The 540689-nt window shown below is 38.8% G+C and overlaps 3 protein-coding genes and 2 long non-coding RNA genes across 10 annotated transcripts; 3 read left to right on the top strand and 2 right to left on the bottom strand.

Moving 5' to 3' along the window:
* Positions 1 to 63688: 63688 nt before the first annotated feature.
* Positions 63689 to 72698, top strand: LOC143684732 (uncharacterized). Of its 2 annotated transcripts, XR_013176134.1 has the most exons (4): positions 63689 to 64120; positions 66991 to 67163; positions 71158 to 71302; positions 71467 to 72698. It is a non-coding gene; the product is annotated as an uncharacterized LOC143684732 (long non-coding RNA). The 2 variants fall into 2 exon arrangements; XR_013176133.1 differs by having other exon boundaries at positions 71158 to 72696.
* Positions 72699 to 80220: 7522 nt separating this feature from the next.
* On the top strand, positions 80221 to 398910 carry RCAN2 (regulator of calcineurin 2). Of its 3 annotated transcripts, none has more exons than XM_077161973.1 (5): positions 80221 to 80316; positions 125579 to 125805; positions 377326 to 377499; positions 378676 to 378847; positions 396308 to 398910. In XM_077161973.1, exons 2-5 carry the CDS (start codon positions 125581 to 125583, stop codon positions 396466 to 396468), a joined length of 732 nt encoding a protein of 243 aa, XP_077018088.1. In that variant the 5' UTR covers positions 80221 to 80316; positions 125579 to 125580; the 3' UTR covers positions 396469 to 398910. The 3 variants fall into 3 exon arrangements, with proteins under 3 accessions (XP_077018088.1, XP_077018089.1, XP_077018090.1); XM_077161974.1 differs by lacking the exon at positions 80221 to 80316 and adding an exon at positions 95121 to 96007; XM_077161975.1 differs by lacking the exons at positions 80221 to 80316; positions 125579 to 125805 and adding an exon at positions 300285 to 300529.
* A 63913-nt stretch (positions 398911 to 462823) lies between these two features.
* Positions 462824 to 463403, bottom strand: LOC143684730 (uncharacterized). Its single transcript, XR_013176132.1, has 2 exons — positions 463217 to 463403; positions 462824 to 462981 (listed from the first exon to the last, which is right to left on the bottom strand). It is a non-coding gene; the product is annotated as an uncharacterized LOC143684730 (long non-coding RNA).
* ENPP5 (ectonucleotide pyrophosphatase/phosphodiesterase family member 5) lies at positions 463193 to 473131 on the top strand. Of its 3 annotated transcripts, none has more exons than XM_077161972.1 (4): positions 463193 to 463470; positions 465789 to 466652; positions 468189 to 468365; positions 471770 to 473131. In XM_077161972.1, exons 2-4 carry the CDS (start codon positions 465824 to 465826, stop codon positions 472192 to 472194), a joined length of 1431 nt encoding a protein of 476 aa, XP_077018087.1. In that variant the 5' UTR covers positions 463193 to 463470; positions 465789 to 465823; the 3' UTR covers positions 472195 to 473131. The 3 variants fall into 3 exon arrangements, with proteins under 3 accessions (XP_077018087.1, XP_077018085.1, XP_077018086.1); XM_077161970.1 differs by having other exon boundaries at positions 463195 to 463470; positions 471767 to 473131; XM_077161971.1 differs by lacking the exon at positions 463193 to 463470 and adding an exon at positions 463477 to 463614 and having other exon boundaries at positions 471767 to 473131.
* Positions 473132 to 496723: 23592 nt separating this feature from the next.
* Positions 496724 to 513709, bottom strand: ENPP4 (ectonucleotide pyrophosphatase/phosphodiesterase 4). The gene is made up of 4 exons (XM_077161966.1): positions 513466 to 513709; positions 503476 to 504331; positions 502604 to 502774; positions 496724 to 500127 (listed from the first exon to the last, which is right to left on the bottom strand). Exons 2-4 carry the CDS (start codon positions 504299 to 504301, stop codon positions 499763 to 499765), a joined length of 1362 nt encoding a protein of 453 aa, XP_077018081.1. The 5' UTR covers positions 504302 to 504331; positions 513466 to 513709; the 3' UTR covers positions 496724 to 499762.
* Between the last annotated feature and the right edge of the window lie 26980 nt (positions 513710 to 540689).

The raw sequence follows: 540689 nt of genomic DNA, 5'->3' as shown, positions 1-540689 counted from the left end.
TTGCAGACCACAATCTGGCAACTTCTGCTAAATATAGCAGGTGTGCTCTCTCAGAAGGAGTGCCCTCCCAAACAGCTGAGGCTCACGGTGAAGCACTACATTAGCATATAATATCCACTTCAGCAAAATTTACAGTCACTCAAGGCCAGTGGAACTCATCAAGAAAGAAAGAATTTAAAGTCAGGAACTGACCTTGCCTATTTATCTCCTTTTTCTTCCTTAGTAAGGATGCATGTTAGCAAGATATACCCTTTAAAAAAGGATGCTGACATCCTTGTTCTGTTGACCGTTGAAATAATAATGGGGAAAGGGGACATACTGAAACTGTTCTTGGAGGTCTCATTTTTGTTTCTGTTTCCCTAGCCAGGGACTTTATATTTAATGCTATTCTCATATGTTAACTTGGATTTTCCTTGAGACAAGGACTTGTGTGCTGGTAGTTTATTTGAGAGGTGCTCCCTGGCAGCAGAAGCGAGGGAGCAGGGAGAGAATTAGCCACTGTTCAGGTTGTGTTATCAAGGTAGGTGCTGTGGCATGGGGCGCTGGATTTCACTGGAACCAGCTGAGAAGCTTAAAGAATTCCTCCCGGAATTGTTCACTTGAAGGACAAGAGATAGGAGCTTTTGTCACCTGGCTCCTGTTCTCCATTATTTGATGATTGGCCTTGGGGACATTAACCCTGTACTTTAAGCTGCCTTTCACCATGGACTCAGAGGGTTCTCATCACTTCAGAGAAGCTTTTGAGCAGTCAGCGTGAAATGAATCTGAAATAGCACTGAAATCAGAGTTGGGTCAAGGGAATGTGGGGTGGGGAGAGGCAAAGACGTCTGATACACCCCCCTCCTTACACCATTCAGATCATCTCTTGCTCCACATTAAATCAAATCTATCACTAAATGTTCCACATTAAATCAAATCTATCACTAAATGTTCAAATTGGTGACTGGGCAAAATCTCTACTAAAGATCTAAAATGAAGATTAGTTTAACAAGCTACAACTCCCACTAATGTGACTTGTCTTGATGCCATAATGAATATATTTATCATTTCACACAACCGGGCATTCCAGATTCTTACCTAAGGCAGCATTGACCCTGGTCTAGGTTTTTTCCTTCCATTCATCCATCCTTCCTACCTTCCTTCCTTCCTTCCTTTCTTCATCCTTTCATCCTCCTTTCTTTCCTTCCTTCTCCATCCCTTCTTCACTTCCTTCCTCCTTCCTTTCCCTTCCTTCCTCCTTCCTTTCCCTTCCCTTCCCTCCCCTATTCTCCCTTCCTCTCCACTCCCTTCCCCTCCCCTCCCCTCCTCCCCCCTATTTTTAATTCCACACAGAGAAATGCCAGCCTGTTTTAATTCAAAGGAAGAAGTCTGTAGAGAGGGAGAAGTTGAAAAGATGAACAATCGAGGTTTGTGCAAGATTTCTGGTTGTGCAAGATTTCTGAATTGAGGAATACTGTAATACAGAACCCAGGTGCAAGAACTAACCGTAGACAGAAGATGGGAAGGATCAAGAAGGAGAGAATCAGGATAGGTGCAATAGCAGGAAATGGAGAGAATTCTCATTTGATGGGTTTTATTTCTCTGAAGTGGAAGGTAAGTTTTTCTCTGAGAGTGAGGAATGGAGAAGTGGGGTCAGCAGTGAGGGGAGAGGGGAAAAGTATGAAATACAAGTGTGAAAAGCAGAAAAGGGATCTGACTTAGGAAACAAGAATTATAGGTGGCACTAAGAACCTAGCTGAGGTTGGAAATCAACAATTTTAAGGACATTGTATGAGTCATAATAGATTAGTTATGCTTCAGTATTAACTTCCAAATGGCAATAACTTAAACTAGCCCTGAGTTATTTTTTGCTCATGCCCCAAGTACTTCTCTGGTGGGCAAGAGGTCTGCTCCAGGTATTGTCACTCATAGGTTCAGGCCAATGGAGCCTCCTCCATTTAGACTGTAGCAGGATGGCTCTTCAGTGTTTCACTTCCACTCATACTTCATGTGCCAAAGAAAATCCCTTGATCATGCCAAACTTCATGGAGATTGTGAAATGCCTAAAATGAAGAGAATGTCTATGAACTGAACAAATAACTATCATAGTTTTATATTTGAATTCTCTAGGAGTTTACATCAAGCTGCAGTGCAGGTGGAAAAGCTGGATTAATGGAAATCGAGATTTTGTCCAATGGACAAATGAGGGCTGGAGAGATAAACATGACTGAGGGTAAAACCATGGACTATCAGGTGACAGGGAAGGAAGTAGAGCTCAGGAAAACTGATTACGAGGAATAGGTGGTTATGGGACTAGGCTTCCTATGAAACTGAAAAATTAGTGGGAGTAAGTGGGTGGCAGAACTGAGAGGGTAGAAGATTGGGATTAGAGGATAGACTACATAAATCTAAAATTTCAGAGGATATCTGTTAGAGATGGGATGACAAAGTTCTAGTGTAGTGATATAAGGGATAGCTGAAGTGGTGTGTAGGTAAAACAAATCATGAATGTAATTTTGAGCATATATTAGTACAAATGTGGGATCACCTATATGCAGGACATCTCTGCGGGATAGCTATTGGGGTGCTTACTTGTGATAATAAAAGTTCACCCTCTTTCCCTTGTTCAAAGGAGAGAAATGGGCACAGATTATAATTTAATTTTTACTCAGTAACCTGAAACAGAAAAGAGTTTGTGTATTTACCAACAAAATTGTAAAGCTAAATGGTGGTGCCACTGGACATTTGTAATTAAAGCCGGAAATGGGGAGAGGAGAACATTAAAACGTAAATTAGGAAGTTGCCAGCCAAAACTTAAGTGTAAGCATTAAGTTAGAGCTTGTGCTTGTTTAGAAGGAAGTCGTTTTAAGATTTTTAAGTGGAAAAAAACAAAAAAGAGTAATCCTTCACGCTTGTTTAACTTTTTAAAGTAAAATTCTGGCTATATGTATGGCTCTAGACAGCACTCGCAAATGAGGTACAGGCAAGCCTTCTATTGTCTCCTCCCTATACCTCTTGCTAGTTTTTAAATAGTTATTTTTGGGGTATTTTAAATGATGGCCATCAGTAATTATTGACAAGGGTACAATGTGTATGAACTATTTCCTTGACAAAACGCCTTACTTTCTTGAAAACAATAATATGAACTTTTATCTCTTGAGCAATTACTAAGTGCTAGGTACTTTGCTAAGCTCATTTCATGCATGCCCTTATTTAACTCTCACAACCATCCAATGGATTAGGTTTGGTTCTATCATTATCCCTATTTTTCAGATGAGAAAACTGGAGCTGGGAGAGGTTGGGTGACTTACCAAAGGCCACACAGCTTGTAAGTGACAGAGGCTCCAGAACATGTCCTCATAACAATAAGTGGTGCTGCATCCTTCTTGAGGAGACAAATGTTACCTCCAAGTGACAGTACCCTTGACCTTGTCACCTGTAAACCACACTCTTGACTCCCAGGAGGAAGGTGGTTAATTTGTTGTGTAGCCTATTTTAGGAGAGGAAATAAAAAAGGAGCCCAGCTGTGTGTCCTGGTTCTCTTCCTCCTTAGCTTCCTTCTCCAGAAGCCCCTCCTTCCCTTGTGGAAACTCTGCAATAGACTGGCCTAGAATCAGACCTAGCAGATGAGGGAAAGGGCCATTCGCTGTTTAAAGAAAAGCATCTGATAAATGCATCTTTTTAATAGGGCCATTTAAATACAGATATCAGATGAACATTATAAATGCTAATGATATTTCATCTATTAATAGCAATAGTCATCTTTTGATGCAGTGTTCTATCTTGTTTCTTTATAAAAATAGCCCTAGTTATTAGAGAGCCACTTGGGCATAGAGTAAGGAGGATACCTGGGTTTTCTCTTCTAGTTGAGACAAGGACTAGCTGAATCCTGAATGGCCTTAGTTAAACTTTCATCCTCAGATGAGGTGACTTGGAGTTTGGAGATGAGTTATAAGAAAGGGAAATAGGCTCGCCTGCCATGCTGGAGATGTGGGTTCAATTTCCAATGCCTGCCCGTGTTAAAAAAAAAAAAAGGAAATAGGGACCTGGGGTGGGGGGAGCTTGTGCTGTTTGCATTACAAAGCATATGCACTCTTCTTTAATTTTTCCTTTTCTTGTTGAAGGCAGACATGTATGGAATCATAATACATGAATTAGTGATAGAAGTCTAACACCCTGGCTTTACCACTTAAGAGGCCAAATTCCAGACAAGAGAAATGCCTTGTTATGTGTGCTTGGAGGATCTTCAGTGACTGGTGAAGTCAGCCCTCTGAGTGAGAGGGCCTAAAGGAAAGATTCTTGGAAGGCAGAAAAATGGAAAGGCTGTTTATTTCTGGCAGCAAAGCTTTTCTTTTCACAACAAATTAGTTTATAGATTCACAATAAAAAAGCAGATAAAAGCTGATGAAATTCAACCGTTGTTTTCATCTTCATCATTTAGTTGATTATACTTCATTGTTTATGCATGGGGTAAAAGAAACACCTTCTGAGAAGCACTGGATTAGATAAGCTCTGCGTGGTAGAGACATTAATGCCCTCCCTCTGAAGATCAGGTGCTTCCCCACATTTCCCTGCACCTTTTCATTTAGGTAGGGCCATGTGATGAGTTTTGGTCAATAGGCTAGCAGTAGAAGCAACAAATTCCAATCCAAAACATGAACTTATATGCAAATGTAAATTGTCCTTATTCCCCACGTCCCCAATTTCATGACTGAAGAGCTGTGCAGCCAAAAGAAGGCAGAGTCTCCATCAGCCTGGGTCCCTGAGTGTCAGTGAGGAGGGAAACTCCCCCCTCCACCCCCCCACATACACACGCACACTTGGCCCCACAACCTGCACTGAAGAAGCAGTACAAATGGGAGCACTGGTGTTTGCTACTACAGCACAACCCAGTCTACCCGAACAATCCCTGAAGTTAAATTTTCTGATTACTGTTCTTTTTTATGCCTTTAGTTCTCTTTTCTCTAATCAGATTTCATTTAGAGGAATACACTAGCTTCAGCATGCTGCTGACTAGCTCCAGTGTCAGCATGATTATATAAAAATGATTTTATGGATAAGCTATGCAATAACATTTCTTAGTCATAATGCAACATTGCTGTCAATGCTATATCTTGGCAGTTGTACTCTATTTTCTGAGCAGCTGATATTTATTAGGTGGAAAATAATCCCCACTCAAAATAATTTCCAAGTGAGTCAAATAGATTACTAACTCATATAGGAGGCATTCAACAACAACAAATAGTTTATTGAGCACCTACTTTGTACTAGGCCCTGTGTTTATAATTACAGGTAGAACATAGAGGTTCAGACTAGAAACTTGGATAAGCCAATGACTTGCATTCAAAATCCACCTTTGCCACTTTCTGATTGTGTGATATTTCACAACTTACTCAACCTTCTTAAGCCCTGGGGCTATAATGAGGCTAATAAATCATTCCTCCAGGAATTTCCACCTTCTGACCTGCTCTACAGAATTCGGACTTGCCAGCCCCCACAATCACGTGAGTTGATTCCTTATAATAAATTTCTATGTACATTTGACCTATTTCTCTGGTGAGTCCTGACGAATACAGAACTTAATGCTTATAATAACAGTAGTTAACATTTATTGATTCCTACTTTGTGTTTGGCATTGTGTAAGCATTTTCCATGTTTTACCTTCTTTCAAGAAGAACATAAAAGCGATGCTCAATAAAGAAATACTGATTTTTCAGTATTTCCTCATTTCCAAGAAAAGTAACAAACTGATTCATAAAGTAAGCATCATGAAATTCTTTACAATACGTTATTGAGTGACTTTTTTGTAAGAAACCAGGGGTGCAGGCTTTACAGTTCTCTCCACTGGTGAAAACAGGCTGGAGGTGGGTGGGTATTTCCACCAGGAAAAACAAAAGCAGAGGTTTCATCAAGGAAAAAATGCTCCAGAAAATATTTTTCTTTGCAACTCCTAGGCAGAGCTACTTTCTTGTTGACAGAGCCAGGAGAAAAGATGGACGTCTTCTTCCCGGACTGAGTAGTAACACTTAGAGGAAAAAGCTCTAAAATGGAGTTCCTATTGCATGGCTGAGTCACATCTTATGAATCTCATTTTCCCCTCTGTAACATGAGGAAGCTGGACTAGGCTAGAGACACTCCAAGATCCCCCCATGTCTCACATTCTATGATTGCTACATGAATAAGGTTGTGCAATAATTATTGCATTAATAGGCCAAATTTGTGGGGTAAAAAAGTTCCAGCTATAGGCCTTTCTGAGTCTTTTGTCATGAAAGAGTTGAAGGCAGCATCAAGCAGCAAAAAAGAACTGAATTTAGAATCACAATCTCTACATCTTCTGCATAGGGCAACCCTGGTTGCAGAGGCTGAGGAACTGAGAAGCAGAAAGCTGGAGCCTGGTGCAGAGGGGCAGAGGCCAAGGAAGTGCACAGATGGGAGCCGGGGACTAGGAAGTAAGCCAGGCTGCATTCCTTGGGTGCACTACCCTCACCAGTGCAGCCCTGTGACAGCAACTCACCCCACACCCCACACATCTGAACCACATCACCTGCTCTCATTCCCCAGCTCCAGGTGCCCCCACCCCACCAGCCCCCAGTGCACGCACCTGCCCCACATCCCCACCCCAAGTGCAGCCCTCCCCCTGTTCTCTCCCTGTTCCCTGCAGCCTGTTGCCAGTGCATAAAGATGACAGGCACTAACCTCCATACCCAGGCTACCCATGATCCATGCCCATAGTGTTCCACAGCCTCACTCTGCCACCCCTGTGCTCTGTGCATCAGTTTGTGTCACTCCTAGGCCCACACATGCACATGGATCCCCCCAATCATGTCATTCAGCTCTGAAACCCACACCTTACAGCAGTTCTAGAAACTGCGCATACACACAGCCCTCAGCCACACTTTCCAGCTCTGATAAAGTACTGACCTGCACAGCCAGGTCACATCTGCCCCCAATCCACTAAGGCATAATGCTGAACTACTGCCACAGCTCTATGCATGTGCACAAAGATCCCCATTCCTTAGACCAGCACACAGTAGGGTTTCGCTCCCCAGATTGGTACACCTGCACAGCTACATCCTCCCTGGTATCAGGGAGCCCATGTTCACAAGCATCAGCATAAGATCCCCAACTTGCACCCATACCTGCCCTGAAAAAAATCACTGCATTGAGTGCCCCACCCTGCTCCCTGGTTGTACACCTGCTTCCTACTATACAACCATCCTGCAAACTCAAGGCCTTTTACTACTGAAAAAAATCAACTTCCAAAGTAAACCTATCAAGATATTTACACGCCACAAAGACAGCAGGAGATCACCAATACATCACAATGCAGATAGATATAGCCCTGTGTAGTGATCAAATTAAAATGCCAGAGGAGACACAGACATTGGAACAACTAATTAAAGATATTCATACAACTCTACTTAATAAAGTAAGTGGGATAGCAAATGGCATAAAGGAGATCAAGAAAAGAGTAGAAGAGCATAACGAAGAATTTGAAAGAACAAAAAGGAAAATAGTGGATATCACAGAGATTGTTGACCACAAAAAACAAAACAAAACAAAACAAAAAAACATACCAGAGGCACACAACACCAGAATTTGGAGACGGAAGTAAAAATAAATGATATAGAGGACAGGACAACTGTCTTCAAAGACTCAAAACAGCAAATGGCAAAGAAGATGGAAAAAATTGAATTGGATTTCAAGGAAATAATAGACAAAACAAAGCACACAAATGTAAGAATCATTGGTGTCCCAAAAGAAAAAGAGAGGACAAAAGGGGTAGGAAGAGTAGTTGAGGATATAATGGGGGAAAACTTCCCAACCCTCATAAAGCACATGAATATACAAGTCAAAGAAGCCCAGCAAACTCCAAACAGAATAAATCCAAATAGATCTTCCCCAAAACATGTGCTAATCAGTCTGTCAAATGTTGAAGAGAAGCAGAAAATCCTGAAAGTGGCAAGAGAAAAACAATCTACTACATACAAAGGAAACCAAATAAGACTGAGTGCAGACTACTCAACTGGCACTATGGAGGTAAGAAGGTAGTATTATGATATATTCAAGATCCTGAAAGAGAAAGACTTCCAGCCAAGACTTCTATACCCAGCCAAATTGTCACTCAAAACCAACAGAGAGATTAAAATTTTCACAGACCAAAAAATCTCGAAAGAACTTGTGAATAAGAAACCAGTCCTACAAGAAAAACTAAAAGGAGTTCTGCTGGCTGAAAAAAAAAGACAAGAGATGGAGGCTGGAGGAGGGCACAGAATTGAGGAGTACCACTAAGGGTAATTTAACAAATAAAAAGAGAAGAGGGTAAAGAATATATAAATCTGACAAATAAAATTTAGAAAGAAGATGGTGGATTCAAGAAACACCTTTTCAGTAATAACTTTGAATGTTTACAGACTAAATTTACCAATTCAAAGATACAAATTGGCAGAATGGATTAAAAGACATAATCCAGCTATATGTTGTTTACAAGAGACTCATTTTAGACACAAGAATGCAAATGGATTAAAGTGAAAGGATGAAAAAATATTTTCCATGCAAGTTGTAACCAAAAGAAAGCAGAAATAGCTATACTAATATTGGACAAAATAGTCTTTAAATGTAAAGATATCATAAGAGGCAAAGAAGGACACTATATAATAATTAAAGGGTCAGTTCACCAAGAAGAAATAATCATAAATGTTTAGGCTCCAATCAAGGAGCTCCAAAGTACATGCGATAGACATTGGCAAAAGGGAGTGATAGATGTTTCAACAATAATACTAGGAGACTTCAATACACCACTCTCCTCTATAGATATAACAACCAGACAGAAGATCAGTGAGGAAATAGAGAAGTTAAACTTGATAAATGAATTAGACCTAACATATATATATATAGGTCATTGTACCCCAAAGCACAAGGTTATACATTCTTCTCTAGTGTTCATGGAACGTTCTCTAGGATAGATCATATGCTAGGGCACAAAACAGGTCTTTATAAATTTAAAAACATTGAAATTATTCAAAGCACTTTCTCTGATCACAATGGAATGAAGCTGGATCTCAAAAACCACCAAAGAATGGGAACATTCACAAATATATAGAAATTAAATAACACACTCTTAAACAACCAGTAGGTCAAAGAAGAAATTGCTAGAGAAATCAGCAGCTGTCTGGAGATGAGAATACAACTTACAGAACTTATGGGATGTGGCAAAGGCTGGGCTGTGAGGGAAATCTATTGCCATAAATGCCTATATTAAAAAAGACAAGAAAAAGCAAAAATTGAGGACTTAACAGCACACCTGGGGGAACTTGAGAAAGAACAGCAAACTAGCCCCAAAGCAAATAGAAGTAGAGAAATAACAAAGATTAAAGCAGTGATAAATGAATGGGAGAACAAAAGAACAACAGGAAGACTCAATAAAACCAAAAGTTGGTTCTTTGAGAAAATCAATAAAATTGATGGACCACTAGCAAGACTGACAAAGAAAAAAAGAGAGAGGATGCAAATAAACAAAAAAGAAATGAAAGGGGGTGCATTACCACAGACTGTGAAGAAAAAAAATAAATCATAAGAGGATACTATGAACAACTATATGCCAACAAACTAGACAGCTTAGATGAAATGGACAAATTCCTGGAGACACACAAAGAAGATACACTGACTCAGGAAGAAATAGAAGATCTCAATAAACCAATCACAAATAAAGAGATTCAATCAGTCATTAAAAATCTTCCTACAATGAAAAGCCCAGGGCCAGATAGCTTCACAGGAATTTTATCAAACATTACAAAAAGAACTAACACCAATCCTGCTCAAACTTTTCCAAAAAATAGAGGGAAAAGGAGCTCTACGTAACTCATTTTATGAAGCTAATATCATTTTAATACCAAAACCAGGTAGAGATGCTATAAGAAAAGGAAACTACAGACCAATCTCCCTAATGAACATAGATGCAAAAATTCTCAATAAAATATTAGCAAATCGAATCCAACAACACATTGGAAGAATTATACACCATGACCACATGGGGTTTATTCCAGGAATGTAGGGATGGTTCAACACATAAATTGAGGACTTAACAGCACATAAAGATCAATTAATGTAATACAGCACATTAATAAATCAAAAGGGAAAAATCACATGATCATCTTGAAAAAGCATTCAACAAAATTCAGCATCCTTTTGTGATAAAAGCACTCCAAAAGATAGGAATCAAAGGTAACTACCTCAATATGATAAAGGGAATATATGAAAAAGCCAATACCCAGCATCATACTCAACGTAGAGAGATAGAAGCTTTCCCCCTAAGATCAAGGATGTCCACCGTCACCACTATTATCCAATATTGTGCTCAAAGTTCTAGCTAGAGCAATCAGGCAGGACAAAGAAATAAAAGGCATCCAAATTGGAAAGAAGAAGTAAAACTCTCATTATTTGCAGATGAATTGACACTATACTTGGAAGATGCTGAAAAATCTACAGCAAAGTTACTTGAGCTAATAAACAAATTCAGCAAGGTGGCGTGATATAAAATAACTGTGCAAAAATCGGTAACATTTCTATACTCAAGCAATGAGGTAGCTGAGGAGTCAGTTAAGGAAAAACTCCATTCAAAATAGCAACTAAAAGAATCAAGTATTTAGGAATGAATTTAACTAGGGATGTAAAGGATTTGTACACAGAAAACTACATAACATTGCTAAAAGAAATCAGAGGAGTTCTAAATAGGTGGAAGGACATTCCCTGCTCATGAATAGGAAGGTTAAATAGAGTTAAAATGTCAATTCTCCCCAGATTGATCTACACATTTAACACAGTACCAATAAAAATTCCAACAACCTACTTTGAGGATTTGGAAAAGCTAACCACCAAATTCATCTGGAAGGGAAAGAGACCCCGAATAACTAAAAGCATCCTAAAAAAGAAGAACAGAATGGGAGGATTACTACTCCATGACTTTAAAACCTACTATAAAGCCACAGTGGTCAAAACAGCATGGTACTGGCACAAAGACAGAAGCACTGACCAATGGAATTGAATCAAGAGTGCAGAAATAGATCACCAAATCTACGGTCAACTGATTTTTAATAAGGCCCCCAAATCCTCTGAACTGGGACAAAATAGTCTTTTCAATAAATGGGCATGAAAGAACTAGATATCAATAGCCAAAAGAATGAAAGAGGACCCCTATCTTATACCTTACACAAAAATTAACTCAAAATGGATCAAACACCTAAACAGAAGAACTAGCACCATAAAGCTTCTAGAAGAAAATGCAGGGAAGCATCTTCAAGACCTAGTATTAGGAGGTAGCTTCCTAAATTTACACCTAAAGCAGAAGCAACAACAACAAAAAATAGATGAATGGGAACTCCTCAAAATCAAATGCTTCTACACCTCAAAAGACTTTGTCAAGAAGGTGAAGAGGCAGCCAACCAAATGGGAGAAAATATTTGGAAATCACATATCAGACAAAGGTTTGATTTCCTGTATATACAAAGATATCATACAACTCAATAGTAAAAGAACAAACAACCCAACTAAAAAATGGGCTAAAGATATAAATAGGATTTTTTTAAAAAACTGATACAGATGGCTCAAAAGCACATGAAGAGATGCTCATTTTCACTGGCTATAAGGGAAATCCAGATCAAGACTACAACAAAATTCCACTGTCACACTTATAAGAATGGCTGCTATTAAACAAACAGGAAACGATAAATGCTGGAAAGGATGTGGAGAAATTGGGACACTTATTCACCGCTGGTGGGGATGTACAATGGTATAGCTGCTATGGAAGACTGTTTGACCATTCCTTAGGAAACTAAATATCGAGTTGCCCTATGACCCAGCAATAGCACTACTTGACTTATACCCAGAAGGGCTGAAAGCAATGACACAAACAAACATTTGCACACTGATGTTCATAGCAGCATTATTCATAATGGCCAAAAGATGGAAACAAACCACATGCCCATCAACAGACGAGTGGATTAACAAAATGTGGTATATACATACGATGGAATATTATGCAGCAGTAAGGCAAAATGACATTTTGAAGCACATGACAAGATGGATGAGCCTTGAGGACATAATGTTGAATGAAGTTAGCCAGACACAAAAAGATAGATACTATATGATTCCACTTTTATGGCTAGCATAAAGGCATAATCAGAGGCTTATAATACAGAATATGGGGGACTTAGAGATACATAGAAGCTAGAGATGGATGAACCATTAGCTAATGAGGTTGAACTCCAATGTAAGTGAGAAATAGGAGTGAAGGTGGTTCTCTAGTGGGTTATAAGCAATATTACCATATTGAAGGTGAACAAGATCGAAAGGGGTTGTGTAGACCTATGTGTCCCACTGATTAACACTAGAAATATGCATTAGTTCTCACAAGACTTACTTCGAAGATATGATTCTTGTACAAAGAGTGTCCAGGGTACAGTGGGAAAACTGCTATTGCATATTATGTGCTATGTTCAAAAGGAAACCATCAGCACGACCACAGCAACAGCAGAGGTAAATAATGGGGGGAGTGACAAGAGTTAAGAGGAGGTTTAGATTTCCTTTTGGGAGGGTGTGTTTATTGGTTTTCTTTCTCTTGGAAATAATGAAATTATCTAAAATTGAGATGTTGGTGGACTGTGGATTTTGGGCCGTCTACATGATGCCTGATGAATGCAGGTGGCTGAAGGATGCACTTACAGAGAAGTAGATTGGCGAACGATGGTGCATACTTATGAACGAAGGTTGTGCTGCTACAAAAGGGAACAAAGTCGTGAGGCACGCAATGATGTGAATGAACATGTGGGGCATTTGGTGAGACAAAATAAGCCAGAAACAAAAGACCAAGAATGGTATGGTCACCTGTAGAAAATGCTTATAAGAAAACAGAGGTCTAGACTATAAACTTTCAGAGCAGATAGATTAAGTCTGGAGTGGTGATTATTATTTCTGGATTTTGAGAGGCTGTTTATATATATAACCTGATATTTAGAGATAAGAGAGAAGCTGAACAGTTTGGAGTTAAAGAATTCAGAACATAGGGGTAAGGAAGACACTGTCTATATTTTAAAACCACACATACTCTTTGAGACTAATGGGAGAAAGGTTTATTTCTGGAACTGAACTGAAAATTTCTGTAGTGCATAATCTAATTCAACGTATCTGTATAGCTCATTTGAGCAATTGAAACACAGGGAGCACAGAATAAGAAGGATGTCCTAAATCTTGTAAAGATTATTGTAATGCCTAGATACATCCTAAAGTATATTAAACAGATAATCAAAAAGTATTGGCAAAGGCCCCTGAGGGATGAGAGAAAGAGTATGGAACTATTAAACCTTACCATCAGGGAATTCCCTGATACTGTGTCAAACTTTAGGGACACCCAAATCAATAAGCCATCCCTCGATCTTGAGGCTTACTCTTGTGAAGCCTATGTGGGTAGCAGAGAAGCTTAGACTCCCTATAGGCATGCCTAAGGGTTGCTTCTGGAGGACCTCTGTTGTTGTTCAGGTGTGGTCTTAGTGTCTCTAAGCCCAGCTCTGCAAGTGAAATCATTGCCCTTCCCCCTACATGGAACATGACATCCAGGGGTGAAAGTCTCCCTGGTGATGTGGGAGATGACTCCCAGGGATGAATCAAGACCTGGCACCATGGGTCAACAATTCCATCCTCATCAAAATGGGGAAAAGAAGTATATTAAAGTATCAGTGGCAGAGAGAGTTCAAATAGAGTTGAGCGGCTACTCTGGAGGTTGCTTTTTCACAACCTATCATAACCTGCCAAACCCCAACAAGGACCAATCCTAAAGAACACCTAAGACAATATATAAGATTCCACAAAAGTTCCAGGCACTAGAGTAACTTTCCAGTATGTGTCCGTCGTCCAGATAAGTCCTGAAACCTAGCCCATCCTCCCTAGAACATCAAATAGTTCTATCTCCCTACCCCATATTAATGACAGACCCTTCCATATTGAAAAATTTAGAATTGCCATAGCCCAGACACCCCTAAAGAGAGGGATGGAAAGATCAAAATTGATGGTGGAGTTATACAGAGAAGATAAGATTTAACAATGAATATGAATCCTGAATCCTTCAATTGATATCTCTTTTAGTCTCCAGTATTGTAGAGAAGCTAGAAGTAAACACCTAAAATTGCACAATTGTAAGCCACGTCGAAGTCTGAAATATGTTCTACAACTAACTGTGGTGCTGTGTTTTGAAATTTAAAGCTTTTTTGTATATATGTTATTGTTCACAAAAAAAGGAGGAAAATAAGTCTATTGTGACAAGAAAATATTTGTGCCCTCCAGCTTCCTATACTCTGGAGCAGCTAGAAGGAAAAATATGAGAGGATCATATGGTAGCCCATGACAAACTCTGGGATCTGTCCTGTAACTACTTGTTGAAGAGTGCTTTGAAAACTGTTGTTTTTTATTTCTTTGCTTTGTATATATGTTATACTATAGAATTAAAAAAAAGCTAGAAAAAAAATATCTGCATTCTAATCCTGGTTGATCCATTTAGTAGCTCTATTAGTACTTGGCCTCTCTCAGCCTCAGTTTCCTAAACTGAAAAAACAGGGATGATTATACCTGCTACCTCACCCTTGTCTCTAGATGGAACCACTTTGTGAATGTTGTTACCTATCAAATATTCAGGTATAAGATGCAATTGTGATTAAACATATTTCTGGATCAACTTCCCCTTTAAGTTTCATGAAAATTGAAGTCAATATTCACTGCAGCTGTGAGCACTATTAGACTCAAGAAACTTTTAGTTGTCACTTTTATTCTGAACCCCAGTTGCATTCATCTCTAGTATGTAAGCACTGCCAGTCTGCTTTTCCTGCAGGAGGTCTTAGCCATGGATGCCTGACTCATTGCAGCTTTAGTTAAACAAGCCTCTTACTTTGGACTCAGGTATTTCACAGCCCCTTTGGCCTTCTTCCTATGAATAACTTAAGTTCTTTTCGAACTCAACCTCTAATTTTTAGAGGTTGTCGGTACCTCTGGTTTCTGCTGTGGCAGAGGCCACACTGAATTATGGAACTGCATTTTCCATGAAAATGCTCATTTTGGGGAGATGGGGGCCAAACATAAAAGACTTAAAAAGTTGTCACATCCTGAAGTTGCATTTTCAGCATTCTTTTCCCATACTGTATTAATTTGTCTTCTGGCAAAAAGGAAAAACAAGTACAAAAAAAAATAAAAATAAAAATAAGGCATTTGCCCTCATAGGTCAGATCTGAAACATAAATGAACCAAAATTCATAAAAATTCTTCCAGATGAGCCCCAAATGGGCAAGCCAGTTTGTAAGACTCTACAAATCAGATTTTGCTGACCTCTTTCTATATCACATTATATCCTTCGGGGTGATTTCATGGAAAGCCAGAGACTCCTTTTGAAGATATTCATTAGTTCATGCATGTAACACATTCAATAAACCAATAGGGTGCCATGCACTAGGGCAAAAAATAAAGGGAATAATAAGTGCACTCTTCCCTCAAAGATGTCCCTGTCAGAGGAATTAGACTATATACCTCCCAATATCACATGCCTATTAAAAATTTATGAGGTATGTACTAACATTATCTCCATTACTCAAAGGACAAAAATGAAGGATAGAGGAGGTGCCTAATCTGCCTAGAGTCACGTAGGTAGTAGGTGGCAAACCAGGAGTCAATCCAGGTATTCTGGCTCCATAAGCCATGCCTTTAACCCTTGTCTTTCTGCTTCTTCAATAGTCATTGTCAGTGCTTTACCCCCAAAGGAGTGAGTCATTCCCAACACTGCAAGAAGTTTTCAAATTCCTACATCTCCAAGCATTTAATAGGCAATCATGTCTTCCAGTGATTTGTAAGTCCAACCATATCCAAGTTTTCTTAAATATCATGAAACAGTGCTGTCCATCAGAAGGGTGATTTAGTGCATTTTTAGTTCCTATTTTAAAAATGTTTTCTCTGAATGTTTTCACAGTTCTTATCACTGTCATTGGTATAACATGCAACAGAAGGATGAGACTTAAACAGTAAAAAAAAAAGAACCATGTACTATGTCTAACTTGTTAACCATGCTATCAAGATACTTCAGTGATTTGGCCTTGAAAATATCTACTGAATTCCAGCAGCATTCTATTAACTCTCAAGACCAATTCTCAAGGTCAACATATGGGAAATAGGGCGCAGGAAGATGGCACAGAATTTGGATACATTAGCAACCAAGACATTGCCTCTAGGCAATAACTGACATTTATAATGCTTAGTAGCGTCGTTGGGGATAAGGAGGGGGAAGGTCCATTCAGCTTTCCACAGATCCTCCCAGGTGATTAGTTTCTATGAAATATTGCTCTTGCTTGCATACTGCAGTTCACCTCCTTCTCAACAATCATCCATTGCTCTCACCAACACACACACACACTCACTCACTTGTACACAGATGTATTCCTGAGGCTTCTGAAATATGGGGCATATCATAAGATTAAATGAATACATTTAGATATGAATAATTATCACAAACAATAGAGCACACACATTATTAAATGCTAAGGGTGCTAAAATATGTGCTATTGTCAAAATCCAGTAGCCACTGATGAAATCTGTCCACTCAGAGGTTGATGGAAGGATCATCTGAGGCATATCTTAATCCCTTTTAAAGTTTTCTATATCTCCTTTCCTCTGAAAAGATAAAGGAAAAACTGCTGACCCTTGCTTTTTGTTTTTCCCCTTCACACAGTGCCACTTCTATACCTGGCTTTCCTTTGCTGAGCAAGGAGCCTTTTCCAACTTCCCTTGTGGTCTTCAGAAACTTGTTCACCAAACTGGTTCTTCTTTTTTCCTGGACATAGAGTAACATTATATTTCCAAGACTCCCCTCCAGTTAGGTATTGCCATGGGACTGAGTCCTGGCCAATGGGATGTGGACAAAAGTGATGTATGCCACTCTTAGGACTGGATTATAAAAAATCTTCCATCTCTAGTCTGCTGTCTTCCTCCATTTGCCAGTAGGTTGCAGGGTTTCTGTGAATGATATTGAGGCCCTAGGTGAGTATGGTGCCATAGATGATAGGAATCTGGGTTCCTGAGGGACTGTGTTACACAGAGCTACCTCCTCCCAGCCCAACCTGCATTGAACTGTGATGATAGGAAATAATATTTTTTTTTCACATGGGCAGGCACCAGAACAAAATCCAGGTCTCCAACATGGCAGACCACGTATGATCATGGCTAAGCATGAGTTTGGTGCAAATTAATAATAACACAAGCATCAGCTTCAAAAGCCAAAGAACAGAATGGGGTTGGAGGGAAGATGAGCACAAGAATTACTTTACTCTGATTTGGAAAAAAGGTAGTTTAAAATGCAAAACTCTATAACAGGGTTTTTCCTTCTGTTTTCGGTGTTGGCTTCTACTCTAGTAAAGGACTCTGCCACTGAGACACTGTTGCCCATCCAGCAAATAATAAACTTTTATAGTGTGAAGCCACTTACATTTTGGAACTGTTGATTCCAAAAGATAACCTGCCCTGCTGTGTTTATGTAGAGTTGGGTAGCATAAGTGAAATACCATGTTGCCATTTAGATACAATTTAAATAAACTTCAACATCACTTAAAAGTTATTTCTGTTACCATACCATGAAGAAAACTAAACTGGGTTTACATAGTTTCTGGTGCAAGTACCACAAAATAAAATTAAAAATCTCTTAGACCAGACTGAAAATTTATCTGATTCGCTTCATTGCAGTTCATCCATCAATAAATGGAATGTGATGAAATATCTTTATATATCTTGTAAAGTTTTGTTTTTGGTTTATACAGATATGCAAGAGCTACGTCTCAATGCTTTTGTTTTTGAAATTCTAAGTTCCTTTAGAAAGTAAATTTATATTTAATATAGCATATTTGATCATGGATAAGCATGAGTTTGGTGCAAATTAATAATAACACAAGCATTAGCTTCAAAAGCCAAAGAACAGGATGGGGTTGGAGGGAAGATGAGTACAAGAACTACTTTACTCTGATTTGGAAAAAAGGTGGTTTAAAATGCAAAACCCTATAACAGGGTTTTTCCTTTTGTTTTCAGTGTTGGCTTCTACTCTAGTAAAGGACAATACAAAGTTGTGGTTGTTAAGTGCTCAGAAGTTGACTAACTCTTCTCTAATTCTTGTGCCAGAAAAAATGCTCATCTGCAGAATGGAAATGCCTGGCCAGTAAGGAAGGACAGCAGATACAGAATTGAGAGATCATGAGTCTATACAAAATGGAAAAGGATTTCCTCAGTGTTTTCACTCCAGGCACTTGAACCTGCAAATACAGACAAATATCAGTGATGGGAGGAGAGGCATACATAGAAACATGTAAACACGTGTAGGAAGAAGCTGCCAATGCAAGAGACTGAGCAATGGGAGGAGAAAGATCAAGCTTAACAGAGATATGTGCTCTAGCTGCCAGAATGTGATATACCAGAAACGGAATGACTTTTAAAAAGGGGAATTTAATAAGTTGCTAGTTTACAGTTCTAAGCCTGAGAAAATGTCCCAATTACAAGTCTATAGAAATGTCCAATCTGAGGCATCCAGGGAAAGATATCTTGATTCAAAAAGGCTGATGAAGTTCAGGGTTTCTCTCTCAAGTAGAAGGGCACATGGTGAATGCAGTCCAAGTTTCTCTCTCATCTGGAAAGTCATATGGTGAACACGGTCAGGGTTCCTCTCTCATCAGGAAGGGCACTTGGTGAACACAGTGTCATCTGCTAGCTTCTTCTCTTGGCTTCCTGTCTCATGAAGCTCCCCGGGAGACATTTTTCTTCTTCATCTCCAAAGGTCACTGGCTGGTGGACTCTGCTTCTCATGGCTAAGTTGTTCTGCTTTGCTTTCTTTGAATCTCTCATTCTCCAAATGTTTCCTCTTTTATAGGACTCCAGAAACTTATCAAGACCCACCCAAATGGGTGGAGACATTTTGTCACCTAATCCAGTTTAACGACCACTCTTGATTAAATCACATCTCCAAGGAGATGATCTGATTACAGTTTCGAACATACAGTATTGAATAGGGATTATTCTGCCTTCATGAAATGGGATTTAGATTAAAACATGGCTTTTCTAGGGGACGTACATCCTTTCAAACCAGCACAATATGCATCACCACTGTGCCAGTTTAAGGAGAATCTTAGGAGGATTTTGTTTAGCCCATCCAAAACCCTGGATGAAGGCCTTCCCTTATTTGGTTCCACCCTGCAAGTTTGCTGGGACTATCTGGGGGGCTTATGAGTGTTCCAAGTTGTAGACATGCTGGAGTTGGAAGACAGGGAGGGGAATTATCTGCATAAGTCAAGTCAAACATGGACCAAACAAAGACACAGAGCTCAGGTGAGGGTTACACCTACTAATTGATAAATAGACAATGTACTAATTGCTGCTGAAGAAAACATTTTTCCTAGGTAGGTAGGAAAGAAAACTAGTGTAGCCCTTGGATACAAGACATGTATAGGACTCGTAAGTGTGGGCCCTGGAACCCTAGCTTGCCTCCTTGTTGTTCTCTGGCTGTGGATAATGAAAGGTATTGATGGAGTAGAGGCTGGGTCATTTGCAGACACTGACCCTGCTCCTTTCCATGTCCCTTCAGATCTTGCCTACACTTCTTCCTTCTTTCTCCTGTGACCAACTTTGGTTATTTCCCTTTCATCTTTTCTCTCCTTATATCAGAGAATCATTTTCTAATGTAGGATTTGAAAATGGACAGGAGACTTTCTGTTCCTAAAGTTTTATTTTCTTTCCATTTCATTGTCCAAAGCAAGGTGTATACGCGAGCTGAATATCAATATGATGGAGATTATAGCCCCCCTTTTAGGAAACAGCCATTTCCTTGGCACAAACCCCTTCTAACCAGTATGCCAGTGGAGAGGACTGCACCTGTAGAGCAGTGATAGGATCAATTTACTCCAGATGGAAGAATTGAGGAGGCATAGAGAAGGGATTTTAACCTAAAGAAATAATGAATCAAGACACAAACCCCAGAAAGATTTTGATCTCAGTAAGGAAAGTTGAAAGAATGCCCATTTGTAAACCTTAACAATATAATAGAAGTGGTAATCAGTAATTGTGAAGATTAGTTAATGAACGAGTTACATGTTGGATCAGATAACTTTAAAGAGAAAAATGTTGAAACACATACATAATCTGATCCATAAAAAAACAATCAGGAAGGGATGACCCAGGCAAAGGAGATTAAGGCATTAGGAGCCCTCAATGAGGAGGATCAGACTTGGAAAATGCCAGAGAAAACTCTTAAATAATGGCTCTGAACATGCTCATAGAAGTAAAGGAAAACATGGGCAAAGAGCTAACCAGTATCAGAAAAATGATAGATGAAAATAAAAAGAATATCAGTGGGGAGATGGAAATTATGGGAAAAAAAACAGAGGTGGAGACAAAAGGAACAGAAAATTAAAAATTATCTAGAGGGTTTCAACAGCAGATTGGAGCTGGAGGAAAGAAAATTGGGTGAACTTAAAGATAAGATGATGGAAATCATCCAGTCTGAGAAACAGAACGAAGAAAGAAGAAAGAAAAGGGAACGGAGACTGAGGAACCTGTAGGATATCATCAAACATTCCAGTGTACATATTGTGGGAGGCCCCAAAGGAAAAGAAGGAAAGGAGCAGAGAGAATATTAAAAGAAATAATGACCGAAAACATGCCCAATTTAACAAAAGACATGAATATGCACATAACCTGGATGAACTACACACAGGTTAAACCCAAAAGGAGCCACACAACAGCACATTATAAGCAAAATATCAAATGCCAAAGATAGACAATTCTGTAAGTTATAAAAGAGAAGCAAATTGTCACCGACAAGTGAACCTCAATAAAATTAATTGCCAATTTCTCATCAGAAACCACAGAGGAAAGAAGGCCATGGGATAGCATATTTAAAGTGCTAAAAGCAAAAATTGCCAACTCAAAACTCTATGTCCAACAAAACTGTCTTTCAAAAATGAGAGATTAAGACATTCCTAGATAAACAAAAGCTGAGTAAGTTTATCATGATTAGACCAAGCCTACCAAAAATGCTAGAGAGTTCTGCAGGTTGAAAGGAAAAGACAATAAACATGCATGAAGAAATAAATATGCCAGTGAGGTTAATGACATGATAAATATAAATGCCATCACTATTGTATTTTTGGTTTGTAACTTCACTTTTTACTTCATAAAGAATCTAAAAGGCAAATTGGCAAAAGCTAATGATAAATCAGTAGTTTGAGAATCATAATATATAAACATGAAATTTGTAACAAGAACTACATAAAGGTTAGTGAATGGAGGGATGCAGGAACAAAGGTAGTGTATATGATTGAAGCTAAGTTGTATCAAAGCAAGTGAGATTGTTATAAATATAGGATGTTAAATTTAAGCCCCATGGTAACTACAAAGAAAACGTTGAGATTATGAAAGCTCATAGAGACAGAAATTAGAGTCCAGGTTGCTGTGTGGTAAGGGAGGGGGGATTTAGGGGGAGTAGGGAGTTAATGCATAATGGATATAGGATTTCTGTTTTGGGAGATGGGAAAGTTTTAGTAATGGCAGGTGGTGAGGGTACCACAACATTGTGAAAGAGATTAATTCCACTGAGTGGTATGCTTGGGAAATTAAATGCAATACATGATCCTAGGCAAGATCTAACAAAGGAGGAGAAACAGTTCAAAATAACATTAATGAGATGTAATGAAAATTGAAATGCAAATAATAAAATTTATATCAATGTTAAATTTCTTGAACTGGATAGCTGCAATTTGATGATTACATAAGTTGATATTCTTGTTTTTGGAAAATGTGCATGACAGTAAGAAGTGTTCAAGGCATATGATGTATACAACCTGCACTCAAGTGTTCAGAAAATGGATTTATAAACAGACAGACAGGTGGACAGAAGGACTGATAAATGAATAGATAAAATGATATGGTAAATGCGGCAAAATATTAAAGTTGGTGGATCTGATATCGGATGGGGAGGAGGGGTTGGAGTATGTTGGAGTCCTGTATATGGAGTTTGTATTATTTTTGTACTGTCTTGTAAGTTTGAAGGAATTTCAGAATAAGAAGTTTAAAAAATATTTGTTGAGAGTTCCAGGAAGATGGGGGAATAGGATGCATCAAGTTCAACCCTACTCCAAAGAAAGGCTACAGAAGGTACGGGAGGGTAACTAAGATGGTGGTTCCAGAATGTAAGTGACCAGGGAAAGTCTTATGCACCATATAGGGTGGCCCTGGTTGCAAAAGCTGAGGGACTGAGCAGCAGAGAACCCGAGACCCTCCAGATGGTACAAACAGCCTAATGCAAAAGCCTGGAGCCCTCAGCAGTGCACAGATGCAGAGACAGAGACCAGGAAGCAAGCCAAGCCACATTCCTTGAACGTGCTACCCTCACCAGAACAGACCCACAACCCGTGACTCGCCCCGCACCCCAAGCACCTGAACCCCATCACCCACGCCCGCTCCCTATGCTCCAAGTACCTCCACCCCATCAGCTCCTCACATGCGAACGAACCCCATCCCAAGCATAACTACTCCAGCCCTACCCACCTCTCCTGCAAAGGTGCAGTCTTGCCCCACCCCTACTGAGCCCTACCTCCCATCTCTGCCCCTCGCAGGAGGTCAAAACTGCATAAAGGTTGCAGGAACTTACCTCCTGTCATGGTTAGGTTCATGTGTCAAGTTGGCCAGGTGGTGGTACCTGTTTGTCTGGCTGGGCAAGTGCTGGCCTGTCTGTTGGAATGAGGACATTTCATAGAATTAAATCATGATCATGTCAGCTACATCCATAGCTGATTACATTTGTAATCAGCCAAAGGGGAGTGTCTTCTGCAATGAGTGATGCTTAATCTGATCACTGGAAGCCTTTTAAAGAAGATTCAGAAGAACAGGCCCTTCCTGTCTTGGGTGGTGAGCCTCTCCTGTGGAGTTTGTCCAGACCCTCCATTGGAATCATCGGCCTCACAGCCTGCCCCATGGATTTTGGACTCTGCATTCCCGTGGTCACATGAGACACTTTTATAAATTTTATATTTGTGAGTGTTCCCTGTTGATTCTGTTTCTCTAGAGAACCCTACCTAATACATCTTGGTACCAGGAGTGGTTCTTAAGAAATGGAATCTCAAATATGGGTTTTTATGAACGATTTTCTACTCTGACTGGACTCAAAGACACTAAGAACTCTGATCCCCATAATCAGAATGATACTCCCAATCCATGGAGTGAGTTGGCAAAAGAGATAGTCAAAATATCATCATTCGATTCCCCTAATGCCTCGTTTGTACAAAGCCAGGCTCTGGGGGATAATGTTTTTGACATCTTTACAGAGTTTTGTAGAAATAAGAGGTATGGAGATGTTGGTTGGTTGTTGTTAGATACACTGTAGATAATGTAATGTAGATAACACTGGCTACATTAAGGAGTGAAAGGGATGGGCTTAAGGCTTCAAACAAGAAGGTTAAGCATCATCTGACAGATGTAGATGTTTCTATGAGGATCCTGAAGGAAAATCTTATTTCCTGTAGCTGTAGACTTGAGATCTCTGAAAATCAGACTCAGAATCTTATTGTTACAGTAGCAACTTTCCAATGTAAACTGAAATCTCAATACTGCATGGTGTCTGCTGTTAAAGTGAGGGCATTGATTGGAAAGGAGTGGGACCATGAAAAATGGGATGGTGACATATGGATTGATAATGATGTCGAGGGTGAGGTTGAAACCCTAGGTCATGCTGAGTCTTCTCTAGATAACCCTGTAATAGTTTGCCCTGAGGACATAACACCCCACCTCCAGCCTACCTTGAGGAGTTGGCCACCCAACCTCCTCCAGAAGGGATTAGCCCTAGAGTGATTAATCCTGTTTCACCAGATGAAGCGCAAATGAAGGCTCTGAAGCAAATGGCTTGGAAGACATTTCTAATTCTTTTCATGACCCACCCACTCCACCCCTCGTTTCTTCCAGACCTATAACTAGACTAAAGTCCCAACAGGCCCCTAAAAGTGAGGTACAAAGTATCACACATGAGGAGGTACGTTATACTCCAAAAGAACTGTGTGAGTTTTCCAATTTATATAGGCAGAAATCAGGGGAATATATGTGGCAATGGATTTTAATGGTGTGGGATAATGGTGGGAGGAATATAAGGCCGGATCAGGTTGAATTTATTGATATGGGCCTACTAAACAGAGATTCTGCATTCAATGTTATAGCTCAAGGGGTTAGAAAAGGTATTAAAAGTTTGTTTGGGTGGTTGGTTGAAACATGGATCAAAAGGTGGCCAACATTACCTGAGGTTGAAATGCCAGAACTGCCCTGGTATAATGTAGATGAGGGGATCCAGAGGCTTAGAGAGATTGGAATGTTAGAGTGGATTTATCATGTGAAGCCTGCACTTACACCCCAGAAATGTCCGGAGGATGCACCTTTTACCAGAACAGTGAGAAATAAATTTGTGAGACTAGCACCATCATCCCTAAAGAGCTCTGTGGTTGCACTTCTCTGTAGGTCAGATATTACTGTAGGAATTGCTGTCACTGAGCTGGAATCCTTAAACACAATGGGGATGATGGGATCCCGAGTTGGCAGAAGCCAGGTGGCAGCACTTAATTGCCAAAGACAGGATGGATGTGGCTATTACAATAGACAGCAAACTCAAAGCAGGCTTCAAAATTATATGCCTCACAGAGATTTGTGGCATTGGCTAGTAAATCATGGGGTACCTAGAAATACAATAGAAGGGCAGTGTACTAAATTCTTGTTCGAGCTGTACAAACAAAAGAGTTCTAGGTCAAATGAACAGAAGTCTAACCTGAATTACAAAAACAGAGTCACGGCCCCTTAATCAATTTCCAGACTTGAAACAATTTACAGACCCAGAACCCCTTGAATGAAGGGGAGGCCCGGTCCCTTTGGGGGAGAACCCTGTTATGCTGCCACAGATTTATACTGTTAATCTTCCTCTAAGACTTCCCCAAGGAGACCAACGGTCTTTTACCAGGGTAACTGTGCATTGGGGAAAAGGAAATGATCAGCTATTTCAGGGATTATTAGACACTGGTTCAGAAGTGACATTAATTCCAGGGGACCCAAAACGTCACTTTGGTCCACCAGTCAGAGTGGAGGCTTATGGAGGCCAGGTGATCAATGGAGTTTTAGCACAGGTCCGTCTCACAGTGGGTCCAGTGGGCCCCCGGACCCCTTCTGTAGTTATTTCTCCTGTTCCAGAATGTATAATTGGTATAGACTTACTGAGCAAATGGCAGAATCCCCACATTTGCTCTCTAACTCATGCAGTGAGGGCTATTACAGTGGGAAAGGCCAATGGAAGCTGCTAGAACTTCCCCTACCAAGCAAAATAGTAAATCAGAAGCAATACTGGATTCCTGGAGGGAATGCAAAGATTACTACCACTCTGAAGGACTTGGAGGATGCAGGGGTGGTGATTCCCACCACATCCCCATTCAGTTCTTCTATTTGGCCTGTGCAGAAAACAGATGGGTTGTGGAGGATGACAGCAATTATTGTAAGCTCAACCAGGTGGTAACTCCAATTGCAGCTGCTGTTTCAGATGTGATATCATTGCTTGAGCAAATTAATACAACCCCTGGTACGTGGTATGCAGCTATTGATATGGCAAATGCTTTTTTCTCAATAGCTATTAGTAAGGACCACCAGAAACAGTTTACTTTCAGCTGGCAAGGTCAGCAATATACTTTCACTGTCCTACCTCAGGGGTATATCAACTCTCCAGCCCTATGTCATAATCTTGTGCACAGGAAAGTTGATCGTTTCTCCCTCTCACAAAACATCACACTGGTCCATTATATTGACGATATCATGTTAATTGGACTTAGTGAGTAAGAAGTAGCAGCTACTCTAGACTTACTGGTAAGGCATTTAATCCAACAAAAATACAGGGGTCTTCTACCTCAGTGAAATTTCTAGGTGTCCAGTGATGTGGGGCATGTCGAGATATCCCTTCTAAGGTGAAGGATAAGTTGCTGCATCTGGCCACTCCTATGACCAAAAAAGAGGCACAATGCCTACTTGGTCTTTTTGGATTTTGGTGCGTGTGCTACTCCAGCCCATTTATCGAGTGACCAGAAAAGCTGCTAATTTTGAATGGGGAGCTGAACAAGAGGAGGCTCAGAGACAGGTCCAGGCTGCTATATAAGCTGCTCTGCCACTTGGGTTGTATGATCCAGCAGATCCAATGGTGCTGGTAGTGTCAGTGGCAAATAGAGAAACTGTCTGGAGCCCTGGCAGTCCCCTATAGGAGATCATAATGCAGACCCTTAGGATTTTGGAGCAAAGCCTTACCATCTGCTGCAGATAACTACTCTTTTGTGAAACAGGTTTTGGCCTGCTACTGGGCCTTAGTAGAGACTGAACGCTTAACCATGGGCCACCAAGTTACCATGAGATCCAAGTTGCCTATCATGAGCTGGGTGTTGCCTAAACCACCAAGCCATAAAGTTGGGCATGTGCAGCAGCACTCTATTGTAAAATGGAAATGGTATATATGAGATAGGGCCAGAGCAGGTCCTGAACACACAAGTAAGTTACATGAAGAAGTGGCCCAAATGCCCATGGTCTCCACTCCTGCCACATTACCTTCTCTTTCCCAGACCAGAGGTATGGCCTCTTGGGGAGTTCTTTCCAGTGAACTGACTGAGGAAGAGAAAACTCAGGCTTGGTTTACAGATGGTTCTGCACGATACACAAGTACCACCTGAAAGTGGACAGCTGCAGCACTACAACCTCTTTCTGGGGTATCCTTGAAGGACAGTGGCAAGGGGAAATCCTCCCAATGGGCAGAACTTCAAGCTGTGCACCTGGTTGTTCATTTTGCCTGGAAGGAAAACTGACCTGAGGTGTGTTTGTATACTGACTCATAGGCTGTTGCTAATGGTTTGGCTGTATGGTCAGGCACTTGGAAAAACCATAATTGGAAAATTGATGACAAAGAGATCTGGGGAAGAAGTATGTGGATAAACCCTTCTGAGTGGGCTAAAAACATGAACATATTTGTGTCCCATGTGAATACACACCAGAGGGTGACTTCAGCAGAGGAAGGTTTTAATAATCAAGTGGATAAGATGACCCGTTCTGTGGATACCAGTCAGCCTCTTTCCCCAGCAACTCCTGTCATTGCCCAATGGGCTCATGAACAAAGTGGTCATGGTGGTAAGGGTGGAGGTTATGCATGGGCTCAGCAACATGGACTTCCACTCACCAAAGATGACTTGGCTACAGCCACTGCTGAGTGCCCAATCTGCCAGCAGCAGAGACCCACACACAGTCCCCCATATGGCACCATTCCCTGAGGTGACCAGCCAGCTACATGGTGGCAGGTTGATTACACTCGACCACTCCCTTCACGGAAGGGGCAGAGATTTGTTCTAACTGGAATAGACACATACTCTGGATATGGGTTAGCTTTCCCTGCACACAATGCTTCTGCCAAAACTACCAACCAAGGGCTTACAGAATGCCTTATCCATCATCACGGTATTCCACATAGCATTGCTTCTGATCAAGGAACACACTTCACAGCAAATGAAGTGCAGGAATGGGCACATGCTCATGGAATTCACTGGTCTTACTGTGGTCCCCATCATCCAGAAGCAGCTGGATTGATAGAACAGTGAAATGACCTTTTGAAAACTCAATTACGGTGCCATCTAGGTGCCAATACCTTGAAAGGCTGGGGGTACTGTTCTCCAGGAAGCTGTATATGCTCTGAATCTGCATCCGCTGTATGGTGCTGCTTCTCCCATAGCCAGGTTCCATGGGTCCAGGAACCAAGGGGTGGAAATGGGAGTGGTACCACTCACTATTACCCCTAGTGATCCACTAGGAAAATTTTTGCTTCCTGTCCCTGTGACCCTGAGCTCTGCTGGTCTACAGGTTTTAGTTTCAAAACAGGGAGTGCTTCTTCCAGGAGAAACAACAATGATTCCATTGAACTGGAAGTTAAGACTGCCACCTGGTCACTTTGGGTTACTTATGCCACTGGATCACAAGCCAAGAAAGGGATTACATTACTGGCTGGGGTGATTGACCCTGAATATCAGGGAGAAGTAGGACTGTAACCACATTATGGGGGTAAAGAAGAATTATCTTGGAATATAGGAGATCCCCTAGAGTATCTTTTAGTACTACCATGCCCTGTGATTAAAATCAATGGAAAACTGCAACAACCCAATCCAGGCAGGACTACCTGAATGGCTCTGAAACTCAGGAATGAAGATTTGGGTCACTCCACCAGGCAAAGAACCACGGCTAGCTGAAGTGCTTGCTGAGGGTAAAGGGAACATGGAATGCATAGTGGAAGAAGGTAGTGATAAATATGAACTTCAACCACGTGATCAGTTACAGAAACAAGGACTGTGATGCTGTTTTGTTCATGTTATATGATTTAAGTTGTAAGATATCAAGTTTAAGAATGAACATTACCCAAGGATTTGCACTCTATTCTGGAGAGATTTAATGTGTTTCCAGTTATATGCAGGACAGTTGAGTATTGTTAGGTGAAAGAAAAATGTGAGTTTTATTGTTTTTCTATTAAGAAATTTAGTTTGGTTTAAGGTGGTATGTATAGCTGCCAAGTTGACAAGGGGTGGACTGTCATGGTTAGGTTCATGTGTCAACTTGGCCAAGTGGTGGTACCTGTTTGTCTGGTTGGGCAAGTGCTGGCCTGTCTGTTGCAATGAGGACATTTCATAGAATTAAATCATGATCATGTCAGCTACATCCACAGCTGATTACATTTGTAATCAGCCAATTGTCTTCTGCAATGAGTAATGCTTAATCTGATCACTGGAAGCCTTTTAAGGAAGATTCAGAAGAGACAGGCCCTACCTGTCTCGGGTGGTGAACCTCTCCTGTGGAGTTCATCCAGACCTTCCATCGGAATCATCAGCTTCACAGCCTGCCCTGCAGATTTTGGACTCTGCATTCCTGTGGTCACGTGAGACACTTTTATAAATTTTACATTTGCAAGTGTTCCCTGTTGATTCTGTTTCTCTAGAGAACCCTAACTAATACACCTCCATACCCAGGCTGTACCCACCACCAGCCCATACAAACAGTTGTGCAACCTCACCCCACTCCCCCTGAGGGGCCCTCCCAGATCTTCACATGCATACAGCCCCCAGTCATGCCCCCAGCTCTGGGCAGGGGCTGACCTGTGCAGCTGGGACACATCTGCCCCCAACCCACACAGACACAATGTCAACCCACTGCCCTGAGCTCTGTGCTTGCATACAAGGGGCCACGGCTCTAGACCAGCACACACCAAGGCTCTTCCCCCCCACACCTGTGCACCCACACAGCCACATCCTCCTCGCCACTGGACACCCATGCTCACAGGCACCAGAGTAGTATCTCCAGCCTGTGCCTATACCTGTGCTGCAACACATCACCAGATTGCTGTGCCCTTCCCTGTGCCCTGCATCCTGCTCCACATCCACCCCACAAATAAGCTTTAGACTCCTGAAGGAAATCAACTTCCAAAGTAAACCAATCAAGATATTTACATGCCATGAAAACAGCAGAAGATCACTAAGCATATCACAATGCAGGTGGATATAGCTCAGTCTAACCACCAAATTAAAACACCAGAGGAGACACAGACATTGGAACAACTAACCAAAGATGTTAATATAATTCTATTAAATAAAATAAATGGGATGGCTAATGACATAAAGTAGATCAAGAAGACTCTAGAAGAGTGTGCCAGTTTGAAAGGATGTATTACCCTAGAAAAGCCATGTTTTAATCCTAATCCATTTTATAAAGGCAGCCACTTCTTCTAATCTGTACTCAGTAGTGAATGCCTGAAACTTTAATTAGATTATCTCCCCAGAGATGTGACTTAATCAAGAGTGGTTGTTAAACTGGATTAGGTAGAGACGTGTCTCCACCCATTCTAGGTGGGTCTTAATTACTTTATTGGAATTGTATAAAAGAGGAAACCTTTTGGAGAAAGTTGGAGAGAATGAGAAGAGAGAAAGCCGGAGATTCAGAGAGAGCAGAGAATGACATAGCCACGAGAAGCAGAGAGTCCACCAACCAGCAACCTTTGGAGATGAAGAAGGAAAACGCCTCCCAGGGAGCTTCATGAAACAGGAAGCCAGGAGAGAAAGCTAGCAGATGATTCCGTGTTCACCATGTGCCCTTTCAGCTGAGAGAGAAATCCTGACTGAAATCCTGACTGTGCTCGCCATGTGCCTTCTCACTTGAGAGAGAAACCCTGAACTTCATCGGCTTCTTGAACCAATGTATCTTTCCCTGGATGCCTTTGATTGGACATTTCTATAGACCTGTTTTAATTGGGACATTTTCCCAGCCTTAAAATTGTAAACTACCAACTTAGTAAATTTCCCTTTTAAAAAGCCATTCCGTTTCTGGTATATTGCATTCCGGCAGCTAACAAACTAAAACAAAGAACATAAAGAGGAATTTGAAAGAATAAATAGAAAAAAAGCATATGCCACAAAGATTAAAGATGCTGTAGACCAAATAAAAAACATACTAGAGACAAACAACAGCAGATTTTAAGAGTCATAAGAAAGAATAAGCAAACTAGAGGGCAGGACAACTGATTTCAAACACTCAAAACAGCAAATGACAAAAAAGTTGGAAAATTTAAATTGGATCTCAGGGAAATGATGGACAAAATAAAATGCACAATATAAGAATCATTGCTGTTCCAGAAGGAGAAGAGAAGAGCAAAGGGCTAGGAAGATTAGTTGAGGATATAATGGGGGAAAACTTCCCAACCCTTATAAAGGACATAAATATGCAAATCAAAGAAGCTTAATGAACTCCAAATAGAATAAATCCAAATAGGCCTTCCCCAAGACACATTCTAATCAACCTGTCAAATGTTGAAGAGAAACAGAAAATCCTGAAAGTGGCAAGAGAAAAACAATCTACTACATACAGGGGTAATCATATAAGACTGAGCTCAGACTACTCAACTGGCAGTATGGAAGGGAGAAGGCAGTGGTATGATATATTTAAGATCCTGCAAGAAAAAGACCTCCAGCCAAGAATTCTGTACCCAGCTAAATTGTCCTTTGAAACTGAGGGAGAGAATAAAATTTTCATAGACAAACAAATCCTAAAATAATTTGTCAAAAACAGACTGGCATGAAAGTGAAGGGTAAGGGGTATGGTATGTATAACTTTTTTTTCTCTATTATCGTTTTATTTCTTTTTCCGTTGTCTTTTTATTTCTTTTTCTAAATCGATGCAAATGTTCTAAGAAATGATGAATATGCAACTATGTGATGATATTAAGAATTACTGATTATATCTGTAGAATGGAATGATATCTTATTGTTTTGTTTGTTGTTAATTTTTTTTAATTAATAAAAAAAGAAAAAAAAGAGACTGGCAAGCTAGAAATGCAGGTCAAGACTACAATGAGATACCACCTTACATCTATAAGAATGGCTGCTATTAAACAAATAGGAAACTATAAACGTTGGAGAGGATGTGGAGAAATTGGGACACTTACGCACTGCTGGTGGGAATGTATAATGGTACAGCCACTATGGAAGACAGTTTGGCTGTTCCTTAGGAAACTAAATACAGAATTGCCCTATGACCCAGCAATAGCATTACTTGGTATATACCCAGAAGAGCTGAAAGCAGTGACACAAACAGACATTTTCACACTACGTTCATAGCAGCATTATTTGCAATAGCCAAAAGATGGGAACGATCCAAATGCCCATCAACAAGACAAGTGCATTAACAGGATGTGGTATATACATACGATGGGATATCATGCAGCAGTAAGACGAAATGACATCCTGAAGTACATGACAAGATGGATAAGCCTTAAGGACATAATGTTGAGTGAAATAAGCTGGACACAAAAGGATAGATACTGTATGACTCCACTTTTATGAACATGGTAAATGTAAAATCAGAGGCTTATAATACAGAATATAGGGGACTTAGAGATACAGAGAAGCTAGAGATGGATGAACAGTTTAGCTAATGAAGTTGAACTCAAATGTAAGGGAATAGATAGAAATGAAGGTGGTTCTTTAGTGGGTCTATAAGTAATATTACCATATTGAAGGTGAACAAAATTGAAAGGGGTTGTATAGACCTAACTGTCCCACTGATTAACACTAGAAATATAAATAAGTTCTTGGAAGAAGTACTTCAGAGGGATGATTAGTGCACAAAGAATGTTTAAATCCAGGGAACAGGAGCAAAACTGCTATTGCATGCTATAGGCTATGGTTAATAGGAAACCATCGGCACTACCACAGCAACAGCAGAGGTAAATAATGAGGGGAGAGACAAGAGTTAAGGGGAGGTTTAGATTTCCTATTTGGTGAGGGTGTGTTTATTGGTGACCTTTTTCTTGGGAAGAATGAAATTATCTAAATTGCCTAAAATTGAGAGTGCTGATGGACTGTGGACTTTGGGCACTATACACAGTGCCTAATGATTGCGGGTGGCTGAACGAGGCAGTAACTAGGATTGGTGAACAATGGTGTATTCTTATGAATCAATGTTGTGCTGCTACAAAAAGGAATGAAGTCGTGAGGCATGCAATGATATGAATGAACCTTATTTGGTGAGGCAAAATTAGCCAAAAATGAAAGAACAGTTATTGCATGATCTCCTTTAGAAAATGCTTATAAGAAAACAGGAGTCTAGTTTGTAAGCTCTTATAGCAGACACATTTAGTCCAGAGTGGTAATTATTATTTCTGGATTTTGAGAAGCTGCTTCATATATCTATAACCTGATATTTAAAGATAATAATGGAAGCCAATCAGGTCAGGATTAAGGCAATTCAGAACGCAGGGGTAAGGAAGACATTGTCTATATTTTAGAATTTCACCTACTCTTTGAGACCAAAGGAAGAAAGGTTTATTTTGTCTGGAACCAAAATTTTCTGTAGCACATAATCTAATTCAACCTGTCTGGATAGATAACTCATCTGAACAACTGAAACATAGGGAGCCCAGAATAAGAATGAGGGCCTTTAATCCTGTATAGTTCAATGTAATGCCTGGATAACATCCTAAAATATATTAAGCAGATAATCAAAAAGTATTGACAAAGTCCCTTGAGGAATGGGAGAAAAAATATGAAACTATTAAACTTTACTATCAGGGAATTCTCTGATTCTGTGTCAAATATTAGGGATACCCAAATCATTAGGCCAAGCCCTTGACCTTGAGGCTTACTCTTATGAAGCCTATGTAGGTAGCTGAGAAGCTTAGCCTACCTATAGGTATGCCTATCTGGAGAGCCTCTTTGCTGCTCAAATGTGGCCTCACTCTCTGTAAGCCCAACTCTGCAAATGAAATCATTGCCCTCCCCATTACGTGCGACATGACATCCAGGGGTGAAAGTCTCTCTGGCGACGTGGGAGGTGATTCCCAGGGATGAATCCAGACCTGGCACCATGGGATCAACAATTTCATCCTGTCCAAAAGGGGGAAAAGAAGTGTAATTAATAAAGTATCAGTGGCAGAGGAAGTTAAAATAGATCTGCTACAAAAAGGAACAATGTCATGAGCTATGCAACGATGTGAATGAACATGTGGGGCATTTGGTGAGACAAAATAAGCCAGAAACAAAAGACCGACAATGGTATGGTCACCTTTAGAAAATGCTTATAAGAAAACAGGGGACCAGATTGTAAGCTTTTAGAGATGACACAGTAAGTCCGGAGTGATTATTATTATTTCCGTATTTTGAGTGACTGTTTTATATATATAATCTGATATTTAGAGATAAGAACGAAGCCGAGCAGATTGGGGTTAAAGTAATTCAGAACACAGGGGTAAGGAAGACAGTGTCTATATTTTAGAACCACTCATACTCTTTGAGACCAATGAAAGAAAGGTTTATTTGATCTGGAATTGAAATTTTCTGTAGCGCATAATCTAATTCAACCTATCTATATAGCTCATTTGAACAAATGAAACTCACAAAAACAAAAGAGGTCCTTTAATCCTGTATAGATTGTTATAATGCCTGGAAATATCCTAGAGTTTATTAATCAGATAATCAAAAAGTATTGGCAAAGTCCCCTGAGGGAGGGGAGAAAGACTATGGAACTGTTAATCCTTACCATCAGGGATTCCCCTGATACTGTGTCAAGCTTTATGGATACCTAAATCAATAGGCCATGCCTTCGATCATGAGGCTTACTCGTGTAAAGCTTATGTAGATAGCAGAGAAGCTTAGACTACCTATAGGCATGACTAAGAGTTACTTCTGGAGGACCTCTGTTGTTGCTCAGATGTGGCATTGGTTTCTCTAAGCCCAACTCTGCAAGTGAAATCGTTGCCCTCCCCCCCTACATGGGACATGACATCCAGGGGTGAAAGTCTCCCTGGTGACATAGGAGATGACTCCCAGAGATGAATCCAGACCTGGCACTGTGGGATCAACAATGCCATACTGACCAAAAAGAGGAAAAGAAGTGTAATTAATAAAGTATCGGTGGCAGAGACAGTTTATTTAAATGGAGTCGAGAAGCTACTCTGGAGGTTGCTCTTATGTAAGCTTTTGTTAGACCTTGCTACCTATCATAACCTGCCAACCCCCAACCAGGACCATTCCAGCCAATCCTAAAGAACACTTAGGGCAATATATAAGATTCCACAAGGGCTCTACGCACTAGAGTAACTTTCCAGAAACATACAACCTCCAGATGGGTCAGGTTTATAATACAGAACATTAGATAGTTCTATCTCCCTACCCCATATTAGTGACAGCCCCTTCCAACATGAAAAAGTTAGAATGGCCATAGCCCAAATAACCCTAAAGAGTGGGATAGAAAGATAAGAGGTGATGGTGGAGTGTTCTAGTTTGCTAGCTGCCAGAATGCAACACACCAGAGACAGATTGGCTTTTAATAAAAGGGGATTTATTTTGTTGGTTCTTCAGAGGAAAGGCAGCTAACTTTCCACTGAGGTTCTTTCTTATGTGGAAGGCACAGGATGGTCTCTGCTGGTCTTCTCTCCAGGCCCCTGGGTTCCAACAACTTTCCCCGGGGTGACTTCTTTCTGCATCTCCAAGGGCCTGGGCTGAGTTGCAAGTGCTGAGATGAGGAGTGCCGAGCTGCTTAGGCGGTGCTACATTGCGTTCTCCCATTTAAGCACAAGTCAATTAAGTCAAACGTCACTCATTGCAGCAGACACGCCTCCTAGCCGACTGCAGATGTAATTAGCAACAGATGAGATTCACCTACCATTGGCTCATGTCCACAGCAACAGAACTAGGTGCCTTCACCTGGCCAAGTTGACAACTGAATCTAACTACCACAGTGGAGTTATACAGACAAGACAGGATTTAACAAATGAATATGATTGCTGAATCATTAAATTGATATTTTTTAAGTCTCCAGTATCTTAGAGCAACTAGAAATAAAAACCTAAAATTGTGTAATTGTAATCCATACCAAACTCTGAAATCTGTTCTACAACTGACTGTTGTGCAGTGCTTTGAAATTTCTTGCTTTTTTGTATATATGTTATTTTTCACAAAAAAGAAAAAAAAGTTGATTGTGATGATAAAAAAAAATTAATTCCTCCTAGCCTCCTATATTCTGGAGCAGCTAGAAGGAAAAAATTTGAAAGGATGTTATGGTAGTCCATGACAAACTCTGAGATCTGTCCTTTAACTATTTGTTGAAGAGTGCTCCGAAAATTATTGCTTTTTTCTTTCTTTGCTTTGTATATATGTTACCTTATCCAATAAAAAAGTTAAAAAAAAAACAACAAAAGATATTTGTTGAAAGCCACTGAATAGTTCTCCACAACCAAACTATCACGCCAATGCAATGCTCTTTGATGTATAAGAGGTAGGCAGCTCTAGCTAAGAATCAGAGATTTGGCTGTGGAGGAACCTCAGTGATTATCTCCTCCATGTCTCCTTTGGTTAGCAAGGAGCTGACATGTAGAAGCCTGAAGAGACCTGCAAAGACTGTATATCAAATAAGTGGCAGTACCTGTTCTATTGGAAAAGAAGAGAAATTGTGTAACTTGAACATCGGAATGTCAAATGATATGTGGGATGCTTTCTACAGTTAGCTCATTTCGAACTTTTATTCTCATCTTATTCTTCTTATCTTCCCATCGCAGCATTCATGTAATGAATTGTACCACTCGATCTTATTCACCCAAAAGAGAACAGATGTCAGAAGTACAGAAGTCACTGGCTTATTCAAGAGTCTCTCTTTAGCTTCCAAAAATTTTCTAAAGATGGAAAATATCAACACGCAATGATTGAGTTCATCACAATTACTACATCAGCTGTATAACAATAACTATGGATCATCTCAGACTGTCATTCCCACCACAGCATCATGGAGAGGATTTGGCTGCCACACATAGGCTATATTATTTGCAGTGGAAGACACACAACAAAATGTACCAAGTTTAACTTTGGTGAAACTTTTTAAGTTAAGAACACTATTTTAGAAGATTGTTTAACAAAATGTATTTTTAGGCCTTAGGAAAGTTCTATGGATTGTTAAGTCCAATTGTACAGAATATTGCCATGTCACATAATGTTTTAAGTTCTCAGGAATTGCCTATGAGTCATTCCTAATATTAAGCCAACATTGAACAAGTGCCATGTTATTTTGGCTTGATTGTTTAGTTGTAATCTTATTGCTGATTTCAGCGCTTTGGAATATAAAAAATGGAGCCATATTACTGGCATAAATAGAGAGAAGCACTGAGTCATGTTAGCGGGAGAATAGAAGTGTTCCATTGCATGATCTTCTTTCTTCTAAGATGTATTGCCTCATGTGAGGAAATGGGTACAGATATTTAGTGCATCCTGTTTCATCTGAATGCTATAGGAAAAATAAATCATAGTCAAGAAGGAAGAATTTTGGTCTTAAGAGGCCAGAAACTTGGGGTCCAGTTTTGATCTTGTCACTAGTCAACCTTGGCAAGTCTCCGTTTGCTCATCTTTTAAAATAATTATTTCACAGATTATTTCAAAGACATCTTCCAGTTCTCTGATTCTATCATGGTCCACAATCTATGATCTTTTCTCTTTTTTGATTTTTGAAAGAACTCAGGTATCTTACTTTTTATACTATTTGTTCACCAGTTTTCTTTTTGTTCAGACTGTTTCAATCTGTTCAATTCATTCTAGGCGCCACAGGGCTCCTACTGAAATATCAAGAAAGAGGTTAGATGGGGAATCTACTGAATCACAAAGATCATGATATTTAATCTTTTGTTCTAAATTCTGGCTTTTTTCTATACCTGCTTCAGATGCTCTTTTGCATTCTGGTTCTAGGTAAAAATAAACCTGATCAGTAACTGGTGGATCTTTCATTAGCATAGGAGTATCTTTCACCATATCTTGTGACCAAAACAAAATGCCAGGTGTTACTGGCATGATACAAGAAATTAAACTTCTGTCTCTATTATTGAGGTCTTTATATTCTGGCTAGAGTCAAAAGGCTTGTGCAAAGAAGAATTAGATGATAACATAGACAGAAAGATAGTATAAGTATTAAATCATGTGGTATTGAAAATAAATGCATAGAGCAAAAGAAAGTGGGTAATGCTTCATTGAGTAAATGAATGCCAAACTTTGAAAAGTGAGAAGAATTAGGAAGGAAATGGCAGCTATAATAATTAAGGAAAGTCATAAGGAAAAAATATGAAAAGACTATGGATAGGAACCCTGGTTACCCATTATCTTCTCATTTTGTGAACTAAATCTTGCCAAACCGTGGCTCCAAGGACAAAGCACAATCCACTGGGCAAACACCCAAGGATGAAGAACTTTCCCATAACAAAAGGGAAAGGAAATTAATACAGGAATATGCAATTCTATGTGAAATTAGAAAATTCAGTAATTAACTTGACTTTTCCTTAACAATTATAGTCACTGTGATTGTGCCAGGGCCTAAGGTACTTTCAGGTCAGGAGAGATCCTATTGGTTTCCCCTCCTTTGCTAAGGTTAACTTTCTTAGATAATGTGTTTCCTTTTGGGCATGTAGGTCAGGATTAAAACCTTTTTTTAATTTGGCAAAATTTGTTCATCAAGTCCCATGACTGTCCAGAAAGGTGCCAGTCATAGTAATTTTGCTTTCAAACTAGAAGAGACCTTAAGATTACTCAGGTCATCCTTTCATGTATGGGGAAATAAGGCCCCAAAGTTTGGATGACCATAACCATTTGTTTGTGAGAAGGGTTAGGTTATCATTTCACCATCGTGTCCTCTTAATGAAAAAATTGCTATTCTTCTTCCTATCTCTCTGCATCATGGTAGAAATCTCTTCCTGATCTGTCCCAAGCATAACCAATTTTTTAAGCATCTTATGTGCATCCATCTTATGTCCTGAGACACTGGCTTTAAGAAAAATTGTAAAAGGAATACATATTTCTTGTGGGAAAATTTAAAAATACAATTAACCCAAAAATGAAAATTAAAACCATCTACAATTCCATTCCCAAGGAAATCCACTGCTATAGATTTCATATATTCTTCAAATACATACTTTTAATCTAAAAATAGGAGCTCAGTCTTTCATATTAAGCTATTTTTCAGTTAATATTTTGTAAACAACTTTTCAAGTCAATGTACATCCTTCCACGGCATCATTCTTGATTCCTCACACAAGGAAGGAGCTTAAGCCACCCCAGGTGACTTGCTTAAACCCATTCCATAAAATGCAAAGTTTTTCCAAAAACTTTGACCTTGCTTATAAAACAAAATGCAGTTGGCTGTAGAGGTACAGAAATATGAAGCTCTTCCACTTTTAAAATCTGGTGGTATTATCAACTCCTATTTTAAGCTTGTTTATGAAACTAGCATAGATATATAAAGGTGATTACAGCAGTGAAAGTTTGACCTTTGAAAAATCCTCCCCTCTATAAACAAACTCTGAAATGTTTTCAAACCTCTAAGCCATTCAATTTCTTTTTTTATTTATCATAAACCTGAGTCAACAAGGAATGTCAATTTTGTTTAAAGAGTATGAAATTAAAATGCCTTGGTTCCCTAACCATGCATGAAGAAGGGCCAAGTAACTTTTGTGTGGACACCCTGTGCTACTTGCTCCAAACCTACAAAGCTCTGTTGGACTCTCAGGGCCTTCCAAGCCTGGTCTCACCACAAAGTCCCCTCTGACTTCTCTGCATTCTTGGACCTACTCACTCCATCCCAACTGAGCTGTTTCTTCACTGTCCCACACATGCTGATGTTGTTTGCACCTCCATATTTTCACTGATTAGGTTTCCCTTGGAATGTCCATCCTCTCCTATTCCACCCCATCCTTATTTCCTGGCTCAGCTGGCCAGCTTCCTTGGTAAAGTCCTCCTGATGATTCAACCACATCTCTCACCTTTGTCTGGACTCGCTGGCTCTGAGAATGTGTTGGGTGTGATATAACATGCTCCACTTATCAGTTCTAGATTTTGGTATCTCACTGGACCGGCAGGCTCCTTGTTGATAGAGGCTGTGTTTTAACTTTCCTTAGAATTTCTCACAGTAATGTGCACATATTAAGTACTCAGGAAGTGCATATTAGCTTCTTAGGGCTGCTCTAACAAACTAACACAAACTAGCTGGTATTGCCTCACAGTTCTGGAGGATTAGGATGGAAATGCAGTCAAGGTGTCAGGAGGGTCATGTTCTCTCAGAAGACTTTCTCAAAAGCTCTGCAAGGATCCTTCCTTGCTTCTACGTAGGTTCTGGTTGTTGCCAGAAATCCTTAGGTCTACTCTGTACTGTATCACTCCAATCTCCACCTTTATTGTCATATGGTGTCTTCCCTTTGTATGTCTGTGTTGGTGTCTGTGTGCAAATTTCCTTCTTGTTATAAGGGTATTGGTCATATTGGATTCAGGACCCACTCTAATCCAAGATGGCTTCATCTTAACTTGATTGCACCTGCAAAGACCCTGTTTCCAAATAAAGTCTAGATGAACCCAAATAGAATCTAGATGAACATGAATTTACATGCATCTATGCACACACACAGACCATTGATTGAGTGAGAGAGGGAGTAGAATCCTATTTCTGCCTGTTTCTTCTTATTTGTAAGACCTTAGAAAAGTTCCTTTTAACCTCTCTACACCTCAGTTTCGCCTCCTAGAAAATGGTGTAAAACTGTTGACCTCATGAACTATCATAAAGAGAAGGGGATTCGATGTGAGGAGCATGGCATACAAAATGGACTCAACAAATGGCAGCCACTATCAGAATGGATAGCAGACCTGTTCTTTTGGACTTTATTAAGGCCAAGCAAACTAAAATGCAGCCTAAACCCTAAAACGACTATTAAATTCTCACCCTGAAAAATATTTTCAAGCATTATCAAAAGTAAATGAATATATATGAAATTTTAATATTTAAATGTTAAGATATTGATGTTAATATCATATTATTAGATAATTAAAATAATATACCTTGTTATATTAACTTAATGTTGTATGAGAGCCAGTTCCTAAGACTGGAAATATATATTTTCCTTTGAGTTAATATAATGGATTCTCTTCAGCTCTTTACATGCATCCATGCTCATGCACAAGCATATATATATATATATATATATATATATATATATACACATATATATGTATATATACAACATTCACATATTCTATACAGTTTGAATGAATGGATACATGTTATTATGTACAAATGCAGATAACAGTGCATAATTGTACAGCATATTTCTTAGGATTTTTTTGTTTACAAGTAACATTAACACATCTCAGATTAACTTTAAGAAAAAAGGTCATTTATTGGGTCAGGTAGGTGCTCATGTTAGTTAGGATTAGATCTGGCCACATATTTCAAGTTTTACAAATGAACAATTTCTTAATTAGAAATAAGTGTGTCACTCAAATAAAAGAAGCCAGAAATACGCTGTCACAGTGGATCTATAGCCAAGTGAGGACAAGATTCCTTTCTTAAGCTCCACAACGATTAACATGTGGCTTCAACTGTGGGATCCAAGATGGCCATTTGAGCACCAGCCAAACCATCCACTTTCTATCCATCAGAACGAGAAAAGGCAGGATAGGGGCTACCTCTTTCATTTCAAGGATTCTTCCCAGAAGCAGCACACAACACTTCTGATTACTCTTCAGTGGTCAAAATTTAGTGACATGGTCATACCTGGCTACAAAGGATACCTGGATGGTGATTTGTTTGGGCAAAAATAAGAATTATTTTACTAAAAAAAGAAGGGAATGCTGCTACAGAATCCATAATTCAATTAGTCTTGTAAACATAGAATATATTTTTTGTGCCTTCTTTGTTTAGCTCTAATATATATGAAATGTCACAATCATGAAGGTTTTAGAATTCTTAGAATAAAATCTGGGATAGATAAATTTAAAACCGACTTTTGAAAATGTATCATCTTCCCATCATGCCTTGCTATACAAGTAACTGATGGCAGGTCAAGGGACTTACAAAGAAGAATAATGTCAACAGTTTCTTTTCATTTGCTGTTAGCACCATATTCCCACTGGGTATTTGCTTAAGAATGATGCCCTATAGAGTGTTTCTTCTGATGCCCTAAACAAAGTAGGGAAAGCACTTTATTTTTTATTAAAAGATAAGATGATGACCAACTAAAGATAAAGTCTGAAAGGTAAAGAAACCATGTATACTACAGATAGCAAGTGACAGAAAACAAGGAGATGATTACTGAAGAAGCTCCAGTGCTTTCAAACAGTAATACTTCCAAATAGTTGGGATGGGTTCAGTTTCTTTAAAGTATGGAGTCTCTTAGTAAAAAATTCAATTGGATTTTGGGATCCTATTTCCAAATTTAAAATAGGGTATAAAAAAGCAGTTTCCTCTACTCCTGAGTTGAATCAAGAAGGAAGGAAAAAAGGAAGGAAATAAGGGACGACGGGAGGGAGGGAGGAAAGAAATATCCTGCTAGGGTAGGATATATTTTTATCAAATTTTGAATTTTGTTGCATTTATCATGCATCATCTTGGAATGATAAATGGAGGTGAAGACTGGAAACATCAGGAAAATTTTGCTTTGTTTATATACAATTTTTAAATCAATGTTACTAACTTTTTTTGTATACTGTATGGTGGTATCACATTTTATTATTTTTATGTGACTATCCTGTTATTGCAATGCTATTAACTTTTAAAATACACATTTTTAAAATTGAAAATAATTTTTAAATTGAAAATAATTGAGGATATACAAATGGCTAATAAACGAGAATAACAGTTTAAGCTTAGTAGTAATTTTAAAAATACCAATTAGAAAAATGAGATACTACTTACTGTCTAAAACACTGTCAAAGGATCTTTAAAAATTATAATGCCCAATGTGCACAATACCAGGTGCTTGACAGCTAGTGAGCATTGATTGTGAAAATATTTTGAGGAAAAATTTGGTTTGGTGACGTGTTTTTAAATCTATAAAGGTAAGCATAACTTTGATTCAGAAATTCCACTTCTAGTAATTTTTTTAGCACAAGGATGAATGTGGGAAAATATTTCTTTTCAAAGTAGTTCATTGTACATTACTTACAAAAGCAAAAGAAAAAAATTAGAAGCAACCAAATATCCAATAGACTTGGGCTGGCAAAATAAATTAGTTCTATAACCAAATAATAAAATGCATGAAGCCATTAACATTCAGATTAAGTTGTAGAAGCAGCGAGTACTATGAATGTAAAAATTGTTCCTAGAATTATTAAACAAGGTAAGCAGATTGCAAAATAGCATGTATAATATGATCCCATTTTGTTTTCATGAGAGTTCTTTATCCCACTCATCCAACATCGGTAAGTCAGAAATTATTTCCAAGCAAAGAGAAAGAGAAAGAAAGTCTGTTTTGTGTAGCTATAAAAGTAGATAATGGATAGATATATAGAGAGATGGATTTGTAACCAGGTAGAGGAGAGAGAGAGAGAAATTGAGAAGGCGAGAAAGTAATACATTGAAACATTTAACAGTGGGTGAAAACTTTAACAGTGGGTATCTTTGAATGGTGAGCATATGGTGATCTTTATTTTCTTCTTTGTACTTTTATGTATGTTCTAATGTTTCTAATTTCTTTTTAGTAATGAAAAGAAATGTGTTATAGATATATTTCAATTCAATACCAGATCAGACTCACAGTCTATTCATACCTCCAAACGTGGGTACCTAGGGCACCTGAGGCTTGTATGTGACAGTCCTGCAATGTGGGACCAGACAGTGTCTGAGACTGGAGCTCTTTTTGTGCTGGAAAATTTTAACTGGAAATGGCTCATTGGGATAGTGCCTACCGTAGAGCAATTGGGCAGCTATATACAGAGGTACCTTCTAGATCAGTTTTTAAATGCGTGTTATAATTTGATGTGTTGAAAATTTTTTTGGACTTGAAAGCCAAGTTGCCATTAAGAAGCATGAAGGTGTGTCTCACCTTCCTTCTCTATGGCAACCCCCCTGTCTTTCGAGGCCCAGTCTCAGCCCTCCTCCTGAAACTCTGTGACCCCTGACAGTCCCCTTGGGGGGCTGGCATCCACCCCTCTCGACAGTAGGTACCTTTCTATACTTGAGAGTTCTGCCTTCTCAGGGAAATTGTAAGCTAAGTACTCAAAAGAGATCAGTGAACTGCCTGACTGACATTAGATTAGGGCTGGTTCCAGATCAACGGACTTTAAAGCAGTTAATATTCATGAGATTAATCTGCTAGACATGAAGAAAAGTCTTTAAACAAAATAATTGAAATGGAGAGCCAGGAAGTTTACATCTTCCTAGCTATGGGAGTGCAATGAAAACTGACGTAGCTAAATCAGATTCTTATTACTTCATTCATTCCAGCCTATGCAGCAGATCAGAGCACAGGACTGAAACCCAACTCCACCTCTGCCTTGCTCTGTGGAACCACTCTCTGCCTCAGTCTCCTCATCTGTAGATGGAGATAGTAACACTGTCTACTTCAAAGAGTTGATATGAAGATTAAAACAAATGATTGCATGTAACGTGCTTGGCTCTCAGTAAATATTAGCTCTTAGCTCTTACTAAAAGAATAGTACAATTCTTGTTGTGATATGTGGAAAATTTAGAATACAAATATAAGGTAATACAGAAAATTTAGAAAACATATCAGGAAAAATAAGGATTAAAGATCTTCCATATTCTCAAGAGTAAGATATAGTCTTTTTTGATGTATTTTTCAATTTTCCACCCTTTCTCTCTCCCTTTCTGTATGTATTCACACACATCTTGGACTCTTTTATCAAAAAAATGGTATCATGCCATAACAAACTTTATAACTTGCTTTTTATACTTAAGATATCATTTATATAAAGGTTAAAAAATGTTCCAGCATTATTAGGAAAACAACAAAACCAATGGGGAAGATCTGGCACTTTGAGCTATCAAATAACTTTCAAATGAGGCAATAGAAAGAATGAAAGCATAAATTTTCTATTGTAAATATTCCAACAATGAAATTACAAAATGTTAAGAGATTGTGTGTAGAGCTTTTAAAGCACTAAAAATAGTATTAAGAACACTTAGAAATCTGGCCATGTCCTCCTTTCAGGAGGAATTTGATTACTTAATTTTACAAAATAAAGTGTTAAATTATTTTCCCTCATTTTTTATCTCATGTGTATTTATATAAAAAGAAATACTGTACTTTATTCCAAGAGCAAGGAGACTTTGAGTTAGTGCTTTACACATTTCGCCCTGAGTCAACAAAAGCAAGAGCATTCCTCTACCTTTCCAAGTCTCCTTCCAAGCCCAGCGCAGGACTGTTCTTGCCGGGTAGGGCAGCGGGTGGATGGGTGCCCACCCCCAGAGCATGTGCTTCCGAGGTGGCGGTAGTTTCTAGGGAAGGAGAGCGTCACCCCAGACGATCCCATGTGGGGGCGTGTGGTTGGGGCACCACTGGAGTGGCCAAGGGCTCTGTACACCTCCCGTACGCCGGGTGCAGGAGTTCCACTCCCGACAACCTTTCCAATTCTGTAACCTGAGACGGGTCATTAGCTACTGTGTGTCTCAGCTTCCTCCTGGCTGCACCCTTGAAAGCGCTGTAGTGAAGACTATGTGAAGTGCTCAGAACAGTATCAGGCACACACAGAGTATGCTCTCAGTGAGGGTAATGCTATCAAATCTTCATCATCATCATCATCATCATCATCAATTATTATTGTTGTTTGTTATCTTCCAAGGCTCAGACTTCCACACTCTGCTCTGAATATCCCTGGATGGCTGAGGAAATCAACAGGTAGGGCGATCCTGAGACATCCCCGTGTGTGCAGGTAGAGACCTGGGGAAGAGCAGCATGCAGTGCTCCCTTCCGCCCTCACTCCCTCACTTCCGCTCAACTACTTCGGTGAGATCATATGAATAGTAAAACAAAGGACACTCTAAATGACAAAAGAAGAACAGAAATGTCAGCAATTGTCAGTGCCCAGGCTACCAGACGGCTGGACAGGGGCCAACACTCTTTGTTTGGATATGGCGATGGGTTCATGGACTGACTGTCTTGCTGTGCAGGTGAAGCCCAGGATGTTTATTTGTAACAACTGTTTGAACCTCTTTTCATCAGTGTGTCCCTGAGTCATGACCAGCAGCCTGGAACTTTGGAAATCCCCCATTTTTGTACCCTGTAGGTTCATGAAGCAACAGGAGGGTAGGATGCAGGCAAAGGGAAAGAGGACTAATAGGAAAGAATATAGTATTAAAAATATAGTAGAACTATCAAAAGTTGATAACATCAGCTACATAAATGGTGATCCATACATCAAATACTTTACTTTTTGGCCATGTAAAAACTGCATATTTTTAATGCAATTTTATTGATGTATATTCTGTACATACTTACTAAATGAAAGGAAAAAGGAAAAACCCAATTTCTCCCATACTCCTTATCCCCTCCTATGATTGATCCATAGGATTAGTGTGGTTCATTTGTTATTGTTGATGAAAGAATATTAAAATATCACTGTTGACTATAGTTCACAGTTTGCAATAAATGCATTTTTCTCCATATACCCCTCTACTATTTAACTCCTTGTAATGGTGTCATACATTTGCCCAACTTCACGAAGGAACCTGTTAATATTTGTACAGTTATCAAATAACTGTATATTTATATAGTTAATCATGAACATTGTCTGCCACAAGATTTACTGTGTTATACATCCCCATGTTTTAACCTCCAATTTTCCTTCTGGTGATATACATGACTATAAATTTTACCTTTCCACCACACTCACACACCATTCAGCACTGTTAATTATTCTCACAATAGTTTGCTACTATCATTTCTGTCCATTTTCAAACATTTATGTCCACCTTAGTTAAACATCTGCACATATTAAGCAACCATTCCCCATTCTTTAGCCTCATTCTACATCCTGGTAGTCTATATTCTTTATTTTATATCTTTGAGTTTGCATATTATAATTAGTTTGTAACAATGAGATCACACAATATTTGTCCTTTTGTGTCTGGCTTATTTCACTTAGCAAAATGTCATCAAAGTTCATCCATGTTGTTGCATGCTTCAGGACTTCATTTCTTTTTACTGTTGAATAATATTCCATTGTATTTATATACCACATTTGGTCTATCCATTCCTCTGTTGATGGATTCTTGGGTTGTTTCCATCTTTTGGCAATTGTGAACACTGCCACTATGAACATCAGTGTGCAAATGTTGTTTGCATCCCTGCTTTCAGATCTTTGGAGAGTATATTCCAAGTAGTGGGACTGCTGAGTCATAAGGCAACTCTATACTTAGCTTCCTGAGGAACTTCCAAACCACCCCCCACAGTGGCTGTACCATTTTACATTTCCACCAGTAGTGAATAAGTGTTCCAATTTCTCCACATCCTCTCCAACACTTGTAGAATCCTGTTTGTTTAATAGCTGCTATTCTGGTAGATGTGAGATGATATCTCATTGTGGTTTTGATTCCCATTTCACTAATAGCTAGGGAAGCTGAGTATCTCTTCATGTGCTTTTTAGCCATTTGTATTTTCTCTTTGGAGAAATGTCTATTCGTGTCTTTTGCCCATTTTTTATTGAATTGTTTGTCTTTTTAGGGTTCAGTTGTAGGATTTATTTGTATTTTCTGGTTATCAAATCCTTATCAGATATGTGGTTTCCAAATTTTTCCTGCCACTGTGTCACTTGCCTTTATACCCTTTGGACAAAGTCCTTTGAAGCACTGAAGTATTCATTTTTGAGGAGTTCCCATTTATCTTTTTTCTTTCATTGCTTGTGCTTTGGGTATGAAGTCTAAGAAACTACTGCTTATCACTACATGTTGAAGCTGTTTCCCTACATTTTCTTCTAGGAGTTTTATGATGCTGGTTCTTATATTTAAGTCCTTGATCCATTTTGAATTCATTTTTTAATAGTGTGTGCAACGGGGGTCCTCTTTTATTCTTTCATTATGGATTTTCAATTCTCCCAACACCAATTATTGAAAAGACTGTTCTGTCCCAGATGAGTGGACTTGGGGGCCTTATCAAAAATCGGTTGACCATTAATATAATTCCAAGATATATCCCAGAGTATGTTGGGTAGATATTTTAAAAGTATTGGAATAGTCTTTTGAGGTACTGGATAAAAAATATGAAACTATTAAACTCTTCCACCTGGGAAACCCTGATACTCTTTCAAACACCATGGACTCCCAAGTTAATTTCAGCTTGCTTAGATCTTGAGGGTTTCCCTTATAATACATTTCTGTAGCAAAGAAGCTAAGCCTACCTATAATTATGCCTAAGAGTTGCTACCAGAGAACCTCTTCTGTTGCTCAGATGTGGCCACTTTCTAAGTTCAACTCTGCAAGTACAATCATTATCCTCCCCACTATATGGGGTATGACATCCAGGGTGTGAGTGTCCCTGGCCACAGCGGATATGACTCCCAGAGATGAGTCTGGCACTGGCACTGTGGAATTGACAATACCTTCCTGACCAAAAGTAGGAAAAGAAAGGTAACAAAATAAGGAATCATTGGCTTAGATAGTTCAAAAGGAGTGGAGAGACTTTTTTGGAGGCTACCCTTATACAAGTTTCAGCTAGATATTGCTAACTGCAACAGTTTGCCAAGCCCAAACCAACATCATTCTTGTTAACCCTAAAGAACACCCAGGGCTCTATCTGAGATCCTACTAAAGTTGCGTGCAGTGAGCTTACTGTTCAGAAACCCAAAACTTTCAGATGGTTCCTAGGCCAGCTAAGTCCTGAACCCAGAGGTGCCAGTCTCTCCAAGAATGTCAACCAGTTCCATCCCCCTATCCTATATTGTTGACATCCCTCTTCAACATGAAAAAGATAGGATGAGTGTAACCCATATCTCCCTAAAGATTGGGAGAAGGATCAGAGGAAAAGGATGAGTTATATCAGAGAAGTTAGGATTTAACAAATGAGTATGACTACTGAATCATTGCATTGATATTTCTTTTTAGACTCCAGTGTCTTAAAACAGCTAAAAGGAAAAACCTGAAATTGTGGAACTGTAACCCATACCAAACTTTGAAATCTGTTCTATAACTACTTGTTAAAATGTACTTTGAAATTACTGCTTTTTTGTATAAATGTTGTATTTCATGATAAAAAATGTTTACAAAAATCACCATAGATCTAGGGTCTATTTCTGAACTCTCAATTCAATTCCATTGATCAGTATAAGGTCAGTCTTGATGCCAATACCATTTTGTTTTGACCACTGTGGCTTTATAATATACTTTCAAGTCAGGAACTGTGATACCTCCACTTCATCCATCTTTTTCAAAATTTTTTAGCTCTTCAACGTCTGTTACCTTTCCAAATAAAATTGATAATTAACCTTTCCATTTCTGCACAATATTCTATTGGAATTTTTATTGATATTGCATTGAATCTGTAGGTCAATTTGGTTATAATTGACATCCTAATGACATTTAGCCTTCCAATCCATGAACGGAATGACTTCCCATTTATTCAGGTCTTCTCTGATTTTTTAGCAATATTTTATAGTTTTCCATGTACAAGTCCTTTACATGCTTGGTTAAGTTTATTCCTAGATACTTGATACTTTTAGGTGCTATTGTAAATGGATTTTTTTTCTTGATTACCTTTTAGGATAGCTTATTACTAGTGTATAGAAACACACTGATTTTTGTGTGTTGATCTTATAACCTGCCACTTTGCTGAACTTTCTTATTAGCTCAAGTAGCTTTGCTGTTGTTGTTTCTGGAGTCTCAATTTCATTAATTTCTGCTCTAATCTGACAAGTGAAAACCAAAGGATAAGATGGTTGAATTAAGAGCTGCCTTTACAGTAGTAACTTTGAATGTTAATGGATTAAACTCCCCTATCAAAAGAAACCGATTGGCATAATGAATAAAAATATGATCCATCTGTATGCTGTTTACAAGATACTCATTCTAGATTCAAAGACAAACACTCTTCAATTTGGTGATCTCCTCCAGACTTCTGTTTCTTATGTTTTCTTTTTAGCCAGCAGTACTCCCTTTAGTATATCTTATAGGACCAATCTCTTATTAATGAACTCTCAGCTTCTGTTACCTATGCATATTTTAAGCTCTTTCTCATTTTTGAAGAATGGCTTTGCTGGATAGAGAATTCTTGGCTGGCAATTTTTCTCTTTCAGTATCTTAAATATGTTACCACTGCCTCTCGACTCTATGGTCTATGAGAAATCAGCACTTGGTCTTATCTGACGTCCCTTGTATTTCGTGAACCTCTTTTCTCTTGCTGCTTTCAGAATTTTATCCACCTCTTCAGCATTTGACAGTCTGATTACTATGTGGCTTGGTGTGGGTCTCTTCACATTTATTCTGTTTGGAGTACTTTGGCTTCTTGGATTTGCATATTTATGCCTTTTATAAAGGTTGGGAAACTTTCAGCCATTATTTCTTCAAATATTTTTCCTGGCCTTTTTCCCTTCTCTTCAAAATGAACATGTGACACCCATGACACATGTATTTGTGTGCTTTGTGTTGTCAGTCATTTCCCTGAGACCCTGCTCAAAAGTTCCCTTTTGTTTCTTCATTTGTTTTTTGTCTGTTCAAATTCAATTTATCTGTCTTCTAGCTCACTGGCTCTTTCTTCTGCCTCTCCAAATCTACTCTTGGGTATCTCCAGTATATCTTTAAATCTCATCTACAGTGTCTTTTATTTCCATAATGTCTGATATTTTTCTATGTATTCTTTCAATTCTTCTTTATGTTATTCTAGAGTCTTCTTAATAGCTTTTATATCCCTATAGACATTTTCTTTGAATTGATACAGTAAATTAGTTTGCACATCTTTGTTTAGCTGTTTCAGATTCTGTGTCTCCTCCAACTTTTTATCTGTTCCTTTGGGCCATTTCTTTTTGAGTTTTAATATGCCTTGTGTTTTTTTGCTGATATCTGTCATCTGATTATCTTGATGAGTCTATTCTGAAGGTCAATTTCTCTCTCTTGTTTAGGATTTAGTTGTTGCCTGGGTTTGTATTAGGGTACTTCTCCATATTTCTCAACCCAAACTGGGCCAAGAACCCATGCAGGAAGTGTAGTCTAGCTCTGATGGGTGCGGGATAGAGTCTGGAGACAATTTTCCCCTGCAATTTCTGGCTTTCCCAGCAGATGGTGGTCTTTGGTGACTTATTATCCTTAGAAGCTGTTTACCTCCTGGATGCTGCAGTGTCTGACCAGGTGGGACTGCAACTATGGAATTCCTGTGCCCTCACTTCAATGGCCAAAACTTGGCTAAGTGTTTTGTACTTAGCGGTGGAGGATTCCATCAGCTGTCCCAGTCTACAGCTGTCCCCAGGCAAAAATCAGGCTGCCCACTACTGTTTTCCTCAAGGGTGAAGGATGGGCACAAGGACCCATGGCTGGAATCACAGTCACTGTCTACATCTTCTCAGATTCTTCATCCCTCATTGAACTGGGCCTTAAGATGTCCTCCCCTGTCCTTTTGGTACCTAAACAGTTGATTTGGGCAGTTCCTGCTGGCTACTTGCTGCTTTGGGGAAAGATTCTGCTGTTTCCTCCCTAATCCTCCATTTCAGAAATTCCTCCTTGTTGCCCTTTTATATTTTGCCCTCCCCAGCAGCTTAAGTCCTGCCATGGGTCCCTGGAGGCTTGGGTCTCTATGTCTGGATGTAAGTGGGGATCTGTCTAGCTGCTGTGAGCGATTGTCTAGTTTGTGTCCTGGGTGGTAGATGGGAGGAGTCCCAGCTGCTCTGGACACTTGACAAACTGCATGGGACTGAGTGAGGGGGAGAAGAGAGGACTGGCCAGTCCAGGATGGAAGTTTCCTACCTGACATTTTTCTTTTTCTTTGATTCAGAAGTTTTGGGATCTTTCTCCTGTCTTTGCCTTCCTCCAGAGTTCTGAAAAAGTGAGAATTGTCTTTTTATTGTGCTGAATCTCTAGGGAGAGGTTTCCAGTATCTGTCTTAATGTTGCCATCTTTTTTTTTTTTAATTTTTTTTATTAATTAAAAAAAAATTAACTAACACAACATTTAGAGATCATTCCATTCTACATATGCAATCAGTAATTCTTAATATCATCACATAGATGTATGATCATCATTTCTTAGTACATATGCATCGATTTAGAAAAAGAAATAGCAAGACAACAGAAAAAGAAATAAAATGATAATATAGAGAAAAAATAGAAATAAAAATAAAAAATACAAAAATATATAGGAAAAAAAAACTATAGCTCAGATGCAGCTTCATTCAGTGTTTTAACATAATTACATTACAATTAGGTAGTATTGTGCTGTCCTTTTTTTTTTTTTTTTTTAGAAATCATACCATTCTACATATGCAATCAGTAATTCTTAACATCATCACATAGATGCATGATCATCGTTTCTTAGTACATTTCCATCGGTTTAGAAGAACTAGCAATATAACTGAAAAAGATATAGAATGTTAATATAGAGAAAAAAAATGAAAGTAATAATAGTAAGAACAAAACAAAACAAAACAAAAACCTATAGCTCGGATGCAGCTTCATTCAGTGCTTTAACATGATTACTTTACAATTAGGTATTATTGTGCTGTCCATTTTTGAGTTTTTGTATCTAGTCCTATTGCACAGTCTGTATCCCTTCAGCTCCAATTACCCATTTTCTTACCCTGTTTCTAACTCCTGCTGAACTCTGTTACCAATGACATATTCCAAGTTTATTCTCGAGTGTCGATTCACATCATTGGGACCATACAGTATTTGTCTTTTAGTTTTTGGCTAGATTCACTCAGCATAATATTCTCTAGGTCCATCCATGTTATTACATGCTTCATAAGTTTATCCTGCCTTAAAGCTCCATAATATTCCATCGTATGTATATACCACAGTTTGTTTAGCCACTCGTCTGTTGATGGACATTTTGGCTGTTTCCATCTCTTTGCAATTGTAAATAACGCTGCTATAAACATTGGTGTGCAAATGTCCGTTTGAGTTTTTGCCCTTAATTCCTTTGAGTAGATTCCCAGCAATGGTATTGCTGGGTCGTATGGCAATTCTATACTCAGCTTTTTGAGGAACTGCCAAACTGCCTTCCACAGTGGTTGCACCATTTGACATTCCCACCAACAGTGGATAGGTGTGCCTCTTTCACCGCATCCTCTCCAGCACTTGTCATTTTCTGTTTTGTTGATAATGGCCATTCTGGTGGGTGTGAGATGATATCTCATTGTGGTTTTGATTTGCATTTCTCTAATGGCCAGGGACATTGAGCATCTCTTCATGTGCCTTTTGGCCATTTGTATTTCCTCCTCTGAGAGGTGTCTATTCAAGTCTTTTTCCCATTTTGTAATTGGGTTGGCTGTCTTTTTGTTGTTGAGTTGAACAATCTCATTATAAATTCTGGATACTAGACCTTTATCTGATATGTCGTTTCCAAATATTGATTCCCATTGTGTAGGCTGTCTTTCTACTTTCTTGATGAAGTTCTTTGATGCACAAAAGTGTTTAATTTTGAGGAGTTCCCATTTATTTATTTCCTTCTTCAGTGCTCTTGCTTTAGGTTTAAGGTCCATAAAACTGCCTCCAATTGTAAGATTCATAAGATATCTCCCTACATTTTCCTCTAACTGTTTTATGGTCTTAGACCTAATGTTTAGATCTTTGATCCATTTTGAGTTAACTTTTGTGTAGGGTGTGAGATATGGGTCTTCTTTCATTCTTTTGCATATGAATATCCAGTTCTCTAGGCACCATTTATTGAAGAGACTGTTCTGTCCCAGGTGAGTTGGCTTGACTGCCTTGTCAAAGATCAAATGTCCATAGATGAGAGGGTCTATATCTGAGCACTCTATTCGATTCCATTGGTCGATATATCTCTCTTTATGCCAATACCATGCTGTTTTGACCACTGTGGCTTCATAATATGCCTTAAAGTCAGGCAGCATGAGACCTCCAGCTTTGTTTTTTTTCCTCAAGATGTTTTTAGTAATTCGGGGCACCTTGCCCTTCCAGATAAATTTGCTTATTGGTTTTTCTATTTCTGAAAAATAAGTTGTTGGGATTTTGATTGGTATTGCATTGAATCTGTAAATCAATTTAGGTAGGATTGACATCTTAACTATATTTAGTCTTCTAATCCATGAACACGGTATGCCCTTCCATCTATTTAGGTCCTCTGTGATTTCTTTTAGCAGTTTTTTGTAGTTTGCTTTATATAGGTTTTTTGTCTCTTTAGTTAAATTTATTCCTAGGTATTTTATTCTTTTAGTTGAAATTGTAAATGGGATTCGTTTCTTGATTTCCCCCTCCGCTTGTTCATTGCTAGTGTATAGAAATGCTACAGATTTTTGAATGTTGATCTTGTAACCTGCTACTTTGCTGTACTCATTTATTAGCTCTAGTAGTTTTGTTTTGGATTTTTCCGGGTTTTTGACGTATAGTATCATATCGTCTGCAAACAGTGATAGTTTTACTTCTTCCTTTCCTATTTTGATGCCTTGTATTTCTTTTTCTTGTCTAATTGCTCTGGCTAGAACCTCCAACACAATGTTGAATAATAGTGGTGATAGTGGACATCCTTGTCTTGTTCCTGATCTTAGGGGGAAAGTTTTCAATTTTTCCCCATTGAGGATGATATTAACTGTGGGTTTTTCATATATTCCCTCTATCATTTTAAGGAAGTTCCCTTGTATTCCTATCCTTTGAAGTGTTTTCAACAGAAAAGGATGTTGAATCTTGTCAAATGCCTTCTCTGCATCAATTGAGATGATCATGTGATTTTTCTGCTTTGATTTGTTGATATGGTGTATTACATTAATCGATTTTCTTATGTTGAACCATCCTTGCATACCTGGGATGAATCCTACTTGGTCATGATGAATAATTCTTTTAATGTGTTGTTGGATACGATTTGCTAGAATTTTATTGAGGATTTTTGCATCTATATTCATTAGAGAGATTGGTCTGTAGTTTTCTTTTTTTGTAATATCTTTGCCTGGTTTTGGTATGAGGGTGATGTTGGCTTCATAGAATGAATTAGGTAGTTTTCCCTCCGCTTCGATTTTTTTGAAGAGTTTGAGGAGAGTTGGTACTAATTCTTTCTGGAATGTTTGATAGAATTCAGATGTGAAGCCGTCTGGTCCTGGACTTTTCTTTTTAGGAAGCTTTTGAATGACTGATTCAATTTCTTTACTTGTGATTGGTTTGTTGAGGTCATCTATGTCTTCCTGAGTCAAAGTTGGTTGTTCATGTCTTTCCAGGAACCCGTCCATTTCCTCTAAATTGTTGTATTTATTAGCGTAAAGTTGTTCATAGTATCCTGTTATTACCTCCTTTATTTCTGTGAGGTCAGTAGTTATGTCTCCTCTTCCATTTCTGATCTTATTTATTTGCATCCTCTCTCTTCTTCTTTTTGTCAATCTTGATAAGGGCCCATCAATCTTATTGATTTTCTCATAGAACCAACTTCTGGCCTTATTGATTTTCTCTATTGTTTTCATGTTTTCAATTTCATTTATTTCTGCTCTAATCTTTGTTATTTCTTTCCTTTTGCTTGCTTTGGGATTAGTTTGCTGTTCTTTCTCCAGTTCTTCCAAATGGATAGTTAATTCCTGAATTTTTGCCTTTTCTTCTTTTCTGATATAGGCATTTAGAGCAATAAATTTCCCTCTTAGCACTGCCTTTGCTGCATCCCATAAGTTTTGATATGTTGTGTTTTCATTTTCATTCACCTCGAGGTATTTGCTAATTTCTCTAGCAATTTCTTCTTTGACCCACTCGTTGTTTAGGAGTGTGTTGTTGAGCCTCCACGTATTTGTGAATTTTCTGGCACTCTGCCTATTATTGATTTCCAACTTCATTCCTTTATGATCCGAGAAAGTGTTGTGTATGATTTCAATCTTTTTAAATTTGTTAAGACTTGCTTTTTAACCCAGCATATGGTCTATCTTTGAGAATGATCCATGAGCACTTGAGAAAAAGGTGTATCCTGCTGTTGTGGGATGTAATGTCCTATAAATGTCTGTTAAGTTTAGCTCATTTATAGTAATATTCAGATTCTCTATTTCTTTATTGATCCTCTGTCTAAATGTTCTGTACATTGATGAGAGTGGTGAATTGAAGTCTCCAACTATTATGGTATATGAGTCTATTTCCCTTTTCAGTGTTTGCAGTGTATTCCTCACGTATTTTGGGGCATTCTGGTTCGGTGCGTAAATATTTATGATTGTTATGTCTTCTTGTTCAATTGTTCCTTTTATTAGTATATAGTGTCCTTCTTTGTCTCTTTTAACTGCTTTACATTTGAAGTCTAATTTGTTGGATACTAGTGTAGCCACTCCTGCGCTTTTCTGATTGTTATTTGCATGAAATATCTTTTCCCAACCTTTCACTTTCAACCTATGTTTATCTTTGGGTCTAAGATGTGTTTCCTGTAGACAGCATATAGAAGGATCCTGTTTTTTAATCCATTCTGCCAATCTATGTCTTTTGATTGGGGAATTCAGTCCATTGACATTTAGTGTTATTACTGTTTGGATAATATTTTCCTCTAACATTTTGCCTTTTGTATTATATATATCATATCTGACTTTCCTTCTTTCTACACTCTTCTCCATACCTCTCTCTTCTGTCTTTTTGTATCTGACTCTACTGCTCCCTTTAGTATTTCTTGCAGAGCTGGTCTCTTGGTCACAAATTCTCTCAGTGACTTTTTGTCTGAGAATGTTTTAATTTCTCCCTCATTTTTGAAGGACAATTTTGCTGGATATAGAATTCTTGGTTGGCAGTTTTTCTCTTTTAGTAATTTCAATATATCATCCCACTGTCTTTTAGCTTCCATGGTTTCTGCTGAGAAATCTACACATAGTCTTATTGGGTTTCCCTTGTATGTGATGGATTGTTTTTCTCTTGCTGCTTTCAAGATCCTCTCTTTCTCTTTGACCTCTGACATTCTAACTAGTAAGTGTCTTGGAGAACGCCTATTTGGGTCTAATCTCTTTGGGGTGCGCTGCACTTCTTGGATCTGTAATTTTAGGTCTTTCATAAGAGTTGGGAAATTTTCAGTGATAATTTCTTCCATTAGTTTTTCTCCTCCTTTTCCCTTCTCTTCTCCTTCTGGGACACCCACAACACGTATATTTGTGTGCTTCATATTGTCCTTGAGTTCCCTGATACCCTGTTCGAATTTTTCCATTCTTTTCCCGATAGTTTCTGTTTCTTTTTGGAATTCAGATGTTCCATCCTCCAAATCACTAATTCTATCTTCTGTCTCTTTAAATCTATCATTGTAGGTATCCATTGTTTTTTCCATCTTTTCTACTTTATCCTTCACTTCCATAAGTTCTGTGATTTGTTTTTTCAGTTTTTCTATTTCTTCTTTATGTTCAGCCCATGTCCTCTTCATGTCCTCCCTCAATTTATCGATTTCATTTTTGAAGAGGTTTTCCATTTCTGTTCGTATATTCAGCATTAGTTGTCTCAGCTCTTGTATCTCATTTGAACTATTGGTTTGTTCCTTTGACTGGGCCATATTCTCAATCTTCTGAGCGTGGGCAGTTATCTTCTACTGCTGGTGTCTGGGCGTTTAGTCAGATTTCCCTGGGTGTCGGACCCAACAAGGTTGTAAGATTTTTCTGTGAAACCTCTGGGTTCTGTTTTTCTTATCCTGCCCAGTAGGTGGCGCTCGTTGCACACATTTGTCTGTGGGTCCCACCAGTAAAAGGTACTGTGGGTCCTTTAACTTTGGAAAACTCTTGCCGTCCGGGAGGTTCGTTAGCCGAAGCGGCTTGGAAGAGTGCCAGCCGGCCCGGGGGCCGAACGCGGGGAGGGTTGCTTGCCGCCGCAGCCCGGGAAAGCGCCCGTCCGAATTTCCTAGTCGGCCCGGGGCGCCAAGCTTGGCGGGAGGGCGCCAGCTGCAGGGGCCCGGGAGAGTGCACGTTCCCGGGGAGTCAGGGGTTTGGAAGGGCCCCCCCCCGCCCCCGTCACCGTTCTCCGCGGCCTGGGGATTTCCGATCCAATTCTCTCAGTTGGTCCAGGGGGCCACGCGTGGTTTGGGCGCCAGCTGCCGCGGTTTGAGGGGACCGCCTGTCCAATTCTCCCAGCCGGCCCGGGGAGGGGGAAGGGAGTGACTTCGGCCGCTTGTTGCCCCGCCCTGTGAAGCCAGGTTCACCAGAGCGGGTCTCTCAGCCAGCCAGCCGTTCCAGGATGGGGTACGCTGTCTTTTTTATCTCTGTCGTGGCTTTGGGAGCTGTTCTGTATCGTTTCTACTCCCCTAGTATCTGTCCTGGAGGAGAAATTAAGATCCGCGCGTCTTACTAAGCCGCCATCTTCTCCGGAAGTTAATGTTGCCATCTTGATCCACATATTTTTAAAAAACTGCATATTTTATGGGGTAGCAATGTTTAAGACAGTGTCCTCTCCCATATTTTCATGATGCTGCTGTCATGCCTTGATCTTAGAGGAGGGGTCCTCATTCCTCCTTTCCGCCTTGCTCTTGGCTTCCCAAACGTCCTCTGTATGTTTGAAACTCCTGAGTCAGCTCCTATAACTGGAATGCTTCCTCTGCTCTCCAGTCTTTACTTACCTTTGGAACACCCCTACTTGAGTAAATAATTAAAAAGGAGTTCTGCTTTTTAAAAACAGAACTCCTCTACCAAATCAAATCAATGCAATCTTGCAAATTATTTCTGAGGACAAAGCCCCTGTTACTCAACACCGAAGGTACTAATTCATACATTTATCTTGGCCTCCCCTACTGGGTAGTGAATATAAGACCCTTGCTTTTTTTTCCTCTGTAACTCCAGTGTTTACCGTAGTATCTGATAGGTGTTAGGTAATAAATAAATGCTTATTGAGTGAATGAATGAATGAATGAATGAGGAGTTAAAATAATGATATGGAGCTGAATAACATGCAGTCCCTGCTTTACTCTGGTTCTCATTCTTGTTTGGGAACATAAAACTGACTTCAATGATGCTGTAATAGAAGTGCCTAGAAGGCAAACTGTGAGAACAGGAAAGAGAATGAGGTCAATGAGATAACCTGATGAACTGGGAAACAGGTGGAAAAAAAGGAGCATTGCCCACTATTATCAGCGACACCATTAAGATGTTACTAGAAATAATGTGCTTTCTTCAACACATTCTTACCTTGACATTCTAGAAATGGAAGGCTTTTTTTTTTTGAAGTTATTTGGCACATTTCCCCATCCAATATTAATCTTGTTTAGAGCATCCAGTCTGCTGTTTGTGGAATCTCAGACTAGTTTAGAGTTCATAATTCCAGGATCTTGGATTCCAAATCAAGGCTCCAATAGATAGGGATCATTCTCTTTACTTCGGGGAACTTTAACACTTACCCTTCAGATCCAGATCATTTCCAGACTTTTCTTTTCTACAGATATCTGTGAGGCAGTTGTCTCTTATACTGGATGAAGTACATACATCTTTGAAAGAATAATAATAGACTCTGTACTAGTAATGAACTGGGTACTTTATATATCTTATTTCTAATCCTCACTGCAGACCTATAAATTATATGTTATATCGGTCAGGGCTTATTGTGAAGATGACACAAAATCCAAATCTAGGTCATTTAAGCAAAAAAATAAAATTTATGGGCTCAATCAGTGAAAATCTCAGAGGGGTTGGAGTACAGGCATATAGCTATAGCCAGGGGTTCAAATAAGATCTTTGGTACCCTGTCTTTCTTTACTTCTTGGACATGCTTTCTTCCCTGTTGGTTACTTTCTGGCAAGTTCTCTCTTTTTGATTTTCTGGAGCTTCATTTTACAACTTTAAAACTCCAAATATAGAGGGAAAAGTGATTCCTCTGTGGAACTGACCCAAATCTTAGATTAGATCTGATCAGCTATGATTGGGTCATGTGGTCATCCCTGACCCTATCATTTTTGCTGAGGGGATGCAATGCTCCTGATGGCCAGTGCTTGGTTAAATGCTCAGTCTCTTACCTGGATCTGACTGTGTAAGAGATGTTTCTCCCAAAATGTTCAACATGCTTTTACAATAAGAGGTTGAGCAGAGAACCAGGCGACAAATGCTCAATTTCACAAATGAGGCATCTAAAACGGAAAATAATTAAGGTCACACAACCAGGAAGCAACTGTATCCGTCAGAGTCTGGCAGGGAACAGAATCCAATTTAGGAGGTTAGAAATAATGATGGGATTACCTGTAGAGGTTCAGGTAGGGTTAAGGGTAGTGAGAGTCCAGCTACTGCAGCAAGCCCTTACTACCTTTAAGACTGAGGAGCTTGAACTGGATTCCAAGAGGAGGGCAGATTGACATGAATAGTAGTTGTAATGATTAGGTTCATGTTCAACTTGACCAGGTGATGGTGCCTGGTTGTCTGGTCAAGCCAGCGCTGGTCTATCTGTTGCTGTGAGGACATTTAGTGGACTTGGATCCATGAACCCATTGGCTGCATCCATGGCTGACTACATCTGCAGTCAGCTAAGGAGAGTGTCTCCTGCAACGAATGACACTTAATCTAATCTCCCCAAAGCTTTTAAGGGGAATTCAGTAGAGAGAATCACTCTCTTCACTTTGGCCAGCCAGCCTCTCCTGGGGAATACACTGAGGGCCTTCATTGGAACTGCCAGCTCACGGCCTGCCTACAGATCTTGGGCTCTTACATTCCCACAGTTGCATGGGACACTCCTATAAATCTCACATTTACAGATATCTCCTGTTGGTCCCGTTTCCCTGAGAACCCTAATTAATACAGTAGTGATGAAGGGACCTTTCCACTGCCCAAAAAGTAAAAGGAGAGGGAGCAGGGAGTGCAGATGAGATCACTTGACCTATCTCCACTACACTCTGATCTTCTCCCCCACAGTGAGCCTCACAGGGCACAGAGCCAGGAAGAGAAGGGAAGGGATGGTAGGAGAAGAAAGGGCAGAGGGAGAAAATCTAGCATGGCTGCTAAGACCCAGCACTACCTGATGGGAAGGGCTGTCCCCTCTCCTCTATCCTCGGGCCTTTTATGTTTATGAGGAGTGTCAGTGATCAAGGCCCTCCAGGTAATAAACCGTAGGTGAGATGCTGCTCCCCTGCAGGTTTAAATGGCTCTTCCCCCTTGCCAGCTGGCTGTGGCAAATCCTCCCCTTGAAGCTACTTCTAGTATCATCCTGGGACTGAGGTTCAGGACATTTTTATTTGTTTAGTGCTTTGCCAGAAAATACAGATTGCTTACTCTATCCTGGGGTATATGGAGGGCCCTCTAACAGGTGAGTCCTTTCCTTCCATCTGAAGGAGTGAATTAATTATCCATCTGGGAACTTGGAGGTTTATGCTTGAGTGAGGACAGACTATTAGGCTCACCACCTTAAAATATAAGATTCTAGGGGTTAAGTTTAAATAAGGAAATGAAATCAGAATTCTGACCATTGAAGCACCTGGCAAATGCCCATTGTTATCCAAACCTGGGGACTGTTGTGTTCCTGGCATCACTGGCCCTATAACCTCTAATTTAGCAGAGTGTAAATTCTCTGAGCCCTTCCCCATGGATGTGACAAAGGCATTTCTGGAATGTGGCTGATGTGCCTTGGGATTTAGAAAAAAAAAACTTTTAATTGCAGCAACATATATACACCTCAAAATTTTCCATTTTAATCACTTTCAAGTGTGTGATTCAGTGGTATTAATTATTGTCTCAATATTGTGCTACCATTATCAACACCCATAACCCCAAATTTTTATGAACTGAAACAGAAATCTGCACCCATTAAGCAATAACATCCCCTCTCCTTAGCTCCCGGCCCCTAGAAAACTGTAGTTTACTATCTGTCTGTTTGAATTTGCGTAGGTATTTCACATCAGCAAGATCATATAATATTTTTTTGTGTATAGCTTATTTCATGCAATATGATGTCTTTCATCCATGTCATACCAAAACTTCAAAAACATATCATCCATATCAAAACTTCATTACTTTTTATGGATGAATGATATTCCATTGTATAATATAGCACATTTTGTCTATCCATTCATCTGTTTCTGGACACTTGGGTTGCTTCCACCTTTTGGCTATTGTGGTGAATAATTCTGCAATGAACATTTCTGTGCAAATATCTGTACAAATCTTCCCTTTCAGTTCTTTGTGGTGTATGCCTTGAGCTTATTTTAATTTCTGGAAAATATTTTGTGTTCAGCTTCACAAAGAAAGATTACTCTGGGGAAGCTGAGGCAGATTAACCATTGGCAGTCTGACAGTCTTGCTTCATGCTTTCCTGAAGGTTGATTGACATTAACTCTTCCTGTCATCATACCAGTAGTCTGTACTTGGAGAGTTTGCAAATGGCCCTGAACAAAGAGGAAGGGAGAACTCCCAGACATGGAAGGTATATTGAAATTATCTGGTCCAAACTTCAGTCTGAATTCGGCTGCCATACAATCTCTGCAGGAAGATTTCTGGTGATGAGGAGCTTTCCAATTTAAAAGGCAGCCCACTGGTGTGTACTTAAAAATCCCTCTTTTATATTGAAGTGTAATATCCTTCCCCACTGCTTCCACTTGTACTTGCCTTGCCTTCAACATCAACATTGAATAAGAAGATGCTCTTGACCTCATTCATCGTTCCAAATACTGTAGATAACACTCCCATCTCTCTTTTTTTTTTCTAAAGAAGCCCAAGCTAAAAATGTCCTTTTTCTTCTATCTGTTCCTCACATGGCCTGACTTCTAGACTCCTCTCTCTTGGTTTCCCAGCAGCAAACACTTTCTAGTTTATTATTTTCTCCAATAAAATGAGGCTTATGCTCCAGATGAGGTCTGACCCATGCAGAGCACATTGGGGCTATTATTTCCAATGATCTGTTAGGGCTTTTGTTTTGTTTCGTTTTCTAGCTGCTGCGTCATGATCTTGGCGCACACTGAGCCTGAATTCACTAAAACCCCTGGATCTTTTCACGTGAACTCCTGCCAAGCCACAGCTCCTCCCTCAATATTTGTGGAATTGATGGTTTTTAAAATAACATTAACATCTTCTCTTGTTATAAAACCAATGCACTTTAACTGTAGGAAATTTAGAAAACTGCAGTTAGGCAAACTTTTAAAAATATCAGCAATAAACTCACTATCCAGAAATATCTGTGGCCAATATTTTTGTGATTATAAGGAGTAGCAAACTCAAATTCCAACAGGGCCCAGATAAATATGGTAAATGAATGAACACAGGCTGGTGTGAAACAGTGAGGCGCTTAAGATGGCAACAATTATTTAGCTCTAGGCTTTTGTCACTAAGCTAACTACTCGACAAAAGCAAAAAGAGAGTGTCTTAGACCAAATCTTGCTGGAAATGCAGGGTTTGGAGTGATTGATATGATAAGGGTGTGAAGCTCAGGAAGGAAAATAACCTAGCACAGACTCTGTTGTAGAGAGAGAACGATAAGTACAGGATGGGAAAGAAGCAAGTCAGTGTAGAGAAGAGAGACAGCTAGAGGGAGCCAAAGAGGAGCAGGTCGCTAAGCAAAGATATCTAGACTTAAGCTTAGGAGGTAATAAATCACTGTCAGTCCCATATAGAGATGCCCCATTTATTCTGGGAGACGAAGAAGTCAGGATGGAAAGATATTCACCAGAGCATGCACATGACTCACAGCACAAGGACCTGAGTGTCCAAAGATGTGAATTTTTTTGGTCAACATCAATTAGTTGGCAGCACTTAGGAGATTTGTCATTAAATTCTCCATTTATGGTAAGTAGACAAAAATCAGACTTTTTGGTTCTGGTTTTTGGAGTGCTCACTTCTACAGGGAAATAGTTACCATTTACTGAGAGCTGGTTATGTGCCAAGCACAATTCTAGAAACTTTTCATGTAGGCACTTCTCATATATGAGGTAAACCCTAATGTTATCCCCATTTTACAGATAGAAAATCAGAGGCATTGAGAGGTTAAGTCAATTTCCCAATGCCACAAAAATAGCAAGCTGGTAAGTGCCCAGGTTTTAAAACCAGGCAGACTGACTCCAAAGCCTCTGCAATTACCCCTAAATTATGTCAGCTGCAGCACTGGGATCTTCCACACTCTTCATTTAGCCAAAACAGAGCTGTATTCTCCAAAGTAAGATCTCAGACAGTGAAATGACTATATGACAACTGAATAAGAATTTGAATAGGTTTCCAAGGGCTCATGGGCAGTTTCTAATGACATCATAATAATAAAGAATGATGTCTTTATGACATCATCTCATTTGATCATTTGATTGTTAGAGCAACCAGAAAGTGCAATATCCATTCCCCATTTTAGAATGGAAAATGAGGATCAGTTAACTTAAATTAGTTTAGTAGGAGGTGGTAGTCTAGATTTGATCTCAGATCTCAGTTTTGCTTGATTCCAAGGTCCATGATCTTTCTCCTACACTCTTCAGCCTATACAAAAATAAATTAGGTTTCCATTCGCATTGTCAGGAATCATATTCCACCTCTAACACAGAGAGAATTCTGCCACTGAATTACCACCAGGCAAAGGAACCACCCAAGGAGGCAGGGACTGCTAAGCTATGCTCTGTTTTTACCAGTGGATTTAATCATGGAGAACAAGGGTACTTATGAAGCCATTAATATCAGGCTGACAAGAGGTTGTTTACACTTCTTTTAAGACATTTATTTCATTCTATCTGGTTTATGGTAAGTTAATTACTGTCCCATTTTCACTATTACACTGAAAGCTCATTGAGCAACAGGCCATATTTTCTTTATCTCTTGATTTTCCTTGAGGCCTATCACAACTTTTTTGTTGTTAGGTACTCGAGAACTGTGTGTGGCATTTTTAAAAATAAACTTTTTATTTTAGAATGATTTTAGATCTCTAGAAAAGTTGTAAAAACAGTCCAGAGAGTTCCTGTATATGCTTCATCCAATTTTCCCTGTTGTTAACATGTTACATAACCATGGTATCTTTGTCAAAATTAAGAAATTAACATTGGAATGTTTCCATGAATTAAGTTGCAGATTTTATTCAGATGTCACCACTTTTTCCACTAATGTCCTTTTGTTGTTCCAGGATCCAATCCAGGGTACCACACTGCACGTAGTATGTGTAGCATTTTATTTTGAAGATTTTCATTACTTTAAATGTTTAAATGTGGTAAGAATAAAGGAATAATATATGCATATACAATTTCAACATGTTATAATAATCTTTAAAATAGTAAGCATTTACTGAGTTCTTATGTGCCAGAGACAATTCTAAGTGGTTTATATGTATCATCAAAACTATTCCTCAGAACAACCCCATAAGGTAGATACCATTGCCTCTCCCTTTTGCAATGGAGGAAACTGAGATGGGGAACGTTTATGCCACTTGGCTAGGAAGGATTCTCAAATGTTATATAGAAATATAACATTTGAGAATAATTTTCAAAGATATGAAAGGATTATTTGGTGATTGCTATTGGTGAAAAGTGAAACTGGAAAAGTCACTATTCCTTTCAGACTTATTTTTCGTGGCCTCTATTTTTCCATCTACCACTTATATGTGGAAGAAGGGAGCATGCAGGGACTGTGTGACTTGTGCTAAAATAGATCTGAAGGTCCTGAAACTTAGTCTGAGCTGCCTTCCCATTTCAAGAACTAGAGTGTAATGTCCAAGGCTGGGGTATGGGTGATAAATGAAATGTAGTTGGCCATCACTTACCCCATCGTAAACCACTGCCCAAGGCTCTGAGCTGGAAGAGCAAAGGTACTGAAAAAGAATGAAGGTGAACTGGCAGAGTCCCATAGAGAGGTTCAGATGACAGGCTGTCATCTCCCTGACATGAGATGTTCTAAATGTGTCTCAGTTACAGCTGCTCAAGCTTCATTTAACTTACAATGGGAGTGACTAATGAAATATCAGCCCTGAATTCTCTCCTCCCTTCCCAAATCCAAAATTGTACAAAACTAAGCTACTGTTTTTGTTTGTTTGTTTGTTTGTTTTTGTTTTGCTTGAGCAGGCACTGGGAATAAGCTACTGTTTTTTAACTCATAATTTTTCTCCTTCTTCTTACTGTCCCACACAATAATCTGTAGAACCACTTTTCACTTGAAAATTTCTGTTGGGAGCTTTTCGGGATTGAATCATATACCCAAGAAAAGACATGTTCAAGTCATAATTCACATTCGTATGGATGGGAACCCATCTGTAAATTAGGACTTTGAAGATATTAAGGCATAGGCGTCTTTGCGAATAGGATCTTTGGAGATCCTATTTAGATGAGGCCGAAGTGAATCAGGATGGGCCTTAATTCATAAGGCTGGAGTCATAAGCAAAAGAAATTTGAATGTCAAGGTCAGTGGATGGAAAATGAGAAGAGTAGACACAAGGAAAAAGTTGCTATGCAACTGAGGATTTCCAGAATGCTACCGACTCTGGGAGAAACAAGCCCTGCCAATACCTTGATATTGGACTTTCTAGGCTCAAAAACTGTCAGTCAATAAATTCCTGTTTAAGCCAACCATATTGTGTGGTATTGGTGGTATTTGTCATAGCATCTCTGATAAACTAAAACAGGAGCATAGAGATTCATTGTCCTAGGTTTGTAGTTGTGGTTAGTGGCCAATAATTATTGCATAAACAGGACATCATATTTTTCCTATTAATTATGGTAATAGACCCAGGAGTTAAGGGGTGATGCTTTAAAATAGTTTGTAGCAAGATACATCCATCCATTCACTATTCATTCAATGAACAATACTGAACCCCTTTATGTGCCAAGTTCTGGGACGCATCTACATCTAGAAGGGAGAAAAAGACTTGAAAACTAAATCATCAGTCCAGGATTGTGGCTCTTCTGGGAGAAATATCTACGTACTGTCTTTTACAAGTTGTCAGTCATGATCTGTTAGTGGTCCTGAAATTAGTTCAATAGGTCACAGACAGCATGCTAAAACAGGAAATAAAATAATGTTAAGAATACATGAGTCCTTCACACATACTAAGTCAAAGTATTCTTTGATTAAACTTTTATTTAGGCAATATACAGGGATATATATATGAGTGTCTATGTTCTGGTGTGTCTGTAAAATGTCTTTAGTACCAAGGATGAATTTCGAAGAGTTTGATAAGCATTAATCTGTTCTTCATTGGAAAAACAAAGGTGGAAGTGATGAATTCTCCCTTAAAATAGGAGAAGGGGATATTTGAAGAGTCTCCATAATGCTTGAGTTGAGTCTTGATTAATGGTTTTCTTGTACATCGATTACCAGAAGAAACTTCCGTACTCATGAGAGTAGCATGGGAAAAGCAGCCAAAATGGAATCCCTGAGCTCAGATTCTAGCAGGTATAACCATCTTAAACGGTAACTGGCTGTTAATAACCACATTTCTTCAATGCTTTTCCTCTAATATCTTTGTGAGTTCTAGCAAAGAGATAATATATTTTGCTCTGAGTTAAATTCAAGTCTTTTATGGTGCATGTTAAGATAAATTATTGGTTTCTTTTATTTAAAAGTTTTTTTTTTCTAAAAATAAGTTCAAATTCTCTTAGAATTTCTTTTCCATTTTTTCCCTCTTCCAGGTCAAAATTCTGATAATTCCAACAAAGCAGTATTATTTTCATTGTTACTATTACTATTCTTCTTATCGTTGTTTTGCCACATCAGTCCTTGACTTGCTGAGTGCCTAGAAATGCCTCATTGGGCACAGGGCTTAAACTCAATGGGCTATTGCACAAACGAACTTTGTCTGTGGGTAAGTAAGAACTAAATGAAATAAAATTTAATTTAATAAGATTTAAATGAAGATGTAATTTATCCTTGGTTTTGTTTGGTGGGTCTTTGGGCCTGAGATGAAATAAGTTTTAGTATTTCATTGCCAAGTATGGAAAGGGATGGAGAACAGTTGGTAGGCTGGCAAATGTCTTCACAAGAAAGTACAGGGCATTATTTTTATTGAATTCTAGAATATTAGAGCTAGAAAGGGCTGTTGACCTGTCCCCTTCCCCATCATTTTACGAATCAGAAAGCAAAGACCCAGGGGAATTAGCCTGATTCTACACAACTAGTTAATTAATAGCCAGAGAAAAACTAGAAATTAGATCTCTTTTCCACTTCACCACCAGCAATAGTATGTGTGGCACTTTTCCTTGTCTGCCCCCAGATATTATTCTAGGTATACTAGGAAAGTATTTATAGTTGCCCCGAAGTTGAAACTACAGGTTGTACATTATTTCCAAAATTCAGGTAAGAGCATTTCAGAGGTTAGGGTATAAGCACCCCTGACTATTTATGTCTGATCTGTAAAACTAAGCTAAAGTTCTGGTGAAGCTTCTGAGGTTCAAGTCAAGGGAATAAGTGCTTTATTGGAACCCAAGTGGTGACATTCCCTTTCTCTCATGTGACCAGTAGCCACCAAATGTGTGATGTGTGTGTCCGCCGAGGGAGAGAACCAAGGCTTGTTCCTTTTGCCACCACATCCCATCTTACCCAGAAGTCACTGTGCTCCCATAATCCCTGGGTCGAGGTTGGGTCCCAGTCACATTTCTCATAGACATCCGGGTAGCCTTTCTAAAACTATTTGAGAGACTGAGTGTTCTAAATCTGGTTTTGTGTTTTGGCAGAGGAATGAAACCCTCTTTTCTAATATTATGTCTGTGGGAAAGTGTTTTCTGAGTTCCAAACAACTCAGCTTGCAAATGCATTTTTGGAATATGACCCATTTGTATGCTGAGGGCTGCCTGTTCAGAGGAGGGGAGGGGTGGAAACTTCCCATGTGAAGCTTGGTGGAACCAATGGCAGATGTTTCTTATTTTGATCTTTTTCAAAGAATAATATATAATGTGTCTGAAATTTGAAGGATGCCCCAGCCTCTTTCCAGGAAGCCTTGGCCACCAGATATGCAACTTCACAAGGAGTAGGATTTAAAGTCAAAAGAGTTCCTTTCCCCCTTCATGTTGCCCTCAACTTGGCCTTATCAAGTTTTCTAAAATTGTCAGTGCCAGGTAAGGCAAGGATTCCAGTGTGCATAGAATCACTACATAGGCCCAGTTTTTTCTTAAACCTCGGTTTTTGCTTTTTAAAAATACAGATTCCCAGACCCCATTCTTAGGGCATCCAGTTAAGTAGATAAAGGATAGGATTTTGAAACCTATATTTTTCTAAAGCTCTCCAGAAAATTCTAGTCAAGTAACATCTGAATCGAGTCACTTATTGATCTATCGATCAGTTCATTCAATTATTTATTCTTTCATCATATATCAAAGTTTGCTAATTGCAAAATAGGTAATGGACAGTGGAGTTACAAAGACATGAAACATACAAACATCACAGGAGAAGAAAGTGATATGGGAGCTGTTGATGTTGTCGGCTGAGATTTGGGGAGTGAAATTACCAAAGACTCAAAAGGAGTATTTATTCAAGGGGCAACATTATCATGTATTAGAGCACCTAATTTCTCCACTCAGATATCTGGATTCCAAGTCCAGCTCTACAGTTTACCAGCTGAGGACTTCTGTCCAATTGCTTAACAGCTCTGTGTCTCAGTTTTCTCATCTGGGGGCAATAATAACATCTATCTCAGGGATTGTTGTGAGGATTAAATGAGCTGAAGGAGTTAATGTGCTTAGAACAGTGGTCTCAAGTTTTAAGGTGTATCAGAATCTCCCAGATTGCTGGGTCCCACCCTTAGAGCTACTGATTCAGTAGGCCTGGGGTGCGCCCGAGAATTTCCATTTTTAACAAATTCCCAGGTGATACTAATACTGCTGGTCCTTACACCACTCTTTGAGAATCATTGGCTTAGAACCTAGTAAGAATTTGTTGCTATTATTAATTTAAAATGGTCTTTGAGATTGTCAATCAAAGGGGCCCAGGCGGAGGGTACTGTCAGTACATGGCATGCGAGACTGAAAACAGAGGGCATGCTCCAGGAACCAGGAGGGCTGTAGGCAGGTGGAGACAGGATGGAATGTGGCCATGTGGCCGCCAGACTCTGAAGGGCCTGACCCATTTAAGGAGAGACTTTATCTGAGAGTCACCAAAGAGCCCATTATCAGCCATTAGCACTTGAGCACAAATTAACTTATCAGGGTAGCCTGTCACCTTGCCAAACCCTGGAGGAATCCAGTTCATGTCTGATGAACTTTGATGGTTCCAAAAGATTAGTGCTCCTTCTCTGGAAAACCACTGCACACCAATGAGTCTTAGGCATCCTAATGGGCGCTCAGTGGCCCAGGCCAGTGAGGTGGACATTTGTGTGAGACCTGTGGGTCTGGGACACACCTACTAGACCTAATGGCACCTGCATACTCTTATTCCTGATCCCCAACTGCCTCCCCCAAATGCATCTTTATCTGCAGACTTAACAAAATTACAATAACATTGGAAGGCTTATAATGTCATACTCCGCTATCTTTATATGAATATTTCCACACTAGGAACCATGAAAGGCTTATTTATAAACACATTTCCCACTCCATGGACTGTAAAAAAGAACATTAAAATAAGACACAGTCCACCCATACTTTTTTATTTTTGTGGTTTTCTTCCCTTTCAGGTAAACCAAATGATTTATGAGGTGTAGTTTAACAGACAATTCCCATTTTGTAGCCCTTGTGCCTTCCTGTTTCTGTGAAGGAGATACAGATTAATTTAGAGGCCCCGTAATTTTCGTGCATGTCATTCCTCCAACATTTTAACTGTACACTTGTAATACACTCTAGACACTCCAATGCCAAGTAAGATCCAATATGGGCTGCAGTGGCTTTCATCCTGGCACAGTGAGAGTGGGACTGGGGTGAAGGTAGACTAACCTATTTTGGGTCTGACATGATTGGAAGAAGAGAAATCAGAGACAGGCAGTTTTCCTCTGCACTCTGAACAATATGTGTATGTCATGCCAAAGCGGAGAGAAGCTATGTAGAAGAAAACTGCTATTGCTGCCTCATCAAAGTTGAAGGAAGGGGAGGTTGTGGGTGTCAAGAAATCATACCTTGTGGAGAAAAAATATTCCCAGGAAGGTAGAGCTGTCAGAGAAAACCCAAACCTAAGTTTGCAGTTGACAGCCTTTACATTGCTCTTCAATTGTAGAATATTTGTAAGTGCAGAACGCAAAGAAAACCAGAGCCAAAGCCAGAGACTGGGTCATGAGGACTTTGCAGAAGGGCCACATGCTTGATTTAATGCTCTAATATCATTGTCTTGAAGTTCTTAATAATTTTTGAACAGGGGAGGAGCGCCATATTTTCACTTTGCACTGTGGCCCCAAATTATGTAGGTGAGCCTGGGAAGAGAATAATTCCATTGATTTGGGATGGCTGGAATATGGCATAATTTTTTTTTTAAATCTTGTTTTCTAAGGCTATTCTTTTTCAAATATATGCAACTCAACTTACCTATTCAATCTTTCCTGATTACTTCCCATGCAACTCTGTGATTTGCTCACATGGAACTCTTCATAGCTTCTAACACAGCCATGGTCATTTGATTTTTCTTGCCTTAGAATAGAGGTCAGAAAACATTTTGTGTAAAGGACCAGATAGTAAATATTTTCACTTTTGGGGCTTTGGGGTCTTTGTCGCAGCTACTCAATTCTGCTGTCGTAAGACAAGTAGTCATAAACAATATGAATGAGTGTGACTGTGTTCCTGTAAAGCTTTATTTGCAAAAACAAGTGGGAGGGCTAAATATGGCCTATGGGCCAAAGTTTTCTGACTTCTGCCTTAGACCATTCTCTTCTTTTTTATAAGGGTGATGATGATGATGCATCTGATAATGAAGCAGATACTGCTGCTGCTGCTGCTGCTGCTGACATCGGCTAAAATTTATTGAAGCTGAACAATGTGCCAAATGCTTTAAAGCCATAATGGTATTTACTCTTCACAACTGCTTATGGTATGGTTATGATTATCCTGATTTTACAGATGGGAAAACTGAGGTTTAGAGGTATAAAGTGATTTATTTGTTCAAGAAAATTCAGCTGGCATAAAGTGAGGTTTATATTCAAACTCTGAACCTATGAAGGACTGCAGTGGTTCCTACTTTTCTCATTCTTGCAGCATTTGACCCCTGTCTGCAATTCAGCCTCATCCTGATCTTTAGGATTCATCCAAAATTTTGGTGAGAAGGATGATGTAAGGAACTGTACTTTTCTTGACATAAACCACCATCAAGTCACCCCATGGCGACACAGTATTAAGTGGTCATTCCATTCTGATAAGTAGTCTCCTGAAACCCTCCGGAACCCCTGAGAGCTACAATCTGGCACAATCAACTTGGCCTTGGTGTCTTCCTGTTAAGCACAAACAATTTCATAAAACATCAAGTCATCCAAGACTATTCTAGGACTATAGTGGATCAATTACAAAAACGAGACCCTCTGACATGGATACAAAAACATGGACATTTTCCAACTACAAAAATGACCAAATATTCCCCTATCCTGGCTAAAATAAGCAACTGCTGCTTGTTTGCCAATTATGGCTTTAGCTTCACTTCATTCCTCCCACCTTATAGATAAGATTTTAGTAAGATACTCAATAAGAAAATCACTCCTGCTTTCCGATAGCATCCAATTTAAAACAAAGCTCAGCTCCTTTAAATCCTTCCCCAAATCACCTAAGACAAGCCCACATCCTATTATAAGTTCTTTCTAATACCATCATACTGTGACACACTACCATTTCCATGGTGTGCATTCTCCTTCATTACAATGAGTAATAAACTCAACTTGTTCAATTACAGGTGTGTTCTTGGTGGTCTTTGGCTGGAGGAGATTGAAATTAGAAATTCCTTGAGCTATTAGAAACACACTCCAGCCATCTTGACCTAAGTTTTTTTTTTCTTCAGGGAGCTTGTATGCTTCTTTATTTTTCCCCTTAAAAGTCTTCAGGTAGTTGAGCGTAACCAAAATCTTTACCATAGGGTCATCCACCCTATTGCCTGCTTTTGGTGACCCCTCTCCACTCTTCTTCCTAACTCTAAAGACTGCAAGAAAAAAAACCTGCATTAAATTAAAATGATTTGAGAATTATTTCTTCCTTCCTTTCTAGTTCCACAAGTTGATAAGAACTATTGTAAACCTAGAAGGGTATACCAGGTAGCTTCTACTTCAAGCCAGAATCTTGTCTGCTTCAGCTTCTTTTCCTTTCAAATCCAATCCAGCCCTTTTTCTCCCTGTGAAGCAGGGACTGTAGTATAAGGGAACATACATTTTTCTCATGTGGTGCTACAACTAAAGAATACGGTGAAATTTGGATAAGCTACAATGTATTCATTTAGTAATAAATGAAGGCCAGTTGATGTAGAGAAAAGAATGGCTCCTTGATGGAAACTTAGAAGTCTTGAATTTCAGTCTGAGTTTTTCACAAACCATCTGTTTGACCTTTGGGAAACTGTATTTTATAAATCTAAATTCTGTGTCAACAATTAAACATTTCTTGAAAGTCTGCTCCATTCTAGGTAGTAGAATAAGTTGTGAGTCCTATCCCTCAAGTGCTACACAAAAGGGACCCCAAGGTCTTAGACCCAAATTCTTGAACTAGGATCCTTAGGTTCCACTCTGGCTCAATTTACCAGGACTGGGCAAGTTACTCACTCATTTTGTGCCTCTATTTCCTCATCTGTAAAATGGAAATAATAATTGCACTTATCTCATAGGGTTTATGAGGATGACATTAATTTATATATAGGAAATGCAGAGAACAGTGACCAATACTTAGTAACCACTCAAAAATAGTATTTAATGTTTTTGTTGATGTTGTTGTTTCTAGTAATAGTGATAGATAATCTTCAAAGTTCCTCATAAATCTAAGTGTTTATACTCTCTCCTAGTGAAGAAGCAAAACTCTGAAGTCCCCTCTTAGAGGAATCTAGAGCATATCTTTGGACAATACAAAAATCTTCCTGAGTACACTGGCTTTCAATAAAATCTACACTAGTTAAATTAAATTTTCCTCTAAACCAAAAATAATGAAGTAGGAATACCTGAGAGAAAACATTACACTCAAAGATATAAGTTACATGAGAGCAAAGACTTAATATTTTCCACTGCTGCATCCCTAGCACTTATGGCAAATCTACCACAAAGGGGATACACAACAAGTACTTGTTGAATAAATAAATTAATATCTACTACATAAGGACAATTACATATACTCAAATCATTTTTCTATTGCTCTGAATTATATGCAGCCAAAGAGTTCTGATTTAACAGAGTGATAATTCTGTTCCTATGTTCCCCGTAGACTTAGGAGATGTAATATGCTCATATTAATAATGTTCAATTAGAAGAGCAATGATTCTCATCTCTGGGTGGTAGGGGAGAAGAAGAGAAGCATGAATATCCTGGGGATATATCAGAATCATAGAAGGGAATATGCATTGTGGGAAATCCCCTAGAGATTCTGATTCACTCCTATGCCCGTGTGCCAACCTTCCCTTTGGCAATCACTGACATTCATGGCAGTTCCGGGTAGTGGTTCCAGGCTCTAATCTCATTCATTCTAATCAATGGTTTGGTTAAGGATGAAGACAGCACACTTAGAAAATTTGTCAATGACACAAGTTTAAATGGGATAACAGATATTAAACATTCTGGAAGCAAAATAAAGCTCTGAAATGATCTTGGCTCGTGGAATCCTGGGATCATTCTAATAATAAAGAGAACATTTTGTACAAGAATTTTACATCTAGTTAGAGAATGTGAAGTGAGTTCTGGGAGAGGCACCTTATTTAATAGTAAAATATATGAAAAAGATTGAGGGATTATAGTTGATGATAAATTCAACGTGAGTCAAACAAGTGAATTGACAGCAAAATAATCATGTTGACTCTCAAGTGGGATTAATAGAAATAGTGTTCAAGACAATGGATGTGATGGACCCATTTTGCCCTGTTCTGATCAGACTACACTTGGACATTTGTTTTCCATTCTTTACTTAAAAGTCTGTTTTTTTCCTTATTTCTTTACTTGCAGGAAGATGGCTTGGCAGGGGTTGGTTCACTGAGCGGAGGCATCTGAGCAGGGACAGTCCAGCAGGAGTTGAAGCTTAGAGAAAGAGGGAACCTGAGTAGGATAGTGGCCCAGTAGACTATTGAACAAATAAACAAATATAGCGAGGCTAACAGGAGCCATGCTTCTCACTGTCAGAGAAAGGAGCTACACACTTGGAATAAACCTTGTGGTGCTGGAGTGTAATTGTAGCACACATTATACATAAAAACATGGGTTTCAATAATTAATATAGATACATAAATAAAGATGAAAATTTATCTTTATATATACATATGTAATGTATAGATAGAAATATATATACATATATTTCCCAGCCCTTCCACTGACAGGGCCTTGGAGTTGTAGCAACCAAGCCGCAATAAGCCACACCTAGCTCCAGGTCTTGGTTTCTAATGACCATTCTCTACTAGAAAGAAAACAAACAAACAAATAAAGAAAACCCAAAGCTTTTTGAAGAAGTGTCTGATTCTAAGATTTGGGCTGAAAAAGAATAAAATGAGCCTTAATATCATGTGGTACCAGAAAGTGAGAAAACTGAAAAATTGTGGGACCATGTCAGAGGACACAGAAGCCAGCTTGGAGAGGCTCCCACTGGCCAAATCTGGGATGATGAGCATCAAAATAGATAATGAGAGTAAAGATTATAACTTTTTTTTTTTACATGGGCAGGCACCGGGAAGCAAACCCGGGTCCTCGGGCATGGCAGGCAAGCATTCTTACCTGCTGAGCCACCGTGGCCCGCCCAAGATTATAACCTTTTGAACAAAATTGGAATCAGTGAATACCCTTTGATAGGTGATAAGACAATTGAGGAGAAGAAAAAGCTGTTTCCTGCAGTAGATGCTAACTAATAAGTGTAGAAGAAATGATAGGAGTAGAAAAATACTCATTGATCGTGAAACTAGCAGTGAATGTAAAATGGGACTTTACGTGGTTTTATAAAAATAATTTAAATCAAAGAGGGAAAATGAAGTTTACAGTGAAAACTCTGGCAGACATCATCTGAACTGCAAGTTCAATATGAACACAAACTGTATTGGGATAGAGCAATAGCACGTACGGTACAATAGGATGCAAGAGGAATACAGCATCATTTCTGTGATATTCTGGCTCAATCATTTCTATCTAATCATGAGGAAACATTAGACCAACCAAATGGAGGGGCATTCTACAAAATGACTGGCCTGTAATTTAAAAAAAATGTCAAGGTCATGGAGATTAAAGAGACAGGACAACTGAGTGAGAAATAATATTCTCTCTTGCATACCTTTGCTATAAAGCATCTCTGGCAAAGCATATATAAGTGATTTTTTTGGTATTTTTGCAACTTTTCTATAAGTCTAAAAATTCTCTTAAAATAAAAAAGTATAACCATTAGGAATACTATTTAGCCACAAAGATAATGTTACAGCACCAAGAACACAAGTAGCAAACAACAATTTAGGTAAGTTAGACTTCATCAAAATAAAAAATTTTGGTTTTGATAATGAGAACACTGTCAAGAGAAAAGATAATCCACACAATGGGAGAAAGTTTTTTCAAATCCTATAACTGATAAGTGTCCAGTATTCAGAAAATATAAAGAACTCTCACAATTCAACCACAGAAAGATAAACTACTCAATTTATAAATGAACAAAGAATTTGAATAGACATTTCTCCAAAGGAAATGTATACAAATCGCCAATAAACACATGAAAAGATGTTCAACATCATTAGTCATTAGAGAAATGCAAATAAAAATCACAATCAGATACCACACCTTACTCATGAGGATGGCTTATTTAATTTTTTTTTTAAAAAGGAAAACAACAAATATTGACAAGGAAGTGGATATATTGGAACCCTCATACATTCTCACTGGGAATGTAAAATGGTGCAGCCAATGTGGAAAAGAGTTTGATGGTTCATTAAAATGCTAAACATAAAATGACCGTATCTAGAAATTCTACTCCTGGGGATATGGCAATGAGAACTGAAAACAGGTGTTCAAACAAATACTTGTATATGATGTCATAGCAACATTATCCAAAAGTGGAAACAAAACCCTAATGCCCATCAACTAATGAAAGGACAAATAAAATCTAATATATCTATAACAGGGGTATTATTCAGCCTTTAAAAGGAATGAAGTACCAATACATGCTACAACATGGATGAACCTTGAAAACATTATGCTAAATGAAAGAAGCCAGACATAAAAGGTCACATGTTGCATGATTCCATTTATATGAAATGTCCAGAGTAGGCAAATCCAGAGAGAGAGTAGATTAATGATTGCTAGAGGCTGGAAGGAGGGGCCATGGGGAGTGACTGCTTAGTGATGTTTTAGTTTCCTGGCTGCTAAGATGTATACAATACAACGGGAATTTATTGGCTCACAGTTTTGAGGCTAGAAAAAGTCCAAGATCAAGATATCATCAAAAAGGTGATGCTTTCTCCCAGAAGACTGTAGTGTTCTGGGACTGGCTACTGGTGATCCTTTGTTCTTGGCTTTTCTGCCACATGGAGTGCACATACATGGCAACCTCTCCTAGCTTTTCTGGGTTCCATTGACTTCTGGCTTCCTCTCCTGGCTCTCTCCCTCTCTGTGGACTTCCTTATAAGGCTTTCAGTAAAAGATTAAGACCCATGCTGATTCTGTTGGGCCACAACTTAACTGAATAGCCTCATCATAAAACCCTATTTACAAAGGCGCACAATAACAGGAATTGATTAAGCTTAAGAACATGGTTTTCTGGGGTACATAGCTCAAGGCCAGCACAATTAGTATGAGGTTTTTTTTTAGGGCAAGGAAAATGTTCTGAATCAGATAGTGATGATGGCTGCACAACATTGTGAATGTATCAAAATCCACTGAATTGCACACTTTAAATTGTTACAGTTGTGAATTTTATATGTGACTTTTATCTCAATTAAAATTTTGAAAACATGATGTTGAAATTGACTAATGACATATATGTGAAAAAATTAACTCGTAAAAATAGTTATCAAACACTGTCCATATAATGATCCAGTTTCATTAAAAATAAGCTAGCTAGCTATAGATAACTGCCGATATGTGTGACTCATGTTGGCTTGGAAGTCAGTTTCAGCAAAGTGACACAACAGCAGCAGCAACAAAATAATTATCTGGTATCAAAATAATTGAAAAGTAATTTAATCTTTATTAAAATTCTTAGAAATGTCAAAAGCAATTTGCAGTCATAATGTGCTAGCACAAGGCAGGCGATCTAGTGGGGACACCAAAGTCAAATCATCTGGATTTGAATTCAGCTCTTCCACTTGTTTGCTTGGGCAAGTCATTTAGTCTTTCTGTGTTTTCTTATCTATAAATTAGGGATAATTACAACATCTACCAGTGGGGTTGCAGGGAGGATTATATGAATTAATGCACAAAAAGCGCATGGCATGGAGCAAACAAAACTCAGTAGCAAGCAAACAAAACTTCTAGTCATTTTATCCTTACCCTCAACATCAGCAGCCCCTTAGCCTACTACTTCCATTCTCCAAACTCCACACGAAACTCAGCCCTCAGGGATTCTTTTCCTCTCTCTATTTTCTCCTTGTCATTAATGAATTCATGGTCTTCTACTTTACCAGCAACATTTTGCCCTTTTCAAGGTAGACCAAGCAAGGTTGGTTTGGCCCTTCTCCATTCTTCATCTCATTTATTATCCTCCATTCTTTGGACAAGCTGTCAAAGACATAATTTTCCTTAGCAGTCAAAGGAGGAATATGAGGCTGGGAGAACTTATGGAAAATATCTAGCAAAGTAAAAACTAGGAATATTTGGATGGTGGGAAAATGGCCATATTCCTTTTCATGGCAGCTGAGTGGTACTGTATGTGAAGCATTGTTCTTAGGTGCTTTGTATGTATTGACTCATTTGACCCTCACATTAAATCTTGTGCTTTTAAAGCTACTCAAAATTTCTACAACAAACATACTACTTCTATACTCAGAAAAAATTACTCAAAAAACTATATTTGCAAAATAGGTCCTATTAAGATGAAAGGTGAGGATTTTAGGAAAGTGAGATTTTGTTTAAAGAATTGGGAATGTTTAATACTAGGAAAGGGAGTGGGTGAGACATGATAGCTGTCATCACATATTTGAAAGGCGGTCAGTTGAGAAAGGAATTGGACTTGGTCTTTATGGCTTCACAAAAGTGAGGTAGAATCCACAAGAGAAAATTTTAGGGAGCCAAGTTTTGGCTAAATATAGGATGCTCTTTCAGACTATTCTAACCCAAAAGGCAATGAATTCATCTAAACCAACAAATATTTATGGATATATGCACCCAGTAGAAGGTTGGACTAGCAGATGTCTAAAGTCATTTTCAACTCTAAAATTCTGTGTTATTTATATTATGCAAATTAATCAAAGAGAAGAATCAGGTCTATCTTAAAAAAAAAAGCCAACCTTAGAAAAAACAATGTCAAACTTAGGGAAAAAAACAATGTGGTGTATGAGTGAGGAAAGAGGAATAAATTATGAAGCTTATGAATTGCTTCAAGACAATTTTAATATTGTTATCAGGAAAGAGAAAAATTTAAAAGCAAAAAAAAAGGCCGTATTTATGTAGCAATTAGAAAGATGACAATACAGACACGATTTAAATCTGTTAACTCACTCCTTCCCTCAAGTCGAGCCTCACTTGCTCCTCCCTGCTTTCTTTTTTAAATCCCCTTTCTTTCCCTATTATGATCTTTGCAGTTATTGATTTTCTCCTGCCACAATACTCAACCCTATCCCTATTGATGCCACCCCAAAGGCAAATGCTTCCTACCCTTCTGAATTGTTTTATTTTGTAAAGCAGACTTTCACTGATGGTAACTTTGTTTAGCATCAGATATACCCTTGGTTTTTTCATCTTCAGCCATTTGCTGTAAGATACCAGTCTCCCATGCCTTGTGTCTCGGGCGCTTACACAATAACAGTCCTTGAAGCCCAAGCCACTCTGTCACCAGGTCTTACCGCTGCGAATCCTGGTGAGGCTGTGAAGCCCGCGCAGGGCACCTTCAGCCGCGTGGGCTGGGCCGGGCGCGGGGCTCCAGCCAGAGGGCGCCAGCACCCACCCGCACGGACGCCCAGGAGCATTCGCCAGGGGCTCCCTAACCCTTGCTCAGTTCGGACTCTACTCGGGGGCTCAGCCACCTTGTAAGAAGAGTCTGTCTCCCAGTACTCTCCACACCCGGTTTGCCCCTCTTCCAGTTTTTTCTAGAATGTCGCTACCCAGGCTACCTTAGCTTCTGAATCAGCTCCCTCCCGACCTGGCCCCCAAGGAGACCCTTTCCAAGGCCTTGACCTCGAGGAGCCCTCTCCTCGCTAAGGCCCGGACCCCTGCTAACAGCCTCCGGCTCCTGGTGCTCCGAGGGTTCCTATTCCCTCCCGGGCACCTGGAGTGGAAAGGAGGTAGTGTGTGGGTGAGGACAGCGTGCGAGCGCGTAGGAGAGTTGCTTGGGGGGCCGGAGAGGGCGTCAGGTCAGGGAGGAGGAGATGAGAGGAGGCCAGACAGGGGCTTTCGGTTTCCCGGGGTCTGATTGGAGGTTGGCCCGATGAGTCGGAGCTGGGGGCGCGCCCATCTCCTCTGGCTCCTGTGAGAGCCGCTGGCTCGGCCCCTCCCTGGAGCCGCTTTGTCCCGGGTGACGGCGGCCGAGGTTGCCGGGAGGAGCGGGCAGGAGGCAGAGACCGACGAGCCCACAGACCAGGAGTGCCCGAGGCGGGGTCCGCCGCGCACCGCCCCCCACCCAGGCCCGCGGGCACCGTGCGCGTCCCCACGCGCGCTCGCACCGGCCGGCAGGTGAGCGGGCAGCGCCCGCCGGGAGTCGCTGGTCCCCGCTGACCGCCGGAGCCGCCGCCTCCGCCCGCGCATCGCGGACGTCCAGCAGGTCGGTTATGTAACCGCGCGGGTCCCGCGGGCCGCTGGACCCTGTCCCGCCCGGACTGCGGGCGGCGCCCTGGCGGTGCCGGGGGAGAGGAGCAGGGGACTGGGGAGCGCGGCCGGGTTGGGGGTCTGGACAGGGGGCGGAAGGGTTCTCGTGGTCCCATCGTTAGTCTCCTGCGGCAGCTGTAGGGACAGAGGTGTCCCTCGAACCCCTTTAGCGGGCGCGGTTCTCAAGGAGCCCCTTCCGTCATCGGAGTGACCGAAGGGTTCGCCTCCTTCTGTAACAGCAGCAGGTGCCTAAGTGGAGGAGCTAGAAGGACGCCGCGTTGTCCCCGGGACTGGGGCTTGGAGAGGGGCTTAGGAGAGGCGGACAGGACGCAGGGAGCAAAGGAGAAAACAGAGGGACTCTTTCCCCAGTGCTTAACGGAAAGTGTTGAGGAGAGGTCGGGGGGGAAAGGGGCCTTGAGGCGCAACGGGCTGGGAATTGTCCTGCTGGGGATTAGCGGGCTTGGGTCATCTAAAAATAACTTCAAGTTTGAAAAGTGAAATGGACTCGAGCGCGGCGGCCGGATTCGTCCTGCCCGTGGGATGCTTCTCTTTGGAAGTCACCGGAGGAAACAGGCACATCCCAGCCGCCAGGTTCCTTGGCTGCCTCTTGGCCTCCTTGGTTTACAGGGCGCTTGGGCTTGACTTTTAGTTAATGCTTTATTCTCCAAGGCGCTACTGTCTTTTTCTTATCTCTAAATGAAGCAGAGGACGGTGCGTGCTTTTAACCTTTCCTGTTTCACACACTGGGATAGATGTGTTAAATGGCCATTTACCAAGTCCGCTGTCAAAGGTTTTTGTTTTGTTTTGTTTTTGCTCTCAGATCTCCTTTTGGTAAAAACAGAAAGGATTCTCCTTTTAACATATAATCCCAAAAAGAAGATGAAGGGATTCTAGAACATTCCAGCCACACTTTTATGTCCCTTCAGCCAGAAATACCACTTAACCTATCCTAGTGAATTGAGGTTTTAGGAAAAAATAGGGCATTTTTTTACAGTGCAGTTCAACTTCCACACCTTCATTGTCCTTAATTACACCAACTTCAAAAGAAAGGCCAAACGTACCAGTGGCACAGGGGCACCCCTTGCTAACCAGCCCCCTCCATTCTGGGGCCACAGTGAAGTTGGAAATGATCAAGAAGCAGGTCAGCACTGACTGTGGAACAAGGCAGGGGAGTGAATATTTGGCTGCTTTTCCTCTACTCATTGATTTTCTTTAGCCTGAGCTATTATATTAAGTACGATCAGTCACTGAGTTCAATTAGTCTCAAATGTGAATTGTATTTGCTTTCGAATCCACTGCAAATCAAATCAGCATTTACTGAACATCTACTACCTAGGTCCAGTCCATAGAATTGTGAGAGGGAAAAGTGCCCTCAGTTAAAGCTGTGGAATTCTGAAGGAGCTTAAAATACCTTGTGTGTGCAGGTCCTGCAGAGCTCAACTACATCAGAGAGGATGTCTCTCTCTCCAGTGATGAACATTTTTAACAGACATAAGTGGGAACTTGAGAGCTTTGTCATTTGCAAGTACTCATCGCACTCCTTTAAAAGCCACTTACATAATCATTTGCAGATAGTCATATATATGGCAAATCTCTTTATTTAGACCAATTTTGACATTTGCTGAGGTTTCATTTTCTCATCCACTATCTACCATAGGCTTATTAATTTATTCGACTCTTCATTATTTGTGAAACAGCTGTGGTGTGCTATGCAAGCCATGTACCAGAGGCTAAAAGAATGAGGCCCAGGTCTCCTGGAACTCAGTCTAGCAGAAAAGAAGGATAAGAAAATAAATGATAATGATTCAGTGTGGTGGGTGTTTAATGGAGATAGAAACAAGTTTGGCAGGAGCTCAGGGAAGGGAGGGTGGAGGGGATTGGAAAGGGTTTGCAGAGGAGTTCACATTTAGATTAAACTTCAAAAGGAGTGGGAGTTCTCTAGGGAAGGGACTAGGTGCTCCACATTGAAGAAAGAGCCTACACACATGGAGGAAAGATCACGTTCGAAGAACATCTAGAGGGGCAAGGGGAGTTGGGGAGGTTTCAGTGAGCCTAGATTGTAAATATACCTTGTGGAGGAGAAGAAACTATGCAGCCTTTATAAGAGAAAGGGTTAAATCTGATTTGTATTTTGTAAAGATGACTTTGAAGGTGGCGAGGAAATGGGGTTACTAAGAGGAATGAGCTCAGATTTTAGATCACTGCAGTGGTCCAGGCGAAAAGTAAATACGTGAATATATAAGGTCTGCCTGGAGCAAGGGGCAAGGGAGAGAGAGAGGAGAACTCCACCGGAGAACCATTTCAGAGGGAGAATCAGTAGCCCTTGGGCACCAAATAGATGTTGTATGGAAGGAGGAACACAGTTGTCTAGATGGATGGTCTTGCTTTTTTTTTTTTTTTTTTTTTTTTAAAGGAAAGACAGAGAGAAGGAAGGAAGGATAGAAGGAAGGAAGGAAGGAAGAAAGGGAAACATCTTTAAACATTTTCTTGTTTTTTTTTTTTTTTTATTGTATTCTGTTTCTCCGTATTTGTTACATGGGCTGGGGCCGGGAATCGAACCGAGGTCCTCCGGCATAGCAGGCAAGCACTTTGCCCGCTGAGCCACCGCGGCCCACCCCTGGATGGTCTTGCTTTTAACTGGGGTCCGTTGTAGAACAGATTTGAGGAAGATGAGGAATCTTTGTTTTGAATATGCAAGTGAAAAATGCTCAGTAGGCACGTATATTTTTCAAAGGTAAGTTCTTCATTCTGGTGATGCTAACCTTCTCCTGGTCTTGCTCACCTTCCTTCCTAAGACTGTCTATTGCCACCTTATGAGAAGAGGGAGATGATCCTGATAGCAGGAGGTTGTTTCTACCTTCAACCCCAGAAGCAAAAGTATTAACTGTCATGTTATCTGAATTAGTAGTTGTAGTACTGGCAATAATTATTGTTACTATGTGCTGAGCATGAAGAATTTAGCACTCTTCAAGGGTGATCATATTTGATCTTGATGATAACTCTGTGGGGTGGGCACTGTTGTTATTCTCATATAATTGACAAGAAAGCCATGGCAAAGAGTGGATGACATCATTAGTAAGAGGTGCATGAGGCTTCTATCCCCTAGCATAGAACCTACATTCATAATCACCCATGTGGATTAGTAACATGGAGATAACTCCTGTTTAGCCCCAGAATGTGTTTTTTACCTTATGTTTGAACATTTATGGCTAATGCCAAAAAGGAGCCCTGGACTAAAAGTCAGGAATCCCAGCTCTCTTCTGTGCTCTGTACTCGATTTGCTGTGTGATCTTTGTGAAGTCACATCTCCTCTCAGGGTTTTAGCTTTTCTAAATCTGTATTTTGAAGGGAGGGGAGGTTGACTAGATAGTCTCAAAGGAATTCCAGCACCTTGAAAACCTGCTGTCCTGTCTCAAATTCTACTACTAGGAACGTTGATTTGGGTTAAAGTGGTGGTATCTGCCTATCTCTTTTAAAATAGGAATACTTTCGAGAGGATTGACTCAAGCTGTAGCATGTTCTCATCAGCTTGGTGTGAACTAGTCTAAAGTGTGGGTTCTAGTGGGGGTGCCTAATATTGGGGGAGGCCAGGTCTGGAAAAGAACTCCAAGATGGACACTGAAGTGGAGGAATCCCCCAGAGCCACCAATGAGTTACTTGACTTTAGACATGTTGCTTAAATGCTTTGTGGTTTAGTTTACACATCTCTGCAAAACTGGGGAGTCGAGTGCACTTGTTGTAAGGTGGTTGTAAGGAATGAGACAGAGAACATAAATCAGGCTCTGCGGACAGACTGCCTCATTGAAGATGCTGAGGAAATGGGGGCTCCCCTTCCTCCCTCTGCTGATGTGCAGAAAGAGAAGGCAGAGTGTTTCTCAAGACAAACTTCCCCTACTTCATGGTTTTGATTAGAATCACCTTAGTTGAGCATTGCCCATCTATCATCTAGAAAGGGATGTATTTTGGGAATATGAAAACACACAGCATAATACGTGCCTTTCAAAATGTGAATTTCTCAAGCATTCATTAATAAAATAATAAAATACCCTCTTGGATATCAGCGAAGCATCAACATTCCACAGAACAGAGTTTTCAGTCTTCTGTTTTTCGGCTTATAAATAGGCCCAGATTGCTGTAGAGAAATGGCCTTGCTGGGGTTGGTGATCCTGTGCTTGACTGTTGTGACATCAAGTCTACAGAGCATGGACCCAGGTCCTGTTCTCTGTGTGTGTGCGAGTACTTGGGCGTCTGCGTTCATGAAGATTTTTCTGCCTTTGCCTATGAAATGTTCACTGTCTTCATCATTTTCTCTTGTGTTACCAACTGCCAGGTGTCATATGTTGAGGGTTTAATTAATCTAATTGAGGATTTTTTTTCTTAAATATTGAAGCAGCCTTAAACTCAACTGAAGCTATTTTTCTGTGCCTTGAAAAATAATAAAGCGTGTGACTGTGAATGCCACTCTCTGGAAGTTAAAGAAAAGCTTCTAAAAATAGCTCCAACTTCCTGCAGTTTAGATTGCCCACACAAAGTATTTTCTCAAGTAGGAATGGGAAAGGGACTTACTTGCAAATATGATTCCCACCCCCCCTCCCCGCCCCCTCGCCAAACTGAACTCACTTTGAACAAGGAATGAAATAAGGTGGCCCTAAGCTTTGGAACATAAAGATATTTTAACCAAAGCTGCTGGACAAAAGATTTGTGTATATACTTTTAGGACTACGCTGTAGTTTTTGTAACTATTGCCTCAGTAACTTGGTGGGAATAAGTGTTTATTGTTTCATGTGAATTAGACACACCTGCTACAAAGCATTAGAAGCTCTCTGAAGGCATGACTGCCACTTTATACTTCTCTTTCTGGCTGGGCTCGGCGCTGGAGTAAAGTAAAAAAAGCGTGGACTTTTTTTTGCAGGTAAAGGCCTGGATTCCCGTCCTGACGCTGTCACTTCCCAGCTATGTGACCTTGAGCTTCCCATTGACCTAGCAGTCGTAGGACCTGGCATTTGTTGAATGCTGCCCCTGCTCCAGACACTGCTCAACTTGCTATGTGTGTTATCTCATCTGAGCCTTACGCAGCTCCGTGAGGCAGATGTTATGATCACTATTCACCTCGAGGCGAGGGAAGGATGGGCCACTCTAAGATGCAGTTTTTGTACAATTAGATGCAGTAATCTGTACAATTAGGAAAATAATACTTGTTCTCCTCCCTTACAGAGCTGTGAGGGTGACATGCTAGGGGGCTTGTGACTGCACGCTGAAAACTGGAACACGCCACGTGGATGCTAAGGATTCTTGTTACAGTAAGGGCATCCTAAGGGGCGACTTGTACTTGGATCTAGTGTCACATGGCTGTATGTATATATTAATGGTGGTGTTAATCATCTGTTTACGGCATTAAGAAAACTATTTCCTTGCCTTTTGCCTTCGTATCTTGTTTTATGATGCCTATTTCCTTCAAGGGTAACTTGTTTGTTGTTAGTACCAGGAATGGGCCTGGCGAGGTGAGGAGCCGGGGCTTTGGACCCAGTCCTACTGGTGAAGGGACGGAGAGCATGGCTTGCGTAGAAGAGGTAGCTTCTTCTGGAGGGATGTTTCCATATAAACAAAGAAGGGCGAAAGTCCAAGGCAAGCTCTTGGAAGGGACAGGCACAACGCAGAGTGCAAGAAGGAGGAATCATTAACCAGGGTTTGCATTAAGTGTGAGTGACAGGCAAGACATGGTTTCTGCTCAGGAAGGCTAGGAATATTTCTCAGAGTCTGCTGAGGTCTGTCCACTCAGCAGGAAAACTATGGACCTTATACCCTGATTTTTTTTTATGGTTTATCTTTCCTGAGCATATGTGCATCCTACACAATTTTTGAAAAACACAGAAAAGTATAAAAAAAAGAAAATTAAAGTTATATGTATTACCACCAGCACATGACAATTACTTTTGACATTTCGATGTATTCCCTTTCAGACTTTTTTATATATACATTTTTTTTATAGATTTCAGAATCTTACTGTGTATAAAATTTTGATTTTCCAAATTATCATAAATAATGCTGTAATGTGTTTTTTGAACATAAATCATTTTCCATGTTTTGGGTTATTTTCTTAAGGTAGATTTCTAGAAGTGTAAATATTGGCCCAAATGAAGTATAATGCCGACTAAACCATTTTGAAGAAAGACCTAGGAGAATCAGTTGGGAATGTCTTAAAAATCACTGAGATGATTGGTATTCTAGGATTTCAATTTGATGACTAATCAAAAAATCCCTTTCAAAAGAAGTCTCCACATTCACTCTTAGGCTACCAGATCAAGAATTTTGGTTATATTTTCCAATTTATTGTGATAAATAGCCCATTTGAATAGAATTGTCTGAAAAGCAGGCCAAATTAATTAAGTTTATTTCTTATTTTGACTTCTGTGGCTATTAATGCTAAAAGCCCAATTACAGTGTTTGGCCAGTGACAAATCAAAGTCCAATTTATATTTCTCTTTTGAGGTTTAACAATTTGTGAGTAAGAAATTATTTATTTGATTACAGATATCAGCATATGAATTTTGAAATAGCACATGGTAAATTAAGATTGATTAATGATCTTTCAAATGAAATTTGTTTCCTCAAAAGTAAAATCTCTTTGCCTTGACAAGACAAGTAAAAGCAAAGTACTAATTCGTGAATATGTTAATTTTTTCCTGTTGTGGATATTAATGATATTTATTTGATCTTTTATGATGTACAAGCAACCATTTGTAAAAAGTTTAAATTTTGGTCAGGGATGATATTCAACAACTGGAATATTACAATTGTGTTTATTTGGTGTTCTCTATTTTCTTTTTCTCTGTCTCTTGGTAGTTTTCAATTCCACACATCACTGTCATTTAGCATCAAGCTTCAACTTTTGACAAGGTGACATTTAGGTAAAACTCTAAATTGAAATATTTGTTCTGTCAGATTTTCAAAGGTCTTACCTTTGACACTTAGGTACCACATTTCAAGGAAACCGCCTTGAAATTTTGAGAATTTTTGACTTGCACCCTGAAGGCTGATTTGTTTTTCACACTCCTGGGATATCACGGGGTAGGGAGAAATTTTCTTCTCGTTCTGGTTTGCCACCACACTGGGAGGTTCAGTGTCATCTTGGAGTGATGGACGCCTCCACACAAACTTGTGCAGACCAGCTTGGAAAGGTTGGTCCAGCGGGATGTGAGATGAAACGGCAACTTTGAGCAGTCCCCAAGGTGTTCTCACATCCAAATTATTTTGATTCCAACCGTGCATATGCTTCCCTCGTGCTGTGTGACAACTTTTCAGACCATTGAACTGGAAACTGGGGACCTTAAGGAATTTAGGATGGCTCTCAATGGGTTCACGTATGTACTGGTGGAATCGCTGATAGCTTATAAGGCACAAGGAACAGTCCACAGGTGGCCTCATGAAGAAACACAGATGTCCGGGCTTGCCCATGTGGCCCTCTGCTCCTTCATTCCTCTTTTCATTAATGTAGACAGTAGACATCTCCCAGGAAACCACACTGGCAAGTAGTGTAGGGAGCAACCCCGTAAGATTCATGGAATGGACTTGAGCATCTCCAAATGTGGAGAACTTCAAATTGGTGGCTCCTCATGATGCTTCTTGTTCTATTCTTTAAAATAGCTTTTTAAATTGTAATATATTATATATTCACATATCATGTAATTGTCCAAAGTGTACAATCAGCAGTTCACAATATCAGCAGATAGCTGTGTATTTATCATCTCAATCAACTTTTTTGTGAAAATTAATATATATGCAAAAAAGCAATCAATTTCAAAGCACATTGCAACAATTAGTTGTACAATAGATTTCAGAGTCTGATATGGTTTGCAATTCCACAATTTTAGATTTTTACTTCTAGCTGCTCTAAGATACTAGGGAATAAAAGAAATATCAATATCATGATTCAGCAATCATACTCATTTGTTGAACCCTGCTTTCTCAGTATAACTCCACCATCACCTTTGATCTTTCTTCAACTCTTTAGGGGTATTTAGTCTATGCCCATTCTAATTTTTTGATGTTGGAAGAGGCTGTTGATAATATGGGATGGCCAGATAGAAGTGGCTGATGTTTTGGTGGGGATGGCCCCTCTGCATTTCAGGACTTATCTGATCCAGAGATCCATCTGGAGGTTGTGACTTTGTGGAAAGTTACCTGAGAGCATGGAACTTTAGTAGAATCTTATATAATGCCCTAGGTATTCTTTAGGATTGGCAGGAATGGTTTTGGTTGGAGTTTGGCAAGCTATTATTGGTAACAATGTCTCACTGAAGCTTGTATAAGAGTGACCTCCAGAGTAACCTCTAGACTCTATTTGAACTCTCGCAGTCACTGATACCTTATTTGTTACACTTCTTTTCCCCCCTTTGGTAAGGATGGCATTGTTGATCCAACGGTGCTGGAGCCAGACTGATACCTGGGAGTCATCTCCCATGCTTCCAGGGAGACTTTCACCCATGGGTGTCATGTCCCACGTAATGGGGAGGGCAATGATTTCACTTGCAAAGTTAGACTTAGAGAGAGAGAGAGGCCACATCTGAGCAACAAGAGGTCCTCCAGAAGTAGGTCTTAGGTATACCTATAGGTAGGCTAAGCTTCTCCGCTACATATATAAACTTCATAAGAGCAAGCTTCAAGATCGAGGGCTTGGCCTATTGATTTGGGTGTCCCTAATATTTGACATAGTATTGGGGTTTCCCCACTGGTAAAGTTTAGTAAGTTCTGTATTTTTTTTCCCTACACTCAATGGTCTTTGTCAATACATTTTGTATTTTGTTGCCAATACTTTTTTGATTATCTGCTTAATATACTATGGGATGTATCTAGGCATTACATTAAGCTATGCAGAATTAAAGACCCTCATTTTTGCTCTGGGCTCCTGTGTTTGGATTGTTTAAATGATCTATCAAGACAGGTTGAGTTAGAGTATGTGCTACAGAAAATTTAGATTCTGGACGAAATAAACCTTTCTTCTTTTGGTCTCAAAGAGTAGATGAAGTTCTAAAATACAGATAATGTCTCCCTTACCCCTGTATTCTTTTTTTACCTTAATCCTTCCTTGATTGACTTCATTCTTATCTCTAAATACCTGGTTATAGATATATAAAAAAGCCTTTCAAAATCCAGAAATAACAATTACTGCTCCGGACTAAATGTGACTGATACAAGAGCTTGCAGTCTAGGCCCCTGCTTTCTTATAAGTATTTTATAAATGAGACCATACAATATTTGTACTTTTGTCTCTGGCTTATTTTGCCTCACTAAATGTTCCACAGGTTCATTCAAAATGCTGCATGCCTCATAACTTCGTTCCTTTTGGTAGCTGCACAATATTCAATCAGAATACATCAATGTTTGCCAATCTACTTCTCAGTCAGGGCATCTTCCAGCCACCTCCATTCATTGGGCATCATATATAGAATGTCCAAAATAAACAGTCCTTCAACACTCTTAATTTTAGATAATTGCATTGTTCCCAAGAGAAAGATAACCAATAAAAACACCCTCACCAAACAGAAAATCCAAACCTCCCCTTAACACTTGTCCCTCCCCCAACTATTTATCCCTGGTGTTGCTGTGGTACTGTTGATGTCTTCCTGTTAAACACAGCCCATAGCATGCAATAACAGTTTTCCCCCTATACCTCAAACTTATATACTCTTTGTACAAGGTTCATGCCTTTGCAGTAATTCATGCAATAACTTATTTAAATTTGTAGTGTTAATCAGTGGGACACATATATCTATACAACCCCTTTCAATTATGTTCACCTTCAGTATAGTAACATTACTTACAGACCCACTAGTGAACCACCTTCACTTCTATCTATTCCTTTACATTTAAGTTCAACCTCATTAATTAACATTCACCCATCTCTAGCGTCTGTGTATCTCTAGGTCCCCTTTATTCTGTATGTAAGCCTCTGATTTTACCATTACCATGGTCATAAAAGTGGAATCATACAGTATATATCATTTTGTTTCTTGATTATTTCACTCAGCATTATGTCCTCAAGGTTCATCCATCTTGTCATGTGCTTCAGGACATCGTACCATCTTACTGATGCATAATATTCCATCATGTGTATATACCACAATTTGTTAATCCACTTGTCTGTTGATGGGCACTTGGATTCTCTTTTGGAGATTGTGAATTATGCTACTGTGAACATTGGTGTGCAAATGTCTGTTTGTGTCACTGCTTTCAGCTCTTCTGGGTATATACCAGGTAGTCATATAGCCGCGTTATAGGGCAACTCGATATTTAGTTTCCTAAGAAACGGCCAAATTGTGTTCCATAGCAGTTGGACTATTATACATTCACACCAGCAGTGCATAAGTGACCCAATTTCTCCACATCCTCTCCAACACTTGCAGTTTCCTGTTTGTTTAATAGCAGCCATTCTTATAGGTGTGAGGTGGTATCCTGTTGTAGTCTTGATCTGCATTTCCCTTATAGCTAATGAAAATGAACATCTCTTCATGTGCTTTTGAACCATCTGTATTTACTCTTCAGAAAAATGCCTATTCGTGTCTTTAGCCCATTTTATGGTTGGATTGTTCTTTTTTTGTTGAGTCGTATGATTTCTTTAGGTACAGGATATCAAACTTTTATCCAATGTGTGATTTACAAATATTTTCTCCCATTGAGTTGGCTGTCTCTTCACCTTTTTGACAAAGTCTTTGAGGCAGAATACCATTTGATTTTGAGGAGTTCCCATTTATCTATTTTTTTCTTTTGTTGCTTGTGCTTTGGGTGTAAAGTGTAGGAAGCTACCTCCTATTACTGGGTCTTGACGATGTTTCCCTACATTTTCTTCTAGGAGCTTTATGGTACTAGTTCTTTTATTTAGGTGTTTGATCCACTTTGAGTTAATTTTTGTATAGGGTGTAAGGTAAGGGTCCTCTTTCATTCTTTTTGCTATTGATATCCAGTTTTCCTATGCCAATTTATTGAAAAGACTATTTTGCCCCAGTTGAGTGGATTTGGGGGCCTTGTTGGAAGATCTGTTGACCACAGGTTTGATGGTCTATTTCTGTGCCCTCGATTTGATTCCATTGGTCAGTACTTCTATCTTTGTGCCAGTATCATGCTGTTTTGACCACTGTGGCTTTATAATAAGTTTGAAAATCAGAAAGTGTTTATCTTCCCACTTCATTCTATTTTTAGGATGCTTTTAGGTATTTGGGGTCTCTTTCCCTTCCAGATGAATTTGGTAACTAGCTTTTCCAAGTCTTCAAAGTAGGTTGTTGGAATTTTGATTGGTACAGTGTTGAATCTGTAGATCAATTTGGATAGAATTGACATCTTAACTACATTTAACTTTCCTATCCATGAGCAGGGAATGTCTTTCCACCTATTTAGCTCTTTGATTTCTTTTTGCAATGTTAAGTAGTTTTCTGTGTACAAGTCCTTCCATCCCAAGTTAAGTTCATTCCTAGATTTTTTGGTTTCTATTTTGAATGGATTTTTTTCCTTAATTGACTCCTTATTTAGGTTATTGCTTGGATATAGAAACATTACTGATTTTTCTACACTAATTTTATAACCTGGCACTTTGCTGAATTTGTTTATTAGCTCAAGAAACTTTGTTGTAGATTTCTCAGGATTTTCCAAGTATAGTATCATGTCATCTGCAAATAGTGAAAGTTCTATTTCTTCCTTTCAAATTTGTATGCCTTTTATTTCTTTTTCCTGCCTAATTGCTCAAGCTAGAACTTATAGTACAGTGTTGAATAATAGTAGTGACAGAGGACATCCTTGTCTTATTCCCGATCTTAGGGGAAATGCTTTCAGTCTCTCTCCATTGAATACAATACTGGCTATGGGTTTGTCATATATGCCCTTTATTGTATTGAGGTAGTTATCTATAATTCCTACCATTTAAAGTGTTTTTATCAGAAAAGAATGTTGAGTTTTGTTGAATGCTTTTCAGCATTGATCAAAAGGATCATGTGATTTTTCGCTTTTGATTTTTTAATGTGCTGCATTACATTAATTGATTTTCTCACATTGAATCATCCTTGCATTCCTGTGTAAACCCCACTTCATAATGGCATATAATTCTTTTAATGTGCTGTTGGATTCAATTTGAGAATTTTTACATCTTTGTTCATTAGGGAGATTGGGTTGTACTTTTCCTTTCTTATAGCATCTTTACCTGGTTGGGTACTAAAGTGATGTTAGCTTTGTAAAATGAGTTAGGTAGTGTTCCTTTTTCCTCAATTCTTTGAAAAGTTTGAGCAGGATAGGTGTTAGTTCTTTTTGGAATATTTGTTAAAATTCCCCTGTCTAGCTATCTGACCCTGGACTTTTCTTTGTAGGAAGATTTTTGATGACTGATTGAATTTCTTTACGTGTTAATGGTTTGTTGACATCTTCTATTTCTTCTTGAGTCAGTGTAGCTTGGTTGTGTGGTTCCAGGAATTTGTCCATAAAATTGAGTTTTAAATTTCACATTTAAGTAGAAATATGCTGATCACAAAGGTTTTTGTCTGGGGTGATACAGACCAAACCTATAGCAAACCTCCCTCTCCTTTCAGTGTCTCTTTTCACCCTTCATTTAACCTCTTCCATTTAGCTCAAGCAGTATGAGGTATTTAAAACCACATCTGGCTTTCTGCTTACAATTCAAGTAAGGTGTGATACTATGAGAAGGTTATTCTATCTGATCAAAGCTAGAAATATGTTAATGGATATTTATAAAAATCAATCCCAGGTATTTTTATGTCAGTATAAATTTCAATGGCATCCCTTACCATAAAGAAAATTTAGATTAGAATAAAATAGGTTAATTAATTAAGGATAATTAAGATTAGAGAATTTACCTAACTGGTGGTCCCGGCTCTTTCTGGTGTGTCTGGGAGTGCGATGTGGTAGATTTTTCAACTGAAGATGATGGCACCCTCTTCCCACTATCCCATTGACTATCAGCTCTCTTTGGATATTCTAGTTCCAGAGAAGAGATTTCAAATTGTAGCAGAATCTTCCTCTGATGCTGTCCATGGATTTTTCCCTTTAGCAACTGTCCCCTTTTCTATTCTCAGACACACTATCTCAGTGATCCTAAGGCTTTAAAAAGCTGGACTAATGCTTCCTCCTCCCTGAAGAATGGAAAAATAAACGGAGATATATATATATATTCTTCTCTCTCCAAAAAGGAAGAGTGATGTTTACATGGTAGGATATCAACATGTAGCTGAAGGTGAAAGTTTTTCTTTATCCTTTATTAATTTTTAAAATAAGCATTCTGTACCAACAAAGAAAAACTCCTCTTTCCCTTAACCTCTTATCTGCTAATCCTAATCTTCCCCTAATATCTAATCTACTTTGTCGCTGAGAATTTGATCCTTTTAGATATCTCATATGAGTGACAAATCATAGTTGCCCTTATGTGCCTGATTTCGTATTTAAAAAAAGAGAGAAAAGAAAAATAACCAAATAGCCATTTGAAGCCAGTTGACAAACATCTAGTGGAATTGGTTAGTTATCTAGTTTGGCGAGAGATTGTCCCTAAAATAATAGTTTCCTTTGCCAAATGTGTTCTATTCAGGAGTAATTATTCATTTTTTTATAGCCCTATCCTTTGTAGTGATTTTTCAAAGGGTCAATTAAAATTATGCCTCTTCTTTCTTTGGTTTTTACTGTTAGGATATTTGTATGCAGCTCTTGTGTTATTCTGATAATTGCTTAAATAAGCCGTTCCTATATCTTTCTTCTCATTCTAGGATTTGCAATAATTTATTTTTAAGACAATATGATAATGCCGTGAGGTGATTATTCTTGTTCATTGGAGGGCTTCTTACAGTCCTGTCTGTTGTCAATCATTGCAAAGTAAATGCTGCCAAATATACACATTTCTTTTCCTAATTGCAAATTGACTTTTTTATGGCTACTTATTAGAGGACCCCTGGAGACCAATAGTAATAATTGAGACATGGTTACTAGAGACCAGATATTATTTCTTTAGCTTCCTATTCTAATAAATAATGAACCATCGAGTTGTTTATGAAGAAATCAAAAGTTCTTATAATAAATAATGAACTAAGAAGCAATTGCATACAATTTGCAGATATAGAGTGTTACAGAAATGCTAGATACAATAATAATCTAATGAGAACTGTTTTATTAATGAGAACCAATTTAGGACATGTTGTAGCTATGTAATATTATAATTTGATATTCACCCCTCTCTGCTTCTTAGAATCCTAGTCTTCCTTCTAGTTCCATCTCTTGTAGATTTCCTCAATCCCTGAGTACTCAAAAGAGCAATCACCCTTTGTTGAACCCTTATTTGTGTGTGGGATTTACATATCTAACCTAGATACCCCATTCATTTATGTATTACTTCTTCCTTCCTTTCTCTCTCCCTTCCTCCCTCTCTTCCTTTCTCCCATCCTTCCTTCTTTCTGTCCTCTTTGCCTGCATTTACCCCTTTATGTGCCAGGTGTTTGCTACTTGGAGTATAAATACCAGTAGGACATAGTCACTACCCTTAGTGAAATTAGTGTACAGTAGACTTTAAGCTGCTCACTCATTTACCTGTGCCTCCCAACTGGATGGTAGTGTCTGGAGGGTGAAGGCTGTGTCCTCCATACTCAGCGTTGTGTCTCCTTGCACATGCTTGTCACAGTCAGTGGCATAAGGAACTGATCATTATATCCATTCTAAAAAATTCAGAAGCTCAGTATTGAAGATTTCAACACCTTCACTTGTTTGATTGCTTTTGATATCCTCACACAGCTGTTAGCTATAGAAATAACTAAATCTACAGTATATGTATGTCTGCTTCTACTTTGTATGTTTGTAAATAAGCCACTTCTTTTCAGAATATGATCTAGTGCATAACAAAGCACCAAATGTGTTTGATAGCAGTATCTGTGCATCCCACAGGCACACACATTGAAGGCTTCCATCTCAAATGCAAATCATTTTGAAATGCTTCTGTTTTTGTAAGATAGTGTATCCTTTCCTCTTTTGTGGAGGTTGGAAGTAGGACATCTGAATGGGAATAATCACGGGCATTTATTGAATATCTATTAAGCACCAAGCTCTGGGCTCAGCATTTCCCATATATTATCACACAGTCCTTTCCCAAACCCTGTGAGGTAGGGTCTGTGGTTAGCTCTATTTTATTTTGATGAGGAGACTGAGGCTCAGATAGGTTGACAAACCTGGCTGAGGTCTTACAGGTGGTGGAGTCAGGACTCACTAATGGTCTCTTTGCCTCCATATTGAAAAGTAGGATTTGTAGAGGCATTCCTGGGTAGGTGAGTAGGGGATATAGGACTTCTATATGGTAACTTTTGTATTTTTTTATTTCTGTAATAATCTAAAATGACTAGCATATTTTGGATCATCCTGAGGACCTCCTTAGAATGAATAATACTGCCACATGATTTGGGTGCGTGAATTTGTTGTTTATTTTCAATCAGGTTGGTGCCAATACTACATTAGTTGCTATGGGCTTATGGCAAAGAATGGTTGGACCCATGCAATTTGCATCAAGGGAAGGCTAAAATGACGGCAGGGAGCTCTGGTCCAGTAATGTTACATTTTGCTGTGAAGAGTGACTCGATCAGTGAGTGGAAAAGTATCTGCAAAGCCCCCTTTGGGGAACGGTGAGTTGAATTCTTGATATTCTCACAAGCAGTGTGGACAACCAAAGCTATAGCCTCAGTCTTGGGGTTTGTTCATATGAAACTTAACCCCGCAAACATAGGTCAAGTCTACTTAAAATTTAGGCCTAAGAGTCACCCCCAAGAGAGCCTCTTTTGTTGCTCAGATGTGGCCTCTCTCTCCAGCCAACACAACGAGCAGTCTCACCGCCCTACCCCTCTCTACATGGGACATGACTCCCAGGAGTGTGGACCTTCCTGGCAACGTGGGATAGAGATCTTGGAATGAGCTGAGACTCAGCATCAAGGGATTTTGAAAAACCCTAGAGTGAGCTGAGACTTAGCATCAAGGGATTGAGAAAACCTTCTGGACCAAAAGGGGGAAGAGGGAAATGAGACAAAGTGTCAATGGCTGAGAGATTCCAAACAGAGTTGAGAGGTTATCCTGGAGGTTATTCTTATGCAACAAGTAGATATCATCTTGTTATTCAAGATGTAATGGAGAGGCTGGAGGGAACTGCCTGAAAATGTAGAGCTGTGTTCCAGTAGCCATGTGTCTTGAGGATGATTGAATAATGATACAGCTGTCACAGTGTGACTGTGTGATTGTGAAAACCTTGTGTCTGATGCTCCTTTTATCTACCTTGTCAACAAAGGAGTAGAACATATGGAATAAAAATAAATAATAGGGGGAACAAATGCTAAAGTAAATTTAGTTTGAAATGCTAGTGATCAATGAAAGCGAGGGGTAAGGGGTATGGTAGTTATAATCTTTTTTTTCTTTCCTGTGTTCATTTTATTTCTTTTTCTATTGTCTTTTTATTTCTTTTTCTGAATTAATGCAAATGTTCTAAGAAATAATGAATATGCAACTAAGTGATGATATTGTAAATTACTGATTATGTATGTTGATGTTTTATTTTGTTTCTTAATTTTTAATTAATAAATAAATTAAAAAAAAATTTTGCTGTGAAGGAAGAAATGTGGGGAAGGGTCCTACTGCACAGAGGGTGGGGGTGGGAGGTTGAGATTGGGGGTGTAGGTGTGGGGGTTGGGAGGAGGGTGACAAGAACATTCTCAACCCCAACATACACTGTTGTTTTCAGTGTCAGAGTCATGAAAAAGAGTGTTACTTTTAGCAAAAATCATCATCTGAATATTAATTCAATGTTAGTTTGAATTGAATTGGTATGACAATTTCATTTGTATTTGATTAGAAGATTTAGTTGGAGTTTGATGGTTTTAGAGGAGCTAAAACTATGAGAACTTTATGCTTAGTTTTATATCTATACATACCTAAGTATCATAATAAAAACATTTAAGTGAAAATTGGGTGGGGGCAGTATAATTTTTTTTCCTGAAAATGATCTGAAAATTTCTCAAAATTGAGCCTGCTGAATTACTCAGCACTGCATAATGAAAGCCTTCCAGTCAAAAAATGTTCCCTCACCCCCCAGGGGTCTGGTTTGCTTACTCTAAGTCTTTCTTTAAGGATAAGGTATTGACATTTCCTTTCATCCTGCAAATGTTATCTGGGAGGGGTAACGTCTGACCTTGGGTGAAACTCTCCATTGCTGTTCTTTAATGCACTTCTGAGAGCCCCATCAGTCAAAGTGCTTTTGGGTTCTTTGTCACTCTTTGTCCTGATTTTGATGGTTGACAGTTGGGTATGTGTATCACCATGATTTATAACCATTTTCCCATAAGCACCATAAGGATCTGTGAATGTGGGCTAGAAATCAGTACCAGCCTCACCTAAGCAGAGATAAAGGCAATGTATTAGGATTTTAAAAGGCCTTTGGTTACAAGGTCTCTGGGTCTCCCCCAAATGACTATATTAATTATTCTTTGAGTGGATGAAAGGAAAACCCTGTTAAGTGCACACATCCAGAGAGGAGGTAATATGTGGCACATACTTGTACTTAGCCCACTACTGTTTCTTACAATAATTCCTAGTGAGGGTTTTGAGCATTAGAACAGAGCACAGTGAATTCTGATGGAAAGAGAGGCAGACAAATTTTATAGAATGTGGGTATGCAGTTTGTGCACTGAGCAAGTAAATGTGGGCTTTAAAATCAGGGCCAAACTTGGGTAGACTAGAACCACCAATTAAAAGAGGAGGCTTTTTCTGTATAAAAACCTGCCCTCTTCTTTAAAAGTTTAGTAAATTTTCCCTATTAAAATAAAATGCTTAGAAAGGGATCCGCTTCATCGAAGTTACAAATAAATGTTTGTTGTTATTATTATCATAATGACTATTATTCCCAGTTTTGTTCCCCATGACAGCCTGTGTTACATGAGAGAGCACTGCTGAGTTCGGAGTAGGGAGTCAGAAACGGTGGGCTCTAGTGATGGGTTGGCTGTGGTTTCCCCCAGAGAGACTGGGTCTTCCTAAGCCCCTTTGACCTCAGTTTCCTAGTTTACATCATTGAGGGCTTGAGCAAAATAAATCATTACATTTTACCAGCTCTTTCATCCTTTGCATATTCTAGTCTTTCCTGCATATCATTGTAGCATCCTTAGAGCTTGTGTTTTTTTTTTTATGAGAATGAACACTGATTATTGTTTGTTTTTAATGCTTATCTTTAAATTCAGGATCATTCTTAGCATTATTTTTACTTTTGTCATCTTTATGATAGAGGGAGTCAGTTCCCAGTAGTTTTTCAGGACATGAGTAGGAAGAGCTTGAATCAGAAACTCAAAAACACTTCTAAGTACTTAGAGTTTGCCATTTAATAGCAGGAGCTGTGGTCATTTCTTTCTCTGAAAAGTTTTTTTTTAACTGTACTACCTTCTGCAAGGGTACTTCCACCTTAAGGATGGTGTGATGGATCCTACAGACCCTATCAGGTCTTCAGTTGACCAAGGCCAGACAAGGACAGCACTGGTTTTGTAGGAGTCATTAACTTTACCTTATTTTTACATTTTATCACAGTGTCTAAGTGTGTTGTCTGGCAAGTATCTTTTTTGTTTATAATATTATTACTATGTAATACTTATTTAGATCTTATCACACACCAGATATTATTTAAGGCTTTTACCTATAATAGGAGAATCCTCCTAATGTCATCATCATCTCCATTTAAATGATGAGGAAATTGAGATCCACAGAGGTCCCATAGCTGATGAGTGGATAGCTGGGATTTGAAGCCAGGCAGTGGGGCTACAGCATTGGTTGTCTTAACACAATTTGATATTGGCTTTTATATGTATTACACAAAAATATTAACAGACTGGATAATGTTTTTCAATTGACCCTTGAAGAGTTCACCAATAATTTTACCTTAATAAGGGATTGACTAATACTCATTCTTTTTGCCCTTGCTTTCTCCTTGTTTAGTAAATAAACTCATAGGATTCCACTGAGTCCTTGCATCATTTTGTTCCAGAGCTGAAGAGGGAGAAAGGGGGGACCCTGTGAAATTGGCGATGCTACTGTAGATGTTACAGTAACCAAGCTATTCTTCTGCCTTTTTCCTTTTTAATATTTTTATGCCTTCAGTGACACAAAGGCCTGCAACAATCATTCAAACACCAAATAAGTATTGAGTGCATATGCTGAGCAAGGTAATGTGCAAGGTACAAAACAGCTTTACCCTTCAGGAGTCTTAGAATCTATGAGGGCTGCCACTGTATTTTGTGACTTGTCATTCAACCCTCCATGTCTGAGCATCTTGTACATAGGAAGCCCTCAGGAAGTATTACTGGAATTTTTGGATCCATTGGGTAACTTTTGATGGTGTTCTGATTATGTTACTACTAATACTCACTGGCGTATTTTCTCTCCAAGCATCAATGTTTCATAGTTAATTGTTTCACTTTATGCATCCCAATATACAAAAAAAAATTCCTCTTTTTTTCTTCATTATTTTGGAATAGTGAGATGGACTGAATGGTGGATCACTATTTTAGCTATGAAATCTTGGGCAAGTTGTTTAAGCTCTCTGAACCTCAGTCTTCTACTCTGTAATATGGAACTTATAATCACTGCCCTGTGATAGGGTGATTGAGAAGTTCAAGTGGCTTTAGTGGCTTTGGTGGTGACAGACGAAAGGCATTATTGTTTTCAGCATCAGCCATCAATGCTTTCCCATTATCCATTCCCATTTATTTAATAATGTCACTTAGTCCATCTTCATGTTTCCTCTTTTTTCCCCCAAATTTTGAAAGGGAGTTCATAAAAACACATACTAAATGAACACTGAAAAGATAAGTGAAAAAGAAGGCCTTTTTTGTGATTCATGGTATCCCCACTGATGCTGAAAACCACGAGGGTAAGGGTCATGGCTATTTGTTTTATTCATTCAGTATATAGTAGACCCTCAATAATTGTTTGTTGAGTGAATAAATATATTAATAACTCCTGAATCTCAGAGTCTGGTAGCCTTTCTGCTCTTCATGCAAATGCAAGCTAGAATCATCAGATGCTGGAGATTGTAAGTGTTTTTACTCCTGTATTTTAACATAGTTGCAGAAGCCAACCAAAGTAGGGGAGAAGTGATGTCGTGAAATAAATTTCAAATTGAAATAGCTAAAGAATGTTGGAATTACACTTTCTATCCCTGTTTGTAGACAAGTGAAACTTGAAAAATCATCCTTAACTTCATTTCAAATGAATTGACACTATAGAAGTGGGGGAAGGAGCAACTAGTCTCCCAGTCATTTGCTTCCAAATCCTTTCAACAAAAAGTATCTTCCCCCATCATTAACAATTTCTTCCTTCCTTAAGTTGAAAATAAACCACTGCTCTGCACTGTCAAGAAATCGGTCAGCCTGGACGGAACGTGAGTTTCAAACCACGTGATGCTTACTCAAATGGGCATTTCTTGGAAACAGCAGAGATGCTGCCAGGATGTCCTGTCCATTCTTACCCTTGGCTTCTGCTGTAAAAGTAGTTGAAGGTGATATGTAGCTACTATAGGCTTTCTCCTTTGCTTAGCTAATAGTCATAGAGCTCCCACGGGGAGACTTAGGCTGTGCCCAGAATGACCTGACCTCTCTTTCCGTCTGATTGCCAAGTGGCCAAGTATTAATTAACCAGTGGTTATTGTTCTCATTCTAGGGTACGTGCAAGGTTCTAGGAATGAAATGTAGGCTTAAGCCATGTTTTTGCTTGGTCAAATGGGACAAAGGTAAAAGGAGTATTTAGAACTAAATGGCTTGGGGAAAATGATCCTAAGTATAAGGGGGAGCAAAAATCTAAAGCCAAGATAAACACCACAGTCTCATGCAGGTTTCATTGGTGAGCAACTCCAATAACACATGCATTGCCAGGGCTTTCTGAAGATTTTTTGAAAACTGCTTTAGCATCGATTTCAGTGAAATAAAGGATTTTCAGATATTTGCCTGGACAGAGAAGAAACATTTCCCAAACTTCTGGGAGATTCTGATACAGAAAAACAGGAAAATCATTTTAATCAAGTATTTGTCAGAAATTGAACAATGCCGCAAGGCACCTCAATAAATCCTTGGAAATCCCCAGTGGTGCATAAGAGAACTCTCTGCTTTGAGGGGAAAAAAAAAAGAGTAAGCATTAAAATAATAAGACAGATAATGTTCATCTAGAGAAAAATAAGATGAGAGATGTGGTTATCTGGGAGACCACCTAAGCAGCCATCAACAGGGTTCTGCAAGAAGTGATGGGGAGGACTGGAAAGGGGAAGAGGGGTAGGCAAGGAGTAGGAGAATTATAAGGAAACTTCATGACTCAAGTAAAGGCAGTGGGTGACATTAAAGGAAGAATGGTCAATGGTGTCAGTGCTACATGAAGCTTGGGGAACCAAAAACAAAGAATAATTTAGATTTCCTGTTGAGGACCTTCAAAGGATCAGTTCCAAAGAGGAGAATGAAAAGATAAACTGAACAGAATTAAGGCATATGAAGCCAGGAAAGAAACACAGGCATCAGAAGGTGCAGAATTTTCTTTCAAGAAGCGCTATACCATCATCCCAGTATATCCTCAGGAGAAAGTCAAGGATATTCTCCATCTCCATTGACCATTCTTCCTTTAATGTCACCCACTGCCTTTACTTGAGTCATGAAGTTTCCTTATAATTCTCCTACTCCTTGCCTACCCCTCTTCCCCTTTCCAGTCCTCCCCATCACTTCTTGCAGAACCCTGTTGATGGCTGCTTAGGTGGTCTCCCAGATAACCACATCTCTCCATTCTTGCCTGCGCTTCTAGAAAACTTTAACATGATTTTCATGTGATAGCGCTCTCAATTTCAACAATACTCCTGCCCTTTGACTTTACCTATTGAGTTAAGTACAGACTTTTTCATCTCTAAAAGTACTTGACAATATAGTCTTACCCTACCACTTCAAGTCTATCTCCAAACATACCCCTATCTGCTTCCATGTGACAGTTTGGACTCCTGTAGTTTTACAAATATGCCCTGAGTTCTTTCATTGCCATAAATTTCATAGCCTGGAATGCTTCCCCTTCCGCTTCTCCAAATATCTGCTGCATTCTTCACCATCCATTTTCCCAATCCAACTATTCATGAATGATTTCTTGATTCCCTTCTCCAGTTAGATCCCTTCCTCCTCTGAGTCTCCAGAGCACTGTCTGTCCATCTCTCTTTTCTTTAGATATCCACCAAAATTTTCCCTCTATTCGGGACATAGGCATCCCTGCATGATTCCAGTGTTTCTCTACCATATGCTCAGGAGTGTGGCCTCAGATAGCATGCACACAGTAAATTCTCAAAACATAATTTTAAAGAAATATATGCACTTATATGTTATAGTAGATTGTATTGATGTACTCCAATTTGGACATGCTCTTAATCTTAATCCTCATTCCTGTTGGTGTGAACCTGCTGTAAATAAGACCTCGGGAAGATGTTATTTTTAGTTAAGATATGACCCATCTAAAGAAGGGTGAGCCTTAATCTCAATTCCTATAAGCTTTAGGAAATGAAGAAACTGGAAACCAGGGTCCAAGGAGGCCACAGAAAGAAACAGGAGGTCAGTGGAGACTTGGAAGAGAAAAGGGAGGACAGCGCCATGTGATAGGGAGCAAGGATTCAAGCCAAGGAACCCCAAGATTGTGGTAAGCCAGCACCATGACACTATCCATCCCAGGATGAAGCAAGCCGTCTAGCCTCTGGAATCATGAGACAAAGTCCCACTAAGACAACCCATTGTGTGGTATTTGTCATAGCAGCCTGGAAAATTAAGAGCTATATTCAAAAGTTAAAATGTTATCACTGTTTATAGATTCTTCCTCATTCTTTTCATGAGGAGTTCTTAAAGAGTGCCTTGAAGAATGAGATTTCAAAGAAAATGGTATTATCCCCATGGATATTTTAAATAAATTATTCAGACCTGAATATAATCCAGCAGACTTTTATTATCTTCTATAAAAAGTATTTCTGTGATTTATCTGGCAATTATAGTTAAAAAACCCCAAGTCAGTTTTAGTTAAGAACATTTGGTTTCATCTATACTGGCTGTACTAGCACTGCCACTGACATGCTTTATAAGCTGTCATTTTCACATTTGGTGCCTGGAAAAGTTCAGTGCATTCAGATTCTGAGGTTTTATTGGTAACTTATAAATTATGCTTTAAGCTTAGAAAGAGTAAAGAGTAGCAAAAAATGGCCCAGATAGCCTGTTAAACAATTCCGTTCACTAGACATATGTTGAGTGTGGATTGTATACTGAGTATTGAGATAGGGGTGTGTGTCTGTGTGTGTGTATATAAAAATGTAATCTTAGCTATGAGAAGCACAGAATGGGGTCATAATTGAGCATCATAATTGGTTAAATGGAGAATGCAACACACCAGAGATGGATTGGCTTTTAATAAAAGGAGATTTATTTCATAGGTTCTTCAGAGGAAAGGCAGCTAACTTTCCACTGAGGTTCTTTCTTACGTGGGAAGGCACAGGGGTGCTCTCTGCTGGTCTCCTCTCCAGGCCTCTGGGTTCCAACAACTTTCCCTGGGATGATTTCTTTCTGCATCTCCAAAGGCCTGGGCTGAGCTGTGAGTGCTGAGATGAGGTATGCTGAGCTGCTCGGGCTATGCTATGTTGCGCTCTCTCATTCAAGTTCCAGCCAATTAAATCAAACATCATTCATTGCAGCAGGCACGCCTCCTAGCTGACTGCAGATGTATCAGCAACAGATCAGATGAGGTTCACGTATCATTGGCTCAAGGCCACAGCAACAGAACTAGATGCCTTCACCTGGCCAAGTTGACACCTGACTCTTAACTACCACACATGGCCCCTAAGAGTTCTGGAATGAGGAGCCCAGGGAAATCACATTGTCACTTAAAAGTGAAAAAGCATCTAGAAAATTAAAGGCTCAAAACTCAAGCTGGGCATTCTGTAGCATTCCTGTGAGTATTTTCACTTTCTCTGGGCTCTCAGGAGCTACCCTTATTAGCTCTACCCCAGGTGTAAATCCCCATATCTTAATGCTTCAGAAGAGGGCCAGAGCTACTGAACCCTCCTCCTCAGAGTGATTGGATTGATTCAGTTGGGAAAATCCTCCAAATCCTTCTTCATTCAAGTAGATGTACGTCTTGGAGTAAACTGGGACCAAGGGTGAGTTTTGATTTCCCCGTTCGTTTAAGAAATTCTAGTGAGTCTCTTCAAGGTACCAGGTACTACGCTGAGCTCTAAAGAAAGAATGTGAACAAGGTAAACCCAGCCCAGCATTTGCAGTTAATTTGAAAAAAGGGAAATTAAACAATGACAGTACAGCAAACTAAGGGCTATGATGGGAAAATACAGCATGGTAGGGAATTTATCTTGGAGTTAAAAAATTCACTGTCTGAATTGGGTGGCTGAGCACTGGGGAATGAGGAAAGGTCACAGAGAGACGTGACTGGGTTTAAACTAACATAAGAACCACAGAGGAACTGTTGTTGGACTTCCTTTGTCTTGTTTGAATACCTAAAATATAACCATATGTTACAGAATATTGCTCTTAAAAGGAAGTCCCAATGCATCCATCTTTAGAATTTATGCGTGTGCTTTTATAGACAGAGGCAATTTGCAGCCTTTTCAAGGTAGGTTTCTAGTGCATTGTTTGGAGTTTGAAGTGTGTTTTCCCAGAGAAATATCATAAATTGTGGCAATAAATTATATACACTGTTTACTTGGGATAAAGTACTGTATTCCTGGTTTTAGAGATCTTAGAAACTATGTATGTTGCTATGAATATTCAGAATTCCAAGTTAGAATATAAGCAGGTTATCTGTCCCCTCTGTAGCTCTCGTAGCAAGAATGAGATTTCCCTTTCCCACTTGCCTCTTTTCTAAGCAAGGTGAAGAGGAATTCCACCAGGAGTGGGGATGGAGAATATGGTGGTTGGTGAGTGTTGCAGAGGTTCCTGGTACTATTTTAATGGTTTTTGTATGTATTTGTATTATGTCATTTAATCCTTACAACACACCCACCACGAGATGGTTACCTTTATTATTCTGCTAAGGTGCTGGTATGTTCCAGGGCTCAGAACTCAGACATTTTCTCTTGCTAAACTCATTTTTCCAGTCTTGCATCTGTCATCTGTGATATCTCCCTCTCCCCTGAACTCTGGACTTACAGCACCACCTGCTCATCATTTTGATGAATAATAGGAATGTACAGTTTACCATCTCCTAAATTCAACTTCTGATTTCATCCCTCTGAATCTGCATCTCCGTCTTAGCGAATGACAGCTTTGTGCGTCTAGATCCTCAGGCCAAAACCGAGGCATCCTCCTTGAGTCCTCTTCTACCCCATGTAGAGTCCATTAGCAGATGCTGCCAGTACATTAAACCCTGGATTCCCTCTGCTTTTCACTGTTGCTACTACTACCATTCTGGCCTATCTCACCACCATCGCATGCCTGTCACTTCTTAATTGGTCCCCTAGTTCCATCCTGGCTTCCTTGGTTTATTCTCCAAATAGCAGCTAGAGAAATTGCTTTAAAATGTATGTCAGTTAATGAAAATCCACTAAAGAAACTCCTCTGCTCAAAATCCTCCAGTGGTTTCCCATCTCAGTGCTAAAGCCAATGTCCTCTCCATGACCCACAGGGCCTCTTGCTTTCCTTCTGAACTGATTTCTTACCACACGCCCTTCCTCACCGTACTCCAGCCACAGCGGCCTCCCTGGTGATCCCAAGCATACAGATGTCCTCCTACTACAGGTCCTTTGAACCTGCTGATCTCTCTTCCAGGACAGTCACTCCCCCGGGAGTCTACATGGCTAACTCCCTTCCTTCTTTATCAGACACTTCCCTCTCCAAACCTATATAAAATGCACAAAATAGCAAATGACCTACACTGATGTCGACGGGCTGGTGGAAATTCTCTGATGGGTATGTGCGCCTAGGTGAGGTGGGGTGGTAACAGCAGGAGGACGACAAGTGAGGACTGGAGGCTGTGCCTGCTGAATACAGACTCACCCTCTCCACCTCTAACCAAGGGCCAGCCTTGTTCCATGGTAATTCAGACCGGCTCTCTCTTCCCTTTCCTCTTTTTAAAGGCCCAGGCCCTTAGTACATTTTTCAGTCTTTACTATTTAGTATTTGAGGTCATTCTACATGAAAAAGAAACAGATTATTAAGGTTCCATTTGGAAGAAAGAAAATGAATCCAGTTTTAAGAAATATAGAAAATAAGAGTGAACCCGTGGAGAATGGGGAAATAAAGAAATGTTGCCGTTCATGTTATAAACATATTTGAGCATCTGCTAAGTGCCAGCTACTATCATTTGAAGGGTAAAACAATTAGGTAACTATCAAATGGGACAATAGCAATAGCCCCTAAAGAGACTAAAAAAAGAGACTTTTTTTATGCAAAGTTCATAGCATCAGAATCTAGAGTATAGATTGCTGGGAGATGGCATGGGATTAGGGAAAAGGAAGTTAAGGCTTAATCTTAAAATGTGCAGGGTTCCTATTTGGAATGATGGAAATGTTTTGGTAATGGATCATGGTAATGTTGACACAACATTGTGAAATGCAGTTAACAGTACTGAGATATATAGCTGAATGTGATTAAAAGGGGAAATGGTAGACTGTATACCTGGTAACATAATACAGATTGTTAAAAAAAATCCATAGAACTACACTGCAGAAAGAAGAACCCTAAGTTAAACCATGGACTTTAGTTAATAGTACGATTATTAAAATGTGCTATCATCAATTGTAACAAGTGTTCCATACCAATGCAAGGTGTTGCTGGTGGGGTGATGTATGAGATGTTCGCATGATTGGTCTGTAATCCCACAACTTCTATCATACAGAGTAAAAAAAAAAAGACTAGCAAGTCTAAAATAACGTTTCCTACCTTTCATACTGCTCTATTCCTGGTTCTGAGCTCGGCTGTAGGAATCCAGTGTTGAACACAGATCTTAGGCATCGAATAAGAAGCTTCAAATACAGCTTGTTTTGTTTTCTAGTTAAATGTATGGGGTGGTGCTAAGGTTGGTTAGAAGAACAAGAGGATGAAGGGACCCCAGTACTCTCCTCTGAGGTATAGCTCTTCCACCTTCTTGGAATGTCGGCCAGGCTCCTTGTACTATTCTAGTTGTGGTTGTCAGGAGTCTATCAGCCCCAAAGGGGCAGCACCATCTCGATTAGCACTGAGCCCACCATGATGCTTTCAGCTCATAAAAGTGAGCCATGTTTTCTTCTGCTCTTTTGGGCAAGTTGAAGGATGATATACCTCATCATCTTGCTTCATTTCAAGTGTGGTCTGTGGGGAAAGGGAGCGCAGAAGCCAGGAAAGTCATTAGTTCTCTAAAAGTTGATTAGTGACTAAATATACATGACACCTTACTCTACACCCTCCATGAGCCCTGCTCTCTAATCAGTTTCTGGAAGGGAGATGATGTTGCAAATCAGCCCCTTGGAATAACTGGTCCCAACTGCAGCAGGCCAGTGTGTATGTGTATGTGTGTGTGTGTGTTTTCTCTTTAGGCTAGAATCTGGGTCAGCTCTTTCTTGTAAACAACACATGGCAAGTGGGAGACTAATTATGGATCATCCTGAACTGTGACTTTCTGACAATGTGGAGGAAAACTGGATGTCATTTATGCAACTGCCCAGCCAGTGTCAGCTTCTCTGCTGGGTACAAGGTTTGAACGGGCCAACAGGAGTAGCTCCAACTATGGAGGAGGAGGTGTGCTCTAGTTTGCAATGCAGAGGTCCAGTCAGCATTTGCTCCTGTAGGGGTGCAATGGGTATTGCAACTGTAGGTGAGAGAGAGAGAGAGAGAGAGAGAGAGAGAGAGAGAGAGAGAGAGAGAGAGATAGATAGATGATAGATAGATAGATAGAGCAGAGTTAGAACCCGTGAGACTCCAGAAGTTAGTCATGGAGAAAGTGGTAATCAAAGGTGTGGAGGGCTCTGGGAGACCTATCAGTTTTGAGACAGAGAAATTGTGGGTAGTGTCACATTCCCTTTGTCGCTTCAGAGCAGCAGATTAGGAACCGTGCTGTGTGCCAGTCATTATAGGAAGAAGCAAGAAGGCTCAACATATGGGAGGAGATGTATGAGCATCAATAAATGGGTTCACTTTGCCAAGTGTGGTAAATAACAACACATGTGCAGACAGAGGCGCAGCGAGGAAAGGAGGCCCTCCCAGTGTGGAGGATGCTTTGCAGGCGCTGGTGAGGCCAGTGGTGGGATGGGGATCATTCTGGGATGTACCCTGGAGCCTCTGGTTAAACATTCATGGTATTTTATCTAAGTTGGAAAATAATGCTGAAAGGAAAGAAAATGGCAAGTAAAACTCAAAGTCTGAAGCAGGGAACACATATTAGAATGCTAAATATATGGGGAGGTAAAAGCGAAATGTGCTCTCCTTTTAAATGCTTAGTGGTACTTATTCTTGGCTTACAGTCATGTCAAACCCTGGGTCGAACTCAAAATATGCCTTTCTTGAAAAGTGAACAATTGCTGGAGAATAGACAAGTACAGTGCAAGAGGCTTTAAGATGATCACATCGAGTGAATGATGGTGGCAGTACTAGTAATTCTCAAGTGACTGATTATAACTGTCAGACTCTAGGCTCAACTCTTGACCTGCAGTATCTCATTTAGACCTCTCAGTTGTCCTGATTTATAGCTCCAGAAATTCAGGCTTAGTGAGAGAAAATAACTTGTCAAAAGTAACAAACCAAAAATATTGTGGAAGGAATATTCAGACACAGACTCCAGAGCCCAGCTGCCACCACCAGTCTATCTTCTCTCTTTGGTCAGCCAGCAGCAGATGGGGAGCTGAGGTTTGAATTTGGGTCTGCCTGACTTCAAGCTTTTGCATTTCTCACTGTAGAAGCACAATCTCTTCTAAAGAGCTGAAAGAATTTACCAAAATGTTATGGAATTCTGTGTATGTGTGTGTGTGCAAGACAGGAGGACGGGGTCCTGGAGGAGGAGGAACAAGAATGCTAAAGACATGTAGCTAATTTAATCAATGTAGCATCCCTGTGAAGTTGTACCCATATGGTCATATGCTGTACCATATGTACCCCATATTACATACAGTGCCCCCAGATGTTCAGTAACATGTCCAAGGTCACACAGATAGAAAGTGACAATACCAAGATTCAGAACTGACAGACCAAGTCCAAAGCTCATACTTCTGCTACTCTACTCTCCTACTTCTGTGCATGTAAAAAGACCTATGATCCTGGGCAAGAGAGGAAGTGTTCCTGTTTCATGCGAAAGAGACAGTCACAGAGTTGTTCTGTTGAGAATGAAAATGCTGAGTTTTAATAACAGCTAATAGTGTCCCAGTCATTGTTCTAAGTGCTTCATATGTATTAGTCTTTAAATACTCAGACAGCACTATGATGTATACAAATCTTATGATCCCTACTTTACAGATGAGGGAACTGAACACAGAGAGGTTAGCTGACTTGGCCAAGATCACACAGCCAGTACACTGGAAAACTGAGAGTCAATTTATCCTTGAATTTCATTCAATTCAAGGGACATCAGAGGTTACCTTCCAAGTGTGAGGTCCGGTGCTAGCAGCTACAGCAGTTAGATGCAGACCCTACCGTCAGTATTGAGTGGAGGAGAGGAGTCAAAAAGCACAAATGAGGCTCAACAAGATTTGTACCTGAGAGGCACAAACACAGGGCAGTGGGGGTCAGTGAGACGTGATCTCATCTTGTTCAGGTGGGGCCCAGGGTGGGCTATGAAGGCAGTGACCCAGATATGACGGCGAGGATCAGTGGAATTTCAGTAGGCGAAATAGGGACCAGAAGAAAGGCTTCAAAATAAGGTAGGCTTGGGCTGTGCAATGGTGGCTCAGTGGCAAGGATTCTCGCCTGCCGAGCTGCAGACCGGGTTTGATGCCCAGAGCCTGCCCATGCAAAAATAAATAAATAAGGGAGGCTTGAGTAAGCTGGTCAAGTTCACATGGCTGTCTATATGTCTGATACAGATAAAGCCTTTAGGACAAAGTACATACTCAGTAATCGTTTGCTGCTTCTGCTGTTGACTTTATTATTATTATTGACAGAGCTAGAACCTGATGTTGAGAAATCTGATTCTTTTCTCAGCGCTGATGAGGAAGTAGATAAATCAAGTCTTCTTGTGGGTGACTTGGTTATCTGGACTGAAGCTTTGTTTTGATTTAATCTGATAGATTCTAGGGAGTAATGGAAGATTTTAAATATGGAAGTGACACGGACGTTTAGCTTTATTTGAGAAAAAAAATCGACATACTATATGCTGGATACTGAAGTAGGGATAATTATCTCTTTCTCCTTCCTTCTCTCCTGCCATTAAAAGAGTCCTAAAGTCAGGCTGTTCATTATCTGCTAATCTTTTCAGGGGAGTATAACAGGCCTTTCTGGTCTCCTAGTGAGTTCTGATCATCTCTTCATCCCCCAGGCAGCCTGTCTTTCCTTTTCTATCAGATCCTTCTTGGCTGGATTTTCCTCAAAGCTGCAGTCTCTCACCCCCTGCCTTTTTCTTCCTTTTCTCTCCATCCCTCCTCACCACTCTATTTCTTTCTAGCACCCTGTGCCCCATCTGAAAGCAGAAGGTGGAAGAGGACAGGGTAAATCTTACTTTGGCTACCATAGCAACCTTCACCTGCTCTGTGCTCACCTTTGAAGTGTCATCCTACTGTGAAGAGTTATTTCGCATATGATTACTTAGTTCATACAGAGGCTTTGGACTTCCTTTAAACTTCTTCTTGTGGCAATAATGAAAGAATGGTGCTCTCCATCCATGCTGGACTCGAGAACATATCTCCCTGAAATTGTGTGGGTGTCCCATACCACACACAAAGCATCTCATTCCTCTTTCAGTCTTTTGTTCCTAAGAAAAATGCAGCTAGAGATGGTGAGTCTGTGTCTATATTATAGAAATCCTGGTTTGTGCTGCCTGACTCAGATGTACATTTTTTTAAATACCTAATTCAGGTGCACATTTTTTAAGCTAAGTTCTTCTAAAATGAATTTATCAAATCTCTAGACTGCTATCTTCTGAAATTAAGTTATCAAATCTCTAGATTGGTATCCATTTATGAAAACTATGTCCAACATCTTTTTGTAATCCTAGAGATCCACTGTCTACCCTTTTCCATTCTGCACTGAGACTCACAAGGCTGACTTCATCAATTGCCTCCCTCACCCTCTGGTTTCTGGTTGGGCTTGGCTCATGGAAGGCACCGCAGGAGTTCAGAGAACAAGAGTTGAGGATACTTCTTGGGCTGGCAGCCTCTTCATAGATCTCAGCAACTGTGGGGCCCTCTCCACACAGTCCTGTCTGCCTGCAGGTTCTAGAAACTCCTCTTCTCGTTCCTTCAGATCTAGGGATGGTACTAGCCCAGACTTTTGCTCTATCTTTTCTGGTTTCCTTATGTCCTGCTTACACTTTTGCAGTCAGAACCTTTATTAAGCTCTTTTTGAACTATCCAATTTGAGCATGCCATCTGTTTCCTGCTGGAACCTTGACTAAGACAATGACCAAAGTTCTTCCCTTTCAGATGAGTGGTCCAGTATTGCTTCATTTGTTTAATAAATCTATGATTCATTATAGGTCATTCTTTGTAGAGGCAGATCTTTTGTGTCTTTCAGAACAACCTCCCCATGCCTCTCGTAAAAGATGGTGTTTCCTCTATCTGACTCTCTTCTCTTTTAGCAAGCCTATTTGAAACATATTTTCAAGGTGATGTCAGTTAGTTTTGTGGGAATGGTATACAAATCACCTCTCTGCTCATTGCATCTGATCCTGGGCAAGTTTGAGAGTCATCCTCCCCTTTTTATTATGTCCACTTGGAGGAATATATAGGAACCCCAGTTCCTCCTGGGAGACCATGCCCTTAAAACCCCCATTACTGCTATAGAAACCAGCACAAAAGGAGATGATGGAAACAACTTGAAACTTTTTGTTTAATTTCTTAACATTTGTAAGATGCTGCTCCCTTGGGCAACTAATTAATTGAATTATTGTCCTGTGGGAGCTCAAGGTGAACAGAGGCTTAAGACGGTTTCCTGAAGGGAGTCATGAATGAGGAATGTGGATAATTTGCTTTGAAAACCATGAGTTGAAATGGCATGCTCCAGATTCTTTCAAGACCAATCCCAAATGGTATCAAGAATAGCATGAGGTTCACACACAACTCAGCAGGTGTGAAATTCTGCAGCTGAATTAAATAGGTTCCATTATATTTCAGAAAGAGCTCTAATGGGTTTCTATGGGGCATAGCCTAAGAATATCATTTCTCTCCTTTGTAGCTCAGGATGGCTGGGATGTTTTTTTGTTACTAATATTATACAGCAATCTCCCTACGAAATGGACAAAAATGAGCAAAAGGATTGTCTTATCCGTAAGAGGACCTAGATATTAAAATGCCAAAGGAGCATCAAAACGACTCCACCCATAAGGCTGGCTCAGAAATGAAAGTTGAGGGTGGGCCACGGTGGCTCAGCAGGCAGAGTTCTCACTGCTGTGCCAGAGAACCGGGTTCGATTCCCATGCCTGCCCATGCAAAAAAAAAAAAGAAAGTTGAGGATATGATTTAATTGTAAAATGTTTATTGCTATTCATGTAAAAATTTTCTTCTAATAAGCTCATTTTGTCCCAAATATCATAGCAATTCATTCAGTGGTAGAGCCAAATGGATTAAAAACATTGTGCAAAACTGTACTCCAAGTTTAGGTTTTTATTCTTTAAAAAATTGAACTGGATTCATTTAGCATCATGCTCAATTTAAAAATAGCTATAGGCATGTCTTGTCTAGTTCTTATTAATGGAACATTGCATTCTCAGTTTTTATCATTACTATTCAGGCTGACATTGCCATCTTTAAGTTCTTCCAAACTAACCAATATCCCATAATTCATTTACTTGTTTTCCAATCAAAGATGAACTTGAATTCAGATGAATTATTCATTACTCATTTCCATTTATCCTATTCCCTTATTTCTCCTCCTCAATTGGCCATAACATGGAATCAAGGCATTGTTTCCCCCATTTGTTGCCTTTATTACAGAAAGTTTTCTATTCCATAAGCAGAGAGTTGAACGTTTAACATACTTTTGCCTAAGGACAAATAAACCCCAAATTAAGTTACATTTTGTAAGTCTTGCTCATTTTTCTCCCTTTGTGGATCATTACTTCCTGTTTTATTAAACATTTTCTATCTCTAGTCCCAGAAATCTGAAAGATGAACGTATAAGCAGATATATTATGAGCATCCAAATTGCAGGCTAAAACACTGGAGACAGCTTTTGCTAAAGTTTGAGCTCCTCTTTTTGGGTATCTTTAAGCTCAGAGATAGATAAATGTATCTGTTCTTGTGTATTGTCTTCCAATCATGGAAAGATAAAAATCTCAAGGTGAGAACAGGCCTTAAAGGAAATGTCAGCCAGCCATCCTGCTGATCCTTGTGTTCCCTCTATGACATTCCACTAGATGAATATCACCAGTTATAAGGGGCTTACTCATTGGTTATCACTGGTTATAAGGAGCATACTAAGACAGGATGTAGAGCATTCTATATTAACCCTAAATGTTAAAAGATCCATGGTTTGATGTCTACCCTCTTAACACCAAACATCAAAAATTCATTTTCCTCTTGCAGAATTTGAAGGCAACTGTGATTTTCCTCAAGACTTATTTCCTAGCTTCCTGATGCTATTTGTTCCCATGCCTTTCTTCTTTACATGACATGACTTTTGACTACTGTACAACACTGGAAAGTTCCTTCAAAAGAAATCCAGTTTTTCTTTAACGAGTAGTACCCAAAATTGGCCACAATGTTCTCTCCATGTCCAAGTGACTCAGAGTGAGCCTATTACCACCCCCACTCTCAACTTTTAAGGTAGCGTTATCCTTTTATATGGGTCGCACTTCCTAATATTGACTGGGCAGTTTGACTTGACAGTAAAGCTAATGTAAGCATCTCCATGGATGCTTGCAATTTTATTTTTATTTCCATGGCTCCTCTGTTCCCATGGCTTAACTTATGATTTTCCCCATCTTTTATATTCAGCTTAAGGCTATCTGAACCAGTACTCCTTCTTTGGGCAAACATATGACTCCCAGTTCTCATGAGCTATGCCCCATGTCCAAAAAGGTGGAATTTTTAGGAACCTACAATTCATAAATCTGAATCTCATGCACATTAATAACACTCTGAAAGTAATGATATCCAACAGAACCAGAGGTTGTTTTGAAGTCCCTTCTGGGGCTAATTGCACCAAAAGAATGGTAGCTAGGAATGAAAAATAGGGAGTTCTGGAAAGATTAATTATTTGTGTAGAAGCTGGGTAATGTCTCTGACATCCAAGTTTATTTGGTTGGGGCAGGAATTCATTCACTAATTCATTCGACAACTTTATTCAGTGGTTACTTCTTTGATTCTGAACAGATATCTTTATGTTTCACATGGTTCGTCCTCATGTAGGAACCATACTGTCTTCATTTTAGATCTCATACTGTTTGATTAATAAACGCTATTGGACTGTTTAAGAATCTTGGATGAAAATTATTTTCACATCATAGCAAAGTAATGAAATAAGTGTGAATCTTCCTCTCTCCAGTCGACTTCCTCCATTAAAATGAAGAAAATCCAATCATTTACATTCTCATTGCCACTGACTGTAATATTTCACTAAATTGTTATTTTTGTTGTTGGTTTTGTGGGGGGTGGTATGGAGAATTATTCTTTTTCTTTGTTTTAATTATTCTCTTTGGTCATGCAAATATATTTCCCTTCTATTAGGATCTCCACCCAGACTCAGACAAATATTAAAGTGACATCTCTACTATTTTCTCTTTTTAATGACATACACTTAACTCCCTGCTCATGCACTGGAAGTTTGAAACTTGTTTATAACCTTAGTAATAGATGGTGGCCACCTCCCCGGTGCCGAGTTTCTCTGCCAATGACTTGCTCTTGATAAGTCTACAAATACTCATATATAGCTTTCATTCATATATCATTGTGGAGGCTTCAAAGGACGTTTGTACACTTCATCTCAGTTGACGTTCATAGTAGATCTGTAAGGTGGGCACGCTGTGGTATATTCCCTTTTTGCTGACCTGAAAACCACAGCCCAGTTGGCACCCAATTTAAAGTGAAGAACTAAAATCCAGGTATTCTTAGTGGGTATCTTTCAGTGTTTCATAAAGGTGTCTCTTCTTTGCATCTAAAGAAGTTTTGAGGTTCTCCTAAGGAAGGCTTTATATTTTAATAGTGGAGAGTGGTCTTTCTTTTCCAGATGCATGTGATGATGGAAACTTAGGCTTTCCAAATAGCAAACAGAACAGTTAAATAAAGTAAAACAAATCCACACGCTGAAATACTATGTGGCTATTAAAATTAATGTTTTCAAAGAATATGTAATGATGCAGAGAACTGCTCTTGATTATATCGATGCTGCAAGAAAAAGAGTGGATACTAAAGAGCAGCATCCCTATTTCATTAAAAAATTTTACATGTGAAAATACACTGAAAGTAAATATACCAACATATTAGTAGCAGTTTTCTCTGGATAGTAGGATTATTATTTATTGTTATTTCTTCTTTTCATCTTTCGAGGGTTTCCAGTTCATGTTTAACTTATAAAATCAGGCACTATAAATGCTACTGTAAAACATTATTACAGTTATACTCCACAGATTTTTAAAAAAATTTCAGTTAGGGGAATTCTTTGAGTGATTCTTGTTGTCTTTCATTTATGAAATTATATTTTATAAATAAAAACATTTAAAGGAGTAGTTCATTTTATTTTTAGTGTAGAAATTTGAAATAAATAGTGCATTATTAGTGGTTTAATTCTGTTGGCTACCATCACCCATTTACTGGTTGTAACTTCCTGAGCGTGACTCATTTTTACATACTTCATTAATTCAGTCAAATCTCATTTTGAGGGCTTTCTATATTTGCCAGGGTAAACCCACCTCAATGAATATGGCCCCGTCTCTGCTTTTGAGAAATACCAGTCTGGTTTGAGGTACACACTAACAAGGCAGTAATTCCTGAGATAAGACTGCCAGGGAGGTTAAGTAATACAGAGGAAGGACACAGCAATCAAGGCGGTGGGTGGCAGCCGGAAACCCTCTAGGAAGAGTTGCTTCTTGAGCTGAAGATAGCTTTTCTTTTTAGTATGACCAACCTCAGATTTAGAAATTGGGTGACATATTTAACTCATATGATAATGCAGGCAATGGTTGCCCAATGTTTTCTTAACAGTTTCCTTATCATAGTTACCAAGATACTTAAAATTAATTTAAAAAGATAAACTTAGGTTGTGGTCCTTTTACATTTCCTTATTAGGGGGTTCTTTTAATCTTTAGAGTTTCTCTTTCCTTCTCTTTGTTTGGATGAACTACAGGTTAATAGCGATGCCAAAGAATGGTCATCTTACTCTGAGGTTCTAATAGTGATGTGATTTCGTGGTTAACTATATTACAAATCCTTTTGCATAAAATAGTACTGATTTTAATCACCTCTTCGAGTCCTGTGTCATTTCTCTGCCTCCCCCTGCACTGCTGTGGGAGGCAGAGAGGTGATTTTGTTCTTGTTTCATAAAGATAAACTGAGTCACAGAAAGATTATGAAGTGAGTCAGTAATGGAGCTGGAAAGAAATTTCAGGATTCCTTTGTTCAAAGCTCTGACTTCGAAAGTATTTCTTTGAATAAGCAAAGTAGTTTTTTTTTTGCCAAAAATGCATTCATCTATTAAATCTTTATTGAAAGTAATGAGCTTAAAATAAAATTCCATGAAGATAATCATATTGTTATAGCTTAGAACAGAAATTAAAGGCTATTGGCATAGATTAAAATGAATCCTGAGTGAGGCTTAATATTGGATCTATTTAATTAATTTGTTCAGCAATGATTTTAGCTCCTTTTTAAGAAAAAGAATAATTGAAGCATTCTCAGACCACACCTAAGAACATTTTGGGATCAATTTTAACTTACTTAGGGTGCACGGGTGGTTCAGTGGTAGAATGCTTGCCTTCCGTGAGGGAGAACTGGGTTCGATTCCCAGAATATGCATCCTCCTCCCAAAAAAAAGAATTAAAAATAAAATCAAAATTGACTCTTAATATCTGTATTTCATGCTATTGGAGGATTATGACTTAATCATCAAAATAGTTAATGAGAGGGATATTACTTTAATATTCTGAGTAATTATTTGTACTATTAAATATCAGTATAATAACAATAATAGAATGTTATTATGCATGTCATGCTAAAATATTTGAAGCAACACTGTAAATGAAGATGAAGGAAAATAAATGCATGAGTTTTTCTTTGAAAATGTCTAGCTAAATTTCCTTCATATGAATGTTATCAGAAGTTTTACTTTTTAGTTAAAATATTCATGAATTTTGGATTACTTATAGCATGAATCAAAGTTTAAAATGTGCACCATATTTTTATTTAAAATAAGTATTTTGTTTATTTAAATACAGAAAATGTTGCATTTATTGAAGTTTTAAGAACTTTAGAGTGCAGGAATGATTCTATTATGTTTTATAGAAATTAAAATTTTCATTCGCTACAATCTGATTTTATAGTTATCATCTCAAACTCTTTAAGTTTTTACTCCTATGTCAAACAGGTCTAAGATTTTGTATTTAAGTCATTATTGCCAACAAATGCCGTTTATCAAACTCCCACTTGGGCTTTGTTTCTATGGAAAATAAAAAACAGAAAACATAACCTCATCACCATGAGTCACTCAAAGTTCAAGAGCGAGTTAAGTAGAAACTTGTATTTTGCCTGGGGCTCCACAATTTGTGTCTCAGTAAACTTCATGAGGACAGAATGAATTTTAGGGACATTCACCTTTCTGTCCTTTACTCTGAGATTCTGATATGCTGAGATTAAGGAAAATTGAGCTTCCTGAAATTAATTCAGCAGCCACATCATAATTGTCATTGTCTTAACCTGTGTAACCACAGGCAGGATATTTCACCTTTTATACTTCTAATTACTGAGCTTTGAGCAGAATGGTGTGATAGGTAAAGGGTGAGAAAATAGAGCGATTGAACACATCGTAATGAGATTACTATGGGAAAGCTTCACAAAGGATATAAGGGAAGGAAATCTAAATACCATGGATTTGTCAAGATGATATTAATTTTTCCAGGTCTAGGCCTGGTTCACAAATGACTTTCAGCAATTATCCCAAATTTGCACGTGTGTTTTTGTGTGTGTGCATGTATGTATGTGTATTGTGGATAAACTATTCACTACTTCAGTTTTCATAACCAGGATTCAGGTGGTAGGTAGATCACACTTCCTTAAATATAGACTTCGACAGACTTCTACTCAGTTCCTCTGCTTCATTTCTGTGATAGAAGAGAATGAGCCTGGTGCCAGACTCCCTGGGTTTTCATCCTAGCTCAGCCACTTTTTCATTAACCTTGGTAGAGTTACTTAATTGCTTTGTTTCTCATGTTTTCCCATCTGTAAAATGGGGGTAATATTGGTACCAACCTCAAATAGGATTGTAGAGATTAAATAGGTTCATTAATGCATGTAAATCACCTAGAACAGCACCTGGTACTCCATAATGATAAGGAGTACTATTTATTATTATTATTATTATTATTATTATTATTATTATTATTAATCAGTGGTGGTGGCATTATCATTTATTTTGTAACTCATCAAACTTTTTCCCACAAGCATGTATTTTAACTTTTTCCGTTATATATTATAACATATATACAAAGCAAAGAAAGAAAAAAGCTATAGTTTTCAAAAGTCTCTTCAACAAGTAGCCACAGCACAGATGCCAGAGCCACCATGAGCTACCACACCCTCATCCTAGTTCCCTCCCTCCAGCTGCTCCAGAACACTAGAGGCCAGAAGGAATAAGTATTTTTTATCATCACCATCAACTTTTCTTCCTTTTTCCATAAGCATTTTTATTAATATTTTTATCGAAAAATATCCATACACATAAGTCCAACCATATTAAACAGTCAGTGGTTCACAATATCATCATATAGTTGTGTATCATCATATAGTTGTATATTCTAACCATGATCATTTTTAGAACATTTACATCACTCCAGAAAAAGAAATAAAAAGAAAAAAAAACTCATACATCCCATAACCATTATCTCTCCCTCTCATTGACCCACAGTATTTCAAAGTACACAATTTTTACCTTTTATCTCCCCCTATTATTTATTTATTTTTTATCCTTACTTATTTATTTTTAACTCATGTGTCCATATCCTGGATAAGAGGAACATCAGACACAAGGTTTTCACAATCACACAATGTTATATAGTTATGCAGTCTTTAAGAATCAAGGCTACTGGGACACACTTCAACAGTTTCAGGTACTTCCCTCCAGCCACTCCAAAACACCATAGAATAAAAAGGGATATCTATATAAGGCATAAGAATAACCTCCAGGATAACCTGTCGACTCTGTTTGAAATCTCTCAGCCACTGAGACTTTATTCTGTTTCATTTCTTTCTTCCCTTTTTTGGTCAAGAAGGCTTTCTCAGTTCCTTGATGCTGGGTCGTGGCTCATCCCAGAAGTCAGGTCCCACATTGCCAGGGATATTTACACCCCTGGGAGTTATGTCCCAAGTAGGGTGGAGGGAGGGCAGTGAGTTTACCTGCCAAGTTGGCTTAGAGAGAGAGGTCACATCTGAGCAACAAAAGAGGTTCTCTGAGGGTGACTTTTAGGCATAATTGTCAGTAAGCTTAGCTTCTCCATTATAGGAGTAAGCTTCATAGAGATGATCCCTAAGATTGAGGGCTCAGCCTATTGAATTGGTTGTCCCCACTACTTGGAAGAATATCAGGAATTCCCCAGATGGGGAAATTGATATTTCTTCCTTTCTCCCCAGTTCCCTAAGGGCACTTTGCAAATACTTTTTTATTCTCTGCCCACATTTCTCTGGGCTATATCAGAGCATCATACTAACCTGTCTCTGGGCTATATCAGGGCATCATACTAACCTGTAGAAATCAACATGATCTCATGCCCTATTAAAGGTTTCATGTAATTATGGTGTTTGAATAAACTGACCATACAAGTTAAATAGATAATGTGCAACCCAGAATATTAATTTTGCACCAAATAAACATCTTTCCCTTTGGTCTTGCACAGACATTGAAGTTTGAAAATATGGGCCATATCATCCTTTACCCTGAATTGTGATTTACCTTAGTCCTATCCAGATCAGCTTCATTAATATTTCTAGACAACATGGGATCACTTTTTCAGCTTTTTAAACAGTTGCTGAATGGGGTAATGCTGACTTTCATAGCTTCAGAGCTCTAACTCTGAGTCTCAAGAGTCACATAAATACCCGAAGTTTCAGGGAATGACCAGGTTGTGTATAAATAGCTCAGTATCTCAGAATTTAGAAATATCAGTTACAACTCCTAAATATATGTGAGTGCTGTAAGCACTTACAATCTAGGACCCTTTATGATAGACCTCAACTGAATAACCCATGCTCTCCATCTCAATTCTCTGAATTTGTATATTATCATTAGACCATATGAGTGAGTCTTAATAATATTTATCTTTTTGTCTGACATTCATTCACCATACTTTCCTTAAGGTTCATTCACCTAGTTGCGTGCCTTACAACTTTGTTCCTTCTTGCAGCTGCTCGAAAGTCCGTTTATGTAAACCCCACAGTACCCACTTCCATTCCTCAGTCATTGTACCCATAGGCCACCTTTATCCATTGCAAATCGTGAACACTGCCACCATAAACACTTGTGTACAAATGTCCATTCGTGTCTCCACTCTCAGTTCCTCCAAATAAATACCTAGCAATGGGATTGCAAGATCATATGGCAGCCCCACCCCTAGTCTCCTGTGGAGCCACAACACTGCCCTCCAGATGGGCTGCACTCTCTACTTCCCTACCAACAGTGAATAGGTACATCTCCTTCTCCACATTTTCTCTACATTTTCTCTAGTGCTTGTTTCTTTCTGTTCATTTTTACACAATTTGATTCACACAGCATGCAATCCAACCTAAGTAAACAGACATAGCTTCGCTACCATAATCTATATGAAGACATTTCCTTTTCTTCCACAAAGAATCCACACCCCTCCCCCACACTCCCTTGTTGACATTTAATTTTGGCGTAATCCCTTTGTTACATCCACTGGAAGCATATTACAGTGTTACTGTTGACAATCGACCCTGGCTTTCATTGATTGTACTTTTTCTATATGCCATCCATTTTCAGCACCTTGCAGTGTTGACATTTATTTGTTCTCCCTCACACAAAAGACTTTTATATTTTATATTTAATCACCATCATTGTCTACTCTAGGTATTATACTGTTTCAGTCTTTATCCTCTATCTTTCCTACTGGTTTCATATGTAACCCCAGTCCTTCTCCCTCAAGCATTCTCACATTCAACTTCATTCAGTGTACATATACTGTTGTGCTACCACCAGGTAGTATTGTGCTATCCAATTCTGAATTTTTACAGTCAGTCCTGGTTGCACAATCTGTATTCCTTAAGCACCAAATATCCAATCTCTACCCTCCTTCTATCCCCTGATAACCTGTGTTCTTAACTTTAACTCTCAAATTGCACTCATTAGTATTAGTTCATATTAGTGAGGGCTCACTAAATATGAATAATACAGTATTTGTCCCTTTGTTTCTGGCTAATTTCATTCAGCATGATGTCTTCAAGGTTCATCTACATTGTTACATGCTTCATGACTTTATTCTGTCTCACAGCTGCATAATATTCCATCCTATGTATATAACAGAGCTTGTTTAGCCACTCATCGGTTGATGGACATTTGGCTTGTTACCATCTCTTGGCAATCATAAATAATGCTGCCATAAATATTGGTGTGCAAATGTTCATTTGTGTCCTTACCTTCAGTTCCTCTGAATATATACCTAGTATAATGGGATTGCTGGATCATATGGCAGTTCTGTACTTAGCTTCATGAGGAACTGCCAAACTGCCTTCCAGAATATTGCATCATTTAACATTCTCACCAACAGTGGATAAGTGTTCCTCTTTATCCACACCCTCTCCAGCACATGTTGTTTTCTGGTTTTTTTTTTGTTGTTGTTAATGGCCATTCTAGAGGGCGTGAGGTGATATCTCATTGTGGTTTTGATATGTATTTCCCTAACAGCCACTGAAGTTGAGCATCTTTTCATTTTGATATGTATTTCCCTAACAGCCACTGAAGTTGAGCATCTTTTCATGTGCCTTTTAGCCATTTGTATTTACTCTTCTGCAAAGTGTGTGTTCATGTCTTTTGCCCATTTTTAAATTGGGTTGTTTGTGTTTTTTGTTGTTGAGTTGAACAATCTCTTTATATATTCTGGGTATTAAATCCTTATCTGATATATGGTTTTCAAACATTTTCTCCCATTGTACGCTGCCTTTTTACTTTCCTGACAAAGTTCTTTGATGCACAAAAGTGTTTACTTTTGAGGAGATCCCATTTATCTATTTCTTTTTTCAATGCTTGTGCTTTGGGTGTAAGGTTAGGAAACTACCCCCATTACAAGATTTATATAATATCTCCCTACATTTTCTTCTAACAGTTTTATGATCTTAACTCTAATGTTTATGTCTTTGATCCATTTTGAGTTGATTTTTGTATAGGGTGTGAGATATGGATCCTCTTTCATTCTTTTGCGTATGGATATCCAATTCTCCAAACACCATTTATTGAAGGGGCTGCTTTGTCCCTGATGGGTTGGTTTGAATGCCTTATTAAAGATCAGTTGTTTATCAACTGATTAATAAGTATCTTGGAGTATGTCTATTTGAGTCTATTCTGTTTGGGGTATACTACACTTCTTGGATATGTTATTTTATGTCTTTCGTAAGAAATGGGAAAGTTGCAGTGATTATTTCCCTCATTAGTCTTTCTGCTCCTTTTCCCTTCTCTTCTCTTTCTGGGACACCCACAACATGTATATTCATGCATTTCATGATGTCATTCAATTCCTTGACACCCTTCTCTTAATCTTCCATTCTTTTCCCTATATTTTCTTTTGAGGGTCAGATTTCAAATGTCTAGTCCTCTAATTCACTAATCCTTTCTTCTGTCCCTTCAAATCTGTTGTTGTAGGTTTCCATTTTTTTTCATCTCTTCTATTTTGCCTTTCATTACCATAAATTCTATAATTTATTTTTTCAAACTTTTGACTTCTTCTTTATGTTCACCCAATATCTTCTTTTTATCCTTCCTCAACTTGTTGATCTGATTTTTGATAACAGGTTTTCCATGTCTGTTCAGATATCTTGAATTAGTTGTTTCAGCTCCTGTATCTCATTTGAAGTGTTAGTTTGTTCCTTTAACTGGGCCATATCTTCAATTTTCCTAGTATGACTCATTATTTTTCACTGATATCTGGTATTTAATTTTCTTAATTAATTTATTCTGGAGGTTGTTTTCACTCTTTTACCTAGAGTTTTCTTGCTGGATGGCTTTTTTTCCTATCCATTCTTTGACATTCAGTTTAGCTTATTCTGGACCTCTAGGTTCTGTTTAAGTGATTAGAAATTTTCAGTTCTTATTTTTCTGTTTCTTGCCCTGCCTGTATGGAGCCTTTTATTCGAGAAGGGTCATCTAAGATATTATAGACCCCAGTCAGATCTTCCCAGAGTAAACAGGCCCACATCTCAGAGGAGAGAGTAGTCAGCCTCAGTTTACCCTCAGGATCAGACCCAGCAGGTTGTCAGACTTTCCTATGAAGCCTCTAGAGTCTGTGCTTTTTCTATCCTGCCCAACATGTGGCACTTGTCTGCCCACAGCTTACCACCAGTTTAAAGTGATTCAGTCCCTTTAACTTCAGCAGCTTGTCCCTGCCAGGGGCATGGTTGAGACAGAGGTAGGTAGTAGGTGGGCTTTGATTGCTTATATTTTCCAGCCCCTGGGGCCTGAAGTACTTGAAGGAGGGAATACACTTGAGCTTGGCCCCGCCCCCTTTTCTTGGGGAATATAGGCCCTTTAGGGAATGAACACTTTTCACCTGACTAGTTACTTTGTGTCTCAGACATACCTTAGTTCTGCCATTGCCGGGGCAGTGCCTGGAGCCTGAGGATGCTTTCAGTTCTATCTAATTAGCTGTTAAGTTAAAAAAAAAAAAAAGGCAAAAAGCCTTTTCAGAGTAGGACCCCTGCTCTTTGCCTATGCCAATCAAGAGCTTAAGTTGATACATGGGTCTATGTATTGCCAGGCTCCATGTGCCCCCTTTTCTTGGTGTCTAGCCCTTTTCCAGTATTTTGTGCTGTCCAACTCAAAAGGCCTCTGTTTTTTGTTTTTTCATCAACACCACGCCTTCCCTGCTGGGGCAAAAATTCCTCATTCCTTCAGTGCATATTCCAGATTTATCTGGGCTGGGGACCTGTTTTCAGGAGTCAGAATTTGTTAATTTATTCTGCAATTGAAGCTTTGTTGTGCTAAGCCCTTGCTATTGGTAAAGTGTGCTTCCTTTCCCCTCAGCAAACCAGCTTGCCAGCCTCTAGGGCTTGTGGAACTTACAGTTCTGTGTGGGGTCTTAGCCGTTCCACCTGGTCCAAACTGGTGCATACTGGGTGTCCAGTCACTGATGTTCCCCAGCAGTTGTTCTGTACTGTTCCTGGTTACTTACTAGCTGCTCTGAAAGACAATCTAAACTCCATATCTCACTAAGCTGCCTTCTTGCCCCACCTTCCACATGCATTTTTGTTTGAGCCCGTTTGATTCTCATAATACTCTTAGGAGGAAAAGGTATAGGTCTTATCATCCACCTTCAAAACAAGAGTAAAGAAAGGCTCAAGGACTTATGTAACTTTCCCAGGTTCCCAGTCTAGCTAATGCTGTGCCAGTGGAGTAGAGCTGCAGACTTCCAACTCCTATCCTGGTTAAGCGCTTTCTTTTATTTTTTTGACCATAGTCATAACTCGATCCTTGCCTGGAAGCAGAGCTGTATGGGAAATTCTGATTCAGAGATCAGGGGATACTCTGGAACTCTGGACTTGCTGGGACTCTCCCCTTACAACAGGCCTTGCCTCTCCTAACTTTACTTCTTTACACCAGACCATCAAGAGCTGCAACCTTACACATGTGTTTTAAGGAATTGTGTTACTCTACAACTGATGTCTGTCTTTGTATCCTCAGGAATGAGGGGAGAATCTTACTTCATCGGAATGCGGAGCCCGGGGCAGCAGGGTCATATCCCAGACGATGGAGGACTTTTCTTACTCTGCTGCATTGACAGAGACTGGGCCATCACTCAGTGTTTTGCAGAGGAAGCTTTTCAAGCAATCACTGACTTCAACGACCTTCCCAACTCGTTGTTTGCATGCAATGTCCACCAGTCAGTGTTTGAAGCAGAAGAGAGTAAGGTAATAAGCCTTTTTCTATTCCAGAAACATGAGGAACAGTGGCATTATCTCAAAATATTCTTGTTATTCATTTGTGGTTGGTGTTTTGAAGTTTTTGAAAATGTTTAGTTGGCTCTGTTCTTATCAAAGGCCATTCTATTGTCAGCTAACTTTGGAAGTACACATAACAATGTTGTAAATTAATCAACTCTAGTCCTCCGGGACTCCTAGGTCTATCTAAGAAAAACGAGTGCTTTTAGGAATGTGGATTGCAGAAGATACTCCTGGCTAGGAAACAGACGTCTTAAACACCTAAAAATTTTATTTTCCCCTGTTCTGCTGAAAACATAATTTGCCTTTCTCAAAACAGCACAAGCTCTCTTTCACCTCTACCCTTCCTGCAGTTTGATGGATATTCTGAAAATAGCTTTTTAAATTGTGAGCCAAGCAATTACTGGAGAAAATAAGTTGTAGCTCCTTAATTTGAAATTCTTGGGAATGAAGTTGTTTATATATGAGCATTCCACCCCCACCCCACCCCAAAAATGAAGCTTCCCATTTTAAGAGACAACTTGCTTTAGTTTGTTCTTGAAAAGTATAGTAAATACTCCATTTGGAGATCTTGCTAGAATTTATTTCAGAATTCTCTGACCTTTTAATTAGGGTAGCTGAAAAAATGAAACCTTCCCTTGGGATGCGGAGTCATAGTTGTAAACATTCCTTATTATACCATGTTGTAAAACACAGGTAATATTATTTGGAGGAAGGGTCTTTTCTCTAAACTGATGTATATGGCTCTGTGTGAAATGTAGGGGTGGGATTTATGATTGCTATTTCACATACTTGGGCTTTTTTTGCCAATTGCTTAAGTCCAAACTCTGTTGTCTTACTAAAGGAACTCAAAGTCTGATTTCTGGATTTTATTTGTTTTGTAAGCAATCCTGATAAACACAGATAAAACTATTCCAGAAGATTAAGAATTATTGTGAACCATTTTGAAGATGTGTTTATTATGATATTATTTCAGAGTTGAACAGTTGCAGTGTTAGGCTGAAAATCGCTTGAAATACAAAAAATTGTGTATGATTAGAACCTCCACTGCTAAGATTACTGGACTATCTGAAGTAAGAAAATGACACATGGCTCCTCTGAAAGAAACTGGTATTTTGTGCTTTGGTTATACCCAGGCTATGGAACAGAGGATAATTTACTCAGGAGAAGTAATTTCCCCTGAAATATACCTGGCATAACCAATGAACTCAGGCTCCATGCATGTTTTCTCATTCTATCATCTATTTATTGAAATAGCAACAATTAAAAATGATTTTCCCTTGAGGTATATTGCAAATTTTGATTCTTTCCTCCTTAAACACTTCTCAGTAGACTGAAGCAATATGATCTAGGAAGGTGCCAATCTCATTTAAGAGTGAACTCAAGTATGGCTTAATCAGAATTTGGTACATAGAAAGATCAAGGCTCAGGGAGATTTTAAAGGATATTGTTCATGTCTGTTTTGATATTCTGATCTGTGATTTAGTGAATGATTTCAAATTACTTAGAGTACGTGTTTATAATGAAGAGAATGAATTTTATAATTGACCAATGTCTACATAATTAAACTTATTAAATCAGACAGAAAGTCTTCTATCCTGGTACGAGTTTATAGACTCTATTGGTAGAGAGTCTCTAGAATATCAAGTAATCTGATCTAGATTTAATTGTTTGTTTTTTTTTTTTTTTTCACATGGGCAGGCACTGGGAATTGAACCCGGATAACCGGCATGGCAGGCGAGAACTCAGTCTGTTGAGCCACGGTGGCCCGCCCTAGATTTAGTTTTGATTTAGAAATGTATATACATTTTAAGGGTGATAAAACACTTCTCAGTAGACTGAAGCAATATGATCTAGGAAGGTGCCAATCTCATTTAAGAGTGAACTCAAGTATGGCTTAATCAGAATTTGGTACATAGAAAGATCAAGGCTCAGGGAGATTTTAAAGGATATTGTTCATGTCTGTTTTGATATTCTGATCTGTGATTTAGTGAATGATTTCAAATTACTTAGAGTACGTGTTTATAATGAAGAGAATGAATTTTATAATTGACCAATGTCTACATAATTAAACTTATTAAATCAGACAGAAAGTCTTCTATCCTGGTACGAGTTTATAGACTCTATTGGTAGAGAGTCTCTAGAATATCAAGTAATCTGATCTAGATTTAATTGTTTGTTTTTTTTTTTTTTTTCACATGGGCAGGCACTGGGAATTGAACCCGGATAACCGGCATGGCAGGCGAGAACTCAGTCTGTTGAGCCACGGTGGCCCGCCCTAGATTTAGTTTTGATTTAGAAATGTATATACATTTTAAGGGTGATAAAACAAGATAATCAGATATCAAGTAATTTTACAGTATTTGGGAAGCATGATCAGCAGCCTCTAGAAAAGTGTTTGGGGAGCATTACAGCTCCTCATTTTCAACTGTCATATGTTTCTCTTTAAGATCCAGAATTTTATAGCCTTCCTTGACTGTTCTCAATTTTTTTTTTTGCTATCTTAATAAAACTCAGTTGTCTTAACCCCTGTTTTCTCAGGCTATTCTTTCCACAGGGTTCAGAGTTCTTGAATCTGAGCCATGAAGCCTGATGATTGCTCTTTTCCAAATGGGTGTACATTTAATGCACTGTGATACGTTCATGGGGAAATGTTTTGAGGCAGAGAAAAGGTTAAGTGTTTCCAGGACTCTTTGTATTTACTTGTTGGCAAAGCTGGCCAGTGATTATCTTTAAACTATTTGGCTTTGGGAAGATGTCTTCAGCAGCCTGGAATTATACCAGGTTGATGAGATGTCAGAAGTGGTGCTTAGTGTTCACTACAGAGGTCCAGATGGGTAGGTGCTTACATAGGCAACTGCTTTGGCAAAGTTCTTATTTTTGGTTTTTTTTAGTCCTTTTCTTAGAGACACAGCCTATTTTCCAATTCTTGATATTGATGGATTTAATTTTATCTTGTTTCTTGAAATTATTATAAAGTATACATTTTAACTTCCTTAATTGGTTAGGAATTACAGCTTTTGCTTTTTATCAGGAATGAGGCTTGCAGCACCCTCACTTTGATTTGCTCATGTCTGAAACATTTTTCTTAAGCCCTTTTCATTTTTTTTTGTGGTGATTTGGATGGTACAGAGTTGAACTGATCACAATACAGTTAACACCACAGGATATGATCTTCTCGTTATGCTTGTCTCTGCTTATCAAAGTGATAAATATTCTAATATGCTCATCTACTTAAATTCTACTTTAATTCTAAGTTTTAATACCTAACGAACATCTTTAAAACAGTGAGGGCTGTGATGTTTACTCCACTTTTCTGTTAGAATTCTGTGAGATTGTCTTTTGATTTGATGCTTTTGAGAGCAATAAGCACATACTTCAGTGTGGCTTGTTGTAGTCCAGATGGTTGAGATTTGTTTATGTAACACAAAGGAGAGCCTGAGCTGGAGGAAATTGGCATCTGAAACCAATAAATGCAGATTGCTGTTTGCATGCTACAGCTTGAAGCATAAATATTTTTGTATGAAACACATTTAGAACGGGGATCTTCACAGCATCCAACACCTAGATGTTACTAGGGTTCATTTCCTTTTGGCAGGCTCCCCTGGGTTTGCTTTTCTGGATCTAGCTGGGCTGCGCAAGTCCTTTTGAGACAGGTAAGGATGGAGTGGCCATCCTTTGGGCTGCCCTGTATTTGTGCTGAAGGTAGATGAGGGTCTTTCCATGGAAGGTGGTCATCCACTGGTAGCTAACAGAAAACAGAATAACAACCACCATGCAACTCTTTGCCAAAATCATTTGGATAAGGACAAGCCAGGAAGATGATTCTATCATGGTCTCCCAAACTGTAAGTTCATTTAGTCTAATAATAATAATAATAATAGTAGTGGTAATAGCAACAAACACATATAGCATATAGCTAGTTGCCAGTTGCTCTTCCAAGTGCTTTATGAACATTAAGTCCTTTAATCATCATGTCAACCCCATAGGGAAGCATCTTTCTGCCTCAGTATCTCCTGGGTACATGGCAGGGTGACACATCCTCGAGAGTTCTGGACTGAGTGGGGTCATGTGACTGGCTCTCCTAGTGTGTAAGCAGAAGTGATTTGTGCCACTTCCAGACTGAGTATTTCATTACTAGTAGTGGACCCTGAGAGATGTTCTTATTACTTTGCTAGGGCTACAGGCATTGTGCCAGGGAGTACCTGCACAGGCAGTTTGGGTCATAGAATGAGGACAAAAATTTCACAGAGCAGAGTCCTAACCAACCTATGAGAAATATGTACAGTGACAAGAAAAACAAAAATAATAAACCTTTGTTGCTTAAAGCCACTGAGATTTGTGGTTTTGTTGTCATAGCATAATTTTTTCCCTCTAAGCTGATGCAGTAGTATGACAGTCATCCCTCTTTTACAGTTGAGGTCACTGGGGCACAGAGGAATCAAGCAACTTGTCCATTGTCTCACAGAGCTGGGATACAAGCCCGCGCTGCCAACCCCCAAGACCCTTGCTCTTAAACATTAGGTGATACTGCCTCTCAGTTTACAAATATTTATTGAAACTAGGCATGGTACTTGGCTCTGGGGAAGCAATAGTCGATGAAATAGGTGCACTCATTGAATTTGTAGTCTCTTGAGACTACTGAGAGAAGTCAACCCCAAATACGCAAACTAACAATAAATTCTTCCAATGTTGTCAGATGTAGGGGCATTTAACATACGTTTTAGCTATAGTCACTGCCTACCCTCTCTTTCTTTCTCTCACACACATATGCACACATTCACCCACAATGTTTTTAAAACAATAAGGGGCAGGTCTGCCAAACATTAAAGAATACATTCTACCAATAAGGATGTGAAGTCTGAAACTTGGCTCCACTGATCACTTAGCTTTCGTGCTTCTCATAAATGGATTATTTCAGTGCATTACAAGTGATTAGAGTGATTCTAATGTTCAAAGATACTTGTTGTCCACTCAGCGTACCACTAAATATAAACCTATTCCTTTTCCTGAAGCTCAGATGAGGAAACAATGATCTGGTCTGAGGCTGAAAAATATTACGAGGGTATTCCCAAAGTATTTTCAAAGTAAAATCTGATTATTTGTGGTCTTTATTCTATTCCCCACTTAATATTTACCCTCACACTAGTTTGTAGGGGAATGTGAGAGTTTACTTTGTAGTATACATTTGCGGGTCTATAATCCCTCATCTGCAGTTAGGCTATCTGAAAAATTCTGAAAACTGAGGTTTTTTTGATAACTCATTTTGAGTCAAAACCTCACTAGACATTATTTTTAGGCTTCAAAAATCTGACCTGAACTGGGAGGAAGTTCATGTGTTTCTCTGAGGAAATAGTCATGGCTTTATTACTGGGTGCTGCCCCAGATCTTGCTGGGGTCTTACACATTATGGGGTCGATGTATTATATTATCTTTCCAGATTCCCCAATTCTGAATTCCAAATATGTCAGGTCCATATCAGATCCCAAGTGTTTCAGACAGGGGGTTGTGGACCTACAGAATATTAAGAAATGCACCAACCCCACCTCAAGTTCAAAAAGAAGAAAGAATTCATCACTGAAATCCAGAATGCCATCAGTATGAGCAATTCAGTGAATTTGTCCTGTAATAGGATGCTTGTATCTATTGGGAAAAAAGGACACATTGAAGCCAGAATAGGCAGCATGCATGGAACTCCCATGTGGCCTTCCCACATACAGGCTGGTGTCTACACCTCCTCTGAGTGTCTACATTTGAAAGCCCTGGCCTTCATCTCCTTTTGCTCCTCATGCAGCCACCTTGCCTGAGCTCCTGTCTAACAGAGCTTCTGTCTGGGTGCCTAGGGGAGACTCCTAACCCAACAGGTAGATGGTTACTGCTCCATGCACAGGTGTGTTGCTGACTCAAGTGCTCGATTCCAGGAGCTGATATTGTAAAACATTTTGCATCAACCACCCACGCATACTTTGTATCTCTGCATTTGTATTTTTGCTCTCCAAACTCTGAAGTCCTTGAAAGCATATGGAATTTGTATTCTTCTTCATGTTTCCAACACCTTACTGGGGGCCTGACACATAGTAGGTGCTCAAGTCAATACTGGTTTGACCTCCACTTAAGCAGTGACAAATTAAGACACAGGAATGGATTTGCCATGATTAACTAAATCAATTAGATGTATAGCAAAGATGAGAACGAGGCCTCCTGATTTGTTAGTCCAGAATCAACAGAACCAAAGTTGTTTATCCATCGGCATGAGTGTTCACGTAAAATTCAAGCTCATCCTGATTGTATTGAGTCCAAATCACTCTGGCAGTGAAGGTAGTACACTCAAGTGAATAAACTTGTTTTATATGTCAATTTATATTTTCATAATATTTAAAATGTTTAGAGATGTCTGACTTACTTAGTAAGTTAAGTGAGTAAAAAATTAGAAGAATTTTAAGCATATCTGTGTTCAAAACTACCCCCAGAGAAAAAAGGGGAGAGAAGAGAAGAGGAGGGGGGGGATGGAGGGAGGGAGGGAGGGAGGGAGGGAAGGAGAGAGAGAGAGAGAGAGAGAGAGAGAGAGAGAGAGAGAGAGAGAGAGAGAAGCAGCAATGTAAGCTGAAATCCGGTGCTTTAGAAAACATGTCATGAGGATGATTTAAGGTGGTTGAAGCATTTATGAATTTGTTTGTTATTTTTAAGAATGATTAAATGGTAAATAGACAGTGCATATCATTGCACTTGGGAGAATTTCCTGTTTCTCTGGTTCGTGACTGGGCAACCATAATTAGTCACTGCTAATCACTTGGAGGCACCTGCCGGATGAGAGGCCCAGTATGGGGCAGATTTGAAAGCTGCAGTAGGACGATCCCTGGAACCTTAACCTTTCTTGAAGTGACTAAATATTCCAGAGGCATATTTAGTGTCTTGCTTCTCCACAGCATGGAGTGACCCCCTGGGGCCCAAGAGCCTGATAAGCCTCTCTAAATGCCCCACTTAACTACCTGGAAATAATTGAGGCAGTGGAGAGAATTAAGCCTAATGCATACAGAGTTGAGAGTATTTGGTTTCTATGTCAAAGAATGGGTGAGTGTGTATCCTTGATGGCACCTGGGGAAAAACGGCTGCCATTTTCCATTTCGTCTGGGATGATACTAAAAAAGGACATGGAACATTTTTTCCTTCTCAGAAAAATGAAGGAACTTGGAACCGACTTCATATGGTTTCCATCAAGCTGCTATTAGTCTATTCTGTGCTTTTGTGACTTATTAAAAGGTACCCCTTGGAACACAGTTTATTTAACCAATACCCGACTGTTGCATATTTAAGTTGTTCCTGATTTATCACTGTTTAAACAATACAGTGTTAAAAAGACAAGGTGCCTGGATGGGTAGAAGCAGGCTTGGACACACTGGCTGGAGGAAGGAAGGTGGCTTTGTAGAAATAGTGCCCTTTCTTCTGGCCTAAGGGCTGGATGTGGTCCTAAGTAGGAGTGGGTGACCGACAAGTAGAGGGCAGGACTTGATTTTATCCTGACCTCTCCCCATCCAGGGGCCCATACAGTTGGCACCATGGTCCTGGTTGTACTGAGATGGTATTGAATTAATTCAAACAGAAAAAGTTACATAACCCCAAAGGATATCTTATAGAGTACTGATGCATATGAACATTACTTTTAAAGAGACACTTTACAAGGTGGTGCCCAGGGGAAGGATGGAGGATGATGACGGTGGTAGTGGCAGTGAGTCCTTGCTCTCACTAGCTGAAGTAGGTAAGGGTTTCACCCTTCCTTTCTTTGCCTCCTTGATGTTTGATTCTGGTCTCAGGTTAGTGGTCATGAAATTCTTTGAGCGACTTAGATATAACCAGAGAAAGTCAGAGTTTGAATGTGAACTTTAAATCTCCGCCAAGGTATCTGTCACAGCAGGCCTGACATTTAGCTCAATGGATGAGATCAGTGTGATGTAGGTGGGCTGAATGCCAGTTCCATTAATATCATGTGATATTTATTCAACAAGAGTGGAATTAGTGTGTTGCAGATGTTTCATTATTATCTATTCATTTACAATTTTGTGCACATGGTGCTCAGCTGTGCTTGCCTACCTTTTAGGCAGAATGAATGTATAGAAGCAGAATAAGTGTAATTTATTTTGTTTAACTTTGATCCATTTCTGATAGTATTTTGGAAATGCTACGTTTTCCTGGAAATGCTGTATTATGTAGCATAACCATCATTAAAAAATCAACCCCAAAGTCTCTGTCAGTGTTTTGAGGGGGAAATTCACTGATCAGATATGCAACAGTTTTCATCAAATATTTTTAAATGTCATACCCCTTAGCTTTTTCAAAATGGACACTTTTCCCTCAGATTTGTAGTTATTAACTCAAAATTATTAATTACATTATTTGTACATGTAATAAACTGCCTTATGTGGTGTCGTAGTCTTATGGACAGTTATAGGTGTCTTGAGGGCAGTAGAATAAGCTCATCATTCTTTGGTATACTGTAACATCTAGCTAGCATATCTCTCTAGATATAACATGGGCTTATTTTAAAAGAGGCAAAATAGCCCAGTGAAGGAGCTTTGAGTTCAGAAATACTTGAGTTCAAATTCTTCCCAGCCACACCTAGTTATGTGATATTGGCCAACTTAACTCCTCTGAATTTCAGTTTTATGAAGTGGGGTTAACAATACCTTCTTTATAGCTTTGTTACATGGATTAAATGGGAGTGAAACAGCAAGAGCAGATAGCACAGTACACGATTTTCTTGGTTTTCCTAGAAATATTGGTTCCTTTCCTCATTCACCTTCGTTCCCCTCCCTGCCACCTCTAAGCCTGTGACCATCTACCTCTGGTTCAAATTGTTCCACTGGAGGGAGGCTATGTACTCAGGTACCAGCTAGCTTAGCCAGCAGCTCACAGAATCATAAGCAAATCATGCTTTACATCGTAGCCTTGGGGTTTGAGAAAGTTTCATCTCAGTCAGTGACACATTGATTACATTTCTTTTAGAAAATAGTTCCAGGAAAACTTTGCTTTCCCTGGGAAATTGATATTTTTTCTCTTAGGAGAATTATGTAACTTACGTGTTTCTATTTTCCCCTGGCTTCTAGGAAGCTCCAATGAAAAATTAATGCTCAGTGATAGTAACTTTACTTTTACTTATTGGTCCTGGTGTCTCTGTATTTCTGTATTCTCGCTACATATAATATACTTATATGTAAGTTTAGAAATTTTCCTGAATTAGCTGATCAACTTTGCTTCATATTTTTATGAGTACTTTAACAATCATTTTTCAGCATGTAATGAGACTGGCCATGGTCATTAAGGATGTATTGTGCAGAGATTTTAAAGTCCTCTGTCAGTAGGAAAAAATCACCTGAACTAGTAGGTTATATAATATTTTTAGAACTGTATACACAAGTCTTTTTTTTTTTTTTTTTTTGCTGTAACTCACATTGTTTAGAATAATTTTAAAACATCTTCAAGGAAAAAAATGTCATAGGCAGTCACAACAACATTTCTCACAGCTGTCTAGGTCTACATGTTTTAGAAAAACACTTGGTCACATATTTCTACCATAAGTTTGACTCTCAAATATGATTAATCTAATATTGCTTTGTGAGAAAATAAGTGCACATTAGCCATTTAGGCATATGTGTGTTTAAGTCTGTTCTCATAATAAATAAGTCTAATTTTGAACACTAAAGGCCTATGAGACAAACAATTACATGGGAGTGTGCTATGCTTTCACTTCCTTACCCATAAGAATTTTATCCTTTCCCATATATAGATTATTTTTTTTCATTGGTCTTGTGTGCTAACAAGCTGGAAAACATGGAAGAGAAGTTCAAATTATTACTGTGTTGCTGAAGTTCAAGGCTTTTGCAAGGGTCATATAAAAAGGAAAGGAGTTTGGCTCTTGAAAGGGCCTCTTGAAAATTTCAGGGAAATGAGTTTTCATTGTCATAAATTTGGCACTGATAACCAACTTCATTAAACCCACTTCCTCCAAATAGTCTTTATCTAAATGTGGGAGTCGGGAGATAGGGACACCATGATTCGGAAAGAGAAGGAGAGAGTGAATCTATATTTGGTTTCCTAGCCCTGCTTTGCCTTGACTGTCAAATCTAGGGGGTCATCTTTCCCCTATGGAAATATCCTCAAGACCCTGGAGTTTACATATCCAATGACTGTGGTCACTTTCGAAGGGGTTCCTCTTTTTAGTCTCATTGATAGCACATTCTCTGTTGTATTTTGAGAGGTGCAAAGATTTCTTTTTAGGGCACATTGTAATTTGTGGAAGCAAGAAGTCATTTAGAGTTAAGTATGGTGATTAAGTGGGTACTAAATCTGAGTAAAATAATTTTTATTTGAAAGCAACACACATGAACACTGAAATGAGAAATAACTGCAGAATAGTGAGATTTTGTTTTGGAGCTTGGGAACTGACTACTGGGAGTTCCAAAAATGTATGATGAAAGCATTGCTGCAACAAGGTCACCTTTCTGGAAAAGAAACACTTAATTGTTATGTAATTATGTGTGTGTGTGTGAGTTAAGAAATTTTTCTGATTTAGTCATTTGCAGAAGTTTTTTGCTATACTTTAGAGTGCTCTGAGTTTCAGACTCTTGTTTCTTGCTGAATAGAGCAAGCCTTAAGAACAATTAGATGAGCTCTGGGATGTGAGGAACATCCCGTCCCCAAGTATTTCCTACCACAGCCTAGAATCTTTTGGAACTTGAAGCTTTTTGCTTATTAAGAATCACTTTTGTAATGACTGCACCCTAAGATGTACCAACGAACACAAGTACCCGGGTGTGCTGGTTTGAAAGGATATATGTACCCTAGAAAAGTCATGTTTTATTCTTAATCCCACTTTGTAAAGGCAGCCATTTCTTCTAATCCCTATTCAGTACTATATATTTGAAACTTTAATTAGATCATCTCCCTAGGGATATGACTCAATCAAGAGTAGTTGTTAAGCTGGATTAAGTGGAGGCATGTCTCCACCCATTTGGGTGGGTCTTGATTACTTTACTGGAATCCTATAAAAGAGGAAACATTTTGGAGAAAGGAGGAGATTCTGAGAGAGCAGAATGACATAGCCACGAGAAAGAGAGTCCACCAGCCAGCAACCTTTGGAGATGAAGAAGGAAAATGCCTCCCGGGGAGCTTCATGAAACAAGAAGCCAGGATAGGAAACTAGCAGATTATGCCATGTTCACCATGTGTCTTCCAGATGAGAGAGGAACCCTGACCCTGTTCACCATGTGCCTTCTCACTTGAGAGAGAAACCCTGAACTTCACTGGCCTTCTTGAACCAAGGTATCTTTCCCTGGATGCCTTAGATTGGACATTTCTATAGACTTGTTTAAATTGTGACATTTCCTCGGGTTTAGAACTGTAAACTAGCAACTTATTGAATTTCCCTTTTTAAAAGCCATTGTTTCTGGTATACTTCATTCTGGCAGGTAACAAACTAGAACACCAGGGAAAGGCAGTGATGCATAAATATGGTAGCCAAGGGAAAGAGTACTGCACTGATGAATTGGTCTATCCATCAATCATTTAGCAATTATTGAACATTTGCCATATCCCAAGTACTGCTCTCAGTGCTGTGAATACAAAGATGAATGGATGCAGTCTGTGCCCTCATGAAGCCTAATGTCTACTAGGGTCTTACAATGATGGAGCAAGTTAGGTCGAGTGAGAGATTGAAGTGGATGTAGCCTATTATAGGAGCAAAAGGAATGGACACCTAAGAGGGTATAGAGAAGACTTCAGGATGTATTTTTGTTCAGTGTTTTGAAATAGAAAACTTTGAGCTATACCTTTCACATATACAAGAGAGAGGCAGCATCCCTCAGCCTTGAAACATGCTGGCAGCAGTGATGGAGGACAGGGTTTTTCAGGCTCTCCTCTTGTGTAATCAGCATTGTTTTCTTGTCTCACAGGGCCTGTTTTGAAAGGATGACTGATGAGTGAGGGTGGCAGAGGGAAAGAACTGACTTTGAATTTGCCAGGGGCTTCTTCTCCAAGTAAACCAAGTCATGGTGACAGGTGATACATGGATGGAACATTCTATATGTAATCCATGTGTCCTAATTTTTTTCCTTCAGCATGTGAAATTTTGGGTTTCTTCAGAAGGTGAGCTGTGAGCTTGCTTATTTTAAAAACTGCAACCTGTGAGGAGAGAGGGTGTTCTTTGACAACATTGCATCATTGAAGCCTCTAGGTGTTGAGTCATCATTATTTTTAGGCAGCTCCCTGCTTTTTTTGGTTGTTCTAAGAATAGCCCTTGTGTCTGGACTCTACAAAAAGTCACCTCGGTAAAGATCCTGTCACCACTCAGCAGTTGGAATAGAATGCCTTTTTAATTTCCAGAGTCAGGGAGCACTTTTCAGAATTTTATCTCCATATTTTCTACCTTCTTAGGTTTTCTGTGGTCAACATGACTTTGTCAGGAACTGTCACTTGAAGTTGTACAACCTTTGGTCAAATATGCTTATTGCTCTAAGCTAAATCAATAACATCTATAGCACCAACAAAGTGAGAAGCTGTCCCTCCTAGAGACTTCTTACTGTCTGTGCTCATTGCCCATTTGGTTTGTGAATACCTCACTCAAATTTTAAACATTTCAAGACATATTTCCATGATTTGTGTTCTGTAGATTAAGGGGCTCTAGAACCATCACTTTAGGGCATGGAGGAGGAGGTACTGCTATTGGTATCTGGGCAGGATCAACTGACAGCAGCCAAAACAAATATTATTATAGCCTGTTAAACTAAATAAATATATAAATTGTAAACCATATTGGAACTTGATGACAGGGCAATAAAAGGAATTGAGCAAGCACAGAGATGGAATTCTGTGGGTCAATGTGGAGGCTGGCTTTCCCATCGCTATTCAGTGCATACACCCAAATATGATCAATTTATTTTATGTGGCACTTTTAAACCTGTAAGAGTACTAACAGTTTGTGAGCATAGCCAAATGCTATTCCACATGAAGCATAAATGAAAACAGCTGCTTGGAATAAAATGAGGTAGTTGTTTAATATTGCATTATAATGTGTCCTTGTGTGTCTGGAGGTGACAGAAGGCCAGTCATGTTATCTGTTTCTACATGTGATTGAAAGGACCAGTGATGGGCTTGCTATTGAGTTCATGTTGAGAATGCTGAGTTTCATTTGAACCATTGGTGCTTGGACAGGGTTAGTTTCTGCTTTTGTTTTCTCAGCGTTCAAACCTCTTCCCCACATGGGGCATCCCATCTCTGATTAGGAAAATGTATAGCACAGCAATTAGAGCAAGGGTTCTAGAGGGAATCCAGGTCCAAAACCCAGTCTCACTGCTGATTAGCTGTGTGACATTCGGCAATTCATTTAATCATTCTAAATTGGAGTTTCTTTACCTGTGAAATGGTGTAGTGGTTTGAAGCTGTATATACCCCAGAAAACATAGTCTTAAATCTAATCCATTCCTGTAGTGTAAACCCATTGTTAGTAGGACCTTTAGATGAGGTTATTTCAGTTAAGGTGTGACACAGGTCATTCATGATGTGTCTTAATCCTATTAGTTTTATAAATGAAATGAATACAGAGAGAGAGAGAAAGACAAAACCACAAAAGGCAGAAGGTGGAATCAATGAAACCGGAAGAGAAGGGAGAGACTAGCAGATGCTGCCATGTGCCTTGCCTTGTGGCAGAGGAGTCAGGGATGGCTGGCAGCCAGTCTTTGTGGAGAAAGCATTACCTTGTTTTTGCCTTGATTTGGTCATTTTCCTGACTTTGATCTGTTAGCTAATAAATTCCCATTGTTTAAGCCAACCCATTTCATGGTGTCTGTTTTAAGCAGCCTAGGAAACGAAAAGAAATGGCACCTAGTAACAATATTTACCTAATTGGGTTGCGATGAGAAAGTAAGTGTTGTAATCCATGGTATCTTGAGGATGGTTGCAGCTCTGTAGTTGCTGGCTGGCAGCATTAATAATTTCTACCAATCTGATCTTCCACATCTTGAACACTTTAAAACTTGTTGGACTCTTTTGCCTTCGTTGCTTTTGGTTGTTGTATAACTCACTAAAGACAGTGTTAGTTAGTCCCTATTGTCTACGCTCCTCCCCCTCAGAAGAACCTCTTGTCTACGCTCCTCCCCCTCAGAAGAACCTCTAAGTTAAGGTAGTAGGCAAGCCTGATTGACTACTTTTTGAAATAAGAACAAATACCCATTTATTCACATGAGCTCTGCCAGGGGAAGGCACATCTGCTATCTTCCCTCTATACAGGTTCATGAACAGCCACACATTTCCTTACTGTACTGATAAATTGCCAACCCTAAGTCCTCATTCCCTTAACACTACTCATGAGAAGGTACCATTTTCTTAAATGTTGAGCATAAAGATAAAAAAGACGAGATTTAATTCATTCAGCAATTGTATATTTTCTTCAATGTGAACCCTGGTATATACTGAACTTGATAAACAATTTCTGAACAACCTCCTTAGAAGTTCTCTGAAAAAACGACTTAACTTTGACTTCCTGTTTTTCTTTCCATTTGATCTATCTCTTCATCAGTTTCTGGAAAAAACTGGATCAGGTTGGCCAGCCTTGTTTGTGAGTAATTAAAGTCATTTCAAATTTTAATGTCTGGAAACAAAAGTCTACTGAATACAAGATACTTTTCTCTGAGAGTGTGTCATCCTTCTTGGTAGCAAATTTTGAGCATGTGTTAATTGTGATTGGCAATGTAAGCAGGTCTAATTACTTTAGAAGGCATTTCCATTTACATCAGAAAGAGAAGGTAAATGAGAACAGAGCCATTTAAAATCTGAAGATGATATTCTTTTAAATCATATTTACGAAGTACTTTGAGTTTTACTTAGATACCCTTCATTTAACCCAAACATATTTTTTTCTGAGAAAATAGTATGGAAAATATCACAGCAAAATAGGATAGTGACATTTCTCTGGAGGACAAACAGCTCCATAAAGAGGATTTGAATCAGTATGAAGACTTTATTACTCTAAATATTTAGTATGATTAAAAAAGGCCTTAAAACAACTAGTTCTTTAGAGAATCCAATCTAATCAGCGTAGACAAATTAATAGTTTATGCCGTTCTTGGTAACATTTTTTTTATGCTCTATGGTGAAGGTCACATTTCATTTTTCCCATGTGACTATCCTATTATTGCAACAGCATTTGTTGTTTTTTTTTTTTGTAAGTACATGGGCTGGGAATCAAACCTGGGTCCTCTGCATGGCAGACAAGAATTTTATTTGGTAACCTTTTAAAATCTCCTTTGGCATAGGTTGCCATTGGTGCAATACTAATTACCTCATGGCACAAAACGTGAGGATTTATATTCTGATCCATATTGAAATGACCTCATTAATAAATAATGAATTGCAATAATGTATTTAATTGTCAAGATTTTGTTGCCAGGAATAGGAATGATATGGAAGGCATAGAATCTCTCAAGGCGGAGTTTCTCAACCTTGACACTCATTGACGTTTTTGACTGATAATTCTGGAGGGAGGGAATGCTTTCCTATGCATTGCAGAATGGAACGTTTTAGGATCCCTGGCCTGTGTTCACTAGATGTCATACTATTCCTTTTCTCTGCCCTAGGATGTGACAATCAAAAATGTCTCCAGATCTTGCCAAATGTCCCCTGGGGGGCAAAATCTTCCTGGTTAAGAGCTGTTGGTCTAGTTGATAGTTCCTAACCACAGATCAGAAAACTTGCCTGAGGCCCATGAAGACAAATATTGTATGATGTCAGTTATATGAGAGATCTAGAAATTGGAGATTCATCGAGAAGAAAGTAGATTATAGGTTACCAGGAGAAGCAGAGAGGGGGAGAAAGGGGAAGTTTTTACTTGGTGAGTATAGAATGCCTGTAAATAAAAATTAATTTAAAAAGAAGAGGGGGATAGGACAAAGAGGGGGAAGAGAAAAAGAAGAAGAGAAGGCAGAGGAAGAGGAGGAGGAGAATTTCCCAGGCATTTATAATAGCAATTTTGGGATGCTATTTTACTGTATTAGAATCTTCTAAGCCTCAGGCTTTGGAGAGAGTGGAGCACATTCCCTGGGGTTTGGGGAGAGCCTGGCTGCCACCATATGGAAGGGTTGAGTGTGTGCCCCGGAAATGGCAGAGAGCCCGGGTGCAGCCCCGATCCTTGGAGAGGGTGGAGCTGAGAAAGGAAGTGGTCTCCTCAATGTCCCCCAAGGTTGCATTTGGAGAGAGGCAGTCCACTGCGTAGGCCCTTGGAAAGGGTAGGACTGCTGCTTTCTAAAGCTCTGAAGATAAATGACTCTCAGACTTTGAAATCTAATGGACTTTGCCCTGCAGGTTTTCAAAACTGCTTGTGTCCTGTGACGCCTGTGTTCCTACCTCCCTACGGAAATGGGTATGTGTATCCTATGACTGTTCCTCCTTTGTATGTTGGCAGCGAATAACTTGTTCTGAGTTTCATAGGTCCAGAGCCAGAGGAGAATTTGGCCTTAGAACACACCATGCCTGTAACAAACTTTGATAGGATTTTGTGCTGTTTCTAACTTTGTATTGCATTTGTATTGCTACTGAAATAGTTCAAGGATTTCTGATACTGTGATGGAATTAATGTATTTTGTATATGGGAAAAACATGACCTTTTTAGGGTTCAAAGGGTGGAATATGTTGATTTGAAAGGATTTATGTACTCTAGAAAAAGCCATGTTTTAAGGAAACTTTGATTAGATCATCTCCTTGGAGATGTGACTCAATCAAGTGTGGGTATTAAACTTGATTAGATGGAGACATTCCAGGTGGAGCTTGATTAGTCTACTAGAATCCTTTAAAAGAGGACATTTTGGAGAAAGTTTCAGATTGACATAGCCACGAGATGCAGAGAGTCCACCAGCCAGCGACTTTTGAAGATGAAGAAGAAAAATGCCTCCCAGCGAGCTTCATGAACAAGACAGCTGGAGAGAAAGCCATGTTTGCCATGTGCCCTTCCAGTTGAGAGAGAAATGCTGAATGTCATCGGCTTTCTCTAACCAACGTATTTTTCCCTGGATGCCTGAGATTGGACATTTCTATAGACTTGTTTTAATTGGGACATTTTCTTGACCTTAGAACTGTAAACTAGCAATTTATCAAATTCCCCTTTTCAAAAGCCTTTCCATTTCTGGTATATTGCATTCTGGCAGCTAGCAAACTAGAACAGGTGTGTGATTATTTGGAGGCTTTATGGACCCCAGGAAAGTGTGTTCCTAAAGTCAGTCCATTCCTGTCAGTGTGGAGACGTTGTAAGTAGGATCTCTGGGTGAGTAGGATCTTAAGTTAAGATAAGACCTACCTCATTCAGGGTGGGTTCTTAATCCTTTTACTGGAGTCCTTTTTAAGAGAATGAAACTCAGAGTAAAAGATACAAAAGTTGAGAGAGAAAGGCACTTAAATGGAGAGGAAGCCACTGAAGCCAGAAGCTGGAAGCAGTGAAACCTGGAAGAGAAAGGAAAGACCAGCAGATGCAGCCGTCTGACAGAGGAACCCAGGATCACCTGCAGTCTGTCTTCAGGAAGAAGGCATCATCTTGATGATACTTTGATGGACATTTTCACAGGCTCAGAACTGTAAGCTTTGTAAACTAATAAATTCTCATTGTTTAAAGCTAGTCCATTTCTGGTATATTGTATTTTGGCAACTTTAGCAAACTAAGACAGGTGGGTCCCTGGAAGTTGCACTTAAAATAAAAAAGTTATACCCAATTCTTTACATCTCATTCTGAGCTTTCTTTCTTTCATTCCAAATGAGGTGACTGAAATTCCTCAAATTCTCTCTTTATAAACCTTTTTTGGATGGTCTCTGGTCCCCGTGAAATAGAGGCTCCCATAAGGCAGCCCTCTGAGTTGTCCTTCCTCATTCTCAAAGAACTGTTTTGTAGAGCCCTCCGAAAGTGTTTCTCCTTGGACCACAGGACACATGTTCTTGAGCTGCCTCCCTTGTTGCCAGAAATTGTGGCAATCGGGCCAACAAAAATTTTCATTCTGAGCGAATTTGTATTAGACTGAATACCCATGGGGTTAGGTTCAACACTTTTATATTTTTGACTTTTATTTGGTGTTTCAGGAAGAAAGACTGTCTTTGTTAGGCCTGGAGTGTGAGTGCGGCCTACAGAGGAGGGACACTAAGGTAATGACTGATAAGGACACGGGTCGGTGGAGGATCTTAAAGTCCTGAAGGTAGATTGACCATGTGAAGAGTCATATGGAAGCCTTGGGCCAGGTTTTCATAAGTAACTTGTGTTGTTAGTGCCATTTTCCAGTTATACCCGATGATATGTTGAAGCTGGCTCGCATGGACTCAGCTGGTTAATGTACAGTATTCAATGAAACAACTTAAAATTGGCCATGAGGTATTTACACCATGAAAGTTGGCAAAATCTATATGTCAGGTTTGTTTATTTTCCTAGTAATATTAGTTTCCTCTTCTTGCTATAACAAATTATCACAATTTAATGGCTTAAAGCAATGCAAATGTATTAGCTTACAGTTCTGTTATGTCTGAAACCCTAAAATCAAGGTGTTGACAATGTGCAGAGGAGAATTGCTTCCTTTCCTTTTCTGCCTTTCCTTGCTCCAGCCCTTCTTCCATTTTCAAAGCCAGTAGCATAGCATCTTCAAATGTCTCTCTCCCTCTCTGTCCTCTGCTTCCTTTTTTACATCTCCTTCTCTGACTCTGACCCTTCTGCTTCCCTCTCATAAGTGTCCTTGTGATCACATTGGACCTCCCTGGATAATCCAGGATAATCTTCCTTTTCAGTGCCTTTAACTGCATCACATCTGCAAAGTCCCTTTCACCATGTAAGGTGGCACATCACCAATTTTCAGGGATTAGGACATGGACATCTTGGGGAGGGAGTGCATTATCATTATTCTGACAGTCACACCCAGATAGTTACTTGTTCAACATTTGCCAATGCACTACTGGTTATAACACCCTGTATTTAGTTTTTTGATTGGAGATTAGGGGTTGATCTGAGAATCACACATGGACTAAGACCTTTCCTCTTCCACAGTTTTTTTTTTTTCTCCTGCTCCCAAATTTTCAACATTGTTAAAAGGAAAACTAAGATTTTATATTTCACCCCTGATTCTTGTTATTACTGTCAGCCTAATTTCCCATGACACATAGAGGTAAAAAAGTTAGTTACTCACCTGATGTCATGCAAACATGCTCATAAGTTAGGGCTTTCCTAAGTGGTGATCCAGGGTGATATTTTCCCTCCATTTCAAAATGAAATAAGCATCCTTAAAAACTTGGGGTTAATTTTGTTCAAACTGTTACAAGAAACATTCCTTTGTTTCCAGTTTCATAGTGAATAACGCTTCTTGACTATTGAGAGACCAGAATGACATATATTATCTCCCACTCTCTCGTAATTAAGTGGTGAGATGACAAAGATGAGCACCCTCCACTAGTTGTCCATTATCACTTATAAGGATTTTCGTATTGTTAACATCTTCAGTACACACTAATTACCTAATTACTCATGACATTGAGAGCCAGTAAACACACACAAGTTTGGTCGTAGTTTGTTATTTTCATGTTTTATTTCAAGTTTTGGCCAAGTTTGCTGGTAGTTGGTTATTTTCATGTTTTATGTATGGCATAGTTTCTAAAGATATTGGTGGGTTTTAATAAAGCTCACAAAACAAATAGCATCAAATGATGAAACTGAGGCTTTTGCAAAGTAGTTACAGTATTATGTATGGTGAATCAAACTTTCAAATGCTGAGACAGTGTACAGTTAAAGTGTAAGTCGAGTTTATAAATGACCCTGGAGAACAGTGAACAATTCATTAGTAGGAAAATAAGGGTACCAAGTAGACTAAAAGAGAGACTTTAATGTGAGCCTTTTATGTCAGGCACAATATTTTTGTCTTCATGCTTAGTCTTCCATATATTTAAATTCAAATAGAACTGCCATGATTTTGATATATAAATGTACAGACATAGCTTAAAAAACAAAATCAATAAATATCAGAAATTTCCCCCCTGTTTTGATCAGAAACAAAATAAAATGATTCTGATTTTGTGAAAGAAGAAGTTTCTTCTAATACTCCATTTTTATTTGTCAGATGGAATACTGGGCAGGATGAACTGACTGACATTTTACAGCATTTTTTCTTCTTTCTCAACTCTAACTTTTGATAAAATATTAATTTGGAATGAAAGAAGATCAGTAAAAAAATAGGCTTCATTGTTTTTTAAAATTATGTGAAGATTATAATATGTGTCCTTTTTGTGGATTTGAGCAAACAATTTTAATAATGTCACATAAGTCTCTTTGATCATCCCAAGGCACATATATTTCTGTGTTATTCTAATACGTGAGAGCACCATGAAGGTATATGAATCTCCTCTGCATTTGTTGTTGCCTACTGCTAACCAGGAATCTTAGATTGCTTACCCAGGAGTAAATGTGACGACTGATATGTATTCAATGCATTTTTCCTTTAGAGGTTTTCATTGGCATTTAAAAGCAACTTTAGAAAAAATAGACATCTATACGATATCTAAAATTCAACCAGGAAAATAAAGTATATATATAAAAGCGTGTGTGTGTGTGTGTGTGTGTGTGTGTGTGTGTATATAATGGTATACACACACACACTCTCACATATATACACGTACACAGTACTGGGAAGCCGATCAATGAGAAGAAAGTCATTTAGCTGATGCTTGAACTTTCCAGCAGATTCCTCCAAGAGTACCTCCACTTCCATATTCTGCTTCTATCGTCGGTCATTAATTATTTACATCAGCCATATTCTTCTCTGCCAGACATCGTTTTCCTGATTGATGGCATCTGGAGACCTTTATGCAAAAGTATTTTAAAGGCTGTATTAGGGAAGATCATTTTTTCCTTTTTCATTCTCCCTCAATTTTTAATAACCATTAGAATCTACAACTAATAGCCTCCCTTAGTTCCTTAGTATGTTGCTTCCTATTTCATAGCCTTGACGTAAATATGCTGGGAATTTGCTGTTACCTATCTCTTTGAGGAAAACAATCTTTTATTTTTAAGTCACAAAAAATAAAAAAGAAGTTGCACCTGTTAAGTGATCTGGGCTGAAAATCCACAAAAAGGCAAATAAGGGGGAATAGGAGGATTGAAGTAAACTGTAAAAGTGAGTGCCTATTTGCTAAAAAAGTTTTTTTTGTCTTTCTCTTCATTACCATATAGGCAATCTCATTGTAAGCTTTCATGGCTACTTATACCTCAATAACTACCAAACTTCTATCCCTGAACTAAACCACTTCTCTAAACTATGTATCTAATATTTCCACTTGCTGTCTCTAGAGCACCTGAAACTCATCATGACCAAACTAAAAGCTTCCAGGGTTCTCTATTCCCCAACGGAACTTCACTTGGTTCAAGTCCGAAACTCTCCTCCTCCCTCATCCTGCACATCCAATGAATTCAGCAACGAATCCTGATGATGTTACCGCCTAAACACCTCTCTCTTTGACCCTTTATTTTGATTCCTGGTCCGAGCTTCAGGCATCTCTCTTCTGGGCTTCCACAGCTGCCCCTGCCCAGGTCTCCCACAGTCCACTCTTGCCGCTCTTTAATCCATTTCACAGACAGAGTGCTAGCCCACCAAAGGCTTCCCATTCCTCTCAGGGTTGAGATCAGTACCCTTAGTCCTGCCATCAAGCACCCCTGAGTGCTTGCTCACATCATAGCCCCCCTGGGCTCTGTGCCTCCAGCCATATTAACTCAGGTTCACAAGTATTGCCATGTGCCTAGGGCCTTTGCATTTGGTTTCCTTCTCAGCATCCCTTGGTCATATACCACTCATCCCTGTCCCTCCCGTGCCAGCCCCAGCTTTATTAATTCTGTTATACACTTTCACAGAATAGTATTACTTGCCAAGCACTAATGTCAGCATGCGGGATTCATCTATTTATGAGATTAACTAGTGCCTTCATCTTCGCCCCTAGATTCTATGAGAGTAGGAGCATAGTCTGCCTTACTCCCCATTATCTGCAGCATGGAGCACAGTGCCTGGCATGCACATTTGTTGAAGAGATGAGTGAGTTTTTTCTTCAGTTCCTCCAGGTCCAGAGATGTTACACATGGGACCAATCTATTACTTTCAGAAATTAAAACTCTGATACCCTCAAGGTAATGTTTTCCTTCTTCAATGTAATAAGTAAGAAAAGTCTGAAGAGTTTATCTTACATTCTACAAAAAGGCTTTTATGCGAGTGATATTACTTGACTAGTACAGCAAGTGTGTGAGGCAGAAGATGTCGAGTGCTGCAGTAGTTGCCCGGTATTCACACAGCTCTGTGATATCATCAGTGCTTGAATGCAGGTAATTTGGTTTCAGGTTCACATGTCTGTGTTGTTGTGCTAAGATGTCTCTTAACTGGCAAGTTCAGAACAGACCCCATAGAAGTATTTTCACAACTCTACTTTCATTTGTATTGTGTATAGTGTGCTCCTCTATGTTAAATAGAATACGTTAAGTGCAGTTCCATAATGGACCCTGGTTTCTATAACCCTGGGTTCTCCTATTTGCCCCTACCACTCACCCTGTGATTTACCTTTTAAAATGATTATAAATGTAATTCCTATTGAATTTACAAAACTGATCGCCTATCTTCTCTAAGGCTGGGTCATCTGTAGGGCTTGCTAGTAAAGGTATAATAACATATAATGTACCCGATGGAATAGAATGAGGAGGAGATATCACCTGTCAAGAAAGTTCAACAAATTTTGGGAAAAAAAGCAGATGGAGGAATGCCGACTGACTTAGCAGAATGAAGAAATGTTCTCAGTTAAAATATGTCCATGGGTGAGAATCTATAAAAATGCAAGCCTCACAGAAATTGTGAGAGCTCTGGACTCTGGGACACCCGGCCGATAATAGGGATAGATGAGCTGCATGCCTGGAAAGAGAGGGATGTTGTGAAAGTTAAGGCATCCTCCCTTCTCCTGGTCCCTGAACATCTTCTGCTCAGTGATTACTTTCCAAGCCAGAGATTAAAGATACTTCTCTGGAAATTCTAAACCATTGCCCTAGAGAAAATCCCGGTCAGATCATTTATTTATACATTCAGTCAACAGATGTCTATTAAGCTCCTACTACTATTCTAGTCATCTTCCTAGGTACTGTGAATAAGAGAGAAACTTTACCATCATTCACGAAATTTATCTCTTAGTGGAGGGGGATAGACAATTACCACATGAACAAATAAATCATGTGTTTGCCAGTGGGAAAAAAAAGTGCTATACAGTGACACTGGTCTAGTGAGAGACCTTTTTCTTGCATCATTCTCACTTTTGATCAGGGAGTGAAATCTTTCCAGAACCACCATACCCCTCACACGCGCGCACACACACACACACACAATCCCAGCAGACTTCTCCTTATGTCACATTGGCCAGACACAAGGGAGGCTGGAAAAGCAAGCACCTAAGGAATGGGATGGCTATACCTGGCAAGCACTAGCATGAGTCATCCATACTGAATTGTGGTCCTGAGGTCCTGATAAATCAGGGTTATGGCTTATTTATCTATTTATTTACTTGTGTGTCCCCCTGCTAAAATGGAGCATGGATTTTCAGCCAAAGCTGAAATGGAGCAGGGATGGCCCCTGACGTTGGGGCAGTCAGAATCTCTCCCAGTTTCGCCCCTGACCTTTGGGGCAGTCAGAGTCTCTCCCAGTTTCCAGCATCCCTTAGGCTGGAACTAAGACAAGGGAGGTAATCATTCTCTGATCTTGGGAACCCTAGGATGTGAGGACTGGAGCCATGCGGCCATTCCCACTTGGAGGAAGTCCAGTCTGCAGCAGAACCAAGACAGATGCAGTGGCAGGGGCGGGATGTGAGTGGGGAGAGGGCAGAGAGGACCCTGTGGTATTTGAGTCATCAGGGTCCTTTTGTTGATGGGGAAGAAAGAAATGGCTTCCATAGTTCTATGGAATCACACTGACAGTGTCTGCCACCAACTTATATTTTGACGATGTATCAGTTTTCTAGAGCTGCTATAAGAACACCCCAGAAACTAGGTGACTTAAAACAGCAGAAATGTATTCTCTCGCTGGAGTCTAGAAGTCTGGAATGATGTCACTAGGGTCCTGCTCCTTCTGAAGGCTCGAAGACAAATCCTTCCTTGCCCATTCCACCTTCCGGTGGTTGCCAGCAATCCTTGGCATTCCTTGGCCTGTAAAGTCATCACTCCAATTTCCTCTGTCTTCACATGGCCATGTTCCCCCTGTGGGTCTGTGTGTCTCTGACTCTCCCCGCCCCCCCCTTTGTAATGACACCAGCCATTGGATTTAGGACACACCTAATCCAATGTGGCCTCTTTTTAATTCCATCTGCAAAACCCTATTTCCAAATAAAGTCATATTGTGGGGTCTGGGTGCACTTGAATTTGGGGATGGTGGGGAGGGGGGCACTATTCAGCCCAGTACAGCTTGCTTGCAATTTTGAATTAGTTTGTTTTTCTTATTTCTCTTGAAAAATCCAAAATTTACTGTCAATCATGTATCAGTAAAGATATATTGCTTTAAATGCCATTTGATTCTGGATGCTGGGTTAAGAAAGAGGGTTTTTGTAAAGCATTCAGAATGTGCATTGTGTGTTCATCTCATGGGTATGTTATCATTTACTTATTCAATGCAAATATGTATCCAGTTCTGATATGCACCAAGCTTTGAGGAAATAACTTAATGGAAAATGACTGTTAGTATTTTTTTTTAGCTCTTTCTATGTGCCTGCCACTATTCATATTATTTTATGTGTATAATCTTATTGAACTTTGATAACAATGCAATGGGGATGGTACTGTTTCTTATTTACCACTGTGAAAATTGAGCATGATTTTGAGGTTCAGTAACTTTCCCGAGGTGACTTAGGATGGAGAGCTAGCAAATCTGGCTCTAAACCCGCTGTGCACAACACTGAGCTGGACTCCCGAGAGGATAAAATAGCAGGTCTGAGAGGATGCTGGATGAACAGGGTAAGAGATGAACAGGGTAAAAGATGAAAATGTGATTAAAAAAAAAAAAGAAGAAGCAAGGTTTTGGCAGAATACTTCTTTGTGGGTACTCATTTAATTTCCCTAAAATATTGGTTTGCATTGTTTAGTCAGTCTTTAAATGATGTTTAAGCATTAATACAGATTTCTTATTTTTAGGACTTTTAAGTTCAAGTTATCCAAAACATTTTCAATTATGGGCTCAGGAAACCATCCAGGTGATAGAGTCCCTCCTCTATCGCCCTTTCTTCATAATATCCCAGTGATCCAACATGGGAGGAACTGTTCCTGTCTCTTCTAGGTTCAGAGAAGTGAAGGAATGTCCCCAAGGTCACATGGCTACTTAGTGGCAGCAAAAAGACTCATTAACAAGTTTGTTGACTCCAAAGCTGGTGCTGTTACTAGTCTGCCAGAGTTTAAATCTGGACTCCACCTCTTCCTAGTTGCCTGACCTTGAGCGAGTCACTTAACCCTTCTGTGCCTGGTTTCCTTATTTGCAAGATGAACGTGAGACTAAGTAAGGGTCAGGATTAAATGAGACACTTAGAACATGACCTGGTACAGAGTAGGTGCTCAGTGAAAATCCCCTCTTGCTGGCCTCAGGCTTATCTGTTTTTCCTTTCCCTATGAGGACACTAAATGGGTTTTGTATTAAGGAGGAATTTTAGATTTCCATTCTGTGCTTTAGGACTCATTCACTTACCTTTTCATATTTGCATAGCCAGCTGCTCTTTTTCTTCAAGACTGCCTTGAGCTAGGGACTATTCAACTGCCTGCTGTTTTCCCATACAAATTAATTGAAGTGGTTGGTACTAAAAGTAGTAAAATTGCATGTCTTTTTAAAAACCTCTTGATGATAAAAGATTACAGCTGCAAAAAAAGAAATCCTGTTGTTTTTAGGAACAATTATATTACAGGATTACTGAAAATAGAACTTAGAGAAAGTCCTTTAAGCACAGGAAAATGTGCTTTATGTATTATGAAATCATTTTAACTATGTTTAGAAATGCCCAGATGAATTTTATTCATTTAAAATAACAATAAAAGAACAATAAAATTTATGTGGGAAGGAATACCACACACCTTTAAAAGAAGTAATCAATTTTTATCTGAACTGAGAATTAGAGCTGCTGCTAAGTAAATCACTAAGGAATGTTTAATATATAATCTTTATTAGAGAAGTAAATTTTATTTCATAAGGATGGCTGTGCTTCTGCAGATCAGCAGTAAAGGTCATGTTAATTTGCTTGTTTTTATTTTTTTAAAGGTAAGCAGGCACTAAATATATGGCTCAAGAAACTAATCATAGGTATTCAAATTATAATTATTTGAAACTTGTGATTGCAGAAAAGTAAGCAAAAATACATCAATAGAGGTGCAAAAGTAAATCACTGTTTTTTTTAGGGCAATCACAGTATAATATATTTTCTCTATCCAGTGGTATTTACAGAGCAATCTGAAGACCCTGAGGGTTCCTGAGGCCCTGTCATGGCCATATGTCTGTAAGGTCAACTATAATACTGAGATACTTTTGCCTTTTGCACTTTCATTTCTTCACAAGTGCATGGTGGAGTTTTCTTGAGGCTGCATGGTGTGTGCTGATGTCATCAATCTGATGACTAATGAATGCACTCTGGTATATTCCCGTGTTTAAAATTTTTGTTTTAATTTCTAATGTGGTAAATATCTATTGCTATAAATCGCATAAACAAATTCTTCAGAGGGAAGAGGCAGAGCATGCTTTCATAGTCTCTTTTTCTTTCTTTCCCATCCTCTTCCCCTCCCCATATATAGTAAGACATAAAATATAAAGACAAGAGGCCTGGAGCTGTGGTTTTAGTTTTAGCCTGCCATAACCAGCAGTGTGAACCTTGGATTTCCTGGGACCTCAGTCTGTTCATTTGGAAAGAACAAAGCACAATAAATTATCTTTAAAGCCCCTTCCTGAGCTGCTTCTGGGAATGCACTTAAGCTATCCAGAAATACTAGGACTTCCTAGAAAGAAATTAGGAATCCAGATGGTCTAACATTAGTGCTTAGATCCACCCCTTCAGCCAAGCTTTAGACATCCACAGGAAACTTCTGGATATCCCCAGGGGCAAAGGGCTGCCAGTCCTGTCGCAGGACGAGAGCCTGTGGTAGCAGGACAGTCTGTGCAGACCCAGAGTAACAGATACATAGCAAGAAGTTGTTTACCTTGTCATAGTCATCATTCCCTGTGGAAAATGTCCTTGAGACTTTCACCTCCTCACCACCTCATCAGTTGTACTGTGGTACGATTCCTGTTATTCATCATGTTTTTAAATTAGCTTCTTAATCCTTTTAATATTTTCAGCTTCCCCACCTTGAGATATGCCTCCAGCCTGAACTCGATTTGTGCTGCTTTTATACAGCATATGAATAACAAGGAGAGATTGTTCCCGTATCTTTGGCTTCTTCATTAAATTAAGTGCATTTACTCATTGCTCTTAATTTTGTCCTTGGTGGAATAAATCTGAATTTTTTCAAAAAGTTTGGCTTCAAAATTCAACGGTCCTTCCTCCATCTTCATTCACTTCTATATCAAGCACATTTTAAATATTTGGCTGAAATATGGCCTACTTCTTAGTGACAGCATTATTTTTCTATGTGGCTCTTGGCTCCTCTCTCTCTCTCTTTTTTCCTTTCTTCTTCACTCTCCACATGTGGCTATTCCCAAGATCCTATCAGCATTTTAAATTTCTTCTTTCTAAATAATTCTTATGCTTGGAAATTTTATTGTCTAACAACTTCAAATCCCCTTTAAGTAGATGACATGCAAATTCTGTACTTTGATATAGATTGTTTTTTTCAACATCTATTTACTTCCATCATTTACTAGATATTTCGCAAGCACCTGTTATGAATAGGACACTATGCTGATACCAAGGATACAAAGATGGGTGGCTCTCTCTGCCTTCGCCTAATTGTCATGGAGTATGATTGAAGTGACAGATGCTGAGTCAGATAATGCCAAACCAATATGACAAGTGCATAGATAGAGTGTTAAACAAACTGCTTTTGGAATGTGGAGAAGTAAGTAACTAACTCTCTGTATTAGTTAGGGTTCTCTACAGAAACAGAATCAACAGGGAACACTTGCAAATATAAAATTTATAAGTGTCTCATGTGACCGTGGGAATGCAGAGTCCAAAATCCACAGGGCAGGCTGTGAAGCCAACGATTCTGATGGAAGGTCTGCACGAACTCCACAGGAGAGGCTCGCCAGCCGAAGCAGGAAGAGAGCCTGTCTCTTCTGAATCCTCCTTAAAGGGCTTCCAGTGATTAGATTAAGCATCACTCATTGCAGAAGACACTCCCCTTGGCAGATTACAAATGGAATCAGCTGTGGATGCAGCTGATGGGGCTCATGATTTAATTCTATGAAATGTCCTCATTGCAACAGACAGGCCAGCACTTGCCCAACCAGACAAACGGGTACCACCACTTGGCCAAGTTGACACATGAACCTGACCATGACACTCTCCAAGGGCTATCAAAGAAAGGCTTCCCAGAAGAGAGGACATTGGAGTGAGTCTTGAAGGTTGAGTAAGGGTTTTGGCATGGGGCATCTCCAAACTTCCTTCAGATGTGATCACTCTAATGTTTTGCTATCACATCAAATCCAACATGTCAAAAACAAAGTCTTTATCTTTCTCCCTAAATTACTTCACCCACTTGGCTTTTCTGTTTCATTTCCCCCCCATTCATTCAGGGAATACATTTTAGGCATTTTGTCCCTTTTTTCTCTTTTGTTCTACTGCCCAGGCACAAAGTCTTCTGCATTCTTCCTTCATCTTTTCATTCAGTCATTCCCTCTGCCTGATCAGCTCATCTTCTGCCATCTTCTGCCTAGGTTAAAAAAGTGCCTGGGTTATTGCAGTGACCTCCTAGCTGGTCAACCTGACTGAGGTTATGTGCCAGTTTGAAAAGATGTATGTCCCCTAGAAAAGCCATGTTTTAATTCTAATCCCATTTTGTAAAGGCAGCCATTTCTTCTAAACCCTATTCAGTACTGCTTGTTTGAAACTATAATTAGATCATCTCCCTGGAGATGTATGTAATTCAGTCAAGAGTGGTTGTTAAACTGGATTAGGTGGAGTCATGTCTCCACCCATTCGGGTGAATCTTGATTAGTTTACTGGAATCCTATAAAAGAGGAAACATTTTGGAGAAAGCTGGAGATCCTGAGAGAGCAGAACGATGCAGCCACGAGAAGCAGAGTCCACTAGCCAGCAACCTTTGGAGATGAAGAAGGAAAATACCTCCCGGAGAGCTTCATGAAATAGGAAGCCAGGAGAGAAAGCTAGCAGATGACGCCGTGTTCGTCACGTGCCTTTCCAGATGAGAGAGAAACCCTGACTGTGTTTGCCATGTGCCTTCTCGCTTGAGAGAGAAACTCTGAACTTCATCAGCCTTCTTGAACAAGATATCTTCCCTGGATGCCTTAGATTGGACATTTCTATAGACTTGTTTTAATTGGGACATTTTCTCAGTCTTAGAACTATAAACTAGCAGCTTATTAAATCCCCCTTTTGCCGTTCCATTTCTGGTATATTGCATTCCAGCAGCTAGCAAACTAGAACAGGTTACTTTACCTATTTAATCTGTCTTCTACACATCATCACCATATTCATCTTTTTTGAACATCAGTTTGATTTTGTCACTTATTCAAAAATTATGACTGGCTGACATTTATTTATTCAATGCTTAGACAACTTGTGAGGCACTTTTAAATATATTTTCTCATTTAATTCTCTAGACAACCTTGTGAAGTAAATATATACTTCTTGAAGATCTCCTACATTCGCAGTCCATTAGTCTGAATTCCTGGAAAGCAAGGATGATAGTTTGTTAATCTCAGCATTCTCAGTGCTGGTACATAAACGATGCCCAACAAATATTGTATTCTGTATTCATTCCCCCCAGTGCCTACCCATTTTTCAATGCCCAATAAAAATTATTTGATGATAAATCATCTAAACTGAATCATGGAAATAGCCTACACATTTTTAAATGCTCAATAAAAAATATTTGATGAGAAGTCATCCAAACTGAATCATAGAAAAGATGGATTTCCCCAGGTTTTTGTGTGCTGAGGCTGTTTTCCCACACTTCTGCTCAACAATCAAAGAATCACCTCTTTATGCTGTGATTGTCGCTGTGGCTGAGCAGCTTTTGAACCTCAAGATCCCTAATGGATTCTTAGCACTCTGCATTATATAAGTAGCTTTCCTTCATTGTTCAACCAATGACGCAGTACACAGGGTAATTTGGTTGTATTATTCTTACAAAATCAGGCTCAATTTAATTGTCTGTTGTGTATACCATTGCTATATGATAATAAAGACCTAGTGAGTCTATTTAAATATTCTGGGCTCTCATGTTTCTTTTAAAATTTGGGGATTCTGTGGCTTATAATTTATGTTCATTTATCTGATGTCTTGACTCCCAAATTTACATGAAAATTGGTTATAGAAGGATGAAATTTTTAAATAAAAAAATATAATTGGAGTAGAATTTAAATGCAAGTCTGTGACAATTTGAAATGTTTAAAGCTGACAACATAGTAAAAAGGATATGGCTATTCTTGTCTGGCATGAGCCAGTTGGTATAAAAACAGTAAATGGATTATTTTACTTATTTATTCTTTGGTTATTATTGCTCATATGGAACCATAGTGCATAATCTAGCCTGCATTTTAAAAGGCAGTTTGCTGACATGAAGAATATGATGAACCAGCAAACTATTTAGAAATGTGCTTGACTTTGCAATAGCAATTTATGTTCTTTCTCAGCCAAATGGTTTGAAGTTAAGTTCTCTTTCCCAGAGTCCCTGCTGCCATCTGCTGGTTTTTATTATTCAGCAGCAAACTTCTAAATGGAGAGCAGATGACATCTGTAAGATGTGATTTTTCAGGGAAAAAAAAGATATAGTTTGTAATTTCATAATATTTTTAAGCTGGAAGTAAACACTAAGATGAAATTGGGTTGCAAAAAAACCTACCTGTAAAATGGTAGAATCTTGGACATAAATTTTAAATAAAATAGAGATTCACCCTGAGTCCCAAGGAGATTGTAATCTTCCCTGTAGAGAATATACTTCCATGGGTAAAATCCGCTTTTATGAAGTGAAGGTAGATTTGAAATGAAGCAACCTGCAAACTCAGATGCTCCATGTGTGGATGAGAAAGAAATTAACTTGGAAGCTGGTGAGTGGAGGGTACCAGTTGATTGGAGATGGTAGGTAGGGCCTTCTATACAGGTAGGTCTTAAATGTTAACTGCATCAAAATCACCTGGAAGGCTTATTATAGTAAAGACTGCTGGCTTCATCCTGTGAATGGTTGTTAAGTGTTTAACAACTGGCTTATTGAAAAAAGGCTCTGATTTGTAGCATTTGCTGATTTTCTTGGTGTAAATGCTCCTACCCTGGCTGATTTCAAACTATCCAACATGGCAGCACTAAATATGGAGTTCGCACTGTATTATATAGCATACCTCTGCATAACATGGCACTATATGAACATTATATAAACATTATAGTGCTGTATTATATAGCACATTTTTATTACTATGTTCCTTTGCATCTATTTTAGGTATATGGTGGCATACATGTATCTAAAATAGATGCAAAAGAACATAGATAGTAATAAAAATGTAGTAAAATAATTAGGAAATGATTAATTTTGAATATGTATTTTCTGTTTTCTAATATAATTTATTTGCTTGGAAGTTTATATAACTTAGTTTTTAGTAACGGTTGTGCCTAATAACTAGTTCGTAAAGTTCCTGGAGATTTAATGGTTGGTTCTCTAGAAAAGGTAGGGACTGGCTCCAGCACGACACTAACCCCCACACCCAGAGTCAGTGTCTAGGTTGGTTTCCGTGGGTCTGGAGTGGGACCCAATAATTTACATCTGTAACGAGTTCCCAAGTGAGGCTGATGTAGCTATTCCAAGGAATGCATGTTGAGACCCACTGTGCTAGAATAGAATAGAAAGTGATGGTGTATCAGTTTGGGGGAGTCAAGGAAGGTTTCTGTGAGAGAGTTGCCTTTGAGCTGACCCCTGAACCATGAGACATCTCCAGTCTTGGAAAAGCTGGTATCAAGAGATCATGGAAGACTGGAAGGCAATGGCGGAATATAGATGCAGATAGTATTAGGAGAGTTTGAAGATGAGCAAGTTCTTATGATTGCTGCTGAGTTCCCCACGCGGAATGAGGCAGGTTCATCACCTATGAGATGGGCAGAGGCGTTAGATGTTTGTGAAATAGTCATTTTGGAAAGGGAGGCAGCAAAACATGCTAAGTATATTTAGAATTACCTGATAATACTAAGTGACCATTTAACATTTTTAGTTATGAATTTAGGGTAAGAATGGTTGGCAAGGCTTTGGAATTTTCTCCAGCAACACTGAGTTGCCAGGGTGCTCGTATGGCAGAGGAGGAGGTTTGGGGGACGTGCGATTGATCAGATGAGAAAGGTGGAGAAATAGCTCTGCATGGCAGTTAAGGGTGTTTGCGAGGTGCTGATTAAAATGAGGAGTTATGGAACCTGAGGTATCTAAGGAACCAAGGACAGAGACTGACTTTGATTCTGGATATGAGAAAAGACAGAGCGCTAATGCTTGGAAGGTGCCATCAAGTGTAAGACCTTTTGGAATGGTCAGAGGAGGGGATGCTTAAGGGTTTGCTTTAAAACCAAGTTGTTTTTTCTCTTTGGTTTGCTACAGTTTTAAGACATTTTATTGAGGTTGTGTTAAATTATACATGTCACCGTAATTTTCCCTTCTTGAAGTTGAAATATAGATGATGCTAAATCGTCTCAGCATGTTTATGGCAAATAACATACATAATAGGGGTGGAGTTCGTTTGTGAGAGCACCGGCGTTAGTCACAGGCAGCTGGAGCTGGGTTTAGAGCATTCATGTGTGTGCTGTGTGGCTCAGGGCATAGTACAATCTCTCTGAGCCTCAGTTTTCTCATCAGTGAAATGGGTCTGATAGCTTCTGCAGTGAAATCATGTGTGTAAATTATCTGACATAGTGCCTGGCACTTAGGAGATGATGGCTTTTCCTTAATTCCAGTATCATTAGACTTTTAATGCGACAACATAGGAAATAGTATCAGCTTGGCCAGTTGAAATAAAATATGTTGGATTACATCAACTAGAATATACATGAGGAATCCAGGAAGATAGCTGCAGCATTATTTTATTCCAGCTCTTGTGACTGGTTAGACTTCAGAAAATGGTCAGAAGGAATAGTGCCAATTGAACGGAAGAGGGCCCCTTTCCCTGCTGTTCTTGATTGGCATAAGTGAACAGCTCCCCCTTTTTTGTCCAAGTTGAGATATCCCTTCATCGGCTTTATAGAACTAAATTTTATTGAGGGGTTCATTTTCATAAGTTTTCATCATCATTTGTTCCTCTCTATTGCCTTTTTAATCAGGAGCCAGAAACAAATCATAGATATTATAGGAGAAATCTTATGTGAGATCTCTTTGAGCTAACATATGGAAATTAAAACAACAGTGCAAGGTTCTTTTTATTTCTCAAATAGGCAAAGTGAATGAAAATAATAATACTCAATAGGGGAGAACGTGCAGTGAATCTTCCTATGAAGGATTGTAAATTGATACACTCTTTGTGGAAAACCATTTGATAATAGAGCAAGAGTCATAAAAAAGCTCATGTGTTTTGACACAGCAATTCCCCATCTAAACATATATTTCTCAGGAAACAGTAAAGAAGCATTGAACAAAGATTTAGGAACAAATATATATGCTATAATGAAAATAGCAACATAAATAGAGGGGATAAACTAAAGTCTAGCAGTACCAGAATGGTTTAATGATGGTATATACAAACAATGTTAAATTCTATGAGATTGAATTTTTTGTAAAAGATTATATACAATTGAATATCTTACATGATCTCAAATCTGTAAATGATAAGCACAGAAAAAGGTATTAGATAAGAGCTATCAAATCATTAACCATTGTTGTTTAAGTGTGGTAGAAATTCAGAGATTTTCATTTTCTTTTTTTTTAAAACCTTCCTGCATTTTCTGAATATTCTGCACTAACATTGTATTAAAAACAAAACATTTTTAAAAGAATATTGTACTTATTGATAAAAGGTATAATACAAGATTCTTCCACATTTTCACCCTTTTGCACATTACTTTCAACAGTCGGATTTCTGTTATGCCTTTTCTACTGAAATTGCTCTTTCAGAGGTTAACGGTACTTTAAATTGGCAACTCCTAGGACCTCTTCTCAGCTTTCAGCTTAGTTAATTTCTCTGTATTATCTTGTACAATTCATCACCCCTTTATCCTTTTTTTTAAAAAATAAACAGCTTTATTGATAAAATTAACATGCAACAAAATTTACTCTTTTAGAATGTACAATCATCCTTTGTTGCTGAAACTCTTTTCTTTTTTAACTTCTGGCAATGGTTTATTGATTCATTTAAAAAAAAAGTCACTGAGCACTGACTCGAGACCAAGTACTAGTTTTCCTCCTAATTCTTTGCCATTACTTTTTAGTCATCTTAGCTAGGTTCTTTTCCTCTTCACTAGCCACATGAGGTGCTGAGGTAATAGAGTTTGAACACTGCTGATATTTGAGGCCAGCAGTGTTCAAGGTCTATACCATTTCTCGGGAGTGCACCACTAGCTCTTCTATGTAGATGGCTCTCAGCCTCAGCTCTGCCTATCTCCTGAATCCACTTACCCACCTGCACCATTAATGCTTCAAAGCTCACAAGTCCACAGCTAAACCATTTGTGCCATGCCCCTGTCACACAGCTTCATTCCAGCCTCCCCCCTGCTTCTGTATTCTTAGACTTATAATTGGCATTACAAGCCTCCAAGTCAATCAGGAGGGAAGCATCAGGGATCCACTTTGTCATGGTTGGGGACAGGTGTCAACTTGGCCAAGTTGTGGTACCTGTTCATCTGATTGGGCAAGCGCCGGCCTGTCTGTTGCAATGAGGACATTTCATAGGATTAGGTCATGATCACGTCAGCTACAGCCACAGCTGATTCCATTTGTAATCAGCCAAAGGGGAGTGTCTTCTGCAATTAGTGATGCTAAATGCAATCATGGGAAGCCTTTTAAGGAGGACTCAGAGGAGACAGGTTCCATTCCTGCTTTGGCTGGTGAGCCTCTTCTGTGGAGTTCATCCAGACCCTCCATCGGAGTCATCGGCTTCACAGCCTGCCCTGTGGATTTTGGACTCTGAGTTCCTACGGTCACGTGAGACACTTTCATAAATTTTATATTTGCAAGTGTTCCCTGTTGATTCTGTTTCTCTAGAGAACCCTAACTAATACACACTTGATTCCTTTTTTCCTTTATCCCCTCTCTTATTCAGTCCTAAATTCTTGCTAATTTTAGGTTTCTTGATTCCGTGCTTCCAGCCCATTCCCACGACCAGTGCTCTGGGTGCCCTCATTACCTCAGCACCTCATGTGGCTAGTGCAAGAGTTTGGGGTATCCTGTCTTATTATATATGCTGTTGCTATGGTCATCTTCCTAATGAGCCATCCTGCTATTATCACTCTTCTACTCCAAAAGTTTCTGCAGAATAAAGCTTACATGCTTTGGTTCGATAATCAAAGACATAGAAGACAAGAAGATCTCGCCCAACCTACCTTTCCAGGTCCATGTGCCACTGTAGAGTCCAATGACACCTCTACAGTCCAGCCACATTTGAAAACATACGTCCTTCACTTACCAGGCATGGTGCATTCATTTCCATTGTTCACTTTCTCTTCAGTTTCTACTAATTAAAATATGGGAGTTTTGGTTTGCCAAAGCTGCTTGATTGCTTTTACAAAGGGGATTTATTAGGTTACAAGTTTATAGTTCTAAGGCCATAAAAATGTTCAAATTAAAGCATCCAGAGAAAGATACCTTGACTCTGAAGAAAGGCCGATGGCATCTGAGATGGGTTTCTCTGTCACATGGGAAGCCACATGACGATGTCTGCTGTCCTTCTCTCCTGGCTTCTGGTTTCAAATGGCTCTCTTAGCTTCTGTGGGTCTTTTTGGCTTCTTTCTGCATCTCCAGATGTCTGTGCCCTGGTTTCATCTTTCTGCTCTCTGTGTCAGCTCTGAACGCTCTCTCCCTGAGCTCTTTTATGGATTCCAATAAGCTAATTAAGACTTACCTTGGATGGGTGGGGTCATATCTCCATGGAAACAACCAAATTAAAAGGTCTCACCCATCAATAAGTCTGCCGCCACATGACTGTATTAGAAGAACATGGCTTTTCTGGGGCACCTAGATTCAAACCAGCACAATGGACATATTTCAAGACTACTTCAAATGACCCAGCTCCTAGAAAGACCTCTTCATTTTTCTAACCATAATAGCCTCTTCCACTCTTTGCAGTCCCATAGCCATTTGTCTGGAAACTTCTAGCACTTCTACACTCTGAATGGCTTTGTAATTTGCTAGTTTCCCGCTTATACTAAAGGCAGTGACTGTACCTCATTTACCCTTGTATAATTTGTGACACCAGCATAGGGCTCTGTTCAAAATGGGTACCTAATGAATATATTTAGAATAGAAAAGTAATTATTAAAATACCGTTTTCAGGATCGCCAAGCTTTGTGTCGGCTCTATTCCTGACTGCATCCTACCAAAGATATCAGGTTAGGCTTCTCCCATTCAAGGAAACCTCACCTTTCATTCAGCCAGGGGTTGATGTGCCTGAGTTTGCTGAGCAGACGTAGTTCAGACCTGTGTCCTCTGCTCTGCGGCCACTGAGATATTTCATTTCCCAGGGCCTTCCCATGTGGCGTCCTCAGACAGCAAAGACGTAAAGCGCGGGCATTTGACCCTAACCGCTGACGTCAGCTCCAGTCTAAAAGATCCATCAACCCACGGTAAATCTTGTGTTTTTAAGATCGTCTTCTCTTGAAGGCTTCCTTTAACCCCAAAGTTAAAAACAAAAACAGAAAACAAACTCGTTATGAGCTGTAAGTTATACTTTTGTTCCACCCTAATGATTTCCTTCAATGTTAACTTCCAATTAGGCTAATCCATAAGCATCAAAAGGATTTTTATTGCTTTACAGAACTAGAGGGAAATTTTGCATCTAAAAATCTTAGCAGGAAATCTGTCATTCAGTAGAACTGCCTACATTTGCTAATGTAATTAACCTAATTAATAGAATTAAGTACTGACTAATTATCATCCTATTTCCAGAGTGTAATGTGTTCTTTAAAACACACACACCTCTGATCATTTTATTTTTATTCAGTTCGTTTCTTATAGTATAGTCTTCCATATAACACTGCTCACGTTCCAGAGCTCTCCTCCACATCTGAATTAATTTTATAGAATGAATTTCTGTTTCTTTATTTCTATTTATATGTTCCTGCCGATATCAGTAAGGTGGTTTTATTTATTAGAAGTGGACTTTAATGCTACCCAGGTAATTCATTGCTTCTTATTAGAGCAAGAATTTTGATTAAAGAGGAAGTTTTTTTTTTTTTTAATATGAAGAAAAGAGATTAAGAGTAAACATAAGAACATAAAGTTAAGAGATTGCTTCATTATTTATTCTTGGCTCATTTGGCTCTAAGTTAATTAGAAATTTGAAAAGAAATGCATAAAATTAAATGGAATAAATAACTTTATCAGCTTTTCTTGATAACAGTATGGGCAAAATTTGAATCAAGGAAATGAATTGTAACATTGCTTGAGGGTAGAGAGTGTTTGGCAATGGATTAGAATAAAAATAAGTTTCTTTCCCATTCTTTGAGCTTTCTTTTTCTTTTTCTTTCCATTAAAAATTTTATTTAAAACACGTTTATTTTTAATGTTTTTGATGTTTACATTCTACTCTGGGAATTAGGGTCACCAGATAATCTAATACTATTTTTTCATTTTATTTTTAATTGTGGTAAAATATGCATAATATAAAAATAATTAACCATTTTAAGTGGGTAATTTTTGACACTAAGTACCATGATACAGCTGTATATATATTTTTATGGATTGAAATCCAAGGGCTTATGCCCTCTCTTTACTTTTAATGCAATTTTATTGAGATGTAGTCAGATACCATATAATGATTCAAAATGCACGATTAATGGTTCACAGTATCATTCATCACCACAATCAATTTTTGAACATTTCCCTTCCTCCAGAAAAAATTAAAAATAAGAATAAGGATAAAAATAAAAATAAAAAGGAAAACCCAAAACATCTCATATCCTTTACCCTCTGATTATTTATTTTTTGACCTTATTTTCTTACTCTTATATCCATTCAATGGATAAAGAGAGTATCAGTCACAAGGTTTTCACAATTGCACAGTCATACTGTGAAATCTTTATAGTTATACATTCATCTTCAAGAATCAAGGCTACTGGATTATAGTTCAACAGTCTCAGGTATTTCCTTCTAGCTATTCTAAATATGCTAAAAACTAAAAAGGGATATCTATATAATGCATAAGAATAACCTCTAGAATGACCTCTTGACTGTTTGCAATCTCTCGGTCACTCTCTTTATTTTATTTCATTTATCTTACCCCTTTGGTCAAGAAGGCTTTCTCAATCCCATGATGCCAGGTCCAGGCTCACCCTTGTAGTCATTTCCCATGTGGAGGTAAGGGCAGTGAGTTTACCTGCAAAGCTGGCTTAGAGAGAGAGGCCACATCTGAGTAACAAAAGAGCTGTTCTTGGGGTGACTCAGGCATAATTATAAGTAGTCGTTCTCCTTTGCAGGAATAAGCTTCATAAGGACAAGCCCCAAGATTGAGGGTCTTGCCTATTAAATTGGTAGAACCCAGTGCTTGCAAGAATATCAGGAATTCCCCAGGTGGGGAAGTTCAATATTTCTGCTTATTTCCCCCAGCCCCTCCAGGGGACTTTACAAATACTTTTGTATTTTTGCCCAGATTTCTCTGGGATGTATCGGGCTCATCACACTAACCTGTATAAACCAACAAGATCTCATACTCTATTTAAGGCTCCCTGTAATTATGATGTTTGAATAAACTGACCATACAAGTTAAATTAGATAGTGTGCTACAGAAAATATAAATTTTGCACCAAATAAAGATCTCTTCCTTTGGGCTCACACAGAAGTTGAAGTTTTAAAACACAGTCAGTGTCATCCTTTACCCTTTAGTCTGATTTACCTTAGTCCTAACTAGATCGGCTTTATTCATTTCTCTAAAGTCTGATATCTTTTTCAGTTTTTTTAATAGTTGCTCTATGGGGTAATGCTGACTTTCATAGATGTGGAACTCTAGCTCTAAGTCTCAGGTGTCACATAAATACCCAAAGTTCCAGCATCAAAATAAGAGTTACCACTCTGGAATAGATGTGACTGCTATAAAAGCTTACAATCTAGGAACCTTTGCAATAAGCCTTCCCTAATAACCTGTGCTCTTGAATTCAATTCTCAGAGTTTGCATATTACAGTTAGTCCATGTCAGTGAGGCATATTTGTCTTTGTGTTTCTAGCTTATTTCACTCAACATACTGTCCTTAAGGTTCATTCATCTAGTTGCCTGCCTTACAGCTTCATTTCTTCTTGCAGCTGCTCAATAGTCCATTGTATGTACATACACTTCTTCTAGTTTGCTAACTGCTAGAATGCAATATAACAGCACCAGAATGGCTTTTAAGAACGGGAATTTATTAAGTTGCTATTTTACAGCTGTAAGTCCAAAAATGTCCAAAGTAAGGCAAGGCTATAGAATGTCCAATCTAAAGCCTCGGGGAAAGATACCTTGGTTCAAGAAGGTTGATGATGTTCGGGGTTTCTCTCTCAGCTGGGAAGGCACATGGGGAATATGGTGATGTCTGCTAGCTTTCTCTCTTAGCTTCTTGTTTCATGAACCTCCCCCAGGAGCATTTTTCTTCTTCATCTCCAAAGGTCTCTGGCTGTGAGGACTTTTGTGTTTCTCGTAGCTCTCCAACTTTTTCCAAAACGTGTTTCCTCTTTTTAAAGATTCCAGTAAACTAATCAAGACCTAACTGAAACAGATAGAGTCATATCTTCCTCTACTTAAAGGTTAGTACCCACAATTGGACAAGTCACATCTCTGCGGAGATAATCTAATCAAGTTTCCAGCCTATGGTGCTGTTAAATAGGGATTAAAAGAAACAGCTGCTTCTACAAGATGGATCAGGATTAAATCATGGCTTTTCTAAGATACATAATCCTTTCAATCCAGCACATTCCACCCTCTGGACCCTAAAGAAGACATGCTTTTCCCATATTTAAAATACATTCATTCCATCACAATATCAGAAAGCCTTAAACCATTTCAGCAATAATACAAATGCAATACAAAATCTCAAAGTTAGTTCCAGGATGGGCTGTTCTCAGGCAATATTCTCCTCTGGCTCTAGTCCTGTTAAACTCTGAACAAGGTATTTGCTGCCAACATACAAAGGAAAGACAGTCATAGCATACATACTCCCATTTCCATAGGGAGAAATTGGAAGGAACACAGGAGTCACTGGACCCAAGCAGTTTCAAAAACCTGCAGGGCAAAGTCCATTCGATTTCAAAGTCTGAGAGTAATTTATCTTCAGGGCTTTAGAAGGTGGCAGTCCAACCGTTTCTAAGGACATACAAAATGGTCCAAATGCAACCTTGGGGGCATTAGGGAGATCACCTTTTTCTTGACTCCACTCTATCCAAGCATTGGGGCTGCACCTGGGCTCTCTGCCATCTCTGGGGCACACATTCAACCCCTCCATGTGGTGGCAGCCAGGCTCTCCCCAGTCCCCAAGGAAAGTACTCCACCCTCTCCAAGGCCTGAGACAGTACAGCTCTTCCACTGCAATGCGGTGGAAGGCCCTATCCTCTGCCATCGGGGCAAACTCACCTTCTCCACATGCTTGTGGGGGGTACGCTCTCCTGGCCAGAAACTTCTTGGCTTCAGACCCCAGCCCCCATGGTTCTGCCTCTGAAGACATTTTACCTCCCCTTTTTTCCTTTTCTGAGCCCCCCAGTCGAGACTAGAAGTGATTCTGTTTATACAGGTACTATAGCACTCATGCTGGCTTTCTATGTAGTAAGCAAGGGTCACGGCCATCAGACAGAAAGAGTTTCTGCAAATTCTTCCCTGATAATGCCATCTCCAATCCTGGCTTTTTCTGAAATGGCTGACTGGTTCCACATTTAGTAAAATCCTCACGTGGAGCACTATTCTCTGGGGTCACCCTTCCTGGAAGCCCAGAATTTTCCAGAACATCAGTTTCTGTTTTCTTTGTACATAAGAGCTCAGTTCTCAGCTTATTTCTTTTCTTGTCACATTTCACTATGAGCTACAAGGAGAAACCAGGCCATACTTGCCACATTTAATTTGGAAATCTCTTCTGTTAAATAGCCAAGTTCATGGCTTTTAAAATCTTCCTTCCAGCCAAAGCCACCAGTCAATTTTGCCAGATTGTCTGCCATTTTAAAGCAAGGATCACCTTCCTTCCAGTTTGTAATAACACATGCCTCATTTCTGTCTAGAGCCTCATCAGAGGTATCTTTAGAGTCCACATTTCTACCATCAGTCTCTTTAAAGCATTCTAGGCCTTCTCTATCAACTTTCTCAAAACTCTACCAGAATCTTCCCCTTATCAATTTAAAAAGCTGTTCCAACATGTTTGGTATTTGCAAACCGCAGCAGCACCCCACTTCTCTGGTATCAAAATCTGTTCTGGTTTGCTAGCTGCCAGAACGCACAATATCAGAAACAGAATGGCTTTTAAGAATGTGCATTTATTAAGTTGCTATTTTACGTTTCTAAGGCCAAAAGCTGTCCAATCCAAGGCATCTAGGGATCAAGAAGGCCGGTGATGTTTGTGGCTTCTCTCTCAACTGGAAAGGCACATGGCGAATATGGCAACATCTGCTAGCTTTCTCTCCTGGCCTGTTGTTTCATGAAGCTCCCCCAGGGGCATTTTCCTTCTTCATCTCCATAGAGCTGACTGGTCCCTTGTGGTTCTCATGGCTTTCCAGCTTTTTCCAAAAAAATGCTTCCTCTTTGAAAGGATTCCAGTAAACTAATCAAGACCCACCTGGAATGGGTGGAGCCACATCTCCCTCTAATCAAGGTTAATACCCACAATTACATGGGTCACATCTCTGTGGGATAATCTAATCAATTCCCCCCATCTACAGTACTGAATAGGGATTAAAAGAAAGGGCTACATCCACCAGATGAATTAGGATTAAAATATGGTTTTTCTAGGGTATATAATCCATTCAAACTGGCACACTACTGTTCACCCCTCCATTCATCAGTTGATTTACCCTTAAGCTGCCTCCATCTATTGCAAATAGTGAATACTGCCACCATAAACACCAGTGTGCAAATGTCCATCATGTCCCTGCTTTCATTTCTTTCAAGTATATACCTGATAGTGGGGTTGCAGTATCATAGGACAACCCTAGACATAGCCTCCTGTGGAACCACCACACTGCCGTCCAGTGGGGCTGCACAATTCTAATTTCCTACCAACAGTGAATAGGTTAGGGACATCTTTCTCTCTCCACATTTTCTCCAGCACTTGTATCTCTCTGTTTATTTTTTAAACAATTTTATTCATGCACCATACAATCCATCCTAAGTAAACAATCAGTAGTTCCTGGAATAATCAATAGTTATGAATTCACCACCACAGTCTATATGAGGACTTTTCCACTTCTCCTTCGAAGAAAGAAGAGAAGGAAAAAAATGAAGAATAAAAAATTTAAAAATTAACAAAAGGAGAAACACCACCACCACCAGGAATATCCCTCCCTTATAGCCACCTCTTATTGGCATTTAGCTTTGGTATATTGCCTTTGTTACATTTAATGGGAGCATATTGCAATGTTTTTGTTAACTGTAGATGCTTGTATGCATTAATTGGTTTTTTTCCATACACCATTCCATCTTCAACACCTTGCAATGTTGACATTCATTTGTTCTCTCTCATGTAAAAACATTCTTATATTTGTATATTTAATCACCATCATTGTCCACCCTAAGTTTTGCTAAGTTATACAGTCCCTGTTTTATCTTCTGTCTTTCCTTCTGGCATCATACACATCCCTAGTCTTCCTCTTTCAATCATACACTTAGCTTTGTTCAGTGTACTCACAATATTGTGCTACCATCAGACAGTATTGTGCTGTCCATCTCTGGATCTTTATAATCAGTCCTGTTGAATGTTCTGTACTGCTTCAGCATGAAATGCCCAATCTCTACCCTCTTTCTGTCCCTGATAACCTTTGTTCTCAACTGTAACTCTCAAAGTTCACTGATTAATGTTGGTTCCAGACCATACAATATTTGGGCTTTTGGTTCTGGCTAATTGCACTCAACATAAGGTCCTCAAAGTTCATCCATGTTGTTGTGTGTGTCATGGCTTTATTCTGTACTCCCACTGATAGTCTTCATTTCTACTTCTCCAAACCTCTCTCTCTTGTTTTTTCCTAACTGCCCATAGTGCTCCCTATAGTATTTCTTGTAGAGCAGGTCTCTTGTTCACAAACTCTCTCAGTGTCTGTTTGCCTGAAAAACTTTAAACCTTCCCTTATTTTTGAAGGACAGTTTTGCTGGATATAGAATACTTGGTTGGCAGTTTTTCTCTTTCAGTATCTTAAATATATCATGGAGGCCTTCTCGCCTCCATGGTTTCTGCTGAAAAGTCCACACACAGTCTTACCGATCTTCACTTGTATGTGATGATCTCTTTTCTCTTGCTGCTTTCAGAATTCTCTCTTCGTCTTTGACATTTGACAGTCTGATTAGTAAGTGTCTTGGATTAAGTCTGTTCAGATCTATTGTGTTTAGGAGATGCTGTGCTTCTTGGATATGTAATTTTATGTCTTTCATAAGAGGTGGGAAAGTTTCAGTGTTATTCCTTTCATTATTCTTTATGCCCCTTTTCCCTTCTTTTCTCCTCCTGGGACTGCCATAACATGTATATTTGTGCACTCCATGTTGTCATTCAATTCCCTGAGATTCTGCTCATATTTATCCAGTCTTTTCCCTATCTGTTCTTTTGTTTGTAAGATTTCAGATGTCTTGTCCTCTAGTTCACTAATTCTTTCTGCCTTTTCACATCTGCTGTTATAAGTCTCCATTGTGATTTTCATCTCTTCTGTTGTGCTTTTCATTACTATGATACTGCCATTTGTTTTTTTATTTTTTTGAACTTTTGAGTTCTTCTTTATGTTTACCCAATGTCTTCAAGTCCTTCATCTCTTTTGCCATATCTTCCCACAATTCATTGATTTGATTTAGCATATTTGTTTGAACATCTTTGGTTGTTTCAACTCCTGTGTCTCTTTTGAAATGTTAGTTTATTCCTTTGACTGGGCCATATTTTTGTTTTTCCTAGTATGACTCATAATTTTTTGCTTGGGTGTAGGCACCTAATTTCCTTGATTAGTTTATTCAAGAGGTCATTTTTACTCTTTTACTTAGATTTTTCTGGTTGGTTGGCTTTTTTCACTATCTGTTCTTTGGCATTCAATTCAACTTATTCTAAACCTCTAGCATGGCTTCTGCTTAACTAATCAGATTTTTCTCTGGTTCTTGCTCTTCCTATATGGAACCTTTTTTGAGGAGGGTCTCCCTAGATATGATCAACCCCAATCAGATTTTCCCAGACCAGACAGGCTCAGTTCTCAGGAAGTGGGTGTAATCAGTACCAAGTTTCCCTGAGGATGAGACTCAACTGGTTGTCAGACTTTTCTGTGAAGCCTCTAGACTCTGTTTTTCCTATCCTGTTCAACAGGTGACACTTGTCAGGCTGCAGTTCCCCTCTGGTGTAAAGTGGTATGGTACCTTTAATTCTCAGTAGTCCCTGACCCTGCCAGGCACATGGTTGAGCAGAGGCTCAGGTAGAAGACAAGCTTAAACTGTTTGTATTTTCCAGCCCCTAGGGTCTAAATCCTCTGAATGAGGGCTACTGCTTGAGCCGGACATGCCCTTCTCCCTCTTTCTTGGGGAAGATATGCCCTTTAGGGAATGATCTTCTTCACTTGACTAGTTACTTTGTCTCTCAGACCTATCTTAACTCCACCTTTGCCTAGGTCAGTACTGTTAATTGAAAATGCCTGAGGCTTTCTCTAATGAACTATTTAGAATAGTTAACAACAAAAAAATGAAATCCCTTTTTAGAGCCAGTCAGAGCCCTCAAGGTTGTCCAGTCAAGAGCTGGAGGTGGTACCTGGCTCTATGTGTCTCTTTTTTGGGCACAGCCTTTTTCCACTGTTCTGAGACTGGCCAACTCCAAAACTTCCTTTTTTCCCCATCAGCCCCACTTCCTCTCTACCAGGAGAGACCTCAGGATTCCTTTTTTGCTTGCCCTGGTTTATCTGTACTCAGAGCTTGTATTCAACAATACAAATGCATTAATTAAAACTACAGTTGGAGCTTGGTTGAGCTACCTTCCCTTGCTCCTACTAGAGACTACTTCTTTTTCCCATGGGAAATATCTCCAACACAGCCTGCCATGCCAGTGGGGAAAGGGTACCATCCTCCACAGTTTGGTGGCTGTACTTACACTTCTGTGCTGTGATCTTGGCCCTTCTACCCATTTCAGACTGGTATACAGTGTGTGTCTGGTCACTGACATCCCCCGAACAGCTGTTCCAGACAATTCCTTGTTATTTACTAGCTGCTCTAGAGGACTAAATTCTACAGCTCCTCATGCCACCATCTTGCTCTGCCCTATTGTCTATGAGCTTTTAAATTGACATTGGTAATATAGAAATAACCATAGGGACACCCAACAGGGAGCTGAAACAAGAGGCATTATTGGCTAGCAAAGTCATGGAACACTGTATTTCTATTTCATTCATTCCTGCATCATAATGCTTTTTTTTTATTTCCTGCGTGGGCAGGCACTGGGAATTGAACCCAAGTCTCTGGCATGGCAAGCAAGAATTCTGCCACTGAGCCACCATCGCACTACCCCACAATGCTCTTTTAAAGCACTTTTGTTTATCCAACAATGTATAGTGTGCTGGTTTGAATCTGCTATGTACCCTGCAAAAGCCTATGTTCTTTTGAATCAATCTTGTGGGGCAGACCTATTTTTGGGTGGTTTTAATTAGGTTGTTTCTGTGGAGATGTGACCCCACTCATTCAAGGTGGGTCTTAATCTGCTTGCTAGAGTCCTTTAAGGTAGTGGCATTTTTAGAGGGCATTTAGAGCTGCAAGTAATGAAGAGAGAAAGAAAATACCTACAGAGACATTTTGGGGAGAAGAACCAGCAGACATCACCATGTGCCTTCCATGTGACCAAGGAATGCCAGATGCCAGCAGCTTTTCCTCAGAATAGGTATCCACTTGTCAGTGCCTTAATTTGGACATTTTCAAGGCACAAGTTAGAATTATAGTTAAGATTATAACTTGTAACTTGGTAAATTCCCTTTGTAAAAGCCAGTCCATTTCTGGTATATTGCATTCCAGCAGTTTTAGCAAACCGAAACATATACTACTGCCTGCTTTTTTGTCACATGGATTATAAGATCCTGCTTCAGAAATCAAAATAGTGAACTCTTCCAATGATCCTAACTCAGGTATTTCTGGCACCTTTCCTGGCCACAGTGCAGGTGACAACTAGGAAATCATTTAAATAGATTGCTAGTTAATGAAACAAGTATCCCAAAGTTAGTGTGCAAAAGCTTTGCTCCTTGAAGGGTCCCTTCTTCTGCTGCCTGTACTCCCTCATTGTGGACACAGTTTTTAGGGGCTCACAATCTGGTTCCCATATTATTTTGTATGTAGTAGCAATGATAGCCATAAGGTATGATAGTTATGGGACTGACAAAAAAAGATTATAAGGCTGCAAAAAATTAGGAACTGTAGTTACAGGTGCACAGTAATCTGTGCCATGTAATGCAGAGGTCATGTATTATAATGAAAATAATTGTAAATAGCCATGAATATTTGAGCACCTGCTATATATTAAATATTTTACATATTTGATCTCTTATGTTCAAAGTAATGGGAAGAAATGACTGTCACTATTTGTAGATAAGAGTCATTGAGATGCTACGTGACTTGCAGAAAGGCACAGTGGGAGTAAGCAGAAAAGCCAGGTTCAAACCTGGGTGTCTTAGAACCAGGGTTGCATTAAAAACTACTGAAATAGGTCATTCCTTATTGGCAGATGGCCTAAGTTTAAAACTTTCATTCCAAACATCCCAATTTCTCTTATGCTTCAAGTTTATCTCCTTATATGGTCCCACTAGAGCTGTTCTTGATGGCCTCCATTGTCCTTTAGATTAGATCTCTGGTCCATCTCTTTTCATGACCCTACTACTCTTCTTACCCAACTATAATGTTGTGGCATACAGTTATAATAGCCTCCTTCAGAATATTCTTTGCACTCTTACAGACTTTATCATTCTCTCTTGGAAGAGACTTTAACCCAATTATTTAGCTACAGGCTTTGTCCTGGAACAGTTGCTGGAAAAAAGTACCCAACAGCTACTGTTCTCACTTTATATTCAGTACAACAAACAACAACTGAATGTCTAATACTGTCTGATATTTCTACTGTAGGTATTCACTTTTCACAATTTCTTGCCATTCCTCCAAACCCAGTATCAGATGATGATGTTGCCTCATGCTTCATTGAGAATACTGAAGAAAGCAGGAACTCTCTCCATACTCATCTTCTGGCTATCAAGTCCACCAATTCAATTTCATGTTAACCCATGCCCTCTGCCTTCTTTTCCCCTGCAAAGGCTGAAGTATCTTTGCTATTATTTAAGGCCTAATCTCTCCACTAAGCTTAGGGTCCCTATCCTTTATACCGCCTCAAACTTTGCATCTACAATTCTCTCTTTTCTTACATGTTGTATTACTTCCTCTCTACTAGGTCATCCTTATCAGTATCTTAAGATATCTCGTATATTCTTAACAGAATAAAACAGTCCCATTCCTGCCTTATGTCTCTTTCCAACTATTGCTGCATTTCTCTTATTCCTGTCATGGAAGACCTTCTTGAAAGTGTTCTGTCATCACTGTCTCTTTACCACATACTGATTCCTCAGTCCACTCCCAACCAGGCTTCCCTTCCTTTCTTTCTACTAAGAAAATGCTCATCAAATTGATCTCTGACCTTCATGTTGCCAAAACTAATAGCCAATTTTCCTGTTTTTATTTTTCTTGATCTTTCAAGAAATTTGACAAAGATGGCCATCACTACCTTCTAAGAGCTCTTTTGACTTTCATGACACTGCACTCTCCATTTTCCTCCTTCCTTACTGTCTTCTCAGTGTCCTCCTTGCCTTGTTTTCCTTACTGAACTTGGAGCGTCCCATGGATAAGTTCTTATCCACCTTCTCTTTTATATTTATACATTCCTCATAGGTGATCTCACCTAGTCCCATAGCATTCAATACCATCTCTTATGCAAATGACCTCCCAACCTTTGCCTCCAGCCCTCATCATGTCCAAGAACTCGACTCAAATATTTGAGTTCCAGTAAACATATTGATGTTACTTAGAATGTCTCCTTTTAGAATATAACATGAACAAAGCAGGTCTCATGATACCCTCCCATAAAGCTTGTTTGTCCTACCATATCTCAGTAAATAATTCAGTTACTCAACCTAAAAATCTGAGAGTTGTCCATTATTTCTTCCTTTCCCTCAGCTTTATAAACGTATAATCCATATTCAAGAACTACTAATCTACCTGTAAAAATCTTGGGTCCCAGTTCTTCATTCTGTCTATACTACCAGTTAAAACCAGGCCACCTTAATCTCTTGGCTACAGTAGTCTCCTAGCTAGTTTTTCTGCTTCTACTTTTGGCTATTGACAATCCACGCTCCTCACAGCAGCCAGTAGGACCTTTATAAAACACCTTCTGATGACTATGTTAATTCTTTATTTAAAGCCTTCTTACTGCTTCCCATCACACTTGAAATAAAATCCAAACTTTTTACTCTGATCAGGCCCTACAACTTTTACAACCTTACCTTATGCAATCCCTTCTTGCCAATTATACTTCTGCCACAGACTCTCCTTTTTCTTCTTTCTTGAATGTCTTTTTTCCCTCTTCTTGGATTGTGTCCTTTCTCCTGATCTTTTAGAATTGGTGCTTGTTTTCATTCAGATGCTAACTTCAATGTTGCACCTTTGGAGATGGGAGTTGCTCTTGTGTCTCTTGTTTGTGTTCTCTGCTTGGGAATGATTTGGTCAAAGATAGCTAATATTATTAGTTATTGGTTGGGTGGTTGGTTCATATCTAGCTCTCCTAATAAGTTTCATGAAAGAAGAACCTTGTCTGACTGGTTTCCTGCTATCTTCTGGCTGTTTTAATGGAAGAATGAATGAAGAGGCCAATACACTGAAATGAGAATATCTCCATAATTTTTGTTTCAGGAACAGCAACCGACAGCAAAAAGAATGGCTCGGTGGAAGCAAAGATATCAGTAACAGGAAACAGTGAAGCTATGCCAGTGTCTTTCATGTTACTTTCAAGAGCTTGAAATGCATAAAATAACAACAATATTAAGCCATTCTGAATTATTAACATAGGGTGAGGGGATTGATATGATGACTATCACATTGAAAGAGCCATTGTACTCTGGCAGTTTAAATGTAATTTCATGTCATTTCCCCTCTCATGTGGAAGGGCTGGAGAATGATGAAAAAGATCAACGTAAACTAATTTACCAATGGAGTCATCATTCCATAAATAATTGAGAATTTACTACAGTAGATACTGCACTTGTAACTTCACTGAAAACTGCACTTGTAACTTCATCTGCTCCTTGCTGCAGCTGCCTGTCAGCTGACTTGTTAGACAGATGTGTCTTACCTAAACTGTGCTTCTTCAAGGATGTGCAAGAATATGCTGCTGTCCCAAAGGAATTCCTCCTTCGGGCTCCTATGGTGACCGACTGCTTCCTGTAACTTTATTGTCTATCTAAGGCAAGACCTGCCATTTTTCCCAGACTGATTGATTCATTCACCTATTTTACACTTGGTCTATGCCATGTGCCATGTGAAGCCCCAGGGCCATTGGTACTACTTTCACTTTCTGCCCAGGTGTTTCATCTCCTCCACTTTTCCCACCCACTGCCACCATTCAGACCACTTTCTCCCAGAGCAAGGACTTTAGTGTGTAATATTTTTCCAATATTTTCCAATATAAAAATATGCCCAAGAGAGGGACTGTACTTTTATTTCTTGGTCGATTATGGAGAGGGCCATTTATGATCTTACTGATCAGGACTTGCTTGTAACAGCCTTTTATATGGAGCCCACTGATTGAGTGATTAATTCCACCAACATTTCCTTAGTAAGTGCCAGCTACTGATCTAGATGCATGGATGCAGAGCAAAAGGATTCTGTCTTTAATCACTGAAGGTAAGTATAGTGAGGAAAATCATGTTTCCACTTCACTTCTAAGTGGATATCTTTTGAATATTTGGGGGTGGGTTGACTCCTATGCTAAAGGACTCAGGCAGATTCAGCAGGTAATTGCACAGGTTTTGGAGGCAGACAGGCTTGGGTTCACATCCCACGTAGTATCTCTGACCCTTGGTCTTTCATATGTCAGGAGAGTCAGAGAGAACATAGGGAAAGTACACAGAGTAAGTATTCAAAAAGCAGTTGCTAAAATTAAAATAAGCAATAGCTGTTGTTATTACTTGGGGAAATACCTTGAGTAGACATTTCTCCAAAGAAGATATGTGAATGGCCAATAAGCACACGAAAAGATGCTCAACATCACTGGTCATCAAGAAAGTGCAAATCAAAATCACAGGGAGATAACCACTTCACAGTCACTAGAATGGCTATTAGAATAAAAAAATATACAGGAAAGTGTTATCAGAGATGTAGAGGAATTGGAATCTTCATGCATTGCTGGTGGGAATGTAAAATGATGCAGCCACTAGTGGAAAACAGTTTGGCAGTTCCTCAAAAAGTTAAACATAGAATTACCGTATGACCCAGCAGTTCTGCTACAAGGTATATACCCCAAAGAATTGAAAACAGGGACTCAGAACAGATACTTGCATACCAGTGTTCTTCATCAAAAGGTAGAACCTAGCGTTCATTGATAGATGAATGGGTAAACAAAGTGTAGTTTATACACTCAATGGGGTATTATCTAGCCATAAAAAGTTTTGAAGTTCTGATACATACTGCAATATGGATGAACCTTGAAAAAAGTGTGTTAAATGGAATGAGCCAGGTACAAAAGGGCAAATATTATGTGATTCCACTTATATGAAATATCTAGAATAGGCAAATTCACAGAGACAGAAAAGTGGGTTAGAAATTACCAAGCTTTGGGAGTACGAGTGGGGAATGGGGCGTTACTACTTACTGGATACAGCATTTCTGTTGGGATAATGGAAAAGTTTGGGAAAGAGATAGTGGCAATGGTTATATAAACATTATGAAAGTAATTAATGCCACCGAATTGCACACATAAAAATGGTTAAAGTGGCAATTTTTTTGTTATATATATTTTCCCATGATCCATTTTTTTTTAAAAGTTGAGTTCAAGGTTGTACAACTAAAAATGGAATTGCTGATGGCAAACTTAGCTTTGGCTCACTACAAAGCCAGGGATTTCTCTGTTGCACTTGACTTCTGGCCTGTACCAGCTACCTTTTGGTGTATTGTGAGATTAATAAAAGTCATGGTTTGAAAGATAGCAATTGATAAATAGCTTAAGATCATATCATCCTTCTTAATATGGAATATTTACCAAATAACATTTTTTCATTGCTAGGCTTTTGATTCGTTCAGATCTTTGAAGAAGAAAGGATTTTTCACTAAGTAGGGAAACCGTATTTACTACACACTGGTCTGTTGCCTTCACTTCTTATCTGGAACGTTTCCCAGAGTAGGTACTCGGTAAATATTTGAATACTGTGGTACCAGGTCAGACATTTAGGTGGTAAGGGTTCGTCTGTTTACCCAAGTGGCTAGGGGACCAATTTTTACTCAGGCATGCCTTATACCTAGTGGCCAGAAGGTGGCGACACACCATGCCAAATACCTCATGTGCTGTACTCTGAATTTTTCTTATCAAATCCTGCTCAGCATTTCCATCAGAGATGCCGTTAAGAATGAATCTACTACAATATCTCATATCAACTCATAATCTCACAATTTTTGTCAAAAACTATTTTGTGAACTTTTACATAGAGAAAAAAAGTTTAAAAGATGTGTCAGAGTAAAAAGAATATTGGCACAGGTGCTGGCACAGAGCAGGCCTTCTGTATATAGTGAAAGAATGAATGAATGAACAAATGGTGAATTTATGGGCATCTTATAGAAAAAGTGATATTGAAAAAATTATCCAGTACTTTAATGTAAACTGCACTCCACTTTTGTTGTTTTCTGCTCTTTTGACATTGTGGGATGAAAGTACAGACTTAAGCTGTATTCGTCTGTAGTGTGTATGTTAGCAATGCAGTGCACAGAAGTCAACTGAATGCAATAATTGAACTGCTGCCATAGTTGATTAAGTAGTACTTGAGGGACTTAATCAAGCTTTGAAAGATGAATAATAATGTAAGAACAAACTCAGTGTTAAAGTATTTCTGATTTTATTATGAAATCCTTCGGTACCTTCTAAATGTGATTTTTAGGTATTACCTCTATATTTGTTTGCACAGTTGTATTCCAAAGAAAATTAATCTATAGGACTCTGAGGTTCAATAACTATTCCCTCTTTTTACAAAGAATTACTAATATTTATATACTCTGTTCCCAGTGATTTCTAAGAGGAAGACAACTTTCTCCTTCCAATAAATCATCACATTAGGAAGCTATTTTAGTAACAAAATTAAGACACTTAGATCACAGAAAAAGATTTTGTTTGGTTTTTAGCAGTTTGGTATAACTCTATGAAATATGTGGACCCTGAGATGCCTCCTGGGATCCCAAATTTTATTTGATGATTGGCACTTTCTTAGCTCCCTCTCGACCCCTTGGCATACAAAAAGCAACGTTCTGGGATAAGCGTAATACCAGACATCCTTAGTGGGTTGGCTTTTCTCTTGGCTAAACTATCTCTGATGGGGGGAGGAGGAAGGACAACAAAAAACAGATAGAAATCACACATTTCCTTCCCAAACCCCTAATGTGTTCGTTTATAGATGCTGGAATGTGACATACCAGAACTAGAAGCGCTTTCAAAAGGGGAACTCAATAAGTTATAAGTTTACGGTTCTAAGCCTTTGAAAATGTCCAAATTAAGGCATTCAGGGAATGATACCTTGGTTCAAGAAGGCAATGACATTTGGGGTTTCTCTTTGTCAGCTGTGGCTGACATGACTGGCATCTGCTGGTCCCTTTCTCCCAGGCTCCATTGCTTTCAGCCTCTGTTCCTGTGGGGGTTCCTCACTTTGCTTCTCCAGGGCTGGCTTTTATCTCTTGGCTTCCCTTGGGTCTCTCCAGGTTCTGGCTTGCTTAACATCTCATGGCAACATCTACTGGGCTCCAAGAATCTCTAGACGTCCATGTCTCTGTTCTCTAATTGTTGGCATCTCTGTCAGCTCTTCTGTGACGCTTCTTTCTGCTCTGAAGCTTCGGTCATTTCTGTCATTTCTGGCTCTCTCTCCAAAATACTTCTTCTTTTAAAGGATTCCAATAAACTAATCAAGACTCACCTGGACTGGGTGGAATCACCTGTCCACCTAATCAAAGTTAATACCCACAATTGGATGCGTCACAGCTCCCTGGAGATGATCTAATCATAACATTCCAACTACATCATTGAATCAGGATTAAGAGAAATGGTTGCTGCTACAAGTTTGGATCAGAATTAAAGCATGGCTTCTCTAGGGTACATAATACATTCGAGTGGACACACCTAACAAATCCTTTTCTTATCCTTTATTATCTGATTATTCCAGGTGGTTGAATAACTTAGTCGGGTAGTACAAAAAGGCCAAGAAGGGTGGTTTCATTCCTTGTGGGCTGGCAGCTTGGCTCTGGTCTGGTAACAGGTACTGTTCTCTCACCTTGGTCACTGCATTAGGAGACCCAGTATAATGTCCAGCATCATCTGTCACCATTACTAGAAACAGAAGCAGTGTTGGGAATATTCAGATTATACATGTTTACTTTTAGCAGGAACGTAGACAGTCTTCTGTAGATGTAGGCCAGCACACTCAGCTCTCCTTCTGCCTTAGAGGGAGAGGCCAGGGGAAAGGGCTCAGCTAATTAGCCACTATCTTCCAAATCAGGACAAAAAGAGCCTGGGCTGCAGTCTGAGCAGCTCACCAGCTGGTTCCATCAGCAGCAGGTTTCCACCAAGGGCCTGCAGACATCCCAGCTGTTCAACCCTATCTCAGAAGGCTCGAGCCGTGTAAACAGGTACTTGAGCAAAATAATGCAGTGCAGAGCAGTGTGAGCCGCCTGCAGGGAGGTAATAGGAACACTGTCAACTTTAAAAGGTTGTCTCTTCAAGGTAACTGACAGAGGCAGCCTCGGAAAAATAAAATGTTGTGATTTCAGAAAATAAAAAGGACCTGGACCAAAATATCCCCAGAAGTTGCCTCATGGGCTAGCTTCCCTCATGTGAGAATGATCATGGATTTTGAAAATCTCAGTGTCACATACTGATGACTTTGAAAATCAAAGCTGTTTCTTTCCAGATGGCCAATTTCAGTGCTGGCTTGTACGATTCCATATTTCTCTATAATTCCTAGTTTTGTTTGCACTCTTTGGGGATCCAGCAAAATTTTTAATTTTTGTGTAGTTCCGATAATCTCTCTCTTTTCACTTCATCTTTAGAGTAATGCTTTTAGAAGCCTGTCCCCCGTAAGATTGCATAATCTCACCTTTATGTTTGTCTAGTATGGTGAATTATTCAACCACTGGAAATTCTCAGAAATCTCTGGAAAGACATCTTGAGAGCTGTGCAGGCCAGTGGTTCTAAACCTCGGCTGCATCACACTCGTGGAGGGCTCGTTGAGGCGCATATTTCTGGGGCCCACCAGCAGAGTTCCTGACTGAGCAGGTCAGTGGAGGGAGGCGCCCGAGGATTTGCACATCTCCCGTGTACCAGCCCAGGCAGGTGCTGCTGGGCCAGGGACCGCACTTTGAGAACCCGTGCTCTGGGCCGAGAGGTGGGTTTACAAACTCAATAGAACATAGAATTACCTGTAGAATTCAGAAATTATGAGAAATACAAACGTAGAACTTATGAAAAAAATACGAATTTCCTGACCCCATCACAAAATAGGATGCTGAAATAACCAAACTAAAAATGATATATAATTATTCATCTTAAAACATAGCCCCTGCCCCACCCGAGCCTAGGTATCTTAGATTCTCTTTATTTTTCATGGTCTGGCACTCCCTCTATGAAGAGGTCACAAAGTTTATTTTATTCTGCCTGTCCTTACTACCATTTTGAATATGAACTTTAGACAGGCCATGGCTGACCTAATCTTTTGGAATTCCCCTTGGGAGTCTTACCTAAAGCAGCTGTTCAAAAAATGCTTAAATCATCATTTTTATTCTCATGAGAAATCATGGTTTCATTTCCATCAAGATTTTTGTACTTGAGTGGTTGCAATCTGAATAGGAAAGATGCCTTTTTAAAAAATAGCAGTATTTACAAAGTCTTGACTGCATTAGCTTTATGTCCAGATTCATCTACATTTCATTCTACTGAAAGTCCTGAAAGGGGGCTCCACCTGTGCTGGAAAGAAAGCTGTGCTGGGTTTCTACAGTCCAATCTTTATCTCCTTTGGTGTCTCTCCTCCCTCCTCTCCACCCCCGTACCAGTCTATGGCTACTTTAGCAAACAGTTCAAGGATGCGAGTTGACTAGTAAAATAGACACTGCATACCTTCTAGGTACTGGAATACAATTTGAGTCTCAGGCCCATACTTCAGGACCTTAGACTTAGGGTTTTGAAGTAAGTGTTAGAGCTCTCTGTTACCCTTTTTAGATAGTAAAGACCTGAAGGGACCCAATCTAGTTTATTGAGTCTCCTAGCCCCAACTGCATGCCTGGTTTCCAATAGAAAATTCAGTAATTCTTACTTTAGGGAAGGCATCGGCTACTTGCCTGAGTTTTTGTAGCAAGAAACAGTGAGAATAAAGCATAGTATGTCAGGAATTAGAGTGCTGTTGGGTACACTGTATAAATTCCCTGATAACTTGTAGCCAAGCCATTTAAGTACCCTCTGTAAGTGGAAAATGTGTCTTTCAAAGTGTTCACAACCAACTTATGTTAAAGTAAAGGATTTACTAAAATGAAGGTGATGAGACCCGTTTCTCTCTCTGAGTTGTTTGTAAGCATTAAAGAGAGCACTAACAGAAACATTTGCTCTAAATTTCCCTGAAACTCTAACAGCTGCCCTGGTCTCTCATCAAATACATTACCACTGTGAAGCTGTGTGATCAGTGTGGATTGAACTAAGGGCTTGTTGCTTTGGCAAACACATTAGAAGCCTAAGAAAGAAATGAACATACACCAAAAAATATCTGCCAGAATTTAGTGAGATTTGGAGGAGTGGTTTATTTGGGAAAATTAAACACTGTCTTACCTGTTAATCTATCATTGAGTATGCATGGAAGCCTTTTTATCCAGGTTCCCCAAGTTTATTATCAGATGGTAGTATGTAAATCTTTGCTGATTACATTTTATTGACATACCATTTTTCTTTTTCTTTCTTTTTTTTTTTTGTGTGGGTAGGCACTGGGAATTGAACCTGTGTCTCTGACATGGCAGGTAAGAATTCTGCCACTGAACCACCGTTGCACCACCCTTGACATACCATTTTTTTTACTGCAAAGTGTTTTGCATTCAGTAATTGTTTAATCTTTGTAATACACTCCTGAAGACAGGAGTATTGGCTCTCTCAGAAGAAAGCATTGCTCAAAATTTGGAAAGTTCTTTTCCTGGCCGGTAGAAGAAATAAGAACTATGGCATAGTTTTATGTGAGTTATTTGCTTTTTCTATTGATTTCCATGGGGAAGCTGTTATGGCAATATGCTAAATAGTTTCCTTAATGCCATATAAATCAGACTTCCTGAACCCTGACCTCCATTTAATCTACCAGGTTAACCTTTGTCCACTTTAGCAATATTTAGCATCCAACAATTTGTTCGTTCTACAATTAAAAGGAATTAGTAGATGCAAAATCAATACATTTGGTGCCTGCCAGAGAAATAAATTTCCAAACTATATTAGAAGTATACATATTTTGTTGCGTCTATTAAATAACCAGAATGATTTTATTCCAACCCATAATTAAGAATTTAGTATATCATTTAATACATAAAGTTCTCTAGTCCTGGCTTGAGGGTAAAAGATAACAAGAGTAGGGTTCCAAGAACAGCTCTAAAAGAAGGCCCCTGGTAACATGAACAAAAGTATATTGAAGCACTTTGTCTGTAGCAAATTACCTTTAAGTAATTCCTTAAATGTGAATATTTGGTGATTACAAAGTAATAAACACTAACATACCAGAATGGTCTGTAGCCAGAAGAGTAATCCTTTCCCTTTTCCAAATCACATTTCTAGGCTTAGACCCTCTCCCCCAGCTGCCCCGCCCCAACCCCAAGGGGAAGCAGCCAAGCATTGTCTCCGATGCCCAGAGCATCTGCTCTCTCTGCAGCCCCACACAGTTATTCTGGGAGTTTTTATGAAACTCTTAAACAATTTTTTTGGGAAATCTTTTGTGACTGTTAATAATTCCCCTTTGTGTGGAGATACATTTTAAAGTGTGAGAACAGGTTAGGGTACAATAAAAAATCTTTTCTAGATCCCTCTCTTTGTTGGCTGATGTGTTAATGAACCTCTGACTCCACCAACCAGCCTTGCAAAACTTTAAACATTCATGGTCAAGTACCACCCAACTGCCCTGTACCCTCAGGCACACGCACACACACACACACACATGTATATACTTAGTACATATACACTGCACAGATATATAAAACATTTTTAAATCCACTAAAACATCTAGCAAGATTCTTAGCACATGAGAAATGTCCTGTGGGTTGGCAAGCAGAATTCAGCTCTTTTGGGTTTCTTTTTCTTAAACTTTGCACTTCTACTTCAGTCTTTCAGATACACATATTCTTAATAATTTTGTGACAACATTACTTATTTTCCCAAATAAAACTTTAAAAAAATTATTATATTTATGTTTATTTATATTATCTTTAATGCACCTTCTCAGTCTGCCTGGATGGTTTTCCTGCTGTCCTTTCTCTTCCAGGGCTTTGTATCCAATGCTGTGTTAGGCCTGAGCTCAGAAGCTGAGCTGTGGCATCTCTGCTCTGTCTTTCTCAAGTGCCTGATTCCTCTGAAAAGATGTGTTTGAGAATAACTGTTAGTCTCCACCTCATTAGGAAGGTATAAACTCAGGCATCTTGCTTCTTGTTTTAGTTTGAAAGCTGCCAGAACGCAGTATATCGGAAATGGAAGGGCTTTTATAAGGGGGAATTGAATAAGTTACAAGTTTACAGTTCTAAGGAAGTGAAGGTGTCTAAATTAAGACACCCACAAGAAGGTTACCTTCACTCAAGAAAGGCTGATGGGTCCAGAATCCCTCTGTCGGCTGGGAAGGCACGTGGCTGGCATCTGCTGGTCCCTCATTTCTGGGCTCCGTTGCTTTCAGCCTCTGTTCCTGTGGGGGCTCCTCACTTTGCTTCTCCAGGGTTGGATTTCATCTCCTGGCTTCCCTTGGCTCTCTCCAGGTTCTGGCTTGCTTAACCTGTCGCATATCTCATGGCGACATCTGCTGGGCTCCAAGCATCTCCTAACATCTGTGTCTCTGTTCTCCATGTGACTGCATCTGTGTCAGCTTTGCTGTGAAGTTTCTGTCGGCTCTGAGGCTCCTCTTATTTCTGACTCTCTCCAGAGTGTTTCTTATTTTGAAGGATTTCAGTATCAAGACCCACCTGGAATGGGTGGAGTCACATTTCCATCTAATCCAAGGTCACACCTGCAGTTGGATGTGTCACATCTCCATGGAGATAATCTAATCAAAAGAGTCCGATCTACAATATTGAAACAAGATGAAAAGAAACAGCTGCCCTCACAGGATTGACAGGATAATCCTCGCAGGATTAAAACATGACTTTTCTGGGATACATAATATTTTCAAACCAACACACTTCTCTGGTTGTAAAGGAAGTAAAGTGGTTTTCTATTATGATTTTCATTGTACATTGAGTTACTATATTTATTTTTTAGGATTGAATCATTTGACACATAACTAAAGATGTAGTGACAGTTGTGAAAGATTTAGAAAACTTCAGGAAAGTTTTAGGGTGGATACTTAAATCTTGCCTGCTAATTCCACATGTACAGTTTACAAGCTACGTTGAAACAGACCTGAGCATGCTCACGTTGGGCAGAATGACGGATCGGCCTCCTTTGGTTGTATAAATGAAAGTCAAGTAGGTCTGCTTTTTCCTAGGCAACAGTTATGATGGGATCATTTGCTGAGTTTTTCTTCACTCTGCTTCTTGATACCTTTGGTAATTAGATGAGACGTGGACTTACTTGTACAAAGAGTTCCCAAAATGAAGCAGAAAGAGTTAAGTTGGTGGGCTGGTCCATGAATAAGTTGGAAAGACAGTGAGGGAAAGATGAGTCTGAGTCTATGGCATCAATGGTTCCAAAACTGAGGGCAGACTTGTGCTCCATAGAAGGCTTTTGTACAGTAACTTTGCTGTAGAGTCTGTTCTAGTTTGCAAGCTGCTGGAATGTGATATACCAGAAATGAAACAGCTTTTAAAAAGGGAAATTTATTAAGTTGCAAGTTTACAGTTCTAAGGCTGTGAAAATGTCCAAATTAAAGCAAGGCTATAGAAATATCCAATCTAAGGCAGCCAGGGAAAGGTACTTTGGTTCAAGAAGGCCAATGATGTACAGGGTTTCTCTCTCAGCTGGGAAGGCACATGGTGAACATGGTGACATCTGCTAGCTTTCTCTCCAAGCTTCTCGTTTCATGAAGCTCCCCTAGGGGCATTTTCCTTCTTCATCCCCAAAGGTGTCTGTCTGTGTGGGCTCTTGTGGCTCTCTCATGGCTCTTGTGGCTCTAAAGCTCTTTCCAAAATGGTTCCCTCTTAAAGGGCTCCAGTAAGCAACCCCACCTTGAATGGGTGGAGACACATCTCCATGGAAACCATCTAAGCAAAAGTTAGCACCTACAATTAAGTGGGCCATATCTCCATGGGAACAGTAAAAAAGATTCTACCCAGCAAAACAAAGATTAAAGGACATGGCTTTTCTGAGGCACACGAGAGATTCAAAGCAGCACAGAGTCCAACCCATTGTGGACTATAAATCTAATTTAATTCTGGGGAGCATAGCTATGCTTTATCCCTTCTTGGTTATACTAGGTTGGTGATCCTCAAAACTTAGTGTAAGAATCAATAGGAAGTTTGTTAAAAGTGCAGAGTCCTGGGCCACTTCCCCAGAGATTCGGATACAGTGGTCTAGAATGGGGCTCAGAAATTTGCCTTAACAACTGTCACAGATGTTTCTGATTCAGGTTTATGGAAGCATGTATTTCAGGAAAGAGTCCTGTCATAGGAAATAGACTCAAAGGCAAATTATTTGGACTACGGATGGCCAGCACCACCTTGTTACCCCACAGCTGTGGGACAGCAGCCACAGGAACCCCAGGGCTAGGACAACTCCACCTACCATGTAGCCACAGAAAGTGTCCTGGAACTTCTGAACCAGTGGATTGGACACTGATGCTCGGGAAGGGAGAAGAAGAAACCATGATATCCATCAACATTTGGGTAACTGTTGAGACTGATTCCAAGTAAGGGCTGGGCTGACTTCACAAACTCCAAGAACAATCAAAAGTCTTTCCCACGCTATTCCCCACACTATTGATTCAGGCTACCTGGCAATCATTTAAAAAAACAAAACAAAACATTTTTCATTGTGATATATATATTTAAAAAAATTTTTAAAGCAACAATTTTCAAAACACATTTCAACAGGTAGTTACAGAACAGATTTCAAAGTTTAGTATGGGTCACTCTTCCACACTTTCAGGGTTTTCCTTCTAGCTGCTCCAAAACATTGGAAGCCAAAAAAAATATCGTTACAATGATTCAGCAGTCATACTTCTTTGTTAAATCCTATCTTCGCTGTTTGACCCTACTCCCAATCTTTAGGAGTATTTGAGCTATGCCCATTCAGACCTTTTCGTATGGGAAAGGGGTGTCAATTAATATGGGATAAGTGGATGAAACCAGTTGATAATCTTGCAGAAGCTGGTTCCTCTGGGTTTCAGGACTTATCTGGCCCAGGACACCTTTGGAGGATATTATAGTCTTCAGGAAAGCAAACTTAATACATGAAACTTCCGCAGTCTCAGTTAGAGCCCCAGGTGGCCCTCACCTTTGAAAATGCAAGTGCCAATACCTTAGGGAAAGTGAAGTGCTTATTAATTGTTCGAGGCAACTTTTATTAATTAAGATTTTTTTTTCCTCCCCATGGCTTAGGAAGTAGAAATAGTTGTGAGTTATTATTGGGACTGGAGGAAAAACATCAAAGAACTTCAAATCAAACACTTCTGTTTTAGTCCTGTTTTGTACCGGATGTTTGACCCTGAGGAAGTCACTTAACTTCTCTGAAACCTAGTTTAGACCTCTATAAAAGGAGAATTTTAATGCTTATTTGGCAAGTTGTACTATGAAGATTAAATAAGATATGTGAAGATGCTTTGTAAACTTTAGGTGATTATGTAAAAGAGTGATTGCATTTATTTTGCTGCAGGAAACACTTTTAAAGGAAAGACAGGTTTGAGGAAGAGGTGAGGGTGGAATGAAAGCAGCATACAAGGGGAAATTCACTCAAATCTCTGCAATCAACTGTTTTCTGGTCTCTGGAAAGGAAAAACTTATGTTTTAAAAATATCCTCCTATCCCCAGAATGCATCCTTCTTCCTAGTCCGGGGACATTTTATATTAAAAGGACTTTAGTCAACTGAGCTGGGATCCTAATACATTTTTAAATATAATTTCTGTGAGAAAAAAAAAACTGTTTGAGTGCCAAATAATCAATTTAGCAACAAACTTTTGAAACATGATCCACTCATCTGTTAGTGACGTTCTGTTGTGTGCATCAGCGCATAAGATTAAATATCTTAGTGCCCTGAAAGTATTTGTGCAGCTTTTAAAGATATTTTATTCATGCTCAGGGAATATTTTTGGTTCTAAAAACCTAAAGAAAGTACAGATACTTTGAAAGAGAAAGATTCTTGTGGACTACAGTTGATTTAAATTACTTTTTAATAGTATGCTACTTCAGTAGGTACAACATAGAATTAAATTGGTGCAAATTCCTTATACAAATTGCTTTTGTGTATCTATAAGACCAAAAAGATTACAATTTAAATACAACAAAGCTAAAAACAAACTATGAACTAAATTAATTTAGTATGACTGATGCTATTCTTTGCTAAAATTAAATGACTGATCACATTGTGGATTTGGCAGTGATGGCTGAGAACAAGTTCTTTGGTGTTTGGCATGCTTGGTTTTCTCCATGACCTTAGCAATTGGAACATGTGCAAAACTTTCACTTGTACAGTGGGTTGTGGCCTTTATTAGCTGGGAGCATCATTTGTCTATTTTATTTGTCTTTGTTTCTTTACTCATTAGTCTGTAAGAATTAGGATAGTAGCTAAATCTTTGAGAATTAAGACTGTAGTCATAAAATAAATGCAAATATGGGCATTGGGCTTCAGTGGCTAACTCTGATATGCCATAATCATCCAGATAATATGTCTATATATCCAGATAATTATGTCTATATTATTGTGTTAAAGTTTTCATCTTAATGAAAGCACCACATTAAAAATTCTTATAACAAGATATCATTCCACACTTATAAGAATGGCTGCTATTAAAAACCAGGAAAATTACAACTGTTAGAGAGGATAAAAGAAATAGGAATACTCATTAATTGCTGATAGTAAGGCAAAATTGTGCAACCACTGTGGAAGACAGTTTAGTGGTTCCTCAGAAAGCTATCTATAGAACTACCGCATGACCCAACAATTCCACTACTAGGTAAATACCCCAAATAATTGGGGTCCCCCAAAAACAGGGACTTGAACAGAAAATAGGGGCATTTTTCAGTTGCCAAAAGATGGAAGCACCCCAAATATCCATCAACCAATGAATAGATGAACAAAATATGATAGATACATACAATTGAATATTATTCAGCTGTTAAAAGAAATGAACTACTGATACATGGATGAACCTTGATGACATCATGTTGAGTGAAATAAGCCAGACATAAAGGGACAATTATTGTATCATCTCACTGATATGAAGAATTAGAATAAGCAAGCTCATTCTATCAAATCAGAATCTACAATACAGGTTACCAGGGGACAGAGTGAAGATAGGGAATGGAAAGTTAAGACTTAGAATGCACAGAGTTCTGTTTGGAATGATGGAAATGTTTTGGTAATGGACAGTGGTGATGGGAGCACAACATTCTGAACATAATACAGAGCCCTGAAATATATATCTGAATGTGGTTAAATGGGGAAATATTAGGTTGTATATATGGTAACAGAATAAAAATTTCAAAACTCCATGGAACTGCACTACACAAATGTGAACCCTAAGTTAAACTATGGACTATAGTTAATGGTCAATTATAAAAATGTACTATCATCTATTCTAACAAATGCTCCACACCAATGCAAGGTGTTAATAATAGGGTGGTGTATGGGAATCCTGTATTTTATTCATGATTGTTCTGTAAACCCACAACTTCTCTGATAAAGAAGAAAAATTCTCATAATGTTAGTCGTTGATCACCATGAATACATCTTTGAAACTTTAGGAGTCCAAATTTGGAAAATACTGGTCTGTGAAGAACTGGCTCCATGATACTTGTATTTTTCCATTAATTACAAATGTAATACATAATCACTTTAGATACTTTAGAAACTTAAGATAAGTCAAAAGAAGAAACTAAATGTTATTTGTAACACCGTCTGCAGAGAAAATCCAGCATTAACCTTTCTATATCTGTTCTTTCCCCATGCAAATACATATGTATAGATTCTTTAAATAGGATTTTATTGTATACCATCATTATTTTTTTTCACTTGGCAAAACATTGAGAGCTGAGAGCAGCTTTCCAAATTACTAAATATTCTTATACAATAACTTTTTTGCATGGGCAGGCACCGGGAATCGAACCCAGGTCTCTGGTGTGGCAGGTGAGAACTCTGCCACTGAGCCACTGTCGCACTGCCCTACAATATCATCAGGATTGGCTTCATTTTGTTGTGTCTGAGTTTCCATCAAAGTGTACTTGACCAGTCACCCAGTCTGAGTATTTAGATTGTTTGAAATTTTCTGCCATCATACATCATGCGGTGATGAACATGCTATCATTAAATTTTGGTGCATATAAATGAGTTCTATTTACCTCCAGGATATACTCCTAGTGTTAGAATTTCTCTGTTACAAAGAATGCAGAATTTAAGAGATTTCTGCACATGCTAGTTCTCTGAATTGAGCATGTTAAAACAAATAAAAATATAGTGGCGATAACTTCTCAGCTGAGTGAAGATGCCTGGCTTGGAGATCTTCCAAGGGTACTTGCTCAATATTGGCTACTTTGGCATGGGGAAAACTGACTTTTAAAATGAAAAGTTTCTAGATACTGAGGGCATCTTCTACATATCCAGGGTCTATTATCATTTAAGTGAATTCATACATAATTTTTCTTTTTAAAAAATATTTGATTTTGATAATACAGACTCACAAGCAGTTGTAAAAATAGCACAGAGGGGTCCCATGCACCTTTCACCCAGCTTTCCCAAAGGTAACATTTTACTTAACTATAGTATGGTGTCTAAATCAATAAATTGACATTTTATAATACTATGTACTCAACTGTACATCTTAGATTTTACCGTTTTTTACATATGTTCATTGTGCGTATGTGTATATATGTGAGTGTGCATATAGTTAAATGAAATTTATTACAGGTAAGAGGTTTGTCTAACCTCCACAATCAAGTCAGAGAACGATTCCATCCTAAAAAGATCTCCCATGATACCCTATAAACCCCTTTTCCTCCAACCCCTAGCAATCACTGATCTGTTCTCTTTTGCATCTATAATTTTATCAGTGTTGGAATGTTACATAAATGGAATAACACTGGGACATTTTTTTTTAGGACATTTATTTTTAAACACAGAAACTTCAACAGGCCTGAAAAATATGTTCTCGGTTACTGTTTGTTTACTCTTTGGGTATAAAGTTTGTTGTAACGAGGATCATGATGAAACCACTAAAAAAAAAGCAAGCACAGAAAATCCTGGAAGATGGAAATGCATTCTGTCATTTTAATGTCTCTAGTATCATGTCTGACCAGTCAGAGTAGACACCAGCTGCAAACTACCAGAATAATTATGCCGGTGGCTACAGATAAATCTCAGCCTGCCTGGCATCAAGCACACTCCCAGGCAAATAGCAGGTGGCAAATAAATACCTTTGAATGAAGGAGGCACGTCAACTCATAGGAACCACAGAGGAAACTTTATGATTCCTTTAGCCCTCATTCCCAAGTCTATAGCTCTCCTGAGTGGGATTCTCAGGTTAAGTAAGAATAGACTATGGGTCTTTCAGAGTTCTGAACAGCATTCTAGCCAACCTCAAGTTGTGCACTGGTAGAAGAAAATCTAATCTGTTCTCGGTTCCACTGCTTCCATGGACATAACATTCAATCTTCTCTTATCAATGAAAATGATTCTAGACTCTGGACAAGATCTAAACCAAAAAAATATATGAAAAAAATGCAGAATTCAATCAGAGAACAAAGACAGTTGAATCTAATCAAGGGGTGAAAGAAATTAGCTGCAACTTGTTTAAAGGAATATTTTACCTAAAATAGGTAATAAAATGGTAAAATACGTTTATGGCAAAAACTGTATGATGGTGAAACATGAAATATGTTTTAGGAAATATGTGATATGCAGGGCTGTGAAACTGAACTCCAACTGGAAGAAATGGGCATGGGGTCCTTCACTGACATAAGCACATAGATCTCAGCAATTAGAAAAGGATCAGCTTGTTCTCCAAGGATTTGTGGAGAATCAATTTAGAAATATATAGTGCCCAAACCCCATGTCTTGGTATTGAATTTTTGACAGATAATAAATGTATCACATTCTGGAACTTTGACCTAAGAAACATGGTACTCTTGATATGGTAAGTATTTCCTCCTTAATTGGAAAAATTATTTCATCACCTATGGAAGCTGTTAAAATGAGCAGAGATGATGAAATGAATCAAATTCTATAGACTTAATGCCTGTAGGCTAAGTTTAGGAATACATTTTGTAATCATTTAATTTTACTTGTGGTTATTTGTTATTAAAGGTGTTTAAAACAACCTGATATCACAGAGTATCTGACGACTTAGCCTTGAGATTTTTATTTGAAATGTGTAATTAATATCAGACATGTTATATATTTTGAAAGGAGTAAAATAATTTGATTACATGTATAAACTGTCTTTAAATATTTAAGAGATCGGTCTTTGACACAGCTGATCCTTCTTTCCTACTTGAAACATTTTCTTCATTTAGTTCTCGGGACTCTGTCTCACTGGTGATTCCTTGTCTTCTCTTTTGCTAATCCTCCTCTTTTCTCCAGCTTCAAGTTCAAGTGCCCCAGTACTCAGACTTGGACCTTATTTTTCCTCTCTTCCTGATCCTGTCCAATCTCATGGGGCTTAAATACCATGTATGCGCGGATACCTCCCAAGCGCATTGCTCTGGCCAGGGCCTCTCCCCTGAACTCCTGGTTTGGCTCGCCAGCTGCTCCTTTACATCTCTGCTTGATGTCAAGGCATCTCAAACTTTAAATGTCTAAAACCAAATTCACAATTTATCCCCACTACTACCTTGTTACCACCCCTGGAAAAAATTATTTCTTTCAAGTCTTCTCTAGTTCAGGAAACAGCAACTCTTCCTTCCAGTTGCTCAGGCCAAAAATCCAGTCATCCATGATGCCTACCTTTTTCTTACAATGAACATTTACTCTGTCAACAAATCCATTTAGTGCATTCTTCATAATAAATTATTCCTACCACTTCTCACCATTTCCGCTGCTTCTACCCTGGTTGGGCCAAACCAACATCACCTCTCACCTAGATTATTAAGGAATTCTATTCATTGGTCTTTCTTCTTTTCCCTGATCCCCACACAACAAGGAGAGAGGAATCCTGCTAAAAATGAAGGCAGATGCTGCTAAGGCAGATCTTGCCCACCCCTTCTCCCCACTTTGCTTAAACCCCTCCAGTGGGTCCCATCTCACTGAGGGTGAAAGCAAAAGACTTTACAGTGGCTCCTAGAGCCCAGTGTGATCTACTTTTTAAATATAAAATTTGAAATAAAAAATGAAAGATTGTAATTATAATAATGTCTCTCTCAGGGAAGAACTTCACTTGTCCATTAAGATCCTGAGGAGAAGCTTAGACAGAACTCATGCCTGTGGTAAGAAAGCTCCCACACGAACCTAACTGTCCTGTCTTTTGGACCAATTCTTTATCCATTCAACTGTGTTCAGCAGTTGTGGCACTCTACGCTGTTATTCCTCTAACATGCCAGCCACATTTTGAACTAATAAATCATAAATGTGGAACTGGCATAGGCAATAACGAAAAGTAGTGCAGGGCTTGTTCAGCGCATCTTAGCTTACGCAAATGCTAAGTCACAGTAATTCCACTGACGTCTCTCGGTCAAGACCTTTGTATTCAGACCTGATTTCAGCAACTTTTGGTTTAGATTTACTGCTATGGAAGAATAGAGTTCCTGAAATCCAGGGTGTCCAGCACCCGCCCCTGGACTTAAATCTGATCACTATTAATGGCATCACAATATCACTTCCTTACCAAATGAGAGATGCATTAGCTACAGTTAGAGCAATGCATTCTTTTGAGTAGACACTGCTGGGCAGTGTCACAAAGGATGAGACATGGAAGGCTGACTGGTAGCTCAGCTTCCAAAGAGCAGTCATCTTTCATGTTGCTGGAGCTGTCAGACTTGAAGTAAGTGATAAGCCTAAGGACACAATTTCCCACAGCTGTTCAGATGCATTTTGTTGATATTACTATCAGAGGTTCTTATTTATTTTAAATGTTTGCTAAGAGGGTTGATTGCTTTGGCGGAGGCAGGCAGGGCTGGTTAGAGGAAGCAGCATCACTGGTAGACTGACAGAAAAGCGACACATAGAAGAGAAAATGGAGGAGGCTCCAGAGGCAAGAGAAAAAGTAGTAAGTGGTCACACATTGTATGAAGAAGCAGGCAAGTGACAGGGTAGGCAACAGAGCTTAGAAGAACATGTAATACAGGAGGGAGAGAGAAAAACATCCTTTTAGTAACTAACTGTTATAATTGTTTGCTTTTCTGACATATGAAGCAGGGTACAAGGATCACATGCTAAACTAAGGAAATGGATTATTTTATGGGAAAGAGAATATTATAAAATGGTGTATGTTATAAACTGACCTTCCCATAAGAAATACCCCTCACCCCACCATTTCTTTTGGGTGAGAAGATCTGACAAAGATTGGTAATAAGTATCATCTTTACTGAGCACTTACTACATGCTAGTACTGTGCTTGGTGCTTTATTTGCACAATCTTGGTGGGGGTTTTTTTGTATACTGTATGGTAGGGTCACATTTCATTATTTTTCCATGTGAGTATCCCTTTATTGCAGCGCCATTTGTTGAATTTTGTTTATTTGGTTTTATGTTTGTTTGTTTTGTTGTTGTTGTTGTTTGGAAAGTGCGTAGACCAGGAATCGAACCCGGGTCTCCCACATGGCAGGCGAGAATTCTACCACTGAATTGCCCTTGCACCCTGTTGGTGAGTTTTTATGTTACTGTGAGCAAAAACTGAGGTTCAGAGAAGTTAAATAACTTACTCATGGCTAGTTTGATCCTTGGTTTTAAATTTATGGGAACAAAAATCCAACCCCTCCACATTTAAACAGCCTACATTTTACTAATGTACAAACTTATATATATATTTATATATTAATATACAAATTTAAATATATATTATATGGAAGAATTTAAGGGCCACCTTGTTCTGTTTTGAAATTCTAGTTTCAGGACTGTTTCAAAACCGCTGATGAAATTTTTCATGGTCTGTTGCAAAAGTAAGGCCAATGTTATAAAAACTTCCTAAAACTAAGTTTACTTAGCTTAGAGAACTTTTAATTCTGACTTTTCTTTTTTCGGTATCTAAAAAATGACCTTTCTTTAATGAGAAAATGCTAATAGTGGATAGTAGATTTTTGGTTAATTTATTCAGAAATATAAAAATCTGGCAGCCCTATGTTGGCACCTAACTTTTTTTAAAAGGTTTATTGGTTATGACCATTGATCTAGTTCTTTTTCTTACTCAGCAGTTCTCCACAATTGCCCTAGAAGGTGGTCAAGCAGACTTTGTTTTTAACATTTCTGATGACAGAGTTCATAGTTTTTGACAGAGTCTATGCTCTCTCTATTGAGAGAAAGTTCTTCCTTTAGTTGAGTTAACACCTATCTTTACCTAGTTAACGAACCAACAAAGAATAAGTATATCCCTTTAGATTTTAAGGCAGATGTTTAAGGGAAAACTCCATGTCTAGTCTCTTTGTCTACTTGTTCATTGTCTGTCTTCCTTCCCTCCATTACATGCCAACTTCGTGAGGGCCAGGACCTTGCTTATTTCTGTATCCCCAGTATCTAGGACAGTGCCTGGCACAGAATAGGTGAACAATCATAATTTATTAAATGAATAAATGAAAGTTTAGCCTAGCATTTTTTCAAAACTTTTTTTATTGTATAGTATAACCTATATACGAAGCAAAGAAATAAAAAAACAATAGTGTTCAGAGCATTCAACAAGTAGTTACAAGACAGACCCCAGAGTTTGTCATGGGCTACCATATGATCCTCTCAGGTTTTTCCTTCTAGCTGCTTCAGAATGTAGGAGGCTAGAAGTTAGCCTAGCACTTTGTAAATAGCATGCACTCAATAAATATTTGCACAGTTTAATAGGACGTTCATTTTCTATATGCAGTGCTTGACATGAGTGCTCATGTTCCCATCATTTTTTTTTGTCTAGACTGAGAATTATCAGTGCCTTAAGTTTCTTTCCCTGTGATAGAGTTTTCAGACTCTTGCTGGTCTTCCTCCTCTGCACCTACTCCACAGTGCAGAGGCATTGCCCGAAAATGAAGACAGGACATTGTGGGCCTTGGCCAAGGTCAGGGCTGGCCTCGCTTTTCCTACCTGTCAACTACAGCTAAGCAGCCACATTTTTTTGGAGGGCTTGTTATGTGCCATTCATTATCTCAGTTAATCTTCACAGCAACTTCATGAAGCTTAGGTTACAAATGAGGAAACTGAGGCTTAAGATGGTTATATAGCTCACCCAAGTACCAGAGTTAGAGAAACTGGAGCTGGGATATGAGCAAGTCTGCTTGACTCCACAGAACACATTTCTCCTCTCTGACACAGGGAACTCGGTTGCAAGGCCCACCTGGGTTTTGCCTCAGCTTCTCTTATTTGCCTGTATCCTGCATCCTCTCACTCTATTGCCATTCATTTGGCCACCATAACATTCATACACTCTGCTGGCAATTTCACCTACATTTTCTCCTTCAGCCTCATACAAGGGAACTGATATTATCACAGCTTTGCATATGTGAAAACAGAGAAAAAGAACTTTTCCAATACCAATATGCTTCCAAAAATGACTCTCAGTTCTCCAGTTCCCTATTTTATTCTTCTTTTATCTTCCTGGTTCTTAGTTCTCTATTCCCAACATTCTATGCTTAAAGCATCCACTTAGTCTAGTAATCCTATAGAAAAGGAAATGAGGTCATTTGAAACAACTGCATTTTCAGAAAGCAGTGAATATGTGTAGACATAGTAGTGCTTCTCTTGTCCATTTGATTGATTTTTAGTTATAACCAGTCAATAACCGAACAAAAATGCATTCTGTAAAAAAAAAGCTAGGAAAGGCTGAAGTGTCTCATTCCATATAGAAACCACCTAGAATTATGTTTAATGCAGAGCAAAGTAAAAAGACTTTTTATTTGTAAAGCCTCAGCTCTAGGTTTTGAATCTGTATTCTAAAAACACTGTAGGTGCCGTGAAAACAATTTCCTGCTATATGGTTTATGTGGTGCTTGATTTATGATTTGTCAAATATTAACAATTTTGTAAATCGAAAGGGATTTAGAACAATTTCACAGTGTTACAGAATAAGTGGCACAAAATTTACACTTCTCACTTTGGGTTCTCTTCAAGATTCTTTCACTTCAATCAAATAATTCCTTCATGTCAACTGCCTTAAAAATCTCTGGTTTCCCTGTGATCATTATTTTAAACTCTCTGTATGTGACATCAAAGAAACATTTAATATCTAAATGTTTTGTAACCAGAAATATTTCAAAAACAGTGAACTAATGTTATTTGTTCATTTCTCTTTGTTCTAATTTCATGAGGTAAAGGATCAAAGAGATAGATATTTGACAAAACTGCTTTTTATTGTGATTGGGGAATTTTGCCATCTTTCCATTAGCCTCCACTCCAAAATCTTCTAACATAATTGTTTTAGTTTGTTAAAGCTACCATGCAAATACCAGAAATGGAATGACTTTTAAAAAGGTAATTTATTAAGTTGCAAGTTTACAGTTTTCAGGCTATAAAAATATCCGAACTAAGGTGTTCAGAAAAAGATACCATGGTTCAAGAAAGGCTGATGAGTCCAGAACACCTTTGTCGGCTGGGAAGGTTCATGACTGGCTTCTTCTGGAGTCTCTGGCTTCTTGTTTCAAAGGATGCCCCAGGGGCGTCTTCCTTCTTCATCTCCAAAGGTCTTTGGCTGTATGGGCTCTGAAGCTTTTTCCTAAATGTTTCCCTCTTAAAGGGCTCCAGCAAGTAGCTTTGATGGGTGAAGACATATCTACATGGAAATCATCTAATCAAAAGTTACTACCCACATTTGGGTGGGTCATGTCTCCATGGAAACAATAAAAAGATCCCATCCAGGGTACATGGGTGGTTCAGTGGTAGAATGTTCACCTTCCATATGGGAGACCTGGGTTTGATTCCTGGACCATGCACATCCCCCACCCCCCCAAAATAATAAGATCCCACCCAGCAATATGGAATGAGGATTAAAGAACATGGCCTTTCTGGGTACGCACAGTTTCAAACTGGCACAATGTTAGTGATAGTTTACAGGCCATTTGGCAATCTCAATACCTAATTGAAATATCATCCCATAAGAACCATTAAGCATGACACTTAATCTCAGTGGTAGGTGGGAGACATGGATGAGCCCTGAGCAGCCTCAGGAAGATAAGGCCACAACTATCACTTTACTTTCTTTGTATTCATAAGTCACATAGAATAGCACTCTGCAAAACAACTAGTTAAATAACCATCCAACCAACAGTTATTGTGAACCTGCAGAGCACTGAGCACTCTGAAAAGCACTGGGGGACAGATGAAGCACATAATCCAGCCCTGGAGGACCTTACAGTCTAACGAGGAGGCTGGTACTCAAGCGAATTCCATCCTGGTCAGTATTGTGAGAGGAGAATGGGCAAGCTGCCATGGGAGCATTGAGGAATGACTTGGGGCCCTGGAGATTTCCTGAAGGAGAAGATTCCTGTGCTGACTCTGGAAGAGTAAATGGAAGAACATTCCAAAGAGAAGGAACAACATGAAGAAAACTGCGGAGGCCTGAAACAGCTGATTGAGTTCAGATAGCTACAAGCGTTTTTTTTGCTTTCCTCTGAGTGCAAAGGAGGACCCAGGAGTGACGGGAGGTCACGCTGTGGAGACAGGTCACAGAGACTCTTGCTCTTCTTCCCTCCTATGGAACCTAGGCTGTATCCTGGGACACAAGAGGCCTTTGGAACTCTTTTTTTCCTCTTATATAGTTAGGATGATATTTGCCTGCCTACAGTCTTCTGGTTCGTTTTCCCCCCCATCTTCCTTAAAATTTGCTCAAAGATTACCATATAAATTTTTAATGCTAGTATTTTGATTCATTTATATTTCTTCATATGTTTTGCATCTCTGCTTCCAGTTATCCATAGTGTGCTACTTTATCCAGCCTGAATATTACTTCTAGTGATAGAAGAAACCCAAATTAAGAGGAGGGCAATGGGGCCCTCTTCCTATTGCATGCAGTTTCTTGGCAGGTTGTAGAAAGTTGCTAATTTTGTTTGGCTACCAAATTCCCGTTCTTGTGAATTTGTACCTCTCTTCTGTATTTTCCTTGGGGTTGGAGTCCTCCTCCTGTGTTTGAACATGCTTTAAAGTTTTTTGAAGCAAAATAGTTGGTGGAATGAACTTGAGTTTTGATGTCAGAGAGACTTAGAGGCATTTTTTATGCTTTTTAAAATGTATTATGGGGCGAGCTACAGTGGCTCAACAGGCAGCGTTCTTGCCTGCCATGCCAGAGACCCAGGTTTGTGTCCTGGTGCCTGCCCATGCGAAAAACAAAAACAAACTAACAAACAGAGAAATGTATTCTGGGTTGTTTGTTAAGATTTATCAATAAATACGTTTTTTAAAAACTTATTTGGGGGAAAATTTATTCTGGAAAATGTCAAACATATGCAAAGGAAAGGACAATGGACCCATTGTAGCCATCACCAGGTCTGCTGGTTTGAAACTGTTGTGTACCCCAGAGAAGCCATGTTGTTTAACCCTGATTCAATATTGTGGGTGGGATCTACTGATTAGGTAGTTTCCATAGAGATGTGTCTCCACCCATTCAAGGTGGAGTTACTTACTAGATTCCTTTAGGAGGAAACCATTTCAGAAAAAGCTTCAGAGACACACAGCCAGAGATACCTTCGGAGATGCAGAAGGAAAGCACCCCTGGGGAAGCACTCTTGGGGCAGTCTTATAAATAAGAAGCCAGGAGAGAAAGCTAGCACACATTACCATGTACCTACCCAGCTGACAGAGGTGTTTCAGACAGCATCAGCCTTTCTTGAATGAAGGTATTCTCTTGTTGGTGCATTAATTTGGACATTTGCATGGCCTTAGAACTGTAAACTTGTAATACAATAAATAAAAAGCCATTTCATTTCTGGTAGATTGCATTTTGGCAGCTTTAGTAAACCAAAACACAGGCTTCAATAATTATCAGCATTCTGCCATTCTTGTTTCAACCATAATTCTACGCATTCCTCTTACTTCATTGGATTTTACTATGCTTTTTCTGTGAGGTAAAATTTACATATGTTATATGCAAAAATGATTATATGCAATTGATACATGATTGCATGCAAATATGATAGCTGTACAATTTTGATAAATATATACATTTTTGTGCCCCACACCCCTTTAACAGTGTTTCTTAAAAGTTCCCTAGGCAATGATCTGTCCCTCCCTCAGAGGCAAGCACTATTTTGATTTATTTCACCTTAGATAAATTTTACTTGTTCTTGAATTTCATATAAATGGAATCATAGAGTTTGTATTATTTTTTTGTTTAAGGCCTCATTTATTCAGGATTATGTGACAGTGTCTTGAATTTCTCTCTTTTTTTTTATCTGTTTGTCCTTGGATAAGTTACTTGGCTCTTTAAATCTAAGGTTCCCTTCTCTTAAAAATGGAAGAATAATGAAAATAAAAATGAACAGATTAGAATGCTTGCCTTCCATGCAGGAGACCTGGGTTCAATTCCTGGACCATGCACACCCCCCCCCCCAAAAAAAAAGAAGAAAAGAAAATGAACAGAAATTAAGTGGACCTTAGAATAATATTAATGCCTTAACTAGTGCAAACAAATGCTAATTATAGTGACCTGAGACGTGGGAGTATGAACACCTTGAAAGTTCACTTATTGTCTGTAAAGATGACCCTTATTTGATAATTTTCTATTGATAATTGCTTGTCTTCAAATGTAATATATATAGAGATAGAGATAGAGATGGAAATATATAGGTCAGCGAAAAAACAAATCTCACATCAGGTAGTTCAACAGACGGAATATAATGCTGGAAGCTAGTTAAAAGGAGTTGAATGTTCTTAGAAACCAAACAGAGAATGGTGAGGCAAGCCAGGGACTAACGAGAGCAGGAAGCCATCACCCCTCTATGGCTGAGGGCCATAAGAAAGAGGTGGTATCCCCAGTGCCCAGCAGCTGGGGACAAGAGTGGAAGGTCCTGGAGCCTCATAGGAATCTCCTGGGGATATGGAGAAGATGTAGGTTTTAGAATTCCCCAGAACTCTCAAGCCTCCCCTCCCACTCCCATGATGTAGCTAACCCTTAACAGAGGTCTCCACACTGCAGGTGCAGATGGCATTTCTGCAATGCCTTTAACCCAGCATCCACCCTCAGGTAACTGCGTCCCTGTGATAAATCCCCTCGCTCAGTGCCTGCCAAAACTCTGGCAGTTACAACCCCGCCAAAACTATAGCAGTCTTTAACTTTTAAACCCCACCAATGAAGGGCTTACCACTTCTCACTTGAACCCCCACTTCTAACCCAACCAACAACAACAAAAAAAACCCCAGTTTCCCACGCCTGCCAAAAACTCTCAGTCCCTCCAGTATAAAGGATCTTCCCTTGTCTTCCCCAGATAGGCTGGAGTCTACACCTCAGACCCCTCCGTGTGTGCTCTCTAATAAGTCTCCTGCCTGTACACGTCAGTCTCTGCGTCCTGGTGCGAACCTTTTACCTAACAGTAGCCACTGCCATAGATGCTTCCTTAAGTTGGGTGGAAGAGTGTGAGGTCCTGCCTTTACCCCTCCTCCCCTACATAATCTCCTGGGGGGCTGCTGCAGGAGTCAATCATCTGCAATGCAGAGGCAGTAGGTGTAGACAAAGATCAACATGGAAGTGACCAGTATATGTAGATAAATAGATACATACAGAGACAGTTTAGGAAATTACATTTAATAATAATTAGCATTTGAGATAATTATTGTCCTCTAGAATACTACTGTCCAATAGAACTTTCTGTGATGATGGAAATATTCTGTATCTGCATTTCCAGTGTTATAGCCACTAGGCCATCTGTGTCTGTTGAGCACTTGAAATGTGGCTAATGCAACTGAGGAACTGATTTTTCTGTTTTAGTTAATTTTAATGAATTTACTTTGAAAGAGTCACCTGCCTAGTGGCTACCTTATTGCACAGCACAGCTCTAGAATAGCATCCATTTATTTGCACATTTGTACTTTCTGTAAGCATTTTTGGAGCATCTAATGTGACTCAGATACCAGATTATGAACTGAGAACACCACGATGAATAGAACTATGCTTCTAACCTTAAGGACTGCAAACTTTTCTCATCCAACGACAAAGATTGAGAAGTGGTATGGCAATTATTTCTTTTAGAAGGGATAAAGGCTGGGAGAAGTGGATGCGGAAAATTATCTACTTCTGTGCTTCTTCCTTGGCTGCTTCTGACTCCTGCATACCCTTCGCCTCCCACTCCTCTTCTCTCATTACACTTGCCAAATTCTACTTAGTCTTCTAGACATCAAATGCCTTCTCCTCTACTAAGCCCTCCTGGTTCTCACCTCCCGCTCCAACCACACATCCTTGCACACCCACTGCCCAGGTTACATGACTCTCCTCCTTTGAGCTCTCCTGGTATTTTATCTCCACTCTCATCACTATTAATATGTTCTACTTTATGTTAAACTTCTTTATCTAAATTTATTTATCTCTCTTAACAGACTTTTAGCTCCTTGAGGTCAGAACTTTGTTGGTTTGCCCTTTATCCCACCCAGCATCTAGCACCAATTATTGCGTATAATAGGTTCTTCATATTGTTTGCAGGCTGTGCTAGGGAATGAGTCTCCACTTTCTGGACCTGTAGTTATTAGGGTTGAGTAAATTGCCCTACAAACCCAACACCATCATATGGTGGCTATAGCAAGTAACTTCATGCCATTACCACTCAAGGAGAAAAGTTTCTTTCTTCTCAGACTGGTTTTACTCACATACTTCCAAGAATAAAATTGTTATAAAGTCTGCTTTCCATTTCTGGTATATACAGTGCATCCCAGTCACCTACATTTAGAATTAATTTTGGCAATAATCTCGACTCATTTGTATGTAGCCCCACTGTCCTTAAAAATATATAGGAATATTACAATTTTTGCAAGATTACGATAGCAGTACTTAAACCATAGTATGCACTGGAGCATTTTTATTAATAGAACCATCATAGATATGCAATGTGCATATCTATGGTTTTCTAAACTCACCTGGAGTTTATTTTGCTGGGTTTATACACTTTGTACCTATGCCGTTACATCTGCTTGAATTCACTGGAGTACAAATAGAATTGTTTTCATTCTCCTGGGATTTATGCTTTTCTGCTTGAGGGAATAGTTTTGCCCTCTGGCTTCCTTTTCTATTTTGTCCATGGCCTCCTGAGGGTTCCAGGGCTGAGTTGAATGTATTTTCTCTTATCTAAACCAGAGAGTAGCTGGAAGATGGGCGACACATTTAGATCAGGGGCTCTTATTATGTAGCAGGTTCTGGCCTAGATGGTGTCATAGGTATTTAATAAAAAATCTTTTTTAGTCTTCTGAAAAAGGAACTATTAGTAACCCTATTTTACAGATCTGCAAATAACAGCACAGAGAAGTAGAATAAAGTACTCAAGATGTTGATAGCTATTAGAAAACAAGATAGGATGCTAACCCTCAGGCCATCTGATGTCCAGCAGCCCCTATCCTTAACCACCTCACAAACGACATTTTATATGTAACATAAAAGTTGAGGGTCATGTAAGGAAAAGTGTGTTATGTTTCTTAGGGGCCAGCTTTTCAATTTCCAGGCAAGCCCTGTCTTTTGAATGTGATATGCTTCTAAGAGTTTTCGCTCTGTTGACATAATGGAAACTGCTATCTGGGTGAACATAAGCTCATGCTTCTGGAGAGCTGTTTAACCTTGTGGTGCAGTTGCCTCAGCCAGGAAGCCCTTGAAGACATACTTTGCAGGTTAAAAAAAAACAAACACAAAAACCAAAGACAGTGTTATATAGTATAGCTCTATGCTGTCATCTGTGATCCAAAACGGGCAGGTAGGAAAGGGTTGCAGTGACTCTGAATGAAGTTTAATCATTGGTCTTCAGCTAAGGCAGAGAGGAGAAATCCTTTGTAGACTAAAGCTTCCTGGTGAAACTTTATATATACATATAGTTTTTTTATTTGTTTGTTTGTTTGTTTGTTTTGCATGGGCAGGCACCAGGAGTCCGGGTCTCTGGCATGGTAGGCAAGAACTCTGCCTGCTGAGCCACCATGGCCCGCCATATATATATATATATGTGTGTGTGTGTGTGTGTGTGTATGTGTGTGTGTGTGTGTAGTTTTGATAGCCATTATAGTAAACTAACTTTGAATAAAAATCATTTGGCTTGCAAGTGGGAAACAAGAATACCTAGAGGATTACCCTGAAACGCCGTTCGGCTTGCATTTCTATTCCCCACTTAGGTTTGTGAAAGGGGAGATAGCTTAACCTCATATTCATTTTCACATTCATATCTGTCTTCGGTTTACAAAGTCTAATTTCAGGAACTGAAAAAAAAAAGTGGTGGGTAAGAGGATAACCCAAACAGCAGTGCTTCGAGCTGGAAATGGCAACCTGGAGAGGTTAAATGACTTGCCCAAGGTCAGGCAGTTAATTAGTGGCAGAGCTGGGATTAAAATTCAGATTTCCTAATTCTCAGTCCGAGAATCTTTCTGTTGTATTATCTTCCTCTGTGAATTGTTCTCTTCTGTTCAAAAGCACAGAAATCCAAACAGCAGGACACGTCATCGACCTTTCAATCTTGTCTTAAGTATTCTTGGGAATGAGGCAGGGAAGGGAATATAAAATGCATATGTAAATAGACTCCATTGGATATTTCAATCTTTTTGTGTATTGCCTTGTTATAATGTGGGCTGTTTGAGAACAAGATCGTGGGTTTTCCAAAGACAGGAAACCTGACCTAGATAGCATTACGTGTGTATTTTTCTTATATAAATTTTTTAAGAACAAAGGTACCATTTTTCATTTTTGATTTATTTAGTTTCTCTTGTCATATATGATTGATCTTTTAATTAACTTTTGTTCCATTTGATAATGGTGTTATTTTATTCTTATTTAAAATTACTAGTGTATATTGTACTTTATAGTTGATATAATCTTTTTACATGTGTTATTTCTTTACATCTGCTTAACAGTCCCACTAAACAAAAAGGTGAGATAGAAGCAATCCTAATTTTTCAGATTAGAAATCAAATTGCCAAAAGTTTGTGTGCTACAGCTAGTTAACTAGAATCCAGGACTCTACTCCTAGACCAGTCACACTTGAACCTCTCCAGCAGTGGTTTTTAGCCTTCAGTGGGCTTCAAAATCTCCAGAAGAGCTTGTTAAAACATAGATGGCTCCTGCAGTCCTACAGAATGCTTATTCAGTAGGTCTGTGGTAATTCTAACAAATTCCCAGGTGATGCTAATGCTTCTAGTCTGGGCGCCATACCTGGAAAACCCTCTGCTCTACAGCTTTGCTGTGTATCTTTGGACATTTGGCAGGTAATCAATTCCTCATCTGCAATACTGAAATCCAAATGTTCTGAAAAATGAAATTTTTTTGAAGGTTTGTGCAAACTCATTTGGCAGCAAAACCTGACTCGAACTGAAGTGGAGCTATTTATAGTCTTTCTTTATCCCTTGATGTTACTGTTCATACAGTACGCTGCAGAAATACTAATGTGTTGGATTACAAAGACTGCCTCAGACTGTGCTTAGAGGTGTTCCATAAAAGACATGCTGTCATTCCTCCTAAAATCTGAAAAACCATGAAATCTGAAACACATCTAGTACCAAAAATCTCAGATAAGGGACTGTGAATTTGTAGTACATAGAAGGTATTGTGTTCTTTGCTTTTAATGCTGCAAAAATTATATATATGCTACTTTTAGATAGCCAAGAAAGTGTCCACAATTAAACTCAAAATATATAACTTTTGAGACATCTTTTTGGAAGATTTTTTTTGAAAGGTTCTATGCTTAAGCTGCAGAAATCGTACTACTGCCTAACTGCAGAGAAAGTGTTGAGCAGTCCTTCCCAGTTTACCTGGGCACATCCCAAAGACACAATGATCTGAAATGAATATTTCCTAAAGATCAATTACATTTAATAGGGACACCATCAGTAACAACATTTACACTTTTGACTCTACTCCCTATGAAGCTTTGATTTTCTGCCTGGGAATGAAAGGTCATTGAAGCTGCAGATTGGACTACAACAGAACGAAGAAGGAGAGCTTACTATTTTTATTTAATAATGAGTCTGGCTTAAATCACAAGACAATTGTTTGAATATCCCAAATATCATTTCATTTAAATGAGAATGCCTCGAAGAGCTATTATAAAATCATAAAAGCCATATTCATCAAGAAACACTAACACATACTGTAACTGGATTACAAGAAATTGCCTGAGCTAAAATGAGTTACAAAGGAGGGAAAAAAAAAAAGTTTAAATCCTCACAATTCATTATCTGGAGATTATAATTTTGTGTTTTATTCCTAGAATCATTGAGTTTGCTGCTGCTGAGCTGATGTAGTTGTGTTCCCTGGCCGGGCTTTCCAGAATCCCCATTTCCTGGCTGGTCTCAAAGAACCCAGCACAATTAATCATTTTCAGAAATTAGTATCTTATGTCCAGACAGTGACTTGCTTGGCAGTCATTACCTCTCATTCCTAGTAGCAAAGAACTGCTAAGTTTCCTGCGTTTGAGGGCTGAGCAAGTTTTATATACCCATGTCATTAACAAATTCTGTCTACTATCTTGGAGACCTGATTCTCCCATCTTTATAATTCTTGTCCACATGCCTTACATGTTATCAATCTATGGGTGCTCCTCAACTAGGGCCAAAACTAATTTTATTAATCATATCAAACCTGTATAGCTTTAGTATGCCTGTACTTCATGGTTTAATATCGTTGTACTTCATAGCTGACTCACTCTGGCAGTTCCACTGGTACAGCCATTTATGAAAGCATTATGGAAATTTTCCTACTGTCAGGTGGACCACTGCTCACTCCCACTGTGAACTTTTCCAAGCAAAAGTTGTTTCCATAGATTGGAAGTGACTGTATTTGGTCGCGGTACTTTATGAAGACTATTCGGTATTACCGACCACTATTTCATTCAAACAATCGGATCTGATATGCACTTTAGGTTCTGTATCCTCTAAAAGGACCAAAAGTATAATCTACCCAATTTACAGAAAGAAATAACTCTCTATTCCATCAACACATGAAGCCTATTAATTTACTAAATATCTCCTCAAAGTGTGTGCTTATTTGTTCTTAAGAAATTTCTATTCTGGATTCCTTATCTTCAGTGAGGAGCGAGAAGGTTTCAGACACTGTAGAGCTGAATGCTGTTTAGCAGGGATGCTGCAGCATCAATTCACACACTTCATAACTTAGGGGTGTCTTGATCAAGGTGAATAGATCCCTAAAGGCTTGTGCAGTGCACAGTCTGCAATCTGAATGTGGAAGTTCTGTTTCGTGTCTTCTGTGTCATAATTAAATATTCCCAGAACTCCACAGGTCTCCTTAAAACATCATGAGGTCCATACATTCCAAGATGTCTGTGATTTACATAAATCTGAGGCTATTAATCCCTTAAATCCTGCGTTTCTAGCTGGACTAAATCACTATACCAGAAGACCAGATCTAAAGTTCAAGTTGGAGAACCATAATAATAGCAGCTGCCTCTTAGGCTTAGGGCCAGGTATTCATTAAGCTTTGCTGAGCATTCTCTAGCAGCAGTTGTCAATGCTGGGTAATGTTTGTTAAGTTGTCTTTCATCACGTTCCATTCCCTCTCTTGTGTTTACTCACTCGAATGAAGCCATTTGTAAATGACAAGCCTTGCCTATTTATAAACAAATCACGAAATCCATGGCATCTGTGAGGCAAATCTCAGCATCTCTGAACTGGCACCATGATTAGCAAACAAATGGCCATCAGCTTACTTGAAAGACATTAGCTAGTCACCAGATATCTAGTTAGTGCCTACTATGTGCTAGTTCCTGTGATGAATACTGAGCTGGGGAGACAAGTAATTATAGGAATTGAGTTGACATTGCTGAGTGTTCATATACTATACATGTAGCATTTATTTTAATCCTACTAAAAATTGATGAGGTCATTCTCATTATCTCTGTTTTGTAGATGAGGAAACTGAGGCCTAGAGGAGGTAGAGGAACCCAAGGTCCTATAATTAATAATGGTCATACAGGAGTTGAACCCAGAAGTTTCTGTCTCCAAATTTTGTGCTCTGAATACTGCCCTAAACTGTCCCTCTCTAACCTCCAGGCTGATCATGATTTAGCCTCCTTCATTAGAACTTGTGCCATAATGGACTGATAAAATTTTAGATAAAGTGGATGTAATTGCTTTGTAACAATCAAGAAGTGAGGTCCTTATTTATGCCAACTAAATAGAATCAGTAGCACAGATTGGAAGTGACCTCAAGAGACAATCTGTTCCCTTATCTAACTTCTGCCAGAAGAAGACAGCTGGTCCTTGGCTTTGATGGTCTTCTTCACCCAGTTAATAAGAAATAACTCCATAAACCAAGTCATTTGTTCTGTTACTTGGGGCTATACTTCATCGCTGACTCATGCTGGCAGTTCCACTGGAAACTATGCTTCTCCAATACAGCCATTTAAGAAAGCATTACCGAAATTTTCCTATTGCCAGGTGGACCACTGCTCACTCCCATTGTGAACTTTTCCAAGTAAAAGTCATTTCCTCTAGGCTCTTTGGTGAGATCTCTTGGGTCTTAATTAAATTCTTAATGAGCATTCAGGCTGCTCCTTCATCATGCTGGTGATTTTTCAAATAGGTTCCTCTGAGCATCGGCTGAGAGAGAGTCTGCTCTGGCCCCTCAACTTTCAGGACAGAATGATGGTTCCATTCAGATGCCAGCCCCTGACAGAGATGTAGTCTGGAACCAGCAGCCTATCAAATGCAGACCTCTGGCCTTAAAGAAGCAGCATTAAGAGAAGATGGACTAGGGGTGTATGGTCCACCCACTGCATTGGGTATATTCTAAACTCTATTTTTGTTTTATGTTAGGGCAGCAGAAAGCTGCATTCCAGGACCCTTCTCCTCATGGAATTGCCTTTGACATTTCCCAAGTTGTTCTGAGAAACAGCCCTATAAAATATTTCATCTTTTTTTTTTCCAGTATAAATTGTCATGGCAGACACCTGTCACCAAATACTCTATAGCAATTTCCACAAGAATAGCTATAGTTAAAACTTAATGTCAGAAAAAAGAAAAAAGAGAACCTCTGCTTCTGGGGAAGATGTGGCTCCATCCTCCTCTCTGACAAATACCTTGTAACTATCATCTTTCCCTTTTCACTCTGCAAGCAGGCGGACAGCTCAGTCTCAGTGACTCTATCAGTTCTTAGGATCTGTCCCTCCCAGCTTTTGTGGTCCTGGTTCTCTAGTTTGATCTCATTATCAAGACTCTAGATAGGTTTTGAAAAGAGGCAAGAAGTAGAGTTTTATAATTGAACATTTGCTGAGTGGTGACTCTGAGCAAGGCATGTGTGGCGGGGGACAGAGGGGTGTGGCGCGCACGCAGGGTTGAATGAGACACGGTCCAGATCCCAGGGAGTTCATAAATCATGCCTGCCAAGTTGACTGCATCAGGTGACTTAGTGTGGTCTAGCGAAAGCGTTCTGGGGAGCAGAAAGAAAGAAGCTCGTATCGGTTCAGAGAGGAAATGATGAATGTCCCTGGAAACATGGTATTTGAGTTGAACATTAGAGAATGAAAAGGTGTTCACAGATGAAAAGAAAGACATGACAGAGGGAACACATATAATGTTACAGAACTGAGGTTTGCAAACTAAGGCCTATAGGCCAAATCTGCCCCAACACCTATTTGTGCCTGGGCTAGGAGCTAAGAATACATTTCAATTTAAATGATTGGGAAGAAGTCAAAAGAAGAAGTAAATTCATGAGGCGAAAATTATATGAAATGCAAATTTCAGTATTCATAAAGGTGGAAAGGCTTGTTGGTCTTATGGATTTTATTTTACAAGTAGTGCTATTTAAAGGCTTCTGTACAGGGAAAAGGTCACAGTGGGGAATGACATAATCATATCTGTGTTTGGGAGGAAAGTTCTAGAGGCTAAGAGAGGGCAGATTGGAGGGAGAGGCCAGATTTAAGAGTTAAGTGTGGGAAGAGTATTTCTGGGTCAGTTTTATTTTCCAAATACACATTTGGGGGGATCTTCATGAAGTCTCAAGAGTTGAACATTAAATTGTACATAACAGAAATAGGATTTTTTTTTTACCAGCAAAGGTGTTATCTTTAATCCCTCTGTAACTGAGCTATTTGAAAAATATGCATTCCATTTTGATGGCTTCAAAATTATATTCTTATAAATATGGTTTGATAAGGAAAAGTTTTGGACTGTGACAAGCAAACAGAAGCAGGCTAGATGGATTTAATTTTAAAATAGGAAGGCTGAAATTTTCACCCAGGTTTTATTTATTTTCATTATCAAAATTTACACTTTTTGACAGTGTTAGACCTATGGAATCTTGAAGTCTTTTTATCAGATCCTAGATTCATAGGGCTGAAAATGATTGTGGATATCACAGTCTATTGGTCTGATATATTTTATCCATCCATTTGTACAGCAAATAGCAAGCATACTGTATAAATGTCATTAAATTTGGCTCTGCTGGGCCTAAGGGTACTAAAGAAATATGAAAAATGATTTTCTGTTCAAGAACCTTATACTATAGCTTGTGAGACACATATGGAGTGCTTAAATAATAGTACCAGAGAGAACATGATTGTGTACCATAGGAATTCACAGGAGGGAGCAATGAGGGAAGCCTGAAATGAATTCCAGGAAGATGGAAGGATTTGTTTAGTATGAAAAGCCAATGAAGATATTCTACTGGGAGGCACGGCATGCAAAAAATGGAAGTTTTAATGTTATAGGTTCTAGGGGAACCATAGCAGGTTTTGGAATGTTCACACACATAGTAACTTGGTACATTTATTCTATGTCCTGAGCACTGTGCTGTACCGTGGGGAAATAAAGGCCAACAAGACATAATGCCTGCACTCAAGGAGCTTAGTGTTCCCAAGGGGAACAAACAATTAAGTGATTGCAATACATGTTATGGTCTATAATGAAGTGGCGTGGACATGCTGGGTTGACATTACTCTAGGGGCATCCTTTGGATGGACCAATAATGCTTCACCTGAAATATCCAAGACAGGTCTGGGGTTGGCCTGAAGAGGAGGGAGAGTCAGAGATGGGGTCAGGGTTGGGAGGGAGGGGGATGAAAGAGAGAGACGAACTGATGGACTCCTCTTCCATCCAAAGTCTCCACCAAAAAATTCCACCTGAAGAGTCTGTCGTGCTGCCATTCTCAGGTTTCTTTTTCTCTTTTTTTGTATCTTGCTGAATAAGTAAGCTGTTACCATCTTCTTTATTTAGTTATTTAAAGGTAAGGAAGAATGTAGAGACAAAATAGTGAGTGATACATTTTTCCCTGTTTACGGACTAGTTAGTTTTTACCATGTAGGGAAAAAAACTTGATAAGGAGAATAGAGTCTCAGGTTTTATCTTCCTTCAACTAGTAGCATAACTTTAGTTTACATACCAGCAAAAAGACAGTGTTTCAAAAGAAACAGATAGGTTTCATAATTTACAGTAATTTATCTGTAACCCAAAGGAAGCAATCTTTATGGAGTAACTCTAAATTGTCCTGCGACCTCACTGCAGCAGTTATTGCTAGGAGTACACAGGAGTCCAGTGATAAACAGAGGCAAAACTTGCCTGGCATTGAGGGTCCCAGATGCTGATTCCGGCCTCCCACCCCCCTATCATTCACTAGGAACGTGATTTGAGATCCTTTCTGTGAGACTGTTTCCTCGTCCATGAGGTGTGTTTGCCCCCATGTTCTCTATTATACCTTTCAGATATGATGTACCACTTCATTTTTATTTTTCTGTAAGGTCAGAATACTTATCTTACCATATCTTTGGGGCAGATGTTATTTTCCTTATTTTACAAGTGGAACCACCTGGACTTCTGATAGGTAAAAGATCCAGTGGGACATGAGCAGAGACCTATGAGTACCTCTTCCTTTTTACAAGTAGCAAAAGGCACAACTTTCAGGGATTGTTTCTTTAGCTGGCAAATGACAAAGAAAGCCTTGGACAGACGTTGTTCCAAAACTGGAAGGACTCTACCTATAGGTTTAACCAGACCAAATTCTTTGCCTATTTTGCAGATGCCTGTATCTAAGACCAACTAACAAAAATATATTCTCGATTTTCATGTCTCTAATGATTTTGAGCACTTAGTAGCAAATTGTACATGCATAGAACCCAGAAATCTTGCCTAGGAAAAGGAATCCTTTAGAATTTCTGACTCTGCAGTATGGGAACAATTGGATATTAAGATAAGTAAGTTCCAGAGCTGGTCTGGATTTATGTCCATAAGTCTTAATTTAGGAGCCATGACAGCACACGGTTAGGAGCATATGGCACAGAGTGACATACTTGGGTTTATAGGCAAACTTGAGCAACATGCTTCACCCCAATCCTCAATTTCCTCATCTGTAAATTGGGGAAATGATACCTACCTCATAAAATTGTTACAGTGTTGAATGAAATAATATAGTGCATTTGAAAGTCTAGCCAGAGCCCAGTACAAGTGAAGTGCTCTATAAGTTGTAGCTGCTGTGGTGGTGGTGATGACCCCTCATTCCATCCCATCTGTTTTGTGTCTCCAGTTCCAGTTGACTGCTAGGAAATATAATGGTTGTAATCACACACAAGTCTTCAATATTATCTTTTCCATGAGTGATAGGAAATACCCTCGAGCATCTGCCTGAGAAAGAATTCCTCCTTTGGTTATATTCCATGTAGTTTCCACAAGTTAATTTTGAATTAGAGTTGGAAGCAGTCTCTCTGGTTACTTAGGCCAACCTCTATTCTGGGCCATTCATATGATGGCTTAGTACATTTGGTTTCTATTCAACACAAATTTAGTGAGCATCTGTGCTTGCTCTCTGTTTATGTAATTCAACTGATCAAGACTAGATAGCAATAATAGACTAAAATGTAATTTGTACAAGGACATGCAGTCACAAAAAGAAGAACAGCTTTGAATGTGTCATCAGCCCTGCACATTATCAGTTGTCCACCATCCATTCTCCTTTTTTTCCTTAAGAGAACTTCATTTTTTTTTCTAGGTATATCTGCTATTCCTACATTCAGTCCATGTGCTTCTAAGCCAACCACACCTGACTTCCAATATAAGCCTGATTTGTCTAAGAGTAATTTCTGTATCCCCCATCTCAACAATTGGTTCATTAATGAGCATCTGGGCTTCAAGTTACAAAAACAAAACAATATATATATTTTTAAACCAACCTGAATATTTTTTGTTGCACTTTACAACCCAAAGTATCAGGATACACCCATTCAGCATGAATCAGTTCTATATATAAATGTTACAGATTTGGGGGCTTAACAATTTGGTTCCTGTCACAAGTTGATCCCAGTGGGTGATGAATGGCTATGGAATAGAACTGGTGTCATGAGATAGAATGCCTGAGCCTGGTACAGAGTCACGGGCCAGCCAAAAATGCTGGGCTGATAAATTGAAGGTGTTACATAACAATTATGAAATTATGCAATTTAAAATCTTATGTCCTTTAGGAAAAGAAGGGGAAATAAATGATATAGTTTGTTTGTGGGGAATTCTGCTTCTCTTCACCCTTCTAATTACTCACCTTTGGAGAGATGGTGTAACATCTGATTGGTAAATTTGGGAAGAAAAAATGGACATGCTTGGCTTAAACTCATCATTTTTTTCTATCTCTTAGGACTGAGACTGCCTTCATACAGCAATAATTCTCTTCTGCCCTATGTATTGTAAGTCTTTCCTGGATAAACCCATTACAAATAGGTCTGCCCTGGCTCAGCTTTGCCTGTGACTGGATGATTAAATCTAGCTAACCCTATTTGGCTCTCACACTAAGCTAGCTTTTATGAGCAATAAGAATGATATTGTGCCTTCATTTTTACTTATTTTAATTCCAAAATTGTTTAGAATCAAGGCTATTTTTTGCACACCCCACAGAGTTGATTGTCATTATAAATAGAGAATTATCAGAAATCACTGCCTAGGATAAAAACATTGTAAGAATCATGAATCCCTAATTAAAATGGTGGGACCAGTCCCAACTTGCCTATCTTCATTTCCATCTCTAAATAAAAGTAATTCTTGTTGTTTGGATCATACATCCTTTGAAAAGCTAATGAAACTGTGAATCCTCTCTGCCAAAAAATGCACATACACACAATTTTTTATGCACAGGCTCTTCCCCCCAAATCTATCCATGTAACATGTATGGATCCACATAACTCAGGTTAAGACCACCTCATTAACCCTCAAAAGATAATTCACTGCAGTGAGTATATACTGAAGGTGAAAGAAGCCTGCAAAGGGCAGGACTGTGGTGCTGAAGGGCATTTCTAGTGGTGCTCTAGGAAAGCATGTCCAATGAGTAAAGTGAAATCTGTTTTGGATCTGGGTACTGGCTGAATACTGGGGGTACTGTAAAAGTGGAAGTTCAGGGTGTCTATTAATTAGGATTCTAGCAAGAAACAGAAGCGCTCAGAAGGTTCAAACAAAGAGATGCAAATGAGGAGACTATCCACTGAAATCTAGTTATTTAAGGCAACAAACCAGGTCACTGAGGTATTCAGAGACTAACAAAAGTGGGAAGGTGTTAGTACCTAAGCTGAAGTAGCAAGGAAAAGAAATAGTGTTTCCAGGCCTAGTAAGAACTCGGATGTTCTGTCAACAGGGACTTGTCCTTACAAAAACATGCAAATCTGCCTCCAACTCTTTCTCTTCCTGCCCACTGATCTTCTGCTGGCACCTCCCATTAATTGAACTGAGCCAGAAGCCAGCAGGTAAGGCAGCTGGAGCAATCATCCTTAGGGGCAGCTTCCTGGGGCACACAGCAGGGCAGAGAAGGGGAGAGAATGAATATGGGAGGCAAAGAGAGAAGAGCCAGCGTGGGTTATCAGGCAGACTGAAGTAATGGGCAAGGTTAGAAGTCTAAGTCATACACATGGGTGCTGAAGAGGCTCTGTGGGGACTTAGTCAAGGTGTATTGACTAGCGGTATGTATTTAGAACCAAGTCCAGAAAGAAAGTAATCTGAGTGTGGAGAAATGAAGCCAAAAGAAGGCATGGTATTCAGACTGGAACTCACCACAGGAGAGTGTCCTAAACTCTTGAGTAACCAGACAGTGAACCAAAGCCTATTCTGGTCAGTTTACAACTGTAAACAACAGGCCTGGGATAACTGCCCACTGCTGCAGTTTCAGTGGTTTTCCTCAGATAGGACAAGAACAGCTAAAGCAGTGCTCCCCAGGCCCTCCTAATTGCACTCAATCGGGCTGTGGAACAAATGCCCCACCGTTCTGTGGGTTCCGGGTGGTACACGCTTGCATTGACTTGGAAAGATGGCAGCCTAGGGGAGGGGTAAGAAAGACCACAAAGAAAAGCGATTACCTACTCTTGCCTCAGGAAACAAAATGCTGATAGCTTGTTTTCCTATTTTAATCTGCACAGCATGAGCAATTTAAAACTATTTACATCTAAGAGCTGGGTTTCATTTCCAGTACTTATTTTCCTCGGTTATCTGATTCATTGCTACCCTTACAAGCATTTCTTCTCTAAGGCTTAAACAAATACATGAAATTGTGGTAGATGTCCTGCAATTGCAAAAGTATCAAATTAGTATGTTTAATGTTGGGGGGCAGGTGTGGAAAGGTGTGTCTTTGTAACACATCTAAGCAGGGCTGGTAGTATGGGGCATGAAAGCACAACATCTAAAGTCAAATTGCTTGAGCAGTTGGCAGATGATACCTGAAAGATGTTGTAGTGTATCAGTTAAGCACATGAAGTACAGAACCAACCTGCCTGGGCTCCAATACCAGCTTTGCCATTTATTTTATGATCTTGGGCAAGTTACTTTAGGTCCCTGTGACTTAGTTTCTTCATCTGTAAAATAAGGATGATAGTCATAATAGTACCACCTCACGGAGTTGTTTTGGGCATTGAATGAGTATATAAATGTAAGTACTTAGAATAGGGCCTAATACATTGTTGAGCGGTATAAAGTGCTCTATATGTGTGTGCAGTTGTCATTATTCTTCCAAAATGGTTGTGTGACCTTGTATAGGTCACACCTTGTATAGGTCCCTACTTTCCTGGTTTCCTTATCTGTAAATAGGTTAAGTGTGCCTCCCTCCTACATTATGAAAATAAATGAGATAGTACATAGTAATTGGAACAGTGCTTGGCACTTAAGTGATCTATTATTCTAAAAACTTTAAATTAAGCACAATATAGGTACTCCACGGAAAAGACTATGAATAAGAAGTATATTCTAGGGACTGGGGGCCTGACAAAATATAAAATTTATGCCCAAACTGTCCCACTACCTGCTTTTGTAATAAAGTTTTATTGGAACACAAACAATACCCATTAATTTACATATTGTCCATGGCTGCTTTTACCCTATAATGACAAAGTTGAGTAGTTGCCACCAAGACTATATGCTCTATTCAGCAAAACTTAAAATAGTTACTATTTAGCCAATTACAGTTTGCCAACCCTATTCTGGAATGAAAGATAAACAGCTCCAAAATGATATCGTTGGACAGCAAATGCAATTTAGAGCAGAGAGTGAACCTCACTGGAGCCAGTTGAATTTGAAGAATAATTTAGGAGAATGCAAGCCAAGATACATTTGTTTTTAACTTTCATTTGTCTCATACATGCATTTCAAAATGCTAGGCTCAATTGTCATCTATGTAAACAAAAATTGGAAATTAAATATAGGGTATGCAGAAAAGTGGAGAAGAAAACATCGGCATGCACATAATTTGTTTTTATGATTTTATAATCTGAGCTTGTATGTTTTTTGAGGCTAAGAAAAATTAAATCAGCAAGAAAAATTCCATACTTAAAGGTGATGTGTGAGATTGATCATCTATTACAATTGATAACCGATGTCGCAGTATAAAAGAAAACTGAAGGAATGACTCTCCATTTTGAGTGAATATAATGGGACAGCATAATTAAATGGTCTAACTTGATCTTGAACTGACATTTCAAATTCATCTTAACCAGCCAAGCCTTTGAAGTTTCATAGTGGATTTTAATACTGGAGCTTTCAAGAGCTTTTTAAATAGGCCAACATCTCATGTAATCTTCAGGCTGTCACTGGATATCTAGGATATTTGTTGGTAAGAGCAGGTGTTCTTTTGAACCTTCCTCTTTAAAAAGCAATAATTTCACCTGATGGTGGAACTGACAAGTCTAAAATTATCAATGGCTTGTGAAGAAGAATAACCAACTATAATGTACTTCAGACAGTATTTAACCAATGCTTTTCCATTTCACAACATTCCTGAAGTCATATCAATAATAATTTACATGTTGAAACGATGGCTTCTCTCCAATTGAGTCCCCTTTGTATTATACACAGAAATTCCTTTGCATGTTCCATTGAAATTTGTATGTATTTCTATGATGGCTGGGCTGTCAGCCAGGGTACATCTGCCCAGGATAACTAAAATGTGAAAGAAAAAAAGAGAAACTCTTATCATGGGTAGGGATGGGGCTGGGCAGGAGTGATTGCATGGAAATGTAGGAGTTAGAAGAGACTCAGTTGTCTGTGGCGTCTTTGCCTGGGGGGCTGAGAGTAATGGTGACTTGTCAGGATCTCAGAAAGTTCTCTGGATAATTTAGGCAGCCTGGGTTTTAGGATTATTGTCTGGGGAACTATTTGGAAAGGTATTGACTTTTCAGAGTTCAAAATATATGGAAGTGGGATCTATTCTGAGCTGTGAATGAAACAGGATGGGAGGCGGGAAGGGAAACTGGACTTGTGGAAGCAGGTAAAAGTACAAGTTGAGAAGGAACTGCCTGTATGGATTCCAGGTGATTGCTTGGCAGTAGAGAAGAGTAGTTAGAATCTCAGGTTCCAAAGAGATGACCTAGGACCACCCCTAGTTCTGCCACTTTCCAACTATATGACCTTAAGCAAATTGCTTCAACCTCCCTCTATCTCATTTCCTCATTCGCAACGTGGGGACAATATTTGCTTCTATGTAAGAGGGTTGTTCTGAGAGTTAAATAAAATCATGCAAGCAGAGTACTTAGTATAATGCCTGACAGATAGAAAGTCACCAACAAGTTAGCTAAAATGTGTACATATGTCTTGTACTCTGGGATTCCTTCAACTATAATAAACTACCTATTTGCTCCCCGAACAGTGAGCTAAGTGAGATATATTAAATCATTCACAATTAAGAGAGGGAAATGAATAACAAACAAATATTTGGAGCTAAAAGCAGAGCATTTAAACCTACGAAAGGGGAACTTAAAATATTAGATGTGGATGCAGAGAAAGGGCATTAGAAGAAATAGACAGTTTCCTATTGAGGTTAAAAGAAAGAAGAAGTGCATGCAGGTAATCCATAAAGGTTTGTCTGGTGGGTTGGCAGGAAGGACAGACAATCGCGAACAAACATTTGCATAAATTCAGCTGCCTGGGAAGAGATAAGCAAAGTGACCTGCCTGCTAAGTCAATTGTCCAGCAGTGTTCCATTAAACACAAACACGTGCGTGTGCACACATGCACACTTGCATGCACACACACAAGGAGTGCTGGGCAAGAACTTTTTCCTTGTATCACTCTCATTCCAACAAAAACTTACTGAGCACCTGGTATGAGCTCAGCGCTGTCTTGGGCCCTGGGGATGCAGCTGTGAACAGACTCCTTCCTGCCTTCACACATGTTACTCAGTGACAGTATTATTATGTTAAATTGTGAGAAATGCCAAGGAGAAAAATAAGCAGAGAAGAGAGGTAGGAAGTGTCAAGGTGGGATGAGGATTGCAATCGTAGGAAGGAAGGATGGCCAGGAAAGGTCTTTCTGAGAACGTAACCTTTGAGTCACCTGAAGGAGGTGAGGGAGCGAGTCAGGTGGGTATCAGAAGTGTCCCAGCAGCGGCAGCAGGCTGGGGTGTGCCTGGAACGTTCAAAGAGCAACAAGGAGGCACTTGAAGTGGGAGCAGTGGGAGCAACAAAAGGAAGAGTGGCATGAGATGGGGTCCTTTTTCCCTGGACGCTGAGAACCCCAGGAAATACAAGGTCACCTAAGGATTAGCAGTTTTGGAGTCACTTGGTGGTAGCACCCTGGGCAGGGGCAACAGATTTCCCAGGTGGGCACCAACATCAGGGCGGGTACTGAGGAGCCCTCAGCTAGCTTCTTGGACAGGAGGCATCCTCCAGGTGGGTGGCATGGAACTATTGCCACAATGTCGCAAAGACTAACACTAGGGTCTGAGGCCCCATTGGCTGAGGCTGGGCAGGGGGCTCAAGTCCCAAGGAAATGAGAGTCAGGGGAGTTTCGGTTTTGCAGTTAACCATAGGCTAGAGAATGTTGGAGAGTCCGGAGTTATATAACCGTACATAACTTACTGCTACCCCCCATATTAAATTAAAAGACCAGTTTATATTTCCAAACCCTTCTCCTTTCCTTTCTGTGCACTTCTGGGAGCTTTTGAAAGGACTGGGTCAATTGTGAGTTTTTATCAAGTGCCTCAGTAATATGAAGGAGGACATTTATTTTGTGGAAGTGTGATCTTCTTTGGTGTCCCCCACCCCCACAAACTTCCTTTAGTTTTCTGTAAACGTTAATCAGCATAGAGAGAATATAATCATGGAATTATGTTTATGGTATATACTCTATAGTGTAAAGAAAAATTGTGAAAACTTTGAAATGATTTATTACTAGGCGTCTTCAATGAAATCAAGTGTTGTCTAACATACTCTTCCAAGCTGTTTCGATCTGTGGCATCTCTGAGTCTTTCATTGTCCGTGAGCTATTTAAAACTCCAAGTTGTAGATAATAGGCAGTGATGCAAATGTTCTCATCCAGACTTTGCAAGTGAATTTCCTCTGGTTTAATTGATCCTCCCCTGCTCTCTGTCCCCTGGAAGAAGCCAATCTTGCATCTCTTAATCAAAAATCATATTTGATGACCCACGTTATACCAAACTTGGTGGCTTAAAACAATGGAAATTTACTCTCTCAGTGCTCTGGAGGCCAGAAGTCCAAAATCAAAGCATTGGCAGGACGACACACTTCCAGCTTCTCATGGCCACTGGGCATTCCTTGGCTTTCCTTGACATGTGGCTGCATCTTCTCAGTCTCTGACTCTGTCTTCACACTGCCTTCCCGTCTGTGTGTCTATATCTTCTCTTCTGTCTTAAAGCTCGCTCTTCCTTTCCTTTAGGGACATTTACCATTGGATTTAGGGCCCACCTGGGTAATCCCGAATTAACTCCTTATCTCAAGATCCTCAATGTAATCATATCTGCAAAGACCCTTTTTCCAAATAAGATAACATTTACAGAGTCCAGGGATTTGGTGGATATCTTTGGAGGGCTATTTTGTGGTCTACCATAATAAGTACCTGCTCTTTGGATTCTTATTTTACCTGGTTTTGACGCTTTACTGATTCCTCATTAATTAATGATTAATTAAAGCCTTTGATATTTGAAAGTCCTGTTGTATAAGATTCATGATTTTATCTTTTTCAAAGAATTTTTCAGCCATACTTTTTAGGCATCCCTCTAAAAACTAAATAATAGAGGAACTCCCCAAAGACAGTAAGCAAGTGACAAAATTGAGTCTGGTCATTTTTCTGTGGGACTAGGTCATTCAGTTCAATGGTTTTGGGGTGAACCCCCAGAAGCATTCATAATCAAGAAGAGAAAATAAATTATAGGTCTCACGCATTCTTTCAGCTAAGTTCCTATTCTTGTATCTTTATAATTTTCTTTTTGTTTTTCACTGTTTTTAAATTTATTTTTCTAGTTTCTTTTGCTAGTATATATTTGCTTTTTTAAAATAAAAATATGTTTCCAAATTGAAATTCAAGTTTTGTGCCCTCTACTGCAGCCTTGTATTCAGCTAAGTTACACGATGCTATATGACAGAACCTAGAAATGTGATCTATGAGACACCCGAAAGGATAAAGTCTCACGAAACAGCCTAATTGGATGCTAGTGATATTCTTCACTGCTCTTTGAAAGTAAATGATGAATTTTCCACCCCTGCATGAGAATAAGTGATGAGTCTCACAGCAATTTTTGTTTCCTACTAATTCCTATTTTCTGCTGGATTTTTTTTCCTAGAGAATTAATTAGCCTATTATTTCACAAAGCATATTTACCACCACATGTCATTAGAATAGGAGCCAGTGCTTAAAAAAATTGTACATTTTAAAAGTTAATCTTAATAATTTTTGCATCACACAGTACAGGGACCTGGTGTAATATACAATAGTTCAAAATCTGCATATTATCAGTTCTTTATATACTCATAGGAGGAACAGGCTTAGGCAGGCTTCACTGCATTTTCCATGAGTAAGCATGAGAGAAGGATGCCATGGATACATATTGGCATGAAGGAATTTTCTTTGTAAAAGAAAATGCATACAAGGGATAAAATTACTTCAGAGTAATGTTCATTCCTTGGGATCATTAAGAAAATATCACTGGGTCCATTTATACCATCATCATGCCTCTGGAACTTTCCCTCTAGAAGTCAGGTTACAGCGGGAGGGGGAAAAAACACAAAGTGGAAATACAGAACCATGACGTAATCAACTTGGTAGGCTAATGACAACAGTTTTGCTGAGTAAACTCAGACTCTGATAAAGAAAACAATCAACTTTGTACCAGATGAGTTGATGAGAATGTAAGATCATTTCTGAGGCTTTGTTTGGTTTGTCATCCCACTAATTAATGTTTGTATATGGTGAACATATGGTTTACCTTCATGAAGGAAAAATTCTACAGCATTTACAATTTGTAGAAAGTCCTGGTTGTTTCTTTCATTTTCTCTAAAATATATCTGTGCTGCTTGGATTCATTTCTCTTGAGTGAGGACAAAAGGTAATTTTCCCCGTTTAAGTATAAAGCCTTTAGTCACCTGAATTCCAGAAAAGCGATGATACATTCATGGTAGGTGTGTTCCACTAATATAAACTGGGTACAATGCCAAACATGAATTCTCAATCATAAGGCTGTTTGCCTTTAGACTGCAGAATCCTTCTCAACACAGTAGTCCATATGAACTAATGAGTTGGTTTGTGAGATGAAACTTATTTCCATTCCTAAGACTTGAATAAAAATTATGTTTTAAATCCCTTGTTTATTGATGTTTTTCCTCTGTCTCTTAAACTTTTATATCCTCTGAGCCCCCCACGTTTTAATGACAGGTATTTGAAAAGTTCAGATAAATATATAAAATATATATTATATATAAATAAATAAATAAATATATATATATATATATATATATATTTGAATTCTCGATATCTAATCCAGCTAAAGAAAAGTGACCATGAGATTAAACATAAACCCATCTTTAGGTACCCATAATATCTCATCTCATGTCTTTTTTTTTCTTCTTTTTTTTCTTTTTGCATGGGCAGGCTCTGGGAATCGAACCTGGGTCTCCAGTATGGCAAGTGAGAATTGTGCCACTGAGCCACCATTGGACCACCCCTCATGTCTGTCTTTACTTTTAGCTCATGTCTTTTTAATCTCCAAAACAAACCTTTAGCAGCAGGGACTCTGGAATGGCAGACATCCTCCTGGCATCACCTCTGCCAAAAATATTCAAACTAATCCAATTATCAACAAATTTAGGTGTCATTTCACCCAAAGAGAAATTGGCACTTAGTTCTTGAATAAAGTGTGCTATAAAAAAAGTGCTTATATACAAAAGTTAAAAATGTTTCACTTTCATTATGTCTGGCACAAATTAAGCAAACATATTATTTTTTGTAATTATTATCTAGACTTAGGTTCTCTCAGTAAAGATAAGAGCCCAAAGCAGCATCAATGTAATTTCTAAATAGCTTGACCAGTGCGTTATTTCAGAGAATATCAATAGTCAAACTAAATTTTTCCGAAAAAGAACCAGTTGTTATTTTTACCTTTCGCTTGAACTTCTGGCATTATAGAAACCCAGTGTGAATTGAAAGCCAAGGTAGCCAAGTTAAAATTGGTATTGTTCTGAATTTCTTAATTAAATTGTGCCAATATTCCTTTATATTTCTACAGTCTTTTCTCTCCCTAGCTACTCCCTTTTGCTTCTTGTCATAGAGATTTCAATTTGCTCTATTCTGATATCAAGTCTCACTACAGGCAGCTCTACTTTGTTTAGCCTTCCCCCAGGATACAGTTCTTGATGCTGCTTCTTATTTTCTAAAGCCTGCTGTGCAGCCAAAGTGATTTCCATTCTGTCCTGTCTGGGCTGCAATCTATATGGAACATCTGGAAGCACAGAGATGTTTGGAAAACACTGGCATTCATTTTGAAAAAGACCTAACCTAAAACAACTTTGTGATATAAGGAGCATACGATGTTTTTTGTTTTTTAACTTTTTTTTATTGTATGTATAACATATATACAAAGCAAAGAAATTAAAAAGCAATAGTTTTCAAAGCACTCTTCAGCAAATGGTTACAGAACAGATCCCAGAGTTTGTCATGGATTACTATACGATCCTCTCATATTTTTCCTTCTAGCTGCTCCAGAGTATATAAAAAATAAAGGGTTTAAATACTTTTTTATCATCACAATTGACTTTTTTCCCTTCTTTTTTTGTGAGCATTAATATATACACAAAAAAACCTATAAATTTCAAAGCACAGCACCACAAGTAGTTGTAGAATGTATTTCAGACTTTGACATGGGTTACAATTCCTCAATTTTAGGTTTTTACTTCTAGCTGCTCTAAGATAGTGGAGACTAAAAGAGATATCAATTTAATGATTCAGCATTCATATCCATTTGTTAAGTCCTATCTTCTATGTATAATTTCACCATCACCTTTGATCTTTCCATATCTCTCTTTGGGGTGGTTTGGGTTATGGCAATTCTAAATTTCCGATATCAGAAAGGTCTCTCACTAATATGAGGTAGGAAGTTGGAACTATCCGATGTTCTGGAGGGGCTGGGCTAGGTTTCAGGACTTATCTGGACCAGGGACCCATCTGGAGGTTGTAGGTTTCTGAAAAGTTACTCTGGTGCATGGAACCCTTGTGGAATGTTATATATTGCCCTGGGTGTTCTTTAGGATTGGCTGGAATGGTCCTGTTTGGGGGTTGGCAGGTTATGATAGGTAGCAAGGTCTAACAAAAGCTTGAGTAAGAGTGACCTCCAGAGTAGCCTCTCGACTCTATTTCAACTCTCTCTGCCACTGATACTTTATTAATTACACTTCTTTTGGTCAGAAGGAACTTTTGGTGCTAGGTCTGGTTTCATCCCTGGGACTCATCAACCACATCAGCAGGGAGACTGTCACCTCCAGCTGTCATGTCCCAGGTAGAGGGGAGGGTAATGACTTCACTTGCAGAGCTGGGCTTAGAGAGACTGAGCCCACATCTGAGCAACAAAAGAGGTCCTCCAGAAGTAACTCTTAGGCATGCCTATAGGTAGTCTAAGCTTCTCTGCTACCTACATAAGCTTCACAAGAGTAAGCCTCATGATCAAGGGCATGGCCTATTCATTTGCATGCTCCTTAAGTTTGACACAGTATCAGGGGATTCCTTGATGGTAAGACTTAATAGTTCCATATTCTTTCTCCCCTCCCTCAGGGAACTTTGCTAATACTTTTTACATTACATTACAATAATCTATGTAGGATTAAAGGACCTCTTTCTTATTCTATGCTTCTTGTGTTTCAGTTTTCCAATGAATTCTGTTTCAGAATTCCAATATATTCCTATCTAATACAGATAGGTTGAATTAGATTATGTACTAAAGAAAATTTCTGTTCCAGACCAAATAAACCTTTCTTCCATTGGTGTCAAAAAGTATGTGTGGTTCTAAAATATAGACACTGTTTTCCTTACCCCTATGTTCTGAATGACTTTACCTCAACCTGTTCCACTTCGTTCTTATCTTCTCTCTCTCTCTCTCTCTCTCTCTCTCTCTCTCTCTCTCTCTCTCTATATATATATATATATATATATATATATATATATATATATATATATATATATATATATATATATATATATATAACAGCCTCTCAAAATCTAGAAATAATAATCACCACTCTGGACTTAATGTTTCTGCTCTACAAGCTTACAATCTAGGCACCTGTTTTCTTATAAGCATTTTCTAAAGGGGACCATACCATTGTTGTTTTTTTTGTTTCTGGCTTATTTTGTCTCACCAAATGTCCCACATGTTCATTCACATCATTGCATACCTCCGGACACTTTTCCTTTTTGTAGCAGCACAACCTTCATTCATAAGTATACACCATCATTCATTAATCTACTTCTCCATCAGTGCATCCTGCAGCCACCACATTCATCAGGCATCATGTAGCAGGCCCAAAGTTCACAGTCCATCAACATTCACAATTTTATATAATTTCATTGTTCCCAAGAGACAAAAACCAATAAACACATCCTCACCAAATAGGAAATCTAAACCTCCTCCTAACTCTTGCGGCTCACCCCATTATTTAGCTTTGCTGTTTTTTGGTACTGCTGATGGTTTCCTTTTGAACATAGCCCATAGCATGCAGCAGCAGTTTTCCCCCTGTACCCTGGATTTAAACACTCTTTGTACAAGAATCATATCTTTGAAGTAATTCTTATGAGAACTCATTCATATTTTTAGTGTGAGTCAGTGGGACATGTAGGTCTATGCAACCCCTTTCAATCTTATTCATCTTCAATATGGTAATATTACTTCTAGACCCACTAGAGAATCACCTTTGCTCCTATTTATTCCCATATACTGGGGTTCAACATCATTAGCTAATGGTTCACCCATCTCTAAGTCCCCTATCTTCTGCATTATAAGCCTCTGATTATGCTATTATGCTGGTCATAAAAATGGAATCATACAGTTTTGTGTCTGGCTAATTTCACTCAGCATTATGTCCCAAGGCTCGTCCATCTTGTCATGTGCTTCAGGACATCATTTTGTCTTACTGCTGCCTAATATTCCATCATATGTATATGCCACATTTTGTTGATCCACTCGTATGTTGATGAGCATTTGGTTTGTTTCCATTTTTTGGCAATTTCAAATAATGCTGCAATGAACATCGGTGTGCAAATGTCTGTTTGTGTCGTGGTTTTCAGCTCTTCTGGATATATATCAAGTAGCGCTATTGCTGGGTCATAGGGCAACTTGATATTTAGTTTCATAAGGAACCACCAAACAGCCTTCCATAGTGGATGCACCATTATACATTCCCACCAGCAGTGCATAAGTGTCCCAGTTTCTCCACATCCTCTCCAGCATTTATAGTTTCCTGTTTATTTAATAGCATCCATTCTTATAAGTGTGACGTGGAATTTCATTGTAGTCTTGATCTGCATTTTAGATGCAGATCTAGCCAGTGAAAATGAACATCTCTTCCTGTGATTTCGAGCCATCTGTCTTGGTTCTTCAGAAAAATGCTTATTCATATCTTTAGCCCATTTTATAATTGGATTGTTTGTTCTTTTGTTGTTGAGTTGTATGATATCTTTGTATATACAGGAAATCAAACCTTTGTCTGATATGTGATTTCCAAATATTTTCTCCCATTGAGTGGCTGCCTCTCCACCTATTTGACAAAGTCATTTGAGGTGTAGAAGCATTTGATTTTGAGGAGTTCCCATTTATCTATTTTTTGCTTTTGTTGCTTGTGCTTTGGGTGTAAAGTTTAGGAAACTACCTCTTATTAGTAGGTCTTGATGATGTTTCCCTACATTTTTTTTTCTAGAAGCTTTATGCTGCTAGCTCTTCTATTTAGGTGTTTGATCCACTTTGGGTTAATTTTTATGTAGGGTGTAAGATAGGGGTCCTCTTTCATTCTCTTGGCTATGATATCCAGTTCTTCTATGTCCAATTATTGAAAGACTATTTTGTCCCAGTTCAGAGGATTAGTGGGCCTTGTCAAAAATCAGTTAACCATAGATTTGGTGGCCTATTTCTGCACTCGTGATTCGATTCTATTGGTCAATACTTTTATCTTTGTGCCAGTATCATGCTGTTTTGACCACTGTGGCTTTTAATACGTTTTAAAGTTGGGGAATGTTAATTCTTCCAATTCATTCTCCTTTTCAGGATGCTTTTAGCTATTTGGGATCTCTTTCCCTTCCAGATGAATTTGGTAGTTAGCTTTTCCCAATCTTCAAAGTAGGTTGTTGGAATTTTGATTGGTACTGTGTTGAATGTGTAGATCAATTTGGGGAGAATTGTCATCCTAACTATATTTAGCCTTCCTATCCATGAGCAGGGAGTGTCTTTCCACCTATTTTGATCTCCTCTGATTTCTTTTAGCAATGTTATGTAGTTTTGTGGATAAGTCCTTTATGTCCCTAGTTAAGTTCATTCCTAAGTATCTGATTCTCTTAGTTGCTATTTTCAGTGGATTTTTTTCCTTAACTGACTCCTCAGCTAGGTCATTGCTTGTGTGTAGAAATGTTACTGATTTTTGCACATTAATTTTATATTCTGCCAGCTTGCTGAATCTGCTTATTAGCTCATGTAACTTTGAGGTAGATTTCTCCAGATCTTCCAAGTACAGTGTCATATCATCTGCAAATAATGAGGGTTTTACTTCTTCCTTTTCTATGTGGATGGCTTTTATTTCTTAGTACTGCCTGATTTCTCTAGATAGAACTTCTAGCACAATGTTGAATAATAGTGGTGACAGTGGGCATCCTTGTCTTCTACCTGATCTTAGGGGGAAAGCTTTTAGTCTCTCTCCATTGAGTACAATGCTGGCTATCGATTTTTCATACAGTTCTTTTATCATATTGAGGTAGTTACCTTTGGTTCCTTCTTTTGGAGTGTTTTTATCAGAAAAGGATGCCAAATGTTGTCAAATGCTTTTTCAGCAGCATTTGAGATGATCATGTGATTTTTCCCTTTTGATTTGTAATTTGCTGTATTACATTAATTGATTTTCTTGTGTTGAACTATCCTTGCATTCCTGGTATAAACCCCACTTGGTCATGGTGTATAATTCTTTTAATGTGCTGTTGATTTTGATTTGCTAATATTTTATTGAGAATTTTTCGTCTATGTTCATTACAGAGATTGACCTCTAGTTTTCCTTTCTTATAGCATCTTTACCCAGTTTGGGTATTAAAATGATATTAACTTCATAAAATGAGTTAGGTAGAGTTCCTTTTTCCACAGTTTCTTGGAAAGTTTGACCAGGATTAGTGTTAGTTGTTTCTGGAATGTTTGATGAAATTTCCATGAAGCCATCTGGCCCTGGGCTTTCCTTTGTAGGAAGGTTTTTGATGACTGACTGAATCTCTTTACTTGTGATTGGTTTGTTGAGATCTTCTCTTTCTTCCTGAGTTGCTATAGCATGTCTGTGTGTCTCCAGGAATTTGTCCATTTTCGTCTAAACTGTCTGTGTTGTTGCTGTATAGTTGTTTGTAGTATCCTCTTATGGTTTCTTTTATTTCTTCAGGGTCTGTAGTAACACACCCCTTCTCCTTTCTAATTTTATTTATTTGCATCCTCTCTCTTTTTTTCTTTGTCAGTCTTGCTAGTGGCCCATCAATTTTATTGATTTTCTCAAAGAACCAACTTTTGGTTTTATTGATTCTTTCTATTGTTCTTTTGTTCTCCCATTCATTTATCTCTGCTTTAGTCTTTGTTATTTCTCTTCTCCTATTTGCTTTTGGGTTAGTTGGCTGTTCTTTCTCAAGTTCCTCCAGGTTTGCTGTTGAGTCCTCAATTTTTGCTCCTTCTTGTTTTTTAATATAGGCATTTAAAGAAATACATTTCCCTCTCAGCACAGCCTTTGCCTTATCCCATAAGTTCTGATAAGTTGTATTCTCATTTTCATTCATCTCCAGATAGCTACTGATTTCTCTAGCAATTTCTTCTTTGACCCACTGTTTCTTTAAGAGTGTGCTATTTAATCTCCATATATTTGTGAATGTTCTCATTCTTTGGTGGTTATTGAGATCCAGCTTCATCCCATTGTGATCAGAGAAAGTGCTTTGAGTAATTTCAATATTTTAAAATTTATAAAGACCTGTTTTGTACCCCAGCATATCATCCATAGAGAATGTTCCATGATTACTCTAGAGAAGAATGTATAACCTTCTGCTTTGGGGTACAATGACCTATATATGTCTGTTAGATTGAATTCATTCATCAAGTTATTTACTTCTCTATTTCCTTGTTGATCTTCTGTCTGGTTGTTTTATCTATAGAGGAGAGTGTTGTATTGAAGTCTCCTACTATTATTGTTGAAACATCTATCACTCTCTTTCATTTTGCCAGTATCTGTCTCATGTACTTAGGAGCTCCTTGATTGGGAGCATAAAGATTTATGATTCTTTTATCTTCTTGGTGAATTGACCCTTTAATTAGGTATAGTGGCTTCTTTGTCTCTTATAATGTCTTTTTATTTAAAGTCTGTTTTGCCCAATATTAGTATAGCTACTCCTACTTTCTTTTGATTACAACTTGCCTGGAAAATCTTTTTCCATGTGCCCTCCTCCAGACCTTCCTCTCCTGTTTCTTTTTTTCCAGCCAGCAGAACTCCTTTTAACATTTCTTGTAGGGTGGTCTCTATTTGACAGATTCTTTCAGGACCCCTGTGAAACCTTTAATAGCTCCTTCAATTTTGAAGGACAATTTGGCTGGGTACAGGATTCTTGGCTGAAAGTCTTTCTCTTTCAGAATCTGGGATATATCATACTACTGCCTTCTCACCTCCTGGGTGCTAGTTGAGTAGTCTGAAGTCAGTCTTATTTGATTTCCTTTGTATGTAGTAGATTGTTTTTCTCTTGCTGCTTTTAGGATTTTCTGTTTCTCTTCAACATTTGACTGATTGATTAGTATGTGCCTAGGGGGAGGCCTATTTGGATTTATTCTGTTAGGAGTTCTTTGGGCTTCTTTGACTTGTATATTTATGTCCTTTATGAGGGTCGGGAAGATTTCCTCCATTATATCTTCAATTATTCTTCCTATCCCTTTACTCCTCTCTTCTCCTTCTGGGACACCAATGATTCTTATATTTATGCACTTTGTTTTGTCTGTCATTTCCCTGAGTTCTCATTTAATATTTTCCATCTTTCTTGCCATTTGCTGTTTTCAGTCTTTGAAGTCAGTTATCCTGTCCTCTATATCACTTTTTCTTTCTTCTGTCTCTTCAGATCTGGTGTTGTGTGCCTCTAGTATGTTTTTTATTTGGTCAACAGAGCTTTTAATCTCCATGATTTTGACTATTTATTTATTCTTGCAAATCCTCTTTGTGTTCTTCTACTATCTTCTTGATCTCCTTTATGTCATTTGCTATCCCACTTATTTTATTAAGTAATGTATGAACATCTTTGATTAGTTGTTCCAATGTCTGTGTCTCCTGTGGTGTTTTAATTTGTTCATTAGGCAATGCTCTATCTGTCTGCTGTCTTCATTGCATGTAAATATCTTGATTGAGTTACTTTAGGAATTGATTTCTTTCAGTAGTCTAAGGCCTTATGTTTGTAGGATGGTTGTACAGCAGGTATCAGGGTATGGGGTGGAGCACTCAGTATGGTGATTTGTTTCAGGACAGAATGTGCGCAGGTTGTAGATGTTATGCTGATGCTTGTGAATGTGGGTGCCCAGCAGCCAGGGAGGATGTAGTTTTGAGGATGCACTGATCTGGGGTGTGTAACCCTGGTGTGTGCTAGTCTAAGGCATGGGGCCCTTTGTGTGCATGTGTGAATGTGGGTGCCCAGCAGCCAGGGAGGATGTAGTTTTGAGGATGCACTGATCTGGGGTGTGTAACCCTGGTGTGTGCTAGTCTAAGGCATGGGGCCCTTTGTGTGCATGTGTAGAGCTGTGGCAGCAGGTTGGTCTTACGCCTTTTTGGATTGGGTCAGATGTGACCTGGCTACACAGGTCAGCACTTTCTCAGAGCTGGGAGGTGAGGCTGAGGGCTGTGCACATGTGAGGTTCTAGGACTGCTGTAAAGTGTGGTTCACAGAGCTGAATGACATGACTGGGGGCCTGTGCTCATGCTTGGGCCTGGGAGTGCCATAAATGGATGCCCTGCACTCAATGAGTGTGGGGTGAGGCGGTGCGATACTATTAAATTAGTTGTTGTGCTGGTTTGTATCTGTGTGCACCCACAGAAAAGCCAAGTGCTTTAATCCTCATTCGGTATTATGCGGAGGGTAGCATTTTTTATTGTTTCCATGGAGATGTGACCCACCCATTCAAGGTGGGTTGCTTACTGGAGCCCTTAAGTGGGCGCCATTTTGGAAAAAGCTTTAGAGCCACCAGAAGCAACAGAGCCAACAGAATGAACAGAGCCCTGGGGAAGCTGGTGAAGATTTCTAGAAAGAAAGATAGCAGATGTCACCATGTGCCTTTCCAGCTGAGAGAGAAACCCTGAACATCATTGCTTTTCTTGTACCAAGCCATTCTGTTTCAGGTATATTGCATTCCAGCAACTTGCATACTAGAACAGTTGTTTCTATATGTTTGCAATGAATAATCCAAAAATGAGGTTAAGAAAACGATTCCATGTACAATAGCACCAAAAAGAATGAAATATATAGGAATAAATTTAACTAAGGAGGTATGAAACTCATACACTCAAAACTACATAATGTTGCCAAATAAAATGAAAGACCTAAATAAATGGAAAGACACCCTGTGTTCATGGATTGAAAGTCAATATTAAGATGCTAATACTCCCCAAGTGGTCTATAAATTCAGTGCAAGCCTGTCAAAATTCCAAAGGCCTTTTATGGAGAAATGGAAAAGCAGATCCTAAGATTCATATGGGACTTAAAGGGGATTCAGAATAGCCAGAACTATCTTGAAGAAGAACAGATTTGGAGAACTCACACTTCCTGTTTTCAAAACTTACTACAAAGCTACAGTAATCAAAACACTGTGATACTGCCATAGGATAGATATGTATTCCAATGGAATAGAACTGTAAGTCAGATATAAGCCCAAACATCTATAGCCAATTGATTTTTGGAAAGGGTACTAAGGCCATTCAGTGGTGGACAGAATAGTCTCTTCAACAAATGATGCTGGGAAAAATGGATATCCACAAGCAAAAGAATGAAAGTGGACTGCTATCTTATACCATAGTGAAAAATTAACTCAAAATGGGTAAAGAACCTATATATAAGAGCTAAAACCTAAATTTATGAATGTAAACATTTATGACCTTGGCTTTTGCAGTGGATTCTTTTATGATACCAAAATCACAAGCAAGAAAAATGAGATAAATTGAACTTCATCAAAATAGAAAATTTTGTGCATCAAAGGATGCTATCAAATTCAAAAGACAAAATACAGGATGCCAGAATGGGAGAGAAAATATTTGCAAATCATATCCGATAAGGGTCTAGCATCCAGAATACATAAAAAACAAACACTTACAACTCAACAATAAAAAGACAAATAACCCAATTTAAAAATTGGCAAAGGTGCAGTGCGATGGTGGCTCAGTGGCAGAATTCTCGCCTGCCATGACAGAGTCCAGGATTCGATTACTGGTGCCTGCCCATGCAAAAAAAAAAATTGGCAAAGAACTTGCATAGATATTTCTCCCAAGAGAATACACAAATGGCCAACAGGCACATGAAAAGATGTTCACCATCATTTGTCATTAGGGAAATGCAAATCAAAACCACCATGAGATACCACTTCACACTCACTGGGGTAACTATAATAATAATAATAGATATTAAAATAACTGCTGTTGGTGAGGGTATAGAGAAATTGAAACAGTCACTGTGGAAAACAGTTTGGTAGTTCCCCAAAATTACCTGGATGTAGAATTACCATATGACCAGCAATTCTACTCCTGGATATATACCCTGAAGAATTGAAAACAGATATTAAAACAAGTACATGTGCATGAGTGTTAATAGAAGCACTATTAGGCAAAAGGTAGAAATGATCCAAATATCCATCAGTGTATATATGGACAAGCAAAAGTGGCATATCCATGCATTGGAGTATTATTCAGCCATAAAAAAGAATGAGGTACTGATACAGCTACAAGATGGATGAACGTTGGAAACATTATGCCAAGTGAAGGAAGCCAGACACAAGAGGTCATATATTATATGATTCCATTTATATTAAATGTTCAGAATAAATAAAGCCATAGAGACAGATGATTAGTGGTTGTTAGGAACTGGGGAGAGGGGAGACTAGAGAGTGACTGCTAAACAGGTACAGATTTTTGTTCATCTGGTTATATGGTTGATTGACCATTTCCAAACAAAATGTAACTAGTTCATTTTGCATTGTATAAACTCAGCCTCTGTTCCCTTTTATCCTCGATTTCTTAGCCAGATGATGTCTTCTTCAAAGCAATTCCTCCAGGAGCTTTTTAGACCTTCCTGTCTTATTCCTAAAAGGCTCACTTTACTTCTAGACCTCCTAAGACCTTGTTACGGAAAGTGTGTTTCATGGATCAGCAGCACTATCATCACCTAGGAAATGGTTTCAAATACAGAATCTCAGGCCCCAACTACATTTTAACAAGAACCTTGGGGGATTCTTATCACATTGAAGTTTGAGATGCACTGCATTAGGAAGGCTAGCAATTTTCCAGACCCTGTTAATCAGTGAAACAAAAGGGGTAGGATATGTGCACTGTGCCTGGGCTTTGGAGTCAGACTCACCTAGATTCAACTCTTGGATCTTGTTCCTGACAGTTCTGGGACCTTAGACAAATTATTTATGATCTCTGATTCTTGGTTCTGACACCTGAAATTTGTAACTTATGTTACCAAGCTTTTTGTGTAAGAATTAAATATATGCAGGATATACTCACAACGGATTCTTAATAGATGTTAATCTCCTTCATCTGTTCCCTACCAAATAACTATTCCTCATACTTGATGGTTGTCTTTTAAGCTTTTCAGATCATTCAAAGCAATGATTATGCACTTTTTATATGTTCGGAAATGGTTTGAATATATCTAAATATATACTTTCAGAAAAATAATATCACAAATAACCCAAGAATAAAGTATACATAGTTGAAAGATTTTGATCAAATGCTCTGAAAAGTTCTGACGAATTAGAATAAAATTACTGATGAAATCAGTACCTGCTCCAACGCTTCTTCTGTCCTATCATTTGACTGACAGATAACTCCAGGCTTTAGGCCAGACTTTGAAGTCAATGAATTATGTCTTTGACAACTTCTCACTTCCCAGGCCAACATCATCCTTGCATTTTGATTGCACAATCAATGTCCCCATGTCACATCTTGACTGTCCAGAAGCTGCCTGTGGTGCTGATCCTGGCAGTCTAGTGTTCTATAGTGATTATTTCTCTCCATCAAAAGTTGCCTGTTCTGGGCCCCATGCTCTCTTATGTTGATGTGAGTTTCCCATTATGCCTTGAAGTGGTGGTTTCCAAACTGTGCTCCATGGACCAGCAGAAGCAGCAGCATCTGGGAACTCACTAAAAATGCAAGTTATCAGGGCCTGCCCCAGACCTACTGCACTAGAACTTCTGAGTGTTGGGTTCAGCAGTCTCTAGGTTAACAGGGCTTCCAATGATACTCATGCTTGCTCAAGCTTCAGAATCACTGCATTAGAACTAACTACAGGATGCTGGACATAGAAGGAACTGTGGAGACTAAACATGACAGAGCTTCCCACCTGAAAAGACCCTTCGACATCACCTCATTTGGTGCTTCTTTACCCTGGCTGCATATTAGTATCACATGGCAACTTTAACAAATACTGATGCCTGAGTTCCACCCCTGGAGATGCTGATTTAATCAATTATTAAATTGATTAATTATCACTTGGGCGTTGGGATTTTTCTACTCTCCCACTTGATTCTCATTTCCAGTCTGGGCTGAGAACTACTGATTAAAATCGGCCCTAGCAGCAAATTCAAATCACCTGGGAGCTCTAGCAATACTTACACCTGGGCCCCACTCCAGCCCAATTAAAACCAAATCTCCTGGGGTCTGGGCATCTGAAAGGTTTTAAAAGTCCTTTTCTCTAATACGGACTTTGTTTTTTTGAGAATCACTCGTCAAGTTTAATCCCCTCATTTTATAGATGAGGAAACGTGGAAAACTCTTGCCATGCTCGGAGGTCAGTATCGACTAATGTTCCAGGGCCTCACTTAGGAACAGACAATGCTAGAGAAGATTAGGGATGGAAGGATCCCAGCTCTCTGACCAGCCCTTGGACATACGTGGGAACCTGGGGACTTCCCCCACCTAGTAGGGTGCCTTCCACTTCTATGCCACCGTCTCTGCCCTGGACAAGCTGCCACCGGGAAGCCCTCCTGAAATGTGTTCACACGAGTTAGTGAGCAGGATGTCCTAGGCACACAGTAAGATCATTATGGAAGCTTATTTTTTATTGATTTGATAAATTCTGCTTTGCCCCAAAGGATTTACAAAAGTAGAGGCAGGATTTTTGCAGCAGAATCTAATACAGTTTTAAAATGCCACAACCATCATTCTTAGGACCATAAAAGTGCTTTCGCCTAGATAAATGTCATCTTAGACCTTGGGCATCACTGGGATTAAATGTTATTGAATTTTCCACCTGTACTTCTGATTTGCATGTTGTAAAAATAAACTAAAGATTTTATACAAAAATTAGTTCTGAGGTGACCGGATAGATTTTTCCAGTTCGCAGGAAGTCAGTCTGTCCTTTGATGAAGAGGAGAAAGATAATATCCTGGCTTGGAGCTGGAAAAGACCACACAACAGCGCCCGCTTCACTGGAGTCCTCATTCACTGGGCACGGAGAAGACAGAACCACCTTCTACAATATTTAGGCGTCCAAGCCTCTTCTTTTGTTCCCTATATTTCATAAACAATTAACAATTCCCATTTCTAACTCCTGCTGGGGTTTTAGTACTCTAGTTAAAAGTCCTTATGAACAATTAAAACCACCCCCCTTTTCACCCCTATAGCCTAAATAATGTGGCAACTAATTTGTAGAAATCCAAAAGACAACACTAGAACTCATGCCCTCATAGTATCTCTCGTGGCTCAAATAATATGACTTATTGTTTCTATCAATAATGATCATTCTATTTATATGTTTGACAATTTTTGAGGCATTCTTTCCTTTTTATTATAAAAAGTTTCAAATCTATAGCAGAAATGAAATAATTTTATAACATCCATGTATCAGTTACTTAAATTCTGCCATTAATATTTTGCTGGACTTGCATTGCGTAAAAAAAAAGAAATCACAGCTTCAGCACCTAACAGCGGTGTGACCTTGGGTATACCAACCTCTCTGGGCTTCCATTCATGTATCTATAAAACAAGGAGAACACTAGTGCCTCCATCATAGGGTTTCTAAGAAGATAATATGATTTAATACGTGTTTTAAAGCTCTCAGTACCTGCCATGTAGTAAGTACTTTATAAATGTTTGTTTTGTTACCATTAAATACATTTCTTCTTGTCACCTTCTCTAAATGTGGAAAAAAACTGACCAGTAGCCTCTTCATTAAAATAAAACTGAATCCCTAATGAATATTTAAAATCAATAACTAAATCACTTCTTCGCTCTCTAAGACCTAGTTCCCATTCCATAAAGTATATTAGTCACTCTTTTTTTGAACCATCTCCAAATTTCCATGTGAATTTTAATGGAATAACCAAAACTAGGCACTTTTGGGGGGTCTGATTAATGTCTGCTCTAGTGAAAAGCCCTGACCTAGCCCCCTTAGCACCACTGAGTTCCCCTAAGGTTCATTTTCAGCACGGATGACCAACTGTCCTGGTTTGTCCAGATTGAGGGGGTTCCCAGGCTGTGGGACCTTTGGTGTGGAAACTAGGCCAGCCCCAGGCAACCCAAAGACTAGATTTCAACCTGTCCTCAGCCTGAGGCCAGCTGGGCCCTCATGTCTTCTTAGAGGACGCTTGCGGTGGCAGCCTATTCCCTATTCTGGATATGAGTTTTCTTGTTTTGTAAAATGGGGATAATAGAAGGCTCATCACACATGGCAGTTGAAGACTTGTTGATATAATGTGTGCAGAAACAATTATTTATGTGTTGCTCTGTAAGGGCAGGAGAGGCAGCCTGCTATTGGGGGAAAATGTGGCCCTGAGTTAGAATCCTGTTTCTTCCATTTTAAATATTTTGCTTTGGGCAAGTTTCCTTCCCTCTCTGAGCCCTGCTCTTCTCATCAATGAAATTGGGAATCATAGCATCTCCCTTGCAAGTCTTTTCCGGCCCTGAGAAATCTCTGGGGAGACGCTGCTCATAGGAACAAACGTGGTCTGTGAGATTAGGGATGAGGCCTGGACCTGAGCAGGTACCGCATTCGTCCACACCTCTTCCCGGACCATTCCGATTGCATCTGGACCTGAGAGGGGTGGTTCCCACAGCACAGCATTGCAAATGTAATTGACACCACTGAATGTGGTGTTTGAAATGGTTAAAGGGAAATATTCAGTTATAAAGGTGTTACAAGAATAAAAAATAAAACAAACAGACATAAGGCTGCATAAAAAAAAGACAGTGAACCCTAGTGTAAACTAGGGGCCATAGCTAATAGTACAATTATAAAAATATTGTTTTATCAATTATTACAAAGATACCATACTAATGCAGAGTGTTAACGGGGAAAACCATAAGTGTGTGTTTGTGGTGGGGAATGGATGTGGCAACTCTGTGTTTTCAAAAAAAAAATAACAAAATAAGTTCCTCAAACTTGGATGCATATTAGAATTATTTGAAGGAACTTCAAAAAAAAAGTTACCACCCCCGTGATTTACTTCAGATTATTGAAATTCAAATATCAGGAGGGATCATTGTTTGGTTTTCATTGCGCTGGAGGGAAGACACACGCAGCTGACCCAAAAAGCAGTTATCAAGAGAGGGCGGCTATTTCGTTGACCCCAGTCCTTCGCTGTGTCCTTCTGAGAGATATGTTGAAAATGACTCTGTGCCCTCCTCCTTCTTAAGGAAGCTCTTTGGAGGCAGAGGGCTGGAATGAGTGACTCAGCCAGCTCGGTCAGAAAGGAAGTGCCCCAGTAGAGCACAATGGCCATCCCGCAGCTGCGTTAGGCCAAGCCTGGAAGTATTCTTGTTATTTCCCTGCTTTAGTTATTTTTTAAAAACTTTTTTTATTGTATAGTATAGCATGTATACACAGCAAAGAAATAAAAAAGCAATAGATTTTCAAAGCACTCCTCAATAAGTTGTTACAGGACAGATCCCAGAGTTTGTCATGGGCTACTATACGATCCTCTCAGACTTTTCCTTCTAGCTGCTCCAGAATATAGGAGGCTAGAGGGCTGAAATACTTTTTATTATCACAATCGACTTTTTTTTTCCTTCTTTCTTTGTGAACAATAACATATATACAAAAAAGCTATAAATTTCAAAGCACAGCACCACAGGTAGTAGAGAACATATTTCAGACTTTAACATGGGTTACAATTTCAGGTTTTTACTTCTAGCTGCTCTAAAATACTGCAGACTAAAAGATATATCAATTTAATGATTCAGTATTCATATCCATTTGTTAGTCCTATCTTCTATGTATAATTCCACCATCACCTTTGATCTTTCCATACCTTTCTTTGGGGTGGTTTGGGCTATGGCAATTCTAAATATCTGATATGGGAAGGGTCTCTCATTAATATGGGGTAGGGAGATGGAACTATCTGATGTTCTGGGGAGGCTGGGCTAGGTTTCAGGTCTTATCTGGACCAGGGCACCATCTGGAGGTTGTAGGTTTCTGAAAAGTTACTCTAGTGCCTCGAACCCTTGTGGAATCTTATATATTGCCCTAGGTGTTCTTTAGGATTAGCTGGAATGGTCCTGTTTGGGGGTTGGCAGGTTATGATAGGTATCAAGGTCTAACAAAAGCTTGCCTAAGAACAACCTCCAGAGTAGCTTCTCGACTCTACTTGAACTCTCTCTGCCACTCATACTTTATTAATTACACTTCTTTCCCCCCTTTTGGTCAGGATGGAATTGTTGATCCCACAGTGCCAGGTTGTATTCATCTCTGGCACTCATCACCCACATCGTCAGGGAAACTTTGACTCCCGGATGTCATGTCCCAGGTAGAGGGGAGGGCAGTGACTTCACTTGCAGAGTTGGGCTTAGAAAGACTGAGCCCACATCTGAGCAACAACAGAGGCCCTCCAGAAGTTACTCTTAGGCATGCCTAGAGGTAGTCTAAGCTTCTCCGCTACCTACATAAGCTTCACAAGAGTAAATCTAATAATACAGGGCATGGCCTATTGATTTGCATGTCCCTAAAGTTTGACACAGTATTAGGGGATTCACTGATGGTAAGGTTTAATAGTTCTGTAGTATTTCTCCCCTCCCTCAGGGGACTTTGCCAATACTTTTTGATTATTTGCTTAATATACTCTAGGATGTTTCCAGGCATGACAATAATCTATACAGGATTAAAGGACCTCTTTCTTATTCTGTGTTCTCTGTGTTTCAGTTGTTCAAATGAGCTATACAGATAGGTTGAATTAGATTATGCAGTACAGAAAATTTCAGTTCCAGACCAAATAAACTTTCCTTCCATTGGTCTCAAAGAGTATGTGTAGTTCTAAAATATAGACACTGTCTTCCTTACCCCTATGTTCTGAATTACTTTAACCCCAACCTGTTCAGCTTCATTCTTATCTCTAAATATCAGTCTATATATATATCAGTCTCTCAAAATCTAGAAATAATAATCACCACTCCAGACTTAATGTTTCTGCTTTAAAATCTTACAATCTAGGCACCTTTTTTCTTATAAGCATTTTCTAAAGGGGACCATACCATTGTTGTTGTTGTTTTGTTTCTGGCTTATTTTGTCTCAACTAATGTCCCACATGTTCATTCACATCGTTGCATGCCTCAAGACATTTTTCCTTTTTGTAGCAGCACAACCTTCATTCATAAGTATACACCATCATTCATTAATCTACTTCTCCATCAGTGCATCCTGCAGCCACCACATTCATCAGGCATCATGTAGAAGGCCTAAGTCCACAGACCATCAACATTCTCAATTTTATATAATTTCATTGTTCCCAAGAGACAAAACCAATAAACACATCCTCACCAAATAGGAAATCTAAACCTCCTCTTAACCCTTGCCCCTCACCCCATCATTTACCTCTGCTTTTTTTTGTGGTACTGCTGATGGTTTCCTTTTGAACATAGCCCATAGCATGCAGCAGCAGTTTCCCCCCACAGCCTGGACTCAAACACTCTTTGTACCAGATTCATATCTCTGAAGTAATTCTTATGAACACTCATTTGTATTTCTAGTGTGAATCAGTGGGACACGTAGGTCTATGCAACCCCTTTCAATCTTGTTCATCTTCAATATAGTCTCTAGACCCACTAGAGAATCACCTTTGCTCCTATTTATTCCCTTATATTGGAGTTCAACCTCATTAGCTAATGGTTCACCCATCTCTAGTGTCTATGTACTCTAAGTCCTCTATCTTCTGTATTATAAGCCTCTGATTTTGCTGTTATGCTGGTCATAAAAATGGAATCATACAGTTTTGTGTCTGGTAATTTCACTCAGCATTATGTCGTCAAGGCTCATCCATCTTGTCATGTGCTTCAGGACATCGTTTTGTCTTGATCCACTCAAGACATTTTGTTGATCTACTCATCTGTTGATGGACATTTGGTTTGTTTCCATCTTTTGGCGATTTTGAATAATGCTGCTATGAACATCTGTGTGCAAATGTCTGTTTGTGTTGTGGTTTTCAGCTCTTCTGGGTATATATCAAGTAGTGCTATTGCTGGTCAAACTAAACTCGATATTTAGTTTCATAAGGAACCACCAAACAGCCTTCCATAGTGGATGCACCATTTTACAGTTCTACCAGCACTGCATAAATGTCCCAGATTCTCCTCATCCTCTCCAACATTTATAGTTTCCTGTTTGTTTAATAGTAGCCATTCTTATAAGTGTGAGGTGGTATCTCATTCTGGTCTTGATCTGCATTTCCTTTATAGCCATTGAAAATGAGCATGTGATTTCAAGTCATCTGTATGTGTTCTTCAGAAAAATGCTTATTCATATCTTTAGCCCATTTTATAACTGGATTGTTTGTTCTTTTGTTTTTGAGTTCTATGATATCTTTGTATATACGGGAAATCAAACCTTTGTCTGATAAGTGATTTCCAAATATTTTCTCCCATTGAGTTGGCTGCCTCTCCACCTTTTTGACAAAGTCATTTGAGGTGTAGAAGCATTTGATTTTGAGGAGCTCCCATTCATCTACTTTTTCTTTGTTGCTTGTGCTTTGTGTTTAAAGTTTAGGAAGCTTCCTCTTATTACTAAGTCTTGATGATGTTTCCCTACATTTTTTTCTAGAATCTTTATGGTGCTGGTTCTTCTATTTAGGTGTTTGATCCACTTTGAGTTAATTTTTGTGTAGGGTTAAGATAGGGATCCTCTTTCATTCTCTTGGCTGTTGACATGCACTTCTTCCGTGTCCAATTATTGAAAAGACTATTTTGTCACAGTTCTGAGGATTAGTGGGCCTTGTCAAAAATCAGTTGACCATAGATTTGGTGACCTATTTCTGCACTCTTGATTTGATTTCATTGGTCAAAGCTTTTGTCTTTGTGCCAGGACCATGCTGTTATGACTACTGTGGTTTTATAAAAAGGTTTTAAAGTCAAGGAATGTTAATCCTCCCACTTCATTCTTCTTTTTTAGGATGCTTTTAGCTATTTGGGGTCTCTTTCCCTTCCAGATGAATTTGGTAGTTAGTTTTTCCAAATCTTCAAAGTAGGTTGTCGGAATTTTGATTGGTACTGTGTTGAATGTGTAGATCAGTTTGGGGAGAATTGTCATCCTAACTATATTTAGCCTTCCTATCCATGAGCAGGGAATGTCTTTCCACCTATTTAGATCTCCTCTATTTCTTTTAGCAATGTTATGTAGATTTCTGTGGACAAGTCCTTTACGTCCCTAGTTAGGTTCATTCCTAAGTGTCTGATTCTCTTAGTTGCTATTTTCAGTGGAATTTTTTCCTTAACTGACTCCTCAGCCAGGTCATTGCTTGTGTATAGAAATGTTACTGATTTTTGCCCATTAATTTTATATCCTGCCAGCTTGCTGAATTTACTTATTAGCTCATGTAAATTTGCTGTAGATTTCTCAGGACCTTCCAAGTATAGTATCATTTCATCTGCAAATATTGAGAATTTTACTTCTTCCTTTCCAATTTGGATGCCTTTCATTTCTTAGTCCTGCCTGATTGCTCTAGATAGAACTCCTAGCACAATGTTGAATAATAGTGGTGACAGTGGGCATCCTTGTCATCTACCTGATCTTAGGTAGTCTCTCTCCATTGAGTACAATGCTGGCTATAGGTTTTTCATTTACATATTGAGGTAGTTACCTTTGGTTCCTTCTTTTGGAGTGTTTTTATCAGAAAAGGATGCCAAATGTTGTTGAATGCTTCTTCAGTATCAATTGAGATGGTCATGTGATTTTTCTCTTTTGATTTGTTAATGTGCTCTATTATATTAATTGATTTTCTTGTGTTGAACCATCCTTGCATTCCTGGTATAAACCCCACTTGGTCATGGCGTATAGCTCTTTTAATGTGCTATTGGATTCAGTTTGCTAATATTTTATTGAGAATTTTTGCATCTATATTCATTATGGAGATTGGCCTCTAGTTTTCCTTTCTTATCACATCTTTACCTGGTTTTGGTATTAAAATGATATTAGCTTCATAAAATGAGAAGATAGAGTTCCTTTTTCCTCATTTCTTGGAAAAGTTTGAGAAGGATTGGTGTTAGTTCTTTCTGGGATGTTTGATAAAATTCCCGTGAAGCCATCTGGCCCTGGGCTTTTCTTTGTATGAAGGTTTTTGATGACTGACTGAATCTCTTGTGATTGGTTTGTTGAGATCTTCTATTTCCTGAGTCACTGTAGCATGTCTGTGTGTCCCCAGGAATTTGTCCATTTTGTCTAAGTTTTCTGCTTTGTTAGCATATAGTTGTCATAATATCCTCTTATGCTTTCTTCTATTTCTTCAGGGCCTGTGGTAATGCAACCCTTCTCCTTTCTAATTTTGTTTATTTGTATCCTCTCTTTTTTTTTCTTTGTCAGTCCTGCTAGTGGTCCATCAATTTGATTGATTTTCTCAAAGAACCAACTTTTGGTTTTATTGATTCTTTCTATTGTTCTTTTGTTCTCCCATTCATTTATCTCTGCTTTAATCTTTGTTATTTCTCTTCTCTTATTTGCTTTTGGGTTAGTTGGCTGTTCTTTCTCAGGTTCCTCTAAGTTTGCTGTTGAGTCCTCAATTTTTGCTCTTTCTTGTTTTTTAATATAGGCATTTAAAGAAATACATTTCCCTCTCAGCACAGCCTTTGCCTCATCCCATAAGTTCTGATAAGTTGTATTCTCATTTTTATTTATCTCCAGATAGCTACTGATTTCTCTAGCAATTTCTTCTGTGGCCCACTGTTTGTTTAAGAGTATGTTATTTAATCTCCATATATTTGTGAATGTTCTTGTTCTTTTGTGATTATTGAGATCCAGCTTTATCCCATTGTGATCAGAGAAAGTGCTTTGAGTAATTTCAAAGTTTTTGAATTTATAAAGACCTGTTTTGTGCCCCAGCATATAATCTATCCTAGAGAATGTTCCATGAGCACTAGAGAAGAATGTATAACCTTCTGCTTTGGGGTGCAATAACCTATATATGTCTGTTAGGTTGAATTCATTCATCAAGTTGTTTATTTCTCTATTTCCTTGTTGATCTTCTGTCTGGTTGTTCTATCTATAGAGGAGAGTGTTGTATTGAAGTCTCCTACTATTATTGTTGAAACATCTATCACTCCCTTCCATTTTGCCAATATCTGTCTCATATACTTTAGAGCTCCTTGATTGGGAGCATAAACCTTTATCTTCTTGGTGAATTGACCCTTTAGTTAGTATATAATGTCCTTCCTTGTCTCTTATGATGTCTTTATATTTAAAGTCTGTTTTGCCCAATAGTAGTATAGCTACTCCTGCTTTCCTTTGGTTACAATTTGCTTGGAAAATCTTTTCCATCCTTTACTTTCAATCCATTTGTATCCTCATGTCTAAGATAAGTCTCTGGTAAGTAGCATATAGCTGGATTATGTTTCTTAATCCATTCTGCCAATCTATCTCTTTTAATTGATAAGTTTAGTTCGTTAACATTCAAAGTTATTACTTAAAATGTGTTTCTTAATTCTGTCATCTTATCTTTTTATTTTATTTGTCAGATCTATATATTCTTTTCCATCTTTCCTTTTGTATTCTTTAAATTACCATTAGTGGTACTCTTCTATTCTGTGCCCTCCTTCAGACCTACCTCTCCTGTCTTTTTTTTTTTCAGCTGGCAGAACTCCCTTTAGCATTTCTTTTAGGGCCCATCTCTTGTTGATAAATTCTTTCAGGACCTCTTTGTCTGTGAAACCTTTAATATCTCCCACAGTTTTGAAGGACAATTTGGCTGGATACAGGATTCTTCACTGGAAGTCTTTCTCTTTCAGGATCTTGAATGTATCAAAGTACTGCCTTCTCACCTCCTGGATGATAGTTGAGTAGTCTGAAGTCAGTCTTATTTGATTTCCCTTGTATATAGTAGAGTGTTTTTCTCTTGCTGCTTTCAGGATTTTCTGCCTCTCTTCAACATTTGACAGACTGATTAGTATGTGCCTTGGGGAAGGCCTATTTGAATTTATTCTGTTTGGAGTTCTTTGGGCTTCTTTGACTTGTGTATTTATGTCCTTTTTAAGGGTTGGGAAGTTTCCCCCATTATATCCTCAAGTACACTTCCTAGCCCTTTACTCCTCCCTTCTCCTTTGGGACACCAGTGATTCTTATATTTATATGCTTTGTTTTGTTTATCATTTCCCTGAGTTCCTATTCCATTTTTCATAATTGACTTCGAAGTCAATTATCCTGTCCTCTGTATCACTTATTCTTCTTCTGTCTCTTCAGGTCTGTTGTTGTGTGCCTCTAGTATGTTTTTTATTTGGTCAACGGAGTCTTTAACTCTGTGATTTCCGCTATTTTTCTATTTATTCTTTCAAATTCCTCTTTGTACTCTTTTACTATCTTGATCTCCTTTATGTCATTTACTACCCCACTTATTTTATTAAGTAGAGTTGTATGAACATCTTCGATTAGTTGTTGCAAAGTCTGTGTCTCCTATGGTGTTTTAATTCGGTCATTAGGCAGGGCTATATTTGTCTGCATTGTGATATTCTTAGTGATCTTCTGCTGTCTTCATCGCATGTAAATATCTTGATTGATTTACTTTGGGAGTTGATTCCTTTCAGTAGTCTAAGTCCTTGTATCTGTGGGAGCCGAGCACAGGGTGGAGCACTCAGTATGGTGATTTGTTTCAGGGGAGGTATGGGCACAGGTTGTGGATGTTACGCTGATGCTTGTGAACATGGGTGCCCAGCGACCCGGGAGAATGTAGCGGTGTGGGTACACCAGTCTGGGGGGCTTAATCCTAGTGTGCATTGGTCTGTCATGGGGTCCTTTGTACGTGCATGCACAGCTGTGACAACAGGCCCGTGTTATGCCTTGATGGATTGGGGGCAAATGGGACCTGGCTGTGCAGGTCAGCACTTTCTCAGAGCTGGGAGATGAGGCTGAGGGGTGCGTGCATGCGTGGTTCTAGGACTGCTGTAAAGTGTGGTTCCTAGAGCTGAATGACATGATTGGGGGCCTGTGTGCATGCGTGGGCCTAGGAGTGCCATAAATGGATGCACTGAGCTCAGGGAGGGCAAGGTGAGGCTGTGCGACACTACTTGTAGGGGCGGGGGTAGCCTAGGTATAGAGGTTAGTGCCTGCTACCTTTATGAGCTGGCAACAGCCTGCAGGTTACGGGGGTGGGGGATTGGGGTAGTCCTCAGGAGGTGTATAGGAGAGGTGGGTTGGGCTACACTTGGGGTAGGGGTGGGGGGCAGGTATGTGCACTGGGGGCTGGTGGGTTGGGGGCTCCTGGAGCCCGGGAAATGGTTCAGGTGCTTGGGTTGTGAGGTGAGTTGCTGGTCACGGGGCTGTGCTGGTGAGGGTAGTACACCCATGGAAGGCAGCCTGGCTTACTTCCTAGTCCTGTGCTCTAGTCCATGCACTCCGTGGGCTCCATGGCTCTGCGTCAGGCTCCAGCTTTCTCCCTGACTACTGCAGGTGGTGCAGAAGCTCTCCCAGGTCAGCTGCACTCCCAAATCACCACCTCAGTCATCCTCCTGTCCCCTCTTCACCCTTTCCGGGGAGCAGGGCTAATCTCAAGCCACTCTAGGAGGCCATCTTCCTGGAAGTCTCTCCCTGCTTTAGTTTTTAGGTAATTTAAGCAGTACCATTTTAGTTTCCTAGGATCTTCCTTAGTAGATTACTCCTCCAAATTTTAAGTGAATTACAAGCCACTGCTCAACACCTTTTCATTTTTCTTTTTTGGCACTGTTGGCCATAACTGTTTCTGATATAACCCATTGAAACACCAACAGAAATGGTAAAATTGAGGATTTCCCCGAGCTGAATTAATGACTGGCCTCTTTGTGACACTGAGCTTCAGGTGATTATTAAGTAGTTGGAGAATTAGTGCTTTTTATAGCATTTTAAGCTGTAGAGGTTAGGTTGAGTGGACCTGGGTCTAATTATGACCTCCTAGAAGGAAAAGAGGTATAGAGGCTAGCACATCTCAATTTCTAGAAGCAGACATCGACAGCTGCCATAGGGAAGCCAGTAGCCTGGGTGTCAGGCCAAACCAGAGACTCATTCCTATGTAATGAGTACATGATGTTATAATAACTTGCTTCCTAGGGACCATGAACACTGTTTCTGTATCTTTCTAAATAGCTTTTGTTACATTTTCGAAATGATCTTTGATTTAAAATAAATGACCATTTTTCTAGCCCCTTTTATAATATGGTAAGTTTACTTTAAACTTCATTCATAATAATTAGTAAGCATATTTTGTGGGATATTAGAGATAATTATTACATTATATCTGCCAATGCTGCAACCCATAAACTGTTCATGCATTAATAGAGCATTACTTTTTTTTCGTTTGGCCAAGTGTAGGATATCTCATCACAAAGCTGTGAAATGCATATGAAATCATGTATCATATTCAATGAAAACATCAAGAAGATTCAGAAAAAACCATCATTCCAGATTTCTGTCTGTCTAACCTTTCTGTACTTCTTAATTTGTTAGTAAGAGGAAAGATAGCATGAAATTATTTCAAGACAAAAAGAACATGGAGCATAGCTTTATGCTCTTTCCTACCATGTTGTTTCTTGTGATACATCTCCATTAATGCCACTGTTGAAAAGATGCATACTCCGTAGGGGTGGTTGCGATGAGAATTTTTTTAGGGCAACTGCAGCCTTCACATGGCCACCCTAATAATGTAATGGCATGACTTAGCCAGCAGGTAGCCCCATGTGGGGTCTACTTTATGTCTGGCTACTCTAAGCCTGGACCTATATCCCCAGCATCTGCTCGGAGCTTGTCAGAAGTGCAGAATCTTGGATCCACACAGACCTCCTGACCCAGAATCTGCATTTTAACAAGGTCCTCAGATGAATTTTTGGTCACAATGAAGTCTGAGAAGCAGTGCTATTCCCATGGAGCTCTTACCAAAAGTAGCTGTTCCTAAGTTTTTTTGGTGATAGATGGCAGTGTAGGCTGTATGGTATAAATTACTCAATACAAAGTGTGGCTTCTTTTACATTGTTTACCTATCAAATCATATATGGGGACATCCAAATAGTCCATTATTTTGGAAAAATAATTCCCTTTCCTTTTTTCTCTTTCAATGTTTATTTTATTCCTCTGAACCAGTCTTATTCCTACATTGCTCCCTTAGGAACTGACTTGTGCCTTGTGGAGGGCTCTCCTGGACAGAAAACTGATGAATGAGGGCTCCATGACTGATATGGTCTCTTAAGAAAGCTCTATCAGTTCCCTGACACAGGAAACACTCATAACAACAGCTTGCTTTAGTGTTTGTCAATGGAATTAACAAGACAGCAATGATCTAATGATTCATTTCCTTCATTTTATGGTTTTCCTTCTTTGCAACATTTCTCTTCAGTCTTTATGTGTATGGATTAGTGGGTAGAGGGGGAAGAGATTTCTTGAGAATATCTTAATAGCTAGCTTCACATGTGGTTGATACATAGTATTGAAGACCAGAGCCATAGAATTTTAGATGGAGGAGCAAATTGACATTACACATAGCTTTCAAGCCAATGTCTAAGTAGGGTCTTTGCCCTTATTATGGTGTTTGGGAAGACAAACTCTGGGTGTACCTTACAAAAAAATTGAAGTTCAAGCATACATCCCTATGAATCAACAAATTCAGCATTTTGATGATTGGCTCTACTTCTAGCAATTGTCTTTGTATTTCTGCTAACCAAGTAAGTAATTAAATCTTTGTGCCATAAAATGTTGTTTATATGGAATGACAATTATTTATCTGTTACCTTCCTGCCACTGTGAATAAGTTCTAGGAAATTCTTAGGAATGGCTGATGATCATTTAATACAGTCTTGGAATTATTTACAAAGTTGCCTGAAACAAATATATTATCTTTCCCCTGAGAAATCTCTGCAGGTTTCCTAAAATATTAGAAAGCTCATAATGAAATTTTGTTCATTAATTGAAAAGTGCTTTATAACTAATAATATGGTTAACTATGTAGTGAGGAGATTGTAAAACATTTAAAGGTTGATTGGCTAGTTGGACAATACCAGCGACTCTCCACCCTAGTGACACTTTACAGTCACCTAGGAAGCTGTAAAAATTACTGATTCTGAGATCTCACCCCAAGAGATTCTGATTTAATTGGTCTAGGATATGGCCTGGCATCAGGACTTCATTTTTACTTATTATTTTGAAATAATTTTGGACTCACAGAAAATTGCCAAGTTAATGCAAAGAGATCCCAAGAACCCTTCACCAAGCTTTCCCTGGAGGTAACATCTTACTTAACTATAGTTCAACATCAAAGCCAGAAAATTGACAATGGAATAATAATGTTAACTAAAAGACCACAGACCTTATTCAAATTTCAACTGTGTAAGGACCAGGACTTTAAATGCTCCCCAGGTGATTCTATATAATAAACAAACTTACAAACCTCTGCCTTTGGTGATATTTAAGATCCCTTCTAACCATTGGTCTGTGACTCTATGCACACCTACACATACAAAATAAAATGACAGCACTCAATACACATATCCATGTATGTTCAAATGTAGGCCACACTCAGACATACCTATTCTTAAAACTTAAAACTTGTAATAACAGATTACATGATGATAGTGGCTTACATTTAAAAGTAAACTTAGCTGTGCATAACTGCACTTCACAATTGTACCAAATATATTCTGTTTTAGATCCTTTGTCAAACAAAATATGTCTACCATACCTGAGAGAGTAAACTAGTGCTATGATTACCAGAATTAAAATCCATATCAATAATGAGAAGAAAATTACCTGCATTTTTTTTATTAATTAAAAAAAGAATTAACAAAACAATTAGAAATCATTCCAATCTACATGTACAATCAGTAATTCTTAATAACATCACATAGTTGCATATTCATCATTTCTTAGTACGTTTGCATCGATTTAGAAAAAGAAATAAAAAGACAACAGAATAAGAATTAAAACAATAATAGAAAGAAAAAAAAACAAAAAAAACAAAAACAAAAAACCTATACCTCACATGCAGCTTCATTCAGTGTTTTAACATAATTGCATTACAATTGGGTAGTATTGTGCTGTCCATTTCTGAGTTTTTATATCCAGTCCCGTTGTACAGTCTGTATCCCTTCATCTCCAATTATCCCTTCTCTTTTTTTTTTTTTTTTTAATTAACGGAAAAAAAGAAATTAACCCAACATTTAGAGATCATACCATTCTACACATGCAATCATTAATTCTTAACATCATCACATAGATGCATGATCATCATTTCTTAGTACATTTGCATTGGTTTAGAAGAACTAGCAACATAACCGAAAAAGATATAGGATGTTAATATAGAGAAAAAAATAAAAGTAATAATAGTAAAATCAAAACAAAAACCTATAGCTCAGATGCAGCTTCATTCAGTGTTTTAACATGATTACTTTACAATTAGGTATTATTGTGCTGTCCATTTTTGAGTTTTTGTATCTAGTCCTGGTGCACAGTCTGTATCCCTTCAGCTTCAATTACCCATTGTCTTACCCTGTTTCTAACTCCTGCTGAACTCTGTTACCAGTGACATATTTCAAGTTTATTCTCGAATGTCCGTTCACATCAGTGGGACCATACAGTATTTGTCCTTTAGTTTTTGGCTGGATTCACTCAGCATAATATTCTCTAGGTCCATCCATGTTATTACATGCTTCATAAGTTTATCTTGTCTTAAAGCTTCATAATATTCCATCGTATGTATATACCACAGTTTGTTTAGCCACTCTTCTGTTGATGGAGATTTTGGCTGTTTCCATCTCTTTGCAATTGTAAATAATGCTGCTATAAACATTGGTGTGCAAATGTCCGTTTGTGTCTTTGCCCTTAAGTCCTTTGAGTAGATACCTAGCAATGGTATTGCTGGGTCGTATGGCAATTCTATATTCAGCTTTTTGAGGAACCGCCAAACTGCCTTCCACAGTGGTTGCACCCTTTGACATTCCCACCAACAGTTACCTGCATTTTTTAAATGTCATTTGTAGACGCAATTTAAGTTTGAAAGTCTGAAAACATGATAATTTTTTGTGTACATCAATATGTATACACAATTTCCATTTATCTTTTTCTCTTTAAAAAGAGCTGAAGTAAGTATTAATCAGTTAGGCAGGGGGAGTCATGAATAAACGTCACGTCTTATCCTGGTGTCTATTCTCAGGTATTATCTGTAAGATTCAAGAGGGACATTTATACCCATAACAAGCTCCAAGCGGATGTACCACAACTTGCCCTCACCTTATGCAAAAATGAGATCACTCCTTATTTGGGAGGAAGCATTCATCAAGGTAATCGAGAACCTCACTATAGCATGCTGGGATCTCTTTATCAAGCAGATTCCACCTGCTCCCACCTCTAGCATCATTGTCTCAATATACTGGTGTCTGGAGGTCATTTAGAAAATCCCCTCAAAGAATCAGAACATGGCCAAATGTTTCAGGTGGGGAGTGGGTAACCCTTACCTTCCGAGGCTTCCATTGACTCCCTTTCTGCATGCTTTCTTCCTTTTCAATGACAGAGGCCCTATTTTTCCCTGATTCCTTGCAAGTACTTGGTGTCCCCATGTTACCTTGATGCCTTCCTGTTCCTGGCCCAAAGCCTGGATCTCCCAGGGGAATTTTACTTGGCTGCATTCCATAAAGTTATAGAGCACAACGGATGTTAGAGTTTTGAGAATATTATTTCTACCTAACATTTTTGGGGAGAACTTCAGGTTTGGAATGGTATTTATAGGAGGCCAGGGAGGGCCCTGGAAGACCCTGACCAGACTGTGGTAGAGCCACAAACAGTCATGGGGAGAGATTGACAGACCTTCTCAATCTTGATTGTGTGACTTTCCTGCTTAGTGCCCAGACCCCTGAAATCAATTCCTGGGAAGGGAAGGAAGGTGGGATGGGATGGAGGGATTGGGGCCATTGTCAGACAATTTGGTACAAATCCCATTCCCTCTTCTTCACCCCCATTTATTGATCCACTGATTATTACTTAATTAGCTGTGAACTTGAAGCACCCCAGGTAAAGTCATTTGAACATTTTAACTTATGTTGATCAGCTGGATTAAGACAACAGTATTTTGGATGTCCACCCTGTCAAGCCTTTCCCATGAACAGAGAAGGTGATCAGCTGATTACTGCGATTTCAGAGCTCCCAAGAGAGACCTCCTCCAGAATTTCCTTTGCCCAATAAGTAATAAATTAATGGTACACTCTAATGTACACTTTTATTCCAATGACTTAATGCTTGGTGGGGCCTGTTGAAATCCAACTGTATTCTGAGATTAATAACATAATTTTAAAGGTAATATTTATTTGCAGCTAAATGTGAGGTATCTGACTTACTTTTTGGAAGTAAGCATTGAAGAAGGGGAGAAGGTGAAGAACAAAGAATACTTTTAAGGTCACTGAGTTCCTGAGGACATAGAAAGGGATGCCTGGAGAGCTTGGAGTCACAGAAAATTGCCTCCCTCCTCTCAATCTCCTGGCTTTCCAGCCACCCACCCCAATTATAAAAATGAACAAAACAATCTTCACCCTCAACTCCCCAGACCATCTAGGCCTGCATGCAGGTGCATTTTGTTTTGTTCATTCAGCATTGCCAAAGGTATTTATTATCTGGATTCCATGGAATTACTTATTTTCCTGTCCGTGAGCTGGCCTATTTTGCAAGCTTGGCGGTGTGTGCTGTTTACTAGAGAAGCTATTAAATTTCTCACCTGTGTATCTTGTGAGAGCTGCAGCTAGAAGATAAAGCCTCTTGGAGTGTGGAGCATTGGTATGCGAGGGACTTCCAAGGATGTGGCTTCCTTCAAATCCCTGCTAAGGAATCTCAGATTAGAATCAAAATGAAATGCCCACACTAGCTGCCCTTACAGCTTGCAGTGGTCTGCCATGACAAGTGCCGGGCTTGAAACATTTTGACTAGAATTCTGGATCATTAACATGTTCCACACGTAGAATTAAAACACGGATATCATAAGGAAATGCCTGAAAAGGAACAGAAAGCTTTGACTGCGAGTTGTCAAATGCTATTAGGATTCTGTGCAGTGAAAACAGCTCACAATGGCAAGCAAGGGTATAAGAACAAAAGCTCTAGGGTTAAACATAGTGGGGTTAAAATCTTGACCCCACTTACTAGTCAGGTGGCCCTGGGAAAGTTGATTTCACCTCTGCATTTGATCCAGTAATTCCATGACTAGGAATTTATCCTACGGATATAATGGTAATAGCTAGGATGTGTCCTGTGTGTCAGGCCCTTTTCTGGGCACATTACATGTATCAACTCATTTGATCTTCAAAATAATACTAGGTAGAAACACTGTTATTATCCACAGGAAACTAAGGCACTATGGACAAGTCACTTGGTACTCACCGGAGAGGCAGCGTGGTCCATGGTTAAACAAATGGACCGATTTTGCAGGGGTTGACTCCCAGCTCTGCTGTTCACTTGCCTTATAATGGGCTTAAAATAGTACCTACAGTATAATAACTCCCTTATAGTATTTTCCTCTGAGGAAAGTAGACCCTCCCTTATGTAACTCATGCATACAGTGCCTGCTGATTTCAAAATAATTTCTAATTTCATAAATGAGAGATGTTTGAAGTCCATTCCTTAAGCAGCTTTGACTCATATATCTTTGAGTGTTTTTCCCCCACTTGTAGTATACCTCAATATCTAAAGAATTAGATTAATTTTATCATTCCTGTTCTTAAGATATGGATTCAAATGCCCAGAAGTAATGTAATTTATACCAAATGGTCCTCCTCAAATGCTGTGTCTTCAAGATCACTTGCTCCCTTCCCGACATCCACTTGGGAATGGATTTATGTGCCGCGTAGCCCAGAAGGGCCTGTCTACATCAAGAAGCAACCCCCTCTTCCTGATTACTCCTCAGACACCTCTGTCTGACCTGCCCACCTGCTTGGAAATTGAGCAAAATCTAACATCAACCATTATCCTAGAAGAAAATCAAGAACTGAGGATATACCCTGTTTTATAATATTCTTGGGTGTTGCTCAATTTCAGGTTATTGTTCCAATTTCTAGCCTTCTCCTACTTTCATTCATTCAACAACTAGTTACTGAGCTATCTGCTGCGCAGCACTGAGTGCTGTATGCTATTATGAATTCCCTGGAGATACAGCAGTGAACACGATCATGGATGTCCCAGCCCTCATAGGAAAAATAAAAAAGCTTGGTAAGGTGTTAAGGAATGGGCAGGTGCTATGTTAGATAAGTGGATGAAGGAAGGCCACTCTGTAGAGATGATGTTTGAAGGGATTAAGAATGAAGTGAGGGAAGGAGTCACGTGAAGGTCTGGGGGAACATCATTCTAAGCAGAGGGAATGGTAGTGCAAAGGCCCTGAGATACAAGTGTGCTTGGCAGGTTAAGGCAACAATGACATCTGAGTGGCCAGAACATTGTAAAGAAGGGGGAGTGCTGGGAAAGAGAGTCAAATGGGTATCAAGGGCCAGATGAGGTAGGTTTTTATAGCCTGTGATGAAGATTTTAGATCTTGTTCTCAGTGATAAAGGAAGCCTTTGGGAAGTTGAGAGGAGGGAATGATGTGAGATGATTGGCCTTTAAAAAGGTGAATCATTCTGACTTCAGTGTGAAGTTAGACTGGAAGGAAACTGGAGGGGAAGCCAGGAGGCCAAGGAGGAGGTCCTGGCATTAGTTAATGCCATAGAGATAATGGTTTGAATCAGAGTGATATTAGTAGAAGAGGTGAGAATGGTCAGATTTAAGGCAGACTTTAAAGGTGTATTTGACAGGGTTTGCAGATGGGCTTGATGTGGGTGAGAAAGAGAAGAATCAAGGAAAACTCCAGGGTGAATGGCAATGCCCTTTCCTGCGACGGATCATTTGTCTACTTATTTGTGTTTTCTTTGAGTATCTTCCTTTCCTACTAGATTTAAAGTTCCTTTGGAATCAGTTATTCTGTCTTAGTAGAGAGTCTCATAGTACTTTGCACGTAGTAAATGCACAATAAAAGTTTGTGAAACAAATAAACATAATGCAAAAAATGCTCATCAGTGAATGAATATCCCTGAATTTTAATATTTATCCTGGAGTTGCTGTATAGTTTGGGCAAAATGACTCACCTTGTGCCTCAATTGCGCTTCTGTGAAATAGGATTCATTGTATTTGCCTCTGTCATGTAAATAGAATGCCAATATATCAAATGGTGAGTGGCAAGTAACTTGGGAATATAGGACAATCCTCAATTATCTGTAGCAATGGAGAATAAATAGCGGAGATAATTTGGGAAGAATGTATTAATCGGGTATTGTTTAATATCCTGCATTTCAGACCTGGCAGCTTTGTGGCCATCAATACCCCTGAGTGGGCACACACTTTGGATTGAGTTCTCTTTCCTGCAAGATCTAAAAATGGCCTGGGAATCTTTCTCAGCATAGTGCGCCAAGTTGGCATTCCAGACTGGCCCAATTCCTTCACCGGACATATAAGGAAATAAAAGCCCAGTGATAGTAAATGACTTTCCCTCGTCCACCCATGCAGTCGGTGGCAAAACCAAAGACTGAACCTATACTCGGCTTCCCGGGCCCTTGTGCTTCCAACCAGATTCTGGCTGGCAGAATGGTGAGGGTAGATGGGTTATGTAGAAAAAGATCAGATGTGGAACGGGGAAGCTCTACAGGTATGTGAAGGTGATGAGTGGGGCTCCAGAACTAGTGGGGAGGAAGGGAAGCCTCAAAATGGGCTTGGAAGAGAAAGGGGTCCACAGCCTGTTCGCTCAAAAGAGGTTTCCTGCACCACAGGGGAAACTGACTGTCATCTAGGATTCTTGTTCTACTTTATAACTCTGTAAGGACAAAGATCCCACACATTGGCCTCTTTAATTCAATTAAATCATGGAAATGGGATCTGACATACTAATTCTGCCATTGTAATGTGACTTTGGTTTCCCCTTTTTATTAAATACAGAATTAAACAGTGCTCACTGCCTGCTGAATTTGGGTGCTGTCATTCAACCATGATATGGCTGTTAATTTTCCTTAACACAAAAAGTGACACAGACATTTCAGTTGTTTTGGTAGATGTACCTACTCATCACTGGAAATTTAGTTTTTATGATTGAGAACCACAGATGCTTTGATTTAAGTCACAATATAGTATTCCTCTCAGGTCTTACATTTATATAGCCAAACTTACTCTCCAGACTTTGAACAATAAAAGGCCTTGCTTATTTATGCTCACACAGGCTTGATTTACTTATTAATACGCCAAGAAAGCAATAGACCATTTGTTCCAATAAAGAAATATGTATTGTCTTTGAAACTTTTTTATTGTCTTTGAAGAAAGTTTCTATTAAATAAATTATCTCTTAAGGCCAATTACATATATGTCATTAATTGTAACAGAAAAACAAAAACAGGTATCTCTTAGTGAGCCAACCCAATTTCTGTATGTGGGAATGATGTTTAAGCTGAAATTCCCACTGGGCAAAACCTGGATGCTTTGAACAGTGATTGGTTTTCATTTTTTGGTCAGAATTCTATAGTGGACAATTAGCTTTTTTAGACCATTTTAATTCTAATTTTGATAGGCTACCTTTGAGATTTTAGTGGATTAGAAATTTTAGATAACATGGAAAAATACCAATAAAATTTAAATAGGAAAAAATCCAACTCCTTATAAAATACATAGAAGGCACTTATTCCTTAGATCTTTGTTGAGCATAATTTTAAATACTTGGATTTACTTTTGATATTTGAATTTATGGCTTAAACAAGAATAAATTGCTCAGACTCCCAGGCCTAAGAGGAGTGGTTAGATCTGGAAAATGTTCATATACCTGAAATCAATGCTAGTTTCTTCACATTGTGCCATAATGTAAGGAACATTGAATCAGAGGGAGGGAGGGCCAGATTCTAGCCTTGATTCTTTCACTAACTTGAATGACCTGATGTATATTATATGTGTCTACCCAGGAGGGGAAACTCGATTTCCCCATCTCCAGCTGATATAGGACTGAGTGATTTAGAAGGTTCTTCAGAGATTTTGCATTATCCAAATTTTGTTTAAAAAACTGGTTGTAATTTTCTTTTTTATTATTAATAGAATTATTATTAAATATTTATATTAAAGTGACACATTTACATTGCAGATGATTTGGAAGGTAGAGCAAAACATTTCTTAGAAAAGTGAAATTATTGACAATCCCTCCAATCCAGAGTTAAGCACTACTAACTCTGGGGCATTAGTTGGGGCATTTCTTTCCAAGCTTTTTTATGAATGTGTACCCTATATAATAATAGAGTTATTATTTAGTATAAATATAAAAGTAGATACTTTTATACTTCACTTGTATCTTCTCCCATGGCATTAGTTCATTTGTGAACCTAATTTTAGTAAATGTCTCATCCCATGAATTTATCAAAATTTGCTTAAATAGTCCCTAATGATTGGACATACATGTTATTATCAGTTTTTCATTGTTATAAAAATTCTTGCACACAAAGTTTTATATTTCTGTTGAAGAGATTTCTAAACATCATTACCAGTAACAGATTATATTTATTTAAATGTCTTTTTCAAATTTTAACTACCTATAAGTTGGGAAGTATTCCTTCCTTCTCTATTTCCTGAAAGAGTATATGTAAAATTAGAGCTCAGTTCATTAATTTTACATACTTCTTTTCAATAAAAAAAATCACAATGTTATAATTCCATTTATATACTCCTGATCTTTGTACTTGTCATATATTTTAATTTCTACGATACATTATTGCTATTTTGCTATAGTCAGTAGTCTGTTTTAAAAATCTTAAAATAAATATTGAAATAAGTATAATAAGTTCTTTTAGATTTACATATGAATTTACCCTTTCTTTTGCTCTTTATCCCTTTCTGCCAATCTGGGTTTCCATCGGATATTATTTCCCTTCAACCTATGGATTTTTTAAAAGCATTTCTAGTAGTGCAGATGTGCCATAGATGAATTCTCTTAGATGAATTATGTTGAAAATATTTCTATTTTGTCTTCATACTTTTAATAACTTTATTAAGTCATAAATTATATGTCATGAAATTCACCTGTTTAACTGGACACATTAATAATTACTAGTAAACTTAGAAAGTTGAGTAACCATCATCACAATCCAGTTTTAGAACATTTCTAGCTCCCTCCAAAAATCTCTTATGCTCATTTGGATTCAGTCCCCAGTCCCATCCCCAAGCTCTAGGCAACCATTAATCTAGTACTTTTCCGGACATTTCATAAGGTTCTTGAGGTTCATCTATGTTGTAGCATGTATCCATACTTAATTCCTCCTTAATACCAAACAGTAAGTATTCCATTGTATGGACAGATTATATTTTGATTATCCATTAGCCAGTTGAGCAGCTGTGTTTTTTTAACTTCTTGGCCATTATGAATAATGCCACTATGAATATAAGTGTTAGAGGTTCCCCCTCACAAAGTCGGCAATGATTAACAAGCTGTGATTTTATTTCCCCATGACATCAACCCCCATCCATGACCTACATGACTGATTGGGCAAACCATAGCCTACATGCATTGAATGCAGCCCACCACTTCCTCCCAAGGATGAGCAAAGAATCCTATAGTTTCCTATTGGCCCTTAAACATCCTGCCTGTAAATAAGTCCCACTACCTATCTTAAAATACCACTTCTCCTTGCCCAATTCCCCACCAATCATAGTATAACCCCATCAGTTAAACTGACTTCTCCCCGCCCCACGTAATGCATATATAATGCTGTACAACCCTCCTGGAGGCGAGCTGAAGACTATTCTTCAGACTTTCTTCTCTGAGAAGGCTTCTCAAAAAATTTCCCACCTGAAATCATCAATCTCCATGTCCCAGTTTGTGCCATTTTTCCTAACAATTTGTATACAGGTATTTTAATATAAAATATGAATACCCAACAGATATTTGCATTTCTCTTGGGTAGATAATTACGAGTTGAATTTCTGAGTTGTATCTTAAATTTATGTTTACATTTTTAGGAAACTAGTTTTCCAAAGTAACTATAGCACATGACATTTCCATCAACAATCTATAAGGATTTGTCATTTTATTTGAAGGTGATTTTTGCTGGATTTAAAATTCCACATTGATAGTTTATCTTTTTTCTTCATCACTTTAAAAATGTTTTTCTATAGTGTTCTGTCCTCCATTGTTTCTCATAAAAAGTCAGTTTAGTTCTTCTTCTTGGTCCCTGGTCTGTAATATGTCTTTTCCTCTCGCTGCATTCAATATTTTCTCTTTAATTTTGTTTAACTATTATGAGTCTAAGTGTAGTTATCTTGGGTTTTGATGTGTTTCTTAGGTTTATATATGTATATCTTGAATCAACTTAAGGGAAATCTTGGCTGTCATCTTTTCAAATATTTCTTCGGCAGCATTCTCTCACTCTTCTACTTCTGGGACTCTAATTATACATGTGTTCAAATGCATATATTGTCCCACAGATCTCTTTTTCTCTATTTTATTATTTTTGCTTTGACCTGGATAAAGTATTGGCTCTTCAGACTCCCCTTTGGCTGAGATTCTTTGGGATTCTAATCCATTATTCTAGCATGCATAAGACCATGAGAAGTTTGCTAGGAGTTCATCTGGTTTCTCCTCACCTCTCTCTATGGTGGATCCCTCTTTCTCTCACTGCTACATGAAGAAAAGAATCAGATATGTATCTCTTGTGTTATGGGAAGGGCTCCTTATTTTATGGAATTTAGTTCAGTTAGGTTTCTTTGTGTTATCATCTCTTCGAGTGTTTTTGTTTTTTGTTTTTTTTCAGTCTGTGATTATTTAGTTTGTGTGGCTTGTTTTGCAATAATGGCAAAATGGTTTCCTGCAACTTTCTATATTTATCTTGAAGTGGCACTTTCTATGTGCTAATTTTTTAAAAGCTCTTGCTTTTATTTTTATTTATTATGAAAAGTTATATTTTCACCGGTAGGGCATTTCTTTTGTTCTGCTTTAACTTTAATTTGCATTTATTTTATAATGAATTTATTTCCAAGCCATACTTTTTTTTTTTTTTCAGTTTCTTCTGGAATATCTTCTTCTTCTGTGAAACCTCATCTAATTTAGGAACAATTTGTTCTTTTTCAGTAAGGATCATTTCAGTGTGACAAGGGGAGCTCATGTATGGGTTAATCTGACCATGAACTCTGTAAGTCCTGCAGCACATTTTAGGGACTTTGTTCACCTGGATGTGCTCAAAGACCAGAGAATCTACATCTAAACCCTTAAGTTCAGCATTACTCTTTGCATTTTTTAGCATGTGCAACAAAAATTTAGCACTCTTTTGGGCCACTGACCCTGCATCCAGCTCCACTGTTTCACCTGAGCTCACCTACCAACACCAGCATTGTAATGCAGGAATAGCACACATTGATTCTGTTAAGTGACATCTGTCAGATAGTTGGTAGCTTTTTAAATTTGCATACACTTGATGGCCTGAGCAGTTTCTTGGGTACTTTTAAATTGAACACAAGATTTGAACCTCTTGATTTGCATGATTTTGTGGGGTTTTCTGGGTCAAGTAAATAGTCAACCATTTTCAGAGATCACCTTTGGCTACTTACAGGAAAACGGAGGGCAGTGCTGCTGGGAGAATTCGTGGGAACTGAACCTCTCTCACCAGTAGGGTATTGAAACTTCCATAGATCCCCCATCAAAATTAACAACAACCATTCAAATGCCCATCCCAGAGCCATGCTTGTGGAAAACTTCCAGTTTGATAGCTTAATTTATTATCCCACTGCTGAGATTCTACATTTTTCTTCTTGTCTTCCATAGGTTTCCCAGCAGCACACTACAAGAAAAACTCCAATCAAATACCAAGTATTTATTAATATTTTTCCTGATACTCTTTCTCCTTAGCTATTCTGATGAACCCTGCATTGTGCTCCTCTAAGCCAAGAGCAAGTCCCCTACAGCCAGCTTGTTTTATCTATTCCTGGCATCCCAGCTCTATGGAACCACTCAAAAGACAGATATCTCAGTCAAATAAAGAATGTGATTCTTCAAAGTTCCAGAATTTCCAAAAATATCTGTTCAACAGATACCCCCAACCCAAACCCCAACTCTAGGTGGTATAAATGCAAATAATCAGCCTACACTCTTGTATTAGAAATGCCCTTTTGTGCATTTTCCCATGGATACATACATTTCCCTCTTTACTTCTGTTCTAGCTTTTTTGGCTTACCACAACTCCTCCCTGAAAAGGGAGAGTAAATGATAAAGGATGTGGGACTGACATTTACTTTTTAAAATGCCTTCCTTTTAGGCTGGCCCTAGAGTGGTGAGAATACAAAGCAAGTCATTCTATGTCCCTGCTTGCCATTTTTAGGCAGAAAGCATTTTCTTAAAATAAAGTAGAGGGCATTAGCAGTCTGCAGCATGACAAGGTCCAGTGATATACTCATAATACATTTATAATAATGTATATTTCCTACATATAATTGTGATAATTTATTTATCTATATGAAATCTCACCAATCACAATCTGTCTATTACTAATTCAGCTACTAACTCTGCTTTTTTAAAATTCATGAACTTTACCAGAAAATCTTTTTTGACCTTTTAATTTTATTTCATTTTGCCTTCCTGATCTTTTTTCAGGCTCCAGTTTCTCCCTGGTCTCTATCTTGACAAATGTTGGCCACTACACACCAGATAATAATAAAGCTACCTATTCATTTGCTAATGTAGAAAGATCTACAGGTTAAATTTAAAAATGAAATATCTTCCACATTCAGAGAATGTGTGTGTAATTCAAAAGATTAATTCAAAGATTAAATCCTCTTGCTTTTGGTTTTATCCCCATTTGTTTTTTTAGTTCTGTATAAAATTGCTTTTTAGGTTAAGAGAATCTACTTAAGCACACATACAATGCATGTTGTACTAGTTAAGATAATACGTTCTACTACCAGATATATCCTAAAATCATAAAGTCTTGCCCAGAAAAGAGTTAGTTTTTCACTCATGTAAAATCCCACTGGTAGAATGATGGGGCAAGGGGTGAAAAAAAGAGATGCTTTCTCCATGCATTCCTTCAAAGGCTTTGGCTGATACTCTGCCATCTTCAGCACCAGCTCCCAAGGTCAGTTTAAAGGAATAGAAAGGAGGATCCTGCAGGGGTTTTTTATAAGCCAGATCTGAATGTGGCATACATCATTTCTGCATCCATTCCATTGACCAGAACTCATCATAAGATTACACCAGCTGGGAACTTTAGCCACTTCACAGCAATAACTTTGCATCAAGGAAGGGGAGCACAAATCTTTGGTGGACTTCCAGCTATCTCTCTTTATACACATAAACACATTTAAGGCTTCATGGCTATGCATCTCAGTTCTTTTGGTATAAATCTCTGGGCTTGTCAGGAGGAGTTAAAGGAGTAGGAGCCTTCATGCAAACCATCAATGTCTAAAGCAAATGGAACTACCTTCTAGCATAGAAGAGGCTCAAAAAGAATCCATCCATGAAAGGATATAAGGATGACATTAGCTTGTCTTGGTGTTCACTTATTCACTCCTTCATTCTTTCATTCGCTTGTCTGTCATTATCTTAATCACTTACTTTATGCTAGGCGATATGCTAATTGCTGAGGAAACAGTATAAATAAAGCATTTAAACTGTACTGTGGGGTAAGAGCTATAACAGAGCTATGTGCATTATTATGTGGAAATAATATTTGTTATTTTAGTTGAGGAGAGTGGCCTTCCATTAAGGCAGAACAAGAAATTCCCAGCACACAGCCTCAGAGGCCTGTTTTCCCATTGGATTTTTAACATTTCCTTCCTACAATTCTTTGCATATATTTGTACTCTACTATCATGGACAGTAACATTCTTAGTACAAAGACCTCTCTGGCCACAGATTTTTGAGGGGATGTATTAAATAGGGATAAAATTAGAGGCAGGGAGAGTCAAGAGATTACTGTAATAGCTTTCACTGATTCTCTCTTCCTTATGTAACAAAATTTAAATTCCTGACCAAAACTCATAAAGCCCTCCATGGTCCCTGCCTAGCAGGCTAGCTGCATCCCCCATAGTGCCCAACACTAAGGCTTAAGTCAGGCTCGGCAGTTCTGCAATATTGGGCTAATTTAGTTCCTCTCATCCTTCAACACCTCATCCATGTCTGCACCCAAAATGTCATGTCCCTGCTTGTTTGACCATCTTGAAAACTAGAAAACCACTTACCTTCCAAGGTTCAGCAAAATGCTCTTTCATTAGGAACCTTCCCAGGCAGATTTAGATAACTCCTCCTATGCTCATAAGTACATTTTGTATCTACCTCATCTATAAAAATAATATACTAATATTATGCTATATTGTAATCTTTTACTCTTTTGTATACCATGACTTCTTTGAGGAAAGGAAGAGTGACTTGTAAACAGTCCACTTCTAATGCCTAGCTTTTTACTGGGCACATGGTATATTCAATAAATAATGGATGGATGGATGGATGGATGGATGGATGGATGGATGAATTCCAGTCATAGGAGACAACCTGAGTAAAGCAGAGCTTTTAATAATATGGCATGTATAAAGAAGTTCAGTTTATTTAGAGAATAGGATGTGTGCAGAGGAACAGATGAGACAAAATGGTTGGAGAAGTAAGTTGAGATTCAATGGGAAAGTTAGGAGTGATAGGGTCAGAATTGGTCCACATGAAGAATAATGTGGTGGTAATGAATAAGGAGATGGTCAGGGAAGGGAGACTGAGTGGGTAGGAGGTTGCCAGTGGACCTTTGTCATTATTTAGCCACCCAGCATCCTAATACCCTTTCTATTTGGGGGGAGGTTTCCCCTCCATGACCCATGGTGGAGCTACCACCTGCCACTTTTTTGGGGACCAACACTTTTCTAACCAGAGCTCCTGGCATTTGGTCTTGGGGTACACAACTCAGGCTTGACCAATTGGAACCAACTTAGAACTTTGAGTCCAGAGTCTCAGGGGCATTTAGAAATCACTTATGGCAGCAGAGGAGGGGTCAAGGGTCTACTACTTGTGGGGTTCTGGTAATAGTGTCCAGTCTACACTGTTTCCTGCAGCATCACCTTGGCTTTTGTCATTTGCAGGTTAGACTTTCTTGGTTTCTACCTAGTTTATGAAGCTGTTCCTCAAGATTCTTGTGAGTTATCTATGAACTATCTGATAACCCCTTTATAAATTACTTCTCTAGCCAAGAATAGTTTCTATCATATGCAACCAGGAACTCTGACAAGTATAAGATCTGCCACTGTGGTGAACGTTACCGGATACTTGTTCAGCATCCTTTCCCCTTTTAACTCAGGTTCTTACTTGCATGTACTTCATGGGACACTGACCTTACCCCTCTCTGTAGGGGTGAGTCTGAGTTGGTTTAAGCCTGGAATCAGCACATTCCTTACCCTGGCCAGAGTTGGGATTCAGAAATGGACAGGTTACCAAAGTGCAGGATAAAATAGTGTCAGCCTTTGCTACTGGTAGCCATCCTGAAAATCAGCCTTAAAATTAACTGACCCCCAGAAGACAAGCCTTTTGTTAACGTCATTGAGTTTCTGGATCAATGAACTGTGAGCCCCAGTCAGCTATATGCTGCCAATGGAAGGAATCAAACATGCCTGAGATAATTCTTGGTGACTGGGTGGAAGGTGGTGTTGTGAGTTAACAGGAGGCACAGGAGAAGGAGCAGTGCTAATGAGAAGATTAGAAATTCCGTTCTAACATCAATGCATTAGGTTTTCCAGAAGTATTTTTGTGCTTTATGATACTTTAATTTCAAATTAAAGAATTTAAGAGTAAGACTCATAAAATAATTTCATTTCTTTACATTTCAAACTCAAGTTAAGGTCTTTTAAAAAGAAAATAAAAATAATTGCATCAAAGGAAACTATTCATAAATCTGTTCTTTGCTTTGCTCATACTATATTTTTTTAACCTGAAAAGGAGGGAGAGGGTATAAGGTGAGGAAGAACTTGTTTCTAGAATTTTGATAGCAGAAATAGATTTGCAATAGTGTCCTTCCTTAATCAGTACCACTAAACACCAGTACTTATCACTACAAATGCAAATCTCGTTTTTCCCTTGTTCCCTCTTTTTTGCTAACGAATGAATATTTGCTAAAGTTTGAAATGAACAAATGTGTGTGTATCTCACAGTCATGAATGTATAAAACTGATCACAGTTTACACTTCCAAAATATCTATCTAAGTTATTTCAAATGAAGTTACCACTTTCTAACTAGGCTTGGAACTTTAAAATGTCCTTCAAACATCTCTCCCTGCCTCTTCTTTTTTTTTGTACTTCCAACCTGACTCTCTTCTCCTTTCTTTCCCCATACTCAGACCATTACTTTGACACCCATTTAATTATTAAATCTTTAATATCCTATCTGTGTGGTATTTCTCAAATCTTCTCCTTTACTTACATACTATTACATCTCCATAATCCTTCATTGCCTTCTGACTAGATTTTTGAGATCACCAAAATTTTCCATGTCTCACCACTCCAATTTAACCTAGTACACAGAGCTCTTCATAAACTTTTGGCAGAACCTACTGCCTTACTGAGTAAAATGTCCTCACTCTCTGTTCTGACATTCAAAGTCTTCATATATGAGGCTCAATCCTCCATTCCAAACTCATTATAACTCACTATTGCCCTACTCACACATCCCTTTTCAGCTAAATGGATTGTTCTCTTGTCCTTAAAGAAACCCTGACTTTACTCACAGACCTTGATCCATCTTAGTTCTACCCAGCATCAATAGCAAATACCCTGATATTTCATTGAAGACTCTTGATTTTGGCAGTGGGTGGAAACTTTCATCTCTTTAACTAATCCATCCTTATTACTGGCACAGTCTTCTTCTTGGAGATAACTTTGAAAATTTGACTCTATACAACATGTCCTACCCCTGTCCCCCTCGGTCTGGCTGCCAGGTTCTATCTCCTAGATTTCTACAATGTCTCCAGCATTGTTCATTGCCTGATCTTGTCCCCCATTGTACTGACTTAGATAATTCAATCAGGAAGTTCTGCGAAGTAGATTTCTATTCTCTTGGAGTTACTTTGAGATGGCAATTTCCTTCCCTTCTCTTTGTCATTTTCCAGTCCAACCTTCACATCCCCACTAGAATTATCTTTCTACAATACAGATGTGTTTATATGCTCTCTTACAGTGTATTGAAGTTTGTGTGGCAGAAAACTTAAGAGTTTATTTGGGAACAAGGCATTTGGATTTTTAAAGTATAACTCAACCACTTTCTATCTAGCTCTTTAATGTTGACTATTACTTTCTTATGAAGAATTGGGGATAATATGTTTTTTATGAAGTTTAAATAACATAATGCATATGAATGTTTGCAGACTACCTTCAGTTCCAAGTGATAGTGCAACAGGATAATAAATCCCAAGTCTCAAGTTAGGCACCATAAAATAATAAAAAAACACATGCTAAGCAGAAGTAGGTACAAGATCAAAATGCAGATTTTCAAAGCAGGTCACCAAAAATTAGTTAGATGACTCCAAAACCTGAAAGGGGAATTAATAGGGTGAAGCAAATGGAGATGGAAGGAAGATTCTGTAAGACAGTTTTCTTTGCAGAAATCCATACTGTGACACTTGCTATCACCTCAAGAGGGAGGATTAGGATTGATGCCAGCTTCCCATTTCAAGACTAAGTGGGGTGGAAGAGCTTCCATGCGACCATGTGGAGACCTAAATATGTGACTCCTTAGTGACCAATTCCCACTTGATTGTCCCCTATTATTTAATCTAGGACTGACTGTGTATGTGTTAGGCATGACCTTTTTTTAATTAGTAGTAGAACAGAATAGAAGCAATATCTGAATTAGGTTGGAGAAGAAGGGAGGCACTGGTTGGGACTACTGGAACATTTAACATAAGAAGAGAAGAGTTGAATAATGAGACCCTTGGAAGACCTGTGTTCATGCATGCTCCTGAAGGGTGCCACTGGACCGCAGGAGCAACTGGAATGGAACGCACGTGCTTCCCAAGGCTTGCTCTCCATTTTTTCTTTCTGCTTCTGTCTGAATTTGGTTTTCTTAAAAAGCACATGGTGAAAAACTGCCAACAGCCCCAAGTCTGGCACTACAGGAGACTGGCTCTCTTAACCCCGTTTTGGTTTAGAGAATATTCACAGAGATCTGATTGGCTGGACTTGGTTGGCACTTATCCTCAGACTAACCCAATGTGGCCATAAAGATAGGGTCATATATAAGCATGGCAACTTCCTTAAGAACCACAGGTTTGCTGTGGGAGAAGGAGGAACAGTCCCCAGAGAATGCAATTTACAGAAGATGGTTGCTGAACATACACTCTTATTTATTTTCATCCTGGTAATTTTTCAAATGCATCAACTTCTTTGAAATAGCAGTGTCCAGTATGGAATTCACCATCCAATTCAAGGATGCCAAGGATGGAGGGGGGAAATATGTCTTCCTAAAAGACAAACCAATCAAGGCATGAGTAAGTTCCCTGAAACAGGAAGAAAGTAAGACAAAGAAAAAATGACAGTGGCCTCTTAGGATTGCCATTTGAGATAAGCTGTAAGATATTTATGAAGCACAAACAGAAATAGGAGTTTACTGAGCAGTGGTAGAATGAGACAGTCCAATGGACTACCTAGAGCTTTGCAGCTGCTGCTTAGCCTGGGGTAAGTTTGCATTTTGCATCCTTCCTTCTCCCTTTTCAGTGTCCCTCTTAATTTGCATGGATCTCCGCTGCCATCCCAATGCTTAGTAAACCCAGGCACCTTCATTTGACCCAACATTCCTTCTCAGTTTTACTCTTCTTTTTTTTTTTTTTTTTTTTTATTAATTAAAAAAATTAACTAACACAACAATAGAAATCACTCCATTCTACATATGCAATCAGTAATTCTTAATATCATCACATAGGTGTATGGTCATCATTTCTCAGTACATATGCATCGATTTAGAGAAAGAAATAGCACTACAACAGAAAAAGAAATAAAGTGATAACACAGAGAGAAAACACAAATAAAAATAAAAAGTACAAAAATATATAAGAGAAAAAAAACAAACAAACAAAAAAACTATAGATCAGATGCAGCTTCATTCAGCGTTCCAAGATAATTACATTACGATTAGGCAGTATTGTGCTGACCATTTTTTTTTTTTTAGACGTCATACCATTCTACATATGCAATCAGTAATTCTTAACATCATCACATAGATGCATGATCATCGTTTCTTAGTACATTTGCATCGGATTAGAAGAACTAGCATTATAACAGAAAAAGATATAGAATGTTAATATAGAGAAAAAAATAAAAGTAATAATAATAAGAACAAAACAAACAAAACAAAACAAAACAAAAACCTATAGCTCGGATGCAGCTTCGTTCAGTATTTTAACATGATTACTTTACAATTAGGTATTATTGTACTGTCCATTTTTGAGTTTTTGTATCTAGTCCTATTGCACCATCTGTATTCCATCAGCTCCGATTACCCAATATCTTACCCTAGTTCTAACTCCTGCTGAACTCTGTTACCAATGACATATTCCAAGTTTATTCTCGAGTGTCGATTCACATCATTGGGACCATACAGTATTTGTCTTTTAGCTTTTGGCTAGACTCACTCAGCATAATGTTTTCTAGGTCCATCCATGTTATTACATGCTTCATAAGTTTATCCTGTCTTAACGCTGCATAATATTCCATCGTACGTATATACCACAGTTTGTTTAGCCACTCGTCTGTTGATGGACATTTTGGCTGTTTCCATCTCTTTGCAATTGTAAATAACGCTGCTATAAACATTGGTGTGCAAATGTCTGTTTGAGTTTTTGCCCTTAATTCCTTTGAGTAGATTCCCAGCAATGGTATTGCTGGATCGTATGGCAATTCTATATTCAGCTTTTTGAGGAACCGCCAAACTGCTTTCCACAGTGGTTGCACCATTTGACATTCCCACCAACAGTGGATAAGTGTGCCTCTTTCTCCGCATCCTCTCCAGCACTTGTCATTTTCTGTTTTGTTGATAATGGCCATTCTGGTGGGTGTGAGATGATATCTCATTGTGGTTTTGATTTGCATTTCTCTAATGGCCAGGGACATTGAGCATCTCTTCATGTGTCTTTTGGCCATTTGTATTTCCTCCTCTGAGAGGTGTCTATTCAAGTCTTTTTCCCATTTTGTAATTGGGTTGGCTATCTTTTTGTTGTTGAGTTGAACAATCTCATTATAAATTCTGGATACTAGACCTTTATCTGATATGTCGTTTCCAAATATTGATTCCCATTGTGTAGGCTGTCTTTCTACTTTCTTGATGAAGTTCTTTGATGCACAAAAGTGTTTAATTTTGAGGAGTTCCCATTTATTTATTTCCTTCTTCAGTGCTCTTGCTTTAGGTGTAAGGTCCATAAAACCGCCTCCAATTGTAAGATTCATAAGATATCTCCCTACATTTTCCTCTAACTGTTCTATGGTCTTAGACCTAATGTTTAGATCTTTGATCCATTTTGAGTTAACTTTTGTATAGGGTGTGAGATATGGGTCTTCTTTCATTCTTTTGCATATGGATATCCAGTTCTCTAGGCACCATTTATTGAAGAGACTGTTCTGTCCCAGGTGAGTTGGCTTGACTGCCTTATCAAAGATCAAATGACCACAGATGAGAGGGTCTATATCTGAGCACTCTATTCGATTCCATTGGTCGATATATCTATCTTTATGCCAATACCATGCTGTTTTGACCACTGTGGCTTCATAATATGCCTTAAAGTCTGGCAGCGCAAGACCTCCAGCTTTGTTTTTTTTCCTTAAGATGTTTTTAGCAATTCGGGGCACCCTGCCCTTCCAGATAAATTTGCTTATTGGTTTTTCTATTTCTGAAAAATAAGTTGTTGGGATTTTGATTGGTATTGCATTGAATCTGTAAATCAATTTAGGTAGGATTGACATCTTAACTATATTTAGTCTTCCAATCCATGAACACGGTATGCCCTTCCATCTGTTTAGGTCTTCTGTGATTTCTTTTAGCAGTTTTTTGTAGTTTTCTTTGTATAGGTCTTTTGTCTCTTTAGTTAAATTTATTCCTAGGTATTTTATTCTTTTAGTTGCAATTGTAAATGGGATTCGTTTCTTGATTTCCCCCTCCGCTTGTTCATTGCTAGTGTATAGAAATGCTACAGATTTTTGAATGTTGATCTTGTAACCTGCTACTTTGCTGTACTCATTTATTAGCTCTAGTAGTTTTGTTGTGGATTTTTCCGGGTTTTCGACGTATAGTATCATATCGTCTGCAAACAGTGATAGTTTTACTTCTTCCTTTCCAATTTTGATGCCTTGTATTTCTTTTTCTTGTCTAATTGCTCTGGCTAGAACCTCCAACACAATGTTGAATAATAGTGGTGATAGTGGACATCCTTGTCTTGTTCCTGATCTTAGGGGGAACGTTTTCAATTTTTCCCCATTAAGGATGATATTAGCTGTGGGTTTTTCATATATTCCCTCTATCATTTTAAGGAAGTTCCCTTGTATTCCTATCCTTTGAAGTGTTTTCAACAGGAAAGGATGTTGAATCTTGTCAAATGCCTTCTCTGCATCAATTGAGATGATCATGTGATTTTTCTGCTTTAATTTGTTGATATGGTGTATTATATTAATTGATTTTCTTATGTTGAACCATCCTTGCATACCTGGGATGAATCCTACTTGGTCATGATGAATAATTCTTTTAATGTGTTGTTGGATACGATTTGCTAGAATTTTATTGAGGATTTTTGCATCAATATTCATTAGAGAGATCGGCCTGTAGTTTTCTTTTCTTGTAATATCTTTGCCTGGTTTTGGTATGAGGGTAATGTTGGCTTCATAGAATGAGTTAGGTAGTTTTCCCTCCACTTCGATTTTTTTGAAGAGTTTGAGGAGAGTTGGTACTAATTCTTTCTGGAATGTTTGATAGAATTCACATGTGAAGCCGTCTGGTCCTGGACTTTTCTTTTTAGGAAGCTTTTGAATGACTGCTTCGATTTCTTTACTTGTGATTGGTTTGTTGAGATCATCTATCTCTTCTTGAGTCAAAGTTGGTTGTTCATGTCTTTCCAGGAACCCGTCCATTTCCTCTAAATTGTTGTATTTATTAGCGTAAAGTTGTTCATAGTATCCTGTTATTACCTCCTTTATTTCTGTGAGGTCAGTAGTTATGTCTCCTCTTCCATTTCTGATCTTATTTATTTGCATCCTCTCTCTTCTTCTTTTTGTCAATCTTGCTAAGGGCCCATCAATCTTATTGATTTTCTCATAGAACCAACTTCTGGCCTTATTGATTTTCTCTATTGTTTTCATGTTTTCAATTTCATTTATTTCTGCTCTAATCTTTGTTATTTCTTTCCTTTTGCTTGCTTTGGGGTTGCTTGCTGTTCTTTCTCCAGTTCTTCCAAATGGATAGTTAATTCCTGAATTTTTGCCTTTTCTTCTTTTCTGATATAGGCATTTAGAGCAATAAATTTCCCTCTTAGCACTGCCTTTGCTGCGTCCCATAAGTTTTGATATGTTGTGTTTTCATTTTCATTCGCCTCGAGGTATTTGCTAATTTCTCTAGCAATTTCTTCTTTGACCCACTCGTTGTTTAGGAGTGTGTTGTTGAGCCTCCACGTATTTGTGAATTTTCTGGCACTCTGCCTATTATTGATTTCCAACATCATTCCTTTATGGTCCGAGAAAGTGTTGTGTAAGATTTCAATCTTTTTAAATTTGTTAAGACTTGCTTTGTGACCCAGCATATGGTCTATTTTTGAGAATGATCCATGAGCACTTGAGAAAAAGGTGTATCCTGCTGTTGTGGGATGTAATGTCCTATAAATGTCTATTAAGTCTAGTTCATTTATAGTAATATTCAGATTCTCTATTTCTTTGTTGATCTTCTGTCTAGATGTTCTGTCCCTTGATGAGAGTGGTGAGTTGAAGTCTCCAACTATTATAGTATATGAGTCTATTTCCCTTTTCAGTGTTTGCAGTGTATTCCTCACGTATTTTGGGGCATTCTGGTTCGGTGCGTAAATATTTATGATTGTTATGTCTTCTTGTTTAATTGTTCCTTTTATTAGTATATAGTGTCCTTCTTTGTCTCTTTTAACTGCTTTACATTTGAAGTCTAATTTGTTGGATATTAGTATAGCCACTCCTGCTCTTTTCTGGTTGTTATTTGCATGAAATATCTTTTCCCAACCTTTCACTTTCAACCTATGTTTATCTTTGGGTCTAAGATGTGTTTCCTGTAGACAGCATATAGAAGGATCCTGTTTATTAATCCATTCTGCCAATCTATGTCTTTTGATTGGGGAATTCAGTCCATTGACATTTAGTGTTATTACTGTTTGGATAATATTTTCCTCTAACATTTTGCCTTTTGTATTATATATATCATATCTGATTTTCCTTCTTTCTACACTCTTTTCCATATCTCTCTCTTCTGTCTTTTTGTATCTGACTCTAATGCTCCCTTTAGTATTTCTTGCAGAGCTGGTCTCTTGGTCACGAATTCTTTCAGTGACTTTTTGTCTGAGAATGTTTTAATTTCTCCCTCATTTTTGAAGGATAATTTTGCTGGATATAGGAGTCTTGGTTGGCAGTTTTTCTCTTTTAGTATTTTAAATATATCATCCCACTGTCTTCTAGCTTCCATGGTTTCTGCTGAGAAATCTACACATAGTCTTATTGGGTTTCCCTTGTATGTGATGGATTGTTTTTCTCTTGCTGCTTTCAAGATCCTCTCTTTCTCATTGACCTCTGACATTCTAACTAGTAAGTGTCTTGGAGAACGCCTATTTGGGTCTAATCTCTTTGGGGTGCGCTGCACTTCTTGGATCTGTAATTTTAGGTCTTTCATAAGAGTTGGGAAATTTTCAGTGAAAATTTCTTCCATTAGTTTTTCTCCTCCTTTTCCCTTCTCTTCTCCTTCTGGGACACCCACAACATGTATATTTGTGCGGTTCATATTGTCCTTGAGTTCCCTGATACCCTGTTCAATTTTCTCCATTCTTTTCCCTATAGTTTCTGTTTCTTTTTGGAATTCAGATGTTCCATCCTCCAAATCACTAATTCTATCTTCTGTCTTTTAAATCTATCATTGTAACTATCCATTATTTTTTCTATGTTTGCTACTTTATCCTTCACTTCCATAAGTTCTGCGATTTGTTTTTTCAGTTTTTCTATTCTTCTTTATGTTCAGCCCATGTCCTCTTCATGTCCTCCCTCAATTTATCGATTTCATTTTTGAAGAGGTTTTCCATTTCTGTTCGTATATTCAGGATTAGTTGTCTCAGCTCTTGTCTCATTTGAGCTATTGGTTTGTTCCTTTGACTGGGCCATATTCTCAATCTTTTGAGCGTGGACAGTTATCTTCTGCTGCTGGCGTCTGGGCATTTATTCAGATTTCTCTGGGTGTTGGACCCAGCAAGGTTGTAAGATTTTTCTGTGAAATCTCTGGGATCTGTTTTTCTTATCTTGCCCAGTACGTGGCGCACGTGGCACACGTTTGTCTCAAGTGTTTGGAATGGGTCTCCCCCAGTCACCGATCTCCGTGGCCTGGGCCTTTCGGATCCAAATCTCTCGTTGGTTCAGGGGCCGCGCGTGGTGGGGGCGTCAGCTGCCGCGGCTTGAGGGGACCCTGTGGCTGGTTGCGGGCCGCAGCGGGCCTGGGGGATTCCCCACCGGACCAGGAAGCCTCCCGTGGGGGGGGGGCTTCCGCGGCTTGGATAGCCCTCCTATCTGAGACTCGTATCCGCGGACTCGAAGCAGAGACTCGAAGCCGCCCGCAAAAGAGGGGTGCCACCTGCCTCGGCTTGGGAAACTTGCTTCTCCAATACTCTCAGCCGGCCCGGAAAGGGGGGAGGGAGTAGCTCGGACCACCGCAGCTGCCGCTGATCGGGAGATCGCACGCCGCTCGGGGGTCTCACTGCAGCCGAGTCTCGCAGTCAGTCTAGCCAGCCCAGACTTTGGATAGCCCTCTGATCCGGGACTCGTAGCCGCGGACTTAAAGCCGAGACTCGAAGCCGCCCGCAAAAGAAGGGCGCCGCCTGCCTCGGCTTGGGGAACTTACTTCTCCGATACTCTCAGCCGGCCCGGGAAGGAGGGAGGGATTAGCTCGGACCGCCGCAGCTGCGGCCGCTCGGGGGTCTCGCCGCAGCCAAGACTCGGAATCAGACTTGCCAGCCCAGACTTTGGATAGCCCTCTGATCCGAGACTTGTAGTCGCGGACTCGAAGCCGCCCGCAAAAGTGTGGCGCCGGCCACCTTGGCTGGGAAACTTGTCTCTCCGAGTCTCTCAGTCAGCCCCGGAAGGAGGGAGGGATTAGCTCGGACCGCCGCAGCTGCGGCTGCTCGGGAAATCGCCCGCCGCTCGGGGATCTCACTCACCGCAGCTGAGTTTCGCAGTCAGACTAGCCAGCCCAGACTTGGTTACGCTGTGTGTCCATTCCCTGCTGTAGCCCCGGGAGTTGTTTTGTACTGTTTCTGTTCACCTATTAGTTGATTTGGAGTCGGAGGAACTAAGACGCATGTACCTTACTAAGACGCCATCTTCAGTTTTACTCTTAACAGTGACTTTTTTTTTCTTTTTAATGTAGTTCTCTATCTTTTACTTTTTATTGATATATATATTGTATATTCACATGCCATGTAATCATCCAAAGTGTACAGTCAGTGGTTCATAATATCATATACCTTTTCATTTATCACCATAGTCAACTTTTTTCTTTTTGTGTGAAAAATAACATACATACAAAAAAGCAATAAATTTCAGAGTGCATCACAACAATTAGTTATAGAACAGATTTCAGAGTTAGGTATGGATTACAATTCCATGACCTATTTTATAGGTTTATTTTGCCCATGTCTCCAGAAGTACCTGTTCTCAACTCGCTCTCAGAGCAAAAAGGATTCTACTAAATCATTCAATCATTCATTCATTCACTCATTCACCGAGCACTCTCTGTGTGGCAGGCCTTGTTCTAGGTACTTGGGGACACAGCAGTGACCAAAGTAAAGAAGCTGTGTCCTCATGGAGCTTGTATTCCAAGGGGAAAAATAGACAGCAAATACACAATTAAATGTATAATGCCAGTTAGTGGTAAATCCTTTGATATAACATAATGTAGGGCAAGAGATAGTGAGAGCTGCTACTTGGGCTGATTAGGACAGATCTTTCTGAGGAAGTGATGTCTGAGTGGAGACCCAAATATCCAGGAGCAGTGAGCCCCGCTTGGATGGGCCGGGGACACCAGGGAGGAGGTATAGTATTCCAGACAGAGGAAAGACCAAATCCAAAAGTCCTGAGGTGAGAGTGTATTTGCATGTTGAGAATGTGTTTGACTTGTGATGACAGGCCAAAGAATGGTGTCATAGAAAAAGAAATGCAAGTGTCTCTTAATCATATGAAAAAATGCTTCACCTGAATTGTAATACAACTAATGAGGACTGAGGGCTGTCTGTGTTTTTAGGACTATTTGCTTGTTAGTGACAGAAACAGAATATGAATTAGCTTGAGGAAAGATGGGGAGGCACTTATTGAGACAGTACTAAACTAGTTCATGTATGTAAAGATCCTTAAATTGACCCATAATAAGAGAATTGCAAATTAAAGCATCAGTGAGCTCACCAAATGTTACCTCCCAAATTGTCAATGTCCGACAATTCTGCAAAGCTGTGGGGAAACAGATTCTTTCATAAATTGCTAGTGAGAAGCAAAAGTGAATAACCCTTGTAGAGGAGAATTTAATCAGATCTAGCAAAATGACAAATGCATTTGCCTCTTAACTCAGCAGTTCTATTTCTAGAATGTGTACCAAAGCTACAAAGGCAAAATCTCAGAAGACACAAAGCCTGTCTATCACAGCACTATTCAATAATAAAAGTCTGGAAACAGCCCAAATGTCCATCAGTAGGGGACTAGTTGTGCACACTTTGGTAAATTGGCATAGTGGAATGCTATATAGCTATAAAAATGGAATAGGAATGTATCTTCATATTACTAAGGAGTGATCTTGATGATCACATTTTAGGAAAAAAACAAGACTAAGAGAAAAGGGCACAAAGTATGTTGTCATTCATCTAAGAAAATTAGGAGAAAGTATGTGTGTATGTGTGTATATATATATATATATATATATATATATATATATATATAGTGTGTATTTTTTTAATGAGAGGATAAACAATAAAGAAGAAACCACTTAGGAATGTGGTAGAGGAGACAAACTAGAATTTAGGTGAATATAAGAGAACTATATATTTTTGTAGTTCTGTATTTTTTAAGTTGGAAACCATGTCAATATTTTATATAATGGCAAAACAAAAGTTAAATTTAAAATTAAAAGCCATTTTTAAGAATAAAAGCTACAATGAAACAAATGAACTTAACTGCATGTCCAACTGATGAAATAAACTATTCCAAATAACATTAAAACACAATGATTTGTACTTCTTTATGAGATACACCCCGTTTTGGTTTGCTAAAGCTGCTGGAATGCAATGGAACAGAAATGGAACAGCTCTTAGAAGGGGAATTTATTAAGTTGCAAGTTCACAGCTCTAAGATCATCAAAATATCCAAACTAAAGCATCCAGAGAATGATACCTTGACTCAAGAAAGGCCAATGGGTTCAGGGTTTCTCTGTCAGCTGGGAAGGTACAAGCCACTTTTGCTAGCTTTCTCTCCTTGCTTCTTCAAATGGCTTCCCTAGAGACATTCTCCTTCTGCATCTCCAAACTTCTCTGTCTGTGTCAGCTCTATTGGTTCTCTTCAAAATGGTTCCCTCTTAAAGGACTCTAGTAAGTGGATTAAGAACCACCTTGAATGGGCCAAGATACATCTCCATGAAAACCACCTAATCAAAAGGTCCCACCCACAACTGGGTGGGTCACGTTTTCATGGAAGCAACTTAATCAAAAAGATCCCACCCTTCCCGGAGCCTGCCCATGCCAAAATAAATAAATAAAGATAAAAATAAATAAAAAATAAAAAAGATCACACCCAACAACATTGAACGAAGATTAAAGACCATGGCTTTTCTGGAGTGTGCCGGTTTGAATCTGTTGTATACCAGAGAAAAGCCATGTCCATTAATCGTTATTCAGCATTTTTAGGTGGAATCTTTTTTATTGTTTTAATGGAGATATGACCCACGGTAACTCTTGATTAGATGGTTTCTGTGGAGATATGTCTCTACCCACTCAAGGTAGGTTTGCTTACTGGAACCTTTTAAGAGGGAACCATTTTGGAAGAAGCTGAAAGTCATCAGAACCAACAGAGCCCACAGAGCCAGAGACCTTTAGATGAAAAGGAAAATGACCCTAGGGAAGCCTTATGAAATGAAGAGAGAAAGCTAGCAGGTATCACCATGTGCCCTCCCAGCTGAGAGAGAAACCCTGAACTTCATTGGCCCTTTCTTTGGAGTTAAGGTAACTTTTTCTAGATGCCTTAATTGGGACATTTTCATGGCCTTAGAAATGTAAACTTGAAACTTAATAAATTTCCCTTTGTAAAAGCCATTCTGTTTGTGGTGTACTGCATTTTGGCAGCCTGCAAACTAGAACACAGGGTACGAAACAAGTTTCAAACCAGAGCATACCCTAAGGACCAAAAGAACTGAAAACAAAGCCTAAATTGAAGCAGAAGTATTGGTATTGTTATTCTGAGGCCGTTGTGCATGAATTGTAGGATAAATCAAATAAGTAATTACATTGTCGGTAAGAATCAAGTTCCTTTGGTGAGGCAGAAAGGGAATAGAGATGTTAGAATGATGCGTTTCAGCAAAAACCCTATAGTCTAGATTTGATTTGGAATTATCAGCCTTAACTTATGGGGTAGTTTACCTTTAAAGTATATTTATATATCCCAACTCTGTCCATTGGAAAGGTCTGGAAACAATAGCCAACCCAGTACAAAGAGCACATATAAGTATATGAATTATGATCTTAAAATACATTGAAATACTAAATGGAAACAGTGATTCTTGGAGAAATGGCTTATTTCTTAGCTGGGGTAGGATATGAAGACAATGAACCTGGAATGTCTTATCATTTCAGACGGCAAGGTAGCCATCAAAGACCACTGGGATTGTGTCAAAGGACCCAAAAGCCAGCTGGATTAGACTCCCACTAACCAAAGATGGGCAATTAGAGCATCATTTTGATAAAACTGTGTTCTAGTTTGCTAGTTGCCAGAATGCAATATACCAGAAACGGAATGGCTTTTAAAAAGGGGAATTTAATGAGTTGCTAGTTTACACTTCTAAGGCCAAGAAAATGTCCCAATTAAAACAAGTCTATAGAAATGTCCAATCTAAGGTATTCAGGGAAAGATACCTTGGTTAAAGAAGGCCAATGAAGTTCAGGGTTTCTCTCTCACCCGAGAAGGCACATGATAAACACAGTCATGGTTTCTCTCTCAGCTGGAAGGGCACGTGGTGAGCACAGTATCATTTGCTAGCTTTCTCTCCTGGCTTCCTGTTTCATGAAGCTCCCTGGGAGGCATCTTCCTTCATCTCCAAAGCACTGGCTGATAAACTCTCTGTTTCATGGTGCTGCAGCATTCTCTGCTCTCCCCAAATCTCCCTCATCCTCCAAAATGTTTCTTCTTTTTTATAGGACTCCAGAAACTTATCAAGACCCCCCAAATGGGTGGAGACATGCCGTCACCTAATCCAGCTTAACAACCACTCTTGATTGAATCACATCTCCAAGGACATGATCTGATTACAGATTCAAACATACAGTATTAAATAGGGATTATTCTGCCTTTACAAAATGACATGTTGATTAAAACATGGCTTTTCTAGGGAACATACATCCTTTCAAACCAGCACAAACTGCAATAGACTAAAAGCCATCAAATGTATTTAATACATAAATATATATAATAAAAAGAAAAACCTTACTCATATTCTTTTTCTTTATGTTTTAATATTTTAATTGAGAAATCTTCACACAAATGGGCCATCAAAAATATCCAGTCAATGGCTCACAATATCATCACATAGTTGTATATTCATCACATTGATCATTTTTAGAACATTTGCATCACTCCAGAAAAAGAAATAAAAATTAAAAACTCATACATCCCATACCACTTACCCCCCCTCTCATTAACTACTACTATTGCAATATACCCAATTTTTTAACCCCTTATCTCTCCCCATTATTGGTTTATTTTTGGTCCTTATTTTTTTACTCACCTGTCCACACCCTGGATAAAAAGAGCATCAGACACAGGGTTCTTACAGTCACACAGTCACATTGTAAAAGCTATATAGTTACACTATCATCTTCAAGAATCAAGGCTACTGGAAAACATTTCAACAGTTTCAGGTACTTCCTTCTAGACACTCCAATACACCATAAACTAAAAAGGGATATCTATATAATTCATAAAAATAACCTCCAAGATAACCTTTCAACTCTGTTTGAAATCTCTCAGCCACTGAAACTTTATCGTGTCTCATTTCTCTCTCCCCTTTTTGATCAAGAAGACTTATTCAATCCCATGATGCCAAATCCCGTCTCATCCCAGGAGTCCTGTCCCACGTTGCCAGGAGATTTACACCATGGGAGTCATGTCCTACATAGGGAGGGAGGGTAGTGAGTTCACCTCCCGATTTGACTTAGAGAGAAAAGCCACAGCTGAGCAACAAAAGAGAACCTGGGGGTGACTCTTAGGCATAATTATCAGTAGACTTAGCTTCTCCTTTGCAGAAATAAGTTTTATAGGGGGTGAACCCCAAGTTGAAGCCTCAGCATACTGAATTGGTTGTCCCCACTGCTTATGAGAATATTAGGAATTCCCCAGATGGAGAAGTTTAATATTTCCTCATTTCTTCCCAGTTGCCCAAGGGAACTTGGCCCATATTACTTGGATTTATCAGGGCATCACACTAACTTGTACAAACAGCAATATCTCATGCCCTATTCAAGATTCCATGTATGTACGGTGTTCAAATAAACTGAGCATACAGGTTAAATTAGATAGTGCACTACCTAAAATATAAATTTTACACCAAATAAACATCTCTCCCTTTTGTCTCACACAGAAGTTGAAGTTTTAAAATACAGACCATATCATCCTTTACCCTGTATTCTGATTTACCTTAGTCTTATCCAGATCAGCTTCATTGATATCTCAAGTAGAAGTCTGATCACTTTTCAACTTTTTTAACAGTTGCTGTATGGGGTAATGTTGACTTTCATAGCTTCAATGCTCTAATTCTGAGTCTTAAGTATCTCATAAATATCCAAAGTTTCAGGGAACAACCAGTTTACACACCAATAGCTCAGTATCTCAGAACTTGAAATAACGTTACAACTCCTGAATACATGTGATTGCTGCAAGAACTTACTATCTAGCACCCTTCACTATAGGCCCCAACCTGATAACCCTTGCTCTTGACTTCAATTCTCTGAGTTTGTATATTATAGTTAGTTCATATGAGTGAGGCATGATAATATTTGTCTTTTTGTTTTTGACATTTCATTCAACACACTCTCCTCAAGTTTCATTCACTTAGTTCCATGCCTCACAACTTCATTCCTTCTTGCAATCGCTCAGTAGTCTGCTGTATACACCACAGTTCCCCCTTCCATTCCTCAATCATTGTACCCTCAGGCCATCTCTATCCATTGCAAATTTCTAACACTGCCACCATAAACACCAGTGTGCAGATGTCAATTCCTGTCCCAGCTCTCAGTTCCCCCCAAGAATATACCTAGTTATGGGGTTGCAGGATCTTTTGATAACCCCACCCCTAGCATCCTGTGGAACTACCAAACTGCCCTCCAGAGGGGCTACACCTCTCAGCTTCCCTAACAACGAGTAGGTACATCTCTTTCCCCACATTATCTCTAGCACTTGTTTCTTTCTGTTTATTTTTAAACAGGTTTATTCACACATCATACAGTTCAACCTAAATGTATAGACATGCCTTCACCACTGTAATCTATCTGAAGACATTTTCTTTCTTCCACAAAGAATCCATATCCCCAGCTCGTTGACATTTAATTTTGGCATAATGCCTTTGTTACATTCAGTGGAAGCGTACTACACTGTTACTTTTGACTGTAGACCCTAGCTTGCATTGATTATATTTTTTCCTGTATACCATCCATTTTCAACACCTCGCAATGTTTACATTCATTTGTTCTCCCTCATGTAAAAACATTTTTATATTTGTACATTTAATCACCATCATTGTCCACTTAGGCATCCCTATGTTATCCCATCTCAGTCTTTATCCTCTGTCTTTCCTTCCAGTTTCATACTTAACCCCAACCGTCCTCCTTCAACCATCCTCACATTCAGCTTCATTCATTGTACCTATATTATTGCACTACCATCAGATAGTATTGTGCTATCCATTTCTGAATTTTTAAAGTCAGTCCAGATGCACAATTTGTATTCCCTTAGCACCAAATGCCCTGTCTCTACCCTCTTTCTATCTCCTGATAACCTGTGTTCTTAACTTTAACTCTAAAAGTTCATTCATTAATGCCATTTCATATTAGTGAGACCATACCCATTTTTCCTTTTGTTTCTGGCTGACTTCAATCAGCATAATGTCCTCAGGGTTCATCCACGTTGTTGCACAAGTCATGACTTATTCTGTCTTACAGTTGCATAATATTCCATCCTATGTATATACCACAGCTTGTTTAGCCACTCAGCTGTTGATGGACATTTGGGCTGTTTCCATTTCTTTGAAATCTTAAGTAATACTGTTATGAACATTGGTGTGCAAATGTCTGTTTGTGTCCTTACCTTCAGTTCATCTGAATATATGTCTAGTAATGGGGTTGCTGGATCATATGGCAATTCTGTATTTAGCTTTCTAGGGAACCACCAAATCTCCTCCCAAAGCAGTTGCACCATTTTACATTATCACCAAACACTGGATTAGCATGCCTCTTTCTCCACATCTTCTCCAGCACTTGTCATATTCTGTGTTGTTTTAATAGCCATTCTAATGAGTTCAGATGATATCTCATTGTGGTTTTGATTTGCATTTCTCTAATAGACAGTGAAACTGAACATCTTTTCATGTGCTTTTTGGCCATTTGTATTTCCTCTTCTGGAAAGTGTCTGTTCAATATGTCTTTTGCCCATATTTAAATTGTTGTTTGTCTTTTTGTTGTTGAGTTGTAGAATCTCTTTTTATATTCTGGATATTAAATCCTTTTCCAATATATGGATTACACATATTATCTCCCCATTGCATCAGCTGCCTTTTTACTTCCCTGACAAAGTTCTTTGATGCACAAAAGTGTTTTAATTTTGAAGAGATCCCATTTACCTTTTTCTCTTTTCATTGCTCATGCTTTGGGTGTAAGGTCTAGGAAACCACCTCCTATTGCAAAATTTATAAGATGTTTCCCTACATTTTCTTCAAAAAGTTTTATGGTTTTAGCTCTAATGTTTAGGTCTTTGATCCATTTTGAGCTAATTTTTGTATAGGGTGTGAGATATGGATACTCTTTCATTCTTTGGCATCCAGATATCCAGTTCCTCAAGCACCATTTATTGAACAGGCATCTTTGTCCCCGGTGGGTTGGCTTGCCTTCTTTATCAAAGATCAATTGTTCATAGATGAGAGGATCTATTTCTGAACACTCAATTTGATTCCTTTGGTCAGTATACCTGTCTTTATGCCAGTACCATGCTGTTTTGACCTCTGTAGCTTTGTAATATGCTTTAAAGTCAGGTAGTGTGAGACCTCCCACTTCATGTTTCTTTCTCAAGATATTTTTAGCTATTTAGGGCACCCTCCCCTTCCAGAAAAATTCAGTTATTGGTTTTTCTGTTTCTGCAAAGTAAGTTGTTGGGATTTCAATTTACATTGAATCTATAAATCAATTTGGGTAGAATTGATATCTTAACTATATTTAGTCTTCTGATTCATGAACATGGTATGCCCTTCCATTTATTTAAGTCTTTCATGATTTCTTTTAGCAATTTCTTGTAGTTTTCTGTGTTAGGCCTTTTGTGTCCTTAGTTAAATTTATTCCTGAATATTTGATTCTTTTGGTTGTTATTGTAAATGGAATTTTTTTCTTGATTTCCACCTCAGCTTGCTCATCCCTAGTGTATAGAAACACTACTGATTTTGGGTGTTGATCTTGTGCTCATTTATTAGCTCTAGTAGCTTTGCTGTAGAATTCTTGGGATTTTCAACATAGTATCATGTCATCTGCAAACAATGAGAGGTTTGTTTCTTCCTTTCCAATTTTTATGCCTTTAATTATTTTTCTTGTCTTATTTCTCTGGCTAGAACTTCCAGCACAATGTTAAATAACAATGGTGACAGTGGGCATCCTTGTTTTGTTCCTGATCTTAAAGGGTGGGTTTTTCAAATATCCCCTTTATTATGTTGAGGAAGTTCCCTTCCATTCCTCCTTTGGAGTGTTTTCATCAAGAAAGGATCTTGAATTTTGTCAAGTGCCTTTTCTGCATCAGTCAAGATGATCATGTGTTTTTCTGCTTTGACTTATCGATATAGTGTATATACTAAATGATTTTTTTGTATTGATCCAGCCTTACACACCCACTTGGTCATGGTGCATAAGTCTTTCAATGTGTTGATGAGTTTGATTTGCAAGGATTTTGTTGAGGATTTTTGCTTCTATATTCATTAAAGGGATTGATCTGTAATTGTCTTTTCTTGTAGAATTTTTGTCTGGCTTTGGCATTAGAGTGATGTTGGCTTCATAGAATGAGTTAGGTAGCTTTCCCTTCTCTTCAGTTTTTTTGAAGAGTTTCAGCAGAATTGGCACTAATTCTTTCTTACCAATGCTTGGTAGAATTCACATGTGAAGCCATCTGGCCCTGGACTTTTCTTTTTGGGAAGCTTCTTGATGACTGACTTAATCTCTTTACTTATGATTAGTTTGTTTAGGTCATCTATTTCTTCTCGAGTCAATGTTGGTTGTTCATACCTTTCTAGGAAGTTGTCCATTTTATCTACATCATCTTATTTATTATCATGTAGTTGCTTAAGGTATCCTCTCATTACTTCCTTTCTTTCTGTGGGGTCAGAAATACGTCCTCTCTTCCATTTCTGATTTTATTTAATTGTATCTTCTCTCCTTTCTGTCAAGCTAGGTAAGGATCCATCCATTTTATCAACTTTTCTCAAATAACCAACTTCTGGTTTTGTTGATTTTCTCTATTGTTTTCATATTCTCAAATTCATTTATTTCTGCTCTAATCTTCATTCTTTCTTTCTTTTTGTTTTCTTTGGGTTTAGTTTGCTTTTCTGTCTCTAGTTCTTCCAGGTGAACAGTTGATTCATTGATTTTTTTGCTCTGTCTTCTTTAAGACAATAAATTCCCCTCAGTACTGTCTTTGCTGCATCCCATAAACTTTGATATGTCGTGCTTTCTTTTTCATTTACCTTGAGATATTTATTGATTTCTCTTGTAATTTCTTCCTTGATCCACTTGTTGTTTAATAGTGTGTTGTTCAACCTCCATATATTTGTGAATTTTCTGGTCCTCTTCATGTTATTGATTTCCAATTTTATCCCGTTATGATCTGAAAAAGTATTTTGTATAGTTTCAGTATTTTTTAATTTCTTAGAGACTTGCTTCGTGACCCAGCATATGGTCTATCCTTAAGAATGATCCATGAGCACTTGAGAAATATATGTATCCAGCTTTTCTGGGGTGTAATGTTCTGTAAAGGTTTAAGTCTAGTTCATTTATTGTATTATTCAAGATCTGTTTCTTTATTGATCCTCTGTCTACATTTTCTATCAATTGATAAGAACATGGAATTGAAGTCTCCAACTATCATGGTAGAGATGTTTGCTTTTCCCTTCAGTGTTGTCAGTGTTTGCCTCATGTATTTTGGAGTGCTCTGTCTTGGTGCATAATTATTTATGATTGTGATGTCTTCATGTTGAGATATTCCTTTTATTAATACAGAGTGTCTTCTTTGCTTCTTTTAATTGTTTTACATTTGAGGTCTCATTTGTCAGATATTACCCCTGCTCTTATCTTGTTGTCATTTGAATGAAATATCTTTCCCAACCTTTTACTTTCAACCTATTTTTTAACCTTGGATCTAAAGTAAGTCTCCTGTAGACAGCATATAAATGGGTCCTGTTTTTTTTTTTTTAAATCCATTCTGGCAGTCTGTGTTTTTTGATTGGGAAGTTTGATCCATTAGCATTTAATGTTATTACTGTAAAGGCAGTACTTTCTTCTACCATTTTGTCTTTTGGATTTTATGTCACATCTATTTTTTTTTCTTTTTGTCTTTACTGATATTCATTTCCACATTCTTCTCCAGACCTCTCTTTCCTGTCTTTTCCTATAAGCCTACAGTTCTCCCTTCAGTATTTCTTGTAGATCAGGTTTCTTAGTCACAAGTTCTCGCTGTGACTGTTTGTCTGAAAATATTTTACTATCACCCTCATTTTTAAAGGCCAGTTTTTTTATGTATTGAATTCCTGGCTGGCAGTTTTTCTCTTTCAGAATCTTAAATATATCACACACTGCCTTCTAACCTCTCTGCTTTCTGCTGAGAAATCCACACATGGTCTTATCGCTCTTTCCTTGAATGCTTTTTTCTTGCTGCTTACAAAATTCTCTCTTTGTAATTGACATTTGACAATCTGATTACTAAGTGTCTTGGAGAAGGTCTCTTTGGATCTATTCTGTTTGGGGTAACTGCACTTCTTGGATCTGTAATTTTATCTGTTTCATAAGAGTTGGGAACTTTTCAGTGATTATTTCCTCAATTAATCTTTCTGCTCATTTTCCCTTCTTTTCTTCTTTTGGAATACCCATAAAACATATATATATATATTTTTTTCATGTGCTTCATGTGGTCATTCAGTTCTCTGAGACCCTTCTCATAATTTTCCATTCTTTTCCCTATGTTTTCTTTTGTGTGTTGGATTTCAGATGTCTTGTACTCCAGTTTGCTAGTCCTTTCATCTGCTTCTTCAGATCTATTGTTGTAGGTCTCCATAGCTTTTTTCACTTCTTCTATTATGTATTTGATTCCCATTAGTTCTGCAGTTTGTTTTTCAGACTTTCAAGTTCTTTTATATGTTCACCCAATATTTTCTTCATATCCTCCAACAACTCATTGATTTGATTTTTGATGATATTTTGCCTGTCTATTTAAGCATCCTGAATTAGTTGTTTCAACTCCTGTATCTCATTTAAAATGTTGGTTTGTTTCTTTTTACTGAGCCATATCTTTGATTTTCCTAGTTTGACTCATTAGTTTTTGCTGGCATCTAGGCATTTGACTTCCTTAATTGGTTTATTCTGGAGATCATTTTTACTCTTTTACCTGGGGTTTTCTTGCTGGATGGCTTTGGTCTCCATCTGTTCTTTGGCATTCACTTCAACTTATTGTAGACCTCTCACATAGGTTCTGTTTAACTGATCAGAATTTTTCAGTTAATTTTTTTTTCTGTTTCTTACCCTGCCTATATGGAGCCTCTTTTTTTGAGGAGGTTCTCCTCAGATATTATAGACCCCAGCATATTTTCCCAGATATGATACACCCATATCTCAGGAGGAGAGAGCAGCCAGTATCAAATTTCCCTGAGGGTGAGACTCAGTAGGTTGTTAGGCTTTCCTATGAAGTTTCTGTGCTTTTCCTTTTCTGCCCAGTACATGGTGCTTGTCTGTTCATGGCTTCCCACCAGCGTAAACTGATGTCGTGTCTTTAATTTCAGCAGCCTCTAAATTGTAATAGTGTGTTTGAGACAAAGGCTGAAATAGTAAGAGAGCTTTGGTTGCTTCTGTTTTCCAGGCCCCTGGGCCTGAATTCCCCAAAGGAGGACCTCCACTTGAGCTGGTCCCACCCACTTTTCTTGGGGAATACACACCCATTAGGGAATTGTCTTCATCCACCTGACTATTTACTTTGTCTTTCAGACATGACTTAATTCTGCCTTTTCTTGGGGCATTGCTGGAGCCTGAGAGTGCTCTCAGTTCTATCTAAAGAGGTATTAAGAGGTTGGGGAAAACAAAAAGCCTTTTCAGAGGCTGGCCCCAACTCCTGGGTTTGCCAATCAAGAGCTGGAGATGGTACATGGCTCTGTGTGTCCCCAGGCTATATGTGCCTCCTTTTCTTGGGGCCCAACACTTTTCCAGTATTTAGTGCTGTCCACCCCTGGCTTTTTGTTTGTTTTTTCCATCAGCCCTACCCCCTCTATCCAGGTGAAAACTCCTGGCTCCTTTAGTTCTTATACCAGATTTATCTGTTCTTGGGGCCTGTTTTCAGTAGTCAGAATTTGTTAATTAATTCCATAATTGGAGCTTGGTTGAGCTATTTCCTTGCTATTATTAAAGTCTGTTTCCTTTCCCCTTGGGGACCAGCCTGCCATGCCCATGAGTGAAGGGCACCACCATCCGAGGCTTGGGCACTGGCCTCTGCAGCAGAATTGTATGGGAGACATACAATTCTTTGTGGGATCTCAGCCTTTCCACCCATGTATGATGTGTGTCATCACTGATGTCCCCCCAGCAGTTGTCTTGTACAGTTATGAGCTATTTATCAGCTGCTAAGAAGGACAAACTAAATTCCACACCTCACTATGCTGCCATCTTGCCCTGCCTCAAACCATCCAGTTCTACCATACTCTTTAGAGGATAATAGGGAAACAAGTAATTTATTAAAAAAAAAAAAAAAAAACTAGTTAATAAAGGAAAAGGATCAAACATTTATTTTGCTTTTCTTACAAAATTAGCTCAGAGTACCTAGTAGATGAGAAGTAATTACTCCTAATGGAAATATTCTGTGAAAAAATGGAAAAGGGATACCATCATTTTGCAACTCTTAATGAATAAATTTTGGCATTGAGCATGAAAGGCTGCTAATATCACAAAAGAGAGACAGCCAGGTATCATGTACCCCTGCTGGAGATACACAACACAAAGGAGTCTTCCCTAACTTGAATCTACCAAGCCTCCAGACCTAACTAACAGGACCAGCAGCAACAGAGAAACAGTTTAAATGACATTGCGTGGAGTCCATAAAGAAAATCCAGACTGGGAGAAATTCTAAAGGGCAAGCAACGTGGTTTAATCATCATCAGCAGCAACAAATTGCAATGAAGAAGAAATGAAAAGCTAGAGGAGGATTCTGTAGATTAAAGAGACATACAAGACTTAATAACTACCCTCAACGTATGGTCCTTGTTTGGATCCCATTTCTGTTAAAGAAAGAAAGTAAAGACAGAACGGTAGGGACAGAACATGAGGGAATTGTCATTTGTCATTCTGTTGAGGAATTGAGAATGGTGACAGGTTATCTGATGATGTTATAGAATTCTTCCTTTTGGGGTGTATGATGATAGGCATTGTGATTTCAAAAGAGGAGTCCTCGTCCTTCATAGATATTTATTGAAATATTTACAGATGTAATGATTTGATGCCAAACCTTTGCTACAAAGTTTTCTAGTGAGTATGGAAGGTGTGGGGACATAGAGCAGTAGTTCTCAGTCTTTAGCTTACATCAGAATCTCTGGGAGGGCTTGTTAAAATAAGGATGCTGGGCCCCCTCCTCTAGAGTTTCTGATTTAAGTCTTGCATGAGACCCAAGGATTTACCGTTTTAACAAGTTCCCAGGTGATGCTGATGCTGTTGGTCTGAGGACCACACTTTGAGAACCACTGGTAAAGAAGAAGCAAGATTGGCCACAAGATAATTATTCTTGAACCTTGGTAATGGGCACATGTAGGTTCATTATATTCTCTCTGTTCTGAATATTTGAACTTTTCTATAATAAACACTTAAAAACAAAGCTAATGGATCCATAAGGGCATGCAGAAGATCAAAGCCTTTGACAACCCACAGCTGTGTTGGGAATTTCTAGGCTCATTAGCAAAAGCAGACATGACTGCTGCTGCCACCTCTGTTGGCATGGCCATCCCTGGGATTAAAAGGGGCTCATGTCTTGCTACCCAGTTGATGGTGATTACATGAGCACAGATGCCAGTCCTCTTAGAGAATTGCCTGGCCTGAGGGGCGAGGCCACCTTGCCTTGTGTCATGCTGCATCCACTTTCTCAGTGTGGTCAGTTATTGAAGAGCAAGTTTGGAAACATCCTAAAATTTTCTGGGCTTTTTAGCTGGGAATCACACTCCAGAACAGAGCTGTGCCAAGGCTCAGCTGTCCAAGTTTGGGGTGATGCTGGACTCACACACCTGGCACCTCCTTTGGTTTGAGTCCATGTACTTGACTTTGAAGATTCATTCATTTAGGTGTCCACTTGTATTTTAGATATTTAGAATACCTCCATGGTGTCCATTGTGCTTTTAACCTGTAAAAACAATGCAGGCTTGCAGGAAAGACAGAATCTCCACTTTCATGAAGATTAAATTCTAGTTGGGGAGAGAAGCAATAAACAAGCAAAGAATTAAACGAGCAGGGTAATTTCAGGCTGTGAAAAGTGCTAAGAAGAAAACTAAAGTGAAGATGCTGGGATACTTATTGACCCTTCTCATGTGTGTGTTTGTATATGCATACGTGTGAACACATTTTATTTTATTTTGGGTGACCGAGGAAGGCTTCTCTAAGGAGATGACATTTGAGTTGAGCACTGAAAGATAATAAAGAGCCAGCCATGAGGAGATCTGGATATTTTCAGACAGAGAGAAAAGTAAGGGTAAAGACCCTGATTTGACAAAGAGCATGGGTTTGTTTGGGACATCAAGGTCAGTGGGCTGGAACATGGAAAGTAAAAGGGAGAATGGGATGGAATGAGGTGGGAGAGTAAGCAGGGCCAGGGATATAGGCCACTGTAGTCTCTGCAAGGGTACATAGAAACCCCTGGTACCACCAAGGCTGCTGGGCATCCTCTGCTATAAAAAAGTATATTCTCTCTAGAGACGTTATATTGCATGACTAATGCATTGAACCCACCTACTGCAACCTCAGTGATTTTATATCAGGGTCACTGGAAACTTCCTTTGCCCCAGAAACCATCTGCTCCCAATGTCTATAATTCCAACCTTAGAACATGATTTACTCAATATAAAGTTTTATCCTCTGTTAAAATCCACATTCTTTGGGGATAGATAATACTGTGAGTTAAGGGTCATTTAATGCTAATACTAGTGAGATGAGAACTGTGTCCTTGAAAAGATATTTTAAAAGAGGAACGCATCAAGTTAGTGGATGCTTGAGAAACAGGAAGGAATCTCCAGGGCAGAAACAAATAAAGAAGGAGGAACTAAGGATCCACCAGAAAAAAACAAACTACCTATTTTACAATTTTGAGGGGGACTCTACTTCCTGCATAGACTAATGTCCTCCTTCCAAGACTCACCACAGCAGGGCTCTGTCTTAAAATAACACACATGTATCCTTTACAACTCCTTCCTGAACAGAAAGTGTCAAATAAATCCAGAGGCCTTTAGGGAAATGGGACATGGGTTATTCCTTCTGGCCTGTTGGATACATGGTCAGGACATACATGCTACATGCACCTCTGTGGATGAACCATCACTGATTTGCTGTAGTACTTATCATGACTATGAAACAGTGGTATGTGCGAGGTGGATCAGACTGCCCACATGATTGGATTATGTGCATCTCTTTTCTACCGTGTGTCCTGTAACATCACATTGGTTGCTTGAATTCAGCCATAATGGGAATATTTATATCACGAACTCAGCAAACACTACAATCAAGACTTTTCTTTTCAGAGAGCTGATTTTTAAATATTTACCGTATGTCACTGCTATGAAACCTTAAAAAGTAAATGTTAGAATGTACTATAGTGTATTAAAAATATATAATAAAAAAACATAGAACTGTGCAATACAAACAGGGAACCCTAATGTAAAGAATGGACTATAGTTAATAGTACAATTATAATAAATTTTCTTTAGTTGTAACAAATGTACCACATTAATACAAGGTGTTAATTATGGAGGGGGTATATGAGAGCTCTGTATTTACTGTCAACCTGCAACTTCTGAAATAAAAGAGAATAGTCACTTGGTTTTTCTTCTTGAACAGAGATCATGGCATTCAAAATTGAATTATTTTTGTCTATGCATTATATTTTTAGCTATATTTATATATGTATGGACCACGTTTCCTTATCAAAAATTTGGTCTTGCACCCTGTGGTTGACCAGACCAAGGGCCCTGAAGGCTTTGCACCATCTGGCTTGTTTTAGTTTTCTAGGCTGCTCAAAGCAAATGCCATGAAATGGGCAGGGTTAAACAATGAGATTTATTTGCTTATGGTTTTGAGGCTAGGAAAATGTCCATATCAAAGCGATGATTTCTCCCCTTAGTTGGTAGTTTTTAAGAGTTGGATCCCTGCAATCTTGGCTCCTCTGCCACATGGTAAGGCACATGGTGGCAAGAGAGTTCCGTTGCTTTCAGCTTCTTGCTTACACAGCTTTCTCTCTTTTGTCTGAATTTCATTCTCTTATAAAAGACTCCAGTAATGGGATTAAGACCCATTTAAATTGAGGTGGGTCACACCTTAACTGAAATGACCTCATCAAAAGGTCCTACCTACAAGGAGTCACACCCACAGAAATTAATTAAATTTAGGAGCAGGGTTTCGGGGGTACACACAGCTCCAAACCACCTCATTGCTCCTGCTGCTGCCTGTCCACCCTGGGATCCTGCTGAATTTAAGCCCTGAATATGCCTTGCTCCCAAATACCCTATTCTTTCTTTCACCTGGGCTTTTCTCCACTGCTTTCCCCTACCTGGAGAGTGTGTCCACTCCTCTGTGTGCCAAAGTCTTACCCGTGCTTCAAGGTCAGGGCAGAAGGCTTTTCCTCCTTGATGCTCACCTGCCTCAGCTCTCTTCAGCATCCATTGCTCTTTCTTCAATTCTCCCACCAAATGCTCTCTATAACTCATCAGCCACCATCTCCAGTCCTTGTTATACAGACATGGTGAATCTGCTCCCCTGGATTTTAAGCCCCTTGAGGATAGTGACTGCTACTTAAGCATCTGGCAGAGGGCATGGAAGGCTAGTTCAGTGGTAGAATTCTTGGCTGCCACGCGGGAGACCCAGGTTCAATACTCAGTCCATACACTTCCCCAAAAAATAAACAAACAAAAAATTCAACAAATGGTGCTGCAATAACAGGATACTCACATGGAAAAATAGTGAAATGTGACTCCACCATACAGCATACAAAAAAAGCATCTGACTTCTGGAGAAGATGGCGGCTTAGTAAGACGCGCGGGTCTTAGTTCCTCCTCCAGAACAGCTACTAAAGAAACAGAAACGGTACAGAACAGCTCCCAGAGCCACAACAGAGACCAAAAAGACAGCATACCCCATTCTGGCACGGCTGAACTGGCTGGGAGAATCCGCTACAGTGAGATCCCCGAGGGCACGCGCTTCCCCAGGCCAGGGCGGCTGGCGGCCAGAGTCCCTCCCTCCCTCTTTCCCAGGCCAGCTGGGAGATTTGGACAGGCGGTCCCCTCAAGCCGCGGTGGCCAGTGCCCCCCCACCATGTGCAGATTCCCGGGCCGGCTGGGAGATTTGGATCGGCACTCCCCCAAGCGACCCTCCCCCACAGCGAAAGTCTTCCAAAGTTAAAGGAGCCACAGCATCTTTTACTGTGGGACCCGCAGACAGACGAGTGTCACATACTGGGCAGGATAAGAAAAACAGAGCCCAGAGATTTCACAGGAAAATCTTTCAACCTGCTGGGTCCCACACCCAGGGAAATCTGATTAAATGCCCAGACGCCAGCAAAAAATGACGGATCACAACAGGAAAACTGAAGATATGGCCCAGTCAAAGGAACAAACCAATAGTTCAAATGAGATACAAGAGCTGAGACAACTAATTCTGAATATACGAACAGAAATGGAAAACCTCTTCAAAAACCAAATCAATAAATTGAGGGAGGACATGAAGAAGACATGGGCTGAACAAAAAGAAGAAATAGAAAGTCTGAAAAAACAAATCACAGAACTTATGGGAGTGAAGGACAAAGTAAAAAGATGGAAAAAACAATGGATACCTACAATGGTAGATTTAAAGAGACAGAGGTTAAAATTAGTGAACTGGAGGATGGAACATTTGAAATCCAAAAAGAAACAGAAACTATAGGGAAAAGAATGGAAAAATTTGAGCAGGGGATCAGGGAAATGAATGATAATATGAAGCGCACAAATATACGTGTTGTGGGTGTCCCAGAAGGAGAAGAGAAGGGAAAAGGAGGAGAAAAACTAATGGAAGAAATTATCACTGAAAATTTCCCAACTCTTATGAAGGACCTAAAATTACACCCCAAGAAGTGTGGTGCACCCCAAACAGAATAGACCCAAATAGGCGTTCTCCAAGACACTTCCTAGTTAGAATGTCAGAGGTCAAAGAGAAAGAGAGGATCTTGAAAGCAGCAAGAGAAAAAAAATCCATCACATACAAGGGAAACCCAATAAGACTATGTGTAGATTTCTCAGCAGAAACCATGGAAGCTAGAAGACAGTGGGATGATATATTTAAATTACTAAAAGAGAAAAACTGCCAACCAAGACTTCTATATCCAGCAAAATTGTCCTTCAAAAATGAGGGAGAAATTAAAACATTTTCAGACAAAAAGTCACTGAGAGAATTTGTGACCAAGAGACCAGCTCTGCAAGAAATACTAAAGGGAGCACTAGAGTCAGATGCGAAAACACAGAACAGAGAGGTATGGAGAAGAGTGTAGAAAGAAGGAAAGTCAGATATGATATATATAATACAAAAGGCAAAATGGTAGAGGAAAATATTATCCAAACAGTAATAACACTAAATGTTAATGGACTGAATTCCCCAATCAAAAGACATAGACTGGCAGAATGGATTAAAAAACAGGATCCTTCTATATGCTGTCTACAGGAAACACATCTTAGACCCAAAGATAAACATAGGTTGAAAGTGAAAGGTTGGGAAAAGATATTTCATACAAATAACAACCAGAAAAGAGCAGGAGTAGCTATACTAATATCCAACAAATTAGACTTCAAATGTAAAACAGTTAAAAGAGACAAAGAAGGACACTATCTACTAATAAAAGGAACAATTAAACAAGAAGACATAACAATCATAAATATTTATGCACCGAACCAGAATGCCCCAAAATACGTGAGGAATACACTGCAAACACTGAAAAGGGAAATAGACACATATACCATAATAGTTGGAGACTTCAATTCACCACTCTCATCAATGGACAGAACATCTAGACAGAGGATCAATAAAGAAATAGAGAATCTGAATATTACTATAAATGAGCTAGACTTAACAGACATTTATAGGACATTACATCCCACAACAGCAGGATACACCTTTTTCTCAAGTGCTCATGGATCATTCTCAAAGATAGACCATATGCTGGGTCACAAAGCAAGTCTTAACAAATTTAAAAAGACTGAAATCATACGCAACACTTTCTCGGATCATAAAGGAATGAAGTTGGAAATCAATAATAGGCGGAGTGCCAGAAAATTCACAAATACGGGGAGGCTCAACAACACACTCTTAAACAACGAGTGGGTTGAGGAAGAAATTGCAAGAGAAATTAGTAAATATCTCGAGGCGAATGAAAACGAAAACACAACATATCAAAACCTATGGGACACAGCAAAGGAAGTGCTAAGAGGGAAATTTATTGCCCTAAATGCCTATATCAGAAAAGAAGAAAAGGCAAAAATTCAGGAATTAACTGTCCACTTGGAAGAACTGGAGAAAGAACAACAAACTAACCCCAAAGCTAGCAAAAGGAAAGAAATAACAAAGATTAGAGCAGAAATAAATGAAATTGAAAACATGAAAACAATAGAGGAAATCAATAAGACCAGAAGTTGGTTCTATGAGAAAATCAATAAGATTGATGGGCCCTTAGCAAGATTGACAAAAAGAAGAAGAGAGAGGACACAAATAAATAAGATCAGAAATGGAAGAGGAGACATAACCACTGACCTCACAGAAATAAAGGAGGTAATAACAGGATACTCTGAACAACTTTACGCTAATAAATACAACAATTTAGATGAAATGGACGGGTTCCTGGAAAGACATGGACAACCAACTTTGACTCAAGAAGAAATAGATGACCTCAACAAACCAATCACAAGTAAAGAAATTGAATCAGTCATTCAAAAGCTTCCCAAAAAGAAAAGTCCAGGACCAGATGGCTTCACATGTGAATTCTACCAAACATTCCAGAAAGAATTAGTACCAACTGTCCTCAAACTCTTCAAAAAAATCGAAGTGGAGGGAAAGCTACCTAATTAATTCTATGAAGCCAACATCACACTCATACCAAAACCAGGCAAAGATATTACAAAAAAGGAAAACTACAGACCAATCTCTGTAATGAATATAGATGCAAAAATCCTCAACAAAATCCTAGCAAATCGAATCCAACAACACATTATAAGAATTATACATCATGACCAAGTAGGATTCATCCCAGGTATGCAAGGATGGTTCAACATAAGAAAATCAATTAATGTAATACACCATATCAACAAATCAAAGCAGAAAAATCACATGATCATCTCAATTGATGCAGAGAAGGCATTTGACAAGATTCAACATCCTTTCCTGTTGAAAACACTTCAAAAGATAGGAATACAAGGGAACTTCCTTAAAATGATAGAGGGAATATATGAAAAACCCACAGCTAATATCATCCTCAATGGGGAAAAATTGAAAACTTTCCCCCTAAGATCAGAAACAAGACAAGGATGTCCATTATCACCACTATTATTCAACATCGTGTTGGAGGTTCTAGCCAGAGCAATTAGGCAAGAAAAAGAAATACAAGGCATCAAAATTGGAAAGGAAGAAGTAAAACCATCACTGTTTGCAGATGATATGATACTATACGTCGAAAACCCGGAAAAATCCACAACAAAACTACTAGAGCTAATAAATGAGTACAGCACAGTGGCAGGTTACAAGATCAACATTCAAAAATCTGTAGCATTTCTATACACTAGCAATGAACAAGCTGAGGGGGAAATCAAGAAACGAATTCCATTTACAATTGCAACTAAAAGAATAAAATACCTAGGAATAAATTTAACTAAAGAGACAAAAGACCTATACAAAGAAAACTACAAAAAACTGTTAATAGAAATCACAGAAGACCTAAATAGATGGAAGGGCATACCGTGTTCATGGATTGGAAGACTAAATATAGTTAAGATGTCAATTCTACCTAAATTGATTTACAGATTCAATGCAATACCAATCAAAATCCCAACAACTTATTTTTCAGATATAGAAAAACCAATAAGCAAATTTATCTGGAGGGGCAGGGTGCCCCAAATTGCTAAAAGTATCTTGAGGAAAAAAAATGAAGCTGGAGGTCTCACGCTGCTGGATTTTAAGGCATATTATGAAGCCACAGTGGTCAAAACAGCATGGTATTGGCATAAAGATAGATATATCGACCAATGGAATCAAATAGAGTGCTCAGATATAGACCCTCTCATCTATGGACATTTGATCTTTGATAAGGCAGTCAAGCCAACTCACCTGGGACAGAACAGTCTCTTCAATAAATGGTGCCTAGAGAACTGGATATCCATATGCAAAAGAATGAAAGAGGACCCGTATCTCACACCCTATACAAAAGTTAACTCAAAATGGATCAAAGATCTAAACAGTAGGTCTAAGACCATAAAACAGTTAGAGGAAAATGTAGGGAGATATCTTATGAAACTTACAATTGGAGGCGGTTTTATGGACCTTAAACCTAAAGCAAGAGCACTGAAGAAATAAATAAATAAATGGGAGCTCCTCAAAATTAAACACTTTTGTGCATCAAAGAACTTCATCAAGAAAGTAGAAAGACAGCCTACACAATGGGAGACAATATTTGGAAACGACATATCAGATAAAGGTCTAGTATCCAGATTTGATAAAGAGATTGTTCAACTCAACAACAAAAAGACAGCCAACCCAATTACAAAGTGGGAAAAAGACTTGAACAGACACCTCTCAGAAGAGGAAATACAAATGGCTAAAAGGCACATGAAGAGATGCTCAATGTCCCTGGCCATTAGAGAAATGCAAATCAAAACCACAATGAGATATCATCTCACACCCACCAGAATGGCCATTATCAACAAAACAGAAAGTGACAAGTGCTGGAGAGGATGCAGAGAAAGAGGCACACTTATCCACAGTTGGTGGGAATGTCAAATGGTGCAACCACCGTGGAAGGCAGTTTGGCGGTTCCTCAAAAAGCTGAATATAGAATTGCCATATGACCCAGCAATACCATTGCTAGGTATCTACTCAGAGGACTTAAGGGCAAAGACACAAACGGACATTTGCACACCAATGTTTATAGCAGCATTATTTACAATTGCAAAGAGATGGAAACAGCCAAAATGTCCATCAACAGATGAGTGGCTAAACAAACTGTGGTATATACATACGATGGAATATTATGCAGCTTTAAGACAGAATAAACTTATGAAGCATGTAATAACATGGATGGACCTAGAGAACATTATGCTGAGTGAGTCTAGCCAAAAACTAAAAGACAAATAATGTATGGTCCCACTGATGTGAACCGACATTCGAGAATAAACTTATTTTGTCATTGGTAACAGAGACCAGCAGGAGTTAGAAACAGGGTAAGATAGTGGGTAATTGGAGATGAAGGGATACAGACTGTGCAACAGGACTAGATACAAAAACTGAAGAATGGACAGCACAATACTACCTAATTGTAATGTAATTATTTTAAAACACTGAATGAAGCTGCATCAGAGCTATAGTTTTTTTGTTTGTTTGTGTTTTTTGTTTTTTTTCTTTTTCCTTTTTTTTCTTTTTTATATATTTTTTATTTTTTATTTTTATTATTATTTTTATTTTTTTCTCTATATTATCATTCTATATCTTTTTCTGTTGTTTTGCTAGTTCTTTTCCTAAATCGATGCAAATGTACTAAGAAATGATGATCATACATCTATGTGATGATATTAAGAACTACTGATTGCATATGTAGAATGGAATGATTTCTAAATGTTGTGTTAGTTAATTTTCTTTTTAATTAATAATAAAAAAAAAAACTTAAAAAAAAATCCCCCAAAACCCTATTGGGTCCTTAATTGGAAATCATTCCCTTTATAAAATCCTTTTTGGGGGGGAATGAGCATCAATGTTACATAACTGTTGAGAACATGGTATGTATTTTCATTCATTCAGAATGCTATTTATGTCTTTCAATAGTATTTTATGGTTTTCTTCACATGGGATTTTTCTTGTTAAATTAATTTTATTGTTTATGTTGCTGTTGTGAATAGAACATTTCCTTCAACTTCTATTTCTAGTCGTTGCTAGTTGCTCTCCAGTCTATTGCTAATTTGGAAAAAGAACTGTTATTATTTTTGTATGTAGCCATTTTAGCCAATTGTCTGATTAATTTTCATTTTGCTTTTAAGCTCTAGAAGTTTGTGCTTTCTATGTCTACAAACATGTTATTGGCAAAAGACAACCAACACATATTAATTGTATACAGTTTTTAGCCTTAATACATTTCTTTACTGGAAGCAATTCAATATTGAATAATAATGACATTAGTAGCAAAAAGAAAAATAAGTGTTTACAAAATCAAATGTTCTAAATGGAAGATTTCAAGATTATTTTTTAAAAATCATCAGTTGCCTACATTTATTTTTACTCCAGAGCAGATGCCTGGGCTATTATTCCTTCCTTCATATTGAGTAGTGGACTTTCTATTATAAAATATGTAATTGCATTTCTTTCCATAATGCCTGAGTTGCAAAACATCTCAAAAACAAAAAGAGTGTAATTTATCTTGCTATATAATGCAGATATGAAAATTAAAGATTCTGCAATTTTGTGAAATAAAAATAAAACATTCATTTCATTCTCATGGCACTAAAGTACTCAAATCTACCTAAATGCAATTCAACCAAAAATTTGAAGCAATCAGCCTTTTAAGAGTTTGGATGTTATTACATAGTAAATGTGTCATTATTATAATAATCAAAAAAAAAAAGCATCTGACACAGAACTTCACACATAGCTGTCATTCATTAAGTGTGAGTTGGATTGTGTATCTGCATATAACTTGCCATTTTCCCCCAGTGCTCTGAACAACATAACTGCTCCATAATTTCATCAATCTAAATATCTATGTTTGTGGACTGATTACGTTTAGCATGGATAGCACCTTGTTGAAGGGGAACACTACGATGTCATGTCGTCTAATGAGGAGGAACCACAAAGCTTCTCCCTTCCATCTGAAATGTCACCTTTTTTTCATCTGCATGTAAAATTGAAACAGTTTGTCCAGTCATGTGTTAGAAAGGTATCAATCTGTTAAAAATTATGATACTACAGTGGTCACTGAATATGCAACTTAGCACTGCTACTGGAGATAGATCCTGCTAGGATGCTAATGAGTTCTAGTGGGACTTTTATAATAAATGCTAAAATTAAAACCAATCTGATATAAAATAAATAAATGATTATATATATAAAATTTCCTTGCTTACTCCTACTGTGAAAGAAGGTCATCACTGTTTGGTTGATTTATTCATTAAACAAAGGTTGTCTTCTGGTGCCAGGCATGCTGCAAAGGCTGAAGATACAAAGGGGAATTATCCACAGCCCTCCCCTTCAGGGATTCACAATGGGGAGAAGATGAGAAAGCAAAGGGACATGTGTGAAGTCCCCAGGCAAAAGAGAGCCCAAGGCTCTGACAATGACCCACATCAATGCATTTTCCCATTAGACCCTGCCATCTGTCCCTACAAAAGATGTTTGCTAGAACTCCTTTCTGCAGATTGCTTTTGGTTTGAATGACCTTGGAGACAGCCTGAAATCCCGAGGTTGAAGGGCACTTTTAGAGTTACTGGTCTGCACTTATGTGCCACAAATAGAATTTCACAAACCTTTAATTATCTGCTCTTACCAGGCTGCCCAGATGACTGAGGACCAGCTCTTTAGTCACTCCAAGAATGGATTTCTATTCAGCCCATGCCGTGATACATTAAGATGCCCAGAGCATATGTGGCTGCTCCAAGTGGCACAGGGCAATTAACAGAAGCCAAGCAATTTGCAAAATGCCTCAACTTCCTGCTCATCTCTGAGGCAGACAATTGTCAAACCTTAACCTCGGGAAGCTCAACTACAGAATTATCCACCCTACCCCCCACCCCTTCCCGACAAAGCAGAACCTCTGGTGTCAGATTTGCACCCCCCTTCCCTGCTTTCTGCAAACACAAGCAGTCGGCTGAAACAACGGCTATGACTCAGTTCCTAGCTAACGCTGCCTGAATTGATTTAGTCTGAGTTCAGATTTAGCACATAATCATGTTCAATTTGCTCCACTGCACTGCCTAGAGATAAAAGGCTTGGGAAAAAAAAAAATAGCTTCAGCTTGTGTCAGTCTTTGCGGTGATGTCATTGCCATGAGCGAGCCGGGCCGTCCGTTACTCTGCTGTGCTGCCTCAGACGCGGTAGCCTGAGTGCAGCCGGAGCCGCCTCCAGGTGCCCGTGCCTCCCGCCACCCTCCGCGCAGCAGCAGCCGGCCCGGCCCCAGCAGTCTCCTCTTGGAGGTTCTTCCCATAAACTCACAGCTCTGAGGTTGCCGAAGTCTTCATTGCAAATTCAGAAGGGGGAATGCCAGCCCCTAGCATGGACTGTGATGTTTCCACTCTGGTTGCCTGTGTGGTGGACGTTGAGGTTTTCACCAATCAGGAGGTTAAGGTATGCACCTACGATCTTGTTTTCCACCGTTGCTGTTATTGAAGCTGTTTGGTGAAGGCTTTTTTTAGCTTGAGGAAATTAGACTTTGTTTAATAGTTTTCAGTTCATGCTCCGCGCTAGAAATGCATGTGGTGAGTGCATGGCTGAGTTAATTAGAATAAGTTAGAAGAGGGGACAGCATGCTATTTTTAAATGCAGTCTTTTTTTTTTTTTTAACTTGTCTTTTCTATGAGGTGATCCCTGGTCATCCCTTTCACAGTAGACATGTTTTTGTATTCTTGCATCGTATATATATTAATCAGGAGAATTTGCCAGTGTTTAATGCTGAGAGGGGTTTTGAACAATGATTAAAACTAAGAAAGTGCATGCAATGAACATGGCATCCAGGACACCCTGAGAGTGGGGCAGCAACCCCTTGATGGGATGTCATTTAAATAGGCAGCGATGTGGTCTTCAAATTGAACAAAAGCTATTCTATAGATGGCAGTTTGAATCAAATTGAAGTTGGAGAGCCTCTACCTAAATTCTCTTTGTCAGGCAAGGGAAGCAAGTCATTCTGCTTGAGCCTTTGTCCCTAAGGAAAGTTCAAGCATAAATAAATTTTGCTTCTTGAGATTTAGTATTCCATGCTGGTCCTCACTGACTGCAGCAATTGTTTAATTGTCATGGGTAATTGTCCTCTGATGAGAGTCATTCTCTTATCTTTTTACATTTGGCTTTATATTATGAAAAGATACCATATGTGTAAAATGGGATTTTTAATTTCTTCTTTCATATTGAATATATGAACTAGCAGAAGCTTCTATTGACTAGAAGAATTAGCAGAAGCTTCTTATTTAAACCGTTCACACACACACATAAACACACAAAAGCAGTTGTTCCTTCTGTGATAGGAAGAAGAAAAGAAAAAGGGAATTGCATTGCGTAATCATTTTCCATCCATGCCTTAATCTTTAAAGAAAGACCCTGAATTCTTCATTTTTGGGTGTGCTGGTAACACCCCAGTGCCTCACAGGCAGGGATTTATGTGTTACCAGCAGGAGGCTCTGTCATTCAAGATTGCGGTTTCCAGTACTCTTTTGAATTGGATTCAAGCGTCTGGTTTGTTGGTCCTGCATTTTTTAAATGTGTGACACTTTGTTTATCCATTCTTATGCTGGTGCATTGGAAGTCTCTACCACCTGTCATGTCAAGGTTTAGAAAATACAAATCCAACGGTTTGGCACTGACTAGAGTTGCAAGCAGAACTTGGAACAGGTATACAGAGCCTCGTGGTTCTGCTCGATGTACCTTACAGAGATGAGCTCTCTGTAAGTCCCAGAAGATGGACCTGCTATAAGCGCTCTGCCATCACTGAAGCCATACCTGCTAAAAGACAATCTGAAGTCCAGTGTGTGTAATTGGGTAAAACGACATCTTCCAGCAACCTCTGGAACAGAACTAAGTGTATGAGGGCTGTATCTCCTTCTGTTTGCAGTAGTTCTTTGTTATTTACATGTTTGCCCTGGGAAGGTCATGAGATAGTCTAAACTTTTTGGTCCAAGAAATAGTAGTGAGAAAATATTCCTTAGAGACTTGTAATGTGCCAGGCATTAAATCGGAAAATGTAGTATCCTCTAGGAGTTTAAAATATGCTTGCATGACATCTGTATCTGTGATGTGGACATAAAATGCTAATTGCCCAGTATTTCTTAGAGACAGTAAGTGTTGAGTGAATTTAAGGGGAAACAAAGTTCTTACAGCTCGTTGTGGTCAAGACAGCTTCATGGAGAAAATGGTACTTGAGCTTGAAGATGTGTAGATTCTAATCCCTAAAAGGGAAGCCATGGGGTGGGGTGACGCAAACAAAGGCAGGGAGATGGGAAGACATGCCATTTTGCAGAGTTAAGTGACTCAATCCATTTGACTGCAGCAGGGTCTCTGAGAGATTACAGGGAACTGGGGAAGGAAGAGATCAGAGCCAGATTATAAAGCACCTGACACTGTCAGAAATGTAAGAGTGTTTTTTTCCTCTGGAAGATGTATTAAATGTTCTTATTGCTTAAATTGCAACAATGGATTTGTGTATTTGGGGCAAATTACCTAACCTTTCTGTGCCTCGGTTTTGTCATCTGCATTGTGAAGATAATAATGGTTCTTACCTTGTTGGTTTGGTCAGAGGATTTAAGAAAATTATACATGTAAAATAATTAGCACAGTCCTGGGCACGTATTCAGTGCTCAATAAACCTTAGCTATCGACATCACTGTCATCTTCACTGTCATCCTTATGGACATTTTCTGAAAGGTATGGATTACTTTTCCAGTATATTGGAATGTGCTAACTCCAACTGAGTTTACAGTGATAATCCAGGCATAGAAAGAGTTTTCCCTCCTGCCCACCCCTCTACTCAACTTCTCCCCACATGCCCAACATACATGCCCATGCCCAACCTAGCAGCCTAGGAAACACAGCCTTTCATCTCACTTATTTAATTAAAGCAATGACTTGATACAACTTTCAGGCAGAGATCTAGTTTGTGCATATTAAAAAGAACCAATTAAGGCAACCCAAAGAGGTGTATGGAGAAAATCTATATGCTCCTTGTTCAAAAGTGAACATTACTCATTGACATGAGAGGTTCAAATGAAAAGTTCTGGGTGCCAAACAAAATTTTTCCAAAGATAACCTATTAATTGCCAAAATAGCAGATAGATGGTGAGGCCAGGAATTCCTTTCTTGGAAATCTTTAATATTTCCTGTCACTAAAAAGGGATGCACCTGGCTAGTCTCTGCCTCACCTGCCTGAATCCAGCTTGTTTGATCTCAGGCTGGTCTGTTTTCCACTAACCCTCCCTTTCTACGAGTAGACTCACTGGAAAATCTGCCACACCAGGGAGATGCAACAAACAGAAACCCTCCGCAAGAGCCATGGTTAGCTGAAGAGAGTGTGGATATATGAAATCCAGTGTCTTATGGGGACTTGGCCTCAACCCCAATGGCTCAATGGTGAATCAGTTGGTTGCATTGGAGCCCTTTGGGATTTAATTCCCTAAATTTTGCCAGAGCGCTAGAGTGATAGTACCAAAAAGAGGAGACACTCACGCAAAAGAGTTCTACCATATTAATCTTTCTCAGGAAAGTCCATCAGTGGTGTTATGAACTTAGCTGTCTGCTTATGGCATAATAGTGCTCAGAAAAATGAAGAAAGCTGAAGCCTTCAATAGAAGGAAAATGATAGGATGAAGTGTGGCGTTTGTGTGTGTGTGAGTGTGTAGGGTTGATGTTCTCCAGTATTCTTCTCGTGTTTCGTAAAATAGTCTCCCCCTCCACAAGGAGCCAAACCCTTGGGAAAATGAAAGGAATCCAAAGATTGGTAATGAAATATATATTTCTCCTTAGTCCAGTGGTTATTAAACCTGTCTGAACTTTGATATCCCCCCAAGAGCTTTAAAAATATTGACAATGCCCAGGTCCCACACCCAGAGCATCTCACTTATTTGGTGAGTGGAGGCCAGGCATAGGTACTTTGTAAAATTTCCCCCAGGTGATTCTTACCTATAGACCATGTGTCCTGACTCTTCTAGGCAGGTGTGGTGCAGGTGAAATAAGCTGAGATTCACCTCAAGCAGCTAATCTGTGCATAAACAGTTTGCTCCATATCCCCAAATAAAGACTTGGTATGTGCACTGTTAGAAATGCTATCTCTAAGCTGTCAGAAATTTTGAGACTTGTGCAACACTTGTTGACACTTTACCCCAGCTCCAGTACCTCCACCTGACTTTGAGCTGACAATGAACAATCTTGTCCACTGCTGGCAGTCATGGGCCACCTTCACAGAGCTGCAGACACTGCCAGAGAAGTGCCTCACTTCTCCAAGGGGACCTCAAGCCAGGAGCTGCCCTTTCTCTGCAGTGGTGGCTCCATACAGAAGGAGGAGGAGGCTGGAGGGCTCCTGAATCACGTCTCAGGGATCCATCATTATCTCCACTGGCATTCATAGGGCACAAGGTTTCACACAACTCCCTTATGCCCTCTAGAACAGGGAAGAAATATGCAGGTTTTCCAAGAAGCACAGATGTCTCAGATCCCTTTGAGTTTGAGACATTTGTTCATTTATTCGAACTCATATATGTGAATCATTCACCACTCAGCAGGCATCAGTCTGGGCCCTACGAGATGACCATGGCTGCCCTTATGGCGTGTGCATTCTAACATGGGAGATCACTAACAATTAGTCTGCGAATGTATGCTGTAATTTCAGGCAGTGATAAGGGCTAAAATGAAGCAGAGTGAGGGCCTGGAGGGGAAGCATCTCTGGCTAGGTGACCATTTATTAAATGTCACTGTTCCAATGTCCTTCAGAGAACACAGTAAAGTGAATGAGAGAGCCATGTGCACATCTGAGGGAAAGGCATTCCAGTTACAGGGAACAGCAGGTGCGAAGGGAACCTATCTTATCTCATCTGTCCTTATCAAGCCCCACATTTAACCTGTCATTCATTCACAGACCTACTAAGGCTGTCACTGACTCATTCCTTAATTTATTTAGGTTTTAAGAGCACTCCTCTTCAGAAAATTGTGCTTAACCAAATTCCTTCATGTTACATTTTAAGCCCATCGGGCAGGGGGAGAATATGAGCAGTATTTTTTTTTTTGGCAGCATAATAATTCTTCCTATGCTTGGAATCTTAAGGTTGCTTTAGGCCTTATCTTTCCCTTTCTGAAAGGCCTTGGTCTGTTTCAGGTCACAGAGGAGTCCTACCTTCTCGCTCTGGTTTTAACAATCTCTCCACGGCCACCAACCCAGATGATCGTAGGGAAGTCTCTCCACGTTTTGCATACATGATATGTTTATATTGCTATATTGCTTTGTGTATTTTGTTTTCCTTTTAACACCACAGTACAATATAACACTTCGCAGTCTGTGCGCGCTATTGTGTGTGTTAAGACCAGCACGTGGAGGCCACTTACTATACTGAACTCTCTTTTGTTTATCAGTTAAACCATAAGAAATCCAATTTCTTGTTTTATTTGGTGGGAGGGGCAGAGTCATCTGCAATAACCTGTACTTTGCTTTGAGGCGAGATCACTGGCACAAGTGGATACACAGGTATGGGGGACTATTTGGAAGAGAAGCTTGTGGGTGTACATCAGGGGCACTTCTTACAGTTTTTGAAAATGCAGTGCTGAGGTGAGGACCTAGCCACAGCAAGACTCCAAGGCACTACCCAGCTCTGAAGCTCTTTCAGGAACTTCCAAAAGAAAACCATCATGTTTTACTCAGTAGCTTAGAGGAGCTAAGTTGTGCACATGCATATGTTTTAATTCTCAGGAAATGAGACTTTCTGAAGGAATTTATGGTAACTTTCAGTAACCAGAATGTTATCAGAAACTCTGCATTCCCTATTCAGTGACTGTAATGTTAAAAAATATCGTTACCCATCTCCAGCAAACCTTTTGTTTAGAGAAAACAAGTGAGTAGTGGTAGGGGCTGGAAGGGAAGGGACAGATTTTAAACCTCTGGCAAAACAAAAACTTGCTCTTTCTCTGATAATAGAGTAAGTAGAATTGATGCCATTCTGCAAATAAATGAGTTAATGCCAAACTGAAAGTTAGACGTTAATTAACACCATGAAACAATATTCCTAAATGTGCGTTATAGAGAATTTTCTTTTCTCTGAGGAAGGTTACAAATATCTTTCACAAAGTGAGAAGAAATGATTTTAAGCAAGAGACAAATGCTTCCTGAGAAGGTTAACAGGCAAATTTCTCAACTGCCTGTCATGTTAAGATAATAATTGAGTAGTGGGTGGTTAAGCAGGAAATTAAACTAAAACCTTATCTTTTTAAAAGATATTTTAAAGGTTGACTAGTAATTGAGGCACCAACAGTTGCTACCTCCAAGCTGAGCACCAGGTTCACTTTTAAAAAGCAGCATCTGCATTAAAATTGTGAAACTCGGAGAAGACCCGTTTGTATCCTTATGATTCTGAGTACACAAATCAATAATTTATAATGGCCTATTTTAGTACTTTCTGATGACTTAAAATTGACATATAAGAAAGAAAGTGATACCTGAAGCATTTATTATCACTTTATGTATTAAGGTTGTAAGCTTACTAGGCATCGCAACTTTGTGGTGAATGGTGAATATCCCCTCTTTGGAAAGAAGTCACAAACCCCCCAACCCATGCCTGACCCAGAATTTCTTTAGATAAAGGAACCATAGCCCTTAGCAGCTCTAAATCTTAGCTGATTGCAAAACGCAACTTAAAAGTACATTGGAAAAAATAAATAAAAATTAGACAAAAAAAAAGAGATTGGAGATAATTTAATGAGGATTTCAAGCAAATACAAAGCTGCTTTTTCTATATACAGTGGAGAGTTTATCTTAAAAGTATTTGAGAAAAAAGTGCCCACCACATTGGACCGACCCTAAAGATTCAATATATGTGCTTTCATATTCCCTTTTTGGGTAAGTATGTCTGGAAAAAACGCACACACATTAACACGTGCCTATACCATTTGTATGTTTATATGTGTGTATATATACTATATATATATGTGTGTATGTATTAATATATTTCTTCCAAAATACACTTACCCAAAAGGGGAATACGAAAATGTATGTGTGTGGTACCTATCTCTCTGTCTATCTGTCTGTCTTCATACACACACACTAAATATGCATGTATGTATATTATACATATTTACATATGTACAGATAGGTGATAGATGACTCTGGAAAGTGTTTCTGGAAGCTATAACAGTTCTACAAAAACCTGCTCATCCAGCTGTCAAACATAGCATGTTCTTCACCATGTCAGGGCAGATGAGAGCCTGAAGAAGGTTCTTAGCTAAAAAGTTGAGCAGAAGCCTAAACAATTGTCAAACAACCCCTCTGCAAAAAAAATAAAAAAATAAAAAATCAAGAAATTCATAGCCTTTTCATTGTTTTGTTATATATTGAAGGGATATTTCTATCCTAAGAGTCTAGTAGTAAAATTACTCTTTCCGGAATCTGATATGCCAGTTCTGAACATTTCCACAAATTTTCAAAAAGGTTTTGACCCTTCAACTTCCAGAAAGACGACTTTAGCCAACCTATCCTTCTTTGTTAGATTGGATATGGACTGATTTTCATCCCTCAAAGCATCATCTTCCGTAATACACTCTTTATCCCCAAACTGAGGTGGTTTGCTGCTTAACTAGAAGATAGTTTTTCCATCTCTGGTGGCTCCATAGGAATATGTAAGCAGTTTTCATGCTGTGCCCCAAGTATTTTATTTGGAGAACCATTTACTGAGAGGAGCATTAGCCCATCCCCCAGCGTCACAAATGCAAGCCCTCAGAGATGTTTATTTCCATTAATCAATATTATATGTTATCAAGATGGGTGATTGAAAATGGTATAATACAACTCTTCCCATTCTCTAAATACTTCTAAGTGCCAGGCAAGATTCCAGGCAGGTGGCACACACGGCGCTACATGTAATTCCCACGATAGCCTGAGACATCTTTTTTATCTGCCTCAATACAAATGGGTTCCTGATTTTCAGAGAAGTTACATTGTTGTGCAAAATCACACAGCTATTAATTGGCAAAAGTGGGACTCAAATTGGTCTGTGTCACTCTTTCCACTACTGAAATATCCCTGGGGATTAATTAATAAGCCATTAATCACTGGCTGAGGATAATTTTTTAAAAAGACGTAAGTTCTTAGAGGAAAAGACATAAACTCATAGATAATATTTCCCCTGATGTCCAAACATTGTCTTATAAGTCCGTAGTTGAGATCATTTTAGCTTTGCTCAATAAAGTTAGTGTTGTGACAGTTCTGTGCATGAGATCTGTATTGGATTTAGTTTTAAAATTTATTTTAATTCACACAAAATTTAATTATGCCGCATACTCAGAAAAAAATAAGCCTGTCAGAAAACCCAGGGTCTTGCCAACAGCGTGATCACACCTGGCTTGTCAGCCCCTCCACCTTTGTCCTAATGTCATTGAACATTTTTTGTGGGCTCTGTGAAGGGAGCTCTATGGAGAGTTATATAGCTGCTGTTTTCCCCTCATGAATGGTGTAGTCTTGTTTGCATTGGAGGCCTTGGGAGAAGGTAGAGTTTTGTATAACTTGGAAAGAAGGGGAAAACTTGGGCTGGGACTTGGGCTTCTGTCTCCTAGTCCATTGCTCTGTTCATGACCCAACACAAGCTCTCTTGGTATATATATCTGTATATTTGGGGGGCGGGAGTGCATGGTCCAGGACTCACATCTGGGTCTCCCGCATGGAAGGTGAGCATCCTACCACTGAATCACCAGTACACCCCTCCTGGTATATTATAATAGTCTGTAGTAATAGTGTCTCTAGAAGAATCTATTTCATCTTCCGTGACTTCACTGTGTATTTAGGTGTTGACTTAACAAAATCATCTCAGCCCACCTTTCCTAGAGCATGATATATAAGCAATGAGCAAACTCAATAATAATAGTGTATTGAGCACTTACTATTCATTGGGCACTACACTAAGCGCTCTCATCCATCCACCCATCCTTCAACTATGAATTGAGTGCCTTCCATATGCAAAGCCCAAACAAGGTTCTAGAAAAATAGACAAGAACAGACTCATTGGATGCCAAAGTCTGTGTATTGTCCTTATTCAGTGCTGGAAAAATGCAGTTTGTTTTTCTGCCACTGAAAAATGCAGTTTATTTTTCTACCATTTTGACCTCTAAGGAAGCCTCTAACAAGGCATATGAGAAAGAAGCAAGCAAGTTCAGCCTTCAGAGTCAGACATCCTGCTTAGAACTCTTTACTTGGCTGCCTGGCCACTTATCGTGTGATCTTGAACAAGTTCCTTACCATTCTGTGCCTAAATTTCCTTGACTGTAAATCGAAGGGTATAATAGTGCCTACATGATAGGTTTGTAGGGATAGTTAAATGCATTCGAGAATATAACAAAATTAACACAGCAACTGGCACTCAGAAAGTACACAAGTAATGTTAGCTTTTATCAGCATCATTTGTTAGACGATGATTTGTTACATGGCTTTTTTTTTTTACAGAATTTTGAGGCTTTCCTGCCAGAGCACTTTACCTTACCTGCCCTTAAATATGCCAGTTCTTTCCCAGCAGTTTTCAACTGGTCTTTGCACAGGGGCAGCAGTGCCTTCCTCTCTGCAACACTTTGAGATCACAGAACCACAGAGGAAGAAGGGACAATCTCAGCAAGGGAATAAGGAAATATAGGAGGCAGGCCTCGGTTCACCTCAGGCTGTGTCACTTCCCCTGTTTGTGATTTTCTTGTCCCTTCCCTGCTACCTCTGGGTAGTAGGAGGTAGCAAGAAAAGAGTTCTGGATAAACAAAAAGCGTCCCTACTCTGCGGCCACTGAGTGGGGCAGGAGGCGAAGCCCCAAGGAAGTTGCCAATATTGACTGATTTGGTGAAAGGGGAAGCCCCTGAGCACCTCTCCTGCCACCAGAATTCAGGGGCTCAGCGACTCCCATCTCAGAATTAAATCCAAGTACTCAAGGTCCGGCAGACCTTCTATCAGACCTTGTTCTAACTGCCCTGTGCCCTCATCTCGTGTGTGTCTCCCCTGCTCTCACCCAGCTTTGTAGTCCTGGAAAGGTCTCCTCATCTCTGAGTCACGGTTTTCTCATCTATAAAGTGGTTTTAGTAATGCTGGTCTTCAGGTTGTTGTAAGATGGGATATGAATATACTTAAAGCATGTAGGTTACTCAACAAATGCCTTTTTCTCCTGCCTCTTTCTCCTCTAAACTTTGATGATGAAAATTCCATAAATTCAACTGAGTCTACTAATGAGATTCAGCACTTTGGCTATATTAAGGATCACATCTTAGCTACATCCACAAAATTATATGTCATTTACAAAAATCCACAAAATTCCTGAGTAGTATTCCTGCATGGGGCAAAATCCATTTTAGCAAAGAAATGAAATAAAACACCATCAAGTCTTTGTGGCTGCAAAAAAATGATAACTATTAGTCAAATTCCCCCGTAAAGTTGTCAATGTTGACAAGTATTGATGATCTCAATTGCTTCCTTTGGATGAACACTATGGAAAACAACAAAAAATGCTAAAAGCCAGTACTTGGGAAAGATAAGCAAGCAGAGATTTAGTGTCAGGTCAACTAAGAAGAGATTTCTTTGGAGGAAATATAAATCAGTCTTACATCTTTTTTATAAACATTGGAAAACAAAGTTTCTTCACTGAGTTTACTGGGTTGGGATGGTATGTTTTTCTCATTCAATTCTCCTTTTAATTTGTGTTATAGAATAAGAGCACAAAAATTTTATAAAGACTGCCTGATGATGTTCAGCTCCAGATTCTTTGTAGTGCGTAGAAGAGAAATAAACTCAAACGTCTTTTAAGCTCTTTAATGCTAAGTGAGCCCAATATAATTACCTTGGATACCTGAGCTTTCCCTTGAACCATCTGCTTGGTCCACCCATGCAGTTATTCCAGGCAGTTATCACCATTACCCCAACTTGGAATCTGGATCTATCTTTACTCATCAACCCCTTTTATTGACTTTACATTTGAACAGAATGAAATCTTTTCAGGCCTTTTTCCACTAAATCCATGTGCAAAAGCTGTTCATAAGAACCTAATATGAATGGAGCTCTGTGCAACACCCTAAGGACGGGAGAGGGGGAAACCTTATTTCAAAACCTTATAGTGTAGCAGGGCTGTATATTAGAAGTGCCATGAGAAACATGCAAACTCAGTAACATGGGGCCTCCAAGAAGCATAGCTCCCTTCAAAGTTAGGTGAATGAGGACTTGCTTCATCAAAGGCAACAATTTTAGATTAGAAGTTGCAAAATAACCACTCATGAGCTAGGATCATAGATGGGTGTTATTTTGCCTAAACTGATTAAATTAGTTACTGACATTTAAAACTTAGGGAGATTTTGCATTTAAAATGTGCATCCCAGATTCTCTTAAAAGATCAGTAGAGTTGGCATCACTGAGTCTTCTTCCCCACATGGCAACAGTTGACTTAAGATGAGCTGGATCTGCCATTTTCAACAAAGCAAGCACCCTCCAATCCCCACCATTCCCTACTGTCTCACACTTGGCTACTTCCCCTTTTGTGTAACCTATCTACTGGGGTTTGAGTTTGTAACTCTGAATTTAGGTCCTTTAGGATGGGAACAATTTGGATGCAAATAGCTAAATTATATTGTACCAAGTGTACTAGAATGCATGTCCATAAGCAAAGAGGTAAGAAGGTTTAGTCAGGAAAAATTAAGTACAACCATGTTGCTGGAAGGCAGGGTATGAAGTATTAAAGCTATTGAGCCATCAGTAAGGTTCAGACTCTAGCTATAGTACTGGAAATTGAGTCTCTGCTGTGCTACATGTTAATTTAGGGGTTATCTAGGGGACTCCAGGGAGGGGGCACTCAGGCAACTTGGGAGCAGCAGGTGTTTAGTAACCATTATGGGTATATTTAAATATATTAATAACCAGCATGTCAGTACCAGTCTCTACTGCTGCAGATATATGCAGGGAGTAGTGGAGTGTAATGCTGTTGAGTAAGGATCGGTCATGCTTTGGATGACTTGAGATGGATGACCTTGAGCATGGGGCAGAGAACTTGCTATTAATTTCATGAGCTAAAGGGAAATATCAGAGTGTTAAGAAACATAATTTAGGAAGATCACAGTGCCTTAGGAGTCCAGCCTGAAGAAGGAAAAAGGGAGAGAATGGGGAAAGAGAAAACAATCAGAGGCTGTTGGAATTCTTTAAACAACCATATTTCCATTTTTTATCCTTCTTCCTTAATCCTACACTGAAACTCTGTAAGGTGAACTGAAAAGAATGCAGGGCGCTGAAAGTCAGAAAACTGTTCTCAAGTTACAAATGTGCCCTTGCTAGCAATATGCAAGAGTAAGACTCTTGAGCACTCCAGACCTCCATTTCCTCAGCTCTGAAAAGGCAAAGAGAGTCGTTCTGGATGGTCTTTATGGACTGTGTCATCATCGCCTCCCAACTGCATTTATGCAAGCTTCTTTTTAACAGCAGACTCACCCCCATGCCTTTTCTATTGATCAGTTTTTATTTTACTGTATATATTTCCAGACTTGGTGTCCTCCAGCACTTCCTGTTACATTTAGCCTCCTTAGCTGAGGTTTTAAATCAGGATTTCAGAGTTGGAAAGGACCTCAGAGACAATGAACGTCCCCCTACTTAATGTAGCCAACTCCCTCCAGTTTTCCAACCTCTGCTTAAATTCCTCCAGTCTCAGAACCCTCACTCCTTAAGAGGCAATTTTCGTTATTATTCAGTACTTTCTGTGACTCTGCAACTTCAACCCACCTGTGCTAGGTGTAGTGTGCTCTTTAAGCAAACAGAGCAGGGCTGCTTTTTCTTTGCCATAAAAATACTTTAGGTCTTGCAAGACAGGTATTGGGTCCTTACCCCACTCCCAGTCTTCTCTTCTCTAGGCTAAATCCCAGCCTTCTCCAGCTTATTCTTCTTATAACATGGTTGCAAAGTCTCTCCTCCTTCCCTGCATCTGCCTGACCTACACCTCTTAGCAGCCAGCTGCTCTTTCCTAGACTCTATTGAAAGAGGTTGTCCCACCCCCAATCCAAATGTCTCACATTTTGTCCTGAAAAGTAGGCTGGTTTTTTTAAGGGAAGAGTTTGTGTCCACAAGGCTCATGGATGAAGGATGTTAATAATTATATGTCAACATGTATAAAAACAGTTCACTTTTATTGTGTGTTTACTGCTTGCCAGCCCTTGTATTTAAGAGTTTTGCCTATATCATTCCATTGAATCTTCACAACTCCAATCGAATTAAGGACTGTGATCATTGTTCCTGTTTCTCAGCTGAGAGAAGTGAGTCTTCGAGAGGTTAAAGAGCTGCCCAAGTCACACAGTCAGAAAGTGGCAGAGCTGGGACCCAAAGGTGATGCCTGGTCAGGGTGGTGCTGTACCTGTCCTCGACAGCTTTGCCAGATGCTGGCTGCTGAGGAGCCTTTGTTGGTTTATTTGCTGGATAATTACTTTAGGGCTTTCACAGGATTTATTAGAAAGTTTAATTACTCTTACAATTACTGTGAGACATGAAAGGCCTCCTTCTTCCTCTTGCTTCCTAAAAAAGCCCCTGAAATTGCAGGCTGGCTATAACCATTTTTGAGGAAGATTTTCAATAGATAATATTAGGAGATGATCCAAAGGGAGGTGGTTACTCAAACCCTAAGCATTTCAATGCATCCCCCAGCACTTCTTATCCCCCTTCCCTGCTCTGTTATTATCCATAGCACTAATTTTCTAATATATTGCATTTTTTATTTGTTTATTTTGTTTATGATCTGTCTCCCCCAACTACAATATAAGCTTTGTGATAGCAGAAATTCTTCTCTGCCTTGTTTATTGCTGGCACAGAATAGGAGTAGGACAAATATATGTTGAATGAATGAACGATACGATAAAGAAGTTCCATCACCTTAGGAACCATAAACATTTGAGCTTTCAGGTTTATTGTTCTCAAGCACTACCATGGCCCCTCTCTCCCTCATCCCTTCCTCATACATACCCCCTAGCCAGTGTCAGCTTAGCCTCTCAGCCTCAGCTCACCAGGGCTTTGATTTCTGCAAGATCCTTAGTGGATTCCCAAAGTATTAAGCTCCTCCTTTATGTTTCCATAACACTTTGTGTTTGTCTCTATCTTGTACTTACTGCACTGTGCTACAGTTGTCCGTATTTTTAAACATTTCTTCTACTAACCCTGTCTTTGAAGGCAGAGACATGTCTTCATGTGTGTGTCTCTAGCATAATACCTAGCATAGGGTAGGAACTCAGTAAATAATTAGTTATGAGTTAAAAATGCTGTTTCCCTAAATGGGGATGTGGAACCATAAGGTTAGGCACAAATTCTCTAAACAGGTTGCCCTTTGACGGTAGAAATTCTTCATCCAAACAATATTTACCAAACCAATATTTTATGCCAGGTCCTGTTCTAGGTATAAAGCTGCATCACCTAACAAAACACTAAAAATAAAAACCCTGCTCATGTAATTTTCTAGTGGGAAGAGAAAGATAATAAGCAAAATAAAGAAGAAATAAGTTATATGGTATGCTAGGACTGCTATGAAGAAAAAAAAAGTTGGGAAGGACAAGGGAGAGTGGCGGGGGGGGAGTGGATTTGGAGTTCTCATAGGGCAGCCAAATGGCATTTGAGCAAAGATTTTGGAAGACTTCTGAAAACATTCTCTGAACTCCTAAAAGGACCGAAGTACTATGTGAGGGCTGAGAATTCCAAAATAGAGCTCACACTCTAGTGAGAAGACTGTCATGCCGACCAGAATATGGTAAATGCAAGAGCAGCTGAAATGAAATGTGAGGCTATAGACTATGTGAAGAGAGGGGCTGACTTTCAAATGCCATGTAAATGTCAGCACTGCCATACTTGTCCTCAAACTCTTCCCTCTGTAACCCTCACCCTTCCCTTTTCTACATTGCCTCAGAGCCTTTAAAATTGCCTCCCGTTCTAGGAGGGTGATAACCCTGGAACATGTGCATTTATTCTGAGGAATTGCAAAGTGTAGTTCTCTGAGGGTTTAGGGGCCTTCAGAGTGGAAGAACCTGAGTGATGACCCTTCTCCACTCAGTAATAGCCACTGTCATTGTGGAGCTGGAATTCCTGGAGGAAAAAGGCACTGAGCAAGCCAAGGACAAGGTGATTTAAGTCGAATCATCTGTTGACAGTCCTCATTGCTTGGCCCTTTGGACATGTAAACAAGCCAATCATGGTGCTACATAGCCCCTGAGATATTGCACTGCCGTTGGCACACTGTCTGCTTATCATCATGATCCTTTTCATCATGTGGCATTTTAGACGTCCTCGTCCCACTCTGTGGCAAGCCAGGTCCATCTGCAGCACATTCTCATCAATACCTCTGCAAGTGTCGGTAAGTGCTCCCTGTTGACCACCTTAGCAACCTGCACCGAGCTCCTTGACTTACCAGGAGAGGTGCTGGTCACACAAAGGGGCAGACCATGCCCCAAAAGGCCTCCACTTGAGAGTAGGATGAGGCCCTGGAATGTGGCCACCAAGGACAGCTTCCTTTTTCCTGGACAATCAGCTTTTACTACATTTCTTATATTTTGAATTGGCTTAAGAGAGATCCATATCTTGATTAGCTCATGGACCAACAAAAATTTTGATCCTGTTCTTGGCCTCTCTCCAGCAGCCAGCTAAGGAGAAGTATTTACAGCTCTGAGGCTTATAGAGAATCACATTGATTCTTGAATGCATTATCCATGGAGCTGTCTTTTGTAGCTGATTAGTTGAATTCAATTCATAACGATTCCTTCCCTATAAAAAGTAGAAGTCTTCCTTTGAAGTTGTGAAAGTGCAAAATTGACCCACATTTGAAACCCGATGAAGCAAAATCAATCACGCAGAGGTCTTATTGATACCCATTTAGCCTGGGTTCCAAAAAAGCAGAGACTGAGACAGAAGCTTGAGTGCAAGCACTTTAATGGTGGATGTGAGCCAAACAGCAGGAATGGGAGCCAGATAGAATGAAGAAGGAAAGGAGGTGGAATCAATACAAAGACGGGTAATTGAGCAGACCCCTGCTACAATGACTGGTTGCTGGATCCCAGGAAATAGCTCAAGAATCTGTAAGAAGTGAGGTTCCAAGAACTCCTATTCAGCAGAAGAAAGTGGGAAGCATTTACACATTGGCTCCCAAAACCCATTAGTCAAAGTATCTCCTCCACAGATATTTTTCTCTGTCCTTCAGAGTTTATGCACACGAATACCAAATTGCTTCTGGGGGTACCTGCCTCTGTATCAGCAGAGAAGCTAGGTGTGGAAAAAGACAGGTGCTAAGGGGAGGCAAGCTTATCAGGTTGCAAACCACATGAAGCTGAACAGAAGAACCCATACACAGAACTAGTTCCTGAGCAGTGATTGGAATGAGAGAGGTGGGCCCAAGAGAAGATGAAGTGATGTACAAGACGTATCCACTACAAGCACTTGCTGCTTTTCACTATTTAGCTATTTATTTACAGCCTGCCTTAATCCAAAAGAGATGTAAGGTTTTTTGTGAACCTACCACTTTTCAGCACTCTGTTGGGGCCCCCATTCTAAACCCAGGCAAGAAATTGTGGCAATTGCTCAGTGAGGTACCAATTACTGTCTTTTTCAAAAGCATGGGGCTAATGCCAGAAAAAGCCTTGCGCTAAGTAAGACTTGCTTGGTGGTCCCTAATGTTATTTTTTCTCAAGAAATATTCCCACCACTAACCCCCATTATAGGTCTTTGATTACTGCCTTCACCTTACCACACCCCCAGGGCATTCCATACATTTCCACTTCTTCGGCACCACTGTGCTTCTTCTCTGTAGACCTCTCAACATCTTTCCTCTATTGTGCCTGATAAACCTTTATTTTCAGCATTTTCCGAAACTGTCAAATATATAGACAACTTCTAAATTACTTCTGAGCTCCCTGAGTACAAAGAAATAAATTTGGAATAGGCAAAGATTTCTTAAACAAGACATAACAAAGCACTAACCATAGTAGAAAAGATGAATAAATTGGACTTAATTAAAATTAAGGACTGGTATTCATCAAAAACATACTCAGAGAATAAAAAATCAAACCACAGACTGGGAAAAGATATTCACAGTACATACATCTGACCAAAGGACTCATTTCCAGAATATACAAAGAAATCCTACAAATCAGTAAGAGAAAGACAAACAACTCAATTACAATGAGTAAAATGCTTGAACAGACAGTTCAAAAAAGATGATATCCTATTGGATCAAAAAAGACAGTCAATGCCAAGGGGCTGGCAAGAATGTGAAACAACTGAAACTTTTATATATTGCTGGTGGTAGGGCAAATCATAAATATCATTTTGGAAAAAAACTACAGTGTTTTATAAAACTAAATATATGCCTGCCCTGTGATCCAGTAGCTCTTTTTTCCCAAGAGAAATGAGTGTATAGGTCTACATGAAGACATTCACAAGAATGTTTATAGTGACTTTTTCATAAAAGTTCCAAAGTAGTAACTATCCATTGACGAGGATAATGAATGAATAAGACTGGATATATTTGTACAATGGAATGCTACACAGCAGTAAAGAAGAATAAACTACAATATGCAACATGGATGAATCTCACAAAACAGAGTAAAAGAAGAGTACTTGTTTTAAGAGAGTACATGCCATTCAGTTCCTATAAAGTTTAGGAACAGGCAGAACTAATTTGTAGTGATGCAACTCAGAATAGTGCCCTCAATTCTGACTAATTAACATGTAATCTTGAAAAGTAACTTCTCCTGCTGTCACTTTCCCAATCTGTAAATGCTGAGGATACCTTGTATCCTTCTAAATCACAAGATCCTGATGGTTTCCTTCCTACTGAAGGCCAACAGGGGGGTGTATATTACCTTGGTTCTGCTCTACTGAATGATTCTGAAAAAGGGAAAGAGCTCAAAATTCTACATATTCCATTTAGAGCTTTATGATGTCAGATTGGTAATGCCCAGCCCTGCAGTAAACCCAGAACATAGGTTGCACCACGATATGGGTCACGAATTCCTTTCAGACCCTTGTAGAATCTTCTTTTGTCATGGCTGGGAAAGCCTACTCCAGACAGGGTGGTGATTAATTCATGCATTTTGGGGGGTTAGCCAGACCTGGGTTTGCAACCCAGCTCTAATATTTACTCTCTCTCTCTGACTTAGACGCCACTGTAGAGTTGTTCTAAGGTTTAAATGAGACAAAATGTGTAAAGGCTCTTAGTACAGCACCTCTCTCATAGTCAGTACTCAGTAATGTGGGTAGCCATTATTCTAGTTGTAGCCATGGCTACTGCACCCATCCTCCATGCCCCAAGTTTCACTTGACAGCGTGGTTTAGTTAAAAAATAATAACAACTTGCTAGGTTCATAAAGTAATAAAGTGGCAAAGAACTTTAGCAATGATCTTTTTCAAACACCAAGGATTTACTAAGGTTTTTTTTGGGTTGCAAACAATAGATACTGGAAAGGTAGCCTAAGCAAAAAAGGGTAATTTTTTGAAAAGATGTGGTAGTAGCTCATGGAATTACCAGAAAAACTCAATACTAAGACTGCAAAATGGCAGAAATCGCAGCCACCCTGGTGACCCGACAGTCGGTCCCCTCCTGAGCATCACGATTAATGTGACTCAGCTCTAATGTCTCTCAGGACTCAGATCAAACACAATATGTGGTGGCTGGTAGAGCATTGCTACTTAACCTGGCCAAAACAGAACTCTGGGTTTTTCCCAATAAAAGCCCTGCTCATCCCTAGTCTTCATCTTTTCAGGGAACATGACCATCAGCCACGTGCTCACTCAAACCATAAACCTAATGATCTTCTTTGACTATTTTCTTTCCCACTCTCTGTATCAGTAAGTCCTATTGATTTCACCTCCAAAATCTGCTTACAACCCTTTTCACTATAACCTTAACCCCACTGTCTTCCTTCTGGACCCTGACGTAGCCTTCTAACAGGTCCCCTTTCTTCTGTACTTACTCCCCTATAATAGTCTCTAGTCAGCAGCCAGAGTGATCTTTTGAAAATACAATTGGGCCATGCGACTCCATGCACAAAACCTTCTAATGATTCCCTGTTGCACTTAGAACAAAATTCAAATGCCTCACCATAGCCTACAAGGCCCTATGTGATTTCATCTCTTTGTTCAAACTCATTTCTACTTGCTCATCCTCTTAGCTTCAGGTCATATTGACCTACTCCCTGGTTCTGCCTGGAATGATCTTCCCTAGATTTTCTACACGGTTGGCTCCTTTATATTACCTCCCCAGAGAGGAATTTCTCACTACCCAACCTGAGGTAGCTTCTCTATTAGTCACTCCCCATCAGTTTGCCACCGTTATATCTTCTCCATTGTACAAGATCTAATATTTTCTTATGTGTTTGATTATTGTCTGTATCATCCCAATAGAATGTAAGTTCTAAGAGGATTGCATCTGTCAGCTCTGTTCAACAGGAACTAGCAGAGTACCCTTAGTAAGCGCTCGATAAATGAATACTTGAATAAATGAATGAGTGGATGAATGAGTTCAGTCAGTTGTGAAATTTCAAATGCCAGGGGCAATCTGATTATCACAGCTGGATAGAATGTCTACCCTTGCATCATTCATCTCTTGCCAAGGTCCCAGAGTCCCCCAGCGCAAGCACAGTCATCTGGATGCTCACCCCTTTGTATCTTTGCAGTCCTAAAAGCCAGCCTAAGCAGTATGCACTATTAGCCCCATTTCACAGCTGCAGCTATTGAGTCTCAGAACAGATAAGAGACATTCCCAATTATCAGTCCTGTTATTTTAGACGTTAACAGAGTATGCTTCATCTGTTCATTTTGAAACATCTACACATCTCTGTCTTTTAAAGTTAATGGTGTTAACTACATGTTGATAAATATTTTCCTTCATCTACACCTACTCTATTCATCTACACCTACTCTAATTCCAACTAGTGTTGGAATTGTCATTTCCTCCTACAAGAAAGAAATATGGCCCAGATTTTCATTATGGGACAAGATGTTTCAGTTTTCCCACACAATTTTTCCTCTTTTTTTGGACCTCCTGATTTTTTAAATGATAATAGATTCTTACTATCCCTTTATTTGTTAGTCTTAGTTTAGATGGCTCATCTGTCTGTCTTCCTTCCTTCCTTCCTTCTTTTCTTTTTAAATTGAGTCCTATAATAGCTGGCTAACTCTGAAAATAGGATCCATTTTAGCCTCTTCTAGCTATATGAAACCTTTAAAATGTGGTCATTTGATAGTGAAATGTGTGTTTAACCAGTGGTAAGAATTCTAAATTGTCTTCAAGCTATTTAGAATTCATATACAGCTTTTAGTCTAATATTCCTGCTCGTTTATTACTCTACTTTTTTCTGAGCTCCATCCTACCAAATAAGTGCCATAACATACATTTTTAAAGAATAAAATGAAAAGGTGGTAATAAACTTAATTCAATAACTATAGATCATAATAAATTCAGTTTTATTTTCCATGCCTATTTCTTAGGGATTTGTTAAGTTCATTAACAGAGAGCTAGAGAATTAGAGGTAGAACTAGAATAAGAGATCCAGGCATAGATACGGTTGTTTTATATATTAAAAATTTATATATTTATTTTTATGGTAATAAAAATTTTTACAGCACCTCCAGCTTTCTTTGGACTAGTATTTCCATGTAATATCTTTTTCATTAATTTACTTTTAATCTGTCTGTGGCTTTATATTAAAGTGGGTTTCATATGGATAACATATAGTTGCATCTTACTTTTTAAATAACTTTGATAATCTGTCTGTTAAGGATGTGTTTAAACACCTTATCTCTAATGTAATTATTGACATGGTTGGATTAATCTACCACTTTTCTAGTTGTTTTCTATTTGTTCTATTTGGTTTTTGTTCCCCTTTCCACTTTTCTGCCTACTTTTGGATTAATTAAGGTTGTTTTTTTAATATTATTCCTTTTTATCTCAACTATTGGCTTCTTTCCTTGCCTCTTTTAAAAATATTTAGCAGTTTCTCTGGAGTTATAATACACAGCTTTAATTAATTACAGTCTATCTTAATGTATAAGATAAAAATTAATAGAATCAGGGTGCATAGGTGGTCAGTGGTAGAATGCTCGCCTTTCATGTGGGAGACCTGGGCTCAATTCCTAGACCATGCACCGCCCCCCCCCCCCAAATAATTAATAGAATCAAATTTTGTACTATTGGTATGATTATTTTGTAATAAATTGAGTACTGAAGATGTGTTTTAATGTCCAAGCTTATATGTTTGTTATTAATTGAATATATAATTATATTAACCCTACAAACCATATGGGCAGGTACTATTTATTTATCCATTTTATGGATTAGAAGGGTGAGGCTTGAGAGAAGTGAAATAACTTGTTCCAGGTAGAACATGGAGTAAGTGGCAATACTACTTTTATTTTAGGAGAAAACCACAGCATAGGATTTAATCCATTAAAAAGGGCAAATGAAGGTTCCTTAGTGATGCAGGCTTTCACGCAAGAATCTGGATAGCAGTGGGGAGCTGCCTGCAAACAAGCCTGTGCAGAGAGGCCAGCAGCCCCTTAGTGCTGTGAGCCACTGCTGATTTTAACTGTATGGTTTTGTAATTTGACTCTAATTTGAACGTTTGCTTTTGTTTTCTAATTTTCTAAGAGCTTTAAGAATAGGGTCATCATACCTAACTCTTCATTGCTCCTTATTTAAATAACACGAGCATCAAATAATTTCAGTTAACACTAGGATGCTTTAGAATCTTTCCTGTTTTAAGCAGTCTGTGTCCTACGGTTAGATTCCGAGACCCACTGGTCTCCTGAAGGTGATAACATTGTCACAGTTCCCCTGACATGGCTCAAACGTGGTTCAAATGCTGATGATGCTGTGGTTTTCAGCTTTAAGTTTTAAGCTTAACGTAGACATCTTTGAGAAGAGCAATGAGTTGCTGATGTCTGTCTGTTCTGCTCAGGTTATTGTGCGCTGAGATTTTGAGACATTATGTAGAGTCCTATAAAGAGGCTTATGGAGACCCTGGTTCCAGCCCCAGACACCCACCATCTCTCTGAGGCTCATATTTCTCATCCATTAAGTGGGGACTGGGTTGTCCCTGAAGGTTACTGTGACATTGCACAACATAATGCATATTACATATTTGATACAGAGTAGGTACCTGAATGGCAGTAATATTGCTGTGTTGCTCCTCTTGCTGCTTCTGAAAGCCAGCCCTCTTTGCTGAGCAGGGCTTCTCCAGGTTTCTGTCACAAATTCCAACTTGTAAAAATGTTTGTAGTAGAAGGACTAACACTAGTGCTTTTGACGTGCTCGTATCTTGCTGATATGACCCTGAGAAAATCTGCTGTGAGAACTACACTGTGCTTATATTCAGATGTATGTTTTGGTATCTACTTTATTTTAAATTGGGTTACTTAAAAAAGAGAGTCTGCAACTGCGAGTAGCTTGCATGATATTTGCCAAAGTGAAGGAGAACTTTAGATATGCGAAAATACTCAGGTTAGCCAAAGTAAGAAAAATTAATGGTTAAGCCTAATATTGATAATGTGCATTGCAAAGCTTGAACCATTAGCAGAGAATGAAGTTTAAATTCAGTAAGCCTAAGTCAGACCTCTGAGAGTATGCTACCTGGTTTTCCTGGAATTGGCTTCACTGTTGTCCCAGTCCAACAACCTGACTTTTAATTAGTTGAACATTGACCTAATATTAGTGCCCTATACAGAGGGACATTCTGAGATACACGTAAAACTGATTCGACTTACAACTAAGAGCCAGTGTCAGCTAAGTGGGAAAAGTATACAAAATATCCCACAGTGCTTAAGGAAAGGGATTTTATAAATAAGTTCTGATATTTTTATTCCCTTGTAAATTCTTGAGACAATAACTACATTTTAGAAAGCAAATATTAATATTAGACACTGTCATTAAGCAATAGAATAGGCTTTGCGATGTGACATACATAAATTAACAGCTCCCTTCTAATGTATATTGAAGCTTCAGCATTTGACTATGCTTTCAAGCCAGCTTGACCTTTGGGAGAATTATTAAGCTGCTGAAATTTGTTTCAATGTATTCCACTTCTCCTTTCAATTACTTTGTTCCCATTTTAGGGGTGTTCTTACCTCACACTATCAGTTTTTTCTCCAGCCGCTCTCTCTATAATATCCTGGGGCTTAAAGAACTCCAAACAACTGAATTTCCCAGAAAACTAAAATGTATTGCTGTATTTAAACTACTTTTAGTAATAGCAAGCATTCTGAAAATGTACTGCATACTTCCCTCCCTTGGTAAGTAGGAGAAATGAAAATAATGGAGTTTTCTTATTAAACCTAAAGAATAGAGAATCTTGCTCCTTATTTCTATCAGAATGATTAAATCCATTGTGATAAGTGTTGTAGAATGCACAGAGAGTTCAAATTTAATTCGGCCCTTCAGAGAGTCTGAAAAATATGTGTGCTGTGTCTCTGCCTATGGGAAGTCCTAGCATTTTTTTAGCATTTCTCACCCATACTACCTCTTTTTTCCTTCTTTCAGTTGTTTCCACTTGTCTGTACTGGGTAGAGGTTATCACTTCAGCGAGAACCCATATTTTAGCTAACAGGAGAAGCGTTAGTTGTAGGCAACCCTTTCTTCAAACCAGAACTAGGACTATTCTCTGACTATTGCCTTTCTGAGAATATCCTCACTCTTCTTCATTCCTTCTGGTGACAAGCGATTGCAGCTTCTCCTCTCACCAGCCTGGTGGAGCCCATGGTGAGCCAATCAGTATCTGCAGAACCTTTTGCACTGAAACCCTTTCTTGCAGAATTGGATGTCCCACTGGGGTGCCTGCTGCAGTGAGGGAGCATCAGTTTTGCAGAGACACGCAAGTTCAGGGTCAGGGCTTTGAAACATTTTAAAGGGACACTACAAGTAGAATTGAGTCTTTATCACAAAGTTCTCTTGAGGAGAGTTCAGAATGAGAAAAAGAAATTAGAAGAGTTTGAACTAAAAGGAAAGAAAATGGACAAGGAATTTAGAGGTTTTTTGTTTTGTTTTGTGGATACATCAGGCTTTGATGGAAAGAGACAGGATCTGATTCTTCAAAGGCTTGGCTTTGAATCTTGTCCATGTGAATTGCTACCTAGGTGACTACTTCATTGAAAGCAGACATTGGTCATAGGAAAGATTTACAGGAGATTTTTTTTTTTTTACTAACTGCATAAGAAGGTGGTTCAGTGCTGAAATGAATCTTGTCATGGGTGATGGATAAATCTTTCAGATCGTTATCTTTTCCTGGAGATTTTTCAGAACATCCTAGATGTTTGTTATTTGGAGAATATTCATCTACAAATTCACTTAAGAGGTTGAGTGGTGGGTCAGATGGCCTCTGAATATCATATAAACTTTGTCCCATACTGCTATTCCTCCCTCTGTAATGATTTAATTTTTTTATGATTGGTAGGAAATATAAATTATCTTAAATTTTAAAGATTTGTAAAGAAATGCGAAGTTTAATAAGATAAATGAATTATGTATTAAATAAAGGCAACCTTAAGGATGGAAAGAGATAGGTAAGCCTCTTTTTTTTTAACTTAGCTATCTTCAATCTCAAGTTGTATATACTAAGAATAAATTAAACCCTCTGCCTAGGGTAATTATTTTTAAGTTGGAAAGAAATGTGTGATGCCAAGAAATGTCACCAGGGATATTAACAAGAGGTGGCATTGTGTTACTGAAGTCTCTACAGTCCAGTGAATTGGCCTCCCACTTTTTTTTGACTCAGAAACCTAACATTATCAGTATTCCAAGAGTGGCTCAATCTCTCTGGACCACATCCACACTAAACAAACTCATAAATGACTGATGTATAAACCAGTATGGCATTTTACTAACATGCAATAGGAAAGATAACCATCAAAACAACTGAATATTCACATGCTCTGGCCAGTTCTCCCTATTTAGACATCAATGTGGGATTCCAAAGAAAATCCCAAGATTGCACAGTGAACATGAAATCAAGGCAAGGTCTATGTGTTTAAATGGCCTAGTATTACGGCTATGTACCCACTTACGTATTTGGGGTGGACACATAGGAGACCCTGACCTGGGCATAATGCCAGGTGGACCCAACAAACTCCTACCTCTCTCTGACATCCATTTTCAGTGGCACATGGTGCCCAACCTCAAACTGAAAGCAACGGATTCAGATATAGCCAAGGGTGTGCCCAGGGCTCCACATTGGTGACACTGTCCAGTCTTATTGACTGGTCAGCAGGTGATTTTTTGGCAAATCCATCCTCAGAAGCTAACCTGATTTTCAAGGTTTGGGGGGCATATAGTGGATTGACTAATGGCTCCAAAAAGATATGCCCAAGTCCTAAGTGCCAGAACCTGTAAATGTGAACGTTATAGAAATTAGGTAATTGCAGATGTAATTCAGGACCTCAAGAGGAGAACATCCTCCATTCAGGTTGGGCCCCAAATCCAATGATGGATACGCTTATAAGAAAAAGGCAGAGGGAGATCTGAGACATGGAGAAACAGAGGAAAAAACCATGTGAAGACAAAGGCAGAGTGGAATTATGTTGCCATGGGCTAGGGAATGCCTGGAGCACCCCAAGGTGGGAGAGGCGTGGAGGCATCCTCTCTCAGAACCTTCAGAGGGAGCACGGCCCTGCCAACACCTTAATTTTAGACCTTTGGCCTCCAGAACTGTGGGAGAATAAATTTCTGTATTTTAAGCAATCAAGTTAGTGGTAATTTGTTACAGCAGCCCCCAGAAACCAATACAGGGACCTTGGTTATTTTTTTCTTATAATTTATTTAAACAATCCTATTCTATTAGCTATTTAGGTGGTCTTTAATATCTCACTATGATGAACAATACTTCAATGATGATAACTAACATTTATTTACTGAATGCTTCCACCATTCCAAATACTACTACTAAGTATTCTATATGCATTAACTCATTTATAATTCTCATGACAACATTTGAGGTTAGTTTCAAATATATCCTCATTTTTTACAGGGAAGAAGACTGAGAAACAAAGAGATTCCATATAATAGAAGTAGGATTTCTGCCCAAGTAGTTTAGCTCTAGAGTCTATGTGTCTGACCATTGAATGACCCATCTCTCTCCTTCTCAGCTGTGTAAGTCCTGAATTTATGCTAATCTGCCAAAATGGGGATAATATCAGCACCTACCTCATGAGATGGTTTGCATTTAAGATAGTAACTGGCATATACTAAGTGCTTAATAAGTTCTAGCAAAAACATTCCCCTTTTCCCACCTCCTCCACAAAATTTGAGAAGCTAGAACACAAACCCAGGCAGTCTGACACCAGGACTGCAGGACATTCTTAAGCATTATATACAGGCTGCCCTCAAAGTCAATCAGTATTGATTGCTCCTAGTCAAAGTTTGCCCCAGTTCTTTCCCTTATCCTACTGCCCTACTTCCTTCCTTCCTGTTTCATTGGAGGAAGTATTTCTTCCTTGGTCTGTGGTGACCCTTGTGTTCTGGATCTACTCTCCTACTACCTTCCCAGATTCATCAGCTATCCTTCTTCCCCCTGATTCCTCAAGCCCTCCCTTTCCTAACTCCTTCCTCCCAATCCGCAAACTTGCTTTGGTTTCTTCCATCCGAACAACTGATAACCTCATAATGCCAGTGCTCCCTCCAAGCCACTTCCTATCATTTTCCTTCCCTTTCATTGTTAAAGGTCTTTAAATAGTAGGCTGTTTCCTCTGACTTTTCATTAGCCCTCAAATCACTGATGTCCTGTCTTCATCTCTTGCCCTAGGAAACCAACTGCCTTTACTTACTGCCAACTTCATTAACACATTTCAGTTCCAATCTTGCTCCTTTTTCAGACTTTGACACAAGTGACACCTCTCTACTTCTTGAAATTTATTTCTTCGTGGGCTTCTGTCAGGCTCTTCTCTTTTGGTTTCCTGCTCTCTGGCCACTCCTCACCTCAAGTCTAATCCTCTCTTCCTTCATTCTTCCCTTCAGTGTCAACTTTCCCAGGTTCTGTCCTTTGTCCATTCCAAATGGTTTCAGATATCATCGATGTTTCTCATCCCAGATTCTGGCTTCCAAATCACATGTGTGCTGAGCACTCCCATAGCTGTCCATCAGGCCCAGACCTGGCTTCTAAGGACCAAACCTATAAAGGGTAAAGTTTATTGAGCATCTCCATTTAGATGTTCCAAAGGCACAGCCAGCTAAGCATTGTCCAAAATGAAGTGTTTTCATATCTTTTAACTGCAAAACAGCTCATCCCCCGAGATTTACCAGGCACCCAAATTCATTCAACCAACTCCTCCTTCCTCTTGTGCCTCATACCAAACAGTACGAATTTTTTTCCTCTGGATCTTTCTCTTACATCCTCTGAAGCTTTCTCTTCTTCATACCCCTACCACAAACTTGATCCACATCCACATCTCCTCTCTTGGGAGTACTGAAGTAGTCCCTGCTGGTGGCGCCCCTGTCTTCACTTTCCACTACCCTCCACCTCAGCCTCCACATCACTGATAAATTAATATTGACTTTTATAAAAATGCTTTAAAATGTAAAAGTGATACATATTCCTACTTTTTTTCTTAAGCCCTGAAAATTACCTTGGAAATTTAACAAAGAAAATTAAAGTTTTCCACAATCTTTGAAACTTCTGTATAACCAGTGTAAGCATATTGGTCATTTCCTTCCTATTTTTAAAAAAGATATACATGTACAGTTTTTCTAATCACCATTGAGATCATGTTCCGTATATCACTTTATTGTATAATTTCCTCACATAACACATAATGTATTATACCATGTCATTCAAAATTATTTTAAAATATTATTTTAATTTTCGGGTGCACAGGTAGTTCAGTGGTAGAATGCTCGCTTACCATGTGGGAGACCCGGGTTCGATTTCTGGCTCATGTACCACCACCAACACCCCCCCCCCAAAAAAAAAAAATATATATATATATAATTTTAATTTCCACCTTATAATCTAGCAAATGAAAGGACTGTGCCATAATTAACTACTCCTCTGTTGTTGAGCATTTGGGCTGTGTCCATTTTTTTCATCATTTTAATTAGCACTAAGTGAACAACTTTGTGCTGAGATCCTAAACTCCTGTCTCTGATTATTTCCTTACCTTGTGATCAATCGCTAGAAGCAGAAGTATTGAGCTGAAGGGTATGAGTCTTCTTGATGTTTTTGATTCATTTTGTCCAATCACTTTCCAGAAAAGAAGTGACAGATTATCTTTGTGGTAGAAGAAATTACGTGTCACACTCACCCTTGCTAGGATTGAGTGTTATTATGCAAATAATATATTTTCGATTCAATAATCGAAGTATGGAAACTTGTTCTTTTCCAAATGAAGTAGAACATGTTTTCATATGTTTATTAGCCGTAGATATTTTTTAATTCTGTGACTTCCTATTCATGTCTTCAGTTTGTTTCTATAGTTTGTTTTAGTTTCTTTTATTATTTTTATTATTTTATATGAGTAAGCAATCAAGCCTTCCTTTAAAAATCCTCTATTTTTCCATATAACTTTCAGAATAAAATCCCCTAGATTAATTGGCACATGGCATCCTTATTACCTTACCCTTAACTGTCTGCCTTGTTTGTGCCAATGTGTACACAAATATACCACAAGCCATTCTGAACAATTTCTATTTCTCAAAATTACATATTTTTCTTTATGCCTCATGCCTGTGTAACATACTGGTTTTTTCTGCCCTAATAACCGTTCTCCACCTGCCTCCTGCTTTGTCTAGAAAAGTCCCATTTGTTTCAAACTCACTCAAGAATTGCATTCCTTGGGTGGAACCACTCTTGACCTCGTAGTCTCAATTATGTTTCCTCCCGTGCTCTTATAACATGTAGACATGCCTGTCTCATAGTCCTTGCCACACTGTTTTGTTTTTCCTATTCAGAAGGAGGACAAGTCTTTATTTTCTGCTTCTTCGGGGCCTAGTATCTAGTAGTAAATTTATTAATACCTAGCAACAAATGTTGAAGGAGGAATGGAGAGAAGAATGGAAAGAGCTGTCATTCTCCACCTAAAAAAGAGCTGTACCTGCCCTGGTTTGAATTTCTGATTTGAATATTATCTTTTCAGGTAGGTTGAGTTCTAAAAGTTTGCTAGTCTATTAAAATCCTGCATAGAGACTGTATAGTTATCAAACTCTAGTGTCTGTGTTCATCCATGAAGTTGAAGAGAGCATGGATTTGATTATCACTCGATTTGATTTACTATTATTCACAAAAGATTGGAAATTATAAATTCATTAGTTAAGTTATCATAGTATTTGATTTCTTAGCTTAAGTCTAAGGAGAATGGAGTGACTTATTAAGAACATAGAAAACGGCAAGGTGGAATAAGGATGGATGGATGGATACATGATGATAAATACATCTAAAAGTCTATTTGTCTAGTAAAAAACATGTTATTTTAGGAAGATAATTTTGTCTTTTAGCATCACATCACACCTGAGAATGCTTCTGTATTATTTCAGCAGGCCATTTTTGTTTCAATTAAATTATATGCTAAAATATAAATAGACAGGTAGTTAGAGAGAGACAGAGAGAAAGAGAGAGAGATAAAGTTCTATAAGGGAAACTGACAAAATTTTGCTGTGCAGTTAAGGTCAAGGCAAAAAATCCAATTCACTCCCAAGAATGTGTCAAAAGGATAGCATAATAAGAATGTCCACATAACTTTTTAAAAATGCATTTGTCTTAAAGGAAGTTGAAATAATAATTACATGCCTATAATTTACTTGATGCATTTGCTTAATGATTTGGGAACTAGCCAAGGTCTCAAGTACAGAGCCTGCCAAGTTTGTCAATATCCATAGCTTTCCTAGTGGTAGCCTTCCAAGCACTGCCCTCTTTTCTTCTCCCTACAGAACAGCAAAGAACTGAGGTTGGTGTTTTGTACCAGTTACCTGACTGACTGATGAATTACAATTTAGTGAAACAAGTTAGTGTTTCAAGTTGCATTTGCATTTTTTTTCAATTAGAGAAGTTGTAGGTTTACAGAACATTCATGCACGAAATATAGGACTCCCAGACAGTACCATATGGCCAACACCTTGCATTGTTGTGGAATATTTGTTACAACTGATGATAGCACATATTTATAATGAAACTATTATATTAATTAAAGTCCATAGTTTAACTTAAGGTTCACTGTTTGTGTAGTGTAGTTCCATGGGTTCCTTTTAAAATTATTATTGTGTTACCATATATGCAATCTAACATTTCCCTTTTTAACCACATTCAGATAGACATTTCAGTGCTGTTAAATGAGTTCACATTGCTGCACTAGCATCACCGCCATCCAGTACCAGAACATTTCCATCATTCCAAATAGAAATCCTATACATTTTAAGTCTTAGCTTCCCCATTCCCTATCCCCATGCCATCTGCTGGTAACCTATACTCTAGAAACTGACTCTGTAAGTTTGCTTATTCTAATTATTTAGAATTATTTGCATATCAGTGCTCCTAATTCCAATTGGGAGTACAAGAAATTTTAAGCATCAATAAGCAAGTGGAAAGATCTCAGCAATTTGTGGTTCCTGAATAATGCCTGCTTATTCATGCCTCTGTGCCTTTGCAAGCTGCCTAAAGCATCGTTTCCAGCTCCAAATCCCCTCACCAATGGCTGAAGAAGTATCTCTCACTTTATGATAAGGGTTCCTTCCTAGGCATGCATCAGCACAGTGAAGCTGCATTTCAGGGACAGATGGATCGTTAAAGACATTGATGAAAGTAGTCCTTGCAAAATAAGGTTGCAGAGTTGCAGAACACTTGTGATTATGGAATGTTTTGTTTTAAATAAAGGCAACCTTGCTATAAAAAAAATAGAATTTAAGGTGGATATATGTGTGATTTTTTTTCAGTTATCATAAAAAAGACATTGGAACTATCATTTGATTTCCTTCCTAGGACACCTTCAACTCTGAGCTTTTGATCAAAGCACTGCAATGCCTAGAGGTGGAGTATCCCTCAAGCTTATGACTACTCCTGATTCCACTGGCTCTGTAGACAGGCTTTGTCCCCATCCTTGCGTCCTGCTGTTGCTCCCAAGCGGCCTCGGTGCACAGTCTTTACTGCTCAGCAAAACGACGCGCCTTTCATCCCTCCTCATTTCTCTCGCCCCCTTCCCTTCCCCCCACCCTTCTTGCTTTTATTTAGAAAGCAAAAATGACACCAGTGGATAAACTGATCAATTAAATATAATGTGGTTCAGTTCAGCTGGATTCAGCATTTTTTATGCTACTGTTAAGTTTTTAAGTTAGAAATAAAAGACATCTTAGAAAGACAGTGAAATAAATTTCTCATCTGATTTTATCATTAAAGCCCGCTTGCTACCTTCCGCCCTTTCCTTGACCACAGAAAACTTCCTTTTACTTCTCCTGAAGCTCTACCACTTCCATCTCATGGAGATTCCACTCCCCAGTTAAATGAAGGTTTTAATTAGGTCTCAAGGACGGGGCAGTGCTTTGTGAACCTGTCACCATTGGACCCCTCTTGTGCTGCTCTCTCAGGGACTGTGAGGAACAGTAAAACATTAATTTTGCTATTCCCCATGAGTTTTAATCAAGATTCCAAATTCCACCCAGAAATTTTATGATTTCCCCAAAGTAATTTTACTTAAGCCCTTTTATCATGATCTTGCCATTACTGGCTGCAATGTAATTCTTTTTCTCAGACTTCCATCTTCATGTTTTTACTCATCTATCTTCGACTAGTGCCTATTAACTTGACAGCACCATATTAATAGTACTCTAATGATTCATTTCCTTCTATACTTTTCCCGGATTTTTAAAATAGATTTTTTCCATTTTGGTTTTTTCTTTATTATTTTAGGCACAAAGATTTATTGATATTTATAATTGGACTGGAATAATAATCCGTAGATAATATAAGGATGACTATGACCATCATGAGAGAAGGGGAAAGAGTCATGTAAAGTTCAAATGCTGCAGAGTTCCATTTCTCACTGAACAGAACAACAAACTAAGAATAGACAGCGTGGCCTCTTGTAAGCTTTGTCAAAATTAGCTTTCCATATTTTTCTCTTTCGCATCCTCAACATCTCAGCACTAACTTCTAACGTTGTATATTATGTTTACTGCACAAGATATCATGGTTGTTGATTCCATCTATGTAATTATAATTTATTCCCTAAATTGCATTAGTTCCAGGTTTTCTGTTTTTCCTTCTTATTTAAAGAGTGCTGAGTCAATAAAATCCTGTGTTAGAGTACAGGTTAAGTCCATGTAAAAAAAGAACGAAAATTTCAGGGCCGTACTGAATATTTTGCATCACATTTCAGAGGGAGCTGGTAGTCCATGATGAGTCTGTGGCTTTGCCCCACAGGGTCACTCAGGGACCCTGGGAAAGCCCTGCTGTAGGTGGAACAGTTTCCACCTCTGGGATCCAGGCGGCTGCTCCAGGTTTCTCCATTTCTCTGCCTGGATGAAGAAAAAAGATGAAATGGAGAACAGCAGGTTTCTTTTAAAATGAGATTGAGATTGAGAAGGGAAATGCTTCACTTCCATTTGCATTCTGTTGGCCCCAATTTAGGAGTCCATGGCCATACTTAGCTGCAAAGGAGCTTGGGAAATGTAGTCTCTTCATGGGCAGCCACATTACCAGGTCAGACTTGGAGTGGGGCTCAGTTACTCAAGGGAAGAAAGCATGGGGAGAGTGGTGATACTAGCAGTGCCTTCACAGAAACCTTTCAAAATAAATGCTTTGATAAAGATTGATAAGGAATTATATTTTTATTTATAGATTACCCTTGAATGGCCCCAGGTTCAACTAATTTTCTGCTCTTCATATACTTAAGAGCTCAGTGGAAATGAAGATGCTTTCATCTCGTGCAGAGTCTGAGGAAAGATGTTTGCATAGGATCCTCATTGTCTTCATATTCAGCCCACTTTCTACATCAGTACACAATAATATTAAAAGAGGATATCTTTGTTGTCCCTAGAGAACAGGTGAGTCTGGAAACAAACTGATAATTTATTTACTTAGGCACTGCACAGGGACCACAGGGTAAAAGAGCATCTCACATTTTCTCCTGGGTTTCCCACCCAGCACCAGGTTTAAGGAAACTCTCACAGACACACACTTAACTCAGCGAAAAACAAATAAATATATATATACATATATGTATATTCTTTTAGGTTCCCTACAGTTTGCCAAGAGAACCAAGCCTGTGGAAAAAGAAAATCTCTACTAGATAGGTCAGAAAGGTCCATGTAGGAAAGGAAGGAAGGTGGCATCAGAACCTAAAATAGGGTCCTGTGCTCCCTGTTTGGGAACAGCTGGTGCATCTGCAGCAGCCTCATCAGCTCATAAAACTGTTAGCTTCCCACGTTTTTCGCCCCATGATAGAAATAGTTATGCTTTAAATAGGCATGTTCTCATGTATGTGTTTTAAGAAACTATAGAATACAAAAGTAGAAGAAAAAAAATGTTAACTAGCCTGAGCTTAATGTTATACTTATCTCACATATATTTACTGAGAGTTTATTCCCTGTTGGACACTGTGCTCGATACTGAGAAAACAGGATGCCTGTCCTCATGAGGCTGACAAAGTGTCAGTCAGAGAGCCATACAGATATGACATTAGAACTGGGGTAAGGAAAGAGACTAACCCAAGGACACCCTGCCCAAGGCAGCAGAAGACCACTTGCCCAGACCTGAGATTAAAATTTTTGTTTTAATTAGAGAAGTTGTGGGTTTACAGATCAATCATACATAAAATACAGGATTCCCATAACCAGCCACTACCAACACCTTGCATTAGTGTGGAACATTTGTTACAACTAATAATGACACTTTTTTTGCAGTTGTACTAATTTTTAAAATATTAGTTACTGTATTAGCTGGGGTTCTCTAGAGAAACAGAATCAGCAGGAGATATCCATAGATGCAAAATTTATAAAAGTGTCTCATGTAAACATGGTCTGTAGGGCAGACCACAAGCTGGCAACCAATGAAGGTCCTCAACGAACTCTCAGGAGAGGCTGGCTGGGCAACCATGGGAGTGTAAGGGTCCAGGGTCTGTCGGGCAGGCTGTGAAGCTGGCAACTCAGATGAAGGGTCTGGAGGAACTCCACAGGAGAGGCTCGCCGGCTGAAGGAGGAAGAGTGACTGTCACTTCTGAATCCTCCCTAAAAGCCTTCCAGTGGTTAGATTAAACATCACTCATTGGAGAAGACACTCCCCATAACTGATTACAAACACAGTCAGCTATGGATGCAGTCGATGTAATCATAATTTAAGTCCATGGAATGTCCTCATAGCAACAGACAGGCCAGCGCTTGCCCAACCAGATGACCAGGTACCACCTGACCAAGTTGACACATGAACCTGACTGTGACAGTTACCTTTGTTATAACTGATGAAAACTTTCTAAAATAGTACTCTTTTTTTTTTTTTTTTTTTTTTTTTTGCTTGTAGAGTTATTTTATTTCAGGCTTTATTAACGTTCTTTATTGTGAAATATAACATGTACATGCACAAAAACAATACTTTTCAAAGTACATTTTAATAAGCAGTCACAGAACAGATTTCACAGTTTGGTATGGGCTACTGATCCACAGCTTCAGCTTTTTCCTTCTAGCCACTCCAAAACACTGAAGACTAAAAGAAATGTCATTGTAGTGATTCAGCAGTCTTATTCACTTGTTAAAACCTATCATACTCTGTCGTAACTCCTCCTCCTCCTTTGAACCTTCTCCCAATCTACAGGGGTCTTTGGGCCATGCCCATTCCAACTTTTTCATCTTGAAAAGGGGTGTCAACAATATAGGATAGGGGGATGGAACTAGTTGATGCTCTTGGAGAAGCTGGCCCCTCTGGGCTCCAGGAACCATCTGTCTCAGGAACTCTGTGGAGGTTATGGGTTCCTGAAAAGTAAACTTAGTGCATGAAACTTTTGTAGAGTCACAGTTAGAACCCTAAGCGTTCTTTAATATTAAGAGGAATGATGTTGGTTCGGGTTGGCAAACCATAGCAATTAGCAATATCTAGCTGAAACTTGCATAAGGGTAGCCTCCAGAATAGCCTCTTAACTCTATTTGAACTCTCTCAGCCACTGAGTATACTTAAATATTGGCTATAGTTTACATGAGACGCATTTTTTCCATATACTACCCTATTATTAACACCTTGTATTAATGTCATACATTCGTTGAAATTCGTGAAAGAACATTCTGATATCTGTACTATAAAATAGTCCATTATCTAAATCCATTATCTATTATAAGTTCACTGTATTATACAGTCCTATGCTTTATCATTTAATATTTATTCTAGTAACATATATGACTCAAAGTTTCCCCTTTTAACCATATTCGCCTATATAATTGAGTGTTGTTAATTACGCTTACAATAACTTTCCACCATCACCACTATCCATTTCCAAACCCTTCCAATCAAACTAAATAAAAATTAAGAATCAACTCCCTGTTCATAAACCCTAATCTATCCCATGGTAACCTATATTCCAGAGTCTAACTCTATGAGTTTGCTTATTATAATTAGTTCATGTCAGTGAGATCATACAATATTTGTCCTTTTGTGTCTGGTTTGTTTCACTCAGTATAATGGCTTCAAGGTCCATCCATGTTAACACATGCTTCAGGGTTTCATTCCTTTTTATGGCTGAATAATATTCCATTGTATGAATATACCACATTTTGTTTATCCATGCCTCCATTGATGGACACTTAGGTTGTTTCCATCTTTTGGCAATTGTGAGTAATGCCACTATGAAGATAGGTGTGCAAATATTTCTTTGAGTTCCTGCTTTCAGTTTTTCTGGGTATATACTTAGCAACAGGATTGATGGATCATATGGTGATTCTATATTTAGCTTCCTGAGGAACTGACAAACTATCTTCCCACCCACCACGAATGAGTGTTCCTATTTCTCCACATCCTCTCCAACACTTGTAGTTTTCTGTATTTTGTTTTAATTATAGCCATTCTGTGGGTGTGAAATGATATCTCATTGTGGTTTTGATTTTTTAGATATAAGAAGCAACCTAGGAATAAATAACCCAAGCAGGTTTGGAAATGATGGAGGAGCATTCCTTCACTCCTCATCTCTTAGTTCTTCAGAAATGCAGATAATTTTTCTAGTGCATCTAGATATGAGGGAAAAAATTCCCTTACCTCTAATCACCCAGCAGCTGAATCTCCAAAAGGGGCCAACAGAGGATATAGAAGGTAGATGAGCTCAAAACCTTCCATGCAGGTGGGCAGCACCTGGAGGAGGTATTTAGGTATCCCAGAAGCTCCTTGCTGATGTCTGGGGCTCCTTAACAGGAGGGAATCCTCAGGAGAGCCAACAGGTTTAGTGCCAAGGAAGAAGGCCTTACTTCCAAAAGTCACCCCACCATGTTTACTTATTTCTTTTACCTGTTTAGTTTCAGGTGACTGGTTTTTATTGTTTCTACCTAACAGCGTTTATGTTCGTGCAGTTGTCTCTTCGTTCCTTTTGCTGCAGCCTGAGGATGTAGGGCAGAGAGAGGAATACTGAGGTAGCAGCTTGACTGCATTCTTATTTAAATTTTTGATTAGGAAGAACCCTCAAGAATATATTCACCTGGGGACAAAGAGTAAGACCGAGAATCATGCTGCAGGGAGTCCAGACAGCAGTGGGGGAGGGCAAACATTAATATCCTCAGTTTGGATTGTGCTTTGCAGTTTACAGAGCACGTTTGTATTGAATAACTCTTCTGGTTATTACAATAACCCAGTGAGACAGGCAGGGCAAATATTATCTCCATTTGCAGATAAGGAAACTGATACTGAGAACAGCCTTTGGCTCACAGAACCCATAGCCTCAACCAGGAGCCCGGAGCTTTTTCCTTAACTTCTAAAAAAAAAAAAATGCCCCAAACCAGGTCCTGAGGAGAACATCTGCAGAGCTCATTATTTTGTTTTGATTCTTCCCTAAAGAGGTTAAATTTATGGCAGTGAAAGCCCACTCACTGTGTGTATACTTAAGGATCATGAATATTTTACTTGTGTGAAAGGTTTCTGGGCTGGCAATTCAGTCAAATGAAGGTAAATGAGAAGGGAATCATAATGGAAGTCATGTCTCTATTAATGATATTGCAGGATAGGTGAATAAGTTCCGTAAAAAGCTCATTTTCTCCATGAGTAGAAGGTGTCTGGTGTGTGTGTGTGTGTGTGTGTGTGTGTGTGCGCGTGTGTGTGTATTAGGGGTGCAGGTTGGGGGTGGAATAGCAGGAAAAAGCAGAGATTTGTATAAAGGCTAAACCTCTGTAGAGTCGGGGCCTGATTCATATTCCTTCACGGAGAGCCCAGCACAGTGTCCAGAACTGGGCTCCGTCGATGTCGGTGTACCAGAACAGAAAACAGAGACTGATCTCCTTAGAATGGCTGAAGGAAAATCCATTTCTGCCGTGATGCCTGCAGAGGGTGAGGTCGCTTGGCCTTGCTCCCTGTACATTCACTCTGTGTACAAGTCAGACGGGCTGATGCTCTTAAGTGTTAACCTCCCTTCAGGGAGAGCTTTGCATCCACCCAAATGGCATCTTCTCAGTCTTCAACATGGCATGACCGAAGGTTCTCCCAGCCATTTCCTCATAACTACAGGGAGTGAGGGTCCTTGGCCTCAGTATGTTCTTTAAGTGCCCTTTCTAACTGCCTGGAAATGTCTCCTCTTCTTCTGACCCAAGGGAGCAGCTGTTGGAATATTCTTTGGCTTTCCACAAATCTGGTACATGTCTTTAGTTTCTCCTGAAACCTTCGCATCCTGCGACACCAGCCTGGAAGATCCATCTTTGTTCTGACCAAGATGGAGTTTGATGCTTTCTACTTTTCCTTTCTGGCAAATATTTCTGTTAGTTGTCCTTGCAAATGTGTGTTATTGGGTAAAGATACTACATTTCTGGGCAATTTTATGTCCATTATTTCCAGCAACAAAAAGAAGTGCATAATATATAACATCTACTTATAATATATATTATATCTAATATATAATAGCTACTTATACTTTTTATGAAAAACCTGCTATATGCCAGGAGATTATATGTTATCTTTAATTCTCACAACAACCATGCAAGGTAGTCACTATTATCCCATTTTGCAGGTGAGAAAACTGTGATCTCCTGTGTTAAAGAGTGAGCTCCTTAATAGCTGATCAAAAGTACAGTCAGGATTCAAGTATGTTTAACTCCAGGGCTGCCTCAAGAAAAAGGGGGCAAGGGGAAAATAACATTCCATAATCAAACTCCAATTGAGATTCTCCAAGTAGTTAAAACAACTTATCAATAAGTAAGCGTGTGATGAGCACTTACTAGAGCTGTATTCCTCACATTTGACCCATGAGTTACCCACATCAGAACCCCAGATTCAGTTAGAATCTCTGTTGTAACTTGGGAACTTGCCTTGCTACAAAATCTCCCCCAGGTAATTCTTACACTGCTAGGGAACCATGCCAGTCCCCAGAGACTAGAGCAGTGTCTTTCAAAGTGTGACCTTGGCTCCCTTGCACCAGATCGCTTCGAGTGCTTTCGTAAAATGCAGAGGCTGAGACTCCAGAAATAGGGCAGAATCCAAGATCTAGTAACATTTTTAAAAACACATTTTATTAAGCATTCCAGGTTATTTTTATGTTCAGTGTTGCACACAAACCCATAGAACCAAGGCTACCATAGGGTTCTAGGTTGTATGTCTGAATTTGTGTCCACATACAGATAAAGAAATTAAGGCATGGTCTCTGTTGTAAAATGAACAAATGTTTAAGAAAACAAGGCAAACTTATATGGGTCAATGAATAGACACTTTCAAGACAGCATATAATCAAATACTAAATTGTATGGAATAGAATGTGAATGCAGTAGGAGTAAATCAGAGGAAAATTAATGGGAATTGGAATAATCAGAGATGTTTTCATGGAGGACACATGTCTTAAGATGCAATGAGTATATAATACTTTCTCGGATACCTTCATTCATGACAATTGCATTGGCATATTATTTTCCCAAATGAACTGCAGTAAGGAATAACTCCTTCAGCTCTTCAGTGTCAGAGTTCCCTGGAATGTAGTAACCAGGAGTAGACTGAATAGCAAACACTGAAGTGACGCAGGCTGGGGATGCTACGTGTCAGCTGGCTTTCTCCAGGCTGGATGACTCACTCCGCAGCACACCAGCCTTGCAACACTCATGATTCCAGCTCCTACCTCAGCAGAACTGCAATTGTTCCATGTCATAGAGCTGCAGGGCCACTCAGAAATAGTCAAAACCCAAATGTCAGTTCCTCTGCTTCAGCAGAATCAAAACCTGACTTATGATCTGCGTCACCTGCAGACCTCTTGAAAACTACAATTATGGTCTGTTGAATTATATTAAAGTTCATTGATATTTTTCCCTTTACTGGTTTGGGAACCCATGTTTGCAAATCACTCCCTTCTAGACAGTTAGGGCATTCTCTCTTCCTTTTTGGGCCAGAAGAGCATTTGGAGTGTCCACGCTAGGTCTGGATCAGTCACCCCAGAGTCCCTAACACTTGCAATTTCCTGTCCTGATAGCAACCCCTGCTCTGCCAGGACTCAACACCCTGGTTCTGGGCTCACAGCCCCTTTTCAGCTGTGTTCTGACATTTGTTATAAATAAATACACACTTCTTTCTCATTTTATAGTTTATAAAGTGGCAAATCTGGTTAATCTGGCTGTCCTTTTTCCTACTCCCAAGCTTTGGTCAAGTACTTCTTTGAACTCCCCACTACACAGTTTAGGTTTGAATCAAAAGTCCTCAAGGGTATGGATGGAACTTTTGCCTGAGGCCACTTGTGATCAAAAGGCCCAGCAACTCTTTCTAAATGCAGCTCTGTGGTTATTACAGGTTCCAGCTCTTTCCTGCCCAGAAACCAGCTCAACTCTCCTTCTCACCTCCACCACTACCAACTGCCACACTAAAGCAGGAGCACACCATTCTTCTCAACTCTCCTTTTTGTTTCCAATTATGTTGGCAGAAAATTCAAGGGGAGACCAGGAAGTACTCCTTTCTTTTTTTTTTTTTTTTTTGCATGGGCAGGCACTGGGTCTCCAGCATGCAGGTGAGAACTCTGCCCTTTTGTTATTATCAGTTCTTAACTCTTCACCACCATTATTTGCTATCAGATGATACAAATTCTCTGCTCCTATCCACATTTGCTCCACCTCTTTGCACCCTTCAGCTGTCCTAGGAGGTCAAGCTATTTCCTCGTTTGTGTAGAAGAACAATAAACCATTCTCTGAAGGAGTCTGGAGTTACAACCAAGTATAGCAGGCACAATTAAAAACATACATACAAGTCATATTTCACCTTTTATTTCTAAATCACCTGATACCTGCAATGCAGCTGTCACCTGGATTAGTGTCTAGGTCTTTAGAACGGTTTGTGGAGTGTGAAAGAAATCAGGAACACGGTAGGCTTCTGCCATTAAGAAGGCTGCCTTCTCCTTGCCACTTTACATCAATATGATGACTTTATAATATCCAGTGGTAAAGAATCTTTTTAAAAATCTTAATCAAATGGAAAATAATTGTAATCTCTAATTCTAATTCTAATCTGGAAAAGGCCTATGGAAAATGCAGCTGTTCAAATTATAATGAAAATGTTGGGTTGATGGCAAGCCACCATCAAGGCAGCCAAGTGTTAAGGATAGAGGCAGCCTCTTAAGCTAGAGAACACGTGCATCTTAGGAGAGGAATCAGAAAGCCAGAGTTCTTGTTCTAGCTCTGCCAGTGACTTACTTTGGACAGCCACATTTCTTCTGGGCCATGGCCAGCATTAGTCAATAAGCACTGGTATATCTGTACCTGCTCTTCAAATCATTTAATACTTTTATATTGGTTGACACTTAGCTTTTTAGTTTCCTAGCCACTAAAACAAATGCCATACAATGGATTAGCTTAGCCAAAGGAATTAATTGGCTCATGGTTTGAGAGGTTCTCTGGCTTGCTTCCTTCCAGGATCAGTATCTTCTGACTGGCTGGCAATCTCTGGAGTACTTTGGCCTTTCATCACATGGCAATGCACATGGCAGCACCTTCTCATTTCTCTTCCAGGTTCCTTTTACTTCCAACTTCTGCTGCTCCCATGTCTTCTCTCTCTGTGACCTTCTCAATAAGGCCTCCAGTAACAGGATTAAAACCCATCCTAATTCAGTTGGGCCACACCTTAACTGAAGTTACCTTATCAAAGGTCCTATTTATAATGGGTTTACACCCACAGGAATGGAGGGAGATTAAGAACATGTTTTCCTGGGGTACATAACTCCAAGCCACCACTATAGCTTTTGCCCAACACCCCTTGACCACCGAGCCCCTGCAAGGGCCATCTTAGCCACCATGGCCCCTTTCCTGGGGTTCCCTAGATTTCCCCATGATCCATTCATTAAATAATTATTACCTGGTCCATCAGTGTCCCCCAAGATCCTCCTCAAGTGCTCTGGCCTATCCCTACTGAGTGAGCAATGCTCATGAAAAAAGGCGCCTGAGTATTTTGAACACACCTCTGCTCTGGGTTGAAGATTTCTTACCTCCAAAATGAAGGCTCAGATCAAATGACCTCTAAGGTTTCTTCTAACTCTGAAATCCTGAGGGTTTGTTTTATAGGTTTAATATTTATAGAAAAAGACAGACATGACTGAGAGCCAGACTCTGCCTATGCCTCTAGAATTGGCACTTGGAAAAGGGTGTGAAACTCTATTTGCACTGACGGCCAGGAAGGGCCTTGAAATAGTTCTCTGCCAAATTGATCTCTATACTTTGGCTCATCAATAACTATAAGTGTAGGATTACTTATGGCACCAACACTGAATCATAAAGATGGATTGCTTCTCCTAAGCTCTAGCTCAGTGGTCCGTAAAGGCGGCTTTGATTTCATGGTATAATTTAGAAAGTAACCAAAAACATTTTCAATAGATGAAGAGAGAGGGCTTCTTTTCAGAGGAATGGGAAGGCTAAGACAGCATCGTTTTCACTTAACACCTCTGTGTAACCTATTTTCTTCAATGTTTTCTTATCGTAAAATATGACATATATACAAAGCAAAAAAAGAAAAAAGCAATGATTTTCAAAGCACACATCAACAAGTAGTTACAGAAGAGATCCCCGAGTTTATCATAAATTACCATTCCATCTCAGATTTTTCCTTCTAGCTGCTCCAAAACACTAGAGGCTAGAAGGAATATTAATATAGTGATTCAGCAGTCATACTCATTTGTTAAATCCTATTTTCTCTATTATACCTCCTCCTTCTCCTTTAATCCCTCTCCCAATCTATAGGGATCTTTGGGGAATGCCTGTTCTGACTTTTTAATGTTGAGAAAAGGTAACCATACTAAAGGACAGGGGTGTACAATTAATTGATTATCCTGGAGAGGCTTGTCCTTCTGAGTTTCAGGATTTATCTGACTTAGGAACCCTCTGGGAATTATACTACCCCGGAAGTGCATGAAACCTTTATAGAATCTCAGTTCAAACCCTATATGTTCTTAGGAGTTAACAGGAGTGATGTTCGCTGGCGTTTAGCAAACCATGGCAAGTAGCACTATCTAACTGAAGCTTGCATAAGAGTAGCCTCCAGAATAGCCTTTTGATGCCATTTGATCTCTCTTGGCTACTGATGCCTTATTTTATTACACTTCTTTTCCCCTTTTTGGTCAGGAAGGCATTGTTGATTCTATGGGACCACGGCTAGACTCATCCCCGGGAGTCATGCCCCACATTGTCAGGGAAATTTTCACCCATAAATACCATGTAGTGGGGAGGGCAACGATTTTCCTTGTGAAACTGGGCTTAGAGAGAGAGATAAGCCACAATTGAGTAATGAAGAGGCTTCCTGGAAGCAACTCATATTGGGTATTCTTAGCTTCTCACCTACAGAAGTAAGTTTCATAAGAGCAAGACTCAAAATCCAGGGCTTGGCCTGTTTTCTTGGGAGCCCAATGGTTGAGGAGATACTTGGGGTTTCCCAGACGGGAGAGTTTAATAGTTCCATATATGTATTCCTCCCACCCTTCGGATTCTCAACAGATTCTCCCAATACTTTTTAATTATCTTAGTTGCCAGCTCACCATAGTTTGAGATGTATCCTGATATTATATTGCATTCTAGAGAATTACAAGGCCTCGTTCTTGCTCTGGACTCCAGGAGTTTGGGTTGTTTAAATGAGCTATCCAGAGAAGTTGATTTAGATTATGTGTTGTAGAAAATTTATGTTCTAGACATTATAATAACCCTCTCTGCCTTTGACCTCATACAGCAGCTAAGGGTCTGGGGTGTATACACTACCATCTTTCTACCCTGCATTCTAATTTACCATAGACCCAACCAGATTGGCTTTGTTTTAAACTCCAATTGAGTCCTGATCTCTTTTTTTGGTTACTTTGTTATTATAAATAGCTGTGATCACTTTCAGGGCTGCAGTGCTCCATTTCTGGGTCCTAGGTGTCACAAGTATCAGTTCCAGGGAAATACCAGCTGATACACGTATCATACACATAGAAATACATCCACAATTCAGACCAAATGTGGCTGCTATAAGGGCCCTCAATCTAGGCTCCCATTTTCTTTTAAGTATTTTCTGAGACAGACCTTGTCATATTTGTTCTTTTGTTTCTGGCGTATTTTGCACAACACGTTGTCCCCAAGTTTTATTCAATTCGTTGTGTGCCCTCAACGTCCCTCCATTTTGTAGCTGCACCATATTCTGTTATATAAATGTGTCACTGTTCACCATTGTGTTTCTCAATGGCTTCGACTCCCCTATCTATTGGGCATCATGGATAATGTCCAAAATAAACAAACCATGTTTACAGTATCTTCGGTTGTGCAATTGACGACACTCTTAATTGTAGACAATTGTCATTGATCCATAATGACAAAGAACTGGCAAACACAACATATGTGACCTATTTTTGAGGTATCAGTAACCACAATAATAGTACAGTAACCTAAGTTGCATGTTGGTTATTTCAGTGGTTTCTATTTGATAAGTATATCCAAGTGATTAGGGAAAAAAGTGAATTATTTGCTCTAAAACCACATCTTTAAATTTTCCTCATGTGATTAAAAAAATTTAATTAGCCAGCTCAGGACTCTGCTAGATCCTAGGAAAATAGAATTGAGCAAGAGAGACATGGTCCGGAACCTCATGGTGCTTCCAGGATATTTGGAGCTGTGTAAGTGAGAGTTATCATTAATGAGATCACGGAGGCAGACTAGCATAGCATTAAAGATGGAGGCTCTAGCGAAAGACGGATGCTCCTTAGCTTTGTGACCTTAGAAAATTGGTTACTTAACCTCTCTAAGCGTTAGTCTCCTTACCTGTAAAATGGGGACAGAAACATTTACCTAAAAAATGTACTTGTAGAATCAAAAAGACAACACCTTATGATGTCCTTGGAAAAATCTCTGACATACAGTAAGCAATTGGTATGTGATATCTGTGATTTTTAATAAATTAAAATAACTAATAAGAATAAAAGAAGAAAAAATGCTCAACTCATTTATCTCTCTAGAGCTCCTTTTGAAGCACAGAAAAATTCCTTTTTTATGTGCTAATTGTAACTGTTTGAAAGCTGCTACATCACAACCTGACCTTCCCCCTCTCTGATTCATCATTCAAATGCCCCTTTTTATTTGTTTTAGGACTGTGGCACATTCTGAACCACAAGTGCCTTCTTATTCTTTGAATATGCTTTTTGAGAAGTAGATCAAAACCTCTAGCTGCTCAAGCATCACTTGGGAGAGCTTGTTTAAAACACACTTTCCCAGATGACAATACCTGGAATCCATGATTGTGACAAACAAACCAGGGAGTTGTGATGCACAGACCAACTCTGGACATATTTTTAAGAAACTCTGCTCTTCAGGGCCAACCTTGCAAACTTAGGCCTGTAAAGAAAGAAAGGCAGATGCAATAAGATATACGTAAGTCCAAGGCTGTTAGTAGCCAGCACACACCTGTTAAAATGCCAGACTAATTCCCTGCCATTCCTTAGTCCTGCCACCTGGAGATTCTGCATGCTTTCCCCTTCCCCCTAAGCTCCAGCTCTCCCAACTCTTGCCCCAGGAACCCCTAGATCAACCAGCACCTTAAGCGGTAGCACAGCACGGATGCCAGCCATAGGGATATGGCTGATGTTTGCTCTAAATGAAGACTGGAACTTTACTGATTAAGATATAGGAAAAGACAACAACCCTGTTCCTAGCTAACACACTCTCTGAGGCATCTGCAGCTTGCTAGCTACCTTTATACTAAGATTCCTTTGGTATAATTAATACCCAGCTTCTTTTCTGAATGGGAGGAGAAACAGGATGGCACAGGCTACAACCCATCAGTTATGATGGATGAATTTCTCTGTCCTATTATTTCCTCTGAAGTATTACCTCTCCACAGCAAAAGCAATTCTCCAAGGCTCCATTGCAACCAATAGAATCTCCTTTAAAATACAGCTCTGTAGGGAGAACAAGCCCTTTTAGTTCTTTACTTTATTACATGTTTATTGGGTGCCTGGGGATGCCTGCTATTTGTTCTGGAGAATTTAATTCACCTTGCTGTGTTTTTTATTTTGTTTTGGTTTTCTGGTAGTCTTGTAACCTGGAGTTTACTATGTTTATCTGTCTATGTCCTCAGCAAACATTAAGGGTTGATAGCTTGTAAAATTCAATCTTCTATTATGCCAAGTCTATGCTTGTAGACATTGAAGTATTCCTAATACTTTTTTGTTCCTTTTTTTTAAGTGATTTTCAGGGGATGGTACTTAAGGGATTCTGTGCCTTTAAAGGTTCCCTTGAACGGCATTAGTTCTGACTTCTCCAATTTAGAATGATTAGTCACCTCACCTCAATTGCTAAGCTCTGCTTATTTCAACCCTGCCCAGAGCTGGAGAGGCCGAGAGCTGCAGCTTCCCTGGGAGTGTCCTTGACCTTTCCAGGCTTTGTGTGGAGTAAAGAACATCTAACTGGAAGCACCAGGTTCTGGTCCTCTTTCTGCCACCAGCCAGCCATGTGACCTTGACAAAGTCACATAGTCATTCTGGGCCACAATTTCTTCAACGTTGAGGATGATTATAACAACCACAGCCACATGCCAGGTGGTGTTCCCATCACTTTACATGAACTGTCTCATTTGGCAACCCTTTTTCGAGCACTTGCTGTTAATCAGGCACATTTTAGACAGCATCTCATTGAATTCCAACAATGACCTAAGAAAGAGCTATTATTTTTATTCCTACCTTACAGACAAAAAGAGTGAAACTTAGAAAAGTCAAGTTTCATGACAAGGATCTCCTATACTAAGTGGCAGACCAGAAATTGAACCCGATTTAATCTAAAGTCCAAGCCCATGTTTTTAACCATGTGAGTCTGTATTGCCCCCAGGTGGTCCAACTGGTCTATAGCTTTAAAATGTGAACTCCTATGATGTGGTCCCACGCATACAGTCCTAAAAAGATTTCAATCCTGATTGTGCCATCATCGAATCTCTCCCCTCAGTGTCTCCCGAGTGTTTTTCATGGGTAAAGGCAGGCAGATGAGAAGGGAAGTGGTAACTTTGCCCTCCCTTCCCCTCCGCTCACTTGTGTATACCATGCTGTTGTCCCTTGGGGCGTGCAACATTGCTTCCCAGGCTCGTGATGGAACACAAGACACACTGGACCCAGGAGAGGAGACCTGGGGTCAGGGCCCAGCCCCACCTCTTTTTTATCAAGTCCCCTCAGGTGAATCACTTAAAGGCATTTGTGAAGACAGATATAATGAGAGACATGAGCCACACACACACACAGTAGACAAAATTTTTAAAGAATTGTACATCAAAGGTCTTTATCACAAAAGTAAAAAGACAACCTTCAGAATGGGAGAAAATATTTGAAAACCACATATACCTCAAGGGTTTAATATCCAGAATCAAAAGGAATCCTATAAATCACAAAAAGACAAACAACCCGATTTAAAAATGGACAAAGGACTTGAGTAGACATTTCTCCAAGGAAGGTATATGAATGTCCAAAAAGCACATGAAGACATGTTCAGCATCAGTAGCCATCAGGGAAATGGAAATCAAAACCACAATGAGATACCATTTCCTCCACACTAGAAAGGATACTATTTTTTTTTAAAGGAAAATTACCAGTGTTGAGGAGGATGTGGAAAGATAGGAGCACTCGTTCATTGTTGGTGGGACGGTAAATTAGTGCAGCCCCTATCAAAAACAGTTTAACAGTCTTTCAGAAAGTTATGTATAGAATTACCATATGACCTGGCAATCCCACTACTAGGTATATGCCCAAAGTAATTGAGAGCAGGGATTCAAACAGATATTTGTACACCTACCTTCATAGCGACATTATTCACAATAGCCAAAAGATGGAAACAACCCAAGAAGCCATCAATTGATGAACTGATAAACAAATTGTGGTACGTACATACAATGGAATATTATTCAGACATAAAAATGAATGACATTCTGATACATGGAACAAAATGGATGAACCTCGAAGATATCATGTTGAGTGAAATAACGCAAACCCAAAAGAACAAAAATTGTTCTCTCTCACTGATATGAAATAACTAGAATAAGCAAGTCTTAGCTTAAGAAGCTAAAATACAAGCTATCAGAGGCCAGGGGAGTGGTAGGGAATGAGAAGTTAATGCTTAGTTGGCATTGAGTTTTGGTTTAGGGTAATAGGAAAAAAATTGTAATGGACAGTGGCGATGGCCACGTACCATTGTGAATGTTAGTCACACCCTTGAATTGTATATTTGAATGTGGTTAAAATGAGGAATTTTAGGTTGTATATATGTTACTAAATTAAATTTTAAAAAATACAGCTGTACAACAGTGAACCCTAATTTAAACTATGGACTATAGTTAGTATAATTATAAGAATATTGTTGCATCAGTTGTTACAAAGATGCCACACAAATACAAAGTGTTAATAATAAGGAAAACTGTGTGAGGGGAGATATATGGGAACTGTGTTTTCTGCACAATTTTTCTGGAAACCCACAACTTCTCAGGCAGTTGAGAGGGGCTTTAAAGAACTTACAAAGGCCTTCCAATGATGAATAATCTGAATCTATTCATGAGGAAAGAGCAGACAAACCTAAATCGAGGGACATTCTACAAAACACCTGGCTTGGACTTTTCGAAAATGTCATTGTCAAAGACTAAGAAATGTTCCCAACCGAAGGACACTAAAGACATGATAACTGAACGCAACACATGATCTGGGAATTTCTTTTACTATAAAGGGCACTAATGAAGCCGTTAGCAAAAACAAAAGTTGTCTGTATAGTATTGTGACTGTTAATTTCCTTATTTTGATAACTGTACAGTAGTTACAATAACGAATGTCCTTGTTTGTAGTAAATACATAGAGAGCTATTTAGAGGTAAAACGGCATCATGTGTACAACTGTCAAATAATTCAGAAGAAAAAGTGTGTGTGTGTGTGTGTGTGTGTGTGTGTGTGTGTGTGTGTGTGGTGGAAGGGATGAAAGGTAAATGTGATAAAATGTTAACCTTTGGATAATCTAGGTGACAGGTATATGAGAATAATTTGTAACATTCTATTTGTGCCATACTTCTGTAAATCTTGAAAATTATGACAAAATATTTCAAAGGGTAATAGAGGAATTCTGCTCTCTGGTATAAGATACATAGTCACCTTTCATGGATGACTTTGGGTGTCTTTTGTGCATAAAAGGGGGAATGAGGAGAGGTGGTCTAAAGATTATGAGGATATTTTTTTGTTTGTTTTACTTTTACAATTAGGGAAGTTCAACTGTGACTTTTAATTTAGGAAAACCCTTCACTGAGTCTCCTGGTAGAATTAAGTTACCTCTTCAGAGAGCCTCCATATTTCAACTTCTAATGTCTAATCAATTTCATTTAAATCAACACTTCAGGTGAGCTGGCCACCTAGGTGCTGAAACTACTATTTTATCTCAGAGCATAGAGTCTGGCTGTTTAAAAATCCTGTTTGAATAAGGTAAAAAGGGAAGAGGCAGTGAGTAATGAGGAAGAGAGATAACCAATTGAATATAATCCTCCAGAAGCACTTCCCTTCCTCACACACATGACACCCTGACTCAACCATGCCTCCTTATAGCATGGTTAAAAAATATTTGGGTGGAGAAAAAGGCACAGAGACTGTTTCTTCCTTTTAGACAATAAAATTCAAAATAAAAGAAAAATCTACTTTCTAGAAGGAGTGTGAAAAAACTAATCTGAAGTAAATGAGCATTTCTGGACACCAAAGTTCATTGTATACTGTGGAGAAAGTGTTTTGTTTTGCTTGTTTGTTGAACTGTTCCTTGTAGTCTGTAGGTGTGATCACAAATCTTGATTTGCCCAGGACAGTCCCAGCTGAAATGGTCCTGCTAGCCTAATTATCAACACCTCCTCTCACACTCAAAATATCTCCTTTAGGATGATAGAATTACAAAAAAACCATTTCCCCTCCTATGGCAGAATAACTTATGCCAAGAATGGTATTTTAATTGAAACATTGGGCTTCATATTAGGAAAATTAACCAGATCTGGGTAAATAACCATGTGGAAACTTGAGTCCATTTGGGATAGAACAGGGAAGGATCTATAAATAGAAAGCAAGTACTTTCTATAAATGAAACAATAAAAGACTTTGAGAACAGAAAATTGGTTGAACAGGACAGTTTTGCTGATCTTGTTCTTTTCCTCAACCACTGTTCTAATTTATTTTTTGGTTTGAACAAAGCTCTATTTCCTCCTTGCCCTTGCAGACAGAGCCCTGCATTCTCAGTCTGCATTTGTGTTCCATTTCCACAAAAGGGCCTGTCAGTGAGGCCCTTAAATATTCCTTTGTCATAACAAGGAATATTTGTCATAAGAAGGGATATTTCCTCCATCATAAGTATCTGCTCAAGGACCTAATGAAACTCACATGTAACTTCAGGGGAAGTAAACCCCAAATATCTATGGGAGGTTGCCACCTGCCCCTCCCACCCCCACTTCAGCTTTCAACCAACTTGTGTCTGTGTCTAAATCACAAAATGATGCACACACTCACTGCTCTGTTCAACTCATCCGGGAAGCATAGATTCCATCAAGATGAAATAAATTGCAGCTGATTCACAGCCAAAGGGATGATTTAATGCAGCCCAGAGAGTTTTCAATACAATTTCAATTCCCGTGCTTGAGTGTGGAGAAAGTGCAATCTCAGTTTAAATTCTTTATTTATGAGAGTGTGGGATTGTTTATTTCAAACACAGACAGGCTTTCATGTTTCAAGTGTTCCCCGAAGCAGCATTTTGTAGAAAACACAGTGTGTAGCTCATAAGAGCTGATAGTGGGACAGTTTGATGATGACTAGATTAGTGTTTAAACATGTTCCTCCTGTTTCTGCTGAGCTAGACCTTCAGGTCTTATGTCTGCTTCTTATGAGGAAGGAATATTTAAGTCTTGGGGCCATGGAACCCCCAGCTGTATTCACACCTCATATGCCCCTGAACACAGCTGCCACTCCTCCTGAAGGTGACTTGTCTTTCCTCAGAGGTTGTATTGTGGCAAAGTATGACCTATGATGAGTACCATTGATACCCACAACTGAAGGGAAATGTTATGAGCTCAGTTCTTAGCCTTTAGGAAATCTTTCATGTTATACTGAAATGTCCAGTAGAAGACTACACATCAAACCTTGACTTCATCTGTATTTTCTCTTGATATATTAATACTCTTTATTTGGCAAAAGAAACTAGCTCACTAAAATGGTAATGACCTCCTAGAGGATGTTTCTTCACTGCTGTTACTTTGGTGGAATAGCTTCCATATTTTAGGGAACTTTCTAATCCCATCTTATCATTCTGTGTGGGTCATTTGCCTGGATAGAGCATGGAAAACTAACCAAGCTTCAAGAGAATACGCTGGGGAAGAGATTGGGTCTTAACAGTTCTTTAGCAAAGTTGAAAGTTTTATTCTGTGGTCATTCTATGAGCCTCTTGTCATCATTGGCTTCTGACAGCCAAACAGCTTTTTGTTCTCAAGAAAAATAAGGTAGGTAACGCTTATGCTAAACTAACAAAAAAGGATTCATGATTTTTAATGATAAACTGTTTTAAAAAAAACAGTGATATTTGTGTCATCTGAGTGGCTTAGAAGAGGTCTCTGTTTGGGAGAAGACAGTGGAGCCAAATAAAGTCCAATCTTGACAAGCACACCAGCTGTTTTCCATTGTTACTGTATTCGGATCCTGAGCTTTAGAAGTGTAAAGAAGGTACAAACTTCATAGGCCACAGACTGAGAGGTACAAAAGCTACAGTGTCCTTTATTTTTGTGGTCAAAAGCATCATTTATTGTAAAATCCTGGTCTGTTGATCATAAAAACTTATTCTTGGCCACTTCTGGCTTTTCTTTTAGTCACTACAGAGTTTTCTCAATATATTCAGACCACTCCGAAAATTTATGTTGCCTTTTAAACTCTTGCACATTATCAAAATGTTGAGATGTGGATTGATGAGGTGGGATGCAAGGTCCCTATTCAGAGACCCATGCCAGTATAAAACTGTATTGCTCTCTTTTCCAACTTTCTCTCTTCCCTAGACTAAAGAAATTTTATCTTCTCTTTGATGGGAATAACTGACCCTGGAAATATCTTTCAAATATCCTATAATAGCAACTTTTGAACTCAAAAGCCAAAAATCTGATGCTTTTATTTTCTGCTACCACAATGAGGCAGTAGATGGCTCACATCTAGCTACCTGAATAGAGTAATAGGATTCAAAGAAAGAAACTATCCATTAATATATCAAAGCATTGTATTCAGATATATTAACACATATTAATATATATTAATATTAAATGCAACCAACATTCAAAAAAAAAAAAAAAGGCCCCCAACAAACACCTTGCTTTCTTGGTTTGCAAAAAGGTTTGCAGTTTGGACACCTTTTTGTCCTTTTTGTCAGAGTAAGCTTTGGATAACCAGAAAAAGAGAGCCAAAGTTTTAATTGGCCCCCATAAAAAACAAAATCGATTAGTGGAACATATGACTTTAACAAAACAAAGGGAAAAAAACATATGATCATCTTAGTTAACACAGAAAAGACATTTGACAAAATCCAGCACCCTTTCTTGATAAAAACAATTAGAAAACTATGAATTGAAGGAAAGTTCCTCAACAGAACGAAGGGCATATATGAAAAACCCACAGGAAACATCATATTCAATTCCTCTAAGATCAAGAATAAAATGAAGATGCTTACTGTCACCATTGCTATTCAACAAAGTACTAGAAGTTCTAGCCAGAGCAATCAGGCAAGAAAAATAAATTGCAAAAGAAGAAGTAAACTTTCCCTATTTATAGATGACTTGCTCCTAAGAGTACAAAACCCTGAAAAATCCACAACAAAGTTTTTAGAGCTAATAAATGAATTCAGCAAAATGACAAGGTACAAGATCAACACCCAAAATTCAGTAGTGTTTCTACACACTAGTAATGAACAAATAGAAGAACTCAAGAAAAAAAATCCATTTATAATAGCAACTAAAAAAATCAAGTATCTAGGAATAAATCTAATCAAGAATATAAAGGACCTTTACATAGAAAATGACAAAACATTGCTAAAAGAAATCAAAGATCTAAATAAATGGAGGGACAATCTGCATTCATGGACTTGAAAACTAAATATTAAGGTGTCAAATTACACAAAGCAATTTAAAGATTCAATGCAATCCCAATCAAAACTCCAACAGCCTATTTTTCAAAAATGGAAAAACCTATCATCAAATTTATATGGAAGGTTAAGGGACCCCAGAGAGCCAAAGCTAAAATGAAAAAGAATAAAGTTGGAGGGCTTGCACTTTCCTATCGTAAAGCTTATTTACAAAGCAACAGTAAAAAAAAAAAAAAAAAAAATCTTGGTATTGGTACAAGGGCCATCATATAGACCAATGGAATTGAATTAAGAGTTCAGAAATAAACCCTGATATTATGACCAACTGATTTTTGACAAGGAGGCAAACACAATTCAATTGGTAAAGAATAGTCTCCTCAACAAATGGTGCTAGGAAAACTGAATCTCCATTTGCAAAAGAAAGGTGGACCCCTATTTCACTATCAACTCAAAATGGATCAAAGACCTAAATATATGAGCGAGAACTATAAAACTCCTAGAGGAAATTTAGGGAAGCATTTTAAGGACCTTGGGTGAGGCAATGGTTTCTTCAACTTTACACTTAAAGTCCAAGCAACAAAAGAAAAAATAGATAAATGGGGCCTCATCAAATAAAAATATGCATTAAAAGACTTCACCATGAAAATAAAACAACAGCTTCTACAATGGGAAAAATTATTTGAAAACCACATATCTGATAAGGATTTAATATTGAGAAAATTAAAGAAATATTTCAAGTCAATAACAAAAAGACAACCTGATTTTTCAAATGGTCTAAAGACTTGACTATACGTTTCTCCAAAGAAGATATGCAAATGGTCAAAAAGGACATAGAAAGATGCTCATCATTATCCTTTAGGGAAATATAAATCAAAACTACAATGAAATACCATTTCACACCCAATAGAATGGTTATGGTTTTTTAAAAACTGGGAAATTACAAGTATTGGAGAGGATATGGAGAAATAAGAGCACTCATTCATTGCTGGTGGGAGTGTAAAATGGTGCAGCTACTGTAAAAGACATTGTGGCAGTTCCTCACAAAGTTAATTATAGAATTACTGTATAACCCACAATCCCACTACTAGATATATATGCAAAAGAACTGAAAGCAGAGACTTGAACAGATATTTGTACACTAATGTTTAATAGTGGCAGTATTCACAGTTGCTAAAAGATGGAAGTAATCCAAGTGTCCATCAACCAATGAATGGGTAAACAAAATGTGGTATATATATACAGTGGAATATTATTCAGCTGTAAAAAGGAATGAAGTTCTGATGCAAGGTTCAACATGGATGAACCTCTTGAAGACTCATGTTGCATGAAATTAGCCAGACGCAACAGGACACATATTGTATGTATGATCTCATTAACAGAAAATAATTAGAATAAGCAAACTCACAGAATCAGAATCTAGAATATAGGTTACCAGGGGATGGGGTGGTGGTAAGGAATAGGGATATAAGGCTCAAAATGAATAGAATTTCTATTTGGAATGATGCAAAAAATTTGGTAATGGATACTGGCGGTGGTAGTACAACATTGTGAGCTATATACATTTGAATGTTGTTAAAAGGGAAAACTTTAGATTCTGTATATGTTACTAGAATTAAAAAAAAAAAACATAAAACTTCTCAACACAAAGAGTGAACCCTAAGTTAAGTCAGGGATTGTAGTTAATAGTACAGTTGTAAAATGTGCTTTCATCAGTTATAATAAATGTATCACACCCAATGCAAAGCATTAATAATAGGATGGTATATAGGAAATTGCATGTCATACATGATTTTCCTGGAAACCTACAACTTTTCTAATAAAAAAAATACTAATGCTTCTCTTACATACCTCAGAGGGCTGTGAACATCAATGACATAATCAATATATCAGTAGATAACGTATGTAAAAGAATATATAAAGCTGGATTGCTCTGCAAACACCCCGCTGTTAATGTTAGCATGAATAGTAGTATAGTAATAGTGCACAAAATGTGGTTTGATGGATAAAACAGAGAGAGCAGAGAAATTCTGAATTACATGGCCTAATCTTTAGGGAAGAGAAACAAATTTTTGAAACTCTATTGACTAAGTTCCTCCAGTGGCCCAAAATACGGCATAATGTTGAGACCATCAGAAAGCTCCCCAAATAAATAATCACACAGATCTAGTTGCCATTCCTAGAGAAAAACATAGCCAAGGCCTATGAAGGCATAAAACAGGGCAGGTAAAATAGGTGAGAACATTTGAAAAGATTAGACACCATCAAACTAAAGCAAAAAATGCTGCAATGAAAGGTGTTTACCCAGGCACACCTAAATAAGGAGGACATAGGCTGTAGTCATAATAACTTGGTATAACAAAATTAGAGAAACACTATCTGAAACTTGCAAAAGCCAAACTCACTACAGGGTGGGAGAGAATCAGAGGGGGGAGAGGGAGAGAGAGAGAATGTATACTGTTATCAAATCTCTATAAAATCTGCTATTTATCTACTAAATCTAGAATAGACTTATGGAAATAATTCTCTCCAGAAGTGATACAAACCGGAAATATTTCTATTCAAAAGTGTTCTTTCCTTAATGACAATTGTGTTTTTTTCTAATTATGAAAACCTTACATATTTATTGTAGAGAAATTGAAAAATGGACCAAAACTAATAATGTTAACAGTTTTATGATTGAAGAAAACGTTAACCTGTTCATGGATCTTCTCCCAACAATTGTTTTTCTTTTTTATTTATTTTATTTTGTGGTGTTTAATATATACAAAAGCATTTAAACAACATATATGCAAATTGTGAAGCATAATAACAAAATGAGCTTTAATCTACCCACAGACTTAACATAGGAGTAAGTCATGTCCCTTATTTCAAGGGCCTAATACTATAGTTTCATAAAAGAAATAGGTTTTTAAATAACTGAAATAACTTGTTATGGTGCTATGATGAAAGAACATACAAAGTTCAGAAAAGAGTCAAGGGGAATGTGATTGGTTCTACGTGACTGAAGGTGAAAGGGTAGGTAAAAGTTTCAGGAAATCCCGAAGGTATATGGAGGTAACTGCATCCAACTTCATTTTGAAGCTCTAAATGACCATTAGTATGTGAATGTTTTGCCCAGACCATCTTTGCGGCAGCATCAGATACTTTGGGTAGCAATGGATGCTTGGTAAGAATGTATTGCAAAGGGCTAAATCCCCACTGTGTTGTCACTGGGTGGGTGGCAACGTCCTTAGCCTCTCTTCCATTCATTTCATCTTTAAAAAGGAATAATATCTGCCACAGCCTGAATGATATGAAGCCTATTATGAAACTATCTTCCCTTCCTCTCGAAGTCCTCCTCCTCTGATGCATCTAAAACACAAGGATGCCCAAGGGGTCAGTTCTAGTTTTCTCGCCTCGAGGAATGAATTGAAAAGCAAGCTCAGGCTGCTGGAAAATTCCATTCTCAGCAGCATCATCGTTGAAAGTGAGAGGTTGTTACTTTTGTGGGCATGACACACACACTGTTCTCACTTGTGGATGGTAGCTTCTGAGAGGGCAGGAGGGAATGAGACGGCTTGCTCACAGGACATATGCCACCGCAGGCCTGAGCGCCCACAGAAACAGCTTGTTCTTGGCTCTCTTAGATCCCACACTCATGCACAGTCATTTCCCCAGGGTGTACCTGTGTGTGAGTCCAGCACATTCCTTGTACTGCTTAGGCTGTCTTCCAGAGATGCTGACATTACACCATAAACCAGTTAGAACACCTACATTATGGCACCATTGTGAGACTCAAATGAAGTAACAGAAGGGAAGATTCCTGGAGTATATGTACATGTGTGTGTGTTTTAAAAGTTGATCGTTAATGTTATTACTTTAAAAGGAGCTCTGAAAAGTAATCTCTGGTTTATTCAATGCCCTCAGGATTTACTTTTAGGTTAAACCCAATGAAATTGCCAATATTAGACTATTTGGACCATTGTAGAATGCAATTTCATGTGGTTCAGTCTAATATAATTTAGATAAGCAGTCCCTGGTGCATTTTTGGCTCAAAATAGTATGCTCAGAAAGTATTTACCTCCTCTCTATAAAAATCCCTTTGAAATAGCAAGGAAAAATGTAAGAAGTGATCTATGATGTTGGAAATAGGAGAAGGTGCCATGAGCAGATCAGAAGTCCTTCTGGAAGACAGCAGACAGATGGGGTCATGTGGGCAGGAACAGGCTGTGGCGGATGGCTGCTTTTACCTCTCCTTGAGGCTCATCCAGTTAGTCGGGTAAAGCAGCTCCTGCTCCCCAGGGCAGCCACCTCAGTCCCTCTCTGCATACAGACTCTTGGCCTCAGCACTGGCCTCCAGCCTGAAGTTGTGAGCAAACAATTCTCTAAATAAAATATGGAATTGGCCTCATGTGGCTCTTTGAAGTTCACTGGGGTGCAGGGAAAAGCCAAGAGAAGCCTCAGAGAATTTTAGAACAAACACTTTTGAAAAAAGGTAAGGCAGTTCTGCCCATAGCAGGCTCTGTACCGGCCCCAGAGTAAAGCTACTCTCCCACCCTATTGGCTAGGACTGGGGTCCTGTACCCACTTGAATCTTCCCAGGGTCCTGAAGCCATTTGGCATCTCCTGCCCCTTGGCCCCCAGAATGGATCTTCCCATTCAGGATGTAGTAGAATCTGTACTGCATTGTCTATGACTGAGGCTCATTCCCCCAGCATCTGAAGTATTGGTGGTTCTCAGCTGAGTAGCTCTGTGGAAAAGCCCTTCAGTCAAGGGTAAAGAACTACTCCCCAAGGCCACACCCTCTCCCAGGTATAGCTCCCATCCAGTGACTGGTCTATTGGAAGGAAGATAGAAGGTACTGAATGAGGATGCCTCTGAAGGGTCACCCCACCTCCATACCTGCCATGGGATCTGCTAAGGTTTTTGTTGGCCCTACATAGAGTTCACCTCCTCCCTCTGCCCAATCCTTTGACCCTCACTTCCTCACAGGTGTCACCCTGAGAGCACTCTCCAATGAAGCTTCCACACACAAAGTCCCCTCTCAGGGAATCAAATCCACCAATGGAGAAAGGGCTGCTGTGGGCACGGATGTGATTGATACTCCAGCAGTCATCTGTACTAATCAGCTTCACTCTGCTGATATGAGTGCACAACCAAGGGACACCAGGCACTTGAGAAAAGCCAACAGCAAGGTATACAACTACTAAGATGAACAAAGAGTACAGGTGACCCCAGAGGATGCAGAAATAATATGGAAAATAGACAAGTTCCAGCTTTTGAAAATTTGAATTAATATCCTCAGGAAGATTTAAGAGGCTGTGACAACTGTAAGTTGAGAACATGAGATAACCTAGATGAGGCAGAAGATATCCTAGAATGAAGCAAGAACTCTTCCCCTTGTAGAAATTTTGGAGGACAGTTCAGTAGAAAAGTTGAATGGATGTAACTGAGGAACAGTTTAATGACCTGAAAGACAAACTGGACAACTGTGAGAATATAGAGTCAAAAGACAAAGAGATGGAAATTGTGGAAGAAAAAATAAAAACAGACATTTGACTCAGAAAATCCCATATCTAACTAGGCATTCCAAAAAGAGATGGCAGAAAGATTGGAGAAGAGAAAATTATCAAAATATTAATGTGAATATGTGTGAAGAAATTAACAGTAAGAGTCCATGGGATGCTGTATGGCAGGGAGTGGCAAAAATTCCCCTAAAGACCCAGTAATAAATAATTTAGGCTTTGAGGGGCATGAGTCTCTCTTTCAACTACTTAACTTTGCATGAAAGCTAGAATAATGAATGGATGTGGCTGTTTTCCAATAATACTTTATTTACAAAAACCAGTGATGGAGCTGGATTTGGCTATAGTTTGCTAAACTCTGTTCTCCAGGAGTAATGGAAGAAAGCACACAACCAACACAGTCTGATAAAATTTCTGAATTTCATACATCAAGGGTAAAATCTGAAAAGCTCCAAAGACAAAATCAGATCAGGATAAAATATCTCACCTATAACATAGATGGCTAGAAAACAATGGAGCCATATTCTGCGGGAAATTAAGAGATTCTTAACCCATTCTCAACATGAATTCTGTTCTAAGCCAAACTGTCAGCCTAGTGCAATGGCAACATATAGATGTATTTGGCGATGCAATGATGCAGAATCTTTACTACCTGTAACATTTGTCAGGAGAGAGGGGCTACTCAAAGATGGTTTACAACAGAACAGAAAATAATAAATCCAGAAAGAGGAAGTATGAGATGAATGAAACAATGGAATTAACCCAAGATTGAGATTAAAAGGTTAAAAGAAATCCCATTGTGATTGTTGTACAATAGGTCTTAAACTCAATTGGCTGAAAGAAGGACAGCAATTTAGAGGGTTGTATGAAGAATTACTTAAAGAAGACATTTGATGCTTAGAACCTGGAGTACAGTTTTGTAGAGCTAACAGTAAGCTGAAGGTGTATGTCCCTTCTCTTCAACAAAAATAAAAAGGCATTTAGAAATTCTAGGAGGAAAAAAGGTACATGATACAGACATGTATGAAACAAACAAAGACTTCTGCAACTGATGAAGAAAAAGATTTACTGTTTCTGAAAAAAATCTAAACCCCAGCAGATCAAAATATGTAAGAGTTGGGAGAATTAAGAATGTGTGTTGCTTTGAAAGTGTTGTGAACCCCAGAAGAGCAATGTCCTTTAATCCTGGCTCAATATTGTAGGGTGGAAACTTTTGATTAGGTCGTTTCCATGGAGATTGACCTACTCAATTGTGGGTGTGGCCTTTTGATTAGCTGGAGATGTGACTCTGTCCATTCGAGGAGGCTCTTGATTAGTTTAAGAGGTTTTAAATTTTTATTTAGATATAATTATTTTCTGATTTTCATGAGACAAGTGGTTTAGATTTTTATACTGGGGAACATAATCCTATTTTTAAGAGTTTTTATCTAAAAGATGACTCCTTTAGTGATTAATATTTCTTATTTTGAAGAAACTTTTATCTGAAAGTCAGCAATTTCTTATTTTTCTTTAATTCTTTTTTCACATAAATTCAAGTAAAATCAAATACAATGTTTATATATATATATATGTATATATGTATGTGTGTGTGTGTGTGTGTGTTACCAATGACTATTTGTGAGTGACGGATGGGGTCATTTTGTCCTATGTCTTTGTGTATGTTTTCCCGAGTGGTCTACCATGATCATGATATTTTCTGAAGAGAAAAAAGTAACCCTTTCAAGCTGCATGGCTCATTGCTAGAATTTGACAAACAGATGGGAGTTAGACCTAGCATTGTCATTATTTGCATTTAACCTTCAACTAATCACTTAACTTCTTTTGGCCTTGGTTTTGTGAAATGGAATATTGGGGAAAAATTTATATTCCATGTTTTCTAAAAGAAAATTATCACCCCAGACATGTTTTTATTAGGGAGTATATGATTTTCAGCACTCTAGTTCTGCAAATCATTGGATTAGTCAAAACTTTGCATCACTCACAAGCTCAAAATGTATCAGAGAAGATTCTTATGTTGAATGTTCACGTAAAAGTCTTTGTGTTTTGTTGTGTCTGTTTGTTCATGTCCAATTCCTGTGCAGTTTTGCCTCTGGCAAATGAGGAGAACTTGGACATGTCACCTCACTGCCTTCTGCTTTATGTCTTTCAAATTTTTAGCATAGGGTTGAAATAGATCACCTCTAACATCCCTTCTAAGAATGGAGGTTAAAGTGATGCTGGAGAGAAAAGTCGATCACTGAGACGTTTTAAGTTATTTGAGTTGAGTGAGATAAAGAAGTCTGATACTTACATTCATGTTGCAAAGTCTAGTGATGGTATCATTCTTTTGTATGTACTGCTTGATTGCAAATGGACCATAATTAAATACAGCAGAAGTAAATTGTCTCCTGAATTCTCACAGGCAGATTGGGGTCCACATTATTGATCAAGTCAGGCCAAATTCTGTACCATTTGGAAATACGTTGGGGTTCTCCTATTCATTGTTCATGGGAGCCCCCAGCACAGTCGCCTACCTACAGATGGATTCCCTCTTGTAGGGGACCTGATGAATTGAGAACCAAATGAAAACAAAGAACTTGCAAAGAACAAAAAGATAATCAGAGTAAAAGCAATATAATGACTACATAAGAACAAAGCAATCAACTGACCATTACTGACTATAATTCTACAAACACCTTAATGCAAAGAACTGAAAACCACTAACATCAAGGGACAGCACTAGTAATGCTGAATAGCATAATAATGTAAATCAGTGTATTCACTGAGTCAGGATGCTGCAAAGTCTCAAATGGTTCTATCCATGTCTTCTAATCTGGTGTTTCTCAAAACCATTATGCAATACAAAATCTGGGGCTCTTATTAAAATGCAGATTCTGTATCGGTAGGTCTAGTGGGGAAAACTGCTTGTCTGATAGGCTTTCTGCAGCTGCTGGTCTGTGGTCCATAGACTGGCTGTAAGAATATAAAGCACTTAGAACAGTGTCTGCTCTTAGGACTCACTGATAAGTGTTAGCGATTATTATTGCTGGAATGTGCTGGAATTCTAAATGGGCATGTGCCAAGAGTTGTACAGCAGCCAGTTTTTTTTAATTGAATACTTAATTAAAACCTTTTTATAAGGGTTTTAAATGTTCATGAATTTTAGTAACCCTTAATTTGCTTTGTAAGTCTGTCATTAGATAACAAACAGGTAGACCTTAATAGAAAGAATCCAATGGCATGTGCGTGATTAGCTACTAAGAACTGCAGAGAAGCCTTGCACACTTGGAAGTCCATCAAGAGGACTGTCATGTCTCTACAGTGAGCTGAGGAGCACAGTTTCAGAATCACTGTCTCTGGGCACCAGTCAACTGGCTCAGTCACACTCTGGGAGAGTTGCCACAAATCCAGTGTGTCCAGGCAGTCCTAGTTTTACACATAAGGACACGGCATAATTAATAACACCACCTCCCCATCCTCAAATTATTGTCCTGGTTTAGACAATAATTGTATAGTTACCCTGATTATAGTAGATCCTAGCTACAGGTTACTGGTTTCACCCAGCTTCCCTGATTCTCCCTAGACTTTCCTTCCTACCATATAGAGAGAAGGGAATTCTCAGTCAAATCATTTTGCTTGGCTGGTAGTGCTTGCGGCACTAAATCTGGCTTATTTGTGGCAATCCTGAACTTTTGTCTGTGACACACACACAAATGTGTGCATTGTGGAAGAAACATCATTCCATGAATATGACAATTTGCAGTTGCTTCCAGTCTGAACTGCCTATGTGAGTCTCCATCCCTTTGACAAGAGAAGGGAATCCCATTTCTTGCTAAGATTATGCAAGAATTCTTCACACTGATGCTGGTCTGTGAAATAGGACGGGCAAAATGAACTTAACACAAAATATCTGTCCATGCATGGGGTGAGAGTCACCAAAAAGGGATGAAGACGTACTGCCCCAGCTTCCCTTTGCCACAGATGGGGTAGCCTGGAGGTTTAGACTCAAAATACCAGACTACCTGGGACCAAACCCACACTCTATCGCTGACTTCCTGAGCACTTTAGGTAAATTATTGTCTTTTTCAACCATTTCTTCATGTATGCCCTAAACTTATTGGGAGTATGATGTGAGTTAGCATATGTAAGTAGCTTAGAGAGCTTCAACATAAAAAATATCCAAATCTTAGCCAGTGTTAGTCCTACTTGCAGCCCTTGTTTGCTACTTCATAAATGCCCAAGTGAAAATTTGACCACAATGCAAAATTCACAATTCAAAATTATGCTCAGTGTTAGCTAAAGCTGTAGAGTTGGTTTTGTTTTCATTAAATCCCCTTCAGTCATTATAGGTGTTGGCTGTCTTATTTCAGCTTGAAAAGGCCTTTAGGTATCTTGTGTTCTGAATTTGTGATGGGTTTAAACAATGAATGTGATTTCAAATCTCAAGGAATTTGAACATGAGAGATTTAATTTTATGTACAATTTTATCATTAATGTGCATTATTTTTTTCATTGTATCAAGAATGGAGAGAAGAAAACCTAAATAAAACAGAAAATGTGTAAATGAAAGGAGGAAAAGGAGCAATATGGAAATCCACTTGGAACATAACAAACTGCACTTTCTTTCTAGATTTAACGATTGAGTCATAAAAAGTTACTCATATCCGCATCTTAAGAGAATGCAAATGTCATTTCAATTTCATGGGGGAAAAGAGAATACACACTGCCTTTGAAAAACTTACTTTGATCATATGCCAAGTGGCAAAATGAACGGATTAAATTTTAAATTGTCTTATCTTCAGAAAAACATGATATGAAACATATTTAGGATTTAGCCCTTTAATTTAATATTAAACTTACTTAAAATGACCTAATCAATTATTGACAGCCAGATATTAAAACATAGGCTTCACCTCATTCTTGAGAAGTTAGAGCACTGCTTGATTTTGGCAGTACATTTCCTACCTCTTTCAACTACAATATTGCATGGTATTCCAGAAGTGATAATTTCCTAAATTGGTCTCCAAGCTGGTGGGCACTTTGTCCTATCTTCATCAGTAGGCTCACAATCCGTAGTTGAGAATCCAAATGAATTCGGAGCCTCTTAGTAGCAAAATAAATGTTGTAAGAAACATGTAAGAGCTGACCATTAAAATAATAAAATCCCAAATCTCATGTGTTTTACATTCCCTACAGTTCTACGAGTATGTGATAACAGTTGTATTTGTGCAGCAAGGGAATTGGAGTCCAAGTCCCGCTATTATTTTTGTCCACTTGTTCTTCAACCCCCTAAAATATCTTTTCTAGATGTGAGACCCCCAAAATAATATGAATATAGAAATCCCGCCTCAGTGAGATGCCCCTTCTAAAGTCTGCGCTACCACTCATTTCCCCACTTCAAAATTCTCTCCAACTTTCACGTACCATTTCTTCCCTGAAGTCTTTCTTGACCGCCGCTCCTCTGCTCCCCACCCTTTCTCAATCTAAGATTAAACTTGCTTCTTTTGATTATTCAAAACAGTGAGATTCCTTGATTACTCAAGTCACTCTGAACCTTTTTGATAACATAGTATTCTGAAAAGAGATTCAGACTGTTTGAATAATCAAATGAAATAGAAATTAAACTTAAATCAAAGAAGGTATGTGGGGGCAGCAGGATCAATAAAGACCTGAGGGAAGAAATATGTACAATTTGGTGTTGACTTCCCTATTATATCTGGCATAGAGGATTTTAATCCACTAGAATGTAGACTCCACAAGGGCAGGGGTTGTCTGTTAGGTTTACTATTGCATCCCAGGCACTTAGAATAGTGTCTTGGGTAGATGCTCAAGACACGTCTGTTGAATGAATGGATTTAAGCTAGAGAGCATACATTTTTTCTTTGTACTTAATAGATTTCCAGAACATATTTATTGTTCTGAAAATTAATCAAATATTTATTGATTTGATTGAAGAGTAACATTGAAAAGAAAAGCAAATTCACCAAAAGGCAGTGTATGTGAAAGGACTATCAGTTTGCCTTGTTCATTCTCTTCCAAGTGAGCACCTTCCATAGAGAAGGCATTCCACGTGGTACACAGTTGGCACTCAATAAGGAATGAATGAGCAAAGGACACAAAGCCAAAAATGACATCAGCCCTGCCCTTGAAGTATTTGCAGTCCAGTTAATGAGGGAGCAGTTACCCTCACTAACTGGATCGTTCTTTTATGGGATAACAAAGGAAGGCTGTATAAGTAGCACTGGGGTTCAGAAATAATTTCCTGGATATGAGACCTTAGCAGGGACTTTAGAGACAATTAGAATTTATCTTGGGAAAAGGATGTTGCTGGCAGAAGGAAACACAAGTGAGAAGTCTTGGCTATATGGACTAACCTGTCTTTGGGAATCTGTAGCAGAAGTTTGTCTAGTGTTTAAGGGACAGTTTAGGGCAGTGATGGATAGTGATGGACATGTTATCACCCTTTTCTTACTTTCTTTTTATACTTTTTATTGTAACATACAACTCAAATTTTCCCATTTTAGCTACTTTTCAAGGGTACAATTCAGTGGTATTAATTGCATTCACAGTATTGTGCTACCATCATCAACATTCGTTATCCCAACTTCTCGGTACCTCAAACAGAAACTCTACACCCATTAAGCAATAACTACTGAGAAGGACCTTTCATGCTAAGATGAGCCTTATCTGAAAAGCTTTGGGAGCCTACGAGCAATAACATATCAGAATTTTTGTTTAAAAAGACCTCTCTTGCCTGCTACTTAATCAGGTTTGATTAAGAGTGGCCAGACAGAAGCCAGGGAGACCAGGGCAGTAATGGGATAAGCTGCAGGGGGTTGAGGCATTGGTTTTAGGATAGAGAAAGGAGCTGATGGGAGACATAGGAAGCCTTAGAGAACAGAGGGTTTATTGACTGGTGGGATGTGGGGGTGAGGGAGAAGGAAGAGTCCAGGATGACAGTCAGCTTTCTGGCTTGTGCAACTGGGTGGGGAAGGGGGCCATTTGCTGAAATAGGGAGACAGCAGATTTAGAGGCCTCAGCAAGTAATTTGATTCAGGGGGACCACCAGTTTAAGGTACCAATTGGATATCCCAATGCAAATGTCCAGAAAACTGTTGAAAACAGAGTATGCAACTCTGGAGATGGGTTTATCTGAAGACGGTGACAAGACTATTGAAGTGTGTTGGGGAAGAGGTGGTTGAAGGAAGTCAGGAGGTAAGGGCTTAACTAGTTACTTATATGTATATGAGATATCTCCAGGGGCAGCTGTCTCTGAGTCCCAGTCCCCGCTGATGGGGCAGGATCCCTAAGGGGAAGGTTTGAAGGCAATTACCCAGTTAATTTCCTCCTTAGAATTATTTAATATACTATTTTCTTTTTGTAAAAGCCACTTTTAAAGCTTAGCAGCCAAAAAAGAAATCTTGATGGTTTACATTTTAAGAAGATAGCATCATTAAAACCAATTTAGTATAATTAGAGTTAATTTTGTATGAGATACTGTGCTGAGCATTCCTACAATGGCTTTTTAGAGTCTTTAAGGATTAGATTCAGGTACAAGTACAGTGTGTGTGGGTGTGTAGATAGATAGTTAGATACATAGATAAACTTAGAACTAGATATAGGGAGGTTTGTACATCTAAAGGTAACAGAACAAATATAGACATATAAACAAATCATTGTTTTAATCTGTTTCAGTTTGCTAAAGCTGTAATGCAGTATACCAGGAATGGGTTGGCTTTTTCAGTGAAATTTTATTAAGTTACAATTTTACAGTTCTAAGGCCATGAAAATATCCAAATTAAGGCAGCAAGAGGAAGATACCTTCTCTGAAGAAATGCTGGAGATCCCTCTGTCACATGGGAAGGCAAATAGAGATGTCTGCTAGTCCTTCTTTCCTAGTACTGGCTTCAATGGCTGTCTCCAAATGTTTCTGGGTGTTTCTTTCTTTCTTAGTTTCTCTGAACTTTCTTAGTTTCATCTATCTTTTATCCTCTGAAAATCCAGCAAATGAATTAAGACCCACCTTGAATGGAGTGGGTCACATTTCCATGGAAACAATGCGATCAAAAGCTCCCACCCAACAGTTGGTCTGTCCCCACGGGGGTGAATCAAGAGAGCATGGCCTTTTATGGGGTACATAACAGCTTCAAACCAGCATAATATACCAATCTGGGATTAATAATAATAACAGCTCACACACACTTATGAGCATTTACTATGTGCTCAACACCTTTCTAAGTGATTTGAATATACTAATTCACTTAATGTGTAGAACACCCCTACAGATAGAGACTATTATTATCCCCATCTTACAGGTAAGAAAACAGGCATCATATGGGTAAGTTGCTCAAGGTGGCACAGCCAGAGTCAGTATTAGTATTTGAACAAGGTAGTGTGGCTCCACTAGGAATATGACTCCATTTCTTATCTATACCTGATAGATAAATTAATATTTAAATGAATTAACATGCAATTCCTGTTCTCTTACGAGATTAGGTAAACTGTAAGGGAGGTTGTGTATTTCATCAATTACACATGCACAATTAGAGCATATTCCTAATCAGGGTTGATGACAGCCACAGACGTTCTTGCAGATTAATGATCAAAGAGGAGTTGATGCTTCCAAGAAGGATGAAGCTGTCATTAGCCCTTGGGAAATGCCCTGAACCAAGGCAGGAGGCATTCAGGCATCTATAAATGGTATCTTGCTTGGTATAGCCAGGCTTCATGCCCCTGGGTACCCTTGGTGGAGCAGGATGACTCGAGAACAAGCCCTGGGTCCCAGTGACTGGGGAGTCCCACTCATCCAAAGAACAGACAGTCGCTACACAGAGTCAGACCAAACAAGGATCAAAGGCACTCAAGCAGTGCCACCTGCAAGCCCCTGGTTGGTCCTCTCACCTGACACTGGTCATCCCTAATTGGACCATTACTAGGACAGTTTCCAAGCAACCCCCTCACTTGCTCCTTTTCCTCGGTCCTCCACCTCAGGTATTTATAGAATGGGTTCAAGCAAGATAGGGACATATTCTGCCAACTCTTATAAGATGCACAGACTGAAAATTTGCAGATTCCGGTTTCTTAGCTCTCATTTTGATGATTAAACTTTTAGAAAAAATGATCCTCACCAGCTAAGAGTGATATAAATGCTGGCCTTAACTGTTCTGAAAACCCAAACTCCCAAATACTTTGTGATGGCACAGTATACTTTTCACTCTTTTAGACACATATTAGGGATGTAGTGATGCTTCAGCTTCAGGGCCCCTCCTTTGCATTGGTCCCTACCAAGGTCCTGGCAGGGCCCTAGCCGTATGTTCACGTGGGTCATATGGCCATATGCTTTCGGAAAATTTTCAAATGTAATTTTTTAAGAAGTTTTCCACATTTAAAAAATCCTACTTTTGACTAACTTTGTATTATTTTCCTTAAAAAGGACTCCCCATATTGAAAAGCTTCACTCTCCACATCGTGTGGATTCCCCCTCTCCCCCTTTCAAGGATCATAGCAGATTATAGCTCCTGTATATTTTCTTGTTTGGGGAAGAGCCCCCCCACCCCCACACACAGACCTTTCTAAAGGCATAGGTGAAAGCTCGTGGAATCAAGGACATGGTGATGTCCTTCACTAATGAGACCTGAAAGGGCACTCCTGCGTGATGCTGTCGCCCAGGCCCAATGAACTTCAGGGCGGCTACCCAGAGGAAACTCGAACCTAGACCATTGGAGAGTGTTCTGCTGAGAATTGTGTGCTGAATCCCTGATGGATCAGGACAGAGAAGCTCTGTATAGATTTTGAGGCTAAATTTAGATCTTTATCTTTCACAAGGACTCTAGAGAAAAAGGGTAACAGGCTTTTGTACCTCTACCAGTCAATTATCTTTTCTCAAAGTAGTATGTGACTTTCCACTTCTTTTAGCTGTAAAGCAAAGTTGGGAGTCTCCTTTCCAGAATTTTTTTTCTCATTTTAGTAACATCAGGACCACAAACGGTACAACCATTATTGAATACAAGTCTGCCCAGCCTATGAAATCCTGATGGGCTAAAATCCAGATATTGAAATGCTAATTTGAGGGTCTCATTATCTTTTCACATAAGGAGTCTACATAATGGGAAATTTACAACAGCAATGTTTTTTTTTTTTGACAGGAGGGTCTCCTGAGTGGTTTATATAATCTAGTATGAGCCTTAAACATGGGATTTGCAGATAACCTGTGAGTGGTATCTGCTGAGGGGTGATAAACCTCTATGAATTATTTCATTCTTCAACAGTTTCTACAAGGTTGTATCTGATAGATGAGAGCCTTGTGATTTTGAGAGAAGCTGATTTCCTTATTCAGATAATTTATCCCTGTAAGGACCATAAGTGTGAAAACTGAAAAATATATAAAGGCATACAGAGTGGTTTGAAATGCAGATAAAAATGCCCATTGGACTTACCTAGCAGCCATGTCTTCCAGGACAGCACTGTTCTTTTAAGTTGAAAGAGAAATCTGGTTTTGCTCTTCTTTTGGGGACTTGCCACACCTTTGCATATAGCAATGCTATGTATATAGTATAAATAACTTCAGCTTGCTAGTTCTGCTTTTGCTAGCTAGTTGTGTGATTCTGTGGTGGTCATTAACTCCTCTGATGTTCATTTGCTTCATATGTTATTCATGGATAATAATTCCAACTCTATTTGCATGCCTGGTTTAAAGTTAAATTGAGGGTAAAGGTGAAAGGGGATTATTCTATTATTTTACCATATACCTTGTATTATTGCATCAACCAGCCAACTAGAATATATTGAGCATTTCCTAAGTGCCAAGGATGCTGTTGAAGACTATAGGCTTAACAATAACACCTGCCGACATTTTTATTAGAACCTGCAGTACCTCATCTGCTGATGGTTTGTGTTTGGTCCTCTTTATGAGGACCCTGAAAAAATCTTTCTACCTGTTTTGTATTTAATATTGGACCCTCTGAATTGAGAGTCACTTTATCATGTTAGCTTGGAGAAAAATTAGAGGAAAAGTTTTGGCCAAGCCATAACACGTGATTAAGACCATGAGGAGTTTTCAAGCTTTTCTTAGCAGACCTCACATTTGGTTCTATTTTTAGCTTTCTACCCTGCTTTTTTCTTTTTTTCTCTACTCAGCTGCTAGTTTATTTTATTTTACTCTGTCTTATATATCCTTAAAAGCCATTTTGAATCTTCTTTTTCAAAATTATGGGGCACAAATAACAAATAAGTAAACAAATAATTGTAACAGAGGTGAAGCAAAAAGACATAAAGAAAACTGCAGTGAGCTTTGCCAAGTAAAGCAACAAGTGTTTCCATTTGCAGCAAGCCATGCATACCTGTCTCCTCATTTTTCAAACTACTTGAGAAAAGCAAATATACTTAAAAGAAAACTTAAAGTCCCAAAGTTTTCATATTTGGATCTATGTAATTATTTAATTTCAAATATGGCATGAGTATGCCCAGATATATATTCTTCTCTGCTAAATAGCCACTTTCAGAGTTTTCAGGTATCCTTTCTGGAAGATCTTTAGTATCCCTTGTAATTTTTGCTTTATAAGTGTGCTGGTTCAAAAGGATGTATGGACCCTAGAAAAGCCATGTTTTAATCAAAATCCCATTTCATAAAGACAGAATACTCCCTATTCAATACTGTATATTTGAACTATAATCAGATCATCTCCCTGGAGATGTGATTTAATCAAGAGTGGTTGTTAAACTGGATTAAGTGATGACATATCTCCACCCATTTGGGTGGGTCTTGATAAGTTTCTGGAGTCCTGTCAAAGAGGAAACATTTTGGACAGTGGAGGAGATTCAGAGAGAGCAGAGAATGCTGCAGCATCAAGAAGCAGAGAGTCCACAAGCCAGCAACTTTTGGAGATGAAGAAGGAAAACGCCTCCCGGGGAGCTTCAGAATGAGAGATTCAGAGAGAGCAGAGAATAACATAGCCACGAGAAGCAGAGAGCCCACAAACCAGCAACTTTTGGAGATGAAGAAGGAAAACACCTCCTGGGGAGTTTCACGAAACAGAAAGCCAGAAGAGAAAGCCAGCAGATGATGTTGTGCTCGCCATGTGCCCTTCCAGCCGAGAGAGAAGCCCTGACTGTGTTCGCCATGTGCCTTCTCACTTCAGAGATAAACCCTGAACTTCATCGGCCTTCTTGAACCAAGGTGTCTTTCCCTGGATGCCTTTGATTGGTCATTTCTAGAGACCTGTTTTAATTGGGACATTTTCTCAGCCTTGGAACCATAAACCAGCAACTGATTAAATTCCGTTTTTTTAAAGCCATTCCATTTCTGGTATATTGCATTCCGGCAGCTAGCAAACTAGAACAATAAGGATTAAGCTGATAAAAATTGATGAGAATAAAATGTCAAATTCCTTTTTGAACTCCATGCACCCCAGACTTACATGACGATACCATCTACCCCACCTGGTGATCCTTAGCAGACTCTGCCTGAGCTTTCTGATTTACCTTTGCTACATATCTTATTTACTGTACTATGTTGTAGGCTCTCAGACATCCTCCTTTTAAACGTCGTCCTCCCCTGTGTTCACGTCCTCATCCTGCCCATTCTTCATCCCTAGCCCATTCTTCTGAATTGCTTTTCTAACTTCTACTTTCTTTTCTGAGATCTTTTTTTTTTTTAATTTTTCTCAGTGTACAATCTATGTTCTAAAATATTTGTATCCTCCCTTTACCAATCCTGGATTGCTCTTGGTAATTCTTTATTCCCTAGCAATTGTTCAAGTAGAGTCAAATCATTCTCCAGTTCCCCACACCTCAAGTCCAGAGTATGTGGCTTAGGACTCCTCTGGTTTCCCCCCTAACTGCTTCTAAACTGCTGTTCCACCTCTATCATTCATTAAAATCTCCTCTCTAAGCCCCTGCTCTCCAGGTGAACACTTTTCTTCCTAATTCTATTCATCATTCTCTTTGAACCTCCAGGTCATTCTTTCCTATTTCGGGAGCAGCTCATCTCCTAACTCATGGCTGTCCCCTCAACTCAGTTTCCTATAGCCATCCTGGATGGGTGACCATCAACAATCTAATTTCACTATTATAGTGTCTGCTCCCATAACCTTTACTTAATCATACAGTGGAACACCATTCACACTTCCTATGTTGGACCCTATGGTACCCAACATGGAAGAACTTGTTAAACTGATAAAATTCCCTTCTGGGTCCACAAAATTTTATATTTCTCCCACTTACGAATTCCTATTCAACTTATTCTTCAAACTCATCAAAAGCCTTAAACTCTCACCTCTCCTGATTCTTTCAATTCATTCTAATGTGACTTTTTTGGTTTCTCTTCCCTCTTTCCCAGCCTCTCGTGGTCAGCCATCTCAATATCTACTTACTAGTTCTTCTAACCCTTTCAAGTAATTCCTTCTTCTTTCCAACCACCCCTCCCAACACACACACACACACACACACACACACACACACATACACACAGCCGTCTTGCACATCCACTCTGTAATAACCCAACTGTCCACTAACTATTCTCCTGGGAAAAACAATGGCCTAATTGTGTTAATCAGCCCTATTGCCCTATTAAAACTGTATCCTTTTCAGAGTCAATTGGCCCCTTCATATAGTATAGTTGCCCTTTGACTCATTTACATTGACTTTACTTCTGACCACAGCTGCTGTTGTATATATTTTGCATGCTCCTCAGGCCCCATTATCCCTTCACCTTCCCTACTCTGAACAGAGGACCTCACCTTCTATTTCCTTGAGGCAGAAGACTCATCTTCAGCTTTGATTGTTCATCCATCCTTATTGTAGTCACCTCCTTTCTCTCAGGGGAAAGCCTATAAAGCTCCTCCATTTATCTCCACATCAGTTATCCTCTCCTCAGTCCTTCTTCAGTTGTTTCAGTTTTTAACCATAAATATCTCCTACACGACTGAAAAATCTTCCCATGACCCTGATAACTACTTCCCATGTAGTTATCATCTAGAATCCTCTTTTTCATTTAGACAGTAAAAGACATACTCTCTTTCTCCAACTTTTTCCCTGCCATCCACTCCTCAATCTATAATAGTTTATGCTTCACCTCAACATCTATTCAAATAGCTTTCAATAGGACCATCCATGTTCTCCTTTTCTCCAGCACCAATGGTATCATCTCCAAATTTATCTGATTTGACTTGCCTGCAGCATTCAGTACCACCACCCTCCCAGTTCCTTCTTCTTTGGCCTTCATTATGTTGTATCCTTAAGGGCACCCCTGTACCTCCTATCTGACCCAAGCAAACTGAATCTTAAAATCTTTCTGAGCTCCTTAATATAGCAAATCTCAGAGTATGGCCTATGGAGTCCTAGAGATTCCTAAGGCTCTTTCCTTTGAGATCAAAACTATTTTACTAGTAATTCTAAGACATCATTTGCCTCTTCCAACTCTGCTGATATTTACACCTATGGTTCAAAAGCAATTTGAGTAAAATTGATGGTGATTTAGCATGAATCCAAGCAGTGGCACCAAACTGTTCTAGAAATTATTGCATTCTTCATAGTTGCACACTCACAGTTGAAACAAAAAATAGATTAAATGCTAATTTTGCATAAGAATGTCTTTAATAAAGCAGTAAAAATGATTAATTTTATGAACTCTTTATCCTTGAGCATACACCTTTTTAATATCCTGGATAAAAAATGGGAGGTATACATAAAGCATTTCTGTGGCACAGCAAAATGCCATGATTAAATCATAAAACAGTTCTAAGCTGTTATAAACTGAACTAGTCCATTTTGTTCATGAAACACGGTTTTTACTTGAAAGAACACTGACAGACAAACTAAAATTATGTAGACTGAGATACCTGACAGACATTTTGTCGAAAAATGGAACAAAGTGAGCCTGTTTCTTCAAGGAAAATAACCGAAAGTGTTTGTCACCAATGACAAAGAATGAGCTTTCCAGCAAAACGTAGAATTTTGGAAAACTTCTATCTACCAACATGAATTTGACAGCTTTCCAATATTTAAAGATTTCTTGATAAGTGATCATATTAAAGAATGTGATTTTTGATATGTATATAAACTATATAGTGTAATAGAATCTGTCAACAGTTGGAAAATCTTTGTAACTCAAGGAACCAAAATATTTTCTAATAGACCAATAAACAAAATCCTGCAGGGATGGAAAATCCATTCAAAGTGCACAATAGACAAATGGATTTTGATATAATTCAACTTAAAATGTTGATTTCAGACTCAAAATTGCAGTAAACTTTAAGAAACCACCACTTGAGTGTTGATGAATTACCAAGGACGAATATTCATAATTATTTGAAAGGCTATAAAAACATTCCTCTCTTTTCCAGCTTCATGTTTGAGTGAGGCCAGCTTTTCTTCATTGCCTTCAGCCAAAACAGCATAGTGCAACAGATTGAATGCAGAAACAGATATGTGCATCCAGGAGGCTTCTATTAAATGAGACATTGAAGAGATTTGTAAAAAAATGCTAAAGCAATGACAATCTTCTCACTGAATTTTTCTGGTTTTGGAAAAGTTGTTTTTCATTAAAGAGGTTATTTATGTCATTTTATTTTATGTTATTTTTATTATTGTGACTTTTAAATGAATTTATAAATAGATAATTTTTTTCTATTTTAATTTTGAGTACAATCAACATTAATAAATATAACCCATGTTAATAAAAGCTCTTTGGGCCTCAATAATTTTCAAGAGTGTATAATGAAAGCAAAAAAATAGTTTGAGACTATGGCTGTAGACCTTAATTCAGATCCATGGCTACAAATAGAACTAAAAACAGAGGAGATGAGAAATGTGTTGGGTTTGTCAGTACACAAAGCCAGAGGGCAGCAAAATATTACTGTGTGACTGGCGAGAACCTGGCCAGCGAAACCCCCGAAGATTTGTTCTAAAGACAGGTTGGAGGGCCCCTGTTCCTGTCCGTGTTTTGCCTAAAGTTATATCTGGCCAGTTCACCGTGCTGGCTCTGCTTCTAACCAATTTGGTTTGGTATGCTGCTGTCCCAGTAAATGAAATAACTGTCAGGTCACTAATGGGAAGAAATAAAGGGATGTCAGCCATCACCACTGCAAGTTCCCAAAAGACCTGTGCAGGACAAACAAGCCAAGTATATGCTAGCTGCTTGTTATATAGAGGTTTGAGCCCAGAGACTCCAGAGAAAAACCCAACTTTTAAGCTCTGGGTTACACCCTGTGTTTGGTACAGTAGCTCCTTTTGCTTTTTAGTCTAAGCCCCAAACAAGAGATATCAAAGAGGTTTGTGTCACTGGCCAAGCCCACTGAATATCAGTGGAGGAAACAGCGACAATCCATTATTGATGTCTGCCAAGGCCCTGGAAGAGAGGCAGTATGCAGACTATTTATTGTTTCCCCTACCCCTAAGCTTAAAATCAAGACTCCTTGATTCCCTTTCTCCTAATCCAGGCTCTTGAGGTCAGACAGCTCTGATATACTGAGATGTGAAGTATCAAAAAGAAATAAACAATGAAAAGCGAGGAATTAGACTCAACAGCAAAAGAGTACACCTGCCCAGAGTCCAGCCCTAACTGCCGCCTGTGCCTCGGAGAAGAGGGTGGGAAAATGGAACTCCCAAAACGGAAATGGTAACACCAGATAAACACCCGTCACAAGGAAGTCCCAAGGATTTTGTGCAAAAAAAATTATACAATACCCTTCATAAAAAATACAATACCCTATATATAAACAAAATCTTTTAATCTCTTAAGTCCTCCCATTCTTGAAAATTACTCAAATTAATCAAATCACCAACTGTGATTTCACCCGCTCTGAGTACTCTCATTGTGTGGAAACAGAAAGCATTTTATTCACAAGGATTCCTTTTCAGGACAACACTGTAATGTTGGGAAAGAATTTCTTAATGAGCCTCGTTGTAGCAGTAGCTGAGGCTTCTGAGCCCTGCGCTGTGCCCCATATTTGGTGCAAGAGCTCCTTTTGCTCATCAGCTGAAGCAGCCTAAGCCCAAATGAATGGATCTGCTACGAGTTGGCTGATCCCAAGGCCTGAGAGATGAGGGGGGAAGAAAACTGCCCTACATAAGAACAGGAGAGATTCATGTTTTGTACATGCTGCAGAAAAGGAAACAAGAAGAGAGCTACCGGAATAGCGGAGAACGAGCTGGTCAAATCTCTAGAAAAGTGGTGGAACTTTAAAAAAAGAAAAGAACCTTGACATGAGTATTGTCTTTGGGATTCAGGACTGCATTGATATTGAATAAAACAGAGTATGTACAGACACAGGAGTCCAAAATGGGAAGAACTATGGAGGGCCAGACCTGGGGAATTCGCAGATGTGGGCACCAATATTTAGAAGGATGACAAACCATGGGATTGAGGGACTGAGACAAGTTCATCTGGATGCCTAAGAAAGAGGCAGGAAGGCCTTCTCTGACATCTAATACTCTCCTGGACAGACTCAGAGGCCAGGGTTTCTATGACCCCACATCACACTTTTGATTCTCTTAGAAGTGGTCAAATTTGAGCTCCAGGTCAGTATTGCCATCTGTGTCTTGCTCTTATTAAAGCAATCGTTTCTTCCTCTCCATCTAGCAATTAAATCTTTATATGGTTGAAAACTTCTCTGTAGTCAGAGTCAGAAGGACTTTAAGCTGGCCATTGCTCAACCATTCACTGCCCAAGTCTCAGGGTCCTGATTTGTTAAATGATGGAAGTGAGAAGTGAAAGCGTGTGTCAATCATCCCTTAGGTCCTTTCCAAGTCAAAACTCTGTGACTCTTGTGGTATTAATCTTTGAAGCCTCTCCATTCCCACTTATACTCATGCATGACAAAATACCTTTCATTGTTGAAATAAAAGAATCAGGTTTTCTTTATACAAGTTATTTTTTTAGTTGCCGTTTCTCCACTAAGAATACATGGAAGCTTTATATGCACTGTGTAATAAGGTTTTTTAAGGCTAAGAGAAACCAGACAGATGGTATTGATATTATATTCAATTCTCTCATTTTCCTTTTAGGCCTTTCCACAGTCTTATGTGTTTTCTCTTATTTGTATTTCTGACTAGTCTTTCTTGTCAGATTGTTAGATCTCTGACAATCCTCATCTCTACATCCTCTTAAAACCTTAATACAGAGCACAGTCTCTGTATAAAGCATTTAATAAATATTTGTTAAGTTGAATTGAAATGGTGTTTTGATTTAAAAATTTTTAATTGTTGCTTTGTAGCAGAATAGGCTCGGTTCTGCTACAGAAGGAAATAAACCCCAAATTTCAGTGGTTTAATACAACAGAGTTGTTTGGGTTTTTTTCCCCGTACTGAAGCAAAGTCAGCTATAGGATGGAGTGGGGCTAGGGAACAAAGTATTTCTCTTCCTCGTGGCATCTCAGGGACCCACCCCAAGGAGAGTCCTTCTTATAGCTGTACCGTCTGGGTCCCATGGCCTCTTCAGCCTCATCAGAGGAAGAGAGAAGTGGGAAGGTGATTCGGGGTTTTTTCCTGCCTTCTGCACATATTTCATTGACCGGGACCTATCACGACATGTCGCTACCTGACCACAAGGGTTCTGCATAATGTGGGCTCCCATATTCCCAGAGGAAAAAGTGCCCCCAAGATGAATCATCACTAATAATGTCTACTGCATGCTTTCATCAGTGGTTCTAATATTTTGGAATTAATGGACCCCTTTGTGAAGCTAACAAAAGTTATGATTCCTCTCCCCAGAAAGAGACAGGTCTACACAGACCCACTCAACATTTTGCATAATTTTCAGGTTTTCGTGTATCATGACCTCCATTAACTGGCCTTCTATAGAATTCTAGACCCTGTTTATGAATCCTTGTACTGAAATCACAGGCATGTTTAGAACCTGGCAACAGACCAACAGAAGAAAAGAATCCATTCTAAGAGTTCTGTTTGAATTTTGTGTTATGAACAATCTATTGATTTACTTAATTAATAGTTAAATAAAGGCAAGATTTTTTTGGTCAGATCTGGCAATATGTAAGATACCTGACCAATGGATTTTCCCTTGTGTTTGTTTTCATCAGGAGAAATTTGAGGGCCTTTTCCGGACTTATGATGATTGTGTGACGTTCCAGCTATTTAAAAGTTTCAGACGTGTCCGAATAAATTTCAGCAATCCTAAATCTGCAGCCCGAGCTAGGATAGAGCTTCATGAAACCCAGTTCAGAGGGAAAAAATTAAAACTCTACTTTGCACAGGTAAGTTAATTTTTATCAAAGTGAATCTTTTTGTTCTACATTAATTTTGCTTGTTTTTAATGTAAAGGAAGCTCTTTCTATATTCAGATTGGTTTGTAATCCATAATGAGTTAATTGCAAATTAGGCCTACATCATGATTCCCTAGGCTGATAACCTGGGGTTTAACCTGGGCAAGTTACATAACCTAATTGGGGCTCAATTTCCTCATCTGTAAAGTGGGGATGATAATATATATCCCTTTGTGTTGTTATGAGGATTAAATGAATTATTATAAGTTAGAGTACCTAGCATTTGGTAAGTGCACCAAAAAATGGCAGCTAGTATTTGCATTAAGAATGATCTAATTACAAGTACTTCTAAGCTTTGTGGCAGGATTGTAATTAGAACTTAAAATGTAGGACAGTTTTAGTGGACTTTAAAACCTTTCCAATGATTCCTATTCATGAGAAAGGATTATAAATATATGGAAATAAATGTTGTGCTTTGCTGCATCCAAAAATGAATTCTGGCTATTCAGAAAAAAAGGGATGGGTAATTCTTGGCAGTGCTCGTGGAGTCCATAGCAACAGAAAATCAGTGTCCATAATGTTCCATCAGTGTCTTCCACCTCATCAGTAGATACCTTGTTCCATCTCTATTGGCCCATAGGTATTGTTTACACCTTTGGACTCTATAGAGATGACATAATGAAAAGAAGACAGATTTTTGGCTTTTGAGCCATGTTCGAATCCCAGCACTGCTACCAACTAGGGTGCTCAAACAAGCCTCAGTCTCCTCATCTATTAAAACCCCACTTTGCAGGTTTGTTGTAAGGCTCTCAAAGTGTGGTCCCAGGACCAGCAGCAGTACTAGCATCCCCTGGAAACTTGTCAGAAATGCAAATTCTCAGGCCCCACCTCAGACCTACTAAGTCAGCACTCTGGGAATGCTGCCCAGGGATCTGTGTTTTCACAGCCCTCCATGTGATTCTGATGCTCGCCAACAAGGTAGAACCATTGTTTTAAACATCAAATAAGATAATTGAGCAGATGGCATGGGTTGATAAGTCATTATTATTTTAGCTTGGTCCATTGGTTCATTTTTCACATACTGACATGATTCCACATTTTAGTGTACCAACATGGCACATCTAAAATCATAATGAATAATGTCTTCATCTCTACTCTGTTTGAAAGGTTCAGACTCCAGAGACAGATGGAGACAAACTGCATTTGGCTCCACCACAGCCCTCCAAACAGTTTCTCATCTCACCCCCTGCATCACCCCCCATTGGCTGGCAGCCCATCAGCGATGCCTCGCCTGTCCTCAACTATGACCTTCTCTATGCCGTGGCCAAACTAGGACCAGGTGAGTTCTGCAGTCCTTTCTACAAATAAGCCTTTGTCAGTGACCTAGAAAAGCCAAGCAAGGTTAAGAACCTTGAAATCCAGAGTTTACTGTAACATCTGCATTTTAAGGGATTTATTATTATATGTGGACAATGAGTTTGAATGACAAATGAAAATGCAGCAACAGGCAATGCAGGAATTTTAAGACCTGAAAGAGCTATCTAATCCTTATGGTATTCCTCAAAGTGGGTGAAATGAACTCTATCAGTTGCCAGGAAGCTTCTACACTGGGCAGTCTTGTTTTGCTGCCTCACAAATGTAGCACACAGGCAAGAACCCTCTGCTACGAGACAACCTGCCTGCCACGGTGACTCCTCCAAGTGCCCAAGTAGTCACAATAGCCTCTAATTTTAAGTAAACTTTATGGTCACTTTGTTCTGATGTTGGGAGCTGTAACTCTGATTCATTCATTTTCACTGCAGTATGGTGTTCTGTTACATGAATATGCCATACTTTATGCATCTACTGTCCTGTTGTTGAACATTTAGATTTAGATTATTTCTCATTTCCAGGTTTTTTTATTTTGCTGTTACAAGGAAAGCTATGGTTAGCATTCCTGTGTATATCTCCTTAAGCACTTGTCCAAAAGCCTCTTTAGGTTTTCTACATAGAAATGGTATTGTCCTCAAATTGAGCAATGTTGCCTTGCTCTCTAAAGTGGTTTTCCTATATTATAGGAGAAGGTGAAATAGAGGAAACTAGAGGAGCTGAAATCAGGTCATAGTTGAGGTTTTAGGCATTTTGGGATCCAAAGATAAATAATGGCCTTTATGTCCGTTCTATTTATTGGTAGTTCTCCCAGGATGGAGGAGGGAGAGGGACTTTAAAAATATAATCACAATGCTCTGACTCCACCCCATGAGATTCTAATTTATTTGATCTGGGGTAAAATCTAGGTATCGGTGTTATTTAAAAGCTCCTAGGGAGATTCTATTGTGCAGATGAGTTTCAGAACCAGAAATAATATAATAAGTTCTTACCTGTATTTCTTAGCGTGATTAAGAAAACATTGGCCTCAGAATCACCCACCCCAGAAAACTTCAGTTTTAATAAGCACACATGTTGATTCCCACATACAGTGAAGCTTGAGAACCCGGGCTGCTAGAGTGATCAACTGTCCTTGTCTGCGCAAGACTGAGAAGTTCCTTTGACTAGGAGCTTTCAGTGCTGAAAACTGGCAAATTCCCGGGCAAAGCAGGATGACTTGGCCATCCTATGGGTACTCGGATTAGGCTACCTATAGGTACTCTATATTATTATTTGATTAATAATAACTCTAGATTATTATATGATTAATCAAATTATTATTTGATTAATAAGTACTACTCCCTGCATAGAACTACTGGCTGCTGCATGTGTGGCCTGAAGGTTAAATTACAGCATTCTGGAGTACGAGCTCCCTAGGGGTTTCCTGACAGTCGGGATCAAGACACTCACCTTCTCCAGGCTTTGCAAATGGTCATGGTTTCACCCACAGTGAGCCATTGTGAAAAGCAGGAGGCAACTAGCAAAGAAGGGCCAATGAAAGAAGAAATATGATAGCAAAGGTGACTCTTTGTGAAGTGCAAGTCCCTTGAAAGTCTAGTTCAAGTATAGGAATCCTGGGCTTATGCACTCCCCACTCAAAGAGAGCCATATTTGTGATAAGTGAGGGTACGCTTACCTAAACATTGTAAAATGCATAAGCTGAGTCTGCTCAAGTCATGTCTCGTGAGGCTGTTTCCCATAGAAATCAGGAAATTTAACAGAAGCAGGTAGGCGTACCCTCTTTTAGTTTCCTGGGGCTCCATAACAAGATATGATAAACTACATGGCTTAAAACAAAATAAATTTATTGTCTCACAGTTCTGGAGGCTGAAAAGTGTGAAGTCAAGGTGTCAGCAGGGCCCTCTGAAACCCATAGAGGAGAATCCTTCCTTGCTTCTTCTCAGTTTCTGGCAGTTAGCACAACCCTAGGTGTTCTTTGGCTTGTGGCCACATGGCTCCAACCTCTGTCTCCATGGTCATATGGCCTTCTTCCTTGTGTCTGTCTTTGTGTCCAAATCTCCTCTTTTCATAAGTTATATTGAATTAGGGCCCACCCTAATCCAGTTTGGCATGATCTCACTAATAATATCTTCGAAGACCCTACCTTCAAATAAGGGTGCACTCTGGAGTACTAGAGGTTAGGACTTCAACCTGTCTTTCAGGAGGACACAATTCAAGCCATAACACACCCCACACAAATGTGCCCACTACAGCCAAGGGCCTTTGGCCTACCATTGGCTCCTATAACAGATATCAGAAAGAACACATGTGAACATGTGTTCCAGCATTGCCTTAAATGCAAGCCAATGGACCTCTTCATGGATCACTAAGTCCTGGGCTAGAGGACTGAGTCATTGTCTAGCCTGCCTGCATTCTATGGGAGAGGAAACCAAGGCCCGGAGAGGGAAAAATGACTTGCCTATACCAGAGCCAGTCTTTGAATGCAGTCTCCTTCCTTCATTTTTCATAAAGTAAGCCCAGACTCTGACAGACTTTCTGGCCATCAGACCCCAGCTGGCCTCTTGTTCTTATCAGCTTGGAACCAGTAAGTCTGTAAATTCAAGTCATTTTTTTTTAATCCAGAACATGAAAGAAAATTAATTTGTGGTCAATGTTCACAAAGCTTGATGCAAAGAGAAGATAAAGGTAAGTCTCAGACACCCTCACAGGCTGATGGAGCTGAGTCCCAAGCCTGGAAGGCACTGCCAGGGACAAATGAGACCTCAGGCTGAAGGAGGCAGAAGGGACAGATGAAATGGTCAGAAGGGAGCTAGGTGGGAAGAAGTGGTCTTAAAGAGGCAGAGAAAAAAAATGGCGTTCCTTATCGAATTGTGAATAAATTGACAACAGTGTTAAAACTACAAAACTTTACCTTGATTGTGCTGCTAATGTAAGGAACAAACTTCATCCATGACCTTCACCTTCTGTTCTTACAGTAAATGTACACTCTGCCATTTATGACGTGCCCTGAAATGGGATAAGCACAAAAGTTAGGAACTATTAGTATCCCCATTTTACAGACCTGAAGAAACCGAGCTATAGAGAAGTGAACAAACTTGCCCAAAGTGACACAGCTGGTTGGTGGCCGAGGGAGGTTCAAACACTGGCCCTTCCGACTCCCGGGAGAGAATCAACCAAGTGGCCTTCCACTAGGGATGCTGGCCAGCTTTGCTGTCAGTAGGCTTCTTCTGCTCCGGCATTAGCAAAACGTTTTCCCTAACCCTGAATTGATAAATATCTCTAACTCCACCCTCAGCCTCCAAAAACCTAGCCCAGTGTCCATTACATGTGCAAATGAAGACCTGTGTGTCATTGTATGCAACAGCAGATGCCCGACTCGCCTGCTCTTTATGGATGACTGATTCTGTGTCCCAAGAAACTGCTGCAATTCAGATGTATTTGGGAAATACCTTTTTCTCCATCCTATTGAGCCTGTTTCTCTATATTTAGTTACCTGGTTGTCCCTTTCCTGTGTCCTTGAATCCCCCTCACCCAAAATAGATGGATGATTTGTAGACAATAAATGAGTTGGAAAAAATCACAGGTGTCACGTCAGAGCACTGGGCCTTTCAATGCTGTTTCAGCTGCAACAGTCAGGAAGCAGAGCCATACTCTGATTCCTCCCTGACCCCCACTCCCATCCCACCCCACATCTGTCCTGTATCTGCATTCCTTCTCAACCCACTGCCAAGTAAGACGTTGCCCTTTCAGACTTCTCTTGGCACTTTGCACTTTGCACAAATGCTCACTGCTCCTAATGGTAATTTTCTATTGTCCAACTTGCTGTTTCCCCTACTTTATAAGAAGAGAGTGCATGTCTTATTATTGTGGTATCCCCATTGCCCAAGAGCACCTGGTCCATGGTAGATGCTCAGTAAATATTGGATGAATGAATGAATGCATGAATTTATGAGTGAATAGAGCAGAGCTGTTAGCCTGCTAAGAGATAGTTTCTTCACTGGCAAATGATTGCTTGCTTATAGCTTTAGACAGACTGAGTTGGACAGCACTAAATTAATGTTTTTGGTAAAGAGAGGACTTCTAGCATTTCTATTTGAAAAGAAAAATGATCTAGTAAAATTCATTTTTAATCTTTTTGTCAGAATTGTTTCAGTAACAAATTGTAATTCATTCCATGCTAAGAGATGACTACCTCAGTTCCAGAAGTAAAGAAACAAATTAGAATGAATGCAGAGAAAAGCAGCTCAAATGATCAAAGAAATGGAAGTTGTGCTTAAGAGGAATGACCAACATTGCTAAATTGGTAGAGCCGTGTGCCTGAGAATAGATGCAAAAAGCAGAAGATGCTGGGAACAAGGAAGTCTCAAGAAAGCACATTACAGAGCATGGACCCAGGGTAAATGCACTCAGGCTTGTCAAAACATCAACAAGCCTTGCTGTCCACGGAAGGCAATAAAATGCGTCATTAAGACCATTTCATGGAAAATAAATGGGATTGTGAGGGTGCAGACCTCAGCTCAAACAATCAAGGGGTAAAATGGCATCCCTATTCTCTATGAAAATGAAACAAGATGCTTTCCTGGTGACCCTCTTCCAGAGAGGGACAACTCAGGTTCCCTGGACTTTCTAGAGAGGTCCTCAAAACAAGCAGAGAGTGGACAGTGCAATTACAAAGGAACTGCTATGAAACCCAAACTGGTACCTTTGAAATACTCAATGTGACGTTACTTGAGACTTGAGAAGCATCTCTCAGTTCTGTTTAATACAGTTACAGCAAATTTATTTGCTACAAATTGAGAGGCAGAATTTCACACATTCTTAATCATTGCTCCCATGAATGTATGTCTTGTTTTTAGTCCAGATAGGGAAAAAAACAGGTATAAAATTAGAAATAAATTTTCAACAATGAAAACTTATCTCTAGGGCTTACAACATGCCAGGCACTGTTCTAAGCATCTTACTCTATTATCTCATTCAATGCTCACAGCTACTCTAGGAGACAGGTCCTGTAGTTGGGGGAATGTGAGGCACAGAGCAGTTGGGTAACTTGCCCAAAGATGCACAGCTGGTAATTTAAAATATGTTCCTCTGACCCTGGCAGGGGGTAGAGGGCATGAAGGAGACAGGGATTGATCAAGACAGCCCCCTTGTCGTGGTCCAGGATAGTGAAAAGTTTCAGAAACCAGAGAGATCTCTTGAATAATACAATTAATCTCATCAAGAATAATTTAAGATTGACATAAAAGGAACTTTTAAAAATACAAAGCAACTTTTACATTTTGTCCCTCCACCTTTGGTTTCTCTGCTTAATGTCCCCTGAATCACTTCCACTACATGAAGTTTTCGTGGCATATTTGATGATTTCCTCCAGGGTCAACATGCAGAGTGGAATTTGCCTTTCTGGTCTCTGTGTAAGGGGTTGTTATTACCTTTCCTCATGATTGATAGAAGCTCGTCATTTTACAGTAACTTGGATGAAATAAAGTGTGCTTGATCTTATGACGTGGACTGCATATTTATTTTTATTTATTTTATAATATCTGCCATTTTGGACTCCAGAAGCAGTACAGTGCTATTCTTTTCTGATGTAAAACAAAATAGGAAAAACAAAAGCCCAACCCAGCAAAAAATGGCAAAAATAGAGATGTATTCCATACCAAATGAGTGGTTAAATCGAGATGGAACATGAAATGCCTCAGTGAAATCAGAGGTAGGACGTGAAATAAATACAGAGCTTTATTTTGCTCTCGAGGATATCTCTGGAAGGTCACGTTCATTGTCACTGAAAATGTCTGCAGGGAGTGATATGAAAAGTCATTGTCTATTCTCCTCTTTTCCTCTTGCTATTTTTAGCTCTTGGTAGGGAGATCGATTTTAGTTAACTGCAGTGGAGGCTTTAAAATGGTGCTCAAGTTTCAAGTTGTGAACATCGGCTATATTTAGCTTTCTTTCCAAATTCTTCTCCATCAAAACATGTCATTGTAAAGCAATTTTGCTGTTGCTGCTGCTTTGTTCCCAAAAATGGAAAATATATTTCATTAAGTCATGTAACTTACAAGGAAGAAGCATTTTCTATTTCAGGCTTTGACTCAAAGGTAGAGAAAATTCCATCTTTGAAATAGAGATAAACACCTATTTTTTGGTGCATGTGGAATGAATACGACGATGTAGTGCCTCAGATCTTGTCCGACAATTGCTATATGCTGATCACAGATATGAATGACGAATACAACAGCCGGTGTTCAGCGTTCTAGTTAGTGCTGTCTCTACGTGTCAAGCTGCCCACCCAAGGGATTCAGATTTGTGATCTTGAAACATATGTTCATAATTTCCTATTCCCTTTCTAAGAATTTTCTCTGGGGAAAAAAAGCTTTATATATGATTGTGGCATATATTCCATAATCATCTTCAATCACCTTTGACTAGCAATATACATTCTTTTCTTATTGAGTGGGTAAAACATGTTTATTGTTGAAAAGTAGAAAATAGAGATGAACAAAAAAAAGGGAAAAGAAGAATCAACAACTCCAAAAGAGTTTTTTTTTTTAAATCTTGGTATTTATCCTTCAGATTTTTTTATTATGGGTTGTGTGTGTGTGTGTGTGTGTGTGTGTGTGTGTGTGTGTGTGTGTGTGTGTGCTCCCATCGCTAGTCCCTTAGCTGAGTCCCTAATATTGGGAAAGGCAGAAGAGTAAACCATCCACAGAGAGTAAACCTCACAAAGATATGGCCAAGCACAAGGAGAAGACTCCCAGACAGCTGAATTTCTTCATCTCTGCCACATTCTCCTCATGCCCTGTGGCAGACTGCACCTCACAAGCCCTAGAGAGCCCCTGTCCTGCGGCCGCCTTCCCACTGGATCCTCCAATCCCTTCATCATCTGTGACTCCCCAGTCTTTTCCTTCCTTTCTTCTAGGGTTCTATTTCTCCATCTCCACCACTGGTTTAGGTCCTCAGTCAATCAGTTGTCCTGTGAAATACTTTAGGTCTTAACTGCCTGGAGAAGAAATAAAGATAAATAATTTCCCTAATCTAGTCTTAGAAGGCAAGCCAACTTTCTCTTATTGGAATAGAGCCCCTCCCATGACAAAACTACAGAGCATTACAGGTCTCTCTTTCTCTCAATGTTTTCCTCTCCCTCTCTCCTCTTTCTCCCTCCCTTTCCCCTTTCTCTCTCTCTTCCTCTTTCCCTTCCCTTCTCTAGTCTCCAACTGTCCAAGGACCCCCCCTTCTGTTTCCTTTAATGTGGGTCAGCACTGAGGATGGGGTTGGCAAAGTAGAAAACTCAATCATTCAATAGAAAACATTTTCCTAAAATGAACTCGTGCCATCCCTGCTGAGTCAGAGAATGCTATTTGCAGCCCTCGTGTCATTCCTGTAGATCCCAGCCTTGCGCCTAACTGCAGGAGGCAACATGGTGGCTGTGCCTTGTCACCTGACAGACTGGATTGGAGTCTTAGTGCCACTTCTTGCTTCTGGGTCACCTTGAGCTCATTACTTCACCTCCCTGCGCCTCTTTTTGTTTTCAGTGGTAATTATTTGGTGACTTATAAGGTTGCCATGAAGATTGAGTCATTAATATACATAAACCACTTAACAGAGTGCCTGACATATAATAATTATCAAATAACTGGTAGGTGTTATAATTCTGTTCTGAGCAGTACTTTTTAGTAGGACTTCACTCCAAGAAGTGTTTCCTCTGCCATGAAATGAGCTAATGTGTACAAGGCACCAGGAATAGTGCCTGCCACACAATAAGTACAATTTATGTGTCCATTGTGGGGCCTGTAGTTGTTACTATTTACGTGTTATTTTTTTTTCACTGAGCTGCCAGTTATATGCTTGGATTTGGTCTATGCTTGACTTTTTAAATGGTGCACCCACGTTTAGAGGACATTCTTTGGTACAAGGAGCTGCTGCACAAAGGAAAGGGGACAGAGGTGCTATCCAGTGGTTGTTCTTGCACTAACGCCTACCTGCAGCATTTGTTCCTGTGTCGACCGAAATTAAATATGAGCTCATGGAACTACAAAAGACCCAGAGGAAAAAAAAAATCAGTAAAAGGCTTTCCTCCCTAGATCATTTCTTTTAATTTTGTATCCGCTTTCCACTTCTACCTGGAAAGTAAATTCTTTCTCCAGACCCAAATTGAGTTTCTAAATAGGTAGCTCCTAATTAGCTGTCATGTTACAAGCATCCAGTATGTCCCTCTGCCCTAGAATAGCTACTCTTTTATTTTGTAGCTGTAAAATAAGGTCCAGTGTGAAGAGAAGTTTGTCTCTTGTATTAGAATGATAATTAAAATTCAAGACGTGAGTTCGAATCCAGACTCCACCTTTTATTAGCTGTGTGATGCAGAGCAAAGTTCTTTCTTTCAATGTGTCTCAATTTCCCCTACAGTAGAATTGGGTTCTTGAGAGCAACAACCGAGATAATCCATATAAATCTGTGTCCAGCTTCTGGACATAGTAAATGCTCAATGTCTGTCTATGTTCAGCTATTATCTCAGTGTTTCTCAATGTCAGAGCTGTGCTTGTCAGTCCTACACATTGCAGTACATTTAGCATTCTTGGTCCTCCCTAACTAAATGCCGCCACCCCATTCCTTATATAATAATAGTCTTAAAAACCGTTGCATTTCCAGATGTGTAGCACCCCTGTTTGAGAACCACGTTAATTAAACGTTTACAGTATTTATCAGGCAGTTCTCAAATGTGCTGAAGAGTTGTCAGAGACACAGAGGCCAGGTGTTCCTACTCAGGGGTCAGAGGCTCCAGCGTGGGAGCCGAGGGAAGGTGGACAGAGAAGGGAGACAGCGCAGTGATCAGTACCACCTGCATCACAGTTCTGCACATTCCACTTCCCTTTCCAGGACACATGCACTGTTTTCCCTCTTTCTGGAAAAACAGGGGAAGAAAAAATTTCCTGCAGCTATTATCAAAATAGTATTAAATTGCACATCTGGAGGCAGGTGAGAGTGCCGCTTTGGGAAGCATCCTCATATTTTTCATTCTAACTCAGTCGTTCTATTGGGGAACACTTTGGGGCAAAAGCCAAACCAGGCTTCTACTTGCTAGGATGGAGAGAGGGTTAAAAGACATAATGAGCTCAAATACTGGCCAATACCTGGGGTACAAGGAAGGAATTTGAGTCACCCCTCCCCCACTTTCCTGCTTTGGGCATGCCCCTCTCTCCTTCCCACGCCTCCCGGTTGTCTGGGAACTGGCTCAGCTCCAGGTGCCAGGACACCTTCATCTCTGCCCACTGCCAAGGGAGCAGTAAATCAGCGGTTGGCAGCTTTGCGGTCATTCTTCTCCTTTCCAAATTTGATTAAGTCCTAAGCCTGAACTTGAAAGGAAAGGAAATCTAAATGTGAACACCTTTCAGGCACACTCTAAATCATTCTACACTATTCCTTCAACCTCTCTTTAATCTTAGCAACAGACAGGCATGTTCAGTGACACTGACACACGTAGAGATTTCACCTTAATTATTCCATAAATCAGAACTGATACTCCCCAATTTTTCTTGAAAACATCACATTTGCAATATAAATAATTCAAGACGTGGTGTTGCAGTGGCTTATGAACATGAAAAGCCTCTACATTTTTCTGAAATGATTTAATATTGGAATTTAATATTTTATTATTCTTACCAACCAAATATGAAAGCATTCTTAATCCAAATGAAAGTTTATCATTCAGCACACAACTGGGCACAGTAGCACGTTCAAGAGTTCTGCTGGAAATGTTCTTAGTGCTTGCCTTGAAAAGCTGCTACCCATTATCTAAGTATTAATTTTTCATAATTAATAACTGCAATTTATTTACCCTATTTGTACTGAAGCAACTGAATGTTAGAGAAGTAAAACAGATGAGATAGAAATGCCAGCTTTGTTTCTGATTAAAGGCTAAAGTAAAGAATATGGCTTAGTTGTGCAACAGGACACAACAGCTTCCTCACGCTAGAGTCCAAAACCATATAGACTTACCCAGTCACAGAGCTGGAAAACCTTCAGGCTGCTCCCCACAGGGCAGGGGCTTCTCTACTGGGCTGGACATATGGCCGAGAGTAGAGTGGAGCCACCCACAGACTCCCTGAAGGCAGGGAAGGCTCAAAGAGAAAGGATGGAGAGGCTGCGCTGAGCCCTTGCCAATTGTTTCTTCCAGTTAACCATCAGGTGTCACATCCTCCGCTCAGAGAACTAAAAGAGAGGCCAGACAGAGAGAGAGAATGATCTGGAATAATATGCTAATGGAGTTTCCTCCACATGGAAGGAACCATTGGAACTGGTAAAGTAGCCACTGTAACAGAGTTGAGCAGGAGATAAGGAAAAAACACCAATAGGCAATTAATTTCAATTCACTGTAGTGACTTATCTTGCTTTTGAACAAACAGGGTGTATATGACCTACAGTCTACTGATTGATTACAATGAAACAATCTACCTCAAAAATGTAGGGCTTAAAATAACAACAGTCATTCATTTTCCTCACAGATCTGCTATTTGGACAGGGCTGGGGGCAGTGGGGAGCAGCAAGGGAGCAGCTCATCTGTGCTCCATGCAGTGCTGCTGGGGCAGCTCAACAGGGCACTAGTAAGTCGACTTGCAAGATGGTTCACTCCATAGCTGTGGGTTATGCACCTTGGTTCCTTTCCATGTGGGCCCCTTCATGGGCTGCTTGGGCTTCCTTACAGCGTGAAATCTGTTCCAAGAGTGAGCATCTCCAAAGAGCAAGGTGGAAGAGCATGGCATTTTTATGACCTAACTTCAGAAATCACACTTGGGCCATACTGCATTAGTCAAGGGAGTGACAAAAGCCAACCCAGGAGGGGAAAGAACACAGACCAGGTTCTAGGAGTGCAGGTTCTAGAAGAGTATGTGGGATGAGAGATACAGTGAGCATCTTTGGAGAACACATTCTTCTACCACACACGACTCTCCTGTTGAGAATTCAACCTTAAATTGAAGCAAGAAGAAAACATAGAGGTTCTTTTCCCAGAGTCCGAAACTCCCCTTAGAAATACAAGTTAACGCCATTTATAATTTATAGCCCTTTTATTTTCATAATTTATTGAGTGTTGTCTTTTGAGATCACCGAAAGCCAAAGAGACCACCCCTAGATTAACTAGCTGTTGGCTAAACCACAAACAGGCAAAATGTAGAAGGAATGGACAGTCAAAAAATATAAGTTACCATGAAGATGTATTAAAAGTAAAAGTGAGGACTAGGTTCCCTTTCCAGATTCTGTTGCAGAACATGAGAACAGAGAAGAATGAGAGGGCAGGGCAGGAGAGAGGGGTTCCTAGCGCATGCTTTGCTGTTGGGGCAGACCTGAGTTTGAAACCAATCACAGCCATTTACTTCCGGTGTCATCTCAGTTTCCATCCATTTAAACCAGACACTGTGAAACCCATACTGCAGAGTGGTTGTTATAATTATATACTTATGTGAAATACTTAGAGCTGTTTCCAGCATGTAATATGTGCTCAGTTAATGGCCATTGTTTTGTTAAAAAGTGATGGTCACTGAACAGGCGTAGAGACACCTGTGTGTCTGTGACACCTGTGTTGTAGAGCTGGTATCATACTGAAAACAAGATGGCTTGATGCCCTGAAATAGTTTTCAGCTGGCAGAGCTAAGACTCACTCAAGTTAAACTACAGGAGGAAAATCCATGTGTGAATATATACTGGACTTTACACAGCTTTGCCACAAATGGCCATGTTTGACACCCTCGTCAATTGATAACATATTTCTTAGACACGTGTTTGCTGCAGCAATCACAAAAGAAGTTTAAGTGCTGACATCAGTGACTTGGAATATAAAACATCATCAGGTGAAATAACTAATGAATAATACAAAGAGTGATATAATTAAGCATTATAAATAAGTGGTTCAGACAGCTCAGAAAATCAGAGACCTCATTAGAAAAGCAATGAAAGATTTCCCTTCTCATGGGAATAGAAGATGGAAATGGGTAGGGAGAGAGAGGGTAAAATCAGTGAACAGACAGAAAAGTGGAGCCAATGACTGGGGGCTGGGGCAAGGAAAGGGCATTGGATTTTGAGGCTTTATCACCCCCAGCTATTCATCTGACCTGTGGATCTCATCCTGTATCATCCACTTCTGGTTGCTTTATACAATGGAGACTCACCTGTATAAAAGCTCTTTGAAATTGTTCACTTGCTTAATTCTTTAACTAGTGCATGGTGTGACTTAGTTAATGCTTTATATTAGAAGTTGGAAATTAGGTTTTGAGCCTCAGTCACCAAAATAATAACCAGATTAAATAATCATACCAGGCATCTTGGGAGAGTTTTCTAAGTATTTAACATGCTTCTTAATTCCTTTATAATCCAGGGAGATGGTCGCTATTCCCATTTTATTGATGAGAAAAATGGAGGTTCAGAGAAGCTACGTAACTTTCTCTGAGTCACACCCCTAGTATGTGATAAGGTGAAGTCTTCAAATGTTGTTTCAGGAAGATAATTCTGGCAGGGAAGATTAGCTCCTCTAGCGGCAAAACCAGCTGAAAGTGCTCTGGGTGGGAGGTGGTGGGGCGTGGAAAAGGTCATGATAAGCAGTATGTGGGGAGGAAGTGTAGCAAGAGATGTGTCGCAGCCACATTCCGTAATGCCTGGTGAGTGACGACTGTGTTTGAAAGAGAAGATTTAAGGATGGCCAGCTCCAAGGATTTGCACCTAGCAGTTTGAAAGAGTGATGGAATCTCTGAAATGAGAGAACTGGAAAGGAAACACTGATTGGCAGGGAAATTCAATCATTCTACTTTAGATACATGAGTTTGGAAAAGAGTAGGACACATATAGAGCTGGATGCTGGTGTGAGATTAGGCCTGGATGCAGAGTTCTTTGGAGGGACTGGAGTTGGGAGCTCACCGAGAGGAAGGAATATTCTGGGAAGAACACCACAGGAATAAAGCAAACCCTGGCTTGTGCCTCTTGTACTTTGCAGCATTTTGAAAACCTCAGGGGCAGGGATTCTATTGGGTATTCCTTGACAGAACAACAAGAGGACTTGTCCATGGAAGCACTGACAGGTTAGGAGATTACCATCTGGCACAAAAGTTTTCTTATTAGGAATATGAACAATAAGACTGAACTCTGCTTACTACACAGAAATGTAACTTTGGATCATCTCCCCACCCTCAACACAACTGAATTATGCTGACTTTGACAAAATGTTGCCTAATCACACCAATTTTGTAGAGAGAATGATAAAGGGACCGACTCATGACCCATGAGCAAAACGTGGCGTGATAGCAATGTTCCAGCAGCTCTTGGACCGACAGCCACTAACACACTTCTCTGCAACTGTGTGAGAATACCTCCACGCCTTCCTGAGAAGAGGAAACAGCTGTGGGCCCCTTCACTCCAGCCCCTACACTTGCAGGAATTGAGATTTTGTCATCAACCTATCTCCACCCACTCGGGAAAAGAGGAGCTAGCACTTTGTCATCTATTTTGAACAGTGATCAAGTCTAAATCAGTTCCAAAGGCCTGAATGAGAAATTAACTTTTTTCCAGGTGCTAAAGGACTTTTCATTTTGTTTCGTGGGGATAGATGGGAAATCACCAACCCCACCCCCACCCCAAATCACTTTCTTTTTTTGATGACTTTTGTTCCTGGCCTCCTTTCTGCTGGCAGGGGAAAGGGCACTTTGAGTGCAGGCTAGAGGAGTGAGTGGTGTCACCGGTGAAGCTTGCCTTGTTCTGTGAAAGGCCCATCCACTTTGCTGAGTCTCACTGCTGTCGGCAGGACCTCCCCCCACCTGGTACATCCCCAACCAAGGCCAGATGGTCCCCATGCAAAGCGATGGCACCAAAGTCAGCCCTCGTGGTGGAGGAATTAGCTGAAGCCCAAGGGAAAAGAGGCCACAAAAAGGAAAATTCAATCCAGCAAGACCAAAGCTATTTATTTTGTGGGCTCTCAGCAGCTGTTAAGCTTTGGATAGTAAAAAAGTTTCCAAAAATAGAACATGAAATGTCAGAGTTAATGGGATCACAGCCATACAATATCTCCACTACCATGAAATCTGACTTTATTAACTTGACATAAACATCACTTTGCATCCTGCAGACAGAGTATACTCGTCGGTTCACTCCTCCCCTTCCTGACTATTCCCCCCGCACACATATTTTGAGAGGAAAAGCAACTACTTTTGCTTTTGACGTGGTAAAGCCATTGCAAAAAGAGGTGTCTAAGGGAATATTCTTTATCCACGCTGGGGGCAAACCAAAGGTTTCATGAAAAGACGAGCTTCTTGCCAACTGGCCAGTCTTTTGGCCTGTATTCCGCCATGTCCACCATCTCAACCCTCAGTCCTGCCTTGGCCATGCTCAGCTGTTACTGCAGGTTCCTTCTATTGTCCCTCCACCTGAAGATAAGAGGCTGCCACCACCATGCCAGAGACCCGGGTTTGATTCCCGGAGCCTACCCATCCCCCCTCCCCCAAAAAAGAGGCTGCCACCAGTCTTGCACCTACAAACAGCAGAGCAAAGAATGGGACTGCAGTGGCTCTCTGTATTTCTTCAAAAGCACGTATTCTTCAAATGTGTGAGCTTAAAAAAAAATCCTGTATACAAAAAGAAAAATCTAACCTCATTTAATTACTCATAGATCATTTCTTTCTCTAGTAGACCACTTCCTTCTCTGCCTCTTACTTAATGGGGTCTTTCATTCAGAATCACAAAGAATCCATAGAAGAAAGACAAAAACTTCAACCATTGTCTGGATAGAATCAACTTAACCATTGTCTGCTGTGGAAATTGTAAGGAATTTGTGTGAATTAACCCCAAAGATTAAAACTTTGATGGCTGGGAGTGGCCATAGATTTAAACTGGGATTCCTTTACACACCTCACCTTCCCTCCCTCCGCTATCCCTATCTGCACAATTACTGTTTTCCACCGAAAGGCAGGACACTGAATGGAGGAAGGGAAGGGGCACACGACGTATGTTCCATCCATCTCCTGGGGTCTGCACCTCCTGCCTGTCACACAGAACCCTTAGCAGCGGCCCGGGATACCAAGGAGCACCTTGAGCTGTTTGGTAAAAATGTAGATTTCATTAAATCAGAATGTATGGGGTTGTAACCCCAAACTGGTCAACTCTGTTTTTAACAGGCTCCCCAGAAACTGTCAGGTGTTTGAGAACCCACGACTCAGAGATTCCACCAAAAAGTCTTCCCACCTCTTGCCCAGAGCCTTTTATATCACTTTCAGAAAAGGTCAGCTTCATTTAAGTTCCTCTCTCTAGCAATATTTGAAATATTTCCTTTACCCGGAGACTATTATTTTAAACAACAACAAAAATGGCAAAATAGGGAAAACCAAACCCATATAATTAAATGAACTCTGTGCAGCATCAATATGTACTGCATGTTACATAGTATATATAACCTCAGAGAGGATGCGATGGGGCTAGGAGAGGGCCAGCTCTCAATCCCTGCTCTCCAAGGGGGTAGAGCAATCCTTAGCTTGAGTAACGTAGGCAAGTGGCCGTTTCCTGATTCTGATCCATTTCCTGTTTCTGTAACTACCCTTGTCTGCGTCAAAACTGGTCCACATCAACATGCTTATATCAGGATTTAATACCCATTGACATAGTTTTTCCATCTGCCTACAATTTCACCAAATCCAGACTTTAAATTACAGATTCCAATACCCACAGTCTATGGCTCCGGCACGTTTGGTTTCCCTTTGCCTATGTGCAGGAAAATACTGAAGGTGTAACTCTCCTTGAGTTTTGTGAAACGTTTGCCGCCCTCACTCGGAAATGCCTTTACTCTACACAGCAAGATGCTGCAGGGGTTCAAATAAAGACCTCCATGAACTTAAGGGGAGAGAACCTTCTTAGCAGTGTGTGGCCGACAGTGTGTTTAAATCCTTTCTAACATTGAGACTTATTGCATTATCAGGGTTCCTCTTTCCCTAAAGTCATCACTTAGAAACTTAAAATTACCCTGCAAGATTTTGCTGTTTTCACCATTGATACTTACCCAAGATGTGTACAGGAGCACATGAGTGCCCTAAAAATGGAATTGGTAACACTTGCACTAGATATTTTTGCAAAGAAACATTTTCTACTAAAGATTAAGGATAACAGGTAAGACTGCTAGACTGAGTGGGGTAGGTTTTGATCCTGAAAAGAGGGCAGGATTTAGGCAACTCTCAAGGAGAGCTCAGTCTTCCAAATAAAAGTGGCAGGTTTGGCAGGTATAAACACATAGCTGTAATGATTAGAGGCCAACAGGTAAACTGGTTTGACTGAAGCAAACAGGGAATAGATAGAAGTAATGATGGGAAAGATTGGTGAGAGATCATGCGGTCTTCTGCACTCCTCTAAGAAATCTGGAGTTGACCTAGTGAGAACTGGGGACTTACTGAACAGGAGGTTGTCTGGGAAACATTGTTTTCAGATTTTTCTGTTGATTCATGAAGGGTGGTGAGTAAGGACTAGATATTGGGAAAAGCTTAAGATGAGTCTGCCAATAGACAGGTTGAAAAGTTATAAGCATGCTGACTGTGAAGGTCCCCTCTTGTCTTTTCGACCCAGGTCACTTACCGTCAACTCTGAGAAGCCTTTTGGAGTCACTCACTTCCTTCAATTTGTTGCTATACATATGTCACCATCCTAGCAGTCACCATGTTAAATTGTGACCCATTCTGTTTTACCTCCACTGGACTGTGCTCTCATTAATGACGCATGTATATGTTTTTATCATTCTTTGTAGCCTTAAGAAGGGCCAGACTGTGGAAGATGCCAGGAAGTACTCACTGAAGTAAAAAAAAAAAGACAGGCAGGAAGCCAGTCTGCTAAAGAATTTGACTATAAAATGAGCCAGTCTACAATGATAGACTGTTGGGGCTGGAAGGGACCCTGAGCATCAACTAACCCAGTTACCTAGTAACTGCAGCAAATCCTGGACAAGTGATCACCCCACCTTATTCCATCCTGGGGCAGCTCTTTCTGTTAGAAGTATGCAGCTGGAGGGGAACTTAGAAACTAGCTTGTCCAAAAGACAGAAGTGATTGGCTCACGGTTACTGAGCTAATTAGCTGCAATGCTGGGAAATGGAAGAGAAGCTAATAACTAACTGCTAGACCCACTGGCCTTGCCACCATCCTATGGAATGTAGATATTACCATTTTGCTGTGGACAGCTGAAGATGCTGAGGCTAAGAGGGCTTAAGTGGCTTGTTCAGGGTTGGACTTCAGTAAGTGGTAGAACCGGGAACCAATGACCGATCAATGTCTTCCCACTTTCTGTATACCCTGTGCCATCTCTGGAGAAGATCCCAGGTTTCCTGAGACATTGTAAAATGTTCTTCTCACTTCTCCGGGCAAATTTCACCAAAGAATCTGCTTTGAAATCCCTCCCCTCTTTTACCCCCATTGTTCTTGCTTTTCAGGAGAGAAGTATGAGCTCCATGCAGGGACTGAGTCCACCCCGAGTGTCGTCGTGCACGTGTGTGACAGTGACATAGAGGAAGAAGAGGATCCAAAGACTTCTGCAAAGCCAAAAATCATCCAGACCCGGCGCCCAGGCCTGCCGCCCTCCGTGTCCAACTGAGCTCACCACTCCGCCTAGATGATAATATCTGTCTCCTCTTTATCATGCTTTTTTTTTCTCCTGTTGTTTGTTTGTGGGGAAAATTTAAATTGCCTTTAAATTCCTGAGTGTTTGGTTGATTGAGATTCATTCCTTGTAATCAAGCCTCTCGGACAAAAGGGCTAGGAAAAGGTGATGTTTCCTGATCATATCACATCCCATCAAGTATAATTCATTATTTAGAAGGCTCTAGAAAAAAAGAAAGTAGCGTTTCTTATTAAGCAATCAGCACAGCTTATAACTTCATTCTCTCATGCTGATCCAAGCCAGACATATCCGTAACAAATAGCACCTGTGTCGTTTGCAAGCTGTTCCAGTCCCAGTCCTGAGGTGCGTGTGTTGTTTTTTTCCTGGCCACTTAAATAGGACCATGTGTAAACTTGACTTTGACTGCATGAGATTCCCCTATCTGGTCTCACTCAGTCCTCTGCATCCCGACATTCCCAGGACATGCATGAACACCAGCATTTATTTTCATGATTATATTCATGATTTGAGAGTACACAAAAACTCACAGATTTTCAGCATCCAGCCATGTCCTATCTAGATTAGTAAATTTTTCAGCATCATCCAGCTCAATAAGTCTGGGTAGATTCACTCTTTTGAGTCAGTACTTCATAGCTCTCTTAAAATTCCTGGAGGCAAAACTGAGCTTGGCCCCAAAGATATTCCTCAGTAGATTTTGAACACCACTTCCCTACTAGAACTTTCCCAGCCTCATTGGGAGGCTTGCCCAGGATAGAGACTGATTTCAGACAAACCTATTTATTACAGAAGTTTCATGGGGTCTGAACAATTGTTTTCTTCTCTTTGTATATTTGTACAAATGTTTCAGCTATGCTTTTAAAATCTGGGTGTTTTTTATTTAGTGATTGTTCAGCCATCAGCTGCTTAAGAACATACTGTGTGCATTGCTTATGAATGCATTCATATACTAATACAGATAATCTGATAATATTATACTCTGTTATGGATAATGCTGAATTCTGAAAGGGCGCAAAAACATCTCACGCCAATATAGCAATGGTTAGCCAACATCTTTGCTATCGAAACCATTTGTTTTTAAATAAAGTGAAGACACAAGTATCAGTTGTAGACGATTTGGATGGAGCTAAATCTCCACAATGTAGCAGCAGCTGAGCATATTAAAATGGGAAAGAATGACAAATGCATGTATGCTGACCTTATTCACGCCACGCCCACATACTCAAAAAAGTTGTTTTCATTACACATGCAATGATTTTTCTATTCCTCTAGCCCAAAGTGCATTACAGAAGATACACCTATAGAACCATTACCTTCTGCTATGTGTGTCAGGCCTCATTTACTCCTGTACATTAATGACCTCCTTTAGATGTACATGCGAATTATGGCAGAGTGGGGAAATACTTTCATTACCCAAGCCTCAGAAAAACACACGAGAACAATAGCACAGCCAACTGATAGAAGGATTGTTGTGGTTTTTGACTAGGGTGTATGTTAGTTTCAACAGAAACGTAAAACATAGGCTGATCACTCAGAAATTAAAGTCCGTTCTACTGTGAATATAGCAATATAGTACTGGACACAGTACAGGTGAAACTGAGGAGAGCACTGCTCGTCAAATCCTGAGTTTCAATAAGAAAAATGAAGACTCCTTTAAACCATAAAGCTCTGAGGAGTGTGTATAATAAGCAAATGCTTTGACTTTCCTTTGCTGTGGAGGTTTCTTTGTTTCTCATTGACACATTGAACAACTAAAGGTCTAATGGTGGGGAAATGGTGCCATCTCATGGACAAAGTGCTGCCCTCAGCTTTTCAGATGAACAGAGAAAGAACTACAGCAGTCAGCCATTTTGCTTTGACTCTGATCTATGGGTCGTTTGACTTTTTGAGCTACCCAGAATTTTCAGAATGTAAGTTCTTAAGAAATTTGGATGACAGGAAATGTCTGGAAGTGATTTTTTAAATTTTTTTTTAAACAGATGCATCCGACATTTCCAATCAGATTTAGTACATGTTGAAATGACCATTCTGTGCAGTCATAAAATGTAGTCAGTGGAGTGTATGATCGATGTGATTTGTCTTAGTGGAATTTATTGCAAAGTGTCGATGTTAATATGTCTCAGATCAGGTGATTCTTTCATTAGGTTGGGTTTCGGGAGGGGGCAGAGGGAACTTTCCCTGGAAAGCAGTAAGAAGTGGGAAGGACTCCTTGAAGTGTTTCAGTGGTACCTCCAAGCACTGTGAAAGTCACAACTGCCTCAGCATTTCCATGATGCACATTATGCAAACCTCTTTCGCACTATTTTAAGTTTGAAAAGTTTAAAAATGGAGGGAAAGGGGGAAATTTCCACCAACTGAATCATTTGTGCACGTGTATAGCTCAAAGAGCTTAGCCTTCAAATATATCTGGTGAATGACTCTTTGTCCATGTGGTGTGTCCTTTCTGTGTTGCCTAGCTGAATTGAATGTTTTGTCAGGAGTAACTGTGTGAGAGTACTAGCCAACCTAAAACATTTCCCATTAAGAAGTTGCCAACGTACTGGCTTAACCTATCTGGGCTCTTCCCAAAATGAGCACTGGGAGAAGCGGGCGGCACCTCATGAAGAAGGAGGGCTCTGAGCGAGGCCTGGAGGAATGAGTTGGAACTAGACAAGGAGAACGGGGAAAACTCCTTTTTCCATGCTGCAAACACCTTGGTCCTAAAAGCCATTTCAACTGTACAAAGTCCGTCTTTTAACATCTCCCCACCCAATTCCTTGGTTAAAAACACTACAAGAGACCTGATGTAGGCAATGATTTATTAAACCAAATGCAAAAAAGCTCTAGTATAAAATAAAAGATTGATAAATTAGATTTCATTGAAATTAAGAATTTCTGCTTATCAAATGGCACTCTTAAGAACATGAAAAGGCAGGCCCAAGACTGGGAGAAGGTATTTGTAGTAATCTAGCTGTTAAATAACCCATACCTGAAATGTAAAAAGAATTCTTATAAATAAATAAAAAGACAGACTGTCCTTTAAAACAATGCACAAAATACCTGCACAGGCACTTCACACACAAGGGCAATTCACACATACACACACATATCTGAAGATATTCAAATGGCCCATACACATTAAAAAACCACGTAACAGTATTTCTAATTAGAATAAGGCAAATTAAAAACCCAAAGAACCCTACCACCTACCCAGAGAATGGCTAAAATTACATTTGGGGAAATATTAAGTGTTGATAAGGATATGGGACAAGTGGAACTTTCTTACACTCCTGGTGGGAGGGTCTAGTGGTACAGCCACTTTGGAACACTGCACATACACTTATGTGTGTGAAATACCCTCTGGGCATACACCCAACAGAAATGAGTGCTCATTTCTATGCAAATACTTGTACAATAATGTCTCTAGCAGCGTTGCTCATGATAGTCATCAGCTGGTACAGCCCATATGTTCTTCAACTGCAGCATGGATAAATAAACTACCGTGTTTTCACTCAAAGGAATACTACAAAGCTGTACAAAACAAAAATTACTGATGCACATTACAACATGGATGGATCTCAGAATCTGACTTTTGAAGAAAAATAAAAGGCCAGACATGAAAGAATACATACTGTATGACCCCACTTAAGAAACAAAGAAACAGTCAGAACTGAGCTATATTAACCAATTATTGTAGTGTTACCTTTTGGAGAATACAGACAGGGAGAGAACACGAGGGAGCCCATCTGGGGTGCTGAAACATCCTACCTCTTGATCTGGTTGCTGCTTCCATGGATGTATCCATATGCAAAATTCATTGAAGATGTGTGCACTATATTATATGTAGGTTATAGCTCAGTTGAAACAAAACCATGAATTGAACAGTGAAGAAGGAGCCATTAGTTGTGCTGAAGAAGGGGATTCGAAAGGTGCTCATTCTAAAAACTCACCTCACACATCTTAGGTTGTAAGATATTTCTATATATACAAGCTCTTCGCTTAAAATCTGCAAATAAATATGTTTTAATAGCATGGACAGGGCTTAAGGGCTGAGTGAGGCACCGGTTATTCAATTGACAAACACTAAGATCTGGTCTATCACTGACACTAGGATTTCAGTGGTGCAGAAGCTATCCTCCCAGCCCTTTCAGGAAGTAGAGTACAGAGGAAGAAAGAGACACTAAACAAATAAGCAAGCACATAAATAATGACAAGTTCTGATGGGTGAATACAGTGAAGAAAACCCAGAAGACAGTGTGAGGATGGAGGATGAAAGTGGAGGGTCAGGGTCTGGAAAGGCTTCTCTGAAGAGGTGGCCTTCACGTTGGAGTGAAGAAGGACCCTCCAGGGAAGTGATGGGAGAGAGCGTTCCAGGCAGCAGGGGCTGTCCGTGGGTTTGGAGAGGCTTCGTCATGTTGGAGGAACTGCAGGGATGTGGCCAGTGAGGCTGAAGCATTGGGAATGAGGGAGAGAGAGTGGCACCAAATGAAGCTGCAAAAGTCGGGAGGGCCCAGGTTCTGTAGAACCTTGCAGGTCAGAGGGGAAGGCGCTTGAAATTCATTTTAAGTGCAATGAGAAGGATTGACAGCAGGAGAATTACAGGACTCAATACATCTTGTGAAACATCCCGACAAATTGAGGTCTCCAAAGACAAAACCAAAGCCCTAAATGTCAAGATACTCTAGTGGGGTGGGGGGTGGGGGGTGGCACAGCTCCTACTACCCACTTTAGCTTGAAGATAGATTTCGATAGTGTGGTGTAAATCACTGCGATCTTATCTACCAAATGAATTTGCAGCAAACAACATCGACATGCAGTGTCTTATCATGGTTCTAGAAAAGTTTTACATTTTCCCCCTTCCCCTCTCCAATTCATTTAGAAGGCCTTGGTGCAGGAAAGGGGGAACAGAGCAGGTGATAAAATATGATAAGTCAGTGATTCAGGAAAACATTCATTTTGCTACGGGTACAGAGTGTCCCTGCCAGAAGCCACCATGCAAAGCGTCATTGAACACTTGGCAGACGTTCCCCTTAAATTTATGCAATCCGAGAAAGGGAAAATTGCAAGCAAAAAAAGTTTTCTGTCAAATTCATTCATCTCTTCTTTTCAAAGATAGTCTGGGGAAATGTTATTGGAGTTGGTTCAGGAGCTTTTTATGTCTCTGAAAGGGAGCCATATCCAGTGTATGTGTGTGTTTGTGTGTGCGTGTTTGATATAGTTGGAAATAGGAAAACCAGGATAGCCTGATGAAAAATTGTGCATTGGAAGATTCCATGTACATCATCTCCTTGGCTCTTTTGCATTATTTTCCATTCTCACCTAGTAAATGAGTTTGAAAACTCTTAGGACTGGGCAAGACTGTGGGGCTTCCTTGAAGAGTTGCAATCATTAGTAAAAACTTCACTGTTCCCAAACCAGTCTTTGGATTTTCCTATGGGGTCATTTTGTTCTTAAAATAAGATCTATATTTGTCTCTACAATGTCGCAAAGAAAACCCCGTGCCAGCCCCCCTACTGTGCGGTAGAGGATGCTGTGGTATGACTCTCAGATCCCCCTTCAGCACCAAAGCCCTCAGCCCCCCAGGTGCTGGCAGCGTTGGTGCCTCAAGCCTCTCGGCTGAGTGAGGCATTGTCCTCAGCTGGAGACGTTCCTCTTTCAGCCCAAGTCCCTCCGCTCCACAGGGACGGCCCGCATCCAATGACCGGTCAGTGTGAGTGCGGCAAACCAGCCCTGGGAGCCCCTTGAAGCCTCAACCCAGCTGCAGAGCCACCTGTGGGGTCGGCCGAGGCCTCTATCTTGCCTGGGTCTTAGTTCAACCCTTCCCTCCACCTAAACCTATTGCCTCCAATTCCACACAGATGCGGCCCTAAGGGCTTTCAATTAACTCCCTCTCAGGACTGTGCCCCTGAGCAACTTACCTAGCATTATGTCCTCCATAGCCTTCTCTCCACCACCTTGAGCTCTAGGGACTTTTACAGCTCTTTTCCATCGGATCCCATTGCTTTTCCGTTCCAAATATGGAGCAGTTATGCTAGAGATTAGTAGCTTTTCCAAAAGTAACACAGCAAAGTGTGATTCCATGCTTTCTTTGTATTATAAGGTCGAATTCGGGGAAGGGAAGAGGGGGGGCAGGCAAGGATGAGGTTTGAAGGACTGGTAACTTGACGAAAAGTTCCATCATAGAGAAAGGAGGACTTCTGCCAAAACCCCTGTGGCATGAAAAGGAGGGTGGGAACTTGTTCCGCTGTTGTCAGGGGGCCCTTATGTAAAACACAAAGGGATCTGTGGCAGGGAGGGCAGCATCCAAATGCTGGTCTATGTGCCACTGTGAGGCCTGTCAACCTTGTCTACTAGAAAAGGACAAGGGTGAGAGCTTGTGGGAGGGTTATATGACTTGACAGGTTACTAAAGTTTCTACACTTCAGTTTCCTCTCCTGTAAAAGGGATATAAAAAACCATCTTGCAGCCTTTTCCTGAGGACTAAATGAGTTAATACTATTAACAGTAGCAGTTAGTTTAGGACGGCAAATTAATGACTCAGTTCACAAGTTTTTGCCTCCAGGTAACCTGGCTTTAAATCCCAGCTCTGCCTGTTACTAAATTCCTGGCCTTGGGCAAGTTTCTTAATCTCTCTAAATCTCAGTTTGCACATCTACCGAATGGGATGATAACAGTAGCTTTCTCATAGCGTTAGGCAGGACGAAATGAGAAATCACACCCGAAGCTGGGCGCACTGGGAGTCCTCAACAAGTGCTTTTTCTGCAGCAGGCCCTGTGCGAGCCCCTGGCAGTCTCACATAACCTTCATGATGGCACTTTCGTAATGAATCCTCATCAGTTCATGAGTGCTTACTCTGTAGCACGTAAACCTCTGAGTTCTTTGCATTCTAAGGCATTTTACACATGGGGCAACTAAGGCTCAGAAGACTTAAGTCCTTGTTACTCAAAGTGTGTTCCATGCCCTGCTAGCAAGGGTCTCTGCATCCCCTGGTTGCTGGTTAGTTTCTGAATCTCAGGCCCCACACCTGACATTTGGCATGAGAATCTTTTTTTAATAAGACCCCTCTCTGCCTGCCCCAGTGACTCCTGTGTTCTTCAAATTCTGAGACGCAGTGGGGGGCAAGGGCCAAATCACACCTCTAGCAGGCCTGTGATTACAGAGCACATACTTTTAACTGCCTCTATGCATACACTGCCTATCAAAGAAAGTGCTCCAAGTATATTATTTTCCTCCCTCCAGTAATCATTAGTGTGACCAAGCTGCCTTCTCAGCACCTACCCATAGTCCCTCCTTCACCATTTTGCTTGCCTCATCCTTTTGACTAAAATTCTCAGGTATTGCTGCCGCACTCTGGGTGCAGACGAAGCTCTGCCCACAGCCCATCCAATGATTGCCTGTAGCACTGCTTCTGGCTCAGCTACCCCATGATTTTCAGAAAGCCATTCACCCCGGAGCACATCACTGTTCTGAGAACCAACGAGTTCCAGCGCTACATGGGAGGACAGGACGATCTCACGCAGGCGTGTAGAATAAGTGAACGCCAAGAAAACCGTAGTGCTGAGTCAGATAATATCCCCAGATATTTTATTCCACAGATGTCAAGCTGGGAAGATGGGAAAACATGTTAGGATTCTGTTCCCACATCAGTGAACTTGGTGGTAGAGAAACATAAGAATCCCAAAATGGAGAGCTTAACTGGTTACAGTCCTTTGGGCAGTAGCTGCAGAAGCCCACTTCCAGAAGATTCTAAAGGCTTGAAATGTAGAACAGAGGAAGAGCTACAAACAGTAACCAGCTTTTCCCTAGACCTTCAATGAATGGATGTCATTTAGATACAGTCTACCCCATTTCAATGACTTTGCTATACTTAGTAGAGGAGAGATTAATGTTGTAATGATTAACTAAAGTGTTATATTTATATTAGCTTTGCAAAATTGAAGAGGAGAAAAACCTTCAACAGAGGAAAATATCAAATAAGTATCTTTATGTGACAGAGGTTTATAAGGTTTGGAAATGCCCGGGCTTCAGTGCACAATTATAAGCACAAGCAGAGGACCTGGCCAATCCTCAGCTTACCCTGCCTGGCAGGTGATTCCACCTCTCAGGGTCAGCAACCGTGTCACCTACTTTGTCATACTCTGGGGGGGAAGTCATAAATACTTGAAAATTTCTGAAATCAGAACTTGATGCTGAACTTTCCAGGTGATGGATGATCTCCTTTTGCTTTTGGATAAAACATCTTTGTTTAAGGACATAACCAAACCCTCTCACACCCTGATTTTCCCCATATTTGGGAGGCCTTTATCCCTCTTTTTGGTGTCAGTCTGACTCCCTGCTTCTTTTGGGGCCAATCTCCTTTATCTGTATTTTACATAGACTTCATGGAACTTAAATCTGGCTTTGCCAAATTATGATTGGAAGAACCTGGCAAGTTGTTTAAACTTTGAAGGTCATTTTGTTTCCTCATCTAAAGTTGGGAGTGTGGATTGTATTTATACAAAATATTGCTGTGTATGAAGTGCCTGACATATCATTTGCCGCACACTTTGTGTCTTCACCATTCATGTTGTTTTTGAACATCCCTCCTCCAGCGGCATCCGGACTCCCCCTATGGAACCTCCCCCTCCTGCTCTCAGTCCTGGCAGTCAGAAGAGATCTTCCAGGTCACCTCAGGACGTACAGGACCAGGTTCCAGGGCATCCCCGGGTCTAGCCAATTCTCCTGTTACAATGAACGGTTTGGGATGGTCACATAATCCAAGGTCGGGGAATCAGAGCAAGTACTGGGGGTTTTACTGATACTAACAGGAAGGAGAATACATGTGTTTCTTAGATTACTAAACTGAATGATTTGAAGTGCCAGGGGCTGCCATGCGGAAAGTCCCTCTGTGAGAAGAAAGGCCAACCAGAGAAAAGAAAAGCTAGAAGACTGAGAGAAAAGGAGAGGAGTGGGAAGAAAATCTAATACCATTATTTGAGCCCTCAGATCAAATTATGCCTAAAGCCAAAATCCTCTGGACTTTCCTGATGCAAGTACAAACAAATTTCCCTTTTGCTCAAGAAGTTTGAGTAAGGTTTCTTTACTCTCAACTGAAAGAGAGTAAAAACTAAAGAAATGTAATAGGCATAAATGTAAAGTCCTATATTCAATTGGTTTTTTTAAAAAATGCACAAGCAGAAGGAGGAGGTTATCAATTTAGATGAGATAATATAAATGTTAGAGGACCTTAGCTGCTCAGAAGCTCAGTGTGCATCAATATGGAAGGAGGCAGCAAAAAAATCTTCTATTATGAGTCTTTTTGTAGAAAATGGTGGTTGAAGCACACATGTTTATTGTCCATCTGATCCCCAGGTATCTTTTGGAAATTACAGAAAAAGTCATTAAAAGAAAATATACACAATAGCTCTGAGACACAATAAAGAGTATCATCAGCTGTCCAGAAAACCGGAATTACTTCTGGAATGCAAGAAGCAAATTAACAGAGAATCAAGAACTGATAAAGCCATTTGGGGCTTTATAGGGGCCAACTGAACCCCTCCTCAGGACTAGTTCTTGCCACAGATGCAGAATTTCCCCAAAGCCAAATCCCCAAGACTTTGTCTTCTAAACTAAGTGAACTATATGCCTATGGAAGGCTCCCAATGGGGTTTTGGAACCCATCAGAGCCTCAGTACCCAATCCTCATCACCGCTGAATACATGATGATGAAAAAGATTCACGTCCTGGTTTTGGCATAGCATACTTTCTAATAACGTCACTGAAAGAGAAGCCTGGGAGAGAGATTTTGCAAGACTTTGTAGATCTTAAAATGTCTTTATTGCAACTTCACACTTTATTGATAGTTCGGTTTGCTGGAATACTTTTGGAATTTTGCAGGCATTGCTCCATTGCTTTCCAGCTTCTAGTGTTGCTACACAGAGGACATGTGCCATTCTGATTCTTGATTCTTTGATGTAACCTGTATTATCTCCTCACCTGAAGGCTTTAGAACTGCTTTGTCCCCACAATTCTGAAATTTCATAAACTGGATTCTTTGTAGGTTCTTTCAACTTGGAAGGATACACAGAAGTGCATACCTTGAAGGATATACAGAAGTGCATTATCTTTCATTTGTTTTTCTGTTACACTTCCTAATCACTTATAGGTTTGCTTCAAGCCTTTAGCTAAACCACTGCAATCTAAGTGATGGTGCTAAAACAATGTGTTGGAAAGGGAGTATAAGAGAAAGAACAAAAGAAAGGGAAAGTTATCATCTAGCTCTGTTCACTGGAGGAATAAAAACTAACATTTATTTTGAGTCTAGTACTGTCCTTTATGTGTGGATTTCTCTCACTTAAACATCACAAACCAGGTGGGCCATGGTGACTCAGTAGGTAGAGTTTGCCTGCCATGCTGGAGACCCAGGTTCAATTCCCAGTGCCTGCCCATGCAAAAATAAATAAATAAACATCATGAACCTATTAAGTTGATTCTTACTACTGTTCCTCTGTTTTGCAGATGAGGAAGGTTAAATGAACAAAAGTTTAAAAAGCTCTGAGTTCTGGTTTCAAGCCCAGGCAGTCTGAACCCAGAGCCTACAGTTTTAAACACTATATTGCACCAGCAGAAGTGAGGGCAATTGTGGTAGTAGCAACAGCTGATCCACACCTTGCCATTGAACCTTCGAGTTTATAATGTGCTCTCAACACATTACCTTATTTGTACTCAATTAATACCCACAAGAAACTAGCTGATGCAAAGGTGAAATACCTCACAAAAAGTAGATTGGCAGAAATAACAGGCAAAATCTCTAGGAGTGACAGCAAAGTTTGTCCACTACCCTTCACTCCTGTCATTGTATCTTCTCTAGCCCCACCATGAGTCCAGCCCAGAGATGTCCAGCACAGCACACTGTGTTGACTTATGTCTGGCATTGTTTCTATAACTGGAAGAGCAGGTAAACCATTCCAGGAGTGACATGTTCAGGTTAGGAGAGCCTTATCCTTGTCATTTGTTGTTTCAGGAACTAGATAATGGAAGTTGGCAGTGTTTCCCTTGATTTATGGGCAAGGAGAAACATGAAAAACAATTCAGTCCGTTATGCTCAGACAGGACGGTACCTGGTCTATTCAGGGTCCTTAGGTAACTAACTTAGTTGAAAATACTGAAAAAAATCATAAAATAAATGGGGTCTCAAAATGCAAACTAAAATTTGGGTCACATAATTTTGAGATTAATGAGTGATTGGGCAAGAAGCCTTCAGTTAGGAAGGTTTGGCTGTGACTTGATGCCACCTGGTGGTGACTATCCTTCCAGCTTAAACATCAATAGGGACAATTCTGAGTCTAGTCTGGGATTCCCAGAGCAGCACAAAGATTTAAGGACTCTCCTTGAAGTTGTGGCCCAATCCGGGAAAATCAGAGTACGATAATTCTAAGAACCTGCGTGTTAGTTCTTAGGGAACTTAGACCTGCCAGTCCCATCCCTTTTCTGGAGATAGTTGCCATTCCCCACTGGACCTTTCCTTCCCTTCTTTTTGTTTTTGTTTTTGTTTTTAATCGATAAATCTTAACATACAAATATTCCATACATGATTTACAGTGAACGGCTCTCAATATCATTACACTGTTGTGCATTCATCACCATGATCATTTTCTAAAACATTTGCATTACTCCAGAAAAAAGAAATTAAAAGAAAAACTCACACATACCATGCTCCTTACCCCTCCCTCTCATTGACCACTAGTATTTCCATCTACCCAATTGATTTTAAGCTTTGTTTCCCCTATTATCTGTTCATTCTCCATCCATATTCTTTACCCATCTGTCCATACCCTAGATAAAAGGAGCATGAGACACAAGGTTATATAAAACACAACTTCCCTTCTTATTTCCATTTTCTCCTTCCTGCACCCTTAAAATAAAAAAGAAGGTTGAGCCTGCTCCTACTAGCTGGGCAGAAGATGGAAGCCAATCATGAATGATTACTTCATATTATCTCAGGCTCCTCGTCGTGGGGTTTTAGACTACTGGATTTTAAAGTTCTTCCAGAATTGACCTGAGTTACTCATATCAATTCTCAAACAGCTCATTCATAAAAATATACATCTCCACCTTTTGTCTAGTAGCTATCCTTTTGTTTTATTTAAATCTATCTTATTAGTTCTCAGGGAAAGGAAGTATAATTGTTTCAGTGATTCTTTTATACATGTTCTAATTGCATGTTGACCACATCAATTATATAAGCACATGGCAAATGCTTTGGGAGCGAGGACCTGACATGATAAATCTTTGCTAGATGAAATCAGTGAATAAATCGGATGATGAATCCTTTATTTGGAATCCCATTGATATACACGAATCACATAGTAACACTAAAAAGAACTTTATGCAAGACTATGTGAAAACTGTCCCAGTTTTCCAAAAAGAAAAGTAGCTGGCTACTTATACTGTCCTCTCAGCCTCCGTCAACATCAGAGTATCAGGGAAAGGCAGAGGTCATTATTAGTCATTCGATAAACATTTCTGTAAGACTTACTATGTGCCCGTTACCGTAATGAGCCTTGGAAAAATAAGGCATCTCGGTGAATGAGATGGTCCCTGCCCTCATTTACTACAAATAGGTAGGAGAAAAGAAAGGAAAGAAAAAAGAAATTGTTCACAGGACAAGAATACTGAATGATTTCAATCATCAATTATCTTTTCTTCATTCATTTAAGAAGATCATTCATAATTTTTATGGATTCCAGTAAAAGAAGATCTACAACTTCTCTAGACATTTCCTTGGTGATTACCTGCCTTTCTCAAGCCTCTCCAAAGTCTTTTGTTACATGGTTATTTTTAATGTTTATCTACCTCCTGAGGGTCATACACTATTCCTATAGCAAGTCTCAGGCTCATTCATACACCAACTGTTGCTGCTCAGAGTCTAATCTATACATAGTTGTGTTCCTCTCATGGTTTCTCGTTTCTCTTGTGAAGCAAATGCTTTGGTTCTCAGTACTGGTTTTCATTAGTCAAATGGGTAATTTATTACCATATATAAGAAATCCCTCTGCCGTATTTATGAATCACCAAAGATATTCTGCCCTGCTTTGACGCTAGAAATTAGGTAAACTTAAACCCCAGTTACCTGCCACATAAGCCTGGCCCTGCTTCCCCAACTAAACTCTTTGTATTTGTATTAGTTATCTATTGCCCTGTAATGAATTGCCACAAACTTAGTGTTTTAACCAATATACCTTTATTATCTCCATTTCTCTGGGTCAGGAATCTGGCTTACTTGGGTCCTCTGCTTCAGGGTCTGTACAATCAAGTTGCTGACCAGGGCCTGGGGTCTCATCTGAAATCTCAACTGGAGAAGGTTCCACTTTAAGCCCATTTGGGTTGCTAGCAGAAGTCCATTCCTCAAGGGCTGTTGGTCGGAGGCTGCCCTCAGAGTCTTGCCTCATAGGCTGGCCTCTCCAACATGGCCACTTACTTCATCAAAGTTTACAAGCCAAGAAGGCACATAGAGAGAGTTTGCATGATAGAGGTTATACTCTCTTGTGATTGTAATCACGGAAGTAACCTACCATCATCTTTGCCAGTACCCTATTTGTTAGAAGCAAGTCAAGGGAGTTGTGATTCTGCATGACGGCATGAATGATGAGAGGCAGGGATCATCTAAGAACCATCTTAGAAGCTACCTACCACAGTGTTGGTGATCAGAAAAGATGCCACATGGATCCAGCAGCCATCTCTACCTCTCTTTTTGTAGTCCTAGAAGAAACAATTACTTTCTTGTTTTTTTAAGAAAAAAAAGACTAAGAAGTTGATACCAATCTGTTTGTTTTCTCAATTTCTCAGAAGTCAGGTCACTTCTGACTATGAACTTTCTCCTGCGCTCCACCATTTATTACCATCACACTCTTAGATGATTGACAGGACCCACCTTCTAGATGCATCTTGAACAGAACTTACATATTGTCTACCAAAAACTGTTCTTCCTCTAGTGTTTGCTCTCTCAGCAAATGGGCTTTTCTCCCCCACGTTCCCAAGCCTGAAATTAGGATGGTTCTCCTGGGTCCTTCTTATTCCACACTTTGCCTTCATTAAGGAAAATATTAAACAAGTATTTCAATAAAGTATGATATGTTATATGGAAGAAGACCTATGTGGAGATAGAGTAGCTATTTGATGATAATGGAAGTAGGGCAACAAGGGAATTGCCATGTAATTTGAGTAAACGTACCTTTCTAAGTCCCAGTCTCTACAACCTAAAAAAGGGGATAATAACAAGAGCTAGGCTTCAAAGTCTTGCTGTGAGGATCATATAAAATGATATACGTGAAATGCTTAGCATATCTTTTGTCTTATAAGCCCCCAATATATGCTAGCATCTGTCTCAGCTATTAGAAGAAACACACCATGGCTGTCATTGTTTGCTGTCTAACTCAACAGTCTCTTCTCCCTTAGAGCCTCCACTTCAGAAGCAAAAAAGATAAACATTCTCCCAGCCATTCTTATAGCTGAGGATAGCCAGGGGACAGTTCTTGAAAAGCTTTTGTTTTTCTGATAAGAACTTCTTTCTTCCTTGAGTAAGGATTCAGTGCCTGCAATTTCAGCAGCCATTTGTGACCATGAGGTAATGGCATGTGGTTGAATGCCAGCACACCAGGGATGGTGGAGTAGAAAAACAGGAAGAATCCTGTGTCCCTGATGGCATTATCCAACAGCAGAACCAATTCCAGTGTCCATCTAACTTCAGGCTTCTTGTCACCTAAGAAAAATAAATATCTATATGTTAGGCTACTGATTGCCAGGTATTCTATTATTTGCAACTAAAAGCACTTCTGAAAGACACACGCTTCAATAGTGTGGAAGTAAAATAGATGAAGTTTCAGACCAGAAGTTTTAACTGAGGTCACAATTTCTATAAACCTAAGGCTTGAAATTCTGTCTTTTTAGAAAGTGAATAATTTCTTGTAGATGGTAAAATTATAGGAAAATTGTTGGACCTGTATAATATCATCTGTTTGTTCTTCTAATTATTAAAGTTTTATATTTACCTAAAATTAATATTCCTGAGAGTGTAAAAACCACTACATATTCAAGGCTCCAACATTGTATCAAAGCAGCAGTAAGGAGAAAAGAAAAGGTATGAGAAGAAATAGGGGGTAGAACCCCTGAAGGAAACAACCAACAAAAGAGGAAGGAGGAAAATATAATGATATAACTGTACAACATCAGCCATTAATTCTCAGAGATTTTAAGGTGCTGATTTTAGACCTTGCCTACCAGAGTAAATTCATTATTACACCTTTTTCCTCATTCTTTTTCTTTCTAAAAATTGCTGAGTAATGACTGGGCTCTAAACAAACACTGGAACTGCACATTTCCATGTGGACGACAGAAAAATTAGAAAGGATAGGTCAAAGTAGAAAGTGCATGTTATTCCAAGAAGTGGCTAGGAGGCTTAGGTTTATGAGATGCTGGAGGAGTGGCAGAAAGGGGAAAATGTAAAGGTGATTTAGGCTACGTTTCATTCCCCTGGAGTCCATTCCAACCACCATGCTTGACTGTTCTCTGCGTCTTGTACTATTTGTCCACATCCCAGTCACCTTCTCAAGGACATGTAGTCTCCATGATCTATTTTACTTGGCTGCTTCTTCTAATGGCTTCCATGACTCCCAGTATGATGAAGGATTTTATTGTCGTGGAATATCAGTTGCAAGGTGAGTAAATGGAACCAATATGATAAATGTTTTTCTGCACAGCAGACAGCCAGGCAGTTAACTCAGATACAGAACCGCTAAACTGTTTTTGAAATGAGTTGTAGGTTGAGAATTCCATCCATCTCCCACATAAAGCTTTCAATTCCTTCTTCCCCTATGATATACTGTCAGATTTCACTAAGAGCATGGAATTCCTTAGCACTTTCCTTCTGAAGTGCTTTAGCTGTGCTGGAGAAACCCATTACGTGAACAAGTCAGCAGAGTTTTAATAAACAGTCAGATTAACGGCCCAATAGAAGAGTTATGATCCCATAGGTAATAGTTTTAAACCCCCCCCCTGGTCCCAAGTTGTAGACCAGCAGAAACATTTGCCTCCAAATGTCTCTCAGGCAAAGCGCCAGTACATTACTCGGTGGGCTCCACGTGGGTTCCTATTGATGAGTAGCCAAAAAAAAGCATTTTCCAGATTATAAGACTTTGTGTTTTATAATGCTCTGTGAGTCAAAGCCAAAGCCTTCCATGTTGTTAAAATCAATGAAGCAAAAAAGAAAATATACCAGTCAGATAAGAAGGGTGAGTAGCACCAACAAATGCCCTAAGTATAGGTGTCTCCTCCAAAGGCCTCTCCTGATCTTTGCAGTAGAAGTTGAGCTTTCCCAAGACCTTCAGGTCTTCAGCCAGCTCAGCTAGTATGAAAGGGCTGCAAATAGCCACATAAGCACTAGATTGTGATTGCAGAAAGAATGATTCCGACCCTGCCCCCCACCAAAAAAAAAAAAAAAACAGTGATGAATAGCTACTGGGAGGATCACCAGACAGGGACTGTATTCAAATTGGAAATTTTGAATCTCAGTGAGGTCATTCATAGAGGGTTATAAAACTAAAAATGTCTCTTTCTTGCGTAGGACAGAATCCACAAATTAGATAAGGGAAGGCTATGGCTAAATGTTCCTTAGGGAACTCACCTACCTCAAGAAGCATTCCCCTTGCTTGAAAGCCTGGCCACACCATGGCTGGGTGAGAAGTCACCCTGGGAAATACAACCAGTTTTCTTGGCAGTGTCTTAGTCCATTTCCTTACGGAAAGAAGTGGGCATCTATCAATTCGCTTGGTGAAAAAGGCCATGTGATACCCTGGTGCTGGTGAAACCATTCACTTGAAGAGTGCTGTCAACTTCTGAATTCTTCAGGTACGAGCGCTTGCCTTTGGGATCTGGCCAGTACATAAAGCTTCCATGCCACCTCTCTTTAACTCTCTGCCAATTGGCCATTTTACTACTGTGGTAGATGCTATTGTTGCTTTTCCCAAAACTATTGTCTTTTTTTTTAGCTGACAGAGGTTTATAGTAGCTAAAAATACCAGATGATTATTTTCAAGCACATTTAGAGCTAGAATTTGGTTATTAGGACCTGAGGAGAAGTCTACAGTAGGCCTTCTGGGAAGGTTTTCTCCTTGAAAAAACAAAACATGAGAGAATGTCTCCTATGGCTACCTCTATTAGGTTCCTATAGTTGCTGTGAAAAATTAACGCAAACTTAGTGACTTAGAGAAAAGGGAAATTGATCCTCTCACAGTTCTGGAGGCTGGAAGTACAGAATCAGCATCACTAGGCCAAACCAAGACGTCGGCAGGGTAAGGGTCACCCCAGAGAACCTGAGATATTTCAAATAGCATCAAGAGGTCATTCTGGCGGTTATTCCTATGCATTACTTAGATATCCCTTTTCAGTATTTAGTATATTAGAATAGCTAGAAGGAAATTCCTGAAGCTGCAGAACTATAATCCAGTAGCCTTGATTCTTGAAGATGATTGTATAACTACAGAGCTTTCATGGTGGAATTGTGTGACTGTGAAAATGTTACGGCTGGTGCTCTCTTTATCCAGGTTATGGACAGATGAGTAAGTAAGTAAAGACAGTGGCTCAATGGCAGAGTTCCCTCCTGCCATGCCGGAGACCCAGGTTCGGTTCCTGGTGCCTGCCCATGTAAAAAATCAAAAATCAAAAATAATAGGGGGACAAAAGGTATGGGATGTTTTTGGATGTTCTTTTTTATTTTCAGTTTTATTCTTACATTAATTTGGGGGGGAGTAACAAAAATGCTCGAAAATTAATTGTGGTGATGAATGCACAGCTATCCAATGATATTGTGAACCGGTGATGGGATACTGTGGATGATTACACAGTATGTGAATATATCTCAATAAAATTGCAATTAAAAAAAGTAAATGGAACCTTAGATTATATAAGCTAAAGAACTGGAATCCTTAAGAAAGAAACATATGTATGCGTCGGCAGGCCCAGCAGGAGCGCTATGGGAGAATTGGTTCTCGGCTCTTCCAGCTTGCAGCGGCCATGTGTGCAGCGCTCCAGCGTACTGCCTCCGTGGCCACAGCGCCTTCTCCTCTTCTCCTCGGTGGGCGCCAAGGCCATTGCTGCCTTTCGCTTATGAGAACGCTTGTGTTATCCTGGAGGTTATTCTTATGCATTAAGTAGATATCACCTTCTTGTTGAAGATGTAGTGGAGAGGCTGGAGGGAACTGCCTGAAAATGTAGAGCTGTGTTCCAGTAGCCATGTTTCTTGATGATGATTGAACAATGATATAGCTTTCACAATGAGACTCTGTGAATGTGAAAACCTTGTGTCTGATGCTCCTTTTAGCTACTATATCAGCAGAAGAGTAGAACATATGGAATAAATATAAATAATAGGGGGAACAAATGTTAAAATAAATTTAGTTTGAAATGCTAGCGGTAAATGAAAGCGAGGGGTAAGGGGTATGGTATGTATAATCTTTTTTTTCTGTTATCATTTTATTTCTTTTTCTGTTGTCTTTTTATTTCTTTTTCTAAATTGATGCAAATGTTCTAAGAAATGATGAATATGCAACTATGTGATGATATTAAGAATTACTGATTGTATATGTAGAATGGAATGATATCAATGTTTTATTTGTTAATTTTTTAATTAATTAAAAAAAGTTAAAAAAAAAAAAAAAGAACGCTTGTAATGGCATTTACAGCCCACCAAAAAACTAGGATAACACCCCCCACACACACAGACACACACACATACTTCAGGATCTTTAATATGCCTCTGCAAAGTCCCATTTTGCCATATAAGGTAATATTCATGGGTTCCAGGGATTAGGGCATAGATGTCTTGGGGAGGTCGTTACTTAGCCTACAATACTACCTATAGAACGGGGCGGGGGTGGGGGGGGGGGGAAGGATGGTAGATCCAGAGCTGTGGCAGCAAACAATCATAAAGGAATGAGCCTGAGCATGGCAAGCAGAAAGAAAGAAGGCAGCTTTATAGTTGATGGCATCCTTATGCTACCAACATAACCACGCCCACAATCATCTGTCCTGGTCTTGCTTTAAAGAGAGATAACAAACCGCATTGTTTAAGTCCCTTTGAGTCAGGCATATTACATGGAGCTCAATACATCCTAATGGATACAAATTATGATTTGTTTTCACCTGAGTAGATGATAAGGTACATGACATGCAGCTAAATGTAAATGGGTCACTTATGCCATAATCCTTATAAAAGATCTCCTGATTCATATAATTACATTTGATTACATTTTCCTTTGGTATATTCTATAACATAATTATTTTTCTGCATATGTCCCATACCCTAACAAGATAGGGACCTTGTTGAGGACAGGGATGATGAATCATTGGACTCTTGCCTGTGGCATACTACTAGGTCACAGGAATACAAAGTAAATTGCCAGTTACTTGCTCAATAAGAAGATTTAAACCCTACATTAAATATTATATTTTGGTTATATGTGGATTTCAAATGCAAATGATAACATGGCTTCACTTAAGAATTAACTACACTGTCTTCACATTTCACATAAAAATACACTTACTATTATTTTTTTGAGTGTTTCTACTGCTCCAGGTATTATGCTAAGCAAATGGCATTTCTCATTCATATATTTACACAATCAAATATATATATACATAAATAGCTATATTCTCATCTAAATCTCTCAGCATTCTTCTGAAATAATTATCTCCAGCTTACAAAGGAGGAACCTTGAATACAAATTGGCTAAATAATTTACCCAGAATCACAAAGCTAATAATAACCACAGCCTCGATTCAGAACTATAGTTGCCTGATTCCAGGTAACTCCTGCACATGATGCCTCCCCCCATGCTATACTGTTTCTATAATGTGATCGAAGATTCAGTTCAGTAAAGTTTGAGCAAAAAATGAATTAGCAAACAGGAAACAAAATAAAATCCCAAAACAATTAGCAAACTGGCAAAAATAAATCTTGCCTCATTTTGAAATTTTCTTAAATATAAATGGATTAACTACCCAATCACAAGGCAAATATTAGGAGAATGGTATACCATACAAATAGTAATCAAAGATTACTACATAAATACAAGACAAAATTGACTATAAATCAAAAACTGATATAAAAGACAAAGAAAGGCATTATCTATCAATAAGAGGATCAATTCAACAAGAAGATTTGACAATTACAAACATGTATGCACATAACAGCAGAGTACCAAAATATGTGAAGCAAACATTGACAAGACTTGAAAAGAGAAATACGTAGTTCTAGAATAATAGTTGAAGGTTTCAATACACCACTTTCACATGGGACAGAACACTTAAACTGAAGCTCAATAAGGGAATAGAGGAATTGAACAACACATAATGATCAAGAAAGACAACCTACAGAATGGGAGAGACTAGCTGTGATTATATATTTCATAAGGATTTAATATCCATAATATATAAAAGACTTTTAGTCTGCAACAACAAAAAGACAACCCAATGGAAAAATGGGCAAAAGACTTGATAGATATTTCTCCAAAGAAGACATATAAATGGCCAATTAGCTCACTGAAAGATCCTCAACATCCTTAGCCATTAGGAAGATGCAAATTAAAACCACAAAGAGATGTCACTTCATACCCACAAGAACAGCTATTACTAAAAATCAGAAAAATAACAAGTGTTGGTGAGTATACAGAGAAATTGGGACTCTAGTGCATTGTTGGTGGAAATGTAGAATGGTATAGTCACTGCAGAAAGCAACATGGCAGTGCCCCCAAAAATTAAATATAGAATTATTGTTTGACCCAGCAATCCCATTTCTAGACAGATACCCAAAGAAAGTGAAAACAGGGTCATAATAGATACTTTTACATCAATGTTTTTAGCAGCATCAGTCACAAGGGCCAAAATCTGGAAACCCAGTGTCCATCAACAAATGAACAAATTAAAAAAGGGGTGGTACATACACACAATGGAATATCATTGAACCATAAGAAAAAGCAGAGTTATGAGACATGCTGCTACAATGGAAGAACCTTGAAAGCATGCTCAGTGAAATAAGCAAGATACTTAAGGACAAAATTGTGTGATATCACTTAAAAGAGATAACTAGAAATAGCAAGTTCACAGCGATAGAAAGCAGATTAGCTACTGGGGTAGGAGAGGTGAGGAAAAAGGTGTGTTTGTAAAATTAAAAAATAAAATGAGATGGCTCTACTTTCTGAAGCATTTTCCACATGTTGCTAGGGGAGTCTCTCTAAAACACAAATTTTATTTTATCAGTGCCCTATTTATGAAAATAAAGCAAACACTCACGTTAGCTGCATCCCCTCTGTTTGTCCAGAATAAAATCCAAATGGTATTACAGACCTTACAAGACATGGCCCCTGTGATGGTTAGGTTCATGTGTCAACGATGGTGCCTGGTTGTCTGGTCAAGCAATCACTGGGCTATCTTTTGCCATGAGCTCATTTTGTGGACTTAAACCATGAGCATGTTGGTTGCATTCACAGCTAATTACATCTGCAGTCAGTTAAGGGGAGTGTCTCCTGCAATGAGTGACAATCTAGTTTCCCGAAGTCTTTTAAGGAGAACTTAGAAGACAGAATCACTCCCTTCATTTCAGCCAGCCAGCTTCTCCTGGGGAGTTCACTGAGGACCTTCACTGAAGCTACCAGCTCATGGCCTGCCCTGCAGATTTTGGATTTTTCCATCCCCACGGTTATATGAGACACATTTATAAACTCTTATTTATAATCTCCTGTTGTTTCTTTTCCCTGAGAGCCCTAACTAATACAACCTCCATCCTTAATAAAATAAAATACCTGTTGGGTTGATTGCTTTACCCCTCACTTAAATCAAGATTAAGAAGACAGTGGAAGAAAGCACTGTGGGAAGAATAGAGGGAGCTGGAAGAAGAGAGGAAAAGAAATAGGAAGAAGATCTCAGGCCCTTTAGAGACCTATCATTTTTATAATGAGAAATGTGTGAATTATGACTACCTATTTTACTGGAAATCATCAATTTCCACCTATAATAATTTATTTGTATCTGTACACCATTCAATAACCAGCATTTCAAAAACTAAGGCTGAGGCTGGTTCATGATTCACAATAGATGAAGGTGGCCTAAGGGTACAATGACTGAGCAATGGAAGAGGGAACTGGGGTGTTAACATACAACTGAGTGGCTGCAAGAAGGAATGAAGTTGTGAGAAATGCATCTAAGTGAATGAACTTTAAGGACAGTATGTTGAGTGAAATGTCAGGAATAAAAAGACAAATATCATCCTGTCATACACAAACTCAAGAGAATTGAAGTCAAGAGCAAGGGTCATCAGGTTGGGGCCTATTGTAAAGGGTGTTAGATAATAAGCTCTTGCAGAAGTCACATATACTCAAGAGTTGTAACTTACTTCTAAATTCTGAGATACTGAGCTATTTGTATATAACCTGGTCATTCCCTGAAACTTCAGATATTTACGTGACACCTGAGACTGCATTAGAGCACTGAAACTATGAAAGTCAGCATTACGCCATTTGGCAACTGTTTAAAAAGCTGAAAAAGTCATCAGACTCTGACTAGAGATATGAATGAAGCTGATCTGGATAGGACTAAGATAAATTGGAATACTGGGTAAAGGGTGATATGGCCCATATTTTCAAACTTCAACTTCTGTGCGAGACCAAGGGAGAGATGTTTATTTGGCACAAAATTTTTATTTTGGGGAGTGTATTATCTAATTTAACTTGTATGGTCAGTTTACTGGAATACCGTAATTACATGGTATCTTGAATAGGGTGTGAAATCTTATTGGTTTGCACAGGTTAGTGTGATGCCCCAATATACTCCCAGAGTAATTTGGGCAGAGAACAAAAAAGTATTTCCGAAGTCCCCTGGGGGGACTGGGGATAAAGGAGGAAATATTAAACTTGCCCATGTGGAGAATTCCTGATATTCTTGCAAGAAGTGGGGACAATCAATTCAATAGGCTGAACCCTCAATAGGCTGATCCTCTTGGGGATCACCCCTATGAAGCTTATTCCTGTAAAGGAGAAGCTAAGCCTACTTATAATTATGCCTAAAAGTCACCCCCAGAGAACATCTTTAGTTGCTCAGATGTGGCCTGTCTCTCTAAGCCAACTTGGCAGGTGAACTCACTACCCTCCCCGCTATGTAGGACCTAACTCCCGGGGATGAGCTGGGACTCGGTATCAAGGGATTGAGAAAGACTTCTTGACCAAAAGGGGGAAGAGAAAAATGAGACAAAATAAAGTGTCAGTGGCTGAGAGATTTCAGAGTCGAGAGGGTATCCTCGAGGTTATTCTTATGCATTATATAGATATCGCTTTTTATTTTATGGTACATTGTAGTGGTTAGAGGGAAGTACCTGAAACTGTAGAGCTGTGTTCCTGTGGCCATGTTTCTTGAAGACAATTGTGTAACTATGTAGCTTTGACAATGTGTCCATGTGATTATGAAAATCTTGTATCTGATGCTCCTTTTATCTAGGATATGGACAAGTGAGTAAAAATAAATAAATAAATAAGGATAAACAAACAAATAAATAAAATAATAGGGAGAGATAAAGGGTAAAAAAAATTGGGTAGATTGAAATACTGTTGGTCAATGAGAGGGAAGAATAAGGGGGAAGGAATGTATGAGTTTTTTCTTTTTATTTCTTTTTCTGGAGTGTTGCAAATGCTCTAAAAAATGATCATGGTGAAGAATACACAACTTTGTGATGATATCGTGAGCCATTAATTTGTATACTATGGCTAGACTATATGTGTTTGAAGATTTCTCAATAGAAATATGCAAAAAAAAAAAATGAAGGCTGAGTTTGCCACTTAAATTCACCATAGAAGTGTCAATTACGTTTAGCGCAAAGAGAACAGTCACAGAGTCTGCTGAGTTTCCATACAGTGTGCTGATTACATAAGTATTGGTTATATATGTAATCATACATATTACATAAATGCTATTACATATATGTTCTGTATATACGTAACATATGTAGAATAATAGGCACAATATAAATACCATTTATGTTAGAAAAAAGAAACCTTCTAGAATATCTTGACTTCCTTACTATACCTAGGACATTTTCAACAATTCCAAATTCCAATAAAATTCAACAACCATAATATCAGTTCAAAGTGCACTTTTTCTTTCACATTTTCTTGCCTAATTTAGTCTCTACCAAGTTTTTAAATAAAACAGCAGTGTCTGATAGTGCATCATTAATGACTCTTTCCAAGAACACTAGATGGGAAGGAAATTAGCTATAAAAAATCTGAAGAACTTATTTTCTAGAGATCCTGACTGTTTTAGCAACTTTTTAATAACCAAAGTGTTTTCGCTTGCTCAATGCTGGAATACAATATACCAGAAATAGAATGGCTTTTAAAAAGAGGAACTTATTAAATTGCTAGTTTGCAGTTCTAAAGCTGAGAAAATGTCCCAATTAAAGCAAGTCTGTAGAAATGTCTAATCTAAGACATCCAGGGAAAAATACCTTGGTTCAAGAAGGCCAATGAAGTTCAGGGTTTCTCTCTCAAGTGGAAAGGCACATGGTGAACACGGTTAGGGTTTCTCTCTCCTGGAAGGACACATGGTGAACACAACATCATCTGCTAGCTTCCTCTCCAGCTCCCCAGGAGGCGTTCTCCTTCTTTATCTCCAAAAGTTGCAGGACTCTCTGCTTCGTGGTTCTGTTGTGACTTTCTCGTGGCTCTGTCATTCTTCTCTGCTGTTCCTGAATCTCCCACTTTCTCCAAAATGTTTCCTCTTTTATAGGATTCCAGTAAAGTAATCAAGACCCACCTAGAATGAGTGGAGACACGTCTCCACCTAATCCAATTTAACACCCACTCTTGAGTGAGTCACAACTCCATGAAGATAATCTAGTTAAAGTTTCCAACATACAGTACTAAATAGGGATTAGAAGAAATGGCTGTCTTTACAAAATGGAATTAGGATTAAAACACGGTTTTTCTAGGGTGCATACATCCTTTCAAACCGGGACACAAGGTAAGTAAATCTTTTCATTCATGAAGTAGCTATTTGTTTCAGAAAATTATGGCTCAGGAAAATAAGATTGCTAGCCAATAAACAACTCCACTATGCGTCAAGAAATTCCTTCAAACACACTTGTCCAAACACCTCCTTCCCTTCTGAGACCCTGTCAAAGTAGTGGTTTCCTGTACTGCAGAGGTCTAAGAAATACAGCTTTGTTTATTAACAGGTTTTCTCTTAGTCTTTTGGGAAGACAACAGTCAACACCTCTACCAGTCTGTGAATTAAATTTGTTTCCTTAAATATGTTTCATTGAACTGCAGATTCTGATCTGTGTTGTGAGGAGGACAAATGTCAGTAAAGGTTCATAAATAGCTGTTTGTGCTCATCTGACACTTTCCTTTCCAGCTTCTGAAAGGTCAAGCTGGGCGTTCCTGCTCCCTCCTGTTCTCAAGCAGAGGCTCTTCCCGCTCTGCAGGATGCAATTATTGGGAGGTTAGATAATTGCTACACTGAGCTGTTATTCCAATGTCTTGTTCATTTTATCCTCCTGGTGCCTCATGTAGCAACTATTTTCCTGTTGTCTCAAAAATGCATTCAACACTGAGAATAACAAGAGAGAAATACCCCTACATTTCCTACATTTTAAAGCAAGGTGCTAGGCACATCCTTTATAGGATTTAGTTATAGGACAAAACTAATCCTGAAACCTCCACCCTATTATTTGAAAGTGGGCTTGGGGAGTGGCATCTGGAAGAGGGTTGCTAGTCTAGTTAAGGCAGATACTGCATTTTTCTCTCTGTTTTGCTATGACCCTGCCCCATCCCTCAAGAAAAGAGAGGGGCTTTAAGCCAGTAGTTTAAAAAATCTGTTTAGAATGGAACCCATTGTTAGAAATAAATTTTATATTGAGATTGGTTATATTCTAAGAAGGCCCCGAGACAAAGGAATTTATTCCTTTATTGAAAAATGGCTTCAGGGTCTGGGGTGAGGGACAGGAAAGGACTTCAGCCCTTGGCCAGGGGGAGGGAAGGTGCCTGTTTGGACAGAAGACCTTGAGCTGTTGGTCCGGGTGTCCATGGGGGAGTTTCTGGGCCAGGTGGGGTGGGGCAGAAATGGAATGTTCCATGTTGTGGCTTCTGTTATCTTGCCCCTTGGTTTGGGGTCCAAACCGATCCAGATTCAACACACAATACACATATGTAAGTCTGTGTATACGTGTGTGCCTAAACTGAAACGAAAGTTTATAATACAATACCCAATCTTGACACATATTCTGATATTTTCAAATATTCTATATCCTATCTTGATCTATCTATTGTATTCCATTTCATTATTTTTAAAATGAAGTCAACACCCACTAACTCAATTTAACAGCCAGTGAACCACAAATAATGGGTTTAAAAACATTCTTTCTCAGAGATACAGATAAAGAAATCGGCTTGCCAAACTGAAATGGCAGTCAGCATCTTCATACAGGCTGGGTGTTTCCTGAGTTTTGCAATCTCAGCCCAGAGAAGCCCTGGGGCCAAAGAGAGTCAGGTGAAATTGTTTTCAGGACTCACTAATGGGCCACAATCTGCAAAATAAAAGCTACTAACAAAGACCAGGGTTCATTCCTGGGCTTGGTTTGGATTACCATGTCCCAGATGCAGTTTGGAGAAGCAAAAGCCAGTAAACCTCCCCCTGGCAGAATCAGTTCATCCTTGTGACACAATGCCTAACAACTTTTTTCTTCTTTCTTTTCTTCTGTGGGTGATGACTCTGAAACCCAGAATGTGCAAATTAAAAAGAAAATTTGTTTTAAGAAGATAGGCTCTTTCTACTCCCCACTGAGGACAAAAACAATGAATGTTGTGTTGGTAAGGAAAACTCTTGGCATGGGGAGGATGGCTAGACACTGGCTGACAAACTTTGACTATGTGCTCATGTGTGAATGCTGACACCTTCTGTCATTATCTTCCAGAAAAGTAAAACCCTTTTTCAATATCCTCTGAGAAACTACAATGTGGAGAATTTTTCCAAGATTCTAAAAGACCTAATAATGAGAATTAAGCAATGTTGTGAATACATTTTTCAATTTATGTTGAGAAAATATCAGCATATGTTAAGGCAGGAAAACAATTTTCATAATCCCAGACCTAAACAGAATTCTTTTTCCATCTCTTTAGAAGCAAAGATCTAATGATCTATTTCTTCGCTTGCTCTAACTTCTCCCACTTACACAGAATGTCACATTCAGAGGTGAATATTAACTGAAATTGTAGAATCTTCTTTTTAAAAAATCAAATAGATTCGTAGTTCATGAGGAATGATTTAGACGAGAAAGCAGCAACAGGATGAGAGAAATGGAATGCGTAACTGCTCCTAAGTGCGGCAAAACTGACCTTGCCCAAGCGAGAACGACTCAGAGATCCGGGTAATGGAGAAGGAAGTTACCAAGAGGGCACGGACTGAAAAGACTGGCGGCGCATGTGTGCACAGTTGGCTCGGGAACCAGCACCCGGCCCGAACCGTGACAGCAAACTGAGATTCAACCGTTTCTCCCTGCCTCCCCACGAGCCCCTGTCGTCACACGCTTCAGTGTTCCTTTATTCCCCAGAGTCACCAACTACATTTCTCTCAGCCCCAGGACTACTGGGTGTTGTGAAGAGGAGAGAACACAGTGTAATTTTCCCTGAACTAACGCCCCCAAATGTGACTCCATGCTTCCCCTGCAGTACCTTTTTCTGTCTAGGAGGGGAGGGTGATAAACACAAAGCTAGAAAACTGCCCAAAAATGAACTTGGGGCTACAGACTGGTACATGGCTGCCTGGAAAACGGTTCTTGATCCAGAAGCCACTTATAATAATCCCAACAGAATTCAACTCTCTGCTGACATGGGGGGAATAATAATTTTAAAAAACATAATTTATTCCTTTAGTACTTACCCTTGTAATAGCCCTGGAAGAAAAGCAAGAAAAGGATCACAGAAATGTTCCCATTTTACAGATAAGAAAATAGCCCACGGATGTAAAGGGATTACCCAATATTACTTATCTAGTAAATAACAGAGCCAAAAATCAAGTCAGTTTTAACGCCAAGGTTCATGTTGTCTCATTGTCCTTGTCAAGTAAGAGGCACACAGGACCTCAGAGAGAAGCAACTAGATAAGCATTCATGGCAAGACATTTGGAAATACCCTCAGGGTCACCATCACATCTCTGATCCCTTACAGCACTGGGGATTCTTATGTTCTAGGAAACATTTCATTTCTGGGCAATAGGACATATGATCTTAGCGTTGCATTTAACTAGGCAAAATTTACCTGTAAAACTTTAATTTAACAATCAAACTTCAAACAATTTGGGGATGACGTAACTTAATTCTAAGGATCCATGTGTTTTTCATTTTGAGAAAGAATGTACTATTTGTGGGGGTGCAAAGGTAGTTCAGTGGTAGAATTCTCGCCTGCCATGTGGGAGACCCGGGTTTGATTTCCAGCCCATGCACTTCCCGAAAAACAAACAAGCAAGCAACCAAAGAAAGAAAAAACAAAAACAAAGTATTCAACAAATGGTGTTGCAATAATGGGATACTCACATGGAAAAAGAATGAAATGCAACCCCCGCCATACAGCATACAAAAAAAAAAAAAGAATGTACAGTTTGTTGAATTGTGTCCTCTCTCTTGGATCACTTGAATTAATTTTTAAGAGATGGGTTAAAACAATGGAACATTTAGACACATCTAGAAGTTTTTGTAACGCAGAATATTCTGACACATGAGTCCAGTGAGATCCTGGAAATTTTGTTTCCATAGGTGGTATAGCAGCTTTCCCTTGCCTGGGGAAATTAATGTGAGATTTATACAACCTCCCACTTTGCTGCTGGCAAGATTTGATCTACTTTTTAATTTTTTTTTAAATTTACTTGCTCAAGAAGAATCAAGCTGAGTATATACCAGGTACCAGGCTATGTGGTATGCGTCAGGCATATAATGGAGTTTACCCTCAAAGACTTCACAGACAAGCAGAAAAGGCCCCGAAGTAAATAGGGACCCAAACTGCAAAACAGTGGGATGGTCCACAGCCCAGACATTGGAAGGGAACACAACCATGTTTGGGTCCCAGCTTCAGTCCTCCCAGCTCTGTAACTTTGGGCAAGATCTTAACCTAAGTTTATTTCCTCATTTGTAAAAGCAAGTAATAGTAGAACTTGCCATAAAGGTTTGTTTGTGAGGATTAATAAGCAACCATGTGTAAAAAGTGAGACCTTGCCTGAAACATAGTAAGAAAATATATATCAGTTATCATTAGTGTTAAGTGCTAGGGGGTCACTTGGTCCAGCCTTGACAGAGAAGGAAGATCAGGAAAGGTTTTCCAGAATATGGGGCACCAGAGCAAGGACATCAGCATAATGCAGTGGTTTAGAGCAGCGGTTCTCAACCCGGGGCGATTTTGCAATGTCTGGAGATATTTTGGTTTGTTACAACTTGCAGAGGGCGGGGAGAAGGTGGAGGGTGTTTAGCACTGGCGTCGGGTAGGTAGAGGTCAGAGATGCTGCAAAACAGGCTACATTGCACAGGGCAGCCCTCACGACAAAGAATTCCAGCCCAAATGCCAGTTGAGCCAAGGTTGAGGAGCCCTGGCTCAGAGGATGGTTTCTATAGCTGGCCTGCCTGGGTTTTACTTCTAGTTCTGCCACTTCCAAGCTGTGTGACTTTGGGCAAATTACTGAACTTTTCTGTGCCTCACTTTCCTCATTTGTAAATGCAGATGATAACTTACTAAATGAGTTGCAATTGATAAATAGCCACCTAGAATATAATAAGCATTATGTATATTCAGTTATTTCCTTGGGATTTCTATAGCCAAACATCAACCTGGTTAACTTTGGATCACTTAGCCTAGAGTGATTTAAAATTCACATGTAAGGTGTGCAACTCTGGGCTGTATCTGAGAAAAGAAAAGATGGGACAGGAAAGAAGCAGAGCTAGGAACTAACTCTGTCTTGTCTTCTATGACTTCTGCTTTGGTTATTTTATGTTTTCTTTCAATTTATCCTTTTTCATTCAAGGCTTATATCGCTAGCATCCCAATAAAAATATTCTCTCTTATTTTTCTCACTATTCATCACCAAATGATAAATCTTTACAACTTCTTACTGCTGGAAGGGCATCTTAAAGTATAAGTCTATACAAGGCCAGCTGAAAGATGAATTAGAAGTCAGATATTTCCCAGAAGACTATACCTCTTCTCTAATGTGATGCATATTCCGAACTGCTAAATCTTACCATTGCCTCTCCAAGTTTCCAGTACACTTCTCTATGATTTATCTCATAATGAGAAAGTAGCAGATTGGATCATTGGTGTATTGATACAATCACCTGCACATGAATCACCAACTGTTAGGCAGAGCCCCTTCCCCCATGATGTACAACCCCTAGCAAAGATTCCAAGAAGCTTCTTCCACCCATAATTTCCAGGAAACCCACCAAGCCCACCCCAGCCCAGGTCCTCTTGCCCTCCAGCAGCTGTAGTCTTGTGATAAGCTCCCCTCACCCAACATCTGCCCTCCGGCAGTTGCAACCCTGCCTGACTACCGTGGCATTTAAATTTTAAACCTTACCAATGAAAAGCGGCCAACTCTCAGCTTAGCCCCCTGCTTCCAAAACCAATCCATGGAAACCTGCCAACTTCCCGCTCCCAAGCTAGTCAAAGAAAACCCACGGCCCCCATTCCCTGCTTCCTGCCAACCATGCTATATAAGCTGTACCCTTTCCCCTGCTCAGTGCTGTGGTCATCATGGGTGTCAGCCCGCATGCACACAGCTTCACAATAAAGCTCCTTAGATCAAGTTTTGGTCTCTTCAACTCCCTCCCCATCGAGAAACATTGATGATAAGTGAGTTTAGAATGGAGAACGTTCTAATAGGGGATGGTAGGTTGAATTAGATACCCCAATGATAGCCATTTTCTTATTTTTTTAATCTGTGTTCTTGTGGATGTGACCACAGGTTTAAATAGGACCTTCTAAAGATGTTCTTTTCAGTTAAGGTGGTGACCCTGAGTCAGAGTGGGATTACTGAAATCCTTTATAAGCAGAAGAAATTCAGACAGCTAATCAGAGAAGGCCACAGGGAGAAGATGGAAGTCAGCAGAAACTAGAAGAAAGGAATAAAGGAGAGGACATTGCCATGTGAAAGGAGGCAGATACAAGCCAAGGAATCCCAAAGACTGCTGGAAACCAGCTCAAGAATGCTATACACTATGGGAAAAAGCAAGGCGTGCTGATAACATGATTTCGAACTTCTAGATTTAGAACTGTGAGCCAATAAATGCTTTTTGTTTAAACCAACCAACTGAGTGGTATTTGTCACAGCAGCCTAGCAAAACGGAGCACAGCATGATTTTTTTTCTCTCTGAATTTTTCTCTCCTCTCTTTTCTTCCACATTCCCTGTGATTATCAAAGTCTATCCTTCAGCTGGATGCTTTCAGAAATTTCCTCTGTATTCCTCTGGAAATTTTTCCAATCTAAGCACAAGTCCACTAAAGACCCTGAAACTTGAATTCAGTCACCTCCTTTTCCAAGAAATTGATGGTTTTCAGTCTTCTTCTCTTTATCCAGTAGGCACTTAAAACAATTTGGCAGAAGAATTCCCTCGAAAGCATCCTATGTTTATTTTTTGTTTAGTTCCAGAGAATTCCTCACATTCAAATAATCTCCTCTGTTTTATTTCCTGATTTGCTAGAACTCTCACCTTACTGCTGTATACCTTGAGGCCATTTGAACAAAAACAATCTCTGCCACAGGACCAAGGAGGCATTTTGTTTAAGGGAGCAGTGATATGGGCCCTTTTGCTCAAGGCTGTTTTCAGTCTTACATGACATTTTTTGGAGTCCCGAAATAGTAGGCTTCTCCAGCTCTGCAAGCCTCTTAAACTCTGCGTGCAAAATTTCCAACTCTTTTCTGATCTTTTGCTTTTTTTTTATAATGCTTTGCAGCAAGAAAATCCCAACACAAACTAAGATTCTTAATCTTTCCAACCACTTTCCCTGGGGTTTGAGGCTCTTTAGCCATACCATCTGCCTTCAAATTTATGATGGTGGCACTTTTTCAAATGTATCATAACAGTACATGCCCTCATCTCTCCTGCCTGTGATGTCTGTTTTCTCCCTGCCTGAGAGACACAAGACTACTAGGCCAATGCACATAAATTAGGTTTTTGTTATGAGAAGTCCATTCTTTCAGGTGCCAATTTCCATAATACCTTGGATGGGCTTCGCTGCAGTAGTACAAAAATTTAAAAGCTTGAAGAATAAGAAAGCCATTTCTTTCCCAGGTAAAGGATCCAGAACCGGTGGTTGAGCTGGTAAAGCTGCTCTTCCCACACGTCATTGGGAGCCCACAGCACATCAAACACACAGCTTGGAAGGTCACCCTGGATGTCACCATCACAGTCAGCCAGTAGGAAGACGGACATGGGTAGCAGTTTTAATGAGCGAGGGCTGAAGTTCCACACTTTTACTATGATATCTTTACTCATATTTCAATGGAGAGAAGTTAGACACATGGTCACCCTAGTTGCAAGGGAAGCTGGGAAATTTAGTCTAACTTTTGTTCATTGTTGGTGGGAATGTAAAATGGTGCAGTCACCATGGAGGACAGTATGAGGGTTCCTCAGAAAGTTAAGTATAGAACTACCATATGACCCAGCAATCCCACTATGATGGTTAGGTTCCTGTGCCAATTTGTCCAGGTTATGGTACCCTGATGTTGGTTAAGCAAGCATTGGCGTAATTGTTACTTAAGGACATTTTGTGGACTTAAATCATTAGTAAGTTGATTGCATGCATCTATGGCTGATTACAACTATAATCACCTGAGAAGATTGCCTTCTTCCAATTAGTTGAAGTCTTTAAAAGGAGAAGGGATGATTTCAGCAGCCACAAGAAAGAATTCACCTCCTTCTCTATTTCAGTCAGCCAGCTTCTCCTAGGGAGTTCACTGAAAAACTCCAATGGAGTTCCCAGCTTGCAGCCTGACCTGTGGGATTTGGACCTGTGCATCAACACAGTTGCATGAGACAATTTTATACAATCTCATAATATTTACAGATATCTTCTGTTGGCTGTTTCCCTAGACAACTTTGACTAATCACCCATTACTAGGTATATACTCAAAAGAATTGAAATCAGAGCCTCAAACAGAAATTTGCACACCAATGTTCACAGAAGCATTATTCACAATTGCCCAAAGGTGGAAGCAACACAGGTGCCCATCAACCAATGAATGAATAAACCAAATGTGGCATATACATACCATGGAATATTATTCACATTCATGCGACAATATAGATGAACTTTGAAGACATCATGTTGAGTGAAATAAGCCAAACACAAAAGGACAAATTCTGTATAATGTCGTGGATATGAAATAATTAGAATAAGCAAACTCATAGAATCAGAATCTAGAATATAGGTTACCAGGAGCTGTGTTAGGGGTAGGGAATGATAGTCAATGTTTAAATTGTACAGAATTCCTATTTGGGTTGTTTGTAAAGTTTGGGTAATGTATGGGGGTGATAGCAGCACAACACGGTGAATGTAATTAACAGCACTGAGTTATATATGTGAGTGTGGTTAAAAGGGAAAATGTTAGGTTGTACATATAAACAATACAATAACATTTCTTTAAAAATCCATGGAACTACATTATACAAACAAGGAACTCTAAGTTAAACCCTGGACTACAGTTAACAGTACATTCATTAAAAAGTGCTTTTATAAATTGTAGCAAATGTACTATACTAACGCAAGGTGTTAATAATAGGGTAGCATAACATAACTATTTTATGCGTGTTTTTTCTGTAAACCCATAGCTTCTCTTACAACAAAATAAAAAAATTTTTATAAAAAAGAAAAGTTGAGAATGGATTAGGAAAACAACTAACAATCTCTACCACACTGTGGGTCTATAGAGAAGACATTATATATAACATTTAAGAACTTATCATTTACAACAATGTCTTTTAAATCAAATTAATGATTCTAAATCGTGTTAGGATTTGATATTTAGAATCATGCAAAGATGATTTACAAAGAGAATTAACAAAGATGAGATAGGTAAGTTAAACCAACTAAAACACATACAGCAATATATAAAGGGGATTTTATATTATGGCTAAGTGGGCTTTATCCCTGAAATGCAAAAAATTCTATGCAAAACCTAAAAATAAATCAATGTAATTTATCACATTAACAAAATAAATGTGAAAAATCTCATTACACACAGAAATAGCATTGGACAAATTTTAATACTCGTACATAATAATAATTCTTAGGAAACTACGAATAGAAAGAAACATCCTCAATCTGATATAGGAAATCTATAAAAATTATACATCTAACATCATAGTAAATGGTGAAATATTGAACACTTTCCTCATAAAAGTGAGAACAAGATAAGGATTGTTTACCTTTCCCCTTCTATTCAACTTTATGTAGAAGTCTTAACTAGGGCTGAAGGACAAGAAAAGAAAAGAAATCAAAGGCATAATATTGGCAAGACGAAAGAAAAGCTATCTATTCGTGAATCTATGTTTAAAAAAACTAGCATTAGTTTTTCTTAAATTTCTCTCAGGCATTTTGTAGTTTCAGTGTACAGGTCACGCATACCATTTATAAATTAACACCTAAGTATTTCATGTATTTTGAAGTTACTGTGAGTGGTATTTTTAAAAATCAATTTCTAATTCTTCATTACTTTTATGTATACATACTATTGATTTTTTATTGATACTATATCCTGATACTATATCCTTCCATAGGAGCCTCTACATACACAATGATTAGCTTGCAAATTAAGACAGTTACATTTCTTTCTCTTCAATCATTTCCTTTTCTTTTTCTTGCTTTAGTTTACTGGTTAGGGCTTTCAGCACAATGCTGAATTATAGTGGCTAGACCAGACAGCTCTTCTTGTTTCTGATTGTGCTGGTTTGAAATGATGTATGGACCAGAGAAAAGCCATGTTTTAATCAAAATCCCATTTCGTAAAGGCAGAATAATCCCTATTCAGTACTGTATGTAATTAGATTATCTCCCTGGAGATGTAACCAAATCAAGAGTAGGTATTCAGCTGGATTAGGTGACAACATGTCTCCACCCATTTGGGTGGGTCTTGATTAGTTTCTGAAGTCCTATAAAAGAGGAAACATTTTGGAGAAAGAGAGATTTGGAGAGAGCAGAGAATTCTGTAGCACCATGAAGCAGAGTCCACCAGACAGCCACCTTTGGAGATGAAGAAGGAAAATGCCTCCCGGGAAGCTTCATGAAGCAGGAAGCCAGGAGAGAAAGCTAGCAGATGATGCTGTGCCATGTGCCCTTCCAGCTGAGAGAGAAACCCTGACTATTTTTTGCCATGTGCTTTCTCACTTGAGAGAGAAACCCTGAACTTCATTGACCTTCTTGAACCAAGGTATCTTTCCCGGGATGGATGCCTTTGATTGGACATTTCTATAGACTTGTTTTAATTGGGACATTTTCTTGGCCTTAGAATTGTAAACTAGCAACTTATTAAATTCCCCTTTTAAAAAGCCATTCTGTTTCTGGTATATTGCATTCTGGCAGTTAGCAAACTAGAAAAGATTTTGGTACCAGAGAGTGGGGTGCTGTTGCTGCGATTTGCAAATACCAAACATGTTGGAATGGCTTTCTAAATGAATAAGGGGAAGATTCTGGAAGAGTTGTGAGAAGCTTGATAGAGAAGGCCTAGATGCTTTGTAGAGACTGTTGGTAGAAATGTGGACTCTAAAGACACTTCTGATAAAACCTTAGACAGAAATGAGGCATGTTTAGACTGGAAGGAAGACAAGCCTTGTTTTAAAATGGCAGATAATCCGGCAAAATTGACTAGTAGCTCTGTCTGGAAGGCAGATTTTAAAAGCCATGTTGGATATTTAGCAAAGGGGTTGTAGTACTGCAGCTGTCCACTTTCAGATGGTACCTGCATATCGTGCTGAACCATCTGTAAACCAGGCCTGAGTTTTCTCTTCCTCAGTCAATTCACTGTAAGGAACTCCCCACGAGGCCATAGCTCTGGGAAAAAGAAGGTCATGTGGCAGGAATGGACACCATGGACATTTGGACCACTTCCTCATGTAACTTACTTGGATCTTCAGGACCTGCTCTGGCTCTATCTTGTATATACCATTTCCATTTTACAATAGAGTGCTGCTGTGCACACCCAACTTTATGGCTTGATGGGTCAGACAACACCCAGCTCATGATAAGCAACTCAGGTCTCATGGTAACTTGGTGGCCCATGGTTAAGCGTTCAGTCTCTACTAAGCCCAGTAGCAGGCCAAAAGCTGTTTCTCAAAAGGAGAGTAGTTACCTGCAGCAGATGGTAAGGCTTTGCTCCAAAATCCTAAGGGTCTGCATTGTGATTCTCCTATAGGGGCCTGCCAAAGGCTCCAGACAGCATCTCTATTTGCCACTGACACTTCCAGCACCATTGAATCTGCTGGATCATACAGCCCAAGTGGCAGAGCAGCTTGTACAGCACCCTGGACCTGTCACAGAGCCTCCTGTTATTCAGGTCCCTACTCAAAATTAGCAGCTTTTCTGGTCACTCAACAAATGGGCTGGAATAGCACACTCAAACAAGGAATATGTTGTCATCAAAATCCAAAGAGACCAAGTAGGTGTTGTGCTTCTTTTTTGGTCGTAAGAGGGGCCAGATGCAGCAACTTATCCTTCACCTTAGAAGGGATATCTTGATATGCCCTATACCACTAGACACCTAGAAATTTCGCTGAGGTGGAAGACCCCTGTATTTTTGTTGGATTTATCTCCCATCCCCTGACATGCAAATGCCTTACCAGTAGGTCTAGAGTAGTTGCTACTTCTTGCTCACGAGGTTCAATCAAAATGATATCATCAATATAATGGACCAGTGTGATGTCTTGTGGGAGGGAGAAATGATCAAGGCCCCTGCAGACGAGATTACAACATAGGGCTGGAGAGTTGATATATCCCCAAGGTAGGATAGTGAAAGTATATTGCTGACCTTGCCAGCTGAAAGAAAACTGTTTCTGGTGGTCCTTACTAACAAATATTGAGAAAGAAGCATTTGCCAGATCAATAGCTGCATACCAGGTACCAGGAGATGTATTGATTTGCTCAAGCAATGATACCACATCTGGAACATCAGCTGCAATTGGAGTTACCACCTGGTTGAGTTTATGATAATCCACTGTCATTCTCCAAGACCCATCTGTTTTCTGCACAGGACAAATAAGAGACTTGAATGGGGATGTGGTGGGACTCACCAACCCTGCATCCTTCAAGTCCTTAAGAGTGGCAGTGATCTCTGCAATTCCTCCAGGAATCCGATATTGCTTCTGATTTACTATTTTGCTAAGTAGGGGCAGTTCTAGTGGCTTCCACTGGACCTTTCCCACCATAATAGCCCTCATTGCATGAGTTAGAGAGCAAATGTGGGGATTCTGCCAGTTGCTCAGTACGTCTATTCCAATTATGCATTCTGGAACTTGGGAAATAACTACAGAATGGGTCCAGGGTCCCACTGGACCCACTGTGAGATGGACCTAAGCTAAAACTCCATTGATCACCTGGCCTCCATAAGCCCCCACTCTGACTTGTGGACCAGTGTGACTTTTTGGGTCCCCTAGAATTAATGTCACTTCTGAACCAGTGTCTAATAATCCCTGAAATATCTGATCATTTCCTTTTCCCCACTGCACAGTTATCCTGGTAAAAGACTGTCGGTCTCCTTGGGGAAGGCTTGGAGGAAGATTAACAGTATAAATTGTTGCAGTGTAACAGGGTTCTCCCCCAAAGGGACCTGGCTTCCCCTTCATTCAAGGGACTCTGGGTCTGTAAACTGTTTCAAGTCTGGAAATTGATTAAGGGGCTGTGACTCTGTGTTTTTTAATTTAGGCTAGACTTCTGTTCACTTGACCTAGAACTCTTTTGTTTATATAGCTTGAACAAGAATTTAGAAGACTGCTCTTCTATTGTATTTCTAGGTATCCCATGATTTACTAGCCAATGCCACAAATCTCTGTGGGTCATATAATTTTGACTCCTGCTTTGAGTTCTCTGTCTATTACAATAGACACGTCTACCCTGTCTTTGGCGAGTAAGTGCTGCCACCTGATTTCTACCAACTCGGGATCCGGTTATCCCCATTGTGTTTAAGGATTCCAGCTCAGTGACAGCAATTCCTACAGTACTATCTGACCTACAGAGAAGCGCAACTACAGAGCTCTTCAGGGATGATGGTGCTAGTCTCACAAATTTATTTCTCACTGTTCTGGTAAAAGGTGAATCCTCCAGACATTCCTGGGGTGTAAGAGCAGGCTTTGCATGATAAATCCACTCTAACATTCCAATCTCTCTAAGCCTCTGGATTCCCTCATCTACATTTTATCAGGGCAGTTCTAGCATTTTAACCTCAGGTAATGTCGGCCACCTTTTTTTTTTTTTTATTAATTAAAAAAATTAACTAACACAACATTTAGAAATCATTCCATTCTACATATACAATCAGTAATTCTTAATATCATCACATAGATGCATATTCATCGTTTCTTAGTACATTTGCATCGATTTAGAAAAAGAAATAGAAAGACAACAGAAAAAGAAATAAAATGATAATAGAGAGAAAAAAGAAGAAAAAAGAAAAAAAACTATACCTCAGATGCAGCTTCATTCAGTGTTTTAACCTAATTACATTACAATTAGGTAGTATTGTGCTGTCCATTTCTGAGTTTTTGTATCCAGTCTTGTTGCACAGTCTGTATCCCTTCAGCTCCAATTACCCATTATCGTACCCTATTTCTATCTCCTGATGGTCTCTGTTACCAATGACATATTCTAAGTTTATTTTCTAATGTCGGTTCACATCAGTGAGACCATACAGTATTTGTCCTTTAGTTTTTGGCTAGTCTCACTCAGCATAATGTTCTCTAGGTCCATCCATGTTATTACATGCTTCATAAGTTTATTCTGTCTTAAAGCTGCATAATATTCCATCGTATGTATATACCACAGTTTGTTTAGCTACTCGTCTGTTGATGGACATTTTGGCTGTTTCCATCTCTTTGCAATTGTAAATAATGCTGCTATAAACATTGGTGTGCAAATGTCCGTTTGTGTCTTTGCCCTTAAGTCCTCTGAGTAGATACCTAGCAATGGTATTGCTGGGTCGTATGGCAATTCTATATTCAGCTTTTTGAGGAACCGTGTCGGCCACCTTTTGATCCATGTTTAAACCAACCATCCAAACAAACTATTAATACCTTTTTTAATCCCTCGAGCTATTAACATTGACTGCAGAATCTCTGCTTAATGGCCCTATATCAATAAATTCAGCCTGATCCAGCCTTATATTCCTCCCACCATTATCCCACACCCTTAAAATCCATTGCCACACATATTCCCCTGAATTCTGTCTATATAAATTGGAAAACTCATGCAGTTCTTTTGGAGTATAACATACCTCCTCATGTGTGATACTCTGTACCTCACCTTAAAGGGCCTGTTGGGACTTTAGTCTAGTTATAGGTCTGGAAGAAATGGGGGGGGGGGTGGAGGTGAGTCATGAAAATAATTAGAAATATCTTCCAAGCCATTTGCTTCAGGGCCTTCATCTGGTGAAACAGGATCAATCACTCTAGGGCTAATCCCTTCAGGAGGAGGTTGGGTGGCCAACTCAAGACAGGCTGGAGGTGGGGTGGTTATGTCCTCACGGCAGACTATTACAGGGTTATCTAGAGAAGACTCAGCATGACCTAGGGTTTCAACCTCACCCCCAACGTCATTATCAATCCATATGTCACCATCCCATTTTTCAGGGTCCCACTCCTTTCCAATCAAAGCTGTCTGTCACTTTAATGGCAGACACCATGCAAGACTGAGATTTCAGTTTACGTTGTAAAGTTGCTACTCTAACAATAAGATTCTGAGTCTGATTTTCAGAGATCTCAAGTCTACGGCTACAGGAAATAGGATTTTTCTTTCAGGATACTCATAGAAACTTCTACCTCTGCCAGATGGCACTCAAACTCCCTGTTTGAAGCCTTAAGCCTGTCTCTTTCACTCCTTAATGTATTCAGTGTATCTAACAACAACCAACCAATATCTCTATACCTCTTATTTCCACAAAACTCTGAAAAGGTGTCAAAAACATTATCCCCCAGAGCCTGGCTTCGTACAAGTGAAGCATTAGGAGAATCAAATGGGGATATTTTGACTATCTCTTTTGCCGACTTACTCCATGGATTGGGAGTGTCATTCTGATTATGGGAATCAGAGTCCTTTGTGCCTTTGAGTCCAGTCCGAGTAGAAAACCATTCATAAAATCCCATTTTTAAGATTAGGTTTCTTAAGAACCACTCCTGGTACCAAGCTGTATTAGTTAGGGTTCTCTAGAGAAGCAGAATCACCAGGAAACACTTGCAAATATAAAATTTATAAGAGTGTCTCATGTAACTGTGGGAATGCAGAGTCCAAAATCCACAGGGCAGGCTGTGAACTTGATAATTCCAATGGAGGGTCTGGATGAACTCCACAGGAGAGGCTCACCAATTGAAGCAGGGAGAGAACCTGTCTCTTCTGAATCCTCCTTAAAACACTTCCAGTGATTAGATTAAGCATCATTCATTGCAAAAGACACTCCCCTTGGCCTGATTACAAATGGAATCAGCTGTGGATGCAGCTGATGTGATCATGATTTAATTCTATGAAATGTTCTCATTGTAACAGACAGACCAGCACTAACCCAACCAGACAAACAGGCACCACCACTTGGCCAAGTTGACACATGAACCTGATCATGACACTGATCTTACAGGAAAACCATTTGGACTTTCACCGCTACCTCTGTTAGCTGTAGGTCATTCCCAAGTAACATTTCTTAGGCTGAGGAAGTTCATGACAGCAGTTATCATAAACTGGTGTTGAATTTTCTGATGATCATAAAATTTTTCTCTTTCATTCTGTGAACATGAATTTCATTTACTAATTCTTTTTTTTTATTAATTAAGGAAAAAAAGAAATTAACACAACATTTAGAAATCATTCCATTCTACATTCGCAATCAGTAATTCTTAACATCATCACATAGATGCATGATCATCATTTCTTAGTACATTTGCATCGATTTAGGAAAGAACTAGCAAAACAACAGAAAAAGATATAGAATGTTAATATAGAGAAAAAAATAAAAATAATAATAATAGTAAAAAAAAAAAAGAAAAAACAGACAAACGAACAAACAGACAGACAAAAAAAAACCTATAGCTCAGATGCAGCTTCATTCAGTGTTTTAACATGATTACTTTACAATTAGGTATTATTGTGCTGTCCATTTTTGAGTTTTTGTATCTAGTCCTGTTGCACAGTCTATATCCCTTCAGCTCCAATTACCCATTATTGTACCCTGTTTCTAACTCCTGCTGGACTCTGGTACCAATGACATATTCCAACTTTATTCTCGAATGTCGGTTCACATCAGTGGGACCATACAGTATTTGTCCTTTAGTTTTTGGCTAGACTCACTCAGCATAATGTTCTCTACGTCAATCCATGTTATTACATGCTTCATAAGTTTATTCTGTCTTAAAGCTGCATAATATTCCATCGTATGTATATACCACAGTTTGTTTAGCCACTCGCCTGTTGATGGACATTTTGGCTGTTTCCATCTCTTTGCAATTGTAAATAATGCTGCTATAAACATTGCTGTGCAAATGTCCATTTGTGTCTTTGCCCTTAAGTCCTTTGAGTAGATACCTAGCAATGGTATTGCTGGGTTGTATGGCAATTCTATATTCAGCTTTTTGAGGAACCGCCAAACTGTGAACCGCCAAACTGTCTTCCACAGTGGTTGTACCATTTGACATTCCCACCAACAGTGGATAAGTATGCCTCTTTCTCCGCATCCTCTCCAGCACTTGTCATTTTCTGTTTTGTTGATAATGGCCATTCTGGTGAGTGTGAGATGATGTCTCATTGTGGTTTTGATTTGCATTTCTCTAATGGCCAGGGACATTGAGCATCTCTTCATGTGCCTTTTGGCCATTTGTATTTCCTCTTCTGAGAGGTGTCTGCTCAAGTCTTTTTCCCATTTTGTAATTGGGTTGGCTGTCTTTTTGTTGTTGAGTTGGACAATCTCTTTATAAATTCTGAATACTAGACCTTTATTTGATATGTCATTTCCAAATATTGTCTCCCATTGTGTAGGCTGTCTTTCTACTTTCTTGATGAAGTTCTTTGATGCACAAAAGTGTTTAATTTTGAGGAGCTCCCATTTATTTATTTCCTTCTTCAGTGCTCTTGCTTTAGGTTTAAGGTCCATAAAACCGCCTCCAATTGTAAGTTTCATAAGATATCTCCCTACATTTTCCTCTAACTGTTTTATGGTCTTAGACCTAATGTTTAGATCTTTGATCCATTTTGAGTTAACTTTTGTATAGGGTGTGAGATATGGGTCTTCTTTCATTCTTTTGCATATGGATATCCAGTTCTTTAGGCACCATTTATTGAAGAGACTGTTCTGTCCCAGGTGAGTTGGCTTGACTGCCTTATCAAAGATCAAATGTCCATAGATGAGAGGGTCTATATCTGAGCACTCTATTCGATTTCATTGGTCGATACATCTATCTTTATGCCAATACCATGCTGTTTTGACCACTGTGGCTTCATAATATGCCTTAAAGTCAGGCAGCGCGAGACCTCCAGCTTCGTTTTTTTTCCTCAAGATGTTTTTAGCAATTCGGGGCACCCTGCCCTTCCAGATAAAGTTGCTTATTGGTTTTTCTATTTCTGAAAAATAAGTTGTTGGGATTTTGATTGGTATTGCATTGAATCTGCAAATCAATTTAGGTAGGATTGAAATCTTAACTATATTTAGTCTTCCAATCCATGAACACGGTATGCCCTTCCATCTATTTAGGTCTTCTGTGATTTCTTTTAACAGTTTTTTGTAGTTTTCTTTATATAGGTTTTTTTGTCTCTTTGGTTAAATTTATTCCTAGGTATTTTATTCTTTTAGTTGCAATTGTAAATGGGGTTCGTTTCTTGATTTCCCCCTCAGCTGTTCATTACTAGTGTATAGAAATGCTACAGATTTTTGAATGTTGATCTTGTAACCTGCCACTTTGCTGTACTCATTTATTAGCTCTAGTAGTTTTGTTGTGGAATTTTCCGGGTTTTCGATGTATAGTATCCTATCATCTGCATACAGTGATAGTTTTACTTCTTCCTTTCCAATTTTGATGCCTTGTATTTCTTTTTCTTGTCTAATTGCTCTGGCTAGAACCTGCAACACGATGTTGAATAATAGTGGTGATAATGGACATCCTTGTCTTGTTCCTGATCTTAGGGGGAAAGTTTTCAATTTTTCCCCATTGAGGATGATATTAGCTGTGGGTTTTTCATATATTCTCTCTATCATTTTAAGGAAGTTCCCTTGTATTCCTATCTTTTGAAGTGTTTTCAACAGGAAAGGATGTTGAATCTTGTCAAATGCCTTCTCTGCATCAATTGAGATGATCATGTGATTTTTCTGCTTTGATTTGTTGATATGGTGTATTACATTAATTGATTTTCTTATGTTGAACCATCCTTGCATACCTGGGATGAATCCTACTTGGTCATGATGTATAATTCTTTTAATGTGTTGTTGGATACGATTTGCTAGAATTTTATTAAGGATTTTTGCATCTATATTCATTAGAGAGATTGGTCTGTAGTTTTCTTTTTTTTGTAATATCTTCGCCTGGTTTTGGTATGAGGGTGATGTTGGCTTCATAGAATGAATTAGGTAGTTTTCCCTCCACTTCTACTTTTTTGAAGAGTTTGAGGAGAGTTGGTACTAACTCTTTCTGGAATGTTTGATAGAATTCACATGTGAAGCTGTCTGGTCCTGGACTTTTCTTTTTAGGAAACTTTTGAAAGACTAATTCAATCTCTTTACTTGTGATTGGTTTGTTGAGGTCATCTATTTCTTCTTGAGTCCAAGTTGGTTGTTCATGTCTTTCCAGGAACCCATCCATTTCATCTAAATTGTTGTATTTATTAGCGTAAAGTTGTTCATAGTATCCTGTTATTACCTCCTTTATTTCTGTGAGGTCAGTAGTTATGTCTCCTCTTCCATTTCTGATCTTATTTATTTGCATCCTCTCTCTTCTTCTTTTTGTCAATCTTGCTAAGGGCCCATCAATCTTATTGATTTCTCATAGAACCAACTTCTGGTCTTATTGATTTTCTCTATCGTTTTCATGTTTTCAGTTTCATTTATTTCTGCTCTAATCTTTGTTATTTCTTTCCTTTTGCTTGCTTTGGGATTAGTTTGCTGTTCTTTCTCCAGTTCTTCCAAGTGGACAGTTAATTCCTGCATTTTTGCCTTTTCTTCTTTTCTGATATAGGCATTTAGGGCAATAAATTTCCCTCTTAGCACTGCCTTTGCTGCATCCCACAAATTTTGATATGTTGTGTTTTCATTTTCATTCACCTCGAAGTATTTACTAATTTCTCTTGCAAATTCTTCTTTGACCCATTCGTTGTTTAAGAGTATGTTGTTGAGCCTCCCTGTATTTGTGGATTTTCTGGCACTCCACCTATTATTGATTTCCAACTTCATTCCTTTATGATCTGAGAAAGTGTTGTGTATGATTTCAATCTTTTTAAATGTGTTAAGACTTGCTTTGTGACCCAGGATATGGTCTATCTTTGAGAATGATTCATGAGCACTTGAGAAAAAGGTGTATCCTGCTGTTGTGGGATGTAATGTCCTATAAATGTCTATTAAGTCTAGCTCATTTATAGTACTATTCAGATTCTCTATTTCTTTATTGATCCTCTGTCTAGATGTTCTGTCCATTGATGAGAGTGGTGAATTGAAGTCTCCAACTATTATGGTATATGTGTCTATTTCCCTTTTCAGTGTTTGCAGTGTATTCCTCACGTATTTAGGGGCATTCCAGTTCAGTGCATAAATATTTATGATTGTTATGTCTTCTTGTTTAATTGTTCCTATTATTAGTAGATAGTGTCTTTCTTTGTCTCTTTTAACTGTTTTACATTTGAAGTTTAATTTGTTGGATATTAGTATAGCTACTCCTGCTCTTTTCTGGTTGTTATTTGTATGAAATATCTTTTCCCAACCTTTCACTTTCAAAGTATGTTTATCTTTGTGTCTAAGATGTGTTTCCTGTAGACAGCATATAGAAGGATCCTGTTTTTTAATCCATTCTGCCAGTCTATGTCTTTTGATTGGGGAATTCAGTCCATTAACATTTAGTGTTATTACTGTTTGGATAATATTTTCCTCTACCATTTTGCCTTTTGTATTATGTACATCATATCTGATTTTCCTTCTTTCTGCACTCTTCTCCATACCTCTCTCTTCTGTCTTTTTGTATCTGACTCTAGTGCTCCCTTTAGTATTTCTTGCAGAGCTGGTCTCTTGGTCACAAATTCTCTCAGTGACTTTTTGTCTGAGAATGTTTTAATTTCTCCCTCATTTTTGAAGGACAATTTTGCTGGATATAGAAGTCTTGGTTGGCAGTTTTTCTCTTTTAGTAATTTCAATATATCATCCCACTGTCTTCTAGCTTCCATGGTTTCTGCTGAGAAATCTACACATAGTCTTATTGGGTTTCCCTTGTATGTGATGGATTGTTTTTCTCTTGCTGCTTTCAAGATCCTCTCTTTCTCTTTGACCTCTGACATTCTAACTAGTAAGTGTCTTGGAGAACGCCTATTTGGGTCTATTCTCTTTGTGGTGCACTGCACTTCTTGGATCTGTAATTTTAGGTCTTTCATAAGAGTTGGGAAATTTTCAGTGATAATTTCTTCCATTAGTTTTTCTCCTCCTTTTCCCTTCTCTTCTCCTTCTGGGACACCCACAACACGTGTATTTGTGCACTTCATATTGTCCTTCAGTTCCCTGATCCCCTGTTCAAATTTTTCCATTCTTTTCCCTATAGTTTCTGTTTATTTTTGGAATTCAGATGTTCCGTCCTCCAAATCACTAATTCTATCTTCTGTCTCTTTAAACTATCATTGTAGGTATCCATTGTTTTTCCATCTTTTCTACTTTGTCCTTCACTTCCATAAGTTCTGTGATTTGTTTTTTCAGTTTTTCTATTTCTTCTTTTTGTTCAGCCCATGTCTTCTTCATGTCCTCCCTCAATTTATCGATTTCGTTTTTGAAGAGATTTTCCTTTTCTGTTCATATATTCAGCATTAGTTGTCTCAGCTCCTGTATCTCATTTGAACTATTGGTTTGTTCCTTTGACTGGGCCATATTTTCAATTCTCTGAGCGTGATCTGTTATTTTTTGCTGGCATCTGGGCATTTAATCAGATTTCCCTGGGTGTTGGACCCAACAGGTTGAAAGATTTTCCTGTGAAATCTCTGGGTTCTGTTTTTCTTATCCTGCCCAGTAGGTGGCACTCGTGGCACTCGTTTGTCTACGGGTCCCACCAGTAAAAGGTGCTGTGGGTCCTTTTACTTTGGAAAACTCTTGCCTGGGGGAGGTTCGCCAGCTGAAGTGGCTTGGAGGAGTGCCAATCCAAAACTCCCAGCCGGCCCGGGGATCCGAATGCGGGGAGGGTCGCCGGCCACCGCAGCCCGGGAGAGTGCCCGTCCGAATCTTCCAGCCAGCCCGGGGTGCCAAGCGTGGCAGGAGGGCGCCAGCCACCGCAGCCCGGGGGATTGCACCGTTCCCAGCCGGACCGGGAAGCCACATGTTTGGAAGGGACCCCGGTCACCGTTCTCTGCGGCCTGGGGATCTCCGATCCAATTCTCCCAGCTGGTCCGGGGGGCCGCGCGTGGGGTGGGGGCGCCAGCCACCGTGGCTTGAGGGGACCGCCTGTCCAATTCTCCCAGCCAGCCTGGGAAGGAGGGAGGGAGGGGCTCCGGCCGCCTGCCGCCCCGGCCCGGGGAAGCCCGTGCCCCTCGGCGATCTCACCGGAGCGGGTTCTCCCAGCCAGTCAGCCATTCCAGAATGGGGTACGCTGTCTTCTTGATCTCTGTCGCGGCTCCGGGAGCTGTTCTGTATCGTTTCTAGTCCCCTAGTAGCTGTTCTGGAGGAGGAACTAAGACCCGCGTGTCTTACTCAGCCGCCATCTTCTCCGGAAGTCCATTTACTAATTCTTAATTGATAAATAAACCTGATATCCTGACTCAAGTTTCACTCAATAACGATGAGTTGTCCTTCCGACATATTGTTAGGTTTTATTTTTCTGATACTTTCTTAATTTTTCTGCATTATGTTCATGAGGTTAATAGTTTGCAGTTTTCTTTCTTTTCTTATAATGACTTTGTCTGCATTTGGTGTCAAGGTAATGCTGACTTCATGACTTGAAGTGTTCACCCCTCTTTTATTTTCTGAAAGATTTTTGTATACGTTTGGTATTATTTCCTCCAGTGAAGCCATTCAGTACTGAAGTTTTCTTTGTGGGAAGGTTTTTGTTTAAAATTTAAAAATTGATATAGAGTTGTTACATTTCCTATTTATTCCTGAGTCAGTTTCGGGCATTTGTACCATCCAAGGAATTTGTCTATTTAACCTAATTTGTCAAAATTTGGGAACTAAAAGTGTCCATAAGATTTTTTTATTCTTCTTTTAATATCTGTGGGATCTGCAGTGTAGTTCCCTCTTTCAGTCCTGCTATCAGTAACTTGTGCATTTCCTTTATATCTTCGCCAGTCTAGCTAGAAGATTATCAAGTTTATTCTTTTTAAATAACCAATTTTTTATCATTGCTTTTCTCTCCTGTTTGTCCATTATCTACTTTATTGAATTTTATCTTTTATTTATTTATTTATTTTTATTTTGTTGTCTACTTCATTGAATTTTACCTTTTATCTTTGCTATTTCCTTTCTTCTACCTACTTTGGGTTTAATTTACTTTTCTTTCTCTAGCTTCCAAGGAAAAAGCTTACATATTAATTTTTAGACACTTTGTCCTTTCAAATACAAATATTTAAGGCATCAGATCCTAATTAACCCCTGCTTTAGCTGCTTTCCACAAATTCTGTTATGATGTGTTTTTATTTTTCCTCCAGTTCAAAACTTTTTATAATTCATGTTGATTTTTTCTTTGATTTCTGATATATAAAAGTGTGTTGTGCAATTTCCCAATATTTCAGAATTTTTTAGACATTTTCCTATTATTTTAATTTTAATGTGGTCAGAAAACATATTTTGAATGATTTTGCTTCTTTTAAATGTATCAAGCCACATTTTTTGACTCCTTGGTATTTTACCCCACAAATTCCAGTTGCCTCACACTTTCTGAATTCTGATCTCTGACCACTCAACTCAGCCAAATAACCACACTTTGCTTGGGATTCCCCTCCCTGCACTGTGAAAAATGTCTCCAGACAGAAAGTTAGACTGTCCTAGGGCTCACCTTGTTTGCTTCTCTTCTTATGGATCACAGCCCTGTATTTCTGTTGTCCAGTGTTTGAAAGTAGTTGTTTCATATATTTTGTCTGATTTTCTAGTTTGTTTATAGTGGAAGTGTAAGTCTGATCCCAGTTACTCCAATATTTCCATTAGTGGAATTCCTCTCTCAGGGTATTGTTTAGGTTTAGAATTTTAACAGACCTATGAAAATACATTTCAAACAGAAAATAGACTTGTTTCATCTTTTCAAAACATCTCTCCTCCTATAGTAAAGGTGTATTCTTGTTACTTTATAATTCAAAAGACTTCCATGGTTCCCCTTTGCTTACAAGCTGGAGTTCAGTCTCCTTAGCCTGGCTGACCATTAGCACTTTCCGCAATTGTCTTTTTAACCTCTCTACTACTTCCCTGCATAATCTCTATACTGGATCAACTGGGACAGTCATTATCAGCCAAGCATTATGTTGTTCTTTCCTACATTCATTCTGTTAAACATGCCAATCTCTCATCTTGGAAACACACCAGATATTTTCACTAAAAATAAAGTGAGTTGATAGAAAAACTGTTGTGAAATGTGGCTGCCAGATGTAGCAAACCATTTGGGTATAAACCTTATTTAACTTTATGACAGCTTCATCTTTAAAAATTAAAGAACACTGAATTCAGCATGCTGCATAAGACAAATGTGTCAGGCCCGGTGCTATGAATAAAGTTTAGTCCTTGTCCTCAAAATTCATTGAAGTTTAGAAACCAGCAAGAGACAAAGATAACTTAATTCTAGATCTCTCAACACTCTTCTGCTCCTCATTCGTACATTCACTAATCCACTCACAGAGTAAATTTTTACTGAACAGCCATTGGGAATGCATGATTGGTCCATCAGGCCCAGTCTTGTCTAACTGGCAACTTAACCAATAGTTATTAATTTGGATATGTAGGGCAGGCTGGGAGCACAGCACAGAAAAGAGATACATAACCAGGCAGGATTGAGGGACAGGGGAAGATTCCTGGAGGAAGGTATTCCTGAGTTTGTTCTCTAAAAATTTGAAGGAATTAGCCAGGCAGAGAGTGTGCATGGAAGTGTCTAGACTAGATTTTTCACCTAGGCTATTTCACCTATAGCTGTGAATATTGGTGCTTTCTGGAAACACTATGCTTTCCTAAGAATGGGATCAAGTATTATGTAAAGGGTTGGGGTTAATTTTTCTTGATTTTTCTTTTCACTAGATTTAGTGACTTGCTCTTTTGTATTTTCAGTCTTTGCCATAAGTGATGACTCCAAGTTAAACAGGTATCAGTGGAATTATAAGATTTTGTGCTGGTTTGAAAGGATGTATGCCCCCTAGAAAAGCCATGTTTTAATCAAAATCCCATCCCATTATCCTAAAAGTAGAATAATCCCTGTTCAATACTGTATGTTTGAAACAGTGATTGGATCATCTCCCTGGATGATGTGATTTAGTCAAGAGTGGTTATTAAACTGGATTAGGTGACGACATGTCTCCACCCATTTGCATGGGTCTTGATTGGTTTACCAGAGTCATATAAAAAAGGAAACATTTCAGAGAGAGATTCAGAGAGAGCAGAGAGTGCTGCAGCACCACAAAGCAGAGAGTCCACTAGCCAGCGACCTTTAGAGATGAAGAAGGAAAATGTCTCCCAGGGAGCTACAAGAAACCTGAAGCCAGGAGAGAAAGCTAGCAGATGATGCTGTGTTTGCCATGTGCTCTTCCATCTGAGAGAGAAGCCCTGACCTTGTAAACCATGTGCCTTCTCACTTGAGAGAGAAACTCTGACTGTGTTCACCATGTGCCTTCTCACTTGAGAGAGAAACCCTGAACTTCATCGGCCTTCTTGAATCAAGGTATCTTTCCCTAGATGCCTTAGATTGGACATTACAGAAAGACTTGTAATTGGGACATTTTCTCAGCCTTAGAGCTGTAAACTAGCAACTCATTAAATTCCTCTTCTTAAAAGTCATTCTGTTTCTGGTATATTTCATTCTGGCAGCTACCAAACTAGAACAGATTCCTAAATTCATTCCCACAGTATTGCTAAGTTGAGAAGAAACTGTTTCGAGAAAAAGAATTCTATTGTAAATGGGCTTAAAAGAAATCCCCAAATAGTGGCTTGAAAATACAAGCTAAAAAATCACTTTCAAATTTTTATTTGTGTTATTAGCATCATAGGATATACTGGAAGTAGTTAGAAGTATACTTTAGAGTCAAACTTCCTGAATCCAAGTTCCAGCTCTGATATCCCCTAACTGTGTAAAATAGGCAAGTTGTTTTATACCTCTGATCCAGTTTCCTTGTATTTAGAATGAGGAATAATCATAACACCCACTCACTGGGCATTATGAAAACTAAATAAATTAACAGGAGAAGATGGATTAAAACAGTTCCTGGCATATAGTAAGTATTTCAACAGACTTTCTTATTATTATCATATCAATAAATAGCTTCCTGAGCAGCAAGATTTTACCAGGTCCCAGGCAGGTCATATTTTCCAGGTCCTGGAATACTGCCAGTGTGGAGGAATAGAAATGGAATGCAGTCAGTGGATCATATCCAGGTTCCTTTGGGTTTTCACATGACTCCTTATTGAATTTATGTGACATTTGTCCTTTTATTTAGAACAGACATTTTTACAACCCGTCCAAGTTCTAAAGCAGTAGAGAAGTTGTGGTAGTTAGATTCACTTGTCAACTTGGCCAGGTGAATGTGCCTAGTTCTGTTGCTGTGGACATGAGCCAATGGTACGTGAACCTCATCTGTTGCTGATTACATCTGCAGTCGGCTAGGAGGCATGCCTGCTGCATTGAATGATGTTTGAGTTAATTAGCTGGTGCTTAACTGAGAGAGCTCAATGTAGCATAGCCCAAGCAGCTCAGTATACCTCATATCAGCACTCGCAGCTCAGCCCAGACCTTTGAAGATGCAGAAAGGAATCAACCTGGGGAAAGTTGTTGGAACCCAGAGGCCTGGAGAGATGGCCAGCAGAGATCACCCTGTGCCTTCCTACGAAAGAAAGAACCTCAGTGGAAAGTTAGCTGCTTTTCCTCTGAGGAACTAACAAAACAAATCCCCTTTTATTAAAAGCCAATCTGTCTCTGGTGTGGTGCATTCCAGCAGCTAGCAAACTAGAACAGAAGTATAGCAGCGATCCACTTTTCCCACATCATGTTCTCGATTCAAATTCCCATGATCATCTTTGCCAGTCTCCTCACTTCCTCTTTATCAAGTAATAGCCATGGAGTTTCCGAAATTTTACTGAGCAGTAACTACACCAATTCACCTTTTTTTTTTTGCATATGGGCACTACTTACAGTCCTGTGGTAAGCTTGGAGTTATGTAGCCTAGGAAAACATGTACTTAATCTTAATCCATTCATGTGGGTGTGAACCTGTTATAAATAGGACTTTCTGATGAGGTCACTTCAGTTAAAGTGGCCCATAATGAATCTTAATCTTAAACTATTACTGGAGGCCTTATTTTAAAAAAATAAAATAAAATAAGGGCATAGAAAGAGAAGCAAAGGGGAACAGCCAGATGCTGGAAGTCAACAGGATTCAGAAAAGAAAGGAGACCTCACCATGTGCATTGCCATGTGGTGGAAAAGCCAAGGAATCCCAAAAATTTCCAACCAGCCAGAAAATACCAACCCCTGGAGAAAGCAAGCCTTGTAGCCTCTGAAACAGTGAGACAATAAAATCTTATTGTTAAGTTGTATTTTTATGGTATTTGTTTTAGCTGCTGGGAAACTAACATAACCCCCCCTAATTCTGCTTCTACCTTCCTACAGGCATAGATTTCTTCCCTTTCTAACTCTGATGTGATGATCATAATTTTTGAACTTTTTCAGAAAAAATATGAACAAATAAATGAAATATATGAGAATCTGGAGAAAAGTTTGGTCCTGCTTATTTTGTTTTTTAGCCCATTATTATTTGGGAGAGCTGAATCATCATCTTAGCGTAAACAGTGGCCCCAGTAGGGTCACATAGCCATATCTACATGCCAAATTATTTATTTAGCATGTTTATAACAAATATAAATTTCTAAGATCAGCTCTGAGGCACAGAACACATCACTGGACATTTTACTCAATGATGCTAAAATCCCATGAAGAAAATTAAATATCATGAAATACCATTGTGCTGGTTTGAAAGGATGTATGGACCCTAGAAAAGCCATGTTTTAATCAAAATCCCATTTCATAAAGGCAGAATAAACCCTATTCAATACTGTATGTTTGAATCTGTAATTAGATCATTTCCTTGGAGATGTAACCCAATCAAGAGTGGTTGTTAAGCCGGATTAGGTGACGACATGTCTCCACCCATTTGGGTGGGTCTTGATTGGTTTACTGGAGTCCTATATTAGAGGAAACATCTTGGAGAATGAGAAATTCAGAGAGATTCAGAGAGAGCAGAGAATGCTGCAGCACCATGAAGCAGAGAGTCCATCAGCCAACGCTTTGGAGATGAAGAAGGAAAACGCCTCCTGGGAGCATCATGAAACAGGAAGCTAGGAGAGAAAGCTAGCAGATGACGCTGTGCTCACCATGTGCCCTTCCCGCTGAGAGAGAAACTGTGACTGTGTTTGCAATCTGCCTTCTCGGATGAGAGAGAAACCCTGAACTTCATTGGCCTTCTTGAACCAAGGTATCTTTCCCTGGATACCTTTGATTGGACATTTCTATAAACTTGTTTTAATTGGGACATTTTCTTGGCCTTAGAACTGTAAACTAGCAACTTATTAAATTCCCTTTTAAAAAGCAATTCTATTTCTGGTATATATTGCATTCTGGCAGCTAGCAAACTAGAACAACCATTAATCATGGGCGTTTGCAAAATTATTCTTCACAAGTTCAAACAGCATAAGTAACATCATATGAGGGAGAATGATGAGTACATAAAAGGCATAGTATGGAGTCAGAGTTCATGGAGGACTTTTATAAAAGTGACCTGAGTCTCCAGCACTAAAGTGTTTGTAAAGAGACAGAGAAGGGAAATAGAGTAGCCAATGAGCCACAAGATTTACAATGCCTTGGAGCAGCAGTCAATATGCTTTGCAGAGAGAAAGTAGAGTGTACACGATTCTGGTGAGTCAGGTGAGTGGAAGTAGATTAAAAGGGTTTTTGATGCTTTTGGTTTATAACTCTGACAAGTCACTTAGGCTCCATAGCCTTAGTTGCTTGTTTTAACAATGGGGTGTTCACCATGTTCATAGATTGGAAGGGTTATATTGTTAAATTGAACGTTCTTCTTAAATTGGTATATAGATTTGATGTAAACCCAACCCCAGCCAATATTTTTACAGAAATCAGCAAGGTAATTTTAAAAATTATATGAAAATACAAGGGATCTAGAATAGCAAAAGCAATATTAAAAAAGAATAATGTTGGAGAACTCGTATTACCTTATCGAAAGACTTAATATAAAACTTTGGTAATCAAGTCAGTGTAGTATTGTTACTGGACAAAGTCCATGGATTCTTTTGCCTAACATGCTCAATAACCAATTCCTGAGACACTGGGGTTTCAAAAAGAGAAAGAGTTTATTACTAGGTGCATAGTAGGAGAGCAAATGGCCTAGTGGCCCAAAATCTGTCTCCCCAATCTACGGCAATTCTGATAGTTTTATTAGAGAAAAGGATGGGCAGGGTTTAGAATAATGAGTGCTATGGCCCCAGATGATGTAATTAGAGGGGATCTAATTATTGAACATGTGCAAATTGATTACACACTTAGTCACAGAATGTATGTAAGAAAATAGCAGGATGAGGTATAGGTGACTTGTAGGTTAAAGTCTAAGCTACTGCACATGTCAGGCAGGCCCATTTTGGTTAGGTCCAATCTCAGTTATTAAACATTAAGATAACTTTGGATTTGGGGTGGGTTAGTTCTGGGCTGACCTATGAACCTTCAATAAAGCTGTCTTTAGTGGTTACAAGACTAAAGTTGGAAAACTGGATAACTGGGCACAAATGAAGTTTAGTCACAAGGCTTTTACAATTACAGGGGCAAAAGATAAGGGCTATACAATCATTATCAGCGATCAAGGCAGCTGGATTACAATTTAGAGATTTCAGGAATTTCCCTCTGTCTACTTTAATTTATCAGAAAGCAAAAAAGGAATATCTATCTAACGATTCAGTAATCAAAATCATCCCTTAAATCCTGATTTCTCAGTTACAATATAGGCATAATAATAAATACGTAGATCAATCATTCAGAATAGAGAGCCCAGCAATAAGCCCACACTTATAAGATGAATTTGTTTTTGGAAAAGAAGTTAAAGGAAAAGTAACTACTTTCAACAATTGGTGCTGGAACTGGCTATTCATGTGAAGAAAAACATCAGCTTGGACTCCTATTCATACTAAACACAAAAATTAATTCTGGATGGATTGTAAAGAGGATAATTATTTTTTTTCACAAAATAGGAGTTGGTAAATATTTTGGGGGACACAGAAATCAATAACTATAAAACCCAACAAATTAGACATAAGAAAAAAATAGGCTCTTTTGCTCATCTAAAGATACCAATAAGAATATAAGTTGGTAAGCCAAAGGCTGAGAAAAAAAATAGTTTAAAAATATATCTGGCACAGAACTTGCGTCCAGCATGTATTTAAAAACACACACACATACAACAATAAAATCTTACAACTCAGTGTACACCTTGGAACAATCACTACTGCCCCTTCAACATAAAAACTTGTTTCAGGCCAGATCTCTGCTGTTGAGTTGTGCAGTTACACCAGGGCTGCAGGAACGCCTTCCTGGAGGGAAAGTTGGCTAGTGGTATGCCTAAAACTTTCACACTGGCATACTCTCCAAACCTCCAAGGATGACAACATGGAGAAATAGTTTCTTCCTAATTCTGCTACACCTTGAGGGCTTGAAACTCTGATCAAAGGTGTGGCCTGGTGAATTCTAGCAAAGAAAGCCATGATTCTCTAATGCCTAGGATCTTCCCTATCCTTAAATGTACCAAGATTGAATTAGACTAGGCTAGGAGCTGGACTCTAGTTCTTCCCCAATCCTAAATGATGAACTTCCAGAAAAAAAAACTAAATTCAAAGTTCAAAATAACCATATATCTGAGGATGTATATCTTTAAGATGTACCATCTGAAATGTTGGGAGAGATTGACTGAGAATTTTATATAAACATGATAAGTACTCTTAATATAATAGCTAAAAATTTACACAATGGATTGGATAAAGAATAGGACAGATACAGCTAAAGAATGAATTACAGATTTGGAAAATCAGACAGGGAAGAAATATCTCAGAGATCAGAAGGATAAGGAGATAGAAAATAGAAAAGCTAAGCATACTCTTCCAGGGTCATTTATCCTGCCATTGGTCTAATTCCTTCCTGATACACTGGCATGAGGAGTCCAAAGTAGTCAGGTGGTAGGTTCAAGTTTAAATTTAGTGGAAACCTTACTTTGTCTCCTAGGGGAGGTAAATCCCCTACTGGGAACAAAGGCCTCTCCCTACAATGACAGAGTCTAAAGTTACGGAGTGGAAAGAAGAAAGTTCCCAAATGGGTCACTGGGATTGATAAATATGGGGACCACTCAAATTTCCCCTGCTTGGTTCCCAGACTGTGTATTCCAATTACTTGGAATATAATAAACCATAATATCAGCCCTTGTTTCAGTGTATATACTCTGAATTAGAGCACTAGGCTCCAACCTCTCAGGGAATGCTCTCTGAGGAGACAACTCAGCTGTGTTTTTCACAAGCTACTATACCATTCACTGCCACTGAGTGATGGAATACATGGTGAGATCAGCGAATCCTGTGCTCACTGTCATGCCTCCTTTGAAGTAAAATTGGCTCTTCGTCTGAGGAAATGTTGTGGAAAACCATGTTGACAGAGTAGTCATTCTGAAACCTTTGGATAGAGGGAACGACTCATATACAGTGTAGATGTCAATTCTGGTAAGGAAAAACTGTTGCTTTTTTCCTCAGTTGAGGGTATATCGTAGTCTTTGATGCTAGCACTTAATAGTGGCTAGATAAGCTTTGGTGAAGGGACTCACATTGTGTTCACATAACTCCATCTTTGTCACCATGTCTGAGCTACCATTGCAGTAATCCTGTGACCAAGAAATGATGTTGGCTGCCATCCACAGGTTTAGTTATCTTGTCTACCTGATGGTTGAGATCCCCTTCTGCAGAAGGGGCTTGCTGGACATTAACGTGAGATTGATAGCCCTACCTACTTCATGCCCACACCTATAGGAGCATTTTTGTCCCTTTAGAGATTGGAAGCACATCTTAAGCCCTCTTCTATCCAACTGCCCCTCTTCTATTCACAGCAACTACTGAAATCAGTGGTTGTGAATTGACCCATCCCCACTTTAGCTCCAGGGCTCTCACTTTCAATTCTGCCACAGTTACTTTAACCTAATTACTGATACCCCTGCCTCTTCTTACAAACTGTGCTTCTGGGCATTCAAACCCCCTATTCACAGGTCTTTCTACCTTAAATCTCAATACTGAGCAGTCAACCTCAATCCAATGTCATTGCAATTCTAAAGCCCCACGTCCACTGCTCAGGTGTTCTTCTCTGGTGACCACACCAGTCCTATTTGCTTGCCTCCCACAAGTGTCTTGGTGCTGACTGTGGAAGGAAAATACCACGAGACCACCCCATCCCTGCATCACCTAATAAGCAAATTGAATTATTGGACTGGCTGGCAAAATAACAAAATCCTCCGTTCATGGGTCCAGAGCTGAGTTTAGGCACTTCTCCACCACACCACTGAGGTGGACATCCAGTCCCCAATTTTGATTTGAAGTCCACAGACTCCTTGTCAGTAAGCACACAGCTTGACTCCTAGAGAGCTAAGGTCTTGTCAGCCTAAGGATCAAGTCAGTCCCCAGAACAACCCTCAAACCCACCCTTTCATGTCTTCCTGAGCTGAATTAACATCCTGGTTCTGCCACTTACTAGTAGTTTGATCTTAGATGAGTTCATCTCTGAGATCCTCTTTGCTGAGCTGGCACATGGGAAGACCTTTTTGTATTTCTCAGGGTTGTGGTGAGTCCTAACAGATGCAAGGTATGCATCTTGCTTGACATGGTGCCTGTCATCTGGTGGCTACTAAATAATAAAATTGTTATTATAATCTACTGATATTGTTACACTATTTCCTGGCCCCTTCATCTCCCATGCAGGCTATTGTTCTAATGCAAAACTTCCTCTTTATCATCCTTTTCTTCTATGCTCCTAATATTTCTACACATGGTTTTCTAGTGGAGCTTGTTGTCAGTTTTTTTTTCAATGAGATTAGAGTACCCATTTTTTCAAGTTTTATAATGCCTCTCCCGCTCCCCCTTTGCTTTTCACAGAACCCTCGTTTGTATTAATTTTGTGATTAATGAAACTGTGCAAACAATGAGGTCATATGATGGTAAGCATTCATCAATGAGGTCATCTTCCTAAATTACTGTGAAAATTCATCCATTCCTATTGGCATGCCTATTTCTTCTGACTCAGAGGTCTGCAATTTAATGACAGGCTCATATCCCAATATTGAGGTGGCAGGGACAATATATAACCTGACATATGCCACACAGCACACCAGGAAGAGGCCAATAGACTCTGCTAAGAAAAATAAGAAAAGAAAAGCAGACCATTTCTCAAAGCACATTAAATAAAAAGCAAAAATACTTTACATCTTTCAGTAAAAGGGTCACAAGAAAGCATTTGCCTGGACTTTGGCATGAGAACTGGCCATTCCTGCCAAAGGAGTTAAAGAGACAATTTTAATTTCAATGTCAATTAAACACTGACATTAATTAAATGTCAAGGTGTGGGTACACTGAAATACCTGGCACTACTAGTGATTCAAAAATAATCTTCATGGCTCAGATCATGACAGGCCCTTCCTTCAAAACCTTCAAGAGTCTCCCACTGTCTACAGGGCAGACTCCAAATTCCTAGCCCAGTTTTCAAGGTTCTACAACATTCAGTCTATGTTCACCACTCCCAAATATACCTTGAATGTTATCACCCCGTGCTGTTGCTTATTTTCTTCTGTCTGTTTAATGCATCTATGACCAAGCTTTCAGACTCACTCACTATAAGCCTCTCCACAATCACCGTCCACTGCTACCATTGCCATGAAATTCTTATGTCTTCCCTCGTAAGAATGAATTTCCTCTGTGCCAAGTACTTCTGAATAACTTTTGTTTGTTCCTCTCTTGTAGAAATTATTATATTTTGTCCTGAATTCCAATTTTTGAATGTATAGTTTTGATTAAGTCACCATTTCTCACTCAACATAGAAAGTGACAATGAGGGAAAAAAATCAGTGATGTTGGTGAGCATCTTGCAGATGCACTTCAAAAACTATTAAATACGGTACAAAGGTAGAGTTTGTTTGGTTGATTTCTCCGTTAGTGAGCAAGGGATGGCAATTCATTGCAGTCAGGGCATGGGGGTGTGGTATGCAGTTCTTCTTAAATCTTCCAATACTGAGGAAAATGATTCAGCACTAATCTAATAAGCTAACCTCATCTACCAGATCCTCAGAAGTAAAGATCAAGGCTTCACAAATTTGAACTTAGCTTCCCAAATGCAGGTTCTCAAGAAAAACAGAAATGGTTATTAACGACCTTGAAAATAGTGGGCCAAAGTAAAACTGGAAGCCATGAATTTCTATGCTTTGTAGTAATTCATACAACAAATATTTACGTAGAGAACCTGCTTTGAGCTAGGAATTGTATTCATGGCTAAATGACCAGGATGACTAAAATGGAAAAGTTCACTGCCCTTCAAAAACTAGCGGTCCAGGGCTGGAAGTAGACAGACCACCACAGAACAATGTGATGATTATCATGTTAAGGGGTGTGGTAGTTAGATTCAGTTGTCAACTTGGCCAGGTGAAGGTACCTAGTTCTGTTGCTGTGGACTTGAGCCAATGGTACATGAAACTCATCTGTTGCTGATTATATCTGCAGTCAGCTAGGAGGTGGGCCTGCTGCAATGAATGAAGTTTGACTTAATTGGCTGGTGCTTAAATGAGAGAGTACAATGCAGCACAGCCTAAGCAGCTCAGCATATCTCATCTCAGCCCTCGCAGCTCAGCCCAGGCCTTTGGAGATGCAGAAAGAAGACACCCCGGGGAAAGTTGTTGGAACCCAGGGGCCTGGAGAGAAGGCCAGCAGAGACCATCCTGTGCCTTCCCACGTAAGAAAGAACCTCAGTGGAAAGTTAGCTGCCTTTCCTCTGAAGAACTAACAAAATAAATCCCCTTTTATTAAAAGCCAATCTGTCTCTGGTGTGTTGCGTTCTGGCAGCTAGCAAACTAGAACAAGAGGGAATCAGGGAGCTTTGGGAGAAAATAGAAGGATCCCCTGACACAAACTTGTGGGGAGCAGGGACTGCCAGTGTAGACTTCCTAGAGAAGGTGGTATCTAAGCTAAAGCTTAGCTGAGCTGGTAAAAAGGAGTGCTGCAAGCAAAGAAAACCGCAGGCATGAAGACCTGAAGCAAAGAAAAGCATTATGTGTTCAAAGAATTGGGGTGGGGTGAGGTGGGAATGAGTATGGCTTTAGTTTAAGAAGGGAGATGGCATAAACTGAATTTTGAAAAGTAAGTAAAGAACAGAGCATGCCAGACTTTATTAGCCAGTTAAAAAAGACTGAATTCTTTTGAAAACATTTGACAAAAGGAGTCATACAATAGAGGAAGGTGGCAAGACCTTATCGTTTGGGTTGTTTGTTTTCCTTATTTTAAAGATGGAAGTCACGATGTAGGCTCACATGCAACTGTGACGAAGCCTGTGGCAGGGAGAGGCTGAACTTTCAGCGGAACTCTGACTCCTCAGGAGGCAGGTGAAGAGATGAGATCAGAGTGCTGGGAGAGTAGTGGGTCTTTCAGGAAGAGGGACGCCTCTGCCACTGCGCCAAGTAGGAGGGAGTAGAGGATGGAATCAGATCATTCCCATCAGGAAGTTTTCACCTGAAAGCTTCTGTTTTCTTGGTAGGACAGGAAGCAAAGACACCTGCAGGGTCATGTTGGGGGAAGTGGTGAGAGTCAGAGGCTTGAGAAAAACAGTAATGATTTGCAATGGTCATTGTAGAAAACGGGAGAGAAACAAAGAGGATTCATCTGTTAGTGGATTAGACTTGATTGAGATTGGTTCTGCTGTTCATAGGCACCAATTCCTGCATGATTTTCCTCCAGCTGCATCCAGTAGTCTAGGTATAGATGAATTATTAGGTAAATAAATGTTGGGGTTTTTCTAGGAAAGAGTAGTAGACAGACAGTGGATAAGGGGGTTGAAGAATTTGGTGGACCATGGCATTTAAGTTAGAAAAGGAAGAGAATAAGAGGACACTGGCATGTTGTAGAAGGGAGAAAGGTCACATCTGGAAGGTCCCTATGAGATCAAATAAGCAATTGAGTGAGAAACCTAGAAAGTAGGCAGGTTCTGATCTGAAGGCAGCATGTTTAAATGTAGTGTTGCAGAGGTTCCATTTAATGACAGTTCAGGGTAAGGCTATGGGTGTTTGTGATTAAGGTAGGGTTTAGGTGATATTCATGACAAGTGAAGGCTAAACTATAAGAGACAAATGGATGCTGAAGTCTTTCTCAGACAAACGGCAGGTCTTAGAGTGGTCGTACAGTAGCATTAGGCTGATACAGTCAGTGAAAAAGAGGAATGACTAGGAAAATTGATGAATGAGAGCCTCCAAGAAGGGAAAAGGTTTGAACCTTAGAAACAGAGGGATTGTAGATGGAGGTAGGGAATTGTCTGGAAGAGGTTTTGAGGAGTGATGGGGGATGCTCTGCTTCTCTTCCAGAAGTACTGTGGGGTAAAAGAGTGAGCAACTGTCCACATGAGAGGGCTGCCTGGGGAGCAGTGGCCTCATTAAAGTAAGACAAGGTTAAGAATGTAGAGGAGTTTGCTTCCATGGAACAGAGAAATAAGTTAGGGGACCTATAGGTCCTGATGGAAGGATGCAGAAGAGAGGGCTGTCATGGGAGCCTGGTACAAGAAGCAGTACAAAACAATTTGGAGAAGCATGCCTTGAGGTAACGAAAAATTTTCTCTTAGGAGTCTTCTGGTTGGAAGGAAGGGAGTATGATATCAGCAATTTGGTTCTTCTTCCCTGAAGGTTCTATTGAAAGAATTCCTAGTCCTAACAGTCCAATGTTTGGGTGCAGAAGTGATTGCATAGGCCCCGGAATCACAGCCTTTTTAAAAAAATATTCTTCAGCAAGGTTACACTTCTCAGACATAGGAAAAAGGAAGGCAGCTTTTAGGGAAAAACTAAGATTTAGTATTTGCAGGCAGATTGCAGTAGAAGGATGAGGGAGCGAGGCCACAAAGGTGGTGGCCAAGGAGTGGTTGGAGTGATAAGCAGAGAAAGAAATGGGTCCGAATGTGCCCATAGAAAGGAGTGAAGGATGGAATCCTTTGCGACAGCAGACATTGGGCGGGCGTGGAGGAGTAAAGATGAAAGTGACTTGAAGAATGGCAAAGCTCCTAAGGACTTCATATCAGAAAATTCAACATTTCATATGCATTTTCTAGGCCAAAAACTATTTGAAAAACAAAGGAAAAACTTGGAGCATCTCCATAAGCAAAGTGTCCTCTTTGTTACCTATGACTTCATACCTCCCCTCAGGGGATCTGCTTCTTAATGATGGCCAAAGAGTAGAGCAGACAGAGTTTTACCGAAATTAGAAGGTATATCAGCTTTGGTGTTGCGCCCTCTTATTCACATTTTCTGTTTTCATTTTCCTCTAAGGAGGCGTCCTCTATTAACCAGCCTCTCAAAAGACAATGCTTGTATGCATTCCTCTCATGGCCTTTCTCCCCTAACAAACTATGCTGATCTGAATGCAAATCAGACAGACCTAATCACATGCCTGTGTTTGTAACTGATTAGTAGAGGTGGCTATGGGCTTCACTCCTGGGAGAAAGGCCTTATGGGTAAGAGATGGAGCTCCAGTTATAAAACTGCAGCCATCCATGTGTGGGACAAGGAGACCCCTCCTAGTTCCAAATCAACAAAGCCATACAGCAGTTGCTACTTGCTTTGCCTGTTCATAAATTTTAAGACTTGCCAAAAAAACAGAGCATCTGCAGCTACATAATAGATACATAGGAAATTTATATTTACATTTTAAATGCCTAAATGTGGGAAAATGTCATTATGACCTGCTGATAGGACAACATACGTCCTCCCAGGCTTATAGTAAATTAGCTTAATTATGATACAGTTAGTCACATTTATCAATACTTTCAAAATAAATAGTGATGATAAACTATATTAGCTTTTCTTTTATGTGAAAGTGATAGAAAATAGTAAGGAGGAGTCCTGACTGAAGATAGGAGCAGAAAGTAAATAATATCTCTAAGAGATGTGAGATGCTTTTCAAGAAACGAGAAGGTGGCTTTTAATATATGTGTTCACTCCATATACCACAAATACCTTGTCAGCTTTGGATTTGGTTTCTTATGAGAATATGCCCACAGAAGATCCTTCAAACCTAGTATCAAAAGACAACTGCCTCTTCTACCTGTATTAACACATCCTGGACTGATGTTCAACAAACGACATTCAGTTCTAACTTAGAAAGTAATTGTTGCTTTGCTGTGTGGTTTCCAGGCCTCACTTGAGACAAAAGAACATGAAATCCAGACGAGCAGGAACTTCAAGGAGTTCCTGTTCTTTCACATTTTTATATCCTGTAGACTGACCCAATACACACAGAAAAATGACCGTTAGAAGTGAAACACTACTAAGTCTAATTCATGAATTTCGGGGGGCAGGGGGCAGGTAGCAGTGATTGAAGGGTGGAGTTTATTTTTTGTTGCTGTTGCTTATTGAGGTTTAACTTACACACAGTTGAATTAAACATTTTTTAGGTGTTTAGTTCTCTGAATCTTGACAAAGTTAGACAGTCATATAACTACCACCATAGTCAAAATACAGAATTCCATCACATCATAAAGTTCCCTTGGGCCCCTTTCTAGTCAATTCCTTCCTCAACCTCCATCCTTGGAAGCCACTGACCCAACTTCTGTCCCCATAATCTTGCCTTTTCTAGAATGCCATGTGAATAGACTCATACAGAACGTAGCCTTTTGAGTCTAGTTTGTTTCAGTTAGTGAAATGTTTTTGAGACACCTGCATGTACTGATAGTTTGTTCCTTTTTATTACTGAATAATATCTATTTATGGATGTACCACGATTTATTTATACTTTCCTTGGTGATCTGACATTTGGGTTGTTTCACCTTATTAATATGGTGATTATGAATGAATAAAGCTGTTATAAAAATTTGCTTATAGGTTTTTGGGTGGACATCTGTCTTCATTTATCTGGGATAATACCTAGGAGTGGGATACTTGGGTTCGGTGGTAAGTATATATTTAACTTTGAAAGAAACTGTCAAACTGTTTTCCAAATGTGGCTGCAACATTTCCAGTAGCAATATATGGTAGTTCCTGTGGCTCTGAATTCTCATTAGCACTAAATCTTGATTTGAGTCACTTTAATAATAATTCATGAATTTCTGATCTAGGCTGGACTACAAATTAATATTTAGGCTAGCAGTTAATACAATTTACAAAATACAATAATATGAAAAGTTTATAAGGTTATACTTGACTTATATAAGGCTTTCTGAGGACAAAAGCTTGATAGCTGTTTATGAGAAAACAGTTTCAATTAGTACAAATATATCATTAGCAACCTAAATTACAAACATGCAAAAATATCTGAACTAAGTCTATGAATATTCTGTAATCCAACTTTTCGCTCACTTGGGTTGAGCTTCTGCTAAGAAGTCTAAATTAGTGATGCCCTAGTGTTCAGCAAGAATGAAGGTCAGCCCAGGACCAGAGTCCAGGTGGCTCTGACTCTATGGCTACTGAATATGGGAAGTGCACATTTGCAAAATGTTCCACGAAGGATTAAGAGATGGATTTTCTTTTAGTTGCTTGTGGTCTAATGCAACTTTAAAGATTTTAAGAATTATAAAATAATTTGTCCATTTTTCATGCCATAGGCCATAGGCTGGTTCTGAAAACAAAACTTCTGTGGTAAAGCCATACCTGACTATTTCCATTAAAAAAGCCATTCTTGACTATTTTTCATATTTCAGTTTTAGCACACAGTTCTTCCAGCTCCTGAAGAAGAAAATAGTCTAGAACTCAAAGACCTATTAGACTTCTCTGGGCAGACAGAGGGACCACCTCACACCAAAACCCATGAAAGAAAGAAGTTGATGCTTCTGCTATTCCAGCATTCAGAAAAAGATTATTACTAGCTTAATGATGATTATAGGAATTCAAATAATATACACAATAAAGAAACAATTATGGTCAGTTACAGGCTGTGGTTTATGCTGCCAAAATTTGCTGAGTAGTTGTTGTGACTGCCTTAGACAAGAAGGTAACAGGCAATGCAGGATGTCAGATACAGATATGTAAGCAGGAATTCCATATTTAAAAAATGCATTCCTTTCTCTATGCTATGGCAGCCAGATTTCTTTTCCCCATTAGTAATTTGAGTTACATAACCAGCCTATCAGTTGAACACTAGACGTCATTATGTGGAGATCCGATTAGCATCTCGGCACCTGCTGAGCACTTCGTGCATGCCTTTCCACAGTGTGTACCGTGGCCAACAGCTGTCCCGGGCCTCTTTCACAGGGTAGCTAGTGAATACAATCATGCCTTCCATAAAAAAGTTTGCAGAGCAAGGTAAATTGTTATCTGACCAGAGTCCAACAGTGTTCAGTGACCTATGTAGAAGACAGGACAGTTTTCACTGTTCCTGGTCTCTGGTCAGCATATATTGTTCTCTGAGTGTTTTTAAAGAGCACAGGGTTGGCCTATTTGGGGGGACAAGGACCACCCTGTTCCAAGTTTGGACAATTTCAAAGGATAGGACTTTGGGGGCTTGGAACAACCTGTACAACTTCACTGCCATTGGGTTTGGTTAAACAGAGAAACCAACTGCTGCTCTCTCTTAATCCCCATCCCACGTATGGAAACCAAAAGTTCAATTACAACAAATAAAGGGCCATGGAAGAGTACCTGGATGCCTTGTGGGATGAGAGGATCCAATTAGGAGGGGTCAGAGCGTTGGGGTAAGATTATCCATATACCAGAAGTTGAGAAATAAAATTATTTTTATTAAAAAAAGAACTATGACCAAAATGTTTGCCTCATTTAATTAAATATCAGCAGGAATGCTTATTCATTCTAGAGTCCCAAGCATACCAGGAAAGGGAGCCCCAGACAGGAGCCAAAACCACTGTTGCCATTATGCTCTCAGTTCTACAGGTTAAGTAGGTGTTGAAATTCAAACTTTGACAACCAATTATTATCCCTTACAGTGGTCAGGATTGGGCTGGGAATCATGATGAAGAAATCCTTTTAGGGGAGCTCTAGGTAACAGGTATAATTTATGATAAATAGGGATGGGATTAAATTGGCAGAAAGCCCATGCCTACACTCCCTCAGGCCTAAAAATGGTACTGATTTTTAAAAAATTCTTTTTGAAAAATTAATCCGCTACAGTACAAGAACATAAGAAACAGGACCACTAAGAAACCAGCAGCACTAAAGACTTCAGGAAAAAGAAATTAAGCCTGAAGTTTATAGATTTAATGCATATTTACAAATAAAGCTAGAAGCTGAGTCTGGGAGCCTAGATGCATCTACCAGGATAGGGCTTCAGCTTCTTTCCAGTGCAACCTAACCTTGTTCTGAGCCTGCCGTGGTTTAATCTATGCATCCTCAGGTGCCACAACGAATACATGGGAGTTACATCGGAGATCCCCCAAAGATTTTACATTGCAAAAATCTGGACAACACACGTTGGAGCTGCAGAACTGACTAGATTAAATCCTTCGTGAGATAAAGCAGGTAACATCAACGAATAAAGAAAAAGAAGTAAAGAACAATTCATCTTCCCATCGGCATCGTCAGGTGTTTAGTTGTCTCTGGAAGCACCGGCTGTTTATGTGCTCTCTTATCCTGGAATCATCAACCTGAGATTGGGGGGTAGGGGGAGGAGACTTAAGAGATCAGATAAAATAAAAACATCACATAAAAGAAAAAAATAAAGATAGCTTTCAACAGAACCAGAAACCGTCAGGGTAGCGCATAATAACCTCTCAGCATCACTGACCACAGCACAGCTGCCGGACTAGAAGAGAGGCTTTGTGACCAGACAGGAGAGGACCTTAGTGAGCGCCAAGCCTTAGGGATGTTAGGTTTCCCTACCCCTCGGGTCTCCCAGCCGGGTCCCTGCCAGCTCCTCAGCCCGGTGGGTTTTGGCCCCTTCCATCCTCCATACCCAGGCAGCGCCCGCCCCCATCCTGCTGATTGACAGACAGCCCAGCTACTCCTAAGAGCCTGGCTTCACTTAGCAACCGGGCAGAGGTGACAATCACGCCGTAGCCAATGGGAGGCAAGGGGCGGGGCCGGCGGCGAGGAGGCGGTGCTGGTCAGGTGCTCCGCGCCGAGGCTACCCGCAGGTGAGCTGCCGCGGATTTCGGGGGGGCGCCCCGAGCTCCCGCTATCTCCCGGTGTCTTTTGCCCTGTGTCTGTGGGTGGGAGTCCCCCCAGCCCCTCCATCTCATTGCCCCAAGCTGATGCGGACTGACGGGATCGCTGAGAGGGTAAGAGCGCAGGGGGATGGGCGACCTGCCTCGTGGGAACACACACGGATCTTGCGGGTCCGGAAAGCCGTCTCCACCCCCTCCCGGACCTCTCCACTCACATGCGCGACGGAGGCCACATCGGGGCTCCTGCCGGCCTCGGTGGGCGGGACGACCGCGAATTGGGAACGTGCCCTGCGCCGCGAGCCTTCCCGGGGACTAGGATGGAATCCAGGTGGAGAAGAGGAGACGGTGAAACCCCCTCCCCGTGAGGCGTAGTCGTTGCACACAAACCTACTCCTCCTTTACCTTCCCTCTTCGCCTTTCTTGGCGCTCCGGTATTGCAGATTTCCAAGCCTGTCTGTGGAGGAAGGATTGGAGAGGAGAAGAAATTGGAAAGCAGCCCAATGATATCTGGAGCCAGATCTAGGGACTCACGGCATTGTGCAGCACTTTGTACATAGAAAAGAAAGAAGTCCACCTCTCTGTTTATTGCTTTGTGTCATCGATGCGATAATGTTGGTTCTTACCAAACATTCTTAAGCTTTAGACACTTAAGCTGTGTTTACTTTGGTTTGTTCCAGGAAAGCAGTTCTCTCTTCCTCATCACAATTGCTGAATTAAATGTATTAATATAGAGGAAAATCAGGTGTTCTATGTAATCCATTCTCTCTTTTTTTTAGGCTTATTATTTGGGTTAATATTAGACTTCCTTGTGTTAGAAAAAATGAAAAGTGGTAGAGGAAGGGAGAGAGAGAGAGAGAGAGAGAGAGAAAAACTACCATTCTCATCCAGTATATGTCTGTAAATATATGTGCAGTTCCCTAATACATTTGATTGTTGATGTTCCTACCAGAGTTGGACAAATTATTGATATTATATTTCTCTATTTTTAAATTTTTGAACCTTTGTCTCAAGACTATTTCAGTTTAAATATCTTCTAGGTATTGTGAAATCACAGTTAAAAAACAAACAAAACAGAATTATTGCCCTCCAGCCAGTACACATAGTTTATACTTAGTTTGTGGTCCTGAAAGCAAAGCAACCACATTGAGCAGTTTTTATTTACCTGTACCTCTAATATTCCAAAGCAAGACAGGGTCTATTTTTGCAGTTTAAAAATGTCTTCAGCATGTTCAAATTAGGGAGATTTCTAAGGCCAAATTCAGACATTTCTTGGCGAAATGTATTGTTAAGTTCAAATTTATAAATACTGTCATGCAAGTATGTTCAGGAAAAAGGAAGAACAAAAGATTTTTGCTGGAAGTACAGGCCAGATGACAGACAAAATTTACAAATATGCTGTTTATCCATATTGTCTCCTATTAGCTTTCTTAAATAGAGCAAAAATTTTAGAAATATATGCAGATTTTAAAAAAATTGCTCCAAAGAGTTTTAATCCCATGTGCTTTTTCTATATGTATCACTTAATAATTGTTGACTAATTTTCACATTAGGAGAGTCAGTGTCAAATTTCAGAATTACTTTTCTGTTTAGTTCAAAATTTAATGTTTAGTTTAAAAAATAGGTTATGTTTTGTTTATTAATAAATAAATGCAGATTACATTCACAAATGTTTGAATGTCAAGTTCATCTGTTTTCCTCTCTCTTTGGTAACATCTCTAAACATGATGAACCAAGCATGAGGAGGTTGGTTTTAAAAATAGAAGTGTATAGAAAAAAAGCACCAAATACCATTATTATATTTATTAATGATATTTTCTTGTTACTAGGTTCCTGTAGTTAGTAGTTGACAATGGTAAATATGTTCATAGGAACTTGGCTATAAAAAATGTTCCTGACCAGCAGAAGTCAGCCTCAACCTGAAAATGTTTCCAAAAGTTGTAATTATTTAAATTATGTCATTTAAAAGATGCTATTGAGGAGCTCATTCAAATGATTCCTTTGTGGAATAGTTTGAAAATTATTGAAAAGTATAAGTATTTTTGTAATCTGATAAGCTTCTTAGCTTTATTATACAGGTAGCCCAGGTCTTTAGTCTAAGATGGAGTTCTGCAATATAATTCTTCCAGGCTGCAATTTATGATATACCTGGGATTAGTAAACACCATCAGTCTCAGTTTGGGGTATAGTATACAGAAAAAAAATTATAAAAGAAAATATAATATAATTTGTACTTATAATTATTAATATACAAAAGAAGTTTAAATATGACCTATATGTTTATTCTACAGATTATCTTATGCTGGATTGATCAAGTACTTTGAAAATGACTTCAAAACTTCTCTGGGTGTCCTTCATGCTGGCTGCATTAACATTTTCAGCTACATTTTCTCTCCATTCAGACCACCAAAAAGTTCTGCTTGTTTCATTTGATGGATTCCGTTGGGACTACTTATATAGAGTTCCAACACCTCATTTTCATTATGTTATGAAATATGGTGTTCATGTGAAGCAAGTGACTAATATTTTTATTACAAAGACGTACCCTAACCATTATACTTTGGTAACTGGCCTCTTTGCAGAGAATCATGGCATTGTTGCAAATGACATGTTTGATCCTATGCTGAACAAATCTTTCTCCTTGGATAACCTGAATATTTATGATTCTGAGTTTTGGGAAGATGCAGTGCCAATATGGATCACAAATCAGAGGGCAGGACATACTAGCGGTGCAGCAATGTGGCCCGGAGCCGATGTGAAAATACATAAGAGCTTTCCTACTCACTACATGCCTTACAATGAGTCTGTTCCATTTGAAGATAGAGTTGCCAAAATCATTGAATGGTTCACATCAAAAGAACCTATAAATCTTGGTCTTCTCTATTGGGAGGACCCTGATGACATGGGCCACCATTTGGGACCTGACAGCCCACTAATGGGGCCTGTCATTTCAGATATTGACAACAAGTTAGGATATCTCATAAAAATGTTGAAAAGGGCAAGGTTGTGGAACACTCTGAACCTAATCATCACAAGTGATCACGGGATGACCCAGTGTTCTAAGGAAAGAGTCATAGAACTTGACCAATATCTGGATAAGGACCACTATATCCTGATTGATCAATCTCCAGTAGCAGCCATCTTGCCAAAAGAAGGTAAATCTGACCTGAATGGTGATCTGAGACTAGATGTGAATTTGCTCTCTTCTTAAACAGATAGCCCAGTGCAATTGAATGGGAGTTTTTATCTTTGTGCCTTTAAAGTATACTTGCCTGAATCATGGTAGTATACTGGGATTTAATCCTTAGACAATAAAAACACAAACTCTTTTCTCCTTAAGTCTATCTTTTTTCCAGAATATTAAAATTGATGTTCTATAAATTAATGGCAGTAGGTTTTAACTATTTTGGGGTCATGGACTATGATGAAATCTTCAGAAAAAAACTTGAGATGGGAAAATACATACAAAATTTATAAACAATTATAGTGATTTTTGTGGACACCCAGAGCAGTCTATGGCCTACTTAGTACCTGCTTAATAGGAAAGCAGGGGAACATAGGAAAAAGAGTTTGGAACCAAGCCTGAGGTGTATTTTCCTCCGCTATAGAGTAAGTTATAAACAAAAATACCAGGAGCTTTTTTAAAAAAACAAAACATCAAGTCCTCGTATCAACCCTGTCACCAAAGCATTACCTCCATTTTAAAGACCAATAAACAAATTTCAAAAAAAAAAGGGTTAGCACCCTAAATTCACAAAGTAAGTAGCAGAGCATGATGCAAACGTACCCCTCTGTCTTCTTTTTTATCACCTCAGAGGCATTGATCAAGGTTGGTCTAGGAAATGAGAGGACAGTTTTAAAAACTGGAATATCTCACAAAGGAGAATTATATCCTTTACAGGAGTATTATGAGGACCATTGAAACAATGTTAAAATACCCATGTGTACCTATACACAAAGTTTCCACCAAATTCAATATAAAATAGCAAGGTTTTCTCTTATTGTTTAAAAAAAAATTACCCCTTCAATCCCCTTAATAAAATTGCAAGATGTACCCTTGTTGGGGGAGTGGGGGAAGAACAGGGAGGAAGCCCCAGCAGATGGATTTTTAAAATAAGGAAAGGATTAAAGATAATGCCCAGATTTATTGCATTTGAATTTACAGGTAGTACTTTTGCAACACCTCCAGTGTTTGGGGGACCTTTCTATTTTGCAAGCTGCTGCCCTTCTCTCCCTTCCCAGCTCTCTTACCATATTTTCTCATCTAGAGAGTCTCTGTCTCTGCACTTATAACTACCAGCTCTTTGTTTTTGCTTGAGTATTTCAGTGCCTTAGACATTCATACTTAGTGCCACTAATTAGTACATATATGTGTGTTTGTCTATGTTTGTGTGTATTTAAGTCTTTAAATGGGAGATTAGAAACTTCTGGTTCTGTAAAATGCCCTCTTAATTCTTTAAGGTGAATTTACTTATGATGGGAAATTTGTTTCCCCTTCAAAATTCTTTCCTCAAAGGGGTTAGGATTTCTTCCACATAAAATATCTGACTATATTTCATTATGTTCAGTGTGCTGGCTTTTTCCCTTAGTATGGAGTCTGCATTTCAGAAATATTATTTGACCTTTCTTGCCTATAGTTGTTTGTAGCAATATGTTATTCTCAGTGCCTCTTTTTCTCTCTTCTCTTTTAGGTAAATTTGATGAAGTCTATAAAGCACTAGTTCATGCTCATCCTAATCTTACAGTTTACAAAAAAGAGGACATTCCAGAGAGATGGCATTATAAGTACAACCATCGAATTCAACCAATCATAGCCGTGGCTGATGAAGGGTGGTATATTTTACAGAATAAGTCAGATGACTTTCTGTGTGAGTATGTTAGAGTATTTCTTCTCAATCTGCATCGTTTTATTTTTGTGGTTGCTAAAGTGGATACTGTATATAATAACAGTAGTTTAGTGATCAAATAGCTAGCTAGTGTTATACATTAATACACTAGCCAGTGCTATACATTAATAGCAAAATAAGAATCCTTGGGGATTTGAAAAGAGATGATTTCTTAAAAGTGAAACATTTTACTTATGAAATCATTAGACCAAAGATATCCCATTACCTCCACTGATAATTATATCTGTTCTATTCTGAAAAAAAAGATAAAAAACTGAAATTAAGAAATTGAATTATTTTCTGCATCTGTTTTATATTCTAAACTAATAAAAATTAAATCTCTGTATTTATTTGCAGTTGATAGCTTTCTAGTTTCTTTGGCCTTCTGGTTCTGTCAAAATAGGCCAACCTTGATTTACACACTGGAGATAGTTCTAAAAAGAAGTATGTATGGCATGGATAATAATAATGTATCAAGACTATTTTCTTAATATAATTTTGGAGCTGTTTTAACTGAATACATTTAGATTGCATTTAGAATAGAATGGAAATTCCATTTTAAATTCCAGTAGGCAAAATAAGGAGTGTAATGTGTAACCCCCACCCCCACCCCCCATCATATAGCTTTTAAAGAACTAATCAAATGGAAAATTCATCCATAGGATTTTAAGCATGGCTATTATGATAGTCATTTGCATATTTACTCAAATCCATTCCCTGCCCTTTCCCTGCTCTGCTTTGTCTGGCCTGTGGCTGACATCTTTCCCCAAGTTTCTTTGCAAACTGGTTTCTGGTTAGGTTCAGCCAGTAGAAGGCTCTGGCAGGTTTGGAAGGTGGAAGGAGGGGTGCAGCCGGGCTATTTATCTCCCATGTTCTCTGCTTCAGGCAGTGCCCTAGCAATGGCTTTGCTTCCTCCATGATCCCAGCTCCCTCTGGACAGTTTCTCTATTGTCTCCGCTCCTACTAGGTAGCCTGGCTCTTTTGTGCTCTGGTAACACTACCTCTTCCTCCTGTTCCTCCAGCCATAGGGGTAGAAGGAGCTTTCTGGTGTTCGTCATCACCAGGTGTCCTCACCATCCCATGGTTGCTTCTCAGTTCTTCAATACTTTTATAACTAGTCCCCCATATTAAATTACCTCTACTGGCCTACCTGGCATGGCTTCTGTTTTCCTGATTGGACAGATACTAACATGCACTGGGAGTTTTTCTACTCTGTGACTTAAATGTTAAAGAAACTATATTGTGTCAATACTTAAAATATTATCAAAAGGAGCTATCTAGAAATGTTTTTGGGTATTGGTCCTTGATATATATCATATATATATATATATATATATATATATATACGATATATATCGTATATATATATACACATATATCTGACATACCAAAATGTCTCCTAAGGTAGAATTGGGCTCCTATCATATTCATTGCCCTTGAAAGAAAAGCAGTTGCCTAACTATGGCATTAATACAGTATATGTAAGTCTTAGTAGTAAATCTGTGTACAAAGTACACATTTAATCATACCAGGAGAACTTGTCTTAAGAAGATTTAAGAAAACTAATTTCTTGGACCATGAGAATAATTGCCATCTTTTTATGTTCAGGTTTTCTTGTATAGTGCAGGCTGCTCTTTGGTTAGAGGGATTGCTCAAAAAAGGACTGCTTTCTTTGAGGAGATTTGTTTTTCACAGTTAACATACATTTTAAGGGCTCTTTTGAAGTTTTAGTTTGGTGAACTACAATTGCACAATAGGCTTATTTCTGGTAGAAAAATAATAATGTGCTCCTATTTATGTTACATTTTGTTCATTTATTCAACAAATACTCTATTAAATATTGGCCACTGAATCCCTTTTCAACCCGAGTTCCCCAAGAGAATTAAGTCCTAATGCTTATATCAGTGATTCTCCAAGCATGTCCTCTGTACCAGCAGCATTCAGATCACCTGAGAACCTGTTGGAGATTCAATTCTCTAGCACACTGCAGACCTGCTGACTTAGAAACTCTTGAGGTGGGATCCAGCGCTCTGTTTTAGCGCACCCTTCAGGAAGACTCACACACACTGAAGTTTGAGAACCACTGCCTTAAGGCTTCCAGTTATGAGATACTGCCTACTGGATCAGGCATTATGGAAGGGGTTACCACTATTAAACAAAGGCCCTATTAATCGGAAACATTTTGCTTGTCACAATGGTTTAATTTTAATCTGCTTTCCTGGTAAGAAGTGTGAATATGAATTGACTTTGCCTTTATGATCACCAGAGCTCAATACTTATAGAAATGAATGCAGCAATCAATTACAAACCACATAATGGTGTATTTCCTGATGCTAAAATAAATTAGTAGAATAGGCCAGTAACTTTGCAGATAATTATTAATGAAATTGTAAGTCCAGCATTGTTTTTACTTGAATAAATGAAAAAGAATCCTGGCATTCAGAATAACTTCTTTGGATAGATTTTGCCTGTCAGAGTTGGAATTAGTTTTAGATGACTAAAGGTTAGTTCATGAGTTTCTAAAAAAATCGATATGGAGCTTCCTTTTTGCTCTTTTGCTCTGTTCTTGTTCCCATTGTAGATTTCCCTGTAGCAGATAAAGGTATTAGAGACTGATTTGCTGCTCATTCTCCTCACCTTTAAAAATAAATCCTTTCCATTTTCTTAGGTTGCCATCTCCTCAGCAGTAAATCCTTCACTTTGCACTGATATGATGCCAGGCACACATGTCTTTAAAATGCAGCTTTTATTATGCTGGATTTTTCATCCTTCAATTTTGTATCACGTAATTCCTCAGAAGCCTTGTGAAGTTTGTTCTTTCTTTTGTGGTCCCACTAAAGCACACTGTGCTAAGTTGGATCCTGATCTGAACCTCCAGAGTCAAGACTTCTCCATTCTACGTACAACCCCTGACCTTGCTTGTAGGAGTGAATCGTAGCTATAACTAGAGGTCTTTTATTGGTAATTATAAGTTTAGAAGCATATTGCCTCCGTGAGACTAAGAGTGCCTTTATCTTTAGACCAATAATTGGAACGTAGCTGCTACCCAATAAGCATTTCCTAAGTATTAGTTTACCCACCACCCCCCAAAAAAAAAGACTCTCATTTTTTCCTCACTTGCCCAGTTTTGCTTTCTATCCTTCCTTCTCTGCTACTTAAAGTAGTATTGGCCTGTGAGAAAGATTTGTGATCATTTGACTTTTTGCTTTCTGAAGTGAATTGTGATATCAGTAACAGCAGAGATTTTTTGTAAATGAATATTTTATTTTAAAAGTCAACTTAGATAAAATTCTGATTTAATTTCAGAACTTGACCATACAACAGTTATTTCCATTTTCATGCCATCTGGTTGGCTAACTTACACATGCATTTTCTCTTTCCAGTAGGCAACCACGGTTATGATAATGCATTAGCAGAAATGCATCCGATATTTTTAGCCCACGGTCCTGCCTTCAGAAAGAATTTCACAAAAGAAGCCATGAACTCCACAGATCTGTACCCACTGTTGTGCCACCTCCTCAATATCACCGCCATGCCAAACAATGGGTCATTGAAGAATGTCCAGGATCTGCTTAGTTCAGCAACTCCACGAGCATTTGCTTACACGCAGAGTACTACCCTCCTCCATGGCAGTGTCAAACCAAGGGAATATGAGCAAGAGGAATCGTATGCTTATTTCATAGGGGTCTCTCTTGGTAGCATTATAGTGATAATATTTTTTGTCATTTTCGTTAAACATTTAATTTACAGTCAGTTTCCTACCTTACAAGATATGCAGGCTGAAATAGCTCAGCCACTATTACAAGCCTAGTGCTACTTTTAAGAGGAGATTTCATAATTATGTCAGTGTTTAAAGGTTTCAAATTTTAGGAAACCAGTTTCAGACATTTGCACAGACCATCAAGCAGTTATATACATGCATAGGTTTAGTCACACTTGCGCACACACACACACAGACACACACACAAAGAGACAGAAAGAAATTCTCATATCTGCAAAGGATTAAAGATGTGTGACTGCCTCTATTATTCTCTCTAGCTTACGAATAGATAAAATCCTGCTATTTGGACTTGGCATATATAATGTATATATTTAGCAACTTTGCACAATTTAAAGTACTTTATATTTTGCACTTGAAATTACTATCTTGATGGGTACATTTATTTGGAATGCACTTTATGGACAATTATGTCTTATAACTTGGTTGAAAAAGATAACTTGTTATTTGTTGTTCAAGCTGAGTGAAATTTCTATTAATTCCTGAATAATAGAGAAATCTATTTCCTTGAATTGGGAGAATAAGAAGAAAGTGAAACTTGTTGAAAAGTAAGTGTGGCAACTTTTATGCCTGGAGTTTTGGAGAAAGGCGTTCCAACAGCAGGTTGCATCTGTGGGTATTTGCTGTCATATTTCGTTCCAAAGGACATGGACCTTCATTTTGTCCACCACCACCCCCATACAAATCTCAAATACAGATAGACTCATTCTAAAGATATTAGATTCTCTCATATAATCTATTGTTGCTATTTCCTGATTAGTCATTTTACTCTTATTTTATAATAATACATTATTAAATTTTTCTTTTCTATATTATTATACTTTTCTTTCCTATAAAATCCAGCAATAGCCTGAATAGAAGTAAGCAATTGGGCATCATCTCAGTAGTGTTTTTCTCTTGTTCTGTAATTATTTGCTTCTTTGAAAACTAAATCACTTATTAATCACATTAAAAATCAAATTAGATAAAACTATGTTTGTTTTTATTCCTGGTAATATGTAGTAATGGAGCACAAGCATCTTACACATTTTGAGCATTTGCAGATCCATAGTTGAAAGAGAACACAAACGATATTAGGTAACATGTGGGTTAAGTAAGCCTTAGAAAGAGCTGTGTGGAAAAAATTTAGACACCACTACATCTGAGACGTTCACATTGTACCCAGAAGAGTGTTAAAGTGTGGCTAATGGCAAAGATTAGAAAAATAACTTTTAGAGGTAACAGATATTGAAACAAAGGAGTTGAAAGTATAGCTTTGTTTCAGGAAATATTTGAAATACCCATCCAACAGGTGCTCAGTAGAATCAAAATTGAATTCAGGTTGCAAGTAGATTTCTACCTCCTGGTTAGTGTTTTTTACCTGCCCGGTCATCTCAATCCCTCTCATTTCAACAGCCTAAAACTGCTTTAGGGCAGGCCACGGTGGCTCAGCAGGTAAGAATGCTTGCCTGTGATGCCCGAGGACCTGGGTTCGATTCCCAGTGCCTGCCCATGTAAGAAAAAATAAATAAATAAAACTGTGCTTTAGATCTCTCAGTAGTCAAGAGGTTTGGGAGAAGCACAGTATTATCTAAGGCTTCTTAAAGGAAAGAGAAGCCCTGGAAAGAAAAGCTTTCCATGAAGAAAATAGAAATCCATTATATAGACACGTGGCCCACAGATGATACTGTGATTTAATGTGTATTTATGCACTATTTGGCTAATAGGGAGATAAAATGGTTTAAGTATTACAGAAAAAAAGGACAAATCAGATGTGAAAACTAAACATGACATAGTTAAAATACATAGCTTGTTTCCTAAAATAAGATGGATGCATTATTTTTTTAAATGATACAATCAATGTTAGCACCTAATTTTCATTTCATTATAAACCTTCTTAATAGACTAGAATAGGATTTGGAAATCAACAGTAGATATAAAAGTTGAAAAGTTAGATGGTGAGTTAGCAAGCTTCCCAAGAAATTTGGGCCCTGATTAGACATCTGAGAACACTAAGGTTGGCTTGCTTTGTAGCTATGAAGTTATATACATCATTACAATGTTAATATAATGACTACTGCTCTTCAGGTAGTCTCTGTGCGTTTTTAAGTTGACCGCTGTATTAAATTCATTTAGTAATAAGAAAGTAAATTATGTTACATTCAATAAAATATTAAAATTCTGATATGAATATTTGATTATTGAATGATTTCCTTTATTTGCAGATACTTATTTTCCTGTAAAAGATTAGCAGAAGAGTTTACCTGAAGGAATATAAAATTTTAAACATTTCTGGTTAAATCCAATCACATATCATCCTTTGATAACTTTTCTTGTTTATTTCACTTGCATATCTTCTTGTTAAAACTTTGTATACAGTGAACAAAAATTACTATATGGCAATGAAAGTTTAACTAATTTTATTAACTTTAGGCAAGAATTTTTTAAAGTCCAGAGGAATAAAACTTTTCCCCCATTTTTGCTCAATAGCCTCAATCAGTCATTTTGTACAATTTATTGATTGATAGGATTTTTCCTAGTCAATACACATTTTGAAATATCTTCTGTCACTCTTCCATTCAAATATAAAACTGCTTTAAAAATCTTAGTCTTTTAGTGAAACTAGAACCCTATTATTAGCCTCAGTTTCTTACAGAACCTATTTCAAGAAAATCTAACAAAGGACCCAGTTCTTGTAGCTCTCAATTTTTTTCAGCTATTCATTAGTGACGGGGAACAAACTCAAGAAACAGAGTTAGGAGGGATCTGAGGGATCTTTAAAGACCTGATTTAACAAGGGCCTTAGAAAGCAATACCATGTTACTGCCAGAGGGAAACAGGACCCAGATTCCCTGATCCAATTTGTACTCAAAGCCAAGTTGCACTTGTGGTAAATTTACTTCTGATTCAGACTAGGAGATAATTATCCCACCCCAAAGCAGGGGATAATTAATAAAGGTTCCCACCCTTGCCAGGCTATGTACCCCAACTTCTGTCCTTTAGTTCTGCAAGGCTAATATTTGTCTTCCAAACTGACCAATATCCCCAGAACAGCAATAGTCACAAATTCTGGGCTCACTTGGGAATTTGAGTCTTCTCTGCATCTAACCCTGGTAATTCCTCATTAACCTGTGGGCAATTTGATGTTTTATTTTATTATGAACTCCTGGTAGGATGGTGCAGACATACTTTTCTTTGCTTCTCTCTACTGAGTACAACTATAAACCTTGAAAATAGTGCAAGAGATGATCAAGGTGGAAGGTGGTAAGAAGGTGAATGGGTTAAGAACCCCAGAACTGGAGGAAGATCACAGTGTTAGGGCTTCTGGCATTCCTCTACCCAACACAAGAAGGCAACCCGACCCAGCATTTCCCAATTCTCGTGCTAGCCACAGAAGGCGGTCCATGCAGGCTCATCCTCCCCTGCACTGAACAGGAGTCTCTCTGACAAAGGCAAGCCCAGTCTGGAGAATCTCTCTGCCCCACAGGCCTGAAATTTCTCCCCTAGCCAGAGACACTGGGAAGAGCAAGCGACACCTGTGAAAGGGACCCAGCCACAAGTGGCCTGTTCCAGGAAGTCTCTCCTACCCTGCAGGTTTAAAACTCTCCTCCTTTGCCCAGAGACACCCAGATGAGTAAGGAGCACCAGCAGGGGAATCTCATAATAAGGCTCCCTGACCAAGAGACCCCAGGTAGCTGGCATGGGGAAAATCCTAGTCCCCTAGAAGGCAGGACCAGCAGGGATCAGAAGGTGCCTCAGCACTACCTCATAAGCCAAACAACCAATAACTCTACAAAGGTTCTGAAAATCATACTGCCATTGGAACCACAACCCATGAAAATAGGTCAAGACCCACGTGCTAAACCCAGACAGGGTGACTGCTAAAATAAAATTAAAAAAACATTGCATGGGGCCCAGTGTCTCCTAATATTAAATGGACAAAGTGGCCAGGATGCATTTGAAAATACCTATTATACCAAGAACCAAGAAAATCACAACTTGAATGAGAAAAACAACCAGCTATGCAACACTAAAATGAGTCAGATATTGAAATTATCCAATAAGAATTTTAAGACAACTGTCATAAAAATACTTCAATAACCATTTGCAAATTCTCTTGAAAAAAGGAAGTCTCGGCACTTTAATAGAATAATTTAATAGAAATTATTAAAAATGGAAATTATAGAGCTGACATACTAACAAAATATTTTCTGATGAGCTCAATAGGAGAGTGGAATTGATGGAGGGTCCAATTGGTGAACTTGAGTATAGAGCAACAGAATTCAATGAATCTTAAACCTCAGGGACATGGTGGACAGTAATAAAATATCCAACATTCGTATCATCAAGGTCCTAGAAGAGGAAGAGACAGAGAGTCGGATTTGAAGAAATGACGGCTGCAAGTTTCCTAAATTTGAAAAAAGAGACATAAGTCTACAGATCCAAGAAGTCGAGGGAACTCCAACAGGATAGACCCAAAGAAACCCACACCAGGACACATCATGATTAAACCTGTGAAAATACAGAGGGAAAAAAAATGTTGAAAGCAGCCAAAGAGAGTGCAACCTAGAGGAGAACACCAGTTTTACTGACAGCATATTTCTCATGTGAAACCATTGAGGCCAGAAGGTATTTCTCAAGTGCTGAAAGGAATGAAGGGGAAATAAAATCATTACCAGAAGAAGGAAACCAAAGAGAAGTTTTCCCTAGCAGAACAACTCGTAAAGACCGGCTAAAGGAAAGTCTTCAAACAGAAAGAAAATGGTTAAAAAAATAAGAAGAACCTTGGGACATCAGGAAAAAGGAACAACATAAAGAACAGAGATGTGGGTACATATAGTGACCATCCTTTTCCTCATGAGTTTACGTCATGTCTGATGATTAAAACAAAAATTATAACATCATCTGTTATTAAAGACAATATTTAAACTTGTGGAAGGTTAAGGAATATAACTGAAAGTGAGGCTTCCAAACTTCATTTGAAGTGGTAAAATGTTTATAACATTAGACTGATATTAATCACATATGTAGATTGTAGAACTCAGAGAAACCACTACAAAAAGATATACTCAGAAAGACTATAAGTCAATTAATATGGTATTCTAAAGAAAAATGTCTCCAAACCCACAGGAAGGAAATAAAGGAATGAGAATGAGAAGAAACAAATAGAAAACAAATAATAAAATGGCATAATTACAGGCTAACATATCTATAATTACCTTAAATATAAGTGATCTAAATATATCAACCCCAAAAAAGAGATTGGAATAGTGGATTAAAACAAAAAATAACTCCATTGTACACTGCTCTAATTCAAGACATACATAGGTTGAATGTAAAAGGATAGAAAAATATATACCATTCAAATATTAATTTAAAGAATCAGGAGTGATTATATTAGTATCTGATAAAGTAGAAGTAAGACCAAAGAAAATTATTACAGACAAGGGGAGATACTACATAATAACAAAAGCATCATCTCACCAGGAAAATATGACAGTCCTAAATGTGTGCATGCCAAGTAGCAGAACCTCAAAACACAAGAAGAAAAACTGATTGTACTGAAAGGTAAAATAGATAGATCACAATTATAGTTGGTGTTCTAGTTTGCTAGCTGCTGGAATGCAATATACCCGATTTGGATAGCACATTAAAAAGGGGAATTTAATAAGTTGCTAGTTCACAGTTCAAAAGCCATGAAATGTCCAAAAGCAAGCCTCTAGACATGTTTTATCTAAGGCATCCAGGGGAAGACACCTTGGTTCAAGAAGCCCGATGAAGTTCAGGGTTTTTGTCTCCACTGGAAAGGCATGTGGCAAATGGCAAAGCCTACTACCTTCTTCTCCAGGCCTCTTGCGTCATGAAGCTCCCGGTGGCCTTCTCCTTCATCTTCTCCAAAGTTTGCTGGCTGGTGGGCTCTGTGCTCTCTCATCCTTCTGTCGTGGTTCTGCAGCTCTCTCCTCGTTCCCAAAAGGGACTCTCTCCAAAATGTCTCCTCTCTTATAGGATTCCAGTAAGTAATCAAGACCCACATAGAATGGGTAGAGACACGTCTCCATCTAATCAAGTTTAATACCCACAACTGATCCAGTCATATCTCCTGGAAATAACCTAATCAAGTTCCCAACCTATAGTACTGAACAGGGATTAGAAGAAACCATTACTCGCACAAGACTGATTAGGATTAAAACCTGGTTTTTCTAGGGTGCATAAATCCTTTCAAACTGGCACAGTTGGGGACATCAAAACTCCCCTCTCAATACTGATAGAGTTTCTAGACAGAGACTAAGCAAGGATATAGAAGATCCTGACAAATAATCATTGATAGGATGTAATTACATGTACAGAACTCTCCATCCAACAATAACATAGCTGGCAAAAATGCTCAACAGTACACATATTTTTTTAGGCGCCCATAGAACATTCACCAAAATAGACCATATCCTATATCAAAAAGCAGACTTCAATACATTTTAAATAATTGAAATCATACAATTGAAACTACAGAATGTGTTCTGTGACCACAATGGAATCAAAGTAGAAGTCAATAATGGAAACACAATAGGAAACTCTAAATATGTGGAAACTAAACAATATACTTTGGAATAATCCACAGACTAAAGAAGAAGCCTCATAGGAAAATTTTAAAATTATATAAACTGAATGAAAATGAAAACACATGTCAAAAAATGTGGAATACAACTAAAGCAGTGCTGAAAGTGAAATGTATAGCACTATATCTTAAAACTGGAAATGAGGAAAGATCTAAAAATCAATAACCTAGTTCATATTTCAAGAAACTAGATAAAGAACAAAATAAATGCAAAGGAAGCAGAAGGAAGAAAATAATAAAGGGCAGAAGTCAATTCACTTGAATATAGGAAAACAATAGAAAGTATTAGTGAAACATTTGAAAAAATGAATCTTTGCAAAAAAAATCAATAAAATTGATAAACTTCTGACAAGACTGGTAAAAATAAAAAGGTCACATAATCACAATATCAGGAATTAAATAAAAATATCATTACAGCTCCTATAATTTAAAAGATAATAAAAGAATACATCAAGGAACTTTATACTAGTAAATTAATCATTTAAAAGAATCAGATCAGTCAGTGTGACAGTGGCTCAGTGGCAGAATTCTCACCTGCCATGCAGGAGACCTGGGTTTGATTCCTGCTGGATGCTCAAGCAAAAATAAATAAATAAATAAATAAATAAATAAAAGAATCAGATCAATTGCCCCCAAACCTTCAAACTACCAAAAAATCAATCAAGATGAAGGAGACATATGAATAGCCCTATAAACATTAAAGAAAATTGAATTCATACTTTAAAAGCTTCTGTAAAATAAATCTCTAAGCCTCGATGGTTTCACCAGAGATTTATATCAAACACTTAAAGAACACTGTGGAATCTGTCCTGTAACTACTTGTTGAAGAGTGCTTTGAAAACTATTGCTTTTTTATTTCTTTGCTTTTTATATATGTTATACTATACAATAAAATAAGTTAAAAAAATTAATTCCTTGTTTACCCAATCTCTTCCAAAAAATAGAAGAGGAAGGAACATTTCCTGTATTAGTCAGGATTCTATGGAGAAATATGTAAAGAGATTTTTTAATAAGAATGGGCTCACACAACCATGAGGATTGGTAAATCCAAATTCTGTAAGGCAGGCCACAAGTTGGAAGCTTGATAAAGGTGAAGTTGGATTCCCCAGGAGAAGAAGGCTGGCTGAAATAAAGATAAAAATAATTCTTCCTGACTGATGAATCTCTCAGTTCTAGCTTTAAGGCCTCCAACTAATTGAACAAGGAGATGTGTCTCATTGCTGAATGCAATCTCCTTTGTTGATTGTAGAAGTAATCATCCATAGATGCAGTCAACTGACCAATGATTTAATTTCATCTATGAAATAGTCTCCCTATAACAATCAGTTCTTACTTGAACAAATAACTCAACACCCTAACCTAACCAAGGTGATTAGCCATCTTATTTCTCAATTTATTTTATAAAGTTGGTATTATCTTGATACCAAAACCAGCAAAACACAGTAAAAAGAAAAAAAGAGAAAAACTTTGGGCCAGGCTCTTTCATAAACTTAGATACAAAATTCCTCAACAAAATATTAGTAAATGTAACCCAGCAACCTATAAAAAGAATATACAAAAGGACTAAGCGATATTTATTGCAGGTTTCAAGACTGATTCAACATTCAAAAATAAGCTAATGTAGTCCACTATGTCAACAAACAAATGAAAAGTCACATGAGCATATAAATCTGCATAGAAAAAGCATTAAAAAGAATCCAACACCCATTCATGACAAAAACTCTCAGAAAATTAGGAATAGAGATTAACTACCTCAACTTGATAAAGAGCCTCTACAAAAGACCTACAATTAAGATCTTACTTAATGGTGAAAGACTGAATACCTTCCTCTATGATTGGGGAACATGGCAAGGTGTCTTATGTTATCACTTTTTTCCCATAATACTGGAGGTTCTGGTCACTGCAGTAAGGCAGGAAAAAGAAATAAATGACATATAAAGTGGAAAGAAAGAATGAAATTGTCCCTATTTGCAAATGACATGACTGTTTTCATAGAAAATCCCAAAGAATATTATTTGTGTATACTGACAATGAATGTACAGAAACATATTAAAATAAAATAGCATTTACTATCACTCCAAAGGAAATGAAATTTTTAGGTATAAACTTAACAAAACATTGACAGAATGGTATCCTGAAGATCGCTAGATGCTGATGAAAGAAATCAAAGAAGACTTCAATACATGAGGAGATATACTATGTTGATGGATTGGAAAACTCAATATAGTAAAGATGTTAATGTTCCCCAAACTGATCCATAAATTTAATACAAATCCTATCAAAATCCTGTGGAGAGCCGCCTCCCGGGTCTGGCCTAGTGGACACGCTGCGGCCTGCTCTAGAGTTCCCCCCGCCCATCGAGTGAGTCAAGATGGCGCCCGCATCCTGTTTCCGCGTATGACGCACGCGCCCACCAACCCTATCTTCCAATCACCTCTGTATACGTGGCACTAACCTATTGGGTTTGGGCACAGTATATAAGAGGTTACCCGGACAGGGTGGGTGGAGACGACCCATAGGGAGCCGTACCTGACGGCCGCATAGAGGTTGTTCCCCCGCGGGGTATTCTGTCCCGCGCGGAATTTGTAACAGAGCTTGCAAGCTTAGCTCCAGTAAAGGTCTGTGCTCACAACTGCAGCGTGTCTCGAACCCGTGTCTGTCACTTGAGTCGGTTTGTCTGCGTCTGTCTCTCTCTCCCTCCTGTTCCCTCCGCCGGCCGGGGACCAGAAGCTGAGCGAGACGGCGCCGGACAAAATCCCAGCAAAGTTTTGTAGACATATTCAAGCTTATTCTAAAATTTACATAGAAAGTCACAGGCCCTAGCTAAAACAATCTTGAAAAATAATACACTTGTAAGAATCACCATAATTGATACTCAGTCTTACTATATAGATACAGTAATCAAGACAGTGGGATATGGCAGAGGGATAGAAATAAGATCAATGGATGAGAATAGGGAACCCAGAAAAGGCCCATATAAATAGTCCCAACTAATTTTTGACAAAGGTACAAAAGTAATTCAATGAGGGATGATAGTTTTTCAACAAATGACAATGAAACAAGTGGACATCCATAGACAAAAAAACCCCAAAACATCAGCCTGAACACTTACTTTATGCAAAAATAATTCAAATTGAATCATAGACTTGAATGAAAATGTAAAACTTTCAGAAAAATGAAAAAACTCTCATGGCAAGAGGCATGAGTTCTTAGACTTGTCACCAAGAATACAACTCATAAAAAGGAAAAATTGATAAATTGAACCTTGTGAAAATTAAATTTTTTTGCTCTGTGGACACCCAAAGAGGGTGAAGAGGATAAAAAATAAGCTTCAGAATGAGGGAAAAATTTGCAAACCACATATCCAGCAAAGGACCATAATGTAGAATACATATAAAAACTCTCAAGACCAAACAGTGGAATGTAACAATCTGACTCAAAAATGGGCAAAAGATGTGAAGAGAGATTTCACCAAAGAAGAGCAGATGCAAATAAGCACAGGAAAAGAATTTCAACGTCATGAGCCAGGAGAGAAAAGCAATGCCTCTACAAACCTACCAGAATGGCTAATACAAAAAATAATGACACCAAATGCTGGTCAGGATGCGGAGAAACTAGGTCACTCAAACTCTGCAGGCTGGACTATAAAATAGTACAATCTTCAAAAAATCAGTAAGGATGGCTTCCTTTTTACTAGATTTTCTTTAAGAATTTGTGTAAGATGGGTAATATTTCTTCCTTAAATATGCAACAGAGCTAACCAATCAATGAAATCATCTGGACATTGAGGTTTTCTTGGACATTTAAGGTTTTAAATAACAATATAATTTCTAAGATAAAATAAGGATGTTTATTCCATTTGATTTTGTATCAGTTTTGCTCAGTTGTTATTTTTAAAGAATTTTTCCTTTTAATATGTGTCAAATTTATGGGAAAATGCTTATTTGCTATCGGTTTGTTTTTTACTTTTAATTTTTATTCTAGTAACATATATATGACCTAAAATTTCCCCCTTCAACCACATTCACATATATAATTCAGTGCTGTTAACTACATTCACATTGTTGTGCTAATGTCACCAACTGTCCATTACCGAAACTTCACAATCAACCAAAATAGAAATTCTGTATAATTTTAGCTTTAATAACCATTGCTTGCTCCCAACCCAGCCCCCAGTAACCTATAATTTAGATTCTGACTATGAGTTTGCATATTCAAATTACTTCAAATCAGTGAGATTATACATTTGTCCTTTTGTGTGTGGCTTATTTCACTCAACATGATGTCTTCAAGGTTTATCCATGTTGCTGCATGAATCAGATGCTTTAGCTTTAAAGATGACTTTAGCTATTCAGGTTCCCTTACCCTTCCATATAAATTTGATGATTAGTTTTGCCATGTTGCTGCATGAATCAGAGTTTCATTCCTTTTTAATGCTGAATAATATTCCATTGTATGTATATACCGCACTTTATCTATCCATCCGTTGGTTGGTGGACACTTGCGTTGCTTCCATCTTGTGTCATATCCACTATGAATAATGTTATGAACATCCGTGTGCAAATATCTGTTCAAACCCTGCTTTCAATTCTTTCGGGTATATATCTAGTGGGATTGCCAGTTCATATGGTAGTTCCATACTTAGCTTTCTGAGGAACCACCAAACTATCTTCCATAGTGGCTGCACCACTTTACATTCCAACCTGAAATGAATGAGTGTTCCTATTTCTCCACATCCTCTCCAACACGTATTTTCCATTTTTAAAATAGTGGCTATTCTGATGGATATGAAATGGTATCTCATTGTGGTTTTGATTTGCATTTCCCAGATGACTAATGATGTTGAGCACCTTTTCATGTGCTTTATGGATATTTGTATATCTTCTTCGGAGAGATGTCTTCAAGTCTTTTGCTTATTTTGAAATTGGGTTGTTTGTGTTAAGTTGAATATTTTCTTTATATATTCTGGATATTAATCCTTTACAGATATGTGGTTTCCAAGTATTTTCTCTCATTGTGTAGGTTGCCATTTTACATTCATGATAAAGTCCTTTGAGGAAAAAAATTTTTATTGTGATAAGGTCCTATTTACCTGTTTTTTCTTTTGTTGCTTGTGCTTTGGCTGTAGTCTAAGAATTCATTGCTGAATGCAAGGTCCTCGTGTTACTTCCCTATGCTTTCTTCTAGGAGTTTGATAGTTCTACCTTTTATATTAAGATCTTTAATCCATTTGAGGGTTTTTTTTTAAATATGGTGTGAGGCAGGGGCCCTCTTTTTTTTTTTTTTGCAAATGGGGATCCAGTTTTCCCAGTACTATTTGTTAGAGACTATTCTTTCCTAATTGAATGGTCTTTGTCACTTTATCAAAAATCAATTGGCCATAAATGTGAGAGTTAATTTCTGAGCTCTAAATAAATTCCATTGGACTATATGTCTGTCCTGTGTTAGTGCCATACTTTTTAAAATATGGTGGCTTTGTAATAAGCTTTGAGATTAGGAAATGTCAGTTCTCCAACTTCATTCTTCTTTTTGAAGATGGCTTTAGCTATTCAGGTCCCCTTACCCTTCCATATAAATTTGGCAATTAGTTTTGCCATTTCTGCAAAGAAGGTTATTGGAATTTTGTTTGGGATTATGTTGAGTTATTAAATTGTTTTGGGTGGGATGGGCATCTTAATAATATTTAGTCTTCCAATCTATGAACATGGAATGTCCTTCCATTTATTTATGTCTCTTTAATTTCTTTTAAAAATTTTTTTAGTTTTCAGTTTACATGTTCTTTACATCCTTGGTTAGATTTATTCCTAGATATTTGATTCTTTTTTTGCTATTGTGAATGGAATTTTTTCTTGATTTCTTCTTCCAGTTGTTCATCGTTTGTGTATAAAAACACTACTGATTTTGGGGTATTAGTCTTGTACCCTACCACTGTGCTGAATTCATTTATTAGTTCTAGGATCTTTTGTTGTGGATTTTTCAGGATTTTCTGTATATAGGATGATAGCATCTGTAAAGAGTAAATGTTTTACTTCTTCCCTTCCAATTTGGATGCCTTTTCTTTCTTTTTCTTGCCAATTGCTCTGGTAGGAAATTCCAATACAATGTTGAAAGCAATGGTGACAGTGGGCATCCTTGCCTTGTTCCTGATCTGAGAGGGAAAGCTCTAAGTCTTTCACCATTAAGCAGGATATTAGATATGGGATTTTATATATATGCCCTTAATCATGTTGAGGAAGTTTCTTTCTATTCCTAGTGTTCTAAGTGTTTTAATAGGGAGGGTGGTGTATTTTGTCAAATGCATTTTCTACATGAGTTGATATGGATATGTGATTTTCCTCCCTTTATTCCATTAATGTGGGGTATTACATTAATTGATTTTCATATTTGAACCAATCTTGTATACCAGGGGTAAATCCTACTTGATCATGTTGTATAATTCTTTTAATATGCTGTTGAATTTGGTTTGCTGATATTTTGTTGATGATTTTGGTATCTATATTCATAAGAGATAATTGGCCTGTAGCTTTCTTTTCTTGTGGTATCTTTATCCAGCTTTGGTATGAGGGTGATGTTGACCTCATAGACTGAGTTAAGGAGTGTTTCCTTCTCTTCGATTTTTCGGGGGGAATTGAGTACAATTGGAGTTAAGTTTTCTTACAATGTTTGATAGAATTCTCCTGTCAAGTCATCTGGTCCTGGGCTTTTCTTTGGTGGGAAGTTTCTGATTACTTTATTAGTAATTGGTTTGCTGAGATCTTCTATTTCTTCTTGAGTCAATGTAGGTATTTTGTGTGTTTCTAAGAATCTGTCCACTTTATCTAGGTTACCTAATTTATTGGCATACAGTTTTCCATAGTATCCTCTTATGGTCCTTTTTATTTCAGTAGGGTCCTTAGTAATGTTCCACTTTTCATTTTGGATTTTTGTCATTTGTATCTTCTCTCTTTTTTTCTTTACCAATCTAGCTAAAGTTTTGTCAATTTTATCAATCTCTTCAAAGAACCAACTTTTGGCTTTGTTGATTCTATTTTTTTTTCTATTTCATTTATCTCTGCTCTAATTTTTGTTATTTCCTTCTTTCTGTTTGCTTTGGGTTTAGTTTGCCCTTTGTTTTCTAATTCTTCCAGTTTTGAGGTTAGTATCTGATTTGAAGTATTTCTTCTTCTTCTTTTTTTAAATGTATGCTTTCAAAGCTATAAATTTCCTTCTCAGCACTGCCTTTGCTGCATTTCCTAAATTTTGGAATGCTCTATTTTTATCTTCATTCACCTTAATATATTTCCTAATTTCACTTTTGATTTCTTCTTCAACCATTGGCTATTTAAACGTGTTAATTTCCACATATAGCCCCATTCTGTCGTGTTTGGAGAATATGCATTGTATGATTTCAATATTTTTGAATTTATTGAGACTTGTTTTGTGACCAAACATAAGGTCAGTCTATCCTGGAGAATGATCCATGTGTGTTAAAGTCTCCTACTATTTGTGTAGAACTGTCAATTTCTCCCTCCCAAACTGTCAGTATTTGCTTCACATATTTTGGGGCTCTGCTGTTAGGGGAATATATATTTATAATTGTAACATCTTCCTGTTATCAGTATATAATGACTATTTTTGTTCCTCATAACTGTTGTTGCCTTAAAGTCTGTTTATCTGGTATTAGTATAACCACCCCAGCTCTCTTTTGGTTACTACTTGAGTGGTATATTTCTTTTTATCCTTTCACCCTCAACCTACTTGTGTCTTTGATTTGGGTGCGTCTCTTGCAGATACATATAGTTAGGTCATGATTTTTTATACATTCTGCCAGTATCTCCCTTTTGACTGGGGAGTTTAATCTGTTTACACTTAAAGTCACTACTGATAATATAGGAACTTCTTCTGCCATTTTGTCACTTAGACTTTGTCAATCTTATGCATTTTTGTCCTTCAATTCTGTTAATGCCTACCCTTATTTTGATTTAATTTTTTGTATTGTACCATATTGAGTGCCTTCTTATTTCTATCTGAATATATTTTTCATCTATTTACCTTGTTGCTACCATGGGGCTAAAATTTAGCACCTTAATGGGAGAAAAAATATGGAACTATTAAATTCTACCATTGGGGAAATCCCTGATACTGTGTCAAACATTAGGAACACCCAAATCAATAGCCAAGCCCTTGATTTTGAGGCTTGCTCTTATGAAATTTATTTACATGATACACCAGAAACAGAACAGCTTTTAAAAAGGGGAATTTATTAAGCTGCAAGTTTACAGTTCTAAGGCCATGAAAATGTCCAAGTTAAATCAAGGCTATAAAAATGTCCAATCTAAGGTGTCCAGGGAAAGATACCTTGGATTAAGAAGGCCGATGACATTCAGGGTTTCACTCTCTTGGCTGGAAAAGCACATGACAAGATCTGCTAGCTTTCTTTTCAATGGCTTCCCCAGGGCTCTGTTGTTCTGTTGGTTCTGTCGGTTCTGGTGGCTCTGTTTGCTTTAAAACTTTTTCCAAAATGATTCCCTCTTAAAGGACTCCAGTAAGCAACCCCACCATGAATGGGTGGAGACACATCTCTATGGAAACCATCTAATTAAAATTTATCACACACAAATGGGTGGGTCACATCTCCATGGAAACAATCAAAAACTCCCACCCAGCGATACTGAGTGAGGATTAAAGGACATGGATTTTCTGGGGTACATAACCAATTCAAACTGGCACATGGCATGTGAATATATAATATATATCAATAAAAAATAATTAAAAAGAAATTTAACACCCTAAATGTTACCAACTTAACGTCAGTAGCATGCACATATGTTTTCCTACACTCTTCTTTCTAACTTATGTAGCGAAGGAGTTCAGCCTACCTATAGGTATGCCTAAGAGTTACTTCCAAAGGACCTATTTTGTTGCTCAGATATGGCCTCTCTCTCTCTAAGCCCATCTCTGCAAGTGAATTAATTGCCCTCCTCTCTACATAGGACATAACATTCAGGGGTGAAAGCCTCCCTGGCAGTGTGGGAGAGGGTTCCCAGGAATGAGCCTGGCCCTGGCACTGTGGGATCAGCAATGCCATCCTGACCAAAAGGGGAAAAAGAAGTGTAACAAATGAGGTATCAGTGGATGAGAGGGTTCAAATAGAGTAGAGAAGCTACCCTGGAAGTCACATTTACGCATGCTTCAGTTAGACATTGCTACCTATTATAGCTCACCAAACCCCAGCCAAAACCATTCCTACCCAATTTCTATCCTAAAGAATACCTAGGTCATTATATAAGATTCTACAAAGTTTCCATGTACTCGGGTAACTTTCCAGAAACCTACAACCTCCAGGTGGGTCCCTGGACCATGTAAGTTCTGAAATGCAGAGAGACCAGCTTTTCCAGTTAGTTCCATCCCCCATCCCATAGTACTGACAGCCCCTTTCAATATGAAAAAGTTAGAAACCATTCTTTCCCCCCACCAGTTGTACTTGCTACCATTTATATCTTTGTACTGCATGCCCAAACCCATAAATTTAACATGACCTTTTTTATAGATTTGCATTTCAGCACCTGTAGGAAGTAAGACGTGGGGTTACATACCAAATGATACAATGCAATAAATACTGGCCTTTATAATCACCTGAATGTTCACTTTACCTCATGTCTTTATTTCTTTATTCAGCTTTGAACCATGTCCAATGTCCTTTCCTTTCAGTCTAAAGCACTCCCTTTAGCACTGCTTGTAGGGCAGTGGTGATGTACTCCCTCCGCTTCTGTTTATCTGAGTATATCTAAACCCCTCCCTCTTTTTTTTTTTTGTTTTGTTTTGGGCAGGCTCCAGGAATTGAACCTGGGTCTCTGGCACAGCAGGCGAGAATTCTGCCAGTGAGCCAGTGTTGCACCACCCAATCTCTCCCTCATTTTTGAAAGAGTCTCACTGGATATAACATTCTTGACTGGTAGTCATTTTCTTTCAGCACTTGTATTTCAACCCACTGCCTTCTTGCCTCCATGGTTTCTGATGAGAAATCAGGACTTGATCTAATTGGAACTCCCTCATATGCAGCGTATTGCTTTTCTCTTGCAGCTTTCAGAACTCTCTCCTTGTCCTTTGCATTTGATAGTGTAATCAATATACGATGGGGTATTTATCCTATTTATATTTATTCTATTTGGTATTCTCTGAGCTTCTTGGTTGTGCATATTCATGACTTTTACTAAGTTTGAGCAGTTCTCTGTTATTATTTCTATAATATTTCAGCTGCCCTTTTCTCTCTTTCTTCTTCTTAATGCTTATATTGGTGTGCTTGATGGTATCCCATAGCTGCCTTAGGCTATTTTCACTTTTAATGTTTCTTTTTTCTTTCTGCTCCTCAGCCTGACCCATTTCAAGTGTCTTGCCTTCAAGTCCACTCATTCTTTCTTCTCCCAGCTCCCATCTGCTCTTGAAACCTTCTGGGGCATCTTTCATTTCAGTTATTGTGATCTTCAACTCCAGTAGTTCCGTGTGGGCCTTTTAAAAAGTTTCTATCTCTATACGTAGATCCTCATATTGTTAATTCACTGTTTTCCTGATATCCTTTAGTTCTTTCTCTGGGCTTTCCTTCATCTCCTTGAGCATTTTTAAGATCATTTTTAAAAAGGCTTTGTTCAGAATGTGTACACTTTCATTTTCATTGGTGTTTTCTGGATTTTTATCCTCTTCTGTTGGATTGACCATCATTTCTTGTTTCTTTGTCTTGTACTCTTTTGTTGCACACTGTACATTTTAGCATTTCAAAATGTTAACTCTGAGATGTATCCACTGGGATGTCTGTTTCTTATTTTCATAACCAATTGGTTATATGACAATGGTTTTCTCTAGCTTCAGCCCTCTTTTCTGGAAGGCCTGCGCAAAGGGAATGCATTATCCAGAATTTTCCCTGTCTTTTGGGGTCTCTTTATGTCCTGGAATTTTGCTTGTTAGTTGTTTTGGAGTTCTCCTGTTTACAGTTTCATTGTCTTGTCTCTTTTTCAGGTTACAGATCTCCCTCTTCTGGGTGTTTGAAGTTGGCAAGCCTTTGTCCCAGGCTGTTCACCCCTATAGTTTTTCCATTCCTTTCATTAACTCAATCTGCTTTTGTTGGTAGGGTAAATTCTGGGAGGAGTGTCACCCTTGAGAGTACTTCCCCAAGTCAATCTTTTCCAGCCAATACCAGGCAAGGGATCAAAGAACTGGGCACAGACTGGCTCCAAAGTGCCCTGGGAAGTAGCTCAGCAAGGGCTCTAAGTGCTTCTCCAATGGCTCCAAAGCTGAACTTTCCTGACTTGACAAGCAAATGCAGCCCTTCATCTAACTGCTCCCCTTCACCCTGAAGAAGTACTGTTTCTTTAAATCTCTGCCACCTCCACCCCTGTCCAGAGAGGGGTTGAAACCATAGCTACCCTCAGAGCCAGGACCCAGTGATCCAAATCTGCTAATCAAAAGCCATGATCAGCTATTCCAATGCCCACCACTGTTCACAGGGAAGAGGATTTCTTTGTCCCTTTCTGACACCAGCAGCTAGCCAGTGACTGGACCAAGTGGCAACTTGCCGTGAAAATGGGGGATGGGCACTGGTAGCCATCTGCATAGAGAGGAATTTATAATTCTTTACTGAACTTTATCAGCCTATCCTCCTGCTTTTCCCTAGGTGGTGTACAGTGTTCTTCTTGCCTCTGGAGTTTCAACAAAGTTGTTTCAGACAGTTTAATTGTTTAATTGTTGTTTTGGTGAGAGGATTGATTCCTGGAACTCCTACTCCACCATGTTCCCTGGAAATCTTTCCCCTTTGTCTCTCTGATCCTTTTTTTTCATTTCTATTTCTGTATATTTCAAAATATGTACTTAGTGGATACCCTGGGGTTTGTATTTTTACATCTTTAATGCACTAATTGAAAAGACTCTGTAAATAGTTTTTGTCCTATATTACATCTTTATATTTCGCATTTCCTGTATCAGGAACACGTTCAATTGTATTCTGTTCAATTGTATTCTGACTCTTATAGGAATTAAAAGAACAGAATTATGTATGAGGGCACAGTACTACCAGGTTTTGTATTTACACTTTAATTACCTGTACAGAAGATCTCCACTTCTTCACACTTTTCCAAGCCGTTCTCTCCTTTCTTTTCCTATTCAACAGGAAGTACTCCCTTTAATATTTCTCATGGGGTGTGTCTTTTGTTGATGAACTCCCTCAGTTTCTGTTTATCCGTGAATATTTAAAACTCTTCCTCTTTTTTTTTTTTTTTTTTTTCTGCATGGGCAGGCACCGGGAATTGATCCCAGGTCTCCCACATGATAGGTAAGAACTCTGCCTGCTAAGCCACCATGGCCCGCCCTCTCCCTCATTTATGAAGGACAGTTTTTCTGGCAAAAAAATTTGGGGTTGGCAGTTTTTCTCTTTCAGTATTTTAATGTATCATATTACTGCTTTCTCATCTCCATGGTTTTGGATGAGAAATCAGCTCTTAATCTTATTGAGCATACCTTGTCTGTGACAAATTGCTTTTCTCTTCCTGCTTTCAGAATTCCCTTTATCTTTGGCATGAGACATTCTGTTTAGTATGTTTCTCAGAGTAGGTCTATTAGGGTTTATTACATTTGAAGTACATTTCTCTTCATGTACATGTATATTTATGTCTTCCATAAGAATTGGGAAATTTGGCCCATTATTTCCTCAAATATTCTTTCTGCCCCTTTTCCTTTCTCTTTCTGGGAAATTCATGATGCCTACATTTGAACTTTTCATGCTCTTACTCAAGTCCCTGAAATAGTGCTCAATATTTTCTATTCTTTTCTCTATATGTTCTTATGATTTTGATTGTCCTGTCTTCTAGTTTGCTGATTCTTTTTTTGTCTGTTTATATCTACTGTTGTACGACTCTAGTGTATCTTTTTATCATTTTTTAAATTGTGAAATATAACATATATACAAAAAAGCAATAAATTTATAAATATATTTCAATACATAGCTATAGAACAGGTTTTAAAGTTTGGTATAGGTTACAGTTCTGTGATTTTTCATTTTTTCTACTAGCTGCTCCAAGAAACCAGACACCAAAAGAAATATCAATATAATGATTCAGCAGTCATACTGATTTGCTAACTCCTATCCTCTCTGTTATAGTCCTCCTCTTTTTTTTTCTGTTTTGTGAACAATAGCATATATACCAAAAAGCAATACATTTCAAAGCACATTACAAAAATCAGTTGTAGAACAGATTTCAGAGTTTTGTATGGGTTACAATTCCACAATTTTAGGTTTTTACTTCTGGCTGCTCTAAGGTACTGGAAACTAAAAGAAATAGCAATATAATGATTCAGCAATCATACTCCCTTATTAACCCTACCTTCTCTGTATTACTCCACCACCACTTTGATCTTTCACTCTTTAGGGGTATTTGGGCTATGACCATTCTAACTTTTTCATGTTAGAAGGGGCTATCAGTACTATGAGATAGGGGGATGGAACTAGTTGATGCTCTGAAAAAGGCTGGCCCCTCTGCATTTCAGGACTTATCTGGTTCAGTGTCCTATCTGGAGATTGTAAGTTTCTGGAAAGTTGCCTAAGTGCATGGAACCTTTGTAGACTCTTATATAACATCCTAGGTATTCTTTAGGATTGGCAGGAATGGTTCTGGTTGGGGTTTGGCAAGTTCTGATAGGTAGCAATGTCTATTTGAAGTTTGTGTAAGAGTGACCTCCAGAGTAGCCTCTAGACCCTATTTGAACCCTCTCAGCCACTGATACCTTATTTGTTACATTTATTTTCCCCCTTTTGGTCAGGATGGAATTGTTGATCCCACCCCAGAGTATTTAATTAGGATTAAAAGAAATGGCTGCTTCCACAAGACTGGATCAGGATTAAAATATGGCTTTTCTGGGATTTTGTTTTTGATTGGCTTTGTGTTAAGGTTCTTCTTTGACACTTGGTCCAACTTATTCTAGACCTTTAGAGTAGCCCGTGTTTAACTGTTCAGATTTTCTCTGCTCTTCTCTACCCGATTCTTGCTCTGGACATGCATCACAATTCTTAAGTATGCGCCTTTTGCATGTGATTGTTTCACCTCCAGGAGAAAGCATCCTTTCCTCTGTTTCTTCTCCAGGAATCCTGATCTGTTCTGTTTTTGTGCATAATTTTCCTCCCCAGCTCCTATGATTCAAATTCTCTCCCTCACTCAACATCCCCTGTTGGTTACACTTTTTGTTTCTGGGACCCATCCAGGCCTACAGCAGTTCAGTCACCTCCCACCCTTTTTTGTTTTTCCTGCGAGGCTTTTCTACCTCTGGTTTCTTCCCTATTAGGTATCCCACCCCATGGAGTGAGATGGGGCCAATCCAGAAAGGACTGCATTTAGGTGGCCCAACACAGACTGGATCAAATAAGTGTACCTCTTGCCAACAGTTTTACTAGTCTTTTTCCCTGCAGGCACTTTTTTTTTTTTGTATATGGCACTCATCTGTCCCTTGTATTCCATCCTGGGTCTCTGTGGATTTGGGACCCTGGCCAGGATATGCACGGGGCTCTAACTTGCTGCTGAGTGGCTCTATGGTCTGCATCCACAGCAGGAGGGACCTGGGCTGTGCTGCTTTGTGTGACTCCCAAGCTGCATGGGACCAAGTGAGGGGGACGAGTCTGGAATGATGAAGTCCAGTCTGGGATCCCAATCTCTTACTTGATTTTTTCCTTTCTTTAATTCAGTGTTTGCAGAGTTCTTCTCAACTCTCTATCATACTCTAGAGTTCCCCATCTAATTTTAAATATGTAATATTTCAGATATCATATATAGAACCTCAAGCCAAGCAGGGCAGCAAGAGAGGGCAGACAGCAGCCCTCCATGCCAGACCTTAGCAGAGGGGTAATGTCCCTTACTATCCTTCTGATGTATGTGGAATGTGTGGTGATGGGCCTTCTTGTATTAGTGATATTGTTAATTTATGCTTTTTTTTCTTGTTCAATCTTAATAGGGGTTTATGAATTTTATTAAGCTGTTAAAGAAACAGATTTTGGTTTTAATATTTTTTATTCTTCTATTTCACTGATTCTGATTTTATCTTAGTTTCTTGCTTTCCCCTACTTTATTTTCATATTTTTCTTGCTTCTGAAAATGAAATTTGAATTAATGACTTACCTTTCTTCTTCTCTAAGATAGGCATCCAATGCTATAAACATCCCTCTACTGCTTTAGCTGCATACTATAGAATATGAAATGATCTATTCCATATCAGTCATTTCAAAATATTTTCTCATTTGCATTGAGTTCTTCTTTGACCAATAGGCTATTAAGAAGTGTGTTAATTTCCAAATATTTAACACTTTTGCAGGTCTTTTTGTTGTACATCTAATCTTACTCCATTGCAGTCACAAAACATACTCTAAGATTAGAAAACTTTCAAATTATTATTGAGCCTTTTTAATGTCCCAGCATATAGTCTATCTTGTTGAATCTTCCATGTGCACAGGAAAAGAACATCTTTTACAATTTTGGGTTGTAATGCTCCACACATATGATTTAGGCCAAGATGGTTTTAACCATCATATAGACCTACTACATCCATTTTTTGTTGGTGGTGTTACTATGTACCAATTACTTTAAAACAGGTGTTAAAATCTTCACTTATGGGCAAGCCATGGTGGCTCACCACGCAGAGTTCTCGCCTGCCATGCCAGAGACTTAGGTTTGATTCCCGGTGCCTGCCCATGTTAAAAAACAAACAAGAAACTTCAGTTCTGTTTATGGATTTCATTTCATTAGTTTCTTTAATTTGATTCATGTGTTTCTAAGCTTGTTTTTAGGTGTAATACACTTTGTAACTTGTATCTTCCTGATGTATTGGCCATTTTATCATTTGGAAATGTCCCTATTTCTGGAAATTCTCACCTTGAAAATAATTTCATCTGATATCAGTAGAGGCACTCCAGCTTTCATATGGTTAATGTTTCCATGGTATCATTTTTCACTATTTTACTTTCAACTTATTTGTCTTTGTATTTAGAGTGTCTCTTGTATACTTCTACATATAGCTGGGTCTTGCTTTATCATACAATTTGTCAATCTCTGCTTTAAATTGGAATATTCAGTGTTTATAATTAATGTAAGTATTGATACTGTTTGATAGGATTTTCCATTTTGCTTTCCCTTGGGTGTTTTTCTCATTCAAAATAGGTCTATAATTCTTTTTTGGTACTATCTTTATCATAGGTTTGGTTATCAGCTATAATTACTTCAAAAAACTAATGTCTTCCATGTTCTAAAACACTGCTTTTATGAGGCAAACACAACACTAATAACCAAACCTCTTTAAAAGGCACCAAAAAAGGCATTGGAATTATCTGGTCTTTTAAATTTTTTTTTTTTGAGCTTGATATTTCTCATAAAATAGTTTATATTGTTCAGAATTTTTTAAAACACAGAAATTGGCCTGCTTTGGTTTTCTCTACTATAGTCAGTTTTGCTGATTTTCCTAGTAAATTATTCTATTCATTCATATTTTTTAAATTGTGCGTCAGTTAAATCAGGCTTTTGTGATTTTTGAAAAAGCTATTCTGCTTCCTTTTTTTTTTTTTTTTGGCACCAATGCTTTACTTTCCTCCTCTCTTTTTTACTATGATTAGCTTAGTTTGGAAGTCTCAGTTTACCTCTTCCAGAACTGAGAGGTGTTATTAGGGACTCAATTTTGTGGTTTCTTCTCCTTTTGAATCTTAACTTCTTAATTCTTCACTTTCTTGGTAATTCTTCAAGAGTGAAAACATTTCTCTCCTCTGTGGATAATTCAATGTGTAAACCAATAGTACTGGGTCTGCCCTCATAGGACCCCTTTTATAAGAATGTTATTTGTATAGTAGGCGTAATTTCTTTTGATCCTTTCCACTACCTTGTCTAAAAAAAATGAAGGTAAACATAAAGTTACAAGATATGAAGGCAGAAGTCCTGCATAATAGTTCGACTTGCAGATTCAGCCATTATCTCCCAGGTAATCTGACCTTGGGACACGAGGCAGAGGACGTGGTAGTGGTAACATCAGCAACCACTTGCATAGGTGTAACTATGTGATTGTGAAAACTTTATGACTGACACTCCCTTTATCCAAAATAAATAAATAGTGGGAGGGGGATATAGGATGTTTTGGGTATTCTATTTTACTTTTATTCTTTTTTTTTTTTTGAAATAATGAAATGTTCAAATATCGACTTTATGACAAATGCACAGCTATACAATACTGTGAACCACTGACTGTTCAATTTGGATTATATGGTATGGAATATATATCACAGTAAAATTGCATTTAAAAAACACCTGCATACACACACACACACACACACACACACACAATTAGGATACAGGACCCAGAAAACATTTCTGGACTCAAGGATCTCAGCAATTAGAGTTTGTCCACGAGTATACCTACTTTGTTGGAATAAAGTTTTACTGCTTTGAACTGCTACAGAACTCTGAGCACTTTCAAAATAAAGAAAGTCACTTTTATCTTTTTGTTTTCTCCAAGTTCTTAGCAGGATACATCAAATATTAAATGAGAAAATTAATTAATCACTGCTCTTGAGGAAATCGTATTGAATAGGTATTAAATTGGATAAGACATTTGGTACTTATGTACTTATGGCTATATAGAAAGCAAAGTTTAAATAACATGAATTCCCTGTCTTACTTCCAGTGCTTTCAGCTTTTCAAACTTCTTTTTTACCTTAAACCAATAAATTACAGTTCTGAGATTCTACAAAATTAATTTGGGCTTTTCCCCCCAGTGAGTCCTTATGCTGGATTGTTTTAAATATCTGATGTTATATGCTTAACCCTGGTAAAAAAAAAAATTTTGTAATCAACACCTATGTGGACATATGCAGTATTGATAAGTCATATCAACATTCTATCACAGTATGTACATTTTGCAACAAGATGACAACTTTAAAAATTATCACTGATGTACTTTATATTTAATCATCACAGTAAGAATGCTTTAGTAGATTTTATTTATGTAAATTTTTAAGTCATAAGCAAGATCATTAACTATGACTTCAAACAATACAGTCAAAGTATATTTCACCTTAACTTAAGGCACTAATACAAACTTTTTAAAGCAGTCATGTCATTTATTTACACACGATTTTACAAACTGACCTATGAGCATATACTTTTCATCTAATTTTTTGTCCTGCATTTGCAGCTTTATGTATTCACAATACAATAAAACTTTCCAAACAAACAAATAAACAAAATAATTAAATACAATCATCCCTAAAGCTTATGAGATATGAGCAAGAGAGGGAGCCACTCAAGAACAATACGAAAGCACTTTCAATCCTTCAATGTTCCAAGAACCTTCATTTTCAAATTTTTATACCAAGTCTAATGGAACATTAACACAAAGCCTATAGTACAGAATATTCAAATATGTTTCATTCTGTTATTCTTTACCAGACTTGTACATTAAAAACAACAGCAGAACCGTCCCTAATTCATAAGTAAATATACTTATTCTGGAAGCATTCACTCATTGAATTAACAAAAAACATGTAATTAAAAGTCTTCCTGTTACATTTGACTATTACTGCCGGAAGTGATGAAATGTTCTCTGGTGCCATTATCTTTATACCATTCGGAAAATATAGCAGCATATTAGTCAATTATTTAACAAAATATACACTATAACTTTAATATAAAAGGCTAGCTTTACTAGATTTTCTCAGTGTCCTAGAGTAGTCATTGACTTTGTGATAAATATTTTTAAAGATACAAATGAATTAATGCCAAGTTCAATACTATACAAAGTTTCTCTTTGATTAAATACTGTTCTCAGTCCATCAAAATACACATAAAAAATCATTTAAAATTAAATACTTTAAGAATGAAACGAAAGAAAAGACAAATAGACAAATGTCTCTTAAGGTTATGACACTGACAGGACATGCCTTCATATACTGACAGGTTGGGTGCCATGTATAGATTCTGAAATTCATAACCACCAATTAAGCTAACGAAATCACTGAAATTCACATTGTAAGGACCAAGTTCTACTCAACTAGTATTAAATATCCTTCTACTATTTTATACACTTCAAAAAATATCCACTATTTAAAAAAATTTAAATATGGCAGTTCAATTCTTTTGTATTCTTTGTTTTAATGGAAAATTAAGTAGAAAGGCATTTTGTAATTATTTCTTTCAAATAACTTTTAACCTTCAGGATAACCATCTTATATAAGGAAAAAATCATAAAAAAAATTTGCCAAGAAGTAAAATGAACACTATGGTTTTATTTCATTTATTAGTTCATTATGCTGTTAATAGAGTCAAACCCTTCATAATGAGCAGTGTGGATTATTTATGCAAGGTGCGGAAACGTCTTTCAAGGACCCCAAATACAAATGGTACCAAACCAAGCTCAGGAAACAGAGTGACTAAATAGGACGGATCATTTAAAACATCATTGTTCTTTATCATCACAGATAATTAACATTTAATTGGACTGTGTATTCACTATAGGTCATTTTTGCTTCTCCAAAACACCACATTTATTTTATACTGTCAAAACATTAAAGATTACACCTTTAATATTAATTACTTGCCTTAGGTCATGATGAATGGTTCTTAACTTATTCTTTTTCCCTAATAGATATAATCTGGTCTGTCACAACTCAGCTTTTCATATTAATTTTAATTATTAGACAGTACCACCTAACAAAGGTAGGTTGACAGTTCTTTACAACAAATCCTTGGTGCTGAAAAATATGCTAAAGTAATAAGTAGAGGAATTATTTCTATGATCCAAATTCTGGGGGAAAAACAGGAGTGTCTGGCTTTTCAATGTTAACAGAATGTTTGTCTGCAACTGAAGACATGAATGATGTAAAAGGTCAAAAGATACTAAATTCCATTTTTAATTTCTTAGGTGCTCTATTGCCTAAAAAGTCAAGGCATAATGTCTCAAAGGTAAATATAAAAATCTTTCTTCCTCATTCTGACCCAAACAAAACCAGATTTGTATTCAGGAAATAAAAGTCTGTGTAGCACCTGGATATCCTGTTACAATAAATAACATGAGAAAGTTTAAAATGATAAAAATAAAGAATTCTTTGAAGTGCAAAAATACCCACATTTTAAGGGAATGTGTGAGGCCAACTACAGTCCAGTCTCTCTCTGACTGCCTCTTATATTAGGTCACATAATATCTGCATGTGCACATGCACATCCATACAACTAAATCACTTACACAATGGCATTAGCCACAAATTCTTCAGTAGCTTTCTCCTGAATTTCTTATCAGCAATTATCTTCAAAAGTTCTAATTTTTTGAGACTTCAACAGCTTAAATTACAAGGGTAGCAATTCAATCTTTGTATCACCTACTTAGTTTAAAAAAAAAAAAACTTTCCTAAAAATAATTTGTCCATATTAGATCTTTTCAGCCTGGTTAACCAATTTTATTAATCATCATGTAGAATTTCCTACCTCAAGTATTTAATTGGGATACAAACTCTATTAAAGGTAAATATAAAAATATAATAAACTTTTCCTCCCTGATATATAAAATTAAAGAACTGCATAAAGATTTCTATTGTTTTATTTACAAACATATAAACTTATTAGAAATGCATGCCTACTAAATTTCAATATATTTTCATTTAAAGATGTATCACACTTTCACGGCAAAAAAAAAAGGCAAAAGGCAGACGGTGTATTTTTATCATAAGAGGTTCACAGTTAGAGAAACAGATCATGTTAACTAATGATCTATTAGAAATTTTTACTATGGTCAGGGTTTTTATATTGGCTGTTACATAAAAACAAAACTCAAAGAAAAACAAAACAATTTTAGCATGCTCGGTCTAACTCCTTTGTCTGTCTTTTAAAGTAAACTTTTTCATACTCTGGTTTCTCTTCGGATCGTATAAATCTTTCGCCTTTCACTTTTTCAAACTGGTAACACCATTCCTTGGGTGTATCCTGCTTCATGTCTAATTGAAGCCACTTTGTATAAAGCCCAGCACAGTTACCCAATTAAAGGATCATCATCATCATCTTGCAGCTGAAGTCGGGAAAATGGACGTGGCACAGATAACCTATTCTTCATGATTATTATGAGGCATGTTAGAGTGGTTAACACCAAAAGTGCACTGATAACAATTCCAATGGCTTCTGGGAGATTAATGCACCACTGGTCCACTAACAAACACTTAGTATTGCCAAATGTTCCATTATTGGGTTGTGGTTTTAGTCCCAAGATGTGACACATCATTGGATAAATATCCACAGTGTTAATTGTCCTGTGCTTGTAGCCTTTGTGAAATGCAGGACCACGGGCAGCTAAAAATGGATGCATACTAGGCAAAGAATTATCATAACCATGGTCACCTACTGAAAAAAAGAACATAATCATGTTAATGATTAAGATCGGTCTTTCTGTTATGAAACATAAGTACAGTAGATTCCTGCTGGTATAATTCCCATCCATTAAAATTCCAATAAGTTGGACCAGACAGGAGCCAGAAGTAAAAGTGTCTATATTCTTCCACTGGGCCATGCTCCCTTATTTCACTCCATTACCCATCTACCACTTACCCAGTCTTTCATGGCCTCAAGCTTTAACACCAGTTTTTTTTAAAACTTTTTTTATTGTATAATAAAACATATATACAAAGAAATTAAAAAAACAATAGTTTTCAAAGCACTCTTCAACAAGTAGTTACAGGGCAGATCCCAGAGTTGGTCACGGGCTACCATTATAATCCTCTCATATTTTTCCTTCTAGCTGCTCCAGAATATAAAAGGCTAGACTAGAAGGCTTAAATATTTTTTTATCATCACAAACAACTTTTTTCCTTCTTTTTTTGTGAAAAATAATATATATACAAAAAAGCTATAAATTTCAAAGCGTAGCACCACAATTAGTTGTAGAACATATTTCAGAGTTTGACATGGGTTACAATTCCACATTTTAGGTTTTTACTTCTAACTGCTCTAAAATATTAGAAACTAAAAGAGATATCAATGTTACGATTCAGCCTTCATATCCTTTTTTTTTTTTATATGGGCAGGCACCAGGAATTGAACCCGGGTCTCCAGCATGGCAGGTAAGAACTCTGCCTGCTGAGCCACCATGGCCCGCCCTCATATTCATTTTTAACAATACTTTTTAACTTAATGAATTTATCTTTCATTCATAGCCCCACTTACTTCACCTGTCTATCTCCAGTACTGCTGTAAAAATCCACTGCAAATAGCATCAATGATAGATTAGAGGGCTGAAGGTCCTGAATAAGTGGGGAAAGCAGGAATAAGTGGTGAATGGGGAAGAAGTGAATCTGCAGCCTTACCTATCTCAATTGCTCCTCTGGTAAGAAATGGGAATACATAATTATCTACTGGTTTACTGACAGTTAAACACCCTGACATCAAGAGAGCGAGATAATTGAGAATGTTACAGAAGGGATTCTTATATTGCATGTGAAGTCTAATCAGATGGCTCCAACTTGTAACACTAGTAAAAGCCTGACTCAAAGAAAAACATGTGGCAGCCCTTTATATAACTCCAATACCACATTTCCAATTTTCAGCTTTATTTTAACAACTTTCGCCTTTTAACTTACACCACTTGCATTTAATAAGCTTCTACTTTCATACTAAGTGCAGGTGAAAACTGAGTTGAGTTATCTTGGTGTTTTTATATTCTTTATTTGTATGCTTAAAATATTTTGTAATAAAAATAATGCATCTGATCAACATGATAAAAATCAAAATATAACATCATATTACATATTATGAGTTCAATAATGTAAAAATATGTATGGATATGTAAAGAAAGAGATTAGGCAGGGAAAAATCCCACAATTAACATTTGTCTGTATCTCTACATTATGGAATTATGGATAGTTTTTCTTCTCTTTTCTATGCTTTCCTGTGTTTTCCAAATTTTTAACAATGAGTATATACTATTACATATAAACATACACAAATTTCATTCACCTTTAGTTTTAGCCTTGCCTGATGCTTCTGATTTGCAATAGACACTGGATCTGCAAACCACAATCCAGGGCAAATTCAGCCTACCACCTGCTTTTGTAAACAAAGCTTCCTTGGAATACAGCCATGCCAATTTGTTTACATACAGTCTATGGCTGTTTTCACACCATAAAGGCAGCACTGAGTACTTGAGACAGACTAGCCGGCACAAAAGCCGAAAACATCATCTCTTCCTTTACAGAAAGTTTTCTGACTCTGCTCTAGATTACAAACTCAGTTTTATTTAGAAAATGATTCAAACTGAATGCAAAATATTCGTAAATAAGTTCCAGGTGAGAGAAAATCTGGACCACTCCCCTACACATTTCCTCAATTTTAGGGGAGATTTCATCCCTCTCTTCTGTTTACTTGGTGGATTTTTGCTTGTTTAACTTTCTAGTTCTCGCTAGTGATCCAAATGGTTGTGGCATTCAGGTAAATGATTTCTTAATGGGGCAACACTTAGGATTACTTGGACAAATTTTTTAACACAAAAATAAAAAGGAACTTGAATTAACTAATCTTCTTTCCTTTTACTTGGTTTCTTTATTTCCCTCTCCTTATTTTCTACAAATTAGGAGGACCAATCTTAAAAGTTACTGACAGTAATTTCAGTTTTGGTAAAAAAGTAAAACTGTACTTCACCCTAAAAGTCATCCATCCTTCTAATTATGGTAACTGTTAATTGTTACTGAGTAAACGTGAGAAATATCTAGTTGAAAATTGAACTGATTATACTGTATGAGTGTGCCGACATCAAAGTATCATGTTATCAGAAGTGTCACAATGCGTGATATATTGCGAATATGTGTGATATATCCTAAATACTTACATTTTGGTAGTGATTTATTTAGTACAATCGTCCAGCCTTCATCAGCAACCAAAATAATAGGCTGAATTCGATCATTATGTTGGTAATAGAATCTGGCAGGAATATCTTCTTTGAGATAAACGGTCATGTGAGAGCTGCAGGTTTTCAGTTTATTATAAACCTCTGTTCTATCTAGAAGAATAAGGAAATAGCAAAGTAAAAAAATGATGGTTGAGTCGTAAGGGAAAAAAAGGCTTAGTAGAAAAATTAGAATAATGAGAAATAAATTCTGAACAATCCATCATCTACTAGGTCACTTTAAATTCTCAGGAAACATAGCATTAATAATATGACAGTGTTAGGGACTGATTATATATGTATACACAAACATGCCTTTTTGTATTTATACACATATATACATACATACACACCACACACATATCTTATTTTCATTCTCTGGATTACCCCTGGTGGACTTGTTTAGAAAGGCTACAATTTTCAAGTCTAGCTTTCTAAGCAAATATAAACTAATAGTATCAGTAAAAGAAAAGTACATCTCACAAAATAATCCAAGATGCTTTTTAAGGACAAATATTTCCTTTTTCCATTAATATGAATAATTAACAAATATTATCAAAAAGCAAAGAAATAATCAATTTGAGCGTACACTTCAATCCAAATGCTTAATCTATATAAATTGGGAGGAAATAACCTCACCATGAGTAAATAGTACATTAAAATTCATCAATAAGGAGAAATAATCCCTCTGAAGAGTATAAGAGAATATGGTCCTGAACTACAAAAAGTCAGAGCTTATCCTTTTACACAACTCCCCATCCTTAATTAACTGCCCCATTCAAACAGCAGCATCCTTAGGCTAAAAGTTTACTTACTTATTTTGGGAAGTATCGCAGCAACTGGGGTCAAATCTATGAGAGTGTAGACTGAATGATCAATGCAGAGGTCCAAGTTTATCAGTCTGTCCTTGGAACACTGGGTCATCCCATGATCACTTGTAATGATCACATTAAGATTTTCCCACAACCCTAACATTTTGAGTTTATGGACTAGGTCACCAATATGTTTATCTATTTCTTTCAACACTGTGCGCATGTTTTCCTTATCTTCGGGTCCATATTTGTGGCCACTTGCATCTGGTTCTTCCCAGTAGAGTGTTGCAAAGGTGACAGGTGGGTTCGAACTGCTCAGCCATAGAGTGATATTATTTAGTCTCTCGGCAAATGACACTGAGGAGTTATAATTCATAAAGTAGGAAGGTGTGGTATTGTGAATGAGTACATCAGTACCAGGCCACATAGCAGCAGCACTTGTTCTGTTTTCCTGAAGCTGATTGGTCACCCAAATAGGCACTGCCTCATTCCACCAAAAAGGATCTTTGTCATTAAAGTCAGAAAAATGTTTCTTTGTGACTGCATCATACATGGAATTAGCCACAATGCCATGATTTTCTTCATACAAGCCTGTCACAATACTGTAATGGTTTGGAAATGTTTTTGTGATGAAAACATTTTTAACATTTTCTACCAACACACCTTCTTTAATAAAATTCTGGAGATGAGGAAATTCATAATTCTGCAGATAGTCAGCTCTGAAGCCATCAAAGGACACCAACAGTAACTTAGGTGCCAAACTATAGGAAGAGTTACCTCTACAGCCAGTTATAAATACTGAAAATAAAAGTGCTAATAACTTCATCATGAACACGTTGAAGGAGGGCAATCAAGGTTCCTGAAATATGAAAACACAATTCATTAGTACTGATGCTACTGGATTTAGATTAAGTTTCAGAATTTAACTCATCAGAAGAAAACCAACATTTATAAACCTTTTATATACCCACTTTGCCTACAGCAACTTAATAATTAACAATGTCATTTATGAAAACATAATAAAGCAAAAATTGGAAAAATGAAAATCACCTTTACTTGACTAATTATTTATATAAAAAACTAAAACATTTCATAAAATAGATATTTATTTCCCAACCCTCACTATACTCTGAAGGAGAAGTTGACCATTTTTATACTCCATATAAATATTCTTGTTTGTCTACTTTGCTTGTCTGCAGCAACAGAAATTATTCTAAAGGCTTGATAAAAAGAGATGAAAAAACTGTTAAAATGATATAATATCGAGAAAGCCCTGGAGACTATTAGGAGAAAAAATAAATCCATGCTCTATTTCCTCTTTGAAATCCCTCTTGAGTTTCCTCTCGATATCTTTCGAGCTTTGTCACCCACCAAGGTGACAGACCCAGAAAGCCTATCAAGCCCCTAGTTCATTGTGCCTGACCTAATACAATACAATGCCCACCTGTGCTAAACCTGCCCCTATAAGATGGACAAACTCCTGTCCAATGAATAAGAGTCAAGCTAACTTCCTTTTTTTGGCTATAAAAATTGCTGGCCATCCCTAGAGGATTAAAGATACTTCCATTTTTTGCAGGTGATCTGACTTCTTTGATGCAGCAAAACTTTTAGTGCCCTGAATAAAGCACTGTAATCTGTAAACTAAACTCCAATTTAACTTTTGAAAGAACAAAAGTTTTTCTATTTCTTTTTGCAAAAAAACAGAAATAATGCCAAGCTTTCAGAGTTTCTGAGAAGATTTTTTTCTAGTTTAATGAGTAGTGCTAGAGGTCCCTTTACTGTACAGGAGAAAAAATACATATCATATTTTCCCATCATCAATTCTTATTCAATCTATGCAGCTGTAGTCATTCAATACTGATGGGGGCTGTGGCCCCCTGAGAAATTCTGACTTAAAATTTTGAAAGGCACAAGGTCTTTGTGAAGGCTGGGTTTAGAAAATCTCTATCATTTTAACACGAGATAGGCTGCCATCTGAGTGCAGTACATGGATCATCTGTTGCTAGTTCCATTCCAAGAAACCAAATATAGTACAGAGCAATAAAATCAAACCACCTCTCTAAGGGAAAGAGTAACAATCCATAATAACTAATGAAAATATTTACATTCCACAGACACAGCTCCAATCCCCTCTCAGCAATTTAAACTATCAAGAATCAAAGAGTGGTACTTCCCTTTTCCTTTCAGTAGTATTTTGTGCTGTATGACAAAGTATTTATGCACAACTCATATTATAGACAGCCATAACTGTGTTCAAATAACAATATTTTGCAGGCTGTTGCCCTAGGTTCCAACAATATAACTTGGGGAGAACATGCCGTTCTCCATGAAAGCTTGGCTTGAGTAGATTCTCTGGTTTCTCTCTGGGTATAGCTACTTCTCCATGCACAAATACTTTTTTTTCCAATAACAGAAATAGCAAAGGATGCTTGCTTCCACCATTGCTCTTCAAAATTGTACAAGAAGTTCTAGCCAAAGCAATTAGGTAGAAAAAGAAACAAAAGATATATGAATTGAAAAGGATGAAGTAACCATCTCCATTCGCAGAAGACATGACACCATATAGAGAAAATCCAAAGAAATTCAGAAGAAAGCTACTCGAGGTAAGAAATGAATTCAGTAAAGTTAAAGGGTAAAAGATCAACCCACAAAAAACAACTGTCTCTCTATATACTAGCGTGAAGAACTGAGAGAAGAAAGAAATCCCATTTACATTAGCATTTAAAGAATAAAATGTTTAGGAATAAATTTAGCCAAGAAAGTGAAAGATTTATACATTAAACACTAATACCCTGCTGAAAGAAATTAAAGAAGTCCCAACTAAATGAAGAAATATCACATGTTCATGGATTATAAGACTATTACTAAGATGTCAACACTATCCTAAGTGACCTACATATTAAAAAAAAAATCTCTCTCAAAATTCCAACAGCCTCTTTAGAAGAAGTGGAAAAGTCAATCCTCAAGTTCACATGGCAATGCAAGGGGTCCTAAAAATCCAAAGTTAATTTGGAAAAAAAATAAAACAAAGTTGGTGGACTCACACTCTCTGATTTCAAACCTTACTACAAAGTTATACAAATCAAACCATGTGGTAGTGGCATAAGGTCAGACATATAGATGAATGGAATGAAAATCCAGAAATAGATCCACACATCTATGGCCAACTGATTTTTGATAAGAGTATCAAGTACATGCAAGCAGGAAAGAATGCATTTCTCTTCAACAAATGACACCAGGAGAACTAGAAATCCACATAAAAACAATGAAGTTGGGGCAGGCCACGGTGGCTCAGCAGGCAGAGTTCTCACCTGCCATACTGGAAACACGGGTTCAATTCCTGGTGCCTGCCCATGCCAAAAGAAAAAAAAAAAACAATGAAGTTGGACCTCTACTCACACTATATGCAAAAAATTAACTAAAAATGGATCCAGAGCATAAATATAAACCTAAAACTTAGAAGATAACATAGGCACAAATCTGCATAACCTTGAATTTGGCAATGGATTTTTAACTATTACACTGCGCTGCTTTGAATTTCTTATGTACCCCAGAAAAGCCTCTGTTCTTTTAATCCACGCATGTGGGTACAGACCTATTGGGGGTAGGACCTTTTACTTAGTTTGTTTACATGGAGATGTGACCCAGCCCATTCAAGGTGGGTCTCAATCCCCTTGCTAGAGTTCTTTATGAGAGGATAAAAGGCAGAGACATTTTAGAGAAAGCTCAGAGAAAGAAAACACCTCAGGAAAAGCAAGAAGGACCCACAGGAGCTGAGAGGGCCATCCTGAAACTACAATCCAGGACCAGCAAAGATTGCCATGCACCTTCTGGTGTGACAGAGGAACCTTGAAAGCCAGCAGCCTTTCCCCAGAGAAGATACCCTCCCCTCAATGCCTTAATTTGGATTTTTATGGCCTTAAAACTGTAAATTTGCAACCTAATAAATCCCCATTGAAAAAGCCAACCCATTTCTGATATACTGCATTCTGGAAGCTCTAATAAAGCAAAACAGATACCAAAAGCACAAGCAACAAAAGAAACAATAAACTTTACTTCATCAAAATAAAAAATTTGTATATCAAAGGACATCATCAAAAAAGTGAAAAGACAACCCACAGAATGGGAGAAAAGAATTGCAAGTCATATATCTGATAAAGGTCCAGCATCCAAAATACATAAAGAGCTCTTCAACATAACAAAAAGATAAACAATCCAATAAAAGAAATGGACAAAGGCTTAAAAAGACATTTCTCAAAAATGGATATACAAATGACCAATAAGCACATGGAAAGATACTCAACATCATGAACCATTAGGGAAATACAAATCAAACCACAATCAGCTACCACTTTACACTCACAAGGACGGCTATTACTAAAATAAAAATGGAAAATAAGTGTTGGACAGGATGCAAAGAAATTGAAACCCTTATATACAGTCTGAGGAAATGTAAAACAGTGCAGCCTACTGTGGAAAGCAGTATAGTGGTTTCTCAAAAAAACTAAATATAGAATTACCATATGACCCAGCAATTCCATTCCTAGCTATACACACAAAGAAACTGAAAACACAGACTCCAACAGATATTTGTACATCAATGTTCATAGCAGTATTGCTTACAAGAACCAAAAGATATTAACCCAAATGCCCAATTACAGATGAATAAACAAAATGTGGTATATGCAAACAATGGAATATTATTCAGTTGTAAGAAGGAATGAAGTTCTAAGACTTGCTGCAACATGCCTGCATCTTGAAAACATCATGCTGAGTGGAAATAAGCAAAGCACATAAGGACAAATACTGTATGATTTCACTTACATGAAATAACTAGGAATAGCAAATTCTTAGAGAAAGAAAATAGACTGGAGGCTACCAGGGTATGGAGGGAGGGATAAAGGAAGTTGTTGCTTGGTGGGCATACTCTTTGTAAACCTGGGAAATTTTAAGATAAAAACAGCAAGTAGATGGCACAATATCTTCTCAAGGGGAAAATAAACTCTTTTATTTATAAAATGAAAATATTATTTACTGCCCTGACTCTTTCCCTGAGTAATCATTCCATATTCCCACCCAAGTTCTGCTAGCAAATCAAACCTGATATACATCAAACTGAATGCATTCTCTGGGTCTCCAAATCTGCCCCTTAGTTTCCTAATCCTTAAAAATAGCTTCACCATTCTCTCTGTCACAAAGAGATATCCCATGTACACCATGAACTACCAGTCTAGACAATTCTATCTTCACGCTAACTAGGATATCACGGTAAACATAAGAATTACTGATAAGAATTCATTATAAGTACAGTTGTCCAGTCTCTGCATCTAGGCGATTCAGAAAGTCAAGAATAGAGAATAGGTGGGTGGGCCACGATGGCTCAGCAGGCAGAGTTCTCACCTGCCAAATTCTGCCACGCCGGGCCAGAGACCTGGGTTTAATTTCCAGTGCCTGCCCATACAAAACAAACAAACAAACAAACAAAAAAATAAGAGTAGAGGCCAGGAGTCTGAATTTTTAACAAGCATTTTAATGGCTACCCACTACCCACTCTTTTCTATTATCTCCACTGTTGACATACTTCTTAAAGTCGTCAATATCTCCAGTTCAAAATGGTCTCTCCATTCCCTCCCCACTTTTCACTCAACATTAGCTGCCAACTTAATCTTCCTGTGCATAGTATGTTCATACATTTCCCAATCAAAAACGTTCAGTGAATTCCCTGCCTATACACAAAGTTCAAAAACTTCAATCAGACATTCATGCCCCTCCATTTTCCAAGCCCATCCTGCATGCAGATTACCATAAAATAGTTACAGAAATAATGACCAACTTTAATCTCCATTTACCCTATTTCATACCATGACTGAAATGTATTATAGAGGCATGAAAAAAGAAATCACCATTTATCTGGAAGATGTAAAACAGTTCTTCAGTAATAGCTTGTGTTTCCAGAACATCCTGAAGTACTTCCTATACATGAAATCATCCCCTTACAATTGTTTAGGTCATTTTAAAGAAATCACTCAACAATTAACTAATATATCTAAATCCATCACACAAAAATGCATGTATTTGCTATTTACCAGGGGTCAAATGATTTTATACTTTACAAATATAGGAGTATAAGTGACCAAAATATAAAATCAGGCTGTCATCTTGGAAAACAAAGACAGGCTTTACTCTTGAATCAACTTTGTTCTACAACACAAGAACTTCTTTATATTTCTGCGTGTCCAATCCATATGCCATAAAACATTACTTTTAAAACTAAGACATTCAAGGAATAGATACACATAAAGTATATCTTAGTATATACTTTCCAATAAAGTTACTTCTAAGAGCAGAGAGGGTGCCAAGACCATTCAATGGAGTAAGAAAAGTCATTTGAACAAAATGTGTTGGTTAAACTGGATATATACACACGAAAGATTGAAGCTGAACCCCTTCCTCATTCCATACACAATAATTAACTGAAAAGGGACCAAAGATCTAAATTTAAGAGATCAAACTATAAAACTGTTAGTAAATCTTTGTGACCTTGGGATAGGTAAAGCCTCCTTAGCTATGACACCAAAAGCACAAGTAACAAAAGAAGAACTAGATAAATTAGACTTCACCAATGTTAAAAACTTTTGTGCTTTTAAGGATACCATCAAGAAAACGAAAGCAGAAACCTCAGGATGGAAGAAAATATTTTCAAATTACATATCTGTAAGGGATTTATATCAGAATATATACAGAATTCTTAGAACTCAATAATAAAAACATGACTCAAACAATGAACAAAAGCTCTGAAAAGATGTTTCTCCAAAGAAAATAAACAAATGGCAAAAAGCACATGAAAAGATGCTCAACATCATTAGCCGTAATGGAAATACAAATAAAAACCACATCTACTCTAATGGCAATAAGCGAATAGGTCATAAGTTTTACTGTGGATGTAGAAAAACTGGAGCTTGTATATTTTGCTGGTAGGAATATAAAACGGTACAGGCACTTTGAAAAACAGTGGCTTTCCCTGGTAGTTCTTCAAAGGGTTAAACACAGAGTTACCGTATGACCCAGTTCTACAATTAAATGGATATGCAAGAGAAACAAAGGCATGCCCCCCACAAAACATACATTGATGCTTGTATCAGCATTATTTCTAATAGCCAATAAGTGGAAACAACTCAAATCCCTCAACTGATGAATGGTCCAAAAAATGTGGTATATACATATAATGGAATGCCATTTGACAATATATTGATACAACACGGATGAAACTTCAAAACATGATCAGTAGAATAAGGCAATCATAAAAGACCACCTGTTAGATGATTCCATTTATATGAAGTGTCCAAAATACAGAGACAGAAAGATTACTAGTTGCTTGGGGCTGAGAGTGGTCTGGTGAAGGGGAGGGAAGAGGGAGTAACTCCCAGTAGGTAAGAAGTTCCTTTTTGGGGTGATGAAAATGTTCTAAAATTGATTGTGGTGATGGTTGCGCCATTCTGTAAAACTGTATATTTGAAATGACTGAGCTGTATGGCATCTCAGTTATATCCCAATAAAACTGTTATATTAAAAAAGAAAGTGAGCAAAAGGAAGTGGAACTGTAATCTTAAATGCATAGGAAATGGCCTACCACAAAACAGGAAACACCTCATTTTACAAAAAAAAAATTATGTGAGTTTTGTACTCTACTTCATAATATAGACTTGAGTGTTTTAATGGGAAAATGGTTTGCACCACTTCCCTTATGCAAAACAACAAAAACCTGTGTCCTCTCCCACAAAACTCATAGAAATCAAACTCTTTCTTCCCCAAATTTTTGAATGAAAAGGATGCTGAAGGTACATGTGCTACTTGCCCTGGAGTTCAGTAATCCCTTGGCACACTGCTAGCAACCAAGTGCCCCAATCCTAGTCCCCAGTCTTAGAAGCAGAATGGAAAGACTATAGGCTCTCAGTAAAAGTATCCTAGAACCCTAGCTCAGCTAGAGGATCCTGGGCAGATCTAACTTCTAGCACCAGTTTCCTCCTGTGAAATGGTAATGCATAAAGTGTTAAAGAACAGGTCCTCAAAATTAGTTCTTTTCATCCATTCTAGTAACAAAACTATGTTAGGAAAAAAAAATTCTGTACTATATGACAGATACATTAGATATAATTTAGTCTAATACCTTTCTTTTACATAATGATAAAGTTGAAGTCCAGTGGTTGGCCAAACTCAGAAAGGAATTAGTTTTACTACACTTTACTAATTTCATGTCCTTCAAAAATTTACAAACCTAGTAGATGTACTAATTGTAAATAATCTCCAAACCAGTACGAAAATCTTTTCTGTCAGAACATTTTTCAATGACAGTGTTAATCTACGACTTCCTCATTCTGCTTCATTCTAATGTCCCAGATAACATTTGTTCAAACAGTAAACAAACAACCAGTGAAAAGTTCTCAAGTAGTTTTCAAGGAATGAAAATGCTAATTGTTACACTGCAAAACATCAGGGAAAATTTTGTGGCAGGGCATTTCTGATGCATTTAAGGTTACAATTTCACTTCCATCTTACTGAGATAGAGTTCATGTACCACACAATACAGTCATTTAAAAGTACAATTTCACAGAGTTGTGTAACAATCACCAAAATCAATTTTAGAATATTTTCATCCCACCAGAAAGAAACCTGGGATGACTTTTTTTGTCTGGATGGAATGCATGTCATGCAACTCTTACTGGGATTCCTAGCCCAAGTGAACTTGGGAACTATAACAGTTAACAGGATATAGGTGAAAAGAGGTCATCATTAGCAGACCATCTGCTCTTTAATAGAAAAGTTTCAATCTAAGCACTTCACAAATATTATTTTAAAATAATGTTTTTGTTTAGGCACACAGATAATTCAGGTGATTACCTTTAGATAGTTATTTTCTTAACATTCTAAGGGAAAATATAACTGCTCCCCCCCAAAATTTTTCAGACTCTGGAAGTCTAATTTATTCTCTTTCCAGACTCTAGAAGTCTAAATCATTCTACAATTCTCTAGCAAATCCACATTTTTTAGCAAATATCTTCAAAACAATTACACCTAACTTTACTTTTTACACAGTAAAATATTCCCAAGATTGTGTTTTCTTCAAAATTTCTCTCAAATTATATTCTGCATCTCATTTAACAGTAAGGCTATATATAATTTTCTTAAAGCAGACCGTAACGACCTCTGGAAAAGAGAAAGAAAGAAAACCATCATAATAAAACCAGTAGTTGATCTGCTAGAGTACTTCGCAAGTTTTCAGGCTTAAGTACACCAGGTTAAGCAAAGCCATTTTGGAGTCAGACCTGGTGTAATCTTGACTCTGCCTGTAAGATGCGGTACAGTCTCTGGTAATTTCACTACTCTGAGCCTGACACTCCTCACGTTAAAATGGGAATGCTATAATTTATAAGGGGACAAAGAAAGAAAGGGGCTGGTAACGTGATTAACAGTGCTTGGCTCATAACGAGCACGTAAATGTTCTTTCACTGCTTGATTTGGTTGGTTTCGAAATAACAGTTACGTATAATTAACATGAACCCTAACCTACTATCCAAACAAAGGCATCTCAATGACTCCGACAGTGTTCCTTTAAAATCAAACGCCTACCCCCACTGGCTCCGCATTTCGTCGCCCCGCGGGGCCCAGTCTCCCCTTTTTCACTCTGCCCTCCTTCGCCTCCTCCACTGCTGCTCTCCCAACTTTCTTCCCTTCACCCACGCACCAGAGCCTGCCTTGCCCAATGTCAAAGACACCTGCTTAATAACATTCTTTCCTCTTCCCTGCCCGTTGTCCACTTCCCTCTCCGCCCGCTCCCGCTGTGCCTCTCAGTGTCCCTTCGCGGACATCCCCAAGAGTGCCTCAGGAGACGCGTAGGGGAGGGTGTCTCACCACCTCTATTTCCAAAGCCCCTAATGAAGTGAAAAGAGCGTGGCATTTCCCTCGCGAACGCGTAGGTAAGCGGCTCACACTCACCCGCCACCGCTTCTTCCGCGCGCGGAACCTGATGACGGCGGAACCCGGCTCTGGCTGGCACCGGGGGCGGAGGGACACAGGACCACGCGAGGGGACACGCCGAGGCCTTCCTAAGGCGCCTGCGCAGTAGCCGGCACCCGCGGCGCGGTTAACCCGCCGATCCTCCGGGAGATTTCGCGGCTGAGGGCGTTCAGGGTGTGAGCGGCTGGGTATGGGTTTGCCGCTGTGCAATGCGTGCGCAGAGGGGGCTGGGACCGGGCGGCCGCCGGAATGTGAAACATGTCCTCGGATTGGATGCTTCAGACTTATTGAATGTGACTCACTTTTCGATTGGTTAGATTTAGGTACCGCCGGGCACCAGGTGGCTTGGCAAATAGAATTGGCCTTGGGAGAAGAGGTTAGTTCCTCTTTCCCACCCCGCCCCGTTTCTGATCATCCTGTGGCCTGATGCCCTTTTGGGCATCTGAAGCCAAGGGCGTCCGGGAAGGCCCGGGGCAGTTGCCAAGCCGACGGCCTACTGCTGTTCCCAGTTCGCCGCGGCTAACCTTGGCTTAGGTAGCCGCGGGAGAAACGAGTTTGGCTGCTCCCGGGTCCAGAGCAAGTCTAAAGAAGTTCAAGTGAGTTGAGATGAATGTAAAAGTGGTTCACCGAAAGCAGTGTGTATCTTACTGGAGAGTTAGCGAATTGGATACCTTTACAGGCAAAGTTAGGTACAAGGCAGTTTAAGAGTAAGGCTACTAGAAAAAACCAGTCCCTGCAGTAGGGAACCAGTCATGGGTGCCAGCTGAGAAATGGGCACTTCTTTTGACAGATGCACACGTAGAGATGGACTCCTGCCTTTAATTGGAAAATAAGTCATACAATAGAATGTAAATGTAAACTTGCTAGCAGAAAGAGAAATCACCAAAGAGAAGTAGATTTATGTATGAACACTTCGGTTACCTAAACATAGTCGGGAATGAGAGGACAGTAACTTTTTCTTCTATGCTTAACATAGAACCTGACAGTAGCCTTAAAATTACTGTAATAGTTGGTGTTGGACCCCAGTGACATGATCCTATTCTAGATATCTGTCAGGAGACCTGAGCTGGACTGAAGACAGATGGAATGACTTTTAAGTAAATCAGGGCAAATTTTTATTACCTATTTTATTGCTCTCTTATGCGTTCAAGCTTAAGGAACAGTTATACTGATAGTCAGTATAGATGATAGTCATCTCTTTACTGAGAAGTTTGCAATAACTGCAACAATAAAGGAAAAACTCTGTTATTCAGATCTTAAGTTTTTTCTAAAGAAAGATTTTAGAACTTTTAGATGTTTACAGTTTCTATTAAAATCTCCTTAGGGGACAATCTCTTTAAAACCTAGTGATGCAACAAACAAGCAAAAACCAAATTAAAATAAAATAAAACCTAAAAAAAAGTCCACTGTGAGGTCATTCAAGGAATTCAATGATGATAAAAATAAGCATAATGTTAGCATAAAATCTTTATTTCCAATGTAACTTTTAGATATAAATATTGTTTTACTTAGGTAGCCTAAACAATAGCATTCATTTATAATGTTCTTTCAGCTCATCTTTCGAAAAAAGAAGTTTGTATACATTTTAGAAATGTGGAGAACCTTTATACACATTTTGTGTTAGGAAATGAAATGAAGTAGGGGAAATAACTAAACTCATCATTTACAAATGAATGTTATGCCCCGGAGAAAAGTGACTTGGTTAAATTCACAAAAACTAGAAATTCAGCAAAGAGCTAGAGTCTTTGCCTTTATGGTGAAGGTTAGATTTGGAAGCAGCATGTCAGAGGGAGTTTCTTTTGTCCACCCTCAACAAGACTCAAGATTTAGTTTTTGTATTTTAGTGCAAAATATTTTAAAAAATACTTTATCCTGTTTTCAGAATCAAAGAAATGATTCTTTATGAAATTATTTCTCTTTTAAACTCCTAATAGTGATTAAAAAAAAAAAACTCATTGCAGACAGAAATAGGTAAGAAGTTAAAAGTTACAGGAAAAAAGTTTCAGAGCAAAAGCCACACCTTGTCAAAAAAACCCACAATTCTTGTCCTTGGGTCAGACTTAAACAAACAAACAAAAAAAAACAATGAAACCTGAGAATTGAGTTTCAGATCAGTAGATGGGCATTTTAAGTTTCACTTTTATATAGGTATTAAATGTTGATGTAAGGCAAAAAGGTTATCTTAAATCTAAGGGGGGGGGCTTATGTATCATAGTACTTTATTGACCTTGAAAGTTCATTTAACCAAAACTCTCTACCCACTCCATTTTCAGCAAGGTTGCATTTGAATAATCTCAATAAATAAAATTATAAACTACTTTTAAAGACTTCTGTTAAAGGTGATAGTGAATTATCTATCATTAACTACTTAGTAGATGTTCTTCACTGTAAGGGAGTTTTTCCAAGTGTGTAATAAAGTTGTACAAGAAGGAATATGAGTTATTTTGAGGCTTTCCAATGTGTCTAATCTAGAAGCATAGATTAGATACAAGATCCATCAAATCTATAAAGGGAAGTGGAGAGGGCATGTTGTTTTTGTTTATCTAGCATTTATTCCCCTTTCTTTGGTGGTTCCACTCTTAGTCTATGGGATTCACATGGGGCTAAACACAAATCCCTTCATCTCCAGGGTGGATACCTAGGGTGAACAACTATCCCAATTTGTCTAGAATTGAGGGGTTTCCTGGAACACAGACCTTCCAGTGCTAAATCTAGAAAAGTTCCTGGCAAACTAGGATGAATTAATCATTCTTTCAGTAGCTGATGCTAAATAAAATAGAATATAAGCCTGGAGTTGCTCGTGGTCATCATTGCCACCATGAAGGGAAAGCCTACCTGGGAATGAAGCCAGCAGAGAAGAAAGCAAAGCCAAGAGATGGGGCCTTACACCTAATGAGATTGAGCACATGGCTTTGGTTTACTTGAAGTTCCACCCCTGATCTTTTCCATTACATGAGCCAATAAATTCTCCCTTTGCTAAAATTAGTTTGAATTGGATTTCTACCAGTTATATCTGAAAAGGTTTTGATTAATACAGGAGATGAGAAAAACCAACATTTGCTGACACTACACTGTCAAGTAAGGAAGGTGCTATAAGAGGCTCAAAGGGGGTAAATTAAATTGTGCAGGGGGTAAGTTCAGCTGTAAGAGTCATGAATTGGATCCAGGATGAGCTGGTGTTTCATTGGTTCTTGCAGATTAAATAGTGTTGTTTTCTGTTAGTGCTGTAATAAATTACCACAAGCTTAGTGGTTTAGACAACACACACTAACAGTTCTGGAGATTGGAAGTCTAAAATGGGTTGAAATGGTTGCACGTCTTGTGGAGGCTCTAGGGGAAATTTTGTTTCCTTGACTTTTTTAGCTTCTAGAGGCTGTTTTCCTTGGTTTGTGGCTACATTCTCTATCTTCAGAGCCAGCAGTATAAAATCTTCTAATCGTTCTCTATGTCTCTGACTCTCCTTCCTTCCTCTTTCCTTTATAAGGACCCTTGTGATTATATCAGGCCTACCAAGCTAATAGAAGATAATATCCCTATCACAAGGTCCTTAAGTTAATCATATCTGCAAAGTTCTTTTAACATGTAAGGTACAATATTCACAGGGTCTTGAAATTAGGATGTAGATATATTTTGCTGGGCTCTAGGTAAGATTTTGTCAGGCTGAGGTATTTATGTGGGATAATGACATTTAGGTACATTATGATACATTTCATTATCCAAACCAGGACATTTTGGGGAGTGGCAGAGGGCACTATGAATATTTATGTGGGACAACTGGGATAAACTAGATCTGTCACAGGCAAATATGATTGAGGCTCTAGTCAGTCCAAACCACTCACTGAAGGCTGCCCTGCTCACCCAAGCTATCTTCTTACAGCTCTTGTTGCCACCTTATCATTTATAAACATTTTTGTACTCTAAAGCTGATGGTAAACACCTTGCACACAGAAAACTTGCCTATATCTCTTACTCTTTTTCAGGGCCTAACAAACAGTCCCTGATGATATTCAGTAAATACTAATGATAATGACATTTAGGTACATTATGATACATTTCATTATCCAAACCAGGACATTTTGGATAATAGCCACCAAGATAAGAAAGAAGGTGTGTTAGCCCTTGAAAATAGTTCCATTTTCCTGGAAAAATAATTGCATCTTTTAGAGGAGTCTTTAAAGTTGAGGCTGGAAAAGGTTGGTTAAAACCATATTACTTTGTGCTCAGGGAAGGAGTTAAACTTAATTTAGGAGGTAGTGAGATAAAAGGCACTGTGCTTTCTGCACTGAGAAAACAGAATGGGTATAAGCATTGTCCTTGCCCTCAAAAAGCTTTCAATCTACTTGGAGAAAAAGGCAGCTATATGTAGAGTGACCGTATTTGCCCGTGACAGACCTAGTTTATCCCAGTTGTCCCACATAAATATTCATAGCGCCCTCTGCCACTCCCCAAAATGTCCTGGTTTGGATAATGAAATGTATCATAATGTACCTAAATGTCATTATCATTAGTATTTACTGAATATCATCATCAGGGACTCTTTGTTAGGCCCTGAAAAAGAGTAAGAGATATAGGCAAGTTTTCTGTGTGCAACTTCTGTTTACCATCAGCTTTAGAGTACAAAAATGTTTATAAAGTGATAAGGTGGCACAAAAATTAATTGGTCAACAAGGAAGCAACATAGATGCTAAGTAAGGGAAATAGATAAAAGGTGCTACAGGCAACAAGAGCTGTAAGAAGATAGCTTGGGTGAGCAGGGCAGCCTTCAGTGAGTGGTTTGGACTGACTAGAGCCTCAGGAATGATCAGGCTTACAGAAATAGGGAGTCAGGAGAGAGTCCCCAGACAAGAGGGCACACCTCGATCATTTGTGTGATCAGTATTAAGTGTCAGTAAGATGTAGGAAGTGTCACAATCTTGTGTGCAATTTCAGTATTTTATTGAATCTAAGACACTATGCCAAGAAGCTGTATTATTTTATGTACCAGTCAGAAAAATAATTGTTGCTAATCTTAATTGTTGCTAATCTGTAAGATAAATTCTGATTTCAGAGATATTAAAACGTGAACAAAAAAGTGTATATTTTAGAATCAGTGAAAGAGGTGATATCTGTTCTCAAATTTAAATTTACTAAAGGTCTTTCCTGAACTTAAGTTTAATTCCTTTCCATTATACTGTTTTATTATTTGGTGTTTCTAATCATTGGATTATGTTATAGCGTTTCTTCCAATGATATTCCTATCTTTTTTAAGCTATTAATTATAAACAGTGTAATGTAGAATTTATGAACATTCTTCCTAGCAGTGTGATTTAAAGAATTTCCTTTGTCTGTTATTCCCCCTAGATCCCTGCCCAAAATCTCTGGAATTGGTATAACTCCTTTAGGATATTTAAAAACTACGTTTTAATTTGAAAGAGTAGTATATTCAAATTGCTTGCAGCTGGGGATTGAATCATTTTCCCTGCAAGCCATGTTCAAGTCCTAATCCTAACACCTGATCCTGTGGTGTGAACTCAGGGTTTCTGAAAATCCTTTAAAGATGAGACCAAATTGAATCAGGGTGGACCTTAATCCTGTATGGCTGAGCTCCTTATAAGTGGAGGAAATCTAGACAGAGACACAGATGACCAAGCAGAAGTAGAAGTCAAAGAAGGAGACAGAAGGAGATAGCAGTCCTGGCAAACTAAGACACAGATACTGGTTTACTGTTTCTCAAACTTGCCCAGTCACAGAGTCTTCTATAGCTTTTGTTAAAAATGTCCCAACATCCCCCTCTGAATATTTTCATCTGGTAAATCATGTGTGGTATTGGAAAACTGTTTTTCACGAGGTATCTCTTATGATCTAGGCATGTTCAGGAAGTATCGGATTAGGTAGTTATTACTAACCTGCTATCCTCATGTTACACAGTAGAATACAGCTTCCTACAGAAATGGGACACCATGGAGACACCTGGATGGTATCTTAGTTCGCCAGAGCTGTTGTAGCAGACTAGTTGCAGACCCAGAAACAAATTAAGAGGGAAGAAATTTGGTAAAGCGAACTTATCTAGTTAGAAGAGGAAGTCAGAATCCATGCTCAACTCCCAGCTACTAACTTGTTGAAGAAGTAGGCTTCCTGCTCCTTTTTCAGGAGCCAGTGCAGTCATTAGTTCTCATTCTTGCTGCTTTAAATTGTAGGAATGTCACACACCCTGGCCCACCTCCCCAGACTACACCCAACATCATGGTTTACAAATGCTCTCCCAAGCTTCTCAACCACAGGCCCGAATGCTCTCCAGAATCACCTGCTATGAGCCAGCCTCTGAGGGTTCAATAAAGTCACCAAGCTACTCACCAACATCTCATGTCTTTTCACTTTCCTCTCCATATAACTCAATCTTCAGTACTCAGACATTGTGATACTGAGCTAGTTTGCTGCCATCTCTGACTTTTGCCAGCGTCACCCAATGATTTTCAGAATCTCCCAGCAATTCACAAGCCTCATATTTTTCTCTAGTATCTTCCATATACTCATTAACCTTTCCTATGTACTCATATGTAGCATTCGGACACATGTAGGGCCCCCCAGAAATTCATGGAAATTGTCTATTCAAAGAGATGGCCAGTCCACCTGCTAGCCTCATCCACTTTGCCTTCACATCTGTAGGTGTTTGCTCAAAGGTATTTGCTCTAAGGTATTTGCCTCCTTGGCAGTATGATTTACCTTCTTCAAGAGATTACCTCTTGATTTTGAGTTTTTCACACATCTGACCATTTCACATATGTGCTTGCTGACCTCACCTGTCTGCCTGCTGACAGAATCTACCTGCCTCTTAGAGGAATCCACTCACTTTCCTGGGTGACCAACTAAACAAGCCCTTGCTTCCTGACATCACAACTTGATTCCTGATGTCATCTGCTTGCAAAGCTGCCACCAAATTGCTTCTTGTTTCCTTCAGGAAAACCTCCTTGACTCAGGCCACTGTCTCTTCTCCTGTGATATTCCCCTCTTGGGCTCCCTGCTTTCCTTCCTGCCACCTACTACCTAGTCTTCATTCAGCTTCCAGACGGAGTTTTATAATAAAGAAAATCACTTCCCATGGCTCTTTTGTTCAGACCCACAGGTGTCTCTCATCACATTCAGAATTAAATTCAGGTTCCTTACTGTGGCCAAAGATGTCCTCCACAATATCCCTGACTACCTGTCAGAACTCAGTCCCTCCAACATACTACCCTATACACATCATTCTTGACAAACTGGTCTTCTTATTTCTCAAATAACATGAGGCTCATTTCTGCTTCAGGACCTTTGCCCCATTTCCACTGCACTAATCACCCTCCACACAAAGCTTTGCAAGCCTCACCTCCCCATATTCATTAAATCTCAGCTTAAATATCAGTTCTCTTGATTAACATAGCTTATACAGTCGTTAATAATTTGAAATGTTTTGAAAAACTTCAATATTTTCTAAACCTTCATATTATAGATATAAAGCTTATAATTATTTTTTCAAGAAGAACTACATTTATGTAGCTAGATAGTTATCTTATTTTTCAAAGACCTACCAGAAAAGAGATTACATATGATTTTTCAGAAACCCATTCTTTCATTTAAAGAATTTTTTTTTGCGGGGGGGGGTGTATGGTCCAGGAATTGAACTCAGATCTCCCACATGGAAGGTGAGCATTCTACCACTGAACCACCCAGGCACCCTCATTTAAAGATTTTAATTATCAGTTCTACCAAAACCAGTTAGGTGACTACAGCTAATCTCTTCATGTCTGTATTTCCTTTGTAAAACTGAAAAATTTATTTTTACCATCCTCAAAAAGCTGTATTGATATCTACACGGGGCATGTTTATATGAGAGAATAATTTGAAAAAGTATTGAGCTACTCAAAGATGGGAATTTTTTTTAACTCATCTGGATATTTTGTGCTATATTTTAATATGTGTCTCTCCACAAGGGACAGATCCTTTACAAGGCATTCTTTGTTGGAGTTTGTCCCAGTCTTGTTTTTTATCTTTTTTTCTTTTTTTGACATGTCAGGCACAGGGAAACAAACCCAAGTCTCTGGCATGGCAGGCAAGAATTCTACCACTGAGCCACTGTTGCATCGCCCCCCAGTCTTATTTTACTTCTCTTATTTTTAATTTTAGTTCATGTTATGCCACCTTAAGTCCTTCCTGAGATAGGGTGAATTTATATATGAGCACATTATAAAACAGTACTCACCCTTTGCATATTTGAATCAATTAATTTGGAAATACAACTATACTTTGAATTCTGTGATGTCTATTTTAACACTTCTGTCTCAACCTAGAATTCAAAGATGGTTGGAGTCAGTTTGTAAATAAGGAAGCAAAAGCCATTAAAATAACCTAGGTATGAGTTCTATCTACCAACCTATCCACCTATCATTCTATCTATCTATAATCCATCTATCATCCATCTGTCATCTGTCTCTCTCTCCCTCTGTTACTGTGAGTTATTCTGTCACCTCACTCCACATCCCCACATATACTCTTTTCTTTTTGATTTCTCAATGTCTAGAATGCACCTGGAATGTACCTAAAAATATTTCATCTCTAAGAATGGTATACTATGTGAATCATTATTATGTGGTTCATAAATATAATCTATATATTATAATATTATGTTATTTATATATTATATTATAATATCATATAATATAATTTTTATAATTAAATAACCAATTTTATTATTTGGTTAATAATATTATTTATTATTTTAAGGGTATTTTAATTTTTGAATGGCTAAAAAAGAGTTAAAGTCAAAAGGATTTTGGAGATTATTGAATTTAGTCCTGTGTTTTACATGTGAAAAGGTTTAATTACCTGCTTGGTTTATGTAGCAAATTTGAGCCACCCATTCTTTCCCTGAAGCCATTATGAAGCTGTCAGATTATATCATAATCATTTGAATGGTTTTTTGAAGCATAGCTACACATGTGTCTTGAGTACTTTAGACTTTCTAAGCAGCAGTGCAGTCTTGTAACCCAAATATCTTCCATTTGAGTAAATTCATGTATCTGGACCTGTTCACTCAGTGGTTTGACATGAGGAGCATGACAGGTCTGGGTCAATAGTTCAGCACAGAGATTTCTCTTTCCTACAAAATGCATTTCAAATCCCCACAGCTTTCACATGGCATTCTTTGTTCCATGGAGGGTTAGGTGGGAAAGGGAGGATATCTCAATACAAATCTTTATATCCAATAAATTATTGAGATCCTTCTGTGTACATAATAACTCGATGCCAAACGAAGTAAGAGGAAGAGTAAAGAGTTTGGTCCTGCAAGGAATTTGTAATCTAGTTGTCCATCAGCCTAACCAGGAGACTTTCATCAAACAAATTCCTGAATGGTGGTGGTTAGGTGTGTCATCTAAATTAAATGCATAAATAGGCAGTTTATTGGTTTAATAACATGGGGAAGTAACTTGGGTAGAATGAAAATAAGTGGTTTCTCCTGTTTCCATAACAGAAGAAAATATAGACTCATTAAATGTTAAAGTTGGAAGGTATCTTAGAAGGTATGGAGCTCATCCTGCTTGCTGTAGCCTCTACTTGCTGGGGCTCAGAGAGGGGCATGCTCAGTACCAGTTTGTTAGTGTCAGACTTGGAACCTCTGAGTTCCTGGGTTTGCTTTTACAAGTCCTGAGCTCTTTTCTCCTATCTTCACTTTGTCTGAACTGGCTCTGTTTTTGAGCTATAGCTCAGTGCACTGTGGCAACTGTGCCGATGCTTTTAACTTTGAGGCCTAGAGGACACATATTTAAGGTAGTCTCATCATTGTGAAAGTGTCACAGGAGGACCTATGGTAGATTTTCTTGTTTTACTTACTTTTCATGGCTATATTCTTCATTTTAAGGCAAAGCTTGGGATGGAAAGCGCATTGAACCTGCTCCCCAACTCATAACTCCACTCTTTCTAGTGCCCTTTGTCCCACTTGTCCTGCAATGGTGTGCACAGACCACAGTTTCAGGTGAATGAAGAAGCAAGATACCACCAACAACACTGGTTGTCAACTGGCACTCTCTCTGGGGCTGTTGCCCAATAATTGTAAGGTATATACACAGGAATAGCTGAGAAGTTGCCAGTGCCTTAAGCCCCTTCTCCAGCTCTTATAAACAAGTGCTCTGCTTCTCTGCCACTCTGTCTATACTTGCAGTTGCTATGGAAAAGGAACCTCAGAGCCTGTGTCTTTGCTGCACATCCCTTCCCTTTTGTGTGACCTGCCACATCTTTGGACATAACTAATTAGTTGAATCCATTCACATTGGAAAGGGAGGTGCTAAGGAGACTAGCCACCTGTGGATGCCTGTGGTAGTTAGAGTCACATGTCAACTTGGTTAGGTGAAGGTGCCTAGTTCTAGTGTCGTGGACATGAACCTATAGCAAGTGAACCTCATTTGTTGCTGATTACATCTGCAGTCGGCTAGGAGGCATGCCTGCTGCAGTGAATGATGTTTGATTTAATTGGCCCGTGCTTAAGTGAGAGAGCTCAACGTAGCACAGCCAAAGCAGCTTAGCATACCTCATCTCAGCACTCGCAGCTCAGCCCAGGCCTTTGGAGATGCAGAAAGGAATCACCCCAGGGAAAGTTGTTGGAACCCAGAGGCCTAGAGAGAAGGCCATCAGAGATTCCCCTGTGCCTTCCCAGGTAAGATAGAACCTCAGTTGAAAGTTAGCTGCCTTTCCTCTGAAGAACTATATGTTAACTAAATAAATCCCTTTTTATTGAAAGCCAGTCAGTCTCTGGTGTGTTGCATTCTGGCAGCTAGCAAACTAGAACAATGCCAAAGTCCTGTATTAGGGAGGTTCACTGTAGGCTATCAGGCTCGAGCTCTTGAGCTGGGATTTAAGGACAGGGGACTTGTGAGAACAAGGGCAGACCCCAAGTTGAAAGGTTCTGATGTGCTTGGCACATTAACAAGAAAGTGACATGTCATGGACCTGTTTACCAGATCTGACACTACCATGGTGCAAACAAAATTGAAGCAGAGTCAAGTTGCTGCTTAACTTGGGGTAAATCCCAGAACTTTTCCGCATCTCAATTTCCTCATCTTGAAGTGGAAATAGGGGCAATGATATCAATTCCAGCTAAATCACAGGGTTTGTGTTTGGATTTGTTTTGTCTTTTCCTGTCTACTTGGTATTTCCATGCATCTGACCTAATGATTGGCAGCTGAAACAAGGTAAAGTATCAAAGCCAGGTAAATGAAGGACTAGAGCCAAATTGGGACAAGTTAGTAAATTGGTAAGTGGGCCTAGTTCTGCCTGACATCTCAGGAAAACTAAAAATAGGATCTAAATGACATCATTCCAGGAAAAGAAAATAAGTTGGCATTTTGTCAGCATACCAGAAGAGAGGTTTCAGTCCTGATTTTTAAATTGTCTGATGAATTTTAAATAAACACAGGAAAGCATTGGAGGCTTTACTTGAGATATAAATCTCTCCCTCTGTGTCTATCTTTAGAAGGCCCCTGGAACAAGATATTATCAAAATGATCACTATTCTGCCAGTCATATTAATGAGGAAATATGCATTTTAATAATTTTCCCTTCCCTCTCCCCACAGAGATACGACACAGGGAATGCCACCTCAAGGGCCAAGGTGTCTACACACTTACCCATTATTACATGCATATAGAAATGTGGGCAAGAGCATGCATTTTGCAATTTTATAAATAAATAGAAGTTTAGAAATATATAAAAAGAAAGTAAAGTTCTCTGATAATCCCACCACCCAGAGATAACCTCTGGTAAAAGTTTTGTGTTTGTGTGCATTTTTAAAAATTTGTTTATTAATTAAAAAATTTAACAACAAACAAACAAACTGTAACATATGATTGTTCCATTCTACATATATAATCAGTAATTCACAATATCATCACATAGTTGCATAGTCATCATTTCTTAGAACATTTGCATCTATTCAGAAAAAGAAATAAAAAGACAACAGAAAAAGAAATAAAAGGAAAACAGAAAAAAAAATTTATACATATCATACCCCATACCCCTTGCTTTCATTGATCACTAGCATTTCAAACAAAATTTATTTTAACATTTGTTCCCTCTATTATTTATTTTTATTCCATATGTTCTACTCATCTGTTGACAAGGTAGATAAAAGGAGCATCAGACACAAGGTTTTCACAATCACACAGTCACATTGTGAAAGCTATATCATTATTCAATCATCATTAAGAAACATGGCTACTGGAACAAGTTCTACATTTTCAGCCAGTTCCCTCCAGCCTCTCCATTACATCTTGACTAACAAGGTGATATCTACTTAATGCGTAAGAATAACTCCAAGATAACCTCTCGACTCTGTTTGGAATCTCTCAGCCATTGACACTTTGTCTCATTTCACTCTTTCCCCTTTTGGTCGAGAAGGTTTTCTCAATCCCTTGATGCTGAGTCTCAGCTCATTCTAGGTTTTTTCTCAATCCCTTGATGCTGAGTCTCAGCTCATTCTAGGATTTCTGTCCCACATTGCTAGGAAGGTCCACACCCCTGGGAGTCATGTCTCATGTAGACAGGGGAAGGATGGTGAGTTTGCTTGTTGTGTTGGCTGCAGAGAGAGGCCACATCTGAGCAACAAAAGAGGTTTTCTTGGGGGTGACTCTTAGGCCTAAATTTTAAGTAGGCTTGACCTATTCTTTGTGGGGTTAAGTTTCATATGAACAAACCCCAAGACTAGGGGCTCAGCCTATAGCTTTGGTTGTCCACACTGCTTGTGAGAATATCAAGAATTCAACTTGGGGTAATTGAATTTCTCCCCGTTCTCACCATTGCCCGAGTGCTTTTCCAGTTACTGATTGAATCACTCTGGGATTCATCGGGGCATCACTCTGGACAAACCAACAACATCTCATGTCCTACCCAAGATTCCAAGTACTTATGGTGTTCAATCAAGCTATCTACATAAGTTATATTAGGAAATACACTAGTCAAAATATAAATTTTGTACCAAATAAACATTTTTGGCTTTAGTCTCACACATAAGGTGAAAATTTAAAATATTAATTACCATCTATTTTCAGCACCCTGCAGTAATGACAGTCCTTTGTTCTTCCTCATGCAAAAACATTTTTAAAATTTAGTCACTATTATTATACACTCTAGGAATTCCTAGATTATTCCATCTAAATCTTTATCGTCTATCTTTCTTTCTGATTTCATTTATGCCCCCAGCCCTCCTCCCTCTATCATTCTCACATGCAGCTTCATTCAGTGTTTTAACATAGTTGTATTACAGTTAGGTAGTATTGTGCTGTCCACTTCTGAGTTTTTATATTCAGTCCTATTGCACAGTCTGTATCCCTTCAGCTCCAATTACCCAATATCTTAGCCTATTTCTATCTCCTGATGGTCTCTGTTACCAACGAAATATTCCAAGTTTATTCACTAATGTCAGTTCATATCAGTGAGACCATACAGTATTTGTCCTTTTGTTTTTGACTAATCTCACTCAGCATAATGTCCTTAAGGTCCATCCATGTTGTTATATACTTCATAACTTTATTCTGTCTTACAGCTATATAATATTCAATCGTATGTATATACCACAGTTTGTTTAGCCACTCTTCTGTTGATGGACATTTTGGCTGTTTCCATCTCTTGGCAATTGTAAATAATGCTGCTATAAACATTGGTGTGCAAATGTCCGTTTGTTTCCTTGCCCTTATGTCCTTTGAGTATATACCTAGCAATGGTATTGCCAGGTCATATGGCAATTCTATATTCAGCTTTTTGAGGAACCTCCAAACTGCCTTCCAGAGTGGTTGCACCATTTGACATTCCCACCAACAGTGGATAAGTGTACCTCTTTCTCCACATCCTCTCCAGCACTTGTCATTTTCTGATTTGTTGATAATGGCTGTTTTGCTGGGTGTGAGATGATATCTCATTGTGGTTTTGATTTGCATTTCTCTAATGGCCAGGGAAGTTGAGCATCTCTTCATGTGCCTTTTGGCCATTTGTATTTCCTCTTCTGAGTAGTGTCTACTCAAGTCTTTTTCCCATTTGGAATTGGATTGACTGTCTTTTTGTTGTTGAGTTAAACAATCTCTTTGTAAATTCTGGATACTAGAACTTTATCTGATATGTTGTTTCCAAATATTGTCTCCCATTGTGTAGGCTGTCTTTTTACTTTCTTGATGAAGTTCTTTGATGCACAAAAGTGTTTAATTTTGAGGAGTTCCCATTTCTTTCTTTCTTTCTTTCTTCAGTGCTCTTGCTTTGGGTGTAAGGCCTATAAAACTGCCTCCAAGTATAAGATTTATAAGATATTTCCCTACATTTTCTTCTATCAGTTTTATGGTCTTAGACCTAATGTTTAGGTCTTTGTTCCATTTTGAGTTAACTTTTGTATAGGGTGTGAGATATGGGTCCTCTTTCATTCTTTTGCACTTGGATATCCAGTTCTCTAGGCACCATTTATTGAAGAGAATGTTCTGTCCCAGGTGACTTGGCTTGACTGCCTTATCAAAGATCAATTGTCCATAGATGAGAGGGTCTATATCTGAATACTCTATTTGATTCCATTGGTCAACATATCTATCTTTATGCCAGTACCATGCTGTTTTGACCACTGCAACTTCATAATATGCCTTAAAGTCAGGTAGCATGAGACCTCCGACTTCATTTTTTTTTTCTCAGGATACTTTTAGCTATTTGGGGCACCCTGCCATTCCAGGTAAATTTGGTTATTCATTTTTCTATTTCTGAAAAGTAAATTTTTGGGATTTTGATTGGTATTGCATTGAATCTGTAAATCAGTTTAGGTAGAATTGACATCTTAACTATATTTAGTCTACCAGTCCATGAACACAGTATGCCCTTCCATCTATTTAGGTCTTCTGTGATTTCTTTTAACAATTTCTTGTAGTTTTCTTTGTATAGGTCTTTTGTCTCTTTAGTTAAATTTATTCCTAAATATTTTATTCTTTTGTTTGCAATTGTAAATGGAATTCTTTTCTTGATTTCCCCCTCAGATTGTTCATTACTAGTGTATAGAAACACTACAGATTTTTGAGTGTTGATCTTGTAACCTGCCACTTTGCTGTACTCATTTATTAGCTCTAGTTTTGCTGTAGATTTTTTGGGGTTCTCAGCATATAGTATCATATCATCTGCAAACAGTAAGAGTTTTACTTCTTCCTTTCCAATTTTGATGCCTTGTATTTCTTTTTTTTTTTGTCTAATTACTCTGGCTAGAACTTCCAACACAATGTTGAATAACAGTGGTGATAGTGGACATCCTTGTCTTGTTCCTGATCTTAGGAGAAAAGTTCTCAGTTTTTCCCCATTGAGGATGATATTAGCTGTGGGTTTTTCATATATTCCCTTTACCATTTTAAGGAAGTTCCCTTCTATTCCTGTCCTTTGAAGTGTTTTCAACAGGAAAGGATGTTGAATTTTCTGAAATGCCTTTTCTGCATCAATCAAGATGATCATGGGGTTTTTCTGCTTTGATTTGTTGATATGGTGTATTACATTAATTGATTTTCTTATGTTGAACCATCCTTGCATATCTGGGATGAATCCTATTTGGTCATGATATATAATTCTTTTAATGTGTTGCTGGATTCAATTTTCTAGAATTTTGTTGAGGATTTTTGTATCTATATTCATTAGAGAGATTGGTCTGTAGTTTTCTTTTTTTTGTAATATCTTTGTCTGGCTTTGGTATGAGGGTGATGTTGGCTTCATAGAATGAGTTAGGTTGCTTTCCCTCCTCTTCAATTTTTTGGAAGAGTTTGAGCAGGATTGGTACTAATTCTTTCTTGAATGTTTGGTAGAATTCACATGTGAAGCCATCTGGTCCTGGATTTTTCTTTTTGGGGAACTTCTTAATGACTGATTCAATTTCTTTACTTGTGATTTGTTTGTTGATGTCGTCTATTTCTTCTCGAGTCAAAGTTGGTTGTTCATGCCTTTCTAGGAAGTTGTCCATTTCATCTACATTGTTGTATTTATTAGCATGAAGTTGTTCATAGTATCCTGTCATTACTTCCTTTATTTCTGTGGGTTCAGTGGTTATGTCTCTTCTTCCATTTCTGATCTTATTTATTTGCATCCTCTCTCTTCTTCTTTTTGTCAATCTTGCTAAGGGTCCATCAATCTTATTGATTTTCTCATAGAACCAGCTTCTGGTTTTATTGATTTTCTCAATTGTTTTCATGTTCTCAATTTCATTTATTTCTGCTCTAATCTTCACTATTTCTTTCCTTTTGCTTTCTTTGGGGTTAGTTTGCTGTTCTTTCACTAGTTCTTCCAAGTGGACAGTTAATTCCTCGATTTTTGCCCTTTCTTCTTTTTTGATACAGGCATTTAGGGCAATAAATTTCCCTCTTAGCACTGCCTTTGCTGCATCCCATAAATTTTGATATGTTGTGTTTTCATTTTCATTTGCCTTGAGATATGTACTGATTTCTCTTGTAATTTCTTCCTTGACCCACTGGTTGTTTAAGAGTGTATTGTTGAGCCTCCACATATTTGTGAATTTTCTGGCACTCTGCCTATTATTGATTTCCAACTTCATTCCTTTATGATCTGAGAAATTGTTTTGTATGATTTCAATCTTTTTAAATTTATTGAGACTTGCTTTGTGACCCAGTATATGATCTATCTTTGAGAATGATCCATGAGCACTTGAGAAAAAGGTGTATCCTGCTGTTCTGGGGTGTAATGTTCTATAAACATCTGTTAAGTCTAGCTCATTTATTGTATAATTCAAATTCTCTGTTTCTTTATTGATCCTCTGTCTAGATGTTCTGTCCTTTGATGAGAGTGGGGAATTGAAGTCTCCAACTATTATGGTAGATGTGTCTATTTCTCTTTTCAGTGTTTGCCACATGTATTTTGGAGCATTCTGATTCAGTGCGTAAATATTTATGATTGTTATGTCTTCTTGTTTAATTGTTCCTTTTATTAGTAGATAGTATCCTTCTTTGTCTCTTTTAACTGTTTTACATTTGAAGTCTAATTTTTGGATATTAGTTTAGGTACTCCTGCTCTTTTCTGATTGTTATTTGCATGAAATATCTTTTCCCAACCTTTTACTTTCAACCTATGTTTATCTTTGAGTCTAAGATGTGTTTCCTGTAGACAGCATATAGATGGGTCCTGTTTTTTAATCCATTCTGCCAATCTATGTCTTTTGATTGGGGAGTTTAATCTGTTAACATTTAGTGTTATGGGTAGTACTTTCTTCTACTATTTTGCCTTTTGGATTTTATATGTCATATCTAATTTTCCTTCTTTTTACCTTTACGCATAGTCTTCCTTTCTACACTCTTCTCCACACCTCTCTCTTCTGTCTTTCCATATCTGTCTCTGGTGCTCCCTTTAGTATTTCTTGCAGAGCTGGTCTCTTGGTCATAAATTCTCTCAGTGATTTTTTGTCTGAGAATGTTTTAATCTTTCCCTCATTTTTGAAGGACAATTTTGCTGGATATAGAATTCTTGGTTGGCAGTTTTTCTCTTTTAGTAATTTAAATATATCATCCCACTGTCTTCTCACCTCCATGGTTTCCGCTGAGAAATCTATGCATAGTCTTATTGGGCTTTCATTGTATGTGATGGATTGCTTTTCTCTTGCTGCTTTCAAGATCCTCTCTTTCTCTTTGACCTCTGACATTCGGATTAGTAGGTGTTTTGGAGTACATCTATTTGGATCTATTCTCTTTGGGGTATGCTGCACTTCTTGGATCTGTAATTTTAAGTCTTTCATAAGAATTGGGAAATTTTCAGTGATAATTTCCTCCATTAGTTTTTCTCCTCCTTTTTCCTTCTCTTCTCCTTCTTGGACACCCACAATATGTATATTTGTTCGCTTCATAATATCATTCAATTCCCTGAGTCCCTTCTCATATTTTTCCATTTTTCCCTATAGTTTCTGTTTCTTGTTGGATTTCAGATGTTCAGTCCTTCAGTTCACTAATCCTGTCTTCTGCCTCTTGAAATCTACCATTGTAAGTTTCCATTGTTTTTTTTCATCTCTTCTACTGTGCCTTTCATTCCCATAAGTTCTGTGATTTGTTTTTTCAGACTTTTGATTTCTTCTTTTTGTTCATTCCTTGCCTCTTTATATCCTCCCTCAATTCATTGATTTTGGTTTGGTTTTTGATGAGGTTTTCCATGTCTGTTCGTGTATTCTGAATTAATTGTTTCAGCTCCTGTATCTTATTTGAATTGTTGGTTTGATCCTTTGACTGGACCATATCTTCAATTTTCCTAGTGTGATTTGTTACTTTTTTCTGGCATCTAGACATTTAATTACCATAATTAGTTTATTCTGGAGATTGCTTTCACTTCTTTTGCCTAGGGTTTTCTTGCTGGATGAATTTGTTGTCTATCTTGTTCTTTGATATTCAGTTCAGCTTTTTCTGGACCTCTAGCTTAGGTTTTGTTTAACAGAGGATAATTTTTCAGTTCTTGTTTTCTTGTTTCTTGCCCTGCTTGTATGGTGCCTTCCCCCCCTCCCCCACCACCATTAGAAGGGTCTACGTAGGTATTATAGACCCCAGCCAGATTTTTCCAGACCTTACTGGCCTCCTATCAGGAGGAAAGAGTCACCTGCATTGGTTCTCCCTGAGGGTGAGACCCAGCAGGTTGAAAGACTTTCCTGTGAAGTCTCTGGACTCTGTTTTTCTTATCCTGCCAGTGTGTGACACTTGTCTGCCTGCAGGTCCCACCAGCATAAGGTGATGCGGTACCTTTAACTTCGGCCAACTCTCCCTGCTGGGGGCATGGTGGAGACAGAGGAGAGGTTGCAGGCTGGTTTTAATGGCTTCAAATTACCAAACCCTGGTGTCTGAATTCCTTAAGGGAAGGATTCCACTGTTTGTGTGCATTTTTGAAAAGTATGTTTTGTGTTTTGTTTTGTTTTGTTTTTACAGATATTTAAAGATTTTTTTCCTGGGTAGATAACTCAGGGAGACAAATAACAAAATCCCAGCTGTATAGTTTTTCATCCCTTAAATGTATAATGATAATGAAGTAAAATAGCTATGTTCTCCTTTCTGTAAGTCCACCTTTTCAGGGAGATTGTCTTTCCTGAGACTCTCTCTTATTCATGATCTGAGTGGGCAGGGAAGAGAGAGAGCAGGAAGCAATGATAACACCTGCAGTGCAGAAGGACCTTCCATTTTCCCAACCAGACTAGTCAAGACCTTTCATGGTGTTAATCTTCAAAAAGGGCACTGTTCCTCACCACTTCCCATATATAGAGTAAGTGTAAAGAATGACAACAGAATTCTGATTTTTTAAAACCAAATTACTCTTTCAATGCTATTTTTAAAATATCAAATGTAAATTTTTTTCCAAAAAATAGCCCACCTAAAGGGTAATCCAGCTATGTTGACCAGACATGTGCACATCAGATTTGGGAAGCCATAGCATTTAAAATATCTCATTCTATAAAATTAAAATAATTTCTACCCATGAGATATTACGATTTCTGGGAATCTAAAGTTTGTCCTATGTAAATGTGAACTCTGTCAATCACCATTTGTTAAGTCTCTAAGAGCTGGAAGAAGAGGATATCAGCAAACTTTAAGACCCTTTAAGCCCTAAACACCTTTATTTCAAGTAAAAGTATATTTTGCTTTGCCATCTCTCTGAGAACTTTTAAACTTTTAGAAATTCAAGATCTAGTCATATGACGAATATTAAAATCACCAGGAGAACATTCAAAAAGTACAGATGCCAAGGTCCCCCTCCTACATGTCCCCCGTGTTTCAGTTGTCCTAGGGTGGGCTGGCATGTTTATGTTTTAAAAACTCCCCAGGTGATTCTAATAAGAAGGCAGCTTTGAGAGCCCCTGCCCTACCTGTTAAGAAGTGCCTATAAGTTGTCCGATAGTCCAGCACCAAATGAATGCAATCATGAAACGGTCAGTTGTTCTGCCTGGATTCAATGAACAAAAAGTACCATTGTAGATTAAATTATGATAAGATATACCATAGAGTTAGATTTATACATAGAACTGTAGACATTTCTAGTAAGCTATGCCAACATATGTTGAATTGTCATTTTATTAGGTTACCAGGGAATGAAGCATAGCCTGGAATGGTGAAATTCAAATATCTTTCCTGTACTTTTAGCCACTCTGCTTGCCACCGGCAGCCTCAGTCCATGTTGATGTATGTTCCTCAGGAAAGTCAGAAAGCCTTTGTAAGTAATTGAAGGTCCTGAATCAACTGGTATTTCCCGGCCTTTGCTGCAGTTGTTGTAAATCTTTGTCCATGCACTTGTTTTTTCTTTGCACAGATTGTGAGGAATAGAATATGCCATCTCTACCTCTCCAAATATACATCAAAGTCATTTGCTCCTAGCTGGATTAGGGTAACTAGATACAGGCAGAATGTCTTCTTACTACTGTCACTTTCTTAAAAAAACATTTTATCATGAAAATTTTCAAACATAGAGAAGTTGAACACCCATATGCCCACTGTCTAGATTCCACAATAAACATTTAGCTGTATTTGTTTACCTCCATCTCTAACCATCTATCCTTCCATGACTTAATCTTATTTTTGTGTACTTCAAAGTCAGTTACAGACATTACTATGCCTCACATCTAAACATATCAGCAGCACAGTTAGTGATAGCTCAGAATTTGATTAGAAATTTGTTTTATATGTTTTTTTTAGGTAACACAAAGAAGGAAGTACACAAATCTTATGTACTCTGCTAAGTTTTTGCAAAGACATACACCTGTATAACTCAAAGTCCTGTTAAGAGTCAGAACAATCCATTACCCCCAGAAAGCTCCTTCATACCCCTTCCAAACAATCTCTGCCCATTCCCACCCCCTAGCAACCACTGTTCTGGCACTGTTCTTGTTGATTTGTTTTGCCTTCTATAACTTCATATAAAAGAAATAAAACCATATAATAAATACTCTGTGTTGGACTTTTTTGTGTCACTCCACATAATGCATTTGAGATCCATCCATGCTAATGGGTAAATTAGCAATTCATTCCTTTTTAGTAGGAGCTTTTGGCACAACAATGACCAAGAATGTTTCAAGGCAGGCCAGAGAAATCTATGGGAACCACTTTGAAGCCAGGCTAGGTGACAGCAAGTGTCTCTATTGGATCACTCACACCAAGAGAAGTCCACAGTCATGTCAAAAAGACTCAAGCAGCCCTAAGGAAAGGACCATGTGGCTTTTATCTGAGGACTCTTGCCAACAGCCATGTGAGTGAGCCTTCTGTAAGGAGATTCGTTAGTCCCGATCAAGCCTTCAGATGCCTGCAGCTCCAGCTGACATCTTGACTGCATCTTCATGGGAGACCCTTTGACAGCTGGTATTCCATAGTATGAAAATAGTCTGCAATATTCCATGGTATGGTTTTAACACAATTTATTAATCCATTCACTAGTTAATTGACAGCTGGGCTAATTTCAATTTGTGGCTATTATAAATCAAACTGTTAGGAACATTCTTGTATAAGTCTCTCTCTGGACATGTGTTTTCATTCTTCTTTGGTAAATTTCTAAGATAGGAACTGCTAGATTATATTCTTTTTTTTTTTAAAGCTGGATTTTTTCCCAAAGTAGTACTATTTTACAAAGAGTTTATGAAAGACCAGGCACTCCAACATCCTTGCCAACATTCAGTGATATCAATTGTTTTTATTTTTGCCATTTTGCTGGGTATGTAGTGGTATCTTATAGTTGTAATTTGCATTTCACTTTTTTCAAAGTACTTTTTATTGTGATAAAATATACATAACATAAAACCATTTGAATGCACGTTTTTTTTTTTTTTTTTTAAATACATAGGCAGGTACCAGGAATCTAACCCTGGTCTCCAGCATGGCAGGTGAGAACTCTGCCGTTGTGCCACCATTGCCCACCCCATTTGAACCACTTTTAAATGTACAAATCAGTTTGTAAAGTCCACTGACAATGTTATGTACCCTCACCATTCATATCAAGAACATTTTCATGATTGCAAACAGAAACTCTATCTATTAAGCAATGACATTTATTCCCCTCTCCTCCATGTCCCCAGAATCTCTAATCTACTTTCTGTCTCTGTAAGTTTGCTATTTCTAGTTATCCCTTATAAGTGATATGATACAATATTTGTCCTTATGTGCCTTGCTTCTTTTACTCAGCATAATGTTTTCAAGGTTCATTGATATTGCAGCATGAATCAGAACTTGTCTTTCTTAAGGCTGAATAATATTCCCTTTTGTCTATGTTCCATTCATTTGTTGATGGACACTTGGGTTGTTTTCAGCTTTAGGCTCTTGTGAATAATGCTACTATAAACATTCCTGTGCAAGTATGTGTTTGAGATCCTACTTTTACTTTCTTTTGGTATATACTTAGAAGTGGAATTGCCAGGAAATGGGGTAATTCTCTTAACTTTCTGAGGACTAGCTATATCATCTTCCACAGTGGCCGTACCATTTTACATTTCTACCCATGAGACATCACAGTTCCAATTGCTCTGCATCCTCTCAAACACTTATTTTTCCTTTTTTTTTTTAATAATAGCTATACTTGTCAGTGTGAACTGATATCTCTCTGTAGTGTTTGATTTGTATTTCCCTAATAGCAAATGATGATAAGTATCTTTTCATGTGCATTTGGCCATTTTTATATCCTCTGTGGAGAAATGCCTATTCAAGTCCTTTGCTCTTTATTTTGGGGGTGGGGGTGTGCACGGTCCAGGAATTGAACCTGGGTCTTCTGCATGGAAGGCCCTTTGCTCATTTTTAAATTGAGTTGTTTGTCTTTTGGTTGTTGAGCTGAAGGGTTCTTTATGTATTTTGAATGCTGCACCCTCATTAAATATATGATTTGTAGTTCCTTTCTCCTATTCTGTAAGCTGTCTTTACACTATCCTAATAATATCCTTTGATATGCACAATTTTTAAAATTTTGATGAAGTCAAATTTATCTGTTGTTTCTTTTGTTGCTTGTGCTTTTGATATCATAGCTAAAAATCCATTGCCAAATACAAGGTCATAAAGATTTGTCCCTATGTTCTCTTCTAAGAGTTTTATAGCTTTAACTTTTATATTTAAGTCCTTGATCTATTTAGAATTAATTTTTTATACGGTGTGAGGTAGGCGTCCAATTCCTGTCTTTTCATGCGGATTTCTAGTTTTTCCAGCACTATTCTTTCCTCACTGCACATACCTGGTATTCTTGTGAAAAAGCAGTTGGCCATAGATGCATGGGTGTGTTTTGCCAAGGGTTTTTTATGATGAAAAGTGTTGGATTTTGTTGAATGCCTTTTCTACTTCAGTTGAAATAATGCATTCTATTAATATGATGTATTACATTGATTGATTTTCATGATTGATTATTTAAGAGTATGTTTTTTAATTTCCACAGACTCATAAATTTTCCTTCCATTATTGATTTCTTCACTCACTAAAGTGTTAGAGCTTCATTCCATTGTGATCAGAAAAGATATTTTGTATCACTTACACCTTTTAAAATTTATTAAGACTTGATTTGTGGCCTAACATATGATTTGTATTGGAGAATGATCCATGTGCAGTGGAAAGGAATTTATCTAAGGCTGATGTTGGGTGGAGTGTTCTATATATTAGATCTAAATGGTTTATATTGTTGTTCAAGTCATTTATCTCCTTATTTATTTTCTTTCCAGATGTTCTATTCATTATTAAAATACAACTATTATTGTTGATCTGTCTATTTCTCTCTTCAATTCTGTTAATTTTTTCATCATGTATTTTGGACCTTTGTTGTTAAGTGTATATATATTTATAATTGTTATATATTCTTGTTGGATTGAACATTTTATCATATATAATCTACATTTTTGTTCTCATGTAAGCTTTTTTGACTTAAAGTTTATTTAACTGATAATAATATAATCACCCTTGCCCTATTTAGGTTATTATTTGCATGGAATATCTTTCTATATCCTTTGGCTTTTGGCCTCTGTGTGTCTTTGTATCTTCATTGCTTGTAGATGGAATGTGGATAGATCATGCTTTTTTTGTTGTTGTTTTTCTTTTTATTTGCAGCGCATACCTTTTAATAAGTGAGTTTAATCCATTTATATTTAAGGCAATTACTGATAAGGAAGAATATACATCTGCCACTTAGTTGTTTTCTGTATGTTTTTGTTTCTCAATTCCTCTATTGCTGGCTTTTTGTTTGTTTGTTTTGTACCAGTCTGATTCCCTTATTTCTTTTCTCTACATTTTAGTGATTTCTTAGTTATTACCTTTCTAATTATAATTAACATCTTAAATTTATAACAACCTAGTTTGTATAATACAAGTTTAGTTTCAATTGTACAGAAGTACTCTATTCCTTTACATATCCATCCTTCCCTCTTTATAATGTTACTGTCTTAGATTACATCCTTATACATTTTGTGCCTATTTACATAATGTAATTGTGTTTTATAATATATGTATATGTAAATTTTTCTTTAGCTTTGTAAGTCATATAGAAGAGAAAAGCAAGAGTTACAAACTTAAAGTACAATGATACAGTCTTTTATATTTATCTACATAGTTTCCTTTATCAGTCTTCTTTATTTCTTCTTACAGCTTTAAGTTATTCTCCAGGATCCTTTTATTTCAGATTGAAAAAGGACCTTTAGCATTTCTTATAGGACATCTCTTCTGGAAATGAACTCCTTCACCTTTTATTTATCTGTAAATATCTTAATTTCTCTGTCATTCTTGAAGGATAATTTGCCTGGAATAGAATTATTGGTTGACAGCTTTTTTTCCCCTTTAGTACTTTAAGTAAGTCATCCACAGTCTTCTGGCCACCATGGCTTCTGATGAGAAACTGACTGTTAATCTTATGTGTAGACTCCTTCATATGTGATGAGTTGCTTCTCTCTTGCTACCCTCAAATTCTCTTTTCGCCTTTAATTTTGATAATCAGACAATCTGTCCCAGGGTGAATCTCTTTGAGTTTATCCTGCTTGAAGTTGATTGAGGTTCTTGGATGTGTGTATTCATGTCATTAGATGTGGGTGGTTTGGGGCCATTATTTCTTCAAATAACCATTTCTGCTACTTTCTCTTATTCTCCTGGGACTAGTGTGATACATACGTTGGTTTGCCTGATTGTGTCCCACATGTCCCTCAGGCTCTATTCAATTTTCTTCATTCTTTTTCCTTTCTGCTTTTCATACTGGAAAATTTCAACTGTCTTGTTTTCAAGTTGACCAGTCCTTTTTCGTGTGTGCTCAGATCTGCGGTGGAACCCCTCTAGCAGAATTTTCTTTTCAATTGTTGTGCTTTTCAGCTCCAGAATTTGTTAGGTTCCTTTTTATAATTTGTATCTCTTTATTTTTTTTCCCAATGTTTTGCTAATTTCCTTTAGTTATTTGTCTATTGTTTTCTATAGCTCACTAAACATATTTAAGATAGTTGATCTGACATCTTTAATTAATACTTCCAATGTGTGAGTTTCCTCAAGGGCAGTTTTTTACAAATTCTCTTTTTTTCCCTTGTTAATGAGCTATATTCTCCTGTCTCCTTGTATGTTTTATAGTTTCTTATTGAGAATTGGATATTCTGAGTATTATATTATTCTAGGAATCTAATTCTGCTTCTCAAGGATTGCTGATTTTTTGCTTGTTGAAGGTTGAGGCTGTCAGTTTGTGAATTTTCCAAACTATTTCTCCCCAATGGGAAAGGGGGAAAAAAGGTACTGACTCTTTAAATCTCCTCCATGGCTTGTTGCTTCGGCAGTTCAATCAATGTCTGTCCTCTGTGCTGGCCCCCGGTGATCCAAGCAGCAATCAGTAATCTGACCACATACATCCAGTTTTAGGAGGACGAAGTCCTTACTGCCCTCCCTAGCACCAGCAAGCCTCACCAGGAACACAGGGTACAGTCCCCACATTGCCTGCCATGAGATTGAAGGGTAATTGTAGCTGTTACATGGAAGGCAACATTTTACAAATATTTACCAGCTTCTTCATCCAGCTCTTCCCTGATGCTATAGGTATTCCACTAGAAGCTAGAGTTCCAAACTAGTTGATTCAGACAATTCTTATGGTTCAGTAATTGTTTTTCAATTTTGCTTTTAAGCTTTTTACTCTCTATTATATGTGAGCTAACACCTACCATGTACACAATATTACATAGGGGATATTAGGGCCTTGCTACTCAAAGTGTGGTCCGTGATAGTATTTTTATCTTCTGGGAGTTATAGAATTTCAGTATCTCAGGCCTGATCTGAGACCTGCTAAATCAGAATCTGCATTTGAACAAGATCTCCAAATAATTCTTATGCACATTAACATTTAATAAGCACCATGTTAGGGCATATAAAGGTAAATATGCTCTCAAAAACTGGGGCAAAATAGGAAACATGTTAGGAAGTAAGGCAAGGATATTAAAATAGGTAGATGATAGATAGATAGAAAGGAAGGAAGGAAGGGAGGAAGAATATAATGCCTGCCCCAACAGACATGAAAGCAAAGTCTGAAAGGAGATAGGGAGGTTAGGCAGAGCTTCATGGGGAAGGCATCACTTACCTGGTCATGAGAGACAGATGGGAAGGAAGGAAGAGATTTTGGAATTCTTAGCTATATTGTAGTGAGCTTAACTTGGTAAAAAGCAAGAATTAGATTGGGGGGTGGATAGTGGTGGGAAAGAGAACAGTTTTTGAACTAGAGTGACAATCTAGGTGAGAAGGATGGAAATTAAAGTAACCTCAAGATCCTAATCTTGTATACTTGTGCATGTAAAGTACAAGTTTATGCATATTTACAAATGGATATGATGTATATATTCTTCCAAGGAGACTTATTAATGTTTGGTTTGAGATCTAAGAATATACAAGTAATAAGACAGATACTGTGTGCTGTAATTATTAGCAATGACAGAGCAAATTTTCCTTGTAGTGGTAAAGAAGACACTCAGGGCACCAAAAATGCCACAAAATACTGGTAGGGAAATAATGTAAAAATATAATTTCATGTGTATGTATACAAACGTGTATACAATACAAACGTGTATACAAATATACACACAAAAAATCTGATTTTGGTGTGGACAATGCAGAATTTAGATAGATTCCATGATATGTTTTCTATTTGTTTTGAATGTCATCAGTGCTGGAGCTAAGATTTGGGATAAAATATTATGGGTACTTAATTACTCAGGTAATAAGATGGGCCAGGTCAGGAATAAAGTACATTCAAAGTTAGTTTGT

The sequence above is a fragment of the Tamandua tetradactyla genome, chromosome 5 (assembly GCF_023851605.1).
Source record: "Tamandua tetradactyla isolate mTamTet1 chromosome 5, mTamTet1.pri, whole genome shotgun sequence".
NCBI lineage: Eukaryota > Metazoa > Chordata > Mammalia > Pilosa > Myrmecophagidae > Tamandua > Tamandua tetradactyla.
Note: the sequence above shows the minus strand (reverse complement) of the source record. Positions and strands in the feature narration are given on the sequence as shown.

What these genes read in the sequence shown, in the direction of transcription:
- ENPP5 (XM_077161970.1), top strand. Translation starts at nt 465,824, where the DNA reads ATGACTTCAAAACTTCTCTGGGTGTCCTTCATGCTGGCTGCATTAACA. An exon ending in AGCCATCTTGCCAAAAGAAG is followed by an intron (nt 466,653 to 468,188) that starts GTAAATCTGACC and finishes CTTCTCTTTTAG; the next exon opens with GTAAATTTGATGAAGTCTAT. An exon ending in TAAGTCAGATGACTTTCTGT is followed by an intron (nt 468,366 to 471,766) that starts GTGAGTATGTTA and finishes TTCTCTTTCCAG; the next exon opens with TAGGCAACCACGGTTATGAT.
- RCAN2 (XM_077161973.1), top strand. Translation starts at nt 125,581, where the DNA reads ATGAGGGGAGAATCTTACTTCATCGGAATGCGGAGCCCGGGGCAGCAG. An exon ending in TAAAACTCTACTTTGCACAG is followed by an intron (nt 377,500 to 378,675) that starts GTAAGTTAATTT and finishes TCTGTTTGAAAG; the next exon opens with GTTCAGACTCCAGAGACAGA. An exon ending in CGTGGCCAAACTAGGACCAG is followed by an intron (nt 378,848 to 396,307) that starts GTGAGTTCTGCA and finishes CTTGCTTTTCAG; the next exon opens with GAGAGAAGTATGAGCTCCAT.
- ENPP4 (XM_077161966.1), bottom strand. Translation starts at nt 504,301, where the DNA reads ATGATGAAGTTATTAGCACTTTTATTTTCAGTATTTATAACTGGCTGT. An exon ending in TGCGATACTTCCCAAAATAA is followed by an intron (nt 502,775 to 503,475) that starts GTAAGTAAACTT and finishes TTATTCTTCTAG; the next exon opens with ATAGAACAGAGGTTTATAAT. An exon ending in AAATAAATCACTACCAAAAT is followed by an intron (nt 500,128 to 502,603) that starts GTAAGTATTTAG and finishes TCTTTTTTTCAG; the next exon opens with TAGGTGACCATGGTTATGAT.